The sequence below is a fragment of the Capra hircus genome, chromosome 5, assembly GCF_001704415.2.
Source record: "Capra hircus breed San Clemente chromosome 5, ASM170441v1, whole genome shotgun sequence".
Taxonomy (NCBI): domain Eukaryota; kingdom Metazoa; phylum Chordata; class Mammalia; order Artiodactyla; family Bovidae; genus Capra; species Capra hircus.
The window spans coordinates 107,283,435-107,853,999 of record NC_030812.1 but is presented as its reverse complement, the minus strand read 5'-3'; the positions used below and the strand labels follow the sequence as shown (position 1 = coordinate 107,853,999).

Genomic DNA, 570,565 nt, shown 5'->3' with positions numbered 1-570,565 from the left:
GCCCTGTGGTAACCGCAGTTAGGTTGTGTAGGCTCAGAGGTGATTATGCTGCTAGGTTTAGTCACGCCAAAGAGTGAGATCTTCCTGGTAAAACACAGACAGAGCAGCCAGTAACTTGAGTTCCATCCTGCACCACCAAAACACAAGCTAATATGATGGCCTTGAAAAGCAAGTGTTCTCAAGGCACATACATCCCTGCTTGGCTAACAGCCTGAGTTAACAGGTTTCCCAGTCAATGGGGGAAAGACATCTCTCCTGGGACAGTGCCGAGGCCAGGAACTCTGCAAGTGTCTCTAAGGACTCTGGGTCCCTGGGACGTGCCATTGGAAACCCAGCCTCCAGCCAGGCTTGGCCTCCAGCTAGAGGCTCAGTAGTCAGCCGTGAAGAGCAACTGGACACCAGCAATCCCTTCACAGGGACCCGACTGTCTGCGTGCACCCCCGTCACGCATGGCACAGAGTGGCATTTCTCGTTGGCCAAGTAAACACACCCAGTTCATTTTGTCAGTGTTTATGTGTTTGTTTATTTAAAGCAGGACCCAGATGTGTGTTCAGATTCTTCATTTTGTATTCCCGGCACCTAGAGCAGCACGAAGTGTGGGAGTTAAATCAAACCAAACAGAAGCAGAGTCATGTGCTGAAGCCCTTTTCCGCTCTGGGCACAGCACCAGGCTCTTGATTCACATTTACGAAGTTCCATAAACCAGGGTCTGAGCACTTTGGCAGTGACAGTGTAGACAAAAAGGCAAACGGATACACTGAGGGTCTCAGTTTTAAGTGTCAGTGCAGAGCGGTGCAAACTAGCATGGACATGGCGAGGTCTCCTTGGATGAGGGGGCACTGGTGGAGCCTGTTAAGTGGAGGCGCGGCCCAGAGGCCATAGCAGCACCCTGAGCTGGAGCCTGGAGCCTGGAGGCTGGAGGCTACCCTGAGACCCAGGAAGGGAGAAGACTTTGTGATGAAGCCACTGAGAGGTTTTGAGCAAGAGAATCACATGAACTGATTTCTCTTTTAGAAAGACTTCTTAGAGTCCTGTTGAAGCTCTTAGCCGAGGTTCTTCTTGGGATTGCACATAAAAAAAAAACAAATGAAAACAGAAGTGGCTTCACCCGTGCTCAGAGCTGTGGTGCCCTGTTCCTTGATCTGGTAAGCAAGTTTATACTGTAGCAACCAGGACGGCAGTAGCTTTGGGTGACTCATCCATCACAGCGCTAGTTATGCTGAGCTAATGAACATCAAAAGTTTCAGACTTTTTTTTTTGGCACATTTAAATGTATTTTAAATGTTGAAAAGATAGCATAGAGTTATATCATAGTTATAAAAATTACTTACAGAATTAAAAGATTTGTATTGCCTTCACTTCTAAATGCAGAGAACAGGAAACTGCATACTGTATACTATGAAATTCAATTTTAAAATGAATTCAAGCTTGAAAGATGAAGTCATTTACCTAATTTTGAAAGGCAAACATGAAGACCCCTGAACTATAAACCTTCATTCGAACTGCACTAATAATGGAAAATACAAAAAGCATAGCATTTCCGAGGAACCAGACATTTCAACCATAATTATTTTCTGTTATAACTATTGTTCCTGTTTAATCTTTAGAGAACTTTCTCTTTTTAAGACAGTCAGTTTAAAAATGTTTTCAGGCACTATGATTTGTGACAATTGGGACAGTCTTCTAATGGGGCCTCGGTATTCAGAGATTCAAGCCCAGTGCACTTCAACCTCCAAACTTTTAAGTAAACTGTCAGGCCAAGGGTTCCTCCAGCTATGTTTTTGGAGTTGACTTTCAGAACGTGATTACCCAATTCACCATTTACCTACTGGAAGATGACCCTCTCAGGCTACACTCCACAGGCTCTGCTATCAGCAAAGATGCCAAAAGCTACTATCATGTGGAGAACGCGAGGAAGTTTCAGAAAAGTGTTTTCAAATAGAACCTAGAGGAAGGGGCTTATGAGATTGCTGTATCATTGCTGCTGGAGAAAAATATTGTGTTAAATGTGCTCGTTCGCTCCTCCAAAGACATCACGAGTCTTCAGTCTCATCCACGCAGCGTCCTTCCTTGAGGACCTTGGTCAGCGTCCTTCCTGACTCCTCCGTGCTGCCAGCCCCCACTCACCCAACCTCAGTCCAGCCCCCGACTGGCCAGCCCACCCATCAGCTGGTACTGAGGGCAGAGAACCAGTGTCACCTCTCTGACTGCTGTTCCCCTGGCCTCGAATTTGGCTCGCATCTTTTTTTTTTTTAATAAAGAAGCAGGTTTTGGGGTGTTTTTTTTTTTAATCTATGTCTTGGGCTACATCAGGTCTTTTTTTAAAAAAATTATTTATTTATGGCTGCGCTGGGTCTTCATTGCTGTGCATGGTCTTTCTCTACTGGAGGCGAGCAGGGGCTGCTCTTTGCTGCGGTGCACAGGTTTCTCATTGCGGTGGCTTCTTTTGTTGAGGAGCACAGGCTTAGGCGCTCAGGCTCAATAGTTGTGGCCCACAAGCTTAGTTGCCCCACAGCACATGGAGTCTTCCCAAACCAGGAATTGAACCTGCATCTCCTGCATTGCAGGAGGGTTCTTTACCACTGCACCACTGCGGATGCCCTTCTTGTGTTTCTACGCTCTGTGAAACCATCTTTCTCCTTCAAGACCCATCTTACGGGTGGTATCTCTGGGCTTCCTCCCAGTCCTTGCTCAGCTGTATACATGTGCATTAGAGCCTCATTTGACTGTACACAGTGCCTAGGGCGTATTCACTGTCCCCAGAACACTGTCGCAATCCATGTCCCTCCAGTGGGTAGGTGGTTGTTGCCTGACTCTGCGAGAACAAAGGGATGCCTGCACACATATCTGTCTTTCCCTCAGCTAATCCATCAGCTGGTGTTTCTGAAGCATCTGCTCATAATGTGCAAGGCACTTGGACTTGACAAAAGATTTTTTAAATCTTTTTGTTTAGTACAACAGTTGTTTTTGTTTTTGAGTGTTGTTATTTACTATGAGAATACCAAAGACGTAAGAGACATGGCTTCTAATCTCAAGAGACATTCAACCAGATTTCCCCCTGGTGCTTCCGATGCTGGGGACATAGGTTCAATCCCTGGTCAGGAAACTAAGATCCCAGGTGCCATGTGACTTGGCCAAAAAACAAAAAAGAAGAAGAAGAAACAGGCAAGTAAGTAATAGATTGCTGTTAAAAAAGAGAGAGACAATTCAACTTTCCGAGGGAGGTGCAACTTTGCTCCATGCAGCTGCTGCTGCTAAGTCGCTTCAGTTGTGTCCGACCCTGTGTGACCCCCAGACGGCAGCCCACCAGGCTCCCCCGTCCCTGGGATTCTCCAGGCAAGAACACTGGAGTGGGTTGCCATTTCCTTCTCCAATGCATGCATGCATGCTAAGTCACTTCAGTTGTGTCCGACTCTGTGCGACCCTATGGACAACAGCCCACCAAGTTCCTCTGTCCACAGGATTCTCTCGACAAGAATACTGGAGTGGGTTGCCATTTTCTTCTCCCTTTGCTCCATGAAACGAATGTAAAGAATGTCTCCAAATTCCTATTAAGGAAGAAAGTGGGAGAGGAATGACCCCAGACAAAGAGCTGGTGGGTCTTTTTTGCTTTTTCTCCGCAAATAAACTTTAATAGATATTATTTTGTATTTATATAGCACCTTCTTCAAGAACCTTTGGTGCTTTACAGACATTGTATCTAATTAATCCCCACAACAACCCTGTGAGGTAGGTACTACGCCCATTTTACAAGATAAGGAGACTGAAGCACAGAGAGGTTAAGTGACTTGCCCAAGATCTCACAGTTCAGTTCACTGTGTGACCCTGGGTGGGTCTCGTCATCACCTTGCTGAATCTGTTTCCCCATCTGGTGGAATTAATGCTTTGATTTCTGTGATGGCTGAGGGTTCCTTCTAGCTTTTGGCTCAGTGTCTCAGGGTCATGGGGTGCCTGGAAGGGTGACGTGATTGTAGTTCAGGGCTGTTGAGAAAAGTTCCAGGCCAGTCCCAGCTGAACTTGAATGTGGGTGAGGTCAGGAGAGCCAGAGAGGAGGCATAAAGGTACAGCAGATAAACACCGGGACAGGCCAGGACAGGTTGGCCGGCGCTTGAGAGGTGGACAGGACCAGGCTCCCAGGGTGGGGTGTTTGTAAGGACGATTGGGAAATGGCCAGGGGAGGCCACCTCGGGCCAGGAAGGACTCAGAGGAGAAGCGCTGGAGTCAGTGGGGCTATTTTAGGATCCTTGCAAAAGGCAGCACGAGGAGCTGGGTCCAAGATTAGCTTTGCAGCCACAGGAAGACAGAGCCACGGCCGGAGAGCAGCTTCAAAGACAGAATCAGGAAGTTGCTGGGCTCTCCAGTCTGCAGAAGGTGAGTCAATGGCACCTTTGGGTCTTAGACTGAGACTGAATAAACAGGCTACTGACAGGTTCTGACACCTCGAGGGGACAGTGGCCCCAGCAGCCCTTGGAGTTGAGGCGAAGCACAAGCTGGAATCAAGATTGCCGGGACAAATATCAATAACCTCAGATACTCAGATGACACCACCCTAATGGCAGAAAGCAAAGAACTGAAGAGCCTCTTGATGAAAGTGAAAGAGGAGAGTGGAAAAGTTGGCTTAAAGCTCAACATTCAGAAAACTAAGATCATGGCATCTGGTCCTATCACTTCATGGCAAATAGATGGGCAAACAGTGACAGACTTTATTTTTTGGGCTCCAAAATCACTGCAGATGGTTCCTGCAGCCATGAAATTAAAAGATGCTAGTTCCTTGGAAGAAAAGTTATGACCAACCTAGACAGCAAATTAAAAAGCAAAGACATTACTTTGCCGACAAAGGTCCGTCTAGTCAAAGCTATGGTTTTTCCAGTGGTCATGTATGGATGTGAGAGTTGGAGTATAAAGAAAGCTGAGCACCGAAGAATTGATGCTTTTGAACTGTGGTGTTGAAGAAGACTCTTGAGGGTCCCTTGGACTGCAAGGAGATCAAACCAGTCCATCCTAAGGGAAATCAGTCCTGGATATTCATTGGAAGGACTGATGCTGAAGCTGAAACTCTAATACTTATTGAAGAACTGACTCATTGGAAAAGACCCTGATGCTGGGAAAGACTGAGGGAGGGAGGAGAAGGAGACAACAGAGGAGATGGTTGGATGGCATCACTGACTCTATGGACATGAGTTTGAGTAAACTCCAGGAGTTGGTAATGGACAGGGAGGCCTAGCATGCTCCATTCCATAGGGTTGCAAAGAGTAAGACACGACTGAGTGACTGAACTGAACTGAACACACCACTACACTGGAGAAGGGAACTGCTACCCACCCCAGTATTCTGGCCTGGAGAATTCCATGGACGGAGGAACCTGGAGGGTTATAGTCCATGGGGTTGTCAAGAGTCGGACATGATTGAGAGACTTTCGCTTTACTACACGGTGCACTCAGCGGGCTGCTGCCACCGAGAACAGCCTAGATTGACTTCTCCTTTTTTAATAGGACTTAATAATAGTGTGGGCTTTTTTTTTTTTTTTCCGCCACTCCATGCACCTTGTGAGATCTTATTTCCCAAGCCAAGGAGTGAACCCACACCCCCACATCCCCACACTGGAAACCATTGAGAGCCCCAACTTGTAACCTCTGGACCCCCAGGGATGTTCTAGTGTGTTTAAAAATCCTTTTGAGCATGAAACTTTCAAGTTTTATCTTAACCAAAAACTTGGATGTTTTGCTCCTGTTTCCTGAAAAATTAAAAAGTATATTAAATCCATGGTGTCCAGATTTATGGATCTGGAGGAGTGTGAACACTGGTTTTATATAGATTTGAAGCTAGATTGTATTAAAATGCCACTCCAAATACTGTTGCCCTCAGGAAGGGCATCTGGGTGCTTCATGGACAGAGGTGAAATGAAGAAAAGTGATCTACTTCAAACAAAATGTGTAAAGCAGAATATCTAAATTGGGACTTCCTGGGCTTCCCTGGTGGCTCAGAGGTTAAAGCGTCTGCCGCCAATGCGGGAGACCCGGGTTCAGTCCCTGGGTCGGGAAGATCCCCTGGAGAAGGAAATGGTAACCCACTGCAGTATTCTTGCCTGGAGAATCCCATAGATGGAGAAGCCTGGTAGTCCACGGGGTTGCAAAGAGTCGGATATGACTGAGCGGCTTCACTCACTCACTCACTAGTAGCTAAGACTCCATGCTCCCAGTGCAGGGGATCCAGGTTCCGTCCCTGGTCAGGGAACTGGATCCCACATGCCACAACTGAAAAAGATCCATATGCCACAGCTAAGATCCCATGCAGCACAGCTGAGATCCCGTGCAGCCGAATAAATAAATGATATACATTTTTTAAAAGAACAGATTACTTTTTCCAGTGAATTTCTAATCTCTAGAGAAGCACACACACAGCAGTGCTCACAACCCGAGAGTACCGGCTGCATCACAGGAAACTGGGCCTGCCGCAATGTTCTGAATGATAGAAAAAAAGGCAGTGAGATGCCCCTGAACTTATTGCATCAAGTCAAGTCGGAAGATGCCAGAAACTGAAGGAGAGTCCACCTGAAAGTGAGCGGCGCATGATTTGGGAGGAAAGGAAGGGGAAAAGTCACTGTCAGCACGAGCCTTGGTGTCACAGAGGGTAACCCTCCCCAATGGACAGATAAGCGCACGGCGGGCTGAGCCATCCTTGGTGCTGTGTCCTGGCCCAGGAGACAGGGAGGTCCCGCTTTGCTCCTGGTTTGCAGGAGGTGTCCTATTTCCCCTTTACCCCTTATCTCTTACTGAAGCCAGAGCTGAAAGGGAAGAATAGAGTTTCAGGTCAACTGATTTTCTGTTCCCCTGGGACTCAGAAGCACCGTCTGAAACCCAGCCTCTGGTCCCCAGGGACCCACCATGGTGGGATTCAAGAATTAGAGCGTAACTGAAGGCATTGTGAAGAATCTGGGGTTATCTTACATACACTATCGTGTGTAAAACAGACAGCCCTTCCAGGAGACAGGGCAAAGCTTCTGTATGGCTCAGGGAGTTCAGTTCAGGGTCTGTGATGACCTAGAGGGGTGAACAGAGGGGAGATATACATATATATATACATATACATATACATATACATATAGCTGATTCACTTCATTGTACAGCAGAAACAGATCATTATAAGGCAATTTTACTTCAATAAAAAAAGAATTCAGGGATGTCCTTCAGTGAGTACATGACTAGGACTGACTGACCAGGAGCCATGTGGTCCAGCTCAGTTCAACTCAATTCATTCTCCTCACAAGACACAGAAGCACCTACAATACACTAGGAACTGTGTTAATATAAGAGACACAGAGGTGTCTCAGAAATGAGTGCTGGCCTCTGACAGTCTGGACAGTCTGGAGAAGACCAGTAGGAAATTCAAGTGGACTGTGCAGCTTCTTAGTCCTCAGGGGAGTGCAGGCAGGGTTTCTGGAGATGAGTCTAGAAGGTTATACTGGATGCCGGAGGAGGAGGCAAGGCGAGGTGCTCTCAGTCCTTCTGGCTCCTCTGGGTTTTCTTAGAATCACCCAGAAGAGCAGCTAGCCCAGCCCCTCCCTAATGGCTCTGCCTGTGAGGTGTGAAGGTTGGATCCCAGGGGCCCCCACCAAACAGGAAATGGCTTGCAAGTGAGTTAGCCATTGTCTGCTCCAGCCTGCAGTATCTGCTGAGTCCCTCACTCCTGAGTTTCCCTTGGTCATTTTCCTGTTGGCTTCCCTGAATTTTTAGGAGAGTTCCCTTGGCAGATTCCCACTAGTCCCCAGCTGCATTAGGAGGTGGCGGGAGAGGAGCTGGTGTTTTCCACAGCTGGGCCAGAGGGAATGACCAGCAATGGGAGGCCAGGTCTTTGCTGGCAGCTGGACTCAGCACCAGTGGTCCAGTACCCCGGGGGCACCAGCCTAGAAAGGCTCACAGTCTCATAGGGAATGGATGCTCCCTGACTGATGGAGGGACAGCCACTGGGGAGGGGGCTGAAGGCCCTCCCTGGCTGCCTCCGTGGGGCTGGTCCCTTAGGAAAAGGTAGCAAGGCGTCACTCCATTTATTTGTTTAAGGAGGTGGAACCAACACCACCAGCCCTTTATTGTTTATTTTATTTTTTGGCCACACCACACTGCAGACGGGATCTTTGTTCCCCAACCAGGGATCAAACCCATGCCCCCTCAGTAACAGCATAGAGTCCTAACCACTGGCCCACCAGAGAGGTTGCCTAGCTCTGTTTATTCAGTGTTCTGCTTTTTTAATCTTTTACTGTAAGCAAGTATTATTTTATAATAAAAAAATTTTAATCACCCCAAATTTAAGTGTTCTGTAAACCTGAATTTGTGAGGGTATTAGAAGGACCTGCACATCACCTGGTCGTGTCTGTATTTTATGTCTTTAATCTTTAGCCTTAATTTTCAGAGTTGACAGTGTCAGTGGGTACCATGCAGATGTGTGAGTGCAGCCAGGGAAGCCTGCCCGTGGCTTTGAGCCCAAGAATCAGTGGAGGCTGGCTGCCCTCTGGGTCTGGGGTCCCGCCTGCACCCGTGCTGGGGGCCGTGTGCAGCGCAGCCTCCCAGCCTCGCTGCCCAGGCGCAGACTTGCGGCCTGAGCAGATCCCTGGAGGCCGGCTCCATCCGCGCGCCGTCCATTCACCACCCAGCGGCAGCAGTGTGTCCCGCCGCCGGCCACCCCGTGCCTGCTTAGCGGTGGGACTGCCAGCGTCTGGCTCCTGTGCAGGCAGAATAGGTGTATCCTCGCACCTTTCCTGTGGGCGAGGTGAGTCTGACTTAAGAACGAAGTTGCTGGGACTGCTGAGGAAATGAGATGTGAGACCCAGGCCCGGCGGAGTCAGACAGACCTGGTGTCCAGAGAACCCAGGTGTTTAACAGGCTATGGGGTCACAGGTCAGCCGAGGCCTGAGGGCTCCCCGCTAGGCAACGTGGTCTTTCCTGTCTGAGTTCCCTGTGAAAGAATGGGGCCTTGATGAAGCCGGGCGACTGTTTTTCAGATCTGAGTTGCTTAATAATGTCCTTGGCTCTGTGGAGGCTTTTCCTGACATATCTTGTCTCCCTCACATTTTATTGTTGGTCTGGCCTGAGTTTGCAAGAAAATGGACTGTCTTTGATGATTAGACTCTGAAAGTTTGTCCAGTAGGTGGCTAGAACCAAGAGGCAGTGTGGTTTGGGCAAAGAGCAACAGAATGGGAAGACAGACTCTGGGATTGGTGGCCCCTTCTCCAATATTTTATTATGAAAAATTCCAAACACACAGAAAAGTTGTAAGAATTGTACAGTGAACATGTATATACTTGCCATGTAGGTATATTCTGCGACTAACATTTCCTTCTGTTTGCTTTATCGCTTACCTACCCAGCCAGCCATCTGTCTAGATACACAGCCCTTGATCTTATTTTCTGATATATTTGAGATAACAGTCCATCTCATCTCTAAACACTTGGACAAGTATACGGATAACTGAAGTCACTTATAGTTCTTTCTATTTAGGTAAAACTCACCTCTAGTGAAAAAAACAAATTACCTACAGCGTTGAGATGGTTGGATGGCGTTACTGACTCTATGGACAAATTTGAGTAAGCTCCAGGAGTTGGTGATGGACAGGGAAGCCTGGCGTGCTGTAGTACATGAGGTCACAAAGAGTTGGACACAACTGAGCGACTGAACCGACTAACCTACAGCATTCTATCCAAGGAGCTTTGACAAAGGCTTACACCTCTGTAACCCAACCTTCCTTTTTTTTTTTAAATCAAATTGTTTTTTTTTAATGTGGACCATTTTTTAAGTCTTTATTGACTTTGTTACAATATTGCTTCCGCTTTATGTTTTGGTTTTTTGGCCTCAGGGCATATGGGATTTTAGTTCCCCAACCAGGGATCGAACCCACATTGCCCGCTTTGGAAAGCGAAGCCAGTGGACCACCAGGTGAGTCTCTCTGTTTTCTTTCACTGATCTGTTTGATTTTCCCTCTGTCTAGCCCTAGACTTTTTTTCACACTGACTGTGTAAGTGGTCCATTCAGTGACGTCCTGGTCTCGCCCCCCCATCCCCACGGTGAGCCACTGTGCCTCCCTGACGTGGGAGGCCACTGTGTGTCTCTTCTGCGGTCCTTGGTGCCTAGCACTGCACTCTATTTTCCATCAGCCTTTCTCTGTTGACTCTACAACTTGCTTGTTTTGAGAGAAGCTTTATTGACTTGTGGATCTGCCTAAATTCCCAATCTCTCTGTAACTCTGGAGTCTTGTTTCTGTCTCATAATCTCAGAAGAGTGGGCCCCATCATTTCACATTGACCAGAATTCGCTGGTTTCTCTGGCAGGAATGTCTTATGAACAGAGACGCCTGGCATCAGAGCAGCCATGACAATGGGGTCCTGTAAAGAGGGTAGCATACACTTTATCTTCCAAACCAGGGCACTTTGGAGATGGAAAGAGGTCATTATTTACAAGGATGCCAGGACCCCAGGTGTAAAACCAGGCCTGCCCCAGGGCGCATGGCAGCCCTGTCAACACGCCGCTCAGGATTCAGCCGGATACACTCCTTCAGCAGTCATTGTTCAAAGGTCTAAGGGCCAAGAGAGATTCTAAGACGATAAACCTAAACCGTGATCTCTGCCCTAAGAAACCTGCAGTGTCGCTGGGAAAGCAAACAGACAGGGAAAGATGTGAGTGCCACGGCTGGCGCTCACACAGGGTTCCTTGTGAGGAGGTGGGAATCCCAGGACTCAAGCTGGGCCCCAGAGGGTTGGGGGGTGGCAGAGGGCATGTTGCAGAAAGCTTTCAGGTGCCAGGTAAGCAACTGAGGTAATGAACACGACAGTGTTACTCACAAGCTGGGTTTGCACAGCCTTTGAGTCGTCAGAAATGGGGCTCTTGCCTGGAAGGAAAAGAGGCAGTGTTGTCCAGTCCACGTGGCAGGGAGAAGCGAGAGCAGCTCCTGGGAGCTGAGCACAGGGCTGCTCCTGCTTTGGCTTCCTTGAAGGCCCGTCTGCAGCTGCTCCTAGGATGGGAGGGCCGCACTCCCCTGGACGACTGCATCCTGCCAGTTCGGGTGCCCCGAGAGGGAATTCCAGCCCTGGCTCTGCAGCTCGCCTTCTCTCTCCTGCCTACACCTTCCTTTGTGTCTGAACCGTGCCCCCATTCCCACCTAAGCAGTGGCTCTTGTCACTTCCCAACCAGAGGGGCCACCATGGCCCATCAGCGTGCCCTCTGGCCTGCAGAGAGGGTTTCTAAACATAACCCATCCCCTCTCTGTCCTGCCCACTGTGCTCACAGGTTGCTTCCTTAGCTAAGTACCCAGGGCCCTGGGACCAGGTGTGCCGCTGTTCCTCTGACCTCATCCACTCAGCCACCCCCAGCCATTCATGACCGCCCACCTTCCTAGCACGCTTCACATTGTTTCATGCTTCCCCCTCACCCTGGGCCCTGGTCCTCTCTGTCCCATCCTCTCCCCCATCCACCCTCCTTGACTGGCCCTGGAGGCCGGCCCCCAACCTCCACCCTTCCTTCCTCCAGGTTCCAGGGACACGAGAGTTCACAGCACCTGGGATCGTCCATCTCTCGCGAGACCGACTTCTTGAATGACATGGACCAAGCCCTTCTTCGCTATGTCTCCAGGACCACAAAGTGACATTGTCCCCATCGAAAACCACCAACCCTGACATCGGCTCCTTTAGGTCAGAAAGCCTGTTCGTAATGTTTACATCCCTAGGGCTTCTCCTGGTGCATCAGAGAGTGTAGATGGTTGATAAACACACGTGCAATGAGTGAAGAGGAAAATGAACCACTGTTCTCTTGATTTTGCTGTCAGGACAATCAGATGGTAAAACCTCTGGGATTGCAGCCATGAAATTAAAAGACGCTTACTCCTTGGAAGGAAAGTTATGACCAACCTAGATAGCACGTTCAAAAGCAGAGACATTACTTTGCCAACAAAGGTCCATCTAGTCAAGGCTATGGTTTTTCCAGTGGTCATGTATGGATGTGAAAGTTGGACTGTGAAGAAAGATGAGCACCGAAGAATTGATGCTTTTGAACTGTGGTGTTGGAGAAGACTCTTGAGAGTCCCTTGGACTGCAAGGAGATCCAACCAGTCCATCCTAAAGGAGATCAGTCCTGGGTGTTCTTTAGAAGGACTGATGCTAAAGCTGAAACTCCAATACTTTGGCCACCTCATGCAAAGAGTTGACTCATTGGAAAAGACTCTGATGCTGGGAATGATTGAAGGCAGGAGGAGAAGGGGACGACAGAGGATGAAATGGTTGGATGGCATCAGCGACTCGATGGACGTGAGTTTGGGTGAACTCCGGGAGTTGGTGATGGACAGGGAGGCCTGGGGTGCTGCAATTCATGGGGTCACAAAGAGTCGGACACGACTGAGCGACTGAACTGAAGACAACTTAGCACTATCTATAAAATCACAATTAATACGCCCTGTAATCCGGTCATTTTTCTGTAGGAATTTCTTCTGCAGCTTTACTCATACATGTGTAAAATGATCAACGTTCCAGGTTATGTACTGAAGCTTTGTTTTAATAACAAAAGACAGGATGTCTCACGGCCCATCTGTGGGACACATTAACTAAATCATGGGCCTTCATACCACGGAATGCAAGACAGCTGTCTCTAGAAGGAGAAACCCTCCATGTCCTGACTTACGAGATGTACTGTGGAACTTTAAAGAGCAAAATGCAGAGTGGACTATTTGTACTTAATTGTATCTGTATAAGGAAACACTGTTTCCATTGTTTCCCCATCTATTTGCCACAAAGTGATGGACCGGATGCCATGATCTTAGTTTTTTGATTCTTAGTTTGTTGATTCTTAAGCCAGCTTTTTCACACTCCTGTTTCACTTTCATCGAGATTCTTTAGTTCCTCTTTGCTTCCTGCCATAAGGGTGGTGTCATATTGCATATCTGAGGTTATTGATATTTCTCCCAATGATCTTGATTCCAGCTTGTACTTCATTCACTAGCCCTGCATTTCCCATGATGTACTCTGCATATAAATTAAAAAAGCAGGGTGACAATATACAGTCTTGACGTAATTCCCAGTCTGTTGTTTCATGTTCAGATCTAACTGTTGCTTCTTGACCTGCATACAGATTTCTCAGGAGGCAGGTCAGGTGGTCTGGTGTTCCCATCTCTTTTAAGAATTTCCCAGTTTGTTGTGATCCACACAGTCAAAGGCATAGTTGATAAAGCAGAAGTACATGTTTTTCTAGGATTCTCTTGCTTTTGCTATGATCCAGTGGATGTTGGCAATTTGATCTCTGATTCCTCTGCCTTTTCTACATCCAGCTTGAACATCTGGAAGTTCACGGTTCATGTACTGTTGAAGCCTGGCTTAGAGAATTTTGAGCATTACTTTGCTAGTGTGTGAGATGAGTGCAATTGTGCGGTAGTTTGAGCATTCTTTGGCATTGCCTTTCTTTGGGATTGGAATGAAAACTGACCTTTTCCAGTCCTGTGGCCACTGCTGAGTTTTTCAAATTTGCTGGCATGTCGAATGCAGCACTTTCACAGCATCATCTTTTAGGATTTGAAATAGCTCAACTGGAATTCCATCACCTCCACTAGCTTTGTTCATAGTGATGCCTCCTAAGGCTCACTTGACTTCACATTCTGGGATGTCTGACTCCAGGAGGGTGATCACACCATTGTGGTTATCTGGGTCATTAAGATCTTTTATGAATAGTTCTTCTGTGTATTCTTGCCACCTCTTCTTAATATCTTCTGCTTCTGTTAGGTCCATACCATTTCCATCCTTTATTGTGCCCATCTTTGCATGAAATGTTACCTTGGTATCTCTGATTTTCTTGAAGAGATCTCTAGTCTTTGCCATTCTATTATTTTCCTCTATTTGCATTGATCACTTAGGAAAACTTCTTATGTCTCCTTGCTATTCTCTGGAACTCTGCATTCAAATGGTTACATCTTTCCTCCTCTCCTTTGCCTTTAGCTTCTCTTCTTTTCTCAGCTATTTGTAAGGCCTCCTCAGACAACAATTTTGCCAAAATCACTGCAGATGGTGACTGCAGCCATAAAATTAAAAGATGTTTGCTCCTTGGAAGAAAAGCTATAACCAACCTAGTCAAGTAAAGTTGCTCAGTCATGTCTGACTCTTTGCGACCCCATGGACTGTAGCCTACCACACTCCTCCATCTATGGGATTTTCCAGGCAAGAATACTGGAGTGGGTTGCCATTTCCTTCTCCAGAGCATCTTCCCTACCCAGGGATTGAACCCGGGTCTCCCACATTGTAGGCAGACACTTTACCGTCTGAGCCACCAGGGAAGTCCTTACCAACCTAGATAGCATGTTAAAACGTAGAGACATTACTTTGCCAACAAAAGTCTGTGTAATCAAAGCTATGGTTTTTCCAGCAGTCATGTATGGATGTGAGAGTTGTACTATAAAGAAAGCTGAGCGACGAAGAATGGATGCTTTTGAAATACGATGTTGGAGAAAACCCTTGAGAGTCCCTTGTAGCAAGGAGATCCAACCAGTTCATCCTGAAGGAAATCAGTCCTGAATATTCATTGGAAGGACTGATGCTAAAGCTGAAACTCCAATACTTTGGCCGTCTGATATGAAGAACTGACTCAATGCAAAAGACCCTGATACTGGGAAAGATTGAAGGCAGGAGGAGAAGGGGATGACAGAGGATGAGACGGTTGGATGGCATCACCGCCTTGATGGACGTAAGTTTGAGCAAGCTCCAGGAGATGGTGAAGGACAGGGAAGCCTGGTGTGCTGCAGTCCACGGGGTCACAAAGAGTCAGACACGACTGAATGACTGAACTGAACTGAAAGAAACTCTGGAAGAACACACCAGGTGCTGATACTAGTAGCCACATGTGGAGGGTGGGGGGTGGGAATGGGATGGATCTGGGCAGTACAAGAGCAAACGGTGGAGGAAGATTTTTCATTGAGTTCCTGTTTGTGCTTTCCAATTTTTAAACCTTATATATGTATTGCCTACTTGAAATAATTCTTTTTTGGCTATGGTGCATGGCTTTTGGAATTTAAGTTCCTTGACCAAGACTCAAACCCATGCCCCGTGCAGTGGAAGCATGGAGTCATAACCACTGGGCCTGCAGGGAAGTCCCAAATTAGTTATTTTTATAAGGCAGAAAATTGTAATAGAATTTACATGTAATAAAATGTGCACAGTTCTAATAATTGGTTAATTCAATAAAATCTTATTGTAATAGTTACTGCTGCAAAGAAGAGTTCTATATTAAAATATAGAAAGACCTTGTCACATCCCTGCCCATTCACGTCCCATATAAAAATACTGGGTATTTCTAGTTTTAATAAAGTGCCCTCTAAAAAAAGTTTCTGGGCAACACATGTCTCTCTAGTCCAGTGTAACAGTCAGCAGTTTTCCCCCAATTATACCTGCAAGAAGCCACTGACTGAATGTTTACTGAGACACAGCCGAGGATGCTCTGAGGAGCATGAAATGAACAGGATACACCCCCCATTTCTGAGCTGGTTATATCCCAGGGCGAATCCCTTGCCTGGATCCCTCACAGTGTTTGGATCTTTGTCATCTCTTACTCTGAGCGCTGACCCTTTTAAAATTTTTACTGGAGTCTCGTTGATTTACAGTGTTGTGTTGGTTTCTGCTGTACACCAGAGGGAATCAGTTCTGCGTATATTAATACATACGTCCACTCTGTTTTAGATTCTTTTCTCATTTAGGTTATCACAGTGTTGAGCAGGGTTCCCAGTGCTATCCAGCAGGTCCTTGTTAGTTACCAGAGCCGCTCTCTGAAATAGCTCCAGCTCCTCCTCCCTCTCCGGTCCCTCACATCACACGCTCTGATTTTCTCACAAATACATATCCATTTGATTATTGTTCTTCTTCTCCAGCTAGTACGGCACCTGCCCCATAGCAGAGTTCCGATAACTATCTGGTGAACAAAGAAATAAATGAGTTGAGGAAGGAGGGCTGAGCCTCCCCTGTTCTAGAGGATGTTGTAGACAGTCCAGAGGCCACATATGGTCGTGAAGAATCAGGGACCGTGCGTGTGAGTACGGATGGGGATGGCTGGAGGGTCATTATAAAGATGACGCATCCGAGGTCTCCTTGGTACCTCACTGGGTTAAAAATAATCCCTAAGCAGCTAACAGGCCGCCAATGAGGGGACAGACCTGAATTCTGCACAAAGATAATCAAGTAGAATAAAAAACCCAAGCCAGGGACTTCCCTGGTGGTCTGCTGGTTAAGAATCAGCTTCCCAATTTGGAGAACACAGGTTTGACTCCTGGTTGAGGGGCTAAGATCCCATATGCCTCGGGGTAACCTAAACCCAAGCACCACAACTAGAGAAAGCCAGTGCGGCAACAAGGACCCAGCGCAGCCAAAAAGCAAACAAATAAACAAACAAAAACCCAGCCAGAGCCCCAGTATTATTGTTCAGTCGCTAAGTCGTGTCCAACTCTGCAACCCCATGGATGGCAGCACACCAGGCTTCTCTGTCCTTCACCAGCTCCCGGAGACCACCCCACCTTGACATGCCTTCGTCCCTGGCCTGTACCCCCACTTTGGAGGCAAAACACTGGGGGTCCAGGACATGGCCCTTGGCTCCGGGCCTCACTGGGGGGTCCGCAGCTGTGTCCTGTCCCTGTCTCTGATGGTACTAGTGGTGATCCCCTTGCTAGGTGGTTGTGAGAGTTATATGAATTAATACTCGAAAGGACCTCAGAGTCGTACCTGGAATGTGATGAGCACTTAATCGATGTTACTTGTGGTCGTTTTGTCCTTGGATTCTCTGTCTCCTCCAACTTGTTTTCCAGTTCCCCGAAGGTGACTCAGCTTGGCCTGTTCACCTTCTTTCCTCTGTGCATTTTATCACATGATCCTTCTGAGCTCCATCCAGCATAGTCAGTGAGCTCTGAGTCCTTCCTGCTTGTTCCCCCGAGCTCCAGCCCCAGTCCCAGTCCCCCCAGACCCTGACTCGGTGGCCCCGTCAGCACCAGCATAAACACTCCTGGATCCCAGTTTGTTGTCTATGGAAGATGGGCTTTTTGATGTCTCCCCGGACTTTGATGTCCAAATAGCTGGTGAGTCCTTCACTTGTCTGCACCCTGCCTGCCCTGGTGCTCCCCTGAACTGGGGTTCTCACCACACACCAGAACAAAGCTGTAGCTCCTGCTTCCTCCCACCTGCACCTCACCACCAATTAATCACACATTGTACAATAAATCTCACACGAACTTCTGCTCTCAGAGGCCTCTGGGGTCTCCTCCTGTCCAATCTACTAACTCCAAGCTCCCAGAAGCTTGTGAAGCTTTCCCGGATCCAGCTCCCAACGATTCCTCTGCCAGCTCAGCCTCTTCAAGCTCCAAGTCTTTTTCACATCACTCAGCTCAAAGGGTTGTTGACCAACCTCCACTATTTATTTATTTATTTATTTTGGCTGCACGTGGTATCTTAGTTCCCGGACAAGGGATCAAATCTGGGCCCTCATGCCCCCTGAACTGGAAGGCAGAGTCTTCACCACTGGACCAGAGGGGAAGTTCTCCCACCTCCGCTACTGAAATCCCAAATCTTATTCGCCCTCCAAAGCCCAGTGTTTGCGACACCTCCTCCAGGCAGCCCTTCCTGACTTATTGACCCTCTTTAGCTCTTTTACACTTTCTACCACTTTTATTCGACTTCCCACTTAGTGCTTCAGGTTGTAATTGTTTTTCATGTCCACGGCCTGGCCCTCCTGACATATCACAGACTTTGTGGGCAGGGACCCTATTCGGTGTACATCTGTGCATCAGACAGTTCACAGAGTAGATTCTTCATACACATGAACGAACAAGTAAAATCATCGTGTTTTGAACCCAGTTCTGTGTGTAATTTTTCAAAAAAATCTGATAGTAGCAATGGCTGCCACCCAGTCATAATGTAATCCAGAAAGTACACTTTAGAGGATAATTTAATTTCCTTGGCTCATTAAATCCCATAATTTGGGAAGTGGCTTCAGTGATGTGGTCATTTTCCTTTTCAGCCCAAAACTCAGACCATTAGCTCATGAGGAGTCAACATGTGGGAATGTTTATCAGCTTCTAAATGCCAGCACACTCATGCTGCTGCTGCTAACAGCCAGTCAGTTAGCAGACACAGTCCTTCCTGGGCCCAGACATTTGCACGGGAAAGACAGAAACGCAAAACCCCTTTAAGGTGTCCTCACTGCCTGGAGGCTTTTCACCTGATTACAATACAAAGTCAGCACCCTTAAAATAATTAAAAAATCAATAAGGCTAGAGAGTTCCCTGGTGGCCTAGGGAGTTGGATTCTTCTGGTGCTCTCACTGCTGGGGCCTGGGTTCCATCCCTGGGCGGGGAACTGAGATCCCACAAGCTGTGCAGCCAAAATAAAAACAGAGAGAGCTAGTGTGTACGGTATTGGTAATGTCAGAGGAAATTTAGAGAAAAGAGGGATAAAAATAATACTATTTGAGTGCTTAGTATTCATCAACTTATTATCGTTATTTCATAGGGTTTCCCCCCTTATCTTATGAGCTAAGTATTAATGTTTTCATTTTACAAATAAAGAAACCAAGGTTACAGGTTAGGTGATTTTTCTCAAGGCCTAGAAACATAAATTAAAAAATTGTCGTCTACCGGTTGGGTTTAAACACACTCTGCTTCCATCCTGGATCAGCTTCCTGGACCCTGCTCTGAAACTGAACCACTGTTTTGCAGAAAGGTCAATAGATCTTTACTTCTTAAACAGTGTTGCTCTTGACTTCCCCTATGGCACTGAGGGCTTCCACCAAGTGTCTCAACAACCTGCCCTCCAGCCCGAGGGCCAAGCACTTCCTACTTTGAACCCTGGGCAGAAGGGAACATCTCAGACCCCACTTCCTTTTACCAATTCCAGTGTTTAGGCCACTATGTCTTAGTTAAGTGTTTTTGATGGTAAGTAACTGAAAGACATAAGCAAGCATAAAAAGAGAAAGCTTGTTATAAGGATGTGAAGAAATGTCATCAAACCCCAGGTATCACATCTGGTCAAACTTCCCAAGGGCCCGGGGCCTGGGCCTGGGAGGTGCTGTCCCCCATTCTTCCCCAGGTGTTGGTTCGGGTCCCCTGCTGGCACAGGCAGAGAATGCTGCCCTGCATTCCCAAGTTCAAAGCCGTCAGCTGCTGTGGAGGAGATTCACTAGTGCCTAGGAACCCTGACTTCAGATTTGCAGGTGAGAAAGCCGGCGGCTCCCCGTGTCAAGTGTCCAGGGAGTACGTGGCCCTTGCAGTCCTTCCCTGTGTGGGGGGCACTTGGGGAGAGAGTCTTGAAAAAATCAAATCCAACCAAATGGACCTACTGCAGTCTACCTTGCCCACCTACCTCACCCTAGAAAAATCCCCACCTTCCTTCCAATCCCAGCTCAAGAGCCATGATTTTTATATTTTTTTGCCTTAAACCAGTTTTAGGACCTCCCACCTCATAGGTCCTCGCAAAGGACAGTTGCTCCAGAAATGTAGGTTGAGTTGAGTGGAGCTGCAGTGGAGAAGCAGCCTTCAGGCCCTTACAGTGGGGACACGGTTTCCTTCAGGGGAGGGGGCGGAGGTCAGGGGTTGGGGGTGGCCCCCTTCCCTGGGTCATGAGGAGACCGAGGCCCAGGAGAAGCCTGGGCGGGGGCGGGGTGCTGCAGGGAGCTGGGCTTCAGGCAAACGGAGGCAGAGCAAGAAGGGACAGAAGAGCTTCTAAGCAGGGATGGCTGTGGGCGGGGGGCACCCGTGTGCACACACACAAGCACAAACGCACACACACAGGCACAAACACAGGCATGCTCAGGCACGCGCACGCATATAGGCACACACTCACAGGCCCAGGCATGTGCAAGGCACATGCACACACACGGAGTCATGGGCACACGCAGAGCTGCGGCAGGAGGAGCGAGCACTCAGAGGCCCGAGGCCCCGGGGTGGGCTGGCAACTGCGCAGGGCCTTGGGTGTGGGCAGCTGAGGACAGGCCGGGGTCCAGCGAACGGACCAAAAGGAGGGTAGGCCCGGCGCATGCCAGCCCCTGCTGTGCGTCTCCTTTGTACCTGGTGCCCTTGCAGCCCTCCTTGTAAGCAGGTGACTGAGCCCGCAGAGTTTGGGAAGGAGCTGGTCCCCAGGAACCGGACCAGTTTACCCACCTACAGACAGGAGGGAGCCTCGCTGTTCTGAGGCTTCACCAGTTATTCCCAAGCAGGGCTCTGGAGCACCCCTCAGAACCCTTGAGAGGAGCAACCACTTTACTCTCCAGCTTGCTTTTCTGATGGTTGTTTTCAGACCAAGGACCTCGTCCTGTGCTTGGCAAGTTTGGTGCTTTCTATACTGTTCAAGGCAGCTCTTAAAGGGAGCGATGGGCCGGACACCAGAAATTGTCTTTGATTAAAAATAAAACAACTTAGACTTCCTTGGTGGTCCAGTGGTCCAGTGGCTCAGACTCTGCACTCCCAGGGTAGGAGGCCTGGGTTTGATCCCTGGTCCAGACAGTGAGATCCATAGGCCACAAGGAAGACTTGGTGCAGCCAAATAAATGAGTAACTATCATAAATAAAACAACTTAAAATACAAACACAATACGCACTTGGTCAGATATTTCTCTATCCTTTTAGTTTTCTTTTCCTTATACATTAGCAGGTTTGCAGAGAAAACTTAAGAGGGACTCCTAACCCCTTATTAATACAAGAGTCCCTGTCTTTTCCAGCTAAAAGTCTGAGCTTCCTAGTAACAGGCCCTATAGGTAAAAGTGTCCAAAATTATTAATTAGAAGCAGAGGCCAATAAATTATTAGATGTCATTCTGTTTCTCTTCCAGATATTTGGCCTTGGAAGATGATACAGACTGTTATCTAAACAAGCAAAAAAAAAAAAAAAAGAGAAAGGGAAAAAAAAAAAAAAGGCAATTAACTTGGTTCCAAAGAGGTGATCAAATGCTAGGGACAGATCAGTGGGTCGGGGAGGAAACTTAGATCAGAGTAAAGAGAGGCTTAACCTCCCCCATCCTCCTGGGCTTCTGTTCTCTGCAGGTGGTACACGGCACCTGCAGGGTGGTTAAGGGAGAGCAGGTGAGCCGTGACCTTGAAAGCTGGGGTTCAGGTCAGTCGCTGGCGAGGGCTCCGAGTGACCAAGACATGCTGCTGTCTTAGCAAGAGCTTTCCTGTGAGCTGAACTTAGCAAACCTAAAAACAATTTAATCAGGGCCGTTATTAAGTTGGCTTAAGTGAACTTAAGAGTTTCACATCAGATGTCATGCCCAAAGGGGTGATTCTGGTTAATAACACGTGTTGTACACTTGAACTTTGCTGAGAGTGGATCTGGGGTGTCCTTGCTGTACACACGGAGGTGCTAGGGAGGTGGCAGGTGGATTCCACACATACGTATGAGTTTCTTGTCAATTATACCTCAGTAAAGCTGGAGGACTTAATTATAGAATCGGAGTTTTAGATCTGAAACTGATTTCAAAGGCATCTAGTTCAGTCCCTTCATTTTATAGAAACGGGAAAATAGGGGTGATGCAATCGCTGACAGTTGCCCAGCAGGTCAGGAAAAGGACACCAGGTGCCCCATCACAGATGCGTCCTCCGGGCTAAAATCCCTCTGTTTTCTTGCTCTCCGATGGCCTGAGCTTGTCAGCAAACTGGACCTTCCTTTTCTGACCTTCCCTTCTGGTCCCTAACACCCAGGAGTCTCCTCATCCAGAGCTGGGAATGGAGGGCTTTCTCCTGCCAGGCAGATGGGAGGTTTTGACTTTGCTGGAGTGGAAGCAGACGGATGATCTGCTTCTGGCGATAGCTAACGCTGTGGTGACCAGTGGGTGGTCGTGGCGTCTGCAGCCAGGAGCACAGGGCAGGACATCTCAGACTCTGGTGGCATGGAGTGTGGGGCTGGGACCCTGTCTCAGTCCACGTGGGCTGCTTCAACAAGACACCAGAGCCTGCAAGTAGCTCTCACGGTCTGGGGGCTGAGCGTCCCAGACGAGGGCAGAGTCCGAGTCCGGGGAGGGCCCTTCCTGGTTCAGAGACCCCGTCCTTCTGTCGTGCCCTCACTAGCGGGAAGGAGGGAGGGCACTCATCCTGTACACAACCTGGTCACTTCCACGCCCTGATCACCTCTCCAAGGCTCTGCCGTCACCCTGGGGATCAGGATTTTAACATGTGAAATTTGGAGGGACACACGTGTTCAGGCCATCACAGACCCAGTCCCTTAAAGTCATTGTATTTCAATATGTGCGTTCAGTCGCTAACTCACGTCCGCCTCTGTTACCCCATCGACTGCGGCATGCCAGGCTTCCCTGTCCTTCACCATCTCCCGGAGTACGCTCAGATTCACGTCCTTTGCGTTGGTGATCCCACCCAACCATCTCATCCCCTGCTACCCCTTCTCCTTCGTTTCAATAATGCCCTGTATTTCAGTAGATGCAGGTTATGTATTAATACTCGCACAAAGCTTTGCTTGGGCACGGCAGGGACAGACAGATGAGAACCTCCGCAGCCCCAGTTACATGGGATGCAGCCTACATTCACACTTGAGTCGAAGTCTCTCTTTTTTGTGGTTGTTTTCCTGTTCTTGACCAAAATATCAAGATCAGGGTTTCTATCCTTGGAGAAGGAAATGGCAACCCACTCCACTCCAGTGTTCTGCTTGGAAAATTCCGTGGACAGAGGAGCCTGGTGTGTTACAGTCCATGGGGTGGCAAAGAGTCGGACATGACTGAACTAACTCAGCACAGGGTTTCTATAGACACACACCAGAGCAGTGAGCACCATCCGAGAGTCAGTGTAGTGCTCCCCAGCTCTCCCCCGCTCATTCCAGGTGTCTTACATGTATGTGAGGAGTGTGTTGAATGAATGTTAATTTGTGTAGTGCTCCATACTCTTCATGAAATATAAAGAGGATTTACCTCTCCCCGCCTCCCAACTAAGGAAATGCGCCAAAGCAAAAGAACCCACGATCGTCCAGTGATCACACCACACAACGGTTTGAAGCACCAAGAATACTCGAGTGTGGTGTCTTTATCCTAAGTGTGTGTTAGTCACCTCATCAGCCATTTGTTTTTTATAGGTTTCTTAGATTTTTTTTTTTTTTTTGCGTGTGGACCATTTTCTTTTTAAAGTCTTTATTGAATTTATGACAGTATTGCTTCTGTTTTATGTTTTGGGTTTTCCACTGAGAGAGGCACATGGGATCTTAGCTCCCCGACCAGGGATGGAACCCACGCCCCCTGCATTGGATGGTGAAGTCTTAACCACTGGCTTACCGGGGAAGTCCCTGTTTTTGCTGGTTTTCCTGGGGGAATAAAATATTAAAAATTCAATCCTTCAGCAGAGGGAATGGAGTGACACGCGCAGCAGGCTGCAGTGAGAAGCTGCCTCTCCAGTGGGGCTGACTGCCGAGGCGGCCTCTTGGTTCCAGGACCCCGCCAGCCACTTGGCCGCTCAGCCCGGAGGTGGCAGGTGGCGTGATCACTGAGGCGGGAACCGACTTTGGAGTTCACTGAGGCACGGAACGCTCCCGAGGATCCTTGTTTCAAAAAAGGAAACCAAACAAACCTAGTTGCTAACCTTAAACAGCCTATAGCAGCGTCATTTAAAAAGGTTAATCATACGTACGTACACGTGTATGCTTACGTATGACACAAATCAAGTGAACATATACTCTGTCTTTAATTTTTCCCTTTTTGAAAAGCTGAGATTAAAATGTTGCATCTGATGCTTTGTTTATAAACAACAGCAAAGGATTTCTGCTAACAGGAGGCAGGTGTGGGGGGGGGTGGGGGTGGGGGAGAGTGAAGGAGGGGAGTGGGGAGAACAGCTCAGAGAACCAAGGGAAAGTGAAGTGAAAGTCGCTCAGTCATGTCCGACTCTTTGTGACCCCATGGACTGTACAATCCATGGAATTCTCCAGGTCAGAATACCGGAGTGGGTAGCCTGAATTCTCCAGGCCAGAATACTGGCGTGGGTAGCCTTCCCCTTCTCCAGGGGATCTTCCCGACCCAGGGATCGAACCCAGTCGCCCACATTGCAGGTGGATTCTTTACCAGCTGAGCCACAAGGGAAGCCCCCGAGAACCAAAGCAAGGATCAAGCCACCCACTCTGAAAGGATTCTCAGCAGTTAGGCGGCTCTCAGGCTCTGATTCCAACTTACCTCCAGCCCCTGGTTTCTGCTCAGTATTTACTAAGCGGGAGCTACCAATGGGCTTGGAGGGGGGTGTCAAGTGCCCTGTGTGGTCGGGGTAGGGACCCCTGGGGTTAGTGCCCCGTCTAAATTAGATGAGACAGGGCATTGGTGCAGATAGTTCCCCCGAAGGAAGGACACTGGGCAAACATTAACACAAGAAAAGCGTAGGTGCCCCACGGGAAGTGAGGCTGGGAGTAGCAGCTGGTGAGGCCAAGGAAGCCCAGCGACAGTGTCTCAGCCAAGTGGCTAGTAACTCAGCCTCCAGGGCCTGGACTCGCAGCCTCACCACGTGGTCACTCCCAGCGTCCCGAGAGGGAAGACAATATCCACCTTTGCTCCAGACCCCTGGGGAGGGGTTTGGCTTTGTGTGTTTGGATGTGTGGGTCTGCCTCTGGCAGCCTGTGCTAGGATTGGAGGGGCCGTGGGAGGGAGAGCCGCTCAGAAGAGACCACCCCCCTACATCCCACGTCATCCAACCGCTGACAGGCACGGAGGAGGGGCATGCCGTGATCATGAACGTGGCGGGGGTGAAACACGCCGGCCTCGGCCCCCAGCACACGCAGGTGCACACACCCGTGAACACAAACACACGCGGTGGTGTGGGAAGGAAGCTGTGGTGCATGGCGGCCAGGTTCAGGGCTCAGGTGTGATTGGGAGAGCTTCCCGGGCTACTCTGAGTGCTGGAGGGACAGTGCCTACGGTCATTGGTCTTCAGGCTGACTCTGTGCAGTGGGCCGTTCACCTCGCCCCTCCAGTGTCCACGAGAAACTCAGATGATCTGCGAAGGCAATTAAGTGAGTTTATTTGTCTGAGAAATTCCGTGGTCTGTGAGCTGTCGAGGACTCGGGTCTCGCCGTGGAGCCAGGAGCCTGGGGTGCTGACCCGCGGGGCTCGTCACCAGCTCTGGCCTGGATCTGGACATACGGGTAGCCAGCAGCCTCCTCCTGCCTGCCCCACCCCCCACCTGCATCCAGGTCTCCCTCCTCCTGGTGTACTCAGCGTGGTGCTCCCCGCTCTGGCTCTGGGAATGAGGCTGTTTCCATAGGACTGAGGGGAAGGAGGTGGGTGTCCGCCCACACCTGACACACGCAGGGCTTTGCTGCCTTTGTCCTCAAGCCTTCAGCAGCATCACACTGTTCTTCACCTAGGACTGTTGCTCTGCAGAGGCTGGAACGCCCTTCCTCTCTGCCCTGGACCCACAGCCCACACTACGTCCTATGCGATAAACACCGCTTGGATTAGGAATGAAATTTATTGCCCATTTTGTAAAGTAAGCATCACAGTTACCTACTAAGCCATTTTAGATCATTAGGGGGAGAAAGAGTCAAATAAAAACAAATTATTAACTTGCAAAACAATTGCCTTTTACAAAAAAAAAAGAAAAACCTGTGAATACTTTCCCTTTGTGGTTTTCTGTATCATGTGAATAAAGGTTACTCTAATTTATGTATCCCCATGAAAGCAATACCCACAGCACCTAAACCTGATGTTGTGATTTTGTTTCCAAAATGAAAATGTCTTTTTTCTTTTCCTGGGTAAAGTAACTAGGGTTGGATTTTATCAAAGTTAAGTAACAATTTTCCCAGAAAGGACACATGTTTCTCGGTATTCACAATCAGGTTTTTTTTTTTCTTTCTTTCTTTCACAATCAGTTTTGACCTACTTTAGGCATTGTACACAGTGTACCCGTGGGAGAGTTTTTATTTTCTCTCTACCGTATGTTTTCAGCATGGAGTCAGGACACGTGAGCACAGGGTGCAGAGTCTGCTGTTAGCGATGCTGGCTGTCGTGTCCTGTGCACAAGCCGTGCAGGTCCCTTACTGACTCAGTGGTCCCTCTGAGTAACCTGGGAGGAGAGCATCTCTGCAGGATGCTGTGTCCGCAGGAATTCTCATCACAAGGCCTCCAGTTCACAGGAGTCTAGAAATCAGGTGGTCAGGACCTCAAGGACCACCTCCCATCACCCCAGGTGTGCACGCTGGGCCAGGAGCAGAGGCCCTGGTGCAGAAGTGGACATCACAGATGGTCCCAACAGATGACCTCCCTCTGGCCATGGTTGGCCTGGCCCCACAGCCATTGTGAGCCCCCCTGGCAACTCCCTGGCTCTGTACCAGGGTTCTATTCCCTGAGAGATTGGCCAGATGTCTGGACACAGCTTCCTTTCCTCAGACCTCTTCCAGCAAGGAAACAGTTCCTCTCTGTGTCCTCGTTTCGCACTTATCCTGGATGTACGTCTGCTTTCCTTCATTCTATTAATCCCAAAACTGTGACGCTAACAAACGCCCTGCACACCCCTAAGGTGTCCTATAAACACTGTTTTACAGTGAAAGAAATAAGCAACACACTGCTGTCCCGAGATCCCACGGTCTCTCCAGGAACCCCTCAGTGGACAGGTTAAGCGGGGCGGGGAGGGAGAAACGGTGTTTGTTCTGCTTCGAGGGTGTTTTCACAACACCCCGCCCTCAGGACTGATAACCTGAGAGGAGAGCAAGGACGGAAAGAAAGAGGACACTGGCTAGGGAATGAATGTCGGAAAAACCTCAAATGTGTCTTTTTTGTTTTACTTACTCAAGAAAGGTATGTTCCATGTTTTAAAAGTATGGAGGTGATAGTTTAGTCGTTAAGTCGTGTCTGATTCTTGTGACCCTGTGGACTGTAGCCCTCCAGGCTCCTCGGTCCATGGGATTTTCCAGATGAGAATACTGGAGGGGGTTGCCATTTCCTTTCCCATCCAGGGATTGAACCCATGTCTCCTGAAATGCAGGCAGATTCTTTATCACTGAACCACCAGGGATGCCCTTTTAAATGCATGCTTTCCCCCAAAGATACTTTAAATCCAGTTCAATAATAATGGTCAGATCTTAATGACGACCCTGTATGCAAGACAGGGAAAGAGACACAGATGTGTATAATGGACTTTTGGACTCAGAGGGAGAGGGAGAGGGTGGGATGATTTGGGAGAATGACATTCTAACATGTATACTATCATGTAAGAATTGAATCGCCAGTCTATGTCTGATGCAGGATACAGCATGCTTGGGGCTGGTGCATGGGGATGACCCAGAGAGATGTTATGGGGAGGGAGGTGGGAGGGGGGTTCATGTTTGGGAACGCATGTAAGAATTAAAGATTTTAAAATTTAAAAAAAAATAAAAAATAAAACATTTTAAATCTTAAAAAAATAAAATCAATAAAATCAATAAAAGCACCTGATTATTGTTTTAGTTCCAAAAATAATATATCTATGTGGGCTCAGGAAAACAACAGAAATCATTTAAGTGTTTTCTAAAACTGTCATGAACATTGGGTATTTTCTGACTGGTATCGGCAAATAAAATAAGAATGTGTTGAGGTTTCCTCCGCCAACCCCAGGTCCCATCCCATAGGCTTCCTCTGGTTTTCACTTTTGTAACAAGGCAGAAGGGAGGAATGTCAAGGTCTTTGGAGTCACAAAAGCTGCTGCACTTATTTCTGCTCTGTATTTTGCAAAGCCTCCATCTATGAATAAAATGCTGAGATTTAGCTTCCGTGCAAACAGCCTTTTCCATAGAAATCCCCATTTTGAGGATGGATTCCAGTTCACAAACCCAAGACAGTAACTTTCTGTGTGTTTATGTTTTTGTATATTATGTGTGAGTGTATTTAAATATCCTCTATTTGGGGAGCCAGAGAGGTTGCTGAAATTCTCGCTTGTCACTGAGATAAACATCAGTTCTTGTCACCCAATCATGTAGATGGCATGACAGATCTTGTGAAGGGCAGCCCTGAAAAACTGAGGGATATTTTAATTGGCCGTCCGCATTGTGTGGGCTCATTAGATAATCGCTGCCTCTCCGCTCTGTTTCCAGACCTGGTAAAGGTCTGGAGGAGAGGCTGCTGGGTGAGAACACAGGAGGGCGGCGGGGAGGAGATGGTGGGGGGACTCCACGGGTGTGAGGGGACAGGGCTGCAAACCAAAGAACCCATGACAGAGGCCCGGGTGGGGCCCCGGAAAGTCCCCCAGAAATCGAGGTTCCGAGGACGCAGAGCACAGGGGAGGGACAGAGAAGCAGGTAGTCCAGAGCCTGGCGGGCGGGCGGGCGGGTGAGGGGAAGAGGAGACGTCCCGGCCGCTTTGTCCAAAGGGCACCCGAGAGAAGTGGGTGGGCAGAAACAGGAGCCCGGCCCGGCCCGGCCCAGGTGGAAACAGGGAAGCGGCACCTTCCTCCTTCAGGATGGGGCTGGGGGTCCGGGGCCGAGGTCAACATGGCACAAGATTGTCCAGGCTGAGCCAGTGAGGCAGCGCTAGCGGTGCTGGAGTCTTCTTGCTGCCCCGGGTTTTTTTCTTTTCTTTCAATGCTATTTTTTTTTTAAGATTCATGTCTTTACTATTGTTACTTTGGCTATGGTAGGTCTTGGCTGCTGCAAACAGGCTTTCTCTAGTTGTGGCGAGCAGGGGCTACTCTTCATCGCGGTACGTGGCCTTCTCTTGTGGCGCGCAGGTTCCAGGCACACGGGCTCCAGTGGTTGGGGCACATGGCCCCTGCAGTGCTGGCTCAGTGGTTACGGTGCACGGGCTTAATTGCTCCGAGTCACGTGGGATCTTTTCAGACCAGGTCTCGGACCAGTGTTCCTTGCATTGCAAGGTGGACTCTTAACCACTGGTCCACCAGGGAAGCGCTGTGCTGCCCTGCTGAAGAAGGTTTTCTAAGGAATTAACTTATCCGCCTTGTGAAGAAGTTGCCCGGGGTATCAGAGCAAAAAAAAAAAAAAGGGGGGGGGACCCCAATATCCACTGATAAGGGAAAAATTAAACCATGACCCCCAGACTCGTCATACTGTGAAGCAGCTAAAAACAACAGTTGAGCATACACCCTGGACAAGAAACCCGGAGTGGAAGTCTGGGTCCAGCAGGCAAGCGGGTGTGTTTGAGTGAGGTGACCCCTGGGTGGCGCACCCCAAATGTGGGCAGAGGCCATGGGCTAGGGACGGGGGGGATAGGAGCCACTGTGCAGAGGAGGCGGAGGGGACTTGATTTGTTCTGAATGTGTTATATTTGTTTACTTGTAAAAGAGGAAAAAGTCACCCACAGCCACAATGAAGGTGACAGGCAAGCAGAGACGGCAGGCAGATGTGTGCCTCTAAATCTGCAAGGTCAGCACAGGAGGGAAGGAGGGACCTGAAGGTCCTGGGAGGAAGAGGGGGACGGGCATGAGTGGGTATAAATGAGAAACGGTGTGTTGTAAGTGATGTAACCGCGTGCTGGGCTTGTTAACACCTGGGAATCTCAAAACACCTGCTCTTATCCTCTAGAGCCAGGCTGACAGCATCGTCCATGGGGAATTCAGGGGCTGGCGGTCAGGCCGCAGGATGAATCACAGGAAGGAGCAGGAAGAGAGGGGCGTGGAGCGGGCTTGGTGCTGCTCTCCACCCCTGGGGCCTATGCCGACTGTGGACTCCAGCTGGAAACCCCGTCTGCCTCACCTCTGCTTCTCAGTTGGGAACCTGGTCCTTGGAGCTCCCCTCCACCCTGTTACTCTGCTCCGGCTGCCCTCTGTTCTCAGGAGCCCACCTTCCCTTCCTGTCTGCACTGGGCTTGTCACCTTGCAGGGTCCATGCCTGCCCCACCCCCTCGACAACTTGGATGGGGAGCCCAGTCTTCCCCGAAGCCCCCTCTGTCCCCAGTCGGCATCGGCACCTGGGTTCTGGGTAGGTGGGTGGCCAGGAATGTCCTGGAACCAGCCCCACGTGTCCTGGCAGGTCTGCAGGTGCCCACCCACACCTTGCCTGGGTGCGTCTAGCTGTTTGATGGGACTGCCGCCCAGCACTTAGACGTCGTGGCCCAGGCAGACCAGAGGGCAGGGAGAGCCACAGGGGCCCCGGCCTGGCCAGGCTCAGGGGAGCCGGGGACGGAACAGGGGTGTCACCAAGGAAGGTGACCACCCCACCCTCGGGCAGGACCCCTGAAATCCCCTCTTGGAGCCTCTCCTGGGCGCCTTGGAGGAGGCACCCCGAGTGCCCCGAGTGGGCCTGTGACAGACTAAGCTAGGCTCTCCCCAGGGCCTCCCACCCCCTCAGGTTGGGGGACAATGGCAGCTGCAGGTGTCCGCCCCCAGCTGCTCCTGCCTCTGTGTGGGAGTCAGAGCACGCAGGGGCCTCGTCTCCTGGTGGTGGAGAGAAGGGGGTTGGTCGGGGGCGGGAGAAATGCCTTCATAGCATCCTCCCACCAGCATGCTGGCTGAGGGTCTGACCTTTCCTGCCCCGCAGGATGGGCAGCGCCTGGGCTCTGCGTTCTCATGCTGACCACGCCGAGGCCGGGACCCCGAGTGTGGGATGCAAGCCACCTCCCTGTGCCTCGACCCAGCCTGCATTCCCCAAAGTGACCGGACGCTTCTGCTGGCTTCAGTTCCCTTAGCTCACAGCCCAGAGTGACCAAGCCAGAGGGTTCCAGGTTTAGGTCCTGGAGGCTCAGCTGGGAACTCTCTCTGATGGTATGGATTTCCAATCATGGAAGTCCCCGAGCACCACGACCAGCAGGGCCAGAGATATGGGAGGCCAAGGAAGCTCAGATTCCTCTGAGGTCCTGGGGAGGCTAAGCTCCAGGTCCCGGGTACTCCTTGGGGATGAAGGGATCCTTGCCCTCCTTAGGTAGGGTTGGGGAGACCCCATGCCCTGGCTGTCCAGGGGTGGGTGAGATAAAAGCAGAGTTCTTTTCAGAATTACTCTGGAAACCCGTATCTCAGTGCTGATGGACAGGAGAACCAACCCTCACTTCTGTCTTCCTACAGGAGAGGGAAAAGAGGCCACTTCTCAAGATGCACGTTTTCAAATGCACATTTTCTCAGAAAATGTTGATATGATGGAAGCGGCCGGCATGAAGCATGGATGGAGCGTGGGCCAGGACTATCTGGCCAACAGCTCCGGAGCTCCAGGCCAGCGGACATGGGCTCCAGGCCAGGAAGGTGGCTGCTCTGGACAGTCGTCCTGGGACAACTTCCCTGAAGGACATGACCCTGCTGGGTGCTGAGATTGAGGCCTCCCTCCCACTGTGGTTCTGACGTTTCCAGGCATTTCCAGGCAATGAAGCAGACCAGGCATCCACCCATGACCGGGGCACAGGGCCTGCTGTGTGTTCCTGGCTATTCCCTGCCCCCGCCTGGGCCTCAGTTTACTCCTTCCTATTCGAAGCCTCAGCAGATACTTTTACGGTTGAAGTGAGGTAAGTTTAGCGTGGATGCCCCCATAGGCAAGGGTTGGCCCCCATAGGCAGGGGTTGCTCAGGAACTTTTGTCTCCCCTTCCTCAAGTTTCCCCCAGAGCAAAGCTGGGGGATGAGGGGTAGAAGGGCAAGGATGCTGCCCCCACCGCACCCCTACCCGCACCCTGGCCGCCATCTGACACTGGACACCAGCTGCTTCTTCCTGAGGGTCTGCTGCTGTGGGGACACCCCTCGAAAGCACAGACGCTGTCCGTTTTGTTCAGAGAAGGAAACCAAGGCTCAGAGGAGTGGAGCAGCTTGTTGGAGGTCATGGAGCTGTCAGCCCATCCGTGCGGTTAATCTGCCAGTCTGAAGCACTCCTGCTACATTGCTGGGGGGCGTGCGGGTGGTGGGGGCGGGGGGCTAGCCAGCCTCGCAGGGACCAAAGCGGCTCAGGGTGAAGGTCGGGCCGGGTGGGAATGGAAGGTGGTCTCGTCTCAGGCCCTGTCTTTGATTCTCTCTGAAACCCTGTAGGTGCCAGCTCTTCTGGAGGGGAGCTTGGGGGCGGGGTGGGGGTGGGGTGGGAGGCTGCTCTGCAGAGCGGGGAGGAGGGTTGGGGACAGGCAGGCCCTCCAAGGGCTCAGACCAGCTCTGAGGGCCTGGGAGCAAACATGCATCTTCCCACCGCATCCAGCAGCCCCCGCTGGAACTTCAGGAAGTGGAGCTGTTGGGACCTCCCCCCACGCCCACCCCCCTTACCTCCTGCCGAGAGTGTCCTCTGCAGAGCACTTCCTGGCCTAATTAAGCAGGGTAACGAGCAGCTGGGGTGGGGGGGATGAAAGCCCTGGGTGGCTGGAAGCTGGGACGGTTTACGATGGGCTTCTGCAGCTGGTGACACTCAGCGAAGTCAGTTCTTACAACCCTGGGGGGGCTGCCTGCCGCTCCCACAGCAAGCCCAGGGAATGCTGGGTCTTAGAAGGGGGCCTGGCAGGGGTCCTGAGGGGCTCGGGTCTGGGCGAGCAGCTGGTCCAAGCTCCGGCTCAGGCCCTGGCTTCCCCCCAGGCCCAGGCATCCTTGGCGACCACCACATGTCACTCCATTTCGTTTGATGCTATGGCAGAGCCAGGGGCGGCTTCCTAAGACCACGGGCTCAGAGTGAGGAAATCTGAGCTGGAGCACAGGTACCCGGGCAGTGGGCTGCAGGAGCCCCCAGGCAGGAGCCCTGGGGGGACTGGAGGCTGACCGCAGGCCTGACTTTCAGAGACACTCGGGCCAAAGGTCAGCTGTTACCACCCCAACCTGTGCCCACAGCTAGAACCCCCGCTCCACAGCTACAGCCTCTGCGTTGCACCGGTGTCTGTCCATCTCTCTGCACTTACTGGTCAGTGCTCAGGGGAGGAGCACGGAGTTGGCCATCCAGTCATTCAGCTGTCACCTTCCCATTAGTAAGGAGAGGGTTTGTGGGAGCCCCCCACCCAGTGTATTGTGAGCCCATGGCCTGCACTGTCCCCGGGGCTGGCCATGAGAAGTGCCCACGGCCAGTCCCCTCCCGAGGCCTTTCAGACTGGAAGCCTGGAGAGCATTTGCCCTGATCACCCGGGGCAGAGCTGTGTCCACTGGGTCGTCACTGAAGGCAGGAGACACAGGACCCCCCCACACACAAAGTTGACACATTTGCTTTCCCTGGTTTCCTAAATCCCTCCTGTTTGGGGCCTAATATTCAGAGCCCTGGCTCCCACTGCACCTTCTGGGACCAGGGCCCAGGCCGGCCACAGGGAGTCTTTGGGGTCCCTGCTTCTCCACCCCTTCGTCTCCTCTCTGGACTCTCAGATTCCCGTCGATTCTCCGGGCCTCTTCTTACTCTTTCTTTTTTCCTAGTTTTACTAAGAAACAACTGACACGTGACCCTGTGTGAATTCAAGGTGCACAGCACAACGCCTGGATGTGTGTGCTGCGGAATGTCCCTCTCTCTGGACAAAGGGTGGCAGGTCACAGGTAACCACAGTTCCGGTTTCTGCCCCCAGGTGGGTGTTTGTGGAACATGGTCTGCGGTCTTCGGAGATGCAGCGGCCGGTGCTGTGCCCCCACCCAGCCCTGGGCCCTTCCCCGTGGGCAGCTCCTGGCCTCTCTGCCTCCCGTGGGCCGGTGACGCTGCTGAGAAACTGCGGGCAGAGACCTTGGTGGGACAGATAAGGGACGGTTCTCTCATTTGCAGCGAATCTTCCCAACGGCCTGAGCTGGAGCCTTGAGGCTGGTCAGCCTTGTCTGGAGATGGAAAATCGTGGGCATTTAGGCTAAAGGCCAGGAGCTGGAAAGGCTGCTCTGGGCGGGTGGGTTCCGGGGAGCTCAGGGCCTGTGCAAGAGCCCCTGCCTGGAGGTGAGGGTATCTCAGGGGCAAGCAAACAGAGGGACCGTCCCAGGAGGCCCAACGCAGCCGCCAGAGTGTCCATGGGGGTCAGGGACTCGGGAAGATGCTGCCCTGGAGGAGACAAGCTCGCCACCCTGCAGGGCCCGACTTCCTTCTCATCAACATGCTTGTACTTCACAGCTCACTTACCTCTGTGCTTACATGCCATCTGTGTTCAGAAGGGACTCCAGGCTGTTTCTAGGTGATGGTGTGGCTCCAGGAATCCAGAGCAGGTGAACGGTTGAGGTCCAGGCTGTTGGGGAAGCAGGGCTGGTGGGAGGATGATGCCAGCAGAAAACACAGGTTTGAGGAAATGCTGTGACATCTGAGCTGAGGAGCCACTCCCAGCTGCCTGCCTGGTGGTGGTGACAAAGAGGGAAACTGTGTGTGTGATGGAGAGGGCTCCCTTCCCGCCCCCACCCGAAGTGCAGCCTTGCTCAGGTGCGCTCCGTTTTGCCGGTTGGCAGGGCTCTGCCCGCCTCACCAGGCTGAAGGCCACTGGCCCTGCTTCCAGACCAAGCATGGCCATCCCCGTCAGCATCCATGGTCTGGGCCAGACGCCTCCACAGTGTCCGTCCAGCAGCCCTGCCAGGGCCCTAGGTGACTGCAGACCTCACCTCCAAGTGCCCTGGGCAAGCACACTGCCCGGTGCATGGAACCCAGGAAGTTATTTGCTGCCCACAAGTTTGTTTTTTTTTTTTTGCCCTGAATTATGTGCCGCACCTCACTAATTACCCTATGTGTATTTTCTCCTGTGACTCTGGTAATTATCCAGTGACATGCGTGCTATCATTATGTCCACTTTACAGATGAGGAAACTGAGATCGGGGTCGGGCCTGAGGGCTCCCAGTGGTGGAACTGGCTTCCTAACTCGTGCTACTGGAGACTGTGGGGAATTTTCTGCTTAGAGCCTTTTATTGGGACGGTTTTTCTCTGTAGTCAGACGGTTCGCCCTGGAAGGAACAGGAAAAGGCCTCTCCTCACGTCCACGGTACTTGCTGTGTCGGGGGAGCTTGGGGAGTAGTTTTGTCAATGACAGAGGGAACTTTATGACCCTTCGTGAGCAGTCAGTTTGACCAAAGTCACAGTGGAGTGTCCCAGACGCACAGATGCGGGGCTCCTCTCAGGCCACAGAGCAAAGGGCTGGAGCAGAGCCAACTCCTACTCCTTGTCATTTTCCTGTTTATTGACACTTAACCCCAGCTGTGCAAACAAGACGAAGGTGAGAAGAAGGTGCAGCACTAGCAGAGGCCCACCAGGCCAGGGGCGGGGGTCCGGCCTGTGGACAGCAGGCCCGTGTCTCCCTTGCAAAGCCTTCTCCGCGGCCACTTTCTCCCCCCAGGTGTGGTCCTTTGCTCTCACTGAGGGAGGCCTGGGGAGCCTCCTTCTGACCTCGCAGCCTCCCTGCCTCCCTGGAGCGGTCAAGGCTCTCAGCCAGGGCCCCCGCGTCCTCCTCACACCCAAGACCCTGGGCTGGGTCTGGAAACATTTCGATTGTCGTAACTGGGGCCACAAAGAGGAACTGCTTGGCTCCAAGTGTCAGTGGTGCGTGGACAGCGGCTGAGGACCCTGCCTCACGAGCAAGGAGGGACCATCCGCCAGCACCACATGGACCTTCTGGGGCACTGGGTGTGGGGCCCTTTGCTCCTCCCACTTCCACTGTCCCCTTTGTCCACCTTGCCTCCCACGGAATTTACAGGAAAGGACATGATCGTATTTATTGATTTATTTTCTGGCCTCTCCATAGTTCTCTATCCAGGGATTGGCCCCCTCCCACATGTCCCGCTCCCCAGCGGGGGAAGCAGCCGAATGCTGGTGTTTTATGTACATCACCTTCATGTCACCTGGAAAATAAGGAGGAGCTGAAGCTGTGAGGCAGATTGTGCTTTCACTTTGCCACTGGGAACATGAAGGCTCAGAGAGGTTATGTAGCCTGTCCAGGATCACACAGCCCTCAGAGTTTGAGCCCAGCTCCCAGCCTTGCAGCCCAGCTCTCCTGCTGCTTCCCACAGAGCGGCGGCATCAGGCTGTGTGGACGAAGGGCCCAGGGTCGGCACCTGGACAGGAGCTTATTTTCCTCAAACAGGAGGGAGTATGGGCGCTTCGGGATAAAACAGGCTGGCGTTGTCCTGGATGCCCTGTTCAGCTTCTCAGAACTCAGGTGAGCTGGGAGAAACCCAAACTCAAATTGCCGAGGAAACCTCTGGGGGCCCCACCAGCTCTCCCAGGACGGGCCTTCAGTGGTACAGCCCCGGGCGCTGGGGGCTTGTTACCCAGAGCAGCCCGGAGCTGACTGCCAGCCCAGAATCTGTTGTGACAACGTTTAGTTTGTTAATGAGAGTGTGTGTGTGTGTGTGTGTGTGTGTGTGTGTGTGCGCGCGCGCGCGCATAGGAGCGCTACCAGCATGGTGGCCTGTTCTCAGGGTTTCCCCTGGGCCCTGGCCTCTGGGCCCCCCTCCACCCCAGACACCTTCTCCTGCATCCGCATTAGATGGACCCCTTCCTCGTGGGTTTCCTATGCTTGGCAGCCTTGCGTTCCTCAGGGACCAGACGCTGCACAACTGTTTTGCTGGAAGTGGCTGCTGGGGGTGGGGTGGGAGATGTAGGGCTCCTCTCCAACCCTGGTGTGGGGGGGCGGGGAATGCAGGGCTCCTCCAAGGCTCTTCCCCAGCCCTGGCGGGGGTGGTGGGGGAGTGAGCAGCTGCCTCTGCGGGGAGCCTGGCTGCTGAGGATGGAGGCAGAAGGGGAGGAGGGGTGGGGCTTGGGGACCTCGGCGACGCCGTTGCTGTCAGGGGAGGAGGAGGAGGAGCAGCTGCTGACTTGTTTATCTGCTCAGCTGTTTGTGTCCAGGAGCCCGAGAGAGACAGAAGCAGCTGGGAGTAGAAAAAGCTGCCCGGCAGGGCCAGCCCGCCTTCTACCTCGGCCGTACGTCCTGACACCAAAGCAGAACCGCCAGCCCAGGAGAGACTGGAAGGGGCCTCCCTCCCCCCCCTCAGAAGGGCTTCTTTGGGGCCCTTGTGCTTGTCTCTGCCGTGCAGACACTCGTGTGCCATCCTCGCCCTCGCCGAGGGCAGCACCCTCACTGGGGGTCGGGGAGGGGCAGGGTCCTCACCGGGAGGCAGCGTCCTTGCCAGGGACAGGGTCCAGGGGGGTGGGCAGCGTTCTCGCTGGGGGCAGCGTCCTCCCTAGAGGCAGGATCCTCACTGGGGAGCAGGGTTCTCCCTGGAGGCAGAGTCGTCCAGGGCAGCACCCCCGGGTTAGCACTGGCGCAGACAGGCCCAGGCCCCTGTCTGCTCTGTCTCCCTTGTGAGCTGCCAAGTCCCTGGGGCCAAAGCTGCTAGGTTCTGGACTTTGCATCAGCTGGACCAAACTGGTGACAAATAGTCTCCAGCGGGACTGCCCCAACCCTGCTCCTTCTCCCCAAAGCCCCCACCGCTCACCTCTTTGACTGCCCCAGACCTGGCAGACTCACCCACTGGTCTCCTCCCCAGGGCCTCATAGATTGTTTGGTTTTGACCAGGTTAGTAAACACACCAGTCCTCGCAGCAGAGTCGGCTGTAATCACAGTGCAGTTTCCACAGTTTGCTTGTTTTTCCCCTTGGCTCTTTTTCCACCTTATTATTTCCTTCTTGCTGTTTGTTTACATGAGAACACGGCTGGAACTCCCTCCCCACCTCGCCCCCAAGACGAGTCTGGTGGCAGAGGACACTTTCTGTCTCTGGAGCTCAAAGTCAGGCCCCTCTGTTGACAGAGGCTCTGCTGCTCGGGCCCTGGGCCTGAGGGCTGGGGTGGTGTGAGTGTTGCAGAGGCTTAGACATCATTCACGATGACGCCTGTGGCCAGAACGCCCACAGGGCCCAGCTCTCTGCTATGGACACATGGCCCCTGGGGGTTGCGTGGTACACATGGACAGGAAGGAGAAGAGCAGGCTGGGTGATCTGAGGAAGGACGAACCTGAGGCTGTTGGTCCGTGGGTGGAGGGTGGGGGTCTGGAGAGGCTGAGGGTGGGAGAGTGAGAGCAGGGATCAGCAGGCCCTCCTTGGCTGCTAACGAGTTAGGTGGTCTGGGCAGACACTTCCCCTCCATGGGCATCCTGCTTAAAGGCAGGATTTGGGGCTCTGATCTCTGGGTCCTTTTCGGCTTTACGGATTTTCTCCTTTTAGAATGCTAATTTCTTTGTCTATAGCCCATTTCCTCCTCCAGAGACCAGGTAGCCCCATAAAACCACTGCTTAATGGTGCTGGTAACCCAGCTGGCGTGGATGACTGCCTGCTTCCCTGAGCCCGGATGCTCTAGCAAAGACCGGTTAAAACTTTGATCACTGGGGAGCTCTGGAAGCTTCCCTCTGACGGGTCAGGGGCTCCAAAGGGCAGGAGGGCCAGGGTACCATGATCCTTAGCGTTTCCTGTGCTATTTCTATGGAACAAGGGCCCCTCCCCCAGACCCCTTACACCACTACACCTCCCTCCAGGCACATTCCCTGAGCTCTGCTTGACAGAGCTTGACTGAAGTCAGGCTCCGGCTCTTCGCCTTTTTAATTTAAATTTTATTTGTTTTTGCACATGGGATTCTCCATATTCATGGTGGCCAGCAAGATCTTTAGTTGGGGCCTGTGGGATCTGATTGCCTTACCAAGGATTGAACCCAGGCTCCCTGCGTTGGGAGCGCAGGTCTTAGCTACTGAAAGTCCCCTTTACCCTTTTAAAAATTTTGGCTGCACCATGTGGCCTGTGGGATCTTAGTTGCTCGGCCTGGGATTGAACCTGTGTCTCCTTCAGTGGAAGCATTTAGTCTTAAACCCTAGACTTCAGGGAAGTCCAGGCCAGGACTCTTGGGCCTCAGATGGTATTCCTGTCAATTTACCAATGTTGTTGCTGGACACAAAGGATTACAGCAGACACACGCGGCCTGGTCCTCAGAGGACACATCTATCCTGGGTGCCCCATCACTCCCCACAAGCTCAGGGAACATGGGAAAGGACGTCATCACACTGACCATTACACTTTCAAAGGTGACAGTGGAATTTCTTCCTTATTTTTAAGAAAACTGGGTCAACTATACTCCAATAAAATAACTAAAAAAGATGAGAATAAAATTGGAAACTAGAAATTCATTCAAGTAGAAGTGCATTTGCAATCATATATATATATATATATTTTTTTTTTTTTTTAAGCTGAAAGTTAGACCTCAAAGGCTTGATTAGATTCTGATTTAAGCTTCTTGGCAAGAACACAGCCTACGTGCTGCCTCTGGTTCTATTACTAACGGAGGCATCATTGAGGGGTGGGGCTTATCACAGGGGGAGATGTCTCCAGGGAGGGGGACAGGCAAGAAGGAAGCAGACAAGGGCTGGTTCCTAACACAAGTTCCTACGACAAATCTCAGGTTGTGTGCCAGGGCAGAGGGTCCTCCTTTAAGACTGGGGGCCTAAGAGGCAAGCTCAGACTCAGGGCTCTAGACAGCAGCCATCCAGAGAGCCTTGAGCTGCGGCCCAAGGCCCCTCCCAGGAGCTCCTGGGGATCTGAGTGCAGTGGGGCAAAGGAACAGGGCTGATGCAGAGACAGGCAGACACAGTGTGGCAGGTTCTAAGCTCTTTGGTCTTGGGCTGCGGCTGCTGCTAAGTCACTTCAGTCATGTCCGACTCTGTGCAACCCCATAGACGGCAGCCCACCAGGCTCCCCCGTCCCTGGGATTCTCCAGGCAAGAACAATGGAATGGGTTGCCGTTTCCTTCTCGAATGCATGAAAGTGAAAATTGAAAGTGAAGTCGCTCAGTCGTGTCCGACTCTTAGCGACCCCATGGACTACAGCCTACCAGGCTCCTCCGTCCATGGGATTTTCCAGGCAAGAGTACTGGAGTGGGGTGCCATGGCTTTGGCAGGTGACTTGAACTCCTTGAGCCTTGGTTTCCCTGACACCATAATTATCCTATGTAACAGAGGAGTTTTAGAAAAGACCCTGATGCTGGAAAGATTAAAGGCAGGAGGAGGAGGGGATGACGGAGGAAGAGATGGTTAGGTGGCATCACTGATTCAATGGACGTGGGTTTGAGAAAGCTCCAGGAAATGGCGAGGGACAGAAGAGCCTGGAGTGCTGCAGTCCACGGGGTTGCAAAGAGTTGGATACGACTGAACGACTGGACAACAACCAAAGAGGAGTTTTAGGGGCTAGCACCCATGGACGGGGACCTCGGCACAGAGGGTGCCCAGGAGACAAGCTCGTGGTGGTGGAGAGAGCTGTGGACACAGTGATGGGCCGGGTCCAGCGGGTGGGGCTGCCCCTCCTCCCAGGAGTAGGGAGCCCCAGGTGCTGGGTGAGGTGAGGCTTGGAGCAGCTGGAGCTTTGCCACATAAGGGACTGTGGATTCTCTGATTAGGAGGAGCTGGTGGGTGGAGGCTGGCAGGGCAGAGTCATGTCACACGTCCTCAGGGCCAGGCCCTCTCCGCCCGCTTGCTGCTGGTGGGGCTATACCTGCTGGGACAGGTTCCCTGCCTTTGCTGTTTGAGTCCTGGGTTGACCCCATAGTCCTCTGTGATCTGGGTTTTAGGGCCTATCACGTATGGACGAACTCTGGATTTAAGACGAGGGAGAACTCAGCTCTTGAGATTTAAAAATAAATAAACATTCAAACATAAAATGGTGACTGTGGCCTTAAATATTGAAAACCCACCCTGAAATGTGGGTGATGAGCTGAGCAAGCAGTGGAAACCAGGATGAGAATGTGACTCTCCAGTCAGAATCATTTTGGTTTCCAACAACAGACAGAACGTGTAGCTAGGAGAGGCCTGAAGGGCAGGGCGTCTAATCCCACAACAAAAAAGTCCAGAAGAGGCGTTCAGACAGGCAGGCGCTCAACACGCTCACAGCTCTGTCCCAGCTTCTTTGTGGTCCCCTCAACTCTGCCCTCATGACCCAAGGTGGCTGCTGCAGCGCCCACTGTTACGCACATTGTTCAGTTCAGTTCATTTGCTCAGTCGTGTCTGACTCTTTGCAATCCCATGGACTGCAGCATGCCAGGCTTTCCTGTCCATCACCAACTCCACAACATATCATTGTGACAATAAGCAAAGATGATAAAGGTGCAGGGAGTGTCTGCTCCAAAACCCCCTGTCAAGGTCAGGGTCGCCTTGTGCTCTGACCAGAGCAGGTCACATACCTGCTCCAAACCAGTCACTGTCTAAAAAGCCAGCCCCCCTCCCCCAACGTGGCTCCAAAATCACATTTCACCCCCTGGGGCTGGGCCCACCTCCCCTGAAGGTATTGCTGCTGCTGCTAAGTCGCTTCAGTCATGTCTGACTCTGTGCGACCCCATAGACAGCAGCCCACCAGGCTCCCCCATCCCTGGGATTCTCCAGGTAAGAACCATGGAGTGGGTTGCCATTTCCTTCTCCAATGCATGAAAGTGAAAAGGGAAAGTGAAGTCGCTCAGTTATGTCCAACTCTTCGTGACCCCATGGACTGTAGTGTACCAGGCTCCTCCGTCCATGGGATTTTCCAGGCAAGAGTACTGGAGTGGGGTGCCATCGCCTTCTCTGCCCCTGAAGGTATTACCTCTGTACAAAACCAAAGGAGTCAAGCAGAAGTTGGTGGAGGGCCAGCAAGGTCAACCGTGGTAACGAAGGAGCATCGTCCCCCGAGCCACTGTCATGAGGTCCCTGGCGAGAGAAGCAAGATTCGAGAAAGGCCCCGGTGTGCAGAGAGCAAACCCATGTGCAGGAGAGCGAGAGGACAGACCTGACTGTGGGGTGGCCTGGCCTTCGGGGAAGGTCACCAAGTGAGAAGTTTGCCTCCTTTAAGAGAAAACTGAGAACTGATTCTGTGACAGGAGGGCAGCCACAATGGCTGTGCCAGCTGCCTGGACCCAGAGCCAGGTGTCAGGCCATGATCTGGGACCCTCTTGGGCCCCATGCTGAGGATCTGGGAGGGGGAGGCGGTCCTACGCTTGTCTGAGAGGAGCAGCTGGTTTTGCCTTGAATGGAGGGTCCAGTTTTGCCCAATCTGCAGACCTTTCAAGAGAAGTTCAAACTTTAAAATGTGATATGAAATTGTCTTGCTTCAAAAAGCTAGAAATTTTTTTAAAAGTTATAATTTGGTGGCCCAGGGACTTCCCCAGTGGTCCACACTCCCAGTGCAGGGGACCCAGGGTCAATCCTTGATCAGGAAACTAGATCTCACATAGCCACAGCTAAGACCCAGCATAGCCAAATAAGTAAATAAATAAAATATTTTAAAAATAAAATATGGTGGCTCAAATACATCTGTGGGTTAGATTTTGAGCTGCAGGTAAACAGGTTTGGAAAATGGGGAAATGTTACTGGGATAATGAAGATGTTATCAAACATATTTATGTTAATTATTACACAACTTGACTGTAAATTTACTAAAAACCATTCAACTGTAGAGTGAAATGGATGAATTATATGATACATCAGTATGCCTCTATGAGGTATGAAAACATCCAGCCTGCAGACTGGTGGCATATTCTTCCAAAGTCCTCCCCTGACCTTGTTTTGGGTTTTCTCCCACCTGCCCTGGGCGTTCTTGAAAGCAGATCAGGACGACCTTCCCTGGTTGCCAAGGTCACTCTTGCTGGTGGTCCACCAACTCCTCAGAGTTGACATCTATCGATGGGAAGGAAGGACAGCCTGGTGGTGACTGGAGGGCCATGGGGTCACCTGGCCCCTTTCTTTGGCCAGCCCTGTGACCCTGGGCACGTCACCCTTTGGGTCAGCTCCTTGGTTTCCTCATATCTGTGATGGGAATAGCTCCTGGAGGATTAAATGATATGATATGTGACATATCCTCACAATGAAGCCCTCGGGGGCTATACAGTTATCACTGGAAGATCTCATCTTGCAGAGCGGGCGCCCCCTTCCTCTACCCACTGTCTAGAACTCCATCACTAAGCTCCACTGCGCCCAAGGAGGGGGTTCCCCCACCCACTAGGGGTCCAGAGGCTTTCCAGATTTCAGCCCGAGTTTCATTACAGAGAGGTTTAGATGTGGACCTTGTGGGGCCTTGGGTGTTGTGGGTAGGGCTGAGGAAGGGCGCGAGCTGCAGGTGTTTCCTGGGAAGTCAGATTTAGTCTCCTTTTCTTTAGAAATTCAAGAAGGGCTGATGGATACCCTCTGCTCCTGTTAAAGCCAGATAGATGTCTGCAGAAGTGACGGTGCCCTGGAGTCACAGTCAGAGACACAGGGGGTGTTATGTGTGGAGGCTGTGACCCCACCACCATAGGGGCATTGGGATTCCCAGGCCCAGGGAAGCTTGCCTTCACCACGCATCCCCCACTCTCCCCGACCCCCCCTCCACCCTCCCTTCCACAGCCCCCGACCCCTGCCTGATTTTGCTCTGCTAATCTGAGGCCCACCCACCAACATGGCCCCTAAAAGGTCCCTGGGACCCTCACTCACCTTCCCAGTGAAGGTGAATTGTTTAGGCAGGTCTGTATTCACTGTGCAGCTCCTGAAATGAAAGCACCTTGGTTGCTGCCCTGGACTCCCAGCCACAAAGAGGGAGTCCCTGCCCTGATCAAGGGGCCCAAGAACTTCACCTGGGGACCAAGGAGGAGCTTTGTGACTCGGAGTGAACACAGGGGCCTTCCAGAGGGCAGTATGGGGTATGCGGGGTTGAAGGCAGGCAGGGGGAACCAGGCCAGGTTAGACCCTTGACCTGGAAACTGCAGGGGAGAAAGAAGCTTGTGTCAGCCCACCTGGCTGGTCCTCAGTTCCCTGAGTTCTCATCCGTCTGTGCGATTCCATTTATCCTTCCCAAATCCTGTAGCCTCTTCCTTCCCCTCTGCCCTCATCCTGTGGACCAGAGCCAGTGTGGCCAGGAGGGAGCCTGGGGCCCCTAAACAAGCCAGGGGCAGGCTGGGCTGGGGTAGGCTGCAGGGATGAGCTCCGGAGGCCTGCAGACAAGGCAGGGCGGCAGGGAGTCCCTTTTCTCCTCCACGCTGGGGGTGGAAAATGTCAGTTTACACCTGTTGTTGGGGAGTGGGGGACAATGGTGAGCAGAGCAAGCCCGGCAGTTGTCTGGAGGTTTTAGAAACTTGAAATGAAACTCTGATATCTTGAGTCGTCTATGTGACAGGCCTTCTGACAGCTTTCACTGTTTTGAACAGAAAGACCAGCAGGAGCAGCAGCTGGAGACTCCTGGCTGCTTCAGCCCCGGCCTCGGGGCCCCCCTCCTTCGGATTCCAGCAGCACCTGAAGTCTGGCCACCAGTGGAACCGGGTCACTCATGGCTGGGAGCCTCCTGTTGCTTTCTAGGAATCTGTCCGTTCGTTCCTCCCCCGCTCCCCCCGCCCCCAGCAATAATCTGAGCTCACTCAGACCCGGGGTCCAGGTGTCTGACCACCGTTCACTCCAAGGAAGCTCTTCCTGCTCAGACCAGACACGTCTGCCCTGCCAGAGGCCTGGGTTCACCGCGTGGATGGGACCCTTTCTGTAAGCAGAAGACGAGATAGCCCTTCCTGGAAGCCTGGGGTGCTTCATTCCAAACTCGGTCGATACTTCTCTCTCCTCATCCCATTTACCTCCTTCAGGTAGTGAAGAGGTTTGGGGCTGGAATTCCAGATGGTGTCATCTCCAGGCTGGGTCATGTCCCCAGATTCATACCCTGAGTCCCAAGATGGGGCTGTACATGGAGATGGGAGCCTCCTGTACGTGGAGTCAGGGCTGTATGTGGAGCAGGGCCTTCAAAGAGGGATTAAGTGTAAGTGAGGCTGTTGGGTTGAGTCCTGATCCAATCTGGCCGGCGTCCTTACGGGAAGAGAGCATTTGGACACAGAGAGACCAGCAGTCCAGGTGACGACACAGCGAGAAGGTGGCCACCTCCAAGCCGCGGAGGGAGGAACCAAACCTGTGACACTGTGACCTTGGACTTCCGACCTCTGGAACTGGGAGGAATACATCCCCATCATGTAACACCCCTCCCCCACCCCCATTTGGTATTCCGTCATGGCAGTGCCCACAAGCTCCTGCAGAGAGAGAGCCTGAGACCCCCGGAAGGAAGTGTCACAGATTCAGAGCCCGCCTTCTGGAAATCCCCCATGGCTTCTGGCCTGTGCCCTCGGGCAGGGTTCCCGGAGGGCAGGGTTCTCTGAGGAGCTGTGGTCCGTCTGTGTCCTGGGCTCCCCCCTGCAGACAAAACGCCTGTGTGTCCATCAGAGTCCTCCCCTCTCAGGCCTCCCACGTGCCTCCTACTTGCTCACGCTGCACCCCCACGTTGCGCCCAGGTACCCTGGAGTGTCGTCTCGCGTTGTGAGGAAGTGCACAACTCGCTCTGCACTGTGGCTAAGGGGGTCTTAGGAATGTCCTCCCAGGGCTCAGGTCTCTGCCAGGCGGATGGCGCCAGGCAGCCCACCCGCGCCCATGCCAGCTGGCTGAGCTGTCGCCACCTTCAGCTTAGGCCATCTCCTGGGCCCCAGCCAGGAAGCTGTGACTTGGAGCTGGCGGTGGCCACAGAGACGCGAACCCAAACAAGTCCTGGGGAAAGACAAGGAGACAGGAACAGGCAGAGAGGCCCTGGGCCGTGGGTGAGCATACGCCCCAGGATTTATTTAACCCCAGAGGCCGTCCTGTGTCTGCTGGCTGCTCTTCCATCTCCTCCCGCCGGCACCTGGGGAGGCTGTGTACTCACCTGAGTTCCCGCTGCCCAGGGTCAGCTGTGTGTTGGTCACCCCGGCCCAGCTTTGCCCAGCCCCTTAGTATCTGCTCTGAGCATACAACCCCTTTCCGGTGTTTAAAAACATTCTGCAGGGATCCTCGCAGGCACGCTCGGCTCACCAGGCGGACTTGTGTACAATCAAGGACGGTGTTTTCAGGACTTCCCTGGTGGTCCAGTGGTTAAGACTCAGCCTTCTAATGCAGGGGTTGTGGATTCGATCCCTGGTCAGGGAACTGAGATCTCAAATGCTGCAAGGTGTGGCCAAAAATTAAAAATAAATAAATCTTAAAAAAAAAAAAAGAGCAGTGTTTTCTCGGCAGGCCTGTGACTGCAGACCTATACGCTGAGCCTGCATGGCCTGCCGTGACCTTAGTGACATCGGCAGAGTGCCCTCTGCTATAGAACACAGAACAGTCTCAGGTCCAAGGACATCTGCGTTTCCCCCCAAATTAGTCATATGCTTCAAAGGAGTCAGAATAACATGAAAGTGTTTTCAGAAAAGTCCCGCTCTCACACCCTGTCCTCCCCGCCTGATCCTGAGCATCCAGCCCGTGGAGCCAGGCCGCCAGCTTCCTGGGTGTGCTCCCAGAGGGCTTTCCGCAGATGGCTATAAGGATGTTCTACCCTTTCTTCTTCCTTGCTGAGACTGGGGTGGCCCAGTATGCCTCTCTGCACCCTTTTTTTTTTTCTCTTAATGTGAATGAAATTTGCAGAGAAGGAAGGATTTCCAGTCTGGATAAGGCACAGCACCCCCTGAACAGTCTATCAGGCACCCAGCCTGTCTCTGCTGGTGGCCTGCTGGTCTTTTCCAACGTTCGGATGGGTGCTCAGTGGCTGTCAGTGACCAGCTTCACATGGTGTCATTTCCTGCCTGTGATCACTGATTCCTCTCCAGTTCTAAAGTCTCTAAGGCCAGTGACCAGCTGGCTGGGTGACAGTCTATTCCAGGCATGGAGGCTTGAGCTGGAATTTGTGAAGCTGAGTCACAGCTGGACTGAGATTTGGTCTCAACGCCTCTGAAAGTGCTCACGGATTTTCCTTAGGAGCCGGCCCTTCTGCCCAGCCCCGGGCCCTCCAAGCTATGCACCCCAGGGTAGTGTGAGCTGCCGCCAAATCCCCAGCCCCAGAAGGAGGCCCCAGCTCAGCAGCGGTCCTGACCCCCTCCCAACAGGGTGGTGCCCTGCTCTTGTTGCAGGGAGGAAGCCAATTTTGACTCCATGTTGGAAACTCTTTTCTTTGACTTGCTTTTACTATTATAATCATACTCAATGGCTTGCCTGGAGGATCCTGCCCCTCTGCTTGACTGTAAACCAAAGTGCCTTTGTTCAGCTCCTGGAGAGATATTTTGTCCCTGCCCACCTATGAATAGAAGAGATTAACACACCCCTTCTGAAGGCTGGACATGCTCTTGGAGATGCTTTGCAAGACTGAAAATGCTTTCCCTTTACTTCCCACCGCATCTCCCTCTTTATTCTGCTTTTTGACATTAGTTCCTCATTGCTTCTTTCTCTCTGATCTATAAAAAGAACCTGGCATCCAGACCCCAATAAGATGGTTATTTTGAGGTGCTAGGCTGCCATCTTCTTGGTCTGCCGGCTCCCTGATTAAAGTCTCATCCTTGCCTCAACACCTCGTCTCTCGGATTCACTGGCCTGTCATGCGGTAAGCAGAGCGAGCATGGACTTGATAACACTCTGACTCACGGGGTCACCTCATCTGACCACTTCTGCCTGGTCCCCCTCCTCTCCTGATTCTTCTGAGTTCTCAGTTGCCTGGAGAAGGTTCACAGGCAGATTCCTTTTCACCTAAAATGGTCAGCTCAGCCTCTAGCAGGGCGCACACATCAGACTGCAGCCTGAGGCCCTTCCCAACCTCAGCCCCCTCGGCCTCCTTATGCAGAAATGACCCAAGTGCCCTGCAGTCTCCTGAAGGGGTGGGGGTGGGGCTGTCCCTTCCTGCAGATCGTCTGGTGACACACTCTACTGTCACCCCTGGGGACACCCCCGGGGAGCCCGAGGGCAGCTCTTCAAGCTGGTGTGGGGCAGGGTAGCCACAGAGGCTGGGCTGAAATGGGATTGTTGGCCCCAGATGCCCAGCCATGTCCAGCCCGGAGCCAGGCACCCTCTGTTTCCCTCCTTCCCTCCCTTCCTCACTCTTCCCCAAGGTCTCTGCAGGTACAACCCAGACCCGTGAGGATGCTCCTCCTCCCTCAGTCGCTTCTACTCAGCCACGACCCGGTCTCATTTAAAATGTCACTCCCTGTGGACACTGCCTCAGCTCCCCTGCCCTGGGTGGTTCTGCCTCCTACACTCATCTCATTACTCCAGACCCTAGATGTGATTCTTTCCGTGCGTGTAAGTCATGAATCATTGACCTGTGCTCTCCTCTCTGTACAGACTGCAGAGGGAAGGACTGCCCCTCTGGCACAGGGCCAGGCACAGAGCAGGTCTCAAAACAATTCGGTGAATGAACAGAAGAGCAGGAGAGACTCAGAGGCTCGACATTGCTTCATCAGTGAGCACTCAGCCAGCCAGATGCTGGGAACATCAAAATAAACTCTGCTCAGGGTCCCTGCGGTCAAGACCCACATGGAGCCTGAGGGGCGGGGTGCGGTGGTGCTGGTGGGGAGGGGGGGCTCCAGTGGGGAAGGGGAGCTCCAGTGGGGCAGAGGGCTCTGATGGGGAAGGGGGGGCTCTGGTGGGAAAGGAGGGGTTCTGGTGGGGAAGTGGGGACTCTGATGGGGAAAGGGGGCCTCTGATGGGGAGGGAACTCTTGTGAGGAGGGTGCCCCCCATGCCCCTGTTTAATCTGAGTTCCTGCCCTCAGTCGAGCTTGAAGTTCTGTGCCCATTTCTATCCTTGACAGATCTCCCCCCACCCACCCCGCCAGTTTTCTGGTGAAATAAAAGTCCTCCGTGTCACCTTGAGTTACGACCCCGGAATCCTGTCCTCGGTCAAAGCCCTGGCTTGTCCCGGGAACTTTTCATCTCCTCTCCTGGGATCTTGCGTCCCCTTTCGGTCTCTTTCTTCTCAGCCCTGATGGATTTTTTTTTTTGTTTTTTTAATAAAGTGCTGGCCCACCCAGTCGGTCCCTTCCCTCCAGCCTGCGTCAGCTCTTCACCCTGACAATAACTGCACTTAAAGATTCATTATTGTCGTTTGCATTTAAAAGGTAATCCCGGTGGCCCCGGGGCAGACTGTTTCTGGTATTGCAACTTTAAAATATTTAAGACACCTACATTTGCATTTTAATACATGCCTCGCCAGGTTCCGTGTTTGTGGTGGAGTCACCCCAAATCTTTCTATTTGCGTTGAGGGAGAGGAAGCCTGGCGGGGTGCTGGCGAGGGCAAACCTGGGAGCAACTCCAGATGCTAATGCAGGTGCTCGGCAGGTTGGGGGTGGCCTGGGTGGTGCACTGGATTTAGAAAAGGCAGAGGAACCAGAGATCAAATTGTCAGCATCCGCTGGATCATCGAAAAAGCAAGAGAGTTCCAGAAAAACATCTACTTTTGCTTTGTTGACTATACCAGATCCTTTGACTGCATGGATCACAACAAACTGTGGAAAATTCTTAAAGAGATGGGAATACCAGACCACCTGGCCTGTCTCCTGAGAAATTTGTATACAGGTCAAGAAGCAACAGTTAGAACTGGACATGGAACAACAGACTGGTTCCAAATAGGAAAAGGGAGTATGTCAAGGCTGTATATTGTCACCCTGCTTATTTAACTTATATGTAGAGTACATCATGGGAAACGCTGGGCTGGAAGAAGCACAAGCTGGAATCAAGATTGCCGGGAGAAATATCAATAACCTCAGATATGCAGATGACACCACCCTTATGGCAGAATGGGAAGAAGAACTAAAGAGCCTCCTGATGAAAGTGAAAGAGGAGAATGAAAAAGTTAGGTTAAAGCTTAACATTCAGAAAACGAAGATCTTTGCATCTGGTCTCATCCCTTCAGGGCAAATAGATGGGAAAACAGTAGAAACAGTGGCAGACTTTATTTTGGGGGGCTTGGAAATCACTGCAGATGGTGACTGCAGCCATGAAATTAAAAGATGCTTACTCCATGGAAGAAAAGCTATGACCAACCTAGACAGCATATTAAAAAGCAGAGTCAGTGCTCGCTTCGGCAGCACATATACTAAAATTGGAACAATACAGAGAAGATTAGCATGGCCCCTGCGCAAGGATGACACGCAAATTTGTGAAGCGTTCCATATTTTTTTTTAAAAAAAAGCAGAGACATTACTTAACCAGCAAAGGTCCATCTAGTCAAAGCTATGATTTTTCCAGTAATCATGTATGGATATGAGTTGGACTATAAGAAAGCTGAATGCTGAAGAACTGATGCTTTTGAACTGTGGTGTGGAGAAGACTCTTGAGAGTCCTGTGGACAACAAGGAGATCCAACCAGTCACTCCTAAAGGAAATCAGTCCTGAATATCCATTGGAAGGACTGATGCTGAAGCTGAAACTCCAATACTTTAGCCACCTGATGCAAAGAACTGACTCATTGGAAAAGACCCTGATGCTGGGAAAGATTGAAGGTGGGAGGAGAAGGGGACAACAGAGGATGGCATCACTGACCCAATGGACATGAGTTTGAGTAAACCCCGGGAGTTGGTGATGGACAGGGAGGCCTGGTGTGCTGCGGTCCAAGAGATCACAAAGAGCTGGACACGACTGAGCAACTGAACTGAGCTGAGGGCGCTGCACACCAGGCACACCCCATGCCCCAGTTGGGAGCCCACCTGGGCCCCAGGCTGACTGAGAGGCTGAGCAGACACTGCGGGCTCTTTGGCGGGTCTTGGGATGTAATCACCATTGTGGATTTGTTCTCAGCGTTTTCTGGGTTTTGTTTTGAGTCAGAGACGGCCCTGTTCCCCATCTCTGCCCACCTGCATGAACCAGCCTTGGGCGGTCTGGTCTGAGCTGGGAACTTCCCCTGGGCCACTGCCCGCAGAGGGTTCTCCTGCTGCAGAGCCTGGGAACTCCAAGCAGCCTCTGGCAACGGTGACAGTGGCAGTGTCGGGAACACATGGGACACCCAGCCCGTCGCAGGCCTCCCCTCTGACCCCAGGCACCCCACGCAGCGCTGTTCCTACAACCTCCCGTCTCAGCCCAGGAAACTGATTTCAGAGCCTTGAAATAACCTGCCGAGGCCACAAGGCTGTGAGGGTTCAGGCTGGTGAGGGTCTAGGCTTGGCTGCAGCCTTGGGGCATCAGGGCTGTGTCCACTCTGCCCTCCTCCCTGAAAGGGTGCCCCTTCCCACCTCCCTTCCTCATAGCCCCTCCACCTCCCACCCCCATCCTCCACTGTCCTGCCCCCACACCCGTGATCCCTCTGAAAGCACTGACTTTTTTTTTATTTTTTTGGCTGCACTGGAGATCTGTGGGATCCTAGTTCCCCAGCCAGGGACTGAACCCAGGTCCTCAGTAGTAAAAGCGTGAGTCCCAGCCTTTGGGCCACGGGGGAATTCCCAAACATCTACCTTTTGTCACTTCTACTTTTTCACCCACTGTCCAGTGGGTTGGCCCATGCTTCACCCCATATTTCTGAGGAGGGACAATTCCCGACTTTCGTGAGCCAGTTCGAGTGCCTCCAGCCTGGGGGCACAGCCACTCATACCCCACCTACAAATGAGCATGACCCCCCTGCACGCTGACACACATACATAGCACACACCTGTGTGGCTCTCACATGGATGCTCACACACACAGAGAAACACATGTGTGCACACACAGATGCAGCAGGCCACACCCCACCCCCAGGCTGCAGGGAAGCGAAACCCTGCCCCAGGGAAGTGAAAGACTGTGAGCCCCGGCTTCCAATGGGCCTTTGTGGGAACGGAACCCACAGTCCTTTGTCTCTGGAGCTGTCCCAAGGTAACTGGGGTCCCTTGGGTGGGGCCTGGGGCCGAGCCGTGTAGGTGGCTGGGGGCACTAGGGACTCATCTGGGTGGGGGCCTGCCCTTGGGGTGATCCTGGGGGTGGGAGAGGCAGGGCAGCTGGGTTGCGCCTCTTGCCAAGGCCCTAGTTTGTGACTCAGGCTCACAGACGCACAAGTTCCTTCTTAGTCTGTGAACAAGCTGTTTTTGTAGCATTTTTCTGCGTCTTCTTCTAGAAGCGTAAGTGCCAGGCCCCAGAGGGAGGGGATGAGTGAGCACCTGGACGCGATGACTTTTCGTCCCGCTCCGTTGGGCTGCTCCTGACCAGCGCTGGACACACTTCCATCGCTGGAAGTGGGCCGGCTGGGAGGAGCCCTGGGTGCTGGCCACATGGATGCTGTGGGTTCCATGGGGAGGACGGAGTGGGAGGTTTGGGGGTGATGGCTCCTGTTTAATGTCACTGGGGGAGAGCGGATGAGGGGTGGGGTCCTGGGTGGAGGACATGGGTGGGATAAGACGGCTCTGTGATGGGGAGGGGTGTGCGAGGGGCAGCGTCACTGTCCCCTGCCTGGAGACTTCAGGTTCGGCAAATACTGTCACCTGGGGAGAGATCTGAGGACCCGGTGAAGAAGCAGGGATTTTCCCAAAGCCCCGCTCTCAGACTTGAGGTCCAGCCCTGCCACGCTGGGGTCTGATATAACCACTGAATAAACACCTAGAATAGTTGAAAGACGGCCCCGGAGAGGATCTTGGACAACGTGTCCTGATGATGCTCAAACTTTCAATTTAAAAAATATATATTTAATTAATTAATTAATTAATTTGTCTGGCTGCCTCTGGTCGTAGTTGCGGCGCCGGGGTCTCGATTACTGCATTTGAACTCTCAGTTCTTTAGTTGCGGCATGCACATTCTCACTTGCAGCCTGTGGTATCTAGCTCCCTGACCAGGGATTGAACCCAGGCCCCCCGCATGGGGAGTATGGCTTCTTATAAGTGTTTTATTCCACCTGAGCGAGGTTGACACACGATTCCCACTTTGAGAAGCACTGGTTTCACCCAGTTCACCCTTGCCTCAAGTGAGGAGACAGGCCCACAGACATGAAGCGACGAGCCCGACGTCTCACCAGGACGTGCTCATTTAGGGGTCATTTAGGTGCTGGGCCTGGGGTCTCCTCATTTACAGCCTCGATATTTCCTGGGAGAAAGGAGCATACCCTCAAGTATGCATTAGGAATTTCACATTTATGTGGTTCCAGGAGTCAGCCCAGGTCAGGGGCTGCCGGCAGACCCGACCGGGGAGCTCCTTGATTCTGCCCACAAGCCCCCGTGCACTGGCCACCCGGGCCAGCTGCTCTTTGGGAGCTGCCAGAGGCTTCAGTGCTCAGCTTCTGAGACATCGCTGTTGAGTGACTGTGCCGCAAGCTCAGCAAGTCTTGCACACCCAGCGGGGCAGATCTTCAGTTCTGGGATGATTTCTTTCTTTTTTTAAAAATATTTTTTCAAGGTCTTTATTGAATTTGTTACAATACTCTTTCTGTTGTATGTTTCGGTTGTTTGGCTACGCAGCATGTGGGATCTGAGCTCCCCGACCAGGGCTTGAACCTGCAACCCCTGCATTGGGAAGCGAAGACTTAACCACTAGGCTGCCAGGGGAGCCCCTGGGACAGTTTCTTATATTATTGATTCCCTTTTTCCTCCCATCTATTCTTTCTTTTTCCTTCTGAAATGTCTGTTTTTCGGGGTGTTGGGTTTCCTGAACCCAACATTCTCTGCCTTTTCTTCGCTCCTGTTTTGTCCTGCTTTCTAAAATCTTCTCTTCAGTTCCATCTTTTACTATTGCTGGCAAACACTTTACATGTCAGCACTCATGCTTTTAATTTCTGAAAGCTCTTTCCTGTTTTGTGTATTTTTCACACCGTGCTTTGCCTGTTTCGTAGACGCATGCGTCCTCGTTCCTGTAGGGAGGGTAGCTGTGGTTCTGGACTTCCTTTCATTTTTCTGTGCTAGTTCCTTCTCTGCGCTATTTTTTTAAGTTCCTTTCTCATGTTGTGGGCTTTCATCATAAGCCTCGCGACCTCCTGCTGTCTGGTTACTAAGTGAAAGTCGCTCAGTCGTGTCTGACTCTTTACGACCCCATGGACTGTACATTCCATGACATTCTCCAGGCCAGAATACTGGAGTGGGCTACTCTTCCCTTCTCTAGGGGATCTTCCTGACCCAGGGATTGAACCAGGGTTTCCTGCATTGCAGGCAGACTCTTTACGAGCTGAGCCACCAGGGTTATACTTGAAAGTGAAACCCAAACAGTCTATGGTGTCTTCCTCTGAATGTGAGCAGGGCTCGTTAAGGACGAGCTCCCATCTGGGAGCTTCATGACGAGTGTTTGTGCGGGGATACTGTCCTTGTGTGTCTTCAGGGGTCTCTTCTCCGGGGTCTTGGAGAAGAGTGTTTTGTATGCTGCCTCCTGGTAATCTATTGAACCTCCTCCGGCTTCAACACTTAGATCTGTACTTTTCTGTCCCCTCCCCACCTCAAGTCTACAGCTGAGTGATCTCCTCTTCCAGGCATCCTAGCATCAATGTCAGGGCGGCTGGCCCTGCCCTCCCTGCTGCTGGCTGTGGTCGTGTCTTCTTTCTGCCCGGCCATGTCCACGTCCGGAGATGAAACGCGAAACCAGCTGTTGACGAGAGAGAAGATGATGCGGGTAGGGGGGCAGTTGGTGCTGACGGGGGAGGAGGAGCTGGCCAACCAGAGGCTCAGGGCCCTCAAGGAGGCTGAGATGCGTGAGGCCCTGCGTACAGGGAGCATCCTGCCCAGCATGCACTTCTTCCAGGCCAAGAGCCTCATTGAGAAAAGCAAGGTGTTTAACATCCTGAAGAAGATGCCTAAAGGTAGGGGCCTGGAGGGGAGGGTTCTGGGGCCCTGGGGACTTGGAGGAACTAAATTGCAGCTGGCGGTTTCTCTTCTAGTGGAGTGCAAACTCCATGAGGGCCCTGTGTGCTCTTTCTCACTGGTGGACAGGGGGCAGGGGTCCACATGACTTCTGTCCATCCTGGAAACCAAAACCCTGGCTCTGAGGGGACTCAGTGTCAGACAGACAGGGAGGGGGCCTGGGTGTCACCAGGCATCCCTGGTGGGCCTGCAAGTTGTCCCCCACAAGAACCTCATCCTTCCTTTCATATGCTCTTCTAATCTTTCCAGGGGCCAAGTTACCAAACAGGATACATCCTAGACAAACACATTTCTCATAGTTCATTGCAACCATCCACTGGGGAAAAATGCACAACCTGAGAGTTGTGAGTTAAGTTTTATTTGGGGCCAAATGAAGACTATAGCATCTCAGATAATTCTAAGGAACTGCTCCAAAGAGGTGGCGGTGGGGGAGGGGGGCGGTTAGTACATATGCGATTTTGGTGAAGGGGAGTTCCTGCAATCAAGCACACATTTTTTGCAGGTTTCTGCTAGTCGCGTGTAGATTACTTCTAGTCACGAGGAGCAGATGTCACCATGAAGGATTTCAGTGCTTTTCTAGATATGAGGAGATGCAAGAAGTGGGTTCATAAGCTCATCTCCTGAAAATATCCAACTATCAGAAAGCTGTCCAGCCAGTTTTTCCTAGAGCACAGAGGGGCTGTTTTCTGCTCTTCACCCTGAACTTTCAGGGGTGTTGCAGGGCAACAGCCGCAGCAGCGCAGAATTTAATCCTTGTAGAAGTAGATGGAAAGTGCCAGTCTGTAGCTGAGACTGCTGCAGAAATGCGTCATCACTGTGAACAGGAAAGCACACACATAAACTGCAGTTTGCAGCTTGGAAGGACTTTTCTGTACTTTTTTTTTTTTTATTGTAGAAGTTAAAAAATGTAAAACCTGTGAGGTCGGTAAGGTCGCCTCACTGTTTAGGGAGGGAACATGGCAGAGCTCCTACAGTGTGACGCTTGTCATGAGGTGCGCGTCAAGGCCAGAGAGCAGAGGAGGAGAACACTGAGCCTCGAGTTGGGGTGAGGTCTGGAGGAAGCTGCTCGATGCTGACAGGAAGCAGGGAGCCAGCAGGCAGCGGATGGGGTGATGGGGAACCAGATGGGGGACTCGAGGATCCTGGGCAGACAGACTAGGAGCTCCTCTTCTTAAACCCCCTCACATAGCCACTTGAGGACTTCTTTGGAGGTCATACTCCTGACAGGAGCTGGAAGCCGGTCTTCTAACTCCGAGCCTGCCTGCTGCCTCTTGAATGAGACCACCCAGGGCCCCTCCTGGTGAGGGAGGGAATCAGAGAACCAGGAGGCTGGGGCCAGCTCTGAGCCGCAGAGGGAAACGGCCCTGGGTTCCCAGGAACTTCACCCCGTAGAAACCCTGCCCACCCACTCTCCCCCTCAGGGGCCGCACTTCACGTCCACGACTTCAGCATCACCAGCCCGGACTGGCTGGTGAAAAATGCCACATACAGACCCCACTGCTATTTTTGCTTCACCCGGAGGGGGACGCTGCAGTTCAGATTTGCTCATCCTACTCCCCCCACCCCGAAGCCGGCAGAATGTCCCCAGTGGGTTTTGCTGGAGAAGTTTCGAAAGGGGCTGCACAACGTCTCGGACTTTGACAACAGGTGGGTCTTGGTTTGCGAAGAGCTTGTCTCGCACCTGCACGGGTGGGGGTGGTGTGCGGTGTCCCTGTGCGACGGACCTTTCTAGAAACACTGACCTTAAAAAAATCAGGAGGCTTTTTCTCTTAACCGGACAGGATGCTTTGCTTCACCACAGTGTTCCACGCCTTTCCCATCCAAGGCAAGCTCCTGGTACGTGTAGACGCAATTTGATCAGCAACACTGCTGCTGTGTCTGGACCCTCAGCAAGGGTAGAGACAAGGAAATTCCCCATTCCCAGAGCCGAGAGGGTCCCAGGTGGATGAGATAGCCTGAAAACATAAGCAGCATCTTCCTAACAGACCTATAAAGAATTACTATAATAACTGTTCTAATCAGAGAACCATCTACAGAGGGCTTTCTGGAACTGTTTCCTTTATGAGTAAGAAAATGCTGCTCAGCCTGGGTAAGGAGGTTGCCCAAGGCCACACAGCTGGTGAACAAATGGCTGAACAGGGAAGTAACCCGTGTCTTGGGCTGCCAAGTCCACAGTCATTTCCGTCAGACCTCGAGGGTGAGCTTACTGGGGCCGCCCCAGTGGGATGCCAATGACAGTGACTTAAAGGAGAGAAATGTATTTTCTCACAGTTCTTGGAGCTGAAACTCCGAAATCAAGGTGTGAGCAGGTTTCTCTGAGGCCTCCATCCTGGGCTGGTGGCCAGCCATCTTCTCACTCTCTATGCAACCCTAGGGTCTAGGATGCTGGCCCTGTTCGTGCAGGTCTCTGCCCTTGGTGCTGGTGGTTTAGTCACACAGTCATGTCCGACTCTGTGCGACCCCATGGACTCCAGCCCGCCAGGCTCTTCTGTCCGTGGGATTCTCTGGGCAAGAATACTGGAGTGGGTTGCCATTTCCTTCTCCAGGGGATCTTCCCAACCCAGGGATCAAACCCTCGACTCCTGTGTCTCCTAGATTGGCAGGCAGATTCTTTACCACTGAGGCACCTGGGAAGCCAGCACCACCTCCTCCTGAAAGGCCCCATCTCCAAACACAGTTACACTGGGGATTCGGGTTCAACATATGAATTTGGGGGATGCAATTCAGTGCACGACACCCTCCAAGGCGAGCTTGACCTGGGATATTCGTTCTGTGGGGTCAGCCTGGCTAAGAGGTGGAAGGCAGCAGGTGGGCCTGATTAGGGTGTGTGTGTCCTGCCTGCTGTCTCCTGGGGAACAAGTGCAGGTCCTGGGGTGGAGGGCCTCCATCAGGGTGCCAGGGCAAGGGTCTTGCAGGGCTGGGGTGACGGCCTGTGGCAAGCCTCCCCCGATCCTCTGTGTCCTGACAGCCTGCTGAGAAATTTCACTCTGATGACCGAGAACCCCCAAGTGACTTACGCAGACCAGGATGCGATCTGGGCCAAGTTCAAGACCATCTTCTTTGTGCTGAGGGGCCTGGTGAGCTACGCACCCGTGTTCCGGGACTACCTGTCCCAGGGCCTGGAGGAGTTCTACCAGGACAACGTGCTCTACCTGGAGATCAGAGCCTCGCTGTACCCGGTGAGCCGTCTCTGCTCACCTCTGCTTGGGCCAGGCTCTGCTGTCACCCTGCAGAGTGACAGGGTGACACTGGCTCCCCACCCTGGTGCTCCGCAGCACCAAGCACTCCCAAGGGTCTGGTGCCTGACCAGGAGCCGTGTGAACGTGGAGCCCTGGAACGCACTGGGCTGGCCCTCACTGCCTGTCACCTCCCTTCCCCCGTGACCCCCACGTCCCAGCGCCCCCAGACACTCGGGGCCTGCTGGTGCCTGGACACCTAGCCCAGGACTCTGGGCAGTGCCTAGAGCCTGGATGTCCTCGACTGTCTGCTTTCCTGTCAAAGCGCGCTGCAGGGTGGTGGCCTCAGTGCAGGGACATTGAGCCAGCTGGTACATGGGCCTGGCTGCGTGTAGAGTGGGGGATGGGAAGTCCCTGGGGGTCGGTCTCTTCTGTGGGCAATAGAATGTCTGATTTGACTTTGAGGAAGGAAGGTCAAAGGGAAAGGAATGGAAAAGATTAAGAGGAGCCCAAAAATATCCCAAAGTGTTAAAGTACTAAAAAAAAAAAATCACTGAGTAGGACCTTGCATGTTGGCCAGTGGAAAAGGGTGACAGAGTCTCAGGTACATGAGCTGGACCGACCTCAGCTTTGCTGAGGGGTCTCGGGCTCCAGGCTGGGGGCAGGGTGGGCGTCCCATGAGGAGCCCAGTGGAGCCAAGTACAGCCGAGAGAGGATGCTCCTGGTGGGTCTTTGAAGAAGACTTCTGGGAGGAGGCGGGGTTGGGGTGTCCTAGGTACTGACTGACTCCCTCTGGGGGACTCACAGGAGTGTGAATGCTTTGTAGTGCAGGGGAGCAGCTCACCCTCAAGTTGTCCCTCGGCCTTTGGGTTATTTTGAGCAGAAATAGACAAGGCCCATAGGACTCAGGAAGAGCCTTTGACCTTCCCCCTAAGTAAAAAATAGCACTTTTATTTTTTTACCCATTTTTGGTTGCGCTGGGTCTTCGTTGCTGGCCGGGTTTTTCTCCAGTTGTGGTGAACAGAAGCGGTCTTTCGTTGTGGTGTGCGGGCTTCTCACTGCAGTGGCTTCTCTTGTTGCGGACACAGGCTGTAGGTGTGCAGGCTTCAGTGGCTGGAGCTCCTGGGCTCTAGGGCAGAGGCTCAGTAGTTGTGATGGATGGACTTAGTTGCTTCATGGCATGCGGAATCTTCCCAGACCAGGGAAGAGAGACCCATGTCTTCTGCGGTGACAAGTAGAGTCTTATCCACTGCACCACCAGGGAGGTCCTCCTCTAAGTTCTTAAAGAACCTAGATGAAGGGCCCATTCCCAGAACAGAGCTGTCACCAGTCTCTGCAGAGAACACGGCAGGTGTGGTACAGAGACTTCAGGGCCTGAGACCAGAGTCCTCTCTGTCCCTTGTCCCTGCGTTCACCAAACACTTGCTGTTTATCACCCCGTGAATTGCCTTCTTCCCCTTTGAAGTCCCAAACTCCCACCCCTAACACCCTCTTTGTCTTGAGCTGAAGACGGTATTTAAGGCGAGGGCTTCAGCCATTTGGGTGAGTGGCTCCCTATTCCTGGGTCTCTCCCACATACAGATGTTATGAAGCTTATGCTTAATTTTCTCCTGTTAATCTGTCTCATGTCAGCTTAATTCTTAGACCAGTCAGAAGAACCTAGAAGGGTAGAGGGAAATGCCACCCCCACTCCCCATCTACCCTGTCTCCCCACCCCCACCTGCCCTCCACCCTCCACCCTCCTTGACAGCTGGCCAGTTGCCTAGGTGGCCCCAGGCTGCCAGTTCAGAAACCCTGGCAGAAGGTGAGAACCCTTATCCATCAGTCAGTCCCCGGATCTCTGCCTGCAGGGCTTTTGAAAGCAGGAGTGGTAAGAGTCTTTTTTTCTAGTTTCTAAAATTAGGTCAGCAGGAGAAAATATTTGTGGAGCTGGTTCCTGGGGCTTAGAGCCTCTGGGCCGGTGAAGTTGGTAGAGCTCTGGGCTTGTTAATCCTTTTCCTCCCAGAGATGGTGTCTGTTTTCCTGTGTCTCTGTCTGTTGTGTCATAAGGAGGAACACCTTTGGCATTATGCCTTTTCCTTTTTTCTCTTTCTGTTTTGAGAATTTAGCTTCAGGACCAGTGAGAAAACTCGCCCTGGTCCTGCCATCCAGAAGGTGCAGGCACCAGGGCATTTGGTGGCCGGTCGGATCCAGTGGGATTCTGGGCTGTCACTGCTGGTGGGAAGCACATAATCGTGCCGGCTCCCAGGAGGGCTTATCACAAGGGGTCTCCATCCATGGGGGACTCTGTCATCTCAGCCTTCACTACAGTCTCTGCTTTTTCAGACCACCTTGGGGGAGTGAACTCTCTGGATCTGGTGTGGCCATGTTCTTTGCCCTCTCCCGTGACACCTCTTGTTCATGGCTAAGCCACGGAAAGCCTGATTGGTGTGTGTTGGTGTTAAGATCCTCCCGTCCACGGTGGACACTTTGAACTGGAAAAACTTCTAAATTGGTAGATTTTTTTAAGTGACCTCTCTTTGTAAACACCTGTCTTATTGGTACCAATGTTAAGACCAAAAGGTGGAAACAAAGAAATGTAACCTTAACTTAAACAAATGGAATGGTTTGAGAAGCATAATGGAATGGGTCTTTCAGATGCTGATAAAGACGTTCTGTTAATTAGCAAGCCAGTGGGAAGAAGGGCCCTGGAGAAAGGGAAGGGGAAGAGGGGAGCTGTTATGGACTCTTCCCAACAAGGTGGACAATTGTAAAGGGTCACGGGGCGCGGGAAACCACAGGACTGGTCACAGCAGCGGGGGAAACTTCAGATGGTTGTTAAGAAATGGGATGAGAACAGTGGACATTGATGGGATTAAAACAGGTTTTGATACAGCACTCCCTGAAAGGGCCCCAAACAAGTCCTCCTCCATCTTTACCCCAGTTTGGAGAAATTTAAAAGCCAGAATGCAGAGATGATAGCCAGTAAGCCGACCCACGATGACCAAGGGCAACAGAGGCTGTTTAACCAAGTTAAAGCTTGACAGGAAGGCTTGGGTCTCTGGGCTGGATCCCTGGCCAGGGACCTAAAGCCGTTTGCAAAGACGAGTGGAGGGAAGTTCCCCCAACTCCTCAAAGCTGGGGCCCCATGAGTTGCGACACCAAAGCCACTAGTGGAGCTGACTAGGGGTGTGAGGGTAGACGAGGTTATAAAGGTCAGAATGTTGGAGCGAGTGTTTGATGGGAACGGCTGTGATATTCAGCTGACAGTTTCCAGACTGTCTGCCCATTCACCCAAATTACTGAGTAAACTAAGGGCTCGGGGACTGACTCCAAGGGCAGTATTTCAGTTTTGTTACCAAATGCCATAGTCGTTGTAGGCTCAGAAATTCTACTGTTTGTACACCCAGAAGTAAAAAGGCTCCAGAGACTGACGTACATTGACCAAGGTCGTGAGTGACAGATGTACACACAAGAAAGTCAGAATACAGTCTTCAGAGAAAATTGTCAATTAGACCGGACATGTAGGCTTCCTGATTGGTAAATTCTCTCTGGAAGGCAAATCTGTTTCTTTTAAATGGAAATATAGTTGGTTTACAGTATTGTTCTGGTCTCTGTTGTACAGTGAAGTGACTGCATTTTACACACATCCATTCTGTTTTAAATACTCATTTCCACCATAGGTTATCCTAGGAGATCGAATATAGGTTCCTGGGCTATACAGTAGGATCTTGTTGTTTATCAGTGTTATATATAATAGTTTACACCTGCTAGTCCCAGAGCCCCAGCCATTCGCTCTTTCCAAGCCTCCTTAGCAACCACACGTCTCATCTCTGTGTCTGTGCGTCTGCTTCAGTTTTGTAGACAGGTTCATTTGGGTCATATTTTAGATTCTACATCTGAGTGATATCATTTGATATTTCTCTTTCTGACTCACTTCACTTAGTATGCTAATCTCTAGTTATACCCATGTGCTGCAGCAAATGGCATTTCATTCTTTTTAACAGCTGAGGGATATTCCGTCATATATATACCCCACATCTTCTTTATCCATTCATATGTCGATGGGCATTTAGGGTTCTTCCAATCTGGGCAACTGTAAATAATGCTGCTATGAACATAGGGGTGTATGTATCTTTCTGAATTAGTTTTGTCTGGATATATGCCCAGGAGTGGGATTGTAGGATCATATGGTAGCTCTATGTTCAGTGTTTTGAGGAACCTCCGTGCTGTTCTCCACAGAGGCTGTACCAACTTGCATTCCCACCAATAGCGTAGGAAGATTCCCTTCTCTCCATGTCCTCTCCAGTGTTTATTATTTGTAGACTTTTTAGTGACAGCCTTTCTGACCGGTGTGAAGTGATACCTCACTGTGGTTTTCGTTTGCATTTCTCTAATAACGAGTGATGTTGAGCATCTTTTCATGTACCTACTGGCCATCTGTATGTCTTCTTTGGGGAAATGTCTATCAAGGTCATCTGCTTATTTTTCTATAGTTTTTTTCTTGCTGGATTGTATGAGCCGTTTGCATATTTTGGAAATTAAACCCTTGTCTACTTCATCATTTGCAAATATTTTCTCCCGTTCCATAGGCTGACTTTTCAGTTTTTTAATGGTTTACTTTGCTGTGAAAACCTTGTAAGTTTGATTAGGTACTATTTGTTTATTTTTATTTCTATTGCCTTGGGTTGAAGGCAAAGCTTTTAAAATTTTTTTAATTTATCTATTTTTGGCTATGCTACGTCTTTGTTGCCACAAGTGGGCTTTCTCTAGGTGTGGTGAGCAGTTGCTACCTTCTAATTTGCCGTGCAAGCACCTCTCATCATGGTGGGTTCTCTTATTGCAGAGCACGACCTCTAGAGTTTGGGCCCAGTAGTTGTGGCCCAGAGCTTAGTTGCCCCATGGAGCATAAAACCTTCCCAGACCAGGGATCAAACCCGTGTCCCCTGCATTGGCAGGCGGATTCTCAACTACTGGACCACCAGGGACGTCTGAAGGCAAATCTTAACGTATACTGAAGCCAAACTATCTGATATTTTTCTCCTTCAGAATCTGATAAATTTTTAAATCCTGGGTGGGATCCCTAAAGGGACTCTATTGCCCTAGTGTGACTGGCTGAGTTGGCAGACCCTGTCGTGGAGGCTGATTCTGCCCTGAGGACCAGTCATTCCAGAGTCAGGGCCCCTCCCCCCCACGCTCCAGTTCTCTACTCTCCTGTGCATCCTGGACTGGCCCCCTTTCCCTTGGGAATGTTCATCCTCCTCCAGGTCATCCCAGGTGAGGGTGGGCATCTCTACCAGAATCTGGTGTGTGTTTGATGGTTTAATGCTGAGCACAAACTTTTGTTCCTACTTCTGATTCTTGGGATGTGGGAGTGGGACTGACCTTGCCCCCAGGAGAACCTTTGCCAGCCTTGTGAACAGAGTCAATAAATACAAATGCTCCTTTCAACAGAAAAGAGAGAGTCCAGTCCACCTTCCACTAGGAGAAGAATTTTGGAAAGAGGTGAGCTGGCCTAGGGCTGGCCTGTGAGGGGCGGAGGACAGGGCAGCTCCCAGAGCCATCATGCCCAGTGTGCCCTGAAACCCCATCTCTTCCTCTAGCCCCGGCTCCCCACCTCCAGTCCATCTCCTCCGGAGTCTGGCTCAAGCCCCGCCTCCCCCTCCCCCTTCCTGGAACGGGCTTCCTCCCAGCTCTGGAGCCCCAGTTAGACTGTGAGTCATTCCAGACCACCTCCCCCTACCCAGGTCTTCCAGAAGCCCCAGGAGTGGTCATCACACTCAGGAGTGGTGGGTGTACATGGGACTAATCTGGAGGCTCTCTTTGGCCCCCGACCTCCCAGGATCCCAAATCTGAGGTCTTGAGTGGGGCCAGGAAGCAGCCCATTTAATTAGCCAGCCACCCCTGCCCCCACCCTGAGGTTCTGATTCAGGCTGTCTGACCCAGACCACACTCTGAGACCTTTTCCAAGGGCTTCATCTCATCTGAGCCTCACAACCTGCAAGTTACCACCGTGGGAATGAGGTGGGGAAGGGTCGAGGGGCCTGGCCCAGGCCACGTGGGCAGTGAGCAGGGACTGGGCTTTGAGACTTGCGGGTCCACACTGCATCTCAAGAGATGCTCCCTGAGGGGGTCCGGCCTGGGGGTCGCTTCCTGTGGTCACATCCTGCCGGCTTTCTCAGAGTAGGGAGTGGGAGGAGGCCTCCACACAGGGAGGGGCCTTGGGCCCCGAGGGGGAGGGGAAGAGGGGAGAGATGGCGGGGAGAAAGGGTCTAAGCCTGTGGAGGGCATCTGGGGAAGTTGCTGAGGAATTGCATGGAGGGTCGGCTTCCTCACCCCTCCCCCTCATGCCACGCCCCCTGGGGACAACTGGCTCCGGGGTATCCCCTGAGGAGCCGCCCAGCTCCCCTCTCCCAACCCCCTCTGGATCCAGCCAGGATTCCTAGAAGGTGGAGGCCCAGGGGCATGGGATCTGCCCATGGTTCTGGCCTGACCCGGGAACAAAGGCCCCTTGGTGTGGAGAGTCTCGGGCTGACGCCCCCGTTCCCCAGAGTAGGGGAGCCATCAGCACATTGCCAACCCAGACGTCTGCCCTGGAATTCTCTGCTGAGCGCCGGCCTGCCCTCACTGCTCGTGGGGCTAATTCAGGGCCTGGGACGAGGTTTGACGGACCAGGCCGCCGGCCCAGCCTCCTATTGTGTCACTAAAGCCCCATCACAAAGGCCACTCGTCCTTAGCAACAGTTGCTAGGCGGGTCTGATCTCCCTGGGCCCCATCCCCGCCCCCACGGCCGGAATCGGAGGCTCCAACTGGATCGGGTCAGCCTTCCGAGCGGAGCTCCCAGGGGTTTATCCTCGGCCCTGACCCGTGGGCGGTCTTGCGGTTGGGGGGACATGCCTGGGAGCCCAGGATGGTCGTTCCCAGACACCTTGGATGCTGTCAGTGGTGTGACCAGCGGTCCTAGCGCTCCCCCTATCCACCCCCTGGGTTTTGTCCTGGATTCTCAGCAGACTGCTTCCCTAGGAACTCCACCTGGCTTTTGCTGTAGTGACGGTGTTTCAGGTCATTGCTGCTGCCCTGGGGAACCCTGACGGCAGCACCTTCTACGATGTTATTCTGTGACTGTGCTCCTCACAAGACTGTGAAACCTAGAGGCCCAAGATACAGGAGAATCACCTGGGCAAGGTTTTAAAAAACCACCTTCTACCCCAGGGAATCTGATTTACTTAACCCAGGGTAGGACCCAGGCATGTTCTTCTCCCTGGGTGGCTGGAGACTTTGAGACCACCCCCCACCATGCCTCCAGGTAAACTCTACCACCCCCACCCCTCACTCCAGCCTGGGAGCAGGTGCGAGTTTCTTATCCTTTCTAAACATCAAAATCCTCATCTCTAAAATGTGTACTAGGGGAGTGTGTGTACTAAGTCTCTGCAGTCGTGTCCGACTCTTTGCAACTCCATGGACTGTAGCCTGCTAGGCCCCTCTGTCCATGGGATTCTCCGGCAAGAATACTGGAGTGGGTTGTCATTTCCTCCTCCAGAAGATCTTCCGGACCCTAGGGATTCAAATTTTCGACCCCTTCTGATCCCTAGAGCCTGTGCTCTACAACAAGAGAAGCCAGCACCCTGAGAAGCCCCTGTACCGCAACTCGAGAGTGGCTCCCACTCTCAGCAGCTAGAGAAATGCCCGCGCAGCAACAAGGACACAGCATCGCCAAAAATAAATGCATAAATACAATTTCTTGTAGTGACCATGTTTCACGCCACTGCTGGATTCTAGGGATCGAATTCGGATCTCCTGCACTGCAGGCAGATTCTTTACCGCCTGAGCCAGCAGGGTTCTTCGTCTCTAAAATGAGACCCAGCTGACAGTGCAATGCCTGGCGAACAGGAGACGCTCCATCGGTGCTTATTCAGAGAGTCAGGCTGTCCAGGTGAAAGCTGTCTGCATCTCCAGTCGAATGTCTGGGCCATAGTTTCTGGTTTGACACAAACAGATTGTGTGACCTCGAGCAATTCTGATCCCAAATGTCCCTTTGTTCCTTCAGCTTCATATTCTCTAATTCCATGATATCATAGACAGTAGAAATTCGTAATCTTACACTGGTTTATGAAAGTTGTATGTAGTTTGAATAACTACCCTACAAATTTACAGTTCCTCAATTAAACTATAGTTAAGGCTTGAGATAATCTGAATTGAATCCAATGTTTGTTTTTTTGTTTTTTAATGTGGACCATTTTTTTTTTAAGATTTAATTGAATTTGTTTCAACATTGCTTCTGTTTTATGTTTTGGTTTGGTTTTGGGGCCACAAGTCATGTGGGATCTTAGCTCCCTGACCAGGGATCGATCATCCCTTCACCTTCTGCACTGGAAGACGAAGTCTTAACCACTAGACTGCCAGGAAAGTCCCAGAGGCCAACATTTTTCTTCTTTTAACCCTTTTACTAAATCACTTCGCTTTAAGAAATTGTGTTTGTTTATTTAGTTTTGGCAGTGCTGGGTCTTTGTTGCTGGCTTTTCTCTAGCTGCTGAGAGTGGGAGCCACTCTAGTTGCCGTACAGGGGCTTCTCATTGCGGTGGCTTCTCGTTGAAGAGTGCAGGCTCTAGGCATTCGGGCTTCGGGCTTAGTCACTCCACAATGTTCCGTTCTTGGGGACTGCAAATTAAACTTGCAAAAGCCACATTAACAGGAGGAAAGGCATAGCAATTTTATTTGATGCTAATGTTTTAACTTTATGTACATGGACATCTTCATGGAAAAGAAGTGAAGACCCAAAGAAGTGGGTAGGCCAGGTTCTTATACACTATTTTAACAAACGGTGATAAATTGTGGAGAAGCAGGAAGATGAAGGAAAGGGGGTTTGGCTTCTAGGAGTAGCAACTCGTGGGATGGTCAGTGTATGGGGGAACTAATAGAAGATAGGGGCTGTTTTCTCAGGTTTGTTCAGACCCAGCTTGGTGCCCCGTTGCTGTCTCTGCTGGTGAGGGTGGGTGTCTCTCCTTCTGGAATAGGAGCTGGAAGGCGGTGACTTCCGGACAGAAATATACGTCCTGCTCTGAGGCAGACGGGCGGGCACGGAGATCTGTTTGCCTTTGTGCTTCTTATTTGCCTTTAGCTCAAAATAGTCCTGCAAAAAGTGATAGGTTTTGGGGGTGGCACATTCTGATACCCTTCAGGACTCCCAGAGATGGAGAAGCAAAAAGCCTGCTCTCCTCCACTGTGTTTTTTTTACTCTGTCAGACCTACTATGCATCCCTGGATCTTCCCACTCTGCCCCTGGCCATGTCACCTTGGTGTCCTTAGTGGCTTGGCTACCTCAGGGTCCCCCGCCTGTGGGTGGGAGAGTGGGGAAATGAAGAGGGTCCTCAGACCACTCTTTCCGGCTGGCGTCCTGTCCTCAGCTGGCCTGCTGCTCATTTGCTGCACAAATACGTCCTGAGTACCGACTGCTTGCCAGATACTGTTCTGGGTGGAAGGACCCAGGCCTGAATGAGAAGTAGACATCCATCCCAGCCTCATAGTACCAAGAGCATCATCCCATTCAGGGCTGGGACTTCTGGTCAACCTCAGAGGCTGTCAACCAGGCTCTGGAGATTGTTGGCAGTTGGGAATGGAGTTCTGCCTTGCTCACCTCTGACATCCGGCTGGGACCCTGCTTCCCTCACAGGTGTATGAACTGGATGGGACGGTCTACAGCCAAGAGTGGTTGGTGAGGACTTATGAAGAAGTGGCTCATAATTTTGCAAAAACGCATCCTGGGTTTATTGGAATCAAACTCATTTTTTCAGATAACAGGTGAGAGTGAGTGAAGCTGAGTCTGGAGGAACTGAGAAGACGGGCTGTGGGCAAAGCCATGGGGATGGGAGGGGATGGGACAGGAGGAGAAAGGGGTGAGGAGGGGCAGGGAGGCTGTGGCCAGGGGCAGAGACCACCCCCCCCACCACCGCCCTGCCGCCCAGGGTCTAAGCACTGCGGGCTCCATGTGCCATGGAATTCCATGATGTGTCCCACCCTGGCCTGGGTGGTCAGTTATGGGGTTAGTGTTTTTCCCTGCATGTTCCGATGATTTTGTTTCAATCTGTGGCTGGGTTCTGCCTCACAGCAGCCCCATCTGTATGGCATGCTCACACACTGCGAAGGCAGACCCACCCTTGCTCCAAGCAAGGGCAGAAAGCCTATAGGAATTCACCTGACTTTGCCAAGAAAGAGTCTCCCTCTTGTTGAGGGGCAGTCAGTCTGGATAGACTGTGCCATGTCCAGCTAGGTGGCTGGGGAGGGGCAGGCACCCTACTTGCTAAGCCATAGGAGGTGGGAGGGCAATCAGACCTCCCTGGAGCCCCTCGCCTCCTGGTGAGACCTGGGGCCGCTGAAGCTGGTGGGCCAGGGTGGAGCTGGCAGTAGTGGATGGTGAAGGCTCCCTGGGGGCTGGTGGCAGGACCTCCAGGGCAGGACTTCAGTGCCAGCTGCTGTGGGTGCAGGGATGGATGGGCAGGTGTTGGGGGCGCAGAGCTAGGGATCAGAGTGGGTGGGCCAACACCTTCCCCCATCATGGGCCTGCACCTTTTCTCTTGGTGCTCCTGTGGCGATGCTCTTGCCTGGTCCCTGGCCTGGGCTGGAAAGGAGAGAGCTTTGTGGGAGAGGAGGCAGCCTGGTCATCTGGTTTCCGGAGCACTCTGGCCTTTTTGACTGAATCAGGGGCCAGGCCCAGGTGCCCCACAGGGACCGGGTGGCCGTGGCGTTTCACAGGTGCCCAGAGAGCAGAGAGCTGGACGCTTCCAGGACCATCTCTCAGGGACGCAGGGCAGGTTTCGATCACGACCAGTTTTCTTCATCCAAATGCAGATGAGCAAAACTTGCCTTGTGGGCCCCTATCCCACTGGCTTTCCAGAGACTTGGGTCCCTCTGGTGCAGCCAGAGTCCTCGACAGGAATGGATTTGGGCAAAATTTCTGTGTTTAAGAGGGACTCGGCAGCCTGGATGGAGTAGGGTCATGTGCAGTTGTGCCGAGGGTTTGAGACGTGGCAGCTGGGAGCCCTGGATGTGGTCAACCGTCCACTTGGGAGCTGATGCCTGTGTTTCTCTCTGTCTCTCCCACAGAACCAAAAACGAGTCCCTCATCAAGAAATCCATCCAGACAGCCATGGGTCTTCGAGTCAAGTTCCCTGGGATAGTGGCGGGGTTTGACCTGGTAATGGGTGCAGCATGAAGCTCCCAGGGAAAGACTGGGAGGCACTGTTGAGACCCTCCCTTGGGGTCTTGGGGGGTGAAGGGAGAGCAGAAGAGGTCAGAAGAAGGCAGGAAAGGATAAGTCCCGAACAGGAAGGGCCACGAGGAGGGGCTGCCCTACTCCCCGGTCTCCACACTGGGCATGACACCTGGCTCTTCAACCTGCAGCCCAGGGTGGGTGTCTGGAAGCTGAGGTGTGTCTGTACATCTTACCCAAGAGAGCTCACGCTCTTGCTCTCAGACCCACTGGGGCCCCGGAGCGGATCTCAAGGGCTTGTTTCTCTGGACCAGGGTGTCCTCCTGGGGTCCTTGGGGGCTGCTCATAGGCCAGCCTCCCCCAGATAAGGCGGGTGGTTATATCAGGGCCACACAGCTCTCTTTTCTTCCCCAGTCCTGCTACTGGTCTCTCTTTATGGCCGTGACAGAGGCCTTGGCAGTGGTGGCAGGTCCAGGGCACTCTAGCAAGGCGAGGTAGGGGGCCGACAGGCACCCCACGTGCCTGCTCTGTCCTGCAGGTGGGGCGCGAGGACACGGGCCACACCCTGTATGACTACAGGGAGGCTTTGATGATTCCGGCCACTCAGGGCGTTCATCTGCCTTACTTCTTCCACGCGGGAGAGACTGGTGAGCTTGCGACACCGTCGGGCACAGGGCTGATGGGCAGGGCCCCCTCAACATCTCCGAGGCCGCAGATAGGACCCCGGCCGGTGGAGCGACAGCCCCATAGCGGCTCATGGCGCGTGGCCGCTTCACGCACATTGTTGAGTCTATGCTGGTAGCAGCGCCCAGAGAAGGGGGCATGGTGGTGCTGGGGCAGCTGCGCTTCACACGCCTTACCCGGGGCTCTCACCTGGTCCTGCCAGGAGGGCACCCCACCCCAATCTCCAGGCGAGGAGCCCGAGGCTCCAGCCAAACAGGGTGACTGGTGCACGAGAAGGAGCTGGGAACCCTTTCTGATGATGTCAATTTCATAACGAGCAAACCCTGCTTTCGAGGTGGACTCATGTGCAAAGTCAAACCGTGGGAGGTTGGGGGAGAGGGACCAGCAGGCCAGTTCGGTGACTGGGAGGCACTGTCCACCCCCACCAGACTGAGGGGGTGCTGCCTGTCCACGTCCATCGGGCTGAGGTGGGGAACCTTAGTCTGCACCCACCCGGGTGAGGGGGCCCAGCTCTGCTCAAGCAGCCTGGCTGCCCTTGTTTTTGAACTGCCATCTGCCCAGCCAGGTCTCTGTCCCTCAAAGCTCTGTCCGTGGGCTCACTGGTCATTGTTCAGCCTCCAGATGCTCCTCAAAACATGTAAACCCTCAGCAGAAGCAGCAGGTCGCGGCTGCAACGTCAGATCTCAGGGAAGATTTGGGGGGCTTAGACCTGCTGCACTGCACCCCTCAGAGCATCCGAGGCTCCGGCCACCTGAGAGGACCAAGGAGCCAAGGGCAGAGTCAGGATTTCACAGCCAGGCTGAAACCTGGCATCTCACAGCGGCTCCAAAGTAAGGGTTCCCGCACATTAATCTCTTTTTCTGGACATTTCAAGTCCATTTGGAGCCAATTTAGATCAAAGCTGTTCTAGGAGATGTAGAGAAGGGTGTGTGGGGGATGGGAAGCTGGGATGGGTCAGGGCAGGCAGGGGACGTGGCAGTTGTTACCCTTGAAGGCCCTGAGGTTTGGTTGGGAAACCACAGTCATCTCTGAAATAAACTCAATGCTACGACATGGACCTAGGAGAAGATTTTGCCAGGACTTGAATATTTAATGGGCTTCCCAGGAGGCGCCAATACTTTGGCTGTCTGATGTGAAGAGTGGACTCATTGGAGAAGACTCTGAAGCTGGGAAAGATTGAGGATAGGAAGAGAAGGGGATAACAGGATGAGATGGTTGGATGGCATCACTGACTCAATGCACATGAGTTTGAGCAAAGTCCAGGAGATAGTGAAGGACAGGGAAGCCTGGTGTGCTGCAGTCCTTGGAGGTCGCAAAGAGTTGGACACAACTGAGCAACTGAACAAAATCCAGGTGGCTTAGCAGGTGAAAAATCCACCTGCAATGCAGGAGACCTAGTGTTCGATTCCTGGGTCGGGAAGATGCTCTAGAGGAGGGCACGGCAGCCCACTCCGGTACTCTTGCCTGGAGAATCCCACGGACAGAGGAGCCTGGTAGGCTACAGTCCATGAGGTTGCAAAGAGTCAGACATGAGTGAGTGACCCAGCATGCACCTTTAAAAAAAAAAAAAAGAAAAGGAAAACATCTTTGAAAAGAAAGTGTTAGGAAACCAGTGAAAATTCTTCTAAAGCACATGCTCTTACCAGCATTGGGAATTCTTGGGCTTCGTTCCCAAGAGAAACATGGAATTTTCACATTTCACATGTGGGTCAGTTAGGATGCTTTTGGTGTCCAGTAATGGGGCCCACAAACCCTGTAGGCCCTGCTTTCAGGTCTGCTGTGATCGTTCACGGAAGCAACCTTGCCGTCCTCCTGGGCCTGGGATCTCTCCCCATTTAGTCACAGATAGTGAAGTCACATCTGGGTGTGACCACATCCAATGAAGCCAAAAAACAGCTGCTTCCTCCAGGGCAACTCCCTGAATGGGAGAGGAGCGGGAGCTGCAGGAGCCCTCCACCCCATCCCAGGCTGCTGGGAAGGCTGGCGGAGTCAGAACAGTCTTCTCACCCCTAACCAGGAGGCCCTGCCAGTGGGAAGGTCCAGCGGGGTGGCTTGTTCCTGCTGGCCGTGGCTACCTTGCCATGGGTTGTCCCAGGAGTTTTGTTAAAGACGGAAGTTAAAGTAAGTGCAGATAGTGCAAATCGTTACAGTGATAGTCTGCAGCACACTGTAAAGATCTTACACATGAAATTCCAAGAGAGCAGTTTCTAGAAACAAACGTAAGATGGAAAGAAACAATATGGGGAAAACAGGGGCAGGGAATTCCCTGGTGGTCCAGTGGTTGGCGGGGGGGGTCTGTGCTTCCACTGCAGGTTTGATCCTTGATTAGGGAACGGAGATCTCGCGTGCCACCTGGTTCGGCCGGAAAAAAAAAAAAAGAATACGGACTATGGGTCAAGCAGACCAAGACTTGAAGCCCACTTTTTCTGCTCTCTACGTGAGCAGAGCCTCTTCCCTTAGCCTATAAAGCCTGTGTGGGTTTCCGGGTTTCCGCTTCCTCACCTGTTACGCACGTACACACACACATAGGTATACACAGGCGGGCCGTACACCCTCCTGCAGTGTTGTCAGTAGGAAAAGTGTGTGCACATTTGTGTTAATGTTCATTTCTCTTCCTTTTCCTGCCTGGGAACTCTGGGGCCTTCACCTGCCGAAGGTCTGGGGTCCTATTCATTCTACTGAAGACCCCTCTCTATTCCCAGATTTGGAGGGAACTCCTGTAGACAGAAATCTTCTGGATGCTGTGATACTGAACTCAACCCGGATCGGCCATGGGTTTGCTTTGAGCAAGCACCCGGCAGTCTTAGCTGAAGCTTGGAAGAAGGATATCCCCATTGAAGTCTGTCCCATCTCCAACCAGGTACCGGCCTCCCCAGCCTCCCTCCCTGTGGTTGCTCCGTGACGCCCTTGTTCTCTGTGTCCTTCCACTCTCTCTCTCTCACTAGCATTCATGAAGTTTTTTAGGAATGGCCTCTGCCTAAAATGTTCCCGGTAATGAGGGTCCCCAGTGGGACAGGACCATGGGCAAAGCTGTAGACAGAGCTAAAGATGCCCTGGGGGGCATGCAGGGGGGAATGTGGGATCCCCCACTGCCACATGGCTCCTCAGGGCTCTGTGCTCAGGACAGCGGCTCAAGCTGGGCCAGGGGAGACCAGATGTTTGAGTAGGACTGGCTCTTCCTGCATAGGACTTTGCCCAGAGTTGTCCTGATGCCTGGAACAACACAGTCTCACCTCCCTCGTGACGACTCCTCAAGGATCCACGCTTGTCTCTGCCCGAGCAGGTCCTGAAGCTGGTGTCCGACCTGAGAAACCACCCCGCCGCCGTCATGATGGCTGCTGGGTACCCCATGGTGATCAGCTCAGACGACCCCTCAGCCTTCGGGGCCAGAGGCCTGTCCTACGATTTCTACGAGGCCTTCATGGGCATCGGTGGGATGTCGGCCGACCTGAGGACGCTCAAACAACTGGCCATCAACTCCATCAGGTGAGTCTGCCGTGCGATCCACTCCACCACCGCCTGAGTCCACCGCTCTGAGGCGTGGGCAGAGGTCCAGAAGGTTCCCGTGAGCTTCTCTGCCTCTTATGCCGTTACTACTCTTGGACTGGGGACATGGAGCCCTGCCAACACCCGAGGTCCCCTCCTGCCCCCTCCCCATGCTGACCTGGGCATCCTGCCCCCACCAACAGGTACAGCGCCCTGTCGGAGACCATGAAGAAGTCTGCCATGGAGACCTGGGAGGAGAGGTGGCAGAAGTTTGTAGCTGGGCTGGCCAGGGGCCCCAAGTGAGGGGACAGCTGTCTGTCACCCTCCACCTCTGCTTCCCTCCTCCCAATGGTCCAGAATCCAGGGAAGTCACCTCCGTTTGTCCATCAGGCCGCTGTGACTCTGGCCTGACTCACATGAGCCCCTAATTCATCTCCCTCTTCTCTTTGCCCTCTCCAGCTCATTTTCCCCAGAGCAGTGATTGTTTCAAGTTAAATTAAACCAGGGTACTCCACTGTGACAATTCAGAGCACTTAGAACTCGCCCTCCTCCACCAAGCTCCCACCGGGCTCCCAGCATCCTGTGAACAGGGGTCTCTCCCATGTCATCCCACCCCAGGCCCCCAAGCACACTGGCCTCTGGCCTTAGGCCCCTCCTGGCCCTCTCAGCTGGGAATGCTGTTTCTCCCCACTTCCGTCTGCTGCCTCCTGTCACCCTCAGGGTTCGTTTCAGGTCCTAGTCTCAGAAAGACTTGTCCCTTGGGGCACCTTGCTCGCTCCCTCCTGACTTCACCCGATGTGTCATTACGGATTTATTTCTGCGCGGCCTCCCTCCCCCAGACCTTCAGCTGCACAGGCACTCGTGGCCAGTTCACGTCCAGTGCGAGCCAGGAGCCCAGCCTGCCCCTTGCCTGGTTGGCCCTCAATAAATGTTGTGTTGCAAGAATGCCTGTGCCCTGTCGTGCTGAGCTGGGTCAGATCCGTCTCCCAGCCCAGCCCTTGGGAGAAAGAGGGCAAAGAGCCAGCCTGGCTTTCCTGGGCCCTGGGTATGAAGGAGGACCAATGCCTTCCTTACAAGGCCCGACAATGTGAGTCTTCTTCTTATCCCCTGTCCCCTGCATGGAGCCCGCAGGACCTCCCCCTGGGCTCGGGCTCCTGATGCTGGACAGCCTGCTGACTGGGGTCCTCAGCCACAGGCTGGTTCCCAGAGGGAGTCAGATAATCTCAAAAACCTTTTGATTCACAGCCTTCACCAATCCCACGGTGGGGCACACAGGTCCCAGTGCAGCTGACTGCGATTCAATGAATGGTGACAACAGAACATAGCAGAATGGGCTTCGCTAGCAGGTTGTCATGGTCACGGGGGTCTTCTTGGAGTGTAGGGTCTCTGATTTGGGAAAACAAACCAGCTGTGGTGCCTTCATTCTTGTTAAACAGGCAGAGTCCAAGCAGAGAACGAGAAACACCAGTAGGGCCAGACCTGAACTCACCAGGTTGCTGCTGGCAGAGAAGGGAAAGCTGGTTTCACACACACCTCCTGGGACTTCCTGAGGGGCCCTGACATGCTGATCTTCTAACCTGTGTTAGTTGAATTCTTATAAACAAAATCAAGGTGCACGGTGCGAGGGGGGCTTGCTGTTTCAGGAAATTTGTAGCAGAAGCTCCTGTTCACAAAACACCTTTTTCTGATTTGAACTCCAGGAGTCTATATTTCTTAGACTGAGGTCAAATTCCTTTTAAAAACTCTTTTATTATCATTTTGGCTACCCTGGGTCGAATCTCTCTAGGCTGAACACTCTCAGTTTCAAAAGGACCGGGTAGGGACCCTGCCTTCTAATGGAAGATGGTCCAGGCCACATTAGCGGACGGACACGAAAGATGACGTAGAAAATGTCTGGAAGATAAAAATATCACATAGTGATTTTTCTGGTTCTACCATTTCTTCTGTATTTATTAGCTGCCATTCTTCTGTAAGAAGAACTTTTTCTCATTTATCGGTTGGTTGATTACCAGTATGGCTCATGGAATCTGGCTATCAGTGGATTATAATCTATGACTATTGTTATTTATTTTGATGCCCAACTTTTGTAGATGTGGCCACGGGAACTCTGTTAAGCTGGCTCCTGAGACTCTTGGAAAAATTCCTATTATTCTTTGATCACTTATTTGCTTTCTGACACAACAAAATGTTTTAGGTTCATTTTACACTTTCCATGTCTGTGGCTGAAGATCAACCATTTCTCCAAAGAGCTCTGGTTCTTTTTCATAGAGAATAATATTTAGAAGCCTTGATCTGGGCATTAGATGTTCCTGTTGCTACTGATGTGTGTAAAAATAAGCAGACATACATAAATACAGTTTATATATGTATGTGTGTGTTTAGTCACTTAGTCGTGTCTGACTCTTTGGGACCCCATGGACTGTAGCCCACCAGGTTCTTCCGTCCACTGGATTTCCCAGGCAAGAACACTGGAGTGGACTGCCCATTCCTTCTTCAGGGGATCTTCCTGACCCAGGGATCAAACCCGTGTCTCCTGTGTCTTCAAGACTGCAGGCAGATTCTTTACTCACTGAGCCACTGGAGAAGCCCAGTTTATATATGTTAGAAGCGAAGTGAAGTGAAGTTGCTCAGTCGTGTCCGACTCTTTGTGACCCCATGGACTGCAGTCCACCAGGCTCCTCTGTCCATGGGATTTTCCAGGCAATATACTGGAGTGGATTGCCATTTCCTTCTCCAGGGGATCTTCCCAACCCAGGGACTGAACCCGGGTTTCTCGCACTGTAGACAGATGCTTTACCGTCTGAGCCACTAGGGAAGTTCATATATGTTAGAATGCAATATATATTTAGACACGTACATTTTATGTTTCCAAATTTATCTGAGTTTTTAAAAAAACCATGGGTCTATATCCACATCTCCAATTTTATTAAAGACCATAGGGTTGATTCCAGCCTCAGCCCTCCCATCTCCCTCTGTTCCCCACCAGTGAGAACATGGCACCCACGACCTCCAAGGCATCTTCAAGGCATCTTGATATTTGCTGATGCCCTTGTTTGTGGTCCCCCTTGGATCTCCGCTGCAGCCTTTTCCATTGGCCCCTCCCACTGGTCCCAGGTGCCTCCAAGGGAGGGAGAGGACAAGGGAGATGTTTGGAAGAAAGGAAATCCGTGGGCTTTCGTGTTCGGGAGCGACTTAACATACGAACGGATTTACCGGTGTTACTGAAGCTCTGTCTCAGGGGCACTGACCCCCTTGCAAGAGAAGCTGCATTAGCGATTTTAAATCCTCTCTAAGAGGGACCTTTGAACTTGTCGTGACGCCTCAGAGGCCCCCCGTCCAGGTGGGCGTTCATCCGGGATGAGGCAGATGCAGAGCTGAGATCAGTTACAGTGAGGTCAGCACTCCAGCCTGGAAGGGGACCTGAGGCTCTCAAACCATCCTCTACTGTCGGGAGGCACTGCCAGGAACTTCCTCAGGAAGACCTGCCTGTTGAATTTTTTTTACAGCTCACCAGCAAATAGGTGGCTCACCCACCTCAGCCACCTCGAATGGATCCGCAAATGTCCCCTTCCCCAGATGAGGTGCTTGAATGACTGATATGAGCCATGCGCCTTGCAAGACTGGACCCCTTGAGGTCTGGCTATGTGTAGACGCATCTCTTGGCAGAATTAAATCAGACTGCTGATTATAATTAACATTATAAATGTTATATTATAACATTATAAATGTTATTTTCACATACATGTTACTTTATACATATGTTTCACATATGTTACTTTACATATATATTCCACATATATGTTACTTTAAATAGCAGTCATCCTAAAGACAATGCAACCTTCTTTGTCCTTTCTGCTGTGTCTGGAAGCGTGTTCATCCACCACGCGGGGTCTGGCAGCATGGTGGGGGTGGCGAGCACTTTCAGATGAGAAATAAGGATAGCTCCCAGTTCTCACCTGGATGGTGTGGCTCAGGCAGTGATGCTGGGTTCCACAGGGTCCAGGCGTTTCAGCCAATAGCCTTCAGGGTGGCCAGGATCCGACCTTCCAAAGGGCCTTTTCCTGGGGACTGTCTGGAGACCATGTTAGGGGAATAGGTCTGCTAGGTCCAGCCAGACCTCCCTGGGGCTAAGCCCCCTCTTGGGGGTAAGTGTCAGGGGACTGGAAGTTTTAGATTCACAGAATGAGAGTTGGGAGCGGCCCGAAGATCATTTTATCTAACCTGAGTGACAGGGACTCAACTGGGGCCCAGAGAGGGCCAGTAACTCTCCCAGGTCACACAGCAGGTGACAGCCACTTCCCTGGCTAAGTGATCACCTTACAACACGCAGCTATTTTCTCTCCTGTCAGGGGTTCCTTTATGGAGGGTGGAGTTCACTCTAACCAGCTCCTAACCCACCCACAGTCGCTCCATTCCCGTCTTAGTTCAGCGAGGCCAGGACGCATCAGGTCTCAGGCGGCAGTCTGACCCTTCCCCTGCCCACTCTTGAGAGCCCCTGATTAGCCTTCGGCGGTGTCTCAGCCCCGGAAACTGTCTCCGCTTCCTGTGGCCCGGGAGGAACGGATTCTTGCCCGGAGCCTTTGTCCAGGGTCCCCCGCTCCCCCGCCCCCGGGGGCTGTCGTGGAAGAAGCGGCGCGCACCTGTTGCACCTGCGTTGGCAGCATCCGCGGCGGGAGGATGCTTCCTGTGGCCCGGGAGGAACGGATTCTTGCCCGGAGCCTTTGTCCAGGGTCCCCCGCTCCCCCGCCCCCGGGGGCTGTCGTGGAAGAAGCGGCGCGCACCTGTTGCACCTGCGTTGGCAGCATCCGCGGCGGGCGGCGCGCGGCTGACCCCTCGTGGCCGCCGTAGGTAGAGCAGGCGCCGCCGCTCGCTCCCAGCGCCCTCCCGGGTTCAGACTCGCCGGCTGCCGCGCGCTTCCTTCTTCCAGGTGAGCGAGCACACCTGGGGTCTGTGCCCCCGGCTTCGGCCTTCTCGCTTGCACTGCCCGCCTCCGCTGCTTTGCCCCATCCGCTCCGGGAAGAAAGGCTAACTCCTGTCGTGGACATCCTGCGCTTTGAACCGGCTTAGAGCTCATAGTGGGAGGAGAAGGTAGGGCCACCGCAGTGTTATATTTTGTTACATTTAAAACAAAAAGTTCGAATACACATGGAATCACATTTCAAAAATCAAAAAACACGAAAAGGGATACTTTGAAAGGTTTAGACCCCCCCTCTGCCCCCGCCCCCGACCTTTCCCACTCCACCTATTTCTCCCACCACGTTTATTAGTTTTTTGTGTGTGTTTCTTTGCATAATAAACAAATGCACATGTAAACTCGGTTTCCTTTTCTGTGATGAAAGGCGCACATTGCCCACCTGTCCGGAGCTTTGCTTTGCTTTTAGTTGAGGGTCTTCCTCCCACCTCTTCCCTCCCTGCCTCTGTCTCAATCAGGGTTTGGGGGTGGGGTGGGAAGACACACCAGAGCTTAATAAACAAGGTCCTCTAGCTGACACCTGGGTTCTTTTCTTTCAAATGTGTGTGTGTGATAGTCGCTCAGTCGTGTCCAACTCTTTTCGATTCCATGGACTGTAGCCTGCCAGGCTCCTCTGGCCATGGGATTCTCCAGGCAAGAATACTGGAGTGGGTTGCCATGCCCTTCTCTCTTTTCAAATATATGTTAGGCTAAACTCTTGGAACTTCCCCGCCCGTCCAGTGGTTAGGACTCCATGCTTTCACTGCTGAGGGTGCAGGTTCAATCCCGGAGCTAAGATCCCTCAAGCTGCAAGTTCTGGCCAGGCCAAAAAAATAAGACAAAAAAACTCAAAAAGCCCAAACTCTTGCAATATAATAAGTAGCTAATTTATGCAATGAATGAATAAAGAGCCAGGTGACAGAAGCCCTGAGGGCAAGTTCCTGGGCTTATAGACAGCACCTCCACCACCTCCGCGGGTCAGAGGACGTGCAGTCACCCTTGCTTCGTGGGAAGCAGGGTCTTCCTTTACATGTCAAAGCTAGAGGGTCCATGCAGGTTAGAAGTAGAAATGGGAAAAAGAAAGTATATGGACAACATTTTGAAGGGAAAAGTAAGAAACCAGACATAATTTTCTGTAGACTCTGCAACACTGCTCAGAGGGGAGTTGGAGGCCGAGGGGATCAGCACCTTGGTCAGTCTGGATCCAAGAGCTCCTGGAATGGCCTCTTCCAACCCCCTCGCCCGAACCATCCTGTGATGTTGGGAGCTGTATCTGGGATCCCAGAGCTCTTCCAGAAAAACCCACCCTTCTTTCCCCCAATAACTTACACAAAGCCAAATAGAATAAAGCTGCCTAGAGTAGAGGGTTAAGGGGGCCGGGACCCCAGGGGAGAGTGGCAGGGTTGTGAGCTCCTATTCCAGATGGCCTACAGCCCTGCAGAGTGGGAGACCCACGAGGTAAGGGGTCCAACGTTGATGGACCCTGAAAGTATTAAGCTCGGTGAAATAAATCAGCAAAAACCAAATGCTGTGTGAGCTCACTTACATGTGAAATCTAAGAAACAGAATAACCAAGCTCACAGATCCAGAGAACCAGAGACTGGTGATTGCCCGAGGCGGGGTGGGGTTGCGAAATGGGAGAAGGGGTCAAGAGGTATAAACTTCCCATTGTCTGATAAATAAGACAGAGCTCAGACGCGGTTCCCAGAGGCCGAGGCAGAACTACAGCTCCCGAGATGTCCCGCGCCAGCCCCACGCCCCCCGATACTGAGGCGAGACTACAATTCCCGTGGTGCCTCGGGCGCCGCCGGCCTCTGATTGGCTGCGCGGAGCGCGCAGGCGGCGGCCCATGGCTGTGCTCGGCGAGGTGGCGGCGCGGTGGGCGCCGGGGCTGTGGCGGCGGGCGGTGCGCGCGGCCGCGTGGCTCGGGGGCAGGCGTTTCGCGAGCGGCGGAACGCAGGTGAGGGCGGCGGATACGGGGTGGGCGGCGGGAGCCCGAGGGACCTCTCGTGCCGGACTCGGAGCTGGGTTCCCGACCTCTGGATGTCATTTCCACTCTCCCGCCTTGGCCGCGAGTGGCGACGTCACGTCCCCTGCGGGCCTGCCACGCGGGTCACTGTCTCCCCGGCTCCGTCCGCACAGCCCCCCGTCGCGGGGGCCACCCGGGGGCTGGGGACTCGGGACCCTAGGCAGGACCCCAGCCCCCCAGGTCCTGACTTTCTCCACTTTCCTGGTGGCGAGAGTGGGAGGAGGGAGAAGTGATGCCGCTCCTTTCGGAGTCAGCCCTGCCCGGGCCACTCACTCCCCGTGTGACTTAAGGCAAGTTACCGCCGCCCCTTGGTGTTCACAGGGGACACCGAAACCCTCGGGTGCTTGAATCCCACAGCTGGGCCCCGCATCCGCGGATGCACCAACCCGCTTGGTGTGTGAGGCTTGCCGTCACAGTTGGTTTAATCCAGGGCTTGCCTGGTGGCTCAGCGGTAAAGAATCTGCCTGGAATGCAGGAGACATGGGTTCAATCCCTGGATCAGGAAGATCCCCTGGAGAAGGAACTGGCCACCCACTCCAGTATTCTTGCCTGGAGAATCCATGGACAGAGGAGTCTGGCAGGCTATATAGTCCATGGTTCGCAAAGAGTCAGACACGACTCAGCGACTAAGCACGTCGGCGTCAGGGCTAGCCCTTAGCATGCAGTGTTTTTGCAAGAGGCTACCACGGGCACTTTGTGTGATGTAGGCAGTACCTGTCACAGGGACTGCAGAGATGGAGCTAGTCGGAGTGGACAGTGTCCCAAATGGTGGTTGTGCTGCTATTGTTGAAAAACACATCCACCAGTTCCAGATAAGAAGCAGAAACACAAAGGAGCATCTTCGTTGTCCCTTCATTTCAAACTAATCTTAAAACCACACTTTTAAAAATTGAAGTATAGTTGACTTACAGTATTGTGTTAATTTCAGGCATATAGCAAAGTGGTTTAATTGTGAGTGTGTACATATACATATATATGTGTATATACACACAGTAGTACACACATATATATGTTTTTTCAGAGTCTGTTCCATTATAGGTTATGGCAGAACATCAAGTATAGTTCCCTGTGCTATATGTTAGTTCCTTCTTTATTTTATATATAGTAGAAAACCACACATTTTAGCACTGCCACAAATATGAACTTTAATTAGAAAATCTAGCCTGATACCCAGGACTAATTAAAAATAATGAAGTGATATAGAATAAAAATACAGAAGAGAATAAAAAGAAAAAAGAATGAGAAGAAAAAGAATCTAATCCTGTTTCCTTTGCTCTAGGAAACTTCACTTAAAAAATTAATAGATGTTATTTTTTAGAGCAGTTTTAGGTTTTCAGAGAAGCTGAGCAGTAAGAGTAGAGAAGCCCCAGACCCCAGTCCTCCCGTTTCCTGTTCTTAATGATGGAGGGGCCTTGACTCACTCAGTTGGTGGCTAGATCCTGTTTCTGTGACTGCACACACCTGATCGTTGGAGGTAGAGTTTACACACCCACAGGAATAGATGAGGGAGTGCCCGGTCATTGCTAAATTGTCCTGAGACCTTCTTGTTCTTAGTAGTGGGGTCTGTGGATTCTTATGTCTAAGAGAGCAAACTATTTAGAATATGGCCACTAAGAGCAGTGAAACTATGGTCAGCTTTTGCTGTCATCAGCACAAACAAGCTATCTTATATTTTAACTGTGTATTTAAAAAGGAAATCTAAGAACAGTATTATGAACTGCATAGACCCATCTTCCAGAATCAGCAGTTATTAATATTTGGCTGTACTTGCTTTGCTTATCTCCCTCCACCCTCTTCTATTTTGTGTCTCTAAGAGTTTGAAATGAATCCCTGATTTCTTGTTATTTCAACCCTAAATTCTTCTCTGTGCACCTCCAAGAAAATAAGGATATTCTGAACATAAACACAATATGTGTGCGATGAGAGTGGCTTGACTTGGCTGATGCAAACAAAAGGAAAATGGCAAACAGGTTAGGTTGGATTTTTCTGACAATTGAAAAACGTCTTGTGTGTTAATAGTTCATAAAATAAGAGGTGGGATGAATTTTTAAAAAGAGAATAGTGTTCAACTTTGTAAATCCAAGAAATGCAGATTGAGAGGAGATTTTTTCTTTTTTTTAACTTTGAAACTAACAAGACATTTGATTCTTAACAAACTCTTTGATATTGTGAAAACCTCTTTGGCAAGGGCACCAGGGTCCATGTGAGCTGATACATGTTTTAGAAGACAGCTTGTTAGGAGGTGTTCTGTCTTTGAAATGTCTGTACCCATTTGGCTTACTACCCTTGCTTCTAAGAATCTAGCTTAAGGAAATGTCCGTAATATGGAAAAATCAGCAAGCAGGAGGAGGTTCTTTATAATGTAATTTGTAGCCGCAGAATATGGGGAAACCTAAGTGAGATAAGGGAAACCTAATATTAGTGGAATATTCACTGAGAATATTATGTAGCCAGAAACATGGAGGATGTAAGTCTGTGTGTACTGATGCCGAAAGAAAACCAAGAGAGACCAGTGAAGAGAAGATGGGAAAAAAGCACAGCATAGTGCCTTCTGTGTGTTGGCGAAAAGATGAGAAAGTAGCACCATCCAGGAAGGGTTTCTGGAAAATACCAAGAGGGGTTGGCACTGGGTGGAAGAGGAAGCAGGAATCGTAACATTTTTTTCTCTATGTCATCTGTAGCGATTGAGTGGTTTTTAAAAGCTCTGTGTGTGCTGTTATGGTAAAACTTAAAAGGTGGTTATGAAGGCTGTTGCAATAGATTAAAATGTTTCACATCAAGCAAAAAGAACGGGGCACAAAATCATACATATAAGGTGCAGTCTCAGCCACGTAACAAACAGAAGACTAGAAAAAGGCGATCAAAAGAAATACTGATCCGTCGTGTTCAAGTCCTGGGCTTATTTCTGAATTTCTCTATTTTCCAATTTAAAAAATTCCTTTAGGGACCTCCCTGGTGGCTCAGTGGTAAAGAATCTGCCTGCCAGCGCAGGAGACGGTGATTCGATCCTGCTTGGGGAAGATCCCACAGCGCGTGGAGCATCTAAACCCATGCACCACAGCTGCTGAGTGTGCTCTGGAGCCGGGGAGCTGCAGCTACTGAGCCCACCCGCCACAACTAGAGAAACACACAACTAGCTTTCTCGATGCAACTAGAGAAAGCGCGTGCAGCAACAAAGACCCAGCACAGCCATAAATAAATAAATGAAATTAAAGTAATCCTTTATATCAGTTATGCAAAAATAACTTTAACCAAATAGTTACGTGCTTAAAAATACCTGAAAAGGCCTAATTCTCTATTGCAGATGGATCTGCCTGGCCGGCAACCCCAAGTCATCCTCTGGAATCCGTGGCCCGGGCTGGCCCGAGGGTGGGGATGAGGCCTCCTCCCTCGCCTCCCCACCCCACTACCCCTCTGCCTGACTTGGGCCGTTCTCGTCTCCTCTCCGTGCAGAGCCCGCCCACTTTTGGGTTGCTGTTGGACATTGATGGGGTGCTGGTGAGGGGCCACCAGGTCATCCCTGCCGCGCAGGAGGCCTTTCGCCGGCTGCTGGACCCTCAGGGGCAGCTGCGGGTGCCCGTGGTCTTCGTCACAAATGCTGGGAACATCTCGCAGTGCAGTAAAGCCGAGGAGTTGTCGGCCCAGTTGGGCTTCCAGGTGAGGACCTCCCCCCACCATGGAACCCCTTTCTCCAACACTGACTGCACCCTTGCCCCGGGGTGGGGGACACTGTGGATGAGCCAGTGTAAATCTTCCATACGAGCTGGAAAAATAACTTGAAGCTCAAGGCCAGACTCAGGGAGAGAGCCCCATTGGCAGAGTCCTCTTTTATGAAAGTGAGCACTGTGGACTTGGCCATTTCTGTCTTTCCTCCCGGGCCTCAGGGTCACGTGTTTCTAAGTGTCCATGTGCTGGGGGGATGCTGAGGTGACAGTGCTCTTTTCTTATGAGTAGGATGGCACAGTTCTGGAGCTCTTGTCTTTCGCCCACCAGCAGCTCTCACCCCCCAGCATCCACATGGCATGTGTTGGCAGTGGATCTGGATTTTGGAAAGAGTCCTCATGAAACCTAGAGAGTAGAGCCATTGCTGAGTGGCTGGGACACTGCTTGGGGACAAGGCTGGTCCTCCCCTGGTGTCCAGACAGTGGGTGTTTGAGGTCGCCATTAGCATAGATGCTGAAAAGCCAGGTTTTATTTAGAACTGAAAACTGTCAGAGGCAGAGGCAGGTCTGAGCTCGTGCACGAACCCTGTGGTTTTCCAGCAGGGCTGAGAGATCGGGGTGTGGGGAGCAGGGCGAGCGGGGCCTGTGGTGGCCACAGCTCCTGCAGGCTCTGCTGTCCGGGCCCCTCACCCATGTTGGGGTAGCTCCAGAAGAGTTGGGCCCCCTCTGGGCCCGTTTCTCCTCCCCGTGTCCCCACTGCTCCCGACGCTGCCCTTGGCTGCCCTCACCTGCGTGTCATCTGCTCTCCCTCTCTCGGCTGCCCTGCAGGTGCAGCCTGACCAGGTGATCCTGTCCCACAGCCCCATGAAGCTCTTCTCGCAGCATCATGACAGGCGGATGCTGGTGTCTGGGCAGGGGCCCCTGGTGGAAAACGCTCGAGCGTATCCTTCTGCTGCTTCCAGCTCTGCTGTCCTCGCCCGGCTGAGGGGACTGGGGCCCAGCCTGCTTGGTGCCCACGAGAGGAGGGAGGGCAGCTCCCAGGTGTCCAGCCCTGGTGTCTGGGGGTTCCTGAAGGCCCACCATCAGCCCACTGGGCAGCTCCCTGGAGAGTCTGACTCACCGTGGCCCGAGAGCCCAGGTGGTTCTGTGGTCCAGTTAGGGCCCCACGGCTCCCTGTGCTCAGTGTGCATCTGTGTGAGGCTCACCTCCAGGCGTGTGCTTATAAGGATCAGTCCCCACTCTGAAGCATCCCGTTCACTTGCGGCTCCTGCGAACCCGAGCTGAGCACTGGTGTGGGCAGCCACGCCCTGGGGGCCAGAGCAGCACACGCCTGCTGCCTCATCAGGGCTCCTGCTGGAGGCAGCGAGAAGGGCCTTAGGAAGGAGCACAGCAGAGAGCGTTGGAGAGTGAGGCTGCATTGTGTCCCCCACCCCCTTTAGACTGAATCTGATCCATCTGCCCATCGTCCAGATGTCATCCGGCCTGGCTTCTCCAGGTTCTGCCCAGCCTCCTCCTCACCGAGGAGTCTTCTCTCAGCCGTCCTCAGAGTGCTGGTGCTCCCGGCTCTGGGCCAGTGTGAGCTCGGGGATGGGGCTTCCTGTGTGCCTCTGCCCGGGGGTGCCCACCACCGGCACCCACGCCTGCATGCAGTAGCTGCTGGTGCGTGCTGGCCTCATGTGCTCTGTCTAGGGTTGAGGCGGGCTTGATCGGGTTGGGGGTGCTTCCTTCACTTTCAAAGGCATCTCCCCCCGCACCCTGCCCTGGCCACTTTGCTTCCTGACCTTGCTGCAGACTGGGTTTCAAGCACTTGGTCACAGTGGATGAGCTGCGGGCTGCCTTCCCTGTGCTGGACATGGTGGATCTGCAGCGGCGGCCCAAGACCACGGTAACGGGACATGCTCGGGCCCCCCTCGCTGACCCTGCAGCCTTGCCCCCAGAGAGCAGGTCCCTCGCAGGACACGACTGGCCGAGGATTTAGTCCCTAGATGTGCATGGTGAGGACTGTCCTCTCTCCTTCTAGAGTCCTCTCGTCCCCTCCAGCTGGTGGCTTTGTGCTTTACCAGCTCTCCCAGTCACCTGGGAGGACCCTAGCCTTTGTAGGGTTGATCGTGGCTCTGCAGTCCTGGGGCCCCTGGTGGGGCGGGGCTCCCATCCCTCCCCTGCCTCTGAGCCACGCACTGTGTGTCCTCAGCCAGGCGTCGCCCCAGCTCTCAGGACAGCACAGTGACAGCCCCCAGGGATGTGCTTGGCCCAGGTCTCAGCTGGTCATTGGCAGAGCCGAGACCTGGGCAGCTGTTCCTGGAAGGAATGGGCCCCAAGACCGCAGTCAGTGGTGGCCCTGCCCCCGGAGTGACGCCAGGCTCCTATCCCTCCTGGGCTCATCTTCTCGGCCGCCTGATTCCAGACCGGCACCTCCCATCCTTGCTGCGAGAAGACAGTGGAGCAGCCGACCCCTGGCTGACCTTCACACGTGGTGCCCCCGCTGGGCACTCTCACCCTCTCCCTGGGGACCCCCCCCTTGGCCTGTCAGCTTCACCTCGGCTTGGGCCACACCAAGGGACCCTCTGTCTGTCCTCATACATCCCAGCCCTGGAAACCAGGTGACCATGGCATTGACGGTCTCTTCTTGGTCTCTTGCAGCCGCTTCCAAGGAGTGACTTCCCTGCGATTGAAGGTAATGAGGTCCCTGCGTGATGTGGGCAGTGTGGGCAGGGTGCTAGACACTGGGCTCTGGTCTCCATCTGCCATTCACCACCTCTGAGACATTAGCTGCTCATCTTTCCTTCCCCATGCCACCTGCCTCATTATTCCAGAAAAATTGTAAAGGTGGAAAATCTAAGTGGAAAGGTGCCTAAGGTAACCTGGCCCAGTGTTTCTCAGCCCTGTTGAACCCAGTTCTGCCTGGGCAACAGAAAAAATATTGTATGGTTCCACTTACTATCCTGAGTGTTCTCATAGATACTATAACTTTCCTATACACAAATGTTATGGAGAAGGAAATGGCAACCCATTTCAGTATTCTTGCCTGGAGAATCCCATGGACAGAGGAGCCTGGCAGGGTTACAGTCCATGGGGTCGCAAGAGTCGGACACGACTTAGTGCCTCAGCCACCACCACCACCATACACAAAGGTTAATTCACTCGAAAGCCATAATTGTATGGAGAAATAAACGTTTTTTAGTAAGGTAATCTGCATTTCAGTGTGTAATAATTACCCAAGAGAACATAGTTAAGTAGCAAAATGATCATAGCAAAAGTAGAATCCCCGGGAGTGTCACAGCTATAAACGCAGTGTGTTCACGGGTGTGTAGGTGTGCCTCAGTGTGACAAACGCAGTGTGTTCACAGGTGTGTAGGTGTGCCTCAGTGTGACTCAAGTTAGGGGCAGTGTCATCACTGGTGATGTGCTTTTCCCGATTGGGAATAAATCTTGGTAAAGTTTTGAAGAAATGAAGTGCAGTCTTCTCATGACCAACATGATAGTTGCATTTTGGAAAAAATCTGTGTTTATGAAAACCCTACCAAAAAATACGTTGTGGGGAATGGAATTAAGATTTAGGCATATCTCATGGTAAGCAGGTGGTTCTGTGTGTCAGCTGTCAGTAGACCTGGGGGGCTTGACTGAGCAGGGCTGTGCTGAGCCCCTCGCGTCCCAGCCCCTCCCACAGCCCTCACTGCGCGTGTCAGTCCTTATGACAATGAAAACAGCTCCCTGGGGCGTGCTGCCCAGCGGGCCGTGGACTGGCCAGCGCCTGGTCTTGAAGCTGGCGCGGAGCCTGTGGGCAGCTCAGCCTGGGTGTTCTGCCGGGTCTCACTTTGATCCTCCGCACAGCAGTGAGTGTTGTCCTTATGTAGTTGAGGAAGCCGAGGCTGAGACACGCTGAGAACTAGCCTACAGTCTCAGAGGGACGTGGGCAGCGTCGGCCCTGTGACCCTGTCTCTCCACTGTGTTTCCAGCTGGCCCTGGGGCTCGGGGGACGTGACCGGGTGGCTGAGGTGCTGGGCAAGGGTCGGTCAGCAGGGGCTGTTGCTCGTCTGCTTTTAACCCTTGGATGGCCAGGTGGACACACGAAGGAGCCCTCAGGAGCTCCTCCTGGCTCGGCTTTGTCCACTTCCTGGGACCTGTGCCCTCTCCAGGGCCATGCACCCGGGGAATGGCTGGGGCCGGGCTCGGCAGGACTCCCCGAGGGGCGCCCTGCGCCATGGCTCACCGTCCGCGCTCTGCAGGGGTGCTTCTCCTGGGGGAGCCTGTGCGCTGGGAGACGAGCCTGCAGCTGATCACCGATGTCCTCCTCAGCGACGGGAACCCTGGCACGGGTCTGGCAACGGCCCCCTACCCCCACCTCCCTGTCCTGGCCAGCAACACGGACCTCCTCTGGATGGCCGAAGCCAAGATGCCCAGGTGAGGACACGGGGTCCCCGCTTCAGCCCTGGGTCCCCGCCTCCAGCTGCTGGTGGCTCCTCAGCCATCCGGGTGCTCTGAGCTCAGACCCCTTCCTCTAGGCCCCAGGGTTACCATGGTGACCTGCCCTCTGGGAGCAGTCTCCAGGGTCACTTCACATACTGAGTAGTAAAGGAACACTGCCGCTTACGGAGCACGGGTGGTGGATCGAGGTGGAGGCTACCCCCGCTTGCCCGCCAGCGTCCAGCAGGACGGCTCCTTACGGCCCGCGGAGCCGGAGCGGGGCTCAGGCCCTGTTCTCTGCGCCCTCCCCTCCCCTCCCTGCCTTCGCCCGAGGTGCTCGTTCCCCCACTCCTTGGTGTCCTGCCCATAAGACGCAGGGGAGGGAAGAGGAAGGGTTTTCAGGTTTTGCTGACCCCCAGGTGACCTCCCTGGAAGGGCAGCTGCTGGTACTGTTGGGCTTGTCTGGGGCCACAGGCGAACAAGTGACATCTCTTCCGCCTGCCTCCGGATGAGCTGTGCGGTGGGTCCGTCACTGGTGCGGGGGCCAACCCCGAGCCACTGTGCAGCGGCCCAAGGGGGACAGGTCACTGTGTTAGCTCTCGTTGCTTTTTTAAAATGCAGTCCCACAGCTCGCGGTCAGGCATGTCTTCTGGAACATTCTTCCTAGAGTTCAGGTTTGCTGACGACAGGTGAAGGGAGTGGGTTATGTAGGACCGAATGGCAGGAGGTGACTTATTGTTGATAAAGCCAATTTGATGTCACCTGTTCATTCAGTAATGTCAAAATTGAAACCTCCCTGGCAGGTTTGGCCACGGGACCTTCCTGCTGTGCCTGGAGGCCATTTACCGCAAGCTGACAGGCCGGGAGCTGTGCTACTCGGGCCTCACGGGCAAGCCCAGCCTCCTCACCTACCGGTACGCCGAGGGCCTGCTGGCGCAGCAGGCAGCGCGGCGAGGCTGGGCCGCCCCCATCCGGAGCCTCTACGCCGTGGGGTGAGCCCCCCTCCTCCCCCGTGCTCGTGCCCCAGCCCCCCTCCACCCCGAGTGGACAGCACCCTGCTCGCTTCCGCCACACTGAACTGGGTCCTCTCTCCCCAGCGACAACCCCATGTCTGATGTCTACGGGGCCAACCTGTTCCACCAGCACCTGCAGACGCAGCAGGAGGGTGCGGCCCGGAGCTGCGCCTCCATCCTGGTGTGCACGGGTGTGTACGGCCCCCAGGCCCCCAGCCCCACCGTGCCTGCCCCGGGCAGTGAGGGGTCTCCGTTCCACGGACACCGGGACTTCGGCTTCAGGCCTGAGCTCCTGGAGGCAGCCCACGTGGTCAGCGACTTGCATGAGGCTGTGCAGCTGGTCCTCTGCAAGGAGGGCTGGGCTCTCTAGGGCCCAGGGATGGGGGTGGGCCTGCTGGCTGGCCCCCAGCCCCTCCCGTGCCCATGCAGACAGCGTCCTCACCTGGTTGGGGTCTCTGCCTGCTGCCAGCATGGGCTGTGACTCTCAGACACTATTTTGTATGGTCTTTTAACTTACTTCCCAGAGACTTTGAACCTATTTTTTTTAAGTGAAAATAACTGTACAATAATAAATATTCATTTTGCTGTGTCTTGTGATGCTCTGTCTGGTATGCACTAAAAAGTCGCGTAGGGAAGGATGGTGGGCAAGTGGAGTGTGTGACCTGAGGCATTGGTGAGAGCGTGGACCCCAGCCCACTGCAGTCTGGGCCTCGAGCCTGGTCTGTGCAGGACTGAATCTGATCCAGGCCTCACCACGGACTTAACCACTTCCTTGATGTGGAAAGAAAGAGGGGCCTTTCCTACGGTGACTCTAGAAACTGTCTCATGTTCCTGGCTGCTCTCCCAGTCATCCCAGTCATCCCACGCATCTCTTCCAGGACTGTGGCCCCCACTCGCCATGTGCCCGCCCCCAGCCAGCCCCGGTCCCCATCCTACAGCAGCTGACATAGCCCTCTGCTCCCTCCCTCCTTCAGACTCTTCCCTGGGCTGCTCCTGGGAGGGGCGAGTGGGAGGGTGAATGACTTGTGCCCCGTCCCTGTGCAAGACCATGCCCACAGGCCCTGCAGGAGAGCCCGTCACCTTCAAGCAGCAGCAGCTCCTCACATGCAGCCCACCCTCGCCTGCAGAACCCCTCCAGCCCTGACGCCCCTCACAGGCCCAGCCAAAGCAGAGCTTTGACCAGCTCTCTTATCAGGTCCCTGCAGTCAGGCCCTCCTGCCTCAGGGCCTCTGCACTCACCATTCCCTTACTTTGCACATCCACAAAGCTCCATCCCTTTTTCAGGATCTGGGGATGTGACCGCTCAGAAGGATTCCCTCAAATTCCTGTAAAAACAAGGTCTTCCTTGCTGGTCCAATGGGTAGGACTCTGGCTTCCATCCCAGGGTGGGAAACTCAGATTCCTGGTACAGCAAACAAAAACAGAAAGCAAAACAAAATCACTCTCTCCACTGTCCTGCATCATCTTTCCTGAGGTCCCCATCACCCCGTGACCTAAGTTCACTCCTTACTCTACGTCTTCTAAAAGATGCGCTCTGTGCACTGTCCACGCTGGTGCCTTCTTGGGTCCCCTCACCCACATGCTGGGTGTGTGGCAGGACTGCAGACCCACAGGCAGGCGTGGCTTCTCTCCCTCCTGTTCCTTGGGGGAGGGCAGGGGCCTCACCCACAGCGATCCCCACTCTTCTCCAGCTCCTTCCCGTCTGTAGATGGTGGACGTCACAAAGGAGCTGTTGTAGGTACCATGCTGTGCTGTTTAGGATTTTCTTCAGCTGCCTGTCTCAGAAGCCTGACCAGTGTCTCCAAGGCTGTCTAAGCATCATGGCATTCGGGGCAGGCATCTCAAGGACTCTGCTGCCCACCCTGCTGGCATGCAGGCCTGCCTACCTGCGGCATGGATGGCCTCAGCATCTCAGCCACGTTCCACGGAGAGAAGAGGGCGAAGATGGAGCTGGTGGTGCTAGAGTCCCTTTAAAGAACTTTCCTGCAATGCATCTTACCTGGTGGTCCAGTGGCTAAGAGTCCATGCTCCTAACGCCCAGGTTCGATCCCAGGTCAGGGAATTAGATCCCACATGCCACTACTAGGAGTTCCTGTCACTAAAAGATCCTCCAAGCCACAGCTAAGACCTGCGAGCTCTCCCTGGGCCCAGGAGGCCCCCAAGAGTGAAGGGAGAGTGCAGCAGGAATGGGGAGCCACGCTGGGTGTGGCCGCGTGCAGGGTCTTGCCGGAGCCCCAGGCTGAAGGGATGGGGTGACAGTGTGTGTGTCTACCCCCAGCTCTGCCCTGTGGCTGGCAGCTGCTCTCCCTGTGGCCCTTTCTCTCCCTTTCTAACACTTGGGTTTTCCTGAAGGTGGTAGGGGCCCTTCCAGGCGGGGTGCAGGAAGGAAAGGTGACTGCAGGTCACTCACGCAGGTCAAGGACAGGGCTGGCCGCTAGGCTGCAGACCGGTCTCATTCCTCTGGGGCTTTGTCCAGACCTTGGAACCAAATCCACAACCAGCTGCTTCATTGCTCAGCCTGACTGAGTGAAAAAGTTACCTTTCTGTGTTTCGGCAAGACTCCATGAGTCAGTCTGCACAGGAAGTAAGCACGTGTTCAGAATAAAGTGATCAGCCCAGAGCAGAAGTGGACCATGCGGTGCCCACGTGGGTCTCCAGCCCTGACCTTGGTGCTGGAACCCCACGCTTCCTCCGTGTCCCCGTGGTGCTGGCAGCTTCAGGCCTCCCGAGGACACCCCTGGGCTGAGGCAGGTGGAGAGCCAGTGGGTGGTCAGGCCTCCCCAGGAGCTAGGGTTGCTGTAGCAACCGGATGCTGCCTTGAGGGCGGATTTTTAAAATATCTCGGCTAGAATAGCTTTGTTCCCCCAATCTCTCTTGTCACTTCCCCCGTACCGCGTGGTGCAGGAGAGCTGGGTCGTGCGGGGATGCCTGCCTGCTCTCTGCCGGGGGCTCCTGGCAGCCTCTGCCAGGGGCTGGAGGTGTGAGGATTGTCTCCTGCTGTGAAGGGCTGCGAGGCTGTCAGGGCTTCAGCTTTTGCTTCCAGCCTCCTCCAGCTCTTGGTTCCAAAAAGCCTCATCTTCTCTTTTTTCAGGAGACAGAGAAGAGGGGTCTGGTTTGAAAGCCTTCTCCCTTCTCCCACTATGGATCTCACTCCTACCAGAACAGCTGCAGCATCCGGGACCTCCCTTTGGAGCCCAAGGGGTGTCTCCTCTTGTCTGCTCTTTCCTTTGTGTCTCTAACTTCCTCTTTATTTATTCACTCAACAAATGCCTGCGGAGCACTTACTGAGCCCCTGAAAGAAATGAAGAACTGCCTTGTTGTGAAGAAGACCCTGGATTTGGTCCTATCGGATTTCAAACATTTTTAAAAAGTTACAGTAAATTAAGACAGTGTTCTCTTGGCAGAGGGTGGGATACAAATGGGACAAAACAGCTCTCAGAAACATGTACGTTGAAAATATGGCTTAACGCACTCAAGGTATTTCTCGCTCGTTTCATAGACTGATGTAGGCCGGGTGCTGCTCTTGGTCTTCCCCTCCAGGTGGTGACTCAGACATCCAGGTGCCTTCCATCTCTCATAACAACTCTATGAAGTAGGTGCTATTAATTATTGTCCCCGTTTTACAGGTGAGAAAGTTGAAGACAGAGAGATCAAGTAACTTGACCAAGGTCACCTAGCTTCTGAGTGGTGGAGTCAGGATTTGAACCTAGGCAGTCTAGGTCTAGTGTGTATACCCCAACTACTATGCCAGCTCCTTTATCACTATATGATGAAATTCTTTATTTCATAAAAATATTCTTGAGTATAAAGTTTATTTTTTTCTAATGCTAATATGGTCACGCTAGCTTTTTAAAGGCATTTTCTTTTTATCATATTTGAACAGGAACGTGAAGTCGCTCAGCCGTGTCCGACTTTTCGCGACCCCATGGACTGTAGCCTACCAGGCTCCTCTGTCCGTGGGATTTTCCAGTCAAGAGTACTGGAGTGGATTGCCATTTCCTTCTCCAAGGGATCTTCCCAACCCAGGGATCGAACCCAGGTCTCCCACATCGTAGACAGACGCTTTACCGTCTGAGCCATCATTTTTACTTATTTCGTTTTTTTGGCTGTGCTGGGATTTCGGTGCTGTGTCGGCTTTTATCTAGTTGCGGCGAGCAGGGCCTTGCCACTAGTTGCTTCTCGTTGCGGCGGCTTCTCCTGTTGCAGAGCATGGGCTCTAGGCGTGCCGGTTTCAGCAGCTGTAGCCTGTGGGCTCGGTAACTGTGGTTCCTGGGCTCTAGAGGACGGATGCAATAGTTGTGGCGCATAGGTTTAGTTGCTTCGCAGTGTGTGGGATCCTCTGGGATCAGGGATCGAACCCGTGTCTCCTGCATTGGCAGGAGGATTCTTCACCACTGAGCCACCAGGAAGCCCAGGTCATGCTAGCTTTTTTGAGTTAATATTTGCTTGGTTTATTTATATAAATGCATTAAAATACATATGTTTACATTTTCTCTTCAACCTTCAATCTTTCTTTGTCTTTATGTTTTAGAGAGATTTCTTTTATTTATTAACTTATTTTCTGTTGGGTGGCTCGTCGTTGCTGTTTGAGTGCTTTCTCTAGTTGCGGCGAGCTGGCTCTTCTCTTGCTGTGGAGCACAGGCTCTAGGCCTGCGGGCTTTAGTAGTTGCAGCTCACAGGCTTAGTTGCCCCATGGCATATGGAATACTCCCAGGTCAGCGATCCAATCAGCGTCCCCTCCATTGGCAGGCGATTCTTACCCACTGTACCACCAGGGAAGTCCCTAGAAATATTTCTTATAAAAGCATATAGGTGGGAATTAAAAAAAAAATTGAGCCCAATCATCTGTCTCATTTAATAGGACATTTAGTGTGATTGCGGATATATTTAACTTTATTTTTTTAAACCATCCTTTGCATTCTGGCTTGTGTTATTTCTGATGAGAAGCCTGCTGTCAATCCAACTGCTGTTCTGTGGTTCACTGTCACGGCTTCTCTGAAAGTCCTTTCCTGAAGACGCTCTCTGGTTTCACATCCGAGCATCTAGCAGCATGTTTATATTTATTCCTCCTGTTTAGGGTTCCTTGTGATTCTTAAATCTGTGGATTGGAGAAGTTTTTACCGATTTTAGAAAATTCTCAGCTGTAATTTCTTTATTATCTTTCCCTGACTCTTTCAAGTTTCTCCTTCTGGAATTTCTATTAGGCTTGTTTTGGATCTTCCCAATCTACTCAATTTGTCTTTGGAGTATGTTACCACTTCTAGCTCTCTCTACTGCATTCTAGAGATTTTCTTCAGATATGTATTTTTATTCATTTTTATTGGAGCATGGTTGCTTTACAACGTTGTGTTTCTTCTGCACAGCAAAGTGAATCAGTTATACATATATCTCTTCTTCAGATAATATTATTTAAAGTTTCTAAGTCTTTTTAGTGGAGAAGGCAATGGCACCCCACTCCAGTACTCTTGCCTGGAAAATCCCATGGACGGAGGAGCCTGGAAGGCTGCAGTCCATGGGGTCGCTGAGGGTCGGGCACGACTGAGCAACTTCACTTTCACTTTTCACTTTCATGCATTGGAGAAGGAAATGGGAACCCACTCCAGTGTTCTTGCCTGGAGAGTCCCAGGGACGGGGAAGCCTGGTGGGCTGCCATCCATGGGGTCGCACAGAGTCAGACACGACTGAAGTGACTTAGCAGCAGCAGCAATGTGCTACTTAATACATCTATTAATGTTTTTCAACGACTATATATTTGAAACCTGAAGTTCTTTTTTAAAAAAATTTTTCATTTTTTGGTACTAAGAGTTTTTTTTTTCCCCTAGTGTAACATTTAATTCCTTTAATAATTTTTAAAGTGTTCTTTAAAAATATTTATTTATTTGGCTGTGCCAGGTCTTAGTTGCAGCACATGGGATCTGGTTCCCTGACCAGATTGAACCCTGGGCCTCCTGCACTGGGAGCATGGAGTGTTAGCCACTGGACCACCAGGGAAGTCTCTTAAATGGTTTTTTGAGTTATATTCTTAGTAGTTGCTCTAAAGCTAATAATATGCATTGTATCTTATGATTTATACCAATGTAATTTCAGTGAGAAATAGAAAACATGCTTCTATGCATTTTGTATTTTATTTCTGTTCCCCTCTTAGTACTACTGTTGTACATGGTAGATGTATATATGTTACAAACCAAACAATAACAGTCTCATAATTGTTACTTGTATCTAATTTTATGTCTTAAGCTGAGATCTAGTCTTCCTCTACAGGAAAGAATCTATATATTTATAAATCTGTGGTATTAAACCTTGGTGCTGGGGGTGGGGACGATCCTGCTCACTGAGTTTCCTGGGCTGCTGAGCTGACTGGGCGTGTCTTCTCTCTCTCAACCCATCCTGGCCTCCCTGCTCCAGGCGGACGGACGAGGTATCAGGTCTCCAAACTAGCTTTACCTGGTGTCCCCCTCTACCCCCTGGCATTTAACAGGTGCTCGGGGAAATGGGTTTTGGATAGAAACCTGCTTAGTTTGTTCCCCACTCCCAGGCTGCCGTCCTAGGCTTATGAGAAGGAGTGTGGTGGGCAGGTGAGGACACCGGGCTGGGAGTCGGAGGTCTGGAAGCAAAGTGCCATCCCTCTGTCTCTGTCCCTGGGTATCGTGTGTGAGACGTAAGCACAGACCCTGGGAGCCTGGGAGCTGCTTGGCGAGTGTGTCTTCCCTTTCCTAGGTCCTTGCGGGATGTTTGCACTCAATTTATATATGAGAAAGTCTTAACTTCCCTCTTTTCATCCCAGCCACATCTTTGTCAAGCTTTTCCCAGGCTGAAGTGAAGGCGCTGTGTGTGCATGTGTGCGTTCGAGTGTGTACACAGGTTAGACATAACCCACTGCAACACCGAGGACCCTCTGGGACTCAGACCATTGGTATACTCCATTGTGTGCCCTGATTTCTCATCCTTCTTTTCTGCGCCCTTTTTATTCAGGGCCTCAGACCTGAAAGAAATGGGGCTGAAGAATCTCATTCAGAAGTTACTCTGAGCGACTGGAGTCCATTCCTTAGAAATGCAAGGATAACTTCAAAGATCTGGTACAACCTAAGTTCCCAGGGAGGAGACCTATCCTTGGCGGGGGTGGGGGGGTCTGGGCGAGGGCTGGCATGATGGGCAAGGGCAGGAGGGAGCCGAGTGGGTGGCTAGAGTAGTGGGCCTAGGCTGGGGTGAGGACAGAGCCATCAGTGTTCGCTCAGGAGCCCGGTTCTTTGCCTTCATCAGCGTCTCTGCTTCTTCTGCTCGGTTAACTTGAGCAGGAATTATAGGCTAGTTTTCAGGTTAGCTGCTGGCTGGTGTTCTCCCTGAGGGGAGGCTGGGAGCCCGGCTGTAATCACTCCCATTAGCAGTTGGCAGGTCCCCAGCTCACTTTTTCACCTGGACCTGCTGTGACACTCACGAGTGCCCCCCCCCAACTGCCCCGGGTGGGTGGCCTTGGTGCCAGCTGGCAGGGCTAAATCCCTCATGCCCTGAAGCCTGTGCCCAGCTCCAAGAACCGCTGTTCCCAACAAGAACTGCTCGGCTCCCTGGCGCTTGGCGAAGCCCAGAGCTGTTGGGCAGCAGAGCTCCCAGTGTGGTCTTGGGAAGGGATCCAGCTCAGAAAACAATCAAGAGTGGTCTGAGCTGGTAGGTGTCCCCAAGGGTGGAGAAATGAGCAGTTGTAATGATGACACCACTTACCTTTCACACATCCTGCACCAGGAACTGTGCCAAACCCTCCCAGCTCATGACCTCCTAATACAACAGCCTGGGAAGGCAAATGGTGGTCCCCTTTTGCAACTGGATATTCCGAGGCCCAGAGAGATGAAATAAGGCCACACAGGCCCAGTGGTTGAGCTGAGACCATCAACCCAGGGCTCAGCTCCCCCGCCACACCTGCTGGGCCCACATGAGGACTGGACACAGCACACGTGAGCGCCGGGCGCGTGCTGTGTGAAACCCCACGTCCACCTGCAGACTGGCAGGACACAGCTCTCTCCACTGCCTGGCTACAGCATTCAGCATCACTGCTGTGGTCCTTTGTGTCCGTCGACGCACCTGCACCTCTAGGTGTTTCTTTATTTTTCCTCTGCAGCTACCTCTTCCAGTTGATTCCCATTCCTGCCTTAAGAACCTCAGAGAATACCGGGCGCCAGCTTGGCTGGGGCCGTCCTCTTTCTGTTCCTTTCTTCCCAGCGTTTGTATTCAGAGAGCTGCTCCGGCCACTGTAGATTGGTACCTCCCCCAGGGTGCCCACTGAACCAAGCAGGCAAGGGGCATAAATATGTAGAAATGTATGTCTGTTTATGGTCCTTGTAATCAGTATGGCCTGACTCTTCCAGTGGCTTTTAAGGGCCTTAGGGAGAGGCAGAGTGGCCCAATGGGGAGTGGAGAGGGCACCGGAGGAAGCAGAGGCCAGATCTGCCCTGGTGCCTTGCAGAGGTCCGAGCCTGGTTGCTCGCGGGCACGGTCTACACTGAGACCAAGGCCACCCGGTCCCTAAAGCCCAGGGGTTCAGCGGGTAGGACCTCGCGATCACCTCCCATCTCACCCCCGCGTTCCCACGGGGCGCCTCCGAGTCCCCACGGGTTCCGAGGCAGCGTCCTCCCTGCTCCTCCCCAACCTGCGCGCCCAGCAGCCTCTCCCCTTCTTCCCGCCACCCCGCGGCCCGGATCTCCCCCTCCCAGCCCCGAATCCAATCCCGGTGTCCCTGCCCCGCCCCCAGCTCTTGGCTGGGCCGCCCCGCGCACCGTCACCGCCGCCGTCACCGCGCGCGCCCGGCCGCGGGGCTCGGCTCCGGCGCGCGGCTCCGGCCGGGGAGGCGGGAGGGAGCCGAGGACAATGCGCCCCGCGCCCGGCGCCCCCCGCGCGGCCCCGCCCCCAGCCCGGCGGCAGCCCCGGTTCCTGCGCGGCCGGAGCGGCTCGGGCAGCAGCGGCGGCAGCGCGGGCGCCGAGCGGGAGGACGACGACGAGAGCGCCAGCATCAGCAGGCCGCTGGTGTCCGCCGAGCCCCCGGGGACCCCCGCCGCCTCTCGCGCCTCCACGCCCACCTCCGCGCGCAGCATGACCGCCGCTGACCTGGGCGCGGGCGCCGTGGCCGGGGCCGTCGGGAGTGCGGGCGGCCCCGGCCCCGGCCCCGGCCCCTCCTGCCGTTCGTGCTGCGGTTGCTGCGGGCGCCGGGCCCGGTCGGGCCGCGGGGGTGGGCGCCGCGGCTGCTCCTCTGGCTCGGGCTGCCGCTGGGGCTACCAGGCGCTGTCCGTGGCGCTGCTGCTGGCGCAAGGCGGCCTGCTGGACGTGTACCTCATCGCCGTCACGGACCTGTATTGGTGCTCCTGGGTGGCCACCGACCTGGTGGTGGCGGCGGGTTGGGCCATCTTCTTCGCCAAGAACAGCCGGGGCCGTCGGGGCGGTGCACACGCCCACCACCCGCATCACCCGCACGCCGCGCCCCTGCACCTGCCGGCCGCCCCCGCCGGGGCTGCGGGCGCCAAGGCGCGCGGCGCGCGCGGGGCCGCGGGTGGCCCGGGGCCAGCGGGGCCGGTCGGGGCGGCCGGCGAGTTCGCCTTCGCCTACCTGGCCTGGCTCATCTACTCCATCGCCTTCACGCCCAAGGTGGTGCTTATCCTGGGCACGTCCATCCTGGACCTCATCGAACTGCGCGCACCCTTCGGCACCACGGGCTTCCGCCTCACCATGGCGCTTTCGGCGCCGCTGCTCTACTGCCTGGTGCGGGCCATCGGCGAAGCGGGCGCCACCCCCGGCTCCGCGGGGCCCCTGCTCCTGCAGCCGCAGCGGCACCGCGCCGCCGGCTGCTTCCTGGGCACGTGCCTGGACCTGCTGGACAGCTTCGCGCTGGTGGAGCTGATGCTGGACGGCCGCGCGCCGCTGCCCGCGCACCTGCGCTATCTGCTCCTCGCGGTCTACTTCCTCGCGCTCGCCTCGCCGGTACTCTGGCTCTACGAGCTCCACGCCGCCACTTCGCCCCGGGCCCGGGCCTCGCGGCCCGGTGGCTGCAGCTGTCTCCTGCGCCTCTTGGGCAGTTGCCTGGTGGACGCGCCCTTGCTGGCGCTGCGCTGCCTGCTGGCCCTGAGCTACCAGCAGCCGCTCTCTGTCTTCATGCTCAAGAATCTCTTCTTCCTCGGCTGCCGCGGCCTGGAGGCCCTGGAGGGCTGCTGGGACCAGGGGCTGCCGGCGTCCCCTAGTCGGGCCAGGTCGGGCTACGGTGCTTCACCCTCCGCTCCACCGGCGCCCGGAGCCCCCCAGCTGGGCCACTGCGTCTCCGAGGATGAGGGGTGCGCCCATGGCTATGTTAACACTCTGGCTGTGGCCTCCCAGAATTGAGGGGTCTGGGTCTTACTCTGGGGTTGGGAAACCCAGCTCCCTGTCCTCGGACCTTTCCTCACCTAGTCTAGATCATCTGTTAATGGGGCTGAGGGCCAACACGCCACTCTGAGCACTTTGGGTCAAGACTGCTTGGAGTGAGCCAGCTACTGAGAGGAGGAAAGTCGCCAGGCTCTGTTCTCCACACCCATTCTGAGTTCCAGCCTCCAGGGGCATGGTGCCTCTGCTTCCTGCTTCTCCTGTCTCACCCTGATTCCTCTCCCTTGTGGGGGAGAGTGGAGGAGGGGGACCCAGGCAGGAGGCTGGATGGGACAGCTGCTTTTAGGCTGTGGCTAGTGGCCTGTGTCCCACACCTGGAAATTGACCTGGAGTCCCCTGTTCCTGGACTGTGTCTGTTGTGTTTCATCCAGATGATAGATGCAATCTGTGTGTGTGTGTGTGTGTGTGCGTGCACACACACGCATGTGTGTACATGTTGTTTCCTTGTGTCCACCCTGTGCCACCTGAGATCAGCTGGAGATCTGGGGAGGCTCTGTTCTCCCCACCCACACTCCCCATTCCTACCTGAATCTGTGGCCATGAATTAGTTCCCAGACAGAGCTGGGCACTTGGGGACTGCCCAGGGGCCCTCCTCTGAGGGAGAAGCTCACCCAGGGTCTTCCTCAGTCCCACCCCACTCCTCTCAGCTGCGGGGTGGGGTCCATACTCTAAGGACCAAACTACACCCTTTCTTGGGTGAGTGAGCGTGTCTACCTCCGTGCTTTCCACTTCTGTTGCATTGCACACTGATGCTGCTTGCAAAAAATAAGGACAAAGACTCAGACGTCTCATTTACCATGGCCACTGGACCCGCTGGGGTTCGGTGCCAGTGTTATTACAGGGTCTATGGAGGATCAGCTGGCTGCCCTCCGTCTCTCCCTCTCTCTGCACCCATAGCTCCCATCCTTCCTGAGGCTGGTTGTGGGCTGGGTCAGATTTTGGCTCAGAACAGCTTTGGTGGGGGTCCCTGGATTGATATCAGTTGGGCCACCCACGGGCCCACGGGAGTAGGGAACCCGTCTCCCACCCCCTGCCCTTCTTCTGAGAAGCCTGGCGTGGATCAGAAAGGGTGGCGGTGACCTTTGTCCTCTGCTCTGGTCAAGGGAGTCCCTAGGGAAAAGGTAGACTGGAGGGGGTGGGCAAGCCCCACCCCACCCAGCCTCCCTCCCTAGTGACAGCTGATAGCCAGGGATTGCCCACATACAGTATTGAGGGCGGGGTAGCAGGGTAACAGGATGGGGTGGGGGCAGTTTGTAAGGGTCCCCCCTCTCCGTGTGCTTGGGCAGCTTTGTGTGGTGTGATAAACCCCGGACAAAGTGCCCCAAGTCATGGGCGTTGGCTTGACTCTCACAGGCTGGCTTCAGTGACAGGTCACTTTTGCTTCCTGGGCCTCTGTTCTGTGCTGGGGGCCAGAGAATGTTTTGAGGCCCTTCATTGTTTTGGAGGGTTGTTGACAGAAGACAGAGACACAGGAGGGGCTGATGTCCTGAGCCTCCCTGCTCTAGGGGCGGGGGCAGGGAGGAAAATGTTTGCACTCAGTGTTGGGGCTCCCAGCCCCTCGCCCCCCAGGTCCAGGGTCAACTGGTTGGCTTTTGCAACAAATTGTTCCTTTTTTTGCCTTCTCTCCTCTCCCAGGACCCCTCTTCTTGCCCTTTGAACTCCATGTGGTCAAAGTTCTGGGGCCCAGATCCTGGGGGGAGCCCCTCTGCTCCCATACCCTCTCTCCAGCTTTGCTGTTGCTCTGCCACCTACCCTCCACGTCTGAGCCATGGGGGGCCCAGGCTGGCCCCTGCCCCACCCCCTTCTCCCTGCTGAGTGACACTGCGACACGTGGGGGGCCCCCACTTGGGTGTGGGGTCGGGGGCTGCGGGGGGTTCCAACGAGCTGCACTTCCCCGTCCGTCGAGAGACTGCGGGTGCGGCTGGTCCCGGCTGCTGGCCTCGTTCACCGGGGGACAGACGTCCTCTTCCTGACACTTGGTGCCATCACTTGTGCTCAGGGGGCCAACCCCTTCCTTCTGCCACGTTTCTCTGGATTCCTTTTACTTACTTCCTTTGCCCTACTCACAACAAGAGATGCCCGGGAAGTTTTGTTTTTCTTGTTTGCTAGGGGCATCTGTGGTGCGGGGGGGCCAACTGGAGATGCTGTGGTGGGCCCAGCAGGCGGGATTTCCTGTCCCTGGGCCCGCGCCCTCCGTGCAGGTCATGGAGGAGAAGCTGGAGTGGGACCCGCGCTGCCGCCTCTAATGCTGGGTGGGTCGGGCCTCTGACTCCTTCCCTGTTTGGAAAGGGCTTGGCCTAGACCCTCTGTCTGGACAGCTGCAGAGTCCATCGTTCTTCTGGAAAAGCGGAGAGCTGGCAGTCGGAGCCTGGAGGACGGAAGTAGCACCTCGCTGGCATATATCACGTTTTTTTTTTTTTTTTTCTCCTTCTCTTTTTAAAAATAAAACCAGCTTCTGTTCTGAAAATAAAAAAAAAAAACAAACTTGAGACTTGTGACAAGCTTCCTGTGCGGTTTAAGATCATGCCTGTCCTGGTTTCCCTGCTAAACTCTTGAATGTCACTGTGACATCTGTTATCGCTCTGCGGGTCTCTGCTCGCATTCTGGGCCCTCCTTGGCTGCTTCCTTCCAGGTGGCTGGCAGGCTCTTGAGGAAGCGGCCTTGGACTTCACACCCTGGCTCCCGTCCTCGGCTCCTTCTTTCTGAGAAGAACTTGCCAGTGAGGGAAAAGGCTGAGAAGCCAACTTCTTAAGTCCTCTGCCCTCCTCGCACAGGCCAGAAGCAGAAGTCGTTTTCGGGAAGAGCAGGGGCCGTGCTTGTCTTCTTTTAGCACAGAGAGCGGGGCGGCCTGAGGGAACACCAGGTCTCTGCAGAAATAAGACCACGGTTGTAGTTCTTCTGCACAGAGAGGGCCGGTGCTGTCCAAGCCGCGAAGACCAGGCGGCTCCACCCGTGCCCGCTCAGGCCCACCTGGCCTGCGGGATCTTCCTCACTTACAGGACAGGAGCACCTATACACTTATAGGTGGGAATGGGGTGACGTGTGCCGAGACAGTCCTTCCCTCAAGACATGGACGATCGTAACAAGTACAATAGTCACAGAGCAGCAAAGACCATGTGTTCATGTCTCCCTAAATGCAGGTGGACGGTAAGATGACCAATCTGATTATGCTTCTCGTGGCTGAGCTGCTCAAGAGGGGAGGTCGTGTCGGGGGGCTCTAGTCCTACAGCCAGAGGCCTGGGGTCGGTGAGCTCAGGGCTTGGGCCCTCCGGCCCTCACGGCCCCTCCAGGGAGCTTCCCCTCTGCTCCTGAGCCTAAAAGGATGGAGCTGCCTGCAGGAGGTCGCACTGCAGTCAGCAAGGGAATCAGGTCTGAACCACATCCAGTGGCCCTGGGCAGCCTTCAGACTTGGATTCTCCTTTGTCGTCTGGGTCCGGCTAAAAAGCAGGGGCTGGAGCCGCATCCCGGGAGTCCCGCAGGCCCCCAGTCAGGCCCAGGCATACTCTCCTCTCAGGCTGTGGAGAGGAAGGAGCCAGGGCGCTGATTCCCACGAAGATGTGAACAACTGCAACTGACTCTGTTGGGCAGGGCTGGGCATGGCCCTCACTGAGCAGGTCTTTGCAGGAAGGCCCCTCCCTTGTTTACCTGGGAGGGGAGACTGCTCCTGTGGAGTGCAAAGGCCGCAGACAGAAACCACCTTTGTCGTCTGGTTCTGGCTAAAAAGCAGGGGCAGGAGCTGCATCCTGGGAGTCCTGCGGCTGAGCACCTTCTCCCTTCTGCCCGAGGCAAAGAGAAGCAGCAAATGAGTAAAACCCATCACAGCAGGTGTTCAGAGGCCCAGCTCCAGGTGCCGAGAGTGGACATTAAAGTGACGAACAAAAGCCCCTCCAAAACCTGAGCACCTCTGAGGACCTTCCTGAGCAGGAAAGAGAAGCTGGTTCAGAACCAGTGTGGCTTGCTACGTCCAGAGGACCTGTTAGCCATTTCTCACTTTCCTAGAGAAAAAGCTGTGGACATCCGCACGGGTTGTATGGCCAGGGGTCCTCCCGCATCCCTGAGCCCCTTCTGTGCACTCTGCTTGGGGAGGGCCCCGAGGTGTGGGGGTCACAGCCTAGAGGACACTTGTTATCAAAGGGCCTTTCTGGGTGAGGCACGATTTCACTAGCTCAGAATAGTTCACTGGTTCAGAATAGTATGGAAAGCGAGACCTGGCCTTATTCATACCTGATGCTCTTGGCATTTGGGTGATACTTAGACTGAGACCAGTGTGAGGCTGGGGGCTCTAGGGAAGGAGGGGGGACGTGAGTGGAACAAGGGTGGATTACCTGGGGATCTTCCTGACTCCGTTTATATCTGCCGTGTCCACATAGGGACACCCACCGATGGAAAGATTAGTGACTGCCCAGCGATGGGACATTTGGGGTCATGGGGTGATGATTAGGGGGGCTGGGTTTCTTTGGGGAGGAAGAAAAATGTTTCAAAATTGATTATGCTGAAGGTTGCTGAACTCTGAACTCCCCAAAGCCTTGACTTGTACAGGGTCTGTGGTAAACTGTGTGAGCTGTGAATCGTGTCTCAGTGAAGTCGTGAGGAAAGAAAGGGCAGCTGTCATGAGAAAGGGACCTGGTGGATGGTGACAGCTGGGTCGTCTGGTCTCAGGGGCCAGCATAGAAGAAGTCTGAGGTCTGTGGGGAAGGTGGTCCAGGCGGAGAGTGTCTCCCAAGACCAGGCCAGGGACCACAGGGCCGGGACACCCTGCCGCAGGCACCACCTGGCTCACCCACACTCTGCACATTGAGTGCGGGATGACTGGGAGTGGGGGGATCGTCCCAGAGAGCTGCGCGGGCATCTGCACCCAGCGACGCCCACCCAACACCATCGGGGCATGGCGCTCTAGAGGCTGGAGGGTGGGAGGCCTCGGCCCCTCTGCCCTTGTCCTCTTGGCTGCTAGAATGGAACACCCAAGACTGCACAGACCATGAACCGCGGAGACAGAGCTGGGCCTGGAAGTCCAAGGCCAGGGTGCCGGCGGATTCCAGATTCACAGACGGCAGTCTTGCAGTGTCCTTGCATGGGCGCAGGGGGCAGTGTTCTGTAGGAGTTCCTACAAGGGCACTTATCCCATCCATGGGACCCCACTCCATGACCCCCTTCCTCCCAGAAGCCCTCCCCAACGTCATCACACACTGGGGACCAGGTATTAACCAAGGGATGGCGGGGGGCGGGGGGTCATGGACGCCAGCCTGTAGCACTCCCATGCCTGGTCCTTTGGTGCGCGGGGCTGGTGTGGACCTTGCACTGTCCAGGACCTGGGCCTCAACAGCCTGCTGCTACCAGGCACAACCTCACCAGGAGAAAGGCCTCTGCAGCCAGGAGCTTCCCGACCCGTATAGCATGTGAATCGAAGTGACAGCCAGGAACTGTAATCAGAGTTTAAAAAATTTATTCATTCTTTTATCAGTAAGCTCGCTTTCACACACGCACACATGTACACGCGGTATCTGATTTCTCCTTGAATTTCAGAATCCCCTCCTCCTTGCAGGTGCTTGAACCTCCAGTGGAGGACTCAGGTTCAGGCAAAGAGAACCTACAGTGACCCCAGTGCACACAGGGCTGGGGGCTCCTTGTTCTTCTTGAGCCCGGATGCTATAGCCCAGTGCTCAGCCCACAACCCTGGAAGAATCCTTAGCCAAAGCTCTCCCACTGACCGAGGCCACACGTGGGTTCAGGCCCTGCTGAGGCCATCCGGGCTCATTCACTTCTATCCAGTTTTTCTCTGGAAATGACCGGTGTGTCTGATCTACAGCCTCCTCTGCGGGGAACAGGGCATCCTGGTAAAGAAGCCCCGGTCTTTAGCATCAGGGCCTGATGCCCCAACTCCAGCCTGGCCCCCAGGCCTCCCCAAGCTGGGCCCATGGGCTCACCTTCTGCGGCAGGATCAGTTACACACTGCCCCACTGCCCCAGACTCGGAACTCCACCTGCCCTCCACCCCCCACTCCACCCAGGCACCCCTTCGGCCACCACGTCTTGCCCTGTGTGCTGCCCCGACCCTCCCACTAGAGGAGCAGTTCCTTGGCGGTCAGGGCTATACTGGACCCAAGATAAAGGCCGAAGGGAGGAATGGCAGATGGTCTGTCCTTTAGCTCCTGGGAATGGGCCATGGGGTCTTGGGGATGGAAGGTGACCACACGGGGACCTGAAGAAAAGCTAAGGGGACGCAGTCAAGCTGCTGCTGCTAAGTCGCTTCAGTCGTGTCTGACTCTGTGTAACCCCATAGATGGCAGCCCACCAGGCTCCCCTGTCCCTGGGATTCTGCAGGCAAGAACACTGGAGTGGGTTGCCATTTCCTTCTCCAATGCATGCATGCTAAGTCGCTTCAGTCATGTTCGACTCTGTGTGACCCCATAGATGGCAGCCCACCAGGCTCCTCTGTCCCTGGGATTCTGCAGGCAAGAACACTGGAGTGGGTTGCCATTTCCTTCTCCCACAGTCAAGCTGGCTACCTTTAAAAGTACGGCCTCACGGGCGCAAGCCCACACGTGCACACACGCACACATGTGCTCACATGCACACACGTGCTCACTCACCGCCCCAGCTGGGGGAGGGCCTCGCATGGCGGCCCCTCGGGCTCAAGGCCGGGGTTCTTGCTAAGCTCCTGGAAAAAGAGCAGCAGCTGGAGGCTGCGCAGGCTCTCCAGGCCCTGGGGGGACAGCGGTTGCCCCCCGTCCTCCTCCCCGACCCCCTCCCCGTTGTCGTCGTCGTCGTCGTCGGGGGGCTGCGGGGAGCTCCTGGAGATGTAGCCCTGGTCTGACTGCACAGACCGCCGCTGCTCCTCCTCGGGGGGCGTGAGCAGGTCCTGGAGGCTCGGGTTCTGCTTGGGGGGCGGGAGCCGCCCCACGGGGAGGAAGAGGACGCTGTTCCGCCGGGGACCCTGGCCCCCCAACAGCGGGCAGGCCTCTTCTCCCTCCACCAGGGCCAGCCGGCCAGCGCCGCTCCCCACCTCCTGTGGGACGGGCTCCACTACCTGAGCCCGAGGGACCCTGTCCACCGGGACCACCATGGTCTGGAGCGTTGGGGCTGCCGGCTGCCCCGGGGGCCGGGGCTGCGGCTCCAGCCGCGCCAGGCCGCCCCCTTCTTCCCCGGCGAGGAGCAGCTTCACCAGCACGTGGTCCCGGGAGGTGGGCTCCCGCACCAGCGGCTCCTGCCGGACGATCCCTCCTTCGGGCAGCGGCTCCTCCTCGAAGGCCTCCTCGTCCAGGGACGGGAGGTCCAGGCCGTCCGCCGAGCGGAGGTTCTCCAGTTCGAACCAGTCCGGGCGCTCGGCCTGCCAGCGACGGAAGCGCTGCACTGCCTCGCAGAGCTGCCGGCCGCTGGGGCTCTGCAGGTAGTTCTGGGCCGCGAGCGCCCCCACGCGGTGCATGCGGCCCGGCTCGAACATCTCCAGGTCCTGGATGCGGAAGTAGACCTCCTCGAACCGGTCCATGAGCTCATAGCGGGAGGTGATGTTGAACAGGTCGGGCACGTCCGCCTCGCAGCTGATGTCGCTGAAGTAGCAGACGATGTAGGTGCCGAAGCAGGCCGGCCTCTTGAAGTCCGGCAGGATCATGTTCATGGCCGCCGTGAACAGGTCCCCCGCCGGCTGCCCGCGGTCGCAGCGGAGCTGCACGGCGGCGGCGTCCTCCCAGCCAAGCATCGCCTGCCACTTGGCCCGGGTGCCTCGGGAGCACAGGACGACGATCTTGGAGTTGCTGTCTGCCACTTCCTGCTTCTGGCGCCCCACCCAGGTCATGACCCCTACCTCTGAGATGGCCTGCTCCTCCAGCAGGTCCAGGGCCACTTCGGTGCCACACACGGTGAGCAGAAATTGGGCGAACTTGAGGACCACGTCCACATAGAGGGGGTGGTCGGCGGAGTAGACGATCCAGACCTTTCTGGGCTTCAGGGGCGGGGGGCTCAGGCTGGTGGCAGCGGGCAGGATCTCTGGGGGAAACAAGGAAACCAGGGTGTGGTTTCAGGCGTTTCAGTGCTGACCACACATCACAGGCCTGGCCTGCCGGTGAGGGACAGGAAACAGGCTGAGCTTGGCTCCCGAGCCCAAGAAATGGAGCTGAGACCCCAGAAGATGCCCGAGTCGGCTGCCAGGCCTCACTGGCTGCCTGCAAAATAGTCTGTGCCTTTAGGGAAAAGAGTGTCTCTCACTTTCCTCCCTGGCCTGCAGCCTGCACGTTAGTTAGAATTATCTTTTCTTCAAGACACCAAGGCCTATCTCTGGCATGGACACAGTTGCTCACTAGGGGCCCTGACCTTCCCTTCTTGTTCAGGGATTAGCTGTGGGCCCAGTCCCCCTGCTTTGTGAGGTCCCTCCGCTCGGGGCTGGAGGTGGGTCCCTGGCAGGTGACATCTCCCGAGGGACAGGAACTGACCTGGGAGCTCCTCCAGGCCAGTGTGAACAGCCTCCCCCTAAAGCCAGGCCGCCCAAACCAGAAGTGCCCACCTGTGTCTTTGGTGCCATCTTCATGTTTTCCTTGACGGAACCCTGAAAGGAAAGGCAAGGCCAGGACTGCTCCAGAAGTGTCTGTGCAGGCGGCACAGGTTTTACAAGGCTGTCTCCCGACCCGGGAGGGGCCGAGGAGCACCTCCTAGCTGCTCTGGGCCTTGGTGGGGAGACCAAGTCTCCCACGACCGCTGTGTGACCTGGGGGAGGTATCGATGTCTCTGAAGCTTGGTTTCTTCCTCTGTGAAATGGGTCCGTGGGTTAAGTGCCCGGCTCATCCAACATACCCACCACCTGGGTCACAAGTATTTGGCACCACTGACTGGGCTAGGGCCCCCAGAATGGTGCCTAGGAGGTTATAACCTGAGTGGCTGCCCCCAAACAGACTCCCCTTTCAGGGAAAGCCCGTCCCCAAGACCTGTCCTTGCAGGAGGCACAAGCCTTCCGAGACGTCTCCGGAAGTGGCGCCCCTGGCCCCTTTGCGGCCTCCTTGTATTCTGAAGGTGATGCAGGGAATCAACGTCCTTAAGTGACCTTCCCCCCTGGACCCAGTGAGGGATCCCATGGTGTGGGGCTGACTCTCTGGAGCCACACAGAGGCCAAGGAGGGCTTTTGGCACCTGACTTCAACTCCCACCTTTGGGCTGCTCCCCAGAACCATGAGGTCCTTCTCTTGCCCCAAGGAGTGGGCCCTTTGGGAAAATGTCAGATGTGTGGCCCAAGAACAGCCTCCCAACCCTCCCAGGGACCCTCTTTGGAACGACGCTCTCGACAGGCCTCACGCCTGGCTTGGTGACCTTCCCCTGCACGAATCGTGGTCACAGAGGGTATGGCCACTCAGATCAGGTTCATGGAGGGGCAGGGAGAGGCCAACCCCCACCCCAGAGACCCATGTTCCCTCCTGCTTGGAACGTGACCAGAATAGGCCTGGGGTGGGGGACTGATGCTTCTTAAAAGCCTGCAGGGCTCGGGGTGCGGGGTCCTGAGAACAGACTTAGGGCTGGCGTGGGAAGGGTCTGGGAAGAGGGAGGGGCAGAGCAGAAATCCCAGGTGGGCTGTAGCCCCGCTCTTACCTGGTAGCCTCCAGGTCATGCAGAGGATCAGCAGGATGACAGAGCCCACCAGTAGGATGGAGAGGCCTGTGATGAACGCAGACACCCACAGAGGCGTGTGGTCTGTGGCGGGAGGGTGGTGTGAGTGGTGTGACACCCTGGGGCCCCGCCCACTGCCCACCCTGGGAGTCCTCTCTGCTGTGCCAGCCCTGGGGACCCGCCCACTGCCCACCCCGGGCTGCTCCTCGTGCAGCCTGACCCCACACCAGGCTAGGCAGGGACCTCTCCGTGGCCCTTGAGGTGTCTCAGCCTGGAAAGAGTCAGCCTCACCTTCAGCGGCATCTGCAAGGAGAACAGGGACAGACTTTCAGTTGTCAGCAGTGATAGTGCACAGTACATAGTGCACACTTGGTCCATAGTATATAGTACCCAGAACCATGTAATACTTAGTACACAGTACATAGTGCACAGTAAAATATACTTAGTACTATATAGTACACAGTATCTATACTACAGTGCATAGTACCCAGTACTTAGTACACAGCACACAGTACTATAGTGCATACTGCCCAGCACATAGAGCTTAGCACTTAGTACACAGTACCAATACTATAGTGAACAGTGCACAGTACTATAGTGTGTAGTACCTAGTACACAGCACTAGTCAGATAGTACTATGACTCAGAGTTTGTGAGAACTAAAAGCAGACGTGTTAGAGCACTTTGCTCACTCAGTACATGGTGTTAACTGTAACTGTGACAATAAAGAATCCCCAATTTTCCAGTCACATAAATTGAAGATCATAAAGGCTCGGTGCTTTTCCCGAGGTCACACAGCTAACAAAAGTCAGCGAGGAGTCCAAGCTGGAGTCTCTCTCTAAGGTTGCACGACACAGGCCTGGACAACTGCCCCTTCCCCCCCGACCAGGTCATGGTGCAGTCTGGGCTGCTGACCTTCGCCCACCCTGCTTCCCCGTGGCCCCTGGCAGCCGCGTGTCCCACCTGGGGTGTGCGAAACCTCCGGGCAGGCCACGGACACCGAGTGTCGGAGGCAGTCGTTGAGGCAGCTGCTGAAGAAGGGCTGGATCTGTGAGGCAGAGCGTGGGGGAGAGGCTGGGGGCTCACAGGCCCGCCAGGAACCCGCCAGCCTCTCCAGGACGTCTCCATGGCTGCTGAGCAGGCGTCCCGCCAGCGGGAGCAGGCAGAGGACCCTGCCTGGCTGAGGCTGGTGTCTGGGCAGGAAATCCCCAGGTAGCGGTGCTGGGTCCAGGGGGCGCATGACCCCCCCTAGCTGCCTACCTGCCCTTCGCCCACCCCATCCCACCCTGCTCCCCACCTGCACGTGGTGGCGGCAGCACCAGCTGGAGTCCCGCAGGGTGACCGTGATGTGGCAGCGCTGCGGGGCGGCTTCCTGTGCGGGCTGCAGGGCGGAGGGACGGTGAGGCCCCGGCCCTGGCTGGGATGCGCCCCGGGGGCCCCCTCCCTGGGGAGAGGGGCTGCAGGTCCGGCTCCAGGAGGAGCAGCCATCCCCAGGACTGCATCCCCAGGACCGCATCAGACGCCCCGGCCACCGGGGACCAAGGTGTAGATGCAGGTGTCCAGCAGCGGCCCCACCCTGGCTCTGTCTTGCTGCCTCACCTTGACCCCCCACCTTGTCCTCATGTGCACATTGTACAGTCTTCGAATCCTCTTTGCAATCATGAAATTAACAAATCAAAAAGAGGACCAGGAGTATGTCGGGGAGGGGAGGACAGAGGGCTGAATGCACAGGGCAGAGACAGGGCTCCTGTCAGCTGCAAGAGCAACTACATACCAGCCACACACCCACCTCACACCAGCCACTCTCCAAGCGCACACCAGCCACATGCCAGGCACACACCAGCCACATATCAACTACACACCAGCCACACACCCACCTCACACCAGCCACTCTCCAAGCGCACACCAGCCACATGCCAGGCACATACCAGCCACATATCAACTACACACCAGCCACACACCCACCTCACACCAGCCACTCTCCAAGCACACACCAGCCACATGCCAGGCACATACCAGCCACATATCAACTACACACCAGCCACACACCCACCTCACACCAGCCACTCTCCAAGCGCACACCAGCCACATGCCAGGCACACACCAGCCACATATCAACTACACACCAGCCACACACCCACCTCACACCAGCCACTCTCCAAGTGCACACCAGCCTCAGTCTGCACACACGGGAAGGGAGGTCACATGCTCTAAGCCCAGCCTGAGCGCCTGGCCGTCAAGGGTGGAGAGGGTGCTCTGAGCCGGGCTGATGGTTTAGGAAAGCGGCAGAGAGGGCAGTTACCACGGGCATGTCGACAACATGTTGGAAGCAGCTCTGGTTCTCCGCAGGCGGGAAGCTGTGCAGCAGGACCTGGTAACTGGTGGACTCATTCCACGGGGTGAAGCTCAGCCGCAGCTGGTGGGCCTCAAGGGTCTCCACAGTGATGTTGGGGTCCCACAGGCTGCCTATCCCATGGGCACAACGTGACCAGGAGTCAGGAAGGGGGGCGAGCGTGCTTGCACACGTGCATGTGTGCACGTATGTGCACGCTTGTGTGTCTGTGTGCATTGTGTGTGACCCAAGTAAAGCTCCCACATGGTTGCCCCCATGGTTACCTGAGCTCACGCATGGCGTGGTGTCCTTCATCCTGGGGTCCTTGCAGTCTGTGGACCGGGAAGAAGTGCAACCGTCAGCCCCTGCCTTGGAGAGCTTGTCTTACACAACCTCCAACACCAGAGGTAACAACTGTCTGCTTTCTGGGAGGCTGTCCAAGGGCGGCCCCTTCAGAGGAGCCCCAGGATGGATGCTGTCATGGGTCAGAGGCCCTAGGCCTGGGGCTGCCCTGGCCACCTTACCACTCATCCTTCCAGAAACTTCCAGATTCAGGAAGAAGCCCCCTCCCCAGACTTGTTCTTGGACTGAGGGGTCCTGGTCTACTCCTGTTCCCCCTCTCTGGGGGCTTCCTCCCTGGATCTGCTTCTGCCCTTGAGGGGAGATGGGCTTAGTCCCCCTCAGCAAATGGTGACATTTCCCCAACTTCCACGCATGCTCATGGGAGTCTTGGTTCAGCCCCATCTGGGGTGGGCCTGGGAAGCTGCATTTCTGACAAGTTCCCAGGTGATTCCATGGCACTGCCAACCTGGGGACCCTGGGAAGACTGCTCCCCCGGAGACGGCTTCTTGGTCCCCCATTTCCTTGACTGCAGCCTTCTTATTGGTTTAAGAAGATGTGACAGGCGTGAATCACTGTGAGCGACGGGCTGAGTCAGTCCGCTTAAGGGATGGGGGGCTAGGAGGGGGATCGGGGAGTGTCACTCATCTGACAAATACTTATTGAGCCTCCAGTATGTGCCAGGCGCTGTGTGAGGCCTGGGAGATATAGCCAGGAGTGAGACGAAGTCCCTGCCCTCCGGTGATGCCATTCCAGCTGGAGGAGCCATAGAAGGAGACTGTGATATTGTGCCATGGCTACGTCAAGATGCTGGCATGTGTACACGAGTGAATTTGCATGCACGTGCACATCTGTGTATATGCATGGGTGCAGTGTGTGCATGTTTTGTGTGTGCAAGGGGTGCTCCGGCAATGTGGATGGCCTCAGCAAGCATTTCCCAATCGCCTCCCACACGCCGGGCCGTTCACAAGGGTCTGGAGGCTGTCCAGGTGAGTGTAAGGCGCAGGCCCTGTCCTCCAGGGGCTGGGCATTCGGGTGCTCTTAGCTCCAGACAACAAGAAAGGCAGGCCGTGGCAGAGACTCCGGGGAGGACAGAGATGCACCCAGAGGTGCAGATGCATCAAATGCTGTTTTGGAAGATGAGCCTGGCAAGCATCCCAGGAGGAGGGAGCAGGGGAAGAGGGGCTGGTGCCAGATACATGCAGGTGGGACGTGGGAAGAGCGAGGAGCCAGGGCTGGGAGGGGGAGGGGAGTGAGGCCACAGCTCTCTGGGGACGGGCCTGTCTTCCCAACACTTTCTGAGTAGGACATGCCAGACGAAGGACTCGGTTCCCATAGAACTCCCGGGGTCTTGGGCCAACACCAAGTTGGTGCCGCAGAGAACGGACTCCGCCTTAGGGAGTGGAGGCTGCAGCCCCCCACCCAGAAGCCCCAGCCCTGCACCTGTTTGTCCCGTGGGTTCCACAGGCCGACCACAGAGCGAGAGGTGAAGGGCATGCTGGGGGGTGGTGCTCTTACCGGGCACCAGGAAGTTTCTGGATTGGTGGTTTGGGTCCCCGTCAGGGATGGGCTTAGGCAGGTGGTGGACGGTCACCTCGTACTCCTCTCTGGGTTCTACCACGAAGTGGCTGAAGGCAAATCGCCACTAGGAGACAGGAGGAGGGGAGGTCAAACGGTCACAGCTCTTACCTGAGCCCAAAGACCTCCCCACTTGTCCCTGAAGGATTCATCAACACAGGGAGGGAACAACCAGGCCGCAAGCTCCCCAGTCAGAGGCACTGTGTCCCTGTTCTGTGTTTCTTCTGGTCTTCCTGCCTGTTCACAAACACGTTGCTCTGGCCTCATTAGGAGACAGCAGGGCCAAAGGCAAGAGAATGTGGGCGAGTTTGGAGGCACCCCTCCCCCATCAGCCCTCTCCAACTCCAGGGCTGCAGGCCGCTGGGACCCAGGGGCAGCTGAAGACCACTTGTTACGTGGCTCTGCCCCGTGGAAGGGAAAGCAGGGTCTCTGGAGCACGAAAGTATAGTGGGAGGCTACGAGGTTCCCTGTCCAACCCTGGGCCTCACAGCGTTGTTGTTGCTCAAACTTTTTTTGGCCGATGGAGATGAGACGCACTGACTCCAGCTCCCCTGGTGGACCGCTTGGGGTCCCTGGTCCTCCCTGTCCTCCTGGTAGTAGTTTGGGGGTCCTGTCCTCACTAAACACAGCACAGGGGATCTGTCTTTGCTGCTTGTGTTCTGGGAGCTTTGCCTCTGACCACTTGTCAGACATAAACTGGCAGAATTGAGACGAGCCTGCATCAGGATCAACTGGACGGCTTGTCACCACCAACTGCAGCCGTTTGAACACTCCAGCCTCTGGTTCAGGAGGTCTGGGGGGCTACCTGGAACCTGCATTTCTAGCAGTCCCCTGGTGGTGCTGCCAGGCTTGGGATTATACACTGGGAATCAGCGCTTTGACCAAACTAAACACGAACCCATTCTGGCTCCAAGCAGCAGAAGGAACAGAAACTGTGGTGGAAACCACGGCTGCTCTGCGCTGGGCAGAGCCCCTGCGCCTGGAGGAGACCCTGGCTGACGGCAGGCGCTGGCCAAGGAAGCCGCCCTCCCAACAACGAGCCTGGACGTGAGGTGGGGAGGAAGAGCGGGGGCATGCATGTGTGTGTCTGTGTGCACACCACTCCTCGCGGTCACCACCGCCCACCCTGGTGGGACTCTTACCCGCTTGTGATGATGCCTCAGTGTGGTCAGAAACTCAAACCTGACACACAGACGCTCGTTGGTGCTCAGCTGCAGGATGGACAGCTCCGCCCCCTCCAGGTAGAGGACGCTGGCTGGAGGTCGAGGGAGGAGAGAAGCACAGGTGAGACCAAGGATGGCTAGCCGCCGGGGGTGGGGGGGTCATTTCTTGTCTGCTGTGCGGGCCGTCTAACCCACCCCTGCTCCTGCTCCTTCCAGCTCCCTCTGGGCTGGGTTAGCCACTGCCTCTGGACAGCTACCCCTTGCTGGACGGGGCGAAGATGCTTTACCCTGGGCCAAAAGGGAAAGCGTTGCAAATTCGTGGCTAGGCTGCTGGGGACACTGACTATGGGTGTCAGAGGGGGGGTCCTCGACCTTGAGGACGTAGCGAGCCTCAGCAAGGGACTCACCCGGCCATCCACAGGCCTGGGCGCCCTCGTCACCCAGTCTTCCCAGGTGTGCACACTGCCCCGCCCCCAAGAGGCTGAGTTGTTGGAGGGGTGCTGTCAGAAGGGCCAGCCTGCAGTCAGATGGGTCATGACCAGATGTGATGTCCAGGGTGATGAAGATTTGGGGCTGAAGAAAGGTCTTCTGTGGAGGATGGTGGGTTAACATCTAGAACTCTGAAAAAGGACTCACTGCCTGAACTGATGGGTCCTTTCTCTGAACTGGCCCTCGTGTCTGAGCACAGGGCTGGGAGCCCAATTCTGCGTCTGGTGGGAGGACTAGGAGGCCCAGTCTGTGGACCCACCCAGAGGTGGGCAGCACCCCGAATGCCCACTCACCATCTGTCTGCAGCGTCCACTCGATGTGAACCACGGGAAGCAAGTGTCCTTGCTGCGTGTGGGCGAAGCGCAGCTGGGTCTGCACGTTTTTGGGGGATGAGGGGGTGAGGTTCCGAGGGTGGATCCAGCTGTCGTCCAGGCAGGTACCTGGGAGCAGGAGAGGCAGAAATCAGAGGCTTGCGGGCTCTAAGGGACAGAGATGCAGCCCAAAGAGGATGCCTGGTGGGGTCCAGGAGCCTTCACGGTCAGGCCATGACCCCAAGACCAAAACTGGGCTCACAGCTCTTTTGATGCCCTTCGGGGGTCATGGGGAAGCTCTGACGTTACAGGAGAGATGACAAAGCACGCCTGTGGCTTTGAGATGAAGCAGTGGTTGGAAGTGGGAAGGAGACACGGGGCAGCCATAAGAGTTGCTCTGTTTTTATGTGTTGGGTACCTAATGAGCATGGACTCTTGAACGGTGCGCCTCCTCCTTGGATTAAAACACAAAGCAAGGTCCCACCCCAGATATCGCCCACTGCAGGGTGACAGCTCTGGCTAAAGGGTCATACTGCAGAGCCAGGTCGTATTGCGGCGCCCCAGAGAATTCTTCCAAAACCCTGATGACGGGTGCAGCCCTGAGCCTCAGGGGTCCTCCCACTGGGGACTGGGTCCCTCGTCAACTCAGTATGGGGTCAGCACCGCATCAGGGCAACTTGAGAAGAGGAAAAGCAGGTGACTTACTGTTCTTGACTGTGCAGTTCAGCCCCTGCGGAAAAGAGAAGCAGGTAATTACAGCTGAGAAAGAACTCGGATCCGCCAGCCGGGCTCCGGTGTCCCTGGGCTCACACTCAGGAATGAAATGCACGCGCCTTCCCTCTCACTTTTGGGGCCACTCCTGGGGGGACCGTATTCCCCCCCCCCCGTACTCTGCTCTCCTGACAACTGAGGAGATGCGGGGCAAGAAGTGGGCGCAACACATGGCGGAAAGGAACTGCCGTTTTCTCAGTGGCTTTAGGAGCTGGGCGTCACCTGAGCCTCGTTTCCTGCCCTGAGCTCAGGACGCTGGCAGCCAAGCCCAGAGACAAGACCTCCAGAAACAGACTTCCACATCTGAGAGGCCGCGGTCACCACCAGCCTGACCCCTACGTTAAGTCCAGTGATTGATCCACACGGCCTGTTCCACAGGGCATCCAATGAGCTTTTAGAACCTTAGGCTTGAATATTCTCAGACAACCAAAGAGTACCAGATTTGTATGAAAATAGTTAAAAAACCCAGCAACTTACAGAAATGCTCTTGGAGGAAATAAGATAATGCTGGGAGCAGAATAAATTAAAATTATAATGGCCTCAAAGAAATGAGAGGACACTGTATCCATATGACAGGACAGAGTACTATGGAAAAATGAGCAAACAGAAATAAAAACGAACCTTGAAGGGGAGGAAGGTGGGAGAGAGTTTTAAGAGGGAGGGGACATATGTATACCAATGGCTGGTTCATGTTGATATTTGGCAGAAACCAACACAAGATCGTAAAGCAATTATCCTTGAGTTAAAATTAAATAAATTTAATTAAAAAATGAACCATGAAAATAAAAAAAATCCATAGAAAAACTAGGTTATAAAATTCAGGAAATTTCTCCAAATGTAGAACAATATTAAACAGAAATAGAAGAAACAATATGGGAATATCTATTTAAGAGAAATTATTTAATTATTTAAATTATTTAATATTTATTTAAGAGAATATTTATTCAAGAGAAATGATATGAGTGAGTATATTTCCAATTGCACTCATCTCACACGCTAGCAAAGTAATGCTCAAAATTCTCCAAGCCAGATTTCAATAGTACGTGAACCATGAACTCCCAGATGTTCAAGCTGGATTTAGAAAAGGCAGAGGAAACAGAGATCAAATTGCCAACATCCCCTGGATCACAGAAAAAGCAAGAGAGTTCCAGCAAAACATCTACTTCTGCTTTATTGACTATGCCAAAGCCTTTCTGTGTGGATCACAACAAACTGTGGAAAATTCTGAAAGAGACGGGAACATCAGACCACCTTACCTACCTTCTGAGAAATCTGTATGCAGGTCAAGAAGCAACAGTTAGAACTGGACTTGGAACAACTGACTGGTTTCGAATCGGGAAAGGAGTACGTCAAGGCTGTATACTGTCACCCTGCTTATTTAACTTATATGCAGAATACATCATAGGAAATGTTGAGCTGGATGAAGCACAAGCTGGACTCAAGATTGCCAGGAGAAATATTAATAACGTCAGGAACACAGATGACACCATCCTTATGGCAGAACACGAAGAAGAACTAAAGAGCCTCTTGATGAAAGTGAAAGAGCAGAGTGAAAAAGTTGGCTTAAAACTCATCATTCAGAAAACTAAGATCGTGGCATCTCGTCCCACCGCTTCATGGCAAATAGATGGGGAAACAATGGAAACAGTGACAGACTTTATTTTCTTGGACTCCAAAATCACTGCAGATGGTGATTGCAGCCATGAAATGACCATGACCAACACAGACAGCTTATAAAAAGCAGAGACATTCCTTTACCAACAAAGGTCCGTCTAGTCAAGGCCATGGTTTTTCCAGTGGTCATGTATGGATGTGAGAGTTGGACTGTGAAGAAGGCTGAGCACCGAAGAATTGATGCTTTTGAACTGTGGTGTTGGAGAAGACGCTTGAGAGTCCCTTGGACTGCAAGGAGAGCCAACCAGTCCATCCTAAGGGAAACCAGTCCTGAATATTCATTGGAAGGACTGATGCTGAAGCTGAAGCTCCAATACTTTGGCCACCTGATGTGAAGAGCTGACTCATCAGAAAAAAACCCTGATGCTGGGAAAGATTGAAGGCAGGAGGAGAAGGGGATGACAGAGGATGAGATGGTTGGATGGCATCACTGACTCAATGGAAATGAGTTTCAGCAAGCTCTGGGAGATAGTGGAGGATAGGGAAGCCTGACGTGCTGCAGTCCATGGGGTTGCAGAGAGTCAGACAGGACTGAATGATGGAAAAACAACAGGACCAGAACACTGTTTATGAGCTTATGAACAGCACCAAGTTGGACCTCCTGCAGAAACCCAGAGAAGACGCCCACGATGTTGAAGACAGTGTTAGGTGGTAGTGGTCAGTGTTCCCTGAGCTCTCCTGGGCCAGGCATTGCTAGCACTTTGTATGGAGAGCTCATTGAATCTACAATAGCCCTATGAGGTAGGTACCATCACCACCTCACCACTTTATTTTTAAAATTTATTTCTTTTTGGCTGTGCTGGGTCTTTGCTGCTATGCACTGGCTTTCTCCAGCTGCAGTGAGCGGGGGCTACTCTCAGGTTGTGGCAGGCGGGCTTCCCTTGCTGAGGAGCACCAGCTCCCTGGCTAACTCCGAGCAGCTGGCACCAGCTGTGGGTCTCTCTGCCCATTGCTGCCTCTTGGACAGAGCTGGCTGTCATTTACCTGCTCACCCTCCCCTTCCTCTTTTCAGTACACAAACATCTGTCAGCCCCCATGGCCTGTGCTTATGGCCCTGGGCTGTAGGTGGTGAAGTCAGGATGCGAAGCCAGGTCCTCTGAGATCAAGTCACTAAGTGGTGCTCCATCCATGGAAGCGCCAGTGGAGGGACAGAAATCGGGGGCCTCACCCCTCTCTTTTCAGGGGAGCCAGCTGGCAGTGGGGCCCTGGTCTCTGGCCAGGTGTACGGGAGGCAGGTGTAGACAAACTGCCCAGGGTCCCTCTCCAGCCCCTGCTCCCCCGGCATCAAGCCAAGCCCCTGCTCACCCTCGGGCCTTGGCTCAGTGCTTTCCCCCTCCTGGAATGCTCTAGACTCTCTTGGAGGGCTGCCCAAGTGCCCTCTCTGCAGGAAGGCACCGGGGCAGCAGGAGCTTCTCTGTTCCCTGGAACTCCATCGCTCCTGGCTGACAGAGGCTCCTGCTCCAGGCTGACTTCTGTGATTTACCGGCCCAACATCCGTCATCAGCAAGTGTGTCTTTGTTGTTTCAGGACCTTGTATTTTGCAGACAGCCAGCAAAAGGCCATCTAAAAATGAACTGAGTCCCAGAGAGCAGAGTTCCCAAGTAGGACCTGCTGAGTGGGTCTCCTGTGCTGCCCAGGAGTAGGGGGTCACAAGGACCTTTCCCAACATGGTTCATGTTAAAAAAAAAAAGAGATTCTGCTAAACAGTCACTGACATTTCACCCTCTTATGAATCCTCCGAGACATTAGATAGGGAGAAATACCACTTTGGTTGTTCAACATCCTCTGACTCAGATAAGGAGCGTCATGTCTTAGGGTCAGAGGTGAAGGGGAGGGGGCAGAGGAAACCGAGAGGAGCGGCGGGAGAGGGCAGCGCGCGGCCAGCACCGTCTGTCTCTTTTCCCTTAAGACGGGCCTCCACCCCAAGGCCACTACCCGGCGGTGGGTGTGGGTGTGTCGCTTCCTGTGGGCACAGCCGGCAACTGACGGGTGCCTACAGCCCCGCGGGACTCCAGACGCGGGCGGGCGGTGTGGGCCGGAGGGGGCGCCGTCCGGAGGGTCCACGCGGTGCCCAGGGCTCGCCCGGAGGGGTCATCGCGCTGCCCTTACAACTCTCCCAGGAAGCTGCCCCGCAGACCCGGGGCTCGTGCGCCAGGCGCTGCGGCCGCGGGGTCCCCCGGGCGCCGGCTCGCGGGGAGGAGGGCTGGGCTACCGGGGTTGGCACCAGGTCCCGTCCCGCCTCGCCCTCCTCAGGCCCCGCCTCCACTCCGGCCGGCGCGCCTCCCCCAAGTCCTTCCCCAACTGCGAGGCTCCCTCCGGAGGCCGCCGGGACGCCTGCCCAGGTTGTGCAACCCGCGCTACGCGATCTTTCCCAGCAAACTCCGTCTCTTCCCTGGCTCGCACCGCAACTCGCGACGCTCCGCGTGTCCTGCCCAGGGCGGCCTGCTCTTGTGCCCAAGTCTCGGAACCCCCGAAACCCCGCTACTCCAGCCCCTGCCCCCGGCCGCCTGCCGGACCGACAGCATCCTGGGCTAGCCCCACCCTCCACCCCACCCCCCCTCCACCCCACCCCCTCCACCCCCACCCCCACCCCACCCCTCCACCCTCCACCCCACCCCCCCACCCCCCCACCCCCCACCCCCCACCCCCACACCTCCACCCCCCGACCTCCACCCCCCGGGACGGATCCGATCTCACCTCCTGGGAGCACACGGGCGCCGGGTGGTCCAAGAGCCTCAGGGAGGCGAGACCGAGGCCCGGCGGGCGCAGGAGCAGGAGGAAGAGTAGGAGCGACGGCCCCGGCGGGGGCCCGGGAAACACTCGCGCCCAGCGGCGCGGAGCCCCCATGGCCCCGGCCCTTCGCGGAGGGCTCGCGCCCGGGCTGGGGGCGCAGCGAGGGCGCGCCCCAGGGATCCCCTCGGCTGAGTCCCGAGTCGTTCTCCTGCGCCTGCTTCCGGCTTCCAGCCCTGGCAGGGGCGGGCCACGCAGAGGGGAGGGCTCGGCCGGGACAGTCCTTCCGCGTGTCCCTCCCCGACGTGCGTCCCAGGTGCGCCCTCCTCCGGGGCTCCGCCTCGCGCTCCTCCCGGCGTTTCTCCCCAGCTCCTCCCCAGCTCCTCCCGGGCTCCTCCTTGAGCTCCTCCCTGGATCCTCCCCGCGCTCCTCCCGCCCCGCCTGCTCCCTGAACCCTCGTCCAGCTCCTGCGCTCCAGCTCGTCCGACTCCTATATTCCATCTCCGCTCTTACAGTCAGGCCGTAAAACTATTTTAATGTCTGCCCTTTGCTCTCGCCTCCGGTCTTACCCTTCTTCGCAGTCAGAGGAAGTTCTTTTTCTCAGTCCCCCCTCTCCATATCCGCACCTTCTCCCTGGATTCCTTTCCTGGCTTTTCCTCCCCCTTCTCGAGGCTCCGACTGCGCGAGGTGGGGGAGGTGGGAGAGGAGCAGGGGGCCCTGGGCCTCCTGTTCCCGCAGCGCTGCGCTGAGCCCGCGCTTTCGCCAGAGACCCGCTCCAAGTCTGCTGAGAGTCCGTAGACCGTGTACTTCCTTCATCCTGAGACAACCGTCGTCCACATTCCCTTACCTGACAACCCTGAACGCCTCTGCTGGCCTCGGACAACCCCCACCCAGATCCCACCGACTGTAAATGGCTCTCCAGGTCTGAGGCGGTGGATCTTCTCCTGGTCCAAAGCACTGGCCCTTTGCCTGCTGCTGGCGGACCTGTGGCGACCACCTGAGCCCCCGCTGGCGACAGGACACAGCTGCTTTAGGCCTTGAGCTCCGTGGTCTCCAAACCTTTTACTTGTTTATTTAAGAATTTTGGAATACTATCCATCTTCCCATACATTTTTTAATATGACTCCGGAAAAATTTCATCCCAAGTGTAAATAGATATAGAGGATATAATCACTAAAATTTGATGTCTGTAGCAGGCAGCTTGCACGATGTCCCCACCCCATCCCACCTCCTGGTGTTTGCACCTGCTGTGCCTCCCCTCCCCCCACCGCCCCCCCCCCCCCCTCAGTGTGTGCTGGGCCCAGTGACCTGTTCTCAACAACAGAATATAATAGGATGAGACAAAAAAAAAAAAAAAAAGGATGTCACTGATAAGGTTAGGCTATGAAAGACCTGGACTTGGGGTTGTTCAGCCCTTTCTGGGTTGCCGTGAGCTGCCTGTGGAGAGGCTGGGATGGCCACGAGCTGAGAAAGGACTGGTCAACAGCCAGGAAGAAACCCAGGCCGTTGTTTCACCGTGACAATGATCAGGAGTAAGTGGTCAAAATAATGCAAGGAGAGCACTTTTAAAACATTATTTTTAATTGGAAGATTTACAATGTTGTGTTGGTTTCTGCAGTATAGAGGTGTGGATTCAGTTCAGTTCAGTCGCTCAGTCGTGTCCGACTCTTTGCGACCCCATGTGGATTAGCCATAGGGATACATCTGAGCCTCCCTCCCAGCCTTCTTGGTGGTCACAGACACCAGACTGAGCTCCCTGTGTTATACAGCTACTTCCCACCAGCCATCTGTCTTGCATACGGTGGTGTATATGATACAACGCTACTCTCCCGATTCTCACCTTCCCCCCACCTCGCTGTGTCCACAAGCCTATTCTCTACCTGTGTCTCCACTGTGTGCTGTGCTAAGTCACTTCAGTTGTGCCACTTACAGGAAAGAATTATCTATCACAGCCCACACAGGAGAAGATGTGCGTTGCATCCCCTACAAGAAATCACCTGGGGCTTCCCTGGAGGCTCAGTGGTAAAGAATCCACCTGCCCGTACAGGGAACGTGGGTTCGATCCTTGGTCCAGGGAGATCCTACATGCCTCGGAGCAGCGGAGCCTGTGCGCCATAGCTACTGAGCTTGTGTTCTAGAGCCTGGGGGCTGCAACTACTGAGCCCACGTGCAAGAACTACCGAAGCCCGCCTGTCCCAGAGCCCATGCGCCACAAGACAAGCCACCGCAATGAGAAGCCTGCATACTGCAGTGAGGAGAAGCCCCCTGCTCACCCCAGCCAAAAAAAAGCCTGCGCAGCAGCAAAGACCCAGCACAGTCAAAAATAAATAAATACACACACAAACCAAAGAAACCACCCTGGCAACTCAGCCAACAGAACCCAGCCGGGGAGACCTGAACTCTCACTTTTCTCCAAGAGACTTTCATTCAAAGCAACCCGTCCCAACTTCCTCCTTTTTCTTTGTAAATGTTTCATTCCTCTCTAGATTTGCCCATGGCTTTTTGCAATATAGCTTGCTTCTTCTAAATTTCATTTCCTTTGCTATTCTTGAATAAATCCACCTTTGCAGGAAAAATAATTCTTTTATTGCTTAGGTCTGTGTTACCGAATTGTCCTCTGAGTCTAAATGAAGAGATTTTCCTGTGGATGGGTTTCAGTGATACAGCTAGAAAAAGTTGTACTTTTTAAAGAGTTTACGATGATGTTTCCATACACTTCCCATTTGACCCAATTTAGTTGTTCTGATAGAAAAAGATTTAAAAATTATTTTGTTCACAACAAAGCTGTTTAAATTCAGCACAACAACTCCAGCTAAATTTGAAGTGAAAGTGAAAGTGTTACTTGTTCAGTCATGTCTGACTCTTTGAGACCCCATGGACTGTAGCCCCACCAGGCTCCTCTGTCCATGGAATTCTCCAGGCAAGAATACTGGAGTGGATTGCAGTTTCCTTCTCCAGGGGATCTTCCTGGTCCGGGGATTGAACCCAGGTCTCCCACATTGCAGGCAGATTCTTTACCATCTGAGCCACCAAGGCAGAAGCTAAATTTAGCAAATTGCTAAATATATTGGTCACATTTTATGAAACAGATTGAAAGATGGAGAAAGATTACATGAGAGGAGAGGCCTGTCAAATTCTACAGATAATTAGCTTTCAGTTCTGAGAGGCGAATGAACAGATGCATGGGGCTTCCTAGCCTAAATCGCTCACCTTCTTAGCGCAGGGATTTTCTAGAATCCTGCTCTTTAGAACTCGGCAAGGAATGTCAGAACCATTCTCGGTTTCTGCTCAGTCGCTCAGTTGTGTCCGACTCTCTGCGACCCCATGGACTGTGGCACTCCAGGCTCCTTTGTCCTCCACTATTTTTTTCTTGGAGGTATGTTTTGAGCAGGGATGAAAATTGCTACTTTCCTGTTTCTATTGTTAAGAGGAATTAGAATTAGAGCCAGAGAGAGCTATTGAAAAAAAAATAAAAGGCAGTTAGCCACAGGGATTATTAAACTGAAGTCTGTGGGTCAGTCAGTTCAGTCACTCAGTTGTGTCCGACTCTTTGCGACCCCATGGACTGCAGCATGCCAAGCCTCCCTGTCCATCACCAACTTCTGGAGTTTGCTCAAACTCATGTCCATCAAATTGGTGATGCTGTCCAACCATCTCATCCTTTGTCATCCCCTTCTCCTGCCTTCAATCTTTCCTAGCATCAGGGTCTTTCCTGATAAGTCAGTTCTTTTCATCAGGTGGCCAAAGTATTGGAGTTTCAGCTTCAGCGTCAGTCCTTCCAGTGAATATTCAAGAACGATTTCCTTTAGGATGGACTGGTTGGATCTCCTTGCAGTCCAAGAGACTCTCAAGTATCTTCTCCAACACCACAGTTCAAAAGCATCCATTCTTCAGCGCTCACCTTTCTTTATAGTCCAACTCTCACATCCGTATATGACTGCTGGAAAAGCTATAGCTTTGACTAGACGGACCTTTCGTGGCAGAGTAATGTCTCTGCTTTTTAATATGTTGTCTATGTTGGTCATAGCTTTTCTTCCAAGGAGTCTTTTAATTTCAGGGCTGCAGCCACCATCTGCAGTGATTTGGAGCCCAATAAAATAAAGTCTCTCACTGTTTCCACTGTTTCTCCATCAATTTGCCATGAAGTGATGGGACCAGATGCCATGATCTTTGTTTTCTGAATGTTGAATTTTAAGCCAGTTTTTTCATTCTGCTCTTTCACTTTCATCAAAAGGCTCTTTAGTTCTTCTTCGCTTTCTGCCATAAAGGTGGTGTCATCTGCATATCTGAGGTTATTGATATTTCTCCCAGCAGTCTTGATTCCAGCTTGAGCTTCATCCAACCCGGCATTTTGCGTCATATACTCTGATATAAGTTAAACAAAGCAGGGTGACAATATACAGCCTTGACATACTCCTTTCCCAATTTGGAACCAGTCCTTTGTTCCATGTCTGGTTCTAACTGTTACTTCTTGTCCTGCATACAGGTTTCTCAGGAGACAGGTAAGGTGGTCTGGTATTCCCATCTCTTGAAGAATTTTTCACAGCTTGTTGTGATCCACACAGTCAAAGGCTTTAGTGTAGTCAATGAAGCAGAAGTAGATGTTTTTCTGGAATTTTCTTGCCTTTTCTGTGGTCCAACGAATGTTGGCAGTTTGATCTCTGGTTTCTCTGTCTTTTCTAAATCCAGCTTGAACATCTGAAAGTTCTTGATTCATGTACCGTTGAAGCTTACCTAGCTTGGAGAATTTTGAACATTACTTTGCTAACATGAAGACTGTGGGTAGGCTCTGCAAAGTTTGTAAACTCTTGGAGATGATTTGCAAAATGTTTATTTGTGAGTGTACTTTTTCCTGGATAGATTTCATCAGAATCTTGAAGGAGTTTTGGTGATTACAAAACCAAATCAAACCATTGCCACAGTGAAACCACAGCACAGATTTAGTCTAATCTTTCTACTTAATGTTAAGTAAACGGAGGCTCTCAGAGAGTCCATCCCTGTCTGAGGTGAGAGAGAGTCAGGGTAGAGCCCAGGGAGCAGGGGTGGTGAGCTCGGGAAAGGAATTAACCAGGCATGTGGTGAGCTTGGGAAAGGAATTAAATGTTCTGTCCTCTTGGATTGGGGTTCCCCATGCAGGGACTCCCCACCTCCAGGAGTAATGATTAAATTTATGGCTTTAAAAGGGAACCTTGAAATCTGAAGGAAGAGAGGAGAGGGATGTAGATGGTGGAACAGAAGTCATGTTGGGTAAGATGAATCAAAGAATCACAAGGGATTCCCATGAAGCTGAGGGGTCATGAGGGTGTAGAACTCTGCGGAAGTGATAGCAATGTGCTGGAGGGCAGTGTGCTCAACGAGAGGGCAGCAGAGTGTTAATTCAAGGGCAGAGTACTTCTCAATCAAAATCTTACTGGGCTGAGGACTTCCCTGGTGGTCCAGTAAGGTGCTTCCCCTGCAGAGGGAGTGGGTTCGATCCCTGAAACTAACATCCTGCATGTCGCATGGGCAGATAAGTACATAAATAATAACCTTAAAAAAAATCCTACCGGCTCTTTTCATGGAAATTGACAAGCCGATTCTAAACTTTGGGTGGAAACTCAAAGGACCGAGACTCTCCAAAGCCATTTTGGAAAAGAATAAAGTTCCGTCTTTGCTAACCCCTTGTCATGCTTGCATTTCTGGTGTCAGAGCACGTGGCTGTGTGTCTTGGAAACACTGAAAAATTGCAGATATGATGTTTGCCCCCAGATATTTCAACAAGCATCTTCTAAGCAGAGGGATGGCTTACCTAAACATTATGCCTTTGTTAATTTATTTTTTCATAATGCCTTTATTACACAGAAGAAAATGACAAGAACCCCCTAATGTTCAGTTCCTGTTCAAATTCTCCAAATCACGCCCCAAGTGTTTTCACAGTTGCTTTTCTCAAACCAGGGCTCACTGAAGTTTCACAACGCATGAGGTGATGTTACCTCTTTCGATTGAGAACATTTCCCTAGCTGGTTTTATTTTTAAAATAATATTGAATATTCCACACTTTCTAGTCATCTGGCAGTTTCTTGGTGGTGTCTCTGCGTGACTTTTTTTATTCCCTGCACTTCCTGTAGACAGGGAGTGAGGTCTGAAGGCTCAGTTTGATTCAGGTGAGACGTTTCGGCAAGAGCACCTTCCCGGTGACGCGGTGTATTTCACAGGACATCACACCAGGAGGCTACGAGGTCAGCTGCCCTATTACTTGATTTCCTTTGGACAGCTTTGTAGGGATCTATCGACATACTGTGCACGATGTACCTGTTTAAAGGGTCCAGGCTGTGAAACCACCACCGCGGTTCGTCTCCCTACAGTCCCTGCCGAGTCCAATCACCTGGTGACCAGCAGAGACACAAGGCTTTTAGTTTCATCAACCCTTGTCAGGCCCCCAGGCCCACCCCTGCCCGAGGCTCTAGACTCAGAAAGACCCAGGGCGGAGGCCTTGTGAGGCTTCCGCTGAGCTGTGAAGGCGCAGCCCCGCTGGGGTCGGGGGACAGAAGTCAGGCCCCAAGGGGGAAATGGTTGCTGGGGAGTTGGGGTCCCTCGGAAAGCAAGTCGTGGGGTGCTGGCTGGAGGGGGCAGAGTGACCCTCAGGGCGAGGCCAAGAGGAGCTCAGCACTGCCCGCCCCCCCCCCCCGAACCTGTATTCTGTCCTCTCAGACCCAGGTGCTCATTCAGTTCCTTGGAGCTCATTTCTGGGTTTGCACAGAGCAGGTTGACAGATGAGCCTGTGGAGCCTGAGACCCGGGTGAGAAGGGAGGGGGAAACCCTGTTTGCTCAGTGCAGACACAAGGCCCGGCCTGGCCAGGTTCCACTGCCGTCTCCACCTGTGGGGTGGTGACGTGGATTTTATAGACTTGCAAACAAGCCTGCAGAGATGATGTGATTTACCCCAGGCCACAGAGCTACAGCTCTGTGTGCACAAGGATTACGTATAAATAATCAGATGTGTGTTTTTTTTAAACTGAGATGTAGTTGATTTACAATATTGTATCAGTTGCAGGTGTACAACATAGTGATTCAATACGTTAATAGATTACACTCAGTTTAAAGTTATTACAACGAAATGACTAATTCCCTGTGCGTACAATACCCTTGTAGCTGATCTACTTTATACATAGTAGTTTATTCCTCTTCCCTGCCGGCACCTACCTTGCCCCTCTCCTCCTTCCTTTCCCCTGGTAACCACTGATTTGTTTTCTGTATCTGTGGATCTGGTTTCGTTTGTTCCTGAACCAGACTTGGGTCTACCTGCCCGGGCGCAGTAAAGCTAGTCTTCCAGGCTCTCATGGGTTGTGGTGAAAGAACAGTGTTTAATGCAAGGTGTGCAATGTGGGGACAGGTGGGGAGAACGGGCCACTCAGGCTCAGAAGACTTGGCCTCCCCTTTGCTTTCAGGGAAGGGTTTTAAAAAGGCAACATTAGAGGAGAGGGTTGTAGGGGCTTGAGAGTCCATGAAGGCCAGCTACCTGGCAAGCTGCGTGGAGATGGGGAGAGAGATGGAGGTGCACGGAATGAGGGCTTAGTTCTGTTAGTGACGTGGAAGCAGGAAGCAGCAAGTGCAGGGGAGTGTCAGGTGTCCCTGTCCCCTCACGGGCCCAGGTCAGTTCAGTCACTTAGTCGTGTCCGACTCTTTGCGACCCCATAAACCACAGCACGCCAGGCCTCCCTGTCCATCACTAACTCCTGGACTTTACCCAAACTCATGTCCATTGAGCTGGTGATGCCATCCAACCATCTCATCCTCTGTTGTCCCCTTCTCCTCCTGCCTTCAATCTTTCCCAGCATCAGGGTCTTTTCAAATGAGTCAGCTCTTCGTATCGGTGGCCGAAGTATTGGAGTTACAGCTTCAACATCAGTCCTTCCAATAAACAAGGCCCAACTCATACCTAGTTCTTTGGGCAATCAGATCAATAACCACATCTGCCTCGTGGGGAGAAAGGGAGAAGTGGGCAGAAGTAGGCCTGATGAGGGGGAGGCCGGAGCCCAGCCAGACCTGCACTCTGACCCTGGAGAGCAGAGCAGTGGGGAGGCCGTCCACCCATGAGGGCCTCTCACAGGCTGACCACGCCCAGGGTGGGGCCTGGCTCCCTTACTCCACTCAAGGGGGCATTCATAAGCCAAGCAGAACAGATCCATCACAGGGCAAGTCTCCAGTCTGTCTCAGCTGATCGGAAGCATCATTTACAAGCTTTGGCAGGCACTTTGTCATTGCTGGTAACACCTTGTTGCTGACCGTGACTGGAGGGGCAGCTCCTGGGGGGTGCCCACTCACCTCCTCCTCCAGGAGCTGGACAAGCAGTGTCTGCTCGAGTCCTTCTCCTCCCTGGAGCCTGGACTCCAGGGCTCAGGGTACGGGGTGGGAGTTGGGGGTGGGGGCTCCAGCAGAGGAGCGGGGAGGGCGGTGATGACTGTAATTCCTGGAATGGACTCGATTGTCCATGAGGATGATCTGCAAATTTTTCCAACTAAGATGTTGTTTCTGGGACTGGTTAGTTTTACACAGGGAATTATGAGGGTTGGTCTGAATCAGTTTAATAATAGAAAAGAAGCTTGCATGTTTATAGGGCTTTCCTCATAGCTCAATTGGTCAAGAGTCTGCCTGCAATGCAGGAGATCCCAGCTTGATTCCTGGGTCTGGCTCAGGAAGAACCCCTGGAGAAGGGATGGGCTACCCACTCCAGTATTCTTGGGCTTCCCTTGTGGCCCTGCTGGTAAAGAATCTACCTGCAGTTCGAGAGACCTGGGTTCGATCCCTGGGTTGGGAAGATCCCCTGGAGTAGGGAAAGGCTATCTACTCCAGGATTCTGGCCTGGAGAATTCCATGGACTGCAGTCCATGGAGTCACAAAGAGTCGGACACAACAGTGCGACTTTCACTTTCACTTTGCATGCCTATAGCTTTCAAAGTAATTTAAAATAAAGGTTTTTGGGGCCTGCCCTGCAGCTTGTGGGGCCTTAGTTTCCTGACAGGAAGTGAACCCGCATTGTCCATAGTGAGAGCTGGGAGTCCTAACTGCTGGACCGCTGGGGAGAACCCAGAGTACGTTGACATACATGATCTCCTCCCCTCCCCACCCCTTGTTCCCTTCCCTCCCCGCTCCGTCCTTGCTTCATTCAAAACCAGTTCTGTGCCTTTTTCTAGATGATGGTGGGTAGAGGAGAAGCAACTGGATTTTGTGGGTCATCCATTTAATTTCTCCTCTTCTGTCCCCTTTCAACATTTGACCATTAACTGAAAGAAAGATGTGGGGGATGCAATGAGTTACTGCAATGAGGTTGGAGACCATGCCCGGGGTCAGAGTCCCCGAGTTTCCCTTTTGGGGATCAGATGTCAGTGGAGGGTTAAGTATGGTTCTGCAAGTCCAGGAAACAGTCAAGGTGAGAAGGGCAAGACGACCAAGCCAACGAGGACGTTGTTAAGAAATTTATTCGCAATTCTTGTTTTTTTTTTTTTGTTTTGTTTTGTTTTTTAAATAACATCATTCCTTAGATAAAAATGCAATCTTACAGGAATATACACAGCGTCTCACAGAGATGGCCCTGAAACTCTTCTCGACGCCCTGGCCTTTCTCGAGGTGAGAAGGGACACGGGCGAGGCCGCCGACTCAGGTGACGATGGTTACAAACTGTATAACAGTATTTACAACACGCGAGGGCCCGCAGGGAGGTGTAGGGGCGTGGGGGCGCCAACTGCCTGAGAACCAGTGTGATTCTGTGGGTGGGGGCGCTGGGGGGACTCCGAGCCGGGACGAGGAGCAGAGGGGCTGCGTCTGGACCCTCCCGCATGGAGGACCTTGGCTGGGCAGCTCGAGGGGCATCCAAATAAAACAGGAAAGTAGTGTCTGGCGCTTCACCAGCGGGAGCCTGCCACCCTCTCTCTCAGTGGATGTGTTTTCCACGGGTGGTTCTCGCTGCCACATCACAGACTGGTCCAAACCTGCTCACCTTGGACATCTCAGCCTCGGAGCAGAGCTTCCTTGCACAGGGCTCTGGAATAACAGGGTGCGCAGGGGGAAGGGCAGGAAGCAGGTCATCGGGTGGGAGGTCAAGGCCGGATTCTGAGGGTGGGGGGATGCACTCGATACAGGCAGGCCCCCCAGGGCCTCACGTCTGGGGCTCAGGGCCGCCTCGTGAGGGAGATCGTGGCACTGGGCTGTTTGTTTACAAGCCATCTCCCTCGAGTCCCAGGTGCTGTCCCTTTCAAGCCTTGGCGTGGCTTCTCCACGCTGGAGGTGTTGGGCGGGGAGCTTGCCTGCTGGGACCCATCTAGCACAGGAGCCTCCCCCGGCTGGCCCCGCTCCTGGAATCAGGACCCGCAGGGGCTGGGAGTGGGTGACAGAGGCCAGACCCCGTCTCCCTCATCCCAGCCCACAGACCCAGCAGCACCGAGGACAGCGGCGTGGGAGCCTCAGGGCCGCATGGTGAGCGGGCACCACTGTGCCCAGACATGACCTGCAGACATGACCCCCCAACACAGATAGCCTCTGCCCCACAGCTGCTCTGATGTGACCTTGGAGGAAACTCTCTCACGCACAGTGATCCCAGGTGGCAAACTTGTTAATTCACGTGGGCTCAGCGTCCCTCTGCCTTTCTGAGAGCCGAATCCCACTTAGGCCACTTGTTCTGAAATAGGGACCTGAACGCCCCACAAAGGGCTGCCCGCGACCTGCAGGAGGCCGCGGGCTCGGCTGAATTCTCCTCAGTCACCTGGTGAACCGAGCCAGGGCCTGGGTGTCCCTGATTCTCTGCAGAAAGGGAGACTCCGGGGACAATCTCGCCTCGGGCTCTGCCCTGAGGCTCCAGCCATTGGCCCACCTCAGCCTCACAGTACCTCCCGAAGGTCCCGGGGCAACTGCCCACCCTCTGCTGACATTCCAGGCGGCCCCCGGGCACCCCCACCCACCCCTTGGCCTGCTGTGGACCAAGTCTCCTGAGTTCACGGCAGGAAAACTTCGGTTATAGGAGTGGTGGGATGTTCTTGATGAAGGGCAACGACATTTAGTTTATAGTCACTCCAATGGGCACCTTTTGCCCGGGGTGGGGGAACCTCTGCTTCTCTCTGCAGCGGGTGCTCAGCCTTCTATGAGGAGGATCAGCCTGGGAGGGCCAGCCCCTGCCCGTCAGGTGTGTGCATGTGAACGCATGTGCAGTTGAGTGCATGTGTACATGAGTGTGTGTAGATGTGTGCACGGGTGTGCCTCAAGCATCTCCCCGACAACAGGAAGCCTGGCAAAACCCATTTACCTGATAGTTTGCCCTCTGGCCCCACAAGGCAGCGCTTTGTTGTTTTGACACAAAAATAAATAAATAAATAAAGACACAATGAAACGACGTCAGAATTGGCTCGCGGGGGGGTCCCCCTCCCAACCGCGGGAGGGGGGAACACGGGGGTGGGGGTGGGGGTGGGGGGGCACTGGGAGAGGGAGGGAGGTCCCCCTGACGGTACAGCAGCTGGGAAAGCTGGACACTGGCTTCCTGGGGTGACCTCAGGTCATCCCTCCCCGCACCCCCTGCCTGCCTTCAGGGCCCACAGCCCATGTGTGGGAGGGGTGTCCGCAGAGGAGGGGTCGGGGGGGTGCAGACACCACACACGTCCGGAGAGGGTGGTTCAGCTGGAAAATAAGCTGGAGCGGAATTTTATTTTTTCTTCTTCTGAAGCAGATCTTGGGGTCTCGGCCCCTTTACCAGGTAGTCACCACAGACGTTTCCATGAAAAGAAGCCGCAGACACGGGGGTCAAACAGGCCCTGTGTCCCCATTTCCCTTCGGATCTGTGCTAGTGCTCGCCGCAGACCAGAGCCTGGCCTGGGCTCTGGCTGGACTGACAGGGTGCCTGGAGGGTGGACACCAGGTCGCCCTTCCCTGGCCGTTTCTGCCTCTCAGACATGACATGCCTGTCCCTGCAGATTCCTCGATGGGGGGGAGCGGGGAGACGCCACCACCGTCCTTAGCCACATCTGTGATGAGGTGTGACGAGGCTGCCAGCACTGATCCCCCTCCCACTACCTCCTCCCTGTGCTGCTCTAACTCCCTTCTGTTTCCTGGCCGTTGGGGTGGGGGCACGTGCTATCACCCACCCCCTGGAAAACAGCCTCACCCCCTCCATGACCCCAAGCTCTTCCTTCCAGGGGCTCCTTTTCCTCAGGAAGATGCTTCATTGGCCTTGGAAGGCGAGGTGCCCTTAGCTGACCACTGGGGAGATGGTCTGAGGGGAGGACGGTGGGGAGGACGTGATGGGCAGCTCCTGACGACCCCCAGAGCTCGGAAGCCAGAGCGCAGAGAAGGATAAAGATGGGCTGCACAAGACTCTGGGGTCCAGCCAGACTGAGAAGATGAAGGAAGCGGCTGGAACAAAGAGATTCTGAATGAAGCAGAGAAAAACGCATGAATCGAGCTGAAATCTGGGGGGATAAAATCATCCTTTCTTCCCCAAGACCAAAAAGAACTTTCTAGGTGGGTGCAGGAAGGAGACAAGCTCCTGACTAACTGTAAGATCAGGGTGGAAACAAGAGGCTGCCTGTCAGCGGACAAACACAAGCTGGGTTCACGAACCCTGGACCCAGACTCTTCAGGCGTGTAGGGTCCTTGGCCACTGCGGCTTCTCTCCAGCCACCCAAGGGTCTCAGAAGACTCGACGGCTCTGCTTTTGAGAAGGTTCTATGTCAGATGCACAGATGGGGACCACGCTGCTGACGAGGCTCAGGAGGACAGGTGTCACATGTCCGTCCCGTGCTAGCCGGGCCTGCGCTAAGGCCCAGGGAGACCCTTCCCTGGACAGGTCTTCCCGACAGACGAGCAGGCAGTGAGGAGGCCTGCGGTGCGAGATGGGGTGAGGGAGCCCTTGGCAGAGCCCAGCACAAGCTGGCTGGTGAGACTTGGTGACACAGGTGGAAAGTGCAAAGCAGAAACGAAAGCAGTCCGAGGAGGCCACGTGTGCGCAGGTGCACGGCGGAGGCCCGCTGAGAGCCCGTGTCTCACCAGGGGCCAAACACACAGCGGGGACCAGGCACCAGGGCCAAAAGGCTCTGTCCTCCACTCTAGCTGAAATCCTAGTGGCCGAGGCAGACACAGGGGAAGGGGACAAGGGACTTGAACGAAATGTCTAGAAGACCACGGTGGCACCAAGAAGGAGCCTGAGATGGGAAGGGCTGGGCCTGGGGGAGCAGGACGCAGCCTGCTGTCCCCAGCCTCCATTCACCGGGGGCTGAGCATCAGCCCATCACAGGAAGATCAGCCCATCACAGCAAAGCACATCTTTACAGAGGAAGGGGCTGCTCACACGAGTCAGTGCCGAGAGGGGCTGGGCGAGCCAGGCACTGGAGGCGACTCGACGGGGAGGGCCTAGATGAGTGCTTGGTCCTGTTTTCCCAAACTGGTCACGTTTCAACGCTCACTGCTGGAATCTGCTTGAGGATTCAGCACCCAACAGAGATGCCCCCCCCCCCAGTGCCTCCAGTCCCGCCCTCACTGCCAGCTCCCCACGCGCCATCCCCAATCCCGGTCCCTTACCATGGCTGCCACACCATGACGGCAGACCCTGGAGGAGACCCTGAAGGTGGAGAAGGGAGCCGGATGCACTTGACTTTGGACGGACGAGCTGTCACCTGCTGCCTGGCTCCAGCCTCTGCTGTCCAGCTGAGGACGCCCTCTCCTCCACCCTCCTGGTCAGTGGAAACATTCTTAAGGAATGCTTGTGCTGGGGGATGCCTAACAGTGAGGTGAGCCACCTCTCCTCGGGGAGGAGGCCCTATGCCTGCCTGTGATGGAAGAGGGTGGTCAGGGCACCACACAACCCCTCATGGTGCAAGGCTGTCCCAGAGAAATCCCAAATCCAAGAACCGGGGCAGAGCGGACAGAGTGAGGGTGGAGTAGACAAGTCCTGGTCTCTCAAAGCAAGATACGGATACACCTACACCCAGCCTGGGGAAAGTGGAGGCAAACGGAAGCAAACACAAGATATGCAAAACAGCGATGCCCAAGCCTGCGTGGGACCCACGTGGGTGGTGCCGGCACTCGACACACAACCGAGAAGAGCCACTTCCCAGCCACACGTAGAAAAGCACTTAAGAGCTCAAAGGTAAGGCTTGTCACACTCCAAATACAAAATGATTTACTTACATGCAGCAAATATACAAGAAGTGAATTCAAAAACAAACTTAATTCATTATATTCGCTTGGCACAATTGCAATTCAGTTTTAAAAAAATATTTGTAAAATACTGAGACTGACCTGAATTCAAGTATAACGGTCTCTTCAGCAGAAACACCATCAACGCAGTGAAACGTCACATAGAACAAATCGAAGCGAAAAGCCTTCTGAGTTTCTCCCTTAAATTTCTGTGTGGTTTTTTTAAATACAGTTTTAATGCCAACACAACTCACAATTGTATTTGTAAAATGAATATTATTGCATTGTTTTTGCATATCTTGTGGGACAGAAAATGCAGTTACTGATTCCCGTTTCAGAAGCGGAGACAGTGGTTTGTTTTTGCTTTCAAATGGCCCCAGATTCAGGCCTCCCTATGGCTGAGCCTGAAGGGGACCTGCGGGAGGCCTGGCGGCTGCAGACTGGCCCCCACCACACACACACCACCCGCCGCACACATGGCACGCACACTCGGAGACCCCGGGCACCCACCACTATACACGCTTGTGCAAGACCCTACACCTTTAAATTAGGAAACCAAATCAAAAAAATCTTGTCACTACCTGCGGAAATTATAACAAATTATTGGGTGTACATGATGGCTGACAAAACCCTCCTACGGCGGCTCAGCTGAATCCTCCGTAGAAAAAGAAACCGACCGCTAAATGACACAACAAAACCAAATCCAATCTACATTTGCAAAAGTGAAGACAGTAAGGTGCGTGGCTGCAAAACTTTGTAAACACTCTTCTTTCTCCCCTCCCCCTGGGAAAACAAAATTATATATTAAAAAAAAAAAACCCAAATGAAAACTACAACATGCTGTCAAGAAAAATGTCAAACCCCAAAACAAAAGCGCGCTGGACAGTCACCACTGGTCTTGGCCCGGCGGGCACGCCCGCTCCCCTGGGCCCGCGACTGTGGCCTGGCAGGAAGGGTCCAGACACAGGGGGCGTGGGTGGCCGTGGCCGGCCTCCTCCTCCCCAGGGGCGGGCCGGGTCCTCCTTCCTTCTGTGGACGCACAGGGCCCTGGCTCTATGGGGACAGTGAGGCTCATACAGAATATGTGCAAAATGAGTTTTTTTACAAGCAAAGTTGAAAGACACCCGTTTAGCATAGGGTCCTTTGGGTGAGGGCTGGGGAGCCAAGGCGGACCCCTCCCTGGCGCCCGCGCCCCCGCCCCCACCGCCCCCGCTGGACACGGACTGCGGCTGCTTCTCTCCTGGCCACCGACTTGGTCTTGTCCCCACGAAATGAATGAAGACGCTGTTCCGGTTAACTCCAGGCCGCGAGAACAGTGAGGCACTTCTGAAACGAACCCATTAGGAACATTGAGACAAATAAAAAGCCGGCGTCTCCAGCCCGGCTGCTACAGGCCGCTGGCGAAGGCCCTGCTGTCCCGGGGCTCCTCTGCGCCCTGGCGGGGCTCGGCGCTGGGCGCCCAGGCTGCGTCCTCCACGCCCCCCGCTCGGTCCGGCCCCGGGTCCCTGCAGTTTGCACACGGGAGCAGGGTGCCATTGGGGCTCTGCCCGGCGCCCCCACTGAGGATGTCGTCGGCTGCGCTCTCCATCTCCTCGATGGTCATGTCGCAGGCGTCGGCCAGCTCCTGCGTGGTGGCCTCGAGGAACCTGGGGTCCTGAGCAAACTGCCCCAATCCTTCCGAGATCAAGACCTGGGGGACAGGGACCGGGGACGTTGCTGTGAGCCCAGCCCTTCCCCATGGGGCTGGCGCAGGGGCTTCCGAGGGGTCGCCTGGGGAAGAGTGTGTGTATGCGTGCATGCGTGTGTGCGCACACAGGTGTGGGTGTGCCTGCACGCCAGGAAGGAGTGTGATGGAGTGCCCCAGAACACTCGGGCGTGCAGGCCCGAGGAGGGGCCTCTCAGGGTGGGGCCCTGTCAGCAGATGCAGGCGGGCTGCATGCACGGAGGGAGCAGGGGTCTGGTCCTCCCCCCGGGGTGCCCTGACACCCCACGTGACTCTTTCCAGGCAGCTGTCAGGCTTCTCTGGTGACACCTGGCCCAGTGCCCCGGCTGCATTTGGGGGTTGAGGATCTGGGGACAGTGTGTGTGTGTGTGGAATACGCCTGGCACCCACCCCGTTTGTCCTGAAGCACCTGCCCCCTTCCTGGTGGCCTTGGGGATGCAGCAGCTGAGCCTAGGCGACCCCCTCCTGTCCACTATGCTCCCCACCTGCCTTGTCCCCACCTCCCGCTCCGAGTTCACTCACGGCCCCTCCCTGGAGAGCTCCACTGATCTCCTGGCTGGTGTGACCGCTCTTCCTCAGCCTGCTGGGCACCCACATGGATTGGAGACCTAAGTGAGTGTCTTTCTGGCCAAGAGACTTGATGTTCCATGTGCTTGGGAGAACCAGGCTCTCCTCCGTCCTGCCTGAACCCCTCTACCGCCCAGCCCTCAGGCACTGCCCAAGCACTCACCGCCTCTACCAGGCTGCTGGCACTGCCGTGGAACGGCCGGCCCTGGGGCCCTGCCGGGCTGGGCACAGTGAGTGACACGGGCCGGGCCCTCCGGGGGGTGCCGACGACCCCGCAGGGCGTGGGCTCCCCGACGTGGGGGTCGCAGTGGATGGATGGGAAGCTGCTGGTGAGCTTGTCGCTGGACTCGGCCCCCTCCAGCCGCAGGGTGGGCACAGGCCGCAGAGGCCAGGCTGGGCCAGGTGTGGCAGGGGGTGTGAGGCGTGGTGGGAGGAGGGTCCCGGGGGGATGGCTTCTCTGCAGGAGGGGGCTCAGGCCCGCCACTGCCAGCGCCTGTGGACAGGATGGGAGAGCATTGAGTCAGGGGACCTCCACCCTGTCCCTGTCTCTGACCCCTCCCGGTGTTTGCACCCTCGCGGTCATGCACCCAGACCCAGGGATCGTCTCAACTGCCCTAACAGACCCTGTGACATCGGTCAGCCGGGATCCTTCTCCCCTGAGCTCAGAAGGCCAAGGCCCAGTGGGCTCACGATCACCTTCCCTCTAGTCCCAGCCCTGCCCCCGCTGGCTGTGTATTCTCTCCACCAGCTCTGATGTGATAGGCCATGGGGAGTGACCCTGCCTAGAGGGGAGGCCCAGCCCGAGGGCCAAAGATGGGTTGGAGGGGATCACGAAGGCAGAACAAAGAGAGGGAGGGTCTTCCTTTGGGCACCATCAGCAGAGGAGAGACCAGCTCCTAGGAATCCCTCAGCAGTGCACGAGGTGTTCCCAGCCTGCCGGCCTCTCCTCCCTGGGGCCCCCAGAGAGCTGCTGACATTCCAGAAAGCCCCATGGAGACCATGCATTCTCTGGCAACAGCACTCAGGCTGAGCAAAACCTGAGCAGAAATGCCCTCACCCGGGCAGAGCAACTCTGCCTGTCTTGTGCTGACTATAAGCCCTAATGGGCACCAAACACCTTTGGGATAAAAAAGCCATTTAAAGCAAAAGCTCATGATGAGGAAGTGTAATCAAGGAGGTGAGAAGGTGGGGGAGAGTCCAGTTTAGACCCTGATTTGCTGGGAGGAGAGAGACTGGCCTCGGGGACTGTTCAGCTGTTGGAAACCTCCATTGGGTCAAAGGTCCTAAGAGGAGCTTGAAGCTGGGGTCTTGGGTTTCACCCCCTCATTTGGGGTCACTCAGCCCAAGAGCCAGTTCAACTATTGAATCTGCCTGGACCTGCTTTCCTGACATATCTCTGCCCTGACCATGTTGCTGGGAGATTCTTTGGTTATTTCCATATTTCATGGATCTAATTTTGTGCTGCTCAATGTCCAGGCTCTAGCTACGAGTGACAGTTAGTTCTGGGGAGGGAACAGCTGGCCACTGGAGGAAGATGAGAGCTGCTGGTCCTTCCAATCTCCCAGGGTCTCTCCAGGACCACTTGGGTGTCCTGCCTGGGGGTACACGGTCCTCGGGTACGCAGAGCCCTTCCCCGAAGGTTATTTGGGCAGGGGAGGGGACGCAGTAGTGGTGTGGGACAGGAAGGGCAACTGGGGGTCTGGAGGCCTGCTCCTCGTCACAGGAAACCCAGCCCGCGGGGGAGGGGCAGCGGCCTGTCCCCAGGTGGGGCTACCTGATGGTGAACCAGGTGCAAAGGCAGGACTGTCTTCTGAGAGACGTCTCCCCCGGGATTCTTCTGTCGCTTCAGACATTCAAGGTGGAAGGAGGCCCTTCGACCTGCACACAAGTGATGACTCAGCACGGAAAGAGGACGTGGCTGCGACAGCTCACACCCAAGGAGGTGCAAGGATGTGCCCCCCATAGATGCAGCATTAGCACACGTCCAGCCCCAGGCCAGCTCCACCCTGGAGTCCATCCGGGAGGCCATCGCAGCCAGGCCTTGACATTCCTTGGTCACCCTTGTGTGCCTTGTCATCACTGGGGAGGGGTTGACTGCCTCTAGAGAAGGGGGTGGGGTTACCCAGGGAGGCAGGAGGGGATGGGGTTACCTAGGGAGGCGGAGCGCAGGAAGCCCCTCTTTGGGGACAGACGGACGTCCCTCCTGTCCTCCTTGGGGGGAGTCAGCTGCCGATTCTCGTCATCCTGGTAGGAGAGCCTGGAACAGAGGACTTGAGACTGTCACCCCAGGACTTCTGATTCTCCCTTAGTGAGGGGACCCCGACGCTGCCTTCTACAGGCCATGGGGCAGCAGAAGCTCCCAGCTCCTCTGGCCTGTTCCCTGTGTGCCCCCCACGCCTCTGATGCTGGCAGGTGTGCACAAGTTGGTCACCGCGGTTGAGAAAGCTGGAACACAGTTCTCGGTCCACAGCTCCTCTCTGGAATGGCCTGGACTCCTCCGTGCTCGCAGGTGGATGCTGCCTATGCAGCCCCTCCCAGGGTGAGCCTAAGCTCGTGCCTCCCCACACTCTCCCGGCCTGCCCACCCTTGGTCAGCGGGAGCACAGGCGTGTGGTCATTGGTGACAGATGGTGGGGGGACCTTGGGGTGTCTAGTCAATGGCTCCTGGACTTTCTCAGGGGAACTCAGTGGGAAATGGCTCCTCCTGGCCTGGGGAGCATGACGGCCGCACGGAGGGCTGGACTCAGACCCCCAGGCCCCGAGCCTGCATCCACTGCGCCCGGGCCTGGGGCACTTCCCTGAAAACAGCCGCTGCAGGCCCTAGGCTGAATGCACAGGCCCCAGCGGAGCTGCCTTGGCATTCAGCCCTTCCTGTCGCCAGCGAGGCTGCCCCCCGGTGCCCTCAGGACAGCAGCTGTCCTCCGGCTGCGCTGACCACGAGCCAGGAAGGTGCTGGGTAAAACCCACCAGACGTTCCTCTTACTGTCAGCCTGGCCACCCTCCTGTAACACTGTCTTACTGTTCAGCTCGTGCCCGCTCTTGAGGACCCAGCTTCTGTTTGACCCTTAGCTCCTCTGAATGTCTGTGCCCTGCTGTCTCCACCGCTGGGTGAGCAGCTAGGTAGGCAATCTCCTCTGCTTTCCTCCCCGAGATCCTCTCATAACCCCTCATTGGCTGCCGAGGCTGGCTCATCCACGCCGGGCAGTGGCCTGTGAGCACCGAGCGTGTGCAGAGGGCACAGATGATGGTGAGTGGCCACATATTAATCCCTCCTCCGAATGTCAGAAGCCAGAAGGGCTGGCAGTTCCTTGTGATGAAGCGTTTCTCTCAGGAAAGCGTCTAACACGGCTTCAGCTTGGTGAATAGTCACAGGTTATTAACAAGTTATGAGACTTGGCAACAAATCTTCACAAAACAGTGCTGCCTTTGTGACGCTGGCCACGCTACTTCCTGCTGTCCTGCCCCATCCTCTGCTTTCTTTTAGGAGTGCTGGTTGTAACTGACTAAGCAAATGTCACAGCCCCCTCACAGATCTGGACCTGCAGTTTAAAAACCCTTCCCTTTAACTGGATCTGGTGGAGTTCTCAGTTATGGCTGCCAACAGCGCCCTCTGCTGTCAGCTTTATTATACGCAGTTTCAGGAACAGTCCTACTTAAAAGTGTTAGTCACTCAGCTGTGTCTGACTCTTTGCGACCCCATGGACTGTAGCCCCCCAGGCTCCCCTGTCCATGGGCATCTCTAGGTAAGAATATTAGAGTGGGCTGCCATTCCCTTCTCCAGGGGATCTTCCTGACCCGGGGATCAAACCTGGGTCTATTGCACGGCAGGCAGATTCTTTACCGTCTGAGCCAGTCAAGGTATGCACGTGTGTATCTATTGAGCTTCACTGCAAACTATATTTACGATGTCTGGTCACAGTCAAAAAAGCTTAGGGAAACAACATTAGATATTTCCCTGGAAGCATCATTTCTCAAGCAAGCGTCAAGCTAACCAGAGTGGGGGCTTCCTTCCTCTTTGCAGCTGCTGGAGGAGGAGTTGGGGGCCCCTCCCCAGGGAGGGTCAAGCTTACATCTCCGTGGAGACCAGGCTGGGCTCGCTGCTGTGCTCTGCGTCCTCGTCCACGTGCACGGCACAGGTCTCGTCCCCAGGGGCCTCTTCCTGACACAGCATGGCTATTGGGCTGTCCCGGGAGGGGCACCTAAAGTGTCCAGCATGGAGACAAATGTCAGCAGCTGCCAGGCCCTCCCCTCCCCCAGCAGGTAGGGACCACCACCACCACTGATGGACCCAGGAGTGTTTCTGTTAGGGTTCTGTGCAGGGGAGGGGCCTCGGGATTAGGATCCAAGGAGATCTGAGTTCTGAGCTGGTCAGTTTTCCCCTGCACAAGTCACGTTGCCCACCCATGCCTCAGCATCCCCACCAGTACAACTGTCTGTTTGTGTGGCTTCGGTTGTGACAAATGAAGCAGCCGATGAGATGGTGCTTTGGAGGGTGGGGTGGTGAGATCCTACACAAGGGCTGGGGTGGGGGCAGGGGGAGGGGCTGTCCCTCCTGCTGCTGTAGACAGTGGGGCCTGTGGGCACTTGCTGGGGGCTTCCTGGGGTCATAGCTGACATGCTTTGAGTTTGATGTTGATTCTTAGAGCCAAGCACAGAGAAGAGGCCTCACACAGGGGCTTGCTCCTCTGAGCACAGGGGCCTGAGCCTGAGTCCCCTGAGTCCCCTGAGCTGAGACCCTCATGCCAGAATGTGCCCTGGGCTGAGCTCTCCCCTGGGCCCAGCTCTCCCCTGGGCCCTGGGCTTCTGTTCACTGGGTCATGTGGTCTTTAGATGGGAAAGGCCCCCCTTTCCCATCTGTGTCCATCTTTCTCCCTAAAGGTCCTGAGAGTTGGGGTCCCTTTATGCTCAGACTCACAGGGAATCTGGGAGTCATCTCGGCTCGTCCTCTCAGAACTGAGTGGGGGTCATTGTCCAGTTCTGACCTGGGGCCCATTAGCCACTCAGGGAGGATCCGAGTGGTTCTCAGGGGAGGCCCTGACCTCCCCTGGAGGGGATGCCCTCCCCCAGGTGAGGGACACATGACATGGGAAGGCTCTCGCTGGCATGAACAGGAAGGGGAGGGCGTGGTGGGGCACACGGGGTAAGCTGGGGGTGGAGAATCACAGCAGGCGGGCAGCACCCCTGGGGGCAGAGCTGGCCTCACCCCCACTCAGCCCTGAGCTGCGAGGGGGGGGACATGGCCCAGGGCTGGGACCTTGGCTAACTCAGGCATGGTGGTGAAGGGGGCACAAACACTAAGGCGGGGAGCCTGCTTCTGGAAGGGCGAAGGCTGCTCAGGACACAGGTTGGGGGTTAGAGGTCACTTTTGGGCCTGAGCTCCTGCTGGCACCGCTGTTCTGCTCGGGTGAAGCAGCCAGATCCCCCGGCTGTGGAACCCAGAGCTGCCAATGTAAATGCTGCCCGAAGCCCAGAGCGTGGGGTGGGTACCACCAGCCCAGCACATCCCAGCTGGGGGTCCTGGCTCACCGGGGAGCAGAGAGTGGAAGGAAAGAAAGGCCAGGGGCTGGAGATGCTGGCAGGACGATCAGGAATCGCCCCAGTCTGGGGCAGAGCAGGCGAGTGCCCCACCAAAGGGCCTCCTGCCTCTAGATGAGGGGGACCCCGTCCCGTCCCAGTTGGCCCCAAGGCCAGATTTGGGCAGAGACTTGAGAAGGGCCCAGGGGGCGGAGACTGCTGTGTCTCCAGGACACAAACATCTCAGGGGTCGGGCCAGGGCTCCTCTGCCCCGTCTAGAGGCGGGCACCTCAGGACATGTGCTGGCCAGTGGGGCCACGGTGCCTCCCTGAGCATCCACCTGCCCTCTGGCCAGGGTCCCGGCAGCAGAAGTGGTCCACCCCAGCTTGAGGGGCGAGAGGTGAGTCTGCCGGCCAAACGCTCCTCCCCGAGCCCCTCCACGTCCCAGCTTACCTCTGGGAGCTGTGCCTCCATGAGGCCTCCTGCACCCGGATGGCAGGGGACAAGGGGGGCCCGCGGGCTTCCAAGGTGCTGACAGCACCAGAGTGGACAGCGGGGCGGGGGCAGCGGCCCAGGGCGGTGTTGTTGGCGTTGTTGATGTTGGCGTTGGAGCCTGTGGATGAGTAGCTGCTGGGGGTGAAGGTGGAGTCCACCAGCTTCTCGTGGGAAGGGGACTCGGTGTCCCCCTGGCTGTTGCCTGCCTTGCTTATGTGCAGGGGGCGCTGGGTGGTGAAGGTCTGGGGGAAGGCGCCCCGGCCATCACTGGGGTAGTAGCCCACGTGGTTGCCGAACAGGCCCCCGGCCCTCTGTGGGAGGAGAGACAGAGAGAGGGCGGTGGGTGAAGGGCTGCCCCGCGGGGGAGGCAGGGAGCTCAACCACGCTGGGCAGCACCCAGCTGACCAGGCCTCTCGCCTGTGGGCCAGGCAGCTTGGAAGGGCCCAGGCAGTCCCCTGAGACCCCTGGGGGGACAACAGGTGCAGGGGTGACAGGACCTCCTTCCAGGACCAATGGGATGGGAGGCAGGCGCAGTGACTGTCTGGAATGGAGACCCTTCCCTGGGGCAGGCAGGCTCATGGGGGCTGAGGGGCAGAGAAAGGGGCCAGAAGGTGCCAAGGGGATTGACAGACAAGGACCCGGCTGGCTCAGTGAGCTGGAAACTGTGCTGGCCAAGCGGTTCTGAGAATCACCACAGCAAGTACACCCACCATGGCCTCCTTCCCCGGGGAGCCCTAGATTTCAGATTTGGAGTCCGTGTCTCTCCCAGCTTCCCTCCCTGCCCTGGGCAAGGAGCCTCTGCCAGGCTGGGGTCTCTCAGGTCACGCTGACATGCTAGTGTGTCCCTGAGCCATTCAGTGAGGCACGTTTCACAGAAAGGGGGAGAAGGATGGCAAGGACAGGACCCTCAAGGGCCAGGCCCCTCTCACCCCGTGTTCCTGCCACCTGGGAGCCTGGCAGGGCTGGGAGGGCAGGGTGAGCAGCTCTGCCTCAGATCTGGGCGGCCGCGTCTCACTTGCTGTAGGATTTTTAGCCAAGTGCCTTGGGGTTCGTGAAGAGATCTGGGCACAAGGGCCTCAGAATCCCAGTGGGCTCTAGTTTTCACGGTTAGTACTGTTGACAGCCTTGGTATCCAGCAAGGTGGAGGGCTGGAGGGGACGCTCGGGACTGGAGACCTCATGGTCCAAGTCCAGGTCGCCACTGGCTTCCAGGTGTCTGCTGCCTGATACCCGCACGTCTTCTATTTTTCTGAGACGCTGGAAGTCTAGATTTTTTGAATGAGCCATGCGTTCAAAGGTTGGCAGACAAAATAGGCCTGTGGCTTAAATGTGGCTCCAAGGCCACCACTTTCCAATGTGTAATGAAGAAGCGTCTCCTCAGAAGCACTTCCTTAGGAAAATGGCTTCCTGCTCCTCCAAGGCCCAGTGATGCTCTGTGAGCTTGAGAAGGGCTATAGGCTTGGATGGAGGCAGAGGGAGGGGGTGGGGAGAGCTGAGGGGGGTGGCAGGGGTGGGGTGGGGTGGTGAGAGGAGTGGGAGAGCTGGGGGCACAGGGCTGGTTCTTCTCCTCGGGTTCAGGACACTCGCCCTCCTGCCCCAAACCCAGGTTATAGAGGCTGCAGACTGCGGCTGGGGTGCCCACCTACCCTGAAGATGTCATCTTCTGAGGCTGCAGACACAGCCTCCTTCATGGCCTTGTCCAGCTCCTCCTCGGCGGTCAGGTCCCCAGAGATGGCCCGGCGGATCTCAGGCCCCAGGTCGTGCAGGGTGCGCAGGCCAGCCTGGGCCGAGGGGACAGGGCGTGAGGGCCCAGGCGCCCACCCGACCCGCCACCCACCTTCCCCTCTGCTTCTCCCCAAGAAGGCCAGCTCTGGGGGTCCACAGTGGGTGCAGGCATGCTGAGAGGCAGTCTCAGAGGCATCAGTAGACCCCCAGCCCTTCCCCCTACTCCCTGAGCTCAGGAGGGCTGAGAGTCCAGGACTACAGAGGGCAGTGAGTGCAGGAGTCAGGGCGGGAGGGGAAGGTCCCCCTGCAGGTTCGGAATTTCAGGAAGGGACCCGTGGGAGCTTGGAACCTGGCAGAGGTGGGAGGAGGTCCCCAGGGGCAAGGGCCCCTCACCTGCAGGGACAGGGCATTCCTCTGGGAGGGCTTGCCCACCAGGCCTTGCTCTTTGCGCTTCTTGAACTTCCGAAAATACTCTTGGATCAGGAAAGTAGCGTAAAACTTGCCCACTGTGACCTCGTCATCTGAGAGCAAAGGGAGGACAGGGTTGGAGGTAAATGGGGGCTTGGACCCTGTCTGGGAGTTCTCAGCTTCTTAGGTTTTCTCAGTTTAACTTTTTTAAACTGATAAGAACAGATACAACACTTGATCTTAAACAAAAGGTTGAGAAGCGATCAATTTAATTTTTTTGAAAAGACACTCTCCACACACATGGTTGAAAAAGACAAAAATATACAAAAAGACCTGTGTACAGTGAAGGGTATCCCATTCCCATTTCCTTTAAGATAACCTTTCTCATTCATTTCCTGAGTATTCTCCCAGAGATTCTTTATGCAAATACTTTCTGCAAGTCAGCAAATATATTCTTGTATGCATGCTCAGTTGCTTCAGTCGTGTCTAATTCTTTGTGGTCCCATGGACTGTAGCCCACCAGGCTCCTCCGTCCATGGGACTCTCCAGGCAAGAGTACTGGAGTGGATAACCATTCCCTTCTCCAGGGGATCTTCCCAACCCAGGGATCATACCTGAGTCTCCTGCAGCTCCTACATTGCAAGGAGATGCTTTACTGCTGAGCCACCAGGGAAGCCCCACATGGATTAGTGTCCTCTCCTTTCTCACAGAAAATTAGCTTATCATCAAAATGATCTCCCACCTTGCTTTTTAAACCTAACTGAGCTCCAGGTGCCCACAGCTTTGGGCACAATTGCCCCTAAGCATTTATTCACTGAAAAACTTTGATTATACTGAGTTGGCCAGAAAGTTTGCTTGGGCTTTTCTGAAGAAGCATCTTACAGAAAAATCTGGATGAACTTTTTGGCCAATCCAACAATATATTTTGTATTAAAGAGTTATATTTTAGTAATTGGATACGCAAGACAGATAGACAGGGTTGTCAAGGAGGAACAAAAAGGGGGTCCTAGGGGGTCATAACCCCCCTCAGGAGAAACAAAAGAGGGGGACCTGGGGGCTCTTCCCCCAAGTCCCTGTCACTCCCACAGCTCCTAGCCGGGTGGGTTATGGGAAAGCCCCTACCTTGCAGTCTCCTTGACGTTCTCCCAAACCTGCAGGCATCCAGGGGCCTGCCTGGCTTCCCCAGTGACCTCAGGCTAGGACCAGGCTCCAGTCAGAACAGGTAGGTCTCGAGCAGGCTGAACGTGGGACCTGCATGTGCCCAGGGATTGGGGGTGGGTACTCACCTCCTGCAGGCGGCACCACTTGGTCCAGCAGCTTCATGCTAGTCCGTTTCCAGATTTTCTTGATGATGGCCCGCAGCTCCTCATTGGCCTGTTCCAGGTTCCCTGTGGGGGGACACAGGCTGACTGGCAGCTGTCCCCTGGGCCTCTGGTGGGCTAGGCTGGTCCCTGTGCGGGAGCCCACACGGCTGCCTGAGGGCTCTGCCCAGCGGCCCTGAACGTGGGTTCTGTCTCTTCCTCTGCAGGTTCCTGTGGCCCACCTCCATGCCCTCTTGGCCAGCTCTGCCCTGCCCCCACCTGCCGCTCAGCAGCCAGGGGGACCCTGCACCCCACTCGAGGCTTCTCCTCGTGGGGGCTGCCAGGGCCAGACTAAGCCCAACGGCCACCTGCCAGGAGGGCCACTGGGAGGAAGAGTGGTCTCCTTGCAGACCCGCGGGAGTGTCCATACCCAGGGGCTTCTGAGTCAAAGGCCTCTATTGGGTCTCCTCCTGGGGAGGCAGCAAAACCTCATGTGGGGCAGAAACCAGGAGATGGGGTCCTGAGATCAGGGGCCCCTAGGGGTCTACTTTCTCCACTGGCCGAACTTCCAGTCCTGGGCTCAGACAGCTGAGACCTGCAGCTGTGAGAGGGCACTGGGAGGCTGGCTGGGGCTAGCACACCCCTGACTCCCTCCCACCACCACCAGTGCACATGCCCTGCATGGCGCCAGGACGGTGAACACGGGGTCTCACCCTGCGATCAGGTGATGTGATACGTATACGGGCCCTGAGGACAGGGGGCTTGTGCAGGGGGCCTGGGCTCACCCCAGGAGCCCTTCACAAGGGGGGCGCTCTCGGGTGCAAACTCCCAGCTGTAAAATAAACACATCCTGGGGATGTCAAGCACAGCATGAGGACTGCGGCAATACTGTGTTGTGCATCTGCAAGCTGCTTTGAGCGGATCTTAAAAGTCCTTGTCACAAGAAAAAAGCTGTAACCCTGTGGGGTGATGAGTGTTGTCTAGATGTGTGGTGGTTGTTTTGCGATATAAACAAATAACAGGATCGTTCTCTTGTTCACCTTGTTCACGTAATGTTATGTGTCACTTAGACCTTGACAAAGAACAGCACACAACAAAACACAAACAAAAATCACGTGTGAAGTGGGCCAAAGACAAGGGAGGCCCCCCTGACTGCGTGGAGCTCGGAGCTGCAGGGGCCTAGCCAGAGCTGGTCCCAGTCTGCGGGGAGTGAGTCGGCTGACAGCCTGAATGGGCTGGAAGAGGACTCTCCCCCTGGCCCTGGGAAGAGGACCCATCCTGGTCAACAGGCTGATTTTGGACTGAAGGCCCCTGAGCAGAGAAGTCGCTGCCCCATGGCTGGACTCCAGATCTGAGCAGACACCCACAGTGGCCGGGGTGACACGTGACTTGGCAGTGGGAAAGCAGGATGGGATGAGATGCCAGTGCTTTGCTGGTGGGTGAATTTCCTTTAATTCCTGGCTTGACTAGCTTCCATGCGGCCAGCTTCTCTCTTGGTCTCAGGAGCGCATTCCTTGGGACGGGCTGTTTGTGTCTGGCTCTTCGGCTGGGACCTGCTTCAGTCTGACGACTATCTTGATGATGCTGACTCTGGGCTTCAGGCATCAGTGTATCTCATTCTTCCACAGGATGAAAATGTACATCCTCACTTTATATCAAGCCTTCAGGACCACAGCATGCTCCTTCCAGGAGTCTTCATTTCTTCCCTCCTTGGAAGAACAAACCTTTCCTCTTGGACAGAATTGTAATCACAGTCATTGTGGAAAGTTTGGGAAAGGGAAGAAGGTAAAGTAGTGAACGAAAGTCATGGCGGGGTCCAATGCTTGCGGCAACCACAGCTCATGCGTCAGTGAGCTTCCTTCCTAGCCCTCCTGGTCACACAGGCATTACACCCAACCTTGTCCATTCCAGTCTTTTGTGGGCAGAAACAGGCCTGTTCATGCCTATTCCAGCTTGACTTGTGGCCTTGGCCACTCTTCAGCCTGAGTATCTTTTTACTGAGCAGCCAAACTTGAACTACTAAGAGTTTTCTTTTTTTTAATTTTGACATGGGTCTTGATTCTTCATCCTGGATTCCTGTTCTTCATCCTGGATATTTATGTCCTGGATATTTGTGGGAGGATTTAGCTGAGGGAAGGCGCCTCTTGGCTTGTCCACTGAACTGAATGCCACATGTCACTCACTGCTTTCTTGTTTCACAAAGAAACTGAGGTGGAGAGAGCGTCGTGTGTTATCACGGTTAAGCCCCCTCGTCCTCCTGTCCAGGGCTCCTCTGGGAGATGGGATGGGCAGCCTGAGCCTCAGATCCAAAGGTCTGAAGGGAAAAATGACACCGCCGGGTTTTCTCTAGTGACTGTGTCGCTGGGTTTCAGACTTTGCTCAGGTGACCCATGCACGCGGCTGGCACAGGATGCAGACTTGGCCTTCAGGGCAGGTGCTGGGACTCCGTCTCAAGCATGCCCCAGCTCCAAGAGTTGCTGCAGGATGCTGGGAGCAGCCGCAGCTCCCTGGGTACACCTCTGCCCTCCCAGAGCAGTTCTGACACCAATCAGCCACGAAGATGGCTGGTCAGCACAGCCCAGCCCAGCTGCTGCTGGCCATGGGCTGCTGCGGTACAAACCAGAAGACGGTCCCTGCCTCCAAGTGGCATGGCCCTGAACAAGCGCAGGGGGCTCTGATGCCACCTGCTGGCTGGCTGTGCCTGTATGTGGGCAGGCCTGTGCTGACCTGGACCATGGTCACGTCCACTGTGACCCCTTCCTGACGACACAAGGGTTTACTTTGCAAGGAAAGCTGGACATCTGAGATCCACCTGCAGCTGATAAAGCCCCATGGTGCAAGGGCTCAGCCCACTTCAGGAAGCGCTCACCTCCTGCCATCTGAACTTCACCCGAGGGGTCACTGGTACAATCTCTAAAAGTCACAGGCAAGGAGGCCACTCAAGGAACAAAGGCTGCCTGAGCAGGCCTGGTTCCGCTGATGTCCCTGGGGCAGGCGGGTAGGGGAGGATCACAGTGGGCTGCAGCTCTGACACCCCAAGGGCAGGGGGCCCCGGGACCCCGCAGGCACCGAGCTCAGCTCTGGCTGTCTCCACTAGGGGTCCCGGCCACCCCCATGATCTTACCTTCCGTCTTGATCCTCAGGGCTGTCCGGACCAGGGCAAACAGTGTGGCGTTGAACATGACGGTTCCGTCGCTGTTCAGGGGCATGTTCATGGAGACCAGCCGCTGGGGAGGGGGCACAGCAGTCAGCACAGCTGCTGGTTCTTGAAGGACCCGCCTGTGGAACCCCTGAGGTACCTCCAAGGCAGGAGGATGTGGGAGTCGGGTGGGGGGAGCCTTAAAACGTGTGTGCACGTCACTCTGTGGTTCCTTCACTGTCTGAGGACGTATATGCCACAGGGAAGGAGCCCCAGTGCCTGTTTTGGCTCAGTCCTTTCTTTAGGCTCATGAAGACTACCCTCATCCCCGCAGGGGCACACTGGCCTGCCCAGGGTACCCGGAGGGTGTCTCGCCCCCCTACGCTGTGTCTCCCATGAGCCCAGTCCATTTCTTACTTTGCAAGCCACACGGTGAGGGCACAGCTTCCCAAAACCCAGGGGGGGCTGAATCCGCCGGAGCAGGGTCACCACATCCAGGTGCTTGATGCGTCCCCTGGAAGAGGCAGGAGAGGAGGGAAGGTCAGGAGGAAGGTCTAGGCTGGGAGCCCAGGACTGCTGGGCCCAGGGGTGGGGTCTCCTGTGGGAGGAACTCTCCATAGCTGGATCCTAGTGATCAAACTGGTGCCGAGCTGTAGAATTGGGTGGTAAAACTCAAAAACCAATCTACATGTTTAGATTTCTAAGGAGCAATTTTCCATCAGTGCTATATTTCAGTAGGCAATGAAAGGTGGAAGGGATTTTAGCAGGCAATGAAATTGTCGGTATTTACTGCTGATTCCATCAATTAACCATCTGACCATCTAACCATCTGACACTTTTCTGAGAGTCAACTAAGCATGATGCCTGGACTGATGGACCTGTGGCAGGGATACAGCCAGGCCCTGCCCGGCCCAGACGTCCTGACTCAAGTACATACTGGTTGCTCCAACATCATGACCACCTGCCCGTTCAATGGAAAAAAGCAGACATGGTCTTCACTCAGCCTAAGGCCTCCTATTGCTGGCCCTTGGCCCTTGACCCTTGACCCTGGTGTCTTGTGCAGGTCAGGATTTGCAGTGGGTCCGCCCAGTGCTAACCCGTCTCGACTCTCTTTCCCACATGTAGTCACTCAACACCCTCTCAGGTTGGGGGCTCGGGTTTCCCTCTGGGCACTCACTTGGCTTCAGGGTCATATTCTGCCCAAATTCTCTTAAATTCGTCCAGGTGGTGGGGACCCAGGATGGACCAGTCCCTCGTCAGGTAGTCAAAGTTGTCCATGATGACGGCTACGAAGAGGTTGATGATCTGCAGAGGATGGGCACAGAGAGCTGCCTCAGTGGCCCTTCCTGCATGTGTGGCTGCCAGGACCACGTGCTCAGAGGCCGGAGCTCCTGAAGGCCAGCCATGTGGCACCCTGGAAACGCTGGCCTCCAGGACTTGGCTCTCTTGACTGAGGACCTGACCAGCTCCCCTCAGTTATGCGGCATGAACCCCACTGTGGGCTGGCAGTTTCCCTTACACCCAGCTGCCAAGGTGGGGCTGCCAAGGACAGGGAAGACTGTCCACCACCCTTCTGTCGCTCCTCATCAAAGTGCCAGAGATGCTGAAGCGGCCTCCTGTCCTTGGGGATGAAGGCAGGAGCCAAGAACAGACGAGAAGGAGGTGGCTGAGCTCACCCGGCCCAGCTCCTGCCCCTCCCAGCTTGTTGGGCCGTTCCAGGGACGCAGGCTTTCCAGCCCAGCCTGGACCGCACGCCCAGCACGCAAGGCCGCTGGCCCCATCCGGCTTACCAGGAAGGCGCAGAGCATGTAGAAGCTGATGAAGTAGAAGACGGCGAAGCTGCTGCCACAGGGCGTCTCCCCCTCCGTGCTGTTGCCCGGCTCTGACTCGGGGGCGCACTTCTTGCCAGGCATGCAGGCCAGCATGATGTCCTGCCAGGCCTCCCCAGTGGCGCACCTGTGACAGACCATGCCCAGAGCGGCTCACACAGCCGTCCTCCTGGGGGAACCACTGAATTGGGTCTGAAGCTTCTCAGGCCCCCAGCGCTGGCACATCCACAGAATATACACACACAACACTGTCTCCATGCCTGAAAGTTTTATGGGAAAGGCAACAGATTCCATCTTTTCTGCAAAGTCCCTTTTTCTGCAATTCCTGTTAAGTGTTGAGATTTAGCCATTTGGATACATTTTAGTTCTGGTTTGTTCACCCTGTGTAGCAGGTGCTCTATATTCCATTAGAGCCCACTGCCTGATTAGGCTTTTCCTTTCTATGCTGTCACCAGGGAGCCTGCAGCCACCGCGCAGGGCCTTCACGGAAGCTGGCTTCCAGGTGGACTCGCCAGTGGACAGCAGGTGAGTCCTCCCTGTGCTTGACCCTGCTTGTTCTCCAAGCGTCCATCCGACTCAGGCTCTGGCATCAGGCAGGAGAGATACCACTGCTCTACAGATGGGCCAGCTCTTTCCTCAGCTCCACCGGGGTGTGACTGACAAACGAGACTGTGAGCTGGAGTGCAGACCACAACGGTCTGATGTGTGTGCCCGCTGGTAAGAACTCCTCCCACCTGATAACAAACTCATCCCCTCACAGCTTTATCCTATTTTGGTGAGAACATTTACGTTCTACTGTCTTAGCAAGTTTCAGTGATACGATCCGTGTCATCAACTACAGTCACCATTTTACAGCTCAGACCTCAGACCTCACTCATCTGACGGCTCAGAGTTTGTGCCCTTTTACTAGCCTCTCTCCAATCTGTCCACTGCCCCCCAACCCTGCCACTCCATTCCTCCCTCTTATATTCAGTTTCTGAGTTTAGACGTGTCAACGCTTGGTATTAGTGAATTTCATGTGATGGGTGTGAAATAATAATGTATTGCTGTTTTAATTTGGTTTTAAAATGATGAAAAAACTTATTTCATCTGCTGAATGGCAGGTGTTTGTGGTCTGCCTCCTGGGCTGTCTTCCTGTTCATTTGCGGCACCTTCATACATTATATAAGTCCTCTGTTACACACCTCGTGACCAATGTCTTCCATTCTGTGGCTCGTTCCCAGCTCCACTGATGGTGTATTAAAAGAATAGAAGTTTTAAATTTCAGTGTGGTCAAATTGTAATTTTTCTTTAGTTTTGTGCTTTTTTTGCATCATGTCTGAAAAATCCTGCTGCATTCTAGGTTGTAAAAATATCCTTCTATATGTTCTAAAGGATACAAAATTTGCTTTTCATAATAATTTCATAATAACCCTTACTATGAAATTTATTTTGGGGTTTCATAGGAGATAGAAATATGCTTTATCTTCTTCTATCCAGGTAACCAAATTAAAAAAAAATTTTTTTTTACTTATTATTGGTTGTGCTGGGAGAAAGTGAAAAAGCAAGGGAATTTCAGAAAATATCTACTTCTGCCTCATTGACTATGCTAAAGCCTTTGACTGTGTGGGTCACAACAAACTGGAAAATTCTGAGAGATGGGAATACCAGACCACCTGACCTGCCTCCTGAGAAACCTGTATGCAGGGCAAGAAGCAACAGTTGGAACCGGACATGGAACAATGGACTGGTTCAAAATTGGGAAAGGAGTATGTCACGTGTGTATATTGTCACCCTGCTTATTTAACTTATATGCAGAGTATATCACATGAAATGCCAGGCTCGATGAATCACAAGCTGGAATCAAGATTTCTGGGAGAAACATCAATAACCTCAGATATGCAGGTGATTATCACTCTAATGACAGAAAGCCCGGAGGAACTGAAGAGCCTCTCAATGAGGGTAAGAGGAGCAACAAAAAGCTGGTTTAAAACTCAAAATTGAAAAAACTAAGATCATGGCATCCGGTCCCATCACTTCATGACAAATAGAAGGGGAAAATTGGAAGCACTGACAAGATTTTATTTTCTTCAGCTCCCAAATCACTGCAGATGATGACTGCAGCCATGAAATTAAAAGACGCTTGCTCCTTGGAAGAATAGCTATGACAAACCTAGACCGCATATTAAAAAGCAGAGACATTACTTTGCCAACAAAGGTCCATATAGTCAAAGCCGCTATGGTTTTTCCAGCGGTCATGTACGGATGTGAGAGTTGGACCATAAAGAAGGCGTAGTGCTGAATAAGTGATGCTTTTGAATTTTGGTGTTGGAGAAGACTCTTGAGAGTCCCTTGGATAGCAAGGAAATCCAACCAGTCCATCCTAAAGGAGATCAGTCCTGGGTGTTCTTTGGAAGGACTGATGCTGAAGCTGAAACTCCAATACTTTGGCCACCTGATGTGAAGAACTGACTCACTGGAAAAGACCCTGATGCTGGGAGAGACTGAGGGCAGGAGGAGAAGGGGAGGGCAGAGGATGAGATGGTTGGATGCCGTCACTGACTCAAGGGATAGGAGTTTGAGCAAGCTCTGGGAGACGGTGAAGGGCAGGGAGGCCTGGCATGCTGCAGTCCACGGGGTCGCAAAGAATCCGCCATGACTGAGCGACTGAACGACAACAATGATTTTGACCAAGTACCTCCCATAAGTGGAATCGTACAGGAAACCTGGCCTTTTATGGCTTGTTTCACTGAACATCATGGCCTCAAGGTTTGTCTCTGTCATAGCAGGTGTCAGAACGTCCTTCCTTTTTAAGGCTGAATCACATTCCACTGTGTTGTACCCACATTGTGCTCATCCATTCTTCTCTCAAAGGACCTACAGTTGCTGACGTGCTGTAGCTACTGGGAATGCGGCTGCCGTGAAGACAAGGGTGCAGGTGTCCCTTTGATGCCCTGCTTCCGATTCTTTCAGGTATTAGTATATGCTCACACGTGGAACCGCTGGGCCATACGGAACTTTTAATCTATTTTTGATATTTTGAGGAACCATCATACTGTTCCTCCACAGCGGCTGTTGGCCTTTCACACTCGCACTAGAATTGCACAGATGTCCCACTATCTCTGCCCCCTCAGCAGGACTTGTGCTCTCACAGGAGCCATGCTGATGGGGTGGGGTGGAGTCTCACTGTGGTCTTAACTTGCAGATCTCTGATGATTCGTGACGGTGAACATCTTTCATGCGCTCACTGGTCATTCACATATTTTCTTTGGAGCAATCCTCAACTTCTCTGCTCATTTCTAAGTTGCATTGTTTCTTGTTGTCTTCGGCAATCCATTTCTTTGGCGTTTGTTTCTTCTTGAATTCTTGCCCTTTGGTTTACTTTTCTTGTCTTATTGTAAGGGATAAAACTTGTGTTGAGACAGTGATAGTGTATGAGCTCATCTGTTATATTTATGGATTAGCTACTGCCTGATATGGAGGAAATGTTTGTGTCCCCTCAGAATTCGCATGTTGCAGCCCCAAACATCAGTGTGACAGTGCTGGCAGGCACTTAGCTTTAGAACAGGTCGTGGGGCTGGGGGTGCATGATGGGAGCAGCATCTTTATCAGAGCAGGAAAGAGACACGCTCTCCTCTCGCTCCACAGCGTGGGGACACAGGCATCAGGACACTGTCTGCAGCCCAGGAAGAGGCTCCCACCAGGATGGGAATCATTGGTAACCTTGACCTTGAACTTCCAGCCTCCAGAAATGTGGGGGAAAAACACCTGCTGTTTGTGCCTCTCCATCCATCCATCCATCCGTGGCATTTGTTATGGCAGGCTGCCCAGACCAGAACATTATCTGTACATGAAAGAGGTTGTCTTCCTTTTTAAAATATTTATTTATTTGGCTGCATCGGGCCTCGGCTGTCAGAAAACCCACCTGAAGAGGAGCAGCACGGCCTGGGGGAAGGTCTGGAAGTTGTTGTTCCTGTTGATCTCTGTTGTGTCATTCAGGGCGATTTTCCCAAACACCTGGCAGTGGGGAGGATGGGGTCAGTGAGCCATGGACACAGGGGTCCTGGTTCCCACCCAGCATCCAGTGGTCTTTTTAGGGGTCACAGCTGACCCTGGACAGACTGGCTCATAAGCTGAACAAAGTTCAGAGGGCCTTGTGGGGGCAGGCACCTGCTGCCTTGTCCAGCCCCCATCCTAGTCCTCCACTTTGAACAAACATCCAAGAATAGCACCCCCAGGCCTTGGGAGGGGCCCTGGGAGAGCTGGTGGAGGCAGAGACTGCAACTCTGTCTTGCAGGGGCAAGGCTCACTGGCCTTCCTCTCTTTTGGCTGCAGATTCTAGACAACATTTTTTTTTTTTCTCTTTAAAAGAAAACTTCATTGAGGAATAATTAACAAATCATTGTGTAACTTGGGGGAGTTACTCTCTATAGGAAGCAGAATCCAGTGGGCCATGGGGAGAGAGGGTCTCTGAGCTGTGCACCCACGGGACACCATGGGGGTGGGGGGAGGAGTTCCACTTCCGGTGATCTCTCTGACCCCAGAAGGGGGGAGTTAGGGGAAGTGGGCTGGGGGCCAGGAGTCCGTCCTACCTGCATCCCGATCACGGCGTAGATGAAAAACAGCATCACGATCAGGAGGGCCACATAGGGTAGGGCCTGCGGGACATGCAAGCGTGAGGCCGGTGGCGGGACCCCTCCCTGCGGCAGCATCTCTGGAGCCACCAGCTGCTGCCAGGCTCTGGAGGCACTTCCAGGAGTCAGACAGATGTTCTGGGCACTGAGGGGAGCCTGAGCCTGGTGTTGACCCTTCCCCTCCCCTTGGTTTCAGGCACCTGAGATCTGGGGTGGGGGACCCAGAAAACTGGGTGCTGAGCTCGAGACAGCATGATGCCCCCTTGGCAGAAACTTCTAGAGTGAGCACAACGCCCTCCTGCCGCCCGCCTGCCCTCATGCAGCTGGAGGGCCAGGGGGATGCCCACCAGTCCCCCCACAGCTATAAGCTGTTCCCCAGGTGCAGCAAAGGCAGGACCAAGGGGCCCTAAACAAGAGCGAGATCCTGGCCCAAGCCTGCTTCCACCAGCATAGCTATGGGTGCTGGGCAGGCTTAACCTCTCTGAGCCTCAGTGTCCTTACCTGAGAAATTCGAGGAAAAGTAGTGACCTCAGGGATTTGGGGGTCTGGCTGACTTAAGGCCCACAAAATGCTCAGGCAGCACTGGCCTGTGGCTGGTCCCTGCATTTCACTTGCTCAGTGTCCCTGCCTCCTCCTGGGGAGGCCTCAGGCTCGCAGGGCATGGACGAAGCCTGCACACCTCCAGGTGGTGCCTCAGGCCCATGGGGTGTCCGTCCACCTTCAGGCCTGCTCCTCAGCCCCCTTCCCAGTCTAGGGACTGTTGGTGGTGGGTGAGTTTGTAGTCAACCGTGGCTATGGGACTCTGGGGTATGCCTAGGCCTGATCCCCACTGAGACCACTCAGACCTCAGGAGCAGATGGCCGGGAGGGGGTGGGGAGGCACCTGTCCTGGTGGGTGGGGTGGAGTGCCCCGACAGCCCGGCCTCTTCCTCTGGCTGCAACTTCAGTCCTGCAACATGTTCAGGTGAGGACCCACCCTGAGCCTGTCCCTGGGCCCCTCCATACTGGGGATCTCTGTCTCAGGAAGCCCACAGTCAGGAGTTTCAGGTACAGGGGTCCCTATGCCAGTGTCTTCAGAAGTTCGGGGACCTAACAGCTGTACTTCTTCCAACCTCAGACGTGTATGAGACTCGTTAGACAGGGCAGGGCCAGGGCCAGCTATCCCACTTTTAGGAGGAAGTGACTCTTGGGAGCAGAGATCAACCCTACAGTTGGCATCCCTGAGCCCCCTCGGGGACAACAGGTCCTGGGGAGTCTGGCGAAGTCTGCAAGTAGGTGTGAAGAGCAGACCCTGCTGGACCACCTCTGGGAGGTGTTGACTGCCCAATGCTGATGACGCCTAAGCTGGGAGCACCATCCAGGGGGAGCTGGGGGGTGGGCAGGGCTGGCTACCTGAAAGGACTTGATGAAGGTCCACAGAAGTGTCCGGATGCCCTCCCCGCGGCTCAGCAGCTTGACGAGACGCATGACCCGGAAGAGGCGGAAGAAGGTGATGGAGATGCGAGAGTTCTCCTCCGCGTTCTGGGGCCGTTAACACAGCAGTTACCAGGCGGGTGGGCGGGCGAGGCTGCTCGGCACGGCCCGGGGTTGGGGTAGAGGTGAGCGGGGTGGTGGGCTGCACTAGACTCTCAGGCGCCCAGGGGTGGGAGCGCCAGCCCCTGGCCTTGGCAGCGCCCAGCAGTGCCCTGGCCCCGATCGTCTTCCCCAGCACCCCTAGTCTTCCCCACCTCTTTGTGGGGCGGGGTGGGGGGAACAGGTGATTCTGTAGGAATTCCGTCTGCTTTGAGATCTAGGCTGAGAACCACTCCAGGGGCCCCAGTCTCCCTCCTGCCCGGCCCGGCTCAGGGTCCTTCATTCCCAGTGGGACTGGCTCACTGCCAGGTGGCACTGGGGTCCTGGTGGGCTGCCCACGGAGGGGTCTTGCTCCCTGGCTGCCCAGACTCGGCACTCTAGGTGTCATCTCCCCAACTTTACACAGCACCCCGCCCAGGCTGCGGGCTGGCCTGGGGTGTTGGTGCTGGGACCAGGCCTGGCTGCCCCCCTGCTGCCTTCCACCCGCTTTGAGCTTTGGTTTCCAGGCTGCAGACCTGGAAGCGCTGGGGGCACGGGCTGGGTGGGCCAGGGCAGCAAGAGTGAGCCCTGGATGAGTCCGGCCTGGGTGTGAGAGGACCAAGGGGCCCTGCTCAGGGTGTCCTGGAGGGGGCGGGGGCCAGAGCCGGCAGGCGCCTGGCCAGGTCTAGGGACAAGACCGGCTGCCCTGTCACCGTCTGCCTCCAGACCTCAGGGCACTCAGCACAGACAGACCCCTGACCCCCTCCTGCCCACATGGGACAGAGAGCTGGGGGTGCTGGCCCCGGGAGCTGGCTGGCTCCCCAGCGCTAGTGCAGCCCCCAGCCCTTTGACACCAGGAGAGAACGGACCTTTGGGCTTCCTGTTACTGCTCCTGCCGCAGGCCTCCTGCTTGGAGGCGTCTCTGGGTTGTTGCTGGGCCCTGTGTGGCCACCGCTTCTCAACTCTCAGCTCCTCTGGCTTTACTTCTAACCATCTCCAGGTCAGATCCGGCCTGACAACACCCATGAAAATCCCACCAGCATGGGAGCCCTCGTGTCCCGTGTCTAACCCTGCGGCTGCTCCAGGGGCCTCTCCTCTCATCTCCAACAAAACAGGACACCCCAAGGAGCAGGTTCTGCACGTACCCGCACACCCTGCTCTGCCCCGGGAGAGGCTCACCTAGCCTTCTTTCTGAACCAAAGCTGCTCTCCAGGCAGGCCCAGGGCTGGGAGGAGCTGGCAGCAGGCCGCCCATCTCCCAATATGGGAAACCATCCGCCTGTGTGGTTTGAAGTCTTTGATGCCCTTCCTCTTTGCATACTTGAAATTCTACTTTCTCTCCTTAAAGAAGGTTGTGTCCACCAGGGGAGGATGCAGAGGCGGCTCAGGGATTTGTAACTTGGCCGTCGGCACTCCCCTACCCCACCATGCTCGGGAGGAGAGGAAGAAGAAAGCACCAGCGCACATGGAACCTCAGCTGTGCGGTGAGCTTGGGAAGTGGGTGCCACAGGGGCATCTACATCTGACTTGTTAAATAGCCAAACTCGAGCTTGCGGCCTGAGTGGTCCTGGGCGCCCAACACTGCAGGTGCCCAATGCTCTACTGACCAGGTGAGGGGCAGGACGGCCAGGGTCAGCCCTTCCAGCCATGGGCATGGGCTTTGTCAAGGAATGCCATCCTGGGTCTTGCCTCATCTGCTCCCTTCAGGGCTTGGGGAATCAACCCACATTCCAGTCCTTTCACAAACTCACACTTGTTCCATGTACGAAGTCTCACTGCAGCCTCTTGGAGACAGCTGTCCCAAGGTGACTTCAAGGTCAATTGAAGTGGCTACTCTGTCACTTTAGTCAAAGACTCCTGCAGCAGGGGTGGCCCCAACCACACAGCCTGCTTTAGGGATGCAGGCATGTGGCCCATTCTAATGCCCCTCATAGGTAAGGATCCCACCTTAATCTCTCGCTGGGGCCTTGATCAGAGTTCCCAGGAGCTGGTGATCAGGAGGGACCCACTGCCTCTCCACCTCCACTACATGACCTCTCTTTCCTCTTTCCCAGGGGCCTCGCCATGGTGCAGGCCGGTGTCCCGTGCAAACCCCACACCAGATTAAGGCTGGAGATGCCAACAAGCAGGTCCTCAGGATGTTTAACAGGAACTGGCCCTCTGGTCTGATTCTCTCCCAGTGGCTTTTCAGACGGTCAAGGTCACAGTGAACTGCCACCCACAGGAAAGCTCACGGACGAAACATCACACCAACAGCACTGACAGCTCGCAGACCAGGCAGGCAAGGCGCATGGCAGACACGGGTGGGTGACATGCATCGGGGCCGGGCTCCGAGATGCCGGGGGTTGGGGGAGGCAGTGGGGATGTTAGGGGGGGTCACAGAAGCTGAGAGCGTGGTCTGGAGGCTCGGTCTTACCATAAAGGGAGAGCATTGGGTATGTTCAGCTGGCTTTAAAGAAAGGCAGACAGAGATAAGCTGTAATGAGTCTCCCAGGAAGAGGCCCGCGTTCCAGGTCTCGGCGACACAGGAGCAACCCAGTGGCAGCAGAGGGCAGGAGGGCCAGGCGCGGGGGCCCCGGCCTGGCAGGCACGGGGCATGTCCGCCACCGGCTCCCACCCAGCCAGGCTCTTGGGTGTTCTGCCCGGAACCATCTCTGGTGACAGACTGACTAATTCACACTCGTTATCACTGAGGTCTTCTGGATTTTGAAGGTGGATTTTGTGTATTTTTAATCAGCTCTGTGTCCTGAGACAGCCTCCAGGGGCTGGCACTGCACACACCTACCCAGCACTGCCAGCTGAAGCTGAAAGGCCTTCCCTGTGCCCCTGGCCGCTTTTGGCCCACAGGTGTTTGAGCCAAGGAGCCCTGGGGCGGTGACCCTCCAGGTTCCAGGGAGGACCGAGGTTTGGGTACCCCTGTGTGGCAGGGCCAGCCTTCGAGCTGAGATTCCTGGTCCCCGGGTGTGGACTGTGGCCACAGGCATGAGATAATGAGTGTGGACTTGGTTTTTAAATTTGAAAGCCCTACACACAATTGAGGACATTAGTGTTAATGCCCTGAGAAGCTGTCCTCACAGGCCTGACCTTGGGCTCACTAGGGGGCAGGGGACTGGCTGCAAGCACGCTCTGGGCAGCCCAGAGCTGCACCTGGGGAGGCACCTTGCCCTTTGGCCCCTGGACGGTCCTGGCCCCCAGAGCCGCCAACTCCACCTTCACTCCACCTCCACAGCCGCCCTCCACTGTCACAGCGTTGCTCCTGTGTTTTGTTCTCAAGGTACAAACAAAGACAACGTATAACAGGGCTTCTGAAGGACGGAATTGTGCACAACCAGACATTTGCTCACAGGCTGAAAATTCTTCTTTGGTAACAGATTTCTCAGCAAATTCCTTTTTTTCCCAAAGCAAGTTGGGAGGTGTCCTTTTTGTGGACTGGCGGGGACACAGGATGAGGGATGGGAGGAGGAGGGAAGAGAGAGGACGCCGCTCTGGTCACTTGTGGACCACGGCCGAGGGCTGTCCCTGCTCCCCGAGGGGCCTGGCTGCCAGGTCCACCCACATGCCTGCAGGGGGCGGGTGTCTAGGATGGGCCTGAACAGCAGGCCGGGACGGAACACGGAGACAGACACAGACACACACGCACACGCGTGCACGCGGGAAGCTTCTGGTTGGTTGGGCCTGTGCGCCGCATGAACACCCAGGAGCTTCGTGTTTCAGGGGTTCTGTGGGCGAGGGGCACAAGGCCTCCATACACATTTAGGGCTGGGGCTCTGGCCACTGCTTCCATCTGGATGCACCCTGAAAACCACCAGAGCTGCCCATACTCCTAACATCCCTGGGCAGAGGCTTGAAGTCTTCTGGTCAACCGCAGCCTGAATGGGACCAGAAGGGCTGACTCAGAGGGCCCGCCCACCTGGGTCACCTGGCCCAGCCGAATGAGCCCTGGCCAAGACAGAATTAAAACTACTTATTTTACTTCTTAAACATTCAGTATTCTTCCTTTGGGATATTAGGCTTTTTTAATGTTATTTTTTAAGCATAACTTTTTGTTGTTTCTTTTTTGCCTGTGCTGCCCAGAACATGGGACTTTAGTTTCCTGGCCAGGGATCAGATCCATGTCCCTTGCAGGACTCTGGGGGCTGAACTGGGGAGCCCCGTTTGTGCTGGCAGTCATGCAGGGAGTGGTTGGAGTCTCAGGAGCCACACTGTTGTTCATCTGCAGCCTGATAGCCCGCCATGTGCTGTTACCAACAGAATTCATACTACATGGGGCTGATTACAAGATTACTAGGATTGTTTTATCTTCCTTGGGAGGAATAGTCATTCAAGCAGACAACCAACAAGAGGAGCTCGAACAAAGTAAGTTTGTCATGAGCACTCACAACACAAAGTCCCATATGTGGGTGGTGTGGGGTGGGGCAGATAGACACATAGAGACAGAGAGAGAGAGACAGAGATGGACACAGTGAGCCTGATGGGTGGAGAACAGACTCAAGGAAACGAATAAGCAGAAGCAGGAAGTGACGAGAGAGTGAGTGCTTTGGGGGCGTGGTCAGTGTTTTGGGGCCAGAGATTGGCTCCCTCACTTGCTCCACGAGCTTAGGGAACAGTTGAGGTCCCTCAGCTGTGGATGGTCTTTGGCTGAGCTGGCTGCTGGGGACAAGCATCACCCGCTGACTCGAGGGCTGGCCGTGTGGCGGAACAGGGCTGTGACCTGCCTGCTTCCTTCTGTCCAGTCGTCTGATTTAGGGCAGAGGGGGGTTGAAGGGCTTCCCTGGTGGCACTAGTGATAAAGCATCCACCTGCCAATGTAGGAGACGTAAGAGATGCGGGTTTGATCTGTAGGTCGGGAAGATCCCCTGGGGAAGAAGTGGCTATCCACTCCAGTATTCCTGCCTGGAGAACCCCATGGACAGTGGAGCCTGGCAAGCTACAGTCCACGGGGTGGCAGAGTCAGACACGACTGAAGCAACAGAGCACGCACGCACAGGGGGCTGCATGTGGAAAGAAAAACAGAATGGGGCAGGAGAGGAAAGGAAATGAGATGGGAAACACATGTACACCCATGGCTGATTCATGTCAATGTATGGCAAAACCACTACAATGTAAAGTAGCTCCAATTAAATTAAAAAAAAAAAAAAAAAAAGAAAGGAAATGAGATGACAGAAAGGGAAAGGGTCTTGGTCAGAAGGCTCAGAGCGAGTGGGTCCCCATTGGGTCCTGGCTGTCAGGACGCTGGACAGCTAATATGGCCAGGCTGAGAACCCCCTCCAGGGGCCTCTTGGCTCAGGCCCGAGGGAAGGATCTTCCTCCAGGCCTTGACTTTGGGACACTCTCTGCCCCTACCCTGGAGGCCTGATCAATCTGCTGCCCAGCACACGGACCTCGTTCTGCAGGTGGAGGCTAGGCTCAGGAAGCGGCTCCCCGCGTCCACCTGGACTGCGGCCTGTCGGGCCCCGCTCGTGGCGGGCAAGCAGGGCTCTGCTCAACCTCTCGGGGCCAGCTTCACTTACAAGCAGAGGAGAAAGTGCTCTTCAGGACAGGGGGAGGCCAAGGTCCACCTTCTCACTAGGGGTCGTGCTCCTGAAGGCCTCACGTCCACACCCAAGGTTCTTCGCTAGGTCCAGCCTCACCTCTGTTCTTTTAAAGGCATTGTTACTTCCTGGCAGGCAGCTTCCTGAGTCAATACCGCCCTCTGTGACCAGTGTTTTGGGAACAAGGCGCCTTGGTGGCTTGTTGGGGGCACTGGGTGGGGATGGCACTGAGGAGGGGAGGGGCTCGAAGGGGCTCCAGGAGCGGGGGTGGGGGCGGCACAGGAAGGTGGCAAGGATCATGGCTCCCCCCTCAGCTTGGCCCGAGACCATCAGTCTGATTTAATCGACCTCAGAAGCAACCCAGGCCAGGCAGACCACTGCCATCTGGACACTGACGTCTGTTCTGGCCCCTCGGCCGCGGTGGGGGCAGGGAAGCTGGGCAGGGAGCCAGGCATGGTCTGTGGGTTGGGTGGAGGGAGGGAGGCTCTGACTCAGCCCGGGTGGGCGTGCAGCAGACGCTCTGACTCAGGACATGGCCAAAGTGGGAGCCAGTGAGGGCAGTCGTTGGAAGCCAGGCCCATGGGTGTGTGGTTAAAAGACAGCTGGTTCCAGGAGCCAGGTGGGCAGCACCCACGTGGGGCCCCAGCATGCATCCCGGAAGCTCTGAGCCGAGTCCTGTCCCGTCCGTGTCCCCTCCACCCACTTTCTCCTCCTGTCCAGCAGGCAGTGGGTGTGCGCGGGGGTGCTCCACACTTCTTGTGCCCTTTGGTCTCCAAGCCCCACTGGCCCACAGGCTGGGTGTCCAAGCATCCCCACGTGAGTGTTCTGACTCCATGGCCCCCAATCTCCACACGTGGACCTGCCAGGAGGTGTCCAGCCCCGAGGCGAGTTGTTGCTCTTGGCCACATGGCTTCCTTGTCCCCAGCTAGGGACACCTGTGTTCCTGACGAAGGACCTGGGCCTCCCAACACTTCCTGTCACTGTCAGCAGGGGAGGGAGGTTGCGGGGCGGGTGGGGGGAGGTGCTGGCTGAACCCCTGGAAGCTTCCACGGATTTCCTTCTGGAAAAAGAATTCGAGACTTGAGGGACAGAGGAGGAGCGGGGGCTTCCTCAGGGACACGAGGAGGAGGAGGAGGAGGAGGTGCCGTGTCGGGAGGGGCTAGGCATCTGGGCCACAGACATGGACAGCTGGGGCCCGGGGCCTCCTCCGGTCACATCGTGGGATCCAAGGCATCTTCCAGAGCAAGGGGGTTGTCCTGAGCCAGAGGCCTCATGCCTGGATGGCTGTGTCCCCCTTCCAAATGGTGGAGCGGCTTCATCCCTGATTCCTGTGCACAGCAAACAGGTCCCTGGACCATGGACACCTCTTCCTAAAGGTGCCAAAACCTCCCCTTCGTGCTCAGGTGAAGCCCCAAAGCTGGTGCTCTCCCTGAGCCCCCGCCCTGCTCGTCCTGCCCAGGGACCCACAAGGGCATCACCGCACTTGCTTCAGGTCTTTGCTGCTGCTGCTGTTGCTCAGTCGTGTCTGACTCTGTGACCCCATGGGCTGTAGCACGCCAGATTTCCCTGCCCTTCACCATCTGCCAGAGCCTGCTCACACTCATGTCCATTGAGTTGATGCCATCCAATCATCTCATCCTCTGTCGTCCCCTTTTCCTCCTGCCTTCAATCTTTCCCAGCATCAGTGTCTTTTCCAATGAGTTGGCTCTTTGCATCAGGTGGTCAAAGTATTGGAGCTTCAGCATCAGTCCTTCCAATGAATATTCAGGGTTCATTTCCTTTAGGATTGACTAGTTTGATCTTGTATCCAAGGGGCTCTCAAGAGTTTTCTCCAGCACCACAATTCGAAAACATTAATGCTTCAGTGTTCAGTCTTCTTTAGGGTCCAACTCTCACATCCATACATCACTACTGGAAAAACCATAGCTTTGACTATATACACCTTTGTCTGTAACGTGATGTCTCTGCTTTTTAATACCGTCTAGGTTTGTCATAGCTTTTCTACCAAGTAGCAGCGTGTTCTCTTTCCATTTTTAGGTCTTTGCTTTGTTTAGACTCACCTCTTCACTACAGCTCATCTTCCGAGAACAGCACCTGTCTTCTCCGCTCCCCGCCTTCTGATGCTCTCACTTGGTACTTCGCATCTTTCGCATACTGTGAGACTTCCGGCTTTCTGTGCCTGATCATCCCCTGGCTCTAGGATGCTGACTTTTGAGGACGGGCTTCTGTTTGGTCCACGAGGGATCCCAGGTGCCCGGCACACAGAAGGCAATGATGGTTCCTAGGAAGCCCACCTTCCTAGGGGGCACCAGAGCCCGGGAGAGGCGGGAGGACGGAGCTGTTGAAGAGAAGGGGGTGAATCTGAATCTGGGCAGTATCTAGAGGGATGAAGTCAGCATCTGGTGATTTCAGGAAAGACAGTCAAAGATGAGGAATTACAGGTGAGGAGCCTCCAGAAATCCTAAGGCTGGAATGGAACGTTCATCCCGGAAGGGAGGTTTGGTGAAGAAAGGAGAACTAGAAAACTCAAGGTGGGGGGCGGAGCTGGAGCAGTACCCAGCAAAGTCTTGGTGCCGAGCTCTTCCCTGCCCCAGGGAGCGCCAGGCCCCAGGCTGCTGCTGGCAGGAGGCAGAACCTGCAGTAGAGGGCCCTGCCTGGGGATGAAGTGCCGCTGTTCCTGTAACTGGACCCCCTGATCCTGGCTGCCGTCCAGGTGCAGGGCCATGTCCCTGCTATAGGCCAGGCCTGTCTGGCTTGAGTTACAGGCAGGAGTCAGTGAGCTTGCCTTGATCCTGCCACACCCGCCAACCAAGAGTCCAGCGCCTCTGGGAACAAGGGCTGTGAGTCTGTGATTGGCAGGGGTATTGGCAGGGAGCTTGAAAAGAATGTCCTTGGCTGGGTGCCACGTTCTCTCCCCTTCAACAGCGCTCTACAGTGTGTGCCAGGCTTCTACATGAACGCTCTTAGCTGAGCTTCAATACCTGGCAGTAATATCACGCTCCCCAGACCATGGAGGAGCAGCATTAGGACTCCAGCCCTCTGGCCCCTGCCTGGGGTGACAAGGTGCATCTCCTAACTGCATGTGTGGGAGGGAAGGGAAACAGTGGGGGTTGCATGGAGGGTCTCCAGTCCCCGCTTTGCTCTCCATTACAGGCACTGTCCCCGTTCTATCTCCGGACCACCCTCCCCATGACTTCTGACAGACTCCTCCATCTATGGAATGAGGAGCATCTCCACGTGCACGTGGGCAAAGGAAGCCTGGGAGGAGCTGAGTGGCTTCCAGCTGGAAGGGGAGCTGGCCTGTAACTTCTTATTTTGAAAATAAAAGACCTCCTGTGGTTCTTTCGGATATAAACCATGGAACATATGGGCTGAGCCAATCCTGGCCAGCAGGAGGCCATGCACGAGAGGGGGATGTGGGATTCACGTGTTAACAAAGGGCGCCGCGGACGAGACAGACAGCAGTGCTAGCCCCAGGTGTGGGGAGCCAGCCACCCTGGGAGGCCTGGGCGCCAGTCGAGGGGCGGGAAAGGCACTGACAGGCTGCACCTTCACCTATGCTCAATTTCACCTGTGCTCAACCTCACCTGTGCCCCGCCCTCACCCATGCCATGCCCTCACCTGTTCCCTGGCCAATGGGGATGATCACCCTTGACTGTTAGGCTCAGGGGGATGGACTCCAGAGCTCGAGGCCATGACGACTTGTAAATGGAAACCGTGTACAGATGGTGGTTTTGCATGTGATGCCACTCGCCAGTCCTGGGGTCCTGCACCACCCCAACCCCGACAGCCAATTTTGGGGGTAGAAATTTTATATCCTAGAAAATTTTCCTTTGTCTTTACTTTTTGTTTAAAAACAGCAGTCAGCTCAGTCACTTAGTCATGTCTGACTCTTTGTGACCCCATGGACTGCAGCACACCAGGCTTCCCTGTCCTTCACTATTTCCCTGAGTTTGCTCAAACTCATGTCCATTGAGTTGGTGATGCCATCCAACCATCTCATCCTCTGCTGTCCCCTTTTCCTCCTGCATTCAATCTTTCCCAGCACCAGAGTCTTTTCCAATGAGTCAGGTCTTTACATTAGGTGGCCAAAGTATTCGAGCTTCAGTTTTAGCATCAGTCCTTCCAATGAATATTCAGGACTGATTTCCTTTAGGATTGACTGGTTTGATTTCCTTCCTGTCCAAGGACTCTCAAGATTCTTCTTCAGCACCACAGTTTGAAAGCATCAATTCTTCCACGCTCAGCTTTTTTTATGGTCCAACTTTCACATCCATACATGACTACCAGAAAAACCACAGCTTTGACTAGACAGATCTTTTGTCGGTAGTCTCTGCTTTTTAATATGCTGTCTAGGTTTGTCATAGCTTTTCTTCCAAGGAGCAAGTATCTTTTAATTTCATGGCTGCAGTCACCATCTGCAGTGATTTTGGAGAAAATAAAGGCTCTCACTGCTTCCACTGTTTCCCCATCTATATGCCATGAAGTGATAGGACCAGATGCTATGATCTTAGTTTTTTGAGTGTTGGAATTTTAAGCCAGGTTTTTCACTCTCTTCTTTCACTTCGATCAAGAGGCTTTTTAGTTCTTCTTTGCTTTCTGCCATAAAGGTGGTGTCATCTGCATATCTGAGGTTATTGATATTTCTCCTTGCAATCTTGATTCCAGCTTGTGCTTCATCCAGGCTGGCATTTCACCTGATGTACTCTAAGTTAAATAAGCAAGATGACAATATGCAGCCTTGACATACTCCTTTCCCAATTTGGAACCAGTCCATTGTTCCACATTCAGTTCTAACTGCTGCTTCCTGACCTGCTACAGATTTCTCAGAAGGCAGGTAAGGTGGTCTGGTATTCTCATCTCTTTAAGAATGTTCCACAGTTTGTTGTGATCCACACAGGCAAAGGCTTTGGTGTAGTCAATGAAGCAGATGTTTTTCTGGAATTCTCTTGCTTTTTCTATGATCCAATGGATGTTGGCAATTTGATCTCTGGTTCCTCTGCCTTTTCTAAATCCAGCTTAAACATTTGGAAATTCTCAGTTCATGTACTGTTGAAGCCTCACTTGGAGAATTTTGAGCATTACTTTGCTAGCATGTGAGATGAGTGCAATTGTGCGGTAGTTTGAGCATTCTTGTAGCTCAGTTGGTAAAGAATCTGACTGCAGTGCAGGAGACCCAGGTTCGATCCCTGGGTTGGGAAGATCCCCTGGAGAAGGAAATGGCAACCCACTCCAGTATCCTTGCCTGGAAAATCTCATGGACAGAGGAGCCTGGTGGACTGCAGTCCATGGGGTCACTAAGAGTTGGGCACGACTGAGCGACTAACACTAACTTGAGCATTCTTTGGCACTGGAATGAAAACTCACCTTTTCCAGGCTTGTGGCCACTGCTGAGTTTTCCAAGTTTGCTGGCATATTGAGTGCAGGACTTTAACAGCATCATCTTTTAGGATTTGAAATAGTTCAGCTGGAATTCCATGACTTGCACTAGCTTTGTTTGTAGTGATGCTTCCTAAGGACCACTGACTTCGCACTCCAGGATGTCTGGCTACAGGTGAGGATCACACCATCATGGTTATCTGGGTCATGAAGATCTTTTTTGTACAGTTCTTCTGGGTATTCTTATCACCTCTTAATATCTTCAGCTCCTGTTAGATCCATACCATTTCTGTCCTTTATTGTGCCCATCTTTGCATGAAATGCTCCCTTGGTAGCTCTAATTTTCTTGAACAGATCTCTAGTCTTTCCCATTATATTGTTTTCCTCTAGTTCTTTTCATTGATCTCTTAGGAAGGCTTTCTTTTCTCTCCTTGCTAGTTTTTGGAATTCTGCATTCACATGGATATATCTTTCCTTTTCTCCTTTGCCTTTCATTTTTGTGTGTGTAAATGCACGTGCACAGAAAAAAAAACATCAGGCTGAGTGATGACGTGGGCCTGGCCGCAGTGGCCTTCTGGCCTAACCCCAGAAGACCCTGGGACTGGGTGTGTCTTGTGCACCAGGGGCCTCTCTGCCGTTACCTTCCTGCCCTTGGTTCCTGCACAGACCCCCACAGAGATCCCTCCTCCAGAGGCAGGCCCACCCTGACCTTCCCTGGTCTCCCCTGAGAGGGCCCCTTGGTCTGAGCACAGGGCCCTGGTCAAGGATATGCATGTACAGGGATCCGAGAGCAACCTGGGGCCACATGGAGGAGCAGGGAGTGGTGCGAGGGAGAAGAGGCCTAGGTTAGGGGGAGCTCAGTTTCCTTGTGCTCCAATGATTTACCGGATAAGGTCAAGGAAGTGCGTGTGTGCAGGAGTTTACACACACACACACACACACACACACACACACACACACCACAAGACAAAGACAACCCCAGGGGATCCCTGAGACAGAGGGGCAACCAAATCTGGGGAGTGGGTCAAGCAGGGAGAGGCGAGGTTGACAGCAGGATGTAATGGACTCCTCCCAGCATCCACCCCCGGGAAGGGGCAGACAGGCTTCTGATGGGGAATCAGGACAAGAAGTAATGTCAGTTAAGTGACTGGCAGCCAGCTTTGGGGTGGGGTAAGGACTGGGGTAAAGGGGCTGACGGTCATGAGGGGTTTCTGACACCTTAGATCAGAACCCTTCAGCATCTGCTCTGAGCTGTTACTCAACGGTTCAGTGCATCAACATTTGTGCAAACATTATCAAGTCTCTTAACCAATAAAAAACTATGACAAGGAACTAAACCACACATGTTAAAGACCAGCCGCAAGAGGGCTTGCCTACAGAGAGAGAGAGAAGGTTGAGCATGCCGGGGACAGACGAGCGTGTGCAGGGGTTGAAGACTGTCTAGGAGGGGCAGCTCCCAGGAGCAGGTGCAGGAGGCCCTGGAGCCAGGCTGGGGGGCGGGCCAGGGAGAGCCAGGCAGGGGCAAGGCTGGTCCTCAGGGCAGGTTCATGTGGGGCCAGGTGCTCCACAGTAAGCAGAAGGGGGGTTGGGGGGAGGAGCCCTCTCCAGAGAAGAGGGATACAAGTGTTCTCCCAGTGAGGGGCCCTTCCAGCATGAATACGGAGCTGGGTGGGCTGAGAAGGCTGGTCAAGTAGGAGCCTCTGCCTGCCCGGGGTCCTCAGGAGAGGCTTTTCCCGGATGCCGGAGCAGGAGGGGGCTGGGTCCCCGCCCCGGCAGCTGCCCAGGGGTTGTAAACAGCCCTCCATCGCCTTACTCCAGGGCCCTGGGGCTGCGTCCTTCTAGACAGCGTGCATCATGCCAGGCTGATTGTAAAGAGGAGAGGAAGGGATGCAGGAGTCAGAACTCGGAAGGAGAGGAGGGCCTAACTCGTTCCAAATGTTAGAAAAAGAGAAGAAAGAAATTTCAAGATAAGGCAACAAGAAAAAAATCCTTTAAACCAATTTAAACAAACAAATGAGAATAACAAAGTGGAAATGAGCTGGGAGGAGGAGAGGAGGCAAAGGAGAGCGATGGGGGTGAGCGTGAGGCAGGCACGGCGTCACAGGGCGGGACGCCGGTACTTACGTTTACCTCGGTGATGGCTATATCAACAATGCTACCCACAACAATCAAGGCGTCAAATGTGTTCCATGCATCACAGAAATAGTGCTGCATGGGCAGAGGAGCCGAGGGAGGGAGGGAGAGAAAAACCAGCGACAAAGGAAACAAAACAAAAGGAAGAGGAAAATGAAAACAAAACAAAAAAAAGCATGAAAGAAAGGAGAGAAGAGAAAAAAATGAGAAAAGAAAGAGGTTATGTGGGCATACTGGACCCCTTACCACTCCACAGTTCTGGAGGTGCACGCCTGCACCTGTTGCTCACGGAGCCTGACAAAAGTGGGTTAGTCGGGGGCCGGGTGGGCGTCCGGGAGGAGCGGGAGCCTTTGCCCGGCCAGGCGGAGTGGGGACAGTGGCGGGGCTCACGTCCCCCAGGACGGCGGCAGGTGCGAGAGAAAGCATGACTGGAGCGGGTAAAACAGGAAACCAAAAAATAAACCAAAGGAGGTGAAGAGAGAGGGGGGCACGGAGGCGTCCTGGGCAGAGTCATACTCACATTCGTCTCACTGAGAATGACGTCAATTACGCTGCCAATTACGATCAGGAAGTCAAAGACATTCCAGGGGTCACTAAAGTAGCCCTACACGGGGCGGCAGGACGGGAGTGAAAAGGAAGGTTAGACAGACAGGCACAGAGCCCGCGGGGCCGCCCGGCGCTGCTGGAGTCCGAGCCCAGGAGGGGCGGCCGGCCCACCCCCCCACCTGCCTTCCCGGGTGCCCCTCCTTAGACCCGGCCCCTGGCCACCCTTCCTGTGTCCCCAGCACCTCCCAGGCCTCCGACTCTCTTGTCTGAGGGCTGCCTGCAGGGACGGAGGTGACACGGGGCAGGGACCTTGAGGCGTGATCTGGGAATCACAAGCAGCATCAGTGTGGTCCAGGTGGGTGGCCAGGCCCTTGGGCTTGGTGGTGACTCAGGTGAAGCTCACGATGACGAGGGGGCCACATCATCAGAGCAGCATCTACAACCAGGTCACCCTCGTGCCAGCCCCGGATGGGCATTAGCCCTGGATTTGCCTCACTTCAAGGGGATGGAGGCTGGGTCAGGTCCAAAGCCTGGGAATGTGTGTGTGGGGGACCTGGACTGAGTCTCCAAAGCCCGGTCCCCAGCATCATCACTGTGACCAGCACCCTGCTGAGACGCCCTGAGAGAACAGGGCTCTCACAGCCTGCAGGCAGGGTGGGGGCCTGGGAGGAGGCCTCTTGGGAGGAGCACACTGGCTGTCATGCCTGGTGCCTGGCAGGGAGCAGGGTGCTGAACACACCCCCTTGTCCTGCACATGTGGATTTTGCCTGTTTTACACTGTATTTGGGGAAGGGAACAGACGCATGTTTTTGAAACATTTCTGGAAGTATGTGGATGACTGACTGTCTCCATTCCCATGAGGAGTCCTAGGTAGGCAAACTCTCTACAAAGACAGGACGGGTCCTCTCTGAGTGGAGGGGTCAGGGAGTAATGCTCTGGGACATGTGGATGCACACTCGTGGTTCAGGATCCCAGGAGTTGGGTGGCTACTCTCCCGGAGGGTGGAGTGGGGAGGTCAGCACCAGGGGAATGTGTCTACTTTAAGAGAGGAATCTGCCCCTTTGGTCTTTCCAGGGAAGCCCCCGACTCTAAGCGTCTCCCAGGCCCCCCCTCCCTAGCCCTCCTGGGGGTGGCCAACTCTCCCTCTGTGTTCCTGACTCTTAGGAGCCAGGCGTCTTCTGTTTGCCCATTTCTCCCAGCGCCATCCTGCTCTTCGACCCCTCACTTCCCAGCTGTGCCCCCTTTCAGCTGGATCACAAGACATGCTGTCCAGGCCATTCTCATTACTCTTAGTGCGGAGGTCAGGTCACAGGGACAGGGCCTTCTCAGTTCCCAAGCATTTCTGCCCATGTAGGCAGAAATGCCACCACAAAGCCTCTGGACAACCGGCAGGGAGTGGAGGTTGGCTCAAGGCATGGGGGAAGTGAGGGTCACTTGGAACCCTGGCCATCTTGTCAGCTTCCTCGAGTGTTTCTCTGAATATCACAGGGCCCCTGGGGCAGAAAGAGACTTGCTCTCCCATTTGAGCTGTGAGCAGGAAAGAACCAACCCCTCCTGGGTGCTGACATGGCATTTCAGGCACATGGGGAGCGCCGGTTTTGAGGGCAGGGGGACAGAGTGAGGACCCCAAACGAAGGACGAATGTGCATGTGTTCAACATCACTTTTGGAAAACGCTGGGGAGCTACCTCCAGGGGGGAAAACGGTTTCAGGAGGGAAGGGGTAGGGGGTTCAGGCAGAGAGAGGATGGAAGCAGGAACCAGAAGAGAGTCCAGGACGTCCCGCATCCAGCCTAGAAAACCCGGCGACAGAGCGTTATTGGGGCCAAGGGGAGGAGAGAGGGTGGCAGGCATCTTGTTCGCAGGGAAGACTGGAGTCTCCGGATCACCAGAGGGACCTGGAACAGACGGGTGGGTCACCTGGGTCCGCAGTGCGGCTGAGGGGAGAGACAAGGGAGGAAGGCAGGCAGAAGCGGTGGACAGGAGGTTAACAGCGGGCGAGCACGGGGCAGGAGCCAAGCCCTGGGACCCTGCAACCCGCCCCCATGAAAGCATTGCCTGTCACCCCTGCTCTCTGGTTGCACAGGGACCGGGCCGCCCCCCCTTGGAGGCTCCCTCTGCTCACGCCCTGCCTTGCCCTCTGCAGGCTGTGCTGCTGGGGCCTTCGGTTGACCTATCTGACCTGTGGGTCCAGGGCCTCCACTGGCCGCAGAGCCCACCAGTTCCCACCCAGAGGAGGTTTACACATGGCCCGAGCAGGGGGTTGACAGGGTCCCTTTAAGATGCCAGCTCCCCTGACCCATCCACCCCCATTCTATCAATCTTCCAAGCTGGACCATGGACATGGCTTGATTCAGCTCTCAGCCCCTCCTCCACCCCGTTCCACACCCACCCCAGAAACAGCTGATGCCTTCCAGGAGGTCAGTGGCTGCCAGGACACACCTGCCAATCCCCAGGGGGATGGGACTTGTTTGCTGGAAATCTCGGGTGACACAGGTTTGTGGGGTGATGGGAGGAAGCAGACCGGGAAAATACCACAGACTTTCAGGAAGTCCAGCTGACCGGAGCCAGGTCATACACCCCTTTTCTCCTTGGTGGAAGTCAGGGTCAGGAAAAGGGTTTCTGGGCTCTCCCTTAACTGGTGAACCAAACCTCTCAAGGTCCAGCTCCTCAGAGCCAGGCAGGGCTGGTCATTGGGATAGCGCTTTGGGCTGGAAGCCTTCTCTAAGCCTGCAGGGTTAGTGGACCCCCAGCCTGGGGTTGACGGGCCAGCATCTGCTAGGAACTATCCCTTCTCCTGAGTGCTCCAACCCTCTACTCACTGGCTTATGGACCAAACCAGCCCTAGCTTCAGCCCATTGTTTCTGGGAAGGAGAGACTGCTGCCCTAGCATCCCATGATGCACTGCACCCGTGTGAGAATTCGGACTTCTCCTCTCTCGGATCATCTGTGCCCCAGTTCACTCCATGCCTGGAGCTGTTCCAAGCTGAAGGAGGCGGTGTAGTACGTGAGCCCTGGAGGCAGGGTGTCTGGGTTCGAGTCCTCCCTCTGCCACTTCCTGGCTGGGTGACCCTGAGCAGATGACCGCATCTCTCTGCGCCGAGGTTTTCTCACCTATGACGACCTTCCAGTGATGGTTGGGGGCGAGGTGGGACACAGGTGAGCCCTGCACCTGCAGGAAGCCCAGTGTGTCCAGCAACTGTCAGGGTTGCTGGAGTTAGCCTGCCCCTCCCAGGGAGGCCTGATGCACAGGGTCAGTTTTGGGGATGGGGCTGGGCAGTGGGGAAAGCAGAGCCCAGGACTGTGGGAGGAGGAGGAGAGGGAAGGTGGGCTACAGAGCCCCAAGCTCCTTCAGGGGTTCTCATCTTGAATCCTAGTGAGGACTGAGGAGGCAGGATCCAAAATGCAGGGGGAGACAGTGTTGTGCTTGATCAGGGAAGGAGGTCCAGCCGAGTCAGAGCCTGGCTGGATTGAGCCTGGGAGGCGGTGCCCCTGGTTCCAGAAGCTCTGGTCTTTCCTGGGCTCCAGGTCATGGGTCTGGGATATGGGGGGTGGGCGCAGCTGGCAGTGGAGTGTCACACTGGGAACCACTGCCTTGCAGTTCAGTTCAGTTCAGTTCAGTCGCTCAATCATGTTCAACTCTTTGTGACCCCATGAATCGCAGCATGCCAGGCCTCCCATCACCAACTTCCGCAGTTCACTCAGACTCACGTCCATCGAGTTGGTGATGCCATCCAGCCATCTCATCCTCGGTCGTCCCCTTCTCCCTCTGCCCCCAATCCCTCCCATCATCAGAGTCTTTTCCAATGAGTCAACTCTTCACATGAGGTGGCCAAAGTACTGGAGTTTCAGCTTCAGCATCATTTCCTCCAAAGAAATCCCATCTCGCAAAGATAATGTCAACTGTAGGCGATGTCATGATGTCCTTAGACATCATGGTGATTGAGGGCTGCCGGTGTCGAGTGGGGCGGCCTGGCTGGCACACAGCTGCTTCCCCTCCTGCCTCCCACCTCCCTGCCAGCTTTATCCTGTGACCTGCCCTTCAAGAGGCTGGCACCTCCCAGCTCAAAGAGTATGGGATGGAGGTGGGGCAGCAGGAGGCAGGGGAGACCCAGGGTGGGTGGTGGTGGCCCTCCAAGTTGTTCGAGGAATGCACACTTTGGACATCTGCTCTGGTTTTTCTTTGGAGTTACGCTTTTCCTCCCCAGCAAAGTTCCAAAGGCCTTCACTCACTCATCTCACCTACATGTGATGACCTGGAGGTGAGCTCGGTGTGGGCAGAGCACAAGCACCCACAGCCTCCCCTGGTGGGATGGGATGTGATGGGAACCAGCTGGGCTCCTCTGGGGTCTCGGGAGAGTCTTCCCCTGCCCTGTTGGCACCTGAGTCCATAGCAGGACTCCACTGCAGAACCACCCAGGATGAGGGTTTGAGGGGACCTGCCCGAATCTGGGGCTTCCCAGGTGGTGCTAGTGGTAAAGAATCCAGCTGCCAATGCAGGAGTTGCAAGAGACTCAAGTTTGATCCCTGGGCTGGGAAGATCCCCTGGAGGAGAGTATGGCAACCCACTTTAGTATTCAAGCTTGGAAAGTTTCACAGGCAGAGGAGCCTGGCGGTTTACTGTCCGTGGGGTCACAAAGACTCAGACACAACTGAAGCGACTTGGCACACATGCATTCCTAGCTATTGGATATTTTTCAGTGCTTATCAAGTGTATCTTAAAAGTTCTTTTCTGTCTTTGCTGATAAATTTCCATTCATAAGAGGACACTCCAGCTACTCAGTGAACTTCAGAGCCTTCTAAACAAAGCCTTTTCATGCTGACCAGTTCAGTCCTGCACAGTCTCAAAGGGCCCAGGGGCACTGGGAATGTCCAGGGAAGTTCTCCTGCTCAGGGGAGAAATCCCCTGGCCACTAGGTGTTCAGGACATGCCTGTCACCTGTCCCACTCTTCAGACAGACAGGGAAGAGATCTACTTGAACTGACTTAATTTCTCAAAGTGGTGAGCAGAACAGATGGAAATGAAGACCAGAAACATCAGTTACCACAAGGACACGGAAAGAACAAGGCCAGCCTACAAACTGACCCACTGACCACGGAGACCACAGAGACCACAGAGACCAAGCGACGGAGAAGGAAGCCCAGCAGGCCAGCCTCAGACACCCGCTGTCAGGTCTGATGCCCACCCCTGCATCCCTGTTTTCTGACAGCCCTTCCTCAGCTGACGCTCACGGCTGCAGACACGCAACACAGACTTGCGGTCACGTTAGGAGCCCTGGTTGTCGGGTGGAGCCAGCTCAGTATTTCCACCAGAGCTGCAGACACTTTCTGGTTTGGTTTTCTGCCTGGAAATGTTGGCGATGCTTCTGGAATCTGTTCCTTAATGAGGGATTCCCAGGTGGCGCAGTGGTAAAGAAACCGCCTGCCAATGCAGGAGACACAGATTCGATCCCTGGGTTAGGAAAACCCCCTGAAGAAGGAAATGGCAACCCACTCTAGTATTCCTACCTAGGAAATTCTACGGATGGAGGAACCTGGCAGGCTACAGGCCATGGGGTTGCGAAGAGTCGGACACGACTGAGTGACTAACACTCTGACTTTTTCCCTTTCTCTTTAAGCACAGGCAGACCATTCTGCGTGTGAAATGCAGATGCCCTGGGTGGTTGTCTTACTTCTTTGGAAACGTCGCTCTGATTTTACCCCATTTTCTCATGACAGAAAGCAAGATGTACAGGAGATGGGGTACTTTATGGTTCCAAGCACCCTAACTGGCTTCTTCCCAGGTAACTAGCTTGTTCCTGGGTCTGGATTCAGGGACAGTGTTTTCCAGGCTTAGACCCATGCAACGTCACTGCCACTTGCTCCTTAGGGCAGGTCTGTCTCATGCATCCCCTGAGCTCTGCAGCCTGACTCAGGAAGACCCCACAGGGCTGTGCAGCAGCACCTGACATCATCAGAAACACATCTGACTCAACGCAGAGTGACTCAAGCCTTTGAACTATTTAACCCGCACATCTCATGAGACTGGAGAAAACCATGCCAGTTCCCTCCTGGAAGCTGTCATCTGAGTTGGAGGCTCGGCTCAGCGACGGCCTGGCCCACCAGCCTCCCTGTGGTGTGCTGCTGTGGGCTCTGAGCCTGCCGGCCCCCTGGCCATGTGGCTTGGAATAGGGCCCCACAGAAGATGGCCAGGGACATTCCGTGGTATTCTCTGCCCCTAAGTGGGACTGGGCTTGGAAGGGAAAGTGAAAAGAGCCTATTTTCTGCCCTGGAGGAGGTGGGAAAGCACCATGGTTATCACTAAATGACATTTATTAGGGTCTCATTCTCTGCATTCAGTCTGGGTTCCACACTCTGGACTCTCAGGTCCCTCTGGTGAGGGAGGCTTGGTGCAGTAAGAACACGGCTGTCTTGTCTTTGAAGCCCCTCAAGGGTTTCCCTCCTTCTGCAAAGTCCCCAGCAGAAAACATGGCACAGGAAGATGCTTGCTAATGGCTTGGTGTGGAGGGAATTACATCGACTACAAAGTCAGACACGCTGGATTCTATTCCCAGTCCTGCCACTTAATAATGGTGTAATTAATACAACACTTAATTGCTCTGAGTTCCACTACCCTCTTCTCTAAGACGAGGAGCTAATACCTATCTCAGAGAGGTGTCTTGAGGATTCCATGCAATGAGGTGTGTGCAGCACCGCAGGTTACTGACAAATGTTGGTGGAACATTAATTCAGAGAAGACAACGAGGATCCTGTCACTAAACAGGGATCCGACCTACAGCCTTGGGGCATCCCTCCTGGCCCTGCTAGTTCTGGAGCAGGTAAGCATCTGAATGGAAGTGAAATACAGGACATGCAGTTTGGCCCCTCAGCCCCCCTGGGTTGACCTGTGTTGCATCTAGAAAAACCAGTAGAAGTGGGGACAAAAAGGTTCGGAAACCTGCCCTGAAATACCCTCTTAGATCCCTTCTCACTGACTCCCCCAAAGTTGTGTAGCAGCTGGAAGCCCCTGAGCCCCCAGGACACCCCATCTAGGGCAGCTGTGAAGCCCAGAGAGTGGACACGGTGATGCTGAGCTGTCTATAGAGACGGGAGCTGCTCAAACCTAGTCACCCTCCGTCCTCGAGGCTGTATGTGTGTGTGTGTGTGTGGTAGTGGTGGGTTGTCCAGTCAGTGACAAAGGGCACAGATGATCCAAGAGGCAGAAGCCAACCCACCCTGTCCTGCCTCACTCAGCTCTGATCTCTCCCAATGTTTTTTTCTAAAAGCTGCTTATACCTAGCTACGCACAGACATTTGTAGGTCTGTCCTGTGCTGGAAGGTATGTGCAGTGACTGCAGCCCTGAGGTGGGGAACCAGAGGGCCCCCAGATGCACTAACGCCCAGTCCTGAGCAAATGCGGCCCTGCCTGAGCCGTTGCAGCAAGGCTGTTAGTCTGTGCAGTGCTCGCGTGAGAACAGACCCCGTTTGGGTCTTGGGGGGCTGGGCCTGTTGAGGTTTGGTTTCCAGTCTCTTCTAGATGATGTGCGGGGGCGAGGGCGAGTCCACCTCCCGTGGAAGGAGGCTGGCTCAGGCACTTCCCTGCTCCCTGTGTCCAGACCTTAGGTCAGTCCAGGGACTGAGAGTCTGCTTCAAGGAGTCGTTCTGGCACAAGCCCTGAAGGCTCCTGGGCTGCAGCGGTCATTGCCAGGAGGATCCAGTCCCTGGCCGAGACTCTGCCCTCATCGACCCAAGCCCGCCCCTGGCGCTGTGGACCGAAGGCCTGTCCCAGGAGGCCTACCTTGGGCTTGAAGGCGATGAGCTTCAGGACCATCTCCACTGTGAAGAGGCCGGTGAAGAGCATGTTGAGGATGTTCATGGCGATTTTGAACAGACAGCTCTGACCGTAGTGCTGGGGGTGGGGGGTGGGGGCGGAGGGGCTGTGAAATAAGGCGGTGGCTCCCTGCTCCCAGCCACGCCCTCAACAGAGACCTTCCTGAACGCAGCCAGGTGGGCTCAAGAAGCCCTGCGGGTCCTTCCCCTCTCTGTCGTCCCCGCAAATGCAGGCAGGCACAGCCTGGGCCCTGCTCTCATCGCAGTCAGCTCTGCGTGGCCGCCTGGCCTCAGGTGGGCTCCACACAGCTGGCATTCCCGGACGATCAACGCCACTGTAAGGTCACCTGTGCTCCATCGCCCTCTACCTCAGCCCAGCGTCCTGGCATTCTGACCCCTCGGGAAGGTGGCCCTCCTGCCCCACTGGGCCAGCGAAATGGCAACACCTCCCAGCCCCGTTCTGCCCCCTACCCCGCCCCGACCCAGGCACCCCGGCCGGCCCGCGGGACTGACCTGCATGGCCAGGCAGATGGTGTTGAGCAGAATGAGAACGAACATCAGGTACTCGAAGTAGGTGGAGTTGACCACGTACCACACCTTGTACTGGTGCTGGTTTTTCGGGATGTACCTCCGCAGGGGCCGGGCCTTGAGGGCATACTCCACACACTGCCGCTAGGGTAGACGGGAGGCGTTAGTAACCCGGATGATGGGGGGTGGTGTTATTCCACACACTGCCGCTAGGGTAGGCGGGAGGCGTTAGTAACCCGGATGATGGCGGGGGTGGTGGTGGTATTATTCCACGCACTGCCGCTAGGGTAGTAACCCGGATGATGGGGGGGTGGTGGTGTTAGTTCACGCGCTGCTGCTAGGGTAGACGGGAGGGGTTAGTAATCCGGATGAGGGGGGTACTCCACACACTGCCACGGGGAGTAAACGGGAGGGGTTTCACAGGTTGAACCAGATGTTACTTGGTCATTTTTTGAGGTTCTATCATTCCCCTACGGAGGGAGAACCCTCTTTGGTTGGTCCCCATCAAGATGTAGTTGAGGGGGCCCTGTCTCCTTCCTTCCGTCTCGGGGATGGTTGGTAAACGCTTGCTGACTAACAGTCCGTCTTCTCAGATATTTCCAGCTAAAGACTCTTCTGGAGGCCTGTCTCTCCACGATTCTCCTTTCCCATCCTGAGTCAGTGGTCTTAGATACCAGTGTCCACAGACCAGAAGTCATAGCTTGCGGCCAAGGGGTCTTTGGTTGACTAGACTCGGGTTACCTCTGCTGCTGTACCCGGACCCCAGGTCAGGACGGGACTCACCCAAGCCCTCCTCTCTCCTCTAGTCTCCACTTCCAGCTTCTAAACCCAACCAGCCTATTTGCTCGTGTCTACTGTCATCAACCTGGTAGTAGATAAGGGTCTAAGGCGCCAGAATGGTGAGTCTAGAGCCAAGGTGTGGACCAGGGGTCCAGAGGTCCCCTGACAGGGGTTTGGGGGGAGTTCCTTTCCTAAGCAGAGCTCGGGTTCTCTGCAGAAGGGGAGCTTTCGCAGGCTTCAGCCTCCTGACCGCCTGGCCTCTCGCCCTCTGGGGGGTGGGGGCTACCTGGTTCTTGTCCAGCTCGCAGTTCTTGTACTCTTGCTCCCCCTGCTCCTGGAAGGTGACGATGACGAAACCCACGAAGATGTTCATCATGAAGAAGGCAATGATGATGATGTAGATGATGAAGAAGACGGAGATCTCCACGCGGTAGTTGTATATGGGACCCTTGTCCTCCGTGTGAGAGTCGATGGAGCGGTACAGCAACCTGGAGGCAGGGAGACAGCCCGCGCAGGGCCGGGGAGCTGGTTCAAGACCAGCTCTGTCTCTTACTACTGTGTGGCTTGGGCAAATCACTCAATCTCTCTGAGCATCAGATTCCTTATCTGCAAAGTGTGAACAATAGTTCTGGATTTTCCTACCTGGCAGGGCAGTTGGTATAATAAATATGAAGGTGTTTTGAAACTGGCAAGAACTGTCTAAATGTAATGCAAGTCATGGGCATTGATTTAAAAAACTGGAGATATTGGTGAATAGTAATACAGCTTTGTTGTTTCTCAGCAGAGACTCGGAGGATGTTGCAGTGAATGTAAGATCCATCTGAGGACAGATATCCATTTAGATAAAAGCACTCAATATAAATGCCCAGGCTCGCTCAGACCATCAGCAGTGGTTTAGTTTACACTCAGGTAGCCTGTGTCTGGGCTTCCCAGGTGATGCTAGTGGTAAAGAACCTGCCTGCCAGTGCAGGAGATGTAAGACTTGGGTTCGATCCCTTGGTTGGGACGGTGCCCTGGAGAAGAGAATGGCAACCCACACCAGTACTCTTGCCAGGAGAATCCCATGGACAGAGGAGCTTGGTGGGTTATGGTCCACAGGGTCTCAAAGAGTTGGACACGACTGAAGTGACTTAGCACGCATGGCCTTCAGCTTGTTCTAGAAACACCCTCACCACCTAGGGAGGATGGAGATAAACGTGGTTTCTGAAAGGAGTGTGGACACCAGTGAGACTGGCCAGGGTCTGCGTACTTACTCTGGCCATCCCTCGAAGGTGGAGACGGTGAACAGGGCCATCATGGCAGCCAGGACATTGTCAAAGTCGAACTTGCTGTTCTCCCAGCTGCGGGGCTGGATGATGGGGTGATCTACCTCCCCATCCTTGTATGTGATGTAGTTCCCCCTGCGGAAGGGAGACAGTTCATTCTCCCATCTCCCACCACCTGTGACTCCTGGCTTGGGGGCGGGATGGGATGGCTGAGCTTAAACCCACAGTTCTGGCCCCTGAGCAGACCTTGGGAGTAGATGATCTCATGTGCTGTGTCAACTGGACCAGACAACCCATGGGCAAAATCCAGCTGCCACTGCTGTTGGAGGAAGAACGGGGCACCCCTCCTCTCAGGACAAGCCTCACCCACCCAGAGTCAGCCGGCCTGACTGTCCCCGCCACACTCACTTGCATTCAGCCTCTGTCTGTTTGGAACTGTCCGAACAGGTGTAGAGCTTTCCCTGGAAGGTGGAAGAGCACAGTGATGGAGAGGTTCCTGAATCGAGGAGTTGGTCAAAAACTGTCTAGTGATTATATCTGCAGCCGGCTCTGTGCTGGAGTCTTGGGACAGAAGAGTGAGGAGAGCAGAGCCCAGACAGAAAACGCGCCGTGCCGCGGGGACCCCATCACAGGGAACCCAGGGGTGAAGCAGAGCTCGGGAGGCAGGTCTGGTGAGGGAGGAGGATGGCTGGACTTAGGTTGAAAACTTGGGGAAAGCGGGGCCCCTGTGCATGGTGGGGGCAGAGCTTCAGGTGGAAAAGAACAGAGAGAGAAGGACTGGGGCAGAAATGGGGAGGGCCTGCCAGGCACAGGGCGAGAACCTGGCAAACCAGGGCTCTGCAGCCACCTGGGTGGGGGACTCATGCTGCTGGTCACAGGGAGCCCCACAGGTCTAGGTGGGTGACCACACAGAGGGGTCAGGGATGACAGTCCCCCCTGCCTTTCTCTAGAAGGGAGGGCAGGGCTGAGGGCAGCCACGCTTGGAGGGCCGGGTGCTGATGAAGCAGCACCACCTACACGCTGGCCTCCTCCAGGCTGGGAACTAGTTAGTCCTGCCCTGGGCTGGGAACTAGTTAGTCCTGCTCTGGGCTGGGAACTAGTTGGTCGTCTTCTGGGCTGGAAACTAGTTGGTCATCCTCTGGGCTGGGAACTAGTTGGTCCTGCTCTGGTCTTGGAACTAGTTAGTCCTGCTCTGGGCTGGGAACTACTTAGTCCTGCTCTGGTCTTGGAACTAGTTGGTCATTCTCTGGGCTGGGAACTAGCCCTGCTCTGGTCTGGAACTAGTTAGTCCTCCTCCAGGCTGGGAACTAGTCCTCCTCTGGGCTGGGATCTAGCCCTGCTCTTGTCTGGGAACTAGGCCTCCTCCAGGCTGGGAACTAGTCTTCCTTTGGGCTGGGAACTAGTTAGTCCTCCTCTGGGCTGGGAACTAGTTAGTCCTCCTCTGAGCTGGGAACTAGTCCTCCTCTGGGCTGGGAACTAGTCCTACTTTGGTTTGGAAACTAGTTAGTCCTGCTCTGGGAACTAGTTAGTCCTTCTCTGGTCTGGGAACTAGCCCTCCTCCAGTCTGGCAACTAGTCTTCCTCCAGGCTGGGAACTAGTCCTTCTCTGGTCTGAGAACTAGTTCTTCTCTAGTTTGGGAAGTAGTCCTCTTCATGTTTGGGAACTAGTTATTCCTCCTTGGGTCTGGGAACTAGTTAGTATTCCTCAGGTTTGCAAACTAGTTCTTCTCTGGTCTGGAAACTTGTTAGTCCTCCTCAGATTTGGGAACTACTTAGTCTTCTTTGGGTCTGGGAGCTAGTTAGTCCTCCTTGGATCTGGGAACTAGTTAGTCCCCCTTGGATCTGGCAACTAGTTAGTCCCCCTTGGATCTGTGAACTAGTTAGTTCTCCTTGGGTTTGGGAACTAGTTAGCCTTTGGGTCTGGAAGCTAGTTAGTCCTCCTCCATCCTGGGAACTAGTTAGTCCTTCTCAGGTCTGGGAACTACCTCTGCTCTGGTCTGGGAACTAGTTAGTCCTCCTTGGGTCTGAAAGACAGGAGGGGCTGTGGGGTAGCTGTGTCCCTCCCCAGAGAGACCCAGCACTGTCCCCACCATGTCCCCTGTGGCTGCTCCTGTCCATGTCCTTGGGAGCTGACAGGTGGGAAGGACAGGGGCTGCAGATCTGGCTGAGACCCCACCTTGAAGAGCTGGACCCCAATGCAGGCGAACATGAACTGGAGCAGCGTGGTGACAATCACAATGTTCCCGATGGTGCGGATGGCCACGAACACGCACTGCACGACGTGCTGTGGGGGGAGGCAGGGGGGTCAGGCCTGGCCTTGGCTGAGTTCCCCGGTGTCATGGCCCTCTCTGAGGGGGCAGGGGCAGCCCTCCACTATGAGCAGGGGGTGGTGGGGAGCAGACTCAAAGGGGCAAAGTGTGCTCCCAGCTCACAGGGTGATGGAGCCTGGGGGGCGCATATCCTACTGCGTGACCCATGGACCAAAGCCCCGCTAACACCCCATACTCTGGGGCAGTGATTCAGGGGCCTCATCACTGCATGGGGCCCGAGGTTGTATGTGGTCTCCTTCTGCAAAAGCTTTGCTGAAAAGTTGGGATTGTAAATGGTGGCCTCTACTGGGGCTCCATGCATCTTGGAACCAGGACATGAAGTGGGCTGAGGTGCCAGCAGGAGGGTCCTGGTTCCAACCCAGAGGCCCTGCCATTGTCCCTGCCTTCTGCCCACCTATCACCTCACATGGACCCCTGGCTGGAGCTTGCTGGGCTGGGGGCCCCTGCTCAGGCCCGGTCGGCTCACCTTCAGCCCCTTGGCCCTGTTGATGGCCCGCAGTGGCCGGAGCACCCTCAGGACTCGCAGGATCTTCACCACGTTGATGGCACTGGACCTGGGGGAGTGGATGGTGGGGTGAACCACTCCTGCTCCTGGGCCCGCAGGAGAGAGGGGGAGCGCATGGGAGTCCTGGAGAAAGTCTCCCACCTGCAGGGACCTGGAGCTATCCTGGGAGCCGGGGACTTGGTGAGCAAATCATGGGAAAAGAATTTACCATGTGTCAGGATGCTCAAGGGCATTTACCCAGCCAAGGGGATGTAGAGAGGCAGAGCTCCACCAGACCCCAGCCAGAGGATACACTTCCTAACTGTTCTGAGCCCCAGTTTCTTTATCTGTAAAACGGGGCAGTTTTCACCTCATGAGCTTGTTGCAAGGATCAAAAGAGAAAATGCACATGAACCACCTGGCATCCCGCGTGGTGCCTGTTGTAATCTGAACCCGTGGTGGCTTTTCATATCATGGTCTTGAAGATATACTGTACGAATGGCGGGGCTTCAGGCGGGGGAGGCACCTGGTGCTCACCTTCAAACCTGGTCCCCACCTCCAAGCCTGGTTCCCAGTGGCTGCCCACCATACCCCCTTGTACAGAGGACATTCAGGCCTGGAGGAACAGCTCTGACACCACAGACTCTGCACACCTGGGGCACTGGGGCCAGGCCTCCTCTCCAGGGGAGGACAGGCCACAGCCATCCTCCAGGGGCACACAGCGCCCTGCCCCGGGGGATGGGGGTTGCTCTGAAGTGTCCCCCACCCTCGCCTGCTAGTTATCTTCAGAAGGCCTCTACCCTCCTTGGGCCCACAGCCGCCAGGGAGGCCCCACCCTGGTCCCAGTGCCCTCACGCTGCTGTGGATGCAGACAGGCTGCTCCCTCGCGGTCCTCTCTGACCCTCTCCCTTGCCCCATGCCTCTCGCAGGCCCTCGGGCCCCACTCACTGGATGCCGAAGGAGATGAGGGACACACTGACCACCAGCAGGTCCAGGATGTTGAAGTAGTTGCGGCAGAAGGAGCCCTTGTGCAGGAAGGCCCCGTAGGCCGTCATCTGGGGGCACAGGGATCGGGGTGTGAGCAGCTCCGGGCTCCAAAGACCCTTCACCCCTCCCTCCCGCCACAGCACTCCCAGCAGGGCCTAGATGAAGAACCGAGAGGTGACGGAGGGTTGGGGCAGGCAGGACAGGAGAAGACGCTGTGCCTGGCAAGTGTCTGCTGCCAGCGATGCAAAGCCCAGAGGCTCCTGCCCAGGACGTGCCTGTGACCTTCAGTCCAGTATCTGCAGCCCTTTCAAGGGCCTGCCCCCATTCCCCACTGCCCCTCGTCACGTTTCTGTGACTGCAGCCCCGTGAGGCCCCTTGCTGCTGCTCCCTGGGTTGAGCTGTGTTCTCGGGTTCCAATGCCCTCTCCAAACTCTCTCCACCTCAGGGCCCCCAGGACTTGGGCATCTGGGGGAGGTGGGGGCTTGCCCAGTCGAGGACCAGCCCCTTGGCTTCCCGGAACTTCCCTCGTTTAGCCCCAGGTAACCCCTCAGGCTCGTGTAAGCTCTAGCGCCCAGTGAGAAATTCTACAAGAAATTCTACCAGGAATGCTGGCGACCAGCATCTATCCCTTCCCGGGCCTCACAAGTGCTGCTGGTCTGCGCCCAGGATTCAAGCTCCACTCCACCATCCGGTTCTGGAGCTGTGTGTCCAGAGGGGGCTGTGGGCACCACCGTGTGAGCCCAGCTCTGGAGCCTGGCCGCCTGAGTTCAAATCCCACCCACCACGCTCTGAGTGCCTGGAGCATGTTACTCAACTTCCCTGTGTCTCATCAGAGAAATGAGGTGATGACAACCTCTTCCCCGGAGGGTTGTAAGTGCTCTTGGGAGTTATAGGCAAAGCCCTTCGGACACAATCCTGCAGACGGCAAGCCCTGCAGGGGACCTTCACTACAGAGGACTGGACGCAGCAGAGAGCTACGACTGGATTCGTTGTAGGGTACGTCTGGGTTCGTCCTGTGATGGGGGGCTGCTCAGGGTCCCCCTCTGTAGAGCAGCAGCCTCCTCATGTGGTTGTTAGGCAGCTACAGAACCATGCAAAAGCCCCTTGAAGACTAGGAAGGGACCACTTTGGGGCTGTTGTGGGTTTGCTGCCCCCTACCCCGCTCAGAGCCCTGTCCATGCTCTAGGAACTCCTGTCCAGTCTCGTTGACATGAACTAAGGGCCAGTGGATTTCCAGGTGAAGAGCTGAAAGGCCATGACCATGAGCGACAGCCAGCGGGGAAAATCTGGAGCTGATGGCTTAGAGCCTGGGAGCAGCTCCCCGGTTGCCTGGAAGCCCAATTTATTTCTTTGGAATCAGAGCATGCCCAGGGCAGCTTGTTCACAGAGTGATTCAAGAGCAAACACAGGGGAAATGGGCAAAAATAGCTCTTGCAACCTAATTCTTCCCACTGATCTCCTGCAGGAGGGGGTCACAGGGGACTCAGACACCTGTGTCCTACAAGTTTCCAGAAGTGGGTAGATTATATAAAAGGTTGCAGGGGAATTCAGCTGGAGATGTGCCCCAAAGGCCTATAATCTTGGGGTGGGGGGCTTCCTTGTCAGTGTAGGTCTGGGCCCCCGAGAGCAGACCCAGGTGGCTCCATGGTTCATGTTAACTGAGAGGCTCTGAGCCCAGAAGGCTGGCGTGTGTGTGTGCGTGTGTGTGTGTGCAGGGCGGCTGCCCAGGCAGGACCAGAGGAAGAGTGGCCACAGGAGAAAGGGCAAGTGGACACTGGAAAAATGGGGCATTTACTTGAGAGTTCGCTGTGGGTCCAGTGCAGGGCCCCCTCTCCCCCATCTGCTGACCGCCACACACTCCTGCTCCTGAAGTCCTAACCTTTGCCCAGGAAAAGCCTTGCTGGGGAGAGAAAAGGATTGAACTCTGAGCTGGGAGAGCAGGATGCCCCTCCGTCCAGCCAGCGCCTCTCCAGGTAGCAATACGGCTCATTAAACACATCTTTCGTAATTTCTGCTCGTGGGTCCTGGTTCTATCTCCCTCCCCTCAGCGACAGATCTCGGCATCATTCAGTCCAACTGTCTTGGCCCCAAAAGCCTTTCCTTGGAAGGCTGAACACGCCCAGGCCTTTCAACTGTCTCTGACCCTGGACACCCCTCATGCCTGACAGTCACCTCTCCCAGGCAGGATGCTGAGCCTACAGGTGGGGCAGAGGGACCCGGGGGAGGAGGTGCAGGCACGGTTCTAGGGCCAGGCTCCACCTAGAGCACAGTCAGCGTGAAAGTGGGCAGAAGAAGGAGCAGGTGGGTGGGACAGAGGACCTCCCAGGAGCCGGCAACCTTGGAGGAAGAGGCGCTCTGGGGAGGGTCTGAGACTTGGAAGAGCCTGGTTTTTGTTCATCTCCCTGGGTCTGGAGTCCAGGGAAGGGTCTCCATGTAGCCGGGCAGCCTGGTCCCCCTCCCCACCCCCGGAAGTCAGAGAGAAAAACACAAGGAACACTTCTGGTTTCCTCTTGTTAACACCTGGTTAGCTGGAACCAGAGGGTCTGGACACAGAAGGCATGAGAAAGTGTCCACTCAGGCTGAAGCTGGACGTGACAGGCTGTCCCCGCCTGGAGGAGCCCAGGAAGGAGGGTCTGGGGCTTCCTGTGCAGGGTGGGAGGAGCTGGGAGCCAGGGGGAGGTCGCCCGGGGTGGCCCCCAGTAGGTTGGAGGCACTGAGCTGAGCCGCTCGCTGACTGGGGTCAGGGTGAGTGCCAGGCTCTGAGAAGAAGAGTGGGCGGACACACTCCCCTGACTTGGAACTTGCCCCCGAGGCTTGGGTGGCCCGGGGAGCTTGGAATTCCTAACAGAGTGGATGTAAGTAATATATTGTGCTGTGCTAAGTCACTTCAGTCACGTCTGACTCTCTGCGGCCCCAAGGACAGTAGCCAGGCTCCTCTGTCCGTGGGATTCTCCAGCAAGAATCCTGGAGTGGGTAGCCATTCCCTTCTCCAGGTATCTTCCCAATCCAGGGATCGAACCCATGTCTCTTACATCTCTTGCACTATGGCAGGTGGGTTCTTTACCATTAGTGCCACCTGGGGAGCCTCATTGATTGTATATTAATAGAAACAATAATAAAGCTTGGGGCAAACCTTTGTCATCCTGAGGCTGCTCAGAGGCGGGCTCTACTGTGTTGGGGAGACCACAGGATGGGAGTGCGTGTGGACTCTGGGCCCCACACTGAGCCCTGGAGGACACAGCTGCCTCCTCCAGGCCCGGGCAGGAGCGAGGGGGCAAGCTTTGGTGGGGGTCAGAGGTGTGTGCAGGGGTCTGTCCAGAGCCCTCGGATGGGACACTGGCATTGGCCTGTGTTGACAAAGGGCATCCCGAGGGCACAGGCAGAGGGCCTCTTGATGCCCTGTGCTTTGCCATTTTCTGGCTCTTGTCCTTCGTGTGGCGTTCCCTCTGGGCCGGATAGGGAGAAGGTTCCTGCCGGGGTCAGGCGTGGCTCGCAGAGGTGGTGGGGGGCAGGCGGTGTGGGGGAGTGCCTGGTATCAGCCAGCATCAGTGCCCAAACTGTGCATGGGCACAACAAAGTCAGGGGCCCCAGTTCCCCCAGCTTCAGGCTTCAGAGTAAAACCAGAGTGAAGGAAACCAGAGAGAAGAGGCGGTGCAGAGAGGAGGCAGAGGCCTTGCTGCGTGCATTACCTTGAGGATAATTTCTAAGGTAAAGATACTAGTGAAGACATAGTCTGCATTGCCTAGGATCTGAAAGACAAGCACAGCGGATTAGTGGCTCCGAGTGACAGACAGCAGCAGAGTGTGCGTTAGCGACAGAGCAGCGGAGCCAGTGGGGAAGGACAGGAGAGGAGCAGAGGGCAGGGTTACCTTCAGGGCAATCTCAATGGTGAAAATGGTAGTGAAAACAATGTCAAAATAAAACAGAATCTGCAAAACAAAGAGAAACAGGGTGGGGATGGGGGAATGGAGCAACAGGACGGGAGCAGGGTCGCCAGCAGGGAGTCGCACCGCAAATCATGCAGTCTTTCCACGGGAGACCAGAGGCATTGACACAGCCCAGGGTCCTGAAGGCCCCAGATCTGTGAGCGGGCTCCCAGAGCCGACTCAGCGGGTCCTGGGTCCGGTTGGGTGCTTTTCTCATTAATTCAATTTACTTACAAACCAAAATCAGACCATGGGATATGTGTCTCAAGGACAGAGTGGGGTTTGCTTTCTTTGCATAAAGATGCAAATTGCTTAACTCACATCAGGGGATGAGCCAGTCTCTCACGTTCCCAGGACCCTACCCTGGCTGTGCCCCTCAGGGTGTGGTGGGCACACCCCAGGCTGGGGACAGGCTCAGGGTTCAGGCTTTGCTCTGTCTCAGATGATGGGTCAGAGCGAGGACATTCCCAGTAGGAAACCTGTGGGCCACGTGGGCTGCAGGACCATCGGCTGGCTCGCAGGGGTCTGGCTTTTGGGTGGTGGACTCCTCGCTTCATGCCCGCCTGGTTAGGATCTGACATTGTTTCAAGGCTTTGGGATATGGCAGGTCCTACTCTGGCCTTTGTAATTCACCAGAGCCTGAGGCGAGCTCCAAATTCAATTTCGACTCTGCAGAGGGTCAGTGAGGTCCTCCTTATGAGGGCGGTCTCATCAGAGTGCCATCTGCCACTGACCCCCAGGGACAGGATGGGCCAGCTCCTGGGAGGCGAAGCCCCTGGGGAGCATCCGTAGGCAGTGCGGTCTGACATCAGGGTCAGGCTGGCCTGAGGCTCGGGGCTCATGGTCTCTTCCTGCTAAGGGTCTTAAGATGGATTTGCACCAAAGCTGTCATCTCTTAGGGAGATGTCTGCTGTGCCTCTGACCATGAGATTCGGGGCAGGCTCCGCATTGAAGGACAGGGTCAGGCAGCCAGGGGGTCACGTTGCGGGGTTGGGGTGCGGGGGACGAGGTGCATACGTGGTTCCTGAAGGAGGTGTGCTGCACGGGGTCCTCGGCGGCCAGGGAGATGCTGCTGAGCAGGATGAAGAAGAGGATCAGGTTGGTGAAGATGGAGTCATTGACGATGCGATGGCACTGGAGGCGGAACCTGCGGGGGCAGGGGGAGGGGGCTGTCACACAGGGTGGGGTCTCTGCTCCTTCTCGGTGGGTAGACGCATGTGTGGGCGGGGTGTGGGTCCTTCAGCCTGAGCCATATGGCCGCAGGGGAGACACAGCCCTGCAGCCGGTCCCACCGTGCCCCCCCACCACGGGGCCTTGGGGTTACGTCCGACACTTCAGGAACCTCTGCATCTTCATGTACTGCTATGACATCCATTCACGAGCTTTCATCTGGGGACTCGGTTCCCCATCATTAAAAATACTGACTTCATAAGATCTACCTCACATGTGTCTGTATGGGGAGCAGCAGAGCTGCCCAGAGCGTGGATGATGCCGCAGCAGTAATTCAGTCCTGAACCTCAGCGCAGGGACAGAGGCCAACAGCCCCGACCCCGGGGCACTCACAGTGGATCCTTGGATGCCAAGGGTGTCTTATGTGCTGTCTCCTCTTGACGGGGTATTATCTTATCTTACAGATGAAAACATGGAATCTGGGAAGGGTAGTCTTGCCCACTTTGGAGTATGTGTGTGTGCGGGGAGGGGCGCGGGGTGGCTCAGGGTTTGAACCAGGCCTTCAGACCTCTGCTTCTGGCATGTGGTTGACTAAACCCTCTGAGAGACCTTACTGATGCGGAAGCACCAAATCCTGGAAAGGACGAGCTCTCCAAGACCATTCTGGTTTCATGAGAGCTAGGAAAGTCTGCAGTGATCCCCTCCTCCCTCAAGCCCATCTGCTGAGCCGGGGTCTGCTGGACATGCCCAGGTTGGGCAGAGGTGCCTGAGGACAGAGGCCAGTGGCAGCACTGCTGTGAGGAATCTTTAAGCCAACAGGAGCTGGGGCAGAGGGCCAGGGACCCCTAGGCTGAGCCACGCACACAAAGAGCATCTGGAAGAAAGCTTCACAGTCCTTCTTCGGGTCCACGGGCATCTCCCCAAATAAGACGGAGTACTGAGGTCACAAAGATCATGGAACACTCAAGAAAATAAGCCACTAAGTTGGCAAATCAGAAGAAACTCAAATAAATGAGTTAGACCTCTCCCCAGAGACTCTGTATACTGGAAATATTAGGTACCGATGATAGAACAACTATATTTGAAATATTTAATGGGGTAAAGAGTCGGACATGACTGAGCGACTGAACTGAACTGAATGGGATAAAAGACTTGACCACAAAGATGACGAATTAACAAGAGACTCAGATGTAGCTGGATCTGGAAAACAAAGCAATACATGGAACTGTCTGACATGAAAAAAAATATATAACTTGATATAAAAACTGGCTTACACAGTAACATAGATAGAATTGAAGAGAGAATTAAGAATTTGGAAGATATAACCAAAGAATGACCCAGAATTTGAACCGAGAGACTAGGAGATGAAAGTTATGAAGAAGTGCATGTGTGAGAGGGGAAGGACAGAATACGCAGGCCTATCGTGTCCCCTTGGACCAGCCCGAGAGAAGGGAGACCAGGCAGTGTGTAAAGAGTATCCTGCAACTCTCCCAGAAGTAGCTGTTCTTATCCTAATCCTTAACATTATTCAAGAACTGACAAAAAACAAAAAAAACAAAAAACTATAAATCCATAGACTTAGGAGACATAATATATTCCAAGCAGGATAAATGGAGAGAAACAAGTGGTAGTGAACATATCATAACCCCAGAGACCATGCTGCTAAGTCGCTTCAGTCGTGTCCAACTCTGTGCGACCCCATAGATGGCAGCCCACCAGGCTCCCCCATCCCTGGGATTCTCCAGGTGAGAACACTGGAGTGGGTGCCATTTCCTTCTCCAATGCATGAAAGTGAAAAGGGAAAGTGAAGTCGCTCAGTCGTGTCCGACTCTTCACGACCCCATAGACTGCAGCCTACCAGGATCCTCCGTCCATGGGATTTTCCAGGCAAGAGTACTGGAGTGGGGTGCCATCGCCTTCTCCAGAGACCACAGATGATGTTAAAAGAGTGAGACCAGAGGCAGATTCCCACAGAGAAACGAGCGTGGGAATTCCAACTGTACAGTGGAGTAACACATCTAACCCGGCGAGGGCCATAACCTCTCTGCCTGAAAGTGTGCACAGAGCACAACTGTCTCCCAAGAACAAGAAATGGAAGCAATTACAGATAAACAGAGGTCCAATGAAGTTACCGTTAAGACTTCCAAAGAATGTATTTTAGGAGGAAAGAAAATGATTTCTGAAAGATGGACCAAGATACGTGAAAATAGAACAAATAGAATGGTAAGTGGTATGTAAATCCAAACACACCCTGTCTACCCAGGTAATCATATCTAACTTGTCAGGTGGGAAATAAAGGTCGGTATCAAATTACTCATCAGCCACAACACCTAAGGTGGGAGAGCTGGAAGGAGTTAATGCAGCCTAGTTGCTTACCTCCTTCTATTTTGCAGAAGGTTTAGGCTCTTGTTTAACTTTCGGGGTTGTTAAGTTAAATGTTAATCACCAACAGAGTAGAAATAGAGTTTACTCATTTCAAATAATGGAAAGGAAAACAAAACACGGGTCTTCTGATTTATAATCCAGGACTCTCTCCTCTAAACCCGTGCCTGTTTACACAAGTTGTGGGGCATGCTGGGCTTGGGGCTGGAGGAAGCTGATACCTGCTGGGCTGGCATCATGGAGAGAGTGGAGCCCTGCTCCCCCACCGTCCACACACCTGTTACTGGGGCTGAAGATGAAGAAGGCGCTGGCTTCCGGCATGGGCACTGCCTTCTCCTTCAGGTGCAGCTCAGAGAGGGGGCGTGGGCGGGGGCCCACGGGCATCTCGGGCTCCTCCTCATCCTCTTCTCCTGCAGGAAAAAAGCACCGTCCTAAATAGCTCCACGGCTCCCACTTATTTTTACCACCATGCTGCCCACTTCCAGACACCTTCCTACGGACAGGAATCAGACATCATCGGTATCTCTGGAAACGCAGGGGACCAACTAGGACGGCCAGCTCTCTCCCATGGGCACCTCTGGGGCTCATCTCTGCTGGAGGAAGCCTCCTGGCAGCACATGAGACCAGGTTGTGAGTCGGGTAACCAGCTCAACCCCTGTCCTGCTTTTTAAGCAGAAATCCCCACACCCCGGGAAACCCTCAGTGCCCTGCAGACTGGGGTGGCTGGTCATCCTAGTGGTCAGACACTAGAAAGGTAACCAGGTGAGACAGGGGCATGGCCAGGTGTCCTCAGCTGGCTGGCTGTAGGCCGGGGGAAACGGTGGGTGGCCTTTGGGGCTGCCCCACCTGCTCATACCCTACCCCCTCCACTTCTCTTGCTCTGGCCTCCCTGGGCTCCTCTGCAGATGGGTGTGTCCATAACTTGCAGGCAGGCCATGGTTTTATGATCTCCCTGACATCATCTTTCCAGTTGGTTTGCTTTCTTGCTTCGTGTCTGCCTCCTGCTGAATGTGGGCCCCTCACAACAGCAGCTTATCTGCCCCCATGGCTGAGCACACAGTGCCTGCCCAGGGCGGGCAGCACAGTAGGTGCTTTATAAGCAGTGATTAAGTCAACGAGTGGGTGTCTCCCTGGTTTCATCCAGCTCTGTATCCATGACAACAGAATGGTCCAGAAGTCACATCTTTCCTCTCCAATTCACCGAACTGCAGACCCAGTGAGGACCACCCTGCTCCATGAAGCTGCTACCGCACTGCTCACCCCCTGGAGTCCCCGCAACAGCCCAGGCCTCCCTCACAGCCTCTGGACTGAGCTACATGTTCCCTGGGGTCATCACATTTCTTTCTCATGTGCACTTATTAATTTTAAGTCCTCAGTGACTCTTCAAGAACATCTGTACGTTCACTTGCACACATGAATCGAGCAGATAAAAGCCCCATCTCGGCACACAGCTTTCCTCCTGAGTGAGGCGATGTTCCTGAAATGTGGTGTGTACAGAACTGGGGGCTCTGACCAACCTCGAGCTCTGGAGATTAAACTTGGGGGGGAGGCCTGACAGGCCTCTGCTTGGCAGCGTGGTTGCTCTGTGGGGACTAGGAACGGGCATCTCCTGCAGGGGGTCCCGTGATGAACAAAACCTTCTTAACATCAGTTAGCTCCCTGCCCGTATTCAGTTTTCCCTGACTGCCTCAAAAATACCATTTTAAGGTTTATTTGCTCATTCAGGATCAAGACAAGACCCGCCTACTGCATTCAGTGGCTATTTCTGGTGTGTCTTTGAAATTCTGTAACGGTTTCTGCCCCAAGGGCTGTAAAGGCTTCAAAAGGCTCCATGCCGGCTCAGGGACACCCTTCCGCCCTCCTTTCTGTCTGAGCCCCAGGAAGCCAAGTCCTCTTTCCCAGCAGACAGACCGTGGAGACAGGAGAAAGGAGGCTGGCCGCAGGCCGGTTTCTGAGGGAGCTATGCCCCCACACAGACTAGCCTGCGTGGGGACCCGGGTCGGCAAGACCTGTAGCGCCGTGATGGTCTGTTTTGACTTTGAGCTTGAAGCAGGTGATGATACCCACAATTTTCGGCAGAAGGAGGGCAGGCCAGGCTCACGCAGGGTGTGGTGTCCTGATGCAGGGGCTGACTCCTGACGAAAGACCCTATCCAGGGACCCGCCTGCCAGTTTGCGGATCACATCGCAGACAGGACGCTCTTGTTGCGGGAGACTCGACAGCGTCGTGCAGAGCCGCGAGCAGGCGTCTGCAGCGGAGCCCTGCTGTGCTCAGCAACCCCTCCCGGGAGCGGGCAGGACAGATTTGGGATTTACTATTATTATTAACCAAGCAAGATTCTGCGACATATGTTATCCTAATAAGTTATGTAACTTAATAGCGATTTTACAGCGTAGGCTATAATAAACCTTACATGTATATGGAATCCAGCTTTCAAAAGGCCCAAAGGCACTGCTCCAGCACAATGTGTTCAGTCTTCTGTTATCATTATCACAGTAATAATTGAGCAAAGTTTTCCCCCAGAGGATAAACGGTGATGCTGCAGCTGAACTGGGGGATCAAGTGAGGCCCCCGCTTGTGGAGAAACTGGGACCAGCACCCAGCTTTAGAGCCAGGTGTTCACCTCCATTCCACCCCCCCACTGCCTCCCCCAGGCCAGGCAGCGGGCTGGTACCTGCAGTTTCCTGGTTGGGGTAGGAACTCTTGTCCTCATTCTCATTGGGCTGGAGATCATCCATGTTGATCTAGGCAGCCAAGGGAGAAGAGGAGGGTCCAGTTAGATAAGATCCATGGTTTAGAGGCCTCCAGTAGTCTTGAAATTGCCCCCGAGTCTAGGCCGAACTGTCCGTTTGTATATGACCCTCAGGACACCAGCAGAAGGCTGGCCTTCCTCCTCTGCACACCCACCCACCCCGGCTCTATCCCCTCCTCTGGCCTCTCTGTCCTCCTCCCCGTGTCTGGCTTTTGGGCAGAGAAGCCCACCCAGCACTGCAGTCTCCCTCCCCCTCCCTCTCCCTCCCTGCCCCCCGCCCCGGCTCCGGCTCCCAGGCAGAGCAGCCCATACCTTGGTGGCGGGTGGGGACTCTCCATCTGCCGTGATGGATTTCAACTCGATTTTCTCCTCCTTGGTCTCTTCCACGGCCGGCTTCTCTACCATCTCTTGCTTCTTCTCTGGGCTGGCGGTCCTGGAGGGTCAGCAGGAGAGAAGATCAAGGGATGATGACCAGAGTAATAGGGTGCTGCCCTTGTGGTGCCTTGGGGTCCAGACCGCCAGGGCCTGGGAACACTTGTCTTCTGGGGGCCCTTCTGTATGGCTCAATCTTCAGGGCACTGGGCCTCCCCCCGGGTCTGTCCTCCCTGGTCTCTGCCCCTGGTCAGCTCTGTCCAGCACTCAGCTGAATGCCCAGCTTCTCCCCAACTCAGCCTCCATCTATTCCAAAGGTTCCTGAGAACCTGCTCAGTATCTGGCACAGGTGTGGCCCAGATCGTCCGTTTGGACACAGACGAGGACGGCGTGGGGTCCTGTCTTTTCTGCTCATCAGAAGAGATGAGCTACAGGACAGTGAAGAGGCATCATCTTTCCAGATTCTCCTCCCATCCCATCCTCTACTCCCATCATCTGTCATGATCCTCTTCTCAAAAGAGAGTTCCCCAACTCCTGGACCCGTGGGGAAACAGGACACCTCCCCAGAGATATAATTCATGGTGCTCCTCGCTTAGAGTGATGTCCAGGAATAGGGGAGAGGCCCAGCTCACTGTAGGGGCCCCCACCTAACCCTGTCTAGAAGGACAGCCGGGCAGGCCCAGCGTCTCCTGAGCACTGACAGGAAAGGCATCTGGGAGCTGGGCGCTTGGCCGGGGAGCCTCGCAGTTACCTGGCTAGCTTCTTCCTCTCCTTCTCCTCTTCCTCCTCCTTCTGGGCAGACGTGAGGCTCTCGGCGTCAGCCAGGTTGTCCACGGCAATGGCCAAGAACACGTTCAGTAGGATATCTGTTTGTGTCCATTCTTAAAGAAAATGACCCTTGGACTTGGGGTGGTGGGTGGGCACAGGGGTCAGGACAGGACATGCAGGGCCAGAGCTCCCCATGGGGAGGGGCTCCGAGCCCACTGAGCCCCCCTTCCCCTCTGCACCGCCCTCCTAGCTTCCTGGGGTTTCCTGGGGGATCCGGAGCAGGCAGGCACATAGGCCGGGCCTGGGGGCAGGAGGCAGGGAGCCCAGCCTCGCTCTAATTGCTGGGTTTCGATGCTGCTTCCCACAGAGACAACTGCCTGCAAGTGACACTGTGAGCAGAGCTGCCTCCAGCGGGCCGTGGCACTGGGCGGTCATTACCGCCACCAGGAGGTGCCCGCTCTCCCTGCCCACTCCCGCCATGACCTTGTTCAGACAGAGGCCCCAGGAGGGTCAGCTGGGCTCCTGACTGAGCGGAGTCTGCTGTTTCTTCTCCCCCGCCCCCGACTCAGATGCATGTACCATGGGTCAGACTACTGGATCAGAGTCAGTCCAGCCAAGAGGTGAATGCCAGTCAGGCCCCCCACTCCAGGCCCCGGGTGGCTCTGGTACACACCAGGAGCTGAGGGGCCCGGCCCCCAGGGGCAGGGGCTGGGCATGCGGTGCCCAGTTCAGCCTTGCCCAGCCTGCTAGGTCAGAGCTGCTGCCATTCCCACCTTGTTTCCAGGACACTAGGTGGACAGCCCTGGGTGTGTCTGAGGCTGTGAGCTGACCTCTGAGTCCAGCTCATCTGAAATTCTACTTTACAAGCCTCTGTGCATAGAACCCTGGGGGATATGACAGGGGAGGGCTGCCTGCAGCGGGGGACCTGGGAACCTGCCCGTGGCCTGTCTGGTCTGTCTGTGGCTAACATCCCCCTTTGAGCAGCTTCAGAGGGAGGGCGACAGGTGAAGGTCACTTCCGGGGTGAGGCTTTTCCTCCCTCAGCAGGCCCCCGGCCAGGGCAGCAGGTGTCTCATGATGAGGTCTGAGTGGGCAGCTGCAAGGCCAGCACCACTGGGCACTGCCCACCTGGACCACGGCAGCTCAGGGGGATGGACTCACATCCCCCCTGGGCCTGGCTCCAGGTTCCCATCCTGACCCGCCTGCACCACTAAGGTGGTCTGGGCTGGGCATGTGCCTTTTCCTTCTTCTCTGGGGAAGGGTGGCCCTGGGTCCTCCCTGGTCAGGACCCGCTGGGCGCACCTACTGGCATTGAGCTACAAGTTAGGGGGGCAACAGGGGGCGGGGGAGGCAGGCGCAAAGGATACAATTTCCACAGATGAAGAGGATGATGAAGTAAATACAGACTAACATCCCTGGAAAAGAGGGGCCGCCATAAGCCATGATCCCATCATACATCACCGAATTCCAGTCCTCCCCGGTCAGGATCTGAATGACATAGTCCCACCAACGAGGGACACAGCGTTAGACCAACAGCAAGCCCGAAGCTCCCCTGCCCGGCCCCCTGCCATATAGAAACCTCTGACACCTCTCTGCTCTCCCCGCCTCCTGCCGCCCTCTCTCCTCCCGGGGCTCTGAGCTGTGATCCTGCAGGTCCATCCCTCTCCTTCGAGTGCGTGGCCACGGCACAAATGACTGATCGAGCGCTGTAAGCGCTTCCTGGGAAAAACACCTCCTACAGCCCAGGCCCAGTGCTTGGTGGCTGCCGTTAGCTGACCCTAGGGCTAAGGCACCAAAGTGACCATGTTCACTGAGGCGCCGCGTGGTCCCCCAGGCTTCCCCAAGCATGAGGACTTTGGGTACCATCTATAAGATTTTGGCAACATTCACGTTATCGTTCAATTTAATCTGTAAACTGACCTCCTTTTAAACTTCAGTGCTATTTGAACTTGGCCCCAAGCCAACAGATCTACGAAAGTCACAAATTTGATGGTGGTCGCATTTTCCTGGGAGCAACCTCCCCTCCTCTCCCCTCCCCAGCAAGAGCCGTCTGCTCTCTTCTGTGGATATTTTGGGCTTTCGTGCTGAATATATTTGAATAAAAGTTTCCACGGCTAAGAAGCAGATTTTTAAGCCACTGAGTTGGACCCCAGGGGTCCATCCGAGAGTGGAATTCCGTGGGGCTTGGGGGTGGGGAGCTACAGATGCTCCTGGGCTCCCGTGACCGGCCTGGTCTGGCTTTGGCTGCCCCGTGGCAGTGGGAATCCCCTTCCTCTCTGCTCCCCCACTCCCCCGGTACCTGCTTTCTGCCCCCTCTCCCCCCACCTCCCCGGCCATGATCTGGCAGAGAAAGGTCCATACCTGAAACACGGTGAGGAGGGACTGTGGGAAGTTGTCGAAGGTGCTCCTCCGGGTCTGCATCTCATCAAAGTTGAACTTCCCCCCAAAGAGCTGCATCCCCAGGAGGGAGAAGATGATGATGAAGAGGAAGAGCAGCAGCAGCAGCGAGGCAATGGAGCGCACTGAGTTCAGCAGGGACGCCACCAGGTTGCTCAGGGAGTTCCAGTACCTGAGGACGAGGGGCGTTAGCTTCATCACCTCCCTCCACCTGCCTCACCCGCCAGCGGCTTTGAGACCAACTGCAGCTCCCTGCTCTTTGCCCTTCCCTTGGGACAGCGTGGTGGTGGGACTGGGTTGGCCAGCTCACAACTGGGGTGTGAGTGACTCAGTTCAGGGCCCAGGCTCAGAAGCCTGGTTCCGACCCAGCTCTGCACATGCCTTTGGGCAAGTTGCTCAGCCTCCCTTCTTTCTTTCTTCTCCCCACCTGAAGAAATAGGGGCAGTGACAGCTTGCACTTCATTGTGTTATTGGGAGGATTACTTGTGATAATGATTTTTTAAAAGCTCTGCACTCAGGCAACAAAATAAAAAAAATAAGTGAGACAACATCAAACTAAAAGCTTCTGACAGTAAACTCTCAGCAAAGTGAAAAAACCTACAAAACGGAAAAAAATATTTGCAAACCATGTATCTGATAAGAGATTAAGATACGAAGACATATTCTTCAACATATATGAAGAATGCAAACAACTCAATAGCAAAAAACAAAGAGCATCCCAAATAATCCAACGAAAAAATGAACAGAAGGCCTAAATAGACTTTTCTCCAAAGAAGACATCCAGATTGCTAACAGACACGTTAAAAGATGCTCACCGCCACCAATCATTAGGGAAATGCAAATCAAAACCACGAGGTATCACCTCACCCCTTTAGCATGCCTATCATCAAAAAGGCAAGAGACCAGTGTTGTCGAGAACATGCAGAAAAGGGAATGCTTCTGCACTGTTGGTGGGAATAATGTAAACTGGTGCAGCCACTGTGAAAAACAAAATGAAGCTTCCTCAAGAAAATAAAAGCTAGAACTACCACACGACCCAGCAATTCTGCTTCTGGGGATATACCCAAATGATACGTCCATTGCAGCATTATTCACAATAGCCAAGATGCGGAGACAACCTAAGTGTCCATGAACGGATAAATGGATAAAGAAGATGCGGTATACATTATCTACAATGGGATATTACTTAGCCATTAAGAAGAAGGAAATGGTGCTATTTGCAACAATGTGGATGAACCTTGAAGGTATTATGCTAAGTGAAGTAAGTCAGACAGAGAAACACAAATACCATACGATCTCATTTATATGCGGAATCTAGAAAATACAAAAACAAAACCAAACAAAACCCCTCACAAAACTCACAGAAAAAGAGATCAGATTTGCGGTCACCGGGGGCAAGGTGGTGGTGGCAGGTGGAATTGGATGAAGCTGGTCATAAGGTACCAGCTTCCAGTTACAAATTCCTAGCACAGAGCTGGACATGACTGAAGCGACTTAGCAGCAGCAGCAGCATTTATTTCAGTTCAGTTCAGTTCAGTCACTCAGTCGTGTCCGACTCTTTGTGACCCCATGAATTGCAGCATGCCAGGCCTCCCTGTACATCACCAACTCCTGGAGTTCACTCAAACTCATGTCCATTGAGTTGGTGATGCCATCCAGCCATCTCATCCTCTGTCATCCCCTTCTCCTGCCTCCAATCCCTCCCAGCATCAGAGTCTTTTCCAATGAGTCAACTCTTTGCATGAGGTGGCCAAAGTACTGGAGTTTCAGCTTTAGCAACATTCCTTCCAAAGAACACCCAAGACTGATCTCCTTTAGAATGGAATGGTTGGATCTCCTTGCAGTTCAAGGGACTCTCAAGAGTCTTCTCCAACACCACAGTTCAAAAGCATCCATTCTTCGGCGTTCAGCTTTCTTCACAGTTCAACTCTCACATCCTTACATGACCACTGGAAAACCATAGCCTTGACTAGATGGACCGTTGTTGGCAAAGTAATGTCTCTGCTTTTGAATATGCTATCTAAGTTGGTCATAACTTTGCTTCCAAGGAGTAAGCGTCTTTTAATTTCATGGCTGCAATCACCATCTGCAGTGATTTTGGAGCCCCCCAAAATAAAGTCTGACACTGTTTCCACTGTTTCTCCATCTATTTCCCATGAAGTGATGGGACCAGATGCCATGATCTTCGTTTTCTGAATGTTGAGCTTTAAGCCAACTTTTTCACTCTCCTCTTTCACTTTCATCAAGAGGCTTTTTAGTTCCTCTTCACTTTCTGCCATAAGGGTGGTGTCATCTGCATATCTGAGGTTACTGATGTTTCTCCCGGTAATCTTGATTCCAGCTTGTGCCTCTTCCATCCCAGAGTTTCTCATGATGTGCTCTGCATATAAGTTAAATAAGCAGGGTGACAATATACAGCCTTGACATACTCCTTTTCCTATTTGGAACCAGTCCTGTTCCATGTCCAGTTCTAACTGTTGCTTCCTGAACTGCATACAGGTTTCTCAAGAGGCAGGTCAGGTGGTCTGGTATTCCCATCTCTTTCAGAATTTTCCACAGTTTGTTGTGATCCACACAGTCAAATGCTCTGGCATAGTCAATAAAGCAAAATGGCTGTCTGGGGAGGCCTTACAAATAGCTGTGAAAAGAAGAGAAGCTAAAAGCAAAGGAGAAAAAGAAAGATACAGGCATCTGAATGCAGAGTTCCAAGAATAGCAAGGAGGGATAAGAAAGCCTTCCTCAGCAATCCATGCAAAGAAATAGAGGAAAACAACAGAATGGGAAAGACTAGAGATCTCTTCAAGAAAAGTAGAGATACTAAGGGAACATTTCATGCAAAGATGGGCTCGATAAAGGACAGAAATGGTAGGGACCTAACAGAAGCAGAAGATATTAAGAAGTGGCAAGAATACACAGAAGAACTCTACAAAAAAGATCTTCACAACCAAGATAATCATGATGGTGTGATCACCCACCTAGAAGCAGACATCCTGGAATGCGAAGTCAAGTGGGCCTTAGAAAGCATCACTACGAACAAAGCTAGTGGAGGTGATGGAATTCCAGTTGAGCTATTTCAAATCCTGAAAGATGATGCTGTGAAAGTGCTGCACTCAATATGCCAGCAAATTTGGAAAACTCAGCAGTGGCCACAGGACTGGAAAAGGTCAGTTTTCATTCCCATCCCAAAGAAAGGCAATGCCAAAGAATGCTTAAACTACCGCACAATTGCACTCATCTCACACGCTAGTAAAGTAATGCTCAAAATTCTCCAAGCCAGGCTTCAGCACTACGTGAACCGTGAAATTCCAGATGTTCAAGCTGGTTTTAGAGAAGGCACAGGAACCAGAGATCAAATTGCCAACATCCGCTGGGTCATGGAGAAAGCAAGAGAGCATTTATTTAGTTATAGATAAATAAATGCTAGGCATGTAACGTACAACACAATGACTATAGCCAACAATGTTATATATGAAAGCTGCCAACAGAGTAAATCCTAAGAGTTCTCAACACAAGGATTTTTTTCTTTTTATTGAATACACTGTAGCTCTATGAGATGGTAGATGTTAACTAAACCTATTATTTTGCAGTATATGTAAAACAGACCATCATGCTGTACACCTTAAACCGAGACACTGACATATGTCAATTATTTCTCAATTAAACTAGAAAAAAATAAATTCCAACTCGAAAAGAAAAAAACCTCAGTATAGTGCCTGGCACACAGGTGATAAAGGTTAGTAATTATTGTTACCACTATTGATCTTCAGACAAAAAGACATTAAATTTTTCTTTTTCCAGAGTTTCTTTTTCCTCCCAGCCCAGGCATGAGTGGGGTCTCCATCGGGTGACGGTGGGCAGGGTGGCTCATGGATAAGAGAGGGTGCATGGCTTATTGTGGTTTCCCAGATTCACCCTATTCAAATAGTTGATTCCTTAAAAAGGCTCTCTTCTGGAGGTTCTGATTCAATAGCTGTGGTTAGGGCCCAGAAGCCTGTTTTTCACAAGGATCCCAGAGGATTCTGGTAAACAGCCAAGCTTCAGAAACCCTGAGTTGCGACTGCCCCACCCAACCCCATCCCTCCTGCACCCCTCCAGCCTGTGGCTGGCTGTAAACATAGATGCTCTTCATCGTGGGGACGGACGGGGAGGGGGAAAACCCTCTCCTGGAAAAGGGGGTGGGACACAAATGGTTGGAAGGGCTCAGAGACCTGGGACAGGGTCGGTTCAGGTGCAGCAAAAGGGACACGGCCTCCAGCTGGGGATGTGCCAGGACACAGCTTCTCATATGTCCCAGAGCCACCCCCGCCCGGCCATCTTCCAGGTCACAACTTCAATCTCCTCCACTTAAGATATTCCCAGCTTATCACTGAAACAGATAGGGAATTGTTTCTGCTGCTCAAGACAGTGACATGCAAGCCACCCCCACTGCAGCGTGGCAGCCGCACCCCGGCCGGACCCCTTTCTCCCGGGAACGGCTTCCGTATTAAGTGACAGAAGCAGACGGGCCAGCAGTTTGCACGTAAACATGACCTTCTCCCCAACCTGGAGTCTCTCCTGCTCCTTTCTCCTTCAGACAGCTTTTCTCCACTCTGCTCTGCCTGCCAGCCACATGCTCTCGGTTTGCAGAATGTTTAGATACATTTCTGGAGAAAATACTGGGGCAACCCACCCCAGTATTCTTGCCTGGAGCATCCCATGGACAGAGGAGCCTGGCGGGCTACAGTCCACAGGGTCTCAAAGAGTCGGATATGACTCGGCAACTAAATAACAATGTTCATTACATGCACTTGCTCTAGAAATGCTCATACATCTTCCTCATCTGTCTCACCAAATAGGCTTGAGACTGTGAGGGCAGAGGCTTTCCTTCCACCTGCTCTATCTCTGTCCTCAGGTGATTCTGGCCAGCCCCGTGTGTGTGCTGGGCTCCTGGTCAGCTAGAGGCTGTACTGACCATTCTGCTTGAAGCGAGGGAGTCAGAGAATCTCTGTGGGGCTAGAACACTCGCCCTGCTTACATTTAAAGCTCTTAAGCCTGCCTGGAGGGACGCACTGAGGAGGGACCACTTCCTACATGCCGACTCCCAAGCCTTACCTGGAGCCATAACACCACTGTCGCGAGGGCACCAGCGCCTGGCAGCAAGGCGGTGTTTAGGAACCAGAACTCTGGAGCATGTTTGTAACGAGAATACCCAGCTGTATCGGCCGGCGGTGGGGAGCGGGGATTAAGGTCATGTGGGTTAAAGTCACAGAGCCCCTAAACTGCACAGAATATTCTGGGAAAGACAATGACCATAAACATCGGCGCCTTAGTTTTCCAGAGGCTTGTGGACACGAGGGGAATAGACTTAGGCTAGTCTATTTCGGCTAGCCTAAAAGGAAATGGCAACCCACTCCAGTATTCTTGCCTTGAGAATCTCATGGATGGAGGAGCCTGGTGGGCTACAGCCCACGGGGTCGCAAAAAGTTGGACACGACTGAGCGACTTAACTAACTTAACTAATAGACTTAGGCTAGTCTATTCTAGCCTCTGAGCGCTGAGGCTCAGAGCTGTCTGCTGGCCAGGGGCACAGGGGCGCTGGCCTAGCAGGCCCCAGACCCAAGAGAGAAAAGTTGCTGAGTTGGGGAGGAGGGCTGGCTGGGGAGCAGACCAGGGCCTTGGTTGCATGGAGCGGAGGCTGTGATGGAGAGCAGGTTGTATCACCTGTCATGGGCCAGGAGCTGATCTGGGAATGCATGATGGAGGAGGCCTGGAGGGGCTGACGGGGTCAGAGCCTCTGGCCAGAAGGGAGAACCCTCTTCTCCTGTTCCTCGTGCCCTTTCCCCCCTGCCCCTTCCAGCTGCCACCCTGAGGCCCAGGTGAGGAGCCACAAAAGTATCACAGCTGATGCTCTTAAGACAGCAATAAATCACAGCACACCAAAAGCATCTGATCCACTGACATTAAAGGAAGGAGAGGACAACAGGGAAGAATGAATGAATGAGTGAGCAGGCTAATCAGTGATTCAGGGAAGACCATCACCGAGGGAGCAGGTGTTCATGGCCCCGACGTCTCCCCACGGGTTCCTCCATAACATAAGGTCTGAGGCTCCCGACCTTCCACGGCCAGACCACGTGTCACACTGGTACGTGTCAGGAGAACAGACTGTGGTTCCCAGACATGTGTGGGGGGAGGTGGGCAAATTGGGAAAGGGGGTCAAAAGGGAGAAACCTCCAGTTATAAAATAGAGTCCTGGGGATGTGGTGCCCAAGGACCAACTCAGCAGGGTTCGAACTCTGGTTCCCTAAGACTGAGGGACGCTGAGGCTGAACCCGGCATTTGCTGGGCCAGGAGGCGCCAGATAGGATTCCACACCATGGCAGTCAGGGTCTGGGATGGGCTGGGCCTGGGGTGGAAACTGCTGGTTTAGTTCCTCCTGTTCCCTATCCTGCACTTCACCTGGGGGCCGAGACTCGAGAGTCAAACCCAGCTGGATAACAAACTCAAAGGCCTGGTCTTTCCTGTCTGCTTCAGAGGCCTCGGCCACGCAGGGGCCAGACCCGGGTGGGCCTGCGGCCTGGTCACGCTGGCGGGGCAGCCTGCCTGGACCGTGGGACTGGGGAGGTGCTCCCTGAGCCTCTCCGAGTCCCCTGGCCGGCCCTGTGGTCGTGTTGGGGTGAGGTAGGGAGTGGAGCATGGTCCTCACCTGTCTCCTTAATCCCAGAAAACCAGCACCTTCCTCACTGGTGCCTGGCTTGTGGGCCCCCAGCCTGGGAAGTGGGTGGATGTCAAAGTCATCTTTATAACAGGGGCCCAAAATGAGCGCAGAACCTCCCTGGGTCCCTGGGAAGAGTTGGGGCTGGGAGATGTCAGGGGGAGGGTGATCTGCGGCTCGGCCAGACTGACAGGGACACCGAGACGCTCAGAGACTGGAGGGTTTGTGCTTTGGGCTGTGGGGCCCCTGTGGTCAGGATTCACCAGTGGGGCCGTCTATGCTGAGTCAGCTTGGTCTCACTTCTCAGGGCCTGGGAAGGGAGTTGCAGGAGCAAGGAAAGGATTTAGGGATTCAAAGGGAAAATGGCAATGGCTGGAGGGACGGCGGTGCACTTACAGACCAATTGTTTAAAAAATGAGCTGCGATTAGTAAATTGGGATCGCATCCAGATCTAATCAAACCGAAGCTCTTCCTCCTCCCCACAGAGCGAATGTCAGGCTGACAAACAGCAGACAAACTGGATATGAAAACCATGCAACACTTAGAACCCCACAGAGCCCCGAAGCAGGAGAAAGGACCTCAAACCTCCTGTGGCTGGAAGGCCCTGGTCATTCACTCAAAGATAACGCAGGTGAAAAGACAACCCTCAGAATGGGAGAAAATAATAGCAAATGAAACAACTGACAAAGGATTGATTTCCAAAATATATAAGCAGCTCATACAACTCGTACCAGAAAAGCAAACAAACTAATCAAAAAGTGGGCAAAAGGCCTAAACGGGCATTTCTCCAAAGAAGACATACAGATAACTGACGAACACGAAGAAAGACGCGCAACATCGCTCATTATTAGAGGAATGCAAATCAAAGCTACAATGAGATGTCACTTTATACCGGTCAGAATGGCCATCGCCAAAAACACCTACAAACAATAATGCTGGAGAGGGTGTGGAGAAAAGGGAACCCTCTTGTACTGTCTGTGGGAATGTAAATTGCTATAGCCACTATGGAAGACAGTATGGAGATTCCTTAAAAAAAAAAAACAACTATTCCTTCAGAATAAAACTACCATATGACCCAGCAACCCCACTGCTAGGTGTATATGCTGAGGAAATCAAAATTGAAAAAGACACATGCTCCCCAATGTTCATTGCAGGTCTATTTACAATAGTTAGGACATGGAAGCAACCTAGATGTCCATCAGCAGATGAATGGATAAAGAAGCTGCGGTCCATATACACACAGTGGAATATAAGCCATTAAAAGGAACATTTTTGAATCAGTTCTAATGGGGTGGTTGAACCTAGAGCCTATTATACAGAGTGAAGTAAATCAGAAAGAGAGAGACAAATGTGTATTAACACGTGTATACGGAATCTAGCAAATGGCACTGATGAACCTCAGCGCAGGGCAGCAACAGGGACGCAGACGCAGAGAACAGGCTTGTGGACACAGTGGGGGAAGGAGGGGGTGGGGTGGGTGGAGAGAGTAGCATGGAAACGTCTGCGTTACCGTATGGAAAATTAGAGAGCCAACGGGAATTTGCTGTATGACTCAGGGAACTCAAACTGGGCTCTGTAACAACCTAGAGGGATGGGATGGGGTGGGAGGTGGGAGGGAGGTTCAAGAGGGAGGGGACATATGTGTACCTATGGCTGATTCATGGTGATGTATGGCAGAAACCAATACAATATTATAAAGTAATCATCCTTCAATTAAAAATAAATAATTTTTTAAAAAGGAAGAAGAAGGAAAAAAATCAATTTAAAAACTTGGCTGGATTCATGTTAGGTCTTCATCATTATGAGTGTTCTCAGCTGAGAGCTGTCAGAAGTACCATCTTAATGGGGTTGGGGCTGCAGTCTGGAGAAGTGAATGCCAAGGAAAGGTCACGGTTTCACAGTTATACACAAAGGTTCATAATTTTAGACGAGAAAGAGGACAAAGGATGGCTGCAGAAAATCAGGCCAGGGTGTCTCAAAGTGAGGTTATCAGAGCCATGGCTCAGAACACCCTGGGGGGTTTCTGGTTAAAATCTCTAGGTTTGGGGAGATCCTTAATGAGCTCCTTTGAGGAGGACAACTTGGTTTGAGAATCACAATCACTGGTCCAGAAAACACTGTTAAAAATAGCATCTCTGAGAGATTTTCAAAGAAGAGGGTGAAACAGACTTGTTTGAGGCAGGGCCAGGCTGACCTGTCTCAGGGGACCACCAGGCACACTCTCAGACCTTATTTTAGGTACATCCTCGGCTCTGGAACATACTAGGGATGAGGTTCAGAAGCGGGCATGGGATCCCCCCAACAGCTAGTCTCTCTGGCGTCTTCTAGAAGCCCCCAGAGGGTTTGGAGACTGGAAAACAGGAAGACAATGACCTTTGCCAAAGGAACTTTTAATTAGATGATGAAATTGTTCTGTTCATAGACTTACTGGGGATCTGAAAATTCCTGTGGACTGGCTTTGGGAAGCTCAAGGATAAAGACAGACTTAAAATGGTTTCTTGGCAGTAGTTTCAGAGTAGAAATAGGTAAATTGTTGATAAAAATAGAATGAACATTAAGATACTATGACAATACCTGGGAGCAAGAATTCTTTTCTATAGGAATTAAAAAACAAAACAAAACAAAACAAAAACCCAAAAAACAAAAAACAAAGACAAAGCCCCAAGCAGGTGGGGTTTTGAGAATTATTTAAAAGGCACCTGAAATGCCACATTAAAAATAGCTTTGGGCAAACCCCAGGAGGAGCAAGCAGAGTCAGTCAAAAATCCTGTAAGTCTTGTCTCTGGAGATGGACAAGAGAGTTTAGAAAGTAGAGAAACTGGAATCCTTACACATTGAAAAACTAAGATCATGGCATCCGGTCCCATCATTTCATGGCAAATAGATGGGGGAAAAGTGCGAACAGTGACAGACTTCATTTTCTTGGGCTCCCAAATCACTGCGGAGGGCGACTGCAGCCTCGAAATTAAAAGACGCTTGCTCCTTGAGGGAGAGGAGGGCGGCACGCACCTTGTGATCTTAAATATCCGCAGGAGGCGCACGCAGCGCAGCACGGAGATGCCCAAGGGCGACATGATCTTGGTCTCCACCAGGATGGTCTCCAGGATGCCGCCGCACACGATGAAGCAGTCGAAGCGGTTGAAGAGCGACACGAAGTAGGCCTGCAGGCCCAGGCTGTACATCTTGAGCAGCATCTCCGCCGTGAACAGGGCCAGCAGCGCCTTGTTGGCCGTGTCTGCAGGGGCCACATGGGGCGGGGCAGAGGAGGTGAGGGTGGGGGTCCCTGCAGGGACACCCTGCGCTGGGTCCCGTACACGGCCCTCCCTCTGTGACTCGTCTAGTTACAACCTCAGCTCACATCCAGTGACACGCCCCCCACCCCCCGAGTCCCCCCACCCCACAGCGGCTCTCCAGCCAGCCCAGCTGCTATCATATCCATTTTCCAGACACAAGAAGTGAGGTTTGAGGGGCTGCCATCTGTCTGCTCAGACCCACCAGTGAAGAGCGGGAGCTGGGGGGGTTTTTGTCTGCCCTCGTCACTGGGAGGAGATGGGCCCGCCCAGGTTCCGGGAGACTCCCCGGGGTCCAGGCTGGGTCTGCCTGACCCTCGGGTTGGTACCCTAGCGAGGGGTGGTGGGACTGACTGCCGTGGAGGACAGGTCCCTCGTCCTCTCCCTGGCTTTGTGTTTACTGCCCCTCCAGCACACCTGGAGGCTGGGCCATGGCAATCCATGGGGGCGACGGGTGGGCAGTGAAGGATCGGAGAGAGCCAAACAAGCCACTGTTCCTGACGTGGTCTCCTGGACCCAGTGGTGACCGCCGGGACAGGTGGACTGCATTGCTGGCCTTGGGGGTCCCGTGTATGTACAGTGAGTTGGTATTGTTTAACTGGCTGGTGAGCTGCCAGGCCCTGGTGTGGCCGGGGTGACCCACTGCCCTCTTGTCCCTGGCCCTGCTCCCCTTGCCCACCCCCAGGAGAGAGCCCCATCAGCCTGAGTAACAGGAGGGCTGGCGGCCTCTCACCTTGGACTTCCGTGAGCCAGTGGGGCTGGTTGTAGTGCTCGGAGGCGATGGTGAGCGTGTTGAGGAAAACCAGGAAGATGACCAGCCAGTAGAAGATGCTGGACTTCACGGCAGCACGGCACTTCCTCCTGCAGAACCGATTCCACCGGCGCCAGTAGCGGCTGGAAGGGGCAGAGGAGGGGGACGAGAGGGGGCTGCTGTGAGTTCAGGTCCTGCACTGGATACCTCGCTCCCCTGAGCTGGTCCAGCCTCACCAAGGGCTGAGGGCCGAGCATCCCACTGCAGTCACCGGCTCGTGGCTGGCAGTGTGGCCTCAGCGAGGGGTGGGGAAGCGTGTCCTGCTCCTCTGGGACCATGGACCCCTCTTCTGTGACCCCATGCAGGGTCAGCCTGGCCTGACGCTGAAGGGAGGTACCCTGTTTTCATAACAATGGCATCCCTAGAAGCAGAGCTGCAGGTGTAACTAGTAGTGACGATGGTGCTAGGACTAGTAATGCTCCCACTAGTGAACCCCACGTCCTCCTGGCTCCACATCAGGCGCTTCTCATGCCTTCTCTGAGTCTTCGAACAACTCTGCAGAGCAGGTGTTGTCCTGCTTTTCAAAGGAAAGCCAAGGGTCCTTGAGTTTGGGCGCCTGGACTGACACCAGTTGGGGTCAGAGTCAGTGGTGTTACCCACCCTCCACTCCCCAGCACAGGGGCCCCGCCCTTATCAATGGGGGTGCGAAGAGTCAGCAACAGAGCTTCTTGCCTTCATGGAGGGATCTGTTCAGGACAATGGGCAGACCCCCCATATCTAACATGAGTTCATGGCACTCATGAGCCCTGAAAGCCAATCCATGGTGGCGGGACGCTTGCTCCCATGGCCTCTGGTTAGAGACTTTCATCAAACCTGGCTGTGCATAGAATCACATGGGGAAACTTAATAACAAAACCCCACCAGTATCCAGGCTCCAACTCCAAACCAGTTAAATCTGATTGTCTGGGGGTTGAGTAATTTTTAAATACCCCCCAAATACTGTTGGGCTTCCAAGGTGGTGTTAGTGGTAAAGAATCCGCCTACCAATGCAGAAAACACAAGAGGCTTGGGTTTGATCTCTGGGTCGGGAAGATCCCCTGGAGGAGGAAATGGCAACTCACTCCAGTATTCTTGCCTGGGAAATCCCCTGGACAGAGGAACCCAGTGGGCTACAGTTCATGGGGCTGCAGAGTCAGACACGACTGAAGTGACACAGCACACACAAAACCATTGCTGTTTGTTAAGATTCCGGGTGGTTCTCTTATGTAACTACTGATGACAACCATGGAGCTGGAAGATCCCAAGGAAACACTCGCATTTTATAACTTTGGTGGATGGGTTTATAGCTTGTCCCCAATTTCATCCTCAATACTGAGAAAATATGCAGCTATATTTGGTAATTCTGTTGGCCAAACATTTAACAAATGCCCACACCGTGCGAGGAGGGAAGGGAAGGGAGCTCAGGGGAGTCTGTGGGGCTCTGCCTCGAGAGGAGATCTGGGTCTAGAAACCAAACAGCCAATGAAACAGCCATGAGGTCAAGGGTCAGCTCAGGGATGGGATGCTCAGCCGGCTGCTGGGCGGGAGATGAGGAAGGCCACAGCTTCACTCATGCAAAGAGGACAATGAGCCGACCGATTTTGGAGGCAGGTTAGCAGGCCTTTGACCCTGGCCTTGAATGCAGGGGAGAGAGAAAGGGTGGGAGGCATAGAGCCAGTAACCAGCATTGGCCCCCTGCAGAGGAATGCCTGGAGGTATCTGCAGGTCGTGTCTGTAGGAACACCCACTGGCGGCTGAGGACGGAGTCCCTACTTGTGGACAGAAGGGGGCCTCTGGGCACCTGCACTCATATCTGCACAATGTCCTAGGTCTCCAGGTCCCAGACTCTGCTGTTAGGACCCTCCACCCACCCCAGACGGCCTTCAGGAGAGCTTGACTTTGTATTTCTACTCTGTTATTTCTGTGGCCACGGTCCGTGGGAAATCCTGCTGCCATGCTTGCCTCTGCTGGAATCTGTTCTGAGACTAGGAAGGGGGGCTCATCTAAGGAGGCCTGGCTGCCCGGGAGCTGCAGGAGAACCTGGCTTGTGGCCTGCAGAGCAGGGAGGGAAGGAAAGGTTCTGACCTGGCCCTGCCTTCCATCACCTCGGGGGCAGGGACACCACCTAGAGGGAGCACCAAGCCTTGGCAGGGATGATGGCTGCTACTGGGGGAGGGTCACCACACAGAGAAGAAATGCCCGGAGGTCAGAAAAATGATGGTTCCCAAGTGCACTGTGGGCCTTTCTTTTCCCTAGACAGACTGTCAGGGAAGAGCGGAGGTTGGGTGAAGGGGGACAAGGCAGTGGGGTGGTCTCTAGCTGAGGGGGCGGCCTCTGAGTGCTGGACTGCAGTGCTGAGGTGCCTGCTCTGGCCAGGGCAAGACTCTGCTTGTTTCCTGTGACTGAGGTGGGTAATACTGTAGACAAAGTTGGGAGACATTTTTTCCCCCAGAAAAACAATTTCAGGACACTAATCTTAAATAGTGACAAGGTGGCTCAGTGGTAAAGAAGCTGCCTGCCAACGCAAGAGACATGGGAGATATGAGTTCGACCCTTGTGTCGGAAGATCCCCTGGAGAAGGAAATGGCAGCATTTCCCAGTATTCTTGCCTGGGAAATCCCATGCACAGAGGACCCTCGGCGGGCTGCAGTCCATGGGATCGCAAAGAGTCGGACATGACGGAGCACGCATGCATGAACGATGCACAAACTGCTCCTTGCCATGGGCACGTGTCATCTACCTCCACAAAGATTAAATCATGTGCTGCTGCAGCTGCTGACCTTCAGCACCCCTGCAAAGAGCTCGCTGTGGAGAGCAGAAAAGAGGCCCTCTGCTCTGGAAAAAGCTGGCCGGACTGGTCGTGAGAGAGTTAGATATTTTCAGGAGATGGTTTTATGAGCCCACGTCTTACATCTCCTTATAGCTAGAAAAACACTAAAATCCTTCATGGTGACCTCTGCTCCTCATGACTAGCAGTGACCTACAGACGACTAGCAGAAACCTGCAAAAAAATGTGTACTTGATTGTATGAACTCCCCCTTCACCAAGATCACGTATACACTGACCTTCCCCCTGCCTCTTTGGAGGAGTTTCTCAGAGCTAGCTGAGATGCTGTCTCCCAGGCTATAGTCCTCACTTTGCCCCAGATAAAACTTAACTCTCACTTTGTGCATTTTTAAAGTGGGCAATAATTTACATTGTAGTTGCAAAGAATGTGTTTTGAACAGAGACCATCTCATTTACAGAAATCAGCCATAACTGATTCAGAGGCTAATAGAATTGCGGCCACTTTCTTCTGGGGTTTGGAGGAACTAACTCCACCTCTGTCTCATGCTGATGAAAGCCTAAGTTCTGTTCCCAGGTCTGGGACTGGTGGACACAGGTGCCACGTGCTGGGGGCCTGTCCTGGGGGTCTGGAGATGCTCTGGTGGATCCCCGGCAGCCACTGTGACTGACGGTCGGGGTGGCGCCCGTGGAATTGTGTGCTCGCGTGACAGCCACTCAGGAGAGCCACGTGGGCTTGGGCTGGGGTGGGGGTGGAGTAATTACTACCCAGAGAAAGTATTTAAAGATAATTACACACCTCCCACTCTTCAAAATATAGCTTTGCTTGACAGCTGGTTTCCTGGCAACGCTTCCTACTGTATAATAAACGTAATAGTTTATTAGAACGTGTAAGTTTATTTGTGTGTTTACATGTGCATGGAGAATATAGAGATTAAATGATAAAGCAAGGAGGAGGAATTCACCTGCTATTCACATTCCCCTGCTTCCTGGCAAAGTCATTTCCTCTAGAAGTAGAACTTTCTGGACGCAGACCCAGAGGGCATGGTGGGCTTAGATGTATCCTCTCTCACGTCTTCTCACCTGTGTATCAGTGGTTCCACCAGACAACTCTGCTTGACATGGTTGTCCCCCCACCAAGCCTCTTTTTTGGGGTCCCACCCTTGCTTCAGGGCTTGATGGGGGGCCCACCTTCCCCATGATGCACTTTTCTAGGTGACCCAGCCTTGCAGCTCTAGACACACTTACTGTCTATGTTACTCACTTGGCTACACACTCAAGAGGCATTTGTATAAGCATCTATCCCAGTTGGGTACTACATATTCAGCAGTTAACACACAGACAGGAAGCTCACGTGGTTGATGGACCCCAAGGGAGCTAGGTGCCAGGCGGGCTTAGTAGGTGCCTCGGGGGAAGGCCTCCCAGCCTGTCGTGGGCATCCAGCCAGGCTCCACAGAGGACACGATGCCCCTTTCCTGTAAGTCAGTATGTGTAACGTGTGGTTCCTGCCTCTCCAGCGAGATGGAGATCATAAGGTCCTGAGATTAAGGGGCGGAGTCCTGCCCTTTGATGGATGCGTAGCTCCCTGCCCCCCATGCCCCCACAGCAGGAGCACTGGGTGGGCAGGCAGGTGGGGCAGCAGACAAGCTGTGCACAGACTTGCTCACTGACTGTGTGGACAAGGCTTAAGACCCCAGGGCTGGGGTCAGGAGGAGAGTGGGTGGTGCTCCTGGAAGAATCTGCCTGGCACAGAATTCTGGACAAGCATCTAGAACAGGAGGCACCAAATGGTGGACACTTGGGGCTCTTTCCAGAGAGAAGAGTGGAGAACAAGCAACCCAGAAAACACCTACATTTAATCATTTTATACAAAAGTACCCTAAACACGGGCTACTAGGATGGGCAAATTTGGGCATGTGCCTTGTTGCTGAGGGGATGGCAGAGGTAAGGGGGAACTTGGGGGCGCGTTTCTTTGAAGATGGGACAGGTTTCCAAACATCAGACCCAGAGGGGTTTGCCTCAGACCCAGAGGGGTTCACCTCAGACCCAGAGGGGTTCACCTCAGACCCCGAGGGGCTCACCTCAGACCCCGAGGGGTTCACCTCAGACCCCCAAGGGGTTTGCCTCAGATCCCCAAGGGGTTCGCCTCAAACCTGGAGGGGTTCATCTCAGACCCCCTGAGGGGTTCACCTCAGACCCCCGTGTCTCCCAGATCCAACCCCAGCACATTGCCTGGCTAATCCCTTCAAACCGAGAAGACCTCAGAACATTTTGTTCCATAACTGCTGAAGTCCTATTCTGAGCCCCAAATGTCACAAAATTCCTTGTTATAACGAATTCCTCAAAGTAGAGACTTGGCTTACCAAGAAAATTACTCTCATAGTGCCCAAATATTGTAAGTCCATTAATTTGCCAGAATTTCCCTAAGACCTCTGCTCTGATATTTCTTTTAAAAATCCTGTGATTTTGGTATCCTTGTCTTGCAAATAGAATAGGCCATTTGTAGGTCAGATTCTACTATGTGTCATTGTTAAACTGAGAAAATGATCAAGAATATATATTTTTTTAAAACTCAAATTTTAGACTCTCTACTGGAGTGAAACAGGCTTTCCCCTGCGTACGAGGTTACTTCTGTTTGTCCTGCATCTTCTGCTCCACTTCAGCTGCCACCGTCAGACAGACAGGCGGTGAGGATGGACTTTTCCCGCGTCTGCTCCACAGAGGCTGCTCGGGGTCGACCTCGGTGATTCGGTGGCATGTTCAGTCCATTCCCAGCTTTGCTATTCCCTCAACAGAGCCAGCATCAGACTGTAAGATGTGGATGACGCAGCTGCCATCTGACCCTGTAGGGTCACAATGTCCGGTGTGGGAGCCACGGGCTGTGTGTGGCTACTGTGCACGTGGCCAGTCCAAACTGGATGTGAGGTCAGTGTAAAGGGCACACTGGACCTCGAAGATTTAGTAGAAAAATTAATATAAATTAATATAGCATTAATTTAAAGTATTAATTACATCTTGAAATGATGTTTTAGATGCATTGGCTTAAATAAAAATATATTATGATTAAAATTTTACCTGCTTCTTTTTACTTTTTAACGTGGCTACTGGAGAGTTTTAGAAAGGGCGGAAGTGGCTAGTATTGTGTTTCTGCTCAGTAGCTGTGCCATGGATCCCTCCCCGACCCCAGACACAGTCAAGAAGAAATAGTTTTGGAACCCTAGGCAGGACCTCATCACAGGATGCTGCCCGGGTCCCAGGCATGGGTCTTGACTCAGCCTCACATGAGCCACTTGGCCACGCATGAGCTACGCAGCCCCGTGCCCCTTGGCCACAATACGCTTTTGAACATGGATTTCCTGATGGTGTCAACCTACTGTGAATAAGCCTTTGGGGATGAACACAAAGCCTTCTCTCTGTGTTTCTTCTGCATCTTGAGTCGTAGCTGCTGGGGGAGGAGCCCTTCCTAGAGGGGCATCCAGGACAAGCAGGTGAGCCTTGTCTCAAAGCCAGGCAGGGTCTAGGGGTGTGGGGCCTCTGTGTCCCCTCTTCTCCAGGAGCATAGCCTACACCCTTGAGCACTGGACATAGAACGCCCTCTGTCTCCTGGGCCATCTCCCTGCGTGGAGGCTTTGGAACTATCAGAACACAAAGTGCTTTCTGAGCTTTGACTGTGAAACAGAACTTCGCTTTGAGTCAAGCCTAATGCTGTTCTGGGGCAGGACAACCCATCCATCGCTCCCTAAGAGATACCTGCTGCCCCTCCAGGGCAGGACAGTCCATCTGTCCTTCCCCAAGAGGTACCCACTGCCCCTCCAGATGCCAGAGGAGCAGTGAGATCTGTGTATTATGGAGAGAAAGGATTTGCTACATTCTCAAGCTCTTTCCTGTGACAGGACCTGGGCCTGGGAGACTTGAAAGTGAAAGTGAAATTGCTTGGTTGTGTCCAACTGTTTGTGTCCCCATGGACTGTAGCCCACCAGGCTCCTCCATCCATGGAATTTTCCAGGCAAGAATACTGGGATGGGTTGCCATTTCCTTCTCCAGGGGATCTTCCTGGCCCAGGGATCGAACCTGGGTCTCCCGCATCGCAGGCAGATGCTTTACCATCTGAGCCACCAGGGATCTACTTTAGGGAGACTTGACTTCAGGCTTTTTATGTAAAGGAGGTCTCAGCTTGAGAGGAAGTGGAAGGAGACAAAGCCTGTGTTTTCCAGCCCCAGGGGAACAGGGGACAGAAGGTGGAAGAGGAGAGGGTCCCTCACCAGTGACCCAGAGCCAAGCATTAGAAACCCCAGGATAGTCGTAGGGAGGCTGGGACACTGGGGCCGGAGATGCCTCTCCTGGCTGGGGCACTGGGTCTGTGGGTGCCTGGGGGCACCAGCCTTCAGCCTAGAGCTCTACCCAGGCAGGTGCAGGTGGTGATGGATGGCAGGAATGTGGGCTGGAGCCTGATTCCTGTGGCCCGTCCATGGGTTCAAAGAGCCTGAGGGCCAGAGAACAGAGTTCTCACTGAGCCTCTGTGTACTTCCGGGATCTTGAAGTCCTAACCCCGCTTGTCCACCCTGGAGAGGAGCTGGGCAGAGGGAAGAAGAGGGACTAAACATTCAGCCTCAGGGACTCGGGCTGCTCTGCTCAGCTGGACTAAAATCTAATGCTGTTTCTGCTCTTGCTGGAGTGCCCCAGGTGGCTCAGATGGTAAAGAATCCACCTGCAGTGCAGGAGACTCGGGTTCGATCCTTGGGTTGGGTAGGTCCCCTGGAGGAGTGCATGGCAACCCACTCCAATATTCTTGCCTGGAGAATCTCATGGACAGAGGAGCCTGGCAGGCTACAGTCCATGGGGTCACACAGATTTGGACACAACTGAAGGGACTTAACATGCACGCATGCGTGTGCCTGCTACGTGGCAGGTGAGGCTGGGAGAGTAAGATTAGATCGATTACAAAACATAATCGATGTTTTCCGGCTAGTGCAAGCTTTGTGAGAGTAAATTCCCATGCCCATCCTCACATCCGACGCAACCAGGGGACGGCCTGCCGCTAGTCGGGCGCTCAGCTTGGCTTCATGCAAACCACAGTCTGGAAGCCCATGGAGCATATTGGGGTTGCAGGAGTCCACATGGGGGGTGGTGACAGAGGTCTGAACGGAGTGATGCGGGGAGGGAGGGGAGTCTATAGAAGTGTCGAGATGCGGTGACAGCTGAGCTTCTTAATGGGAGCCCAGGTTTTGCAGGGGGCCGGGACACCATGATTCAGCTGGAGAAGGGCTCCACACAGAAGCCTCTACATGTAAGGGACAAGATGGGGGACACAGGCAGTGGGGTTGGAATGGGGGACGGGGCGAGGACGGCCCTGCGGAAGTCTCTGAGACAGCGCTGATGGAACCTGCATGCCCTCGCCTCACCCAGTCCTGTAAACGTGGCCAAAAGCGGCAGACAGCGGCGCGTGGCACTTATATCAACTGGACTTCATCTTACAAGGGGGGGAAGCACAGGCTCTCACAACCTCCCGGGCTGGTGCCGCCACGAACACTAAGTCTCCAGACCCCGAGCCCCGCCTCAGTCGCCCCCTTGCTCGGCCCCCACCTGGGGCGGCCCCGGGGGCCCAGCAGGAGAGGAGCGTCCCACTTACCTGAACTTCGACTTGGAGATCCGGTGGCTGAAAGGGAAAGAGGAGACGTTAGCACACGACACGTTTGCTTCGATTCTCAGACGCTCCCGGGTGACCACGCGGGCACTGGAAGGGGCAGCTTCAGGGAGAGAGCTCTGCGGTCAGCACCTCCTGGCGCTCGAGGGTTTGAAGCCAAAACACAGGGCCAGCCCAGCCCGCAAACCTACGAATCGAGCTTCTTCTAAGTGGAGACATGGTCCCCAGAGCTCAGTGCTGTGTCCTCAGACCATCAGCTGGGCTGGCCAAGTGCTGGGGCCTCTCTGAGGACTGTGGTGGAGGACAGGAGCCCCTGCTGCAGACACGGCCTTTGGCAGCTGAACATCAGGTGGAAACGGGCCGGCTGAGACCCAGCGCCCTGAGAACAGAAGCCTGAGGGCTGAGCCTGGGCCTGAGGAAATGGCTGGACTCCCGGGCACAACCCCGGATGCTGATGGTGGTGTGCGGCCCTGAAGACCTGGGCCCTTGTGGGCAGTAGCACGGCGGCTGTGCAGGTGGCTGACTAGAGGGTCAGTGTGGGGGTGGGTCAGGAACCTTCCAGGAGGCCCTGAGGCCCGTGGGAGGGTGGCTGGGGCAGAGAGCATGCAGGCAGTTGAGACTGGTCGGTTGAAGGCTGAGTGTCAGGACGGCCCACGTGTCTGCTCGGGTCATGGGTTGGGGAACACAGACGGCCAGCCCAGTTCAGCACAAAGTGAGCTCTGCTGTGAAGCAAGAAAACAACCCCTCTTGTTATGTTTCATTAAAAAAAAAACTAAACCAGAAGATGTGACAGGTGGCAGAGCCATTGTGCGTGAGATAATTATATCTCCCGGGCCCGAGAACCTGAGCCAAGAGCCTTTACTGCTCCAAACCGCCAGCTAATAACTGATCCCACTGCAGATGCTGGCCGGGGCATAGGGTCTAGTCACATGGCCCAGGGGCAGGGCTGGACCCCTGTTTAATGGGGAAGCAAAAGTCGTCCAGCTGCACTGGGCGGCGGTCAGTCAGGTGTCCCTCCTCCAGCCTGGCCTAGCTTGCTGTGCAGCTGACCCCTCACTGTGGACATGAGCTGGAGTAGGTGGCCGTCAGCCTGGCCATTCTGTCAAAGTGCCCAGAGATCCCAGGGGTCCTCTTGGGGGCCGTACAGTGCAGACCACACGCTCTCCCTCTAAGGCTTTCTCTCAGGCCGATGGATCATAAGCAAAAGAGAGTTCTTAAAGGGCCCTGTCGGGGACAGCTGAGGTCAGAGTGTCCACGTCTCCCAAGGCAGTGACTCTGGGGCTTGGGCAAGGGCAGACCAGGGCTCCTGTTGGAGGCGAGTCCCCAGGTAAGTGAGGCTACTGGTTGTGGCTCCTTCCTGGGAGTTCTGGAACGTACTGAGGAGGAGGACATGGATGGGACTTTCTCTCCCCCAGGGTCCCACGTCAGGACCTGACTAGATGCCACACTGAAGCCTGATTGCTGCTCTTGGGTCATGAGCATCATTCCACAGGCTCGCTGGGTCCGTAGCTCTCACTCCCTTTAAGCACCAAATTAGTTGAGCCCCTCAGGTAAGAAGAGGGTCCTTGAGGGCAGGTGTCTGGAGACAAAGGAGAGCCTGGCTCTTGGGGAGCCAAAGATCTCACGCTCCCCATGCAGGAGGGTCAGCGTGCTTCATGGAGCCAGAGGGATCTGGTCTCTGCTGTCCTCAAGCCCTGGGCAGTGACCACTGGCTCTGGGTTTGGAGAACTGGCTATCTTGCTGGTAGGCAGGCAGGTAGGGCACCTGTGGGCACTGTGCCCGCCCCTCACCCTGTTCTCCGGCCGTGCGGCCGCTACTGCCTTCTCATGGGCTTCAAGCCCTCAATCCCAGCGAGTCTGCAGACACTGGAGGCCCCAGAGCTCCAGACCCCGCTGGGGACCACCTGTTCAGATGGTGTTGGGCTCCCCTGGTCCCTGCTCTGCGAGGTTGATTCCCATCCCGTGTTTTACATGGACTCCTGAAGAGCGGCAGGTGGAGAACAGAGGACTCGCACCTAAGACCACGCGCAGCCCACTGAGTGGGCCTGAAGCCCAGCTGCCTCCTCTGTCCAGGCCTCCAGGACACACCTCCTTGGGGGCGGAAAGCAAGACACGCTCAGAACTCCCTCCGCTTCCTTCAGTTACTCGGTTTGTGTTTGTCATTCTTGGTCAAATATTTGAACTTCTTGGGAGCACCTTCCACAGTTAGCCTCTCGCCGTATTCGAGTCTGGAGCCCTGGACGCCTGCCTGCTGCTGTGTTTGGAACCCTCCTTTCCCGAATCCTCCTAATTTGCCTGATCATCAGTCGGAAGGGCTGCTGGTCTTTCATGGGTGACACTTGTCTCAGTTGACCTCCTCGACTCTGTGCACAGCTGGTACAGCCAGAGGGCTGGGCCCAGACACCCTCCTCACAGAGCCTCGCCTCAAAGACTGGGGCTGGACTGGCTTCTCTGCATTTCTGGCCAGAGGCCCCTTCCCTCTGCTCTATCCCAGAGCCTGATCAACCCCCGCTGGGTCCTCCCTATCACCTAGCCCCTACCCAGCCCTCAGGAGCTCTGGTGCTGGAGAAGACTCATGAGAGTCCCTTGGCCAGAAAGGAGATCCAACCAGTCAATGCTAAAGGAAATCAGTCCTGAATATTCATTGGAAGGACTGATGCTGAAGCTGAAGCTCCAATACTTTGGCCACCTGATGTGAAGAGATGACTCATTGGAAAAGACCCTGATGCTGGGAAAGATTGAAGGCAGGAGGAGAAGGGGAAGACAGAGGATGAGATGGTTGGATGGCATTGACTCAATGGAGATGAGTTAGAGCAAGCTCCGGGAGATGGTGATGGACAGGGAAGCCTGGCGTGCTGCAGTCCATGGGGTCGAAAAGTCAGACACAACTGAGCGACTGAACAACACCACCACCCCAGGCCAATGCCACAGCTGCCGGGCCCCGTGTCACGTCCATGTCACCCTCAGCACGACACAGACTCCGGGCATGCTCAGCCAACCTCATGCTGGCCATTCTACTGTCTGTTCTCCGAGGGTCCCACTGCATAGACCCCACTCAAGGCTGACCTCACACTTTTGGCATCAGGCTCCCTGCAGCCTCCACTCGGCCCCGAGGTCTTGGCCTCATCCTGGGACCCCTCCCTGAGCTCATGTCTGGCTGCCGCTTGGCCCTGAGATCTCGGCCTCCTCTCGGGGCCTCTCCAGCCTCTCCCTCCCGTGCCGTCCCGCACCCCTGAGCTTATGCCTGTGGCTAGGTGCACATCATTCCTGGTGTCAGAGGTGGAAGCTTGTTTCTGATTCTTCCTCCTTGCAGATCTGTGGACCTTGCCTGCCACCTGGGCTGGGGCCTGCAATTTAACACAGCACAGCCGGCTTCTCTCATGGCCACTCTCCCACGGAAGTTGCCTTCCGAACGCTTATCCCAAATCACAGTGACGCCCACTGTCACTTCCACACCAGGCTGTGAGTTCCAGGCGGGGTGGTGTCACCATGGTCTCAGGTCCTGTGTCCCCATGGCCCAGCACCGAGCAGGCATGCTGCCCAGATGGGGTGCAAACGAAGGGCTCAGGCTAGACATCCTCCTCCAGTGGCCTCCGGGCCTGTGCTTCTGGTCTCCTGGCACCTCTCCGTCTGTTTCACTTACTTGCTCTTTTACTTCTAAAAAAAGTGTCTGAACACTTCCCCGCCTTCAGCCCCGGCCTTCCGCCCTGGTTAGGAGCCTTGGTGTCAGTGCCATGTAGCCGCATCCTTCATTTCTAAACGGAGGCCTCTAGTGTGCGCCCCACAGGGGAACCCTGGCTCCCACGCCTTGCAGCCCCGCCGGTGACTTCAGCGTCCATATCTTTTCCGTCTTCAGACTCAACGGATGGCTCCCTCCTCTCATCCCCTCCCCTGCCGGTCTGCCCCCTCCCCACAAAACATCACCCTGTGGCCGCTTTCTGTCGGCCCCATCCCCTTGGAAGCATCTTCAGCCAAGCCTCTCATGACACAGAAATCCTCATCCTGCTACTCAGGCTGTGTGCTCTCAGCTTCAGAAAGGCTGGCCTCTCCCTGCTCATCTCACTTGGCTTCAGCCCCCGGTGTTAATGCCACGTCCCCACCAGGAATGCTGATGGTTTTCTCCCAGGGCTGTCTGAAGCCACTGGGGAAAGATGACAGTTTATGAAGGACACACTATAACCCTGGTGCTGGGGCCAGGCACTTTATCTGCACACAGTAGGAGCACTAACACAGGTGTTTATGGGAACTGCCATTCATTTCTGCCAAGTCCTGGAGGGTTGTATGGCACATCCTGAAGATGCTAGCCCCTGCTGTGGGGACAGGCTTGTGGGCGCCAGTGCTCTGGTCTCCCCTGGCCTGTAACCTGGGCCCAGAGCCAGAGGGTACAGTCCTCATCACCATTCCTCCATCCCTTTGGGGACCTGCCATTCACCTTCTCAACCATGGCAGGCCAGGCCCATGTCCATAATCCTGACAGCTTGTTTGTGTGGTTCTAAAAAGAGGGAAGAGGGGAGGGTTCACCCTGCTGCTTTGAACGTAATTAGCCCCGTATTTTAACAACAGCTTGACAATAACTGCTTCCCCACATGGCTGGGACTCAGCAGCACAGATTCCCTGGTGCTGCTGTAGAGGGGAGTGATGGCAAGACCCGTGCACCCTGGAAACCGTCTGTTCCTGCTCCCTACTTGCTCAAAGGCTGGCCCAGCTCAGATGAGAGGCACCCACAAGGGGACCGCCTAGCGAGGGCCGGGTCACCCAGATACGAAGGCATTTCAGGGGCAGAGGTCAACGAGGACGCCGTTCCCACGACGGAGCGACTTAGACACTCAGCCGATGTGGGGCTGGTCCTCCTCCAAGCGCTCTGCCTGCTGTTCCTTTTAGTTTCCAGGGTGAGTCTTACATCCCTGGGAACAGGGGCAAGCAGCTCCTACTTCCGAAAGGGAGGGACCACCCTCAGGGTCAGCCTGACCCCGGATGGAACCCAGCTTACAGTTTGTGGACTCTGCTTTTTGAGACTCTGAGAATGGAACCCAGCAGTGTGCTTATTTTTAGCAGTTAAGCCATTTTCCTTTCATTTCTTGCTGGGGGACATCTCCTAGGGCCTGTTGGTGTCCATTTTTAGGACGGAGCTTAGAGGTGATGGTGACCATCTGTGTGTGCTGTCCCTCCACACACCTGGCCCAGCCCTGGACCCAAGTCTGCTCAGGAAGCCGGGGGCTGGGGCTCGTGTTTGGGGAGGTGGCCACTTGCCTGGCTGGCACTGGTGAACTTTCATAGCTGAGTCTGCATGACAGACAACCGTGCTCCCTTCCCTGGGTGGAAGCCGTAAGTAAGACCACTTCTCCCAGAGTGTCTTTTTGCCAGTTTGCCTATTTCCTGGGTCACATTTATCAGAAATGAAAGGGTGCTTAGCAGGACCCAGGGACCCTCACAAAGCTGATCTGGAGAAACGGGTTGCGGGGCTGGGAAGAAACAGACTTCAAGGCCCCTGCAACACATGTATGCCCCCACTCCCAAAGAGACACACACTCTGTTTCCCTGATGGGATGGAAAGGGGCTCAAAATCCAAAGTCAAACTCCTGGGAAGTGCAGAGCAACCCCCAGCCAGGGCCATGCTCACTCCCTCCCGGGACCACGGGCCCCATTCCCGAGACTACTCACGCCAGCCTGGCCCCGCAGCTCTCTCCCTCGATGTCCCCTCCAGCCACGTTTTCGGTGTTGACAGACTCGGTCTCACTGGTGGGCATGCTCACTGCAGGGTCGTGGAGGGAAGGAGAGAGGGGTTAGTCTGCAGCCCGGTCGGGAGGGGAGCCCTGGCCGTGCCTGGCAGGTCTGCGGTCCTGACTGACACACCTGCTGCCTGTCTATGGTGGCCCTTGCCGCCCAGGACACCCTAAGTGGGATGGTGGGAGGAGGCCCCCGAGGATGCCCCGCTCAGTCCCTCCTCTACCATCAACTCCATGCCCTTGGACAAGCTGCTTCTGCTTTCCCTTTTGCATCCATTCCTCCATACAAAAAGAAGAGCTCTCACGACAATATTTTATTTTTCTTCTTTCCAGCCCCCTATTCTAAGGGGCTTCGTCCCCACATTTAGGGTCCAGCCTGTCCATGGAAAGGGTGTCTTTGCCAAGGGTGTGGCTCCTCGATGGATCAGAGGAGGATCTGGCCCTAGGCCTGAGTCCTGGTCACTGGGTTGATTCCATCCAGGACGGAGCCTGAAACAGAGCTCGAGGGCTGTAGCCACGTCCAGTGCTGCATTCAGGACTCAGGTCAGCCCTGCATACGTGGGAACGAGAGGCCTCCATGTTGGACCCAGCAAACTAAGGTGAGACGTGGCCTGAAGACACACGCAGGGACACCATCTCCCCACAATATCTCAGTGGGCCGGCCCGGAACACAGTCTGTCCGCCTCCATGATGGCCGACCCGCCCAGTCTGTCTCCAGGCTCCCCTGAGGTGGTGGCGCTGGATTTCCAGGGCGACCGGGACCTTCTAGCTTGGAGCCCAGGTCAGCGGCTTAGAAGAGACTCCTTTCATTGTTGTTGTTCGGTCGCTCAGTCGTGTCCAACTCTTTGCGTCCCCGTGGACTGCAACACACCAGGCTTCCCTGTCCTTCACTGCCTCTAGGAGTTTCCTCAAACTCATGTCCATTGAGTCAGTGATGCCATCCAACCATCTCATCCTCTTTCTTCTATTACTATTTTTTATTCCAAATAAAAGTATATCCCCAAAGAATTCCTCTCCTTTTCCAGCTTCTCTGACCCTTCTAACACGCCACACACAGCGTCCTTATCTTCCCCATCCTTGTTATCTAGCACGGCCGCCACATCCTTGGTCCTGGCTCAGCTCTGCTTGCAGCGGGGCACCCTCATCCAGGGCAGGTCAGGAGCCCCAGTGGCCCCAGAACCCGCACTGGTTGGGGTGGGGCATCTGGGGACGTGGAACAAGGACCAGTACCCAGGGGTCTGCCGCCAGAATGGAGCATGCCATCCGGATAAGTCTCCTGGTTGGGTGGGGGATGTTGCTGGATGTGGCTTTTCCTTGGTTTCTTTCCTTTTGAATGAAGTCAAGGGGAGGTGAGAGAGACTCATTCCCAGAACGCGAAGACACAACTGGGAAGCCTGCGACTCCATAAGCCTGACTGTCCTGTATCCACCCTTGAGTCCTTTTCCACAGACTCGGGTGGAAACAAATCCAGACGTCATTGCAAGGGAGTCGCCCAGTCTTCTCATCACAGGACAGGGAGGTGAGGCCCAGGGGAGGGCCAGGAGCTGGCTCACACAGTGGTTAGGGGCTTGGGCTGGAGCACAGGGGTCTCGGCCCTCGCGCTGTGCTCAGTTTGATAGCCCCGGGCTACACACCAGACGAGATGGGGTTCCAACAGCCAGGCAGGCTCTGGGGCATCACAGAGTGTGGGGTGCAGTCACCTGGTGCTGCTGGATCTCACTGTCTACAGCTGCACTGAGAGTGCCTATAACCTTGGCCGGCGATCTTCAAAGGAAAGGCCCTCTCAGGGGTCAGCTGCTGCGGTTGTCATGGTCACTGACTTTACAGGCTGGAAGGGACAGTGGTGGATTTGGGTGGGACAGGCCAGCCTCCCTTTGCACACACATGCACACACACATGCACGCACACACACACACACACACACACACACCCCAGGAGAAGCAGGCTCCTGCCCTGCCCTGTGGGCACCGGCTCGTTTACTGGCATGTGGTGTGGGGGATGTCACCACGGGTTTATGGGGGCGATTAGACCAAGTCACCAAGAAACTCTCCTTCCTTCTGATCAAGCAAGCACACCAGGTGCCTCCTTTCACGGATAAGACATCAGAGTCAAAAACCAGGAATAAGACATGGGCAGAGCTCAGGTCAGCCATGGGGAAAGAAAGAAATGGGACTCGGCGTCCATGCGGGACGTCGGGCTCATTTCTGAAAATAAAACTGAAGAAATGCTAAAAAGCGATAAACCAAAACATGTAAGAACACTTAAAAAAACAGGACCCAAACCCCAGATCACATGAACTAACAACACAGGACCACGGATCCTGGGGAGAAGGAAGGACTCCCACAGAAGAGTCGTCTGCACTGGCAGATGGGGTGACTTTGAAGAGAGGACTTCCCAGGCAGGACCACCTCATCTCTGCTTGTTAGTGGGAATCCTGAAGACTAGATCATGAGAAGAAATGGATCAGGGTTCTTTTCAACATATGTAAAGGAGAAATAGACTTATTTTCACAATACAAAGCTTAAAACAACTTTGATGGACCTGGAGGACATTATGCTTAGTGAAATAAGTCAGAGAAAGACAAATACTATATGTTAGCACGATTACATGGGATTTAAAAAATAAATGAATGGGTATAACAAGGAGATCAAACCAGTCAATCCTAAAGGAAATCGTCCTGAATATTCACTGGAAGGATTGATGCTGAAGCTGAAGCTCTAGTACTTTGGCCACCTGATGCGAAGAACTCACTCATTGGAAAAGACTCTGATGCTGGGAAAAATTGAAGGCAGGGGGAGAAGGGGGTGCCAGAGGATGAGATGGTTCGATGGCATCATCGACTCCATGAACATGAGTTTGAGCAAGCTCTGGGAGTTGGTGATGGACAGGGAGGCCTGGCATGCTGCAGTCCATGGGGGTCACAAAAAGTCAGACATGACTGAGTGACTGAACTGAACTGAACAAGGGCAAGGGAGTAAGGGACTTCCCAGGTGATAGTGGTAAAGGACCTGCCTCCAGTGTAGGAAATGTCAGAGACGGGGGTTTGATCCCTGGGGTGGGGAGATCCCTTGGAGGAAGGCATGGGAACCCACTCCAGTATTCTTGTCTGGAGAATCCCATGGACAGAGGAGTCTGGTGGGCTACAGTTCATTGGGTCACACAGAGTTGGACATGACTGAGGTGATTCAGCACGTACACGTGGACTCTTTTTCAGGTCTTAAAGGTACTGGTTGTGCAATTACAGCATCTGGTGTCTGGGGGTTTCAGGGCTGCTCCCCTGGGCCGGTGTCTTAGGGTTTGTCCTTCAGCTGCTCCTCCGCCCAGGACCCGGGAGGCTGACCTTTGCAGACAGCTCGAAGGACAGTGCCAGCAGAGCCTGCTTGGGGCTGTCACCCCTGGGGCCTGCATCTCTGTGCGCCCCCTCTTAAGCTGCCCTGTTGTCAAATCTGTTTGTGGTCAGGACCTGACCCACATGCCTCTGGGTGTGGGCCGGGTGAGCGGTGTGAACCCAGTGATGGGGGAGATTTGCTGTCCAGGTGAGAGTGGGTGGAGCAGGGGACACTGGCCTGAGTCCAGGGCCTTCCTGGCTCTGTCAGGCAGCATCCAGGGCAGCTGCACTCCAGTGACCCTGCAGGCTGACCTCCTGGGAGGCACCAGGGAGCCTGGGCATCGCTGGGGGCATGGCTTGAGCCCCAGGCAGGACGGGACGGACATCCTGGGTGGGGTTACTGCCCCAGGACCCTCTTGGGGTGGAGGGAACCACGCCACATTTCATTTGGCTTCCTTTTCTCCTGCAGGAAAAGTAACTTGAGAGTTATCCCTCACTTCTTCTCTGCAGCTGGGGAGGTCCAGCCTATGGCCACACATGGTCAGAGGCTGTGGGGTATAGGAGCCTCCTCCCAGTCTCTGCCTAGCTCAGGCTCCTGGGAACCTCCCTGGCATTGCACTGTGGGTCTAGGAATCACCAGCGCTACCCTAGCCTTGGCCAGGCCACGGGACCATTCCAACTAGGTTACATGATAATCTGTGGCTCATGGTCTTCATCTCTTACAAGAATAAATTGATGAGAGGCTGAGCTGACAGTCTCTTCCAAGGCAAAGAAAGAGACGAGGCAGGAGAGGAAAAGCAGATTGCAGACAAAAGAGCAAAGGGTTGGGGAGAGAGAAGGTAAGTGGTGCCAGCCGTGGGGCCCATCTGGGTGGAAGGTCACGCCGCCCCCAGCGCCTCCTCGGCAGTGACCTGAGTGCCCGGGACCCGCAGGGCTGCCTCCCCAGAAGCAGTTAAGACCGGGCTCATTCTAAGCCATCAGAAAGTAAATACAAAACAGGATTAAATATTAAGAAGCCAAACAAAGTGGCCTTATTAAAAAGGCACAGTGTAAGCACGACACGCTGTCGCAATAATTATTATTACCGCCATAAACCGGAGGAGGCCGAAACGCCCACCCTAGGTCTGCAGCCGTCATCTGGAGGAGAAAACCAGGTCGCTGGGCTCCCAGCAGGCCATAAACACCTGGCACTCTCAAGCAGAAAATCTCTCCCCACAGTCACGGTGCCACTGTGGTGGCCACCTCAGTTAGGACGGGGCGGGGGGACCGTGCAGCTAGAGGGCTGCACTTGGGCACCCACTTCTCTTCCCACCCGGCACCACCGTCCTGAGGGATGAAGGGGCTGTGTTGGGCATCCTCAGGCCCTGGGGATGCTGGGCAAACAGGAGGGGCTGGACGCCTCCCACCCCCCGGCCCTCGAGGGACACAGCTCACTGCCACCCTCGGGGGTGAGAGAGGTGGTAATGGGGACCCTTCTGTGCAGGATGCCTCTGGAAATCAGCTGTTTTAGGCATAAAACTGCTTTTAGGTTGAAGATGATGTTCTAGATTCCAAGGCCAGGCTCAGCAGAGGGTCACCCGTGTGGAGTGATACGTGAGGGACAGAGAATGGCTGTGTCCCCTCAGTCCCTCTCCAGCCCAGCCCCAGCCCAGCTGGACGGTGTCCACCATGTCATCCTTCCATTTTAGGGCCTTGGATTCTCTTGGGACAGACGACAGTCAGGCCAGGATCATAACAGCTCTACAGCAGGGTCGTGATAACGGCTAGGTCTTCCATCACCTGCTACCTGCCAGCGACGCACCAGACCTAACTCAAGCCTCAGAACAACTCGATGAGAGAGTATATGGCCCCATTACATGCTCCCATTTCATAGATCAGGAAACTGAGGCTGAGAGAATGAAGCAGCTTATCCAAAGTGAGCAGAGCAACTCGTGAGATCTGGGATTTGAACCCCAGCCTGTGTCAAGCCCAGTCTGCCTTTATGTACATCAGACAAGTTCTTCCCGATCAGGAGAGAAGAGGAGGCCTGTGGACGTGCTAGGGTCGCTGGGAGAAGGAGAAGGCGGGTAGAGAGTATGGGTGGGGGTCCCGGGAGAAGTCAGGTACTGTGCAACCCTGCCCAGGGTGCCGCTGGGCCGGAGCCTGGGCCCTGGAGCCAGTGGCTTGAATTTGGACCCTGGTTCTGCACTTTGGGGGCTTCCCTTGTAACTCAGCTGGTAAAGAGTCAGCCTGAAATGTGGGAGACCTGGGTTCGATCCCTGGGTTGGGAAGATCCCCTGGAGAAGGGAAAGGCTACCCACTCCAGTATTCTGGCCTGGAGAATTCCATGGACTGTACAGTCCATGGGGTCACAAAGAGTCGGACATGGCTGAGCGACTTTCACTCACTCACTTTGCACTTTGGATCTCTGAGACCTGGGGTCTGTTACATCCCTCCTCTGTGGCTTGGTTTCCCCGCCAAGGCCTACATGTGTTGCAGGGCTAGAAGGGCAGAGCAGCCCTTCCTTTGACAGTGGAGACCAGTGGGGTACAGAGGGGGCCAGTGACTCACCCAAGGTCACACAGCTAATTAGAGCTGGAGGTCTGGCCCCTTTTCTACCAGCCAGCACTGCCACCTTTTCTTGCCTGCCCTTTACTCACATCACAGAGGGGCCAAAAGCCCACCTCAGTCATCCTGACCAAGCCCAGGCTTGCCCTGGCTCCGTCCTGAAGGTCCAGGCCTCACACTTGTGCCCTGCGTGTGCTGTCCACGGGGGCCTGCAGAGCTCAGGGTGTGCTTTCTCTCTCTCTTTCTTCTTGGTCTCCATCTGCTTCCCTATTTTCTGCTGCTCGTGATAACTTTGGCCTGAGTCAGATTCCCCAGGGCGGCCCTATGGGGGTCCAGCAAAATCCTGAAGGCCATGGGCACCCACGATGGGGCTGTCCTGACAAGAGCAGGGCTTCTTCATGAGGCTTCAGCCTCGCCTCCCCCTCAGCAGGAGAGCAGATTTCAGCCTTAAACTGCAGGCGTTTATGGGAAGTGAGTCATTTTAGCTCCCAAACCCGTGGTGCCTCGAGCCCCATAACTCCCTGAATGGATCTGCGGGCAGCGGTCAGCACATCCATCAGCCACCCCCTCCCCGCCCCCCCACGTCCTCCCCTTTAATTGATCATGCGGCTCTCCCTGCTGGTGCTTGTCAGGTTCTTCTGCATCCTGGTTCTCTCGATGCTTTAATCATCCACATCTTTCTCAGCAAGACTGCTCCAGAACCTGCTCTAGAACGCGTTCTAGACCGGAGGCCTTGCTCCCCTCTTGCACTGGTCAGGCCCCGTCAGGACCACATCCACGGAGGCTGCCAGAGGTCGAGTTCAGGGACAGGGAAGGGCTAAGCCCACATTCTGTGCAGACCCTGGGATGGTTTAGTGCAGATAAGGTGGTTAGGGAACATAGTCTCTGTCTCCAGACTTGCGACATCTATTTCTGGGGCTGCCCGAAATGATCCTCTTGGGAAAATGATCTGAACCTCAGTTTTTTCATCTAAAAAAAAACAAAACTGAGACAATATGGGGCTTTCCTGGTGGCTCAGTGGTAAAGAATCTGCCTGGCAGTGCAGGAGACAAGGGTTTGAGCCCCGGTTTGGGAAGACCCCACACACCAAGGAGCAACTAAGCCCGTGCAGCACAACTATTGAGCCCGTGTGCCGCAACTGCTGAAGCCCACGTGCCCCGGAGCCCATGCTTTGCAACAAGGGAAGCCTCCGCAGTGAGAAGCTGGTGCACCGCAATGAGGAGCAGCCCTTACTTGCTGCAACGAGAGAAAGTCTGCAGAGCAACGAAGACCCAGCACGGCCAAAAATCAACCAATTTGAAAAAAAAAAAAAAAAAAGAGAGACCATAATACAGATCTTGGAGGGTTAAGTGAGGATTCAAGGTAACACGGGTTAGAGGAATACTTCTCTGTGTGCGCATATTGCCCAGACACCAGATGGACTTATTGGGGATGAAAAAGCAAAAATGCAGGCCCCAGAGAAGGACCTCAGGACCAGCTGCTGTGATCTGAACGGTCACCTGGAGTCTGAGGACTGGTTGGTGATGGTGGACGTGTTCTCAGCCGCTCCCCTAGGAGGGCTGCAGACATCACGTTCCCTTTGGGGCCCTGGTTGTCAAGGTGGTCAGACTTTCATGAATATTCATGATATCCCTACTGTGCAAGAACAGTCACCTATTCTGACAGGGTCTCTGCCCTGGAAATGCTTAACAGCTTGTGAGAAGACACTTTGTAAAATCCTTGAACTGTTATTACACGCATGAAAAAAAAAAAAGATTCAAGCAGGACTCAAGAAAAGAGCTTTGCTCTTCTTCTTTGGAGCCCCCTTAATTCTCCTTTTTAACCTTCAACTGCAGGGTCTGCCAGAGACTGGGTTGTATTCTCCCAACCTGCTCTCTGCCGTGCCAGAGAGGCTGTGAGCACACCTGACTGCCTGGTGGTCCACCGAGCCCTACTCTGGACACTTCTGTTGGGTCAGGATGACATCACACAGGCCGTGGACCCTTCAGGATGGCCCTGCTACAGAGAGAGGTCTGTGGCTCATTCGGAAAGAATTTCTGCTTCTATGAAGCAGGGAGACTAGTAGCAGGGTGATACGGGGCCTCGGTTCCAGTTTGCTTTTAAATAGATTTGGGGATAAACATATTTTTTAATAGGCAACAATTGAGTTAGTCTAATGAGAAATGTCATCCCCTACCGCTGCCAGAGAAGCAAGCTGCTTCCATTAGAAGTAATGCTTCCTGGACAGATTAAGGCATGGAAAATCATCTTGGGTCGTCAACAATTCCCTCCAGTTTCACTGATCTGATTAGACTTAGCAACGGAAAGAGGAATTTACAAATTAGAAGCCGTTCTCTATTTATTACCAAAATGGCTGCTTTCCACTCCGCCCAGGAGACACAGCTGAGATCTCATTAAGTCTCTGCTTGTGATAACATTTAGTCCATAAATCTCCATCTCTACCAGTGAATGAAATGAGCGTTATGCCCAAGACCACACGATGGATGAAATCAAACCTCTGCCCCTTGGAAGGGAGTTGACCTTTTCAAGCCTTAAATGTATTCAGCTTTCCAGTCCTAAAGAAACAGCTGGGAACTTGCTCTGGGTCCTCTCTTAACCCTTTCTCAACTGCCCGTGTAGACAGCTAGCTGGCCTCACTGAGAGAGAAATAAAATAAAGATATTTCTGGCACTTCTCTGAATGTATTTGAAGAAGAAAGGGAAGAACCGGTTGGTACATGAAGAAAAACATCGAGGAGTAGTCTGTTCTCTTGCAGAAGTCAGACAGAAGTGTTGAAGACAAGACACGGAAGATGACAAATTAATTGGTGTGTCTGCTTCATTCCGTGGCCTCTGCGGGCCAGATATCCGGTCCTGTCTGGTTTTAGCCTGACACAGTGACAAGGCGGGTCCGGGACACCTATTCCCAATGGTGGACTTTCACAGATTTCCAGGCCTCCCACCCCTTTTCCATATTCACTGTTGGTTGATCCACCAGGCTCTATGACAATTCTGGGGATGTGAACCTCCCCTCTCACTCCAGTAGCACAGCCCAGCAGGAGGAAGATGAATAAACGGGTACAACAGGTCATGTACATCAGTGTCACCAGGCAGGCATGGAGCAGGCATCTGGGGTCAAAAGGGCGGGGTAAGGAGAGGAGGGGGAAGGGTGGAAGGGGAGGGGGCCCCGAGGAGGGCTCAGAGCGGGGTGGTTCCTAAGGAAGATGGTGGAGCTGGGCTCTGCAGCTGAGGGGGGACAGAGGATACCAGGCTCCAGGAAGGTCTTTGGAAGAATCAGCTTGCTTCCAGGGTTCAGGGGACTCCTACGGGAGACCCAGAGCAAGTTCCAGGAGTCTGAAATCAACTGAAGTCCTCTGGGGTCTGATGGACTGGAGGTTTCTCTAAACTCCCAGGGCTAAAGCTGACATGTGTCAGCTTCGAACAACAGAAACCACACCCGATCCTGAAACGGGTCTTTGCAGCTGTCTGATCTGACTCCCCACTTTTACAGACAAGGAAACCGAGAGGGGAGAACTGCCCATCGGCCGGTGGGCAGGGCCTGGGAGTCTGGAGACCTGTGGTTCTCAACTCCTGCCCAGTGTACAACACAGCACACCGCCGCACTGTGTAGGCCGTAAGCTCTAGCCTCCAGTCGGGTGAGGGCCGGCTGCGTGCACATTTCTGATCTAATCAAGGGACGACGTAATAAACGGATAGAATCCAGTAAGGGATTAGTGGAAGCTGCAACGAACGGAAATGGTTTTAGACCACCTAAGGGGCTCAAGAAGAAGCTCTACAAGTCTAACTGAAGCCTGGTGCCCTCTTGGCGAAAACCTCGGATACTCCGCCTGACGGTCAGTGACGGACCAGATCAGCTGCCCAATCACTGCAGAACGGCGGAGGGAGCCGAGGGCAAGAGGGCCAGGACCCTCGCTGCTGGCCACACCAAGGAGATGTGCCCCTGCTCCCAGGTGGAAGCACGATCTTTCTGTGTCTGCTGGGGCACAGCAAGCGACCCACCAAGCTTCTCATTGTAGCTGGAGCCAGTATTGAATATCAGCAAATACAATAAAACTGTAATTCTGAATGTTCTTGTTGAGAAAGGGTCCTCAGGTTCTTCTTGCCTGTGTATATGGTGTGGGGACGTGTGTGCATATCCATGCGCCTGGTATGTGTGTGTACCCCTGGGGTGTGTGTGTGTGTGTGTGTGTGTGTGTGTACATGCTGTTATTTTCAGAGAATTTTGTTGACACAGTGGTTGACCTGATGCTGGATATCATTATCCTATCTCATGAGTCACTGACATGAGATGTCAGAGTTGACCGGCTGATTTGAAGCTTGGAATTCAGAAGGTAAACAAAGGCTTTCCCCCTTAAAACTGGCCTGTCAAGCATATAATTAGGGCCTTTCACCTCATCAGCCAGCTGTTGAGAGCAGATCTATTATCTCATCCCCAAGTAGAGGCACAGACAAGTTTCTGTGCAGCTGGAATCAGTGCTTACCAGCTTCTGGCCCGCGTTTTTGTTTTCTCTTGACCTCTAACCTTGGGGGGTTTGTGTGCCTGCACCAGGCACATTCTGAAGCCCCCTGAGCACAACTTTGGGTCTGTGTGTCAAAACCGACATTATGCTTAGCAAGTCAGTTTTAGAATATGAATTTAGTGACCGTCAATGGCTCCTGTGACTAGATATTTAAAAATATCTTTATTTTTTGTTAAAAACCCCTAACACTGAAGAACCTTATGAAAACTGAAATGTATATCTTTTGAGAGGATAAACCTTTCATCAAAGCTCTGTCCAGTGAAAGTCCCCTGCAGACCTCTTTGCTGGGAGTGAGTTCAGTCAGTCGGATGAACTCACATGAATCACATCTAAATTACAAAGGATGTATACTTTTATGAATCTCAGTGAGCGGCTTTCTTTCTTGTCCTGCTACCACCCGGGATGTCGTTGGAAACAGGACAGTCTACTGTCCCTCGCCTCCCTTGATGACCTTCACGGAACACTGTCCTCTTGGGGCCGTACACTCGATGGGGCCCGGTTCCCAGAGTGGGCCCGACAGCAGAGCAGCCAGATTGCTCCCTGGCGCATGGACTGCCCTTGGAGAAACCCCTGCCCGTGTCCTTGTGCTGACCAGATTCCCGAGTGTGGTTCTGCACATGAATGACATGGGCCCCCAGGACCCACCCAGGGGAATCGTTCCCAGCAGCCTGGAAGGATCCATGAAACAGCCTCACCGCGTGGCCCAGGGATCGGATGCTGGTGCTCACCGCGGGGCTCAGTTTGTGCCTGACGCCTTGTCTCACCAGCCAGGTGAGCCATTCCCCACAACCCCAAGGCAGTGTTCAGTTGAGTTCAGTTGCTCAGTCGTGTCCGACTCCTTGTGACCCCATGAATTGCAGCACGCCAGGCCTCCCTGCCCATTACCATCTAGAACGAGCTAAAGGCGACGGGCTGGAGAGGCGTCTGCTCTCCCCGCGGGGTATAGGGTTAGGATGGCTTCTAAGACGGTCACTTAGGGGCCAGAGAAAGAAGGGAGTCGAGGAGAAAAACTTTCACTAGTGTCCCTCTGGCCGTCTGACCAGAACTCTGTCTCGGCATTTCAGGCGTGTGGCAGCCGTGAGAATGAGTACGTCCAAGGAACACACCATTTGCATTCATCGAAATGTAAAAAAAGCTCAAATAATGATGCCTGTGCCTTGGACACGTGTACAGTATGGACCAGTGATGTTCAGATCCCTGCTTTCGAGCCCCACTGGGCCCTTCTGAGGGCCGCCTCTGCTCTTGGAAGCCCTCCAATCTCTGTGTTTCAACAATACACGATCCAGACTTGGCAGGGAGGGTGGAAGCCACGTGGCTCTGCTGCTGCATGGGGACTGCAAAGGGGCTCCTGGGAGCAGAGCTGAATACACGGAATACATATTTAATCTGCTTGTCTGTGTGGAAACTCAGTCGTTCGGTTCCACGGTCTGTCCGTCTTTCCCACACTCATCGCACAAATGTCTGTCTTCGAGGGCTGGGGCTGCATTTAAATGGTCTGAACAGCATGAAAGAGAGATTCCCACATGCACAAATAATTAATCCATGCATTTTTGATCTTGAGGAGGAGAAAGAAAGAAGAGAAGGATTCCTGTTCCATGAGGGCTGTGTCCCCAGGGCCTGAAGCAGCATGTGGCGCAGCTGCTGCTGCTGCTGCTAAGTCGCTTCAGTCGTGTCCGACTCTGTGCGACCCCATGGACGGCAGCCCACCAGGCTCCCCCATCCTTGGGATTCTCCAGGCAAGAACACTGGAGTGGGTTGCCACTTCCTTCTCCAATGCATGAAACTGAAAAGTGAAAGTGAAGTCGCTCAGTCATGTCCGACTCTTTGCGACCCCATGGACTGCAGCCCACCAGGCTCCTCCGCCCATGGGATTTTCCAGGCAAGAGTTCTGGAGTGGGTTGCCATTGCCTTCTCCAGTGTGTGGTGCAGAGTGGACCTTTAATCGGGAGATGGATGGATGGGTGGGAGGGAGGATGAATGAACTCAGAATATTGTAACGTATTTTTTATATAATTTACTGGTCACCTTATCGACTCTGATTACTTAGAGAAATACCTCAAACAATGCACTTTCTCTCTGTTCCCTTCCCTAACCCTGCTCTTTCTATGACCTCGGTGGTGTCTGCAGCTTTTCCTCCACAAATGTATACCTGGGCTCCTTGTGGGTGTGCTCAGCTACTGTGCAATGGCGTATCATGAGCAGTTTCCTGCCTGGGGTCATGGCTGTATCACCATAGCTGGACACCTGGCATCTCCTAAGTGCCGCTGGGGTTCCTGGCTGGGGCGGAGGCAGAAGTGGCCAGAGCCATTGGTCAAGAGTGACAATATCTTTCACTCTTTTCCTGAAAAGACTACTTAGTCTTTGAGCTGAAGAGAACTGGCAGATACGCTGTACTGTAATCTTTTAGCAATTTCAAAGGCAAGTTTCAGCTACTTTGATGGAAACATATAGCAGCGTCTCTCCCCTTGCATTTGCTTCAAAGGGCAAACTACGAAGTTCTGAAGATCAGAATATAGTTTCTGGGCAGGGGCCTGCCTTTTCTTCAAATCCATTAGGTGGCCAGCTCCTCAACACCTCAGTCTCGTCCACTCTGCTCTTGATTGGACTTTCCCGAAGCCCACACCTCTGGATGAACCTTCTGGCTCCACCCTCAAGCATCTTGTGTTCAGTTCCTCACGCATTTCTATTTCACCCTTTGGCTTGCTTTTTAAGACGCTCATTCCCTGGCGCCCCAACCCCTGGACTGCCCCACAACCATCTCCACAATGGAAGCAGGCAGGCCCTGTACTGTCTTCCTCCTGGGACAAGGCTGAAGACAGAAGCAGACCCAGGCCCCGAGGAAAGAGCCTGGGGAAGGGCAGCAGCTTCCAGGCTGAGCTCATCTGTATTTGGGCTCAAGAGGGTCCTGAGAGAGACTCTGTCCACAAGGGTAGGCGGTTCATTGTGTGCTCCCCAAAGCTCAGTAAGAAATGGGGGTGGGGGCTTGTGCACTCGATCTGCTCCAACAGCAGAGCCTCCCCCATCTGGGCAGGACAGGGAGCAGCATCCCCGTCCTTGGAGGAGAGGGGATCACCGCGTCTCTGTGGACAGCCACACAGTGCTGGGTGGGCCGCGGACACACATGTCCCTGTGAACATGCAAGAAACCTGTTCCCACCATCCGTTGAGAACTGAGCACCGCCCTGACCAGGGAGCAGACTGGGGTCCAGAGACGACTCCTGTGCTTGGCGGCAGGGGTGCCCTCAGCTCCCAGGCCAGCTCACTCATTCACACATCGCTCGGCACCATGGACCACCCCCTTGTCCACGATCCATCAGCAAGACTCTGCTGGGCATCTTCCCAGGAAGACCCTTGGCCGCATCGCCACTCCCTGCTCTAATCCATCCCAGGCCTTGTCTTCCAGCCTGCTGAACTCCTAGCAGAGCGTGAAGCCCTCCTTGGGCTGTTGAATCATGTTGTTACCAGCCCCTGGCAGGGCACTTTCTAATTCTGTATGTGTCCCTTGAGCAGAGTCACCAGAAAGGGCATCGTTGGAGGATGTGTTCCACCTACGTCTGAGGTGAGGGAAGGCGGGCTGCTCTCTGCTCACAGCCATGTCCTCTGCCCTCTCCCTCCACCCACGCCTCCTCCTGGATTGCCACCGAGAGCTCAGGCACCAACGAGCCAGGAACAGCTGGAAACCAGCTGGGAAGCGTGAGCACAACCAGCACAATGCACGCCATGCACATGGCCAGGGTATCCACACACCGTGTCAGGACACACGTGCACACATGCGTCCTGTGCCTTCCTGGCCTCCGTAAGGATAGTGACGGACACCCTGCCTCCCCATCGGTCCCCAGAGCCCAGCGGGTCTCCCTTCTCTCTCTTGGCCCCTAAGCCCCTTTGGTTCCCCGCCCTTACCTGCCTGACCCACGCAGCAAGCTGTTTAACCTTATGGATTCCTTGGCCAGAAACGACCTTATTCAAATGTGTGAAACATGAGGGAAGGATACCCACAGGAGGAAAGCATGGTTGGGGTCAGAGAGACAGAGGTCAGAGGAGACACAGGGCAGTTAGGGCCACGTTTACCCCACAACCCAGGTACTGGGGGCTGAACAGAGCACAGAGCCCCACTCTGGAGCCACCAGATCTGAGGAGGCTTCAGGAGCCTGCATTTCCAGCAAGTGCCCCAGTGATGCTGGTGCTGCCAGTCCAGGGCCCACATTTCAGATCCACTGGGCGTGTCCCATGAACCTGGATTTCCACGATTCATTATCTCCTCAACACTTGCGCGTCAATACCATCCATCACTCATTACCATCCTAGCAAAAGCCTGCCCAGTAAGCCGCCATGGGAAACCCCAGAGAGAGGGACTGGGCTCCATTTCTAAAACCTGATGCTGTTCTGCCAAAGCCCTCAGGGTTTCTTCAACCTTCCTGTTTCGCACCTCCCTGGAGCTTTGAATCGAACCTCCTCGAGAGAAACCTTTGGCTCTTTTCCCTGAGAGAGCACAGCGGTGCTTGGAAAGGGATAGGGGCGTGCTTTCCAGGTGGTGGAGGTGGAGATGGTCCCTTTTGAACAAGCCCAGAGCAGGATGCCCACCCCTCTGCCCAGGGAGCCGGGCTGGGAGGAGGACGTTGGATTGAAAACAAAGAACCCCATCGAGCAAAGTGTCTCCGGACCAGAGGCTCCAGCAGGACTGGGAGGCTCTGCTGCACACGTGGGTCTGACTTCTGAGAGCCGAGAAGGATGCATCCGCGAGGCAGGGGTGGGCAGCCTCTGCTCCCCAAGCGCCCCCTCCCAAGCCCAGTCCCCAGCCCCTTGCGGGAGGCCGCTCACTGTTTCGGGGTTTCTCCTCATCCAGGCCCTCGTCCTCATTCTCAGGGTCGATGTCCTCAGCCTGCGTGATCCAGTCCAGGTAGCCCTTCAGGTCCTCCTCCAGCTGCTGCTTCTCTCGCAGCTTCTGGAAGTCGCCCCGGGCCTTGGCCTTCTCTCGCTCTTTGGAGAACTCTCTGGTGAGAGACGCCAAGCGGGCAGGGCGGGAGAGATGGGGCAAGAGGAACAAAGGGTTAGCTGCATCGCACAGGAAGCCCACCGCCGGCCCCCACTTGCATGGACCCCCATCCCAGGTCTGATCTGCTCTCATAAAATGGCTGGGGGGGCATCCTTACTTGGGACGTGAGCAGCGGGTGGACCAAACCCATGTCCCCTCTTTTCGGGCCATGATTGCAAGCTGCCTCTCACGACAGACATCCCACAGTGACCTGAAAGGCCTTCTGAACAGTAGCCATCAGGGACCCCCATTACAGCCCTGGAAGACGAGGAGCTGGGGTCTAGCTGAAGTCCCTCCTGCCCCCGCCTTCACTGGCTCTGCCAACCCAGGTGCTTCCTCAGGGGCTTGAGGTCGGCCCTGGTTGGGTATTTACACTGCAGAAGTTGTCCGATGTTACAGATCAGGGCTCTGCCTCTCAATGTTATCCGTGGGCCAGTATAGTTACTGAGGTCAGGCCCAGGAGAGCTCACCTCTCCACCCCTTCTCATTTCTAGGGCATGTTCTGCCGGTTCAGCAAGCCTGGAGGGTTTCTAATCTAGAGAAAGTTCTTTCCCACATGAGGGAGACAAAAGAGGGTTCCAAACACAAGAAAATGTCCTGTGGCTGCCCTTTGGGTTAAAAAAGAAATCTAATCAGGATGGGAAAATGCATAAAGTCAAGACGATATAAAAGTTAAATGGGGCATTCAGTCTCAAGCAATAAAGAGTAGAAGCTAAAACTGGGTTGGGATTTGCTGGAAGAAGGGCCTATTAAAGAATTTTGGAGAGTGTCTACTTCTTTCCTGTTTCCTCTGATTCTGTACTTATTTTCTCTCTGACTTTGAATTCACGTTCTGAGCCAGGAGGGGCTGGTGGCCAAGAAGGGGGTCAAGTAGGCTGGGTCTCACTCTCGAGGCAAGTCTGTGCCTCTTCTAAACAAATAGCAGTGCATGCCTCAGTGTGTGGCACTTGGGACCCTGGGGGTATGTGCGGATGCCCTGGGCATTTCAGCTTCCTCTAGAGACACGACTCCTTCTCTTAGTGGCGGAGGCACAGTTCACCGTGGGAGGCTGCAGAGTCCACCTGAAGGGATTCTGCAGCAGCAGACACTCCACAGGCGGGCATCATGGAAGGCAGGGCACACAGGTGAGCCAGGGGCAGGACAACTCAGCTCCGGAGCCCCCATACCCACCAGCCAGGGTCTGCATTCGCTGCTGGAGCTCAGTTTTCACTCTTTACCATGAGGGGCAGGGCCGGGACAGTCTGGGGACACTTCCGTTGGGAGATGCGGGCTCCAAGTTCTTGCCAACTGCCGCTTTGATGATGCTCTGATTGAGACGGGATGTTCTCCTTCACTCTGATTGAATCCAATTCCAGCCTGATTGAACTTGCTCTTCCTGGGCTTCCTGCCAGCTGCCAGCACCTCCCCTACCTTCTCTGGGGAAAAGGGGCCCGGCTGCCCACTGACCACGTGGAGGGAGGCCTCAGCTCCTGCTGTTGGGGAGGGGCCTGGAGAGAGGCCCCAGCCCTCCCACCCACCACTCCTCTCGGGCTTGTGGGCTCGCTGCCTGGAGTCACTGTACAGAGCGCCCCCTCCCAAGACGGCAACTCCAGGCCCCCTTGACCATCCTTCCACCCCCCTCCCTACCCTTGGGAGCTCTGTCCCTTGTGCAGCAGGCTTGGGCTGTAGGGGACTGAGTAGCTAAAGTCTTCCTCCTCCTGGAGCCAGGAGCTGACCCAGTCATGCATGGTGACATCTGCTCTGCAGAGTGGAAGCTTGCCATCCATACCCGAGACCTCTGGGAACCACACAGACATCCCCAGGAGACGAGGAAATAAGTTTTCCTGGGGGTGAGGGGAGCAAGGAGAAGCAGCATGGCCAGGTCCTCATGGGGTTTAGGGCGCATGGAGGGGAGGGGGTTCCCCCTGCAGGCCCCACGCCATAAGGGACCTGCAGGATGGAAGCACCTGGCTCTCTTCATCTCCTTTCTGATGTCCTGATGTCTCACACTGCTGGGTCAGTCATGGGGCATCTGTCTGAAGGCAGGGGCACGTCCTGTGCCAGTAGTGGCTGATGGCACAGATGTGGTGGAGAGCCCACTCTGGGTGTGCGGTTTGCACAGCTCCCAGTGGTACATGTGGAAGGTCTGTTGGTGCCATGGCTCGGGCTCGAGGCCCCACGATGACCGGTGTAGCCGGTCCTCATCACCCATGGACTCTGCGTCTGCAGACCTGTCTCCTCTCTAAGCCTTGTTAGTCATGCCATCCATGGTGAGACTTTGTGGTCACCGCAGACATGTGGTAAGGCAGGATCTGGGGTCATGGTCTCGGCTGAGGTCAGACAAGGGGCTGCCACCTCCTGGGTGCAGCTCATACTGCAAATGAGGGCCTTTTTACAGCCCATCTGATGCCATGTCTCCCGCATTTTGTGCTTTTTGTTGTGATTTTTCTGATTAAATGGCCTCTAAGCACAAAGCTGCTATGCGGTCTATGACCCGGAGGTGCCTCTGGGGAATGTTCAAGTGTCTGACAAGCTCCATCCAGGCCTGAGTTATAAGCTGTGGGCTGAGAGTGTGGTGTGAACGAGCCAACACTATGCCTTAAACAAGGTGCCTTCACATAGACGCACATAACAACAACTTGTGTCCTGATGACAAGGCTGTGACCAGAGGCTCACAGGAATCTAACCCAGTATTTCCCCCAAAGAACAGAGGTCGGTGTTCACGAATTCAGTGTGGGACCAACCCTGCTGGGAGTCGTGAGCATCACCTCTGTCCAGCTGCGAGGCAGCTTGTCCGGCGCTTCTGCTTCTTCTTGACATGGGTCTTAACTGTGGCTGGTGGTCAGGGCTGTTTCCATGTCGCAACGTGCCCATTGCACCCTCAGGCCCTCTGCCTTATTTCTCGGGGGAAGGAGAGCTGGGCGCCCACCCTCTAAGAGACCCCAGGCCCCTTGTCACCTGAAGACATACGTCTTCTCTGTTTGCAACAACTTAAAACCACAAAGTGACCAGAATCCAGGGTCCAGTGACTTTCACTCGATTGCAACTTCTAGTGCAGTTTCCGGAATCTTGTGGTTGCGATCACTGTTCTAATGGGCAGGAGAGATTTCTGGAGGTTCTGAGACTTATGAGGCTCAACAGGTAATGAACGTGGAAGCATTTTGAAAAGATCCACAAGATGGATAGCAACATGGATCCATCTGGCCTCAGCAGGAATATGTTTCCAGACAATGGATGCCCAACCCTCCAGTGACCAAAATCTCTGACTTCCACGTTTAAAATGGAGGCTTTCCAGAGTTGCTCTCCTGCCTTCCTGAGCAGGAGACCCCAAGCGTCCTGAGCCCTTCCTTCATGACTGCAGAGAGGAATATACCAGGATGAGTCACGCTGCTGGGCTCTGAAAGGACAGTATCCTTAACTGATGGACTCAGGGTCCCAGCCACCAGCTCCAAACACTTCGAGATGGCAGTGCTGCATGGGGGTGGGGGGCTCTGTTCTCCCTCAAGAGCTGTTACATTCACTAGCTGCTGGCCTCCAGCTCAGGACCGCCTGAGGCCCTCAGGCCAGGGGTTCTCTAGCTTCCTCCAGGATCCCTGGTCCTCGGTCTGGGCCCCTCATCTGCCCACAGGTGGCCTCTCCCCCTTGCATCTTGGCCATAATTTGGAGTCATGGGATTAACCAGGCTGATGGGCTTGGAGATGGTGGAGGGTGGGGGATGGGAGCAAAGGTCGTGGGTCCACATGTGGGGGTTAAATCCTGATCCTCCAGGCCCCACCTGTGAGAACTGGGGAGGTTTCCACATATAAACCTCACTTTTCTTCCCCGTGGAGCGGACATGTGCTCTGCATCAGCTCTCGGGCAGTGTGGGCAGCACGTGAGCAGATCCACCAAGGACGCCAAGCCCGAAGCCTGCCGACAAACTCCTCACAGTGGACACCGACCCAAGAAGGGGCCTCGCGGTGAGCTCCTGGACATTTCTAAGCACTCCGGGAGGTTGGCCACAGGGCGAGCGGGCATATGGTTGTGATCCGGGGGTGGGGGTGGTGGTGGGGGAACTACCACACTGCTGTCCTGGCTGGTCAAGACGGGGTCAATGCCACACATCCCCAGTCAATAGCAGCCCGGTTCTGGGCTTCTCCTTGGGCAGCCAGCCCTCTGGATGGGCCAGGAAGGGGAGCTGCTCGCCTGCAGACACTCTGCGTCCAGGCAAAGTGGGTGTCTGGGGCCCAGGAAGCTTGGGAGGTGCAGCAGTGTTGGGGGGCTGGGGTGGGGAGGGGTCCAGGGAGACCGATCGAGGGCTGAGCTCCCAGGAGGGGAGTGGATCTGGGTTCTAGAATCCCATGGGCCTGCCCACCCACTCACTCACTCGCTCAGACTCAGCTGGGTGGAGACCCATCCTCTAAGGCCAGTCTGCTGCCCCTAGCACTGCCGCCATCTGACTCCACTTTGACCTCTGGGGAGGAGTGCCCCTCGGGGGGCCGAGCATGACCTGGCAGACCCCTGCTCGAGGGGGCTTCGAGGTCGATGCCTCAGCCTCCACTGCAGATTTCTGGGGGGACTTCACTGCTCAGACCTGCTCCTAATCTCGGGGGGGAGGAGGTGGAGCCACCTTTACCCAGGTTGAGAAGCTGGCACATCACAGGCCCAGCTCACTCAGTGTTCATCTGCGGGCAGTGATGGGGAGATGGGACAGGGCCTTGTGCAGACACCGACCAGTGAGGGGACCCCTACAAGCCACACGGCTCCTCAGGGGGCCTTCCCTTGTCCCTGGAAGCAGAAGGCAGCATGTCTAACCTGGGATGACCCCGCTCAGTTGTCCAGCTCCAACAGCACCGAGCAAACAGCGAGCCCCGTGGGGACAGCACTGCCGTAGGGATGGCACTGCTGCTGAGCGCCTGCTGCCCGCCGAGGCGCTGACGTAAACTGCCACGTGCCACTGTCACGGTGAGCGAGGGGCTGGGGTCACGATCCCTGTTTTGTCAGCTGGGTGAGCAACATTAAGAACCTCCTGCCTCCAGGAAGGCCAGAGCTGGAGCGGCCACATTTCTGCCCTGAGAGGTGACGAGTTTGACTTTTCCAACCCTCTCCCTGAGACCCACTATAAACAGGCCATTTTCTTGTGTTGGACACAAAATGGAAGCCCTTCCACCCTCCAGGCAGCTGACGGGGGCACCCACTGTCCTGTGGATCGCTGTCAGACTGACGGAGGGTGCTGGTCCCCCCACTGTGTGGCCAGTGTGATGGGGCCTCTGATGGCCCTCCTGCTGGGGAGGGGTGAGGTCAGGGTGGAACCCTGTCCCTTCCCCACTTCCAGGGCCGACCCTGACACTACTGTGGGGCCTTGGACTGCGGCAGGAGAGGGGGGACGTCCTCCTCCTTGGCTGACTTTCCCCCATACACACATCCCCGGAGACGGAGGAAAGGCTGTGAAGCAGCGGCCCCTCCCCCACGTGGTGCAGGAGCAGAGAGTCACGGGAGCCTTCAGGGATGGCCTTGGCGTGGCTGGCTTGGGCTTGGAAAGAAGAAAGGGAGCCGAGGAGATGTCCAGTGGGGCTGTGGGGCAGGGTGGCCGCCCAGGGCTCCTTGGGCCCTGCCACCTGCTGCCTCGACTGCTTTTTAACTTCATCTGTGCCAAGGCCGAAACCAGGAGGGCCTCCTACTTGGAGCTGGGCAGGAGAAGTAGAAGGAAGGCATGCCCAGTCTCCTCTTCCCTTCTGTAGTCGGGAGCTTTAAACAGCTGAGTGCTCTTCCTTTCCGAGGGGGACACAGACGGGGCAGCCCAGGCTGCGATCAGAGCCAAGGAGAAGGGAATCTCGGTCTGTTTGGTTTATTTGCATTTTAGCTCAAACTCCTGGCCCAATCAGCATGGGTAAAGAGGGCCTGAGTCCTCATTGCCAGTGATCCTGGATGGAGGCTGGACAGATGGCCCAGGTGCCCGTCTGCTAGGCTGCTATGAGGGCCAGAGTAGATGGCCCATGAATCTTCCTTCAATTCCTCTGCCAAACCAAGGGGCCCAGATGCCCCCGAGGTCCCCGGAGAAGCATCCTGCCCACCTGGACAGTCCAGCCTGACGTGGGCAGGGCTGGCAGCAGATAGGCGGGCCCAAGTACCTCTCACTGCAGCCCAAACCAGGGGTGGGGGTCCTCCCTGCGCCTCTGACCTCTGTCCAGCCAGGCCAAGGACATTCACTTTAAGGCTCCCGGGCTGGCCCACGTCCCAGATTCATCAGAGCCAGAAGAATAGAGGCAGGAAGGGCAGAAAGAGTAAAACGAGGTAAATGGAAAAGTCGAGACCTTCTTGCTTGGTCCTGCTTACCCGCTAAGGACACCGAGAACCAAGTTAAGAACAAAGAATGAACCTATGATGATTAATGTGACAAAATAGATCCAGGGCCAGTCCCTTCCCACGGCATCATTGACCTGGAAGAACGGGGTCAGAGTTAGTGTAGCTCTGGGAGCAGCCGAGCACGGCCCACTGCCCCAGGCCTGGCGCCATGGGTGGCACCGGGACCGGGGCTTCCAGGTCACCAGAGGCCAAGCGGCCTGCCCAGCCAGCAGTCCACATGTGCAGCTGAAGCGAGACAGTTTCTGTTCTCCTGGGCCTGGTGACGGGCACACGGGGCCTGGGGCCTTGCTCAGCTGCGTCGTGACGTGGACACAGAAACACTCAGCTTACCCGCTCAACACACCAAGAACCAGATTTAGAACGAAGAAGGATCCGAAGATGACCAGACTGACAAAATACACCCAGGGTAACTCGTAGCCCATAGCATCCTGCATCTGGAAAGACCAAGGATAGTGAGGAGAGAGAGCAGCAGGAGTGAGTTCACAGCGAGGAGGAAGGGAGGCCAGGAGGGAGAAGCAGAGACTGGGAGGGAGGAGCAGAGATTGGGGGAAACCACTGTTGCCCAGCGCCACCTTGACGCTAACACCCTGTGACCTTGACCTGAGCGGGAAGGACCTTGGCGGCTCTGCCTCGGGGTAGGTGGGGATCTCGCCCGGCTGTCTCTGCCCTTTTATTTTCGGGTGAACAGAATTTCCCTCCAATATTTTCTATTCACTCGCCTAAGAAGCTGGGTCACCTCCAAAGTGCTTTCTTCCCTAAGAGATGGTTTCTGCTCACTTGGGTTTATGTGGTCACTGTGGCCGGCACCCTGGCCTCAGCTCTCGCAGACAAGCAGGGGTGGAGGCTTTGGGGTCACACGGGGAGACGCCTTCCTCAGGGAGTGACCCAGGGGCCTGGATGGATGAGTGCTGATGACCACGCTGTGTCATTGACTTCAGAGGCCACGGGCCGGGAGGACGGTGGTTCAGGGTTGGTGCTCAGGGAACAGCTCTGGCAAACATGGGCCAACGGTGACCCCGTGGGAGGTCCACACCCCTGGCTTTCCAAAATCCCTCAGGGCACAGGCTTCCTGAATGACCTGCACCTGTGGTTTTCCAGGTGAGGCCCCAGGGCCAGCAGTGTCACCCTCCCTGGGGACCTGGGGACTAGTTTGGAACCTCACCCCTTGGCCCTACACCCATACTGGGGGCGCCTGATGTCCCAGGTTCTCATGAGCCCCGAGTGCATCTGATGTGTCTTAGGCTTGAGACCCGCTGGTCCACAGCCCAGCCTTCAAGGCAATGACAGGACAGAGGCTGTGACTCTCTGTACCCTCTCGCACCCCCACCCTAGCTCTGGGCTCCCTACTCGGGCGGCCTGGGCGCCAACGCATGTGCGGGCAGCCCTGAAGTAGGGCAGTGCGGGAGCAGGAGGCGGATGGCTTCAGTCAGCCCGTGTGGAGCTATTCAGGAGAGAAGAATAAATAAAGTCATATTTTAAAGAATGACCCAGATTGCTGACACTCTTACTTAGAGGTGAAAAAGGACAGGTCTGCTCAGACACTGAAGCCAGCCGTTCCCTGAGCCCCTGTTGGGCGGGCGTGCAGAGAGGCCCCCCTGGGTCCAACACCTGCAGCCCCTCAGCCGGGACCTCACCAGTAACCAGGCTTTGCTGAAACACACGCCTCCTCTCCTCCCACATCTAATCCCTGGAGGGAACCACACCTCGAACCTTCAAATCCAGCATCACGTTTCCCCAGGAAGAAAACAGGAGGACTGTCGACTCCAGCCCCGACTTCTGGGGGCCTCTCTCCACCCCAGCTGACTCCAGGGTACCTTTCAGGTCTGGTACCCTATCCAAGGCCCTGTGGTCCCCAAGGGCTGGGCAGTTTGGGGGGCATGGGAGGCTGTCACCTGCCGTCGCAGGCAGGAGGTGCAGCCTTTAAAATCACAGTGCATTGCAGGGGTGTTATCAGAGGGTGGGCGGCTCTGCCTGAAAGCCAGTGCCAGGGTGGTGGCTAGATGAAGCCCTGGCCTGTGCCACCTCGTCTGTGGGACACGGCGCCCATCCACAGGGCACTGGGGGAGCAGCAAGTCAAAGGACCATCTCACCTGACCCCTCCTGCCCCTCTATGCCTGCTCAGGCACCAGGAAGGCCCAGATGGGGTGGGATCCGCCGCAGGCCCACCTCTCCCAGAGACCGACAAAACCAGCTTCTCCGGGACTCAGCCGGAGCCCCACACTGAGTGGGGCATGGAGTGGAGGCCTGCGGACCTTGCAGTCCCAGGTGGGCCTCTGGTACTTGGTGAGACCACAGGGGGCTGGGCTGGTTCTTGGATGTGTGAGGAGCCCAGAGCACAGTTCTGTCCAGTCTCTAAACTGGCAAAAAGCTGGCTTTTCCTTCTCTCTTGCTCCCCACTCAGTGAAACTGACGGGCCAGCAAAATCCCGCCTCCTCCAGGAAGCCCTCCCTGCTCTCGCTGGGTCCTGCGTGGGAGCCACGTTTCTCTGTGTCCTCGTCTCTCCAATTAGACCCAAACTCCTCGAGCGCAGGCCTGGGGGCCCTGTAAATGCTCACTAAATGTGTGTTCAATTGAATTACTGAGTAATAAGAACTTGCCTAATGCCAGTGAAATGAATAAAACAAAACCTAATAAGTAAACAAATTATAGCTTTGAGAGATGAGAATTCCCCTTGTTAATATGTTTATAAACCAGGAGTTTATTGTTTAGGTAACAGATTCTCTGTTTAAAGCTGCGTGGGTGCTGAGCAGTAATGCCCTACCTAGGGCTGACTCAGGGTTCAGGGCTGGGGGTACCCGGGACCCTGACACCTTCTCTACCTGATCCCTGTTAGAGCCAGGTGCTGTCTCTGGGTGATGAAGATTCTTCTCCACTTTTGACCCTGAGCAGCTCTCTGGTCATTGCTAGAGCTCAGCTCCCCAGCTCTGCTCGCTGGACACCTTTAAGGCAGTGAGAAGAGGTGGAGATGGAACAGGAGAGAATAGGGTCAAACACCCAATTCCACCTGCTTGGAGGGAAAAGACCCTCCTCATAAACCAGGGATATTTCAGCAGCGCCGAGGCCAGAGATCAGAGGCCATGGTGTGCACATGTATGTGTGTGCATGTGCACCGCGTGTGTATGTATATATGTGTGTGCGTATGTGCATGCATGCGTGAGTGCATATCTATGGGTATATGTGTGTGCATGTGTGTGCACATGTGTGCGTGTGTATGCACGCACATGTGTGTATGTGTGCATGTATGTGTGCATGTGCACCGCGTGTGTATGTATATATATGCGTGTGCGTATGTGCATGCATGCGTGAGTGCATATCTATGGGTATATGTGTGTGCATGTGTGTGCATATAAGTGTGCGTGTGTATGCACACACATGCATGCATATGTGTGTATGTGTGTGCATGAATGTGTGTGCGTGCATGTGTATGAGGAATGTCCTCCCAGCATGTCCACACGTGTGAGTGTGGAGCTGACAACTGACTTGTGACAAGTTAAAACCTTACGCTTTCATTCCTGCTGGAGCCAAACTGAGGCAGAAGCTCCCAAAGACACATCTTTCCTTTTTGTGATTTCTCATGAGGGAGTCCTTTTAATTTTAGTTTTAAGCTGAATCTCTAATTCTTAAAAATCAGCAGAAGAATTGGTCAGGGAGAAACCAACTGAGGAAAACAGGAGGTGTCAGGAAGTGAGGCGGGGAATGAGTGCTGGTGGAGGAGGTGAGGCCAGGACACAGGCCAGATGGCTCTCCTGTGTCACACGGAAAGCAGAGTCTGGGGGCCCGGGCAGAGGGCCTCATGGGCAGAGGTCAACAGAGTCCCCTTCATGGATAGTTGCTGAGGCACTGAGAGTCCTCAAGTGCAAGGTGCCCAAAATCCTGCTTGGAGCCCTGCTTGGGGATCAGGGGACAGTCATGCCTCCCTGCAGATGCCCTGTGCCCTGCCCTGCACAGACACAGGGCATGGGGACCTCTGGGACCTCCTGCAGGGGCTGGGGCTGGGCCCTCAGTGTCTGTCCCCTGGCTGGTCCTCGGCGTCTGTCCCCCAGCTGGACCCTTGGAATCTGTCACCTGGCTGGACCCTCAGCGTCTGTCCCCCAGCTGACCCTCGGCATCTGTCCCCAGGCTGCACTGGGTGGGGGAGCGGGCCCCTCCCTGCTTAGAGGGCTCCATATTTTATAGGAAAGCAAAGAGGGGTGTGAGAGTCTGGGGTTTTGGAGAAGGAGCCTGAGGAGAGGAAGGAGAAGCGACCAGAGAGGGTACAGAAGCAGAGAGTGAGCAGGCAGGCGCTCCGGGCTAGGAGGGGCCTCCCTCAAAATACCCACCAGGAGGTTCCCTTTTGCCTTCAGGGGTGTGTGTGTGTGTGTGTGTGTGTGTGTGTGTGTGCGCGCGTGCGCACACATGCACATGTGTGCCCGCACACACACACACATGCACACATAGCTCAGTCACTTAGGAAGGTGCTGGGAAGGTCAGGGGAAGGCTGTCCTAGGGGCTGGGGACTGTCCCCACCTCTGACACTGCCATGCCCTGCCCAAGCTCATCACCACCTGCCCCCACTGGAGGGGGGAGAGGGGGAAGGCACAACACAGCTGTTGAAAATTGCTGGTTGCCGGGCGAGCTCCTCTCAACCCCCACCCTGGCTGTCACTGTGACAGCACCTCCTTGGACCACATCTGGCTGGGGGGGTGGGAAGCGGGAGGGAGGGATGAAGGAGGATCACAAAAATACATCAGGCCATCAGCAAAGGAAATTATACCTATTCCCCCACCCCCACCCACCCACCCACTGCCGTCCTGCCCTCAATTTGATGCCATGGGAGGTGTTTCCATGGCAACGTAGGGCCTGGGTTTGGAGCTCGCATGGTGAGGCCCCTGAGCCCAGTCCCACACGACCACGTGTCCTGTGATGCCCGTTGGCAGAGGACGTCTCTGTCTTTGGCTGGCCAGAGGGACCCACCCAAGGTAGAAGGACTCCTTAGGGCCACTTCTGAATTCTATCTGCTTTGCTAAAAGAAATTAAACTTGCCTGGATAGAGTAAGCTCATCTCCCTTTGTCTCACAAATTATTCAAAGCCAAGTTCTTACTGAGTATGAGCCTGGGAGATGTGTGCCAATGTTCATCTCAGTTGGAGGGAGAGGTGATTAGACCTGAGTCTTTTCTGAGAGTGAAGCTGCATGACCGCTCTACTGGGCTCCCACAGCACCACCGTTGTTCAATGAAGTCTAGCTGGTTTCCCTGCCCTGAGTTGGATGTAATTGTGTCTGAATCCTGAGGACTCCAGGCACCCCCTATCAAGCAGGGAACACTGAATATCATTGGTGGGGTTCAAGGCACACGGGCAAGTTTAAACTGGTTCTATGAAGAGGCTCACATTTCACGGCAGTGCAGGGTCTCAGCCTGCCCCCAGAAACTGGGAGAAAAGGGCTTCTGAATTGTTGAAAACAGTTTAGCAGTCACAATGCCCACAAGGTGCAGAGCATCTCTGAGAGGTTCCAGAACTCCTCCTCCTGGTCGGGGGCGGGAGTGGACACCTTTCCTGGCTCTGGTCCTTCCCAGCCTGGCGTCCCTCCCTCCCTGAACAGCCTCTTAGACTGTTTTCTGGGCAGCCAAATCCACTTGATTATTTGCAAAACTAAGCGCGATGGTATTCTCAAGCCCGACAACAAGCATTTTCCGCCCAAACGCTGGAGTGCAGCGCTAGGCTCTGGCAAGTCAGTTCTCACGTGGAAGTAAGAGATCCTACAAAGAATGACATTTTCTGGAGTTTTTACAAATAATGGACTTGACTGCCAGAATGAAGACAGATCAAATGTGGTGTGTTTGCCTGTGGGGCAGGGTGCATGAAAACCTGCTCCTCGACAGCTGGGACGCTGGCAAAGTCGTGTTGGCTGCTGGCTGATAAAAGGGCATCTTTAAGGTAAACGGAGATTTACTGCTGATTGCTTGGCACTTGAGAAGTGACATTTCTGAGTACGCATCACATGACCAGCAGAGCGCTCTGTCAGGAGTGAAGCAGCTGGCCATGCGTTTGCCAGACTAGCTGATAAAATGAGGGAAGATCAACATGTGAGGTAAACACAATAGAAGGCCGCGATGCTGCACAATTCAATGAAAGTGCTTTCCTCTTTGGAGGCCAAGCCTGAGTTTTCTCTTTAGCCCTAGAAATTGAACGTGTGCCCTCCCGCTCCCCTGGGGACACGGGCAGGGCATGCACGGGCCGGGAGAAGCCCCACAAGAGGGCCCTTGTGTCGGGCCGGCCGTAGCCCCGCTGGGCTGCGTGCCAGCGCTTCCCACTGTGGAGGACAAATGAGAGGTGACACCTTTCTTGGGCTGGTGAGCAGAGTGAGGCTCATGGGCTTTGCTTCTCAGGCAAGGCCTGGAAGAAATCAAGGTCCTCACTCCTCCCGGTGTGCGTGTGACTGCACGTCCCTGGAAGGCGGATGCTCCCCGCCCCGCCCGCCCCGGCACGTACCCAGTAGAGGACGTCGGTCCAGCCCTCCATGGTGATGCACTGGAACACAGTCAGCATGGCGAAGGCGAAGTTGTCGAAATTGGTGATGCCGTGCTTGGGCCCATCCCAGCCTGGTTTGCACACTGTGCCGTTCTGGCATTGCCGCCCGTGGCCCGTCTCCAGGGCACAGGGTGAGGGGTCGTCTTCTGCTGGGACATCTCAAGTGGCCAGGGGGAGAGATACGGAGGCGGGGTGGGGGAGAGGGATGGGCAGAGAAAGAAGAGAGAAGTTAGTAAAGCAGTGGCTGGGATGGCAAAGGACCCAGCAGCGGCAGCACAGAGCACAGTCACACCAACGCCCCGAACACAAGCGAACACACACAGCGCTGGGTGTTCATTCAGGCTGCCGTCAGTTCAGAAGGTCAGCGCTTTCAGCTGAGTGTTGCAAAACTGTATTTAACCTGGACTGACTTCAAAGACAGGGGAGAGGCTGCCCGTCAAATGGCCAAGAAAGATATGACTATGAGGCGACCACTCTGAGCAAAAACATCCTGGAATGCAGAGGGGAGGCCTTGACTTCTGTTTTTGGTGCTCAAGTATCTGCAGACATTTCTGTGGGAATGCCAGAGTTTAGAGTGAGGGCGTTGTGGGTTTTTAAAAAAAATTATTGGGTAGGCCAGAAAGTTCGCTCTGGTTTTTCTGTAGGATATTATGGAAATTTTTGGCCAACCCAACAATTTTTATTAGAGTGAACCGTAAACTTCCAGATGTTCAAGCTGGTTTTAGAAAAGGCAGGGGAACCAGAGATCAAATTGCCAACATCCACTGGATCATCAAAAAAGCAAGAGAGTTCCAGAAAAACATCTATTTCTGCTTTATTGACTATGCCAAAGCCTTTGACTGTGTGGATCACAATAAACTGTGGAAAATTCTGAAAGAGATGGGAATACCAGACCACCTGACCTGCCTCTTGAGAAATTTGTATGCAGGTCAGGAAGCAACAGTTAGAACTGGACATGGAACAACAGACTGGTTCCAAATAGGAAAAGGAGTACATCAAGGCTGTATATTGTCAACCTGCTTATTTAACTTATATGCAGAATACATCATGAGAAACGCTGGGCTGGAAGAAGCACAAGCTGGAATCAAGATTGCTGGGAGAAACATCAATAACCTCAGATACGCAGATGACACCACCCTTATGGCAGAAAGCGAAGAGGAACTAAAAAGCCTCTTGATGAAAGTGAAAGAGGAGAGTGAAAAAGTTGGCTTAAAGCTCAACATTCAGGAAACGAAGATTATAGCATCTGGTCCCATCACTTCATGGGAAATAGATGGGGAAACAGTGTCAGACTTTATTTTTGGGGGCTCCAAAATCACTGCAGATGGTGACTGCAGCCATGAAATTAAAAGACGCTTACTCCTTGGAAGCAAAGTTTTGACCAACCTAGATAGCATATTCAAAAGCAGAGACATTACTTTGCCGACTAAGGTCTGTCTAGTCAAGGCTATGGTTTTTCCAGTGGTCATGTATGGATGTGAGAGCTGGACTGTGAAGAAAACTGAGTGCCGAAGAATGGATGCTTTTGAACTGTGGTGTTGGAGAAGACTCTTGAGAGTCCCTTGGACTTCAAGGAGATCCAACCATTCCATTCTAAAGGAGATCAGCCCTGGGATTTCTTTGGAAGGAATGATGCTAAAGCTGAAACTCCTATACTTTGGCCACCTCATGCGAAGAGTTGACTCATTGGAAAAGACCCTGATGCTGGGAGGGACTGGGGGCAGAAGGAGAAGGGGACGACAGAGGATGAGATGGCTGGATGGCATCACCGACTTGATGGACGTGAGTCTGAGTGAACTCCGGGAGTTGGTGATGGACAGGGAGGCCTGGGATGCTGTGATTCATGGGGTCACAAAGAGTCGGACACGACTGAGCGACTGAACTGAACTGATAGTTGCTTCACACTGCTGTGTTAATTTCTGCTGTACAGCAAAGTGAATCAGCCATAGGTATACATGTATCCCCTTTTTGGGATTCCTTCCCATATACAGCACCACAGAGCATGACATTCTCATTAGTTATCTATTATATACATAGTATTAATAGTGTACATATCAATCATTCTCAATTTCCCAGTTCATCCCATCTGCCCAGTATGTTTTTAAAAAACTTATTCATTTTTAATTGAAGGGTAATTGCTTTAAAATATTGCATTGTTTTCGACCATATATCAACATGAATCATCCATAGGCATACGTATGTCCTCTTCCTCTTGAACCTCCCTCCCACCTGCCACCCCATGCCACCACTCTAAGTTGTCATAGAGCCCCAGTTTGAGCTCCCTGTGCCACACAGCAAATTCCTACAGGCCATCTATGTTACATATGCTAGCGTCTATGTTGACATGCTACTCTCTCCATTTGTCCTGCCCTCTCCTTCCTCCCCTGTATCCATAAGTCTGTCTCTATGTCGGCATTTCCACCCCTGCCCTGCAAATAGGTTCATCAGTACCATCTTTATAGGTCCCATATAGATATATGTTAATATATGATATTTGTCTTCCTCTTTCTGAGTTACTTCACTCTGTATAATAAGCTCGAGGTTCTTCCACCTGATTAGAACCGACTCAAATGCATTCCATTTTATGGTTGAGTAATATTCCATTGTATATATGTACCACAGCTTCTTTATCTACTCATCTATCGATGGACATCTAGATTTCTTCCATGATCTAGCTATTGCAAATAGTGCAGCAATGAACTTTGGGGAACATGTGTCTTTTTCAATTATAGTTTTCTCAGGATCCCTCAGTATTGTTAATGGGAAGGTTCTTTCATGTAACTGGCCAGAGATCCTGCCCAGTGACACGTCCTGACTCCCCACAGGTCCATGCAGCATGTAACACGATGCTTCACCAGGGATGCAGGTCACTCTACAGCAGAGGATGCCTTCTTGATGAAGGATGGAGAACAAATTCTGATGGCGAAAAGTACCCCCTACAGAACATTATATCAGCCCCAGGGAACAACGCCACTGCAGTATTTTGTGTGGTTGTGTCACGTGGAACCTTGCCTCCTGCCCTTTTCTCCAGCATCTTCAGGAGAGAAAAACCACCTGGACCTCCACTCAGGACAGAGTGGCTATGGGGGATGGGAAGAATCTCCCTGGTATGGAGCCCTCTTGGCGTTTCCAGGAAACAGCTTAACGTCTCCCATGGCCTCAGGCTGTGCTCAGGCTAATTCCATGCTCTAGGAAGAGGTGCTGGGAAATCAGTGAGTTAGGCTATTTTTCATGCAGAGGTCATTGGTGGATTGAACTAGACTTGGCTGAGCTGAGAATTTCCATTTTGGTAAAATACTGAGAGTCTTGGTCCCAGTTGCAAGAGGTAATGGCGTAGAATTTGCAGAACTCTGAGAAATTAAGGGCATTGTCTTGGGCTTGTAGAAAGAAACAGGGATAGACAGAATTGACCTTCGTTCTAGCAAACAACTCAAATGGCAGTGAGGATGTGCCCCCAGAGAGAAAGTTTGCTTGTCGTCCTTCATTCGGAGACTCCAGGCCACCAGGGTCCTCTCTGGTTTCTGGCAGATCCAAGTAATCGGGGGCAAGCACTTCGATGTCAAGGCTATTGGCTTCTGGGCTGCTTCTCAGTCTGTGGCTTCAGATTACAGCTTTTCACTCCCCAGAGGATGACAGCAGAGGAATACTAATCCTAAGTCTTCACTGAGGGTGACCCTTTGGGGTGTGAATTGAGCTGTGCGGTTGGAGATACACGCTGGCCTGTGTTGTCTTGGCTTTTTGCCTTTCTCTCTCTTTTCAACAGCTTCATCGAAACATAATTTACATGCCGGACAAGTCATCAGTGAGCATGGACAGCTCAGTTATTTTTAGTAAATTTATAGAGCCGTCCAGCCGTTACCACAACCCATTTGGAAATGCTCCCACCACCCCAAATTTCCGAGCCCCATCTGCAGTCACACCTGCCGTCTGTCTACGGATCTGCCTGCCTTGCAATTTCATGGGGATGGAATCACACTAGGTGGCTTTGGGGTCCATATTTTTTCACGAGGCATCATGTTTCATGGTCTGTTTCTTCCCACGGACATACAGGTCACTGTGGGTTTATCTGCTCACCCGCTGATGGACAGCTGGCTGGCCGGCTTCCACAGGTTGGGGCCGCTGTAAGCAGAGCAGCTTCCTGGCATGTTCCAGGCCTGGTGCTCCAGGTCAGGTGTGTGTGCAATGACCCAGGGGATCCCTGATCCCCGAATCATATGGGGGACGACAGTCTGCACCATTTCCTACCCTGGGGTCTGGCCCCCAGGAGACCCCCTTCACGGAAAGGAATTTCGGTCTGTTTTTGGTGACTTCTGAACTTTTGAAGTCTTTGCAAATTTGGATGTGAGGTTAAGTAATGGGAGGCTGTAAGAGGGTGGAACCTGAAAAGTGAGCCTCAGACCTAAGGGATACATAAGAAAGTGGATGATAAGCACCTAGAAATTGAGAGTAAGTGGACTGGAAACCCAGGGACCAAAGAGATCGTAAATTTTATTGGGTCCAATGGTCTAGTGATGGCTTTTGGGATGATGTGTTTAGTCATTGTGACAAAAGTTCTGGGAAGATGAAAGATAAGACAAAAGAGAAGGTGAACAACATGGACGGAAACTTGGGTTTCTTTTTCTCGGGTCCTGCTCTCTAGTGCAGGAAAGACGCTGCTAATCTTTGCACTGGCACCCCTGATCTGATAGCTTTCCTTGCATTTCAATTCCTCAGAACTGAAATGAGGAAAAGGTGAAGGCTGCTAGAGTGGGTTCTGAGTGTCCTCAAGGGAGGAGCACGGATCTCGGGGCTTTATAAATGGATGCTGGAAAGAAAACAGCGTCCAGGGGACGCAATCTCATTAAGAAAGAAAACAGCGTCCAGGGGACGCAATCTCATTAATAAATGAGAGAGGACCAATCTCATTAATAAATGATTAATAAATAAATCAGAAAGTTGGTCTGCAGATCAAGCGCCTCTCTGCTATCCTGAGTCGGTCTTGAACAATAATAAAAAAAAGATTCAAGAACAATTAAGGAGCAATAACAATCTGGTAAAAATAGGTGTCTATAAAAAGCACTAAAGGGAACACTTGGAAAATGTGAACACACACAGATCAGCATGTCCTGGCAACGTGCCCTTGAGGGTGAGGGGAAATTAGTCTAAACGCCAAGATATGTTGGGTTTTCTGTAGAGCCGTGAACTCCCAGAGAGGAAGGTGGGAGTGTGAGGTTGGAGAAAGAGCTGAAGCCATGCGGGCTCCCCATTTCAAAGAAGTGAGAGAGGAGGGGTCATTCTGGAGAATTCCAAATTAAGTCTGTGGCAGAAGAATAGAGGTGAAGATGAGAGAGATTTTGGAAGTGTGGTTCACACCAGCAGGAGCAGGGACTCTGGGAGAACGTCAGCAAGGGGCTCCAGGGAGAAATGACCAAAGACAAAACCAGTTACTTTCTGAGGCCCCAGATCTGAGGAGTGAATAGAGAGAAAGTGATTTCATGTCTGGGTTTCGGCCAACCAGCTCTCTTCCAGTCTCAGGGGTAATTATTCCGCTTGGGAGAGCGATTCAGAGTGACCTGGCTCGAGCGCCACCAAACAGATGGGACAACCAGAGACAAAAAGGATGGACATATGGTGATGTGTCTGTTGAGGAACAGGGAAGGCGCCTTGCAGATGCCTCCAGAATCGGGGAATATGTGTCTCCAAAGGCTGCTGCGTCTTCAGGGACTGGAAGTGGCAGCCCAGGGTCGGAACAGCAGTCCACTGGCAGCCCAGAGCTTTCTGGTGTGGATTCAACACCCAAGGTTTCCTCACGTCTACACGCTCACAAAGCCATCTCAAGTGTAAAGAAACCACTGGATGTAAAATCCCTTAAGAAAACCAAGACAGGGATTTCCCTGGTGGTCCAGTGGCTAAGACTCTTCGTTCCCAAGCAGGGGGCCCAGGTTCATTCCCTGGCCAGGGAACTAGATCCCACATGCTGCAACTAAGACCTGGCTCAGTCGAATAAATAAATACTTTAAATAAATAAATACTTTAAATAAATAAATAAATAAATACTTAAAAAAAAAAGAAAACCAAGATAAGGACACTCAGCCACTTTAGCATAATCTCAATTTGCACAAAAATTCAGGAATTCAACACAAAGTCTAAAATTAAAAAAAGACACCCATTCCAAAGGTGATGCCAACGTCTCCAAAGCAAAGGGGGACTGGGGTCAAAGGTTGCAGGCTTGGGCCCTCCTCCCTCTGGCTGTGCTGAGTGTGTCCGGGTTCCTGTATGTGTCTCTCCTTGTCAGAGTGGACAGCAGTATGTTCCCAGACTGGCCATCCACCCAGCCAGGCCAGTCCTGCCGTCCCCTGAGAACAGAGGGTCCACTGGAGGGCTCATCAGGCCTACGGCCATCCCATCCAGCACAGAGGAGCCCCACGGCCCAGGCCAACACACCCACCATTTACTGGCCATTTGAGATCACTGATGGCCTGACGACAAAGTCAGAGGCTTCCAGGCAGTGCTGGCGTAGCCCCACAGGATCTTGCTGCCCGCGGGAAACCAGCCTTGGCTGCTCCCCATTGTTCGGGGCAGAAGCCTCCTCGAGGTGGGGGTGTGTGTGAGTGTCTCTCAGCTCACACAGCCTCATGGGAGCGGGTTGCTCAATGGGAATTTCACCACGCTCCTGCCCCCTTGGTGCTCAGGGGAGCCCAATCATGGCCCATTGCCCAGTTGATGGGGTCTTCTAAACCCGACAGCCCTACGCCGGCCTGAGAAGTCTGGGTCAGACAGGTCATGACCATTTCAATATGATGTCATGAACGTTATATGTCTTACACTCGCTCTCAGGCAGGTCTTAGGATGACCCGAAGGAAGCTGCACAATCAATGTAAATGTATTAGTTCAGGGCAGCTACAGATGGAGCCCCCAAAGAAGAAGGCTTTGAATTAAAGGGGGAGAACATTACTCACTGTGATATTGGGTATTTCTTTAAGCAAGGCTGAAAATCTCAGAATTTTAGCTAAAGTCAAGACCCAATTCCTTCCATTTTAAAAGAGCTTTTTTTTAAAAATGACAGTTTATTTTATATAATTATGACCCATGAAATGCTCTCTACAGTGAAAAAACGGTCTCCTCTTAGACTCACCATCAAGAAAGTTAAAACAATTGTGTGACTCTCTGACTATAGAGTCACAGTTTGGGGGTTTTGTTTCGACTGTGGCGGGTACAAAGACCCAGTCAATCTATTAAGTCAAACCAGAGCACACAGATCAGGGGTTCAAGTCAAACCAGAGCACACAGATCAAGGGTTCACGTCAAACCAGAGCACACAGATCAGGGGTCCAGGCCAAACCAGAGCACACAAATCAGGGGTCCAGGCCGAACCAGACCATGCAGATCAGGTGGTCTGCTTTGGTTTCTGAATAATTCAGAATGTCACTCCCTCCACTGAATGTTTCTCCACATCCCAGGGCAAGGGCCTCAGGTTTAGTTTACTGCCTGGGTCGAGGGGAGTGAGAAGTGATGGACACGGAAGGGACAGAGGGTCCTTCAAGACTGCAGAGGATGCTCCCCTTTCTTCTCCAAGACGCCAAAAAACTAAGACGAAAGATCTTATTTGAAAAAAGCCACATATATTGAACACGGCTCCTTTGCGGAGTATATTGTTTTAAATAAGCTTTTTGTGCTAAAGTACTTTGTCTGTTTAAAAGCCTTGTTGTTTTCTATTTAAACATTTTTTAAGTCCAGTTGAGATGTTAGGAGCTAGAGACAGCAGTCTGTGGGGTGTCTGTCAAGCCCAAACTCCAGTCCTACCAGGGGTGAACTCAGTAAGCAGCACGGCTCGTTAAATGCCCTGGCTTATGGGAGGGACGTGGAGAGCCCCACCTCCTGGAGGAAAGGAGTTTTGTCACGGGCCGTCCTCCTCACCTGGACTGGGGGCCCCCGGACGGGAGGCAGAAACACTGAGGCAGAGGAGCCAGGTTGCACCAGAGGTGAGAAGGACGCACGGTTGTGAGCCTACCGGCTGAGGGCGGGGCTTCCTCCCGAGGGCACAGTTGATGATAAGCCACACGAGGCGGGGCAAGGACACAGAGTCACCAGCTAAGCTTTGATTCTTAAAAAATTCAGTGTTGGCTAAGCACCTTGTTTAGAGAGTGCTTATCAGGGCCAGACAGGGCTTCCCTGGTGGCTTAGATGGTAAAGAATCTGCCTGCAATGCAGGAGACATGGGTTCGACCCCAGGGTTGGGAAGATGCCTTGGAGAAGGAAATGGTTATTCACTCCAGTATTCTTGCCTGGAGAATTCCACAGACAGAGGAGCCTGGCGGGCTTCAGTCCATGGGTTCTCAAAGAGTTGGACATGACTGAAGCGACTAACACACACACGCGCGCGCGCACACACACACAGACACAGAGCAGTGCTGGACAACGCTCATGTTTAGCTATTTTAACAAAGACTCATTTTAGTAAAAACACAGAAGTTAGACCCTAGAGATGAAATAAAACCCTGCCTCTCTTGACAGAGGAAATGCGGATGCCAGAAGGCAGGGCTCTCCAGCGGCCGGGAAGGATGGCACCTCCCTTACCGGCAATGCCCTCCTGGTTGTAGCAGGTCTTATGCATCTTGCCCATGAACAGCTCCAGGCCGATGATGGCGTAGATGATGATGACGAAAAGCACGAGCAGGGCGATGTGCAGCAGGGGCACCATGGCCTTGATGATGGAATTCAGGACCACCTGGAGACCTGCAACGACAAAGCTCATGCTATCAGCCCCACTGCCCAAAGCTCATGCCATTTGCTCAGCCTTGCCTCCCATGAGAGTCTCGACGCCCAGTTTCAGGGGAGGAAACCGAGGCTCCAGGTTGCACAGTGAGTGACGCCTGGATGGGGTGCGGGAGGGGATCCAGGTGGGCCTGACTGCAAACCTCCCTGGGAGCCACATCCAAATGGCAGGACGGGCAGACGCTGTCCTTCTAAGGGCCTCTCAGCTGGGGAGGAGGAGAGCGATCCTAGCAATGGAGGTGGGGTTGTCTTGGAGCACTTCAGCGTGGTTAGAGGGGGAGTTCTGGTTTGCATGCGTCACCTCAACAAATGGGTTCTGAAGTCCCCTGATCCTTTCAGGGAGAAAAGAGTAAGTAAAAAGCTTCTTTCACAACAGGTCTTGCCAGCGCCCAGGGGTTTCAGGCCTATGCTGCTGTCTCATAGGAAGAAGGACCCCTTGCTTATAAGCTGAACCGTAAAATCATCCCCGAATGTTCCTCGTTCAAAGAAGAGGCTGCACATGTTCATTTGTAAATGGTGGTTGCCGGCAAGCCCCCAGACCTCCCCCCGGTGCCAGGAGGCCTTCTGTCAACAGGGGGACACTGTCTCCACATCCAGGACAGAAGTGGGGGAAGGGCTGGCTCCCTGCCTATTGTCCAGGCTGGTTGTGTGGAGGGTCACACAGACGCCAAGACCCCCACCTCTGAGTCACCCCCTGCGGGGCACTGTTAGTCTCACACCCATCCACCAGCCAGGAATAAACTTCCTCCTCTCCTGCACTGGGGGTGTCACCCCTCTGCCCCCACTGCCCTTGGCACTGGTGCCCGAAGGCTTGGCACTCCCTCCCTGTGCCCTGAGGGGGTCCCTGAGGCTTCATGACCTGGAGGAGAGGGGTTCACCAGTCTAATTGGGAGGACTCACCCCAGCCATTAAGCGAGCTGGGGAGAGGAAGCAAACCAAGAGAAAAGCCAGAATAATTTCACCTGTGAATTAATGAGAGGGCTTCGCAGCCTCCCAGTACAACATGATGCTTTCTGATCCGAGTGATTCTGTTAATTAGCAGGTTGTACACACTGTGGCCAGGTGTGCAGAGCCTCGGAGGAAGTTGACAGCCGAGCTGCATGCTGGCTTTCAGGATGACTGCTGGGGGCATCGCCAGAGGAGGCTGTCCATGCCACGAGGGGAACATGGCAGAGAATAGAGGGACACAGGATGGGGAGGATCCTCCTGCCCTCCAAGGCCCCTCCCTCTCTGGACTCCTGATCCAACAGTGCTTCCTTCAGACTCAGACCTGCCATCTTTCCTCCTGCCCCAGGACCATCGTCTGTGCTGTTCCCTCAGCCTGGATGCTTTCCCACAACTCCCTCAGCTTATCCTTCTGCTCTGGGCCCAAAGCCCACCTCCTTTCTTCTAGGTCTTGTTGGAAACCACCCCTTTCCTTCAGAGCTGAGTCTCCATTTGCACATGTTCATTAAGTGGCTTTTAAACATTGATACCCGCCTTCCGTGTTGGGCTGAGTTTTGTGAACTTGGGGACTTGTGGGCTCTCCTGGCCCTTCCATCACTGAAACTTTGCTCGATGCTGAGCACATGTGGCCTGAGACAGCCAAGAGCAGGCTGCTGCTGCCGTCACCAAGCTCTGGGGGCTTTACTGTCACTGAGTCTGGCACAGGGAGCTCTGCAAATGGACAGGCGAGCCCCCAGCGCCTGCAGGCCTGGCTGTGAAGATGCCCAGAGGAAGTCACGCCTGTGCTTCCGGCCACCTTCGGGGCCATAGAATTCCTGACCGATGCTTTGCTCCCACCCATCCCTGTCAGGGTGATGGGCACCCCCCTCCCCAAGCACCAAGGTCAGACCTGGGCCTCCAACCGTACTGAGTCTTGCCAGTTCGCTTTTGCAGGACTTTAGAAAGTGTAAGTGACTGTTACTACATAAATAATCCATGTTCATCATGAAGGAGATGGGAAATGCTTATGATAGAGAAATGAGAAAACACAAGGAAGGGGGATGTAAAAAGAACTCGTCCGTGGTCCCATCCCCAGAGGGAGGTACTCTCAGCCTCTTGGGGTGCCTGTTGGACACTGGCCGCTGGGATGGCCACTCAGCTCGCTGTCTCCACGTTGCAGCTGGGATGCTCGTTCCAAAGCACAAGCGCAAAGTGTCCAGGCTTCTGATGCGCTGTCACCCACGTTCTCCATGTGATGGCCCCTAACTCCGGCCCACAGCACACTCTCCAGCTGCAGCAGCCCCATGTCAGCACGTGTTCTTCCCCCCATGGACGCTGCTCCCTGCCTGATGCACAGCCCCAGCCGCCCCTCCTCTCATCCAGAGGGATGCAAGCAGTGACTGGATGAGCTCATGGAGGAGGAGCCTTGGCGGGGATTCAGCCAGTGGATGAAGAGTGACTCCAGGGCACCGAAGCCCCCAGCCCTCATCGACGTGGAATGAAGACTTGCTGGGGCAGGAAGATGACCCCAATTCCCCTGGCACAACCAGGGAAGTAGGTACTGTCAGTAACTGTATCTTACAGAGAAGAGTGAGTTCCAGAGAGGTTAAGCATCACAGCTGGTGGAGTGGCACAGGGCTCAGTGCTGGTGGCCTGACTCTAGGCTGGGGCTGCACGACTGTGCCCAATGCCTCCATGTGCCCTGGCCCCTGCCCCTCAGTGTCAAAGACCCGCATCAGTGAAGCAATAGCACACACTCGTGACATCTTCTGGGAAGGCGGGGCCTCGCTCTGCTTCCAGGGGGCCCCACTGCCTCTGAGGCCAGTCTAGCAAAGGCATAGAGCCCCTGCCCACCATCCCACTGCTGGCAGCAGCCAGGATGGGGTGTACTGGTGTCACCAGGGCCCCTCTCTCAGTGCCCCTCTCTGCAGCAGCCTCCTCTGCAGCGCCCCTACTCATAACTGGCTCTTAAGACCTAAGTCTCAACAGCTTCTCCTAGGAACCAGCTTATAGCTATCCCCACAACAGGCCTCTCCTGCCCCCAATCCAACCTGGAAAACTCAGCGACATCTCTGCACCCCAGTGCTTTCCTCAGATGGGACAATGAGCAGGGTCCCTGAGGAGGCACAGACCCAGAGAGCCTGGAAGCACCTCGAGGACACGAGACCACTAAAGGCCCCACGGACACGATCACATGAGATCACTAAGGGCCAGGTCCATGGTGACTATATGCTCTTGGCTCCAAATAAGGACGTGAGACCTGATAAACATAGGTGGACTTACGGGGACAGCAGGAACGTGGAGCAGACAGCTCCATCTGGCACACAGTGTACAACCTGGGAGTCCAGCCTCTCATCTGCGGCTCGTGTGGGTGGCCTCCTCGTGAGGGATGACCTGCCCACCCCCACCCCAGGAAGCCCAGCTGCCAGCTTTCCAGGGAGACGGGACTCCAAGGAGTAGCTTCGCTGGATGCTGCAATCAGGTGAGGGTGGAGAAGAAGCTGAGCCACACACACTGCCTCCCCTCTTCTCCCTGCACGCTGCCGTGAGGCCCAGACCACTGTCTGCAACCCTGCTGCGGACAACTTCAGACTTCCAGGGGAAGGGAAGATGTAGAGGGTCTGAATATGCAAAGCATGGTGTTTTCCCTTAGAAGATTGAGAGGAACCGTCGATTATGGAAACCAGCCCCGATGTCTTCCTTCAAGACCATGTTGACACTGGCCTGGAGGTGTTGGCTATAGGTGATGCTTGGCCCACGATGATGCATGCCTGAGGGCAGGGCGGCTGTTTTGATTCATCAGGTCAGGATCCTCTCATCCAGCCACACTCCAGTGAGGAGATGGTTTGTGGGGGCCCTGGAGGTGATGGCAGGTTGAGGGGGGTGGCAATGACTCCATGAGTTGAATCCCAGAAAAGAGGACCGTGAGACCTAAGGGCCGAACCGCACATGCACGTGTGTCTGAAGCGGATCCAGGTCACCTGGCATAAAGGGGCGGGTAGCGGGGAGAAACCACTGAAGACCCCAACTCAGAGGTCTCTGCTGATGTTGTTGGATTTCATCATTCAGAGTGGACCTACAGCTTCTTGGTTGGCAGCTACAAAGGCACATTCATGCCCCAACTATTCAGATTCAATGATTCCTACCAAGCTGTGGGAAAGCAACGGAAATGACCAGGAGACCTGATTGCAACTCCACAGGGAGTGATGCTGAGGATCACTGAACAGGGGAAGGTCTGGGCTTAGCACTGGGTGGTGGGTACAAGCTTCTCATGGATGGACCAAAGTTGTCTGGAAAGGGAGGACTCTGGGGTCACCACACTCAATCTCTTTGTTTTCACTTAAAAGTCATTTGTTGAACTATGTTCTATGGGCCACCTGCTGCCCCAGGGATGGGGGCAGGTATGAGGCCTGGAGGCCTCGCCCTCAAAGAGCTTATAAAGAAGCCAAACATGGATCAAATTACCACTTAATTGACATGGAATCACAAGCTATTTAAGTGCTTTCAAGGAAGAGACAGGGTGTCATGAAGGTCCCACCCTCCCCCACGGCCAGAGGGCGGAGGAAACATCCGCAGGCAGTGACACATGAGCTGGAGGTTGGGCAGGAGGGGAGGAGGACCTGGCCGGGTGGGCAACTGGGTGGGTCCAGTGGAGGGGCCTGCGTGTCCCACATGGAAGATGGCCTGCCTGGGTGTACAGGAACCCCAGCTCCCTCATCTGCCAGCCTCATGCTCTCCTGGGTTTTGTTTCGCCTCTTAGAAAAATTTCTGGAAGATTTGGGAATCCAGTTACTAATTCTGTTGGAATTGTGAGGAAGCAGAAGTCACTTTCAGAGAAAACAATTTGGGCTGCACCCAAGGAAGGCCTCCTGACGACAGACATCCGATGTCATCTCTGCTTGCTTCCTATTAGCATGTCTGGCTGTGACTATCATCTGTGTCACCAAAAACATCATCATCATCATCAACATCGTCCTCATCCTCACCATCAACACCATTGTGATCAACATCATCAGCATCATCACTGTCATCACCTTTAATATCATCATCATCACCATCATCACTGTCATCAACTACAATATCATCATCTTCACCATCATCATCACCATCATCCTCGCCATCATCACCTTTAATATCATCATCACCATCATCACTGTCATCATCACTTTTAATATCATGATCATCACCATGATCATCACCATGATCATCATCACCTTTAAAATCATCATCTTCACCATCATCATCACCATCATCACCATCATCCTCACCATAATCACCTTTAATATCATTATCACCATCATCATCACCATCATCACTGTCATCATCACCTACAATATCATCATCCTCACCATCATCACCATCATCCTCACCATCATCACCTTTAATATCATCATCCTCACCATCATCACCATCAAGATCATCATCCTCACCATCATCACCTTTAATATCATCATCACCATCATCACTGTCATCATCACCTTTAATATCATCATCCTCACCATCATCACCATCATGATCAACATCATCACCGTCATCACTGTCATCACCACTTTTAATATCATCATCACCATCATCACCATCATCATCCTCAACACCTACAATATCCTCATTCTCACCATCATCACCATCGTGATCAACATCATCACCATCATCGCTGTCATCATCACCTTTAATATCACCATCACCACCACCATCATCATCACTGTCATCATCACCTACAATATCATCATCACCATCATCATCATCACTTTCAATATCATTACCATCACATTATCACTGTCATCATCACCTTTAATATCATCATCATCACCTTCAATATCATCATCATCACCTTCAATATGATCACCGTCATCACCTTCAATATCACCATCATCACCACCATCACCACCACCCTCATCATCACTGTCATCGTCATCTTTAATGTCACTGTCATCACCACCACCATCATCACCACCATCATCACCTTTAATACCCTTATCACCATCATCATCACTGTTATCCTCACCTTTAATGTCACTCTCATCACCATCGTCATCGTCACCATCATCACCATCAATATCAACATCAGGTTGAGATGACTGGCCTTATGTCTGCTCTACAGCAACAAGTTTGTACCAGCTTGAAACTGGAGCCATGATGAATCTCACAGATCACGTTTTGTGGCTTCACTTGGCTAATGAAGCAATGGACACTTTTTAATGGTCTAATACGGTTAGTGGTTTTCAAAAGCAAATAGATTTAGAACTAGGGAGGCAATAGTTCTCTCTTGGGTTAAGGGGTAAGCCCGTCACCCAGAGGTTCAAGGGTGCCTGATGAAGGAAGGAAGAGCTCTTGCGTGGATGGCTCCCTTCAGTCTCTAGCTTCATTATTTTTTTGCACGTTCTTATTAAAATGTCTTTATTCATTAGAGATTTTCATTTACTTTTAATTTAACCTTTCCGTCTTAATAAATTTCTGCATCCCACAAGTGCTTCAGTAAGCATGAAAGGAGGGTTTTGACCTGGAAGAGGAATAGTGGGTCCTCTGCTGCCTAATAAATTACAAACTGTAAGAGTAATTAAAATATCAACCTTCACGTTGAATTGTTTGTATTAGCAAAATGAGTTGGAAAGAGGAGCTCAAAGGAAAACTATTAAAAAAATTCTGATATTAGGAGAAAGTAAATATGGCTAAATGGAGACTATGGAAATAGTAGCTCCAGTTTCCTGAGGACCCAGCTTGTGCTGAGCACAGTGCTAAGTGCCCTACATACATTATTTCACTGAATCTCCATCTTGAGCAAGATAAATGAGCTGAGGCTGGGGTAACAGCGATGACTCTTCCAGGACGACACACCAGGAGCTGGAATTAAAAACCAAGCCAACTTGGGGGCTTCCCTGGTTGTCCAGTGGTTAAGAACGCACCTGGTAATGCAATGGACGTGGGTTCAATCCCTGGTTGGGGAGCTAAGATCCCACATGCCCTAGGGAAGAGCCCACACAACCCAAAATGAAATAAAATAGAATTAAAATAAAAGAAACAAGCCAATTGGACTGCAAACTCTCCACTATCAGCTGCTGTCCATGCAAAATCAGCCAATGCCCCTCATGAAAGTCTGACCGCGTGCCGAGGCAGGTGGTGGCCCCACATGGGGCCTCAAAATCCTTCTCAAAAGTGAATCTCTCACGACAATGCTGATCCAAGGGAAGTGACTTGATCAAGATTTGCTGTCCTGTATACGGCAGAAAGTGAAGAGGAGCTAAAAAGCCTCTTGATGAAAGTGCAAGAAGAGAGTGAAAAAGTTGGCTTAAAGCTCAACATTCAGAAAACGAAGATCATGACATCTGGTCCCATCACTTCATGGGAAATAGATGGGGAAACAGTGGAAACAGTGTCAGACTTTATTTTGGGGGGCTCCAAAATCACTGCAGATGGTGACTGCAGCCATGAAATTAAAAGACGCTTACTCCTTGGAAGGAAAGTTATGACCAACCTAGATAGCATATTGAAAAGCAGAGACATTACTTTGCCGACTAAGGTCCATCTAGTCAAGGCTATGGTTTCTCCTGTGGTCATGTATGGATGTGAGAGGGACTGTGAAGAAAGCTGAGTGTTGAAGAATGGATGCTTTTGAACTGTGGTGTTGGAGAAGACTCTTGAGAGTCCCTTGGACTGCAAGGAGATCCAACCAGTCCATTCTGAAGGAGATCAGCCCTGGGATTTCTTTGGAAGGAATGATGCTAAAGCTGAAACTCCAGTACTTTGGCCACCTCATGCGAAGAGTTGACTCATTGGAAAAGAGTCTGATGCTGGGGGGATTGGAGGCAGGAGGAGAAGGGGACGACAGAGGATGAGAAGGCTGGATGGTATCACGGACTCGATGGAAGTGAGTCTGAGTGAACTCGGGAATTGGTGATGGACAGGGAGGCCTGGGGTGCTGTGATTCATGGGGTCGCAGAGAGTCGGACACGACTGAGCGACTGAACTGAACTGATATGCTGTCTTCCTGTGGGTGATGACTGTCTCTGCCACAGGAAACCCATGATGCAGGCTTCTTTTGGCACCTGCCAATGACAAATGCCTGGGCCTGCACCTTTTCTTCTGTTTTAAACATTTTGGGAAAAAATTGTGAGATATACAAATAGAAAAGTATAAGACAGAAAGATGTTACTATGTACAATTTATCACAAAATGAGCCATGTAACTATCACTCCAACCAAGGAACGGAACATCGCCAGTTCTATGAAGCCTCGATCATGCCCCTCCAGGTAGTGTCTCCTCCTCCATCAAGTTAACCACTGTATTATACTTCAATAACAAGTTAAAATATACTTCTGCACGTTAGTAAACAAAATCCTGAGTCTATCAGTAAATGTAGGAAAAAACCACTTCAGGGACTTCTCTGGTGGCTCAGCAGTTAAGACTCCATGCTCCCAATGCAGGGGGCATGGGTTCAAACCCTGGCTGGGGAACTAGGATCCTTCATGCTGTATGGTGAGTGGCCACAAAATAAAATAAAATTTAAAAAACTCTTGAAACAGCTCATCTAAAATTATTTTAAAAAATCATAAAATTCAGTGTTTATTCCTTACCCTTTCACATTCTCTGTATTTCCCATTCTTTTGATTCTCTGTGCTTTACTCTCCAGATTTCCCTCTGAGTTCACCACAATCCAATAATTCCTTTTTCAGTCTGCCAAATCTTTCACTGCATTTTCATATTTGCTACCATATTCTTCATTTCTAAATCTTATATTCAGTTCATTTCCATATCTTCTGGTTCTCTGGAAAATCACTGACCTTGTCTTTGATATATACAGTAAATGTGGTTATTTTCAAGTCAATATCTGATAATTCCAATATCCAGATCCCATGTGTGTCTGTTTCCATTGTTTATAGTTTCTGCTCCTTTTCATCTACATTGTCTTGTCTTATTGTGGACCTAGTTATTTTGTAGTGTGGGCTAGACTCTATTTTTGCAAAACTGATCTTTCAAAAAATTTGAAGAACTTTGAGGATGTTATCTTTCTCCAGAGATGATTCCTATTTGGTTTCGTCAGGCACCTTTTCCAAGTTTTAGAAAAGAGAAGATTTATTTTGCCCAGCGATTTCTAACTGTCCCCAGCAGGACAGTTAATCCAAATGACCCCACCTGCCACTTCAGAAAGCAAAACTGACCTGTGCTTCCTCGGGAAGAAACTCCCTGGGGAGGTCCCCGCGTTGTATGTTTCCTTACTCCTCCCACCCCAGAACCAGGTCACTGGGGAAATCTTTGAATATATGGGTGTATTCAAAAGGGTTGGGAAGTCTCTGACAGTCAAATTCCCCTAGCTCTGGACCCTGGACAGGGCTTTCTCGAGTGAAGTTCCTGGGGACTGGCTGTGTGCAGAGTGATATGCCTGATAACAAGATTAAACAGGGGAGGGGGGAATCATGGTTGGGTTATGGTTGTTCCTTCTCAGAAAGGTGTAGAAGATGTGGGTTTCAGGAAAATTGAAGTGTCTCCAAGACTTTGGTGGCACGTGAGATATACTCACTGTGAGTTATCAGGTTGGATGGGTCCCTAAGGAGCCCTGAGGACAGCGCGCTAACTCTTCTCCCATCAAACACCATTGCACCAGGCAACCCACAGCTTCTTGCTGGCTCTCCTTCATGTGGAGTTTAATAAAGAACCAGGCCTGTTTATTGCTGACAGCTTACGGTTGTCGTGAATTAACAGCACGAATTAACCTTTCTATGTACGTTCTTAGGATTCCAGACTGACTTATTTCCCATTTGGCTCAAATCACTAATGAATCAATAGAGATCTTGGCATGGATCAGATTTTCTATAGGGGGAAAATCTCCAAACATATGCTTAGTGGTTTTGTTTTAGAGGTTTCAAATTTACTGGAAAACAAGTGCTAGGCTATTTTCTCTCCTCCACTAATAGCTGTGTGACCTTGACAGTCATGTCAGTTTCTTGGGTCTAGGTTTCAACATTTTTAACATGAGGATATTGGATGAGAAAGCTGTCTCTGGCTTTAAATTTTGCTGGGTTGTTATTTTCCAAGTATCTTAAGCAAGATTCTAATACCTTTTCTTTCCTTCAACTACTACTGTTGCATATACACAGTAAGTCCTCAATAAATACATGACAAATAAATATATACCTTGTAAATATAGTATTATGTCAGAAATAATATATATAGCTTATATAACATATATGATTTACATTCTAGTCATGTATGATAATAATAATATATGTGTGATATAATAATACATAATAATATATATATATGATAATAGGTATGAAAACATTCTATTTATTCATTTTATGGTTTAAAAGTCAAGTGCACGTCCATTTCCAAAAGGAGGAACTGGTACCAGACGAGCCCTTTTACCATAATCAAAAAACTGGACAAAAATATAAGAGGCAACTGTTTCCCCCAAGTGGACATGAAGTAACTCAGGCTTGTGATCCCTGAGAGAACGGAAACTCAGAGGTGGAAACAGTAATCACTCTGGTACTCTGACTGGGAACAGTTTCCTGACTGCAGTGGAAAAAGCAGACAGTCTACTGCAGTCCCACTGGTCAGAGAATCTGGGCAGCTCTGGTGGGACAGAAGAAAGGAGACAGCAAGGTAAACAGGGGCCCCCAAGTTTGTGTAGGGGTCCCCTGTGTGTACATGCCCCTGCCAGAGTGGAAACATCAAGTTAATATCTCATTAAGATCCTGAGCAACCAACTGAAACATCAGAAAGGGTACATCTTAGGAGCCAGGACCTTACCCTGGACTAAGATGCCCTCTAGACCCCTCCTGACAAGATCACACTCAACTGTGACAAGATCTGAAGGGGAAGTGAGTTGGGAGGTGAGGGGCCAGGGCTTTTGCTTGGTATTGACCAACAAGTGCAGAACTACAAGGTCACGGCAGGGCTGCCAGTAACGGAACTGTCTGCTGAAGGGTCAACACTCTTAGGAAGGTGGATGAATCCAGGTCTTTACAACATATGACTCATGATCCCAGTATTCAGAACAAAACCAGACACACAGAGAAATGGGAAAATGTGACACATAACCCAGAGGAAAACAGTCAAAGGGGACTGAAAATGAGATCGCTCAGATGTTGGACTTAGCAGACAAAGATTTTAGAACAAACTGAGGACTGTTTAAAGAATTAAAGGGCAACATATTAAGAAGATGAGAGGAGTATATGGTGCTAAAGAGAGAACAAAGAGGGAATTTCACGGATAAATGGAAACTATAAAAAGGAACCAAATGGAGATTCTGTGACTCATTAAACAGGCTTAATGAAGATGGAAGTAGAAGAGGAAAAAGTAATAAACTGGAAGAATAATTGATGGAAAAATTTCAACCTGTAGACACAGGAAAAGACTGAAGAAAACCGAACAAAGCCTCAGAGACGAATGAGATAACAGAATACGGCCAAACATAAGTATAATTGGGGTTACAGACAGAGAAGTGTGAGATTGGAGTGAGGGAAAATGTTTGAGGGAATAATGGTCAAAAACTTCCCAAACTTGTTGACATCCAATTTACGGATGAATCTGAGCTGCTCAGACAACTCTAAGCAGAGCAAATATGCAGTGAAGCCCTTCACAGTCCAGTGCTGGAAACCAAAGATAGAGAGAAAAATCTAGAAACAGTCAAGAAAGAAGGAACGTATGTACAGGGAACCATGGTGAGAATATCAGCGACTCCGAGAAAACTGAGACCAAGAGAAAGTGGAACAACATCTCTAACATGAAAGAAAAAACTGCCAACCAAGAATTATATATCCAGTGGAAATGTTCTTCAAAAAGAGGAAGGGCTGAAGACACCTTCAGATCATGAAAACTGAGATAATTCATCAGCAGCAGACCTCTTTCAGAGAAATACCGTAGACATGTCCTTCAGAGTGACGGGAAATGACACCAGAAGGAAATGCAGATATGCAGAAAGGATTAGACAGTCTCAGAAATGGTAAATAGGTGGGCAAATATAAAAGCGTTTACATTTTTACTTGTTTTCTCATAATTTACTTAAAAGACAACTTACTAAAGCAGGAAATATTAACACAGGGTGGGGTTTATAATGCTCATGTAAGTAGAAGATGAGATGGTTGGATGGCATCACCGATTAAATGGACACGGACTTGGGCAAACTTCAGGAGATAGTGAGGGACATGGAAGCCTGGTGTACGGCAGTCCATGGGGTTGCGAAGAGTCAGACACGACTTGGCAACTGAACAAGAAGTAGAAAATGTGTAAGACTCACACAGGGGAGAGAGCTGTGTTAGTGAAAGTATACTATGGTAAGGCTCTTACATTTGTGATTGTACATTTAACATGTGTGAGTTTTACTGAATATAAATTATGCTTCAATAAAGTGGATTTTAAAAAGTCAAATATGGAAGTATCCCCTTCCTTTCATTGGTCCCACTTGGAGCCTGAGGAAGTTGGACCCATAGAAATACCAGGAGCAAAAATTTGCTAAATGCATCTTACGCACTGACCACAATTCTAAATGCTTTGCAAGCCCTTGAGTATTGAATCCTGACAACCACTCCTCGAGGTAAGTGCAGTTTCAACCCCCATTATCGATCGATCAGGACGCAGAGGCACACAGCTAACAGGTGGTGGCTCTGGGGACTTGAGCCTAAGGAGTGGGACCTCAGTGCCAGCATCCTTGGCTGCTCGTCATCTGGAGCTAGCCAGAGGGAACAGACCCAGTGTCACAGGTGTTTGGGCTCATGTTCTTCGAATCGATCACTTCACGGGACACTGACTTCACTGTGTCTTCATTTCCGCTCCCCTCATTTTTCTTTCCAGTATTTATGGGTCACTTGTAAGTGTGAGTGGCCTTTATTATGACCATTATTTTAAATCAGGTGACAGTCACCTTACTGTTGTCTGTAATTTCAGGTTTGGGATTTCCACAGAAGGGCCAGGCGTTGAAGAGAATCAATGACAGGGCTTCCGGAGTTTAGGAAGCTCTGTCTCCAGTGTAACCGACACCATCCACCACAGTCCTGGGTACGAGGTCAGTGTTTGGGGAACTGCCCTGTCTGGACTGATGGCCACCGTGATGGGTGCCCCCCGAGGGTCATTCCCTGCCTGGGACTCAGGCTAGAATTAGTGATTCCAAAGAAGTTCTCAGCTCACTGCTGTTCTCTGTTACCGAAGCACAGGACAATACTGCTCAGAAGAACTTCAGGGCTGAGATAGTTTAACCCTCGTTTCCCAGAGCGAAAACTGCAGGTTGAGGTTAAAGGGCAGGTTACATGGCTGACCAGACTCAGCTCCCTGCTGTCCGCACTGCAGGCCCAGAGTGCTCCCACTCTCCTGGGGCCCTCAGGGAAAAGAGAACGGCTTCTCCTCAGCCCATGTGGCCAGGGCTCAGGGACCATCGTAAGGCAAATGCAGCAACACCTGAAGTATTGCTTGTGCCCGTCTCGAGAGCCAGGTGGGTGCCTGTGTCCAGCTGTGTCTCCTCCAGTGGCAGAGGCCAGTTTGCTGTAGGGGGTGACCCTGCCCTGGAAAATGGCCTGAGTCCATCTCTGTTCATGGCTCTGGGAGAAGCACTTGGGCCGCGTATGCCTGCCTGTAAATTAGGGCTAAAGCCCTGTCTTTCTGGACCACTGGGCCGGCCAGCCCACCAATGAAGCTCGTGGAGGCCAAGAGCCTGACTCAGACACCCAACTCTGCACTTAGCAGGTGGTGACCCGGACATTTGCCACCACCTGCATTCTGTTCTCGAATCGGAAAGGGACATTTTCCTCCTGGGGAAGTCTGTGCATCTCAAAAAAAAAGGTTAAGTTTCTTGGTCCCTGGGAGTTTTTAAGCTTATTCAGGTAGAGCATAAACAGTCGGGACTTCCTGGTTTGGTTGCTTGCACCACTGATACTCAGTAACTTGTCCATCAGACTCTACTGCAGCATGCCTGGAGCAGAGCAGACAAGCCTCAGCTACACAGCATGTCCTGAGAGTGTCAGCCGGTTCCTACACCCACAGCAAGACCCACCCCTGACCCCTCACCTCCCTGTGCGTGTCAGTTATCCTACCTCTTTGTCCTGAGGCTCCAGATACCCCTCCTTACCTACCCTTCAAGGCCTTTCCTCCTCCTCCAAAGAGTGCCACCTCCTCCAGGAAGCCTGTCCTGATTGCTACCTGCACTTCCCAGAGTATGGAGTCCCCCAGAGCAGACTGGTCACAGAACTCATCTGCTGGTTTTTTTTTTTTTGCACATCTCTATTTTTGTTCTACACCATCATTTCTATGAATGTTTTTTCTTTGACACTTCAGTCTCTCTGAGGAGACACTTAGTGTCTGACTCACCTCTGTATCTGCTGTGAGGCTATAAAAGTCCTCTATGAAGTAGGCATTCAGTGGGTTTTGTTGAAGAAATTAATACATGACTCTTCGGCTTGTACCCTCACCATCATCTCTCACCCTCCGTGTCTGTGATCCTGAGACCATGGCATTTAATACACATATGGACACAGAGAGTAATGGAAACTTCGTGGGCTTGGGCTTCCAGGTCCTGCAAACCACCCAGTCAGCATATTTGCCACGGAAACAACACCTGCGTGTTCAGCTGCACGGTGCACAGTTGCCATGAAGCTCGAATAACATAGAAGAAAAAGCCCTTTGGAAACACTAAAGAAGGCACCCGGGGAAGGAAGGTCTTTAGCCCCAGAGTCACTTGGGGGTGCTGGTGCTCTGCCCCCACCACGTGGAGCCTGTGCTCGGCCACGAGGGGCCCAGCTCCCCCACAAAGACTGACCAGGCGTTTTGTAGATGATGGTAGGTGACGAGAATATGGTAGTGAACAACACAAAACCTGGTTGCTCTGGTGAGGTGAGGGGTGCGAAGTAAATAAACAAAGGAAGAGGGTGGAGGGTGAAGCGGGGGAAGAAAGCAGAGAGGGACGGAGGGCAGAGCAGTGGGACAGACCCCTGGGAAGGTGCCATTTCTGTGGACACCAAGGGGTTGAGGCCAGCCAGGGGCCATCCAGATGGAAGTCCTGCCGCGTGCATCCTGACAGACTCATTGTCACCAGCCTTCTCGTTCCCTGAGCTTGGCCTACTGAGTGATGGCTGACTGACCAGGAAAACGCCATAATTTCAGCTTTGCTAAAAGGTCTTGGATCTCAGCCGTCAGGTGCGCGCTTTCCATTCCTAGTGCCCAGCGGTTAAGGCCAGGCAGAGGGGATCTGCTCACCTGTGCTGTGATACCATGTCTACACTCCCTCTGAGTTAACACAGGCCACCACTGCCCAGGGTCCCCACTCCTGCCATCGTCCATCCAGGGAGTGCCCCCACCCTGAGTAGAGACCAGGCCAGGCACCGGGCAGATGTCAGAGAGTACAGGGCATGTCTGGGCTTCCAGGGGCTTACGAAGTAACTGCAGAGGCAGGTACGAGGGTAAAATGTCTAAGACATTGGGGGTTACGTACTTGGAACGCCTTACAGGAAGTCGTGCATGTGGTGAGGAGAGCTGGTCTGAGTCACGAGCCTGGTCCCCCCGACCGTGGCCAGTTCAGTTACTCTAGGAGGATGTTTCCACCATTGTGTGCAGGTGTGGCAGGGACTGGACAAGTTAATACAAGGTCCCCGTGTCCCTACAATTTTGCACCCAGGCAGGTTTCACCTGCCAAGCAGGACAATGTCACCAGGTTGGTGGCAATGCAGGTGTAAAGGTGGGGGTGCAGAGAGCCCCTGCCTTCCTGGCCTGGCCCCATCTCCAAGCTAGTCTGGCTGTAGCCTGGTTTGGGGACCCCCTCTGCCTTGAGTTAGAGGTCAGAAGCTGAGTGGATGGTGACACGTCCCAGCACCCACATCCTATTTCAGGTTCAGGGACCACCAATGAACAAGGAGTGGAAGGACTTCTCAGAAAGTGGACTTAGCCTGCAGCAGGTTGGCCTGGGCTTTGCTGCAGTGGATGTTGGGAGCCCGACCTTCTGTGTGCAGGGCTGGGGGCTGCTCTGCAACGGGGTGGGGTGGGGGGCTCCTGCAGGATTGGGGATGAGGAGCTGATCCCGGCCCATCCCCTGATGGACAGTCTCTCCCACACCCATCTGCCCAACTCAGGCCAGTACCCTCCACCCTCAGGGAAAGCCAGCTCTCGCTTCGACAGGCGGCAGATCCAAAAATAGGGCTTTTGAGGCTGGAGACACCCCACGTGACATGAAAGGAGGAGAGGTTGGGAGAGGTGGTAAAATGGGACTTTTTGAACATCCACTGATGCTTTTCTGATTGTTCTTTGAAAAAAAATACAGACGGTAGAGATAATCCTGTCAGCTCTGTGCCCTGAGAGCCTGGGGGATTAGCTCTCTGCTCTTCTGCTGCAAACGTGTTTAAATTCCCAGCTCCGGGGGCTGGGGGTGGGGGCCAGGCTGCTTAGATGGCCACAGGGTCTTCTCTGTGCCGCTGTCTCAGCCAGGGGGCATGTGAGCAGGAGCCATGGGGGGCTTTAATGGACTCACATTGGAGCTGGGGTCTTTACAGCAAAGGGTCCCATTCAAGGAAACCCTCCGTGTATAACAAACTAGATTCCTTGGCAACTCAGGATGGGTGAGCGGGAACAGTGGAGAGGTCACATGGCTGAACGGATGAGCTACTTACTTGGGACCCCGGACACCAACCGCAGGGGCCGCAGCACACGGAATGCCCTCAGGGCCTTCACGTCGAATCCAGCACCCTTCCCTCCCAGGGCATTGGCCCCATCGGCTTTGGTCGCTTGCTCTAAGATCGCGCTGAAAAGCCTGGAATAGAAGGAGAGAGGGAACATCAGGACATCCTGCTTGCCTAGCGGGGCTCCGACCTCTCCAGGGATGCCAGGCAGTGGGGTTTGCAGGCAGCTCCAGCCAGGAAAGTCTGGGTGTGCGGGAGGGTCTGACTCTCATCAGATGACCCACCTCAAGGTGGGTCCCACCTGCCCGGAGAGGGAGGCCTTGGCAGCCTAGTGCTGGCATTAAGCTTGGTTTTCGGGCATCGGCAGTGTGGGCAGAGCGTCAGGCAGGCAGGGGCTGCTGCCAGGGCCTGTCCCTCCTTGGTGCCCTCTGCCCCTCACGACATCCAGGCTTGTGTGCCCGGGAACCACATTCCTTCCTGACAAGCCCCTGGCTTTGACCTGAACCTGAGCAGAAACAAAGGATCCTTCGGGAATTGATGTGGTACCACAGGTACAAGGATGGGAGACTGGCTTAGAAGCCTCAGGGCCCCCCGAGACCCTCGCAGCAGGTATGGCTGGTGGACTGATAGGGACACAGCTGACAGACACGCGTTCAAGAGAGGGCGCTGAGAAGGGGGGTGAGCGGCTTCCCTTCGGTCTGTTTTGTGCTCGGGCACCTGAGCAGGCTGCCTGCACAGCGGGGGCTGCAACCAGAAGTTCTGACGAGTCGCCTGGACCGATGTCTGACATCCTTCCTGCTCTAGGCGTCCTTCAACCCAGCTTGGCAGCTGGACGGTTCTCTATGTTAGCTGGTGATGCCTCTGATCCAGGCAGGGGTGGCCAGGGTTGGGGGGAGCCAGGTTCTTTCTCCACAGGGAAGACTTCTTTCTACTGAAACTGAGGAAAACAGTCTGCACGTCTGTTGAATAACATCCCCAATCTAAACCAGATTTGGTTCCTAGAATTTCCTGGAAGAAAAGAACACTCTTATCGATGTACAAGATGTCCACAAATATTATTCAGGGAGGGGATCGGAGACTAAACAGCCTTCTCCTCTGTCAACCCTGAAGGGGTAGAAAGTTCGGGACTGGGTCTTGAAGGTATCTGCTCGCAGAGGCCAGTATGCTGCTTCTCATTCAGACACGGTGGAGGCGAAAACACTGCTTCGTGCCCCCCGCCATCCAGGGCTGGGAGCACATGGGGATGTTTGTGGGGGGGTCATCTCCAGGCGGTTCCCCTCGCCGGACTGTGTCTGTCAGTTCCTTAGCCCAACATTCGAGCTTATCAGAGTGGACAACAGTCTCTGGAGGGCCTATGAGCTGAGAGGCAGGGCTCGTACTGGGAGGGAGATGGAGCCACAGTGAAGGCCCTTGAGGCTGCAGCAGATGGTCGGAGAGGATGCATTCTACTGAGGGCTCCTGGGTGCCCAGTGGGGGCGGGGGAGGGCTCCTGGGTGCCCAGTGGGGGCGGGGGAGGGCTCCAGGGTGCCCAGCGGGGGCGGGGAGGGCTCCAGGGTGCCCAGTGGGGGCGGGGAGGGCTCCTGGGTGCCCAGTGGGGGCGGGGAGAGCTCCTGGGTGCCCAGTGGGGGCGGGGAGAGCTCCTGGGTGCCCAGTGGGGGCGGAGGAGGGCTCCTGGGTGCCCAGTGGGGGTGGGGAGGGCCCCTGGGTGCCCAGTGGGGGCAGGGGAGGGCTCCTGGGTGCCCAGTGGGGGCGGGGGGGGCCCCTGGGTGGGAAGGGGGAGGGGAGGGCTCCATGGGCAGCTGGTGGGGGTGGGGGGGTGTAGCTCACAGGACTCTGAGGTTCAGCAGCTGTGTCCCCACTGTTCCTAGGAGATGCTTCCACTTCCAAAAGGAATGGGGCACGTTGGGGGTGGGCATGTCCAGGTAAAGGGTTGGGAGAGGGGGAGTGGGGTGGGGGTGGGCATGGCAGAAGAGAGGTGACTGGGCCACACCCTCCGTGGGGGTGCTGTGTGCCACATTTTGAGTTAGAAGGATGGGTTGAGACCAAGACTGTATGGAGAGCCCTGAAAACGAGCAACTTGGGGAGGAGAAACCAGGTACCGAGTGTGCGATCAGTGGGAAAAAGCCAGAGGGCCTCGGTGGACCACAGGTGAGCCAGGGCTGGCATCATGGCCTCCATGTTGTGAACAGTCAGGTGGAGGCACTTCTGCAAGGGTGCTGAGTCTGGATGCCTCTCTCCCGTCTGAAGTCTAACAGCCCGGCCTGGCCAGATGGGACTGGGATCTGGGCTGACCCGAGAGCCATCTACTCAGCAGGAGGAGCAGAATCCACGCAAGCAGAGACGCAGCAGGGGCCCTGTCTGAGGTCGGGACCCTGTTCGGGGTCAGGGCCCTGTCCGAGGTTGGGCCCAAGTTGGGGCCCTGTCCGGGGTCGGGGTCCTGTCTGTCTGAGGTCGGGGCACTATCTGATTTGGGGCCCTGTCCGGGGTCGGGGCCCTGTCCAAAGTCAGGGCCCTGTCTGTCTGAGGTGGGGGCCCTGTCCAATTTGGGGCCCTGTCTGAGGTCGGGGCCCTGTCCGAAGTTGGGGCCCTGTCTGAGGTCGGGGCCCTGTCTGTCCGAGGTCGGGCCCTGTCCGAAGTTGGGGCCCTGTCCGAGGTCGGGGCCCTGTCTGGGGTCGGGGCCCTGTCTGTCTGAGGTCGGGGCCCTGTCTGTCTAAGGTCGGGGCCCTGTCCGAGGTCGGGCCCTGTCCGAAGTTGGGGCCCTGTCTGGGGTCGGGGCCCTGTCTGTCTGAGGTTGGGGCCCTGTCTGACTGAGGTCGGGGCCCTGTCCGTCTGAGGTCGGGGCCCTGTCCGAGGTTGGGCCCTGTCCGATGTGGGGGCCCTGTCCGGGGTCGGGGCCCTGTCTGAGATCAGGGCCCTGTCTGTCCGGGGTCAGGGCCCTGTCTGTCCGGGGTCGAGGCCCTGTCTGAAGTCAGCCCGTATCTCCTGCTCCCACCCCACACAGAGGTGAAGGCCGTGGATGGGGCAGAGTGTGGCACAGACCAAGGCCAGTCCATCCTGCTGACGGGAGAAGATGCAGCTCCTCTCCCCGAGAGGCCCCTCTCCTCTGCCGGGCCCAGAAGCACCGCGTCTCAGTCCTGGGCTCTTCCTGCGAGTCTGTGAAAGGTTCCCAGGAGACTCAGGCCTCGAGGAAGACTCTGAATTGAAAAGGGTGCAGAGGCGTGAGGAGCAACTGGCCTAAAGGCCTTTGCCATGGTTTGCTGAGTCAGTTCAAGGCACTCATCGGTCATCTGTTCACCCAGTGGGAACAGAAGCAGCAGAACCTCTTGTAGAGCTGCTTCCTCACCCGACATCCACATGTGGCTAACAGTTCAGGAGTGTCCGTGTCCCTCATGTCTCCAGAGTGTCCCTTATGTTACTGCAAAGTGTGTCACACATAGGCCGGGCAAAAAGCACAGTAGTGAAAACCCTAACACCGCTGAGACACCCGCAAGAAGCCATCCAGATGCGCGGAGACAGGGTCTCGCTCCCACGTGGCCCTGACTTGCTCCGTCACTTCCTGCGGGAGAGGCCAGACGCCCATGGGCTGCGAGCAGGGTGCTCTCTGGGGAAGCCACCAGAGCAGCATCCGCCCCGGGTTGGCGGGGATGGTCCCCTAGATAAGAGCCCATTGGCACATGGACCTGACCCCGGAGGCTGTGGGGCTGGAGAGGACATGAGTACCAGGTGGGTTTGACATAGCACCAGGTCAGCCTTGAGGCATGGGGACCCTGCCCTGCGTGGATGGACAAGTGGTAGGAGCTTGGTCAACCGCACCTGCATCTCCAGCAGTACGTGCAGGCTTGTTTGTACCAACATTTGACAAAGACTCTTCCCCAAAGTTTCCGATGCCCCAACGAGGAGATCACGGCGCCAAGGCTTCCTGCAGATGCCGGCGCTGCTCTGCTTCTGAGCGTAGGTGGTGCCCGGCCTCCTCCCATATTTCTCTCACTGCTCTTTTCCTGAGAGGTGCGTCTGGTCCCATCCCCTGGCCCTTCCTAGTCCTGTTTTCCTCTAGCCCATCAGTCCCGGGCAGCCACTGAGTGAGGACCCTCAGTTGCAGGTAGGCATCTCGGCTCCTGTGTGCCAGTCGCCCCGCCCTCACAGTGGCTGCAGGGACACGTCCAGCCCAAACACACCTGCTCTGCCTCACCTCGGGGCGGGGGGGCGGTGGTGGGGTTGTCCAGGAACTCGGTCCAGGTGAGGCTGGAGACCGAATAAAAGACCTAAAGTTGAGGCTTCTCCTCGTCTGCAGAGAGGACCCTGGGCTCCAGCAGAAACCCTTGATTCACCTGTGTGAGTTTGTGCGGGTGTGCATGTGGGCGTGGGCGTGCAGACGGGAGCAGCACCAGGGCTGTTCCAGATAACAGCTCCCCTCCCTTTGCAGAAAGTCTGAATCCAGAGGGATTTTTAATAGATCCTCTGGTCTGGCCTGAAGCCCAGGGCCCTTGTGACCAAATCAGAAAGACACAGGTACGTGCGGAAGGGAAGGGGCTGCGCTGGCTGGCGGTGTGGGAGTTGGTACTCACCCGACAACCACGATGATAAAGTCTAGTAAGTTCCAGCCATTGCGGAGGTAAGCGTTGGGGTGAAAGAGGAGTCCGTAGGCTATGACTTTTAAAAATGCTTCCACAGTAAAAATGATGAGAAAGAGATACTCCACCCGCTCCTAGGAAACACAAGAGAGAAAGTCATCAGATTGGGGGGGCGGTCTGGAAAGTTCTGACCCCACAGGTCCCCCAGGCTGGTGGAGAAGGGGCCCCTCTGTGGTCGGATCAGGGCAGATGCTGGGAGGGACCCCTGCCACCCCCACAATCCCACGGTCCATTCCACAGGCATGCTCAGATCCACTAGTCTTCTAGTCTTAAAAGACAGAAATTAGGGTGGTGGGAAAACTGCACACCTTTGAGAAATCTTAATCAGTGAATACCTGCTTGAACTTCGCAGGAGAGAACTCAGGATGAGAGAGCTGAGGGAGGAGTTGGAAGCACAGAGAAAGTGCCACAGTTCTGAGTCACAAACCCAGGAGCTGCAGGCCAGCCTCCTGAAACCCAGAAGGGGAGTCTGGGAACCTCCAACAGTCAGGAGACAGAGGCAGCTGCCCACGCGCTCTGACCTTTCCTTCAGAAAACAAAACTCTTTGTCCAAAGACCAAGACCAGGCCAGCAGGGGCCCCAGTGTTCCCAGGATGGGGTGGGCACTGGGTGGGGGTGGGTGGGGTGGTCCTCCTCCCTCTCCACCCACTAAGAGAGCCCTGCTGCGGATGAGGCTCTGCTCCACGAGTCCACACTCGGCTCGGCTCCAGCCGACTCGCGGCTGATTCATCGTCTCCCCCCATCCCCCGCCCCAGCAGCTGCTCTCCAGCATGGAGCCGTCATGACCCCACTGGGCGGAGGCTGCCCGTGGCCTTCACACATGGGTGTTCGCTCTACAGGAGCCTTGGCCTCCAGGAGTCATCGACTCAGACCCCAGACCCACGGCCCCTCCTCGCGGGTCAGGAGGAGCTCACTGAAGACTCCCAGGTCCCACCCACTCAGCGGATGGGGCATCCTGGAGGACACACCATTTGCAGTCCACCCAGCTGGTGAATTGCTGGTTCACCACAACTCCCCTGCCCCCAAGCCCATCTTCCCCATCTCTGAGACACTAAGCCAGAGGTGGCCTTCTGAGCCCAGCTCAGGGTTTGGGAACGCAAAGTTGAAAAGGGCAGAACCCTGGGCCCTGCTCAGACAGACTGGAGGAGATCTGGCTGTGGGATCTGACCCAGCCTCCTCAGCACATGGGCCGCAGTTCCTCAATTCAGGTGCCCCAGAGGCTCCTGGAAAAGGTCTCAAATGTGTGCTTCCAGGCACCAAGGCCAGGAGACCCATTCTGGACTCGAGGCGGAGCTGCTGGTGCCAGACGCACGGGAGGTGGGCTCAGAGGGGAGCTGGGCTCATGGGAGTGGCTGGACAAGTGGGCCCTGGAGAGTTTGTTGTCAGAGGAGAGCTGGGGCTGGGCTCCACATCAAGGAAACTGTCTCCAGGCAGGAGTGACGGCGTCCCGTGTACAACCATGGGGTCTGAGAGACAAAGGAACTGAGAGATGATCCGAGCTACCTCCCTGCTTGAGAGACTGGGACACTGAGAAGGTGAGGCCTGGGAGGCACACGCCTGGGACCCAGGACCCGCTGGACTTCCTGACCCAAGGCTCGAGGTCCATCCATCTCTCTGCCTCCCTGGTCCCACTTATCCCCTAAGACACAGCGGGATAAGACCCCTGAGGCTTAAGGGTCTGAGCCAGAGCTGAAAAGGGCCCAGAAGTCAGGAAGATGGATCCAGACAAGGACCCAGGGAAGAAGCAGGTGCCAGACGCCAAGAAGCTCAGACACAGTGATCTGTGCGGTGGGTGTGTGTGTGTGAGTGTGTGTGTGTGAGTGTGTCAGTGAGCATGTGGCACTGCTTTTGTGAGCAGCGCTGTGTTCCCCCGACGTTAGAGGTATGAGAGTCCTTACAGAATTCATTCCAACCCCCTCTTCAAAACCAAAAAACAAACAAGAAAGCGTAAGCAAGTGAAACAGCTTGGTCATCCTTTCAAAACACCGTTATGTTGCTATAGAAACATCCGGGGGTGGAGAACGGCATGACTGAGGAAGCTGATGCCTTGGTGCCTCTGGGCCTGTGAGTTCACGACTCCTTGCGGCCTCCTTGGGCTTGAGTCCTGGGGGTCACTGTGCCCTGAGGGTATGCTGAGGTTCAGCAGGGACCCCCTGTTTCTTTGATCTTGGGAACTGGTTGAAATGTGTGCAGACCCACTAAAAACAAGCACCGAGCCCTGTGATGCTGAGAATGTGCCCCGGCCTATGCGGGGTCAGCGGGAGCTTCCTGATCTGTGCCGAGGGAGCGCAGGTACCCAGGAAAGGCTGACGTCCCAAGTAGAGGGAGTGCGGAGGGCTTGGCCCCCTCCCACAGCTGTGGAGCCCACCAGGGCAGCAAGGCCTAAACCCAGTCCTCCTGGCACTGCTTCCTCAGCTGTGAGGGGTGAGGGTCTGGGGCTGAGGGTGGCGAAAGCCAGGGGATTATCTCCCAGCTTCTGTTCTCCCCGTCTGGACGGGGAGACAGCTCCCTAAACAGTCTTCCAGGCAGGGGTGACGGCGCCACTCCTGTCCCTGCAGTATGCTGCTGCTCTGACTCGTGGATATAAACCCGATGGCAGACGGGACAATGAATTCTGGGGCCACAGAGACCCTGGACGCAAGCCACCTCTACCTGCTGGCCTGTCCGCGCCCCCCCCCCCCCCCCGCCAACTCCAGTAGACGCTGCTCAGCCATCACCGTGAACTCACCTGCTGGCCCACATCACGACCTCAGCATCCTTCTCAACACAGTGACCATCTATCCATTGGTGCCGGCTTACAGGCTGTCCCCTCCCTGCCGGATGCACAGAGTGGCCACACAGTTTATCACCCAAACAAGGGCAGCTTTGAGGGTGAAAGAGAGCCTGTGACTAATTCACGGGGACACAGTGCGTCGGGGTTATCCCAGATGAGTTAGAGGCTGTGGTCACCCCAATTCCACCTCAGTGAGGCTCGCAAAGTACCCACCCACTCCTTGTAGGTAAACCCACCTGAGGAAGCTTGAGAGCGCCTTCCTACAGGATGGCCATGGTGGAGGATGGGGGGGACTTGGGGAAGGAGAGGGGTGTCTTGGTGAGGAAGGACAAGGCCTGCCTCAGGGTCACAGACTTGTCTGCAGAGGTGCCATCCCCACTGGGCTGTTCCCCTCCCCCGCCCCGTGGTCCCTGGCACCAGCCCCCTGCCCTGGTAGCACCAGCCCATCACCTTCCCATGAAAGCCTGCGTCTGCTCCCCGCCTCTGCCTCACAGTGAATAATTGGTTCTACAGTAGCTTAATGAGCCAGTTACGAACGCATTTGGGTGTCTTACGGAGGCAGAATCACCTTGTTTACTCCTTGGTAATTAAATCAGTTACATCTGATTTCTGCTTGGGGAGATTTATGGGCATTTTCTGTTTCTAGGTGGCAAAATTGAAAAATGCGTCTAATTACTGATGGATTTCCCTCAAGAAGAGAAGCAGAGAGCAGTATTTCACTCACTGCCAAGTTCACTGCATCTTAGCACAAGGATGGAGGATGATGGGAAGGCTAGGGACCATCCAGGACAAGTGAGGAGAGAGGACGGGAGTGCAGACACGCAGGGAGGGAGGCCCTCTCTTCTAACAGCCGGGACTTGGCCACTAGCTGTTCTGCTTGGGCCTTAGAAACCTGACTGGTCCTCTCAGACAACCCCCTTTCCTAAGGGGAATCCCATTCGTCCCTCAATAAATCAATTGCGACTATGGGGTTTTCAGAGGCTGGACGCTTCAGGTGGGAAGGTCTGACCAGGTATGGCCTCTCAGTTGCTTTGTGACTTTAGCCAAGTAAGTCTTTTATTCTTTGCCTTCACGTGTTCTCACTTATGAAGCAGAGTTTTCAAGTTACCGAATTGCTGGGTTGATTGAAAATATTAAAAATATTATCATCACAATATGTTTTATAAACACATATAAGTTCCCTGAAAAGGGTTTTGCTCAGTTTTACATTTTCTGGCCTTTGAGTTGGGAGGATGAGAAAAATAATATGAGCATTTTATTTAAAGGTAATAGGGACTCCCTAGGAGTCCAGGGGCTAAGACTCCATGCTTCCAGTGCAGGGGGCCTTGGTTCAATCCCTGGTCAGGGAACTGGATTCCCCATGCGGCAACCAAGACCTGGTGCGGTCAAATAAAAAACCAAATGTTAATACTTGAAAAAGGCAATGAAAGTGACTTCTTGGAATTAAAACTCCGTCACCAGATACAGTTTACAGTTTTGGCTATTAGGCCATTTTTAGTCTAATTCAGGATCTGGCTGAAATGAGTGTTTCCTACACTTTGGTAGCAGATGGGACCGAGGTCTGAGGGCACACGTCTTGCTCCAGAGCTGCCCAGAGTCCCCTACCCTCACATTCCATCCTCACAATGACCGTCAGAAACGGTATATTTTCTGCAGGTGAGGAGGCCCTGGGGCTCAGCGGATCCAAGCCGGGGGTCTCGCTCTGAGTCCCATGGAAGGCCTGGCTCTGCTTGGCACCCCCAGCAGAGGCTTGATGGGGAGCAGGCCATGTCCACCTGCTGGACCTTGTGCGTTCTCGAGAAGCAGTCACCTTGCTCCAAGTTTATGGGCCACACCAAGGGCCTTGGCAGTCAGGCCCTGCTGACCCTCTCCTCCATGTGGCCCAGCCCACAACCCACCTCAGTGCTGAGACCCCAACTAGGTTGAGAAGCCTCTGTTCAGGGGGGGCACGCTGCTTCTCTGGGCCTCAGTTTTCTAATCTGTGAAATGAACGCTGCTTCCTTCCTCTGCCCGGCCATGAGAAATCATGGAGAGCTCAGTGTCTGGTGCATACGTGTTTCCCAGGAGTCCGCAGACCACAAGGGGCTCCAGGGCGGGCTCGAGGGTGAGGTGTCCCTCAGGTTGGTGACCTCAGAGCAGTTACCTCTGTAGCTGGTGGAGCCGGATGGTCACCCCAGCTTTCTGGGAAGCCTCCGGGCCCAAATAACTCCAGAGGGTGCCTGGAGCATCCATACCCCTCAACTCACAGGGCCTTTTCAAGGAAATGAGATTTTAACTAAAGCAGGACCTTCTGCTCCATGGGAGGGCGATCCATTAGCAGGGGTCAGCATCTCTGATTAGCAGCAGTAACAGCCTGTTCCCCTGTGCTGACCTCTTGGGGAACCTGGGCCCCATCCAGAGATGAGGTTAACTGGGGCTGGGACAGGCCCGGGGATGAGCACGTCAGCGTGTTATGGAAATGACCAGACCCCAGGTTCAGGCAGGTATAGACACGCTGGTGGGGCAGGAGTTCTCACAAAGGGCGGTGCAGCCTCTATGTGGACAGGATGACTCTCCTGGAAAGTCAGGAGTGTGGAGAACCTGGGTTTGAGTCCAGCCTCTGCTCTCTTTGGCTGTGTGGGCTCTGGTCCACCCCTTAGTCTCTCTGACCCCCAGGGTCCTCGTTCACAAAGCATGATGCCAGTGATGCTTTTCAGAGGGTTGTGATGAAGATGGGTGGAGTCTGGTGTGTGGCCCTGACGCTCACAGCAGGTGCCAGGTAAGCACGGCTGCCCCTCCCCTGCTCCATGGGGGTCACCAGCCAGACTCCCACCTGTCCTCCCGCCCTGTTGTGTTAGGTGAGGCTCAGGGCATGGTGTTGGGAGCCCTGTCTCTGAAGGGAGACCACCTGGCTTTATATCCAAGTGCTGCCATAAAGATCAGAGCAGAAATAAATGAAACAGGCAATTAAAAAATCATAGAAAGGATGAATGAAATTAATAGCTGATTCTTTGAAGAGATAAAATTCATAAACCTTTGGCCAGACTCTTTGGGGAAAAAACAGAGAGGGCTCAAATGAGTAAAATCAGAAATGAAAGAGAAGTTACAACCCACACCACAGAGATACAAAGGATCATTAAGACGTGACTATAACTGAGTATGCACCAATAAAATAGAAAACCTAGAAGTGGAAAAATTCCTAGAAATATATAATGTTCCAAGACTGAATCAGGGAAAGACAGAAAATATGAACAGACCAATTACCAGAAATGAAATTGACCAATTACCAAAACGAAAGTCCGGGACCAGATGGCTTCACAGGTGAATTCTACTAAACATTTAGAGAAGAGTTAACACCCATCCTTCTGAAACTGTTCCAAAAAATTGCAGAGAAAGGAATGCTTCCAAAATCATTCTGTGAGGCCACCATCACCCTGATACCAAAGCCAAACACAGCACACAAGATGGAAATTGCAAGCCAATATCACCGATGGACATAGATCAAAAATCATTAACAAAGTATTAGCAAACTGAATCCAACAATACATTTAAAGAATCCCAAACCATTGTCAGAGCTTCCCACGTGGCGCTAGAGGTAAAGAATCTGCCTGCCCATGCAGGAGACATAAGAGACACGGGTTCTATCCCTGGATTGGGAAGATCCCCTGGAGGAGGGCATGCATTCTTGCCTTTGCCAATACCGGAATACTGCCATTCCAGTATTCTTGCCTGGAGAATCCAATGGATGGAGGAGCCTGCTGGGCTACGGTCCATGGGGTCGCAGAGAGTCGGATATGACGGAGCGACTAAACAACAACACAAACAACATCCTACTGAACAGTGGAGAGCCAAAGGCATTTCCTTAAGATGAGGAAGCCCACTTGCCACATTTACTCAGCATAGTATTGGAAGTCCTGGCTACGGCGATCAGAGAAGATAAAGTAGGAAAAGCAATCCAAATTGGAAAAGGGAGAATTAAAACTGTCACTGTTTGCAGACGACATGATACTATACATAGAAAATCGTAAAGCCACCGCCAAAAATCGACTAGAGCTCATCAATGAATTCAGCAAAGCTGGAGGATACAAAATTAATATACAGAAATATATTTGTAACTTGGAGTATAACCTTCAAAAATTATGAATCACTACGTTGTACTCCTGAAACTAACATAATATTGTATATAAGCCATGTGCTGTGCTGTGCTAAGTCGCTCAGTCATGTCCAACTCTTTGCCACCCCACGGACTGCAGCCTGTCAGGCTTCCTCTGTCCATGGGATTCTCCAGGCAAGAATACTGGAGTGGGTTGCCATGCCTTCCTCCAGGGGATCTTCCCGACCCAGGGATCAAACCCCGGTCTCTCGCATTGCAGGCAGATTCTTTACTGTCTGAGCCACCAGGGAAGCCCAGACCTCAATTTAAAAAGTAAAATAAAAATTGTCAACAGTGCTAGAGAGGAAAACTGGAAGACGAAAAGGAGGAAAAAGGCAGAATAGCCAGGAAGAGAAGATGCACAAGAGCAGGAAAGAAGTGTGATATCACTGGAGTCTACACGCAGAACGAAGTCCTGAAGTTACGCCCATGAAGCCCGGGGTCTGCCCTCAGAGACCCCGTGTGTAGTGGGAGCCCCCCATGGTGCACAAAGGGGGACGTGTCCAACAGGCCTGGGAGAAAGGGCCTGCAGGGTGTGAGGCTTGGATCCTCTGGGGAGAGCTGACCATTTCTCTACCTTCTGTGCAGAAAGCAAGCCAGTGACCTGGACCCTCTGTCTGACCACAGCCAGGTTCCCACTGACCTCTGGCTCCTGTGGCTGGAAGTCCCCATGTGACTCCAGGGTGGCTGCACCCAGCCAGAGTTCAGAGCACCAGCAGCCTCTGGCCTGATGCCCTCCCCTGAGTCACTGCTCTTGGCTGCCACCCTCTCCCACCCCTACCCCACAGCCCAGGGTCTGGGGAGACAGGATCTCTGGGCTGGGCCAGAATCAAACAGCCCGTGGACAGGTCAGATGTCTGGCCTCAGGGACCCGAGTTCTGATGCAGTCCACGGACAGTCAGCACTCTGGGGCCTGCAGCTGAAGAAGCAGCGCCCTGGTCAGAGTAGCCAAGTGGGGGGTAGGGTCAGAAGGGACAGAGGCCATCACAACACGGCGAGGCCTGCATGAAGCTGTTATACCAGTGAGCTTGGGCGCCCCTTTCCAACACCAGCCAGAGGCAAAGGGCACCTCGGGCTCTCCCAGGATCCAGGCCAGACACTAGGCCCCCGGACCGGGTGGCGTCTGTGATCTGGGAAAAGTGATGAATGTCTAGAGGACCAGCCTTTCCTCTGAGATGGGTCCGGTTGGAGCTCCCACTCGACACTCATGCATCCCAGGTGGCATCTACACCCCGGGGAGTCACCCGGCACAGGGGAGCAGGGTCGTCATCGGCACAGGGGGCTGGCGTCCTCCCCAGAGTTCACATCTCAGGAAGTACCCGCTCCCAGGTGCTGGCTCACCAGGAGCCTGGACGGTGGGTCAGTCTTCTTATAGGAGACACTGAGGGGTAAGGACAGTAGAGGCGGCTGGAGCAGCCACCACTGTGGACGCTCGCAGTTAACACGCTCCCATCCCCGGGGGCTGGTCTCAGGTACCATTGCCACCACAGGTGAGGAGCCCGAGGATCCGCGAGGTCAAGCAGCCTGTCCAGGGCCCACAGGCGGCCGATGCCTGGCCCAAGGCTTGAGCTCCAACCATCCAGTTTGCCTGTGTGGCCTCAGGCAGGGTGGGCCCCAGGAGCTTGGTCTCCTATCCCTCACAGTCTCCACTGGAAATCCTATATTCAAATAATGGCCAAACCAGCAGGATGCGGGAGCATTACAGATGGAAGGAGGGAGCCCTTCTCCAGCCCGGGGCAGGTGTGGCAGGCTGGGACCACGTGGCATGGGACCTGGGAGAGATGACGGCATGGCCATCTCCAGCCCGAAGCAGTGGTCAAGGCACAGACCCAGCAGTTGCGGTCCCGCCGTGCGTGGTTCCAGGACGGCAGGCTTTGGAGCAGCGGCAGAGCATCCATCAGAGCTGAGCCGACACACGTCTGTGCCAATAAATGAACATTTCCATCTCAGGTGGCTTTATCTGACAGGCACCATCAATTCACACAGCAATTTATGCAGCCGAGGGGAAAGGTGCGGGGGGCATGGGCAGGGTTGGGGGAGGATGGGGGGCCAGCCTCACCTGTCAGGTTGCATTCACTCATTTTGCAATCACTCACTCGTTCACTCAGTCATTTATACACTCAGCCACTCATCCCCTCACTCACTCATTCATGCAGCACTCATCCCCTCACTCACTCATTCATGCCGCCACTCATCCCCTCACTCACTCATTCATGCAGCACTCATCCCCTCTCTCATTCATTCACTCAGCCACTCATCCCCTCACTCATTCATTCATGCAGCCACTCATCCCCTCACTCATCCCTCACTCACTCATTCATGCAGCACTCATCCCCTCTCTCATTCATTCACGCAGCCACTCATCCCTCACTCACTCATTCATGCCGCCACTCATCCCCTCACTCATCCCCTCACTCACTCATTCATGCAGCCACTCATCCCTCACTCACTCATTCATGCCGCCACTCATCCCCTCACTCACTCATTCATGCTGCCACTCATCCCCTCACTCATCCCCTCACTCACTCATTCATGCAGCCACTCATCCCCTCACTCACTCATTCATGCCGCCAATCATCCTCTCACTCATCCCCTCACTCACTCATTCATGCAGCCACTCATCCCCTCACTCACTCATTCATGCAGCCACTCATCCCCTCACTCATCCCTCACTCACTCATTCATGCAGCACTCATCCCCTCTCTCATTCATTGACGCAGCCACTCATCCCTCACTCACTCATTCATGCCGCCACTCATCCCCTCACTCATCCCCTCACTCACTCATTCATGCAGCCACTCATCCCTCACTCACTCATTCATGCCGCCACTCATCCCCTCACTCACTCATTCATGCTGCCACTCATCCCCTCACTCATCCCCTCACTCACTCATTCATGCCGCCACTCATCCCCTCACTCACTCATTCACGCCGCCAATCATCCCCTCACTCATCCCCTCACTCACTCATTCATGCAGCCGCTCATCCCCTCACTCACTCATTCATGCAGCCACTCATCCCCTCACTCATCCCCTCACTCACTCATTCATGCAGCCACTCTTTCCCTCACTCACTCATTCATGCAGCCACTCTTTCCCTCACTCACTCATTCATGCAGCCACTCTTTCCCTCACTGACTCATTCATGCCACCACTCATCCCCTCACTCACTCATTCATGCCGCCACTCTTTCCCTCACTCACTCATTCATGCCGCCACTCTTTCCCTCACTCACTCATTCCCTCACTCACTCATTCACTCATTCATTCAGTCATTTATTCACTCACTCATTCTCCAGAAGAGCCTAGGTGGGTGCAGGTCTAGGCTGGCCAGCCTAGGCTAGCCTAGCTGGCCTGTGTTACAGAATGTCTTTCCCGCAGCCTCTTAGCTTATATTATAAAGATCACCTACATTTTGAGTTGTTAGATTTGGGCAAAACGGCACGTTCCCCAGTCTTTCCTTGGTGCTGTCCCATCTTACCCACCTCGTGACACTGCTGTGTAGAAGTGTGTGCTGGGTCACAGTTGGCAGATTAGAGACCCCCCTGGATCAAACACTCTCTTTTCCTTCAAAATAGTCCCTCCATCTGGCTTCAGCAGTTTGAAAATGCAGGAAATCCGTTTGCTAGGCATCTGTTATATCTACTTGTTTACACATTGATCAAGGTACTTATCCCCTGGTTCAAAGAGATGAGATGGTTTATCAAGCGCTCGCTGAGGGCTGGAGGTGACTGAACTGAGAGGACCTGATCAGTAGGAGAGCTGGGGCCTGGAGCCCACAGCAGAGCATACTCAGCGCCCCACCCGGGGTTCCAGTCGCTGCCCGTCTCCTCGATGCGCCCTCGCCTTCCTCTGTCTCCCACCTGCTAGGCGTCCGCCCTCATTCCCCACCCCTCAGAAAACACAGGGAGACCCGAGAGGCACTGACACGGGGGCAGCAAAGGACTGGGCATCCCTTGGGAGACACACCTGTGCTGAGCGTGCACACGCACACACACACACACATGCATGCATGCATGTGCGCACATAGGCAGGGTCTAGGTGCTTTGCACTCCAGGCTGGCCTATTCCCTTTCCCTTTGTTTGGTTTTGGCTTCTTCTGCACAAAGTGCTCCATGGAAATCAGGGTCCTTGGAAGTGAAACATCAACACGAACCTCCCAGATCCATTGCCTTGAACCTCCTGGATCTCTTTCTTGAAAACCTCCTAAAGCCAGACGCTTGGGTGGTGTGGGGTGGGGGCTACTTCTCCACCCTTTCCTGCAGGGGATGATGGGAAGCTGGGGTCTTGTTCCCAGAGCTGGGGTGGGGGGCAGGGGACGGCCGACACGACGCCCTGTAGGGGCTGAGGTGATGCAGATCCTGCAAGACCACGGGCCCCATGACCAGCCAGGCTACCTGCTCCATGGAGGGACCAGTCCCTCTGGCCGACTCTAATAGGATCAGGACACCCAGTCCTGCCATCCCAGACTGGAAGCTACAAATGACCAGAGCCTGAGAGAGGCCAGCACTGCCAGCCTGCTGGGCCCTGGCAGCTGGCAGGTGACCATGATTCATCCCTGCCCGACAGACGTTGCTCCTGGGTTTGCCTTTCCGTCTCCCTGGGCCGCCCGGCTCATCCATCTCTGCCCTGTGGCCCCACTTCTGCCCCGTTTCCACTCCCGCCTTATTTCATCCCTCACCCTGATGGGGATTTGGGCACAGCCATGGTTGGCTCTTTCTGCCCCGGCAATGCCTTAGTTCTTTTCTCCATGTCAGGGGAGCACAGGTGACATGCTTTGCCCAGGTGAGCACTCAGGAAGGAAGGAAGGAGTAGAGGGGGTCGTGGGAGACGGAAAGGAAGAGGCCAAAGAGGATGCGTGATGAAGGCACCTGGCTTCAAGGGAGAACAAAAGTCACTTAGAACTTGTGTATTGCTCCAAGCCCAGTCGTCAACAGAGATAAAAAACTATAGGGACAGATCCCCCATAGGTGTCTCGATTGAAATTCTGCACCTACTGTCCACCTGCCAGCAGATAACTGTCAGGGACACATTTGCCTCACCCCTACCCCAGTCGGATAATGACTTTAATTCAACAACAGGGAGTGGACTGAACGTGGAGTTGGTCCCACAGGAACGGCCTTAGGGACAGACAGCCCAGTTCGTCTTCCCTCATTTTAACGATGAGGAATCTGAGGCTCCGGGGAATCGAATGATTAGCCGGTGAGTAGTGAAACCAGGACTAAACCCAGATACCCCAACTCAAAGCCCAGTGCCTCGGGTGCCACGCCAGGGCATTTGCTCCCAGCAGTGTTTTAAAAGCCAGCCGTCATAATGAAGAAGAAAGGGCAAATCCAGCCCAAGCATATTTAATCATACGTGCTGATAAAGTGTGGACGGGAAAGAAGGCGTGAGCTGAGGAAAGCCGTGATTAAGACGATATGAGAAGTGTCTGCACACAAAGAATAAACTAACTTTATGATCGTGAATGGGCACTCGTTAAATGCACCGGGGATTAGCGTTACTGAGCCTGGGGCAACGGAGACGATGGGCAGTGAAATGCTATGATGAATGACACTGGGCGACTTCTCTGCTGCTCTGGAAATGTTTAGAAATGTTAACAGGCGATTGCAGAAGTATGAACCCTTGAACAGAAGACGCTGTCAGCCCTAGTTTTATACACTGTGTGGAAATGAGGGAGACTCACTGGCCGGCAGCAGAAATGAAACATGGGCAGAACTTGCTCCATAAAATAAAGTGACCTGGAGACTTCTGCTTCTGGAAAGATGGAGCAGACATAGTTTCCCCATTCATCCCACAAAGTGCAAATAAAATCCACAGACACTACAAACAAAGCGAACGTAAGATGACTGCAAGAGGAAGACCAGGAGGTGCAGTGACGAGGAGTCTCAGCACTCAGGGAAAGGCACGTGGGTGAGCTCCCCAGGTTTCCAGGGAACAGAGAAATGCCAATGGGTGCAGACAAACCGACATGTACATGACTGAGGTCAGCTCTTTTAGCCAAGGGCCCAGGAAAGGGGCAGCCTAGCTAGACACACTTCACTCCACATTGCAATAAAACACGCATAGCATAAAATTTACCATTTCAGCCATCTTAAAGGGCACAGTTACGTGGCAAGCCGGCAAGAACACAAGATTCTAAATAACAAGCAGAATGTCCAGTTTGCTCTCAAAATCACTCACCACACCAAGAACCAGGAAAATGTCAACTTGAATGAGAAAAAAAACAATCAACATACACCACCACTGAGATGACCCGGATGTTAGAATTATCTGGCAAGGATTTTACAGTAGCCATCATAAAACTGCTTCAACAAGCAATTTACAAACATGCTTGAAGCAATGAAAAAATGGAAAGTCTCAGAAAGGAAACAGAACACCTCAGCCAAAAAACAGGAAATTTTAGACTTGAAAATAGTAATGAAGGAAATTTAAAAACTCAATGAATGGGCTCAATAGCAGAATGGAAACAACAGAGAAAAGACTCAGTGAGTTTGAAGATAGAACAGAAATGACCCAATGTGAACAACAGACAGACAATAGTCTTTAAAAGTGCAGAGTCTCAGAGTCCTGTTGGACCATAACAAGAGATCAAACATCCATGTCATAGCAGACCTCTCTGTCCTGCCACTGAAAGCTCCTGTGACTCTATGGATATTTAAAATAAAAAATCTTAAAAGCATAAAGTGACTTGGCTCAGTAGAATTATGTCCTGTCCCCAGTTTTCCCAATATCCCTCAGGGAGCAGAAGTCCTCCGAGGAACCCGGACCAGGCGGTCTGGCTGTCAGGTGGGCACAGGGAGGCAGGGGTGCCCCGACAAGGCAGGTCCCCTCGGCAGTTGACCGTGCGATGCTGGATGCCTGTGGTCAGCTTAGCCCTGCACCAGCTGCGGGAGGCGCTAGGAACGCCGATGGGATGATGGATCCTTCCCCCCTAGTCCTGTAGCTCGATTCCTCCCAGGCTATCCTCAATCTTTCACACTCAGCTCTTTGCCAAGAACAGCTACCAAAGAACCAGCCGCAAACATGCGTTCTTTCACAGGAACCCCCATGGCTTTGCTTCTCTGCTCCACAAGCAGCCAGCCCCCAGAAGCTGACAAGGTGCCCGTTTATCTCAGTGTGGTTTGTCCACTTAACCTTCTGGAACCCAGGTCCCCTCCTCCTTCCCTCCAGCCACGTGGGCAGAGGCCACGCACGGCAGGCTGGACCCCCAGGTGAAGGGGAATCTTGGCTTCCGATTGAGCTGCTAATCCTCAGGGCTGCACAGGGCTGACTGTCTCCTGTTTAATCCTGCCTAGAAAATACTGGGCTTCCCAGGTAGCTCAGTGGTAAAGAACCGTCTGCCAGTGCAGGAGGTGAGGGTTCGATCCCTGGGTCGGGAAGATCCCCTGGAGTAGGAAATAGCAACCTGCTCCAGTATTCTTGCCTGGAGAATTCCACGGACAGAGGAGCCTGGTGGGGCTACGGTCCATGCAGTTGCAGAGTCGGATGCTCCTAAGCTTGGCACAGCACAGCATAGAAAATACGAGGTGTAAATACACAGCATCCCTTGCACGAGAAACACCTGGACTCTTTCTGACCCAGGGAGGGTGCCCTTCACCCTGAGACAAGGAACACTTAGAAGGCCGGACTGAGGGCGTGCAAAAGGACACACGCTCCACCCAGGAGGAGGGGGAGGCTCACCCAGGAGCACCTCCGCTTGACACGAGGAAGGGGTAACACGGTGTGTTCTTGAGGGTTTAAGACAGGGGGTGCTGTGTATCTACAATTAGGGTTTTCTGTGCTGTGAGTGCTCAGCTGCTAACTTGTGTCTGACTCTTTGTGACCCCATGGACTGTGGCCACCCAAGACAGTTATGAAGGGCCATGGATGGAGGACAGAGCCTGTATTTCCTGGGTGATTTAATTACTGTCTTTGCTGGGGGACTAAGAGTGACTCTCAGCTTTTCCATCGTGAGCCCCAGAGACAATGGTGGCATTTCCATGGCGTCCAGTGGGGGGAGGAGGAGGGCGTGCTCAAGGTCAACCAGAAGTGACCGGCCCAGGACCCCCTGTGTCCTGGGTCCTGCCTGGACCAAGCCCCCAGGGATGCCCTGGTAACTGGCCAGGAAGTTCTGACCAGAGGACTTCAGGAGTTAAGTGCTTCCTCAGCAGAACCAGGCAGCTCTGAGAAAGCCCTGGGGCTCCGGGGTGAAGCCGTGTTTACCTGCAGCCTTGGGGGGGGGGGTACCCCAGGCTGACGCGGGACGTCTACCTGGGACGCGCCAGGCAGGCTGGGGAGGCACCGATGAGCTAAGGCCATCAGCTTGCTCAGTGTATCTCTCGTCTGTTATTTGTGGTACTTGTCCTAATCATATAGTGTCAGTGCATCTATAAATTATCTTGTCTCTCAGCAGCTGCCAGGAGTGATGAAAGCTGTCACTTAATCAAAAAAGCTTAAATTAATTAAAGGGGGAAAAAAAAAGGGAAGGGAAAGGAGAGCAGCCTTGGAGCGGCTATTCTGGGCCCTGCGGAGCTTTGAGGCGATGCCAGCTGAGGAGCTGCTGTTCTGTCACCAAGGTTTCCATCCCTGCCTGCTGAGGCTTAGGGACACCCCTGTCTGCAGCCCATCCCCGCTCCCGACAGAGCAATAAACAAAACCCACCCAGCTGGGTAGCTGTGGGGCAGGACCAGAGGTTCATAAGGCCAGATGTCTGTTTGGCCTGGATTTGTGTCTGCTTCACCTTGATTTTTTGGGGTGAAATGCTGATCAGAAAGGAGTCAAGGGTGTGGAAACCAGGCTGACCTCCAGAGAACTGGGGAAGACTGGCGTGTGCCCCGTCACTACATCCTGACCCTGTGCGTCTGTGCTGTCGCCTGGGTACCCAAGTTCCCCTCCCCCCTCCCTACAAAGCCATTCTAATCCCCCCAAATATGAGGCCCTCAGGATTCGCCTGTCCCTTTCAACTCTCATCCATTTTAGAAAACTAAGCAAAAAGACAACCAAACAACCTTGCTCCTAGCTGGGGATCAAATGGGAAGGGAAAATATCTAATGAACTTATTATTCATTGGTATCATGATTGATATGGCTTAACTCATGACTCAAAGGATAAGTTGTTGAAGGGAGCAAAGTCCTGGTGATGCAGGAAGTGCCGCAGAGCCTGGCTGCTGGCCCCGACACCAGGACTCCGAGAGTTCCAGCGACCCTGGAACCCTCGAGGCTGAGCATCTGCCGTTCACAACAGCAGGGTGACATTTTCAGATTTACAAAATGACTTCACGTGTGAAGCAGTCAGAGCCAACATTAACATCCCTGTTTTCTAGATGGGACCCTGAGGCTCAGAGAGGTTAGGCGCCTTGCTAAAGGTCACTCAGCAGTGTATGGCAGAGTGAGGCCTGGAGAGCCGAGGCCTTTGTTTTCTGTCTCCACACAGCCTGCCAGGCTACCTGCTACCTTCTCCTCCAGTGGGTTGGCTCCTGTTCCCTGAGCTCCATGTGCACCTGACTCTGGTCCGAGAAGCACATGGTGGAGTCCCTTCAACCTGGCTCTGGGACCTGGCATCCCACCCAGCTGGCTGCGCTTGGTACTCTCTCCTCCCCCATCCTCATCCTTAAAGGGCTTGGAGCCCTGCCAGCCAATAAGATGTGTGTGTGTGTGTGTGTGTGTGTGTGTGTGTGAGTTGCTCAGTCGTGTCTGACTCTTTGCAGCCTCATAGACCATAACCTGCCAGGCTCCTCTCTCCATGGAATTTTCCAGGCAAGAATACTGGAGTGTGTAGCCTTTCCCTTCTCCAGGGGATCTTCCCAACCCAGGGATCGAACCCAGGTCTCCTGCACTGCAGGCAGATTCTTTACTATCTGAGCCACAGGGAAGCCCAAGCCAACAAGACAAATAGCCAGAAAGGTTGGGTGCCGTCGGGGTTATCATCTAGCTTTGGTGAAATCACAGGCCCAGGCGGGAAATGCAGCAGGAGGTGCTGGCACTTGGGGTTGACGCAGCCCTCCTGTCATCCTGGCGCAGTGACAGTTCGAGCTCCTGCCCTGCCATCGCCGTGGACGGCAGGCTTGTGCTCAGCTCGGCCATGACGCTCTGGGCGGGGGCCTCCAGCCACCCCCAGCCGGCTCACACCAAGTCTGGAGCCCGCTCTAATTAACGGAAAGCCAGGTGACACTCCGTTCCCTTCCTCGGCTTTAAGGGGACGCTCGGAGTTTCCAGAAGGCGAGGACTTGGTGTAAGGGCCCATCTGTGCTGCCAGGCTTGCAGCTTCATTAACAAACACTCAGCGCTCCCCATGTGCCAGGCACACACTCAGTTAATACCTGCTCTCTGCGCGCCATCTACGGAATCCTCCTACCAGCCTGCAAGAGCTCCTGTGCCCTTTCTAAAGACGGGAAAACAGAGGCATGGGGAGGGTACCTAAGTTACCATGGGAACCAGGCTGGAGGCTCCGCAGTCTTTCCCACCCTTCCTTCAGATGCTCCGCTCAGGCAGTGATCAGAGCAGAGAGCCTGCTCGCTCCCTGTCTGCTGGCCCCAGAACCTTCTTCTCCTGCCTCATTCTCCCCAAGGGTCCAAGGGGGACACCCGTCCAGAGGTTGATCTGATGAGGCCACGGATGAAAACGTGTCTGTTACCACGAGTGTGTCAGGAACACAAGCACATTTTGTGTCTGTTGCCTTCGAAGATACGGCTTTGGGCGCTTGGCAGGGTGCGGGCAGCTGGGGCTTGGTCTCGGGCGACCGGGGACGGGGAGGCAGGTTGGCTTCAGGTGACGGCATGGGGGCCCCAAACCGATCTGGGGCCAGAGGAGGTGCCGTGGAAGCACTCCGTTTGAGTCTCTCTGCCCAGTATCCAGAGCAGCCATCACAGGCCACAGCCATCAGGCTTGCTGCGCTTCCCCACCTGCTGGACACTGCTTCTCCCCCACTGCTGCCGTTCTTGACTTGTTCCCAGACCCCCGAGACTCCTGGGGCTCTGAACAGCTGCCCCCAGTGACGCTGCACCCTGGGGCCCATCACCCCCGGCCCCCAAGCTCCCACTCTGGCCTCTGAGTTTGTCTGTTAACTGGTCATTCAGGCCACGTTCTGGGGTGCCCAGGCTCCTGGTGTTTCAAAAACAAAGACCTGACGAGCCTGTTTACCCTTCTTCTTGGTAGGAAAACTCCACCAAGACATCCAAATATGGAAGTAACTGCTATTTAGCCCTGGGGGTTTCTCAGTTGGGTCCCTCCTTAGCAGGTGGCTGTGAACATCTTGTGATTCTAAGTAAAATGCTGTGTGCGTGTGCATGGGTGCGCCTTTCTGAAAGAGAGTATTTGTTAGTCATGTCCGACTCTTTGGGACCCCATGGACTGTAGCCCACCAGGCTCCTCTGTCCATGGAATTTCCCAGGCAAGAATACTGGAGTTGGTTGCCATGCCCTCCTCCAGGGGATTGAACCCAGATATCACGCATTGCAGGCAGAGCCTCTTTATCATCTGAGCCACCAGGGAAACACTTTTCTGGGGAGAGTTCAAAGCTTTCACCAGATACGAAAAGAGGTTTGTGAACCCCGAAGAGCTAAGAACTGCTAACAGGCTGGATGACTGGAGAGGGAGACACACACAGGCATGGAAGTTTCCAGAAACACTGCAGCAGACTCCCCAGGCCACCAGCCTGGACCTCTAAGGGACCGGATTCCTGGGTTTGGGAATCCTTCAACAGCCTGGTTTTATGAAGTGTTTGCGTACTTCCGAATGGCGTGGCCCCGCCAAGGCTGGACCGGCGCCTTCGGAAAACCACTAATGAAACAGTGAAGAGAGGGAGAGGCCCAGTTTCCTGCCAGAGCTCTCAGCCAGGAGGAGGCTGCTGTGCAGCTGCAGGCGGGGGGCAGCTGGGTCCCCAGGAAATTTAATAGGTGGTGACAGGGGAAGGCCTGGTGACAACAACTCCGCCCCTTCGCAGGGGCCCGAGGTCTCCGGAGCCTCGGCTGGGCCGTGGAGGACCGCAGGCCGGGCAGCCAGCCACTGCTTCACAGATCAAAGCTCGGCACAGTCCGGGCCACAGACCCCGAAGGGCTGGCCCCACCCCACGGTCCTGCGGGGCTGCCTCTCGGCCCTCCACTGCAGACAGAAAACAGCCAGTCCTGGACAGATTGTGTCCTCGGGCCTGGAGCAGCATGAGCTTTGTTGACGAGACGCTCAGGAGGGCTACGCGGCCCTGTTCCCACACTCCATCTCTTCTGGGTGTTTCTCTGCCAGAGGCTGGGAGTGCACACATGTGTCACTGAAAAGTGCGCAACAGCACAGGCATAGCCAGCACCCTAGACTCAACGCACCCGCTTCCTAGAAGCCCCGTGTGCTCAACGCAATGGCCAGAACGAGCCACCCATGCCCTTCCTGTCCCATGCCGGCAGCACCCTCAACTGGCCCCAGCCATCACGCTCAGGCTTCCCTGGTGGCTCAGATGGTAAGAATCTGCCTACAATGCGGGAGACCCTGGTCCGATCCCTGAGTCTGGAAGATCCCCTGGAGAAGGGAAAGGCAACCCGCCCCAGTATTCTTGTCTGGAGAATCCCATGGAGGATTCTGGGGGAGCTACAGGGGGGAGGAGCGGGGGGGGGCTACAGTTCATGGGGTCGCATAGAGTCAGACAGGACTAAGTGGTTAACATGATCATCACACTCAAGTCCAGAGTCAGGGAGCCAACCTTGGCTGGGCAGCCAGGGAGTTAGAACAGAATCCACAGACCAGGTGATCTTGACAGATTGCTCTTGAGCATCTGTCTGTTCATTTAAAAACTCAGGACACTAAAACCTGACCCTGGCTCCTAAGGATTAAATAAGACAAGGCAGGTCAGAGCCCAGCACACTCTAAACACTCAGGTAAAAGGCATATCTGAATATCAATAGGGGCTCCTGCAGCTCAGGTCTGGGGTCAGAGGTCAGAAGCTCAGGGATGCAGACAGGTGTCCCGCCCTGTAGGGTGCACAGGAAACCTCAGGGAGGAAGGGAGGAACCAGGTCAGTCCTGAAACTCTGAAGAAACTGCTCCCTAGAGGCTGGGGACCCGGTCACTCTCCCTGTAACTACCACGTGCGGCCACCGGGGGCGCCCGGATTCCCTCCATCTTTCTTAGGAGTCCTGGAAAAAAACGTTTCTCTCCGTTTTTTTAATGCTAAAATAAGGCTGGAGATTTTCATATGAAAATTTCCCTAGGAATCTAAGAAGAAAAGAAGACAAATACGGAATGCAAACATACAGAATTAGATGAGTTGACAGTGCAGAACTTGGATCCTGATTGAAGTAAAGTCTGACTCACACCACTGTGAGGTGTAGCCTGTGGCCAAGGACCCAGTTGCAGACAAGACCAACGGTGCAGGCTCCTGCTACATTCCTCTGGGGGGTGCCCTTCCCCTGCCCCAACGCTCTACTCTTAGAGCCCTTCCTGCCCACTCCTCCCATTTGCATGGCAGCTCTCAACCCCGGGGGCAGCAGCCTGGTTTTACAGCATTGGAAACACTTCATATTCACAGGTTGAGAGGTAAAGAATCCACCTGCCAGTGCAGGAGACTTGAGTTTAATCCCTGGGTCAGGAAGATCTCCTGGAGAAAGAAATAGCAACCCATTCCAGTATTCTTGCCTGGGAAATCTCATGGACAGAGGAGTCTGGTGGGCTACAATCCACGGGGTCACAAAGAGTTGGAACCAACTGAGCATGCACTCACAGGGAGATAATATCATTCCCACCAAGGAGGGAAGAGGGCTGTTTTCTCCAAGCAAAATAAAATCTACTGACTATATGGCTCAGTGAAAGGTCCAAGAGCTAAAGCTGTCCTGCACGGTGGTGTTCAGCTTATCCCACCTCTGCCCTTGAAAATCAGGCACAAGGAATGAAGCCACGTTTTATTTTATCAATCCCACTTATTTTTCCCAAGCCTGAGATTCTTTTTCTAAAACAATACTTTTCTTTCTTTCTCTGTATATTTTTGGTCGTGCTGGGTCTTCACTGCCGTGAGGGCTTCTCTCTAGGTGCGGTCCGTGGGCGTCTCATCTTGGTGGCTTCTCTTGTTGCTGAGCACGAAGCCCAGAGACTCTGAAGCCTGTGTTTCAAGGGCAGAGCTCAGCCAGGCTCACCCTGCGGGTCAGGCAACAGCTCCTGGGCTCTCACCAGAGGAGCCCCGCAGAGTAGGAGGACGGCCTGGATCCCATAGGACCTGCCACGCTCGGCTTCCTGAGCAGACCTGGTTGGGGGGGCCTCTTTCCCAGGGGAATTCAGAGAGGCAGCCCCTGCCCCGAAGGGCTGTCGGGATGACAGAGAGCTGGGACCCACCGAGGATTTAACCCTGAGGAATTAGGGAAGCTGGCATCTCCCACGCTAATGTTGGGCACTTGAGACATATCACCTCCCTGCACCCCAGCCCTGCAGAGTGAGTGCTCCCACCAGCCTCTAGACTGGACATGGCAGGTGGCCCCAACTGCACCTGGCAAGGCCCTAGGTGAGGCCCCACAGCTCCTTCCACTTATGCCCATCCAGGGTCACAGGTGAGTTGATGCAGAGCCGGGAGACGAGGGTTCTAGCAGCTGGAAGCCCTACGCCTCAATGCCAGGGCCTCCCTGGAGGCACAGGCACTGGGGCCCGGACCAGCTGGGGAGGTGCCCGCCATCCAAGGTAAGAGCTGGGAGCCAGGGGCCCCTTACCTCCTGTTTGGCTGGCCCCCTGCCCAGGCTGCTGTGGGCCCAGTGGCCCCCACTGAGGGGCCCTGGTCTGGGGGCCCTGCTTTTCCAGGGAGCTTGAGTTTCTGCAGAAGACGAAGCTGCAGCCTCTGCTTTCAGGCTGTGAGGATGGCGGCACCTGCATGGCTGCTAACTCTGAAGTGAGGCGAGGCTGAGGCCCTGCATTGTTGGGGGGTGGGGGTGATGATTAGGTCACTGAGGACCTCTTACTAGTGTGAGGGCTGCCCAGGAGTGAAATCAGACGAGTGGAGGCCAGGTGGACACCAAGGAAAGCTGCCCATGAGCGCAAGCAGGCGGGGTGGGACCCCCCACCCTTGAGAACAGTGCACAGTGGTTCTCCTATCCTGGTAAAGGGGGCACATCAGGCACAGCCTGGAGCCACCTCCTACCTGGGCACCCCCCACGGGCACCCCCAGCTCTCCTGCAGCCTCAGCACAGCCAACAGCAGAAAGGACCTTTTAAAACACAAGTATCTTGCAGACAAAATCACCCACAGGTGGGCTCCCGCAGCAGGACAGCGGAGAAAGGCTTAGGGAGAAACAGGCCGTGTGCTCTGCACCCAGACAACGGCAGTCTCTGGACAGAAACACCCAAGAAGCCCGCAGGTCAGCTGCTTTCTCGTCCCTGCAGCCAACGAGGTCTGCTCGGAGGTGCCCAGACAGGTGGGCAGCCAGCAGGGCTCTGGTGCTTCCTGAATAGAACGGAAGCGGCTACGTTGCCCAATTTTTCTAATGAGCACATAACCAGAAAAGAATTAGAAGAATTAAGTTCCTGTGCATGAACAAAGGCTAATTATCAGATGAAAATAGCTTGATGGTAACCATAATCCACATATTTACATATTTTCTCTCTTTCTCATTTAACATCACGGAACAATTTATTTTAGGTCTATGTTTGGGGATAATGTCGGCTTTAAAATGAAAAGAATTCCTCAGCATTTGTGAGAAGACCATCCTCTGGTTTTCTTCACTTTAGAGTTGGCTTTTGGGAAACAGATAACACTGAAGCCACGTGAAATTCTAAACGCAAGACCGGGGAGGTGACTGGACAGGGGAGGCCCAGAGCCGCTGCTGTGCTGGAGACGCGCTTTGTCTGTGTTGTCCGACATGGAGGCCACGAGCCACATGGCTGCTCAGCACTTGATACATGTCTACTGAGACTGAAGAACTTGAGTTTTAATTTTGTTTAATTTTAGTCAATTTTAATGCAAGTGGCCACTTCAGGCTAGTGAGTAAGGCCCTGGCCAGCACAGGTCTGCAGGCAGAAGTCTGTGTGACACTGAAGAGCCCAGAAGGGGTATTCTTTGAGAATGTGCTGTGATACACAGCCTCTTTGGAAGACAGTATGGAGATTCCTTAAAAAACTAGGAATAAAATCACCATATGACCCAGCAATCCCACTCCAAGGTATACACCCTGAAGAAACCAAAACTGAAAAAGACACACGTACCCCAGTGTTCACTGCAGCGCTATTTACAGTAGCTAGACCACGGAAGTGATCCCGATGTCCATCGACAGATGACTGGATAAAGAAGCTGTGGTACATGCATACAATGGGATACTACTCAGTCATAAAAAGGAACACTTTTGAGTCAGATCTAATGAGATGGATGAACCTAGAGCCTATTATTCAGAGTGAAGCAAGTCAGAAAGAGAAATATAAACATCGTATACTGATACATATATATGGAATCTAGAAAGATGGTACTAGTGAATTAATTTTCAGGGAAGCAATGGAGAAACAGACATAGAGACCTACGGACATGGGGGGAGAGGAGGTGGGAGGGGGTGAGATGTTTGGAGAGAGTAACATGGAAATTTACAATACCACGTGCAAAATAGATAGCCAATGGGAATTTGCTGTATGACTCAGGGAACTCAAACAGGAGCTCTGTGACAATCTAGAAGGGTAGGATGAGGGGGGAGATGGGAGGGAGGTTCAAGAGGGAGGGGACATGGGCATACTTCTGACTGATTCTTGTTGATATATGACAGAAAATCATAAAATTCTGTAAAGTGATTATCCTTCAATTAAAAAAATAAACTGGCAAAAAAAAAAAAAAAAGAATTCACTGTGAAAAGGGACTTCCTCAAGACTCTGATAACCTGAAAAGAAAGGCTTTCACTCACTCCTGGCTCACCCTCGAACTCCAAACCCCTTCTTTGCCTCCTGGTGTCTTCAAGGAGCGGATCATTTGCTCACCTTCTCCTGACCACTCTGGCCTGGAGCCTTCCCAGTCACTGTATCAAAACTGCTCTTTAAAGACCCCGGGGGCCCTCAATTTTGACACCTGGTGGTCTCTCCTCGGTCACCCAGGAGTCACGGGGCAGCTTCTTTAGCAGCCCTCCTATCTGTGGGGTGACACAGTCCCCAGATCCTCTCAGTTCCACATTTGTCCTGACTAATCTACGCATTAATCACTATGTACTAATCACTACAAACAAAGTTAGTGGAGGTGATGGAATTCCAGCTGAGCTATTTCAAATCCTGAAAGATGATGCTGTGAAAGTCCTACACTCAATATGCCAGCAAATCTGGAAAACTCAGCAGTGGCCACAGGACTGGAAAATGAATTTTCATTCCAATCCAAAAGAAAGGCAATGTCAAAGAATGCTCAAACTACTGCACAATCACACTCATCTCACACACTAGCAAAATAACGCTCAAAATTCTCCAAGCCAGGCTCCAACAGTACATGAACTGTGAAATTCCAGATGTTCAAGGTGGATTTAGAAAAGGCAGAGGAACAAGAGATCAAATTGCCAACATCTGCTGGATCATTAAAAAAGCAAGAGAGTCCCAGAAAAACATCTACTTCTGCCTTATTGACTATGCCAAAGCCTTTGACTGTGTGGGTCACAACAAACTGTGGAAAATTCTGAAAGAGATGGAAATACCAGACCACCTGACGTGCCTCTTGAGAAATCTGTATGCAGGTCAAGAAGCAACAGTTAGAACTGGACATGGAACAACAGACTGGTTCCAAACCGGGAAAGGAGTATGTCAAGGCTGTATATTGTCACCGTGCTTATTTAACTTCTATGCAGAGAACATCATGAGAAATGATGGACTGGATGAATGACAAGCTGGAATCAAGATTGCTGGGAGAAATATCAATAACCTCAGATATGCGGATGACACCACCCTTAGGGCAGAAAGTGAAGAAGGACTAAAGAGACTCTTGATGAAAGTGAAAGAGGAGGGTGAAAAAGTTGGCTTAAAGCTCAACATTCAGAAAACTAAGATTATGGCATCTGGTCCCATCACTTCATGGCAAACAGACGGGGAAACAATGGAAATAGTGACAGACTTTATTTTTTTGGGCTCCAAAATCACTGCAGATGGTGACTGCAGCCATGAAATTAAAAGACGCTTGCTCCCTGGAAGAAAAGCTATGACCAACCTAGACAGCATATTCAAAAGCAGAGACATTACTTTGCCAACAAAGGTCCATCTAGTCAAAGCTATGGTTTTTCCAGTAGTCATGTATGGATGTGCGAGTTGGATCATAAAGAAGGATGAGAGCCAAAGAATTGTTGCTTTCCAATTATGGTGCTGGAGAAGGCTCTTGAGAATCCCTTGGACTGCAAGGAGATCAAACCAGTCAGTCCTAAAGCAAATAACTCCTGAATATTTATTGGAAGGACTGTTGCTGAAGCTGAAGCTCCAATACTTTGGCCACCTGATGTGAAGAGCTGACTCATTTGAAAAGACCCTGATGCTGGGAAAGATTTAAGGCGGGAGGAGAAGGGGATGACAGAGGATGAAATGGTTGGATGGCATCACCAACTCAATGGACATGAGTTTGAGTAAACTCCGGGAGTTGGTGATGAACAAGGAGGCCTGGTGTGCTGCAGTCTGTGGGGTCACAAAGAGTTGGACACGACTCAGCGACTGAACTGAACTGAATGTCCTCCACAATCCCATCTTTCGTCTGTGCACGAGACATCAGTATTCTCAGCGTCAGTCCTCCCTTCAGCCCCAGACACCTCCAGGAATGACAGCCTGGCCCTTCATCACTCTGTCTCAGTACACGAATAGAACCCCTTTTCCTGGTTCCCCAGAGCACCTGCGTGGCTCTCAGCATCCACAGCATCCCCAAGGCTCATCCCTTCTCCTCCATTTCATGCTCTTGGCACGGCCTGAGTTCAGGTCAGGTGTGTGTACGTGGAAGGTCTCCCGGTAGCCTCCCTGCCTCAGCTCCTTCCCACTTGGCCCTCTCCTGACCCTCAGGATACCACCCTGCTCGAGACCTTGCACCTGTGTGGGACGAGGTCACAAAGGCACGGAATCAACGATGCCTTCAAAAGCCAAGGCTCCCCAGTGGGCCTCCTGCCCCCACCCCCGCTACACACCATGTTCAGATCACACACGCTCTGCTGACCTCGTGTTTCCTCATGTCCACAACCCTCCCCAGAGTCATCCTGGTCGCTCTCCATAGCCAATTCTGGAGCCTCCTCTGATTCTCGAGCCCTCCAAGCCCATCCCTTCTGCTTCTCCCCAAAGCACTTTGTTCCCAAAGCTGTTCCTTATCAAAACTGAAACAGTCCTACCGAACGGAATCACAGCCAACTGTATTTGTGTCTCTATTCCCCAGCAAAATGTCAATCAAGCATCGCTCTCCTTCAGCTTTGGTTTCAGGACCTGGAGCAAAGGCTCTCTTGCAGAAAATGCTCAGTGAGTATCGCATGATTCTAAACTTCAGCAGAAAGGACTGTCTCAGGTCCTGTCTGTCATAGTCGTGGTGTGTAGGGACAGCCAGCCCAGGATGGTCCTGGTTTGCTTCAGTTACCCGGGTGTCCTCTTTGGTTACGTCCCCTTTCATTCTTGCAAGGACCTCTGTTTAAATAGTGAATTCTATGCTCACCTTAATCATAAGACCCGAGCTGTGATCATTTACCTATAAATCTTACAGAAGATCCGTTTATAAAGAGTTTAGACATTGAACTGCCTATAAGTGAGGTGATGGGTAGGTGCCCTCCCGACTTCTACTCCTGTACGTAACAAAGTTGCAGGCTTCTGTGGTTTCCAGAAATATCCTTGAGAGGAGCCCTAATAAAAATGCAGCTGCTTTAATTTCCTCAGCCTGGGAACAGGAGGCAACCCAGGCGGTTTTCTGTAAACTCTGATAAAGGAGAAATAAGAATGCTGAGATCTACATACTTCTGTGCTGACCACAGGGAACCTACCTGGAAAAGAAAGGTCGGGGTGGGGGCGGGTTGGAGGGACTTGGGCGGGACAGGAGCGGTGCAAACACCCGGAACCAGTGGTGCCCCGGAAGGCGGGGGAGGGAGGCTTGCTGCTATAAACCTGTCAAGGAGAAGGATGAAGGCCCAAGGTGTGGACAGTTAGGAGGCAACGGGGGAACCTACAGACGCAGTTTTGGGCAAGAGGAGGCCCAAGGAGGAGGCGCCTGTGATGACTCTGAACGTCTATAGGGTTAGACACAGCGTCACAACAACACACAGCATTGATCCTGTGAAAGGTCTCCCTCCTCACGCACGGGCAGGCTTACCACCTTCCTTTTTGCTCAAAGTTAAGCCAGCTTTCCTCTCCTACTTAGAAACAAACTACCCTGGACCCTGCAGGGCCCTCTGCACTCACCCCTCTCTGCTCCTGTCTTTCAGGCCAACAATCCCCCCCAGCACCCAGTGCGGTGAGTCCTGGGCCCGCTCATCACCCCACGGACGCTCCTGCCAGGCTCGCCGGGGGCCAGCATGTCCTGCGTCTGTGGGCCGCCTCGGTCCTCCCCCTGCTGGCCTCTCCTGCCAGCAAAGATGGGGGCTTTGCTCACGGTCACCCTCCAAACATACGCCCTGGCTCCCACCCTCCATGTCTCCCACTCTCTGTGTCCCCCTCTGGCCCCTAGGTCCCACCTCTATCACCAGCTCTGCCTGCGCTGGCCGTGTAGGAAATGTCAGTGTCCTGAGACGTGTCTGACTGCACTCACGCTCGCTGGACGACCATTGCTCCCCGGTCTCAGTCACCACCGTCCAGCTGATGACACCATTTATATTCCCCACCCATCAGGTTCCAGATCCGAAAATCTAACTGCCTCCTCGCGAGCATGGGGCGTGTTGTGGACACGGCCCACACCAGAGACCCAGAGACCCAGAGACGAAGCCAAGGATGATCAGCACCCTCGCCTCCCCGTCTGGACCCTTCACACCTCCCCCTCCCCAACCCGGTCACAGTGCCCCACGACTCTGCTCCCCGGACCTGTCCCCTCTGTTCACCCCAGCGAGTCCTTGATTCCTCATCAATAGGACAAGCAGATGGGCCCCCAGCAAGAGGAAGGAAGGGCCAGAGTGGTTGAAGAGACCGAGGGAGGCAGGGTGGCTGGTCTGCAGGTGTCGAACTCGTGGAGGTCCTCAAGGGTGGGCTGAGGTCCCCAGGCTGGGGGGGGGGCCTCTTGTGACCTCCCGGGACCCTGCACGGGGACCTGAGACTTCCTGCCCATCAGCATCAGTGGCAGAAGGGAGGCTGGGCACTGAGCTGCTCGTCAACTAGGTTTCCTGCTCCTTAGCGGCTCTCCAAAGAGGAGGGACTTGAAGTGACAGAGGACTTGACCGCGCCCCCAAAGCCCCGCTTCCCGCTGCCCTCCAGCCACCCGGCAGTGGGCCGTCACGTCCCCGCCGCTCTGGGAAGCCACGGGGCAAAGGGCAGTTGGCTGTGTTTTTGGTTCCCTGGGTTCTGACGTGGTCTGAGTGCTGTGCTCTCCCTAGGAAGGCCTGGGAAAAAGGCAGTTTCCCTGCCCTGGCTGATCCTGAGTCCCTTCTTGGGATGACGGGTTGTTGCTATTAACACGGTTACCACAGACGAGGCGGCGACAACCCCCATTGCATTCTGTCTCACCCGCCGGCTTCCTGTCGTCTGGGAATGCAGGCCTCCTATTTATAATCGCATGGGTTCATTCCGGAGTCGAGGCTGAGCCCCCACGCCACCAGGGAAGAACATGAGGACACCACTACTTAGAGAATGGGGCGTAGGGGTGCGTTCCTGCCACCTGGCGGGTCCCCTGTCCCCTGGGAACCCCCAGGATACAAAGGACACAGATTGTGTGAAAGTTCCAGCGTGGCCTCCAGACCCCCAGTTCGCCCTTTTCCCTGAGCCGCCATGGGATGCAGGGAGTGTGTGCCTGTGGTAATGGCCATGCTCATTGGAGGCTGATGAGCCAGGCGCCACTTTTATGGGAAGAGACTGAGGGACAGGAGGTTAAACAACCTGCCGGGGTCACGGTTAGTCAGTGATGGGGCTGGGCTGTGAGCCCCCATCACAAACCCGCTTCAGCAGGCCCTGGGGTCCATCGGTGACACTGCCCCCTCCCACTCCTGCTCCAAGCTCTGAGTCCGGTGATTAATATCAGAGAATCCGCGCCCCATCCCCAGGGGCTTCCAAGGGGTGGTCGACACAGATCTCTAGATGTTTCATGAGTTCTGCTCTGAGTCACTGCCCACGGATGCAGGTTCCCCTTCAACACCCATAGGTTATTTCCTAATTTAATGAGATCGTAAAGAGTGTCCAGGTTGCAAACCTGGGATCTGCTAAGTGAGGGCCCCTTACTGTGGGGAACAAGGCTGGTTTTGGCTCACCCCCCTCCTGCCCTGATGCTCACACCTGCTCAGGGTTCTCCCAGAGCAGGAACCAGACAGCAGCCTTGGACTGAAGGGTGAGTTCTCCATGCAGGGCTTGTAACCCTTCTTGCGCTCCGGGTGCCTTCGGCACTTCTAAGGAAACCTGCTGACTCCTTCTCATGGTAACATTTTAAAGTGGAAATAGAGGATGGCAAAGAAAACTGATGATGTTGAAACACAGTTATCAAAAATAGTTAGAAGACACATGTGCAATGTAAAAGTATATGTGACTTTTTGTGTATGTATTAAATAGCAAAACCAAGTGGACCACCAGAATTTTGACTCAGTGATGAGGGAAAAAAACCCACCCTTTTGTGGTATTGCAGCTATCCTGATGGGAGAGGAACATGTCCACAGTTTTAAGCGGTGGACGAAGTCACAGACACTGCTCATCCTATTGTGATTTGCTACCTGTATTCACAAAGAATAACATGATAACACCCGGGAAGAAGTCTGTGAAGACAAAGGTCTCCCATCTGAGTTCACAGACCCTCTGGAACTTCACCTGCAGACTTTTTGAGCCCCAGGTAAAGAGCTAGTGAAGGGAGGAGGCGAGGGTTTGGGAAACTGCAGGGAGTGACTGTCTGCACTCAGAGGCAGACCTCACGTCCAGAGAGCCCTGTGGTCCTGGCAGTCCTGGGAATCAGCCTCAGAGAATCTTCCCAGATGCTCCAATGCTCAAATGAAGCTGCTTCTATTTTCTCCCAGGACACCCTCAAATGCTCCAGGAGATTTTCTCAAGCATTCCCAATAGCCAAACCCATTATTACTAATTTATTAGCAAAATTTCTGATGAGACAGGCTGACAACAGCTTGACAGGATCCACTGACCTGGGTGGACGCTGCAGGACACAGCCCCTGGAGGTGGGTGGGAGTTAGAGGTGGCAGCCTGGTTGGTGGGGGGCTCAGGTCTGAATTGCAAGGCTGCCCACTGGCCCGAGTGGTCCCCAGAGCTGGCCCAGGGCTTAGAGTGACCTGGAGGTCTTGCATCAGGGACCACAGTGGTGAGGGGGTGCCAACTTCTGAGAGCTGCGGCAGGTGAGGTGGGGACACCAGGCCCCCAAGGCGGACAGTTGCTGGAAGCAGAGGGTCAATAGTTTAGGGCAGTTAGTTGGCAGGACATTGAGCCAAGTGTCCACCACCTACAACCTGTGCTCCAAGATCCTCCACCAGAGAAGCAAGTCGGACGCTGGGAGCCTCTGCTCAGTGGCCTCAGCCTCTGGTCCAGGGGCATCTTTGAGAATCACAGGCAAGAGTGGACTTTTACCTGGAAAGACCCAGAAGCCATTCCTATTCTGCACACAGCTTCAGGAGATTCCAGGGCCCTCTGACCTGAGCCCACCTGTCCCCAGTCTCAGACTGGAGACCCGCAGGGCCACCTCGCAGCCGTGGGCTGCCAGGCTGAGGGCCAGTCACATTCCCGCAGGACACAGAGGCAGACAGCCAAGCCACAGGAAACTGGTCGGGACTGTACCAGGCCTGGCGCTGGAAAAGGCCACTCTTCCTGGTGTCCTTGGGGGAGGCGGACGGTCACACACCATCCATCTTCCTTGCTGTAATGGGGACACTGCCTTCCTGCCCCAAGCGGGGCTCCCCAAGAACCAGCCCTGTTATTTCAGGCTTCGTCTCTACATGAGCAATAAATGCAGAGAGCCTGGGCCTGGGCAACTTAATTGGTACCATCATGGCTTTAATTCTAAGCTGCTTTGTGCCAGCGCCAGCCCAGAACTAGCCTTTGTGATTTCCACTTGGACGGAGCCCTCTGTAGGGAGGGCCATCCTCGTGCAGAAAAGGGGCAGTGTGTGTCCTGGGCTGAAGGTCCAGCAAGTGAGGCTGCTGCTCGAAGGGGCTTCTCAGTGTGGGAGTACCTGCCCCAGGCATCTGGGTCTCAGCTGGAAGGGCTGGGCATGAACATGGGTGCTCCTGGCACCCCAGGGGAACAGGAGGCATGGAGGGCCTGCCTGATGGTGCTGGTTGTGTGTCTGTTCTCCAGCGATGGATGGGCAAGGAGAGCGCTGGGAATCTAACCCACTGATTAGGGGATGCTTACTAAGGAGGCTGGACTCTCCAGGTGGTACTAGGGGTGAAGAACCTGACTGCCAATCCAGGAGACTTAAGAGACACAGGTTCAATCCCTGGGTCGAGAGGATCCCCTGGAGAAGGGCATGGCGACCCACTCCAGTATTCTTGCCTGGGAAATCCCATGGACAGAGGAGCCTGGCGGGCTACAGTCTGTGGGGTTGCACAGAATCAGACACTGAAGCATCTTAGCACACTGCACACATTAATGAGGTTGGTGGAAGGCTCCCACGGTTGGGGGGAGGTCAGTGAGGGTCAGCAGACGGAGCACCAGTTAGCAGACAACCCTCATCTGTGCTCCCGTCTTCTGGAGACTAGATTTGAGTGACAAGACCATTGTCTGTGCAGTGCCGTTCAGTAACCACTCTGCCCACCTTGTGCCGGTTAAGGGATGGGGGCTCGTGCGCTGGAGTCCAAGGGTGACTGCGAGTGACAGAGCCACACGGAACACTCTGCAGAGCTGACACGGCACACGGCTCACCGCCCCCCGGCTCAGGCTCTGATGGGCAAAGTGCCAGGGCCACCTGCCCACTGACTGACCGGAGCATTGCCGGGTGGCGCGTCAGGGACAAGCCTCGTGGATGCTGGGGGCCACGCCCAGCCTCCCCTCCAGGCAGATCCGAGGTGTGGCCCTGGTGAGCCGTCACCTTGCAGCCCTGCTTTTCCCACCCATCACGTGCAGGATGGCCTGGGCCACCTCTAGGACCCACGCATCCCTGCACTTGCAGGCGGAGGAGAAGCCCCGCCTCCAGCCTCCTTCAACACGGTGCGTCCCTCTCCCCAGCCCCCGGAGAGAGTAAAATTCTCAAGGTCAAACGCTTTCCCCACTTGTGCGAACATGTGGGAGGGGTGGAGACAGTCACGCTAACTCCTCTAAAGGCCGCAGGAGCTAAATAAAGACTTCTGATCATCAGCCCAGGACAACCTATCATCACTCTCCGTGGACAAATTGTACCGCGTGTCAGAGCACACGGGAGACGCACGCTAATTCACCAGTCAGGACCCAGAAAATTGTAGAGTACGGGCACCTCTGCCGCTCCTCGCGTCCTGCCAGGCCGGCCCGCCCTCCATCTGCTTAAAGGGACATGCCTGCCAAAGAGAGGCCCTGGATGGAGGCCGCGGTTTAAAAAAAAGCACTTTGTGAAGACCCCAGTTGAATAGGCACATTTCCGTGACATTTATACGTAAATAACCAAAAGAGGAAAACGGTATTTTCCTTGCTGGGTCTCCCGGGGTTCCCCAGCATGCTAGAGGTTGTTGCCTAAATGAGACCACAAAACCCCTAAGTTCATGTAGTGAAGGCAGGACTGACTGAGAAGAGACATGAAACTCACCAGAGGCCTGATGGCTGGAAAAGAAAGTGACCCAACAGACAAATCCAGAACTTGCAGGCTCTCTGGCTCTCCTAACGGTGGTGGTGGTGGCTGGAGGCGTCCTGCCCACGGGAGGGGTTTTCATCATGTTATAGTTATTTAGAACCACCAGGGCAGGATGGCCACAAACAGCAGACCAAGTTTTCCCCAGTTTACTATTACTGTTGAAATCTTGGTGCGCGCTTAGCACTCGCTGCCCACTGCCTAGATGTTTAGCCCCATATGCCCTGGTCAGCGTAAATGTGCCTGAGTTTAACAGCCTGAGAGGTCACAGGGGGTGTCCTCCAGCCTGGGATGTCCTGATGGGAAAGCACTTGTAAAGGCCTGCAGGCGGGAGAGGCCATGGGGTTTCTGAACCTGTACCCCCTACCAGGCTCATGGCACTGGGTCCCCTCCACTTGTGGGGCCGGCACCCTTGGGGCACCCAGAGCCTCCTCGCAGGCTGGTTTCTCCTTTCCCGACTGTGTTTCTCCCTCTAGGATCGTCCACCAGACCCGGTGCTTCACTCCTTCTGCAGAGTCACTAACCCACTGAGATGCTCAGCGGCACGGTTTCCAGCCTCATCATTACAACTGGAAAGAACGCAAGTGCAGAGACTGGCAGGTGGTATCAACCAATGCTGGCTGCCTGGAGGTCACAGCCCAGCTTGGCTGAGGACCACCCCGCCCCACCCTCTTCTCGGCTCAGACCAAGACAGCCTGCCAGTCCGGCACCCCGGCCCCTGAGCTCAGACGCTTGTTTGGAGGTCCCCAGATGGTCTCTTGGCCAAGGCCCCCCAAGGAGGAGGGCCCCAGATCCTGTTCTGAAGGCGGCGTGGAGAGGCAGAAAGGCAGACACCTTGTTCTGCACCCTTCTTCCTGCATGGGGGCTGCGAGACCCTGGGCGTTCACGGAGTCTATGTGAACCTCACATTGCTCAGTGGTGACGTGGGGGACACGGCCTCTGTCGTGGGTGTGAGCTCAGGACCACAGACAGTGCTCAGAGTACAGAGCTGGGATGTAATTTTCCAGTCATTCCTCGCTGTCTCCCCACAACCAGAAGGGCACTTAGAATGATACCGATGGTAAATGACATAAAACTCTAATTCCCTCGAGTTGGGGCCTGGGGAGTGGGGTCAGAGGGTGCTGGGCAGGGTCATTCTTGGGGGCCGTGTACAGGTCGAGGCCCTGTGGTCAGCACCAGGCTCGTCTGCCTCTGTCCCCCTGCTGCCCTCGCCCTGCGGGCACAGCCGCGGCTATGTCCTATCTCAGTAGCTCTGCTGAGAACGCCCCCAGCTTGCCAGGGTGAACTGGACTCAGATAGAAGGGGGCGCTGAAGGGCACCTGCAGGGTCCCCAGGCTATACCATTCTTCCTCTTGTTGGCTGGGCCCCAGGCCCCTCCTTGAGCAGCACACCAGCTGGGGAGTGGCCCCCCTAATTTTTACACCATGCAGAGTGTGACAGCCTGGGCAGCAGGAGGCCCTGCAGAAAAGGCCAGGGTAGCCCTGTGATTGCTGTCACCCGTCTCCAGCGGGGTGGGCGGGCAGGGAACGCTGGCCCCCTCTGCCGAGCAGGCTGTAGGCAGGGGTACCTGGGGCACCCTCTCCTGGGGATGGCATAGCCCAGAGCACAGGATCCCAGTGGACCCCTGCTCTGCCCAGCGTTTGGGGGTTGGCCCAGCCCTCCTCTGGTTTCCCCACAAGTGGGCACACACACTGCCCGGGTGGGGTGCTTGTGACCTGCAAACCACCCTCAAGCACAGGAAGGGGGCAAAGGCTCTCTTCCATCACACCCGACCTCCTGTCCTCGGGCAGAGTTAAGAGGAACGTGGGCTGGAGAGTGATCGAGAGAAAATGAGTCTGATTCTGTCACCTGCTGAACCACTTCCCACGGTTCCCACAGCTGCCCACCACAGTCCTCTCCCCAGTGTACACGGCCCGCCACCCAACTCCCAGTGTATACAGTCCATCGCCTGCCTCCCACTGTACACGGCCCACCACCATCCTCCCAGTATACAGGGCCAACCGCTTGCCTCCCACTGTACACAGCCCACCACCATCCTCCCAGTATACATGGCCCACCGCCTGCCTTCCACTGTACACAGCCCACTGCCATCCTCCCAGTACACATGGCCCACCACCATCCTCCCAGTATACATGGCCCACCGCCTGCCTTCCACTGTACACAACCCACTGCCATCCTCCCAGTACACATGGCCCACCACCATCCTCCCAGTATACAGGGCCAACCGCCTACCTCCCACTGTACACAGCCCACCACCATCCTCCCAGTGTACACAGCCCATCACCATCCTTCCAGTATACATGGCCCACCACCATCCTCCCACTGTACACAGTTCACCACCATCCTTCCAGTACACATGGCCCACCACCATCCTCCCAGTGTACACAGCCCACCACCATCCTCCCAGTACACATGGCCCACCGCCTGCCTCCCACTGTACACAGCCCACTGCCATCCTCCCAGTGTACATGGCCCACCACCATCCTCCCAGTGTACACAGCCCACCACCATCCTCCCAGTGTACACAGCCCACCACCATCCTCACAGTGTACACGGCCCACTGCCAGCCTCCAGGCTCTGCCCAGGTCACCCTTTCTCCAGCTCATCCCAGAACAGGCTCCTTCCTGCCACTGGGCACAGGGTCGCTGAAGAAGCCCCCGTCCCCATCACATCATGCTATTTTATTCACATTCCTGGCATTTCCGTCGCTCACTGTCTATTATGATGAAGGTAGATGCCAGGAGAGAAGAAACCCCTTTCTGCTACTCAGGATGAGCACAGAGCCGGCACGTGGAGATTGAATGGATAGACAGTGACAGGCTTGTCACTGAAGCAGGAAGCGTGAGGCACTCAGGTGAACAGTGGGGTCATGGACCCGCCTCCAATAAAAACCTTTAGAAAACAGTGGGTGTCCTTCCCATGGGGCAGGGTCTGGGCTAACATCCCACGTTGCCCTCCACGTGCCCCAGGCCCGGTCCCCAAGCCCCACAGACCGGAATCACACGTCTTTTCTTTGGAGGATGAGCCAGGAGGGCCCTCAGATGACTTGCTGTCTCTCTCGGGCTGCTTCTCTGTCGAGGGTTCATGCTGCTCATGGGCCTCTGGGGCCCGCTCAGAGCTCCGAGCACGTGGCTCAGGGGTGGGTCTCTGTGGCTGACGGGACTGTCCCCTGCAGCAGGCAGGCCTGGTGGACACAGTGCCAATGGTGGCTGGTCCTAGAAGGGGGATAGGAATGGACCCTCCACATACACCTTCATCTGATGAAGACCTTAAAGCAATATATGCCAGTGCATTGTTTAGGTTAGAGAAAGTGCATGCGTAATTGGTATTATTTTGGTGACACAGGGGAAGGAGGGCAGGTGAGAAGGACTGGGCGGGTCGTGGGGAAATGGGGTGTTTTTCAGTTCTGCTCATGTCCTCGCCCAGATTAACACGAGATCACAGAAGCCACCACCCCGGGGGAATCTGCCGGCCTCTTAAGGTAAGAAGTCAACCTGACGTTGCTATAGGAACCGGATTCCTCCCAGCACCATGGCAACCGGCTCCAGAGAGTGTTGGGCACACAGCCTGCTCTCACTCTACCTCAGAGCTGGGAAGAGGGCAGCGGAGGTAGGAGAGGGAGGGGTGGGTGGGTCCTTCCTAAACCAGTGAGCCGACAGCCTGCTCGGCTCAGTGAGGCTCCCTTCAAACTGAGAAGATCACGGAAGGTGAGTGCCTCCATCAGAATGGTCCAGAGACACTGGGGCACCCTCAGACATCTGGGGCCCGTCCTTGGTTTTCCACGTCGTAAACCATCTGTTGCAATCACAGTGAGGTGTCACTGAGGAAGGTTTCCTCCTTGGGCAAAGAAAACAACCAGACAACCAACAAAACAAACCCAGAAACTCACCGTGGGCCATTCTGAGGCCAGACACCATTTCCTTCTGAATTTCCATCATGAGATTCTAAGTGACAATTAACCTCGTCCCCAAATATGAGCAGCTGAAAATGGATAGAAAGAAATTGCAGGCCCTGCTTCCTTAGAGACATAACGACCTGGATCAAGTTACCTGGTCAGGTGATGGAGTTGTCCTGCCACTGGTCCTAACAGCCTGTAATTTAATTCCACAAACATCACCAGTACAGCCCAAGGTTGTAGGTAAGAGAGTTAGCACCTGGCACGCACCTTCCATGTGCTGTGGGTTCACGGTTGCTGGCCTTCTATGCCATCAAGTCACAGGCTCTGTAAAACCTCCTGATGGCCTGCTGGTGACCTAAAGCAGCGGCTCTCCCAGCGTGACCTGGACCAGCACTTCAGCATCACCAGGAGCTTGTCAGGAATGCAGAATCCCAGGCCTCCCCTCCAGACTGTCCCCATCAGAAATCGGGTGAGGCCTGGTCTGTCCTGGCAAGCTCCTCACCACCTCCTGCTCAGCCTAAGCTGAAAACCTCTGACCTCATAGCCACCTCACCTCAAGGCAGCAGACCCAACCGGCACCCAAGGCTGCTTCTTACAGCGCAGCTCCTAGCCTACGGGCAATGAATGCTCTGGTTTCCTTTCTCTTTAAATGCAATCGTTAATCAGTCCCCTTCCGTTTCTATTTTTTGAGCCTGAACACAGAAGTTTGCATTTCTAATAATAAATTTATCTCATTAGTTTTGGTCCAGAACATTTACTCAAGCTATTGAATATATTTGTATGTCATACAGAAAATGTGATAGTATGCATTTATATTTTCCTTTTAAATTTTGTTATTATGCTGTCTATATGTTTTATATCCTACTATTAATGTAAAATGAGCATCTTGACTTGTAAGCTTTAAAAACATATTTTTATTAGCCCATCACATGAATTATAACACCATTTATTTAAACACTCCCCCTTTGATCTTAGGTTATTTTCAGTTTTTTTTGCTGTTATACATAATGCTGTAATGAATATCATTGCACATAAATATAAATCTTTCCATAATTATTTTCTAGCCTAGATTCCTGGGAGGAAAACTATTGGTAAAAGCACAGGAACATTTCAAAGGTCTTAATATGTATTACCAAACTGTTTCTAGAAAGGCTATAAATTTTCCTATTTCTACCATAGTGTATAAGAGCTCATGTCACCAAAACTTTTGCTGATATCTTGTTTTTTTAAATAAATCTTTGTTAATAAGTGAAAAATGGTATCTTGTTTTAACATGCATTTCGTTTTTTACCAGTGAAGCTGATTTTTAAAACATATGTGCTGACGAACGTGCAGTTTACGTTTGTAAATAAATCTGTTTATGCCCTCTGTCCGTTTTTCTAATGGAGGTATGAATGTTTCTGTTACCGATTTCTAAAGCTCTCCTTCTAAAACAGAAATATTAACTATGCTCTATCATTTAAAAAAAAATATACTTTCTCAGTTTGCTTTTGTCTTCTTTTCTCTCATTTCTGTGTAAAAGTTTCATATTTTTATGAGTTGGATCTTCTAACCTTTTGCTTTGTGTTTTCCCCTATTACTTCGGTATTTTAGAAGTCCTCTCTAATTGTGAGATCAGTTAATTATTCATTTCCCCCTAATTTTGATGGATGATTATTATTTTACATGTATTCAGTTCAGTTCAGTTTAGTTCAGTTGCTCAGTTGTGTCCGACTCTTTGCAACCCCATGAATCACAGCACACCAGGCCTCCCTGTCCATCACCAACTCCTGGAGTTCACTCAGACTCACGTCCATCGAGTCAGTGATGCCATCCAGCCATCTTATCCTCTGTCATCCCCTTCTCCTCCTGCCCCGAATCCCTCCCAGCATCAGAGTCTTTTCCAATGAGTCAACTCTTCACATCAGGTGGCCAAAGTACTGGAGTTTCAGCGTTAGCATCATTCCTTCCAAAGAAATCCCAGGGCTGATCTCCTTCAGAGTGGACTGGTTGGATCTCCTTGCAGTCCAAGGGACTCTTAGTGACTCCATAATCCACAGTAATTCGTTTCGGCTAAATGCATAAGGTAGGTGTTTGTGTGTGCACTCTCAGTCGCTTCAGCCGTGTCTGGCTCTTTGTAACCCCATGGACTGTAGCCCACCAGGCTCCTCTGTCCATGGGATTTTCCAGACAGGGATACTGGAGTGGGTTGCTAGGCCTTCCTCCACGGGATCTTCCCAACCCAGGGACTGAACCCAGGTCTTCTGCATTGCAGGCAGGCTCTTGACTGCTGAGCCACCACCCATGAATTCTTTTCAGGCCAGCTGAATAGAGGAGGCAGGCCTCTTTTTCTGGTGCATGGGATCTGCCACATTGCAGATACAGCAGGATGGAGCAAACTTTCTTCTGGCTCTGACCAATGCCCTGTTTTAGGGTTCTGGCCTTCTGATGTTAAAATGCTGCTACTGCACACAAGGTTATTTCGGACACATTTCTTTTCAAAACTCTTCTGTACACCAGCAAATATCATGACTAGACTTTGTTTCCCAGACGTTTTGTTTCACTTCTGTGTCTGTGGGTTCCTTTAGGCATACCACTTGTCTAACTACAGGGATAGATACGTTGTCTCATACAAGAAACAACCCTCTGCTCACTGAAATTCTTCTCATGTGTTTCTGCCCATTTATCCTCCCAATCAGTACTTTTGCCAAGTATCCTTCTTCTTCCCATTTCCCTCCCCTGCAAAAAAAAAAAAAAAAAAAACCCACACCACCACCCTGGGCTGTTGATTGGATTTAAAGTTATGAATTAATTTGGAAAGAGTTGGCATCTGCACAGTGTTCAGTCTTCCCTATAGAAATATGACTCATTTTTATTTATTCAAACTGTCCTTCTATGTCTTTCAGTTAACTTTAATTATGTCATGTATTCTGATGCATTTAATTTTTGGTATATAAAAAAGACACTGATTTTTGAAAATATTTATGTCATATCCAGCCACTTTTCTGAGTGCCTTTAAGTTCTTACCATTTCCAGTTAGATTTTCTAAGACTGTAAGCCATTGTTCGCAAATTCTGACAATTTTCTCTCTTCTTTTTCACTTCCTGCTCTGCGGCATCTCTAGGGTTTCCATGGGGATGATCGTCACTGGTTCCAGCCTCCGTCCTCCCTTGGTTCTTGATTTTAAAGGAAAGGCCTCCTGGTCTTCACCATTTAAGTGTTTATTGTTGGCTTGAGATTATTGTTCAGTCACTCTGTTGTGTCTGACTCTCTGCGAACCCGTGGACTGCAGCACACCAGGCTCCCTTGTCCTTCACTATCTCCCGGAGCTCGCTCAAACTCATGTCCATTGAGTGTGTGATACCGTCCAACCATCCCATCCTCTGCCATCCCCTTCTCCTCCTGCCTTCAACTTTGTGCTTTATCACATTAGAAATCATTCTATTTTTAGCATGTGTTACGTTTTGAGACACATATTGGATTTTATCACATGTGGCATTAGTTTTTAGTTGATTTACTGATATGACATACTATAGTAATAAATTTCCCAATATCATATAGTCCTTAGGCTTGTTGGTTATATCCCATCTAATTGTGAATCCACTGGATTCAGTTACTTTTCATCTGTGTCCATCTGTAAGACTCATAAATGTGTGTGGGGGGGACGTCTTTTTTAGAACAATGCTACTTTTACTAAATAAGATTTTTAACTTTAATCTTGTTATGCTTTTCAGAACAACTTCTCTAAAACTGAAGTTTGTATTTCTCCAGAAAATTGCCATGGAGCAATTTCTGAGCATTCATTCTTTTAACCTTGACGTCTCTTTGTACATGCTGTTTCATTATTAATTTTATTTTCTCTTTTTCATTTCTGACCTTTCCAGAGATCACCTAGTTTTTATTTCCTAGCCCTGACTTCCTGACATATTTATCAAGTCTGCTGTTACACTGTTTCCTAAATTAATTAACATTAATTTTATTCTAGCCTTTCTGCATCATTTTGCTTTTTACTGTGTGTCTTGTGCAGAATATGATTGAGTTTTGGTTTTCAACTTAATCTGAGAATCTTAGACTTTTAATAATAAGCACTTAACCTACTTACATATTTTACCACAGTTGATAGGTCTGACCCCTACTTTTGCTGTTTGATGTTTCTGGATATTTTTGTGCATGTTTATTTTCTCATTTTTTATTTCATGGACTATGTTTTAGCCTAAATATTTTAAAAGTAGAAAACCTGATTTTTAACTTTTATTTTTATTATATACCTATGCTACAGAAACTTCCAAAATTTAAGAAGTCCGAAAGAAAACCAAAGCTCACGGCTCCCCTCTTTAAGACAAGTATATTTAATGTATTTCAAATGCTTCTGGCACCCACTATTTCCTTGTCATTATTAATTTAATCTTGTATCATAAATAGAGTTTCTTATCATGTGATAATTTCTGAATATAGTATTTAAGAATAACTTCTAATTTCTATTTTGTAACCAGAGTTAGCATAGTTTTTTTTTATTAATAATGTTAACAGTATTGATAAAAGCTATAATGTATTGGGTACTTGCTAGGTGTCAGGAACCACATAAGGCACTTAACTGATTTTTCCTACATAATTGAATAGAAATTCCATTTTCAGTGAGGTTCATAAACGTTAAATAACTGTTGACAGCCCCACAGTCAGCACGGGGCAGAGCTGGGATTCATCTGCTGGTCTCCAACCCCGAGCTCCTGCTGTTCGTTACTGTGCACCGGCTCGGCTTCATCAGGCCCAGCTCACCACTGGCCCCTCTTATACCACCCCGAGTCCTTGATTCTGATTCACTGCAGGAAACATTGAGGATTAACTGACTCACTGTCCCAGGAGGATAGGAATGGTGTGTTTTCAGAGACTTTGTATCTTCACATCTTTATAACATCTTTCTGTATTAATTACATCTTATTTAACAACCCAGTTCTTTGGGGCCTGTCAGGCAGCTCACATGTGGAATGCGGGCCAGGAGTGTGCCTCTCAATCCCCCTGTTCTCGCGGTGAGCAGTCCACTTGTTCTCCGATGCATGTTCTTTACTGATCTGTAATCTATAATGTGATTGCTATTGTCACTCAGTTGCTGAGTCATGTCCAACTCTTCTCGACCCCATGGACTGCAGCACACCAGGCCCCTCTGTCCTTCACTGTCTCCCCGAGTTTGCTCAGACTCATGTTCATCTAATCTGTGATGCTATCCAACCATTTCTTTCTCTGTCGCCCCCTTCTCCTCCTGCCTTCAGTCTTTCCCAGCATTGGGGTCTTTTCCAATGAGTCGGCTCTTTGCATCAGGTGGCCAAAGTACTGGAGCTTCAGCTTCAGCATCAGTGCTTCCAGTGAATGTTCAAGGTTGATCTCCTTTAGGATTGACTGGTTTGATCTACAGTGTGATTGCCAATTTAAAACTCATTGGCACACTTATGGGTGTTTTTTACTTGGAAGTTCTAAGGAAGCTCATCAAGCAGGTTTGGTCTGCTGTCATGCTGAGAAGCCCGTGGATCTTCTAAACACTTTTTTTCTACTCATGGCATCATTTATCTCTTCCAACTTTGCATCTTCCACAAATTGGACACGTCTGTTTTGCAGTATCAGTGTAGATTGTTGACCAGGTACGAGCCCCTGGCATTGAATTACAGACTTCACTCCAGACTGACATCCATCTATTAATCCACATTCTTGGATCAGAGTTTGCCAATCGATTATAAACCTATCTTTCTATATTTTTCACAAAGAAATCTTGATAGATGTTCCTAACTGCCTTATTGGAACCAATGCTATCTTAAGAATCCCTTTGGGCCAAGCTTAGTAACCCCCCACAAAAAGAAAATCCTAAAATTACTGATTTCTTCTGAAAACACAGGTGTGCCCTCTCCCAGGGAATCTGTTCCAAGTGTCTGCCAGGGAGTACATTAAGCTCACTCTGGACTTCAGAAAATAAAAATGTCACCTCCCTGATGCCTGCAGCTGTGCCATCGACTCACTGAGCTCACAGCAGAAGCTCTAAGGAAACAGGAAGAGATTTGTCCAGTCTTTAGGAGAGGACTGGTTGAGACAGACGTGACCCCTTTAAAAGGGGCCGATCCTAAATGTGCGCCTGCCCAGCCCCTCTGTGCCATTCCTGCTGTGTGTTCTGGCCGGGGCATCCTCACTGCGGAAGGCTGAGCACCCCCATCATTGCTGCAGGAGCCCCCATGGGTGTCTGCGTTTCTTCAAGTCTCTGCTGGACTGGCTCCTCCCAAACTAGCGTCTCTTCCAGAGACTCACGGAGTCACAAGACCGCTCTCTTCTCTGCAGTCACTGGAGCATCCTTTCCCGATGTCCGTGGGCTGTGTCATGGGGGCCCGTCTCTCCTGAGGGGAGTGGGAGCCCGAGACCACCACCCACTCCTGCCATGATGGCCTCACACCAGCCCTTCATCCTCACTCAGAGTCCTGCACGGCCGCCTGGCCCCACTCTCCTTTCTGAGGCTGAAACTCCGGGAATCCGTGGTGAGAGGACATTTAAATGCTCTGCTTTTGGACAGAATGATTCTTCTAGCAGAAGCAAGCCTATTTCCCTCTGCATCTGTTTTATGAACTGTAATAAAGAAATCACTATGCAGACCTTTGTGTACTTGGGCAGACCGTGGAGCGTTCCCACCACATAACTGACGTTCCTTCCTCTCTGCTCCTCACTAAGCCTGCGTGGGCCCTCCACACTCAGTTTCACGGGTTTACAACACACTGCGGAACTTGCTTCCATAGTCACTCTAACCGCTCCCACTGAGACGCACCTTGGAAACCCAACCCTCAATGCCCAGGCCTGCGGCGCTGACCAGTCGTGCCTGTGAATGGCGCATTATCCTCTTTGCATGAACACTTCTTACACGCATTCCTCTGCCATAGATCTTACGTCATTATTCTTAGGCATTCACCTAGAGACCTACAGAATCACACCAATTATGGGAGGAAAACAGCTAAAAGGGGCCGTCTGCCTTTGCTCTGATTTCACCTCTGACTGAGGTCTGAGGACTCACCCTGGAAGCACAGACTCTGTGGCTGGGGCTGGGACAGCTGGCTGACGAGTCAGGGTTGGCCTCCGAAGAGGCCAGGACTGGTGTGCACTCTCTGCTGACCCAGGTCTCAGTGCCCCGGGTCCTGTGTGGCTGGACTCCCAGCAGGCCGCGGGGCTGACTGCTGTCAGCACCGTCTGGCCCTCTACCCACCCCTTTAGTGGCCGCTCCCAGGCACACACAGATCCTATTCATTCGCATGACTTCCTTGCCTCGTCTCTCACCCGGAAGCCCAGGAGGGTGACGAGCCCCCCAGGGCTGAGAGCCCTCAGGGTACTGTCTGCAACCTCTTACATACACACCATGGTCCTTCTTACTTAGAGGTCACCTCCAGAAGGAAGGGACCCCAGAGGCCAGGAGGGTGGGGGTGGACCTGATGGGTGCTGGACGAGCGCAGTGGAAGGGAGAGGAGCGGGGGTGACATTTCTGACGGGTCCTGTGAGCACCGTGACTTGTGCAGAACAGGCCACAGCAGTAGAGAGCCAGCTCACAAGACCATGGGTTTTACAAAACCAGGAGTATAGGAGTGAGACAGAGGCGCAGGATCGGATCATTCTTCTGTGTCCTGAGATCTTCCGAGCTCATCGTTGGAGCAGCCAGGGGGACTCCCAGGAGAGCTGGAGGCCCTCCAAGGTGGCTCGTACCCTGGTCCCACAGGAAGTCCTGGGGACAGACGGGACTGGGAGTCTGCCAGTGAAGGGGCACGACATGGAGGCAAGAAGTTGGGTGACTCCTGGGCTGAGGGCTGCAGCCCCTGGGGAGCTGAGGTGTGAAAAGATAGGTTTTCAAGATCTCGGCTCCCCCTGGAAGGAGACAGATCACCTCAGGGCCTGACACCAACACCCCAGCCATGATCACATGTGACTAACAGCGCCTTCCACCACTGGGAGCATTTTCAGGAAGGAACCTCTTTTATGCAGAGGTTTCCTGGGGGTGAGAAACCATCTCTTACAAATCAGTTCACACCTGGGGAGGAGGGAGCCCCCCCCCGCCCCACCAAATCTGCCTTGGGCTGGGGTGACGTGAGCCGGCAAGCCACCTGGCCCCAATCACCTCTTCCTTCTGCCCATCACATCGTCTGAGCCATAGGAGGGACAGAAGGGCCAGAGGCTGGACATAGGTCACATGGAAACAAACATGCTTAACCTGTGACACGCCACCTTCTCAAGAACAAGTACAGTACCCACCATGTACTCCACACAAAGCGCCACAAGACTGGGGTTTACCTTCCAGAAGGCCGCAGTCCACCTGGGGAGGACTCAGGAACACTCACACACACTCAAACACACACACACACACTCTCTCTCACACACACACACTCACACACACTCTAAGAGGAGACCAAATTAAGCCCTGAATGGGGCCACCTTGGAATACACTCAGTGACGCGTCAGGGAACGCCAGGAATAACATGGCTGTCTCCACGGAAGAGGAAGGATGTCAGTGGGCCATGAAGACAGCGGGGTCCAGAGGACGAGGGAGGGGCGGGCACCCAGGCTCTGATCACACAGACCCTGAGCCCGCACCACGACCAGAGGTACGCACGTGCTCCATGCACGGCCCGGGTGTGACCCTAAGCGCCCCAGCCAGCCTGCAGTGTCCTGTCCTCAGGTCCCACCCCCAGAGCACGTGCAGTGCCTGGGTGGATGCACACACACTCAGAGTCACCACTCTGAACACCCATGCTGGGCAGACACTCAGCAAGACACTTTGAACTCAGGACTTCTAGGCCTATGAACAGCCTGTGAGAGAGATGACTATTCTAGCTTACAAGTGAGGAAGTGAAGACTGGGTCCAGGTCATGGTTACTCAGAGGCAGGGCTGGCGGCACGCCTTGTCCAGGTCCTTTCCTGCGCTGTCATGCCGAAGGCCTACTGCTCGACAGTTTAGCCACAACAGTGCTATCCAGGCCACCCGTTGCCCTGACCTTCACTCTGACCATCTAAGCCAGCTCACCTGCAACCCACGTGTGACCATCAGGGCTCGATTCAGCTGCATAAATGAAATAACAATAGCAGTAACTTTATTTTTCCTCCCAGTAAAGCCGTTTTCTAAAGGGAGGTGGGCGGGGATGGCAGTTGCACAGCCATCAAGACCCAGGCTCTCACCGTCCTGCTTCACTTACCCCAAGGCTCGGCTTCCATCTTATGGTCTAATGTGGCTGCCAGAACTCCAGCCATTATGACTGCATTCCAGGAAGCAGGAAGGAGGAAGAAGGGAAGAAAAGGGGCTCACCTCTCCCCCATAAGGAATGTTCATTAAATTATAGCATACAGTTTTTCTCTCTCTTTGGCCAGAAATCGTCACCAAGCCTATAGGACGTGGGGAAAATCTAGTTCTTTTAGCTTTTGTAGCAATGTACCCAGATGGAAAGCAGGCTTCAGTTACTAAGGAGGAAGACTGGATCAAGTGCTGGGGCAGACAACTTGAATTTTTTTTTTATACTATAGTTCTGTAAGTATCAGGGTGTGGTGAGTTTCCAACAGCTCAGAAGCAAAGTTAATAATTTCCCCTGGAGCCTTCCTTCCTTTCTTCCCTCCCACCCTCCCTCCCTCCTTCCTTCCCTGCCTCCCTTTCTAATACCTCTGTGGTCTGGAACTCAGCAGGGATAAAGAAAATAAGGCCATGAAACAAGGATCCCTCAACATTCCTAATTCTCCCACAAACAGCAAGCTTTGAGTCCAGGCTCCACATCTAAAACACACAAAAACACTGTTCCAAGGCCAAAGACCAGGCGGGCTGTGTAGCTGGTACACAGCCACCAAGGGCAGGAAAGCTTGCCAGTGGTCAGAGTGGCGAGTGGCAGGCTGCCGCTGGCCGAGCCAAAGGACACGGGCCCATGGAGTATCTTCCTACCCGCCCCAACTCCCAAGACGAGTGACACAAAGGAAAACATCACTGAATTTAAAATGCTCCTCTGTCAACTTCCGAACAGTCTGTTCTCTCTGAGCATGGCAGTTCCTCAAACGGCCAGCAGGGGCAGAAAGGAAGGTGGAGGGGCTGGAGGCCCAGCTTGGTTGGTGGTCTAAAGCAGAGACTGGACTCCAGGCTCGTTCCCCTGCTGCCCACCTCGAGCATCCTTCCTGCCTGCTGGGCACGGGGAGCCAGCCGATCGCCAACTCCCAGACCCTAGCTCTCCACTGATGCTGTGCCTATTACTGGGTCACCTGTCAGTCTGCTCTCTTCCCAGGACACCCCCGACACCCGCTGTCCCTCCCCCAGCCCATCCCTCATGTGCACGCTTTCTTTCAAATGCTCTTCAAGCCCCTTCCCCGGCCACCCCCCCCAACTTGTCTTTGTTCCCAGTTCTTCCCTTGAACAGTTTGAGATTAAAAAAAAAAAAATCCATGCTCCAAAAGAATTCGAAGGCTATTTTGACAAGATTAATTTAAGAAACCTCCCTGCAGCTTCCCAGCAATCCAGAAAGAGGGCAGGTTGCTCAAGAAAGTCTAAGGGATGGGACTGCAAGGACAACTCCATCATCTCCATGGCAACACACCCCAAAAGTTTCTGGGTGCTTGCTAATAAAGAAGAAGGCAGGTCTAGGGGGCTGGCCTACCAGTGAGTTGGGGAAGGACCGCCCAAGCAGCAGGTCCCAGGGATGGGACCCAGGGCAGGTGGGGATGCAAGGACTCGGCCATGGAGCCAGAGGGGAGAGGAGATGCGAGAGGCGGGAGGGTCGTCTGTAACCCTGGTGTCAACGACACTGCTCACCAGCAGCACCTAGCCCCTCTAGAGTGGACGTTTAGGGGTGCAGCACTTTCTCGAGGCTATGACAGGAAAAATCAGCCATGTGGGGATCTCCTGAGGATCCGGGGCAGGATAGCAGCCCAGGGAGGAGAGGGCGGCAGACGAGGCTGGGAAACAAAGAAGGGTTTACCTGGAAGCCTCTAGGAGACAGAAGGATGGTCACCCTCCACCATCCCAGAAGGGGCTGGGTGCTTTGCTGAGGAAGCTGGCAAGTGGGCATCGGGCTCTAAACTGCTCCCAAGAGGTGGCCTCACCAAGCCACTAGGTGGGCGAGGATGTTGCTCATTCTTCCACCTACCTGCCCACCACCCGTGGTCGCCCTGAAGGTGCAGCTTCCAGAAACTTTCTCTTAATTTAGCTCGTCTCTCTTTCTGAATCCTTTCCTATGTGCTATTTTGGTCTTCCCGGCTAAACTGGCGTTTCTCATTTTTACATTCCTAAGTCTTTGGGTGCTGAACATGGGGACTGCGCAAGGCGAGTTCCTGGGAAGGCTTCTCCATCATCAGATGTGGCTCTGAGAATCTGAGCCTTGATCTATGGGTCCAGTAAATGGAAAGGGCTGTAATGAGATCTGAGATAGATGATGTAATTACGTGCCAAGAAATGTCAGCTGGATACGAGTGGCTGTCTCTCCGCACTGGCTGAAGATGACGGAGAGACAGACAGACAGACAGACAGACAGGGGTGGGGAGGCGGGACGCCCCCCCTGCAGCCCCATCGACTGCAGACGGGCAGGACGACCCCTGCCCCACTGCGCGTGACTCCACCTTCTCACCCTCCCATGAAGCTGGGCAGCTTGTGGGAAAGCCCCAGATGGGCATCACCTGCCACCGTGGCTTGCGGCATGTGTTCATCCGTGCACATGTGGGTGTGGACATTTCAGGTGTGACTGAACGTCCACCGGGGCCATGCAGTGTGTTTAGTTGTGTTTCCTTCTTAAGAGAAAACAAACACAGGCTGCCTGCCTCCTCTCTTTGGCTCAGCCCCCATGGCGGCCTGACAGCTCACTTGGTTTGCTGGCCTCTCTGCTCCCTAGTGAGTCACTAGAGCAGCGGGAGAGGCTGGCCCACCTTAGGGGAGGAAAGAACCTCTCCAGACACAAACATGCCAAACTGAACAGGCCCCAACTCAGGCACAGCCTTCACACGGCCAAGAAAAGGAGACGGCTTTATTTGCCTCCCAGGTGGGGACACACCGCCCCTGCTTTCGGGGTAGTTCCACACGCTGGTGTCTACTTTTATCAGAAATACCAGCTGCCTTGAAGCAGGTACTTCTCCCATAATTAAAGGTCCTCTCAGGCCAGGGAAGGGAGCTGGGAATGGCAGGATCTCCCGGATATAACGGAGAAGCTGATCTTATAGAAAGGAAGGCGCCTGTTCTAGTCTTGTCCGGTTTGGGTTCTAGTCAGTGAAGAAAAAGATCTCATTTTCAAAGATGCTTAAACACCCAGCCAGATGGCCTCCTGTTCTCCAGACACCACAGACAGGACAGCAGAACAGGCAGAAGAAGAGGCACTGAGAAGGAAGGAGGGGAAAGGGGCAGGCCTCGCTGCCTTAGGCTCAGCAGTGACTGGATTCTTGGTTCCTCTAAGCACAGTTCTGTGCCCCCCACGTCTGGTAAGGACCACCCCATGCGGCTGCATCCCTGGCTAATGGCTGTGCTGCTCTTCTGAAGACATGCTGCCCTCATCTATGTCCGGGCAGGGGGGCTGGAGACACCCCACCTACCACCCCGAGACACTGGAGAAGGCACGAGGGGTCTGCCCCCCTTTCCCTGCTTGGCCGGCTCAGGCAAGGGGAGCAGAGACGCAAGGGATGCAGCCCTGGGGGGCCGCCCCGCTGCCCAGCTCTGCTCCAGCCCGGCGGGCCTCCTCACACTCCCCAGACAGGCCTGTCATCCAGCCCTGAGTCTGCTTCATCTCTCTTCCTTTCAAATCCTGCTGTGGTGCTTCCTCCAGGAAGCCCTCCAGACCAGCCCACTAGAGGCCGTCAGCATATCCAGGGGCAGATGGTCGGACTGCCTCCTCTTGGGGGCCCAAGAGCTTTGCTGTGCTCAGAGCGGGCCCCCTGAACACCTGCCCTTCCCAGAGCTCCAGGCCCCGTGCTGAGTGAGGGGACCACTTCCTGGAGAGTCATCAAGGTGGCAGTGCAGACATGTTCCTGCAAGGGACAGGGAGGGGGTGCAGGAGCTGAGCCAAGGAGACCTAGGCCCTCTGCCCTGAGGTGCCACTGGTTGCTGGATTTCCTGAAACCAGGGCGGCTCCTCAGGCCGACTCAGGATTAGAGGGCTCCGGGCTGGGTGTCGGTGCGGGGGGCTGTCGGTGCGGGGTTCTTGCCCTCTCCCTCTGAGATGCCGCCCACCTGCCGGGGCTCAACCCCTCCGTCTCCTCAAGGACCACACCCACCCATCCTGGCCTTGGGACCTGGTTCTCACTCTCTCTGCCTCCAGGGGACCTCCCACGGCACCCAGCACCCCACCCTGCAGTCCCTTCCGTATACTGAAAAGGCACTTGTCTCACAGTCTCACTGGACCCTGGCCGCTGTTGGGAGGCATGCAGTGTGGCTGTGGTCATCCAGGTCTACCAACGGGCGACACCGAGGGTCAGAGAGGCCCTCAGCCCTCAGGGCCCACAGGTCACCTGAGGCCAGGCCGACACCCGTGGGTGTCCACAGAGTCTGTCCCCCAACAAATAATTTGCTGCCTGCCTGGTGGCCCTGGGGGTACCTAGCCCCTCCTAGGACAGGGAGAGGGGCTTCTGGTGGCCCTAGGGGTACTCAGCCCCTCCTAGGACAGGGAGAGGGGCTTCTGGTGGCCCTGGGGGTACTCAGCCCCTCCTAGGACAGGGAGAGGGCTTCTGGTGGCCCTAGGGGTACCCAGCCCCTCCTAGGACAGGGAGAGGGCTCCTTGTGGCCCTGGGGGTACCCAGCCCCTCCTAGGACAGGGAGAGGGCTCCTTGTGGCCCTGGGGGTACCCAGCCCCTCCTAGGACGGGGAGAGGGGCTCTTGGTGGCCCTGGGGGTACCCAGCACCCCTCCCCAGGATGGGGAATGAGGCTCCTGGTGGCAGAGGCAGAGAACTGGCTGTAGGACAGGGAATCCCATGTCCTGCCAAGTCCCTAGACCTTTTACAAAACTTCCCGCTGCCTACACACATCAAGTGCAGGTAGCTTGCTTTGTGTGATTGATGAAGACTTTTTTTAACCTAAGAATTTAATTACAGGGGAGCTGCGTTCCCAGAGGGCCTGTCAAATGAGTTCTCACCACGCAGACCTCTGACAGCCTCAGGGAGCCAGGATGAGGGGGGAGACAGGCCTGCACAGCGCCCAGGAGGGTCTCCCGCAAAGGCCTGCCTGTGTCCTGGGCATCAGGGGAGCGTCTGACCTGGGTGCCCATGCTGTCCCTAGCCAGATCACAGGGAGGGACTTATGTGGCTCTGGGGACATGGGTGGCCATGCTGTCCTGGGTTAAAGCCGCACGTTTCAGCCAGTGCATCTGTGAGTCAGGCCACACTGAACAGGTGGGTCACACGCTGGGCGGGGCACTCTTCCCTGGGGGAGCCGGCCCGGAGCATTGCCAGGCATGTTGGCCCAGGTTCCGCAGCTCAGGCTGGAATGGGCAGGGGGTGGCCTGATCCAGGTGGGCTTGGGGCCTGGGAGGAGCTGTGAGGCCAGCCGTGGGCTCCTGGGCTCTTCCTCTGGATTGTCTTGTCCTGGGGGCAAGACCCTGATACAGGGAAAAGACCCTGATGCTAGGCAAGATTGAAGGTGGGAGGAGAAGGGGACGACAGAGGATGAGATGGTTGGATGGCATCGCCGATATGATGGACAGGAGTTTGAGCAGGCTCCGGGAGTTGGTAATACACAGGGAAGCCTGGCATGCTGCAGTCATGGGGTCGCAAAGAGTCGGACACGCTGAGTGACTGAACTGAACTGGGGCACCTGACCTGGTCAGGGGGTGTCAGGCCAGAGCTCTGGCATTGGCGGTGGGCGGCCACAGCCAGGTCTGTGGTTCTGCTCCCTCCCACCATCGACTCCCAGAGGCAGTGCTCAGTGACCCACAGAGAGGCCTTCAGGATGAAATAAAATGAATTCCGTGAGTGTGCCCAGCGCCCACATTTGGCCGAGGCACAAGTGACAAGAAAGGACCTAGATGGTGGCAGCCACGGCGCCGGTTCCTCACTGTGTCGGGGGAGGGCCCAAGTCCTCCCGCGGGCCCACCGCACACCCCACAGGGCCGCCCGCTGGAGAGGAGGCGGCCAGGCTGGGCCTCTGCCCTGAAGGACTCAGGGGCAACGAGCACAAGGGAGGAAGGCCAGGGTGCAGGATGCCCACATGGGGACCCCAACTGCTGGGAGGGGCCACAGTGCTGACCACGGGGAAGGGCCACTTGGGACCAGCACTCCAGAAAGAGGGTGACCTGGGCAGAAATCCAGAGGTGAGATGATTTAAACCAGGGACCCTGAGTGAGTGAGAGATGGAGATGAGCATCACAAGCTGCAGGAACCTGTGCACCAGTGTGTGTGTACTTGTGTGCACCTGTGTGTATCTGTGTATATCTCTGTGTGTACCTGTGTATCTATGTGTGTGTACTTGTGTGCACCTGTGCATATCTCTGTGGGTATCTGTATTTGTGTGTGTGCATGTGTGTAGCTGTGTGCACCTGTGTTTATCTCTGTGTGCACCTGTGTATCTATGTGTGTGTACTTGTGTGCACCTGTGTGTACCCGTGTATATCTCTGTGTGTACCTGTGTATCTATGTGTGTGTACTTGTGTGAACCTGTGTGCACCTGTATATATCTCTGTGGGTATCTATGTATCTATGTGTGTGCACCTCTGTGTACCTGTGTATATCTCTGTGTGTACCTGTGTATCTATGTGTGTGTACTTGTGTGCACCTGTGTATATCTCTGTGTGCACCTGTGCATATCTCTGTGGGTATCTGTATTTGTGTGTGTGCATGTGTGTAGCTGTGTGCACCTGTGTGCACCTGTGTATATCTCTGTGTGTACCTGTGTATCTATGTGTGTGTGCATGTGTGTAGCTGTGTGCACCTGTGTGCACCTGTGTATATCTCTGTGTGTACCTGTGTATCTATGTGTGTGTACTTGTGTGCACCTGTGCATATCTCTGTGGGTATCTGTATTTGTGTGTGTGCATGTGTGTAGCTGTGTGCACCTGTGTGCACCTGTGTATATCTCTGTGTGTACCTGTGTATCTATGTGTGTGTGCATGTGTGTAGCTGTGTGCACCTGTGTGCACCTGTGTATATCTCTGTGTGTACCTGTGTATCTATGTGTGTGTACTTGTGTGCACCTGTGCATATCTCTGTGGGTATCTGTATTTGTGTGTGTGCATGTGTGTAGCTGTGTGCACCTGTGTGCACCTGTGTATATCTCTGTGTGTACCTGTGTATCTATGTGTGTGTGCATGTGTGTAGCTGTGTGCACCTGTGTGCACCTGTGTATATCTCTGTGTGTACCTGTGTATCTATGTGTGTACCTGTGTATCTATGTGTGTGTACTTGTGTGCACCTGTGCATATCTCTGTGGGTATCTGTATTTGTGTGTGTGCATGTGTGTAGCTGTGTGCACCTGTGTGCACCTGTGTATATCTCTGTGTGTACCTGTGTATCTATGTGTGTGTACTTGTGTGCACCTGTGTGCACCTGTGCATATCTCTGTGGGTATCTGTATTTGTGTGTGTGCATGTGTGTAGCTGTGTGCACCTGTGTGCACTTTGTGTATGTGTGCATCCATGTGCATCTGTATACCTGTGCACCTGTGTGCAACTGTGTCCTGTGTTCGTGTGTCTACCTGTGTGCCCTTGTGTGTGTATGTGTGCATCTATGTGCATCTGTGTATCTGTGCACCTGTATATATCTGTGTGTGCCTGTGTCCAAGGGTGCATATCTATACACCCTTCTCAGGGTGTGGTCAGAAAATCAAGGCTTATCAGAAATACACCGAATGCTTAATTCCGAGTGTTCCCTTGGGCAGCCTTCCCCCACCCCTGCTGAGACTGGCCAGCCTGTGTCATGTCCCACTGAAGGTGACAGAGTTGTCCCCCGGTGCCTTCAGCAGGCTGTAAAGGGAGCGAGCATTTGGGGAAGCTGGGGTGCTGTGCTGAGCCCCTACTCTACATGCGCTGCTCTCTCAAACCCATTGCCAGGAGCATTTCCTACAGGACCTGGGAAATGGGAGCTGTCCCAGGAGAGGGTGGGGGAGAACCTCAGGCAGAAAGTATTTCTTTCTTTATAAGTATGTCCCAGGTATCACATGGGACATATGCACCCTAAAAATTATTTTTTAAACTAAAAATAGAGTTGCCATATGATCTAGTCATCCAAATCCTGGGCATAAACCCAAACAAAACCATAACTCAAAGCGATACACACACACCTACATTCATACCACCACTGTTTATGATAGGCAAGGCACTGAAGCAGCCTAAGTGTCCATTGACAGATGAATGGATAAAGAAGATATGATATATATATGTGATATATATATAATGGAATATTACTCAGCCATAAAAAGAATGAAATCATGTCATTCGCAGCAACACAGGGGACCTAGGGACTAGGGCCGTCAAGCTTCCATGCACTTCGAGTTGCTCAGTTGTGTCCAACTGTTGCGACGCCATGGACTGTAGCTTGTCAGGCTCCTCCGCCCATGGAATTCTCCAGGCAAGAGTACTGGAGTGGGTTGCCATTTCCCACTCAGGGGGATCTTCCCGACCCAGGGCGCGAACCTGTGTCTCCCGTATTGGCAGGCGGATTCTGTGCCGCTGAGTCACCAGAGACCAGAGAGACTGTGATACTAAGTGAAGTAAGTCAGACAGAGAGAGACAACTACCATACGCTGTCACTTATGTGTGGAATCTAAATACGACACAAGTGAATTCATCTACAAAAGAGACTCACAGACATAGAACAGGCTTGTAGCTGCCAAGGGGTAAGGGAGGTGGGGGAAGGATAGATTGGGGGTTTGCGGGCAGCAGATGCAAACTATTGTACACAGGACGGACAAACAAGGTACCACGGTATAGCACAGGGAATTCTATTCTTATCCTGTAATAAACCAGAATAGAGAAGAGTATGAAAAGCAGTGCGTCTATAGCCCAACCATGGAGCAGCACAGCAGAGACTAACACGGCACTGTTAACTGCATCAACAAAATCAAAAGAATTCCTTTTATCTGAAATTCTAATTTAAGTGGGCATATTATTATCATGACTTTGTTCTTTTTGGTTTTTATTTTTTGCTAAACCTGGCAGCCCTACTTGCTACCCATCCTCTTTGCTGATATAGCAGAAAAAAAGAAGAAAAAAAAGTCTGTGAACAGCCACAAAGGAGAGGTTACACAGCCCACGTGTTGCCTCTCAGCCCTCTCCATGCAGGGCCTCTGCCCGTCATTCTGCACCCCATGTCCACCAGCCCCTGGAGCCGGTGCAAGAGGCCGGTGCAGGAAGAGCCCCAGGCTGGGGGCCAGAGGACCCACCTCTGTGTCCCAGTGCCCCCTCGATATCCATGTGGCCTTTGATTTAACTTTTAAAGTGTCAGGATTTTTCTTCCTTTTTTTAATCAACAAATTGGAGAAGATATCTAACCTGCAGAGTTGATGTAAGGACTAAATAAAACAGCATCTATGAAATACATTAAATGAATGTAAGACCCTTATCATCACAAAGAGACACGATGACAGAAAAGGAAAGAAGCAGCCTACCATTTCGCTGCCAGGGAGGAAACCAACTATGAAAGCCAAACATAGGAGCCAAACACAAACTTCTGAACCTATTTCAGGCAAAGAGTCCCGTCCATCCCAGGAAAATGGAGGTGACACTCATTCCACCAGCAGTGGTCCTCAACATGATGGCTTTGAGATATCAGGAAAAGATTAAGTTATATTCCACATATTCTACTTAAGAAAGCAGCTAAGTACTTCATCCAGGCAAGCCTCTCTGGGCCCTAAGGTGTCAGAATGTGACCCAGCCCCACGGAGAACAGTGGGTGCCTTTTTAAAAAAAGCTGAGCACCTACTATGTGCTATATTCACACACATGAGCTCAGGGTTGGCGGGGGCGGGGGGGGGGATCTTTGTTCCAAGCAACTGGCTCTCATGCCCCTGGTAAATATGTATGGAATGAATGAGGAAGCGGGTGGGCGAATCACCGGGGTGACACATAAAGTGCTGGAAACCTAAAAGGGCGCAGGATCCCCCTGTGGCCAGGTGAACTCTCTTATACGACAGGTAAGAATGCAGGGCAGGGAAAAGGCGACTGTACGTGCACGAGGTGAGACGCCAGAGGTTTGCTCCATCATGAGGGCTTGGCGAGCGTGGAAGCTGGGATCACAGCTCATGATCACGTGTCTTTAGGGATCTGTTAGATCTGGCTGCATGATGGACCAGAGGGAAGACATTTCTAAGATAACATCCCAGTGATTGACACTTCATGACTCATCCTTTGTTGCTTAGTTGCTTAGTCATGTCCAACTCTTCTGCAACCCATGGACTGTGGCCCACCAGGCTCCTCTGTCCATGGAATTCTCCAGGCAAGAATACTGGAGTGGGTTGCCATTCCCTTCTCCAGGGGATCTTCCCAACCCAGGGATCGAACCCAGGTCCCCTGCATTGAAGGCAAATTCTTTACCATCTGAGCCGCCAAGGAAGCTCCCTACTTCTCTGATATACAGAAATAACCTGTGTTGTTCTCCTAACACATCTGGGTCCTTGTCACTCCCATTGTTCTAACCCATCAGGACAGGCGGAGAAAAGCCAGGGTCACTGGGGGTCAAGTCCTGTGGGAGGTACATGCATCTGGGGTCTGCATGGGGGCCTTTGGGCTGTGCTCATGGGCTGAAATGGGCCAAAGTCAGGCTGCAGAGACTAGGACATCACAGCCAGGACCAGGGAGGCTGACCCGCTGAAATAAATCCCCTGCCAGTCTAACTCCCCCTCAACCAACTCGTTGGTAAGACTGAACATGGTCCATCCTGCAGGTGATGGTGGGGATGGGAGGGGTTATCAAAGGAGGAGAGATTTCTCTTCTCAGCTGGACAGCGAGACCCACAAAGGCAGGAAGACAGGTGCAGACATCTGCTAAAGTGAAATGAGGGCGATGCCCTGTGAGGGTGCCTGGTGGGCTAGGGTGCGGGTGACCCAGGAAGTCAGTGAGAGCACCAGCGCCTGAGTTGAGCCTCAGCTGCTTGAAATCTGGGCTCAAAGAGGCAGGACCTCACTCAGGCTGACTTGAAACCCTCAGGAAATCAGATCTAAGAAGATTTGGGGATCAGATAACCGAATCCCTCATTTGAGTAGACGATAAAGCAGAAGGGCAGAGGAGAAATGATGGCTGTGTGCAGAGCTCGGTGCTCATTACTGAACTGCCGCAGGGGTTCTGTATGCAGGTCAAGAAGCAACAGTTAGAACTGGACATGGAACAACAGACTGGTTCCAAATCGGGAAAGGAGTACATCAAGGCTGTATATTGTCACCCTGTTTATTTAACTTATATGCAGAGTACATCATGAGAAATGCTGGGCTGGATGAAGCACAAGCTGGAATCAAGATTGTCAGGAGAAATCAATAACCTCAGATACGCAGATGACACCACCCTTATGGCAGAAAGTGAAGAAGAACTAAAGAGCCTCTTGATGAAAGTGAAAGAGGAGAGTGAAAAAGTTGGCTTAAAACTCAGAATTCAAAAAGTAAGATCATGGCATCTGGTTCCGTCACTTCATGGCAAATAGAGAAACAATGCAAACAGTGACAGACTTTATTTTTTTGGACTCCAAAATCACTGCAGATGGTAACTGCAGCCATGAAATTAAAAGATGCTTGCTTCTTGGAAGAAAAGCTATGACCAACCTAGATAGCATATTAAAAAGCAGAGACATTACTTTGCCAAAAAAGGTTTGTCTAGTCAAAGCTACAGTTTTTCCAGTAGTCATGTATGGATGTGAGAGTTGGACTATAAAGAAGGCTGAGTGCTGAAGAATTTATGCTTTTGAACTGTGATGTTGGAGAAGACTCTTGAGAGTTCCTTGCACTGCAAGGAGATCCAACCAGTCCATCCTAAACGAAATCAGTCCTGAATATTCATTGGAAGGACTGATGCTGAAGTTAAAACTCCAATACTTTGACTACCTGATGTGAAGAACTGACTCTTTGGAAAGACCCTGATTCTGGGAAAGACTGAAGGCAGGAGGAGAAGGGGATGACAGAGGATGAGATGGTTGAATGGCATCACCGACTCGATGGAGATGAGTTAGAGCAAGCTCCGGGAGATGACAATGGACAGGGAAGCCTGGCGTGCTGCAGTCCATGGGGTCCCAAAGAGTCAGACACGACTGAGTGACTGAACTAACTGACTGACAGGGGTTCCGTGAGGTGGACACACGGTCCCCGGGCAGACCGTCTTGGAGTCACATGGCCAGCACTAGGGCGAGACCCCAGCAGTGCTGAGCATCGCCCAGGCTCTGGCCCCTCAGGCCAGGGATGGGGGGCCAGTCCAGGCCAAGGTTCTGGGTGCATAACAGCCCCCTCACTTCACACCTGCTCCTCCCGACCTGCCCTCAGAGGCGTGGGCATTGGCACATTATCCGAAGTGCCTTGCAGGCTGGGAAACAAAGGCCTGGGGGCATAAATCAAACTTTACTACGATCTCTCTTCTCAAGGAAATTTCAGATACGATCAAATCGACCCCATCTCACCTCATTTCTAGGAACTATCCAGAGTACTTTCTTAACAGCAGGTGGGAATAAGGGGCCCCTGGCTGGGGTCCGACTGTATTTTGTTGGAGGTTTTGCAGGTGCGTGGTGGGCTGTGTTTTAAATGAATGAGGGTCGGTTCAGAAACCTTTTCCCAGGGTCTCATCATGTTGATTTGTTTTTTCCTTCCAGGTTAGTAAAGATAATGCTTGGCCAGTTGGTGTGGGCCCGAGGAACCGGAAACGCTTACGACTGCTGTTGAGAAGCTGGACTTGGACAAGCTTGTAAGTACCTCTTGTGTTTAGAGGCATAACCTTTATCTGTGGTTCCCACAGATAAAATTCATCATCAGGGGAAAGCACGTGCAGCAAGTGATATATGTCGAATACGATGTATATTTATCTTATCCACTCTATATTGTACATGTGATAAAGGTGTACAGAGAAGGACACAGGTGACAGTACCGAAGACAGCCGGAAGTCCAAAGACATCATGGTACCTTTCTATATTTTTCCACTGAAGTGAAGAGAAAGTTGCTCAGTCGTGTCCAACTCTTTGTGACCCCCTGGACTATACAGTCCATGGAATTCTCCAGGCCAGAATTCTGGAGTGGGTAGCCTTTCCCTTCTCCAGGGGGTCTTCCCAGCCCCAGGATAGAACCCAGGTCTCCCGCATTGCAGGAGGATTCTTTACCAGCTGAACCACCAGGGAAGCCCAGGAAGTCGCTCAGTTTTGTCTGACTCTTTGCAACCCCATGAACTGTAGCCTACCAGGCTCCTCTGTCCATGGGATTCTCCAAGCAAGGATACTGGAGTGGGTACCCCTTTCCGTCTCGACGGTATCTTCCCAACCTAAGGATCGAACCCAGGTCTCCTGCATTGCAGGCAGATTCTTTACCTTCTGAGCCACCAGAGAAGCCTTTTTTCTCTACCTGTGATGCTGTAGCGTCACACTTAACGCCACAGAAGCACAGTCACGGTGTGTAATTAAAGAAAGACCAGGTTACATATTACTCTGTGTAACAGGATTCTTCTTTGAAAATTACATATTTCTGCACTTGTGTGGTTACCGCTGGAAGGATACACACATCAAAGACCGTGTGTCCCTGAGGTCTGAGATTCTGGAGGATTTTTTTTTCTTCCTTTGTAAATCTGTCTTTTGTCTACGGTTATGTGCGCTACTTGTGTCATTATAATTTTAAAATTATTTCTTGAATTAAAACAAAGACTGATTCTGAAATTTGAAAAACAAGGGGAAAGCATTTTTCCTATGAGACAATGCTATAACTTTCAGTGGGATGTGTTAAGCCAGTTAACAGTGGTCTCAGAGCCGCTCTGTCTGCAGGTGTGGGGGAAGAGGATGCGTCCGGTGGAGGAGGGGACGCGGAGGAGAGGAGTCCTCTCAGTTCTGAGGCCTCACACGCCCCTACTCCACGTCCAGGGCCCCCACCCCCAGGCCTCACCCAGGCTTGGGGACCAACAGGCCTGCTGAGATGAGCCTCTGTGCTCACTGTCCACTGGCTGGAGGGCGGCCATGTCCTTGGAGGCGCAGGGCCTCTCTGGCTCGGAGTGGGAACGTCTCTGGTTTGCAGGCACTTTGGGCTCGAATGCACCCTGAGCAACACACTGGGTCCAAGGACAGCACGGGCCCACCAGCCTTGGACAGACGATCCCTCTCCCCCTTGGCACCTACTGCAGACAGCCCCTTGCCCACAAGGAGCCTGACCTGCAGCCTCATCTGCTCTCAAACCACGCCCTCACCAGAGAGGCCCACTTCATTCAGATTCTCTGACTTACTGTCTCAGAAGGGGTTGCTGCTGGTTAACCAGCTTCTTGCCAGACACCAAAGAGGCTACTTCAGAAAAAAAATCAAGTTACCTCTCTCCCACAAGGCCAAGCCTGGGCTGTAAAGCTGGCCACGGCCACGGTCCAGAGCTTGGGGAAGGTCAGGCTGTTTGTAGGGGACACAGCTGGTAGTGTTGAGCCAGCAGGACAGGTAGAGGGACCGGGCCGTGTACAGAGGGGGGCCCAGTCCCGAGAGCGGGACCAGCTCCGGGGTTGAGTTGTTCCAGCAGCTGAAGTAGGGGAATGGCTCAGTGAAGGGGAGCTGGGGAAGATGAACCAGCGGCAGCCTGGGTGCGCGGCCAGGGCTGAGGCCAGACCTGCAGATTGGACCGGGGTCAGAGGAGGGTGTGGTCCTGAGGCTTTCAGAGGGACTAGAAGGCTGGCACCCACCCCTCCAGCATCTTCCCTGGGTACCATGCACACGACAGCCTTGCCCTCGGATGGTGCAGGGTGCTTTGTTAAGCAGCATGGCCCTATGCAAATGTTGGCTGTTGTGATTAAATGGCCGAGACAGTATTTTGTCAGCAGCTTAGTTCTGCTCAGCTGAACACTGCACGCAGACGTTTCACCAAACGGGACTTTGTTGTTTAGGGAAGAGATTCAGCGGCTTTCATGGAACACTGGAAAATCTAAACAGTGGCTGAAAACTCTACCATCCCAGCTTCCAGGAGAAGCCTCCTCCCTCAGGTGGGGCTGGGGGCCTCTGATCACTGGGACCCTTCAGTCTACACCCAGAGAGAGTCTGTGGGCACTGTCCCCTGGGTCTGGGGACAGCTAGAAGGAAGGGTGCTCACACGACCAAAGCCAAGGTCCCTGCTTCCTCCAGGTTTGTTTATCCTGTGATGACCCCAGAACTCCATCTGCTCCACATGAGCAAAACCTCAGCAGAGCCCAGCCTGAGCGTCAGAGTGCCCGACGGGCACGACTGACAAGACCTCACGGTGGGTGGGGTCCTGGGGCAGGAATCCCTCTCCTGTCCCCCCTCTACCTTCTCCAGGGGACCATCCCCCTGTCCCAGCAAAAGGTCAAGGATGCGGTCAGCTTCCAGGGCACTATGTAGGCTGGAAGATTGCATGATCGGGTGGACGGACAGATGGACAGATGGTGATGGTAAGCGAGTCCTATGGCGTTTCTGGTCCAAAAGGAAGAGACCAATCTATGCTTACCCTCTTTCAAAGGGGCCAGCTTTTCCTTCCAGTTGTTTTCCTCTTAAAAGAGAAAGCTCTCCCCTCCGGGACCCTCACCTGCCCGACACTTGCTCTCCACCCCGTCTCCCCCCTCCTCGTCTGCAGGGGGTAGGCTGCTCTGCTGACTCTGATGCAACCAGGAGCCTCCTCAAAGGGAGGAGATGGCCCAGGAGTCGGCCGCTCTTCCTGGGTCTGGGACAAGTGCCTGCTTGGGGGAGGAGGGGAAGCACCTTCCGGAAGGGCACAGACTTCCATGTAAACATGGTGTTTTTCACCAAGCACCAGAGCCCCCTGCACCCCATCTCCTGGTGAACATACTCTTCCTGCCCATCTGAGTCATGAATCTCAGGGCAGCCAGGCCCTCTGAGTCACTGGTAGTTGAAATCTTAGACTCACAACATCACAGAGCTGCTAAAAATAGGAACCATATACCTGGGCCCCAAAATAGGAAGAGACAAACTCGACTGCCCTGTGTAATGGAAAAGTCAACCAGGGCTATAATTGTGCTCTTTTGTGAGGCCTTAAATGTGTTAATGTCACCGAGAACTCTTTGGAGATCAGTGGGCAATGTGGACAGGGGCCACAGACAGGAAGACAGAGGGGCAGAGTTGGAATAATTATACCTAACACAGTCTGGTTGCTTTTATCAGAAGATTCTAGTTCTCTAAATTGGCACTGGGGTATTTTCACAGCAGTGGCAGGGGAATGAAACTTCTCCATCCATGCTTTGATGGTGGATTCTCCCTCGAGAATCGATGTGGCTTAAAATAGTCTGGCAAATCGTCAGAGATGCAGAGAGGACGGGAGGGCTTTCTGGAGGGTTTTATACTTCCTTTCAAGGCCTCTGAGATCTCCTCGTGTAACAGTCTTACGGCTTTCCCTACTGCTTACAAACCGTTTGAACTTGAAGGACCAGCCTTCATTATATTTCAGCCGTACTCTTTTGGGGAAAGGTGCCTAACACCACGGTCAAGTGTTCTTTCGGGCCAAAGTTGTGATACATTATTTCATTCTGAATCTCTACTCCAGAATTTACCCTGGGCTTTCACCTGCTCTGCCTCATTCGACCTCACAGTGACCTCGAAGGAGGTGGGCTGCTGTCATGGCTCCTGGTCTACAGACGTGTCCGCAGAGACAGGTGACCCAGCGGCCGTGATGCAACTGGTCTCTGGGCCAGGAACCCACTGCCTCCCGTGGTGCACATGGAGAATGTCTAGGAGGTGAGGGGGCTGCAGGCCTGCCCTCCAGGGACCAGAGGAGGCCGACAAAGGGGCATCGTGTTCCGTCTGATGGGCTGCCACACGGAAATGCCGCTCGCTCTCTGGACCTGCCCGTCATTTCACACGCCAGGTCCTTTCTCAGCTGACACGCTCAACACGGAGGGGGTGACCAAAACAGAATCACCTCTGGAGACTCTTGCAGAAGAAGGAAATGGCTCCTGATACACACGTTGCAGCTGCTTTTTTATGGGTCTTTTAAATCCCCAACGATTTCCAACAGGTGGGAAGCTGCAGGCCTGTGGGCCCTGCAAGCACTGGGTTACGGGGCCAATTGTGGGACCCAGACCTGGGCTCTGACAGGTGAGATGAGGCTGTTGGGCATGTCGGGGGGGTGCAGTGATGGTGGTCATAGTCACACTGGCTCATGGCGGGTGAAATATGATGACTGCCAGCCCGCAGGTCACCCTGAGAGCTGCCACCAGCTCAGGAGCGTGTTTCTGCATCTCCAAGTCAGGCCCTTGGAGGCCTCATCCTTGAAATGCTCACAGAGGTCATGGGGCATAGCGTGGGGATAAGCAGGGGACAGTGAAGAAGGAACGATGGCCTTGTCTTTCTGGAACACACAGTGGGAAGCCTGGAGTGAGACTTGGCCACTTCATTTAGGAGTGGAACAGCACTGCTGGGGTCACTGTGGAGGCCCGCGGGGTGCACCATCACCCGAGGCCTCAGTCACACCTCTGCTTTGCAGCTGAGGGAACCAAGACTCAACGAGGTTCAGGAATTCACTGGAAGTCACCCAGGAAGGAGTGAAGCTAGCACAGAACCTGACTTCAGACGTCAAAGCCCAGGTCTGCTGCCCAACAGCACAAGCGCCCTCCGGAAAAATGCTGCCCGTGCCACCCGATGAAGCAGAACTCCCAGCGGACTGGCACCGCTGTCCTCTGAGCCCGGAGCGGGTCCTCACGATTGGCCCTGCCAGTTCTCCTTCGTCTCCCACCCACTTCTGGCATTGGATGGCAGGGCTGCCTGGATGCCTCAGGAATAGGAGGGTTAAGAGTGGCCTTTCTATCACGGATGAATCTTTTCTACAGGGGTAGGTGTTGTGAGAGGCATCAGAGGGCAGACACACAAACCATAATCACAGAAAATTAGTCAGTCTAATCACACGGACCACAGCCTTGTCTAACTCAATGAAACTAAGCCATGCCATGTGGGGCCACCCAAGACGGCCGGGTCATGGTGGAGAGGTCTGACAGAATGTGGTCCCCTGGAGAAAGGAATGGCAACCCACTTCAGTATTCTTGCCTTGAGAACCCCATGAACAATATGAAAAGGCAAAATGATAGGATACTGAAAGAGGAACTCCCCAGGTCGGTAGGTGCCCAATATGCTACTGGAGATCAGTGGAGAAATAACTCCAGAAAGAATGAAGGGATGGAGCCAAAGCAAAAACAACACTCACTGGAAAAGACTCTGATGCTGGGAGGGATTGAGGGCAGGAGGAGAAGGGGACAACAGAGGATGAGATGGTTGGATGGCATCACTGACTCGATGGACGTGAGTTTGTGTAAACTCTGGGAGTTGGTGATAGACAGGGAGGCCTGGCGTGCTACAATTCATGGGGTTGCAAAGAGTCGGACACAACTGAGCGACTGAACTGAACTAAAGGGTGACCTGGAGGCCCGCCCAGTGGGGATAAGTTGAGCCATCGAGGAGGGAGCAGCATTAGAGATAACGCACCTCACCTCCCTGCCCACCACCCCCCGGAAGGAGCTAATAATGGGAATCCTAGGGGAGGACCGGGGTCCACTGGCCAGAAGGCACGCCACTTCTCTGAGCCTCAGTTTCCCTCCTGAAGGTGACAGTTCTGCCCACCTTGTCCTGCTGAGGTGACGTGTGCCGTCAAAGGAGTTGCCGTTGCTTCTGGCGGCTCCCTGCCAGCAAGGCTCGGCGTCTTCCTGTGGCTCATTTCTGTGCCTTTCCCCTGGCCGCGAGGAAGTCTTCTGGGTGCCCGACTCTGCCTCCCCACAGGTCCCTGAACTGACACCTGGTGAGCTGTGCATGTCACCTGGGGGTGTGGGCTGGAGGGGTTGGGACACTCTTGACACTTAAACAGTCCCCATGCCCTTCTGGTTCAGACAAAGTAACAAATACCCCTTTATATCTAAATACTTCAGTGTGTATTTTATAAGAACAAAGTCATTTTCACATAGTATGATAAGCAAAATCAGAAAGCTTACTTTGACAAATACTGTGCCTAATCTGAAGACCTTAGCTTTCACCCAATGTCCTCAAAAGAAAAGTCCAGGATTCCACTAAGATCATGCGTTACACCTTGTCGTCACTTCTGTTTAGTCTCTTTAACGTGGAACTGTGTTCTCCGTTTTTGTCTTTCATCACCTGACAATTTTTGAAAAGGATAAGCAACGATGTCTGGAAAATGCATCTCAGTTCCTGACATTTCCTCCCAGTTAGGTTGAGGCTCTGCATTTGGGGCAGGAACACACAGAAGTGACTCTTTGTGCGTCTCTGGAGGGCTGGGATGTAGGCTTGTCCGACCAGTGGTGAGGTTAACTAGATCACTGGTTGAGGAGGTATCTGAGTTCTCCACGGTAAGATTTCTATTGAACCAGTGAGTAATTTATGGGGAGGATATCCTGTCCCTCTTTAATAGATTACGTACTGGTTTTGGCCTGATTCCTGCTAGAAGCAACAGGACCCTGGCTGAGTGGTGACTTTCTAACACTGTCATCCCGTCCATATCCGTTAGGTAGCATTTTGTTACAAGACAAAGTTGTCTCATTCTTGCCCATGTATTTGCTCATTAACTTTTATCAGTATACGCTCGTGTGTGTGTGTGTGTGTGTGTGTGTGTGTGTGTGTGTGTGCGGGCTCAGCAGCTCAGTCCTGTCTGACTCTTTGCATCCCTACGGACTGTAACCCTACAGGCTCCTCTGTCCATGGGGATACTCCAGGCAAGAATACTGGAGTGGGTTGCCATATCCTCCTCCAGGGGACCTTCCTGACCCAGGGATCGAACCTGCATCTCCTGAGTCTCCTGCATTGGCAGGTGGATTTTTTACCACTGAGTCACCTGGAAGCACAATAGAATCATGGCTTCTTACTTTCTGTTAACGCCATTTATTTGGAAGTCACTTATTTCAGATTTAGCCAGAGGAAGTCCCCTCAAGCTGGCTCCTGTGTCCCCATCAACCCGTGAGCGCTACTTTCTGGCACCAGATGTTGCAGGATTCTCTTATGCTTCTTTGCCTTCGATTCCTTTATAGGAGGAGAGCTTTATAGAGACCAAGATCTGAATGCTAAGTGTGCTCATCGCTGCTGGGGTGTCCTTCCTGAGTCCTTTCTGCAGCGATAGAGCCAGGAATTATGTATGTGTATAAAGATCACGTGTGATGTAAAGAGAGCTAATGGGAAGTTGCTATATGACATGGGGAGCTCTGTGACAACCTAGAGGGGTGGGAGGGCGGTCCAAGAAGGAGGGGATATATGTATACTCATGGTTGAATCACATTGTTGTATGGCAGAAACCAACACAACATTGTAAAGCAATTAGCCTCCGACTAAAAAAAATCATATGTGTATCTGTACGTATAATGTGTATGCAATATATAATGATATCAAAATGCTACTTATTTATAAAGTAGATTTTTAAAAATTACTGCTTAGATTGAATATTTTTTCCCAATGTTTATTTGTAAGGACATTTTGCCTACTTATCTATCAGAATTTTTGAATTTCTGACTTCTTTAGGCATATTATTAAACACAGATAGTAGGCAAAATGTTACACCTGCAGTAAACCTTTTCTCAGATTCATTGACTTTTTATCCCTGATGTAGAGATTTCCGATTTCTTTGAAAATCAGAAGAACTACCAGCTACTCTTGTGATTTTTACCATTGTTTTGAGCTGTTACACTCTTCCCCCTGTCAGAGAATTGATACGTACTTCTATTTTCTTCTTCATTTTCCATTAATCTATTTAATCAACCTGGAACATATTGTGGCAAACTGTATGAGATGAGGATCTAAATTGCTCGGATATTTTTTCCAAGTAGCTAAACAATAGTCCCAGCACCATTTATTATATAATCCTTCCTTTCATCACTGATTTATCATTGTTGTTTTTAGAAATTGCTTTTTGTAGCTCCATCTGGCCGAGTGGTTTTTTATAAAGGTTGCAGGGTAAACTGTTTTTCTCTCCTAATCTCACATAATTTAGGTCTTTGGAGAAGAAGCACAGTGGCTATGCATCTGGTGTCTGCACAGAAGCCAGGCTGCTGGATTTAAACCCAGGTCCCCAGCTTTCCCACCTGTGAGATGGAGAGAGTTGTACCTACCACATGGGATATTGTGAGGCTAAATGAGTCAAAACACTTAAAACGCTGAAAACAGTACTTAACACATGGGAGAGCCCAGTAAGTATTACTCACGGTTATTTTTTATAAACTTTTTTTTAATGTTACTGCCTTCATTTCTCAGATGGGGACTTGGGCTCAGAGATGTGTGATGACCTTCCCAAGGTCACATCCTGGCCCAGGTACATCTCCCACAAGGAAGGTAGGTCCTCCCTGCATCACCTGCTCAGGAGGAGTCCCATCACCTGTGCTTTTTAACTGGAACAAATTCTACTCAAGTAGAGAGGGGAGAGGGACCTCAAACAGTGCCCATGGTCCAGCCACCCCAGCACTCAGCAAGTGCATCCCCTGGAAGTCGGGGACACCCGGGAGCTGGCCACCTTGTCCTCTGCTCTGGTGAGCCTTTCCAAGAGGCAGCGTCTCCCCACACAGGATGGGTGGCCTGTGTTTAAAGATACACATTTTTTCCAAATAGTTTGGCCCCTAAATGCAAACCAACTACTGTGCTCCCATCTGGGCTCAGCTGCCAGCACAGTCGTCTGATCTGTACAGAGCAAAACCAGCTGCTGCGTGGCCTCAAACCAAGAGTGGGCTGCCACACTGCACTTTGCTGTGGAATTTGGAGGGGAATCTCTATGCACCACAAATACCAAGACGGTCACAGCATGTCCACCTGCCTCGTCCTTCGCTGCCTTGGTCTCCCACCCCCATCGATTCTCCAAAGTAAACGTCACAGACGCACGTGGGCCATGTCTTCCCCAGGCCTAAGACCTCTCACATGGCCCACCTCCACACACCACACAGCATCCCCGGATCGTGAACAAAATGGTTTCCTTTTGTCAAGATGTAGAAAACAAGACTTTATTTAAGATTCTAAGAGTCTAAGGTGACAAGTCAGGGGTACATGCAGAATGGGACCACTGATGACGCTCAGCCCAAAGGCGCTGTGTCTATTCCCGAGGTGTCATGAGGGGGCTGCTCAGTGACTCACCACCCTGAGGGGTGCCTGGCACTGGCAGACGGATGAACCTTTGCTCGTGAGCAAGCCTCCCCACTTGGTGTGAGTGTGGCAAATGGCCAACGTGATACCAAGACAGTGCCTAATTCTGCCTAATATTCTACAGAGTTCCGTGGGTTTGATATATTACAATAATTAAACAGTATAAAAAATGTTGACACCGTTACCACACTGATCAAGACCATTCTGCAACCCTGCACAGAAAAAGGACGTGATTCCAGTGGAGAAAATAGGTGGAAACTCAATGCTGTAGTCAGAACAGTGCCTGTCAAGGGCGGTGGTGTCTGCCCGGTCACCATGGCCAGGGGTTGGCCAGGGTCCCAGCAGCCACCAGGCGCTGCCGTAATTCTCCGTCACAAAGCCAGGGGGCGCTCACGGCAGGTGCTGCTGACACTCCTACTGTTGTTCCTGAACAAACCAACAGGGGGTGGTAATGACAAGACGGCTGTCACTTCAGCTGGCAGGTCTGCAGAGAGCGTGCACGTGGTTCCCATGAGACCCTGCACTGCCCCTCGGCCATCCCATGGAGGCTGCCCCAAGGGTCCTGTCACCCTGTCCCGCCCGTGTGCTGCAGACGGTCAAGGGCACAGGATAGAAGATGCTTTTCCCATCGGGCCAACATGGGCAAAGCGTGTCTCATCCTCAGTGTCTAATCACAGCAAGATGGCAAATGCATGGCTAAGAGGCGGTGGTGTGGTTCACCCAGGCGCCTGCCCCTGCTCTCCACACTGAAGCTGTTCACACCGGCTGGAAGGGTCTGAGCCACCAGTGTCACTCGGGGCCCTACCGCCTTTCCGGGGACAAATGGATGGGGCGGACATTTGTGGGACAACCTGGCTGCATCTGGACCTCGGTCTGACTGCCCCACCCACCTCCACCTTTGGTTCATTTCAATACCCATTCTGGACACAGAATGAAGGAACAAGTTTGGACGAACTTTAAAAACTGGATAAAAATACTGGAATCACGGCGACTTCCCTGCTGAGAGAACATCCAGAGAACGTGTGTTAGACCTCCAGCCACGGTGGCCGCCATCTGGAGAGACCCAGCCTCTTACGTGGACCCTCAGAGCTCAGGGGTCTGAAGAGCCGCTAGTAACCATGCACACACGTGTGCTGGCCTCGGTGCCCCATGTACAGGTTGAACGGTCTTTCAGTCAAGCCCTGTCAGTGGGCGAGTTTTGGCTACTGAATAAAATGTGATCCTGTGGCCAAGTTAGGGCAACCTCTCCCCCAGCCCCCTAGGGATGCAGCCGGTCACTGCAAGGGGACTCTGGTTTCACGCCCAGGTGGTCTCAGCATTCACCCCAAGCCAGGTCTACGCTGGTCCCCAGAGCAGGAACTGGGTCCCGTCCCAACACGGTCTGCTCTGCATCAGGGGTCCCGCTGCCTAGAATGCCCTTCCTGTGTGACACCTGCTCGCTTCTTCTCCCGCAGCCCCCAGGATGCACTCTCTTCTCAGCACACGTCACAGACTGAAATCACCTGTCTTTACTGTCTGTTCCCTCCATGGCCCCTGAGTACCGCTTCAACCACAGTACCCAGAGCAGTCCATACCTGACACCCACGGTGCTCACCAGAACTCTTTAATCTCAACATGAAGCCCAGCAGTACTGCACTGAGCCACTCCGTCAGTCCAATGAGATGGGGATGGCCCCCACTTATAGATGAGGACCTGGCTGAGATCCTGACCCAGGGCAGCATGGGCTACTGGACACGAGACCCCACAGCTTAAATTGGGGACAGAAGGCAGAACCCACCCTGTGGGACCCAGGTGTCAAGGAGGTGCTTGCTCCTTCCCCACCATGCCCCTGGAAGCCAGAGTTTCCCCAAAGGTGGGAGGCAGGAAGGACCAGTGGCCAGCATCAACTTGGGCCTGAACGGAGTCATTGGAGGGAGGGTGAGGCTTTCTCACACACCTTGAACTTGTGGAAATAAGGCAGCTATAAATGTGATTCCGCCTGCAGCCTTGCCAACCCCCACCCCCTAGCCTTGGGCAGCTGCATGGCCCAGCCTTGAGGCCCCTCCCACATTCGTGCATGTTGGGGGGATGGTTTCCAAGCACGGTGTCCATCTTCTGCTCCTGCTCCAGGGGCTTTGACCCCGAGGCTGGGCCACTTTAATACCCTGCTGCTCAAGAGGGAAGCTGGGTCCTGACTGCGGGTAATGGCCGAAGGCAGCCTTAGCAGGGGGAAGAGGGCAACCCACGGGAAGGACCCAAGGTCCAGCCCCTCCTCCCTCTCTGCGCCCCTCACAGCATCCTCAGTGCCCAGGATGATGAATGGGTGGGGCCCAAGGGCAATGAACCACGGGTATGACCTGCCACTTGCAAGGTCTGCATTTAATGCTCCGTGTACTTTTCCTCAGACCCAGACAGCGGACGCAGCGCCTGGCTGAACAGGTCATGCTGGTATTTCGGCTGCTTTCTTTTTCATTTTTTACTAAAAATACATATTCCATGGGCATGGAGAATGAATGGAAGCAAGGAGAGGGTGGAGGGACCAGGCCTGCCGACCACTGGAAGTTTGAGTTTTCTGCTCTGCTCGAGGTCAGCAGTGGGCTGGCTAGTCCTCCATCAGGGAATGCACCCCGTGGCCTGAGCGCCAGGCAGTTGGCAGCAGAAGCCCCAGAGGGCAGGGGTGTAGGGCACCAGCAGTCTGAAAAGGAGAGGAAATGCGGATGCAAAGGGGAGACCGCCCTGCTGCAAAGCCCGAGGGACCAGGCTTTAGACAGCGCATCGGTGCCAAGACCAGAACGGCCAGCCGTGGCCCTCCTCAGCTCTGGGAAGCTGCCTGCACTTTCTCTGAAGCGTCGGAATGACTCGAGCATACAGAGCTTGTGTCCAGCCGACCCTTCGCTGGGCCTCCACCATAAGGGGTGTCCGATACTCCCCGCCTTCCTCTCCCGCCGTGAGACCCACCTCCCTGCGAGCCCCAACATCTTAGAGATGTCAGGTCAACCAGACCCTCAGCAAGAGCAAAGCCCAGAGTGAAAGAAAGGGCCACGCACGGAGCATCCGACGGGTAGCAGGGAGGGGGATGCACCACGCCCACGCCTCTGGCTCACTTCAGGGCCCTGCATGGAGGGGACCCTGGGGTCTGCTCCCCTCAAGGCACTGCCAGACCCTACCCCCCATCAGAAGAGTGGGCGGGAAGCAAGTGTGTCAGGACCTGGGCTCCCCTGGATGGCTGGGGGAGGAGGAACACTGGCCCTGGGGTGCCCAGGCCCCTGCTCCTCACCCAGGAGGGAGGCCTCAGCTGGAAGCGGTGCTGAGGGGCGGGGGCCCGCTGCGGCCATCCCCTCAGGCAGGAGCATCCCCTCAGGCAGGAGCATCCCCTCAGGCAGGAGCATCCCCTCAGGCAGGAGCATCCCCGCCCACTGCGTGGGCATCACTGTCAGTGTCTGTGGAGTGAGACATCTCCCCACCCGTCAGGGCTGCAATCACACCTCGTGGCTCTAACAGAACCTTTCGCCATGGTGCCGTTCCCGCTCCAGAAGCAGAAAGACGAGTCCCAGGGCTATACAGAACATTCATAAACACCTCATGAGTCTGACTTGGGGAAGGTCATTTAGGCTCCGACAACTGGGCACTTTCCTGACTGCAGGCCAGCGACAGCCAGGGCCCCTCCAGCCGGGGGCACCTCCCAGCCCCAAGGAGCCTTCTTGAGGGTCAGGACCCCGTGGCTGTCGACTTCCAGCCCGACAGCTCCTGGAGACGGGCCGCTGCGTCAGGCCTCCCGTGCTTCCGCTAATTAGAACGGGATGTCAGCTATCCCTTCCTTCAGTGCATTCAGGTCTCTGCGTCACCACCTCTCCTGGGCTGCTTTCAGTTTGCTTATGAAACCAGAGGAGACTGTGCCCCTCCTGAGATCTCTCTGTCTAGACCCAGACAGCCCAAGGGCCCCCGCCCCCTCGGGAACCGCCTCTAGCCTCTCTGAGTCCCCAAAGCAGGGCCCTCCTGGCCGCCCTCCACCACGTTTCTTTGGTTCAGCTGGACTCAAATGTTTCAAGTTTTATAAAAATTAAAAATATATTTTTAAAAATTGTGGTAAAATACACATAAGCAGAGGAGGACATGGCTACCCACTCCAGTATTCTTGCCTGGGAACTCCCATGGACAGAGGAGCCTGGCAGGCTGCAGTCCACGGGGCCCCAAAGAGTCAGACCTGACTGAGCGATTGAGCACACACACACACACACAAATATAGTATTTAGTGTCGTAACCATTTTTTAAGTGCATAGCTTGGTAGCGTTAAGTACTTCCACAATCTCCTGAACACACCATCGTGCAAAAGAGAAACTCTGTCCCCATTAACCATTCACTCCCCAGTCCCCTGGTAACCACCACCCTACCTCCCATCTCTATGTATCTGACTCCTCGAGGGACCTCAGATAAGTGGACTTGAACAGTATTGGTTCTTTCGTGATGGCTCATCTCACTGAGCACCGTGTCCTCAAAGTTCACCCACGGTGCTGCAGGAGTCAGAATCCCCTTCCCTTTCAGATAGGTACAGACCACGTCCTGCACCCCTTCTTCCATTGATGGACACCCAGGTTGCTTCTGCCCCTTTCTTATTGTGATTCACGCTGCTACGATCATGGCGGTACAAATACCTTTTTGAGACCCTGCCCTCAGTTCTTCTAGATAAACTTCCAGAAGTGGAACTGATGGACCAATGGTAGTTCTGCTTTGAGTTCTTGAGAAACTGCCGTCCTGTTTTGCATAGCTGCTGCGCACTTCATATGCCCTCCAGCAGTGCCCGAGGGCTCCAGTGCCTCTGCCCCCTCGCCAGCTTGTGTGATTTTCTGTCTGTCCCAGTCTGGTATGGGTTTTGACAGCAGCTGTCCTGTAGGTGTAAGGCAGGGATCTGCCCTCCTGTTTAGGCTCTGAATGATCTCATTTAATCTGCTCGTCGATGGTGGCCACTTTCTCCCCTCGTCACTGGTCATCTTCTCAAGTGTGTGTGTATTTCTCACCACGAGTACACCTACCCTCTATGTAGCTGTGTGGGAGCCGTCCATCCCAACCCCACAGGGCTTGCTGAACCAGGGTGGGCATGGGGCTCTGTCTCCAGGGACTTGAGCTTGTAGCCGCCTCTCCAGCTGAGCTCGGGCCGGTGCCCACCATTGCATCCAGGGCTTCCTGTCCAGCCAAGGCGGGAAGGACTGGCCCTGTTGGAGCACTGATTGGCTGGCGTGGTAATCAGACGCCCGCAGGCACGTTCTGGAGCAGGCGCCTCAAAACATCTCTTCGGACAACAGTGACAACAGCTGGCACCCTGCACTCTTTGCCATGTGCCCGGTGTACACACATGGGCTGATTTAAGCCTCCTAATGACCTGACGAGGGTGTTAGGATCACCCCATTTTATAGAGGACACTGAGGTCTCCAGGGAACATAGGAACTTCCTCGAGGTCACACAGCCCGAGAGGCTGCGAACTGGGCTTTGACCACATAGCCAGCTTGCGTGTCGGCCCCCCAGGTTACCGGATGGCGAGCAGGCCCAGACCCTGTTCTCTCAAAGGAGCTGGTGACCTCCTGGGTCAGGGCGCCGGATCACCATCACTCGCTCTCTGTCCACAGAAGTCTTTCCTCTGATGGCAGCCTGTGGTCAGAACCAGCTTCCAGAGCCCAGGACAGTCACGTCCAAAGAGCTGTGACACCACCCTCCTGTTGATGACAACAGGCCCCCAGAGTCAGCGGACACTGAGACTTTAGTCAAAAAGCTGCGCATGTCTGACTTCTCGATCTAAGTAGGATTGCAGAAGATCTCTGTTCTGGGGAAGCGGAGAGAGTCATTTTACTTGTTTTACAGCAAAAATTATGCATTCATTTTCTCAGTCAACTGTGTCCACGTGCCTAAATAAGGCCCAGAATGTCCTCTTTGCTCGATAAATAGATTTTCTTCCCTTTCACACCCTTGCCAAGCCCTCCTCCGGACAGTGGATGATGACTTGGAGCACCTGCAGCTCTGATGGGCCTGGGAGCCACAGCAGCCCAGGCCTCTTCGAGTCTACACAACCCCAAAGAGCCTTTACCTGATCATCCTGCTTTAGCATTTGAGGTGAAGTATATAAACATGGGATTCCCTGGAGACTCAGTGGTAAGCCTCTGCCTGCTGAAATGTGGATTTGATCCCTGGGTCTGAAACACCCCCCGGAGAAGGAAATGGCAACCCACTCCAGTATTCTTGCCTGAGAAATCCCATGAATAGGAGAGCCTGGTGGGCTACAGTCCATGGGGTCTCAAATCAGACATGTTTTAGCGACCACGCAATAATAACAATTCATACACATAAAACTGACCATTTTTGAGCAAAGGTCAGTAGCGCTAAGTACATTCACGCTGTGAAGTTACCAGCTTCATCTTTAGAACTTTAATCCTACGTTTCAGTGTCATCATGAAATTAAAAAATGAGTCCCCAAAGCTGTTTCTCACTTTACCAGCCTTGGACGAAACACACGGAGTTTTCTGCAGGCCCGCAAAGACATGACCGCTGCCCCAGGCACATCCCTGTTGTCCGAGTCAAACAGCTCTGGCCTGTGCACGTTTGGTGCCCAGGTCTGCTGCCCTCTGTTTGCTGGGGCAGAGGCAATGGCTGAAAAGGCCACCTCTTATGTCAGGACTGATGGCCACCCCAGGGAAATGGATCAGCCTGGGTCTAATTTCACTGTTTTCCCAAGGTAAAGGGGGAAAGCAGTCATCACAGGTCCACGTACGCTGGTTGATCTGCTGGCTCTGTGTCTGTGTAAACAGTTAATTGTAGGCTTGCAGGCCTTGGAGAATACAAGGGAGCTGTAATTAATTCCAGTACATGCCTTGCAATGTTTACATTCCAAATTACCTTCAAGTCAGAACTATGTGGCCCAGAACCACAGTTTGGGGGCAATAAAATTCCACTGGCCGCTGCTTCCAGCATCTGGAAGTCATTTGCTGGAAGAGACGGAGTTGGCCATTTGGGAAAGTCAGATGTGCTTTGAGAGAGAGATCTTCGAGGTGACACTGGCCTCCGGCCAAGTCACTGACACGAGGGAAGAACCAGGCACGCTCCAAGCAAGGGCCATGCCCATGGGTCCCGAGTGGAGGCAGGGGGCAGGCGCACCCTTGGCTGCCATTGGCCGGAAGGAAGCCTTGGATAAGAGCGTGGGGAAAAATATGACCCCAACGACTGGGATCAGATTTCTGGAGATTATTTCATGCCGTTTCAGACGCAAGCCCTGAGTCTGCCAAAGCTGGGGGTGTCCTCCTTCTGCCGCTCCTTATCCCCTCACCCCAGGGGGCCCCCTTCCAGGGTTCACAGGAAACTCCGTCTGCAGGAGGAAGGGTGATGCAGGAAGGAGTTGCTTTTCTGACGCTGGACTTGAGAACATTGTGGGCTGGGTGTACAATCTCTGCACGTGGGGAGCCAGGACCCACGGAGGAAGGCCCTGTCACTGGCCAGCCCTGTAGGCCCCCCTGACCCCCCCCCCCCCGGCCCCTCCCCACTGCAGGCACAGCTCACTCTGCTCCCAGGACTGGTTCCTCTTCAGGTCGAAGGCAGCGGGTCAGGAAATATACTTTGCATTGGCTCCTTTGGAAGTCAAATGAGTCAACCCCGCCACCGCTTTCAGGATTTCTCTAAACAAATCAAAGCTTCACGTCAGCCCTTGTGTTTGTCACTGTCTCTGCCTCCCTCCCGTCCAGAACCAAGGCGGGTTCATTGGAGACATGCTTCAGGAGTTCTCCTCTTGTCTTGGTCTCTTTCACCCAGGGGTATGGGACAGGGTGTGGCCCGTCTTCCCAACTGTGGGGACAGAAGGGGAGGGAAGTGGGCCCTGTGGCCCAGCAGATGTGGACTAGGACTCCGCCACTCTGAGCTCCATTTCCTGCGTGTGACATGGATGTGGAAGCACGGCTTCTCCCATGGACGTCCTGAATGGTCAGGTGAGCAGAGAGGCCCCTGCGTACTCTGGGCAGGGTGGCCGGAGTGGCCGGAACTGTGAGCTGAGTGTCTCCAGAGATGGAGCAGCGAGACGCACGTGTGGATCTTAAGGACCCTAGCCACCCTATTTGCTATGGGGAGCGCTGGGCGTGCCCAGAAACTAGAGCCCCAGCCACCTCCTGCACACCGTGCCCACACCAATCCCGCTCCACAGCCCTGTCCCTTCCTCCCCGGACTGTAAGTCGCCAGAAGGAGGGACTGCTTCTGTGTGGACTGGGGGCCGTGGTGCCTGCCATGCCACCTGCACGGCTGTGCCCCACGAGTGATTTTCAGGACAACCATCGGGATGGCATCGCTGGGGTACACGTTCCGCACTTTCAAAACAACTCTGGCCTTTCCTGCTGACCCGCTCAGACAGCGGTGCACCCGAGCTCCTCACCCACGGCCTAGTGTATGGGTATTAGAAGGGTTCCTGTCATTAAGCAGTTTGGGTTCATTACCACGTGCGTCAGCGTCTCACCAAGTGGCGTCTGAGGATGAGCCGCATGGAAACCACATGGGGTGGGGCGGGGGTGGGGGCAGGAGCTGATCCCTGGCTTCCACCCTGGACCTTCTGGACCATCGTTCCTGGAGACAGAGCCAAGGACCTTCCCCAAAACAATCCCCGTTCCCTGGCGGCACCTCTGGGTTCCGGGAGCTTCCGTTTCTGCCTGTGCTTTTCAGAGTTTGCAAAACCGCAGGCGTTTGTGTTGGTCTTTGGAGCAGGCGGGTGGAGGGGGGTAAGGAGGGGTGGGCTCAAGCCGGACGGATGTAACCCCTGCCTGTCACGAGGCGGCACAGGAAGGCCCCTTGGTGCACCAGGGTCAGTGGCGCAGAGGGGCCTCTGTCCAGGGCTCTGTAGGTGAGACGTCTTCCTGGGTGACATACTTGGGCCTGTCCCGTGCGGCCCTACACCTGCGCTACAGGATGGATGGATGGCTCTGCACAAGCCCCGGGCGGTTGTGCTGCCCTGGATGGCTCTCTATGTGCCCTGGACAGCTGTGCAGTCCAAGAAAACCAAGGGGCAGAGCTCCAGGCCCTGCACCTCCTCTTCAGTGGGCTCTCCCGGGAGGCATAGCCGTGCAGCTGTGAGCCTGGAAACCAGGAGCTGACTGCGGCCACGGGGCTCTGGGCTGTGTCATCCTGCATTGGTCCCTGAGCATCCTGGAGCCTCACTTTGCCTCAATATTAAACAAAGGGAGTCAAACCACATCAGCGGCTTTTAGATTTTGTTTTGGCAATGAAATCATTTTTACCAAAGACCGGAACCTGGGTACAAGAAACAGGTTAAAGCACAGTGGTGGTCACCACCTACGGCAGCCTCTGTGTCAGGACCCGGGAGGCTGCCATTCGGCTGAGCTAGCGTCCAGGCCCGATCCCAGGAGTGGGAGCCCAAGTCTGCAGAGAGTGCTTGCCCCAGGACTGGACTCGGGGCCCCGGGGCGCCTCTGTGCATCTCCTGTGTGGGGTGCTGGGCTCGGGGTCCCGGGGTGCCTCTGTGCGTCTCCTGTGTGGGGTGCTGGGCTCGGGGCCCTGGGACGCCTCTGTGTGTCTCCTGTGTGAGGGGCGGCGGTGGGGGCGGGACACACGGCTTGCTCCTCTGGATGCTCGCTTACTCTTTCAGCTTTGAGGAGTCACTCTGGCCCTGCTCAGAGGTGGGGCGGTCATAGTTTGGGGATGGGTGTGTCACAGTGGGTGATTCTCATGTTGGAAACTTCCCACAACATCACTGCTCAGTGCAGCTGGATCAGAGGAGGCAGTTCCCAGTCCCCAAGGGTCTTCTGAGCTGGGTCATGCTCTGGGCTCCTTCTAGGGCTCCATGCCTCCCCAGACGCCCCTTGGCCCCCTCACACAGACACAAATATCCATGCACACACACGCATGCATGCACACGCACACACACGTGCACACACACATGCACGCACACACACAGGTCTGACTGCTGGTGACTCTCTTCCCCTCGGGAGCTCGCAGCCCTGCAGGCGCCCCCGTCTGTCCTCATCTGAACCCTCAATGCTCTGACAGCACAGGTGGCAAACAGTGCCCACGCCCCTCATCCAGCAGCCAAGGGGGCCGAGCTCCCACCTAGGCCTGAGTCTCGGCTCCTGTACAAGTGGAGGACCCTGCAGGGGTCAGGGCAGGGATACCGCAAGGACGGTTGCCACAGGCCAGTGTCGTGCTCAGAGGCACAGGCTTGCCTTCTGCATGGCCACACGTGGTCAGGCCCATGCAGACAAACCCATCCATGATTCAGCCCCAACTTCACACGATGAAGACCGAATCCCCAGGACCTTGGAGTCAGGTAGACAGACACAGTTTCCATAGAGTAATTGGGCTAGAATGAGGTCAGGAGGACCCTGGTCCAATCTGACTGGTGTCCTAATGAGAGGAAGTTTGGCCACAGGGAAGAGATGGTTGTCTATCGGCCAAGGAGAGAGGCCTCAGGAGGACCAGCCCTGCCAACTGCTGACCTCCAATAGGGCTGGGCTGACCTCCGCTGGGCTACAATAGGAGGGAACACGCTCTGCTGTTTATGCTGCTGGGTCTGCCTCAGCAAACTCTTCAGTCTGTGGGACCCTGGCAGGTGAGGAGCCACGGCCACGAGCCACGGAGCCCACCATGACACCACCACGGCCCGGGATCACTCGTGAAGCTCCTGCTGCCCACCGCCAGCCCCGTCTTAGGGGAGAGGAGGCATGTGTCTGGGGGATAAAAGAAGAGAGAGGGTTCTGGCCACATCCCCACGGGGCTGGCCCACGTCTCGCTCTCTGTCCCACGTTCTGCACCCACCAGGCCCCAAGGAGAGGGCAGTGGGCCTGGCCAGCGCTTGGGCTGAAGGCGGCGAGCCGGCCCGGAGCCAGGCTGTGCCTTCCTAAATTAGAACGCGAGGGCAGGGGAGCAACGCAGACCAGACACCGTCCTTCTCACGAGCGAACAGCCCCTGCAGAGTTTATAGACACCGACGAGTCTTATGTAAGAGGCAACATGCTCAGAGCACTAAGAATAGGCCTGCACACATTCTAGCGGACAGGCTATCGATGTGTTAGACCCTCCTGAAGAAGGGGTGCATGTGTAGATGGGGGCCACAGCTCATTTGCACCCCCACCCTCCAGCAGACACAGGAGGGCAGTGACCGCCTAGTGGAGTACCAAGTCCTCAGGCTCCCAGGAGGGTGGATACGAAGGGAGGACCTCCAGGGAAGGGAGGCTTCCTGCTCACCTTTGGGGGGCAGGGGACATGGAGGAGGCTCGAAGCAAGGCTTCTGCAGCCCCCGCCCCACTTCAAGAAGACGTATGTTGCATAGGAGGCTTTGCATCCTGCACCGGGCGGCCTGGCACCAACAGGGGTTGGGGAGGGAACCATGCACCAGCCCAGCCCCATACCTCCCTCTGCTCCCCCTGAGATGCAGGCCTGGCCTCTGTATCTTAACGTCCCAGTCATGGGAGAGGCCGCCAGCCGAGGGCCGAGGATGGTGAGTGCATTAAACAGCTACAAGGGGCCTCGGGTAGGAATTCGTGGGGCTGCGTGAAGAGCAGAGGTGGCCAGATTTTAGTTTATAAACGCTTATTGTTCATGAAAATCATCCAGCCTCAAAAGTAGCACCCTTTTCAGAAACCCAAACACTTCTTGTAAGCGAACCAAAGTTTACAATTCTTTCCCTAATAAATCAGCTGGATCATACTCTTTATATAAAATCACTGACCCAGAAACAAAATCTGAAACAAATCTTCAAAATAGCCTCCAATCACACAGAGAGCTCCCAGTCCCTTCTCGTCTTTGTTTCTGGCTGGTTTTAACACCTGAGGAGCATTAGGGCAGGAGCTGGGCCAGGGCTCCCTCCCCTGTCACCGCCACGGTGGGGACTCCTTGGAAACTACTCAGCACCCAGGGCCTCTGTGTGTCTCACGTGGAAAATGAAAGGGCAGGCGTATCTTTAAGGCCCCTTCAGTATCTGACTCCCTGAACCTTCCTTTCCAGTTTTTCCAAAGGAGAAGAGCCAGAGACACTGGTATCTTAGAAGGTCATCGGAGCTTGTGGGAAGAAGCATCGTAAGATTGAGAGGTCCTTTACTATAAGTCATTTCTGAACCTCGACAAGGCTCATCTGCGTGATTCTACAGGAGGGATCAGGGCTGTGGCATTTCTAACCTGAGGTATAAAATCGAACCGTTTACAGTCAAAGCTGTGGGTTTTCCAATAGTCATGTACGGATGTGAGAGTTGGACCATAAAGAAGGCCGACTGCCAAAGAATTAAGGCTTTTGAACTGTGGTGCTGGAGAAGACTCTTGAGAGTCTCTTGGACAGCAAGGAGATCCAACCAGTCCATCCTAAAGGAAATCAACCCTGAATATTCACTGGAAGGACTGATGCTAAAGCAGTAGCTCCAATACTTTGGCCACCTGATGCAAAGAGCCAACTCATTGGAAAAGACCGTGATTCTGGGAAATGAGAGATGAGATCGTTAGAAGGCATCACTGACTCAATGGACATGAATTTGAGCAAACTCGGGGAAATAGTGGAGGGCAGAGGAGCCTGGCATGCAGCAGTTCATGGGGTTGAAAGAGTTGGACACAACTTAGTGACTGAACAATAACAAGAAAACATTTTTGTAAGATTGGAAAGCTTTAAGACTCACAGGCAGGACAGCAGAGTGTAGAGCTGACCTTCAGGGACGGAGGGTTCTACCAACATCCCCTCAATGGTGGGCAGAGCAGGCGCCTCCTGCCCTTCTGCCCTGAGTCAGCCCAGCCCTGGGCCCGATCACCTCCCCAGGCTGTGCCCACAGCTCCAGGCAGGCTCAGAAGGAAGAAGGTGGATGTCCCTGGACCACTGGGAGCTGTCTGAGGCAAAAGAGTGGAACAACTGGGTAGTAGGAAGCCCTGCCAGTGGCCCTGTGCCCCGCCTTGGCCCATCACGCTCGTCCCAGGCTGCTCCCCACGGCCTCTCCTTGGACTTTTCTTGCCTTTGGACTTTCCCTGGCTCCCTGGCTCGGGCCCTGCCAATGAATTCTGCCAATGCTTCTTAAGTGACCTAGACATTCAGTTTATCCTTCCGCCTTTAGGAAGAACCACACGCCCATATACACGTCATGGTCAGAGGAGAGTCTCTTGTCGAAAGTCCACTACTAGCAAGCCAAGGGGCATCTACTTGCGTCAGGAAAGCTATTCTGTCTGTCCCTGTGCAGAGCTGGAGCCCACTTCTCTCACTTTTGGTCTTCAGGTGATATGAGAAAAGTAGTATTATTTCTATTTACAGCAACCAAGACGCTAAAATAACCTAATGTCCACTGACAGGGGAATGGATAAAGAAGATGTGATGCATTTATACAACGTAATATTTTCAGCCATAAAAATGAATGAAATAATGCCATTTGTAGCAACATGGATGAAGCTAGAGATGATCGTACTAAGTGAAGTAAGTCAGAGAAAGACAAATACCATATGATATCACTTACATGTGGAATCCAAAATGAGATACAAATGAACTTATCTGTGAAACAGAAAGAGACTCATGGACAGAGAACAGACTTGTGGCTACCAAGGGAAGGAAGGCAGGGAGAGGGAAGTTTTTGGAGTTTGGGGTTAGCAGACGCAAATTATTACATACATGATGGATAAACAACAAAGTCTTACTGTACAGCACAGAGAACCATATTCCAATATCCTGTGATAAACTATAATGTAAAGAAAATGAAAAATGATGTATATATATGTATACAACTGAGTCACTTTGCTATACAGAAGAAATTAACACAACGGTGTAAATCAACTAGACATCAATTAAAAAAAAATAGTACTATCTCCTTGCAAGAGACCTTTCCAGGCAGGAAGCTGTCACATCACCTCTGACTGTCCACTGTTGGGACAGATGGGCCGATGAGTGGCCAAAGCGACCCTCGACCCTAACCCTTGAGCCTTCAGTGTCCAGGTCCCCTCTGCTCCCCTCCAGCCTGAACTGTACTCCCCCAAGAAAAACCAAGTAACACAGACAGACAGGTATTTGTACCTGGCACAGCCCCAAAAGGTGCAAAAAAGCTACTGTGGAAGGTGCCAAGGACTTCTCATGCCAACAGATAAGCCTGGAAACAAAAGACAGGAGGCAGGTACGGAAGCTTCTTGCAGGGCCCTGAGCCACAGCGGCCCTCCAGCACTCAGCTCAGGTCCAGTGTGGTGGGATGCGATGGATCGCAGTGGTGAGCCAGGCAGGAGGGGACCCTGAGACACAGGGAATTCCCACCTGGCATTGCACCAGGGCTGCTGCTTGGGGCGGGGACTTGTGAGGGGCTGAACCATGTCTCCGATGTCAGGGACTGTGTCTCCCATCTCCGAGATTCCAGAGGAGGGTGGACCTGGCTCCTAGTCCCTCACTCACCTACACCTGCCATCTCACCCCCAAACCATCATCTTCCTGAGGATGAAGCCAGGCCTCTCCAGGAGCCATCAGCAGGCCTGGCACTTAGGATGCTCAGTGGGCCTTCATCCCCTTATTCCCACCCTGGCGATGCCCTCCTAGGGTCTCACTGACCCAGTTCCCAGCAGGTCATCAACCCGGCAGGTCTTCAACCCGGCTGAGCAGTGACAAGCTGAAACAGCCATGTCCTGCCTTTTTGGTTGAAAGCTCTTCCCAACCGAGACATAAAACAAAACACAAGACAAGAAAACATAAAAAATATTAAAAAAAAAATAAGACAAAACATAAGACAAAAAGATAAGGCTTGGTTCCTTCATGCATCTCTCTTCCTCTGGCTTACTGAGTTTCCTGGGAAAAGCTTTTCCTGTCGCCTAGAAAACAGAGGTGATACAGACAGCGAATGCATGCTCCAGTGCCTTGCAACCTCTTCCCCTCACTTCTCAGAAGGGATGGACAGTGGTCCGAGGCGCCACACACATCAGCCCCTCCCCAAGGCTGCCCCAGGTGGTGGTCTACAGCTCAGTCACTGCCGAATCCTGCCCCCCACCCCCCCATCACAGGTTGTTGCCATGACAAGTTTTAATAAAACTACAAATATGCTGAACTTAAGACCAGACAAAACCTTCAGCCTTTAACATCTTATTTGCAAACATCTCAAGCTGAAGTAATCAAAACCGTTGCAAAACCACTTGTTACCTTCCCTTCCTTTCCCTCCCTTGGGGTCCTGCTCACCCGGGACCCAGACCCTGGGAAAGGAGGGTTTCTGCAGTTTGTAGGAAGCCCTGGTAGGCGGTGCAGGAGTCCCTCCATCCTGGGCTTGGGGCTGGGCTGTGGGGCAGGCAGGCTAAGGCCTCAGACGGGCGCCCGCCTGGGTTCCATTTTGAGTGTTTCCTCTGGCATTTCTGAACGTTGAGGCTCCCTCATTAAAACACTGCTGTTTCCAAATAACTTTTTTTTCTTCCCCCTGCTTCAAAGAAAGGAGCTTTTACTGTTCTGTTTTAATAAGGGCTACCATTTTAGGGCTTCCCATGAGCCAGACCCACTGCTAGGTGGTTAGATAGGATTAGTCCTTGCCACAGGCCTAAGATGTATGAGTTATCATCTCATGTTACAAAGGATCCAGGACTCAGTGAGGTTAAGTGACCTGCCCGCACAGTTGGAGGTTGGTAGAACTGAGGATTTAAATCCAGGCAACAGAACCTAAATCCAAGCCTCTACTCATTCTCCAAGACACCAAGCTCAACAGACCAGGTCCAGCAGGAGGGAGCCGGGCGGAGCGGCCTGAGCGTGTCCCCCTAACATAGCTCAGGTGAGTCCCTCTGATTACTGGTCATGGACAGGACAGTGAGTCAGGTCCCACCCTCCTGTCTGGTCACCTTGTGGGTCTTCAAGGCTGGGGAAGGAAGCTCCTTGACACAGAGAATTCCTTTCCCCAAAGAGAGTAATCCCCTCACCTCTGACAGCACTTTCTTCTCATCTTACACTCTTCCAGGGATTCACAGCTTCACTGAGGTCGGGCTGCACCCTGTGGGGCTTCTTGGGGCAGGAGAAAACTGGCACCACCCCCTCCAGAGACCTGCCCTGCCCTGCTGAGCTGGTGGGGGTGGGGGGACTCCCTCCTCCTGGTGCCCCACCCCCGACCGCCAGGATGCCTGCCGAGGACCAGGTGCCGGCCACAAGGCCCACTTCTGCCGCTGCTCCTCCACCTGCTCACGCTTACCCCCCTGCAGACTCGGGAGCTGCTGTGCCAACTGAAACATTAGCTCTCAGGGTGAGTGCGGCCAGCCTGTGGCGCCCGGGGACGTCGCCTGCACCGGCTTCACTTTTGCAGAGGTGACACGAGGCAGGGACTCAGAGCAGCGCTGAGCCGGGAGTCGGGAAAGGCTGGCCCCCAAGCTTTATAGCTGACTGGGTGTCGCTTTGAGGCAATTTCCTTAATCTCTCTGGCTCTAGCATCCTCAGGTTTCAAGTAGGAGGTGTGGCCAGGTGACCCTCCAAGTCCAAATATTTGGATCCTTCGTAACACAAAGCTCCTCTTATCAGGAGAGTAACTCAGTGACGTGAGCGTGAGCGCGGACATGATGGAGCAGGGGGTGGTTCTTTTGTAAGCAAAAAAATTAATGTGATAGGATATCTGGGTTTGATCCCCAAGGACCCCAAAAAGTCACTTCAGGTCTGATATCCCCGGTGCTCTGCATGCAAGCCCCTGACACGGGTACCATGATGGCCTGCTTGCATCTGTGTCCTCCGATGGCACAGTGACCTCGTGGGCCCAGCCGTATCCCTCCCCTCACGGCCCCTGAGCCAGCGCTTGTCAGACGGGCAGCAAATGTTTGTCACCCGAAGGAACTTGCTCCAAGCACAGCTGACCCCTGAACCCACCAGAATTGGGTGGCAGACATGTATGGACTCTGCACCTCTTGCCCATCCCTTTTCTGGAGATTTCTACAGGAAAGAGTTCTTCCTCTGTTCTCTGGGGACAGGGTTCCATTCCCCTGGCTCACCCCTCTGGGCTCCAGCAAATGGGGTGCCTGTGGGCCCAGCACCCTGATAGCCACATCTAGGCCTCAGGCTGTGAACCGCACCACACCTCCGTTCTCCACCCCCTGCGCCCCCAGCACGTACCTGAGAGGGGGCCTTGGCTCCCCCAGCTCTGCTCATCAACTGCCTCTCTCCCATCTGGGCTACATGTGGCGCTAACTGATCAAAGGCCCCTGGTGTCAGTGAGGCCCCAGTCCTTCCCTCCGTCCGCTCTGCACAAAGGGCCCTCTCTGCCCGCTGGGCAGCCTGAGTGGGGCATTCTACATCCTCACAGGCAGGCTGAGCCAGGGGACAGACCCCTAATTAAAGTTCACCTCCCACACGTGCTGTCCCACTGTTCACCTTGTCATCCTCAGGCCCCACGTGCACACTGGCTGCTGGCGGCGGCCCCTAGCACACCAGGCTGCACCAGAGAATCGGCTGACCAGGGCTGCCGGACCACAGGGCCACTCACAGTGTGGACGCACGAGCCTGGGGCCACGAGGGGCCCCGGGAGGCCAGGCCAGGGAGGCTCAGGACCCCCAAGGACACAGCACATGGGACACGAGGCCAGGCTCTCTGCCTGGCACCCAAACTGGGCAGAAAACTGGTCAAGGAGCACACACAGCTTGTGGCTGAAGGGCTGGAGAGGAGGCTGCCATTGCAGACCCACTGGGTGGGGACCATGGGGTGGGTGCAGCCCGGGAGCACACAGCCGCCCTGGAGCAGCCGACTGTGTTTCCAGACCACCAGGGTGACTGAGTGACTGGTCCATACACTGCCCACGGGGGTCTGCACGAAAGCTTCTGAACTCCAGAGTAAGGTCAACGGCCCTGGTTTGGCAGGAAATGATGAGACCTCAGGGGAAAGCCAATTGGAGGGGAGAGAGGCTCAGGGCAGAGGTTACCGCCATTGGCCATGTCCTGCACGCCCCTACTCATGGGGCAGGGCTGGGGGACAGAGCTTCACCTCCCTTCTCCAGAGGACACGGATGCCCACCATATGCCAAGCAGGGCTGTGCCCCCTGATGGCTCAGGAATCAGAAGCCCCCAAAAGGACCCTCCACCTCTACGTGGTGCCTGGCACAGGCCGAGGAGTGACACAGTCATCCCAGAGTTGGAAGCAGACTTTAGCTATGGCTGCACATCAGAGTCACTGGGGAGTCTGATAAAGACCCACAGCCCGGTCACACCAGCAGAGAGGCCATGTCATTGCTGAGACCACAGTGCAATCCTCGACCATGGTCGAGAACAGCCCATCAGCAGCATCCAGAGCTTGTTAGAAATTCAAAATCTCATCTCGGTTCCAGAGCCACTGAAGTTCTGTGGGTGGGACCCAGGGTGTGTGTTCTTGCCTATCCTCCCCGTGAGCCAGATGCCCACTGAAGCTGGAGAACCGAGAGGCTAAATGAACGTGCAGTGTCCAGTTTCTGCTGTTGTTCAGGCTCTCAGTTGTGTCTGACTCTTTGCGACTCCATGGACTGCAGCATGCCAGGCTTCCCTGTCCATCACCAACTCCTGGAGCTTGCTCAAACTCATGTCCATCGAGTCAGTGATGCCATCCAACCATTTTGCCCTCTGTCATCCCTTTCTCCTCCTGCCTTCAATCTTTCCCAGCATCAGGATCTTTTCCAATGAGGCGACTCTGCATCAGGTGGCCAAAGTATTGGAGCTTCAGCATCAGCATCAGTTCTTCCAAAGAATATTAAGGACTGATCTCCTTTAAGATTGACTGGTTGGATCTTCTCTCAGTCCAAGGGACTCTCAAGAGTCTTCTCCAACACCATAGCTTAAAAGCATCAATTCTTCGGTGCTCAGCCTTCTTTATGGTCCAACTCTTACATTCATACATGACTACGACTGTTTTTGTTCAGTTCAGTCGCTCAGCCGTGTCCAGCTCTTTGCGACCCCGTGAATCGCAGCATACCAGGCCTCCCTGTCCATCACCAACTCCAGGAGTTCACTCAAACTCATGTCCATTGAGTCAGTGATGCCATCCAGCCATCTCATCCTCTGTCATCCCCTTCTCCTCCTGCCCCCAATCCCTCCCAGCATCAGAGTCTTTTCCAATGAGTCAACTTTTCACATGAGGTGGCCAAAGTATTAGAGTTTCAGCTTTAGCATCATTCCTTCCAAAGAACACCCAGGACTGATCTCCTTTAGAATGGACTGGTTGGATCTCCTTGCCGTCCAAGGGACTCTCAAGAGTCTTCTCCAACACCACAGTTAATCACAGGCAATTCTGATCTGTGGCCACAGATGACAATTAACGAATCACATGGTCAGTCCCGGTGGTGCACAAGTCCTTCACCCAGAATCACCGAATTAGAGGTGGGTTATCACAGACAAGGCTGTGTCCAGACCACACAGGCTGGAGCCACCCTTCAGGGTGCTGATCGCAACACTCACCTTCCTATGCAACCCTCCCTGTCCACCCCATTCCTCTGGGATTGACAGCATTGCCTGGGGGACACTGGTCCAGTGACAAGGCAGGAGAGAGTATGTGTGGGGACCACAGTGCTGCCCCCATCCCCTCAACAGATTGATTTATGAGGCTGATGCTTCATTGCTGTATCTCCTATTAAAACATAAACCCACACGGGGTGGATACAGGATAATGAGAAATGTATGTCCCCTGATACGTTCCCCCGTGCCTGGCTCACAGCACATGCTAAATAAATATTTGCTGAATAAACATATGAAGAGATACATAGAGGATCTACTTACAGCCCAGGAAGGATCTCTGGGTTATCTCTAGGAACTGGTACATTTGGTCCAAATAAAGGGACTTGCAAAGAAAGGGACTTCTATTCTGACTGGGCCAGGTGGACACTGGTCCCATACGCCAGGCAGAAATTTAAACACCAATCTATGGATTTATGCTAGCTTTTAGGAAGCTTTTCACAAGACCTTTGTTTTGGAATTTGGAGAGGAACGGCTGAATTTCAAATACAGGAAGTCCCCATAACCCAGGCCAGCACCTGAGGCACAATCTGTTGGAAAAGTGATGAATTCCATGATCCTGTGATGAGATCCCTCAGTAAGAAAAACACCTAGACTGTGAGAATGAGCCCCGACTCCATGTGCCTCTCCCCACAGGAGAGCAACTTGTAAGAGCCTGAACACCTAAGTCGCCCACTATTTCTTCTCCATGTGCCCCCACCAGCCAGTGGGCCTTCCAGAGCAGGGACGTCACCCCTGTCCACCAGCACAGGCTGATGAAAGAACTCACAAGCCTGGTTTTTCATTGTCCAGAGGCGCCTTGAGCCAAGGGAACCTTTGGGGCCAGGCCGTCGTGTGACTCCCAGGAAGGTGGCCGGGAGGGGGCTGGGGGCATCGAGAAAAATGAAGTTTGTGGGTCACCAATGGATGTGAATCTTCCCTGCCCTGGTTGCGGGGGTGGGGTGGCTGCAGCCTCATGCTGAGCAAGACTGACCGAGAGCCTCATAGCTTGGGGCCAGGATGACCGTCTGGTCCAGCTGCCATCAGTTGGGACCGGAACAAAGCCAAGCCCCCCGGAGAGAGGCTGGCTTACGGTAAATCAGATGCGATAATCACGGTAATCGCTCACATGTGGACGCGTCCCACAGTGGACGCAGCACTTGCCCGGATCCCTCCTGCTTGCTTACTCGGATCCTGGGGGAAGACCGTCCAGGTCGTTCCTCTCCTAAGAGCTGACGGTACGGAGCCAGCAGTGAGCTTGTCAAGGAGGGTGGTTCCATGGCCCTGGCCCCTCGTGCAGCCCCCAGCCCCAGCCTCTTCTCAGCCTCTCCCCTCGGCAGCTCTTATTCATTTTGTCTTGGCAGCAGCCTCTTGTGTAACTGAAACCGCAAGAAACTTTTTGTTTGGCTTCTAACTCAGAAGAAATTCCAGTAACTTGGTTCCCGCTACTTAAAAAAAAAAAAAGCCTGGAGCCCAGTTCTGGAGAGCTCAGCATTCCCTCCCACCCCCAAAAACGGATGGACTTGTCCCTCCCCCGCTCCCTCCCGAGTCCGGGAGGTTCAAGTATCTGAGCCCTGGCCCCGTGCAGTCGCCCATGGTCCTCGCACCCCCCTGGAGGCCAGGCTGGGACGGAGCCAAGCAAGTTAAGAGCTGTTGAAAGATTAGCTTGGCTGGTCTCTCCTCTCACCCGGGTATGATGCTCACTTTTGTTCTCGGCACACAGGGCCTGGGGGGCAGAAATGAGATCGGCAGGCATCCAGGCCCCCTGCCTTGGAGACACACGGAGGCCACCCCCCCGTCCCTGGCACCGCAACCCCTCTCTACACCCCAGGCTCCACAACCAAGGCCTGCCCACATCTTCACACACAGCCACTCACCCTGGTGAGTCAGGAAGAAGGCCCTGACTTTGGATGTTCTGGGCCCTTTCTATTCAAAGTGGCATTCCCTGGAAGTTTGTTTAAGCAGCAGTACCCTGGGTGGAGGAAAGGGAATGCTCCTACACTGTTGGTAGGAATATACCTTGGTGCAGCCACTATGGACCACAGTATGGAGGTTCCTTATGAAACTAAACGTAGAGCTACCAGATGACCCTGCAGTCTCATTCCTGGGCAAACATATGTCTGGAGAAAATCATACTTTGAAAAGACACATTCACCCTAGGGTTCATTGCAGCCCTATTTACCATAGCCAGGACATGGAGGCAACCTAAAATATCCATCAGCAGAAGAATGGATAATGAAGACGTGGTGCGTATGTACAGTGGAGTATTACTCAGCCCTACAAAAGAATGAGATAATGCCATTTGCAGCAGCAGGGACCTAGAGATTGTCACAGTAGGTGAAGTAAGTCAGGCAAAGTGACAAATATTATATCACTTTTACGTGGAATCTAAAAAAAAAATACAAATTAACTTATTTACAAAACAGAAGCAGACTCACAGACATAGAAAACAAACTTATAGTTCCCAAAGGGGAAAGGGGAGCCGTCTGGGGTTGGTGGACACACACTACTATATAAAAAATAGATAAACGACAAGGCCCCACTGCACAGCACAGGGAAGTGTATTCCATATCTTATAATCATCTATAATGGAAACGAATCTGAAGCTAGACATCCGAAACTGATACAATATTGTAAATCAGCTATATTTAAACTTGCAAAAATAAAAAAGGACCAGGATTTGAAAAAATTAAAAGAGCAGCACCCTGGATCCCCATCCTGATGCACTAGATCAGAATTTGCATTTTAACAAGAGTCCCATGCTCAGCTGGGCACACTGCACCCACGAGAAGCAGCCCTGTGATAAAAGGACTCGTCAGGGACATTCCAACTTATCAGACACGTCAGAGTGCCTACCATGTGCTGGGCCCCAGGCTTGGTGCAGAGGCCCTGGCACACAGGCTGAGCATTCTTGGAGGTGCCCAGGACCCAGCGAAATAGGTCCATGGCTCCCTCATGGAGGCAAAAACTCCACCTTGTCCCAAGTCCACGTGAATCCTCAGAGCTCCACATCTGCATTTTCAATAGAACCCGGGCTGCTGGTCTGCCGCCCAGACTCTCTCCATCTGCCTTCTCTTCCGTCTCCTTTCCCAGGGAAGGCTGAAAACACAACCACCTCTTGAGCCTCCCTGATCCTGGTAAAAAAAAATGAAGGAAAAACAGTCTGGTCCCTGGCCCCCACCATGCGGTGGCCAGGAGCGCCAACACTACCTGGGAGCTTGGTCCAAGTGTAGCATCTCAGGCTCCACCCCAGATCTAAGGATCCAAATCTGTTTTAACAAGATCCCCAGCTGACACGCATATTTAATTCAAGATGTGTTATTGTGGGGGGGAGGAGACTGGGAAAACCTCTGTCTCCTGTTGAAAGACACGAATGTTGCTGGTACCACACCTCCCTCACCACCCCTGCCTCGAACGCAGGTGATGCAGGGTCTGCATAACCATCGGCAAGAACGAGAAAAGGAACTGAGTACGAGCAGGCTGGAGTGAGGCAGCAGGAAGTGATAAAGTGTCCGGGTCCTTAGTGGCACCGGAAACTGCTGGACCAACCCTGAGGCTGTTCCAGGCTTCCTGTGTCCTGTCACTTGAAGCCGAAGACATTCCTAATTAACACTAGCTCTAAAGTCTGAGCGTGAGGAAGGTCTACAAGGACTTGGGCAGCCTGAGAGCTCAGTCTCCCTGGAGGAGACCTGCTGGCCCTCTGCTTCTCCCTTGCGTCTGGTAGGAAATGGGTGAGCACCCCTCTCCTGACAGCTCACTCAGTGGGCACGGTTGGCTCCGACACCACACGTGGGTAAGTGGCAGACCGGCTCCTCATCCTTCTGAACGCCTGCACAGCCATAGGGAAGAAGTGGCCCTGTGACCTCCTCCTGGAGTCACCACCCTGCCGCAGGACTTCAGCTGTTTACTCAACTCTCGGTATCCTCGGAGTGTCCAGTCCCATCTCACCCCTCATGAGGTTCCCCGGACTCTCCTGGTGGATAAGAAATCCAAACACTAAGACCCACAAGCCAGGGATGCACTCAGGCTAGCCGGCGCTTCTGAGCTCACAGGACTGTCCTTCCTGTGAAGGGACAGGACAGGAGGAGGGGGAGGAAGCAGGAGGAACTGGATAATCCCAAGGCGGCCTCCAAAGAGTGCTATCACGCCAAGTCCACGAACTTCAGAAATATTACCCTGGATTTCCTCCTTTATCATTTCCACCAGGAGTCTGGCTCCAGGGACAGAGGGCGACATCTCAGCCTGAAGAGTATGGGCTGAAAGGCTCTGGGCTGGTTTTCAAATAACAATCATTATCACATGATTAGGCAAGTCAACCTAGGTTCTGCTAAAGAAAGGCAGGAGGGCGGTGGAGAAGAGGGTGGGTGGGCAAGAAGGTATGAAGGGAGAAGGAAGGAGAGCAGAGACCTGGGCTTTGACCTCCTCCCCTGGTGTCTGTGGCTTATTAGACTAATGACTTCAGAGTCACTGAAAGGACTGTGATTCATCTATACGATAGGATGCTTCTCAGCGATAAGAAGGAATGAGTGGCAGGTATGGGCGGTAACACTTGTGTCCAGTCCCTTGTGAAAGCCTCTTGTGCAAGCATCTTGTGCACTGAAAGAAGCCAGACCCCAAAGGCTGTGTACTGAATGATCCATTTATATGATGTCCTGGGAAAAGCAAAACTATAGGAATGGAAACCAGCTCAGTGGTTGCCTTGTGTTAGCACGGGGATGGGAAGCTATAAGGATGCTTCGGGGGAAAAGAGAAACATTTTCTATCTTGATTGCAATAGTGGTTTTACAACTACAGAAATATGGCAAGACTCATAGAGCTGAGGACTTCTGGCCAAGATGGGTTAATAAGGACCAGATCTACCCTCTTGCCACGAACACCCAAAATCAAAATAGCAAAAATGGTTGAAATGACAGTTTTCAAGATCCTGGACGTCAACCAGCAAAGGAAGAGCCCTGAGAAATGGGAAACCAACCGGGTGGACCCTGCCACTGCCCATCTGCTGCCTTGTTGGTTTTCAGGCCAGAACATACACAGGGGCCCCCCTGGGTGCGGTCCAGCGGGTGACTGAAGAGACAGAGCTGAGCGTCCAGGGAGACCAAAGCTGCTGGATCTCAAAGACGGAGGAGCAGACGAGAAAGAGCCGCCCTGGAGAGGGTTGCTCTGGATGATGGACGCGCGTGAGTGAGGGAGCCACCTGGGGCCGAGGGAAGAGTCGTACTCACTTGTTATTACTAGGAAGCAAACCACCACAACCTCAGTGGTTAAACAGATCACCCTTAATACCCTGCAGTGCCTGTGGGTCAGGAGCCCAGGCACGGAGTGGCCTGGCCTTCTGTGCGTTCCCACAGGCTGTACTCGAGGTGTCGACCTGGCTGCAACATCACCTGCATAAGCATCTGTTCCAAGCCTGAGCTGATGGAGGGCAGGATCCATCACCTATGGCTGCATGCACCCTGGGTTCTAGAGGCCACCTGGCATCTGGGGTCCTCTGGCATAGCCTCTAGCTTCTCCAGGCCCCTGGGGGGCCTTTCAACTCCAAGTGACTGAAGTAGGGTCTTGCATACTGTAACCTGGTCACGCCATTGGCATCTCATCATCTTTCATGTCACACAGCCTGCTCACAGAAGAGGCCTCCCATTACCCTGTCATAGTTAGAAACAAGTCTCAGGTCCCTCTCACCCTCAAGGGGATGGGGCAATACAAAGATCTGAACAACAGAGGCAGAGGGTCATCCTAGGGTCCTTCTGCCAAAGACCCCTCAAGAGCATTATTAAGAAGAATACAGCTCCCAGTACACACACAGAGCTGGGGATAATGCCTACAAACCAGACTTTAAAATCGCACGACTCACAGGGCAGAAGACCCAAGGGGTTCTGCCTAAGTCGTGGGCAGTATTCATCTCACACTAAATGCTGTACTGATTCTGTCTAAAAAATTTTAAAACAAGACAAAAAAGGATCAAACTGCTTCCAAGTAGCTTAACTGAGTCCCAGGATAAACTTCAAGAATATTTATATAACTATTTTGAATTAATTGAATTCAAAAGAATTCAAAATTATCCAAGGTGAAATTTAGTGTCTTGCATCCAACACAAGAGACCAGGTAAATACAACCTGTAGTGAGGAGAAAAATCATCTAAATGGACCCAGAACCACACAGATGTTAGAATTAGCAGACAAGGATATTAAAACTGTAGCCATAACTGTATTCCATATGGTCAAAAATTTAAGCAGAGACATTAAAAACATTTCAAAGACCCAAAAAGTCTTTCTAGAGATGAAAACTACAATGCCTGAGATAAAAAATACATTGGAGAGGATTAACATTAGATTATTCATGGCAAAAAAAAAAATAGTAAACTTGAAGACATAATAATAGAAACCATCCAAAATGAAAGACACATTAAAAAAAATAAAAGAGCATTGGTGAGCTGTGTGAAAATGTCAAGTAATTTAATACATGTATAATTAGAATTCCCACAGGAGTAGGGAAGTGGGAGATATAGCAATTTATAGAATTAACAGCCAAAACTTTACTGAATTTAATTTTGAAAGCATAAACTCACAGATTCAAGAAGCTCAATGAATACCAAGCATAAGAAATTTGAAAAAAAATTTACACACCAAGACACATCATAATCGAATTGCTCAAAGCCAGTGATTAAGGGGAAACACTCAAAGTTACCAGAGCAGAAAGACATAGTTTATCTGGAGAAACAAAGACAAGGTTGATGGCAGATTTCTTGTTGGAAACAATGTAAGCAAGAGGGCAGTGGAACAACAGCTTTAAAATTCCTGAAAGAAGGCAAGAGTAGTGGAGTGGGTTGCCATTTCCTTCTCCAGAGGACCTTCCCAGCCCAGGGATCGAACCAGGGTCTCCCGCATGGTAGGCAGACGCTTTACCATCTGAGCCACCAGGGAAGTCCATAAAGTTCTATACTAAGTCAAAATAGCTCTCAAAAATTAAGGTGAAAAAGCGAGACTTCAGAGATAGGAAAACCGAAAGATTTCATATCCAGGAGAGCGTCAGTGCAAGAACTGGTAAAGGACATCCTTAAAGCAGAAGGAAAAGGATGCAAGATGGAAAGAAATGTGGCTCTACATACATAATTAGGAGCACTAGAGATTGAGACCCAGCTTTCCCTCAAAGGGCTGCATAAAAAAGATAATAACACTGTATCATGAACAAACATTATGAACAGTGTCAATGTTTATAACCAATGACAGCAGGAACATAAAGGCCACAAAGGGCGACATGTAAGGAGGCCACTGTAAGGTTCCTGCCCTACACGTCACGTCCTATAATAACACCTGAAGGTAGGCTAGGATGAATTAAGAACGTATACAGTAAGCACTAAAGCAACTGCAGAAATGACAAGACAGTGAATTTTACCTAGGAAGTCAACAATAGAGATTAAGTAGAATAAAATATATGGGCATTGCTTTTTCAAAAGAAAGCAGTTAAGATAGACAAGGGTTCAGAGAACACATGGGAAACAACAGCAAGACGATCAACTTAAACCTAACGTCACATGCCGAAGACCACATTAAATAAAAATGATCCAAACACCCCAGTCAGAAGTCAGAGACCATCAGGCTAGACAAAAGAGCAAGACCCAACTATTTTCTGTTTATACAAGAAATTCATTTCAAATACAAAGACACAAATGGGTTAAACATAAAAGTATGGGAAAAGATATACAATGCTAACATGAATTAAAAAAAAAAAAGAAAAACTAGAGCAGCTATATTAATATCAGGAAATGCAGGGCTCGGAGCAAAAACTACACCATGGAGAAAGAAGGTATTTTTCATAACAACAAGGGGTCAGTTCTCCCAGGGCATGTAACAATCACACTGTTTACACACCTTTAACAGAGCCTCAAAATACACAAGGCAAAAAATGCTTTTACTAAAAAAAGAAATTGGCAAACTGACTCTAAAATTCATATGGAAATGCAAAAGACCTAGAATAATCCAAACAACTTTGATAAAACAAGAAATAAGCTACTCTTTGGGCAACTGATACACTTGATTTCAAGACTTATCATAAAGCTATAATAATCAAAACAGTGTGTTCTTGGTGTAAAGACAGGCAAACGGGTCCATGGAAGAGAACAGAGGAGCCAGAAATAAATCCACACATAGATGGAGACTGATTTCTGACAAATATGAGAGACAAAATATTTTTGTCAGATGAGAGAGAACATATTTGCACAGCACATATCTAATTAAGAACTAGTCTCTGGGACAGGGTGCTCAGGGCTGGTGCACTGGGATGACCCTGAGGGATGGGATGGGGAGGGTGGTGGAAGGAGGGTTCAGGATGGGGAACACATGTACACCCATGGCTGATTCATATCAATGTATGGCAAAAATCACTACAGTATTGTAAAGTAATTAGCCTCCAATTAAATTAATTTTTTAAAAAAAGAAAAAAAAAAGAACTATTCTCTGGAACATACAAAGATCTCTCAAAATGCAGTATTAGGAAAACAACTCAACTGCAAAATGGATAGAAGTTATGAACAGACATTTCACCAGAGAAGATGCATGGCTTGCAGGTAAGCACATGAAAGGTGCTCAACGTCACTAGCCGTTGTTGCTCAGTCATGTCCGACTCTGCGACCCTCTCCCCCAGTGGAATGCAGCGCTGGTGGCTTCCCTGTCCTTCACTATCTCCCAGAGTTTGCTCAAACTCATGTCCGTTGAGTTGATGATACTGTCCAACCATCTCATCCTCTGTTGCTCCCTTGTCCTTCTGCTCTCAATCTTTCCCAGCATCAGGGACTTCTCCAACGAGTATACTATGCTGGGGTGTAGAGGGGGGAATGTCTTCAACCCCTTATCAGCCTGGTTACAGGGACCTCAAATGTTTTCTCAATATATTCCATGGGTCCCCTTCTCCTCCTGGCCTGACCTGGGAGAAAGGCCGCTACCCAGCTGGACTGAGGCGGCTACCTTCCCATGGATAGTGTACAGAGAGCTGGCAGGTCTGAGAGCAGAAGGACCTGGTTTTCTGGGTTCCTAGATACAAGCTCCATGAGTGGGTGCAGGATCTGCAAGCAGACGGAGGCAGCGGGTCAAGGGTGGGTCTGAGACTGTGGGGGCTTTGGGTTGGTGTGGAATCGGTGCGGAGCTGTCTGTGAGCTGGCGGAGAGGGTGGGGTCCTGGAGGAAGCTGGGGCAGACGGGTCCAGGGGCAATCGTGTGGGCTTGAATCTTCTGGGAGGTCATAGCCTGCAAGACACTTCCCTCTCAGGGTCATGGTGAGGAGCCAGGGATGAACGCAGACAGACACACAGCACTGTCCCGACACACAGGCAGTGGCACAAATAGGAAAAGGAGAGGAAAACTGTCTTTTCTGGGCGTCCGCTGCTGCCACCTGCTAACTGGCAGGACCACGATTACACACCAAAGGCACGGCAGCAACTAATTTCCAAGCAGATCAAAATAAATCAGAAAACAAACCTTTCTGACAGCAGAGAAACGTGGCAACGTGTTAAGAGGTAATTACAGTCTTTCCCCTTGTTTCACTGTGTTTTTGCTGCCACGAGTGCAGGCGCTGAATTGCAGCCATCACTCCAGGTTGAGGGGCACGAGTCGGCCGGCTGAAGGCACCGTGCTGGGGCTGGATGGGCCAGTGAGCCAGCCACCTGGGGACCCACCTTCCGACGGAGACATCGGTCCTGTGCCTGATGCTGGGCGCTGGGGAGCCGCAGCCCAGCCCAGCCCAGCCCAGCCCAGAAGCCCCATGCCGGCCATCTATGGACTCTTCCCCACCTGTTGCTCCTTCAGAGCGAAACATAGCCCCTTGCTCCACCCATGGTCTGGGGCGGGGGAAGAACACAGCCTGGGAATCAGAGCCGGTTTGACCTCTGCTCCTAGTTCAGCGGCCTGAAATAGAGTGGAGCTCCTGGGCCTTTGTCTCCCTATTTGAAAACGGGACATACGGGTGCCTACCTTATGCAGCCGTGGTGAGAACTGGAAATCATCACCACGCTGAGATATCACCTTGCACCTGTCAGAATGGCCATCACCAAAGGAACAAAAATAACGAATGTTGGGGAGGATGCGAAGAAATGGGAACTCTTGTACATGGATGGTGGGAATGTATATTGGCAGAGCCACTATAGAGAAGAGTTTAGAGATTCCTCAAAAAACTAAAAATAGAGCTACTGTATGATCCAGCACCCCCACTCCTGGGTATATGTCAGAATAAAATGAAAACAATAATTTAAAAAGATACATGCACCTCAATGTTCATAGCAGTACTATTTATAATAACAAAATCTGGAAATGACCTAAGTGTCCTTCAGCAGGTGAATGGATAAAGAAGATGTGTACATATATACATGATGGAATATTACTCAGCCATAAAAAGGAATGAAAATTTGTCATTTGCAACAACATGGATGGACCTGGGTGCATAATATTTAGTAAAGTAAGTCAGACTGAGAAAAACAAATACTGTACGATATCACTTCTATGTGGAATCTAAAAAAAAAAAAATGAAGGAATATAACAAAACAGAAACAGACTCACAGAAATAGAGAACAAACCTGTGGTTCCCAAAAGGGAGAGGGAAGGGGGAGGGGCAAGATGGGGGTATGGGATTAAGAGATATAAATAGAGGGGGCTTCCCTGGCAGCCCAGTGGTGAGGACTCTGCACTCTCACTGTAGGGGTTGTGGGTTCGATCCCTGGTCAGGGAACGAAGATCCCGCATGCCATAGGTGTGGGAAAAAATAAAATATTGTCTTATAATAACTTTAAATGGAGTACAATCTATGAAATGTTGAGCCCCTGTATTACACACCTGAAGCTAAAATAATACTGTAAATCAGCTATACTTAAAAAAAGGAGAGAAATCATGCATGTGAGATGCCCGCCCCTGGCAAGGGTCATCGTGTCCATCCCTACTGACCCCTGGCGAGGGTCATCGTGTCCATCCTTACTGACCCCTGGCGAGGGTCATCGTGTCCATCCTTACTGACCCCTGGCGAGGGTCATCGTGTCCATCCCTACCTACCCCTGGAAAGGGTCACCGTGTCCATCCTTACTGACCCCTGGCAAAGGTCACTGTGTCCATCCTTACTGACCCCTGGCGAGGGTCATCGTGTCCATCCCTACCGACCCCTGGCGAGGGTCATGGTGTCCATCCCTACTGATCTCACAGATTTCTCCAGTCTGCACCGAGCCCTCTGACCCCACCCGGATGAGGACGCAGGAGGTGCAGGTGGCTGGTGCGAATGGGGTCTGTCTCAGGGAGGCAAAGAAGCCCCTGCCTTTTCCAAAGCCGCCGTCTCTGTCACCTGGCGGGAACACCCACAGCTCGGGAGAATCGGCAGAGACGTCACAGCTGAGCGGATGAAGCGAATGGGCTGAGAGGTGCCACCTCTAGATGTCTGCCGGGTGTCCAGGTTAGAAACTTGTTCTGCGGGGTGGGGAGGGAAGGAGCACATGGCCTTGGAGCATCCGCCCCTGCTCACTAGTCCAGCCCCGTCCAGGACCAAGACACCTCCTGCTGCCGGAAGCCTCCGTAAACTCACGTCCCTCGTGCTGGGAGTCCATCAGCACCTGCCTGCCCAGTGCTGACTGGGGTCAAGGACGGAGCCTGCACACGGGCTGCCCAGGCCCTGGTGCCCAGGGGGGCATCTCCTTGCCACCTGCCACCCTGACCGCCCATACCTGCTTTTAGTCTGGAAGCCCACCCTGCTTTGGGCTTTCCAAAAGGAGCATCTGGAGCACCCCCAGGCAGAGCAGGACCCATTCCAGCCAGTGTCCCTGTCCCCAGCATTTCTACCTCCTGTCCCATCCCCAGCCACTCAGAACCTGCCCAGCTCCTGCCAGGACCCAGACAAACCACAGTGGGCGGGGGGTGGGGGGTGTTCCATGAGCATTTCCACCACAGACCCCATATGCTGCAGCCAAAGATGGCCTCACATATTGATCACCAGCTCTGCTCTCACCCAGGGCTGGGGAACAATGTTCTCGGGATCCTCAGGCCCTGAGACAAGACCCAATTCTGGGGCAGGAAATCAGCCGAGGTAGCAAAGTGAACGGAGAGGCTGGGCTCACCTCAGTCACTGGAAGGCGGGACTTTCTTTGATTAACTCTGAACAACACCAGTAACATGTAATGGTTATTATGATGATGGTTGTTATCAGAAATTCCTGGGCTCTTTGCAGGGGCCAGGATCTATCCTAAGCTCGTAACACGCCTCAGCTCACATGACTCTTCCATCAACTCTTGAAGGTGGAGCCATCGTCCCCAACCTGCCCAAGGTCACATGACTAGGAGGTGGCAGGGCCGGCTGCCTAGGCAGGCAGGCTGGCCGCCCCCCAGGACACAGCCCCTCCCCGGGCCTTCCATCCGTGTCCACCTTTGCTATCGCCTCCGGAGCTCAGCCCTCCCTCCCCTGCAGGTTTGTACCTTCAGTGCTGCTGGGGGTGTATGTCTACCTGCCACACGGGCACCCTGGGGAGCTCCGTGCACAGCCAGCCCTCCATGGTCTGAGCTTCCTCTGCTGAGTGACTCCGAGGAGTCTACCTTCTTCCTCTGGTTTTACTTCAATCTGACTCCCAGATAAAGAGCAAGGCCTCCCCCTAGTTCTGAAAGAAATGCCCATGTGCCCGGGGGTCCCAGCTGATCCTGCCCCAGCCCCTCAAGGAGCTGCCTGGCTGCAAACAGAGCCAGCCTTCAGAGCCACAGCTTTCCCCACCATTTCTATCTCTTCCCATAATGTCATCATGGGCTCCTGGGTCCCCACTTCGAGCTACTGATGTTTAGATTGAGATGATCAAAGTCATCTGGGTAAATAACCCTCGGCAGTTAAGCTCCGAGTTAACAGGGCAAGGTGCCATGGAGACTTTCTCCTTCCAGCAGGGACAGAATCAGTTTCTACATAACACAAGCAATTTCTTGTCCCGTGTCAGTCTGACTTATTTGTGAATCGATTCCTCATCGCTGTGGACTTATTTGATTCAGGTCCTGGGCCCCGTAGAACAGATAAATATGGCTGTACCTCTGTTTCCGGGAAAGACAGAGGCCAAGACAGCAGCCACAGCCCCGGCCCTGCCATCTCTCAGGCGTTGGACACGCGTTATAATAACCACATATTGGGAGAAACGAGAGGTTGACAGCCTCGGAGTGGACACCCCCTGCAAATCCAGCTGCGCACGTTTCCGTAACCCCAGGCTCTAGGGAGAACACCGCCAGTGGATCCTTCCTCCGTGGTCTTGCATGGATCCTTCCTCCGTGGTCTTGCGTGCGTGTGCACGCCAAATCGCTTCAGTTGTATCTGACTCTTTGCGACCCCATGGACTGGGGCCTGCCAGGCTCCTCTGTCCATGGGATTTCCCAGGCAAGAATATTGGAGTGGGTTGCCATGTCCTCCTCCAGGGGATCTTCCTGACCCAGGGATCAAACCCACACCTCTTACTTCTGCATTGGCAGGTGGGTTCTTTACCGCTAGCGCCACCTGGGAAGCCCCCTCTGTGTTCTAAAGAGAGTGTTAAAGCACAGATGTGAATCCAGGGGAAAAGGCAATTGTGGGGTGGGGTCTGACATTCCTGGGGAGGCTGAGGATCTGCAGCATAGAGCAGGTAAGGCTGGAGCCACACGTGGGGAGACCCAGTCTGCACTTCTAGCAGGCAGACCCATTGAAGGTTTCCTGACGAAAGACGCATCTGGGGGATGCTGGAGTCCCTTGGTGGCCTTGGGATACCTCAGAGCCCCAGGAGGAGGCCCCAGAGCCCCAGGAGGAGGCTCTGCCCAGGAGCTGCCTGGGGATAACTTTTACTTGCTCCTTCAGGGCTGGGTAGCGCACGGCCCACGCTCTAACCCACACCCACTCCCAGCCCTCATATCAGTGTCAACAGGCGAACACGATGACTGTCCACATCTGCAGATCAGGACACTGGGGAACTGGCACCCGGCTAGTGGGCGGCACCAGCAGCCCTGACCTCAGGGCTGGGCTCGAGGCCCGAAGCCTCACTGCCTCGAGGGGGAGCCTCTCCGGGGCCCCTCCCAAGGCCCGAGCTGTCTCCACGTCTGTTGTGTGCCAGAAGGAAAATACCAGCTCCGGGGCTGCGCCTTGGACTTGGACCCACAGACATTTTTCCATTTGGGACAGAACTGGGAATGAGAAGCAAGAGCAGAGGGAAACTTGCATTTCACCCAAATGGTCTCTGGAAGCACACACTGGATTCCACACGACACCTGCCCGGGCGCTTCCAGCCACCCAAGAGGTCAGACAGCGTCCACTGCGATGCTGTGTCCTCGGGGGTCCTCGTTGTCGTCCTGGAGAGCGGGCCCCAGGTCACCAGCCCTTGGGAGCTGGAGATCACTCTGTCCCTGTCATCTACACCAGTTGGGGCCTGGCCAGTGAGAGGTGACCACAGGAAGCCGCTAAGGACTCCATGCGCCACCCCCTAAACAGGGCCACTCAGACCCCATGGCCTCAGGAGGGTGGACGAGGTCGGCCGTTAGCTGAAGGACACTGCTGATTCCCCAGATTGCGCTGGGCTGCGGGGCTGGTCTTCCACCAGGGATACTGTGTCATCACCTGTCGAGAGCCTGTGGTCTCATGGAGCCAGGCCGGCCCCACTTTCTCTTGCTGGAGAGCTAGGCCATCTTGTCAGCCTCGACGTGTCCACCCTGTTCTATAAAGTGCAGGGCGCATGGGGCTGTCCCATCCCCGCCGTCAGAGAGCTGACATTTCAGAGGAAGGACGCGTGGGGCGCATTGCAGAGTTCTGTTATGGTTTATCTTCTAAGCATAAGATGTGCTCATCTTGGGGACAGAATAATCTGGAAGTGGGTGCCCTCTGTGAGCACCCCTTCTCAGGAAGAGCTTCCAGAGTTGGCTACGTGGACTGGGCTGATGTGACAAGGGGGCTCTTGCTCCCTGCTGACCCCTCCTCTCCCTGCTCTGCTCCCGGGCTGAGGCCTGTGGACCGAGTCTCCCCGACTGTAGGGGTCTGGTTGGTTTGGCCAGTGAAGAAGGAAAGCGAAGTGGGGGCCCTTTTTCCCAGGCCCACCTGATGAGGTCCCAGTCCTGGGGTAGTCACACCCCTGCACAGCCAGTGTCCAGTCCACAGCGGCCCCGGGTCTCCAGGAACAGGACTTCCCCTTAGGCCCAGGTGGTAATAGCCCCCTCTATTGCTGGTCCCTGTGTAAACAGCCCCTCAGTGAAGCCTTTTCAGCAGAATCATTGGTGTGGTTCCATCTGCCATGGTGATGTATGATCCTTAGAGCTGAAGAAGGTTTACGGAGAAAGCAGTGCTTCAGGGGCTAGAGGTTGAGTCCGTGAGCCTAAGGGCGGTTGGGTCCACACCCATCCAAACAGGCAACCTTTCTCCCTTTCCAAATTCCCACAAGTCAGCCGGTTTCCATTGTCCATAGGACTGTGTGTGACCTTGTTTCCAGAATCCAGGGCCCCCGATTCTCTACCCCCAATCTCAGTCATCGGCTTTACTCTCTGTCGATAGAAAACAGACGGCTTCTGCAAGCTGACCAGGTACATCTCCTCCAGCACGCGTGTGGAGAGGATTTAGACAGGCTCGGCCCGAGCATCCCCTTCGGGCAGATGATAGATCAAGCACTAAGCCTGTTCCCGCCCTGGGATCCATACTCTTTCCTCGCCTCCACGGACCACCTTCTGCACATTCAAGTCCCCACTCACAGCTCACCCTCCCAAGTAGATGTGGAGGCTCCTTGTAACTGACAGTGTTTTGACCAAGTATGAGTATTTAATCCTCTGCCCATGATGCCCCCTCCCCACGAGGCTGGGGCAGGATGGGGGTGCAGAGTGGGGAGTCCTGGGCACCTGGCCCCACAAGGAGACAGCCTCATCCCACTTGGACCACTCAGCTCTCCCAGGGCTTCAGCGCCTCCTGGTCCACTTGTGGAAGGAATGCTGGCCCAGGCAATAGAATCAAGGTTAACTGGGACAGAGAGAACCTCTCGTTCTTCCCCCGCCTGTTCTGGGACTCAAGCATCCTCAGCAGATGGTGTTTCCAGCCCTGTCTCCCTGGGAAACATACTCCAGCGCCTAGCAACCTCCAGCCCAATGCCCGCCCAGATGCTCCTGCTCTAGGTGCCCAAGCCCCCCCTCCAGACACAGCTCTTCCTGGAGGAGGCCTTGCAGGGCCCAGCATGGGCCCCAGCAGCCCCCCAAGAGCCCCCAGCCTCCCACTGACAGTACAGATCTGGGCCCCTGCTGACACGTCCACAACCCCCAGCCTGCCGGGAGCATTTCCTCTCAGCCACCTCCAAACTTCCCTTTCTTAAAAAGAAACAATAATGAATCCACGAAATCCCCTAGAACAAAAGCAGCTGGCCCGGCCCCGGGTAGTCGATCAACAAACAAGGTGGAGCGGCGCCTCCTCTGCCCCCGGCACTCTGATCCTGCCAGTGACCCCGGTCTCGGGGCTTCTTGCCTGCTCTTGCCAGACCCTGAGAGCCTGGGCTGTCCTCAGTGGGACCCAGTGGTCACCCACACGGTCCTCTCTCTTTCAGGACCACCTGACACAAAGTTTCCAAAGCAAGTCAGGCCCGACGTCAGTTGAAAACAAAGTGACCTCTTGCAAAAGGCACGGCTGTTCAGCGTGATTCTGGGAGAGAATCAAAGCCCTAAAAATCTGCGTCTTGGACGACCACGGGGAAAAATCCCCGTTCCCCGTCTCTGCATTTTACGTGCAATCGATCCTGAGCAGAGTCAGATGTTTGGCGGGAGCCCCGGGAACAAAAGAACAGTCGGAGACACAGGCTGGAGGCCCGCCAGGCGGCAAGATTTCCCAAGAACCTTGGAGGGGCCCCTCCCGGCTTCGGGGAAAGGAGGAAGGAATTCAGCCTGGCCCCTCCCCAGCCACCCGGCTCAGCCCGGGCCGGCCCCTTCTTGGGAGCAGATCCCATCCGAGATGAAAGATGAATTTTCTCCCTCCTCAGGGGCCCCATCGAGTCAGGACTAAGTTGGGGTCCTTTCTTGGAACCTGAGTTTTCCATCTGTGAAAAGGGCGTGAAGCTTCCTCTCCCATGGGCTGTCCTGAGGGATCCAGGGCGCCATGGATGGTGTATCCAGCCAGGGCCCAGCTGCTTCCTCTTTGCCCAGCCCTGCCACATCTGGTGCCGCAGGCACTGAGATCAGCTGGGCTCCTAGCTGTGTGACCCCAGGCAAGCCACTTAGCCTCTCTGGTCCTCACTCCGTTCACATTTAAAATGGGGACAAGGACTGTGCGTACCTGATGGGTGTGCTAGAGGGATTAAAGGAAGGTCTCCCCTCTTGGATGAGCATTTATTGGGCGCCGACTGGGGGCCCAGGGGCCACAGTGGTTTAAACACCCCAGTGGTGCACCCATCAGGGTGAACAGTGGGTAAGCGGATCCCACCCCGCTCATCTTCTCAGGGGAACGTCACACTAGTCAATCAAAACCCACACGGAGTCGTAGCAAAGGAGCTTTGAGGAGGAAAGGAAAGGAGGGTCCTCACACCTGATACCCGTTCAATAAACAGCCGACGTTCTCGTTTTGTTGTCAGAAACTGGGCGGTGGAGTGTTATCCTTTGGTTTACAGAAGAGTGAGAGAAACCAATCCAGAACAGCTGAGCATGGGTGCCTGGCTTGTGTGGGCTTTGAACCCGGGCCTGCCAGCCCCAGAGACCTACCCTTTTCCCCGGAACCCATAGCCCATGCATGTGCCACTGAGTGGGAACCCCCTCACCAGACCCTCATGGCCTCCCTAGAGAACCCTCTACCCTCTGTTTCCCAAACACAGGGAGACGGAGGCCAAGGTCATCTCCTCCCACCAGGCTCGTCTGTGTGCACCATGCCAGGAAACCACTGTGCCTTCCCGGCTCCTGTGGCCAGAAAGGGAGCAGCTGCTCAAACACATCACTCCAGCCAGCCCAGGCCTGCTGGCCCAGTGGGTCCCACTGTCCACATTTCAGGTGAGCCCTGGGCACACGAGGGGCCCAAGAAGGAGCAGGGCAGTTGGTGTTCGAGGCCCCTGGCCGCCCTGGATGCATGCACATGGCCGTGTTCCTTTCAGGGCACGGCCAGGCGCTGGGAGCCCCACGTGGGTAACGCGGCCACACGCCCCTGACACCCGTCCTCCCAGCAGAGCCTCCGAAGCCAGCAAGTCCTGGAGCACAGTCTGGAGACAGAGGGAGGGAAAGAGTGAGGCAGGGTGGGGAAACAAGGGCTCGGGGCCGGCAGAACACACTTGCCTAGTGACACGCACGTGGCTGTCCGCACGTAGCCCGCGCTCCCTGGGCTCTTGGTGGTGGGAAGAAGGTGTTCCTCTGTGTCCACAGAGCCCGAGGACCAGGCGAGCGTTTCATCAGACAGTGGAGCCTCAGTGTGGGTGTTCTGATGTCAGTACTGCGTGGAGGGGGCAGGGATGCAGAGATAAACAACACAGACCCTTCACAGACCCACTGGGAGCCAGAGGACCACAGAGAAATGCACAACGCCTGAGCTGGAGGCTCGCCTGCACCCTTTCCGTGGGAGATGGAGGTCCAGGGTGCCCAGTGTCTCCTTTTCGCAGGCCCGTCCCCTGCCCCTCAGGGTGGTGCTCCTGAGTCTCCCACAGTGTGGCAGCTGCAGGAATGCGCCCTGGAGTGCCCTCTACAGCCACAGAAGACAGAGATAGGCCAAGTCCTTGCAGAGAAAGGACAGAGTATATCCTTGGCCCTGCTGACCTTCCTCTCCTTGACAGGCAGCAAGGGAGCCGGGGGGAGACATGGCACAAGACAGAGGGGCTCCTCCTGCCTTGGCTGGGATGGACAGTCAGCACTTATGGGCTCAGGGAGGCCAGGCCTGGGTGTGCACAGGAAACAGGAGCGAAACGGTGCCTGCAAGTTCTGAACCGCCAGCCCAGGCATGGGCTGGGGCGTCTCACCAGGAGAGGCAGGTCCCCAGGACTCAGGACCAAGGGCCTCTAGTGCGTCTGCTGGGACCTTGATCCTCAAACTCACTGTCCCTGTTGCACAGTTTACAGGCGACCTGACTCATTTGAAAAGACCCTGATGCTGGGAAAGACTGAAGGCAGGAGGAGAAGGGGACGACAGAGGATGGCATCTCCGACTCAATGGACATGAGTTTGGGTGGGCTCCGGGAGTTTGTGTTCGACAGGGAGGGCTGGCGTGCTGCAGCTCACGGGGTCACAAAGAGTCGGACACGACTAAAGCGACTGAATTGAACTAAACTGAGGGTAGGAATGACCTCAGCTCATCAGTCAAGCAGGCTGGAGCTGATCTTGAAGGAGAAATCCAGGGGCTCAAGTCACGATCAAGAAAAAGGTCCGCTGGGACAGTCGGAGGACAGGGGTTTGCAGAGAACAAAAGGGACGAATGTGGGTTTAGGCAGAACAGAGGAAATGGCTCGGGGCGGGGCGGGGCGACTGGCAGACGGGGAACACTTGGGTCAGAGCAAAGCCAATAAGGCACCAGACTTTTAAGACAGTTATTTCTTGAGGAAGCACCGGCTGCCAAGGAATCAATGTCCCATCCGCTGGGATAGCTGGGTTGCCAAGAGGGCTGGGTGACCTCGGGCTGCCAATCACTCTCCAGATGGCCCTGGCAACGAAAGCCCGTGTGGAGGAGGGGCAGGAACAGGAGGGACCCGGCGCACGCGGCCGTCTCTGGGCCAGCGCTTGGGAAGAGGCGCTGCTTGGCGAGGCTGCAGGGTTAAGCGATTCGCCCCGGGCGGCTTCTGGCTCTGGCGGGTCACGTGACCCCCGGGGCGCTCGGCTCCCTCCCGTGTCTGTGAGCGGAGAGGACTGGACGGGATGCACTGTCAGTACAGAGGTTCCACAGTCCTAATCAGGGCCTCTGACCTGCCAACTCCGTCTCTCCAGGTGACTGCAGTCACCTGAAGTCAGGCCCAGGGGAGCGGCGGGGCCAGAGGACGAGTCTGGGGAAATCGGAGCCGGGATCCTCTCCTGAAGACTGCCTGGGGCCCCTGCAGAGGCAGCCCCCCCTTCAGAGACACCAGGTCCCTGGCTCTGACATCTAACCCTGGCAAACCCTCGCCTTCCTGCCCTTTCCGTGTCAGAAGGGAGGCTTTGAGCGCCAGTCCCCGCTGCCCACGAAGGAGCCCCAGGGTAGAGTGGAAGCCTTGCTGCTTTTGGGTTCAAGCCCAGGCTTGGGGCTGGTCTGGGCTCCCCTCTCTTTTGTCATCTGATCGGGGCAGGGCTGCAGAGCTGCAGCTGGTTTCTTCTCCTCTCCCCTCCTAGGTCATTTTCTGCTCTCTCTGCTCCAGGTTGGCCCTCTTGCCATCTCCACGTCTCTGTTTGGATGTCTCCACTGGCACCTAGTCCAAACCCTACCTAAACTCCCCGCGGCCTCCGGCCCTCTCCTGCCCACTCAGGTATCTGCCTCCCAGCTGCTCAGGGTACACAGACCTAATGTCCACCTACATCAGTAAGTGGCTTCTGAGGAGCTTCTGAACACTGACCCACCTGCACCCCGTCCTGGGATGCCCCTGGGTCTCCTCCACCACCAGATGGACACGCTCTGACTCTGACACTGCGGGCTCCGATCTGCAAGGATGGCGTTGGAGCCACCCACCTGCCACCGACACCCCTGCCCCCGCCCTAGAGCTCAACCTATGTCCCAGACGCCCACCCCTCAGGACCAGAGATACGGGTGTTGCTATGGTAACTGCAGGTCCGGGTCTCCGGGTCTTCACCCCAGCAGGTCACTGTCCTAAGCTCCCCCAGGGAGGAGCAGACTGGGGGACTCGGAAGCACAGCAGACGAAGTGGAAGGGTGTCAAGCTCTGCCAACACAGCAGCTGGCCGTGACGTGTGGCCCATGCTCATGCTGTGGCTTCTGGAGTCAAAGAAAGGCTGCGGGGAGTGACTGGGAGGCCCAGCTGCTGGTCACGTCCATGGAACCTCAGGGCGGAGGGCGGGGTGGGGCACTCTGCCCTCGTCTCAGAGTGGCTGACCCCCCGCTTAAGCATTCACACTGGTGACCGCCATGCTGCACGGACTCCAGGCCTGGCCTGTGGCCTCTGGACACAAGCAGGCCACCTCCTGTGTGGTGCTGGGCCGTCTACACCCCTGCCCCAGGCTGTGTCAGCCACGTGCTGTCCCGTCGGGCACAGGCACCCAGCACAGCGGGGTCAGCGCTTCCCTCTGGGCGGGGTGAGGTTGCTAGACCAGTACCACTGAGGACCGAAGGATGCCATCTTTCCTGGACACAGGGTGCATCCTGAGGAAGGAGGACCCTCTGAGCGTGACTGTGAGAAAACCTGAGAAAGCCAGAATTAAACTTACAGTGCCGTTACTTAGGATTTTTCCACCAATTTTTTAAAAAAGGCCTAAATTGAACAATTGTTAATGATAAAAATTTTAATGAGTACAGTTCTTGCTCTAATTATATATGAAGTCACACACTTGGACCTGAGGCAACTCTTAACCCAACACTGCCAGGCCCCCAAACATCTCCTCCCGCCTGGAGACTTTGGAAAATTCCATCCTGCTTTCATCCAGCTCTTCAGAGCAACTTCTGGGCCTTAGCCACGAACTCCTAAGGTTTGAGGGGATTCTTTTAGGACAAAGGTATTACTTTTCCTCGCTAGTGTTTTCAATTCGCTCAGAGCCATCTTAAGGACCCAGTTCGTATCTGAATGAAGAAGTGGCTTCTGGCTGGTCTCAGAGGTCAGTTTAAGGACACAGTCACAAGCTCTGTTACATGGAAATGGTTATGTTGACAGAAAGTTGCTTTCATGTCAATATTTAGGGATTATCCTATTATCAAAGTTTTTTTATTGCAGAATTCTGATCTGAGGATTATAAATACAGTAGGAAAAGAAACAGGGCTTCCGTGGTGGCTCAGTGGTAAAGAACTCACCTATCAGGACAGGAGATGCCAGTTTGACCCCTGGGTTGGGAAGGTCCCCTGGAGAAGGAAATGGCAACCCACTCCAGTATTCTTGCCTGGGAAACCCCATCACAGAGGAGCCTGGTGGGCTACAGTCCACGGGTCTCAAAGAGTCAGACAGGACTTAGCAAATGAACAACAACAACACAAACTCTAGGGCGGTGAGGAAAACCTGGTGGGCTCCTCAGAACAAATGACGGAGGCCCCCCCGGGGGAGGGATGTTAGCCTGCCATCAGGAGGAGTCCCAGCACGCGCAGCTTTAAGAGAGTCCCAGGTGATTTTCAACATTATTAGTTTAAGACCACATTTTGAAAACAGCTGCGTGAAAGCTACCTTTTGGCATCTTTGTGGCCCCTAAAAAAATTTTCCCCCTTCATATGGAAAAGAACAAACAAGAAAGTAAAGGAGATACTGAGCTGTCTGATTCCCCCAGGCCCCCGTAGAACAGTCCCGGTAGAAGCCATCATTAGCCGTTGGCAATCACGCTCAGGCACTAGTGTAAAACCATCTTCCCCACTGAGTTCTGGGACTTAAAAGCAGGCACAAGCTAATTTATGTTGAATTCGTAACATTATTAATCCATCTCCCAAATCTACTTTCAAAAGGCTTTTGCCTCTATTCCTCTCCTCTGAAAACTTAAAATTTCATTTTAATGAAACAAATCTCACCAGAATTTGATAAAAAAAAATATACAGTGACTTCCTTTTAATTAGAGGGTGCTCATGCAGCTATGGGAGAAGGCAATAGCACCCCACTCCAGTACTCTTGCCTGGACGGAGGAGCCCGGTAGGCTGCGGTCCATGGGGTCGCTAAGAGTCGGATACGATTGGGTGACTTCACTTTCACTTTTCACTTTCATGCATTGGAGAAGGAGATGGCAACCCACTCCAGTGTTCTTGCCTGGAGAATCCCAGGGACGGGGGAGCCTGGTGGGCTGCCCTCTATGGGGTCGCACAGAGTCGGACACGACTGAAGTAACTTAGCAGCATGCAGCTATAGGGCTTCCCTGTGGTGGCTCTGACGGTAAAGAGCCCGCCTACAATGCAGAAGTCCTGGGTTCGATCCCTGGGTCAGGAAGATCCCCTGGAGGAGGGCAAGGCAACCCACTCCAATACTCTTGCCTGGAGAATCCCATGGACAGAGGAGCCTGGCGGGCTGCAGTTCATGGGGTCACAAAAAGCCGGTCACGACATAGAGACTGAAGGACAACCACAGAGGTGAGACGTCACTCATTCGTGCGGGACAGGGTGGACCCCAAACCCACTGGGGGATGGGATTTCCTGCAGAGGAATTGGCTCCACCTTCTCTCTTTCCTTGGATCTGATTCTCAGGGGAATCTGAGTGCCATGAACCAGGAGTGCATTTCCATCCAGAGTCCTTGCAGGAGAAGTTTGAGACTGTAATGTTCCCTTGAGCACCATGAAAATGCCGGGTTAGCAGGTCAAGTTTCAAATGGTTTTGCCCAAGAGGAAGTTGGAATGAAGTGGAGGACAGGGAGAGACATGGGGCAGGTGTGGACACAGAAGTTCAAGGCCCTCTTTGCAGTCCTGACAAGCAGGAAACTCTGAAGACCACAGAGCCCTAACCGGCTGTGACCCTCGCTGCCGTGGGAGGAGGGGATGCCAGGGATGGTCACTACACCAGCCTGGGGCCCAGAGCGCCCACACTCCCAGCTGCCTGGTGGACGGTGTGGCCTCAAGGTGACCCCTGGCCACTTCCAGGCCTAGCCCTGAAAAGCCACGACCCACCTCGCTGCACATCCTCTGTCAGGCTGGCCCTGAGTGCCAGCTCCTGGCCACATGCAAGCAGAGCCTCGGCCCCTGAATAACAGAGACAGGAGTCCCCCAGCCCCTGAGTGCACTTCCGTGTGGGATCACACAGATCACTGCGATTTCAGGGGTCACGTGATTCAGGAGCGGACAGAGGAGCTGAGGTCCCAGGCTCAGCAGAGAGTTGGACTCAGGGAAAGAGTGCTGTCCACTACTGAAACAGGTGGTGTTCTGGTCCACACACCAGGCAGCACCTCACACCCACCACGGAGTTTCCCGGTCAGCATAGATCCCTACTTCCCACTCTGACCTCTGGGCTTCTCCTGGGATGTTCTTTGTCTTCTCCAGCAGGTGACGACTGGTCATGAGATCAGAATCAAGGGATGGCAGGACAGGAGGGGCTGGGCTCGGCCCGCATCAGCACCCTCACCGCTAGAAGCCCCGGGGGGACCCTCGCCAGGCCTGCATCTCAGCCCTAGTCCTGCAGCGTCTCCTCGTCGTCTCTAGCCAGTGAACTGGAGAGTTTTATCAACCCAAGAACCCCGCACTCTCATCAGGGGCCGAGATGTCAGCTTGCACACTTCTTTTCTGAACAGCACGAAGTGAGGCAGGTAATAAAAGCTCAATCAACACTTCAGTCCATCTGATTTGAGTGGTTATTTTCCACATAACCAGGAAAAGTGGATGAAAGGGCTTGTCTGGACAACTAGACACAGGGGGCTGGACTTGGCAAAACGGTTCCAAGAGGACATGGAATTCACATTTAGGGCCAGTGGTGGAGGAAGCGGCTGGTCACTCTTCTCTTTGGTGGAGAAGCGGCTGGTTCTCAAACTTGAATGCACAGGAATCAATGATGCGGTTTATTAAAAATGCAGGTTCTGGGGCTTAACCTCCCTCCTGTATTCTGATCTAGTAGTTCTGGGTGGAACCCAAGAATCTGCATTTGTGACGTCCCTCCTGCCCCCGCCCCAATTCCCACGCAAGTGGCAGGAAACCATGGGGGAGGGGGAGGCCCAAGTCTGTCCTGTCGAACGTCCCATCACAGGACTGCCCACATCTGCTGGAGGGGACGCTGCCCTTCCTCCATGAGACGAGAGGGGCCAGGTGACCCCTCTGTCTTCTGAAGGCCACCAGTTTGCCGTCACACTCGCACACACTAGGGGGGGCCTGGCTGCCTCAGACCCATCTGCTCCGAGTCCTGACTGAGCGGCCTGCCTCCTGTGACTGGCAGGTCTGCTGGCTCTGCCAGGACCATCTGCACCCAGACCTCCCTTCTCTTCGCTGGCTGGCAGGAGTCTGCTGTGCCCTGGGCCGGCCCTGAGCTGCCCTGAGAACGGGCTCCTCTCTGAGCCTCCAGTCTGTGAGCTCACCCTCCCTCTCCATGTCTGGGAAGAGCGGCGGGGGGCTGCCATCCTCATCCATGTTTGCAGATGGCAAACAGAGAGGAGACATGACTTGCACAAGGTCACACAGCAGGTGGGCTGTGACACCAGGGAGGGCAGCCAGGCTGTGCAGCCAAGCTCCTCAGGTGGACACAGAGTCGCAGCCACTCTGACTCAGGCTGTGGCCCCATCAGGACAGAAATGCCTCTGCGGGATCTTCCTCTAGTCGAGGGGGGAAGGAGGGGAGGGCAGTGAAGGGAGGGAGGGAGAGGGAATGAGAGGGAGGGGGAGGGAGGGGGAAGGGGATGAAGGAGGATGAAGAGGGGATGAAAGGAGAGAGGGGCAGGGGGGCAGGGAGTGAAGTGGGGAGGGGTTAAGGGAGGGGGAAGAGGAGAGGGAGGAGGAGAGAGGGAGGGGGGAGAGGGAGGGGGAGAGGGAGGGGAGAGGGAGGGGAAGAGGGAGGGGGAGAGGGAGGGGGAGAGGGAGGGGGAGAGGGAAGGGGAGAGAGGGAGGGGGGAGAGGGAGGGGGAGAGAGGGAGGGGGGAGAGGGAGGGGGAGAGAGGGAGGGGGAAGGAAGAGGAGGAAGGAAGTCTACAAGAAAGCAAAGCAGTGGACAGGCTGCCTCCGTCGCTGAGGCACAGACACGAGGAGACTCAGGCCACGTGCTCCAGGCCCTGCCGCTTACCAGCAGCCCTGCTGCTGTAAGCCCCTGTCTGTGCTGACCTGGGAGGCCCAGGCGCAGTGGTGCCTGCCCAGAGGTCCCACAGCAGAGCTTGTGCTGGACACATACAGTGAAGCTCCAGGAGAATGAGTGGGTCCTGATTCCACACTAGTGAGAGAAAGCTGTGTGTTAACACAGAGTCCCTCCAGCAACCTTTTCTGTCCGGCTACTGTCTTCGCGGCTCAGGACCGTTCAGGTGAGGCCGGCCGATGCCCCAGGGTACATCCTGATATCAGCACCCAGCCCGCCCTCCCGATCTCCTCCCGTTCAGCCCAGATCCCTGGCTTCTACTGGGCTGAAGTTTTCTGTCTCCGATGGTCTTACGAATCAGGGATATGGGATGTGAGGTTTTCCCATCAGGTTTTAGTTTATGAGCTGCTCTCAATGGGATAAAAGAATGTCCTTTAATCGCAAGCGAAAGAGGCATGTGGTAGACATCAGAGTGAACTTCGTGACAGAAGCGCCGTTTAGCCAGGACATAGGAAATGGCAACTCCAGTATTCTTGGCTGGAGAGTCCCATGGAGAGAGGAGCACTGGGAGGGCTACAGTCTGTGGGGTCATGAAGAGTCAGACACGACTGAGCGACTAAACGGCAGCAACCGTTAACAGCAGGCAACTGGGCGACTGGTGGTGGTGGGGTCATCAGGGTTTCCAAGCTGCAAGAGTGCATCGAGGGGTTGGGGGGGTGTGAGTGGCGTAACCTACGGGCCTCAGACAGGATGCCCCAGGAGGCCTTGGAAGGACCCGGCAAGGCCTTGGGGAGCAAACAATAGATGAACTGAGAAAGGAGAGAGCGGAGGGGGCCACCCACAGGCCTGTCACACAGCACGCTGCTGCCTGAGCCCACACCTGGACCACACGCGGCCTCAGCTCAGGGAGGAGCCCAAATAACCTGTAAGACGGAGTGTGCTCAGCCACCCACACAGACGGCCTTGCCACCCAGGATCACCTCGCCTGTCCCCACTGTCCACAGGCAGCGAGGGCACGTGACGACAGGGCATGGGCCACGCAGAAGCCCACCCCTGCCTGTGGCTCTCAGGCAGTTTCCTCCGCAGCCCCCACCCTGCCCAGCCCCCTCACACCCGCCATCCCCGCCTTGGGGACCCAAGTGCTGTGCAGAAGTCAGCGCTGAAGACAGGAAGGGGCTCTTGACTGCGGCCAGATCGCTGAGGCCATGCTGAGTAACCAGCCCTTTTTTGGACTTTTTCTCACAGGCGGCTGGAGTGTTTACACCCAGGACAGACCTGCCCCAGCTCCCAGCAGTGGAAGACAGCCATGTGAGCAGCCATCGCTGGCGAAAAAACATCCCCACGAATGGGGTCACGGCAGCCGTTCTGACCGTGCAGGAGGCTCAGACCTTGCTGGACTCCAGCGGCTCCTCCACAGACCACAACGCAGATCCTGGGGTCGGGGGACGGTTGCGGGGTGGGCTCCATGGCTCCCTCCCAATGCCACCCCCACATAGCTCCCTGGGCTGGTCGGCAGCCCATGAGGGTGGGTTTCCACGGCGTGGGGTCTCAGCGAGACGGCTTCCTTAGTCTGTTTCAGATGCACAAGCCAGAGACCAGACAGAGGCCAGGCTGGGGCCCAAGGGAGGGGGCCCCTGCGTCCATCTGCAGCCCCACCTCTCACCCCAGCCCTGATTCCATCTGAGTCCCAAGGAGTTTCCGCTCCATGGAGGCCGGGAAGATCTGGAGCACCACGGGGCAGCTGTTTCTGGTTATTTGTGCAAGAGAGACACAGACCTGAGAAGCACTCTGCTAAAGCCATTTCTCATCCTACCCATCAGAAGTGGGGCACGCTCAGTCTCGTGGCCAGGCCGGGGCCTGGGAATTGGGAAGGTCAGTGACAGGGTCAGGGGTCACAGTGGTCCACCTGGATCCACCTGGTTTGGGGCCTCGCCAGCAACCTCCCCTTCCTGATCCAAAGCCCCTGCTGGGAAGCCCCCAGGACGGAGAGCCCCCTTAGTGCACCTGCTTCTCATTACGACGGGCTTTGCCTTGGCCTGTCTGTGTCCCTCCCTGTTGCTGAAGCCGGGGTGTTCTTCTAGCCTTCCGCTGTCCTCCCTGTGTTGGACAGTCAGAGGAACCATGTTCTCCCCTGAAACTCGACTTCCCTTACCCTTCACCCCATGACCTCGCGATGCTGCAAACTGTGTTCTCTTCTCTGCTCGTCAGAAGTTCAGGGCTAACCCCGCTGCCCCTGGACACGGACGAGATGGAACCAAGGGATCGTGGGGCATTCACTCTCACGCATACACACAAACACACTCATAAACACACCCACCCACCCAGATGCTGGCCTTCACAGAGCGACACAACTGTGGACAGAGGTGCGTGCTGGCCCATCACAGATGCCCTGCCACACTCACATGGGCAGCAGCTCTGGGTGCAGGACATGGAGGGTGCCCCACGGTCCTTAAAGTGGTAGGAAACCCCTGAGGATAGAAACACAGCCTGGATGGGTCAGGTGGGGGAGCTTCAAGGCTGGAGACTTTTTGAGACTTTACTCAGGGCTCAGCACTACCTCAGCCTCCCAGGATAGGGGCAAACGTCTCCCGTAAGGGGGAGGGGTGATGCAGACCTCAGGATTGCACACAAGACAGCGTCCATCACAACCATTCAGCTCTGCTGCAGACAAGCAGCTGCAGACAAGCAGCCACAGACAGCATGCACTGAATGGGAGTGGCCGTGTGTCAATAAAGCTTTATTTACAACACAGCTGGGGGGCGGGGTTTGTGAATTCCTGCTTCACCTGTATTCACCCACCAGAGCCCCATGAGTATTCATCTCACAGGTGAGAAGAGCAAGGTCGAGAGATGTCAGTTGAGTTGCTTAAGTTTGCACAGCTGGTGAGCGTCAGAGCTGGGATTCAAACAGAGGCAATCTCGATTCGGGCTTCCCTGGTGGCTCAGACCCCATGGGGAAGGTAACAGCAAACCACTCCAGTATTCTTGCCTACAGAATCCCAAGGACAGAGGAGACTGGCAGGCAGCGCCATGGGGGCAAAGAGTCTGACATGACTGAGCAACTAACACTTTCACTTTTCAACCTGGGTCCAGAGTCTGTGTTCCTGGCCTCTCTGTTGATTGCCCCCCCCCCGACCCTGGCACACTCATAAGGGTGTATAAGTGAAGTGAAGCGAAGTCGCTCAGTCATGTCCGACTCTTTGCGACCCCGTGGACTGTAGCCCACCAGGCTCCTCCGTCATGGGATTCTCCAGGCAAGAGTACTGGAGTGGGTTGCCATTTCCTTCTCCACATAAGGGTGTATGATGACTACTAAATTAAGCAAGAGGCCAGTCAAATGTGACATAACAACAGCACAGGTTTACTGAGAGCTCGGTTCTCTGCCTGGGCTCCTGCGACCTCCTTTACAGATGGAGAAACTGAGGTCAGAGTTGCAGTAACTTGCTCAGGGTTGCAGAGCTGGTGACCCTCAGGGGTCACCGAGTGGCCCGTCCCTTCCACCCCGTGGGGCCTGTAGCCCAAGGAGCCTGTGTCTTTCCCTTCCCTGGTCCACTTCTCCCTGAGCGCCTCTCAACAGTGGAGGTGGGCGTCACTGTCTTCAGGAGCTCCACCCACCAAGGCTGTGGACCGTGAGCGCCCACCAGCCCCCAGAGAGGAGAGACCGCTCCGTTCCCGTGGCAGCCGTCCCCTCTACACATCTCCCAGGCGTCACTTAGCAACACACACCACCTGTCAGTCTCCATGGTGCCATGGGCTCAGCGCCTCACTGCAGCCTCCTCACTAGAAACACAAGCATGGGCCCTGCTCCCTCCCTAAGGAAGGAGGTTCCCCTGGGGCCTCAGCCCAGCTGCTGAGGGACATTCCTGGGAGGGGGGCGACTCGGAGACCCCAGCCTCCCTGCCGTGGCCAAGGCTCCTGGGTCCTCCCCTTGGCCCGTGGGGGGCTGGGCAGGGGAGGCTTGGCTCACCCACATATCTGTAAGCAAGTCCCTCCTCCAGGACGTGGGCATTAGGCATTGCGTCCCACCCCCTGCACCCTCCCACGCCACGGTCCCAGGAGATGCGACTGTGGGAGGCGATCAGGTTTATATGAGCTCGCGGAGGCGGGGACCCACTGGGGGTTAGTGACCTTGGAGGCTGAGGATGCCACGGCACCAGGAGAGGCCCTGGGTGCTTGGAGATGGGGGTGGGGAGGTGGGGGCAAGCCAGGAAGTGGGTCCTCACCAGGGACTGAGACTGAGGGCACCTTGAGCTTGGACATCCAGTTTCCAGAGGTGGGAGGTGGGAGAGAGGAAGGTCTGCGGTCGAGTCCCATCTGTGCATTTTGTCACAGCGGCCAAAGCGGGCAGAGACTCAGCGAAAGGAGGCACAAGGTACACAGAGCGGAGTTGGGGGCTGACGACTCTACACAGGACGTTTCGGCCAAGGTCTCCCCACACCGTGACCTACACTGTATCATTTCCCCCTCAATTAAAGAAACACACACCTTGATACACACACAAGTATAGAACTTAGCTTAAAAAGTCTCAGTGGACGAAGATACCCCATAAACCAGCTCAGTTTTAGAAATAACTTTTTTTTTTTTTGAGGATGGAGAGAATAGAAGCTTTTCTCCCCCCGGCCTGCCAAGGTCCCCAACCATCTGCCCACTCTCTGCTGGGGTCACAGCGCTTCTTTCTCCCCAACGAGGTTTTTCACTTTGTTCCCAAAATCCAAGTTGCTTCCCCTCCCTTGGGGACCAAGAGGAACAGCTGCAGGTGAGACAAGGACGAGTTAAGGTGACAGAGAAATAAAGGAGGGTGGACAAAGAGGCTAAGAATTGAAGAAAAGAGAACGAGGGATTAAAGCCCTAAAAACATCTCAGCAAAGATTCCTTTGTCCCTTTGCACAGTCTTGCAGTCAGATCCCACAGGGAATCAAGGAGCAGCTCGGGAGCCTGGAGCTGCAGCTTGGGACAGAGTGCCCGCCAGGGGGACGGGGGCTTCAGTCATGTCCTATCATCTGGAATAGTCCATCAGACGGAGCATCATCATGCTCCCCCCACCCTGGAAATCCCAAAGAGTTTCCCTGAAGGTTTTAACTTGTCTGGCACATGCAGATTGAGCTAATTAACCCCACACCTGGGAAAACGGTGTCCAAGGACAAGGAGCCTCAGACTGACTGGGAGAAGGCTCCTTGGGATTGACGGGGCAGAGGGGCCGCAGGGGCTGCACGTGTGACCTCCCGGGACGCCGCCAGGGGCTCCCACGATCATGGCCATGGAATATAAGCCAGGACACGAAAGGCCGTCCCACCAGCCACCCAGCACTGTTTCAAGAAAAGAATCACCACAGCTGGGGGTGCCCCGAGCCCAGGATGCAGCCATTTCTGGGGTTTGTGGGAGGCAGGGGTGAGACCAGGGCAGCAGGGAAAGCGTGGACACAGCTGTCACACAGCTGGGCTCTCATCACAGCCCCTCCCCTCCCTACACAACCCACAGAACCACCCAAGGCCCTCCCCTAGGCTTCCTTATCTGTAAAGTGGGGATAAGATCAGCATCTCACAGAGCTGTTGTGGGCTCAACAGCTGAGCACCAGGAAAGGGTCGTCCTGCACAGACAGGGAGGACGGGGCCAGGGGATTGGACCGGCTGCTCTGAAACCCGAGGAAGTGTGAGCAGCAGTGCACAGACCTCTGACACCACGCGGGGCACCGCTCTGGGCTCGGCTGGGCCGTCTGCACCTGGTCACTCCCTTTCAACACTTCCGCTTCCAAAGACATCAAACACACAAACACAGCTAGGCCGCCATCTCGGTGGCTGAACCCAGTCTACAGCCGCGAGAGAAGTCCAGCCCGAACGATGGGACGGGAACAAGATAAAGCCTCGGACGCGATGAGTCTGGGTTTACAGTCCCCTCTGTTTGTTTTTGTTGATGGGAGTAGAGCTGTGCCCCACTGTCCATTTCAAGGAGAGCTCCCTTTCGCATAAATGAACCTAATCCCCCTGTTTATTAACATGAAACTTGACATTTATGGCCTGAGTGCTTTATTGGCTTTAACCCGTAATCCTCAGCGCATTTCTGCAGGGGCGCCACGTAGGGCCCCGGACACAGCTCATGGTGGGCAGCCCCCATGGGCTCTCTGTACCCCTTTGCCAACCAGGACAGAGGGGAAGAGGGGGGCATAGGTGGTGGACAAGACAATCCTGACCCCTGGCTGGCCTGGGTGGCCCTGGGAGGGGATAGCTGCCAGGTCCAGAGTGATAGACAGACCCTAGAGGAGCAGCTTCCCTGCCTGTCAGTGTCCACACCAGGTCCCAGGCGGGTGGTGATGGGCAAAGGGCACACCCTCCCCCCCAACTTGTGCAAATCGGCCTGGGCAGTGAGGTCCCATGCAAGAAGCATCTGGGAGCAAAGGCCCAGATGAAAGGGAGGTGGCCCAGCTCCAAAACAGGAACAGGGATACCAGCAGAGAGCAGCCAGCGGGTCAGGGCTGGGCCCTCCCTTCAGCTCTGCACTGACCACCCCTCTCCTTGCTGGGGCTGCTCCCTGGCCCAGCGGCTCTGGGGCTTCACTGGGACTCAGAGTCACAGTCCCAGACAGTTTGGGCCTTAAGTTTAAGTAAATGGAAAACTGCTCTCTCTCCGTTACGTAGATCTTGTCGTTTGCTGCCTCTTTTTACTGTCTTCATAAAATCTCGAGCTGAAAGTCTCCTCCAGGGCCTGTTATAAAGGCATGCCTGCATGGAGTGACTCCCACTGACCGCCGAGAGGGACTCAGCATCCTGCCTGGCAAGCCCGCCACGCGGTGCCCTTGTGAGCACGGCTCGGGAGGAAGTGCTGAGCACTCCAGATGTGGCGTCAGGGCCCCTGGTCTGTGTGGGGTGCTGGGCTACGCATGGTCCTGCATCCGCACGAGGCTACCTTGTCACCCCACACTGTGCCGAGGACACTGCCTGCAGCCAGGAAGGGAGTGGGCTGCCATAGTTTAAAAAAAACTTTAAGCCATACTCAAGAAGCAGTAGGTTTCACCTAAAACCCAGATTTCCTGTATTAAAAAACCGAAAAGGCTTGTAACGCTGGGTGGATGCCCCTTGTGTCACAAGCTACGGGTGCAGTACCTTCAGGGGACACGTGCTCCTGAGTCTGCACTGACCCTGGCCCTGTTTCTTCTCCAGCTCAGAGGCCACACGCCCACAGCTGTGACCACTTTTCCTGCATCGCTGGGGGAACGTGAACCCCCTCCTGCTCTGGCCTCATCTGGGCACCTTTCTCACCGGCTCCCAAGGCATGTGAGTTTACAGCCTCCGACCTGAGGACAAAGAGATGCCCAGGAGGCTCTCTAGCAAGAGCCACATGGGGCTGGGGACATGCCTGGTGGGGTGCAGAGCCACCGGAAGGAGAGGTGTGCGGCAGGGGTGGAGGGCAGCTACAGGACTGGGAGAAGCTGGCCTCAAGGATGAGGCTGCATGTGGGGCCAGGATCTCGAGTGAGAAAAGGGATTCCAGGGACAGGAGACTGGGCTTGGTGACATCCCCTCGGGCAGAGAGGAGATGGAGGTGCTGACGGCTGAGAAGCAGGTGAAATACTTTGCAAACTCAGCTGTCCAGTAACATTTTATCTAGAACCACTGTGACCCAGGAGGGATAAAATAAGTTGCAATGTCCCCACTCTCATGGCACACGCAGCAGGTAGGGAGGGACCACAATGAAGCCTTGTAACGTGTCCACCCGTTAGCCCAGAGCCCGGATCCACTTTTCTGAGCAAGGGCAGACAGACAAATGGCCGAGTCGGTGGTTCCCCTGCAGGGCTGTTGAGCAGGGAGGGTGGAGGAAGGTGGGGTTAAAAACGAGCCGCCTGGCTCTTCTCCGCCCCTGAAAGCACAGAGCAGCTCAAAACCCCACTCATTAATCTTCTCAGACGTTGGACCAACTTCAGAATTACAGCACAGACGGCGGCCCTGCCGCTCCTCTGACCTGTTTTTCCAGGCTTCTCACATTGTGTGATTGATCACATACATATCTCCCCCCGCTCCAGCTCCCTCCTGCCCGCACGCTCACTGGCTTGTGTGTGCGCACACCCGCGTGCCCCATGCAGGTCTGCACACACACGCAGACGTGCACGCACAAGCATGCACATATGCCAGGGTGCACACATGTACGGCACATACCTGCACGCTCGGACATTCCCACTATCGTTCAGCTTTTTCAAAGGGTCACCCTGACAACAAGACATCCCAGGTAGCGGGGACTCTGTGTTTGGAAAAAGAGGGAAACACACAGCATAGCCCAAGTCCCCTCGTGGTGATTCTCTCCGTCCCACTGATGGAGAAGACAGAAGAGATGGCTGGGCACGTGAGGCAGCAGGCCTGAGTGTTTCCATGTACGACGGAGGCGTGATGACAGCCTTCTTCCCCTGGACGGGGGCCAAGGGGCCCACAGAGAAGAGGGATGTTTGTGGGATTTCTGCCCATAAGTACAACCCATTAATGGTGTACTCGCGGGTTCTTTTCTGGCCAAACACTCTGTACCTGCTTTGCTCACCAGCCCCCAGACAATCACAGCCAAGCTGGAAGGGCCAAGGGCAGGGGCAGTGGGTGAAAGCTGGGGTGGGAAGAAGGGACACACATGGGCCAGGTGGGGCAGCGAGGGCCACACAGGCTAACCTTTGCCATAAGTCTCCACTGGGTACCTGCCAATGGGCTGGCCACCAGAGCCAAGGGGGTGACACGCAGAGGGGGGTCCAGTGCAGAACAGTGCAGGTGGCAGCCCACGGGAGAGGGGCCGGGGGAGCACACGGCTTGGAGAGGGGAGGTGGACGTGGGGGACAAGGAGGAGGTCCTGCAGAGAAATGACGTGGAGCAGAGGCTGGGGCTGGCGCAGAGCAGAGCTGCGGACTGAGTGGGAGGAGTCGCGTGTCTCTGTGTGTTCACGCATGGGTATGTGTGTGCGTGCATGGGTGTGCATGCATGGGTGTGGCTCAGGCTTGACAGGCAAGGGAGACACAGGAGAACCATGTGGTATGTGGGAACCCCTCAGTCCTGCCCTGGGCAGTCAGGCTTGCTAGTGTGAGATGAAGCCACTGGAAACTTACAAATGCCGTGCGCCCGGGGGAGTCACCCAGCCAGCTGCAGCCAGACCTTGGTGTCCAGCCTGCAGCCCCTGTCACAGGTCCTGCCTCATGTTCCCTACTCAGACCAAGAGCTTCTGATGGATGCTGGCTGTTTCAGTGAAGCTCCAGCTACATCCTCACATAGGACGGAACCCACCCGAAGATTTGCAAAACGCAGTGCAAATTCTCCTCTGACTTCTTGCTTGTCAAGGTTCTTCAGTAGCATGGATTTCAAAAAGTCTTATTTTTCAGTGGAAGGAAATTTCCACACTGCCTACCTGACTCCAGAGAGGTGCCGTCGGGGGGCAGGCAGGCTTGTTGCTCCTTTGAGGACCAGACCCAGCAGGGCCGGGACGTAGCATCCTGGGCTGCTGGCCTCTTGGGTGATGATGCCCTAATGATTCAATTAGCATTGATTCTGCAGCAGCAGCAGCATTTCCCAGCCGACCCAGCAATTTAGTGCTCACTGTGGATGGACACTATTCCTGGGAGTAATCGAGCCGTTTGAAAGAAGGGTGTCCAATTCTTCACAGATCACTTTTCAGAACATTTCAATTGTAACGTGATCTCATTTTTCACTTTCCTGAGGCCTCTCTGGTGGGTGTCTCCTGCTAGGAGAGGTCAGCACGTGGCCGGGTCCTCCCTGGCCCCCATCCGGACACCATCAGGCTTCCCGCCCCCACCATCACACAGATGTTCAGCGGCTGTAGCCAAGGAACAGATGGGGCACAGGGCTGAGCTCAGCCAGCAGTGGACACAGCCCCTGAGAGAGAACCAGGCTTCCTGCAAACCTACCCAGGCACCTCTGCTAAGATGGGAAATGAGGTGGGCGTGTAGGGGGCAGAGAGGGTGGCTGGCAGGAGAGGAGAGGGACGATCAAAAACAGATGGTGGGGTACCCCAGCAGTTAGAAACAGGGTTGCCCAGGAAGGAGCTAAAACCCCAAGGAGGTGAGAGCAACCTTGGGATGAATGTGACTTCTGGGACCTCCGGAATACAGCAGTTGCCCCCCGAGGGCCGTGTGGGACCTCTGCCCAGTGGATCCCTGCATCCCACACCCAGCTGTGGCCTCTCCCCGCCACAGCCCTTCTGGGTGAACAGGTGTGGGAAACATGTGTGCAGCATCTCCTGGGAGTCAGTTCCCCACTGCAGGCAGGGGTCTCCGGCTGATGGACCCAAGCCGGGCACTCCAAAGGCAGTTCCCGCAGAGGGTTCTAAGCTGTCCTGTCCATACCGCAGGGTCTCCGTCCTATCCAGCTTGGCTGCCTGCTCTTGGCCCGCGGACCTCGCCCAGACGCTGCAACACGACTAGAAGCAGCCATGACTTGTAGATGTGATGAACGCTGGTGGTCAGGGGGCGGGGTGGGGGGCGGGTGTTCCATTTCATGCTGGTCTCTTACCAACCTTGGGACAAGCATCTGCACTGACAGGCCAGGAAACTGAGGTCCAGGGGTTCCCCACTTGCCCAGAGACACAGTAGAAGCCGAGAGGCCACAAACGAGACATTCTGCCCCCAAAGCTGCTCAGGGCCCCAGAGCCACCCTGGGTCATCACTCCAGGAGCTACGGCTTGGTTTCCACGCTCATCATGCTCACTGCACATGTCGGGAGTCCTGGGGAGGAAATGCTCCTCTTACATCAGAGTTCCCCAGGGTCACCTGCAGGAGCCTTGATCCCAAACCTGATTCTGTTGGCTTCAAGGCTGAGGACTGAACAAAGACCCTCTGGAGGCAGCAGCATCATCTGTCTTCTAAAAACAAAAAAAAAATCATAAAATGACTCGTGGACTGGAGCAGCCATCCAAACTGCATTTATTAACGTTGGGTTTTCGATATTAAAACCAGCCACGTCACTTTTATTCTCCTGAACGTCATCTGGGGCCAGTGTTTCAGAGCAGAGCGTGGGAGGGCAGAATGAAGGTCTTAACACAGGCTGACAGCAAACATGTTCACTAAGGTTCTGCTGGAGACGTTCTGTAGGTTCGCTGAGTGTTAGAGCAGTAGCGCTGGGCACACTGGCTTCCTGAAGCTTAGACATAAATGAAGAGCGAGGCGAGGGAGGCTGAAATCACAGTCTGCAGCCACGTCTTCCCCAGCTCACATTGTGGCAAAGCAGCATCATTGAAAATGAGACTCCATAGGAGGCAGGGAGGCCCACCTCTCCTTCCCAGTCGGAAATGTCTCCAAAGTGGTCACCCAGTGACCGCTGGGCACTATCCGTGAAGTGTGTCCGTACCTGAGAGAAGCCTTCCAGGGAATCCTGTGGACAACCTAGTGCTACTGAGTCCACTGCCTCCTCTCGACCCAATAGTGACCACTGGAACCAGTGGGTCCACGGGGCCATCTTGGTTTCTTTGGTCTCAGCCCCTTCAGACATTAGGTCACCTCCTGGGTCTCAGCTGGAGGGAGGACAGAGTGCTTCTCGAATGACAGCATCCAAATGAGAAGGACACAGTGGACCCACACCATCATTCCCTAAATGATGGAGGTGTGGGAACAGGCAGGAGGGGGGACACAGTTCCAAGTGACAGAAAGCAGCTTTGGGCCTTAACTTACAAGCTAAACCCCCAATCCAAAAAGCCATGCTTTCACTGGCTCTACACACAGGGATCAAGATTCCCCTCACGGTCGCCATGTGTGTGGGGGAGTCCCATCTGCCACCCCCTCCCTACTGGATCTGCCATAGGCCCCACACCACCAGTAAGCAGATAAACCAAAATATTGACAAATAAACACAGCAAGACTCAGAGGTGGTGAGCCACCAAAACTCAAACCAGAAGAACACGAGTATCGCCAAGCACTGCAGCATCGTCGTGGGACTGGACATTTTGGAAACACCTGGAGGCCAACGGCAAGATTACAGGGAGTGGGGCAGGTTCCGAGCATCTGGAATCTTCAGAGCTAGGGGAAGCCCCCTTGTGCAGGGGTGAAGATCCCACGGCCCAGTGGGGGCAGGGTGCCATGTCCCCCCATCTCCCCAGAGGAACAACCTGGGTCACCTCAAGGATCAGCTCGGCTCAGGCTTCTGGGTGCACTTGTGAAGCCCAGGATATGGTTGCCATGGAGACCCTGCTTTTGTGATGGAGTCTGACTGAGTGTCTGATCCCTGGTACACTGCCGGGGTGTGGCTGGGAGAACCATGCATCAAGGTGACTTAGAAGAATGAGGGCTGAAAGTAGCCTGGAAGTGCTGGGTTGAGTCCAAGAACAGCAGAAAGACCCCTGGCTGAGACATGGGAAGAGGACATACTCTCTAATTTCCATTAATATCTTAAGAGAATTAGCTTTTATATAAAACTTGATTACTTCTGACACTGCGACCCTTTTCTTTTCCAACAGATCACTCGTTAAGTTTGTGTTGGTGTTGCCCTGTTGAAGAAAATGTCTCTATTTAAATGCCAGGGGTTTCCACCACAGCTGCTTAAGTACAAGCTTTTTTTTTTTTTTTAAAGTTTTTTAATGTGGACTCTCTTTAAAGTCATTATTGGATTTGTCACGATACTGCCTTTGTTTTATGCTTTGGTTCCTTAGCCACAAGGCATGTGAGAGCTTAGCTCCCGGACCAGGGATTGAACCTGCAACCCCTGCATTGGAAGGCAAAGTCTTAACCACTGGACCACCAGGGAAGTCTCGTAAGTATAGTCTGGCAGCGAATGCCAGACAGGATGGTCCAGGGCTTCACTCCTCCACTTGCGGACCACAGGTCAGCCACAGGGACGGGCATCACTCAGGAGCTTGTTGGGAATGAGAGACTTAGGCGCGCCCCCAAGCGCTGGACCTGACTGGACATTTTGCCAAGGTTCCCAGTGAGCCACATGCAAAGGCAGGTTTGAGAGGCACTGGCTAGAGGGACAGATATTCTGTCTCTGAAAGCCCAGGGTGCTGGAGTAGGAGCAGACTCAGGCAGCTGGCGAGCACCTCTGCTCAGCAGACCAAATGTCTAGGTGTGAAGCCTTGCTGTAGAAGCAGATTTACGAACCTCTCACTGCCTCTGAATTCTCCTCTGTAAGACGGGATGACAGCAATGCTGACCTCACTGGGTGCTAAGCGCCCCGAAGGAGTAAATCCATGTAAAGAGTTGAGGACAGTGCCCGTCCCGTGGTGAGCACTGCCCACGGCCAGTGAGCGGATAGACGGCAGAGTGGGGGAGGGAGCCAGACCTGCAGAGCGGAGCCCGGGGCAGCTTCCGCATCCACTGTGCACCCACCGCCTCCTTCCAACCTGATACAGATAGTCCTCTGTTCATCGCTCCATTCCTGTCCCCTCCCCACCCCCATCTGACACGGCCCCGCTCTGTATCCAGCACCCGAGGAGCCACGGGGACCAAATCTGAAGAGTTCGCTGCTTTAGCCAGTCGCAGCCTTAGGTGAGCCCAGTCATCGTGTAGGAGCATCGCACAGACAGCACGGGTAGACCTCCACGATCACACCACCTCCCGCCCTCCCACCAGAAAAAAAACACAGCTCCAAAACAAGCCAGCAACTTAAAAAATATCTAACCCATGATTTTCTGGGTGAAACCATCAGCCCTGAGTGGCTCCAGCCCCTGGCACCCCCCATTCTCCCACCCCCGAGTGTCAGGCTGGTGTGGCACCCAGCCAAGGAGCTGGCACGAAGTGGAGAAAATTGGCCGGATGCAGGCAAAGCTGTTCTCTTGCCTCCATAGCTCCAGATGTGCGCTTGTCATCCTGGTAGAGCAACTGAGCTAATTAGGAATTTCTGCAGAATCAGTAGGGAAAGTGGAAAGTAAGAATGCCAGAAGGGCTGCCCTGTGCCACGAACGGCATCTTTCCCCATGTCTCCCTGACCCAGGACCCAGCTGGAGGGGGTAAGCACTGCCCTCCGTCAAGTGCAGACATGCAGGAACAGTGCTGTCTGACCCTCCCCCAGGAGAGAGGGGAGCCAGCCCCAATCCCACGAAGATGAGGGGTCCACAGCCCCAATCCCACAAGGATGAGGGGTCCATGGCCAGGGCCACCAAGAAACCACGTGCATGAGGACCTCAGCCCTGCCAGGGTGTCGGGGAGTCCGGGCGTCCCACCCACAACCTCCTGTCCCCTCTGTCGCTCTGCCTTCCGCCTGGGATGGATCTTTACCTCCCTGCCCCGCACCTCTCACCAGGCTAGGCTTTCTGTCACTTTTAATTGAAATAGGCTATGTAGGTCAGCTCATTTAAAATTCTCAAGGGCAGAGCACTGCATATATGCAGGACGGAGCACACAAAGCTGTTCTCTAAACTGGATTTCCTGTATTCACACACACACACACACACACACACAGAAAATTTCTGGGAAAAGCACCAAACAGAAATGGAGATGGGCACTAAGATGCCCAGGCCCAGTCATCTGCCAGGCTTGAGGCTGGGAGTGTGGCTGGGGGACGGCTCCAGAGCTGAGGGGTGTCTGCCCAGTTGCCCATCTCAGGCGCCTCTGGCAGATGCTCTTGGATGCCTGGGTCCCATGATACTTCCCAAGGCAGACATGGAAAGCCTGCTTTGCTCAGGCTTCCAACCCGAGTGCATGGTTACTGGCCTGCCCACAAGCCCGCGGGTCCCCTCCTCCTAAGAACAGGCAGCGAGCCGGCCAACGTGTGTATGCTTTGCATCAGTCCAGCGACAGAGAAGACACGTGATCACCTGGTACCAGAGGGGACCAACGGGAAGGGCGGCCAGGACTCAGCATGAATCTTCAGCATCCTCATCTCTCCAAACTAAAGGAGACCAAAGATGCCTCCAGACACCCAACTTGTGTGAAAGGACTGTGCCATCTGGCCAGCAGAATCCTCCTTGTGAGGACCCATTTCTGAGCTATGCTGGGGATTCTTGGTCCATCTGGGCTCACAAAGTTCAAGGAAATATTAAGAACCAGCCTGTGCGGGAAGCTCTGGAATAATGCCAGATTCTGTGAAGCCAGACAGGAAACAGAAGAAGTGGGAGTAGGGAAAGACAGGTCCTGGTAACCTACCCCACATTCCTGTCCATCAATCTCCTTCAACCTGAACCCGGATCTAATTCCACGTGGCGGTGGGTTAAAGTTAAGCTGCACAATCTCTGATAATGCACTTCTGCTGAAGGGGTGCTTTGAGGTGTGAGAGTTGCTGGAAGAGGCCGCCCACCCCTGAGGCCCAGCCCCATGGGAGGGCCCTGGAGGTGGAGCCCCACTCCGGCAGCAAGTTCCATCTCCTCGGCCGCAGACGTCCGCCCATCTGCAGATGCTGGTTCCCACGATGCTCAGAGGGAGCAGTTAGGCTCCAGAGTTCTTTTCAGGTCAGAGAATACACCCCTGGCTTCCTCGCGTGGGGCCTGAAGGAGTCAGAGCCTACAAATCAGAACCAAGTTGTAGGCAAAGGTCTTCATGGCGCCAGGAGGCCCTAGGCTGGGGAACAGCCTCTTCACAGTCTAACAGCCTCTGAATCTGAAATCAAAATGAACCGCCCCCGCAAGGCTGAATTTGCAAGGCTTTAGAATGCTGAATAATCTGAAATGAGTTCTCCTAATTTGCAGTGACCGAAAAAGAAGTCCTGTCTGCTAGACTGAACAGAAGATATTATTATAAACTCCCCGGGAGCAGGACTTTCCCACCACTGTAAACCCAGCACCTGACGCAAGGCCTGGCAGAGAGCGAAAGAGCCACACGGACTCCTGACTTGAACTCAGTAGAATCTAAATTGCCACCAGATGGGTCACATGAACACGGTGACAGATTCTTAAGTTTCCACGTGGCGGGGTTGCTGGTGTCCCTGGTTCACAACAAGACAGGATGCTGGCTGATTCCCATTCACCGCGTGGACAGACACACTGCTTCCTTTAAGAGAGAAGCACCGACGTAAACAAGTCACAGACAGCAATGAGCACAGTTGCTGCTCAGGTCTTGGCTTTTAAACATTCTTCTCCAGACAGAGGAACCAGGAAGAGGCGTTTGATTCCAGGGCTCGGGCAGGGAAGATTCAAGATGCACCTGCACCACTTTGTGGTCCGAAAGGAAGAAAATGCTGGAAAGAGGCGGGGAGCCATAGGAGGGTCAGAGTCAGTCCCGAAAGACCTTGGACTGGCTGACGCTGGGACAATGTGGGCAACGAGATATGTAGAGCAAGATAAGCAGGATCATGATGCAAATTAGGAGTTGAACAAAGAAAGGATACAGAGGACAGAGGCGACAGAGGATGAGATGGTTGGATGGCATCATCGACTCAATGGGTATGAGGACCAGACACGTGGGATCCCCATTAGACCCCAGGCCAGGAAAAGGATGCAAGTGGGAAAACTGGTGAAATCAATGGAGCCAGAATTTAATTGTAAGTATTATACCAATACTTACTGGGTCGGGAAGATCCCCTGGAGGAGGGCATGGCAATCCACTCCAGTATTCTTGCCTGGAGAATGCCCATGGACAGAGGAGCCTGGCGGGCTGCAGTCCATGTGGTCGCAAAGAGTCAGACACGACTGGGTGACTCAGCACACCTTACCAATGGTGGGCTTCCCTGATGGCTCAGCAGGTAAAAAATCTGCCTGTACTGCAGGAGACTCAGGAGATGTGGGTTCAATCCCTGGGTCGGGAAGAATCCCTGGAGGAGGAAATAGCTACCCACTCCAGTATTCTTGCCTGGACATTCTTGTCCCATGGGCAGAGGGTCCATGGCGTCCTAAAGAGTTGGACAGGACTGTGTATGTACACACGTACATTGTACCTATGGTAATTTCTCAGTTTGAACCCTTATATTATAATTACGTGAGAAGCTGACACTAGAGGAAGCTGCATGAAGGGTCTGTGGGAACTCTTCCTACCACTTTTCAACTCTGATGTAAGCCTAAGATTATTTCCAAATAACTGTAAAAATGGGGGGAAAAAAACCCCATCAGGCCAACTAGACTGCGTTTACAGCTGTGGCTGATGTGCATTCCGTCAGGAGCTCTCGTCTCACCCTGGACTGGTCTGTGTGGCGGGGACTGCATTGTGCAGAGTACTGTGCTAGACGGTCTTATTGACCAAAAAGACAGGAACCGAAATACCTGCTGCTCAAGCCTAGTGCTTGTCATCGGGCCCTGCGGCCCAGCTCAGAACCCAGCAGGTCTGTGGCCTGATTGCTCATGAAACAGGAAACCAGGAGATGGTGGTTCTCAACTCTGCTCTGATTTTAAAAGCGAAATAAAAATAATCCCCATCCCCACCCCAAACAAACGTTTGTGACCTTGGGCAGATCTTCCGTCTCTGACATCGGTTTTCTCATAATTAAATTGGGAAAACAACATGTCCTGCACCTAAGCAGGGCTGGCAGGGAAGCGAGATGAGACGGCTGCGTGGAAGGAATTTGAAAACCATCAAAGCCTGATTCAACTGTAACCCTGGCTTATGATTCACGTATTTAAATGTTCTCCTCTTCATTGTTTTTAGAAATGAATAGCTTCAGTGAGAACTGGTTACCAAATGCATCCATCAACTTTAGAAATGATTTCATGTTTTTGTGAAAATATGAAATTATGAGCACACAGTAGGTGTGTGTTTAAGGCTACTGTGTTTAAGGCTCGGCTTAGAGACTATAGTGAATATAAAAATGAATTCCACACAGGTCCTGCCTGAATGCGTGTGCAGCCTTGGGAGAGGGGTGACATTCATGCCAATGAATCACCCACGTAGACACGAGAGAGAAAAACACGTAAGTCAGTTCCCTTCTCCCCTCATGAGCACACGGCTCTTGTGTGTGTATTTGCCCAAATGATTTCCAAAAACACCCTCGCAGAATTTCACACCATGAAGAACAAATGATTTTAACACCAATCATGGGGAAGCGAGAGGCTTCTGGAATCAGAAACTGGAGGCAGAATGATGGCTCAACACTTCTTTGCTGTGGATCTTTGGGTGAGGTCCTTAACCTCAGTTTCTTCCTCTGCAAAATGGGGATATTCACGAACCTTCCTGGCAGGGTTGTTCTGAGGATTAAAGGAGTTATTACAAATAAAATATTCAGAAGAAGACTTAACTCCACACAGCAGTCACTTGTTACTTTCCTCTTGTTGTGGGGAACCATATTAGTGGCTTGGTGATTGACAATGGGGGAAAAAAGCAACATAAATCAAAATGGAACATTCTAGTTATAAAGGCACCTCTGATCCAGAAAAGCACAGATGCCCCGAGTGATCAGGAGAGAAAGAGGACAGGTCAGGTGTGCGTGGACAGGCCAAGCTGGAGGCTGCCTGAGGTCAGGGTGGGTATGATGTTCACGCCCCCTGCATCACCCTGGCAGTCTCCTGGATCCTCAAGTGGGCTCTCAGTCTCAGATCCACAGCTTCTTCTGCCCAGACGTGCCCCTGTCCTTTGTCTCCTCCAGGGTTTTCACTCCCATCCCCTCTTCATCGTCACAGCCCAGGTGTAAAGCCACAATGGCCCACCTGCCCTCTGTGTGTCCCGTCCCCCACGCCCCTGCTGCGGCCGCACCAGTGCAGACACCTCCTGGCCTGGACCGCTTGGGCCAACTCGGCCTGGAGGAGAGGCCAATAGCCTTTGTGCTGCCCAGGGATCGCGCTGACAAAGGACAGAGGTGGAGAGACGGGATAGGGCAGCCAGACGAGAGGGATGGAGCCACCTGCAAAGGCTCAAAGTCTGGCCTGAGCATCCCTTTCCACCCCTGACCTCCAGGGTCCACCACCTGCCACCCCCAGCACATGGCTTCTTGTAAACTCAAGCTCTGGTGTCACTGCTGTGTCACCAACGCACTGGCCAAAGTGGGGGAGCGGGCAAGGACTACTCTGGCGGCTGAGGATGGGAAACGGGAGCGAGCGGGGGTCTACACTGTGAGTGCCGAGTTGGACAGACCTGAGTTCAAGGCCTGGGAAGGGGAGGTCCCTCTTAAGCCTGCTTTCTCACCTGTGAGACCAAGACAGCAGCGTTGACTTCCATTTATACTTATTAATAGGTTGCTAATGATCAGTGCCAGTGCTTGACCCCATGCCTGGTACACAGCCATGCTCACTAAGCCTGAGCAAGCCCCAGCTAACTATGACATGGGGTGGGGGAGGGGAGGACTCCCTTTGGAAGTTGTTAGAAAGACGTCTCAGACACAGAGCTGTTGCAGCTGCTTGGGCTTCAACACAGACGAATCCCGAGGGTCACTCACACCTTTGCCCTGTCCCCAACACCTGGAAACCCTTCCTCTGCTGCTCCCTCGCCCAGGCAGATCCTGTGCCTGGGGACACAGGACTGGTGCCCAGGCAGGAGCCCAGGAAGCACCCCCATCGAGATTCACCAGACCTGAGTGACTGATATCTGAGTTGAAGGGATCTAAACTCAGATTTTTAAAAATTACTAGTGCATTTCACCAAATTCAGGAAGTCACAGATTGTAACACAAGCTCATCACCTTCAGGACCACTAAGAGAGAAAAGATGGTGTCAGCTGTTCTCAGCACCCTCTTCGGTGTAAAATGCACCCTGATTTTCGAGACGGTCAACTTCAGGGGGAAAATGTGTGCCTCAGAATCAACCCATCAATACAACGTAGTGAGTCAACTCCAAACAAACGCGAGGGGTCCCCTCTCGGGCCGCAGGGACACTGCTGGTAAAAGGACTCTGGCCTCTCCTGCCTGGCCAGCACTTCGCCCAGTGGCCTGGAACGGAAGAGGCCTTGTGGGGCTGTCAGGAGGGGCAGATGGAGCTGGGAGAGGCGGGGGCGGGGGAGTCCAAGCTCAGGCGCGGGAGTTCGTGTGAACCCAAGAGCAGGGCAGCATCTGCAGACACAGAAAGGCTAACCTGCCAAGAGTTGGTACAAAGTGGACCCTGGACTCAGACTCAGGCCATCCGACCACAAATCGCACAGGCTGAGTCACTGGGCGACACCACCCATCTGGGAAATCCCTTTAGCCCCAGAGATTCTACATTTAGCAGTGGCGTTGCTACTGTTCCTGGGAAAAACTGATCCTGAAGGATAGGGAGCTTCTCTCTGGGAACTGGTCCTGGAGAGGGGGAGGGGAGCTAGAAGGACGTCCTGGCTGGAGGGAGGGAGAGGGACAGGGCGAAGAGGAGGAGGCAGGATGGCTTGGCCAGGGTCTGGGAGGAACACATGCTCAGCACCTCCCTGCAGGCGGGCAGGGTGTGCAGTGAGTATCTCAGTCTCACCAATCATGACCATGAATCTCGGGTACATTTTCAGATCTGGGGCAGGTTGAGCATCTTCCACCTGGACAGGGATCCAGGTGCAGCCCTCAGACCTCACCTCACACACACACACAGGAGTTTGTGTTGTGCTGGCAGTTTTCAAGAGCCCTTATAATGGCAGAAGCACGTTTGAAACATGGGGAGGGAGTCAAGAACAGAAGTAGGGCTGGGGGTGGGTGGGGGTGAGTCAAGCTCCATGTACTGAATCGCTGCTCAAGACCCAAGTCCAGCAAAGGGCCATCCGGGCTCCCGGCTTCCAGCCAGAGCCTCCTTGGGGCAAACAATGACAATTATGGAATTACTAGCAGCCATGTGTTAGGTTTTAACTACACTGTGTTTTATGGTGACTAATAATAATACTTTAAACCTGTGAGATATTGACAGAAAATCCAGATTTCTAGTTGGGGCTTGAAATCTTCCTTGGAAAAGCCATCCCCAGGAAGTGTCCTTAGATACAGGAGCTCTGGAATGCTGATGCTCTCCCACAGAGAAAGGCAACAGCAGCTCAGAGAACTGGTCCCTGTCTCCTAACCCCTGAGTCCCAGCTTCCACATCTTTGTAAGGGTGACCCTCAGTCCCAACCACCCCCCATCAACCTCACCAACCATCCGTCATCGAATCACCTACATGAGAGCTAGTTTGTGGTGTCAGTTGAGATCAAACCAGGCACAGGATGCTATAAACTATGAAGAGAATCACAAGCAACAGCTAATTTAATTCTTTTCCTGGCAACATTACTACTCCTCTGAAGAAACCTGTGTGTGTGTGTGTGTGTGTGAGACACCTTGGGGGTGCAGCTCCCCTAAGAAGAGGCTGAAACAATTTTGTCAGCAACCTACAAAGCATCTCCCCCTTCTCCAGCACTGGGGGAGTGAAGGGCATTCTCCTCCTTGGGGCCAACCTTTCAGAGTGTTTAATTGCCGTGGAGTCAGATGGACACACACTCACGCGTCCACAGGATGACTCACACACAGATGGACTGGCGGCCGGCTTCTGTACGGCGGCCTCGCTCCCTGGGGCGCCATCCACGCCCAGCTCTGCTTGGAGTTTTCTCATGAAGGCCCACAATGCTCTGACCACTGTGCTCAGGACAGGAAGCCAGCTGCCTGCTCCTCAGAGCAGTCCCTGACTTCTTGCAGGGTTGGGGACTTGGGGTGTGTCTGAGTAGCGGTGGAAAGAAGAGACAGTGACAGGAACCCAAATAACAGGATTCTAAGCAACACCCCCCAGAGAATCATGCCCTGGGGTCTCCCTCCTGTGCAGGTTCCAGTGGGCCAGCTATTTGGCAATTTATTTTTACAGAAAACAAGGTTTCTGTAGGACTTAGTTCTAGATAGGTGAGAAAGTTCCAACCATTTATTGGTATTTTTTAAAAAGATTTTTTTTAAACTTGGACTATTCTTAAAGTCTTTATTGAATTAGTTACAATATTGCTTCTGGTTTATGGTGTGGCTTTTTGGCCTTGAGGCATGTGGGATCTTAGCCCCTCAACCAGAGACCTAGCCTGTACCCCTTGCATTGGAGGCAAAGTCCTAACACTGGACCCCCAGGGAAGTCCTCATTTATCTGCGTTTTTGACGTGTGCTCTTGATGACTGGACTTCCTGCCACATCAGTTCTTGTCCATTACTTACGCTGTTTTTCTGTGTGTCACGTAACAGAAGGTAACTTCTGAGTGGCGGCTTCCATTAGCTGCTGAGTTTCTGCCTTTCTAAGAAAATGTTAGAATATAATCTCTCAGGCAGGCCCGGGTCTTTAAAATTCTCTTTGTGCCACACTATGTAAGTGCTGAATAAATGCTTTTTAATGACGAAGCAGCTGAAAGGACTCCACACATTACCGTATTCAGACAGAAGATATCTTGGCAAAGTGACGGTGGCTCCCAGATGGAGACAGAAAGGCAGAGGGGTGAGGGGACTCGCAGGTGAACAGAAAGCAAACCGGAGACGGGGGCTCGACAGCTCTCCCAGTCCTCAGTTAGGAGAGACACTGCTTGTTTGCTTGTTCTAAAAAGCCTCAGTGTTCAACACACATGTCCTCTGGGCCTGCACATCTCGGGTGCTGGAGGAAAGACAGCCCTCAGCTGGTTCAGGTACAGCTGTCTCCTGGCCAAACATCAGGAAGCCGGCTTGTAAGCACACATTACCTTATTATCCCCCGAGACGGCCTGGCGACATGGCGGTGCTCGTGGGAGACTCCTGTCTCAGGCCCCAAGGTCTTGATAAGTGAATCATCTCCAGCACTGATCAGCCCACTCACACAGAGGAAGCCAAGATGTCTTTCCTTCATCAGGAAATTGATGGCAAATCACACTGCTGCCCAAGGTCCCACAGGGAAACAGCAAAAGATCCCCCTCCACAAAGCACCTATCACCCCAGACTCTGCACCCACCACTCACCCTTCCTTTAATATTAGAATACTGAGTAGCTGATCATCCTTGCTCCTGCCAGGAGGCGGCTGGGGAGTCGGGGCTCCCGTGGACAGGAGGAGGGGAAGGCAGCATACCCTGCTTTAGCCTGAAGTCCAAGAAAGCTCAGACAGCCACACTTCCCTGCCAGCCAGGTGGGTCAGAGGTGCAGGAGAAAGTTCTAGAATAAAGATAAAGTCTGTGACCCCAAAAACAGAGCTACCATATGATCAAGCAATCCTACTGCTGGGCATATCTGGAGAAAGCCACACTTGGAAGACACGAGCACCCGTATCCCGTATGTTCATCACAGCACTGTTTACCTCCACTGACCTAGGCAAGTCATGGAGGCAACCTAAACATCCACTAATAGAGGAACGGATAGAGAAGATGCGGTTCGTATATACCACAGAATATTACTCAGCCCTAGAAAGAATGAAATCATGCCATTTACAGAGACATGGACGGACCTAGAGACTGTCATACTGAGTAATGTAAGTCAGACCGAGAAGGAGAAATAGCACGTGATGTCATTTATATGTGGAATCTTTTTCAAAAAACTGGTACAAATGAACTTATTTTACAAAACAGAAATAGAGTCACAGCCTGAGAGAACAAATTTATGGTTACCAGGGGCAAAGAGGGAAGGGATAAACTGGGAGATTGGCCTTGACACCCACATACTACCATATATGAAACAGATAACTAGTACGAACGTACCAGGCAGCACGGGCGACTCTCCCCAATACTCTGCAGCGACCTATGTGGGAGAAGCGTTTTAGAAAGAGTGCTGTGCTGTACTGAGGCACTTCAGTCGTGCCCGACTCCTTGCGATCCTGTGGACTATAGCTCTCCAGGCTCCTCTGTCCATGGGGTTCTCCAGGCAAGAGTACTGCAGTGGGTTGCCATGCCCTCCTCCAGGGGGTCTTCCCGACCCAGGGATCGAACCCTCATCTCTTACATCTTCTGCACTGGCAGGCGGGTTCTTTACCACTAGTGCCGCCTGGGAAGCCCCTTAAAAAGATGGATAGATATGTATGTACAACGGAATCACTCTGCTGCACAGCAGAGACTAACGCAACACTGTACATCAACTACACTCCAGTAAAAAGTTCTTTTTAATGTATCCCCCCAAACACCATGACTGTGACCCATTCACGGACAGGTGATGAAGGGAAGGCCAGGAATCACGTGGGTGTCCACGCGGGTCTCCAGAGATCAGGCACACTCATTGTACTAAAACCTCCATCTCTGAGTTCTCAGTGGTGAACAGCTTTGAGAAGTGGAATTAGGAAAAGAAGCAAGCCAGGGGCCCAGTGTCCATCACCAGAACCAGCCAGCAGCAGAGGGTTTGGTTTACAAGCCCAAGGGCAACATCGGCTGGGAACCAACCTCCCCGCTTCTGTAAGCCCCACCTCGAATGTTCCCCTCAACTTGCTCTCATTCTGCTTTCTCCAGACAGATGACTTCTCTCCATCTTTACACTCTGGAAGGGTCTGATGTGGGCACGCTTTCTGAAGTGCATCAAATCTGGCTGGGGTTGTACTTACACGTGATTGTTCATTTGATAAGCAGGGGGGTATCCAGCTAACCACACGCTTAGGGCGACTATGGAAGCCAGACTCCACCAGGCTGGTTTTGAAAACGGATGGTCAGACATGTCCTCATTGGACGGGCGGAACTCAGCACAGGCGCAGATTCGGGCCTTCCCCCGGCATGGCCAGCACACGGTGCAGGCCGCTCCCCCGCAAGGCCCTCGTGTGAAACAGCAATAGGCAACCAACCACACGGCGATGTAGAGGCCCTTCAACACGGACCGTCCAGCCCAAGGTCAGCATCTGCCGCGACAAAACCAAACTGAGACACTCACGAGCTGTACCAGCCCTCCCACCCCGCCCTCAGCCCCTGCTTTCCTATTGTTTCAACTAAACAGATCTTCTTAAATCTATTTTGCAAATCACAGCAGCCCGGACAGCAAATGTTGCCCAGAGTGAAATTGAATACAGCGTTTTATTTGGAACAAGCCAGCCTAACTTGGTTTCCCCCAGCACGCCCGCAGAGACCCTTCCCCTGGTGGCTCTGAGCTGGGCTCAGCACTTCTCCCAGGCTCATGAGGACTGTGCGTTCCTCTGCGCTGGGGAAGTGTTGCCACTCTCCTGTCCCTGCCTGGAGGGAAAACCCCCCGATGGGTGCAGCCTTGGTAACTGCCAAGCCTCAGGTCCTGATGCTCCAAGGCCCCGTCCTTGGCTCAGAGGAGGGAGTAAGGGGAGCTGGGATGCCTCCGACCTGGAGGTCCAGGCAGGTGGTGCCCTGGGCTCCTCGATATCAGCACCGTGTCCCAGAGGCTCCAGTGGGACTGGGCATCATTGTGTTTAAGACAACCTGAAACAAGGGAGCCGGTCCAGGTCACAAGGCTACAGGTGTGTCGAGGCTGTAACTCAGACTCCAAACTCGGCTGTTCTGTGTGGCTCAGTGAACAAGTGGTTCAATGCACCTCCCTGAAAGAGTTTTGCTAAGAGTCAGTGTGAAACTGTCCAAGCAAAACCCAGGGAGAGAAAGATCACTGTGTGTGTGTGTGTGTGTGTGTGTATGCGTGCATATATGAGCATGTGCACTCACGTTTACAAGCACACTGAGAAGAGAACACGTCTCAATACCGAGTGGTAATGTTTAAACTTTCTTCTTTATAAATTTGTCTTTGTTTAAACTATTAAAACAAGCAGATGATTCTTATTAATCTGAAATTAAATGTTTTTAAGTCTGGTAAAATACACACGACACGGTCTTCCCTGGTGGAATCCACCCACCAAGCAGGAGATGAGGGTTCAATCTCTGGGTCGGGAAGATCCCCTGGAGGAGGAAATGGTAACCCATTCCAGTATTCTTGCCTGGGAGATCCCACGGACAGAAGAGCCTGGTGGGATACAGTCTAGGGGGTGGTAAAAGAGTTGGACATGACTGAGCAACTGAACGACAATAACAACCCGCGACAGAAACTTGACCGTCTCAGCCCTTCCTGAGTGCACAGTACAGGCATTAACTGCACTTCCATCACCATGCAGCCATCAGCAACACCATCCTCAAACTCTGAACTTTTCATCTTGCAAAACAGAAACTCCATTCCATTAGACTGCCCCTCACTCCCCTCCTCTAGCCCCTGCAACCATCCTTCCACTTTCTGTATCTGGATCTGCCTCTCTGAAGGACCTCCTGCAAGTGGAGTCACACAGCGTTTGTCTAGTTTTGTGTGGCTTCTCTCACTGAGCACAGCGTCTTCCAGGTTCATCCGGTTGCAGCAGGTGTCAGAACCTCCTTCCTCTTTAAGGCTGAATCACCTGCTATGGCAGGTCCAGACCAATTTGTGCTTGCCCGTTATCCTTTGGTGGACACTTGGCTTGCTTCCGTTCGGGGCTGTTGTGATTACTGCCACTGTGAATGTGGGTGCACAGATAGCTTTTTAAAAAAGCACCTAAACTTCCTTAAGTCAGACAGAGAAAGAGAAATAGTGTATGACGTCCCTTATATGCAGAATCTAAAAAAAAATGATACAAATGAACATATTTACAAAGCAGAAACAGGCTCACAAACTCAGAGGACAAGTTTACGGTTGCTGGGGGAAGGACGGGGTGAAAGGGAAGTTAGGGAGTTTGGGATGGACATGTACACACTGCTGTATTTAAAACTGATAACCAACAAGGACCTACTGTACCACACAGGGAACTCTACTCAATCCTCTATAATCGCCTTATGGTTATCAGAGGGGAAGGATGGGGGAAGGGACAGTTAGGGAGTTTGGGATGCACACATACACACTGCTATATTTAAAATGGATAACCAACAAGGACCTACTGTAGAGCACATGGAACTTTGCTCAAAGTCATGTGGCAGCCTGGATGGGAGGGGAGTTTGGGAGAGAATGGACACATGTATATGATGGCTGAGTCCCTTTGATGTTCACCTGGAAATATCCCAGTATTGTTGATCGGCTATACTCTATATGAAATAGAAAGTTGCTTTTTAAAAAAAAAAAAAAAAAGCACCTAAACTTCTTAATTCCTGAAGCAGATTTCAGAAGATGTCACTGCAAATTGAAACCAGAACAAGTCTTCCCCCTGCCTGGAAAACTGCAAACTCTACGCTGATATCTGCGAGTGAGCTTCTGTCTTTAAACCAGCAGTTCGGCCTGGCCACACACGGCTTTCACACAGAGGTGCTTGTGAAAACACCGGGGGCCAGGCCCCACGGTGACCCTGAACTCCAGCTTCTTAAAGTGCCCCCCAGACAGCTCTGCAGGCGTGCGCCTCGCTGCTCACCCTGTCCTTTTTCTGGGGCCCGTCTCTTTATGTACAAACTCTCTGTCCTGCAAATAACTTCTCCCCCTTTCTCCCATCGAAAGCCAAAAAAAGTGTAATGACCAGTCAATTACCCTGGCAGTTGGACTGATTACATTTCAACTGAGAAACACCCACTGGAGCATCACCTCCTCTGGGTTCAGGCTTTCATCTCTAATTGTGCATTAAGAGCCCGCTTCTTTCTTAGAAGGAATGCGGCTATGAGTAAGCAGGTAGGAAATCACTTCCAGGCCCGCTCCATCCTTAAGGGAATCACAGTCCTGTCCTTCAAAGTGCAGAGACAGGGAGGAGGCACTGGCGGCGTGGTCTAGCGCCTTCGGGACTCGCCGGGGGAGACGAGCATGGGTCCTCCCCGCACTGCTCTGACCCCGGGCCTGGCCTCTGACCCCTGCGCCTGGCCTCTCTTGCTCCTACCACCACTCCTGTGACAAGGACCGCAGCTCGGTGCCTCAATTTACTTATTTGTAGTTAGAGAAAAACAATGGTATTTATCTTACAGGATTCCTGTGGAAATTAAATAATGGCCAGAACGAAGGACTAACATGCATCCAACCATCATCCTTTTAAGACAGACACTGCTCTAAGCCCTGACACACAGTCATATGATTATTATCCTTAATGTATAGGTGAAGAGACTGAAGCACATAGCATGGGGGTGCGGGTGGAATGCCAGGAAGCCACCCACACAGCAGACTTGGGGAGTGGAGCCCTGGGGCCTCACCTGCATCGCTCAGTCGGCTGGTGCGAGGACTCAGGGTGCTGGCCTCAAGCCACCTTCGGGATGGGAAGCATGAACCCCCAAGAGGCTGCAGCAACCCCGTCTGCCCCCCAACCCAGGACAGCAGCTTCTAGCACAGGTCGGTGGGGTCACTCTCAGCTTCTGACTGGACTCTCACCTCCCCTAGATCGGCAGCAAATGTCTCTCCCTTTAGGACTTAGGGTTCAGGGCCCTACTCTCCAGCTGCAGGAAAGCTGCCCTAAACCCAGGCAGGCGCAAACCGAGAAGAAGTGACAAGTGTGAGCAAAACCACCTCCCCCTCCAGCCCTCTCCTGATGCTCTGGGCCTGGTGTCAGGCGCCCAGCCTCCAGGGGCTGGACAGATCCTGGCAGAGCTGCTGTCCTTGTCCTGGCCCGGGTGGAACAGACACACCGAGAGCCTCACTCATTAACATGGGGGTTGCCATGACAACAAGCTGTTGCCAGGGAGCCGCAAACCAGGAGGAGAGTGAGAATTAGCGAAGCCTAAAAATAAAGCCATGATGTCTCCACGTCCTCGTGTAACAGGCAGAGATCTCGCCACCTCCTCCCCAGGCAGCCCCGACGGCTGCCCACCGCCCGGAGAGCAAGGAGGGGCACCGGCCAGGGTGCTGGCTACAGCCAGAAGGCAGGGGACCGGCAGGACCTGGACACTGCCTCGAAGAGCCTGGTGCTTCCTCCAAGCTGGGAGGGGCTGACCTCGAGGGTCAACCTCAGCACACACCTCCAGAGGCCGCCCCCGGCTGTTGGTGTTTGCCCAGACCCTCAGCTCTCAGCGGACGGGCAACCGAGGGCACCCTCTCCCTAGGACCACTTTCCTCCTGGAAAACACATCACGAGGCTCCCAGCCCTGGGGTGTCCCTGGGAATCAGGAGATTGGATCAGGCAGCCCGGGCTCTCCACAGTTCCTTCCGTGATTCTGACACCAGCAGAGCCAGCATGATGCTAATTTCCAAAAGTAAGGTGTCCTAACAATAAAAATCAAAGAGAGACTGTGAGCACCTCCAAGGGGCAGCCACGGGGTCATTGCCAGGGTCTTTCAAGATTGTTCTGAGGTCAGAGCATCAGAGGGCACAGTGCCAGGTGCCCAGCAGTTCTGTGTGTCCTCTGTCCAGCTCCACCGACAGCCTCCGGGCCTCACGAAGGCAGGAATCACGTCTAACTTTGCCCTCAGAGCCTCGGCATCCATGCCACCCCAGACACAGCACACGACAAACTCAATGAAGGAAAAGGGGGGCAACAACTGACAGGCACCCGGTGAACAGCAGGATAGAAACAGTGAGACTATCTGACCAGGACAAGTACCCCTCCCTCTAAAATGCCAAGCCCTGCGTTCCAAGCACTATGTCCTTCTCCTTAGCCAGGTCTCTACTCTTGACAAAATGACTTATCACCTGTACAGGTGCATCATGCTTTACGCAGATCAACTTAATTAAAATCCAGAACTGTGTCGGCAATGATTTCCTTTATAAGCAGTCGTAACAGTATTCCGTCAAATGTAGAGCTGCCTGATTTCTTTCAAGTATGATTTGTTTAGAGCCTGTGGTCATTAGAACCAGTGCTTCCAGTGAAGCCTTAGCAACACCTGAATTCTTAGTTTCCTCCTCGCTACCACACTTACCCTTGAGGTCTCGCCCCATCACCCACCACGGCCAAGGTGCATTCAGCAAGTGCAAACAGTAGCTGATGTTAATATCAGTGCAAGAAGTATGGACTTAAGAAATTATAAAGTCGTTATTTCTCTTACCATCACCCTGTAAAAATAAATAATGCAGAACAAAACGTGTTTTATTTTCTGGTTCTTTGACTATTTCTGGACCATCCAGTCATTAATCCAAATGCCATTTCCTGTGTCCGGTCCCCTAAACTGGTGCAAGTAACCAGAGGCAGCACAGACTGAACAACCAACACTTCTCCTTTCACCTTCTAGAGAAGTTCAAGGTCGCAGATGCAAAGTCAGACCCTAGACCTACTGAAGGGGCCGTGTATTGGTGACGTGGAGCATTCCTAAGGGCCAGGACACAGGGACCAACCCAATGGTGTTACTGGACAGCGGCTACTATGAGCATTAGGATAGCGGTAGCACCCTGGAAATGATAGAATTCCAAGTTACACACGCGTCTAAGCAACGGCCATAGGAGGACTCCTGATTCAGCTAGACCGCCTGATTACCACTCCTGGAGCCGAAGCTGAGTGCCTACATCCAGCCTCCCCAGACCCCTGGGCTTGCAGCAGGGCCCTCAGCTGACCACAAACCAAATGGAACAGTCAGTCCTGGCATCGATTACAACAGGGCTCTTCTGAAAGCACAGCGTGCCTTTCTCCTAAGATGCACCCTGAGAGAGGGCTCCGGACATCACCCCACAGCCATTGGGAGACACAGAATCCTGGCCTGATCTCACTGCCCATCTGGAGACGCCCTTCCTTCTCTGTGCTGCGGACCTCAGGTGGGGTTACTCCAGAGGAGGGGCTTCAACCCGTCCCAGGAAAGTCTCTGGTGCCCAAAGAAGACCCAAACATGCGCAAAGATGACCGAATGAACTTCCTGCTTTTTCCTCTAAAACACCTGCACAGAGAGCATGCTTCACATTTAGGAACCTAGGCCATTGCTCCGGGATGCCACTGGCCTCAAGCGGGTCATGTTCGTCTTGTCGCAGACTCTTTGAGATCACCTACCAGAGTGTGGGAACTGGGTTGAAATCCACCTCTACCCTGGAGTCACCCAGTCTCCCAGACTTCAGAAGGGAGGCCCTCCCAAGTCCAGGCTTCCTTGAGGGCCAGGGAAGGGGGCTGCCTGAATCCTGCACCTGCCATTAGCACCTTCGTTGTGTCCTCCAGGACACCCCACTTCACGCCACCGCACCATCAGCTCCCAGCTCCACAGAGTTCATGTGTCCCATCCCTCCTGGAAGATCAGTCTCTAACTGTGATCCCCGAGAAGTTGCTGACGCCTAGGTGACCCAGCCCTGCACAAGCCCCTGGGTGTGTTCGGATGCAAAAGCAAAAGATAAAAATAAAATCGCACCAAGCAGAGATCTGACTTGTCTCCCTCTGCCTGCCTTCCTGCAATGGATAAACTTGTTTTCTTACTTTGCATTTGCCATTTTTAGAAATGGGTTGAAAGTAAAATGCAAGTGTCTCCTGGAGAGGACAGGTTCTCAGTTCCCCAGCCCCGTCCCCTCTTGGGTGCTCAGTATCCGATTATACGCAGCCTGCTTTACTGCGTCTCTGACACCAGCTGCTTACACACAGCGCAGACAGACACACCCTGAAGGCCACGGGGCACTCACAGTGCTGGAGTTTAAACCTGATCTCAGTCAAGAATTTGACGGGGGATTGGATGGGCCCCAGCTCTTGAGAAACCAGCCGTCACTGTCACAAAAGAAACGCACGAGGAACCTTCCAGGAGGCCACTGCCTGAAACGCAGACAATCTTCCCTGCTTTTGGCCCCTGAGACCCTCTCGGGATACAAATATCCTTCCATGGATGGTTTTCAGAGATGAATTCACTGAAGCTCAAGACAGTTATTTTAAACTCCAGCTCCTTAAACTGTATTTCTAAAATATAATTAGGAATCCTTTATTCTTGGCCAAATGACTGTTAATGGGGCCCTGTGTACACAGTGGGGTGAGCCAGTATAAACCCTACGAGGCAACAACCACACCCTACACCCCACATGGCAGCTTCAACTCCCTTGCCTATCTCTCTCTCCCTCTCTCCGTCTCCCTCTCTCTCTTGCCCTCTCTCACCCTGTCTCTCCTTCTCTGTGTCTGTCTATCTGTCTCCCCATCTCTCTCTCGCCTTCTCTTGTCTCTGTCTTCCTCTCTGGCTCACACAGATGAGACACCGTTTGTCTCGAGATCCATCACATCTCAGGCATGTGATGGCCTCCCAGTGAATTCCTTAGCATTACAGCCACCAGACAGGCCACTCCCAACTATTTTCTTCATTTGTTTGTTCACAAGGATCGTCACTGTTTGTTCCCCTTTGGTTTGCTTTTGAACCCTACTGATACACAGAGTGACACAATTTTTTTAAAGGCGTTTGATTATTGTTTTATGAAAGCAAGTCCGATCACAACACACCTCCCTGCAAACCAAGACAGCAGTGAGGCCTGGGTGACATTTGGAATCACCCATCATCAGGGCAGAAGCCGCTGACCAGGAGGGCTGATCTGGCTCTGAGCCCTCCGCCCTGCTCCGCCCGGGCCTATGGACAGGATGGGGGCGGTCTGGGGGGCAGGGACTGGGGGCACATGGATTCGGGTAACTAGAGCACTCAAGTGGCTGCAGACACCAGGTTCCCCACTATTTCTATGTGGGGTTCACAGGCTGGGAGGAATGACCCCAGAGAAAGACCAAGCCTTTGTTACAGGGTGAAGCACCTTTTCCAGGCTGAGGCGATGGAGGGTGGGTGACCTATACCCATGGGTTCTCTGCTCACTCTCCTCACCCTCTGTGCTGACCCCCAGCTGCTGGGAAAAGCAAGTAGAACCGATCGTTAGACATGAAGACAGATCTCTACTGGTTGGTAAACAGCCGCTGCCCCTCAATTCCCAAAAGCCCCTCCCTCAGGCCCCCGGACCCTCCCTGGAAGCAGCAGAGGGTCTCAGCCTGGCGGGGCAGAGGCTCCTCTGACAGAGGATGACACGGGCAGTCCTGGGCAAGGTCTCCCCGGAAGCATCTCAGCTCACAGCACAGGCCCCGCCCAGCGCAATCACCCCAGGGTCCCCACACCACCCTCTCCCGCTCTGTCTGCCTGCCACTCCCAGCAGCTTGTCTTTTCTGCCCTAACTGTGTTGTGTGCTCAATGTTTTAGTGCCTGAAAGCCCTCTTAGATGGAAGGAATCTGATGACGTTTCATGCTTCTTTGCTCATTTGCTGTTGTTGCTGTTGTATCTGACTCTTTGCGACCCCATGGACCGCAGCACACAAGGCCTCCCTGTCCCTCACTATCTCCCAGAGTTTGCTCAAACTCATATCCATTGAGTCAGTGATGCCATCCAACCGTCTAGCCCTCTGTCGCCCTTTCTCCCCTTCATTTACTGCTTTACACTTAACACGGCACCCGGGGACCGAGGCACATAAGGGAAGTCTGCGGGAAGAAACTTCTAAAACCTGAGGTTCTGACAGCTACGGCCTCTGACCTGGCTGCCCCTGTCCTCCCCGGGCCTCAAAGGATCCGCTCCCTCCGTGAAAGGACTCACCCTCGCCCCGGGACTCAGCTTTTCCTCATCCCCTCAGAACCTAAGGACGGACGGCTGCCCATTCACACCTCATCCACGCTCCTCACGTGACAGTTTGGTTCTCGTTGTGTGTCCAGTCACCCACACGACTTCACATTCCCCGAAGACGGGAACCGTGAGTGAAACGCACACGCCCGAAACCCAGTCCTGGAAGTGGGGTGTCCAGTCACAGACACTAACCTGTTGCCCATAGTTTCAAGTGGGAAAAATTATCACTGTCCACCCCACTGCCTCCTGCCTCCCTCAGTTCAGTTCAGTCCAGTTGCTCAGTCGTGTCTGACTCTTTGCAAACCCATGAATCGCAGCACACCAGGCCTCCCTGTCCATCACCAACTCCCGGAGTCCACCCAAACTCATGAGCATCGAGTCGGTGATGCCATCCAGCCATCTCATCCTCTGTTGTCCCCTTCTCTTCCTGCCCTCAATCTTTCCCAGTATCAGGGTCTTTTCAAATGAATCAGCTCTTCACATCAGGTGGCCAAAGTATTGGAGTTTCAGCCTCAGCATCAGTCCTTCCAATGAACACCCAGGACTGGTCTCCTTTAGGATGGACTGGTTGGATCTCCTTGCAGTTCAAGGGACTTGCAAGAGTCTTCTCCAGCACCACAGTTCAAAAGCATCAATTCTTCGGCACTCAGCTTTCTTCACAGTCCAACTCACATCCATACATGACCACTGGAAAAACCCCTAGACACCCACAAATCAGGGTTAACCCCCAAGGAGGTCCATGGACACTATTTCCCACTCAAACAGCAACCCAGAGGGTGGTACCGTCGCCACCTGCCCGTCCTATGGCGGTTTCTTTCCTGCAGCTTCCAGATGAACCCCGGGGGCTCCCCTGAGAGACACACGAGGCCCTTGGCCTCACATACCTGACAGTCCGCTGGGGCAACAACCACATGGGCAGACGTGATTATAGAGGGTTTTGGGTTCTGTAAGCGACAGGAGTGTGACAGGATGACAGAAGCGGTGATCCCAGGGAAGAGGATTTAGGGATGGAAGCCTGGGGACATTTCACGGAGGCTGCAATAGGACAAGGCGGAGAAAGCAATCCAGAGTGGTGCCTCTGGTCCCCGCCTCCGGCCGACCACCCCTCCCAGACCCCCATCAGGCTGTCTCCAGACTGGACACATGAGGCTTGCCTCTCGAGGGGGTGGGGAGGTGACCTGAACTCCTGCACCCCAGGGCTCCTGCTGTCACTCGGCCCTGAAAAGGGCCCTAATGGGGGACCTCCCGCCAGGAAGTGGGTGGTCAGACAAGGGAGTCTCCGGAGGCCTCAGGTGGGCCTCAGGCAAGAAGCACGCTGGCTCCAGCGCCTGCGGCTGAGACCCCATCCCTGGGGAGGGACACACGTTCGTGGGGGCGGGGTGTGTGAGAGGTTCTCAACAAGCAGAGACTCCGGGAGAAATGCAAGCCGGCTGGTTCTGATTCACTCCTAACTCATCAATTGTTTTGCAAGCACCGTTTGATGTCCAAGAAACAGCTGGGCCTCCCAGCCCTGTGACCCCTTTGAAGTGTGTCCTGTGGAGCGGGCTCTGGGAAGAGAGCCCGGGCCTGGCCCCAGGACGGGCAAGGGGCAGGCCTGCCGAAGAAACCCTGTGGGCCAGGCCTCACGCTGCCTGGGCTGCGCTCAGCTCACCCTCTGCCGTGAGGGTGCCCCAAGGCCGGGCCTGGGGTCCATGGTTGGGGAGGGGGACAGTCAAGATGGCTAATCCGTGCCCACCCCATCACTCACTGAGGGAAGCCTGTGTTGTTGGCCCAGGTGGACATCAAGGAGATTCAGAAAATGGCCTGGAAAATGGCGGACATCACTGTCAGGCTCAGACATAGGGCCCGGTGTCGGAGCTCTCGTCCTTAACTGGCATCACGTTTAATGATGACCCCATGGAGTAGACATCCCCGGGGCTGGAGTGGGGCTGGTGGGAGAACTAACAGGGGGGCAGGCCAGGGGTCCAGACACTACCCCCTTCCCCAAGGAGAACCAGCCCCAGAGAAGGACAGCCCCAGCCGGAATGCCAACAGCTCCCAAACGAGAGCCCCCGGGAGAGGGAGCCGGAGCTGTGAGGCCACATCCTGTGGGTGGTCCTGGGTGGGGGACAGAAGCGGGCAGCAGATGTGACACCCGGTTCTCTGCCCTAACGCTGCTCCTCTGTCTGAACGGCTCAGAGGCTCGGCCCTTTGTGGGACAGCTACCCACGCTTCACTGCAAACCACCCTCGGTGTGGACATCAGGTCACTTCCTGAGCACTCCAGGAGTCTGTAATGGGGTTTCCACGATGCTATCTACACAGAAAAAGAGGAAACTTGTGAAACACAAACAGCCACTCCCCATGTCTCTGCATTCATGCACTTTGATTTCCAGAAACAAAGCCCTTCTGTGTGGAGCAGAGAAGACTGTCCCGGGTGGGGCACACGGGGACTCATCACAGATGCGTCATGGGTGGGCTTGGTGCCTTTCCAAGGGTCTAAGGCCCTTCACCCACCAGCAGAGCTCCAGGCTCACTCACAAGACACCTCCAGGGAGGGGAGGGTCCGGGGGTATCAGCAGGATGCTCTTGCCCTCTCTCCTCTGAGCAGTGGCTCTGGAGACAGTTAAGGGGGGCCCATCTCCCAGGAGACAGAGTAGAAGGGACAGTTCCCCAGTGGCGAGATTCAGAAGGACCCACAAGAGAATTCAAGGCCTCCCACCCCCAAAGTAATCCCCACGCCTCTTAATAAAGCTTGAAACGTCTTTAAATGATTCCAGAGACGACTTAAGAGATGAAACGGCTCATACTCATGCTGGGCTATGAATGACTGCTATTAGTGCTTCAGTTCTTGTGCAGGTTTGGACAGAGATAAAACTTTAAAGAGCACAATAGAACTGATTGCCTGGGTGAGGGGAGGGGAGGGCCAGGCATCACGGGAGTGGGAAAAAGCCACAAAACGAGGCTTCAGCTAAATGAGCATCCTGGCCGCCTCCCCCGACCTCTTCAGGCAACTTGAGCCTCAATTTCTCTATTAGTCAAATGAAAGGATGGAAATTTAAGGCCTTCCAACTCTAAGACCCTGTGCGTGTGCAGTTGTGTCCGACTCTTTGCGACCCCATGGATTGTAGCCTGCCAGGCTCCTCTGTCCATAGAATTTTCCAGGCAACCATGCTGGAGTGGGTTGCCATTTCCTTCTTCACCAAGACCCTGTAAGTCAACCCAGTTTATCAAACACTGCGCTTGCGCATTGTCCTGGTCCAGCTCAGAAGACGGGAGACAGAGGCCCAAGGTCATCAATGATCATTTCCCTACTCATCATAACATAGAAAGAAAAATACACATATTTTTGCATGTGGCGAAGGATTAGGAAAATACAGTTGATCAGCGTTCTTTGAGCCCTTGCTAGGAAGATTAAGGACAGAACTGGGATCGCTGCTCCCTGCCCCCAGGAAACAATGGATCCCTCCTCCAGTTGGCAGGGTTCCACTGGGCGTGCATCCCTCTCCCAGGAGGCAAGTTAAATTTTGATCCATCTACACTGCTCGAGACAATCCATTCTCCTTGCTAGATGGACACTCTACCAACTTCTGGCCAAGCGGCCAGCATCAGCTGGATGCTTTGGGGAAAGGTCTCCTCGCTCTTGACAGACCCTCAGGACTTTCCCCGGATATTGCCGCTGTCCCGTGATGTCCCGACCAGCTACAGCTGTCTGGTGATTTCCAGGGAGCTCTGTGAAGGACAGGCTTCCCAGGTGGTGCTAGCGGAAAAGAACCTGCCTGCCAATGCAGGCGCCGTACGAGTCACTGGTTTGACTGGTGGGTCAGGAAGATCCCCTAGGGGAGGTCATGGCAACACACTCTAGTATCCTTGCCTGGAGAATCCCATGGACAGAGGAGCCTGGTGGGCTACAGTCCATGGGGTCGCACAGAGCTGGACACGACTGAAGCTACTTAGCAGGCAGGCTCTAAAGAACAGTGAGACCACCCTGAATCTGGCAGAAAACAGAGACCAGGAGGACCATGCCTCAAGGTCCACTAAGACATGAGGGGCATGACACAGAACAACCTGGAGCCACGTGAGAGGGACAAAGTGGCCACACGTGTCGGGAGGGAGGTGCTCACGCAGCCGGAACCTGACCTACAGAGGCTGCAAGGAAAGTTAGGAGAGATTCTTGGACGGTAGACACATCTTGTGATTAAAAACAACTGATGCTGTTGTTCAGTCGCTCAGCTGTGCCCGACTCTTTGCAACCCCACAGGCTGCAGCACACCAGGCTTCCCTGTCCTTCACCATCTCCTGGAGTTCGCTCAAACTCATATCCCCTCACTGAAAACTGAAATCACGAAAAGTCAATATGCTGCTCTGGGCTTGGTCTCCGAGAGGCCTGAGCAGCTGTGCTCCCCACCCACTGGCTCCCAGTCAGGCACCGACACCAGGACCCCCATCTGATCCTCCCTCCACAACCTGCACAGGCTTCACTGTAGCCTGAGGACCACAGAGGAGGAAATAAAGAGACTCTACCAAGGACACTGTAGGAATTCGCCTTTTCCTCAAATGTGGTTCAGGTTCTGTTTTTAAAACTGAAGTCCCCACAATCCAGTGACGTGGAGAAGCTCACGGCCCCCCACACATGCATCTCAGGAGCTGCAGAGAATGGCTAAAGACCGTCATCCTTGCACCCAGGACCGTCTTCGGAGTCCCCAAGAGGAGGGTTCCCAGGGCTCGCGAGAGCCCTTCTCGGGGAGGCAGAGACTGAGGCCCCAACCCTGGCCTGGGCTCCAGTCCCAAAGCCACTTCGGCCTCTGGGGCAGGCGACCACAACGACAAAGGGTCATTTCCATGCACCAGCCTTCCGGTAGTGAAAACTCATTTAGGAGGAAATAAATTTGAATTGAATTTACTAAACCCAGAAAATGTAAATCAGGCACATTCTCTGTGAACCTGCAGTGTGGTTTGCAAATGATCTGAATGTTGCATTTCAAGACAGGGTTCATTTCTGCACCAAACCGATTCCCTGGGAGGTTATTTAGAGAAGCCCTGGCCCTTTTGAAGGGGTCTCAAAATGTCAGATTTCGAAATTAATAAAATTCACTTCAGGTTGGTGCTTCTTGTTCAAAAACCAGTTATTCTCCAGTGTAGTCCTGGTCAATCAATGATTTAAATGAAGGAAAATCTCACTTATCTGAATGTTTTTGGATGAAAAGGAGGGAGGGAAATCTGGTCTAAACTGATGAGAAAATTCCGAATGGCTGATTTTTTAAGAAAAATGGTTCTAGTCCTTGTTGTACTGAACATACAATAAGCTAAGATTTAAATGAACACTAATAAGTAAAATTAAGTTAGTCACTGCAGAATTACAATCCATAATAGGCCTTTATTGCATAATCATGAATTACATTACATCACTGAGTCTTAATTTTTTTTAATCAATGAGAAATACAGACTCAGGTTGATTTGCTGGGGTATAGTCTGAATTTAGGTCTCACAGCACTCAGGATTTCACTGGGCACTTTCAGTGGTCCAGAGAGCAGCTTTAGTGGAATTCTCCAGGCAACAATACTGAAATGGGTTGCCTTTCCTCCTCCAGTGGATCCTCCCGACTGAGAGGTCAAATCCAAGTCTCCCGCATTGCAGGTGGATTCTTTACCATCTGAGCCACTGAGGAAGTCCCTAAGACACAGGGAAGCAGGACAGGGGACCCAAAAGAAAGAGCAGATACACTCCTGAGTCTGGGATCTCAGTTTACAAGCAGCCAAAGAGGTGCTGGGATCTACCTGTCCACCTGTTCCAACAGGTATGGCCCCCACCACAGAAGAATGGGACGGGGCACCCAGAGGAAGGTGTAGCTCAGGACCCACCGCTGGGCAGGGGCTGACCTAGGAAGGGCCAGACTGAGTCCTGCTGGGCAGCTCCGGTCGGTCCATCCTGAGCCAGAAGGCAAGCTGCCAACAGGCTCAGAGATCTAGCCGCCAGGGTCTTTCCAGCCCCCTATCCACCTGGCTCCCATCAGCTCTGGATGGGCTGACCCATGTGGTATCTGAAACACCCAGGAAGAAACGTGTACAGGAACCATCAGGGCTGCACCTAAACCCAGCCGCTCTCTGCTGCCTCGCCGAGGCTGCGCGGCAGACCCCAAGAGTCTCAGAGTAGCCTGACATCCTCCTCAGGGTAGATGCGTCTACATCCTGGCTGGAGTGGCTGAAGGCCTGCGTTCCAAGTGGTTCACGGTGCAGGGGGCCCATAACAGCAGTTCTAGATTACTCACCCACATGCATACTATTTTCCAGTATGATTCATAGCAACTGTACCATGTTTCAGCTACGCTATGGGTTAAACAGGGCAGCCTGGAAATCTAAATGCCATTTCTGATGTCTAAGTCTGAAACACCAACTTGACAATGAATAAAAGAGCAGTTAAAACGTTGGAGATTGTCTAGAAATCACTTTTTCATGAAAAGCTCAAATATCTTAGCAATGGGACCTCATCCAGGCTCTCTTGACCCCTAGGAAGACTTGCCAGGAAGTCATGACTGTACTGTATCACAGTGAATCACCTGAGAAGTAATAAAGAGCCCTGGATTCATTAATGCCCACTACAAAGGGGATTACCTGGCAAATCACAGGTGTTCAGGATGGATGGACAAGAGGGGCTTCCCAAACCAACAGGAGGGTCTGCACTCCTCATCCAGGGAACCCTGCATTAAACCAGCCAAGCATCGTCAGCACACAAACCCGTCAGTCTCAGGAGTTTCCATCAGTGAGCTCACAATCTCCAAAGCAGAAGCCACTGGAGGCTCCCCATTCCTGGAGAAAGCCCTGCTTTTCTCTACCAAGGTCCACTCTAGAAGTATATCTAGAAGATATACTTCGAGAAGAGCACACTTGGGGGTGGGCATGGCCCGGGAGCATCTCGGGGAACTTGGACCAACGGTCTCAGAGGTCTCTTTCCTCCAAGGGCTGGGAGCTCCACCAACACCGAACACAGTGGACTGAGTGGTCGCTGCAGTCCCTTCTGGGATCTGACCTAAAGGTCTGAGTTGGGGCTGAGTGGGAGACCCTTACGGGTTGGACGGTCGCCAGCTCTAGCCGGCTCCAAGAGACCTGGCAGTGTCAGGACGTGAGGTCCTATTCAACCTTGGCCACTGGTCCATCTGCCTCCTCCTCCCCACCCCTACTTCCTTTAGAAACTGTCCCCTCCCTCGGGCACCTCCACCTCCCCTCCTCCGCCCCACCATGTCCCTCTGACCATGGGCTAGCGCGACTTTGAGGGCGGCAAGGAGAGGTCCGGGGGGCTGCCTTTTCACCGAGGACCCTCTAGGTGCTGGGCCCCATCTACACACTTTCATAGATTATTTTACATAATCCTCACAGCAACCTGCAGTTCTGGCAGCAACATTCCCATCTGAACCTTAGTGAAATTAAACATGAGACAAAGAAAAAGTTACTTAAAACAAAAGTTGAGCCTTCAAAATGATCAGGACACAAACTTCTCCATCTTCCCTGCAGCAGGAGACGGTCCCTCGTGGGGGGAAGCTCATGGGGGACACACAGAGGAGGGTCTCAGCTGAGGCTGCAGGTGGGGGCCAGGAGGAGCTGAACTGCTCTGTGCAGTGACAGTGGGCAGGGGTGTTTGTTCAGGCCACAAAGATGGAGAAGGTGAGAAAGCAAGAAAGCAAGAAATACATCAAAACGTTGAAGCCCAGGCTGGAAAAATGCCTGAAGGACTCTTCGGGCCTAGAAATATCAAAAGTTCAATATTCATTACCGTGGTGTGATCTCCCCTGATCTTCCCCAAAACTTGGTGCAGATTGTTGCACCCACAAAATCCCATGTGTGTGTGTCTGAGTCAGTAGAAGGGTCTATGTCAGAGTGCATCCAGAGCAGAGGGCAGGGGCTGGCCAGAGAAAGTGGTTCTTGGTGAGACTTGAGCTGGTGCTGACTGCAGAGGGCGGGCCCCCAGGTCACACTCACATCTCGGAGACAACCTGTGAGGAGGGCTGGAGGTGACCCCTGGCTCAAGGTCATGCCACTGGCAGTTGTGAGCCAAGTCTTCAATCCACTTCTATCTGAAGTCACACCTAAGCTAATGTCTACTCCCTTTGTCCAGAATATCTCCCATACTCTGCTGACCTCCTCCTGGCACCCAGCACCCCACATTGTCACTGGCAAACTCTGCCCTTAACAACACTGCCTCTGATGGAGCTGCTCCTGCCTGCCCCCGCCCCCCTCGGGGGAGACACCTGTTTGTCGTCCACCTGGGCACACAGTGAGACTGCATTTCCCAGTCCCACCTGCAGGAGGCAGCAATGTGCACTGTGTCCAGATGGTGGGACAGGCAGGAAATTGGGGGAGGGGTACCACTCCTGGGCGGGGCCCTAAAACTCAGGGTGCACCCCTCCATGCCCTCTTTCTCATCACATATCTGTCAGTTAAGAGTCAGGGGATCCAGGGGAAAAGCCCCAGGTCCACGAAGGTGGTGTCCCCTCTAAAGAAAAGAAGCCTGTGTCCCTGAGTAACCCCTGTGGCTGCCCTCCAATCCATACTGGGCTGTGATGGAAGCAATAAATAAGCTTTCATCCCGTTAAACCACCAGGAATTGAGGTTATGCTTGTCACAGCAGACAGGCTGCTCTGACTACTACACTTTTTTTCAAGGAGGCCATGAAAATTTGTTCCCCTCTCTACCACCCTTCTCGTCCACCAGAGTGGATCTCGATTTCCCACCGAACATCTGTTTCCCTCCCACCCCATCCTGGGCTGGCCTCTTGGAGGAAAGGAGCTGTGTTATACGTATTCTGTGCCCTTGGCTCCTAGAACACAGTTGACATCCATCTTGTCGGGTGTATAATGAATCAGTGAGAGAATGAATGAATCACAGGGCCCAGCTGAGCCCCACGTACGTCTACAACACCCTAACAATTCATTAAAAACAATATCCCAGGACCAGCTCAGCCCTGGGCAAAGGTGACGGAGGCCAGAAAATACAGCAGGATGGGGACAACCTTCCTCCTTGGTGAGGTCCCCCCAAGAGCAGGCACCCCAGGAGGTGAGAACAAGTACCCTCAGAGATGTCACCTGACAGCAAGCGTTTGCTGTACTCCTTCCGACAGCATTTTGAAATCCTTTGTTTAAATCGACTGGCAATGTTTAAACACACCATTTCACACAGAAGTGCAATATTACTAATTAGGCAATAAGAGTGAGGCTGTGTCATTTTACGGTAACGCATCATGCTAGAAAAGGCCTTCCTTTTCCAAACACATTTTCAAGGGCTTCACGTCATCTCATTTTCAGGGTAGAAAGGGGATCCAGTTCCACAGACAAAGGACTGGTTCTGGGTGAGTGCATCAGTCCCTTAAAGGAGAAACACCAGGCGGGACCCAAAAGATGCTCCCCTGGGGTTTCAGAAGTGCCAGTGCCCAACCCTGACCTTGACCCACGTGGCCACTCCCAGACCCCTGTGCTCTCTGAGACCACGGATCTGAACGGGTCTATATTTCCTTTTCCTGAAGAAGACCTCCCTGGGTCTTTTTGTGTTTTCCTTCTCTTCTTTAATGACCACTAGTTATCAGAGCTCTTAATGGTCTCAGTTTCCCGCCTTGGGTGTTCTTACATCGGGTAAGTCTCCATGGTCAAGGCGAGCCAAGTGTCCCGTGCTTTGCTCTCCCCACGGGTTCCATTCAGCTTTCTAACACATGGTCACAGCCCTCTCCTGGAACCTGGCCGCTGGAAGCCAGAGCCAGCCCCCTGTCTTGGGCACTAGAGCTCAGCCCCCACAGCCTGAGCAGTACAGAGCAGCCCCCGTTTCCAGGGACAGGGCCCTCTAGCCTTCCTCTCCTTGTACAGACCTAGTTCTCTCTCTGCTCAGTTAGACCCTGGGCGCTCAGTATTTGCACACACAGCCCCGGAGCACCCATGTCAGGACTGCAGCAGTGTAAGGCTCCTTGTGGAGCCAGGTAGAAGTCCAGGGTCCATGTGAAACCAGAGTCACGTGAAGGTGCCTGTCGGAGTCTTCAGAGGAGCCAGCCCTCTCGAGGCCCTTGCCCTAAACCTTCTGGTACTTGACCGTCATGTTCAGAATCCACATTCCTCCCTTGGCGTCGGAGTTTCAGGTAATTGATGACGTGTCACCTGCTTGGGATGCTTAGATTCCATGTTTCCCAGAAAACTCATCTTACATTTCATCGTCATAAAAGCAAGAGCCAAGAGGAGACAGGAAAACTAGAGGCTAAACATCAGCCCAAGGAAGCCATCTCTGTATTTCTTCCTCTCTCTAGGGGTGAGGGTGGGAGGGACAGACACAATGTCTATACCCCATGAGCTTTCCACTGACCCACAAAAACACTTGAAATGTAAAAGCAAAGCAAAACCAGACTGGGCCTAAAATATAAAAGAAAATTGCAAAATCAGAATGAAACTTTAACTCCACGCCTACAAAACTTAACAATGCGTCAACTAGTAAGATGCAGCGCAATGCATACTTATCCATCAGAATAACAGAGTTTATGACGCAAGACCAAGATGAATAATTTATCCTTAATAAAAGTCAACAGCATACAAAATACAACCATTCTTTCTAATTTCGTTACGGCAAAACCTATCTATTCAATGTGGTCCGTAGATACATTTTAAGATGATTGAGATGCTAAAGGGCAGAGGGACGAGATTTGGGGAGGGGGTCCCTTGGTACCACACTGATGATAACTTTCTCTATTTTTGTCTTCAATTCTGAGTACGATGACACTTTTGCTTTCTTAGTTATTCCTCTTTAAAGGAGGGGAACCAGCAAGACAGGGAGGCGTTCTGCCCCTGGGGACGCTGCTCCCCATGGGGGCCTCTGATTCCGCTGCGCGGTCCTTGGGCCTGTTGGTCACCAGCACAAGCATCGAAAGGGAGGCTCTCTCCCACTTGCCTGGAGAACCTTCGCTGTGCTTTGTTAGTGCGGAGCCTTCCCAGGAGCCCCAGGAATGAACTGGGCCGTCACCCAGCCTGTGCCTTGAGGACGGGCTCCAGCTACCCCCAGGAAGGTGTGCGTGCCCACTCTGTCCCTCAAGGACACTCCGTCCCCTCTCAGACCCAACACACGTTGACTCCTGAGACACAGCGGCTGCTGTGGAAGGGACAGCTCCTCAGAGAGGCAGCCAGCCGCGGGGGGCGAGAGCTGGGAGGGAGCCCCACCCCTCACTGGGCCCCAGGGTCCCTCCTGCAGGATGCAGACCTCACCGTCCACTCACAGAACGATGGCCAGGGGAAGCTCTGGACATGGGCACATGTGGTCCATGCTATCGCAGGGAGTCTGTGATGCAGGGGAGGGAGGGGAGGGGGCAGTCCCAGGAGGAGGGGGCGGTGGCACGCGTGTCCGAGTCCAGCTCTCCTTCTCGCTGCCCGCGCCCTGGACTGACGGGGCCAGATAGCTCCCACCTGGATGGTCCCCAGGACTGACGGGGTCGCGTCCACAGGATAGGTGTCATCACCCACGAAGCCCTCTCACTACCATGTGGATGTCCTTCCTCCCAAGGAGACACTTGACCGCACCCAGTCAGGGCTCAGTGACGTGGTTATTGACGACGTCATGGCAACATCACCACTGCCCCTTCCAGATCCATCCCTCCCCCTCCAGCGCTTCTGTTCCCATTCCCCCCCACCTCCCTCTTTCTTCGTTGGCATTTCTGCTCTGACTCCATCTCCATCTCAGTCTCTCCCAGTCACTGAGCCCTAGGGCCCTTTGTCTCTCTTTTCCTTCCTTCCATCCTTAACTAAATAATTAAGAACAAATCTTGAGTGGGCAGAAGGAGCCCCGCTGCCTGCTGGCTGCTCAAGGGGAGGCATGGACACCCCCTTATCCTGGTCCCCAGCCACCCTGGCAGAAGCCTGACTCCAGTCCCTTGTAGGCCACGAAAACCAGGCAGCCCCGCCTCGACCAGCAACCATGGGTGCCAACTCCAGCCGCCCAAGGCCTCAGCATGCACCGAGTATCTTAGGAGATGTACCAAGATTCCAGGAAATGAGAAAAAAAAGTCCTGGTCTCCTAAGCTCAGAAGCTGAAAAACAAGTCCCCCCCTCAGCTGCCAAACCCGGAGTCCCACGTTGCCCTCCAGCCTGCGTTTCCCGTCACACACCTGAAATCCTGGGAAAGACCATGTTCATGCCAGGAAGCCAGGAGCTGTGGGCCTTGGGGGAGGGGATAGGGAACAGGGAGGACATTCGTTACAGAAAAGGAGCAGGCCAATTAGGAAAAATTGCAAAAGCTTTCAGACAGAGCAGGGACTGGCTCTCCTGCAAACACCAAACCTCTGTCTCTCTCTCTCAGATGCATGTAATTCATAACAGATTTTACGTTTACGGGAACCAGACGGAAACATTTTCCACGTCAACTTCTCAGGCTGGTTACAACCGAGTATCTTAAGGATCTCCAGACACAGCTGAGGCAATGCTCCACACACTCCCCTACCTGTCAGTGAGCCAGATGACCTGCCACTTGTCCTGGGCACTTGGGGGTGGGGAGTGAGGGGCCAAGTGGCAGGGGATGGGGAGAGCCAGGCAGTGCCAGCCTCCGAAGGGCCCTGCACTCACACTCCCCAGACCCACTTGCCTTTTTCTTTTCTCTTTTAGACTCTCTGTGCAGCATGTGGGATCTAGTTCTCTGATCAGGGATCGAACCCGCACCCCTTGCATTTGGAAGCGCATAGTCCTAGCCACAGGATCACACTGGGTACACGAGAGCAGTTCTTGGTTTTTGTGGGAGCCTGAAGCACTTTGAGACTAGGAGCAAAGCCAAGGAGCCTTTCTCTGGAAACACACACACATTTTTTGCACATACTCTCAGCAGGTCTCCAAACCTGGCTGTGCCTCAGATTCACTTGGGGTACTTTCCAGACCCCTGGGCAGCCCCACACCCACCGAGACAGATCCTCCAAGGAAGGTGCCCAAGTTTTTACTGAAGTTACAAGGATGGCTGGGCACCAGCCTGTAACCAGGATGTGGGTGCCACAGACCTCAGGTTCAGTGGAAATGGAAGTTTTAGTCGTTAAGTCTGTCCAACCCTTTTCGATCCCGTGGACTGTAGCCTGCCAGGCTCCTCTATCCATGGGATTCTCCAGGTCAGGATACTGGAGTGGGTTGCCACTCCCTTCTCCAGGGAATCTTCCCAACCCAGGTCTCCTGCATTGCAGGGTCTCCCCCAAAGTCAAGAGGGAAAGGGAACACCCTTCTATTGAGCCAGACGCTAGGCCAAGCGGTTTCCCCAAATGAACTCGTGTATTTACCTTGATTTTCGTAGAAATCCTGAGGAAGTAATATCATCCCATTTAACAAGCGGAGCACCAGAGGCCCCAGAAGACTGAGGTCCCAGCGTGACAACAGAGCACGTGGCAGGCTGAGGGTGGGACCACGGTCCTCTCTTCATGAGGACGCTGCCAGAAAAACCTGCTGGTGACCCCCAGTGAGATCTCCCCAACCAGCACTGCAACCTGCTGCCCTCCCTCTTCCCCCTGCACTGGGGACACAAGGGGACTTACCCCAGTTGTCCTAGGTCTCAGCCCAGCTCTGTTGTGCTCATCGTTGGGCACTAGACAAACTGTTCCCAAATATCTGAGACCAAGGAAGGGAGACAGTGTGGGTGGGAAGAGGTGGGCTGATCACCCTCCCTATAAACTGCCTGGAGATGCCATTTCCCAGAATGCCGCCAGCCCCGACACCCGCTACTGACCAAGCGCTCGGCGAGGCCAAGGGCTGGATGACGTCCAAAGTCCTCCTGACCTTCAGGAACCTCTGGGTCTAAGGTGCTGAGCTCACCGATAGGTTTTAATTTTTTCATTCATCAGACAATTCACACGATCAAGACTCTGGCCTAAATCACCAGTTCACTAGCCGACCCCCAGCAGGCCCAGCGGAGCCCTCTGAGTCCTTGGTAACGTAGCCCCCGCTGAGTTCTGCAGCGTATCCCAGCTCCAGCCGGCAGGATGCCTGGAACGGTCACGGGTGTTTGGAGAGACCAGAGAACACGCAGAACGTCAGAAAAGACTGGATTGCACATCCTCACTCGTTCACTCTGATGCTGTTTAATCTGTTAAACAAGCACTAGGTCGTTCCAGCCACAGAGGAGACCCCCGTCGCGTCCACAGTTTTGTTTTCCTCTCAGAACCTGGGGAATTCATCTGAAAAAAGAGCACAGCTACAGGCTCTTCTAAGAATCTGGTACTAGCAGCCCCACAGACTCTGTGGGGGGAACCAGGTCATGAAAGAAGTGGCTGGGCCCACCCCAGGCCCAGAGTTGGGAGGCGGGGGAGAAAAGGGCATTTCCAGGAGCTGAGAGATGTTTGTAGCCTTTTGTGATAACCCAGAGGCGCCAAAATTCCAGGTCTGAGAATCCAGCCCCCCAGGCACAGATACCCAGATACCACGAGTCAGTGGTGCAGAGTTGATTCCATTTCAGACCCACCACCAAGCCTCCGCGGACTTGCACCGTCTGCAGATGTGGCTCAGGGAGCACCACCCGTATGGCATCGTGCCTCCCACAGGTGTTTCTAAGAAAAACAGTGAACTGTGCCTGACCTCTGGTGACACGGGGAAGGCGGCAGCTCGCTCTTCCCTCCGCGCCAGCCTCTGCCCCTCGGGATGTCTCCTGAGGCAAGGGCTCCGCATGTCTGTCCTGCTATATCGACAGTACTGGCCACCACCGAGGACGGTCCACCTGACATGCCTGCCCCACCCGCAGCCAGCAGCATTCCTCCTAATGAGAGGCAGGGAGACTCTAAGTCACGACGTCCCTTCTTGGGAAAACCTGCTTCCCCCGTTATGTCCTTTTTTCTCTGCAAACCCACAGCTGGAGAAGAACTGTGCCATGTGCGGTGACCTGGCCTCTTCCACCTCCTCACTTCTCTTGGTCTGTCCCCCGCTTCACATCAGATCTGTGGAAAAGATCTTAGAAGGTTACAGTGGAGCATCCGAGGTAACGACAGGCGAGGATGAGAAGGGAGGCTTGTGAGATTTCTTTGCAGCAAGATCTGCTTGAACTAGATTCAGTTTAAATTTTTTTTATTTATTTAAAAAGTCACTATTTAAGTTGAGGTTGAGTTCCTCTCTGGCTGCTTTTGCTGCAGATACAAACCCAGAGGAGAAGATGAGAGAGGGGAGCAGCTACTTGACAGGCATGCCGGCTGCCTGCATCCTCGCCTCTCCTGGTTGCTAAGCACCCAGAAATTCATAAGCAGCCTATAACGGGCAGGAGCCACAGGCAGACAGATGCTCATCCACAAAAAGGCTCTCTGGATGGCTGAAAAGGCAGCACATATGAAAAGGTGTGTTCCATGCTGCCTGGGAAAGTCTGGATGGGAGAAAAAAGGTGCCCAGCCTACGTTGTTAAGCCAACCCTTACCATGGTTGCAGCAGTGACCCTGGATGGATGGGTGGATGGGTAGGTGGGTGTTAGTATGGATGGGTGGATGGATGGATGGATGGATGGATGGATGGATGGATGGATGGGTGATGGGTAGGTGGGTGTGAGTATGGATGGATGGATGGATGGGTGATGGATGGATGGGTGATGGGTAGGTGGGTGTGGGTATGGATGAATGGATGGATGGATGGGTGATGGGTGGATGGATGAGTGGATGGATGGGTGGATGGATGGGTGGGTGGGTAAACGGGTGGATGGATGGGTGTGTGGCTGGGTGTGTGGGTAGGTGTGTGTATAGATGGATGGGTGGGTGGATGGATGGGTGGGTGAATGGGTGGATAGATGGGTGGATGGATGGATGGGTGATGGGTAGATGGATGGATGGGTGGATGGGTGGGTGGATGGATGTGGGGGTGTGTGTATGTATGGATGGATGGGTGAATAGGTAGGTGGATGGATGGATGGGTGGTGGGTGGATGGATGGGTGGATGGATGGGTGGATGGGTAGATGGACGGAATGGATGGGTGGATGATGGGTGGGTGGGTAGATGGATGGATGGGTGGGTGGATGGGTGGATGGATGGATGGATGGATGGATGGATGGGTGGCTGTATGGGTGATGGGTAGATGGATGGGTAGGTGGGGACATGGATGGATGGATGGGTGTGTGGCTGGGTGGGTGGGTGTGTTTATGGATGGATGGTTGGGTGGATGAATGGGTGGGTAGGTGGGTGGATGGATGGATGGATGGATGATGGGTGGATGATGGGTGGGTGGGTAGATGGATGGGTGGATGGGTGGGTGGTGTATGGATGGATGGGTAGATGGATGGGTGGGTGGTGTATGGATGGATGGGTAGATAGATGGGTGGATGGATGGGTGGGTGGGTAGATGGATGGATGGGTGGGTGGGTGGTATATGGATGGGTGGGCAGATGGATGGGTGGCTGGGTGGGAAGATGGATGGATGGATGGGTGATGGGTGGATGGATGGGTGATGGGTGGGTGGATGGGTGGATGGATGGATGGGTGTATGGATGGATGGGTGGATGGATGTATGGCCCGTGGCACCTCAAATGCTGGCCTAGCTCTGGACTCATAGGAAAGTCCCACTGCACATCTCTGGCTGGTTGACACCAGCCCTTCAGCCATGGTGGGGATGCCCTGACAGACTCACCACCAAGCATATGAGGAGATGGGTCAAGGGGAGGCACAGCCCCACAGATCCCACCTTTAGAAGGGATGGAATGCCATTTCTCTGAGATGATGGATGGATAGTTGTTCTGTTAGGAGTCTGGGGAGTCAGGTTTCTTCCCTGGGATTTGATGATACGAAGCAGTCAAAGTGCCGAAGAGAATGCTACCCCTTGGGACGTGTAAGGATGGACTGAGAAGCATTTCTTGTAGTCCAGCTGTCAGTCTGATGCTCAGAGCTTACTGGGAAGGAAGGACCCTCTCTGCTTTCAATCTGAACTCATTTCTGCCCTTGCCCACTACTGCTCCATAAGCCAGCTCATGCCTTACCTCTGCCCACATCCTCCATGGTTGCCCAGCTCATTCAAGGGGAAACCCATGTCCTTAAGTGGTCTGGAAAGCCCTACATGCTCTGCCCCTCCCTGCGCCCACCCTCGACCTCCTGTCCTGCCAACTGTCCCTCGCATCTTTTCACGGCCTCGCCAGCCACACCGGCCACGCTGGCCCCGTCATTCCCCTGTTATTCCTCCAGCCCCTCTGCCTGGAGGGCTCCTCTCAAGCATGCGCATGGCTCATCGGCCACCTTTATCGGGTTTTGGCTTAAATGTCACCTTCTCCTGGGCTTTCATGACCCTATTTAAATGTGAACCTGGTTCCCACTCTCCAGCACCTCCATGCCCTGTCCTGTCTCCCCTCTCTCATCACCTCGCACAGTATATAAACAGGCTCCTTTATTGTCTGTCTTCCCACTGGAAGGCGAGTTCCAATAAAGCAGCGACTTCTACCTTCTGTCGCTGCTGAATCATCAGGATTTAGGGAAATGTTATCACACAGGAAGAACTCAATAATATATGCTTAATTAATTAATGACAGATCTAGCTTCCTTGGTGAGGGCACCAAGTTATTATTCTGAAAGTTGGTCAATGAAAGATAAGCACGTGTCCTGCTTTTTATGTCAAATTGCATTTCAAGGTAACCAAGAAGCTGATGAGGGACTTCTTCTTTCTAGAAGACTTCGGGCTGCTAGATGCAAAGGGAACAACGGAATAAAAAATGGACATTTCACAAGCTCCAATGAAATCGTGAGAAACGTTCATTGATACATGCTGAAAATGTGAGATGAGAGGTTGAGGGGGATCTCTGTGGCGAAGGGGCCGGGATGACAACCCCTGAGCCCACTTCCCAGGCTCAGCATCGCCGAAAGCACTTTCTGACATAGCCCCAGGGGATGCACTGGGCCCCAGTCAGAACACCCCCTGACCCACCAAAATAAATGAAGCCAGAATCTAAGTTCTAGGTTGCAGACAATAAGGAGGATAACGGAATTTTAAAAAAGACAAAATGAGGAGGTAGGCAGCCAAATCGAACTATGAGACAGTCCACAGGACAACTGACCCAGTTTTCTTCAAAAAAAAAAAACAAATGGCATTCAACGTGGAAGAAGGAACATTTGTAGATAAAAAGATTCAGAAGTCATACAAGCAAATCTAACATCTGGACCTCACGAGGCTCAATTCAAATCAACCAAGAATAAAAGGCATTTTGATAATAAGGGGGAATAAGGGAAGTTTAAATATAAACTGAATGTTAGGTGATATTAAGGATTTACTGGGGTTATTTTTGTTGTTGGTACTGTTGTCTGGGTAGTACATGCATTTGGTTACATTTTTTAAAAAGTCCTGTCTGTAAGGGATGTGTCCCAAAGTATTTACAGATAAATTGGAATTTGCTTTCAAACATCTCAGGAAAAAAAAAAAGTCTTGAGGGAAAGAGATAAAACTGAATTGGCAAGCGTTGATCATGGCTGAAGCTGGAGCTGGGAGATACGTACGTGGGAACTCGTTGCACAAGTAAGTCTCGCTACTTTGATTATGTTTCAAATTTTCCATTATAAAACCATTCTTTAAAAATATATAACGTTCTATTTTGTGGATGAACTTAATGAAGTTTTTTTAAAAAAAGAGAGAGAGAGAAAAACAAAACCCAGTAAACGAGCTGGAATAGTTCGGTGCTGTTGTCGTTGCAGCCGTGGGGGAGGCCAAACCCTGGGAGCTGAAGAGCTGGTCCTCTCTGGCTGCAGAGGCACCCAGGTTTAGAGAAAGGCCTTCTGGTTTTCATCCTGAAAGGAAGGCCAGGCCGTCCCATGCCTCCTAGAGCCTTGGCCTGGCCCAGGAGTGTGGGGCAGCCTGGCCACCCATCCCTCTGGTCCCTGCTCACCTCTCTTCCATGTAAGGCCACGCATCCACACTCCCTTCCCCATGGGCACCTCCTCTGCCCCTCCTGAGACGTTCTTGAACCACCTCTAAATATATTAGGTCATAAATCTGTGAACTGGTGTGGAAAGTATTAAGCTCACACTTTGATGTCAGCTGCGGGGGAGGGGGACTGACGTGCCCTGAATTCCAGACCCATAAAAGGCAGGTGTGCCGTCTCCGTTTCCCGAACGAGGAGCCCTACGGTAGTGCAGACACGCCAGGCTCCCCTGGTAACAGTGGCTTGTCTGCAGAGGCCGGCCCTGCTCTGATCAACCTGCAGGGACCCACATCATCCTCAGCATGACCCCGCCAGGCAGCTACGCACTCCAGGGTACAGGAAGGTTAGGTAACCTCCCAAGGCCATAAACGCAGTCTGTGGCTACAGTGGTGGTGGGGTGGGTGGAGGCTCGAGCAGGGTTCTGATGGTCGGGAGGATGGGCCCATGGACGCAAGCACCGTCTACACACTGTCCACGTGGCCCGCGTCTCCTGCACTGGTCTCGAGTGGGTGGGGTTCCATGGTGGGGTCACTACACATCCTGATCTGACCAGGCCAGTCTGTGTGTGCCTGCTGCCCCCACGTAGTCATCAGCAGTGCCCCTATTCTTTCTCAAATGTGTCCCAGTTTGGATGATAAATGATACAGTCACCTAAATTACAAGCTCCTCCAGAGTAAGAAAAGCACAAAATAGCCAATTAATTAATACCTGTTGAATAAAAGGTTGATGAACATTTTTATGGTGACAGACCTTCCTGGAAGTGGATGAATGACCAGGTCAAGGTCTCCATGGTTTCCTCGCTACTCTTGACCCCTGTGACTCAGCCCTTTCCAACTACTGCTCTCAGACATCATTGCCCCATCCCATGGATGGCCCTGGGTTCTATGAAGCATCTTGGGGTTCTGGGAGGACTCCCACATTTAACCCTCCTATGAGGCTGGTCTCTTGTCCTCAATGTCCCCGCCCCTCAGAACTCAGTCCATCTGCTCCTCACCAGATGCAAAGTTACTGCTACACCCAGGCCAGTGGGGCCCCTCTCAGCTCCCCTGCCAGCCCATAAGCCCGGCCCCACCCTACACCCTCTCTTTGCGAACAAGGTGCGTTGGGCTAGTCTCTGCTAGTTGCCCCAAACCAGGCATTCTGTAGTGGCTAATTAACTCCAGTCCCTTTTTTGTGTTTCATTTCCTCGCTGAGACTTAAAATAATCCCATTTCCCTAATTCTACCTCACTCTTCTGCTGTATTGCCAGGAAAGAAGAGCTGTCCTTATCGGGTAAAGACAGGGGGAAGATGTGAGCCTCGTCTTCAAGAACTCAGTCGTCCCCTCAAAATCCCATTCTTTCCTAAGACACAGCTGCTGGGCTGCGTGGACACATACTTTAATGCTTGCATTTTGAGCCCTTTAGGAGAAAAGCATGGCATAAAACTGCGAGGTTTCATTATCATCATTAATAATATTAATTTTTAAAGCTGAGAGAATGTGGTCTTGACTCATCACAGCCATATGGGGCTTATTGGACAAGCACATTACTGCTTAATTTGGGGACCTGGTGACGTGATGAGCTGGCTCTGAGTTGGCATTAGAGGCAGACAGAGCCTCTAGCATGACCACGTGGGGAGGGGGGACATGCATCGCCCCCACCCACCATGCACCCTGGCCCACGGGCGGTCCTTTCTGCACCCAGGTCCTTGTGCTGCGGCCCGCGTGGCGACACTGGTGCTAACCCTGCAACAAATAAACACCAACACGGAGGTGGCTTAACACAGTCCAAGTTTACTTCTTGCTCGCTGTCCGAAGCATAAACAAGTCCAGGGAGCATTCCTGCCCCCGGGGACGCAGACACCAGCCTCCAGGCTCCTTTAGGCATCGTGGCCGCCTGACCCCCGGCCGTCCCCACTCAGAGCCAGGGGGCCAGCTGCCCCTCTGCTTAGGATGACACTTCCCCAGACCTGACAGGAGGGGGTCAGATCCCAGACCCACAGCCCCAGGGAGGCTTTCCCATCTCTGTGGACACAGTCATGTCCCAGGCCTCTCCATCACGTCACTGCGCTGCCCACGGTTGGAAATAACCTGACTTACCTAGCTGTTCACCCCATTTTTGTCGTTCCACTCCCAAAATGTCAGCTTGTTGATTTTCCAATGGATTTTTAGCACTTAACAGCCCCTGAGAGGCACTAAAAGCCGCGGAGGAAAGGAAAGGGGTGAGAGAAAGCAGAGCAGAAAGAAGGTCCAATGGTGAGGCGATGCCTGGATACTCCTGTGCCAGGAGGCAGCAGGGTCCGCCCAATCTACTCCCCCATCTGGGTTTTTCCACCCAGACTCCTCCTGACCCTCCTCCATGCCCTCTTGTCCCGGGAGGAAGGCTCCTGTCCTGCCTGCACCTCCGAGGCACTTAGGTTGTGCAGGCAGCCACACACTCTCTTCCCAGTCCCCCTTTTGCGAGTTAGTAGGAACAGGGGCCTCGTGAGGACAAAAACCAAGGGTCAGCTTCTGGGGATTGACCTTCTTGGCTCCAAGAGGAGCTGTGTCCATTTGCACATACCTTGACTATCCCCAGATAACTACAGAACATCTAGCCTCAGTGGCTGCGCTGCTATGACCTGGCTTCCGGGGACCACGTCCATTCACTTCCAGACCATGCATACCCTGTCCACAGGGGGATGCTTCAGGGCAAAGATGTGGTCAGAAACTTGCCCGACACTGAGAAACCTCTGCCACGAGCTGGCACAGGGTGGCCTGGGCCACATGGCAGAAGGTCACATGCCGGGGGCCAGCGTGAGGAATTCCGCCCATGGCAAAGGTCATGAGGAAGGAGGCTTAGCATACGCAAAGGTGTGATCAAGCCTCAGGAAACCCCCTGTTCCGGAGCATCTAACCCCAAAACCAGAGTCTGTTTTATGCTCTCACCTACACTTCTGACTTTACGGGGGGCTCTCCCCCATAACCGTTTCTCTCGGAGAAGGAGTAAACGTGCAGCTCCAAGGCAATAAAAATTCTTGGGCGTGACAAGAGTGTTTCAGCTTACAGACTCCTCTGAAGGTTATCTAGCCCGCCTATATAGGTTTGTCCGGCCACAGGTGATTGTTTACAGCCTCCCAATCTGAGAGGCACGAGATGTTTTAGACTTATTAAAGGCAAATTATTTTGGGGAGTTAGAAATTATTAGTATAGTGTGTTGGTTAGGAATTATATTGGTGAAGGGTTTCTTCATTTGTTGTGTCAATAATTGCTGCTAATTCCCTGCTCTGGGTGGGACAAGGATGTCTCAGGTCAAACCTCTCTGCTGACAGACTAGCTTGTGTGACAGGATTATCCTTACTGCTGCCACTAGGCACATGATTGTTTACTACCTCTCAACCATAAACAGCACAGAGAGTTTTGGAGTATTTTGAGAGTCTTAATTAGCATAGGACTTTTTCTTCTTGTTGAGTCAATGATTGCCACCAGGCCTCCATATCCTTAGGCACCTGGGAATATATTAATCAATGTATTTGGAATATAGCAAAGGAAACATAGTAGTTTTTGATGTTAGCAATACTAGACTTTTTGAGTTAATGGATTTTCTCTTTTGTAATAGATCACTATACTTTGTTATAAATCACTGTGTCCTTGCTATGTAAAAATGTAACTCTATCATATCTTAAGACTAAACAGATCTTAAGAGGAGCATTGGTGAAAGGATTTTCATTTGTTGGGCTGATATTTGCTGCTAAATCTCCATGTTCCCTACCCTTATAATGAATATAACTAACATATAGGAGAAATAAGTATTAACCTTTAAGCATATAGGAGAAATAAGTATTAACCTTTGAGACTAATCATGTTAACCTTGGGTTAAATAAATTCCTTTCTTGATTGTAACTCACTACACCCTCACCCTATAGGAATGCAGCTTTATTTGGAGGATGGTGCCTGGTTTGAGAGAAAACACCCTTGGGAAAAATAAGATTTTTGGTTATCAGAAAGAGAGGATCATAAAATGTCAGCAGGTCTCACTCATGGCCAGAAGATGATGTACCTTTTTTATACATTTATGTGAAGCACCTGATTTTGATAAAGGTCAGGACTGCTGACCCCCGCGTGAATCTGTATTCATCCCTATGTGTAACAAAAGGTATATAAGCAAACCCAAAAATAAAGAAATCGGATCAGTTTCCGGAAAGACTGATTCCCCCATGTCGCTTCTTTCTTGCTCCTGTTTTTCTGGCTGAATTCCCATCTGGAGCATGGATGCTATTCCACGTAACCCAAGTTATTCAGCCTCCTTTTCTCCACTAATCTTCTTACTACACTATCCATTTCTAATCTCTCTATATCTGTGATTAAATATGTATTTTTCCAAAGACGCCGACTCCATCCCCCCACCTTCGAATCACCCTGGATCCACCGGGGCTGGACCCCGGCAGTCACAGAGACCCCAGCCCCTTCCTGCTTCCCATGGAGGTATGGTCCCACTCCCACCAGGAAGCCAGGACCACCAGTCACCCTGGGGCAGATCCAGCAGCCCTGGAGTTCCATGGGTCCAGCCCAAAATCTGCCCACAAACCTCCCATTTTCACCTCACTTAGCCTTGAACCTGGTGGCTCCCACATCTCTTCCCACTGAAGGTAGAAGGAGGGAGCAAAAGCAGGGGTAGCTGACACGGACCGAGGCCCCTGGGCCCCACGTGGCTCCTATGCATCCCCCCAGGAACTGTGCCAGGCGTCTTCTGCCCCAGCTCCTAACTCTTAGGTTGGAACGCAGTGTCTCCAGGAGGGTGACTCACTGTAGCAGTGAGAACTGACTAATTATTCCAATCTTCCTGAAGCCACTGGCTCCTTAGTGGGTTCTCTCCCTCCGGGGCCAAGACCCAGCCCTGTGGTCAAGGTCAGCTGAGCCGATGGCACACCCAGGGCCAGGACAGCCGGCCCCTCTACTTTTCTGAGGCCATGCCTGATCCTCTGTCTGTCTCCTGCTCCAAAAGGGGTCTTTTCCCTCTTAAAACAGCATGTGACACAAACCACCACAGGTCCATCAGAGCAGAGGGCTCACCCCCATACTGGAAGGACACTCTTACCTCAGAGTCCCTGTTGTGTTGAAGCCACATTAAAAATAATGAGTCTGAGCAAAAATTCCACTCTCTAAAGATGCAGAGAATCCTCCTGTGTCTCAGCCCTGGCCAGGCTTCACTCACTCACTCCAACCCCCCACAACCGCCGTCTGCGGTTCCCAGACAGAACACAACAGATACATCCCCAATCAGTTCCTCCCCGTACAAGGAGCCTCCCCAGGACATCCCGTGTGTCATCTGTGGTCCAACACAAAGGAGCTGTTTGCTTCCAGGAAGTCTGGGAAGGCGCAGTGCATCCTGAGGCTCGGGGAAGCCTCACTTTCCTGTTGGTCCAGAACTAGGAAACAATGAAGTCAACACACCCACACCATCTCCTGAGCCTCTCAGGGACCAAAGCAAATATATCTTCTCATCATTCCCAATTTGGGTACCCTACTGCCAAGGGTCCCCTTCATGGATCACAACTTTGTCATGGAAAGGGGCTTGTGTAACTCAGTGAAGCTATGGGCCATGCTGCACAGGGACACCCAAGATAGGTGGGTCAGAGTGAAGAGTTCTGAGACAACATGGTCCACTGGAGGAGGGAATGCCAACATACTCCAGTATTCTTGCCCCGAGAACCCCATGAACAGTATGAAAAGGCAGAAAGATATGACGCCAGAAGAGGAGTCCCTTAGACAGCAAGGAGGTCAAACCAATCAACCCTAAAGGAAATCAACCCTGAATATTCATTGGAAGAACTGACGTTAAAGCTGAAGACCCAATACGTTAGCCACCTGATGCGAATAGCTGACTCATTGGAAAAGATCCTGGTGCTGGGAAAGATTGAGGGCAGGAGGAGAAGAAGTGGGTGGCAGAGGATAAGATGGTTGGACGGCATCACCGACTCAATGGACATGAATCTGAGCAAACTCCGGGAGACAATGAAGGAGAGGGGAGCCTGGCGTGCTGCAGGCCATGGGATCAGAGAGTCAGACACGACTTAGTGACTGAACAACTGCAAAGGGTCCTTATCACCAGGCTCATACCAGAACTATCTCTCTCTCAGAGGACTGAAAAACTCAAAGCCAGGTTAGCCGTAGGCCCTTTAAGATCACATGGAATTAACCACATACCTGTTGTGATACGGGAGGTCTGAAGAGAGAGCCAGGGACCTTGGGAGGCTGCTTCTACCTGTGGCTTATTCACGTGTGTTGCCTTGTCCCCTCTTTACCTCAAACTATTCACAGACCACAGAATACCACCAAGCGTATTTTCCTCTAATTGCACGATCTACAGTCTGAACTCAAAAGCCGTGTGCAGTGCTCTGCAAAACACAGCCCTGCAGGGCCTCGCGAATCCCGGAGGCCAAGTGAGGGCATCAGTGGGAAGCACAGGCTGTTAAACCCACAGGAGATGCTAAGAGTCAGCGAGTTCAACCCCTCGTCTCGCGGAGGAGAAAAGTGAACTCTATTCTACCCACAAACTTCCTAACTATCTTCCTACCCCTTCTGGCTCATCCCTCGCACAGATGCCAAGAAATGTTTCTGAGACACAAGTCTGATCATTTTACACTTCTGATTAAAGTTCTCCAACACAGCCTTTGGGATAAAGCTCAAATGCCTTAGTGTAACACACAGCCTTTGCCTTTCTCTAAGCTGCATGCCCTTCTAGTTCTCTCCAACACACACACACACACACACACACACACACACACACACACACACACACATACTGCCCTCTAAGCATATTGAACTGCTTGGAGTTCTTGAAATATCTACTGTGGACTTTAATCCCTGGCTGCTCCATGACATAGATTCCAAGCAACTCAGCTAAGATTGATAAAACTGATCAGAGATTTCAGTTTCTGCCCCCAGGGGAAGTGGGGCTGGGTGTTTGAATTCAGTCATTGTCAGTGCCTGCTAAAATAAAAAATTAGCAGTCTTCTTAGGAACATAATAGAATCCATAGGCTCTACAAGAGATCAGCGACAATAGCCAGAATATAATCCAAAATTGCCAGACATGTGAAAATACGGTCCATGCTTCGAGAGCAGGCAGACAGTGGAGATCAACTCTGAGAGGAGAAGATGCGGGAATTAGCAGGCAGGGGTTGTCAGACACTCTGCTCTGTCATCCGTGACCTTATCCACGCAGCAACCTCCACCTGAGAAGCCCTCTCCACTCTCTAGGTGACCCTTACTCACCTAATCTCAGGTGTAACTCCTAGAACCCTTCCCAGTGTACCTCATTTCTCCTGATCACTCATGGATTTGTTGTCCAATTGCCTGGTGACTTGCCTGCCCCCTCCTTCATCTTCCTTAAGGGTGGGGAGTGAATAGTTTTTGTCAATAACATCAACGCACAGTACAGGTTGAATGATAAAATGGGGGCTGAGTGAATAAAGCAGTGAACAAAGTAACCGAGAATCGCAGTGAAGATGCGAGCATCCTCGAAACCTGAGTGGCCCCTCGGGACCACACTCAGTCTTGACACTGAGTGTGTCTTCTTTTCTTGCTTTGTCTGATGCAGGTCACTTCTGTGCAAGGAGGTCACGGACAGCACCCCGCCTATTCCCACTTCCAGAGGTCTGCTTGCCAGTCTTCCCCCGGAACCCCACACTTCTTCCTTCTTAGTATCAATTCCCAACACGTCTACTGACCTTTTCCCTTAGAACAGTTCATGTCACCTTAGCTAACGTTCACAGAGTGCCTTCTACAACGCCAGGCGGGCGCATTCACCGAATACCAACCCATGCAACTGTCCTAACCTAGGAGGAGGGCGTTACCATTATTACTGCCATTTTACACATGACAGTGCTGAGACCGAGAAGGTTTTGTAAGCTTAGAAACTGGCAAACCCTGTCCATTACGTGTGCATGTGCGCTCAGTCACTTCAGTCGTGTCTGACTCTCTGCAAACCCCATGGATTGCAGCCCACCAGACTCTTCTGCCCGTGGGGTTTTCCAGGCATGAATACTGGAGTGGGTTGCCATGCCCTGCCCTGCCCCGGGGATCTTCCTGACCCAGGGACTGAACCCACGTCTTCTGCATCTCCTGCACTGCCAGGTGAATTCTTTACCTGCTGAGTCATCCGGGGAAGCCCTTTTGCCCATCATCCTAGACAAAGAAGGACTTCAAAGAAGCAGTTTCGCCTCTCATTTTTGACATACCTTAGGTATCTCACTTAGAATTTAATGAGGCATTTTGAATGGAAACTGTGTCTACCCACCATGAAAATCCTAAGTAAACACCAAAGTCTGATGCAGAATTGGTCAGCTCACCCACGTATAACCCAAGCACATGTCACGCCCCATCCCACCTGGGCTCCTCTCACCTCCCAAAGGGGTGTGACAGACAGTCAGCCCCACAGATGAGAGCAGAGGCATCGCCCTGCTCCCGATGGGACTGCTGAGAGTGGGGCAAGCCGTGGATATGGGCAAACATGGCTCCAAAGCCCAGCATCCCAACAATATAGCACATGTGCTGGGCCTAATGGGATTGGGACCATGGCTTGCAGGCTGATGTGACATAGCTCCTCATGATAATCCACCTCTGAGGAGCCAGAGCTGGAATGCTAAAGGGATTAATGGACAGAAGACACTTTGAAGCTGTTCCCCCATGAGCCACATGCCCTCTGCCAGGTATGCCACTTCCATCACTTCCTTCTGCTCGCTGAGGCTTCACTGACATTTGGCATTCTGGTTCTCCTTTATCTTCTGGAATTCTCTGCGACTCTGAGAGCGAATGTCGAAACTCAGCTAAACGTAAATCGTCAAGATAAAACATGAGCAATCTGGAAGTCCAAATCTAGCTGACCCAACGAAGAGACATTATTTTGATCAAACTCTTTTCTTTGTTTCTGAAAGTCAGAGTGTGCTGGAAATCTTTGCAAATACTTGAACTTCAGGCTAACACACACACACACATCAGATTGAAACGTAATACTCAACACAGGGTTATTTTTTTTTTCCACTTAAACATAAAGAAATCATTTAGCATTTAATTACCCAGGTCTCCCGCATTGCAGGCAGACGCTTTACCTTCTGAGCCACCAGGGAAGCCCCCAATTTCCCCACTAACACTCTCTAAATCCAGGTCTTGTTCATCACGCCGATGTCGCAGTTGGTAAGACGAAATATCCAAGGTTATTAAGTGACTTTCCCAGCATCTTGGGGCAACACAGAAAATTTTGATTTATGCCCAAAGTCTTTTTCAGTCTCTATTGCTTGGATCACTGAGCTACCCTCCAATTTCAATATTTGAGAAGCTCCAGTTACTTAAACCCAGAACTGCTGGGAAAAGAAAAAAAGAGCATATATGATTGTGGTCTGTTGCTTTTGGTAAGTCAATGACAAACTAGAGAATCTCCCGTTAGTAAATCACCTCAAGAATGAATTGTCTCATTCGAATAGTTTTTCATCATTGAATTTGTTCCATTTTCCACAATTTGGTTGAAAAGCAAAGGTTTACAGTTGATTTATTTGCGCTGGCAGGAAGACTCATCTGTTTGAATCACTCACCAGAAATCTGAGACTCCAGAGAGTCAGCGCATGCTTTTGTAAGTCTCTCCAATTCCATAAATTACGGGACTCTATTCAAACACCATCGTGCACCATTAGTACTGCTAGTGTTCCTATTAGAACTGAAATGATTCTCTGCAAATCATTATACTGCTTATTAAAATGATAAAGGCATTGTCTTAAAGTACAACCAAGAGTGTACAGAGAGAATGCGCTCATGGAAGGATTAGAACACACACCCTTTGCTTCCCAATTGCAAGAAGTATTATTCACGCCTTTGTTTACTGAGCTGTGTGTGTCCCACACCTGCTTCCTCTCCCTTAACTCCCTCTCCTAGAGAGGCTGGTCTCATGAACTCTGTTTCTGATGAGAAGGTGGTGTTTACAGAGGTAACCTGCTCAAGGCCACACACCTATAAATGATGGAACTAGGATTTTTTCAGGCTTGTCTGACTCCAAGTGCAAGTGTACATGTTCAGTGGTATCCAGCTCTTTGCAACCCCATGGACTGTAATCCAACAGGCTCCTCTGTCCATGGAATTTTCCAGGCAGGAATACTCCAAGTCTCCACTTCTAAACACTCCTCAGTGTTCCCCCATTCTCGCCGGGACCTCCCTCTGAGATAAAAAGAGGATCTTTTTTTAAAGTTCCACGCAGCCAAGTCACAGATGCCAATGACAAGCCAAAGACATCCCAGCAGGCTACAGTGCGGGGTATGCGTGTGGCCACAGCCGGGAGGCTCCTGGCGGATCCATCACTGGTCCTAGAACTTCAGGTCTGGGCCTTTAAGATCATCTGTTCACCTCTTCCATCTCATGGGAAAGGACAGAAACCCAGGGAGGTGGGGAATTCTTCCAGGTAACAAAACCGTGTCCCTGGGCTCCCAGAGCTGTACTTGGCCTGTGACCCCTGCCACATTTCATCAAGACCAATCTATTATCACTCAGTCGTGCCCACCACCCAGGCATGGGGAGACAGAGGAAGAACAAGGCAGACTCCGCGTCTGGTCCCAAGAAATGCAGCTAGGATAACCGTGCACAAAGATGTCCAAAAACAGCACAAGAGGGGTTGAACAAAGTAGCACCGTGAGCGACCACGGCGAGGACCCAAGCATGTGGCCGTGGAGACTCCAGGGAAGAAGAGAACAGACAAAGAGATGGACTTTCCAGGTCCCGAGCAGGAAGGAGAAACCAGTGGGCCTGGCTGAACATCTCCCTCCAGCTGGTTCCAGCCCCAGAGCCTGAGAAGCCAGCCCTGCAAGCAGGTGGCTCCAGTTATGTTTTCCATCAGCCACAAATAGCCATGCTTTGTACCAGGGCCATGACCCCGACAAGCCGTCATCATCACTGGAATGCCTGCGAGGCTGAGGGAGACGCACGGGGCTGCCAGAGTCATTGCAACATCCTCCCAAAGTCTGGGGCCAGGGGAACAGCCTGACTCAGCGGGGCAAATGCACTGGCCAGATTCTGCTGGCACCTGGGCCAGGCTCGAAGACATTTCTGGATCCCACTTCTCTGTGAACCTTCACCAAAGCCGAAAGCCGTTTTCCCTGCCTCGTTGGAAGACGGAAGAAGGTGCACAGGATGCCTTCCATGTGGAAGCAATGAGAACATGGCCAGGCTTGTAACAGGCCTGGGACGGTGGGCGGAAGAAGCTTAGATATTACAGAAAGGAGTCCGGATGTGGACATGAGGACCGCGTCCTGTCCTGCCAAGCACTTGCTGGGTGAACATGTCTTCTCATTTCTAGTGAGGACACTCAGACCACTGCCAACAGGTCACAGGCTCTTAGGAGGCTCAAATGGTATATGAGGAAATCACTGTAAACTTAAAGCACTGCGCAAATTTCAGTGGTCATATTTTTAAATGTGGAAGGCACATTCATGGGTTTTCCAGACCCATGTGAGGCAAGCGAGGGACAGAAATGTTTCTAGTTTTAATGACAGTGCTCAAGAAGATTGTTTGCTTTGTGCTGGTTCTGAGGAAAGTGAAAGTGAAGTCGCTCAGTCGTGTCCGACTCTTTGCGACCTGTGGACTCTAGCCCACCAAGCTCCTCCATCCATGGGATTCTCCAGGCAAGAATACTGGAGTGGGTTGGCATAAGTGGTCCCCAAAAGCACAGACAGGGAAACTTCATGTCAGTATGGACGTTCACTCTGGGCATGGCAGAGCCCTGCTAAAGACAACAGCTCCCCTCTCAGAGGTCCCTCCTCCAAGCCACTCAGTGAGCCAGGGGTTCTAGAGTCATCAATTCCAACTCTCCTCCCAGGAAAGTGATCCCTCCCCTACCCCAGTCCTCTTGTTTCCCCCTCTGCTATAATGCCAGGCACTCTCATCACATTTCTAGGGCTCCCCACAAACCTAGACAGCACATTAAAAGGCAGAGACATCACTTTGCCAACAAAGGTACATGTAGTCAAAACAATGGTTTTTCCAGTAGTCATGCACAGATGTGAGAGTTGGATCATAAAGAAGGCTGAGCACTGAAGAACTGATGCTTTCGAACTGTGGTGCTGGAGAAGACTCTAGAGGGTCCCTTGGAAAGTAGGGAGATCAAACCAGTCAATCCTAAAGGAAACCAACCCTGGATATCCATTGGAATGACTGATGCTGAAATGGAAGCTCCAAGATTTTGTTCGCCTGACGTAAAGGGTCGACTTATAGGAAAAGACCCTGATACTGGGAGAGATTGAAGGCAGGAGGAAAAGGGGATGACAGAGGATGAGATGGTTGGATGGCATCACTGCCTCAATGGACATGAGCTTGAGCAAACTCTGGGAGATAGCGAAGGACGGGGAAGTCTGACGTGCTGCAGTCCATGGGGTCACAAGGAGACAGACGCGACTTAGCCACTGAACAGTTAGAGATGAGTGACTCTGCTAGTTGGCTGCATTCAGGGACTAACGCCACAGGCAGGGTTAAATGACCACAAAGGCAGGTCCTCTCCTCTCACGTTTGGTTTTTGCTTCACTTCCTCCAGCCTCCTCTCGTGCCCCCAGCCTTCACGTGGGGCACACTGGGTGGGGCTCAGGGCTCGTCTCTGCATGGAGGTGGGGTGAGCATCGCCATCCTGCTGCACATGGGGGCTCTCACGCTGCTCCTCAGAGCCTGGGTGGACATGGTGGGAGGAAACCGGGGTCCCCAGTGAGACGGGGCCTTTCAGGACCTTGCCGGGCTCTGGAATGAGGCAGTCACCCCTCATCTGGATCTTGCTCCTTGGAAGTAAGACTCTTCCTGTGAGAGCTTAGAAAGGAGGAAGGGTGGGCAGGTTCGGTGAAACTGAACTTGAGCCCCAAAACCCCTAACACTCACAGCAGACCTGCAGGAAGGCTTGAGTAGCCCTTTTTTATAGATGAGAAACTGATACACACCCAGAGGTCAGCCGCCTCCCAATCTGGCTGGAGACACAAGATCAGAGGATGTCAAAGGGCGTGGTGGTGGAGGCCCCATGTCCAAGTTTATTTATCCAGTGCTGGATTCCAAAGAAAACAAAACAAAAACAAAAATCCGCAAGCCATTTCCACCCCTGAGTCACCAGCCAGGAAACTGACCAGCAAAGATCTGCACAGTCTCCAGAGGGGCTTCCTCTGCTCTGGGCTCGGAAGCCAGAACCACAGGGAGTCCGAGCACAGCCATCGCTGCCGGCAGCATCCTCGGCCACCCCTGCCCCTGCCCAGCGACTGGCTGTGTCTGGATGGAGCCAGGACTCGTGCGGGGCAAGAAGGAGGCCACCAGCTCCATCATTTTTCATATCACGAGGCTCCCATCCTCTCTGGCCCTGATCACCTTAGAGAATTTATCTCTGCTGCAACCAGGCCAAGTAATGGGGTCTCAGTTGTGAGGAGAGGTGACACTCAGGCCCCTTGCACTGCCCTTAATGACTCAGATCTGCAGGGCTTCAGCCCCCTCCTCTACCCTTGGCCCCGCCAGCCACAAATCCTCTGAGGAAGGAGCACGAGGGGACACCCACTCTTCTCTCCCAAAGACCCCTTCCATGTCCCACCACCCAGCAGTGCTTCTGCCAGGGTTTTGTCAACCAGACACGCGGCACTGGTAACTCCAATCTCCCCTCCCGTTTCTCACTGGAGACAGACGGCCTTGAATCCGGGCCCCTTGTCTGCACGGAGCGGCCATGCCGGGTCAGCTCAGGCTCTGTCCGCCGAGACCACAGAACCCTGACGTCTTAGTGACTCTTTAGAGCCTTATCTGGAATAATGGGCAGTTTCCATTAGGAGTGTTGAAATATTAACAAGAGCCATCATTATGTCCTTTATGAGCTGCTAGAGTGTGAGGACGCCAGGCTGGAAATGACCACAGGAGTGGCTCAGGGTACTTTTCCTCTTAGACTCATTTGCACTTTCCTTAAATTCCAAACTCAAAGAATTGGGTCTCAACTAATGAGATTTCAGGGAGCACAAGTGTAAACACTGGGGACCATGAGGGCTGCAGTGGGCCTTCCCTAACGGCCCTTCTCTGCCTGCACGACGGGGTGTTCTGGGGAAGCAGGAGGTGAAGAACTGGTCGGCATGGAGGATGGAGGCAGGGAGAGCACAGGTGAGAACATCGTGTCCCTCACCTCTAAGGGCCCCCCCAGGAATGTGTGGCTAGGACCTGCTCCTCTCCTTCAGAAGAAAGAGCAACATACATCACCCCTGATAACCTGTCGTTCAAGAGAAGGAAGGAGGCAAGCCTGACTCTCTGGACACTACCTGAGAGCTGCAGCCTCACCCTGCAGAGATCCGGGGACAGAGGGGAGGGACAGGCTGCCAGCAGGACTGTCCAGATGGGAGCGGTGAGAAGGCTGATAAACTCTGAAGAAAGAAATTGCCACCATGCCTGGCATGTTACAGAGCATCAGGAAGAGAAACGTTGAGTAAACGAATGAATAGTATAGGACTCCAGGGAGCCCCACTCTCAGCAACAAGCTGGGGGGCTCTTCCAATTTTCATTCTTATCTATTGTATATCCACATAGTTTAAAGTCAAATAGCTCTCACAGGCTCATGGCAAAACAAACAAACGAAGACGAATGAATCCACAGTTCTCTTCCTGACTGCCCTATTTCCTCCTCCCTAACAAACACCACTGTCCGTGTCTTAGCTGTATCTTTGGGTAGTTAATTCCATATTTTAAAATCATATGCTTCTATAACTTTTTACCAAGTTTTAACTTCTTTCCCAATATGAGAAGTGAGGATTTACCTCTCTAATCCTTCTCCAGCATCCTGAATAGCATGGGAATTTGTTGGGATCAGTGTCTGATTCTGCATCGTGATGACCGAAAAGGGACCCCCTTCACAGATGCTCTTTGCCTTTCTCTGAGCTGGATTCTATGTTTCCTGAATCCCATGATTCCCTTGGTTTAATCCCACTTCATTATGGAGAACTTCCTCTGGTAGCTTTGCAGCATCGGAGCTAACTTGGTTTGGGTTTGGGGTTTTACTTTTAGCTGTTTTTGTTGTCGTTGAGGTTTTCATTCACCTGAAAATGTCTTTGTTCTACTTGCTGCTTGGGCGATAATTTGGTTGAGTATAAAATCCATAACTGGAAATCCTGTTCCTTCAGGATTTTGAGGGCACTGCCCGAGTCGTCTTGCTTCTCATGAAGCACGCAACCTGAAACCAGGCTGATTCCTTATCCATTGTAATGTATTTTTTTCTCTCTAGAAACTGGTAAGACTGTCCCATTGTCCCCACTTTCCTGATATTTTCACAGTGATGTGCCCATCTGTGTGGGCACTCTGTGAGCCCTACTCACAGAGTAGGACACTGATGCCCTTTAGTTGTAGGCAGCGTTCTGGACTCTATTCCTGAGAGTCACCCCTCAGTGCATATTCAGTTACCTCTTTCTGGAACTTCAAGCTCTCAGATGCTGTACTTCTTGGACTGGTCATCTCACTGTCCTATTTTTTCCCTCCTAATTTCCAGCTCTGATTTGTTTGCCCTGCTTCTCTGGAGATTCATTAATTTTGTTTTTCAATGATTCATAGCCCTCAGCTACAGCATTTTTAATTTCCAAGAGTTCCTTTTTGTTTCGTGAATATTCCTTTTTCACAGAAATCAGTTTCTGTCTCAGGAAAGTAGCATCTTGTTGCATCTCTCTAAAGACAGAAAAGGATGCTGTTGGTGGTGGTTTGGATTTTTTTTTTTTTTACTCCTTTCATATTCTATTTTAAATATCCATCCTTTGCTTGTTTGCTTTGGTTTCTATTTTCATTTTAAGGGACTTCCAAATATTTAGGTGTCCTTAATTGACTGATTATATTTAAGAGTGAAACAATAGAAAACCGATAGGAGTGGTGAGTGGGCTTGTGAGCTGGAGGGGCTGTGGCTGAGTCATCCTGCAGGGTGGACCCTGACGTGTCCTCAGGGCTTTCTTCTCCAGGCTAGCTGCCTCTGCCAGCCTGAAAGATGCTGGGGGATGTTCAGATCTCCAGCCTAGAGAGGACTGGAGGCTGCACTGTGAGAGCAAGTGAGGGACAGCTGGGGAGTCTCAGCCATCCTTCCCCGGGTTGTGCCAGCCACGCCCCCATCCAAACAGTGTCTCCTTGGTCGCCAATAGAGGACAAACCACCTGTCTCAGCCTGGGTTGCATGGAGGTAGGCTGGGTTGCACGGAGGTAGGGCCTCTCTAGCGAGCTCTGGATTTAGCTAAGACCTTCACCCACCACCAGGGCCTAGGAAGGCATTGCTTCTGTGGTGCAGCGGACATCAACGCTGCTTTAAAAGAGGTGCTGAAGCCGCCTGCACCCATCAGAGCTGAGTTAAGCGACACGTGTACGCTCACATCCAACTGTGATGTTTCTACAGAGAAAGACCTGGTCGGCGCTCTGTGTGCTGATCACCATCAATATCCCTGGGGCTGGAAAATATAACAGAAACTAGAAGACCTGAGAAAGTGAAAGTGAAAATGGTCACTCAGTTGCGTCTGACTCTTTGCAACTCCATGGACTGTAGCCCGTCAGGCTCCTCTGTCCATGGGATTCTCCAGGCAAGAATCTTGGAGTGGGTAGCCATTCCCTTCTCCAGGGGGTTGTCTCAACCTGGGAGGCCTCCACAAAAGTGTTGGAAAGCCAAGCTCCATGATGTGGCTGGCTGCAGCTGTTGGGTTGTTAAGGACCATGGCATCAATAAGACATCAAAGAATACTTCAAACACAAAAATGAACAAATGAGAACAACCCTTAGATACACACACATGTATACACACACACATATGGTTGCTGTTGTCTTCTTTCCCATTCATTTTATCTCTGCGGTTTATGCATTTTTTAAAGATTTCTTCACCATAATTTCAGCATGGTTTGGGAGGAGGGCATTCAATCACAATTTCTAAACTGCTGTGCTTTTTCCCTCATTACCATATCACTTTATTCTATTTTTATAAAACATAACATTGATTCAGAAGAGTGCATAAAACATAGTTTTACAGATTAATGAATAATTGTAAAGCAAACTCTCCTGTGAGGAAACAGCACAGAGTGAGCTAGACTCTGGATGGGCCTCCCAGGCCTCGGGGCGGGGCAGGGCTGGGGCCCCAGGGAGTGGGATCTGCTGGTTTTGGTGTCTCCTGTGTGGGAAACTCAGGGACCCTCTGTGATCCCGCCTGAGAGCCCTCTGCCCAGTGGATCCAGGGCATCACAGCCACAATAGAAAATACCAACTCCAGAATCAAACCCAGGCTCCCAGCTGGAAAACAAGGTCCTTCCAGGAGTCTGTCAAGGCCATGCTCACCTCCCTGCTCTGACTCCTCGCTGCCCGGACGTGGCCAGTGTGGTCCTGAGGTGCGTTCTGTACCCACCTGCGCCATCCACTCCTATCTCTAGCCCCCGACGGCAGCCAGGCCAGGAGGATGGCTCAATTGATTGTTCAGTCCAGCCTGTCACTGGGGGAGGTGACGAAGCCTCCAGTTGTCAAGAAGAACCAGGACTCTCAACCCAAGAACCTATAGGAAAACCCTCCAGGGAGGCCTGTTGTAGGGTTTTACGAGGAAAACATCCCTGGGCAGAGAAGAGTGCTCAGGAGCGTCCCTGGGGGAAGGCAGAGTATTCCTTTTTTCTTGAATTTAGAAGAACTTCTGCCCAGCATCTTGGGAGGCAGGGACCATCTGAAGATGCAGAGAGGACAGCTGAAGTGGTGGACCTTGGAGGGCCCAGTGATTACTCAGCTCTTCTGAGACAGTGAATATTCCGTTTGCCAAGTATGTTCCCAAACTGTCTTACTCATGGTCCATGCCTACCCACAAAGAAGATGGGCACCAGCCCCCCTCACGCCCCGGAAGGGAAATGGGATGAGAAAGCGGGACAGTCCAGCACAGACTGCTCCCCACCCCCGCCCTGGAAGGGGGGACAGTCCAGCATGGGCTGCACCCCAGCAGAACCACAGCTTGAAGCCTTTACATCTCCAGAGAACACAGTCCCTGGTCTTTCCTGGCAGGGCATCCATCCACCTCCTCCCACCCTAGTTGGCGGCCTCCAGACACAAGACGAAGCCGCAGGGAGTTAGTGATTCCATTCTGAGGAACCACAGACAGACAGCGGGAGGTGGGGGCCAGGCCTGGGGGAGGGGAGGGGCCGTGCTTATGGGGAGAGAGTGTCCATTTGGGGAAATGGCAGAGTCCTGGAGACCAGGGTGGTGATGGTCACATGACTGTGTGAGCGTCCTTACAGCCACCCAGGCAACATGGTACGTACATACGCTCCAAAATGCGTAAAAGGATGGTTTTTTTTTTTTTTTTTTTTTTTTTTTTTTATGTTTCACCGCAATTTTTTCAAAAGGAGCCTCCATCCTAAACTGGAGAGTCTCACAGGCAGAGTGCCTCCCCACAGCCGTGCTGGGGCTCACCACTCCCGGGAACGAGGGCCTGTCATCAGGCAGGCGGCCAGAGGGCGTTTCAGGGCCAGCCAACGCAGATAGCATGAAGGGGGATGAGTCCTCGGTTGACTCATAAGACATGGAAATCTATGACCAAATTCGGGTGAGTAGTGAGGCTCCCTTCCACCCTTCACTCTGCTGGCCTGGGCCGCGTGGACCAGGTGGGGTGGGTGGACCCTGAAACTGTTTTCTCTGGAACTAACCCCCCGTGGCTTCATCTTCCTCCCAGGGTTGATCTGTCTCACTTCCTGACACTGAGAGGATGCAGGTGAACCACAGCCCTCCAGTCACCCAACACGGAGGGCCGTGGGACCCAGCGCTGGTTAAGGCACAGGTGACTTCCAGATTATTTAGACCCAAGCAAAATCTTACTTAGCCTCAGTTTCCTCACAAAGTCAGGGAATTCAACGTGATGAGCTTTCAGCTTTTCTTTTAATTCCACTGATCCATAAACTTGATTCCTGCCACACCACCTGTAGAGTCTGCTCTGAACAGAGCACGTGGGCTCAGCGGAACCCAGTGGAGTCTCAGTCGGTTCCTACCCCTCCAACCCCTTCATCATTCAAGACAGACCAACAGTGAACTCAGGCATGAGAGCCAAACCAAAACCAAAGTTGGGACATTAGGACAAGGCTGCCTCAGGCCCTTGGCACCTGCCCTGGGGGAGCAGTTACCACTGCTCTCCCAAGCCATTCTCCCAAGAGTGAACTCAGGTGCATCATCAACAGTGAAAGGCTTTGTGACGAGATCAAGGAAACCCATCAGGCTCCGGGACCAGAGCCTGGACCTGCCTGGACCTGCCATGCCCCAGCCTGGACCTGCCACGCCTTGGGGGCTCAGCCTCCCAAGTCCAGGCCCTACCTGCTGCTCTCAGCAGACACCAGCCTCTGCCCCTGCCCCTTGGGCCACTCCTCCTCCCCAAGATCAGCCCTGATCCCGGATGCTTTCTGGTGTTGTGGAAGGTGCATAAACAGTCAGGAAAAATTAAGATCTTGTTGGAAGTCAGGAAAAGGCAACAGTCTGCTCACTGTTCCCAGGAGATTTCTACGCTGGGCTTTTCCTAGAGGCCAGCTTTCCAAATGCCATCAGCAGAGAGAAGTCTTACAATGGAAACGTTAAATGCATTTTGGGCTTTCTAAGCGGGTCCAGGAGAAAGGACTGTGACGTTCCATGTGTTCACCAGGGCTGTCTCCTCTCTCCTGGCTGAGAGCCTGGGACAGATGCTCCCCAGCCCACAGGTGTCTGAACTTGCATGTCCCTCTGAGTGCTTCTGCAGGGTCCGGAGAACAAAGCACACAGTCCCCGCACAGCCCAGAGCCACCCTTTCCTCCTCAGCCTCAGATGCTCGAACATCCAGCAAACCCATCAGTTGCTGAGTTTATTCCACACAAGCCCCAAACATCATTCTGCCACTGCTCAGGTGGATGCAAGACTGCACCCTTCCAGACTTGAATCACCACCCCCCAGAGAACCCCAGGAAAGCAAGTGCCCTGTGGCCTCTCCCCTGGAGAGGCCAAGAACAAGCTTCAGGGTTGGTCCAGATGGGGGCCAAGCTCTGAGCCCCACGGACACGGCTGCCCTGCGACCAAGGGCGGGGAGAGTCACTGCTGGGCTCAGACCCACACCCTCTCCCCTTTCAGGCCCCTTTGGGGACACATCTGGGGGAGGTGGTGGCAAACCCTTCGCACACTGGAGAGAACAAGCACTCAGAGTCACACGGAGCGTGCCTCACACCCTCGCTTCACCGCATCCTCCCCCGGGTGGCCCTGGCTTGGTCATCTTGCCTCTGAACCCGCTTCACTGTTTGCACACAAGAGCTGGACACTGCAGAGCTGTAGAGTCGTGGTCAAGATCTGGGTCCCTGGGACAGGACACCTGTTCCAGAATTACAACAGTGGTGCCCATTGTTAGTCTGATTAAAGGGAGACGTGACTCAGAACACAGCGACTGGAATACATCCCTGAAAAGCAGAGCCCTGGCCTGGCCGTGGAGAGTCTGGGTAAACACGCCTGCAGGAATGGAGGGGCAAATACGAGAGCAGCGGCTAGATGACACCCGAGTCCCAGTGCCCGTAAGTGGGATCAGCATCTCCGTGGCAGGTCCTCTCAGTACAATATTTTAGGACGAAGGCAGAGCTGATGCTTCCTAGAGGCTGTCGGGCAGCAGGCAGTTCATTTCATGAGAGATTTCCCCGAGATCTCTGGGGCTGTGCGGGTGATGGGTTTCCGTCAGCGTGATGTATGTGGGCGGCCTCCCTCCTCTCTCAGCTCTAAAGGCCCTTCGGAGATTTCTTTTACGATTTTATGATGCTAATTCCTCCGGAAAGTTTTGAAAAATTTTACAGGCTTCATATAACTGTGTGTGTAAGTGTAGGCAGGCACGTGAACATACAAACAACAAAAAGCCCTAGGAGCTGCACAGATGTACCCCGCCCCCAGCATCCTCCAAACTGTGCCCACGTGTGCTGGGGCATCTTTCCAAGGGGACCCCTGCACAACTGACATGGTGATCTGAGGCCTGGGAATCGAGAACATGGAAGCCTGGGTGCTCGGGGTGAATTTTTCACAATGACTCACCTGGGAGAAGCCCGCTGCCTGTTTAATTACTCAAAGTGGAAAAAAAGCGAAAGTGTTAGTCGCTCAGTCATGTCTGACTCTTTGTGACCCCACGGACCGTAGCCCACCCGGCTTCTCTGTCCATGGGATTTCCCAGGCAAGAGTACTGGAGTGGGTTGCCATTGCCTTCTCCAGGGGATCTTCCCGACCCAGGAATCAAACACTGAGGGTTTGATTCTTTGATTCTGCAGACCCCGCCCCAGGGTTTCCACATTGAGGGCAGATTCTTCACCATCTGAGCCACGAGGGAAGCCCCACAGACGCCTCCAGAAGGCCTGGGAAGGCAGTCGACATCTCCCTCACTCTGTAACCCGCGTCTCCTCTCTCGCTGGCCAGCCCTGGTGCTTTCACAGCTTCCTTTAGACGCCTCTGTCCTGAGACGTGGCTTCTCTCCTCAGCTCTGCTCCCTTCCCATTTCTTCTGGGAACCCTGAGCCCTCTTCTACTTTTCTCTCCACCATCTCACCTTCCTGTCTTCTCAGCAACAAGCCAATGGCAATGACCGGACGCTCGCCACAAAGAGGCAACGTTTCCGGGAAGCGTTCACAACACAGAAGCTCAGTGGAGGCCAGGCACCAAGAAAGCCAAGTCTGCAGGGCCCAGATCTGGATTTCCCACCCCAAGGACGACAGGTTCACCTGCACGTTTGAGAGATGCTGACTCGATTTACAGAATTACAGACATTTGAGATGAAACAGCTCTCACATAGGCAAAGGCCACCAGAGTAGACAAAAAGTTTCATTATTTTTCCCCAAAAGGTCCAACTCAAGATGCCTACCTTGGAGAAAAGGAAAAGAAAACAATTATTCGGAGGGACTTCCCTGGTGGTCCACTGGTTAAGACCCGCAGTCCCAACGCATAATGCCTGGGTTCCATGCCTGGTCAGGGAACTAGACCCCACATGGTGCATGGTGTGGCCAAAAAATAAATAAATAATGCATGTTGTTGGAGTTCAGTCGTGTCCGACTCTTTTTGACCCCATAGACTACAGCGCACCAGGCTTCCCTCTCCTCTATCTCCCGCAGTTTGCTGAAGTAATGCACACTCCTACTGAAAAATAATTCGGGCAGTAATCCTCCTGATTACAGAAGGATAAAATGACTATGAATTTTTTTTTGTTACAAACATTAACATTCACTAAAAATGCCTGGCTACAGGGAGAAAAAGATGACGTTGGCACCTGTGGATTTCAAGTTGTCCCGAGAGGTAAGAAATGACATCAGATAGCATCTTCCCAAAAGTAAGGCACCCTGAAAATGCAGAAACTTTTTGCGTATAATTGAGTTTCCCGCTGAACAGTTTCCACAAAGTGGCAGAGAGGTCTGCTCAGTTCTGCCCAGCTCTGTCCTCCGGGAAGCCCCTCCATGTACCTGAGGACAGGTGTGACCATTCTTCTAGCAGCCATACCTGTCTCTTCCTCCTCACCCCTCATCCGTCTGATGCTGCAAGCCTCAAGTTCCATGATTTAGGGGTTAAATTTCAGCAGGATTAAAAAATCCCACCATCGACCCTAGCACATTTTTTTTCAATCACGATTTAAGAGGTTTTGTGGCATAGTCCTTCCTTCCAGGCCAGTGAGCAATCGTTAGCTTGGGCTTTGTTCTTTCAGTAGCATAAGTAAAATATTAACTTACAACAAACGTAGTCTCATACCCAAACATCCATATTTTAGAGGCCAATTACAATTGAATAATTCATTTTTTAATTAGGTGCTCTTACGTCTCTCCCTTAAAATGATGCCTTGCGAGGGCATCTGCCTTAAGTGGGGCTGTGCCTATCCAGCACGCGCCCAGTAGGGATTTTTGGTGAATGAATTCCCATCACCCCAAGAATGGCCCTGGACTGGGCTCTGGGAGGCTGTGTTCACATGTCAGAGCTGTACCTTCTGTGTGGAGTCCTGTCTCCTCTTCTGACTTGGACACCATCAGTCTAGCAGACTCCCCACGGGCTTCAGGTTTCACTCAAGAGCAGTTTCTCCAGGAAAACCTCTTCTATCGGTTTTCCACCCCAGTTTACACACATCACTGCTTTCAGGGCCTTTGTTAATCATCTTAGAATCTCAGGTGCCTATGTTCAGCCCCTCACTGCCCCTACCCCCCAGGGGCAACTAGGAGCAAGGCTCCTAAGAAGCCAGGATCAAGGTTATCAGGCCAACAAATTACGGGAAGGCACTTCATCACAATGAGCTCCTCCCACGCACATACCATGGGACCTGCTGACCCAGTGCCAAGCCCATGGGGTGGGCAGCCCGCAGTGAGGGCCAGCACCCAGCAGACAGGCGCCTGCAGCTGCCGGGGTCCCTAGGAATCCCATGGGGCTGCTCCAGACCCCAGCTGCAGGGACCCAGAGAGTCCCCCACCCTCCTAACAGCCTGATAGCAGGCTCAACCCTTGACACGTCCAGGGGCACCACAGTTCCAAGAAACGATGCAACCAGTTCAGAATTTCCTTTGAAGGATCCTGGGGTTTGGATTTTATATTCGAGAAAGGCTTTCCTCAAATATGTTTAAATTAAAAAGAGCTTGGTGCAGGAAGGTTTTCCATCACATAGAGTGTGAGTGTACATAGGGAGCATCTTCCCCCCGAATGAACACAGGTGGATAAAAATGGGGCAAGGGGTGTCACACGCTTAGACTTCAAAGCTTCGGCCGCTGCCAAGCGGGCAGCAGGCAGTGCCTGTCTCTGAAACTCTGGGGAGGAGGAGCCCCCGCACTCAGGGCTCCGTCCAGGAGCACTCACCACCACTGGAGATACCTGGTCCCCAGGGCAGCCGCCCAGGCCTCCCTGCACGGCCCAGCCTCTCTCCCAAGGGCATAGTCCTCAGGACAAGCTCCCTACACTGCAGGTGTTTCTAAACCTGCACCATTTGTGATGGGGAGGTGGGGTAGCACCCTCTGTCTGGTCCAGGGAACCCTCTGCCTGATGAGCACACAAGGTAGCTGTCTCCTGACGGTTGAGGACACGTGCGCGCATCCACGCCATGATGCTTGCGTTTCCAGGGCAGACCATGTCCCTTCTCTGAGAGCCAGTGTCCTCATCTGTGAAATGGGATGACAGGAGGCCTCACAGGGTCACTGCAATGCCCAAATCACCCTGACCCACTCAACGCTTTGGTATCTGCACGTGGAATGAAAAGACATTACTACTGAGTTAGAGATGCCACGTCCTACGACAGTCATCTGTGCAACCCTGCTTACCCCAGAATTTACCATTTTTATTTTGCAACAGAACCAAGTTGATTGTTTGAAACAGTAGTTAATGCTGCCACGGGTGAGGTGAGGTGTGGGGACAGGTGCTTTATCTCCGGGGATTCTTCCCACCCCCTCCTATGCTCACAGTCATGCACGTTCAGGGGAACAGGGGCCACCAACCCCCACACGTGAGTCCACGTGACACTTGGCCCCCTCTCACCAGTCACATCACTTCTCTGAACTAAAGGGACACCATCTGGCAGGCTCCGTCCACTCCCCGTCCACTCACTCAACAAATATTTATCAAGAGCCCAGCGGGGGCCGGTCCCCGCCCAAGGCATTGGGGACAGAGCAGCTTCCTGGGATGAATTCTCCCCTGAAGTAAGCAAGTAAACAGACGTGGCCATTTACTGTAGTGGGGCTGAGCCGCAGTGTTTGCGGAGCACTGGCGCCTGCTGGTCACGTAGAAAAGGGAATGGTCATGACTAAGCAGGTCTCCCGGCCCCACCTGCCGGAAGAGACACCAACAGAAAGGTTCAGTGACTGAGGGGAGCCCTCCCGCCCCGGGTCAGCCCCTCTCTCCCGGCTCAGCGCTGCAGGCCTGGCTCCAGAATGGCTCACAGGCTGCAGCTGCACCAGGTCCCGCCCAGACCAACTCAGCAGACCCCAGGGCAGGGCTGGGGTTGGGGGGTGGGTTGCCTCAGTGAAGCGTCTCCCCGAGGCCCTGGTTAGGAGCTGGGCTGAGCCCCAAGCCACCCCGTCCACACCCTCACCTTGAACACCCACAGACAGGACCAGCTGCGATGCGGGCCACCTGCCATCACCTGTCCATGGGTTTCCCACGCCTGGGGATCACACGCCGGCCCTGACTCTCATCTACCAGGATGCATTCAGGCCCCACAGCAACATCTCGCCTTCCAGCAGACCTGACGGTGCAAGAAGGCCGAGCTCACTGCAGGAGAACCAGGGCCTGAGCCCACATCTCTGCTTGCTTCCCAAACACGCACCCTGACGCATCCCAAATATAGGCCATGGGGGTCCTCAGTCCACAGGCTCAGCGTTGTTCCAAACATGGTCCCTGCAGGGTGAGTTGTGGTGGGGGGCTGTCCCTCAGGGACCCTTCTTTAGCCAGGAGGCCTCTCTGCCTCTCTCCCTGTGTGATGAGACCCGCGAGTAGGCAGCCCAGTTATCCTCCGTGGGTGAGGGTTCCAGAAACCAAGAGCCTGTGTGTCTCCTCGCCCACAAAAGCTCTCCCAAAGGGCCCTGTGGGACCTGCATCCAGGACCAGACAGAGGGTCCCCAGGCTCGGGCTGTGAGCTCTCCGACCAGCACACACAGCCTCTGCTGGCACCCTGATGGCCCCCAGGCCTGAACTCACCATCCTTACAACCAGTCGGGGCCACTCCATCTCACAGCATAAATGAGAAACTAGAAAGTCCCGCCTTCTCCCCGACACTTGGGCCCTTCTGCTGAGCCCATTCTCCCCGCTCCAGCCCCCATGTCTCTCCTCTGGCCTCTCCTCTGCCCCTCGCCCCTCTGGAACTACCTGGTTCTGGCTTCAGAAAGCCCAACACAGCCCTATTGTCTGCACAAGGTCAGACACCAAATATATTCTCTTAATATTCCAACCCAATCCAAGTCTGAGCCGACTTCAGGGTCTGTTGGGGGCTGGGAGTTTTCCACACGTGATGAGTCCACCCTGCCAGCAACAGAGCTCAGGAGACCTCGTCCAATTTACCTGCAGGGCAGCAGCCACCGCCGAGGGTATGCGGGGGTTCACACACTATTTCTACAGGATGCTCTGCCTGGCAGGTGGCACTGCCAGCAACAAGGCTGTGAATAATGCGGAAAGAAGCGCCGTGTCATGGGCCCGTTCACGTTTCCTTCTGCTCCACTAGCAGCAGGAAAAGATAACAAAGATGACGGATTTGGGCGCAATGGTGTATGTTAGATGGAGCATAAAACAAACAGACTTTTACGTAAATAATGAGAAAAAGACCTTTAAAAAAATTCCATACTGAAACACTTTTCATCTCCTGGAAAGATAAAAAAAGCAAAGTGCTAGGAAAATAAACGGGGGTTGCATCAAGCAGGTTGCAGGGGGAAGGAGCTGGGCAGAAGGAAGGAAGTTGAGAGCAGGAGGGCGGCTGTGGGCCCACAGGTGTCAGGGGGACCCCCTCCTTCTGGACAGTGAGGGTCTTTGCTAAGTGAGTTATTCTTGGACCCAACAGAGGACACATCTCTGGGCAGCCATGGGGAGAGGGCAAACTGACAGGGCCCCACTTGCAAGAGGGCAAACATTTGGGTCACTTTTCCCAAAGAGCAGCCTGCGACACCCATCAGCAGGGGTGCCAGGGGGCGAGTTAAACCTATGGACTCTGAGCCCTGCGGGTTCACACTGTCGTTGCTCCCCGCCCCCGCCCCCCGAGGGGATCCACAGGCTCTGCGGTGCCAGGCCCTCTGTAGGTGCAGCATCGCCTCCGTCTCTGAGCAGGACTCTGCGGCTGCAGTTTCTTGTTCTAAAAAAGCCACGGGAGTCACGGGAGGTGGTCAAGCGTCCTTTCAGGGGCCCTTCAGTGATTTGGGGGCCACATTCTGGAGCGACAAGGGGACAGCTTTGGTCCTCAAGGCTCCACAAAGAGCCGCACGCACCCCTGCTTCAGGGTTCCAGAGGCCACAGACATGACCCAAGGCCCCCGCTCTGCCCCAGCCCGCTCTCCGCATTGTTGGCCTGGAGCTGCCAGCCAGGTGAGTGTGAACCAACCCCTGCCGTCTCCAGTGGGTTTAAATCTCTCTTTCTTGAGCCTGGAAATCTCTCGGCTCTCGCCATCTCCCTCCCACTCTCAGGCAGAACCTCCCTGGTGGCCCCGTGGCTCCTCCTGCCCACCTGCCCCACCCCTCCCCTACACCTGCCACAGATGCTCAGAGCCGGGCCTGGGGCTCCTTCGGTCCTCCCTGCCTCCCCCAGCAGGAGGTGTCTCTGGAGTCCCGCCTGACACCTGCCCGCTGCAGTCTCCTCCTGCTCCGTCCACAGGCTCCTCGGTCACTGCCCTTCATCCCGTTAAAGCTGACCTTCTCCCGGCTGAAGGCATCTCTTGACCCCCCCTCACCCAACGAGAGGGATTTTCAAAATGCGTGTCTGGGTAGGTGTGTGTCTCTGTGTGTCTGTGTACATGTATGTGTGTCTCTGTGTATATGCATGCATCTGTGTATGTCTATGTGTGTATCTGTGTGACTGTGTGTGTGTACATGTATGTGTGTCTGTGTCTATATATGTGTGATTGTGAGTATCTGTGTATAGTGAGACTGTGTGTGTATGTGCCTGTGTATCTGATGTATATGTCTGACTGTGTGTCTACATGTATGTGTGTATATGTGTGTCTCTGTGTCTGTATGTGTCTGTGAGTGTACCTGTGTATATGTGTGACTGCGTGTATCTGTGTATAAGTGTGTGTGTGTCTCTGTATATATATTTAGGCTGGAGGAAACTCCATCATCCGAGCATATTTCCCTACTTTACAGTCACTGCCCAAACCAGAGCTTTAGAGAGGCAGCAACTGCCTCAGCATCTAGAACCCTCTCTCAGCCCCCACATTCTCTGGTGCACCCCGATTCCTACTGTAAGGTCCCCCAAGTCCTGGCTGCCCCCTACCACCCCCCCTCCACCACACGGGCTCACCCTCATGGGGGAAGACGGAAGACGGACCGGCGGTGCAGCCTGGACTAGCTTGGGCTTGTGGGTGTCACCCTTTACTCACAGCAGTTTTACTGAGGTACAACTTACATACCAGGAAATCTGCCCATGGTGAGGGTACAACTTACATACAGTTGTATGACCATCACTACTGCCTAGTTTCAGAGCTTGTCCATCACTCTGTGGAGTGATTTTAAAACCATGGTCCCTCCGCTCCAGCCCAGAGGACATCCTGGGACCGCTTGCTCTCCAGCCCAGCGTGAGGAGGGGCCAGCAGCACTCAGCCACCCAGAGCACCCACCTGTACACCCCCCACCCTCGTGGACTCTGGGCAAGGGGCCATCCCTGGGACCTAAGATGATAGCAACCTCCTCTGAGCCTTGGCCCAGAATCGACCCAAAGCGTCACTGGCTGCCAAACAGGCCTCAGAGTCTTTTTCTAAGTTGAGGATTAACTGAGAGGTTGTAGGGTTTCACGGAGGATGGGGTCTGTTGTGGGGTATGGTTATGTGAGAGGACACTGGGAGAAGAAGTGGCACCAAGGAAGGCCCTGCTTTTTCCGGGGACCTCTGGGATACTCCTGGTGTGTTTCTTTTGACACACCAAAGAGTTCCTGCCTGCTGACACAAGGTTGCACCTCAGCAGGCCACGTGGACTTGGGCCGAGGCTGTGCTTGCCATGTCATCTCTCAGCTCACCAGCCAGCTCTGGAGCCTGACCCCACACACAGCCCAGGCTCCCTGAGACAACGAGGCAAAGGCTGCGAAGTCCAAACAGGCATCAGATACACTAGCTACAGGGGCCCAGGAAAATGTCAAAGATTAAAAAGCACAAGAATTGATAACCCCGTGATATCAGGAGAGGCTGGCAACAGGAGAAGGAGGCCTGGTACTCTCCTGTTTCTTCCAGAAACAACCACCAACTGTCCCCTGTCACTAACTACAGGAAGCTGCCTACGACCCGGGAGATGCGCTTTGTGGGGTCACGTGAGAAGCTCCGGGGTCCTGGCAGGGGAGGGGAGAGGCAGGACCTCCCCCCCCGCCGGCAGGCAGCCCAGGATCCCGAGGCGCCTGGTCGGGCTAGCTACATTCCACAGCCCCCTCTGTGCCCAGACGGCTTTGTGATGACTTCAGGCTCAGCACAGAGTAAATACTCTCCACGCTTTTTCCATGGACACGTTCTAACCCCAAACTGCCAGCATTGGCCTCCCAACCATCCAGATGGAAAGCCGCCTTTCCCAAGAACATAAAACCTTTTTAACTAAATAGTCCATCTTGGCTGCAAAAGCAAACTTTCCTACAAGCTTCCTAGAAATTACTTCTTGAGCACTGAGCCTACGAATCACCTTAGCAAAGCACCCTCAGTGGAATGACGGCCCTGGGGGCAAGCACCATGGAGGATCCAGAAGGCACACTCACTCCAGCAGACACCTGCCCTTCCAGGGTGCGGGCGGGCGGAAAGAGCACCCACGGGCCACTGCCCAGAACTCACACTTGCGTGCATCCTGCTCCCAACTGCCTGACCGCAGCAGTGTTTCTCACAACAGGCCGAGATAAGACAGGTGCTGATGTGAATAAAGAGACCCTGACATCCAAGCTCGGCCGGCTATTGTAACATCAAGCATGTTCCAGCTTGAATCCGCATGGTCCAAGCTTAGCCCCCACTGCCCTTGTGCAGAGGCGGGCCCACAGCGGTGCACTTACCAGGTTGGAATTCGTGGCGTTGGAGTCGTCCTCTGGGAAGGGAATATAGATCGCTAAGGCCACACAATTGGCAAAAATAGTCAGTAAAATAATGATTTCAAATGGCCTGGGGAGAGGGAGTTAAGGAATTAATGCCACGGGAAGCACCAGTGAAACAAACACACACAGAGATATATATATATATAAATAAATATATAAATATATGTATATAAAAATGAATCGGAGATCCATAAGAATTTTGTTTAAACAATACATTCCAAGCCCCTTGTGTTCTGAAAAGAAACATATGCCTTTTTAAGTGCTTCTAATGGGGCCCCGCCAAAATTTTTCCTAATATGTCAAAAGCAGTGGAGGCCAGTCGCGTGCCAGAGTAAACACAGATTTCTAAAACTTTTTTCCCTTCTTTTATTTATTTAGATTGCACTGGACTTCATTTTCTCTCATGTGTGCGCGGGGTTGCTTTTAAAGATTGGGGCCTGCTCCAGCCGGGACTCGCCCCCGCCCACCCCTTCCCGGCCGCCCTGCCCGCGGGCTCACCCGCCTGCACTGGGGACCCGACAAGGCTTGGCTTGAAACAGGCAGACCCTGTGGGGCTCAAGGCAGAGACCTGACTTTGACTCTTCAGTGAAATTTGGAGATAATACTTTCAATCTTTTAAGTTGAAGTTCAGAGTCTTTTTTTTCCTTCCTCCTTATTCTCTGACAGCTTCCAGAGAGCCTGAAGGCGGCCGGGGGCTCTGGACCCCAGCAGCAGTGCAGCATGAGCTGTGTGTGGTGGGGGACAGCAGCTGGGCGCAGGGGTCTCTTCCATCTACTGAGGTCCTGCTTTTGGGGATGGGGGTGGGGCGGTCTGTGCCCCAGGGTCTCCTGACTTGCTGCGGGTTGTGCTGGGGTTTGGAGGGCATGGGGATAAGCCAAGCTTCACTCCCCAAGCCTCAAGGAGGTCCCTGTGCCTGGATCTCTGCATCAAAGTATCAGGCAGATGCAAAAATGAGCAAGTGTGACCATACACCTTCTGCCCTGCATGCTTGATGGAAGGCCATGGGGTGGGGGGTGGGGGTACTTCAGAGGAAAGGCCTGGCTCACTCTCTTCCAGCCCCATCTTCCTTCCTTCCCAGTACACCCAAGTTTCCAGCCCAGTCCGTGGAGCCTCTCCAGAGGAGGATGAGAAAGAGGGCAGCCATTCCTAGAGGCAGGGGCCGCCTCCATCTCCAGAAAGCCTGGGCTTGCAGAGCTCGCAAGTCCTGAAGCAGACAGAGGCTTTGGAGATGGCCTGGTCCAAACCCCTGGGGCCCAGGGAGCCTAAGAAACTCCCAAGACCCACGGCAGGCATTGACCTGCCAGACCAGAACCCAGACCCCTGCCCACAGAGTCCACTGTCCACTCCTCTGCCATGGACGTCCCAGGATCTGAGTTCTCAGGGCAGCTTGGGGCCTGGAAGGAATTGGTGATCCTGCAATTCAGGGCCCCCTGGACGCTGTGCTGCCTATGGGTGGGTCCTCTCGGCTCTGAGGGCAGAGCTGGGCATCCGCTCACCCAGCATGCCCCCTAAACACTGTCAGTCTTTGTGCACCTTGCTACTGAGAAGACCTGCAGCGGGTGCCCAGCCTCCCCACTGGACAGACAGAAAACAAAGCAGCGTCTCCCAGGGCCGAGCTGGCAAATAGCAGAGTCAGGTCTGGACCAGAGCTCCTGACTCATCTTTTCCATCATCTTGCTGCCTTTGAGCTGGCCAGGGATGCGTGGGGAGTTGGGATGCTGGTGGGAGGAAGGCTGGGCGCTGATCCTGACCGAAGGCTTGCCCCCTCAGGCCCTGCTCTGACCGCCCTGCTCAAACCGCAGCATGGTGGGCAGCTGTCACCCCATTCCTACATGGGGAAAGTGAGACACAGAAGGTGACAGGATGCGTCAACTTGCCCAGAGTCACCTCGCTGGGGTAGGATGGGGTTGGACCACAAAGTCTGGCTCCGAAGTCTGAATATGACAGGAGTCTTCTACACTGATCCACTCTGAAATCATCCCAAGCAATTGTCGTTGTTGTTAAAGTTTTGCGGGAACTTTTTTGGTGGACCATTTTCCAAGTCTTTGTTGAATTTGTTGCACATTGCTTCTACTTTATGGTTTTGTGTCCTTTTCGCTGGGAGGCACATGGGATCTTAGTTCCCTGACCAAGGATCGAACCCGCATCACCTGCATCGGAAGGTGAAGTCTTAACCACTGGACCTCCAGGGAAGTCCCACCCTAAGTGTTTTTAGGAAATCGGCTCTTTCAGGCCCCTCCCACATGGCCTCCTCCCTCTCGCCCTGTCCCCACTCAGCCCAGGCTGGTCATCTTTGTCCCCATCATCTGCCCTGGGGCTCCCGCCCGCAACCAGGACAAGAGCCAGGCCTCAAATATCAACCTGTCCCCTCCCCACAGGGGGGTGACAGCTGAGTCCAGGTGTCTCCTGCTCTGATGGCCCCTGCCTCCAAATTCAGGCTATCCTTTCATCACCTTGTGCTAAAGCTCAGAAACCACTCAGGCCAGCAAGCAAGGTTGCATGGTGGAGAGAAGATGCCCACTGTGAGCTAGGAGTTTAGGCCCAGGTCGGGTCCCCTTGGGACCCCACTGAACTGTTGGCTTCCTCCTGGCCTCCTGCAAACCACCCCCAGCCCCCACCAGTGCCTTTCTCCTAAACTCTGGACTCCTGGGGAGAGGGAGTGGAGATGTGAATTCAGGGCACCTGGATCTGAATCTCTGGTGTGGTTAGAGCGAGGGCAGCTCCACCAGGCCCCCTGCCCCACCCTGGACACATGGCCCAGCCGCCCCTTCACAGCCCTGACCAAGCGGTGCTGACAGCAACCCGACAGGGACGCACAGATCCAAGCCTCTGACCCAGGCAGTGGACACCTTGGCCCCGGGACCCCCTGCCCAGTTCTGCAGCTGTGCCTGGCTTAGGCCACCTCCTTTCAAGTGGGAGTTAAGGGGCTCAGGGTTTGACAGAACAAACATTTCTTGCTAAACAGAAATGTTCTTCTCTCTCGAGTCATCTCCTTATACCTTTCATCCACTCCCAAAACTTAGAAATCTTTCCATGGAAAGTCGTCAATGAAATCTAACACCCGCCCTGAACCCCGGGAGACGTGGCAGGCCTGCCCGAGTGGCTTCTTCCTAGGAAAATGCCTGGCGCTGAGTGCAGGGGCCTAGTCCTGTCTGTGCCACCCTGCAGGCTCCATGTTACCAGGAAAGTTGGGGGCACACGCAATCACCCTCAAGGGCCTTCCCATCTCCCTCACCCCACGATTCCTGGGTGGGATTGCTCTGTGAGAGCCCAGCCCTTCAAAGCCTCGTCCTCTGCAGCCAGCACCCACCGGGTTCTATGCAGACATGGGGTCTGCGTCACCCCCCAGGCTGGTGCTTCCGAACCCAGCTGCACCTGGAGAGTTCAGCCAGGCCCGAGCAGAGCTCAGACACCTGCGCTTCATCCCAACCCCCCACGGAACACTGATGGACTCCTCCAACCTCACGGGGAGGTCACACGGCTGTGCCAGCCCACAGATCAGGAGGAGGTGACATGTCAACCCGCACTGAGTGAGCCCTGAGCAAGCTCAGCCCGGCAAGCGAGGAGAAACAACCCCTTAGTCTTGTTTCCTTAAACACTGCTTTTATGTGCAGAACAATCCCCACGGAGCTGGCTATACAGGCAGCTTCCCGGGCCCCGTCCCCAGAGGCTCTGACTCAAGGCTGGGGAGGGCCTAGAACTCTGCATTCCAACCACGCCCAGTGACCGACCCAGTGGTCTGAGAACAACCCGCCGCAGGCCACACAGCTGAGCCCAAAGGATACTTCCACTCGACGATGCTGATGCAGGCCCTCCGGATGGGGTTCTTCAGGGTCAGGCAGAGCAGGGCGCGGGGCGGGCGGGTGGCCGTCGCGCTGCCCTGCTTCTTGGGCTTTCCGTACTGCTGCCGCTTCCGCTGCGTGGAGCTGACCGTGGAGATGGTCGCGTTGCCAGCACTGCCCATCAGCTTGGCCTGCCGGGCCGCGTCGATGGCGGCCTGCCAGGACAGGGCGGCCCCCGGCGTGGGGATGTGCTCGGGCGCCAGCCCCGCGGCCGCGTTGGCATTCATGTTGGCGTGAGCCGGGCGCGGGCTCCCATAGCTGGGACCTGCAGGAGAGGACAGGGACAGTGGTCACTGCGGGGGAGAACCAGGAGCCCTGGCAGTGTGATCTGGGCCCCAGACTCGCAAGTATTTTTTAAAAATTTAATTTCAAGCCATTGCAGGAGCTGGAGAGGCGACCCGTGGAAACACCAGTGTGTGACACTGGGTCTGCTCTGGTCCGAGCTCAGCCCAGGTCAGAGTGTGTGACCCTGGACACGTCTCTCCCCTCATTTTAAGTGGAAAAGACACGAGATGTATGCATTTACAGCACTTGGGGATCTCAGAAGCACAGCGAGAAGAAGAGGACGCAGAAAAGGGGAAATATGCTATGCAACACTTGGTAGTTAAAATATATACGTATAAGCACACATACAGATAGAATAGAATAGAATGGTTGTCTAGAGAAGGTGAGGCACAAAATAAGAATAGGATACGGAGACAGGAAAAACAGAATGAATGATTGAGAGCCGCTGCGTGGATCAATGCTGACAAATGTACAGTGAACTGAAGGATATAATTCACTCAAATCTCTGCACCTGAGCTCCGAAATAAAAGTAGGAATCATAAATGAAGGGGTTGAACCAAAGCAAGGTGACATCCAGGTACCACAAACCTGTCTGGCGACGGGTGTTGTTGGATAGGAGAGCCGGCAGTTGTGAGGGTTTTAAATCACGACAGCAGGTCCCATGACATTCCCCAAGTTGAACAATAGGATCTATGCGCCCTCCTGACATAGGTTGGCCTGCTGTGATTGTTTTGGCTCATAAAGTTCAGCAGAGGTGACACAGAGGCGACTTCTAAGGTAAGTGGAAAATCCGAAATGCCAGTCCTGGGCCACCACACTGTGAGGAAGCCCCACCAGCCTATGTGGGGTGGGGAATCCTGTCCAGCCCCCAGCAACTCCAGCTGTCATCTGACTGCAACCCCATGACAAGACCCCAAGCCGGAACTGCCCAGGGAGCCCTTCCTGAACTTCTGACCTGCAGAAACTGGAGCAGCCCAGCGTGCGCTGCGGAGAGCCACCTGTCCGGGGTGACTCACTGCGTGGCATCCAGCGTCTGGGAAATGGCGCTGTGTGTAGTGGGTGTGGCCAGGAGGGGACAGAGGGACAGAGATCCTGGGCAGGACCCAGAGGAATCCAGCAGAGACGCCTCTGCATGGCTCTGGACTGAAGGCAACACAAAGCTCCAAGACTGTCCCCATGACACAGTCCGGGCCTGGTGGGTTCTCCCCTGTCTACCCACTGACACCTCCCCCGAGAAGCCTACAAGATCCACCAAGAGACTGACCCAGTTCGGGCCCTGGGACAACGTGTGACCTTGAGACTGGCCGCTGGCTAGGCTCTTCGGGATAAGGAGGCGCTGCGAGAATGGGGTGATGCTGTGGGCAAAGAGCCTGGCATCTGGAGACCATGTCAGTTGCCCGGGAGATGGTGGCCAGAGCCAGGCCAGAGGCATGGACATCACTTGCAAGCCCCCCTCAATAACCCTCTCCTCTGCATCATTGCATGGGGTTCTTCCAGGAAAGCTGCTGCCTCCCCTTGGGGCCTCTTCCTCCTCCTCAGGACAGGCTGGACCCAGATGACCATGTGGTGCCTCTCCCAGTACTCCTCCTTCCCACAATCAACTCGGGCTCACCCTTCTAGGTTTGCCCTTCGAAGTTACTTTTGCTCCCAGCTGGCCCTCTCGCCTTCACCACCGGCCTTATCCCTGACAAGGGCCAGTTCAGAGATGACCACGTGGCCCAGGTTAGCCTCAGATCCCAGAGAAACTCCGTCCCGGAAACAGACTCTGACAACCGCTGGGCTCCTGCATCCAGCCACACCTGATGCCAGCTGCACCTCTGAGCTCTCCAGCTTTATTCCTCAGGTAACTTCATTTAAGCTAATCTGAATTGGTTTTCTGTCCCTTGCAGACCTAATGCACTTGCTCAAGTGCCTGAAAGCCCCTGCCTGTCTGGACTGCCACTCCTGCCCGTTTCCCAAGTCACATCCTCCCACCATCACACCAGGGACACACAGAAGTTTCCAGTTTCACGCCACCTGACTGATGGGACCCCTACACGCTGTATACCTCAAGGGCTCTGGGGCTTTTCTGAACCCGACAGGAAAGCATATCGTGACAGGTTACTGATGGCTATGCAGGCAGGAGAGGCGGTGGGTGGCATTTTATCACAGAGGGGCAGGTGCCCGTGACCCACCTGCTGGGCCCGAGAGGAGCCCTCCAGGTCCGCGTGGGTGCCAGCTGGTCTGCACCTTCTCCTCCGTGGCAGCTGCTCCTGCACCGTGCCATCTGGTCCCCGTGGCATCGGAACCCCACCCCCACTCCCCGCCTGGAGAGCAGCCTCTGAGCTCTCCTCAACATGCGGCCTATGCTTTGTAGACGCGGGCTCCACATCTCCACCAAGGACCCAGAGGAGCCAACCCCTTCCAGACAGGGGCCCCATCCCTCACATGCTCGCCGCCGTCGTCACTGTGGGGGGTCCCAAGCTTAGAGTGAGGGAGACCCTGCTCGGCCAGGCCTCTGCCTTTCTTAGGAGGCCCCAGAGGAAGAGAGTGGAGGACAGGACGCGACGCATTGAGGCACCTGCTGCACAAGGGCGCTGTGACAACCAGCCAGGTGTGTGTTTCCATCACCCACGAGAGCAAGGGCGTCGTGACAACCAGCAGGTGCATGTTCCCATCACCCACGAGAGCAGAGGCTGTGGAGTGAGGCTGGGGATGCTGCATCCATGCGCCCCATGTGCGCACTGATGGGGGCCACGAGCCAAGCACCCTGTGCCCGGTTCATGGCCTCGGGGTGAAGGGCCTGCAGTTCTGACCCCAAGAACAGCCTTCGTGTTTGACGTGACCCTCGTTAGGCAGCATCCAGCATGCCACCAGCCCTGGGCCCCCAGGGTGGAGGTGGGTGGACGAGCCACCCTGGACCAAGCGGGTCCAATGTGGCCGGGCTCTGACCCTGTTTGCTGATTTGATCTGTGAGAAACCACCTTCCTTCCTCGATCCCTGGTTTGGCCAGCCTCTTCTGGAGCTCCGGAATCAGCCTCTCCTCTTCCCTCAGGGCCATGGAAGCAGCCGTGACCCCCTCTGACACAAGGACCCTCCAGGCCACAGCTCTCTCCTGACGAGGCCTCAAAGGTGCCTGCCTCCCTGCTGTCCCCAGTTGTCCCCCAGCACCCCGAACTCTCTCACAGCATCGGCCACATCCCAACCAACCATCCCAGAGTCCACGGATGATGCTGGAAAAGACGGCAAGGTGCAGCAAGGCGGAGAAGACACCCATCACCCAGGGAGGCCGGCGTGGGTGCGTCCTGGGCCCCAAGCCGTCGAGACCAGGGCCCCTCGGAGCCCAGAGGCAGTCAGAAAGCCTGGTCTGGGTGGGCTGACTTCAGAGCCACCCGAGCCTCGGTGACCTTATTTACACTGTGAACCGTTCCCAGAGCACTCGGACCTCTCGGGAGAGCACCATCTGGAGAAGCACACACGAACAGGCCCGCGGGGAAAAGAGGAATGACAGCCTCCCCAGCCAGAGGGCAAGAAAACAACCTTCAGTGCCCCAGTCCTGGAGCCCAAGCACAGCTGCAGCCCTGCAACCAGGATGGGGGTGGGGAGGCGCGTGGACACACACACGCACATGCACACAGACACACACAGACACGTAAGACACAGACACACACACACACACAAACACAGAGATGCACACACATGCACACACATGCACACACATGCACACACATGCACACACACACAAGAGACACGTGTGGCCCTGCAGGCTGGCCCCTGCCGAGGCTATACCTCAAGACCCAGCTCAGCCTCCCCCACTCCACGTGACTGTCCCCCACCCTACATGACTGTGCCCAATGCCCTGGGATGACTCCCCAGTCAGGTCCGAGGCTCCATCAGAACCCCTGGGGCCCACGACAAGAGGACACGGTGATCTGAGAACGCCAGGAATGGAAAAGCTCCATCTCGGACCCCACACGGGTGCCGGAGCAGCGCGTGGAGGGAGGGAAGCGCTCTGTGTCTCTGACGGCTTCTGTTAGCAGGAAATAACCACCCAATGCAAAGAGACCAATTTTCAAATTACAAAGCTGATTCAAAGCTCGGTCTCCTGGCTGCCAGCTGAAAAGATGCCACCGTCTAAGCAAGCTCCAGCTCCTGCCTTCCCGGACGATCTGCCCGAGCCCAGGGAGGCAGCCCAGCTGACCAAGCTGCGCACACAGGTGGGGCATCCATAGCGGACACCTTCCTTGTATGGGAGAACATGTCTCCCACTTGAGAAGGAGCCCAGCTGCCCTGGGCAGCACCCCCTACTGCACCCACCGCTCTACTCCGAGGGACCAGGACAAGGCATCGTTCAGCCTCAGGACTGTCTGCCCTGCTAGGGTTCAAACAGGAGATGAGCTCAGGGCTTGGACTCCCCTGGGGCCCCCCGAGGAGCCTCCACATCAACCCTCAGAAGAGGAGCCCAAACCCCCAGTGCCAGAAAGGGACCCCCAATTAGCCATGTGTGTGGAAGGGGTTCAGAGCCACTGACCTGCTTTAGGAACACAACCTCCCTCTCTGGCCTCAGCACCTTCAGCTGCACACAGAGGGGTCTCTCCCAAGGGCCAGGCTTTGAACATACACAGCACAACCTCAGCTGATTTATGGAGATGGATGCATCCTGATGGATGCATTCCTGCCTGCCTGTATGCCCCAGGGCCCCATCCCAGAAAAGGCCCATGACAACGACGACGTCCTGGTGAGGACAACTTGGAAAACAGTGCTGGGACTGGCCGTCTGCACCCGAGAGGACAAGCTTTCCCAGGCTCCCTGCTGTGACCACAGGGGAGCATTTCTGGGGAAGAGGCTGTGAGCACTGACTTCCCCCTCTGGTGCCCCAGCCTGGTCCAGGCTGCCACCCGTTTTTTGCCTGAGATGCGGCAGCAGCTCTATTTCCCTCATCCTGCACATCCCCGGCCCAGTCTCCAGGCAGCAGGCAGAGTGACCTTTTAGAAATATCAATCATGAATCAGGCCCCATCGTCCTCCCAGTTAAATCTCTTCAACGTTCAGGCTCTGCCACAGGCTGTGAGCCCACAGCAGTGGCCCTGCCCTCCTCTCTGCACTTCCTTCTTCAGCCTGGTCCACCTTTTGCCTGCCGTCATGGCCCCATTTCACTCAGACAAGCTCCATCCTCGTCTGCCCCAGGACCCTTGCACGCCCTCAGTATGCTGTTCCCTTTGCTCTCAGCTTGGGGAGTCCTTCTCAAATACCCTCCCCGACCTCCCAGTGTAAACCCCAGGGGCCAGCATGCCTCCACATCAACCCTCAGAAGAGGAGCCCAAACCCCCAGTGCCAGAAAGGGACCCCCAATTAGCCATGTGTGTGGAAGGGGTTCAGAGCCACTGATCTGCTTTGTGAACACAACCTCCCTCTCTGGCCTCAGCACCTTCAGCTGCACACAGAGGGGTCTCTCCCAAGGGCTAGGCTTTGAACACACACAGCATAACCTCAGCTGATTTATGGAGATGGATGCATTCCTGTAGCACAAAGGACTTCTCTCTGGCCAGAAGCCACCCAAGGTCTTCGCAGAAGCCAGTGGTGACCTGGGGCCTCCGTTCCCTTTAAGAGCAGAGCAGCCGACCTGAAACAGAAAGCGAGCTCTCTCTGCCCATTAAAGGCCAAATGAGCAGCAACAAGGAGGCCGTTAATCTTCTCCATCAAGCGCGTTACTGAGATAGCCGGGTGCTCGCACAGGGAGGACAGGACGCCGTCTGGGCTCAGCAGACAGCCCAGGCTGGCCTTCGCAGCTTGGGGTGCTCCCCATGCAGGAGGCTAGTGTCCCTCTTGGCTCCGGATGGGCTGACTCAGCAGCCGTCCACCCTCCTCTCCTGCGCCCTCCTGTCTCAAACAGGCTGGACACACTTTTCAATCTCCCTGTGGCCAGACTGCTATGGCCGTGGGGTTGACCAAGTCAAGGCCTGAATTGAAACAAGTCCAGAGGGGAGGGTGTTCATGTTACTACTCTTGCTCGGTAGAGACAGAAAGGCTCTGGTGATGGATTTCTGGTCCCTGGACTGCAGATAACATGCTATGATCTGAAGCCAGCTCCGGGCAAGGCCATGTCCAAATCCCCCAGCTTCCCACAATCCCATGGCCCCAGTCCCCTTGGCAATCCAGCATGGTTCTGGGATCACTCCTGATGTCTCCCCTGCAACCTGCTCCCACAACCCTTCTAGCTGCTTTGTAAGCCCTTAAATTCCTGCATTAAGTATCTTTCAGGGACTTTACCAGTGGTCTAGTGGCTAAGACTCTGCCCTCCCAATGCAAGGGACCTGGGTTCAATCCCTGGTCAGGGAACTAGATCCCACATGCTGCAACTAAGCCTGGGCACAGCCAAATAAATTAATTTTTTTAAAGGTATCTTTACTCTTTTTATTTTATTTTATTTTATTTTTTTTTAGTTTTTTATTTTTTTAATTTTAAAATCTTTAATTCTTACATGTGTTCCCAAACATGAACCCCCCTCCCACCTTCCTCCCCATAACATCTCTGAAATGGCTATGGCAGTGTCTTTGTAGGTCTGGACCTTGACCTTGGCTGACCCAGCCAGGCCACAGCAGTGTTGTCCTACGGAACTTCTACAATGATGGAGCTGCTCTGTAATTCTGGGTCATCCAACGTGGTAGCCCCAGGCCCTGGCTTTAAGCATTTGACACGGGGCTAGTGCAACTGAGGCACTACATTTTGAATCATGTTTGATTTCAGTTCATTTGCATTTAAGTAGCCTCCCTTGGACACAAGGAGATCAAACCAGTCAGTCCTAAAGGAAATCAACCCTGAATGTTCACTGCAAGGACTGATGCTGAAGCTGAAGCTCCAATACTTTGGCCACCAAATGAAGAGCCAACTCACTGAAAAAGGCCCTGATGCTGAGAAAGACTGAGGGCAGGAGGAGAAGGGGGCAAAGGGGATGAGATGGTTGGACAGCATCACCGACTCAACGGACATGAGTTTGAGCAAACTCCAGGAGACAGCAAAGGACAGGGAAGCCTGGCGTGCTGCAGTCCATGGGGTCACAAAGAGTCGGACACGACTGAGCGACTGAACAACAAGCCTCCTGTCCCTAGCAGCTACAGCGTGGACGGGGCCATCCATATCCAGAGAAAGTCGTGACGGGAAGAGCAGGATGAGGAGGGATAGGTGTGAGAAACGGGAGAGTCCTCCAGAGCATGGAATCCCAACTTGTGAAGGAACTTAAAAAAAGCAATCCAGCCCTGATCCAGACGCTGTTGGGTGGGTGGATTTTCTGATCAGGAAATAACCATCCTATGCAGAAAGATGCATTCTCAAAGCCTACAAGATTCTAAGACCCAACAAACAACTCAGAAACAAAAGGTCATTCTTCAAGGTTAACACACTAGACGAATGAGAAACTCGTTTTCCCAAGGGCAGACAGGGATGCTGATGTTTCCCCAACCCCAGCTGAGCCCACAGAGCCCAGCCTAGGAGCTCTCGGCCAGGATGGAAGCCCTCGTCCTGACCGAGCCCCCAAGGTGTCTCCTGAGCCTGTCAAGCATGAACTGTACGCCTGCTCCTTCTCTTACCTGAGCTGTCCCTGCACTAGTTTCCAAGTCTCCTCGGGGTCCCTTTGCCCTCCTCTTCACTCATTCTGAATCCCAATTTTATAAAAGCCACTAAATATGAACAACTTATAAAATATTATTTAAAAAAAAACAAATGTTATTAGTGGTTATCTTCAGTGACGAGTGATTCATTTGCGTGGGGCGGATCAGCCTGGCATTTGGGGCCCTGGACTCAGAACCAAGCTGGCCGAATTCCAATCACATGACCTCCCTCACCTGGGAAACGGATGATAACAGAAGCTAACACACGTGAGTTAATTAACGTACAACCTTCAGAAGACTACTTCAGACGGAGACCCTGATAAGTACCAGCTATGTTTTCATTAGTTTGTTTTCCAAATTCTGTACAATAAATAATTCTTTGGTAATCAAAGAGAAAAAAAAGTTACAATTTTGTTTGACTGTGTTAAGTTAAACTTCCAAAAATTGCTGTGGCCAAACCAGCATCAGGTTCTTGTCCAATTTCGTGTAATATCAGGTGGGTGCCATGAGGTCTGAACAGATACGGGCACAGGCTGGGAAAGGAGTCGGGTCAGGACACCTGGGGCTCTGTACACATGTTCACACCATGCGCACACCACACGTATAACACACGCAAATACACACAAACACGCGCGCACATGGCTCCCTGTCCTCCCCAGACGTAGGGGAGGACATGGATCTCAGAATCTCGTATGCTGTACTCCTCATCCAGGTGGGACACAGGCAGTGTGCAGCCGGCTCCTCTACACTCACGGGCCCCTCACAGCCGTACTCTGCACGGAGCACGACACTTCTTTCATTTGGAAAAGTCAATGCCATTTACCTCGTTTATCCCCGTGAAGCCTCTGCCAGACAGCAGGCAGACGAGATGTGGAAAAGCAACGAAAAATGAGCAAGTGGCCCTGAGGCTGCTGCCCCTCTGCAAACACTAAGCTGTAAATAGACACGAAGCCACCGTGATGCTCTCCTGACTTTGGGGGGAGGAACCAAGCCGGAAGCCAAGAGACCTGAATCCCAGGCCCCACTCTGTAGCCAATTTTTCAGGGTGCTCGGGAGGTTCACTTTCCCTCTGTGGGTCTGAATTTCCCCTTTAGAGTAAGGAGGCTCAGCGGTGACCGTAAGAGTCCCTCCCAGCCCAGATATTCACATCTCAGAGCCTCGTGGTCCAGCCCCCCTCCCAGGCCGGTGCAACTCCCACCAAGCTCCTCGCTGCCCTGGTCTCCTCCACACTGGCCTCAGGACAGGGGCCGAGAGGGTTCAGCCCACTACCCACACCCCTCTGCTCCCTGGCCTGGGAGAGGGCGCCCAACCATGCTCAGTGGCTGCCCCCAGCCAGCCTGGGCAAGTCCCACCTCAGGCCCACATGGCCAAGAAGCCAGCACAGAGAGGACAGCCGTCCAGCCCTCGTTTCTTTTCTAGCTTATCATCCCACAGTCTCCCCAGGACTTCAGGGTCTCAACACAGTCTACCTGGAAGCCCTCAAAGCCAGGGAGGGTGCTTCACACCCACTAGGATGGTGTCATCTGAACACCAGAAAGTAACAAGTGCTGACGAGGACATGGAGAAAGCAGAAGGCTTGGGTAAGGTTGGCAGGAAGGTAAAATGGTGCAAATGTGACGGAAAATAGCACGGTGGTTCCTCAAGAAATTAAACATAGAAATCACCATATGATCCAGCAATTCTGCTTCTGGATATTTATACAGAAGAAGAAAGTGGGGACACCCATCTTCACAGCAGCGTTATACAGGACAGCCAAAAGCAGGGAACAGCCCCAGTGTCTGTCGACAGATGCGCGGGACAGACGAAGGGATCAACACTCTGTTATATGTACAATGGACCATCATTCAGTCTTAAAAAGGGGAAGAAATTCTGATGCAGTGTGTCAGGTGCTTCAAATGAAACTTAAGAACAAAATGCACAGGAAGATGAGCCACAAAGACGAATATCGCATAGTTCCACTTACAGGAGATACTCAGAGTAGTCAAATTCAGAGACACAGAAAGCACCATGTAGGTTAGCAGGGGCTGGGGAGGGGCTGGGCAGAGATCTGGAGACAATAGTGGTACTGAGGGGATGACAGTGTGAATGTACTTGGTGCCACTGAATTATATACTTTATCAAAGTTACAGTGGTAAACGGTGTTGTGTCAATTTTACATATTAATAATATTAAAAAATAAAATTTTTTATTTAATTCAATTTTGTTTTAAAAGCCAAAGAGGGATGAGTGTTGGACTCAGAGACTTGGAAGAACATCCCCAGAGGCAGAACACCTGAGCAGACACGTCCCCCCTCTGTGGGAGAGAAAGCTCAGGCCTGAGGGTCTGACCATCCCAGACTATCTCTGGCTCTGCCTAGGTTCTGGAGCAACCCTGAATTCTGGAGCATCCCCAGATTCTGGAGCATCCCTAGGTGATGGAGCATCCCTAAGTGGAGAATTCTGGGACACTGGAACATCCCTAGGCAATGGAGCATCCCCAGGCACTGGAGCATCCCCAGGTGGTGAAGTAACCCCAAGTGATGGAGCATTCCCCAGGAAGACCATCCCCAGGCACTGGGGCATCCCCAGGAGATGGAGCATCCCCAGGTGGAGAATTCCTGGATACTGGAACATCCTTAGGCAAAGCAGCATACACAGGCACTGGAGCACCCCCAAGCAATGGAGCATCCCCAGGCAATAGAGCATCCCCAGGTGATGGAGCAGCCCCAGGAGCAACATCCCCAGGTGATGGAGCATCCCCAGGAGGGGCATCCCCAGATGATGGAGCATCCCCAGATGATGGAACATCCCCAGGAGGAGCATCCCCAGGTGATGAAGCATTCCCAGGTGATGGAGCATCCCTAGGCACTGGAGGATCCCCAGGCACTGGAGGATCCCCAGGAGGAGCATCCGTAGGCAGCTGCAATGGTGCCTTTCCGCAGCCCATATCCCACGCAGCAGGTATAAAAAGATGTATTTGCTGAGGGAATCTGCTTTCTCCTCTGCATCCTGAGAGTTCCCGTCACCAATGACAATGCTGCATGGGTCGACTGACCTGAGGAGCCCTCTAGCTTCCCTGGATCTCAAGTTCCAGCTCTTCCCTCAGAACCTCCCGTGTCTCTCCCTTGCATGTGCTGCTTCCTGTCCTTCTGGAGTCCCACGCAGCCATTTCCCTTCTTCCTGCTCAGGTTTCCTGGACATCTTCCAGAACAGGAGCCTCTGGGCCCTCTTGGCTTCTCACTCCATTCTTTTCTCCAAGGAGGACAGAGGAGACAGTGGCTCCTAGTGGGGCACAGGGACCAGAGGTCATTCTTGGTGCTGCCCAGACCCTTCCCAGGCCTCCAGTGCATCCACAGGATGGGCCAGGAGGAAAAGTGGGGGTGGGGTGGGGGTGCATGAGAAAGCCCACATGCAAGAATCCAGGGGAAGGCAGAGGTCGAGGCACTTTCATTTTCCTTCCCAGGAGGGAGAGACAATCCACAGAGCAGAAACCGGGGCTGTAGAGATGCTGTGGGACTCCGTAGGTCTGACTCGCTGGCCTGTCTACGTGACTGTCCTCCAACTGAGTCCCTATGGCAATCAGGAGGGTGACAACCTTTTGACAACTCAGATCTGGAGCTGGTCCGTGGAGACCGCAGGAGAGCAAAGGGGTGTGGAAACCCTGGACGCGGGGGACAAACCCCAAGGGAACTGAGGGACTAAGGGAGCCGAGGAGGAAGCCTGGTGGTGGGGGCACCCATTTGGAGCCATGTTCCCCATAAGTCCCCACAGCCCAGGCAGGGGAGCCACACGTCTGAGGCCTGGGCAGCTCTGAGCCATTCCAAGGATTTCCAAAATTTTTATAAGCCCTTAGCAGGAACAGCCATACACCAAGCTGTGGTGGACAGCAGTTGTTCACTGGGGTTCTTTCACTGTTGACCTTGTCCATGTGAGTTGGCCCTGGGCCCACAGGAATGCAGAGGGGCCACCAGGCAGGGTGCAGTCCTCAGCCCTCCCCCCTCCCCCCCAGGTCAAGGAGACCAGGACAAGGTGCGCTGGTCCCGGGCACATATCTCCCCCACCCCCCAACTAGGGGCTGTGTGACTCTGGACAAGTTCATCCCCATTCTGTGCTTCAGTCAAGTTGACCAAAGGACCTCTAAGGCCCTGTACACGGTTCTATGTGCCCTGATTCCAGAATCTGGGTGTTGGTGGTGGAAGGATTTATCATTTGGAACATGCTGGTGAATGTACTTCCTAGATGATGTCCCCTCCCACTCCTGAATTTCCCTTTTTAATGCTAATAAACTGTTAAATCTGAAAAGCACCACAGACACAGTGGATGGACGGATGGATGAGTCTGCTGTGGCTCCAGAACTGGGTTGCGTGGTGCCCGCTCCCCACAGTGCCCAGCCTCGGGCACCTGCTGCCTCACCAGGCCACTCTTCCTGGCCCAACTGATATGCTGGAGCTCGACAGTGCCCTCAAATGTCTGACTCGGTGGGAGCCTCCCAACATTTGGCTTTTCCCATCTGTGAAATGGGGATCAGAGCAGACCCGGGTCCTGGATGGTGAGTCACCTGTCTCCACACACATCCAGGAGGGGACAGGGTCCAGGGTCACCTGCTCGGCTCTGCTCTCCTCACTCAGAATCTCACCAAGAAGAGCATCCTCTCCTTAGAAAACAGGCTGGACCACACAAAGCTGTGTGATGGGTCATGCCCTGGCCGCTGGCATCTGAGACAGTGTGCTGAGCACAGAGATGAAAGGCAGTTCTCCTTATAAAACTGTGGGCTCGGGGCTCCCACTCAGGATGACCAGTGCCCTGTCCAACCTCCTGGTTGAGCCAAGGGACTATGAAGCCCCACCCACTAACCCCAAGTCACAGGGGATCAAGCAAGTACGGCAATAGGTCACGACTAGGAGAGGGAGAGAAGCCTGCCTGGGATGTGGGGTTGGGACAGGAAGTTCCTCTCATGACTGGGCCCATGCACACACACACAAGCACATGCAGACAAGTGTGTCCCGAGGGTGCACCACGGAGGTGTACGGCATCTACAGGAAGCGTGCACGCCAGCCCGGCAGATGGAGGACAGTACCTCTAACAGTCGGAAAAGGCAGAGAAACTGATTCTGGACTTCCCTGGTGGCAGAGCAGGTAAGAATCCACCTGCCAACGCAGGGGACATAGGATCAATCCCTAGTCCGGGAAGATCCCACATGGATTCGCAGGTGTGGTTGAGAATTCATTCACGTTTCTCACTTGCTTTAGGATACACTAAGACAAACATCCTGGACCATACAAACCAGACTGCCCTAGGGACCTCACTCAAGTGGAGTCAGACAGTAGTCGTCTTTTTTGTGCCTGGCATATTTCACTCAGTGTAATCCTCAAAGTTCATCCCTGTTGTAGCCTGTGACAAAACTTCCTTTCTTTCCAGGCTCAACGACACCTCCTGCGAATCCATCCCCACTTAATGGACAAGATCATCCAAGATGGGAGCAGTGACCTGTTCCCATCGAGTGGATGACAAAATGGGTCATGGAATTCAGGCATCTAAGTTCTTGAGTCTACAGGACAACAGCCTTTCCTGCTTAGCTTACGAAATGGTTGGGAAATATCACCCACAAATACTTTTCCTACGAGCATCTCTCAGAACAGGTATGAGCCGAAAGCACAGCACAGATTCTTTGCTAAGCATCACAGAGCAGGGGAAGACTCTGAGCTACCTATCTGCCTTGGGCGCCAGCAGGTCACATCTAAGAGACGGGATCTGCCTTATTGGGCCCCCATCCTCAGATCCCAATATTCTGGAATTCACTAATTCTTTCTTGGTCTCTTACCTCAAAATTCCACACTAAAATGTGAGACACTGTCTTCTTTTTCAGAGTAACAAAAGAATGTCTACTGTAACACCATCCCCTTTAAAGCAATTTTTAAACCAACGTTGTACTTTATATATAAAGACGGGCTCTACGCTTCAGGCTTGTCTCCTCTAAGACACACAGCACCGGTTCCTTCGGTTTCCTGAAGCCGTGTTTTCCACTGTCTTCTTTTACGACTCTCATTGCTAGTCTTCACACTGTCTAATTGTCTCTAAAAATAGTCTCAATCCATAGCCAGCATCCCAGGAAGGACTTCAGAGCATGAGACATTTGAAAGGACTCTCTCCTGTCCTGTTGGGACTTGGACTCAGACAGGCTCCCATCCAGGTACACACATGGCAAGGGCCAGCAGCTGCCAAGGATCAGATGGTCCAGGCCCAGACACGTGGGCAGGGCAAGGAGGGTTGCTAGGAGACTGGAGAGATGGGGAGGCAAGTCCAGCCAAACCAGCCAGCAGAGAGGGCTGGGGTTCGGAGAATGGGAAGGCAGAGAGCAAGGCGCAAAGCCCAGGCCCAGCAGTGGGAGAGCCAACGGGCTCAGAGCACGGAAAGAGCCACTGGGGCCAGCAGGGCTCCAGGGTGCAGCCGGGGACACACAGGGACGACGGCCGAGACTGGGTAAGGGTGTGGCAGGAAGTGTTGATGCCCCACTGTCTGTGTCCCTTTCCTCCTGGGCCACAGCGAGCCCACAGTGGCCAGACTGCCTGGCAGCTGGACACGGTGGCCTGGAGACCAAGTTCTGGCCCATGAAGCGTGAACAGCAGCGATGGCGCTGCAGCCAGTCCCAGCCGGGGAGCCTCCCACACACGAGCCCCGCTCCCCGTCTGCAACCCTCTCCACCCCCGTATCAGCCGGATGGAGAGCATTCTGATGGCCGGAACGAGGGCTGAGCACAGGACCAGAGGGGCCCGGGTGGTTGAAGCCCCTTGTGGGAAGCCACCTAGCAAGGAGTGCCTGTGTGGTGACGTCGCCAGAAAGTACACCCTGTGTCCAACCAGGGACTTATGGGGGGCAGGGGAAGAACCAGCTTCCAGGCAGTAAAAATGGGGTTGAACTTGCCAAGAGGGGATGAGAAATCAGATGATTTGGAGCAAAACCTGATCAACGTCAAAGCGCCTCTTCTGCTATTTTAAATAAGATGACAAGGCCCGTGAACCAAAGAGAAGCCACAGACACAGTCTCTTGGAGGACTGACCGGCAGGGAAATCACCAGTCACTGGGTGCCAGGCCACCCATTCCCCCATGTGCTCAGCAAACTCTGAGCGCACGTCGCCAGGCCCTGCGCTGGCTGCAGCTATGACAGTGAATTCAGTCGCTGTCTGGAGGGGCCCCCGACCAGTGTGGGGGGGGGGGTGCAGACATCAGCTATTGAACCACACAACCCAGCATCTCATGAGTCTGCCCGAGTGTGACCACCGCCCGGAAGAGGGACCCCTGACCCTGGCTGGAGCAGTCGGCGGGGAGCCCCAAAGGAGGGAAGCTTGACCTGAGTTCTGAAGGAGGAGAAGTCAGTGACTATAAACTGTGAAAGGAAGACCGTGTGCAAAGCCCAAATGAACGTGCTGCATCCAGGAACCAGCAGCAAGTCGTACTGTGACGCGTGGGGCTGCCCAAGGGAGCAGGAAGCGATCCAGCTGAGAAGGAAGTGAAGGCCAACGGTGAAGGCCTAGCACCTTCAACAGGGCTTGAAGCAGCATAAGGACATAAACAGTCTGCTTCTGCTTCCTGGCAATGCAGTAAAGCAGGGGTCCCCAGCCTCAGGGATCTAATGCCTGATGATCTGGGGTGGAGCTGAGGTAATCATAACAGAAATAAAGTGCACCATAAATGTAATTTGCTTGAATCACCCCAAAACCATTCCCCCACCTGGTCTATGGTAAAACTGTCTTCCATGAAACCAGTCCCTGGTGTCAGAATGTGTGGGGACTGCTGCTAAAGGATAAACCAGGAGGGGTAAGACAGGACAGAGTAGCTCCTCCAGGATGGACAAGCTCTTATAGTCACCAAGGCAAGACAGACCAGAGTCCAAGGGTGGGTGACGAAACACTGAGGGAGGAGAAGCTCCAGGACCAGGAGACTGAAATGGCTGTGGAGCGAGAAGAAAAACGAAGACGTGGAGAAGTGAACCCTGCACCTGGCTTAGCCACCGTGCTGGCACCATCCCCGAAGCAGTGACCATGGAAAGAGAGAAAGGCTTTCGGGGGCAGACAATGATCTGATGTGGAGGAGCTTGAACTATTCTAGGCGTGAGCAGCAGCAAATTAAAAACATGAACTTGAGACAGACATGTGGGCTGAAAGGTAAATGTGAAAGTCGTAACCTTGTCAACGCTGGGAACAGAGCTTGAACCCACAGTGTGGACATGTACCCCCATGCTGGTCTGCAGCTGGCTGACACGCAGACACACTGCCCCCGTGCACAGCTGTCTGGAGCACAGATTCACAGATGGGGCTAAGCTTGGAAGGTCTCTACTGATGGGACCCACAGCTCTGTCCTTGGCTCTTGCTTCTTAAATGCTGAATTAAAAATTCGGATGAAGACAGATTTGTCAGTTGTGCTGCTGACACAAATCTGGGAGGAACGGCGGGTAAGCTGGAAGGTTGAACCAAGAGTCGAGTGACCTAAATCCGCTGAAACCACGCAAACTTCTTTGCAGACCTGTCCAAACTGACAAGATGAAATATAATAAGCATGCACACAGAGTCGTGCACTTACATGAAAAGACGTCACTGCCCAAACAGAAGGCGAGCGGCACTCTGGTTTATCAGGGATTTAGATGGCGGAGACCCTCGGGGTCGAGCAGACTGTAACTCACTGTGAGTCAGCAGTCAGCACGGCTGCCAAAAGCAAAAGCGACCTTTTCCTCCTTGATCTGCTCTCAGGGCCCAGCAGCCAGGAACCAGCCCAAATCAGCCCACATCTGGGCCAGTGACCCTCTGGGAGATGGACCCTCGAGGAACCTCTGGCAGGTGACCCAGAGAAGGTGAAGGGTGAGAATGAAGCCCTGGAGAACTGGGTGAAGAAAGTGGGGTGAGAACCCTGGGAAACAAGTTAGAAGGAACACATCAGAAATCCAGAGGGTAAATGCATTTTGTTCGCTCCAGATGGAAGGAGTCAGACTCTTGGGCAAAAGTCAGAGGATGGCAGATTTCTTTCAATATCTGTTTATTTATTTGGCTTCACTGGGTCCTAGCTGCAGAACACTAGACCCTCGATCTCCTTTGCAGCATGCAGGAGATTTGGCTGCAGCTTCTGAGATCTAGCTCCCTGACCAGGGACGGAACCCGGGCCCCCTGCATCAGGGAGTGTGGCGTCTTAGCCACTGGACCATCAGGAAGTCCCAGGATGGTATATTTCAACTTTATCTTATTAAAAAAAAAAAACCAAAGGCTCTCCCAAACTGGAATGACTGTTTTGTGAGTCTCTGAGGCACCCCTTCTGTGGAATCATTGGAGTAGAAGTCAGATGACCACCTGTCAGGAAGGGAAAGAGCGGTCCACAATGGGCGGGAGGCTAGGTTGGACCTGAGGGTCCTAAGCTTTTGGATTTCAAGGACTGGTAACACTTTTTAAAAATGTGCTATCTGAGCAATTTTTCAAAACTCAACTACCACCTACTATCACCATCATTTCATAAAAGAGAAGACATTTGTCAGCCAAAGCACAGGAGAGAGATATTACCGGTATAAGGGACAATCTTTTATATTGAATACACTTCAGCTTCTGAAAAATGTGCCTGATTTTTCTGAATCTGGGAAGCTGGAGGGAACATGGCTCACGACTCCACCGGCCCATTCCCTCGTGGCCCTAGACACCAGCGATTAGCAGCTGCTCAATAAATACCTGCTCCTGAGTGATTGCATGATCGCATGCATCTATGCCTAAAGACCTGGCCTCTGTACCTCATCACTAATCAATATATATATAGATGGCTCTCGTGGTTCCTGGCACTGAAATATGGAACACCAAGGGCCATTAACCTCCCCAGTCTATTCTCCAAACACCAAGAGGAATGATGCCTTATATGAGTGCTGTGTGTTAGGGTTTACATAGCATCTTCTCTTGTTATCATCACACTCAATTTTCTTGACAACATGGAGACTGATCCCCAGAATTCACAGCTGGAGAAACTGAGGATTCGGGCTTTCCTAGGCTACATCTGAGGATGGGTGAGGCAGACGGGAGACCAGGAGCCCACACTGCCAGGTGGACGCCGCCCACCCACCTCGAGCTGTGCCCTGAAGGAAGGGGTAACCCGACCCTCAAGCCCCACTGGTAAATTGTAATGCTGTCTCAGCATTACAAAAGCACAGGACACAGCTCGACACCACAGCTGCCCCAGGACCCACCGCCAGGGTCTCTCAGGGGGAAGCGGAGAGACGGGAGGAGACTCGGTGCTCATCGAGAGCCTTGTTTGCCTCCAAGACACCACCTGTCCACCAGGCCTGCTGGCACGGGGAAGCCACCTGGAGATGGACGGAACTCAGGTCCACCCAGACGCTGCACAGCCTCAAAACCCTCCTAGGATGATGGCGACGTGTGAGGAGCCAGAAACAAGCAGCTAACATATGTTACATATCCGGGCACCTCCAGTGACTCAGAGCTCCCCTCCTTCTACGTGCCAGCCAGGTGGGGCGGCCAGCTGAGGGCTGCGGCAGCCTGGGAGCAGCAGGCGATTCGGGAGCCACACAGCAAGACCAGACTAAACACACCCAAACACAAACCCACCACAGTGTATTCTCACAGGCTTCACCAGTTAATCTGGCATATTCTATACCTACAGACAGGCTTCCCAGGTGGCCCTAGTGGTAAAGAACCTGCCTGCCAATGTAGAAGGTGTATGTAATGTGAGTTTGATCCCTGGGTCAGGGAGATCCTCTGGAGGAGAGCATGGCAACCCACTCCAGTACTCTTGCCTGGAGAATCCCGTGGTCAGAGGAGCCTGGTGGGCTACAGTCCATGGGGTAGCAAAGAGTCGGACACAACTGAAGCGACTTAGCACAGCACATAAATACATATAAATAGACAGAGAGACAGAGACTCTCAAGTCGATCTGAGAAGAAGGAGCCTTCTATTGGATGCAGATACGCTGGCTGAGCCTCCGTGGACGACATCTGGGCCCCCACCCCCAGTGTAACTGAACAAGGTCTCAGGCAGCCTAGCAACTGGTTCCCAGACGTTGTCACCCAGATGCTAGTGTCCTTGCTGCTAATTCCTCAGGTAAAGAAATCTGAGCTCTGAGGCCACAGTGAGCCGGGATATAGTGGGGGGAGCGGTGGCAGGGCAGCGGGCAGGTGGGCCCGGCAGGTGTGTGGGGGCAGGTGTTCGGATGCTCCGGTCTCACTGTGCTCCTGGCAACATGCGGCCTAGACGGCATCCAACATCTTGCAGACACCTTGAGAAGCCACAACAAAGACCTGGGAGGCTCTGCTGGGCTGTGACCCACGGTGGAAGCACAGCCAGGGCTGAAGGGCTGAAGGGCACCTGTCACCTGGAAGACTAGAGAGGTCATCTGCGGGGGAGGTAAACGGTGGGGGCAGGGCCCTGTGGACGGCGGGGACTGAGGCCGGACAGTCCAGGTAGCACCTTCCTGACGCTGTGACCACACCTGACTTCTGCTGGGTCGCCAGGTCCCATTTCCGAAGCACACTTACAGCCATGCAGTCCTTGGAGGGCTAGGGATACAAAAGTAAACACACGGCCTGTTTTGTCCCCTTGCAAAATGGGAGCCATCATCTCTTTCATATGGTTGCTGTGAGATGAAATGAAATAACATAAATGAAAGAATTCAGGACGTGTGAACTGTGGTTCTAGTGATTGTAATGGGGGTCCCAAGGCAACATCTGAATATTTTTCTTCTTTGTTCTGAAATATGGAGGATTTTAGATGAGAGCTCACAGTTCCTCTGCAAAACATGAAGACCTAAGAACACACTAAATTCTGATCTCTGCACCACCCCATCCATCACTAATCTTCCACTTTACTATTGCTCAATGTTTACAAATCCTTTGTTTTCAAATCATCCTAAATCTTAGCCTTCTTTCAAAGAAAAGAAACGATGAATGCTTCTTTTTCACACGTGTCTCCTGGGAGCTCTCTCAGCCACAACCACTTTAGAGGTAAACGCATTCAGTCTTTGTTGATGTGAAAAATGCCTTTTCATCCTAACTCTTGAAAGATACTCTGCCTTTGTGTAGAATTCTACTTTCATATCCACTGAGCACTTGGAAGACGGTGTTGCATTGTCTTCTAACCTCTGTTGTGCTTTTGATGAAGTCTGCTATTTGCAGATAATCTGTCTTTTCTCCCTGCTTGCTTTTAATATTTTCTCATTCTCTTTGACTTTCCAGCAGTTTTCCATGCCGAGTGTCCAGATGCCGACGTGTCTTTAATCCCCCTACCCAATCCTCAGTGCACCACTACAACCTACACAGCAGTATCTTCCTGCAGTTTTGGAATGTCCTTGGCATTAGCTTCTGAAAAAAAGTCTTTTCACCATTTTCTTTCTCTTGTCTCCTGGAACACCATCTAGACATACGTTGAATCTTTTGGTTCCAACCCTGACTCTTCTATCTGCTTTTTCATAGAATCAGCACCTAATCTCTTAGCGCTGAATTCTGGGCAATTTCCTCAGGTCTACCCTCCAGTCACAGACTTTATCTTCAGCTGTGTCTACTCTGATGTTTCATCCATCCCATTAACTTATTTACCTCAATGATCATTTTTCAGTTCCAAAAGTACTACTGGGCTCTTTGCTCAAACCTTCTCTTTTTTCGTAAAGCACTGTTCTTTTCTTAGGCTTCCTATTTCTTCTTTTATCTCTTCACCTGTTTCAAGCAATCTGTTCTATGGATCCTTCACACCACCCTGCTACTTTAGCTCTCAGGGCACGGACTCTGCTGCCTGTTACACCTGCTGGCTCTTGGACTTGGAGGTTTATTTTTCATGAGGTTTGTGTTTTATAGTGTTAGCTCATCCTCAGCCAGGATTGCTTATTTTATGAAAGCACTTAGGACCCCGAGATGCAGAAGCTTCTTCAAAGTCATTTGCATTTATTTTTATGTATTGGCTGTGCTGGGTATTTGTTGCAGTGTGAAGGGGCTGCTCTCTAGCTGCAGTGTGCGGGTTCCTCACTGCGGTGACTCCTCTTATTGCAGAGCACGGGCTCTGGGCGCTCGGGATTTCAGTAGTTCAGGCACATGGGCTTGATAGTGGTGGTACACGGGCTTAGTCACTCCGAGGCATGTGGGATCCCCCAGATCAGGAATCGAACCCATGTCCCCTGCATTGGCACACAGATTCTTTACCACCGAGCCACCAGGGAAGTCCCATTTGTGTTTATCTTTGAAGGATCATTGGGGTATCAATTATCCTAAACCTAGTTTTTGTGTGTAGCAAAAAACACAAAACACAGTATGGCAAAAACCAACACACAATTGTGAAGCAATTATCCTCCAATTAAAAACAAAATCACAAAACATAAAAAGTACCGTTTTAGCCATTTTTCAACCACTTTTCTAGTTTCTGGGCGTTTGATTGCTTTATATACTTCATACAAGTAGAATCATATAGGATCTGTCTCTTTGTTGTTCAGTCACTAAGTCACGTCCAACTCTGCAACCCCACGGACTGCAGCAAGCCAGGCTTCCCTGTCCTTCACCATCTCCTGGAGTTAGTCTTTTTGTGTCTGGTTTATTTCACATAGCATAAAGTTCTCAAGGTTCATCCCTATTAGAACATATGACAGGCTTCCCTTTTCTTTTAGAGCGGAGTCATATTTTACTGTGTCTTTCTGGTGGCTCAATGGGAAAGAATCTGCCTTCAATGTAGGAGACACAGGTTTGATCTCTGGGTCAGGAAGATCCCCTGGAGGAGGGCATGGCAACCCACTCCAATATTCTTGCCTGGAGAATCCCATGGACAGAGGAGTCTGGTGAGCTACAGTCCATGGGGTCACAGTGATTCAGACATGACTGCATGACTGAGCGCACACACACAACCTGTGAAGGTCCAGGGCAGGGGGCAGAGGGAGCCCCAGACTCGTCTCTTTCTTTACCAGGAATTTAAGTTTCAGTCTTCACAAAACAGCTTCATCCCTGCACCCCCGAATCTCACAGGCCTAGGACCACAAGTCTCACCCTCTACCTCCAACCCTACGCTCAACATCCAGATCCCAACTTGTATGGAGCACCACAGCATTAGCCATGGGGAACCGATTCCTTTCTTGGTACAGTTAAAATATGCATATCTATGGCACACAACTGTTTTGAGACTTAAAATACATAATTCACACGAAGATCCTGATTTAAAGTTTAGCATACACTAGACACTCAATGGATCATGGCTATTAATATTTCTAAACTCGACTCAGTCCAGTGGAGCCCAAACCACTAATCTTTCTCTTTAAAAAGATAATAAAAATTAAAAAGCTATACTCTATAACATGATGTACCTTGCATCACCCATACATAAATCTCTCCCCACTCTCTTGAAAAAGACAGGAGAAGAAAAAGTGAAATAAAAGAGACATCTATTAATACAATGAATTGCAAGTTGGGACCCCAATGTCAAATATGAGACATCCCCAACATGAAACATTGTCGAGATTAGCTAAAGTTCAAATTCAAACAAAATGCATGAAACCCTCACCAAACTACCATGCAAACACAGACACATACATAGCTAGCACGCATGCACACAGCGTTGTGTCCAACTCTTTGCCACCCTATGGACTGTAGCCCTCCAGACTCCTCCATTCAAGGCATTTTCCAGGCAAGAACACTGAAGTAGGTTGCCATTTCCTCCTCCAAGCTAGTGAAAGTGAAAATCACTCAGTCGTGTCCAGCTCTTTGCAGCTTCATGGACCATACAGTCCATGGAATTTTCTGGGCCAGAATACTGGAATGGGTATGCTTTCCCTTCTCCAGGCAATCTTCCCAACCCAGGGATCGAACCCAGGTCTCCTGCATTGCAGATGGATTCTTTACCAGCTGAGCCACAAGGGAAGCCCTCTCCAAGCTAGTAGGTGTACCTAAAAATTCCCCACTGACCTTTACAGACACAAATGTCTGCTCATCCCTTGGCTGGGTGTGGGCAGTACATTGAATACTATTCAGCCTTGTGGTTCCACAAGAAGCCTTACCTGGTTCCTGTAACACCCCCACATGGCTCGAAACCTGGTCCCCATCATGGTGCTGTTTCCACCCCATTCTGGGCTCCATGGTGGATGGTCCATTTTCATTTCCCCATTTTCCTTTCAGTGAGAAGCAATGAAGAGCACAACCCTGGATCAGGAGGCTTCCTGAGCCTTCCCAACAGGCGGCCCGCTTTAGAAGTCCCATTACATAAAGTAGGAGTTGGTCTGAACTGTGTCATCCTATAGAACTCAGCAGCGGCCCAAGACGGGTGTGTCTGACTCAAGAATAAATGGGGATCAAACTGGGAAGAAAAGCCAGAGGCAGATAATTTTATGGCAAAATATCTGGTGCTAGAGATGCAAGTGCCATGCCCTTTCTACTCCTGGAAGACTGTTTTGTCTAATGAATGAAAAGTATATTTGAAGGAAGGGAAGGGGAGGGGAAAAGAAGGGGAAAGAAATGTGGTTTATCCCCCAAAGCAGGCGGCTCCCAGTGAGGCTGGCTGCCGCCACGATGGATGTGTGCACAGCTTTATTTATTATATCCTCTTGGAGCCTATTCAAAGCAAGAACATTAAGCGTGTGTAAAATCCAGAAGTGAAAACAGCCCCTCTTGACATTGCTCTGCAAGTTTCTGCCCTAAATTAGACAGTGAATCAGGAGGCTATGTCTGCAGGCCAGCAGGGAGAGAATGCAGGGCCCAGACACGTGAGCCCACTGGGAAAGAAGGCGAGCCTGTGTGATGGTTCTTTCTCTAGGCAGGGAAGGCAGACCCAGGCTAGTCTCGTCTGACTGCAGTGCAGACAGTGACAATTCCAAACCGATAAAGGAAGTCCCTAAAATAGGCCCCTTGTATCCGGCCGCCCTAAGTCCCTGGGAAAAAAGCCGCTGTGTCAAGTGGACGTCAACCCAAGCATTTCTTACTGACCCACCTCCCTGACTTTTATCTCTGAGCCTGCAGATAAACACCCACAACAGTCCCTGGAGATTAGTTCTAAACATACCAACTGTGCTTAGGCCAGGATGCACCCTCTGCCTGTGAGTGCTCCGTGGGTGCCAACAGCCTCCCAGCTCAGACTGGGTGCACCCACTCCCCGGAGGAACCTGGGCAGAGCAGAAACTGGACCTGACACCCGGGACCCCACCATCCTGCATCTGAGGTCTGGACTGGGCCACTGTGCTGCTACTGCAGCCATGACGATGCCCATTCCTCACTCCACACCTCTCCCTGGAGGGAGGTCTGAGCAGATCCACAGGCTGGTGATGCCTGCATATGGGCTGCAGTTGAAACTACCAAGAAAAATCTCAAAACTCGACGACAGGCTATCCAGATTAGAAGAGAAACAACATAATCACGGCAGGGCTTTTCCAAAGAAAGCACTCAGAAAACAGTTGCTAGGTTCAAATTCCAGCTCCATCATTTATTAGCTGTGTGACCTTAGGCAAATTCCCCAAACTCTTTGAGCCTTTTTCTCCTTTTCTGTGAAATGGGGATAAGATGAGTTCCTACCTCATTGAGATTGTGGATGCGATGCGCTTTGCAAATTTGGGGAGGAAAGGAATATGCTGGAGGAAAGGGGAACCCCTTGTGATCCTCAAAGTGCCTGGTTGTAGAAATAAATCCAATGGTAGTCTGGGCTGGGGAGAGTAGGGGGAGAAGGCATGGCTGTCTGTTCACAACCGAAGGAATACAAGGCACAGCCGAGAACTGATTTATGTTCAGTAAACGGCCCCACATCCCTGGATGTCTCTACTGCCTGACACTTAAACACAAGGCTGGATCTGGGTCCCCACTCGGGTGTTGGCAGGTTGAAAGACATATCCAAAGCCAACCAGCTCAAGAAAGCCAAATATGGCCAAGCTCAGACCACTGTAGGTGGACCAGGAGGCCGCAGGCGCCAGGAGACGGTGCGGGTGACTCAGACGCTCAGCTGACAACTCCAGAGCGCGGATGACTATGGGCTGTGTTCATTTCCAAACAGAATTTTCCATCCTACAAACCCCGAAGCATTCTATCAGGGCAGTGGGGTCTAATGCATCAGCTACTGGGGAAACAGGCCTCTCAAGCTGGCGTGGACGCTACCCCGAGTCCCTGCACCAGCCTACAGGCCCCAGCCCCCAGAGAGCAGAGCAAAAGTAACCAGCTGGATGAAAGACTCTTCCAGACCCCAGAGGACACTCAGAAAGTTCACAGAACCACAGAAGGAGCCAGGATTAGGGCCAGCCCCTCGCCTACTCGTGCCGACTGGTCAGATCACCTCTGCACATATCCGGGATCCAGTGAGAACAAAACCACATACTCAATGTGAAATGTTTTGAAAACCATTTACAAAGACAGTGTAATAAAACCATAAAGTCTCATTGAGTGACTCCTCCAGCAGAGTCAGACCAGCAGTTATAAGCTCTCGGATTTAATTCACCTTTTAAAGTATGTCCATGATTTACCAACCTGGCTGAATAAACAGTGAAAAACAGAATTTATAAAATGGGTATTTTTTTTCCTTTCTTTCCTATATTATACTAAACACATTTCAGCTGATTTTTTACCCCCACTGAACTGGCTACTGACAGAACCGATTGAATCAGCCCACTGAATAAAGAGCCTGGGCGACTGTCTGACTTCCCCAGGCACAGCCAAAACAGTAGATGTACCAGGCAACATCCCCAGCCTGCGACTGATGCAGACATCACTAGTCAAGCCCTGCACTCTCTGCCCTGAGCTTCCACTGCACCCAGGATCCTTCCCTGGGCAGCACTTCAGGCCCCTTGACCAATCCCAGATCCACAGGGGACCCAGAATCATTTGTCTTCTTAGGTATGCCCTTCGTCTGATTTAAGCTGAAGCCACCAGCTCAATGATTTCAGTCTTACTAATTCCTCCTGAACTTGCTTGCTGATTCCTGGAATTCCTGGGGGGTGGGGGGGGGAAGATGAAGTCTTTTATCTCACAATTAGACAAAAGGCTGAACACCCAGATACATCAGAGAGGACACAAAATGACTTAAATTTGTAGAAAAATGGGCCCTCTGAGCAGGGCCCAGGTGGCCCTGCTCTCCTGGAACAAGTCTTAACTGCACCTTTGCATCCTCTGGAGGCTCAGGCCTCCAGGGACAGCAGCGGTCACTTGAGTCACCCCACAACTGCCAGGAAGAGTGTGGACTGTGCTGCACGGCTCTGCGGGGTCAGAGCCCCTTCCTGGGCACAGAGGAGGAGAGCCCTGGGTCCCTGAGGGTGACGTGGACAGTCCACAGCCTGGCAGGAGCTCAGGAAAGAAGGGGACAAGCAGAGATAAAGCCCAGTGACACAGAGAGAGCTACTGCACCCCACAAAGTCATCATTCACAACAGTCCACCCTCATCCCCCAGGCTGCTCCACTCCTGGCCTGGTTTGCATCTCACGTGGTCCTTGATGGGTCAGCTCTGTGAAAGCCGAGAGAGACTTCCGGTCTGGAGGACCTCCTTGCTCTTCATGCAAATGAGCTGCCACATCGCACCACGCGGCCACCACCGAGGAGGCTCCAGGCAGTGCAGCCAGAGGGCCCGTCGAGAGCGCTGAGGGGGGCAGGTGCCCATCTGTTTCACTCATCACTGCATCCTCACTGAGTCTCTGGCATCCAGTGGACACTTAATGCACGGCTGTCGGAATTGGTTCTGCTTGCTTATGCCTGCTGCCAAGAGGCTGCTACAGTGCCAGCTCACGGGAAGCGCTCATAAGCAGTGACTGATTGATTGACCAATGACTGATAGTCTGTTCTGACTCTAGTTCCCCAAGGGAAGACGGAACAGTGAGCCACCTGCCACACCCGGTCTGGACCTAACCGAGCGCTAGTCCCGGGAAAGTCTCGACCGGTGTCTTCTCAAGTCCAGGAACGCACGCACTGAGGGATGGAGCATGCTTCCTGTCTAGGATTCTCCAGGGCAGCTCTACAGACAGGGTGACAACAGAAAGCAGCCTGCAGCCCCAACTCCTGACCAAACACCTTCATCCTGACTGGCTGAGTGGATGATGGGTAGTGGTGGGATTCAAGCCCCGGCAGAAAGAGGCAGAAATTCCCAAGAGACCACATGGCCTGCACCGAGGACCCCATAGGGACCTTGCAAGAACTCACAGAGGTGCCCTAGGAAACAGTAAGCACTCAGGCAGCTGCCAGAGCAAAGAGTAAGATGGTGGCTGATGGTGGGCAGCCAAGCACTAAGGAGAAAGTCGTGAGCACTGTGTCCTCTGAGTCCCTCTCCTCTGCCCCAAGCCTAGAAGCCCAGCAGTGGGGGGAAGAAGGGGCTGGAAGAAGGGGAAAACTAGGTCATGACCCTCTTCCCCTGCACAACCTGAAAGAACGGGTAAGGCTTGAAGTAGGCCATGGGCTTCTGAATGATCAAACCAGTCAATCCTAAAGGAAATCAACCTTGAACATTCATTGGAAGGACTGGTGCTGAAGCTGAAGCTCCAATACTCTGGCCACCTGATGTGAAGAGCCGACTCATCGGAAAAGACACTGATGCTGGGAAAGATTGAAAGCAGGAGGAAAAGGGGATGACAGAGGATGAGATGGTTGGATGGCATCACCGATTCAATAGACAGGAGTTTGAGCAAACTCTGGGAGTTAGTGAAGGACAGAGGAGCCTGGCGTGCTGCAGTCCATGGGGTCGCAAAGAGTCAGACACAACTGAGCACCTGAACAACAACAAAAACGAGGCCTAAGTATTGCAATGAGGCTATTCTAACAACAAGGCTAAGAGGGGCTGTGATAATGGAGAACAGGAAAGGGGGACAGCAGAGCAGGGCTGACCACAGCAGTGCTGGACTCTGAAAGCGTCCTGCTATATGAGTCAGTCCACCCTATAAGCACGGCCCCTGCCTTGAGATTCTGGGTGTGAGAATACTTTCTCATGGCAAATCAAAGCACCAGTATGCTCTGGGCCCTCCAAGTCAATGAGCAAATACTAAAAACTGTTTCTAGATCAGTGAAACCACCAAGATTACCCACTGGAGGCAAATGTTAAACCACATTGTAGCATCACTTCCACAATTCATGTGCTTAGAACCCACAAGAGAAAAAAAATTCACAAAGGAGATGGGCAACTACTCAAAATTTGTATCACAGGAGGAAGTGATCCACCATCAGGGAAAGTCAGAAGACATAAGAAACAGGAGAGCCACTCCACAGGGTTGAAATCAATAAAACAATCTGAAAATGAACTATAAATATTACATATCTGTTTAAACTTATTAATGATATAAAATATGGAAGCAAAATCATAAATTGACAAAATACATTATTAAAAAATAACAGGTCTGAAAAAGAACAAAACAGAACTTTAATAAATAAAATAGTCAGTAGAAATAAAAATATATTTTAAAGGTAAAACAGTAGACTAGATACAAATGAAGAAAAAACTGATGAATTGGAAAACAGAGCTAAAGAAATTCCCTAGAGAGTAGCAAAGGAAAATAATGAAATATAAGATATGAAAGAGCATCTAGGTTGAAGAGTAAAGTGGAAAAATCAGCAGAGTTCCAGAAGCATAAAATAGATAGTCTAGGGGAGAAACAATAGTTGAAAATGACTGAGAATTTACCAGAACTGGGAATGATACAAACCCTTGGGTTGAAGTAGCTCACCAAGTCACAAGCAAGATTTTAAAAAAAAAAAAAATTAATGTAATAACACAATATGGTGAAACTACCTAATACTAAAGACAAAGTGAGTATCTTTTAAAAATCGAAATTATGACGTAGACCAACAGCAGACCTCTCATCAGCAACAATAGAGTCCAGAAGACAATGGAAGATCTTCCACTTGCTGAAGGAAGACAGCAGCTTGCATAGAATTGTGTACCATGAAACCATCATTCTTGAATGAGGGAGGGAGGAAGAAAGAAAGAAAAAGAAAGAACTTCAAATAGAGACTGAGGAAGTTTACCACTATAGACCACCACCCAGAAAAACTACAAAACATAAGCTTCATTGTTAAGGAAAGAATCCAGAAGGACGGAAAAGAATGCAAGGTGCAGTAAGGCTTCTTTGCAAGACTTTCTTGGAAGCCGGTGTGTCTGCTTAGTCACATCTACTGCGTGGGGTGTAAAGCAGCCCAACTTGACCCCATCCAGTCACTTCATACACAAAGCCAAGGAGACTCAAGACACCCTCATGTCTCTAAAACCCAAAACCTCTTTTCTTTGCTACTATTTTTGAAATCGTGAGGCTGTTTGACACTTTTCTTGCCCCCCCCAAGACATTCTTTCTTAGAAAAAAACTTAAGCTCAGAAGTACTCTTGATGCTTCTGAGCCTCCACTACCATCTCTCCATGCAGCTGACAGTATGCACAGGACCACACTCACAATGTTTTTCTCCTGCTATATTTTACTTACTCCCTTTGCAATATTTAACTCATAGTCATTTATAAATGGGGTTAAAAGAATAAATGGATTCTGAATTAGGGGGTTGAAGGTAGTGGATACCGATCCCCAATCATAAGGAAGAGAAGCAAGTTAACAAAATACCAAAGCAAGAGGCAGAGGCACCTGGGTCTCCTGGCACCCAGACACACCTGCAGCCTGTGACAGTCACTTTCTGGGGGCTTCAAGCTAAGTCCACTGCTGACTCTCCTGCTCCTTCTCTCCCTGACACTTGCACACATCACACACCAAGGAACTTTTAGCATTTGGTCCCCAAGTTTTCCTGGGGGAAACTTTCCCTGAGTCTATGGTCTAGAGTTTCCATTCATTTACTTCTAGGTCTGAAAATACTGCTACATGACCTTTATTGCCATTTTCCCCCTCTGCCTTTCAAACGCACCGTGATCTAATTAAACCACTGGGAGGTGCTGGCCTGTGCCCGTCCACAGCCAAATGGGTGTGAACAATACTTCACGCTGTGATGTCTGTGGGCATCCCCACCCCCACCCACCCCCCCAGAATGTCACCAGGCCCACCCAACTCCAGAGCATTTCTGCTCTGGTCATCTTCTCTTGTGGATTTTCTTCTCTCCTCTTCCACTCTACCAGAGCCAAGCCAGACTCCAAGGTTCAGGCCTGGGACCCACTGTCTGGAAAGTGACATAGCTGGCACTGCGGAGACGCCTACATCAGACTCAGAGCTCCCTCTGCAGCCAACACACTGCCCGGGTTCCCTGGAGAGGGAAAGGGGAGCCAGAGGACCCTGCAGCCCGGCCCCAGCAAGAGCTCAGGCTGGGATCAGCAGTGCCTTCGAGATTCACCAGAATAAGGCTGGACTCTGCAGGTGGGTTTCCAGATGGGACCACACAGGGTGGCAGGGCACCAGGCCCCAGAAGGCCATCATAAGCACACTGCTTCTGGGCAGGCAGACAGCAGCTGGGCCACTTCCCTAGCCTAGAAGGGGAGTGAAAATAGCATCCAGGTAAAGGCCTCTCCGTTCCCCAGGTACCCCTCCCTGTGGTCAGGTCCATCTCAAGTGGACCCACTCTCAAGGTCCCCTGAGAGCAGATTCAAATCCAGTGGACTGCCTCAGTTCCCATCTCCTCTCCTCTCTCCCACATCCCACCTGATGCTGACATGGATGCCCTCTGCAGCCCTGCAGGAGCAAGCACCTCCTCCACCACCCTCACCCCTCTGGCTCTGTTTTACTTGCTTCCTAACCTTTAAACTCATGGGCTCCATCCTCAGCCCTGCATCCTCCCCTTCTCTCTGCTCTCTCTCCCTAGTAATTCCATCCATTTCCACAGCTTCAAAATCTCACTTTTAAATGAACTCTTATCCTGCATGTTTGCTGGGTATCTTCCACTAGCCTTCCAAATCCACCCTCTACCCTTCCCATCCAGATAGTCCTGCCCACCTAGATAACCCTCTCCAGCTAGACAGATTTTCCCATAGAGATAGCCCTGCCTACCCATGTAGCCCCTCCTTCCTAGATAGATTTTTTTTCCCATGGAAATAGCCCCACCCATCCACATAGCCCCACCCTTCACTTCCTAGCAACCAGATGGGGAAACAATGGAAACAGTGACAGATTGTATTTTCTTGTGCCCCAAAATCACTGCAGATGGTGACGGCAGCCATGAAATTAAAAGACACTTGTTCCTTGGAGGAAAAGCTATGACAAACCTAGACAGCATATTAAAAAGCAGAGACATTACTTGGCAACAAAGATCTGTATAGTCAAAGCTATGATTTTTCCAGTAGATATGTATGAATGTGAGACTTGGCCCATAAAGAAAACTGAGCACTGAAGAAGTGATACTTTTGAACTAAGTGTTGGAGAAGACTCTTGAGCTGCAAGGAAATCAAACCAGTCAATCCTAAAGGAAATCAAGCCTGAATATTCATTGGAAGGACTAATGCTGAAGCTGAAGCTCTAATACTTTGGCCACCTGATGGGAAGAACTGACTCACTGGAAAAGACCCTGATGCTGGGAAAGATTGAAGGCAGGAGGAGAAGGAGATGACAGAGGATGAGACGGTTGGATGGCATCACTGACTCAATGGACATGAGTTTGAGCAAACTCCGTGAGATGGTGAAGGACCGGTAAGCCTGGCGTGCAGAAGTCAATGGGATTGGAAAGAGTTGGAGATGACTGAGCAAATGGAAAAGGTCAGTTTTCATTCCAGCCCCAAAGAATGCTCAAACTACCGCACAATTGCACTCATCTCACAGACTAGTAAAGTAATGCTCAAAATTCTCCACGCCAGGCTTCAACAGTATGTGAACCGTGAACTTCCAGATGTGCAAGCTGGATTTAGAAAAGGCAGAGGAACCAGAGATCAGATTGCCAACATCCGTTTGATCATCAAAAAGCAAAAGAGTTCCAGAAAAACATCTACTTCTGCTTTACTGCCTATGCCAAAGCCTTTGACTGTGAATCACAACAAACTGTGGAAAATTCTGAAAGAGACAGGAATACCAGACCACCTGACCTGCTTCTTGAGAAATCTGTATGCAGGTCAAGAAGCAACAGTTAGAACTGAACATGGAACAACAGACTGATTCCAAATAGGAAAAGGAGTACGTCAAGGCTGTATATTGTCACACTGCTTATTTAACTTATATGCAGAGTATATCATGAGAAACACGGGGCTGGATGAAGCACAAGCTGGAATCAAGACTGCAGGGAGAAATATCAATAAGCTCAGACATGCAGATGACACCACCCTTATGGCAGAAAGCGAAGAAGAACTAAAGAGCCTCTTGATGAAAGTGAAAGAGGAGAGTGAAAAAGTTGGCTTAAAACTCAACATTCAGGAAATTAACATCATGGCATCTGGTCCCATCACTTCATGGCAAATAGATGGGGAAAGAGTGACAGACTATTTTGGGGGGACTCCAAAATCACTGCAGATGGTGACTGCAGCCATGAAATTAAAAGACGCTTGCTCCTTGGAAGAAAACTTATGACCAACCTAGACAGCATATTAAAAAGCAGAGACATTACCTTGCCAACAAAGGTCCATCTAGTCAGAGCTATGGTTTTTCCAGTGGTCATGTATGGATACGAGAGTTGGACTATAAAGAAAGCTGACCACTGAAGAATTGTTGCTTTTGAACTGTGGTGTTGGAGAAGACTTTTGAGAGTCCCTTGGACTGCAAGGAGATCCAACCAGTCCCTCCTAAAGGAAATCAGTCCTGAATATTCACTGGAAGGACTGATGCTGAAGCTGAAGCTCTAATACTCTGGCCACCTGATAGGAAGAACTGACTTATTTGAAAAGACCCTGATGCTGGGAAAGATTGAGGGCAGAAGAAGAAGGGGATGACAGAGGATGAGATGGTTGGATGGCATCACTGACTCAATGGACACTAGTTTGAGTAAACTCTGGGAGTTGGTGATGGACAGGGAGGCCTGGCGTGCTGTGGTTCATGGGGTTGCAAAGAGTCGGACACGACTGAGCAACTGAACTGAACTGAACTGAGTGACTGAACAACCACTTAGATACCTATTCCCAAGTAGACAACCCCACCCACCCATATAGCCCCACCCACCTAGATAGCCTGGCCCACTGGATAAAGGACTTCTTGCCGTCCAGCCTTTGTTGAGAAAACCCCTTCTTCCCTCTCCCACCTGGACTTGGCAGCAGCCTCAGAACTGTCCCTCCATCTGTGCTCTTAGGCCCCACTTCACGCTCTACCACGCTGCCTAACTAGGCTCCTGGAAGAGCAGCTCTGATCACCCCTTGCCCTCGCTCAAACACTCCAGAGAGTCTTGGGGAGCCTCCGGAATGGGAGGCAGACTCCAGCCCAAGGTGAGGGCTCTCCACGTGTGCCAGCCTTCCCTCCACTTCTTCTCGGACATGGCTGTGCCCTAAGCAAACTCAACTCCCATTCCTCTAAAATCCAGTGCCTGAGCCCATCAATACTGCTCTTCCTGCGGGGACCACCCTACGTCTGCCTGCCCTTCAGGGTCCAGCCCCGTCATCTACGCTTTCCCTATTTACTCCATTTGACCATACATCTCCTTCCTTAAGCCTGTGAGCCCTTCATCTTCATCTCCTTGGAACGCTAGGCATGCTCTGCCCATCATGGGTGTCTGTGCATCTTCCCTTCCACTGGACTACACGCCCGCCCCCCCCCCCAGGGGAAGGGACAACTGAGGGGCCATAACCAGAGGTCACAGGAACAGACTGCCTTACAGACAGCAGGTGCCCAACAACACGGTGAGAATGACCGACCACCCCAATTCTGGGAGAGGAGAAGCAACTTTTAGGATTGTTTTCACCAAAATTGGCATGAGATTCTCCATTTTCAGGGCATTTCACAGTCAATTTATCCTGAGAAAAGGCTCCTCATTGCCTGGTCTTTCAGACAGCCAGGCACAGATCAAAATTTTTGCCTTTTAAATAATTGAAACACAGAGCCACAGGATCTTATCCGCTGCAGACCAAATATGACATCTGAGTCACTATAATCCCCTCGGATGTGCAGCTCAGATCCCCAGGAGGTCTTGGGAAGCCAGACACAGTGACAGAGGCTCTGACCTTGGAGAAACACTGTGCAACCTTTCAGCTCTGGACAGCGGCCAAGACATACCTGTGCACAGGACCAGAAGGGGATGCAAAGGCAGAGCCCGCAAGACAGGGATTTACTAAGAGTCGGATTAAAGTAAGTGTATCAGTCTGCCAAAGGTCTGACCTGCATTCTGACTTAGCATGCTCAACTCTGCTAATCTGAGAAACAGCGCACACACTTAATGCCCCAGCTGAACCTGACAATCGGGGAGCTGGGCGTGGAGCTGGGTGGGTGTGGGGCTGGAGGTCAGCCTGCGTCAGGACAAGGAGCCCTGATGTACGGTCAATACAGTCAAGCTACAGGAGGAGCTGAGACCAAGAGTCGGCAAGCCACTGTAGCACAGAAAGCTGTCTGACTCTAACAGGGCTCCAGCAGGAATAAATGGGATAACATATGAGCCCACAAAGGTAAAGATAAGATAAAGTCTACCATCTGACCTTCTCTCTCTCTAAAAAAAAAAAAAAAAAAAAAACCTGATTCTTTTATTCCTTCTTTAATAAGTCAAATTGTTCAGATTTTCTAAGCCCAGGTTTCCTTATCTGAAAAAATAGAAATCATAAAACTTGTCCCATTACTTTGAAAAAAATTTTTGAAGGATAGTTGACAGTCGACATGAGCAAGATTGAAAAGGTATTCTAGAGCAATCAAAGAGCAAAGTGATGTTATTACTTTTAGGCAAAACAGTTATGGAAAAAAATAGCCATCCCAAGAATGAAAGGGCTTCCTGAGTCAGTAACTGGCCACTGGTCTCCACATGGGGCCACCATGTCTTACTGGCTTCCTCCCTCCTCCCTCTGTTCCTGACTCTTTCCCCTGAGTGCTTCTTTTTCCGAGTGTCTTTCCCTCCCTCACTTAGACTGCGAGGTGCAGGCAAGAGCCCCAGGCACGGCAGCATCCCCAGGCAAGCCCCCAGGCTGGAGATAGAGGCCGCTCGTCAGGCAGCACCTGGCCATACAGCCCCTCCACCGGCGCAGACGTGGGGCCACAGAGCAGGACTCAGCTTAGCCACACAAGACCCATCCTCTCCCAGGATCCTCATAGTTCCCAGAGTAGATGCTCCTGGACTATAGACAGGCAGACGGGGACACACAAACTAAAGAGCTCTGTCTTACCCAACACCCGCCTCCTGCCGTTCCAAAGCCCTGCTGGCAGGAAGGGGAGGGCTGAGCTGAGTCTGGAGACCTTCTTTGTTTCTTGGAAGGGAAGCAGCATCAGTCATTTCTCATTGCTGGATTGTTAAACACCTTGTTAAAGTAAAAATTCTGGTACAGGCCCAGGGAGCCTCAGGAACACACTAACCCTCATGACTGCCACAGTGGAATTCCCTGATACAATATCCTTGTCTACACGGGATTCTGACATGGTGAAGCCACATGAGCAAATGGGCTCTTCTAACAAAAAAGCCATAAATTCAGACCCAGAAATTCCATTCCTAAGTCTGTACCCTAAAGAACTGAAAGCAAGAACTCAGATACTTGTACACTGATATTCACAGCAGCATTATTTACTGTAGTCTAAAGGCAGAAACAGCCCAAGTGTCCATCAGTTGATGAATGGATAAGCAGAATGTGGTCGGTTCATACAGTGGAATATTATTCAGCCACAAAAAAGAATGAAGTTCTGATACCCATGATACAACATGGATGAGCCTTGGAAACATCACATAAAATAAGCCAGACACAAACAGAAAAATACAGTATGATTCTATGTAAATGAAATACCTAGAATAGAAAAATTCACAGACAAACAGATTAGATGCTACCAGAGGCTGGGAGAGGGCGGAATGGGGAGTTGTTACTTAGAGCTTATAGAGTTTCTGTTTGGAGTGAGGAATTTTGGAAATAGTCTGGTGATGGCTGTACAATGCTGTGAATATAATTCATGCCACTGAACTATATACTAAGATTGGTTAAAATGAAAAACTTTGTTATATAAATTTTATAATAAAACATTTTTAAAGGTCATAATTCACATCTTCAGCTATCAGTAGATGTGCCTTACAGACTTAGCTTTGCTGAGTTAAAAGAAATAAATCTTAAAACCACTTTTTGTGTAACTGAAAGAAAGTGCTCGATCTCACCTGCAAGTGACACCCGGGTCCCCAATTGACCTCCTGTGCTTCCTTTTAACTGCACCATTTATCAGGTGGGTCATTTATCAGATGGGTCGTCACAACCAACCTAGACCTGAATTCAGGGGATATGCCACCGACAGTGAGATGGCAGAGGTGAGCCCCAGTGACTGGATTAACATCACGGTCAATGATGCTTGAGAATCCACAGTCACATGGAGACGCAGGGGACAGGAGCAGGGATGGGGAGTGACTGTCAGTGGGTGCAGGGTCTGTCTCTGGGCTGATGAAAATGTGCAGGCTTTGGTGATGATGATTGCACAACCCTGTAAAACTACTAAAAATCACCAAACTGTACATTTTAAAGGTATATGAAATGTATCTTTTATGGTAAGTGACATGTCTCCACCAAGATGTTCTTTAAAAACAAATAAATGGATAACGCATGCAATCTGGGAGCTCAGCCTCCAAGGATGGGCCCCAAACTCATCAGACCCAGGTTGGAGAACGGAGGGCCCATTTCCAGGGGGGCAGATCACTGGGGAGACGTTCCAAGAAGGCAGGGAAGCAAGGCCCTGCCATGAAACGGTCATCTCAAAGCCAAAGCTGGACAGATGGAGTCCCCACTGGGATCTGAGGACCAAGCAGGGTCCAGGCAGGAAGCTCGGGAACAAATGCACAGCTCGGAGAGGGGACGGCAAGCGGAGGCGTGTGGAGTGACCACAGGGCAGCGCAAGCACTCAGATGTCTGTCCACCGCCCTGACCGGTGGAAGACGCAGCTTCCACAGTGCACATCCAAGCCGTGCGACACGAGGCTGGTCAAGGTCGTCTCTCCTCGGCCCCAGGTGGAGAAAGGAGAGAGACAGCACGTGCTTGGAAAGTCCAAGAGACCTGAACTTAATTCTTGGCTCCCACAGCATCAGGATGACCTTGACCCCATTATCAAGACCACTGCTCCTGAGTTCCCTCACGTAAAAAATGTCATTAACACCCTCCCATAGGATGCACGGGGCTTCCCAGGTGGTGCTAGTGGTAAAGAACCCACCTACCAATGCAGGAGACGCAGGAGACTCAGGTTTGTTCCCTGGGTCAGGAAGATCCCCTGAAGGAGGGCATGGAAACCCACGCCAGTATTTTTTCCTGGAGAATCCCACCAGCAGAGGAGCCTGCTGGGCTACAGTCCATAGGGCATGACTGAAGTGACTTAGCATGCAACACCTAGGATGGGCATAGGATGTAACGGTAGGAAGAGTGTACAAAGCATACTGCTCCTGCCCCGTCTACAAACACAGAACAATGGATGCTACAGCATATTATTTTAAAAATAAAAATGTAGACATTGATGCCCCAGAGATCACAGGCCCAGAGGCTGGGAGGCAGGAGGCGAGTGGTGCAAGGCGCAAAGTTAAACGCACGTTTCCCAGCACACATTTTGACGATGAGATTATTTTTGCTTTGGGGAACTAAAGGCTAGTCTGTCACTTCCCATGTAAAATTAAAGCCCTTTCCTATTGGATGAGTGTCTTAAGATGCCACATGGAATTGCTCCCTCCCCTTACCTACAGACCGCCAGCACATTTGCTATATGGTTTTTTTTTAATTAGCTTATTTGCCAAAGCCAAGGTTGACATTTGAAGCAAAGTTTTATTTGCCAGGCAGCCTGTCCTCCAGGTCTAAGGAGTTGTTGCTTAGTTTTGGGGAGTTCACGTGGACAGCGAGGACAGGTTGATCGCCCAACCTCCTGCTCTCAAGGTCTGGACCAGCAGAGCACTTCTGGCTGGTTCAGGAGGCAGAACTTTGGCCTCAGGCTGCACACAGGGACCACGTGCCATTGCCATGAGGAAGCCCGGCCTCCCTGGGTCCTGACCCTCCAGCTGGTTTCACGGTCCTGAGAGCCCACGGGCTCAGGTTGGTTGCCAAGAAAACCAGAAGACCAAGCCTCTCCCAATGGTCTTTCCCTTCTCCTTTGATATTCAGTATCAGCCAGGCCGCCTCAGATTCTATTTCTCTTTGTTTCATGTTTCCATCCTTGAAGTTTTGAATAATGTCAGCCACCCAACACCACCTTCAACGCTGCTTGAATGCTACGGAAGTTTCATGGCCCTGCTTCCTCACACGCTGGTTTTCTGTGATTTGCTAAAGCCAGCTGCCACCACACAGCGATGTACGGAGCCTCATGGCTGCCCTGCAAAGCCGACTGGCTAAGGATTACTGTCTCCATCCCACAGATGAAAAATGGGGACCTGATTCTTTCAAACGTCTCAGAGAAAGACATGAAGTCAAAAAATGTGACCCAAGTCATTTTTCTAGGTGTAGGCTTATTTATTTTTCTTTCTTTCTTTCTCTTCTTTGCTTTTGCTAACTAACATCTTTGAAAGGTTTTAGCCCAACATGGATTATTTTGGAAGGAGAAAAGTATATAAATGACAGAACATGACACAATGGTTACAAAGTAAATAGAGCTTAATTGAGTAATCAAATCAACATTTCTCAACATTTCTGCCCACAGGCAATACGGAGAAGAACATTCATTTACTGTCTGAGTTTTGGCTTGCTTCTCTAAAGGACAGGAGACAAGATTATTTTATTTTCTTTTCAGCTAGGTTCCAGCAGGCAGCACCATGAGTAGACGAGTGTATTAAAAGAAAGTCCTGTTGGCAAATGGGCAGCTTGAATATTTCATGAAACGATGGCAACACTGTGTTCTGAAATGGTGGCTTCCTCCCGGGACCTCAGAGGCCACACCTCTGTGGGTGAGCAGGGCTCAGGCCTGGTCCTAAAAGCTGAAGACCAGCTCAGCCTCCAAGGCCTTCCGGTCTCTGGGAGCATCAGGTCGGACACCAAAGGCTCAGAGATTCTGGGGATCGTGGAGGCAGGCCCCAGTGACCCCCTCCCCATAGACCTCTCCTTCTTTAAATGTCTCCTGGGAAGAGGAGGGGTCCTGGGGGTCTAGCCCTGACAAGGGAGCAGGGGGGCCTTTGTTCCCCTAGCTCAGGAGACTCGGGGGCTCCCTGGCCTCTGACAGCTGCAGCCTGACCGCCTGTGCTTTCTACCTGTTCTGCCTGTAGCTCACCTGCATGGCCACCCTGCCCTTGGTTTCTACACACAGCAAAGCTGGCCAGTCCATGAACAACTGGCAACCCCTTGCCAAGGGGACCTGGCAACACAGGCTTGTCGCTCCCTCAGGGGAGCCCTGACTGGGGCAGAATGGTGGGAGCAAACAAAAGGCTTGGACGCATCTCCATTCACAAAACAGTGATCTGAGTTTTGCAGGAGTTTCTTGTGGACATGCACAAACTTCTACTCTGTTGTGTAAGAAATGTTTAAACCTTTCCAATGAAAGATAACCCCAAGTCAGTTTCTAAATCTACTATCTCAGAAAAGACTTTAGCCAGAACAAAAGCAGGGTCGGGAGAGGGATGGGGGAGGGCAAGAAGTTTATTAGGCAAAGTCTAACCAGAAACCCTGAGCGATGCTCTTAGAGCATCGGCGTGCACCGAGTAGGTCCAGAGACGGCAGGAGGATGGAGAATGGAGGTGGGTTCCAGGCCCGACTCTCCTGAGTGACCCTGCAGGGGCCTGTTTGCTCATCTGGGAACGGCATTGGTTCCTATCGTTTCTCTTGCCCGTAAAATCTTCTGATCGTGGAAAGTACATTCCCGAAGAGACAGGCATTTATTCCAGGTCTGCTTGACAGACAACACGAGTGTGGAAAGGCCCCCTCTCTCTCCCTACACACTCTCACACACGCACACCAGAGGACACCCGGGAAGCGGCCCTGTGATGAAGAGCTGCCTGGGGCCTGGGGATGGGACTAGTTAGGCCTCCTCTCCCTCACCTCCATTCAGAGCCAGGTCCCCCCGGGGCTCTGGGGAGGTGAGGGCCTGTTTTCAACCTCTCTTTGTCTCCTGAGCTGCAGGCCCAAACCGCCCCTCTCTGTCCTGTAAATCCCCACCGAGGTGAATTCAGTCCCACAAGTAGCAGCTGTGCGCCCCACATGCTCCCAGACACCCCAGGGAGCTGGGCCTCCTCCTGCAGCCCCTGAGCCCCAAGTCCCCTCCCAGCTCTGCCCTCCAGGGCTCCCACCCCATCTCACCCAGCAAAGAGGTGGCAAGGCCCCAGGGGCCCCAGGTCAAGGCCTGGCCGCAAGCAACGGGTACCCATCTGGGACCTGGGCCCCACAACACAAGGGTCTTGCCAGCCCCCACCCTGCTTCCCCGCCAGGGAGTCCCTGCACCCGACTTTGAAACAGCGCTGAAGGCCCTCCATTTCCCCAGAGGGATCCTGTCACTTCTACTTGTTTCGTACAGTATATAACCTTGAGGTTCATCGAAACAGGTGTTTACTAAATTATTTTAATCATGACAGTCGTGGCTGGGAGTGTTGCTTCATTATCAGAACACTTAGCACTTATGTCACTAAATATTTAGCACCTGATATTTTGCAAAACAATTCCCCATGCCATTTAAAAATTTTTTTCTAATCAGTCTTCTCCTCTCATCCTCAGAGCCCACGATAGACGTAGGCAACCATCAGGACAGAACCTAGAAACAGACTCACTCAGGGCGATTATCTTGCTAATTAGCCTTGTTGTTAAGTCTCCAGGTGTTTCCCAAACAATCCATCTGATTCCTTATTTTTTTTAAGATTTTTAAAGTTTTTTTTTGGATGTGCACCATTCTTAAAGTCTTTATCGAATCTGTTACAATATTGCTTCTGTTTTTTGTTTGGGATTTTTGGCCCCGAGGCATGTAGGTCCTCAGCTCCCTGACCAGGGATTGAACCCGCACCCCGCTGCACTGGAAGGCCACGTCTTAACCACGGGACTGCCAGGAAAGTTCCCCAACCAGCATCCTTTAGTTCACACTGGAAAATAAAATTGTCTACCGATTTCGAATGCGGAGCACGAACTCCAAAGTCCCTGTGAGGAGCTGTCAACTGACAGGTCACCACCAAGTGACCTCTGACCCCAGCCGGAGGGTCTTGGGCCAGGAGGGGCGGGTGCTCCAGCCCCTCACTTTCACTGTCAGGTTGGCGGCCGGGGCCCTTGGACCCTGGGAACTTGCCTCAACAGCCGAGAAAGTTCATCCCCCCCAGGGTCAAGGCTATGCTAGGAGGTGGAGCAAAGAAAGGGATGGGAATGAGAACACGGGAAGGGGGGCGGGGAGGGGGGCAGGACCCAGTGCTGAGAAGCAGAACAGATCGCAGTCACTTCCTACCCGAGGTCTCAGGAGCTCTGCTGCTGTTCCCAGCAGGACACCAGCCAGACTCACAAACAGAGATCAGCTGTGAAGTGTATACCCACTTGTTTCTGTGTTTTTCCCCTAATAAATCTAGGGGAATGTCTTCTTGCCTTTGAGCAACCCCATAGGCCAGCCCCTCCCAGCCCCACACTCCAGCAAGGCCTCAGGCCGGCCCTGGGACCCACCAGCCCCTCTGGTCACCAAGCCCTGGTGAGATTAATCTGGGGAGGAAATACATACAGGGAGGATGTTAATACAGGGCCGTGACAGGTTCAGCCTAGCGGATGCTGCCTGTGCCAGAGGTCACTGCAGGGCTGGGGCAGGAGGAACGATGGGGTGGGAGAAACTAAAGTGGGTTCAGAACCGGAGAGGGAAGGGGGTCGGTGAGGGCGCATCATGTGCACGGCGTGGCACCCCAGTCTTCCGGGCCTCTGCCCTGGGGCAGGTACGCCTAGGAGGCCCAGCAGCCAGGCTGCCCTCACCTGTGCCTCCCACCGCAGGTGCCCCTCCTGACGCTCGGACCCTGGAGCGCCACCTCCTGGAAGAGGCAGGAAGCACAGCCCCTCTGGTCTGGGGGCTGCTTTCATCCCCCCAGGGTCAAGGCTGTGCTAGGAGGTGGGGGACACAAAGATCAGCAGGGCCTCAGACCCTGATCCGAGATGCCCCTGGGTCTCCGTCTGCATCCGGTTTACACCCAGAAGAACCCACCTCAGGCAGTTCTAAGTCACAGAGAAAACTGAAGGAAGAGTCCCAAGTCATTTCCAAGACTCACGGGCCAATGGCTCACCATCTCCTGTACCTGTAGCATCAACCTGTAGAGAACCATTCGCCCAACGTGAGGCACAGGTGTGCAATGGTACAGGGACTACATCACCAGTCTTCCTGTCTGCCGTGTACCAGGTCCCCAGAGGGCATTAGGCTCTTGTGTAATCTATTTAAAATAGCTCTTCTTTACTCAGTGTGTGTGCGTGTGTGTGTGTGTGTGTGTGCATGTATGCGCACACATTTAAATACTGTTAGCATGTACTCCATGGAAATAATGAATAATTGATTCTTGTAATAGATTCGATTGTCTAGTACTCTGATACACTGGAAAGTGTCTGAGTGGTACTAGGAACGGTATTTGGAAACTTAAAAGCCCTTTTCTCTGGGTTTCTCCACACAGAATCCGAGAAAGAGAAGCTAGTGTCAACCTGCACAAGCTGGGGTGCAGGTAACAATGCCCTCCGACCCCTGACCGTGATTACTATCACTTTATCACGATGAGGACTGTCCTGCCGCATCGCTAAGTCCCGCTTTGAAAAGAAAAGCACGGTGTGTCTTCCGCTCCCAGAACACGCCTCCCCCTCTGCCTCGTCTCTAGCAGATAAGGGACGTTCTGATGTTTTATTTGTTAAATGGTTGACTATTAAGAAACTCATTTGCTAGCTGGAGCCTGCAATGGAAAATCAGCCCAGAAAAGTGGGAGGCTGGCAAGCGACCAGAGCAGATGGGAGATGGAGGTGAGGGGAGGCCCATGAGCCCCTTCCAGTCTGGACCTGGGGTCAGGGGCCAGCCCTCGGGGAACCTGCAGGCTGTTCCAATGTGCTGACGCCTCTCCACACCCTGACCGCCGACCCCTACAACAGCACTGCAAACCAGGACGAAAGGGCCCATGCACTAAGCGATGGGAAGAGGAGGGTGTAACCCCCAGCCCCGGCAACTTCTCCGGCCCTCCACTCTGGCTGCCCGACGTCATCATCCACTCCTCCGGCCTCTCGGGTCCTGAGACCCTGACCCCGGGCATGTTCCACGGCTCCATTAGTTCTGAAGCCACAGCCAGCCCTTCCTGGCAGACGCTCCTGCTCCTCCAGGTCTGCCCCTCCTCCTCGCCTCCTGCCCCAGGAAGACCCCGGTAATGCCAAGGATGGGGGTGGCTGGGAGGGAGAAGACAGCAGGGAGACGGGGGTCCTGGTGCTCTCACACCTGAGAACCAAGTCCAGGAAAGGAGGCAAAACTGCTCCGAGAATTATATAATCACTGCGGCTTCAAGGGAGAGGACTGGGATCCAGGTTGCCATAGCGTTTGTGGCGTGTGGCTGGGAAGGCAGCGCGCCCGGCCACGCGCCCTGCTGCCCGCCCCTCCATCTTCCTCACAGACCTCACAGGGCCTCTGCTCCTACTTTGAATGTCTGCTCCCTGCAGACGGGAGGGGAGGAGGCGCTGGGGGGTGGGGGGGGCAAAAGGAAGGGGAAAAAGGGCCCAAAAGGATTTGTCCTACAGAGAAAGGGGGCCCTAGGAACTGCTGAGGATTATCGCCACATGAATAACAATCATGACTACAGGTCACTGCCATTGTGGGTGACAGCCAGGACGTGGCCACTGGGCGCTCCGCTTCAAGGCTGCCTGGGCTGAGCTGGGAGCCCCGAGGGCAGAAACCTACCCCCCTCCACTCTTCACAGACATCACCCTTTCTTTTGTGTCACTCCTGCCTTCCTCTGAATCCGTCCAGGACTCCATCAGGAGGGGCACAGCGGAACAGGTGAGGGGTGGGACATGGGGACAGAGCTGCCCTCCTGACCCGAAAGCCACGGCTCACCCTAGAACCCATGGTCCTTGACACAATCGTTTGCACTAAAAGAGGCCACAGTCTCCCCACGGCCACCCAAGCTGGAGATCAGTTTTAGGTTGGACAGAGCCCAGGGAAGCTGCCCTGCGGCCTCTGGCTCCAAAAGGGTAGGGACTCTGCCTGCTAAGGGTGAGGCTGGGGGCCAAAGGAGGGAGGAGGCTGGAAAGGAGAGACACGGAGACAAAAACCACCAGGCTGTCCTCACAGGAGCACCTGATGTGCCCAGGCAGTAGCAGGACCAACAGCGACAGGTACTGAGAAGGAAGAGGCTGGAAGGAAGCATGTAAACAGGGAGGCTTGGGAAACTGGGAGAGGCGAGGCAGAGTCTGCACCCAGAGGCAGAGGAAGCCACCAGGGAGGCCCAGCCGGAGCTGGAGGCGGCCACACTCCAGCAAGACCAGCCCTCTCCACTCCATATCGACCTTAATTGCTGAGCAGTGCCAAAAAATAATAACTTGTTAATATGGGCGGGGGGGGGGGGGGGGAGGTGGTAAGGGAGAAAGTTTCCAGGAAGCTGGGAGTTGCCTGAAAGCCTTCCCCCCTCGCAGGGGGAGCGGCTGACACTTGATGCCAAGGATGGAGACGCTGGAAAACACTGGGCGACAGTGTACAGCCGCGTGAGCTCGGCACACCCTTTATTATTGCCTTAAAACATGAGAAAGCAGGGCCCACACACCGCCCGATTTCTAACCCCCGCCGACATCCTCAGGTGCTAGCCCGCATGTGGGTGCGAATAAGAACACACGGGGCGTGGGCGCGCGGGGTCAGTGGCTGCAGAGAGGTGGGAGGGTGTAGGTGAGCCGAGAAGAGGGACACAGGGAGAGGGAAAGAGGGGGAGAAGGGAAGGGAGAGGCGCCGAGGCTCACAGCCTTCTCTCGGCCCCCACCCGCCCGCCGGAGCGCGCTGCCCAGGCGGGGGCGCGGGGCCGGGGCGCCGGGCAGCGGGCGGGGGCGCCGGCCGGCCTGGTGCGGGGCGCGCGCGCCCGCGCGCGCTCCAAGCCGCGCCCGGGCGAGGCGAGGACCCCGGCCCGCGGGGCTGGGGCGTCGCCGGCCGGGCAGTCGGGCTCCCCTGGCGAGCGCGAGCCAGCGAGGCCGGAGCAGACACTTGGGAACTTTTCCCCTCGCCCGGAATTTCTCCGGACGCGCGGCTCCGGGGGGCCCGCGGGTGCAGGCGGGGGAGGGGCGGGGATTTTCCGCTCGGTTCGGCCCGGGTCCCGCGGGCCCCCGGCCGCTCCGGGAGAAGGACGCGCGGGCGAGGCCGGCGGGCGCGGCGGCGGGGTCCAGCCTTACCTTGGTGGTTCTCCTCCGGAATGTACATCCTCGTGTTTTCATTGACCATGGACCAAGAATCGTGTGAGCAGAAGAAGCCACGAAGAGGAGGAAATGTCAAACACCCCCGAGCGGGTCTGCCCCGATCCCTGCTCCGGGCCGGCGGGTCTCGTGCAGAACCGAGGAAGCCGTGGGTCTGCAGCAGCTCTTCTTTACCTCTGGCGATTACCTGATCCCCATCATTGCATCAAACACCAGAAACCGTTCCTTTCCACTCCTGCCTCCTTCAGCGGGGCTGTCGCGCATCCTCAGCACATCCGGGCCCCTTTCAAGAATTCAGCGCCGCACCTCTGGCGGCCACAGCATTTGAGAAAATAAATGGGGAGGCAGAGCGAGAGGAGGCGGAAGGGGAGAGGGGCGCGCGGACCCCGGGGCGGGGGGAGGGCCCGCCGGCCGCCGGCCCGAACCGTCTCCGCCCGCTCTCGGCGCGTCCTCCCCGGCCCGGCTCCGCTTTCTCTGCCCGAAGGTCCGGCGAGTCCCGAGGGCGAGGAGGCAGGAAGGCGCCGCCGCTCCGGGCCGCGCCGCGCGCCGCTCTGGCAGGAGCTGTTTCTGCAGAGGCGGCGAGAGGGAGCCGCGGGCAGGAGCGCGGAGCGCGGCGCTCACCCCGCGGCCCGCCGCCCCGCCCGCCCGCCCGCCCGCCCGGCGCGCCCCAGGCGGACGCGCTGAACGCTTCCAGATGTGGCGGCGGCGCGCGGGGCCGGGCGCACGGCGCGGGGCGCACGGCGCAGGGCACGCGGAGCCGACTCGAGCCCGGCTAGAGCCCCAGCTCGCCCGATCGCCCGCGCCTCGGCCCACATGCCGTCCAGACACACCCCTCGCGCCCCGCCCCGGCCCCCGAGTCCTGCGCGGGCGCCAAGGCGGCGAGGCCTCGGGCGCGCAATTCCAGGAGGGGCTGCCATCAGCCCACCTAGAGTCTCGGCGGGTCGGGCCACTGAGCAGAAAGAGCCGCGATGCCAAGGCTCTGTTTGATCGATTAGGACCAGGGCGGTTGCACGAGTGGCGTGGAGAGGCGAGGATGGGGAGAGACAGGGCAGGGAGAGAGGGCCCGAGGGGCGGAGCCTCCTGGCGAGGCAGCGGTGCCCAGATGTCTGAGCAGATTAATAGACCGGGGTTTCTTAATTCCTCCGAGACACCGGAGCACGTGTGCTACTCGAGATCCTTACCTTCTCCTCTTAATTATTTCTGCCACTCCAGCGGGAATCCACTGAGCGCTTTCCTTCCGGAGCGGCGGACCTTTCTCCCCGTCCTCAGGCAGCCACGGAAGGTCCATGGCACCCCCTGCAGGCCCGGGCTCCTGACAGTGGGCTGCCCGGGGCCCTGGCAGGGGCGCCTACAGCTCCCACTTGGGAAAACAGCCCGCTTCCTACTCTCAGACCCTCACTCCCCAGCCGCCCTTCTCCCCGCGGGGGGAGCCCATCCATCTCCGGTGTCCGTGGTGTGACAGCCCAGACCCGTCTTCCTGAACGCCAGGCTACATGGCCAACTTAGTCTCCGCTCGGGCATCTCAAAACCCAACAGAGCCAATGCGGAATTCCTTGCTTTCTGTGCAAAACTTGCTCCTCAACAGGCTCCCCGTCTCTCAGTTGATGGGCCCAAAGATCTGGAGTGGTTCTTGATTGCTTTCTCTCATCCGGTCCTTAGCGAAATCCCGAAGACTCTTGAATGTGACCACTTCGCAGTCCCCCCGCAGCAACCCCAGCCTGAGCCCACATGCCCCTCACTCGAGCTCCTGCAGAGGGTCTTTTCCCTCTTCGAAGCCCTCCTCTCCTTGGGTGTCTTCTCAATACAGCACCTAAAGGGTCATGTGTCAGCACCTCTCTGTGCATGGGCACCTACCTCTGACCCTCCTCCGCAGGGCTCCCTGTTCACTTAGTAAAAGCCGGGCCCTCATGGCAGCCTCCAGGGACCCGCGGCCGCTGAGTCTAGGTGCCCCCAGTGCCTCTCCCCCAGCGTCCCTGATCCAGCCTCACCCTCTCCGCTGTGCGCCCCCAGGCTCTCCAGGACACCCCTCCTTCTTCTCACTCACACACCCCGAGAGCCCTTTGCTCTAGCTGCCTGCCCTGCCTGCAACCCCCACCTCAGCTGTCTACCTGATGAACCCCCTCATCTTCAAGACTTTGCTCAAATTGCACTTTCTCAGCGAGGTTCACCCTGACCGCCCCACTTAGTATAGTGGACCTGTGGATGGATCTTCATGGTTCATCGAGTCCGTGCCTGTGGAACTGCGAATACCGAAGGCCAAAATGCAATCGCAGATACCGGGAACAGCCAAACACCTTTTTGTAAAAGGAGCTTGAGAACCCACGGATTTCAGCATACACAGAGGTCCTGGAGTCAGTCTCCCACTGCACCTAGCAGCCCCTCCAGAGCCCTCAATCTCCCCTTCCTCCACTTTTAATTTTTTTGTTTAATCCGTGTGTAACATACCATATAGTCTACTTATTCATTTATTGCATGGTTTATTGACTATTTGCCCCACTAAAACATAAACCCCGTGAGGGCAGGGAACTCTGTGCTTTTTGCACACCAGTTTATCTCAAGTGTACAGAACAATGTCTGGCAGAGGGAACGAGTCCCTAAGATGCCACCACAGTATGCATCAAAATGCCTCTGTAGGCACCCGGATTTCTGTCTGAATCCTCACCAGTTCAGCCCCATTCCTTGGGCCAAGGATTTGGGCCCCAGCTTACAATGCCAAGGCCCCTGTGAGAGGTATTAAGCTCTATCCATCTTCTTCATTCTACCGTGAACAGTGGTCTAGATTTGGTTGGTTAGGAGAGAAATCTGGCTTCTTTACCATTCTGGTGTGTTCACACTCAATTTTCAAGCTAAGAGAAAAAAATCAGAAACGACACAAATCCAAAGATCCCTTCCATTTAGCTTTAGAGTGCACCACCATAGGCTGTGTTTCAGAGGCCCGTGCATCTGTTTATTTGTTTAACTAATACTAAAATTGTTTTGCAGCCCTCTACACACTGCACTACAGGAATAATGACAATATCAGACAGTGCTCAGTGGGCTGGGCTGTGACATCCTCAGTGCAAGGATAACGCTGGTGCTACTGTTGTGATTGCCATCCCCATTTTACAGATACGGAAACTGAGACTTAGAGACTGTGTGTCCAGAGTCATCCAGTTGGTAAACTGTGGAGCCTGGACTTAGCCCAGGAGGATTTGACTCCAAACACATGATGATACCATGATCCTGTGCTCAAAAGGGGTGCCCAAGGGTGACCTTGGGTGGGACAGGGCATGGGGCAGTCTAAAGTGACAGGAAAATGATTGCCTAAAATGATTAAAAGACATTTGCTTCTTGGGAGAAAGGCTATGACAAACCTAGACAGCTTATTAAAAAGCAGAGACACTACTTTGCCTACAAAGGTCCATATAGTCAAAGGTATGGTTTTTCCAGTAGTCATGTATGGATATGAGAGTTGGACCATAAAAAAGGCTGAGCACAAAGAAGAATTGATGCTTTCAAACTGTGGCACTGGAGAAGACTCTTGGGTGTCTCTTGAACAGCAAGGAGATCAAATCAGTCAACCCTAAAGGAAATCAACCCTGATATTCATTGGAAGGACTGATGCTGAAGCTGAAGCTCCAATACTTTGGCCACCTGATGCGAAGAGCTGACTCATTGGAAAAGACCCTGCTGCTGGGAAAGATAGAAGGCAGGAGGAGGAGGGGGTGACAGAGGATGAGATGATTGGATGGCATTATCAACACAGTGGGCATGAGTTTGAGCAAACTTCGGGAGATAGTGAAGGACTGGAAAGCCTGGCATGCTGCAGTTCATGGGGTCGCAAAGAGTCAGATACTCCTGAGTGACTAAACAGCAACACAATAGCTAGAAGTTGAGAATTAAAGATGAAAACCTATCTTTGGGTTTCAGAATAAATGATAGCCCACTCACTCTGTGAACTCTTTTTAAAATATTTGTTTATTATTTATTTTTATTTATCTTCATTGTTGCCTGTGGGGTCACAAAGAATCAGACATGACTTAGTGACTGAGCCACCACAGCAAAATGATTGCAAAGAATGCCTTAGGGGGTTCACAGGGAGCTGGGTAACTGAGAGCTGGTGCTCCGTGTCAGGGCCACTGGCAGGATTTACAGCCAGGCTTTTCTCCAGGTAGGCACCATGTAAATCTAGCAAGTAAATATTACCTTCATGCCTCTCCAGTTTGGTTTTTCACTTATCTTTTCAGCTGTGAAACGTATTTTTTGCCTTCCAGAAAAAGGTACTTTCTAAATATTTGGTCTCGCAACGAGCACCCATATCTCAGCTTCTCACTTTGGAACACAGCCCTGGGTGCTCCCTTTCCAGGGAACAGATTCTCAATGTGACAAACAGAAGCCATCCCGGATTCCTACTGGGGTTTGGGAGGTGGGAGCCGAGGAGGGATCTTTCTGTCTTTCGTGACCTGACTGTACCCTTCGGTGAGACTCTCACCTCTGCTCTCCTGGGCAGGGTGCTACAGACAGGCACTCTTCCGGTGCAGTGTATGGTGTAATATCTGGATGCGAATGTGCCTTTTCTCCAGCCGTCTTCGCACTACATCTTAAATGTCTTCAGAAAGAGAACTGTGTTCATTTTTCTTTGTGTGAGTCTAATGCTTGGTGTACAGGGACACTCACTGTATGTTGAGTGAATGATTCATTCTGGAAAAGATTCCTTAAAGTGATCACAAAAAAATTTTTTTGGAAGCAATTAAGAGTGCGCTGAATTTGTTAATTACAATACATTTGTAAGAGTGAAAAACTTGGAAACAATCTAAATACCCAACATAAAAGGTTGGTTAGAAGAAAATAGCAAGAGATTATTGTAGCAGCCACTATCGAAAACAGTATGCTGTGCGCTCAGTCACGTCCAACTCATTGTAACCCCATGGACTGTAGCCCACCAGGCTCCTCTGTCCATGAGATTTTCCAGGCAAGAATATGGGAGTGGGCTGCCATTTCCTACTCCAGGGGAATCTTCCCAACCCAGGGATCAAACCTGCGTCTCTTGCATCTCCTGCATTGGCAGGCAGATTCTTTCCCACTGTGCCACCCGGGAAGCCTGGGAAACAGTATGGAGGTTCCCAAAAAGCTAAAAATACAGTTACCATACGATCCAGCAATCCAACTCCTGGGCATATATCCAGAAAAGATGAAAACTCTAATTCAAAAAGATACATGCACCCCAATGTTCAAAGCAGCACTATTTGTAATAGCCAAGACATGGAAGGAAACTAAGTGTCCATCAACAGAATGGGTAAGGAAGATGTGGTATATTTATATACTTCACACAATGGAATATTATTTGCCCATAAAAAAGAATGAGATAAAGGCATTTGCAGTGGTGTGGATGGACCTAGAAACTATCCTACTTAGTGAAGTAAGGCAGACAGAGAAGGAGAAATATCGTATAATATCACTTATATGCGGAAGCTTAAAAAGGGTACAAATGAACTTATTTACAAAACAGAAATAGAGTCAGAGCCTGAGAGAACAAACTTATGGTTACCTGGGGCAAGGAGGGAAGAGATAAATTGGGAGGTTGAGACTGACACATATACACTATCATATACAAAACAGGTAACTAGTAAGGAGCTACTGTATAGCGCAGGTAACCATAGGCAACATCCTGCCATAAACCACAAATGGAAAAGAATACATACATACATACATATGTATATAAGGAAATCACTTTCTGTACCCCTGAAACTAACACAGTATTGTGAATTAACTATAGTTCAAGTTTTTTTTTAAAGATTTTTAGTCATTTGCTCCTCAGAACAACCCTATGAGGGAAGCACCATTACTCCTACTTTACAGACTACTGTGGGTATGGAAAATCCCACGGGCAGAGGAGCCTGGTGGGCTGCAGTCCATGGGGTCGCTAAGAGTCGGACACGACTGAGCGACTTCACTTTCACTTTTCACTTTCATGCATTGGAGCAGAAAGTGGCAACCCACTCCATTGTTCTTGCCTGGAGAATCCCAGGGACGGAGGAGCCTGGTGGGCTGCCATCTGCGGGGTCGCGCAGAGTCGGACACGACTGAAGCGACTTAGCAGCAGCAGCAGCAGTGGCTATGGAGAGCTGGTCATGCTGTGTTCTATGAGGGTCACGTCACAGCTGATGAATGCTGGAAAACCTGTGATTTGAACCCAGCTGTCTGTCCTCAGAGTCTCTGCTGTCACCTGCCTCGTGGATAAACCAGGGAGCACCCATACAGAGATGTGAACCATAACAAGGAGTTATATTAGGGACATGGACAAAGACTATTTACACTATAAGAAAACAGGCTATGAAATTTTATGTGTGTTACGATTCCATTTTTCTTCTAAAGTATGTGTTTGAACTAGGAAAAAGGCTAAAAAGTGTTCATCCTGAAATGTTGACAGTAACTTTCTTTGGGAGGTGGGATGACGGGTATGTTTTTCTTCTTTCTGCCTGCCTGGCCCACAGCTTCGGAAGCCAGACCTCTGAGCAGAACCACACCCCCACTAGCCCCCTGCAGCCAGTAACACCTCTGAGGAGTCAGCCTGGATTAACCTTCCCCTCAAAGCCCCATGGGTCCCTTCCCGTCATCTCCCTCTGTCCACCCTGGCCACCTCTCAGCACTAAATGCTGCCGCCGCCTCCTGCAGAAATAACCTGTCCAGCATCTTTGCCCAAACGCTCACCCTCCAAGGTGATGACTTAGAGTGTCAGTCATTCTGTGCAGAGGAGAGAGGCCAGGAGCTCCAGGTAACAGTGACCTTCTAGGAATATGTTTCAGACTTAAATTTCTAACCCACAGGATTGTCTGTGTGTAAGTATTTATAGGGGTGGGCATTTCAGACCAGGTAAATATGATAGGCAAATAATATGGCCCTCCTTCCATGTGCCTTCCAAACCTCTTTACCTCCGTGAAGGACCACATAGGACCATGTAGGGCCATTCTTCCCCAGAGGCCAGACTGGAACCTGATTTTACAGCCATGTTTTCTGTACACATTGCATTGAATGAAAATGCTCCTGGCAAGTCAGCCCCATCTCAGCCCCAAGGGGAGGCCAGAGTGTTTGGAGGTGAAGCGGCTCAGCCCTCATTCACATCATCCTTACATCACAGGGGGAACAACAGGGAGGACAGGCCCACCATTGTGATCTCCAGCGACTCAACCCCAAGACAGAAAGCGGCAGGTTGGTGGCCGGCCTGGCCCTGGAGACTGGCCCTCCACGTCTGGGTCTCATTCTGCATCAGCAGGACACCAGCCCAGGCCAAGGCACACGGCCAGCTGGGACTTCGCCTGTGAAAAACCAGGTAATGGGGCCCCATGGCCTACAGCTTTTTGCGAAGAGAAGCAAATGCAAGAAAGCAGATTAATGTTTGAAATTATTTTCTTAGCTTCTCATCAAGGCCCCCGGGGAAGTCAGTTTCCTGTGGATGACCTGCTGACTCCAGAAGAAACCCCACAGACCCCTTCATCCCCAGCTGCCCACTTCCGAGGGGCTTAAAGGCCACATGGACACAGGTTCCCACGTGTGTTAGTGTATTGTGTCACACTAAGTCACTTCAGTCATGTCTGACTCTTTGTGACCCCATGGACTGTAGCCCACCAGGCTCCTCTGTCCATGGGATTCTCCAGGCAATAATACTAGAGAGGGTTGCCATTTCCTTCTCCAGGGAATCTTCCAAACCCCGGGACTGAACCTGCATTTCTAAAGTCTCCTGCGTTGGCAGCCGGGTACTTTACCACTAGTACCACCTGGGAAGTTAGTGTCTTAAGGCTGCCAAAAACTGACAGCTTGCTGGGTAGTTTAAGATGACAGACATGTTTCTGCCTTTCAGTTTTGGAGGCTAAAAGTCTCAAATCCAGCAGGGTCATGAATATGAAAACAGGCCACACAGATAGGAATCTCTCCAAATATTTACATCCTCAGGAAGGAAAACCAAATGCCCTCAGACTGATCCCACTTGGTACTAGAGCTGGCTTAGTCACTGTCTCTGGGAAGCTCCAAGCCCCGGGGATGGAGGCGTTATAACTGATCACCACCACTCTCACAGAAGTTCAATGCCCCATCACACATCTGAGGCAGGCAGAGCTGAGTCCAGGGGCTTACAGGACACCCAGAAAGGATGCCTCCTAGGAGGCAAGCATTGTTAACTTACCAAATCACTTCCATTCAATAGCCAGGTGGAGCCTGGTGCAACCAAGAACCTGGCGGCTTTCAGTCACGGCAGGGCACTCCCAACCATCTCCTCACACGACCCTGTAGAATCAGCACTGCCCTAGGGAGGTCTTGGGTAATGATCATCCTTGTCGACCAATGGCATTCCTTCACAATTCACCAGTTTTGCCATATTGCCATATTTCATATCAGATTAAAATTTTCTGCCCTTCTCATGTTCAGTCCTGTTTCTATAGTCATTGTTTGCATTGAATAGAACTTCATTATTTCACTATTAACCACCAAACCTTGGGGATCACTTTTTTCCCCAAATTGACTAATGCTGCTTATCAAGTGACACCTATATAAACTTCTGCTGCAGTTTAGTCCCAAAGATATTCTGTTTTCCTCCACTCTGGCCACATGGAAACATTCATTTCTCTCCTGTATCTGGACACACTATTCGGCTGGTTCTGACCAAAAGTACTTGAGTAGAGAGGGATGTGTCCCTTGCAGGTTGAGATCATGAGAAGCCCGTGGTAGGGCCTCTTTGTTCTCTTCTGCCCTGAAATCCAGATGGACTCGCTGTGAGATAAAGAAGAATGCACTGGCCAGGATCTCCCAATGCCTTTGTGAAGGAGAGCCTTTGCACTGACCCCATCTGGACATGCAGCATGAGAGGCAAGTAAGCTTTTATTATATGAATCCCCCCAAATCAGGAAGTCTCTGCCGATGGATACCATTGCCTGTCCTGACTAACAGACTGACAGAAGTCAGCAACTTTGTGTGTGACCTACAGGTGATCAGAGATGTGCCAAGTTCCAATCAGTTGAATCGGTTTCCATTCCAATCATCATAAAAGTCAGTCAATGGTTCTAATTCATAAGAGGGAAGGTTGTAACCATAATGACCTTGCGGTGGGGGAATATTGAGAGCATCTATAATTTATGTAGCATATCATTGGTTTTATTTGTTTCAGATATATCAATGACACTATCCATTTTGACTGATTTTACAGACAAAATACCTCCAAACTCATTTCCGTCTTTAAGCCTGCTGAAGGTACAGGTATATTTATGTCTATATTAATATTGATGAACTGATGAAAACTATTCTTCTGTAGGTGAATCAGTACATGCTGACACTTCCCCAAGTGGGCTCCAAGTGTTTGCAGTGGTTTATGGCGTCTTCAAATGTGTTCGAGGAACCCACATCTGGATGGGTTTTAGTTTCCAGACCCTTAAATTTCTTATGTGCTCAACCTTAACTCTGGACAAAGGACAACCTGGGACAGAGGTTGTCCTTTCTTTTCTGACCCTTCTCAGCCATCCCTCCCCCTACTACAGAGGAGAGACACCCCTGTCACCCCGCTGACCCCCTCCATCCTTCCAGGTCCATCTGCCTGTAATGTGACTCCCTCCAGGCATCGAAGACAGAGACATTTGAAACACTCGTGTCTATCTAGAAAGGCTCCTTTAATCAGGCCCCACACCCACCCCCAGTCACCCATCTCTTTAAGAGACACATTTCTGATACTATTTAAACTTTATATTGAGAGCTGCTTTTAAAGCTCATCATGTGATTATGTTGTTTTACTCAATTGTTGTTGTTGTTTCGTTGCTAAGTCACATCTGACTCTGAGACCCCATGGGCTATATAGCCCAGCAGGCTCCTCTGTCCATGGGGATTCTCCAGGCAAGAATACTGGAGTGAGTTGCCATTTCCTCCTCCAGAGGATCTTCCCGACTCAGAGATTGAATCTGTGTTTCCTGCCTTGGCAGGCAGATTCTTTACCACTTGAGCCACTAGGGAAGCCCTTGCTCAATTGTACACTAATAATATTTGCAATGATATTTCAATCTGGAGGAAACCTGTGGCACTGAGCCTTATAGTCACAGGAACTTTATTTTAATTTAAATATAATTTATATATCTCTTTTTCTGGCAGGGTAGTACGATCAGTGAAAGACTTTCAAGCACAAAATTATCTTGCATCAGGGTGAAGCTTTACGGAGGAAATGGAATGGAACTATGTTTCCAAGGAGAAAAAGAAGTGATATGAAATCTTTGTTTTCTTTCTTTTTTCTTTTTTTTTAAAAAAGAGCTTTTATATAGTTCTGAATGGATAATAGAAGGTTTCAAATAGCTCGGTGTTTATATTCCATTGAAACTTTTTAAAGAGTGATGCAACAATTTTATTTTACTTTTAACTGTCAAGAGTTACAAAGCACTAGAAATTGCATCATTTACAACCATTTAAACTTATCATGAAAATATGGGGATGTCAACTTGAAATGTATGATGAGACACATAATTTTTCAAAACTCTTTTCAGAGGCTATGTGAGCAAAATGGTGTGGAGACTCTGGAATTGGCACAGTTCGAAGTCCAGGGAGACCCGAGCTGGCCTGGCCTCTGAGGCTGTATTTGTATGGAATGACGGTGGGCTTCTGGCAACAGGCATGGGCCAGGTAAGTATACACGTGGGCAACATGTAAAAAGCCCTGGTTCCCCTTCTCATTCTACCTTCCACCCCCAACACGATCTTGAAGGACCTACTTCTCTTCCTGAGGTTTTTATGCTGCTTCTTGGAGAAAAGAAAGCAGTGTCACGTGGTCACAATATCCCAGAAACTATGGTGGCTCTAGTGGTAGAGAACCCGCCTGCCAGTATAGGAGGCATAACAGATTCCGATTCGATCCCTGGGTGGGGAAGATCCCCTGGAGGAGGTCATGGCAACCCACTCCAGTATTCTTGACTGGGGAATCCCACGGACAGAGGAGCCTGGAAGGTTAACATAGACAAGGTTGCAAAGCGTCAGACATGATGGAAGCGACTTAGCACACACTCATGTGGCCCTGGGGGCTTCCCACGTGGCTCAGTAGTAAAGAACCCACCTGCCAATGCTGGAGACATGAGTTTGATCCCTGGGTTGGGAAGATCCCCTGGAGAAGGAAATGGAAACCCACTCCAGTATTCTTGCCTGGGAAATCCTATGGACAGAGGAGCCTGGAGGGCTACAGTCCGGAGGGTGGCAAAGAGTCAGACACACCTTAGCGACTGAACAGCAATTACCTGGCCTTGAAAATGCTCCTGAGGGATCCTTCTGACCTCTGATTATTTGTACTTCACTCCAAGACAGAATCATTCCATTTGCCAGTGTGGTTTCCATTGGGAAAGTTAAACAGAACAGACTCTGGGACTTCACTGCCTGTATTTGCTCTTTCAATGATTGGAGATTGAATTTTCTCCTTCTCTCCATTCTGCAGTCCAGCTGGGCCTCATCGGGGGAACCTGAACCTGTCACGTTCTCGGTCACTGTCTTGGAGCCATGATGGTCAGGTACGGGAATGAGCTCTGGGTCCAAAGCCTGCACCTGCTCATGCCCAGCTGCACGAATTTGGCCAAGTCTCTCCTGGCCTTTGAATATCAGCCATGGTGTCAATCTCAGACACCAACTGACAAACTCCCCAGGAGAGGGGTCTGAGCATAAGAGGAGCATCATTAGTATGAAAATATGACATGAGGGCCTTCCCTGCAGGGTCCAGGGGTTGAGACCTGTGCTCCCAAAGCAGGGGGCCCAGGTTCAATCCCTGTTTTGGGAACTGGATCCCACCTGCCACAACTACCACCCGGTGCAGCCCAATGAACAAATATTAAACAAAGAAAAGAAAATGTGCAGAGAATAGACATATAGACACAGCAGGGTATTTACTACTGGGAAGGTGGGATTTTACATCATCCGTGACCCTCTGTGGCAGCACCAGTACCCACGCTTGGCCCAACCTAAACATCATCAACCACAATTCCAGCCCTCTTCTTTTTGTCTTCTTTCCCACTTCAGAAAAAGAGAATGGTTGGCCTCCATCTTTTGCATAAGAGCCTATTATCTGTTTGAAGCAATTCTTCAGAAAGTCAAGAGCACTCAGCGTCTCCACATCACCCAGCCCACACCAGACCCTGAGAACCATCCCTGCAATAAAATTTCAGTAATTTTATCTAAGTAACCATTTTCTGCTGGAAAATTTCCCTTGAAACCCTGAAAGCAAATCCCAGAGGGGTAGGAGTTGGATTAGCTAAATTGTTTGCTGTCAAGCCTATGCATTTAGCGAAGGTCCTGGTGAGATGGATTGTTCGGCAGAGCAAACTCCCTTTCCGGGGATTCATCACCATTACTCCCATTTGGCGAGTGCGAGGCTGAAGCATTCCCATTGTACATTGTCAATAAACGCCCACATTATGAATGATTAAAAAAAAAAAACAAACAGAGTTTTATGGTCCAACCTTCTCATGGCTGAGGTCCTGGGTGAGCCTCCACTGGGTGGGGCAGCTGCATTTGGGGAGCAAAATGTTGAATGAAGAGGGGACGACTTGAAAGAAAAATCTAGTGCTGTTGTACTTTCAACAAAGTGGCCAAGCAGCAGATGGGTCTCGGCCTTCTTCTAGCTCTTTGCATAAACCTTACCCCCGAAGAAGCATCTCTCAATACACACCAGAATTCATGGCCCATAAGATGTCCCGTGGGATGCAAGGCTGGTAATCCCCTGGCCCAGCCCAGGAATGCTCCCTGCCCACCCGTGGGGCCTGGTGGTCCAAAATGACCCCTCATTTCTTCTCTCCTTCATCCTGGTTTCCAGCCTGCACATGTGGCACCTCTCTGGTATCCTTTGGTTCCTGTTAGTCTCAAAGCCACCTGCTCAGGTGGGTGAGGCCCCGACTCTGTCCCCCATAGAGCTTTATAGTCATCTGTCTTAAAGCACCAGTTATACTACTTATTTTAAAAATATTTTTATTTGTTTATTTATTTGTGCCAGGCCTTAGCTGTGGCATGTGGGATCTAGTTCCCTGACCAGGAATCGAACCTGGTTCCCCTGTATTGGAAACATGGAGTCTTAGCCACTGGACCACCAGGGAAGTCCTTATACCCTTAGTACTCTTTGTTTATTTGGTCGTTTCTTTACCTCCCATCTCTTCGAGTGGACTTCGAGCATCTCAGGGGCGAGAACCATATTCTACTTGCCTTTAAATTTCTTGTTCCTAGAATAGAGTTTGTGTGTGTGTGTGCTAGTCACTCAGTTGTGTCTGACTCTTCTCGACCCCATGGGCTGTAGCCCACCAGATGCTTCTGTCCACAGAATTCTCTAGGCAAGAACACTAGAGTGGGTTGCCATGCTCTCCTCCAGGGAATCTTCCCAACACAGAGATCAAACCAGTGTCTCTTATGTCTCCTGCGTCGGCAGGGGCATCTTTACCACTGGTGCCACCTGGGAAGCCCTATTTAGGGGCTACTTAACTAAAAAGACCCTCTCTGGGGGCTGGGTCTCTTTGTGAAAGGTTGGGGTCTTACTTTTCTAGTAAGATGCCCATGTTACGTATGAGGCACTAATTCTGGCCCACAGACCATCCCGCACAGCGTCTGCCTTTTGCAATTTCCTATCTACACACACTGTGTTTCTTTACATAACGTGTATAATCCTTGCCTTTGCCCATGTCCCGTCTGTAATACCTGGATTTATCTGTTTGCCCTCCCTAGCATCTGTCTCTTACAAGCTCTCGTTGACAAAATTCACATTTAGGGATTTTGTCTCTGAAAACACCTGGGCCTGGGACAGTCAGGAACTGGACCTCTGGGAAGTGACTTGAACAGCAAGAAAAAGGAGACACTCCACACAGGCCAGATCTGATCCTATGATGAGGGGAAGGAAAAGGATGGTTGAAGACCTATAAGCGTTCCTTACAAGTCAAACACTAGCCACCCCCCCAAACACAGGTCAGGCTATCTCCTGCAATAGTTCCGGTATCACATCTCAACAATTCTCCTTTTTAATATGCTTGGCTTATCAGGAACCCTCCAAAATCCACAGCTTATTTTAAAATCTGGACCCTGTGTCTTAAGTGACCGAGAATTCCAAAATAACACAGATAAGAAAAAAGTGTCTGTGATGCAGAGCTGAGAACCGGTGTCTGAGAGCAACGTCGAAGACTTCAGGGTCTGAGGAGTGTCAAGGGTCACCCTTCCGGGAGGGGCCGGCCTGCCGTGGTGTAAGATTAAAAGTCTGCCAGCAAAGTGTGTGATGCATATATAAGGAAGCCAGCCTGTCCCCCAGACACCCAGGGCCCCACCTGTTGACCCAGGGACTCAGTCTCTAGGAGCAGAGACATAATCTTCAGGTAAGGCCATGATTCAAGCATCCTATTTCTCAGCAGAGTATCCTTGCAGGAAAGAACTCTTCCAGCTTTGAGGTCACTAATACGTTAATGAGGATGCTCTGCTCAGGTCTCTGTTCACCTGCAAGGAAGTGAGACCCCATCAAGGAGGAGTGTTCTGCCCTTTCTCCCCTCTGGGGGGCCTGAGGCCGTTTCTGGTGCACCGATGACTATTTTGTTGTTTTCCTTTGTTTTGTTTTGTTTTTTAGGGTAATTTTAGTTCAATCACTCAGTCATGTCCGACTCTTTACAGCCCCGTGGACTGCAGCACGCCAGGCTTCCTTGTCTATCACCAACTCCCAGGGCTTGCTCAAACCATCTCCATTGAGTCGGTGATGCCATCTAACCATCTCATCCTCTGTTGTCCCCTTTTCCTCCTGCCTACAATCTTTCCCAGCATCAGGGTCTTTTCCAATGAGTCAATTCTTCGAATCAAGTGGCCGAGTATTGGAGCTTCAGCATCAGTCCTTCCAATGAGTATTCAGGACTGATTTCCTTTAGGATGGACTGGTCTGATCTCCTTGCAGTCCAAGGCACTTTCAAGAGTCTTCTCCAACACCACGATTCAAAAGCATCCATTCTTCGGTGCTCGGCTTTCTTTATAGTGCAAATCTCACATCCATATATGACTGCTGGAAAAGCCATAGCTTTGACTAAACAGGCCTTTGTCAGTGAAGTAATGTCTCTGCTTTTTAATGTGCTGTCTAGGTTGGTCATAGCTTTTCTTCCAAGGAGCAAATGAAGCAAAGGGGAATTTTAAGTTTACAATAAAATCGAGAGGAAGGAGCAGAGATTTCCCACACACCCCTCCTCCATTATCAATAATCCCCTGACAGAATGGTGCCTGTTTTAACAGGGATGAACCTATGCCAATCACCCAGACTCCATCATCCAAGAGCTCATTCTCAGTACTGTACATCCAGGGGTTTTGGACAAACGTGTGATGACTTTAAACATCAAAATAGCAGCATGCAGAGAATTTTCGCTGCCCTAAAAAAATCCTCTGTACTTCATCCCCAACCCCCACCGTGCCCCCAGCCCACCATTGATCTCTTCTCAGCACCCTGCAACTTCTAACAAACAATTTCAAAAGTAAGTTGGGTTCCTTACAACCTCACTCCTGGGCATAAATCTGGAGAAAAACATGATCTGAAAAAGTACAACAGCATTGTTTACAATAGCCAAGACTTGGAAGCAACCTAAATGTCCATCAACAGAGGAATGGATAAAGAAGATGCAGTATATATGTGACTGGAATTTTCAGTTCAGGTCAGCTGGTCAGCTGTGTCCAACTCTTTGCGACCCCATGGACTGCAGCATGCCAGGTGTCCCTGACCATCACCAACTCCCAGAGTTTACTCAAACTCATGTCCATTCAGTCGGTGATGCCATCCAACCATCTCATCCTCTGTCATCCCCTTCTCCTCCTGCCTTCAATCTTTCCCAGCATCAGGGTCTTCTGCAATGAGTCAGTTCTTCCCATCAGGTGGCCAAAGTATTAGAGCTTCAGCTTCAGCATCAGTCCTTCCAGTGAATATTCAGGACTGATCTCCTTTAGGAGGGACTGGTTGAATCTCCTTGTAGTCCAAGGGACTCTCAAGAGTCTTCTCCAACACCACACTTCAAAAGCATCAATTCTTCAGCTCTCAGATTTCTTTATAGCCCAACTCTCACATCCTACATGACTACTGGAAAAATCACAGCTGTGACTAGATGGACTTTTGTTGGCAAAGTAATGTCTCTGCTTTTTAATATGCTGTCTAGGTTTCTTCCAAGGAGCAAGTGTCTTTTAATTTCATGGCTGCAGTCACCTCTGCAGTGATTTTGGAGCCCCCAAAAATAAAGTCTGTCACTGTTTCCATTGTTTCCCCATCTATTTGCCATGAAGTGATGGGACCAGAAGCCATGAACTTAGTTTTCTGAATGTTGAGTTTTAAGCCAACTTTTTCACTCTCCTCTTTCACTTTCATCACAAGAGGCTCTTTAGCTCTTCTTCGCTTTCTGCCATAAGGGTGGTGTCATCTGCATGTCTGAGCTTATTGATATTTCTCCCTGCAGTCTTGATTCCAGCTTGTGCTTCTTCCATCCCAGTGTTTCTCATGATGTATTCTGCATGTAAGTTAAATAAGCAGGGTGACAATATACAGCCTTGACATACTCCTTTCCCGATTTGGAACCAGTCTGTTGTTCCATGTCCAGTTCTAACTGTTGCTTCTTGACCTGCACACAGATTTCTCAGGAGGCAGGTCAGGTGGTCTGGTATTCCCATCTCTTTTAGAATTTTCCACAGTTTGTTGTGATCCACACAGATAAAGGCTTTGGCATAGGCAGAAAAGCAGAAGTAGATGTTTTTCTGGAACTCTCACTTTTTCAATGCTCTGACTGATGTTGGCAATTTGATCTCTGTTTCCTCTGCCTTTTCTAAATCCATCCTGAACATCTGGAAGTTCATAGTTCATGTACTGTTGAAGCCTGGCTTGGAGAATTTTGAGCATTACTTTACTAGTGAGTGAGATGAGTGCAATTGTGTGGTAGTTTGACCGTTCTTTCGCATTCCCTTTCTTTGGGATTGAAATGAAAAGTGACCTTTTCCAGTCTTGCGGCCGCTGCTGAGTTTTCTGAATTTACTGGCATACTGAGTGCAGCACTTTCACAGCATCATCTTTTAGGATTTGAAATAGCTCAACTGGAATCCCATCACCTCCACTAGCTTTGTTCATAGTGATGCCTCCTAAGGCCCACTCGACTTTGCACTCCAGGATGTCTGGCTCTAAGTGAGTGATCACGCCATCGTGATTATCTGGGTCATGAAGATCCTTTTTGTACAGTTCTTCTGTGTATTCTTGCCACCTCTTCTTAATCTCTTTTGCTTCTGTTAGGTCTGTACCATTTGTGTCCTTTATTGTGCCCATCTTTGCATGAAATGTTCCCGTGGTATCTCTAATTTTTCTTGAAGAGATCTCTGGTCTTTCCCATTTTATTGTTTTCCTCTGTTTCTTTGCATTGATCACTGAGGAAGGCTTTCTTATATCTCCTTGCTATTCTTTGGAACTCTGCATTCAAATGGGTATATCTTTCCTTTTCGCCTTTGCCTTTAGCTTCTCTTTTTTTCTCAGCTATTTGTAAGACCTCCTCAGACAAGCATTTTGCCTTTTTGCATTTCTTTTTCTTGCATTTCAGTTCTTGATCACTGCCTCCTCTACAATGTCATGAACCTCCATTTATAGTTCTTCAGGCATTCGGTCTGTCAGATCTAATCCCTTGAATCTATTTGTCACTTCCACTGTATAGTCATAAGGGATTTGATTTAGGTCATACCTGAATGGTCTAGTGGTTTTCTCTACGTTCTTCAATTTAAGTCTGAGTCTGGCAATAGGGAATATTACTCAGCCATTAAAAAGAATGAAATAATGCCATTTGTGGCAAAATGGATGGCCCTAGAGAGTGGTATGCTGAGGGAAGCAACATCATATGATCCTTTATATGTGGACTCTAAGAAGAAATGATACAAATGAACTTACAGAACAGAAACAGATTCACAGACTTCAAGAATAAGCTTATGGTTGCCAGGGGGAAGGGTGAGGGGAAGGGACAGTAGGGAGTTTGGGGTGGACATGTACACACTGTTATATTTAAAATGGATCACCAACTAAGACCTACTGTACCACACAGGGAACTCCAGTTAGTGCCATTTGGTAGCCCAGATGGGAGGGGAGTTTGGCGGAGAATCAATCCGTGTATATGATGCCTGAGTTCCTCTGCTGTTCACCTGAAACTATCACAGTGTTGTTAATCAGCTATTGTTATTTATTCGCTAAATCACGTCTGACTCTTTAGGCATCCCAGGGACCGTAGCCCGCCAGGCCCCTCTGTCCAAGGGATTTTCCAGGCAAAATACTAGAATGGATTGCCAATTCCTTCTCCAGGGGATCGTCTCAACCCAGGGATCGAACTCACATCTCCTGCATTACTGGCATTACATCCTGCATTACAGATTCTTTAACACTGAGCCACCAGGGAAGCCCTAATCAGCTATACAAAATAATCCCAAATGAAATCACAATACAAAATAAAAAGGTTTTTTTAAAAAAAAAAAAAAAAAGAAGAAGAAGAAGAAGCTGGGTCCTGCATACACTCTAACTCCCGGCTAACTAGGGTGTCATCATTCAAGAGTGGCTGTGGGCAGACGGGAAGTCCAGGGTCATGTTGGATGATCCAAGTAATAAACCCAAGAGAAACCCTCCGATCCCACACTCACATGTGCAGAAGATTAACATTCCTTGCATGCCTGCCCAACAAGGAATTCTTTATTTCCGTCTTCTTTAGGGGCTGGCGGAGGTAGAGCATCCCAGTGAAGGGCAGGTTAATCTGTCCCAGGACGTGATCCAGGTGAGGCGGATGCTGGCAAGCATGGCTGGGGAAACCCCGCCTGGCCTCCGGGGAGCCACGCTGCCAACTGCCTCTACAGCGAGGTGCCAAAGGCCGGCCTGGAGCTGGCTCCTGGGGACACGCATACCAAAGGCAGCAGACGAGGATGAGTTTTAAAAACTGGGGAATAAGTGCGCTTTGTCTTCAGCATCATCTTGCTTCTTCTGTGGAGTCTTTGTCTCTGGTCCTGGCAAGTGTCCCTCTGCAGGTCCCCAAGTCTTCACCCCGCCCTGCTGTCTGCAGAGCCAGGGCCCACTGTGCCCTTTTTCGGGTCACTACTGACTTCTGTGAAAATGCCTCCCTGGGGCACAGGCCATAAAGGTAGTGAAGGGTGGGGAGACCCCCACAAGGACCCTCCTCCGGGTGTCACCTTCTCAGCTGTCAGGAGCTGGAGGCTGAGGCAGCGCCCACAGAATGGACCGTTCCTTCTCTGTGTGACTCTGAAAGGTCCAGCTCTGAGGGAACGCGGCTGCCCGGCCCTTCCTCCTCCCCAGGGTCCCACTCGTTATCACAAGGAAAGATACTGTTATCATGTTATCCCTTGTTATCACGAGAGAAAGACGGCTTTCCAGGCTGGGTCTCTGCGGCATCACTTCAAATTGCAGCTCCAAGCTCACCATGAGACAAAGCGTGATTATTTCCATGGGATACTGAATGGCCGGGATGCCTAGGCAGCACTTTTAATGTGAGTAGTCACAGCTCTTAGAGGTGGAGGAGTCCTTGGGAATCACCCCCAGTCAACCCCCACATTTACCAATAAAGGAAATAAACCCCAGAGAAGGGTGTTCAGATAGAGCAGGTGATTCCCAAGGCAGCAAGATTAAGACCAGAACTTCCCTTCCTTGGAAGCAGGGAACCCGCAGCATCTGCCCTCAGGAACAAGACTGAACTCACCACAAAAAGGTTTTAGATGTGGTGTCAAGGAGACCTCGCTGGTAATGAAGATTATTAAATACTAGAACAGACAGCCACAGGGATTGTGAAATCGTCCTCCCTGGAGATCTTTTAAAATAGGACAGTTAACCATCTGTCTGAGATGGTTTAAGTACAGCCCTGCCTTGGAGGTAGGAACATGGAGTAACCCCCCTCCCATCACATTTGGGGTTCTGTGATCACACCTGGATGTAGGTGCACCCTGGGGACCCAGGGGGGTCTGGGCTGCCAACCAGGATTTGGATGCTGGAGCTGCCCAGAAGGTGGGAGGGGCAGTGCTCTCTGTGGATGAGGGGGGATGGGGGCTGCTCAGAGGAGGCTTTGTGGGGGCTTCTGGGGAAGAAGGGGCTGCAAGAACCAGAGACATCTATATCCCAGGACTCCTCCCCAGCCTCCAGCCCCTTCTAATGCCCACCCCCAGCCACTCCCTGCCAGGCAAGGCCAGTGGGCTGCAGCCCAGGCCAGTGGGGCCAAGGGACCCGAAGCAGCACGCAAGGAGCTCAGCAGCCCCGCTTTGTTCCCAAGAGACAAAGCACAAAACCCCAGGGATGAAAGAAGTCTTCCTCTTTCCTTTTAAACATCCAGTATGGTTCTGGACTCATGGGAATTCTGGGGGCTTCTGTTCAGGACTCCAGTGGGGAATTCTGGAGCAGCAGGTGGCCAAGGTTGGACCAGCCCTGCTGGGTATTCAGTCCCTCTGTGCCATTGAGGGGGCTGGCCCCTGAGCTGCCCAATGTGGCTATGGAGCCTTGGGTCCAAGCACCCAGGGCTCCCCCATGGGTTGTCTCTTTTACCCTTTCTCCTCACCAGTTCCCGAGTCTCCCCCTTTTCTGAGAAGCTAGGCTGGGCATCTCCTAGCACTCTGCTGCTGCTGCTAAGTCTGCTGCTAAGTCGCTTCAGTCGTGTCCGACTCTGTGCGACCCCATAGACGGCAGCCCACCAGGCTCCCCCATCCCTGGGATTCTGCAGGCAAGAACACTGGAGTGGGTTGCCATTTCCTCCTAGCAGCACTCTGTACCTCTCTAATTACTCCCACAAGTGGAATTAAAACTACGTTCCCACATCTCTGGCCCTGCTGGTCTACAGACTCCTTGAGAACAGGAGCTGTGTCCCCCAGCGCTGCCTCTCCAGGGCCTGGCACATAGCAGGCACTCAGAAAAATCCTTGTTTAATAAGTGAATGGATGGAAGGATGAGGGGATGGATGGATAGATGAAGGGACGGTGAAGGGGTGGATGGATAGTTGGAGGGAGGGATGCACAGATGGGTGGATGGATGGATGGGTGGGTGGGTGGATGGGTGGATGGATGGAGGGATGGGTGGATGAAAGGATGGATGGAAAACCATCAGGTCTAACACACTGGAGGACACCATTCACCCTTGAATGTTTCCTAAGTGACCAGATACTAGCCCCGTGAGCTCTTTGACTTTCTTCCTGAACTCATGTGCCGAAGTTACTTTGGGAAGAGCAATAAAACAGGAAACTTCATTAGGGTCATCTGGTGGCTCCTTCCCATGACAGTAAACAGCCACACCCACTACACCCTCCCCCTTAGCCCCGCAGCCTCTGCCAGAGACCTCAGGTTACAGGACATTCAGGTCCTGCTGGGTCATTCCTTCCATCTCTGGACAGCTCTGGCCAGGAGCAAATTCCCCATTAGGCTGAATTCAGTCTCTCCCAGTGCTGTCTTCCCTGTGGTTCTAACTCAGCTCCCAACTTCACATGGACACCAAGCACCCTCTTCCATGCTCCAGGGAGACCCAGGAGATGGCATGTGGCCTTTGGACAAGAAGGACTTGGAGATGAGGCTCCCTTTGCCGTTTGCCAAGTGAAAGCTGTGGTGAGTCCAGGCCTCTCCAGGCTTTGGGCTTGTTGTCCTGTGTAACGGGAGGTACGACACCCATGCCCCATAGGGCTGTTGTGAGGGCTACAATGAATCTGGTGAACAAGTGAAGTTGCTCAGTCGTATCCAGCTCTTTGTGACCCCACGGACTGTAGCCTACCAGGCTCTTCCATCCATGGAATTGTCCAGGCAAGAGTGCTGGAGTGAGTCTCCATTTCATTCTCCGGGGGATCTTTCTGACCCAGGGATCAAACCCAGGTCTCCCGCATAGCAGGCAGACGCTTTACCGTCTGAGCCACCAGGGAAGCCCAATTATTACAATGAATCAGTACATTCCAAATGTCAAAGACGTTTAGATGCTAGTATTACTATTAAATAAATGTTCTAATAGAGATACTAAAGATATATTACATAACATATTGAAAGTCTCCCTCCCTCTCCATGAATCTTCCCTTCTCCAGGCTAAAACACAAGTGACTATCGCCTCCTCCGGCACACTTGTCTGTTTCTCTATCAGTGGTCCTCGTTAAAGGACCGCGCCGTCCGCCGAGCCGGTGGGACTAGCTCAGAGCAGCCGTTCCCACTCAGCTTTGGATGCCGTGCTTCTGTTAATGGAGCTTACGGTGCCCTTAGCCATGTTGGCAGCTTCCTGTTGTGGTTTCTGTCCCTCTCGTCTCCATAATGAGACAGTTGCTCGAGATTTGACCCTGGGGGTGATTCGGTGAGAGGAGCTGGGATCTCGTTTTTTTTCATGCATTGTAGTGTGAGATTGCTGGGGAATCTTTGCCCTTGGGATTACAGTAGGAGTCATGTTCAAGGCCCTGAAGATCAGGTCCCCAACCCCACAAGGTCAGTGTCAGGCCCCAGGGGACTTTTGGCCTGGAAGAATGGGGGCGATGCTGATTTTCCGGGAAAGAAGGTCGAGTTAAACTCTAGTGTTTCAACAGTGTGAAAGCAGCCTGGGGCAGGGATAAAAGGGAGTTCAGGATGGATATACACACTGCTATGTTTATAACAGATAAACAAGGACCCGCTGTACAGCCCAGGGACCTCTACTCAATACTCTGAAATGACCTCTATGGGAATAGAATCTAATAAAGAGTGCATATAAGCCTATCTATAACTGATTCACTTTGCTGTATAGCAGAAACTAACACAACACTGTAAACCGACTATCCTCCAATGAGAAATTAATCTAAAAATATAAATAAAGAAAAGCACCTGGGTGTGGAGGGGAAAGGGGACCTGTGTTCTGGGTTCCTGAGCCCGTGTACCACCCAGGGTAGGCCTGCAGCGGGGCCACTGGGAGTGGGCATCACAGAGCAGGTGCTGAGGTGCCAGGAGGAGGGGCAGCTGGGCACAGCGATGGGCCCACATGTGGGGAGCGCCTGCCCACACCTTCCCCAGATTCCCTGTGGTTTCAGGAGCCAGGAACCCACACACACACACACACACACCCCTCCAGGACAGCAGGACCCCAGGGATGCTTCAGCTGTGTCTGTGAGAGCATTTCCCTACAGCCCACCCAACCTCAGTTTAAAAACCTTCGGATCAGACTGGCCAACCCTCGGTTTTTCACAAAGCAGGCTGCCCAGGAGCCAGCACCGTGGGGGCGTTTCTGGAGGGGGAAGATTCTCTCTCTCCTGATTTGTGTTATTATTTCCAGCGCCAGGGCTTCAGCAATCGTGAAGTCAGAACCTAGTTCTATAAATACTTCTGACTTGAAAAGCCACGTTCCCTTTCTCTACTTCAGAATCTGAGCCCGAGATGGCAGCACCTCCCTCACGTCCCACCCGCCGTCCAAAGGACGAGCAAGGTCGCTAATAAACACCACCGAACCGCACCTCCTTTCACGCGTCGTGCATGAAAACATCGCAGCCCCTTGAACAGCAGACAAGTGTAAGGGCTGGTCTGATGAGCAACTGAACGCCTGCAAACCCCGCAGCCCTGAAACGTGGCGTCTCCAGCAGCTTTCCTCTGAAACATCGGTTGTCCTGACTTTACTCCAGCTGAAGTGAAGGCGCACTTGGAAGGTTTAGTTAGTAAAGGAAGGGAAATCCAGAGGCTAACTATATTCTTTTTAAAAAAAAATCCTTTCAAGAGCAACAAAGCCTAGGGGCCTCCCCTGGTGGTCCAGTAAAGATTTCGCCTTCCAATGCAAGGGACGTGAGTCTGATTCCTGGTTGGAGAGCTAAGACCTCACACACCTTGCAGCCAGAAAGTAAAACTTAAAACAGAAGCAATGTTATAGCAAATTCAATAAAGACTTAAAAAAAATCCACATTTTAAAATAAATCTTAAAAAAACAACAACAAAAAGAGCAACAGAACCTCTTCTCAGCATGTGCACTGAACCTCCCAGGTGGAGGAGGAGAGGTATTGGCAGGCATTAGCAGGTACACCCGGAGAAGGCGATGGCTCCCCACTCCAGTACCCTTGCCTGGAAAATCCCATGGGCGGAGGAGCCTGGTGGGCTGCAGTCCATGGGGCTTCGAAGAGTCGGACACAACTGAGCAACTTCACTTTCACTTTTCACTTTCATGCACTGGAGAAGGAAATGGCAACCCACTCCAGTGTTCTTGCCTGGAGAATCCCTGGGACTGGGGAGCTTGGTGGGCTGCCGTCTATGGGGTCGCACAGAGTCGGACACAACTGAAGTGACTTAGCAGCAGCAGGTATACCAGAATGAAGCAGTATTCTTGCTAGGAACTGTCAGTAATTCTGAGGCCAACAGAAGTCACGATGATACAACCACTCAGACAAAGCCTAACAGTGGGAAAGACTTCCAGTAGAGATGGGCAGGGGGTGGGACCACAGGAAGGTCCACGCTGTGCCCAGGCACGCTCTCCATCTCTGGGGCCCAGTCTCCAGCGGGGAGTGCCCCCCTGACTCACATTCAGGTCAACCTGCACACTCTTTGTCACATGGAAGTGTTCAGGTAGCAGCGTAGGGCCACCCTCTTCCTACCCTCAACACACATACAAGCACAAGCGCACACACACAGAGGGAGCAAACGGCTGTCTCAGGATGGAGAAAGAACAGAGAAACTTAAGGGTGACAGGCTCATAGTCAGACTGATGGCAGGCCGTTGCCCTTGACCCCACCTCTGTCGTTCAGAGGCGACGCTCTCAGAGCATCCAGGGAAGGGCTGAGAGGGACCAGAGAGCTCTTCATGGAAACAGAAATAAAGGCCTCACAGAAACCCCTTTGCTCTTCTTGGGCTCTGAAGACATTCCACACAACATGAGAGCTGGCGCCTGGCACAGATGGAATCAGCCTCCACCTCTCCCAAAGACTGTGCAACCAGGAAAGGTGAAAGGTCAGCGGGTACTTTGGTGGGGAAACAGATGCTAAGACAGAAGAGAAACCAGTTAAATTTATTCCAGCAAAAAGGTTGCATGAGAACAAATCACTGTATTACAGGTAACAAGCCTCAGCCAACCCTTTGTGGGCAGTGCCTAACTTTACATCTTTCCCAGGTAACTCAAGGATGAAGAAATGGGCGCTGGGAGGGGAAGCATCCTTTGGCCAGTTGGGGTCTCTCCACCCCTGTGCTGCCTCACTTACAGAGATGGATCTGCGCCTGTGACCCCAGCCAGGAAAGGGAGGCAGACTCAGGTCTGCCCAGGCTGGTCCATCACAGGTAACTTTCAGCAGGATGATCCCAAGTAGGGCTGTCACTGGGGGAGCTTGAACACACGCCTGGGTCCCAACCCAGAGGTGCTGACCCAGTCGACCAGGAACGCAGCCTGGCTTCAGGATTTTAAGTCATACCTTCTCGGGCTTCCCTGGTGGCTCAGATGGTAAAGAATCTGCCTGCAACACAAGAGACCCAGGTTTGATCCCTGGGTCAGGAAGATCCCCTGGAGAAGGGAATGGCAACCCACTCCAGTATTCTTGCTTGGAGAATTCCATGATAGAGGAGGCTGGCAGGCTACAGTCCATAGAGTTGCAAAGAGTCAGACACAACTGAGCAACTAACACATTCACTTTTCACTTTGCTGCAGAGCAAGGGGAAATGGGAGAGAAGAGAACCGAGCATTCTGACTTTTAAACTTCATTTCCAGAGAAAATAAGGGTGGAAATGAAAGTGGAACTTTCTTCAGGCCCTGGCACAGGGCCAGAAAGGGGGGATGAGACAGGTGGAAGACTCACACCTGGTCCACAGGTAGCAGCCCAAACCCACCTGGATGGCAGGGGAGCAGGACAGGCCTTTGAGTTTCCTGTGCTGATACCACACTGATGAGGAAGGAGACAGGCTGGACCCCTAGGAGAGTGAGGGTGTCTGACCCTTTGGATTGTCTGGTTTTGAGGATGAGGAGAGGGTCTGCCTGGTAAGGACGGCCAAGGTCACCATGGGCAGGTAAGCAGCGGACTCCATATGCCTGTGTGACCACAGAAAGACATTAGGTGACCTCTGAAGTTTCTCTGTAGATGGTTACTACAGCCATGAAATTAAAAGACGCTTGCTCCTTGGAAGAAAAGTTATGACCAACCTGCTGCTGCTAAGTCGCTTCAGTCGTGTCCGACTCTGTGTGATCCCATAGACTGCAGCCCACCAGGCTCCCTCATCCCTGGGATTCTCCAGGCAAGAACACTGGAGTGGGTTGCCATTTCCTTCTCCAATGCATGAAAGTGAAAAGTGAAAGTGAAGTCTCTCAGTCATGTCTGACTCTCCGTGACCCCATGGACTGTAGCCTACCAGGCTCCTCTGCCCATGGGATTTTCCAGGCAAGAGTACGGGAGTGGGGTGCCATTGCCTTCTCCGATGACCAACCTAGACAGCATATTAAAAAGCAGAGACATTACTTTGCCAACAAAGTTCTGTCTAGTTAAAGCTATGGTTTTTCCAGTAGTCATGTATGGATGTGAGAGTTGGACTATAAATAAAGCTGAGCACTGAAGAATTGATGCTTTTGAACTGTGGTGTTGGAGAAGACTCTTGAGAGTCCCTTGGACTACAAAGAGATCCAACCAGTCCCTCCTAAAGGAAGTCAGTCCTGAATATTCATTGGAAGGACTGATGCTGAAGCTGAAATTTCAATACTTTGGCCACCTGATGTGAAGAACTGACTCATTGGAAAAGATCCTGATGCTGGGAAAGATTGAAGGCAGAAGGAGAAAGGGACAACAGAGGATGAGATGGTTGGAGGGCATCACCAACTCAATGGACACGAGTTTGAGTAAACTCCAGGAGTTGGAGATGGACAGGGAGGCCTGGCGTGCTGCAGTCCTTGGGGTCGCAAAGAGTCGGACACGACTGAGCAACTGAACTGAACTGAACTGAAGGTTCTCCATCCTCCATCAGGGCTGAGATGCAGCTATGGGGACCTGGCTGGCCTTCCAGCCTCTGACACACACCTCCGGGGTCTTGCCTGACACAGGAGCCAAAGCAGAGACAGAAGAGCTGAGCCTGAAGCTTGCCTCTGCCCTGGGACTTAGCATCACCAGCAGCGTCCCCAGCATGCCATCCTCCCACTGACCATCCACCTGCTACCAACCTCCTGTCTGGTACAAAAGTCCATGTCGGGTCCTTTCTGTCTTGGCTACTCTCATTCAACCTCATGCTACCTGGATACCCAGCCCTGCCTATCCACAGGGTCAGCCCTGTGGACCATGGCCTCCTGCTCACTGGAGTGCTGCTCCTGTCAGATCCCTGGCTGCCTTCCCTGAACTCACTGAGCCCATGTGGGCAGCTCTGCCTTGCTATGGCCTGTGCCTGGGCCCTGAGATCAGCACCAATAATCCCACCAACAAGGTAGGCTCGGCTTTACCAGCACCCCATGGACCAGGATGCAGGCCCCAGCATGCAGATGAAATGCAGCTGCTGGGGCCGCCTGACCAACCATGGGGGATGGCCAGCCCCGTACAGCCACCCAGCATGGGATCACAGCCCAAATAACAACCTAACCTGTGAAACCTTGGGGAAGGAAATGCAACCCACTCCAGTACTCTTGCCTGGAGAATCCCACAGACAGAGGAGCCTTGGGGTCACAAGAGTCGGACATGACTGAGTGACTTTCACTTCACTTCACTATGAAACCTGGCTCGAAAAGTATATTTTTGGTTAAAAAAAAAATCTATGAAATTTTTGGTTTGCCAGAGTCAGGAAATTAAAACCAAAAAAAAAAAAAAAAAAACAAACTACGTTGGGCAAGATTTTATCTTGACAGTGTTCCTTTAACTGACGTAAAATGTGAAGAAATGGACTGTAATTGCCTCCAAGGGAGGGTGCAGAGATTCCTCAGTACTGGATCCAAACTTAAAATAGGGATTAGTGGGCCTGATGAGAATACCCATATGATTTTTTTTAATCTCTCCTCTGCAGTTCAGACATTCGTCCTTACAGACCAGGAACTCACCCATTAACAAACGGGTCACCCCCCCAATCAGGCCATGATGACAACTTAGTGCCATGTATCCTGCTTTGTGATGTAATGGCCAAGACCCGGTGAGGCTGTGTGCAGCGAGGGCTCCCCTTCTGGGCCGGGGATGTGACAACCGGCCGGCAGAGGTGGCTGACACAGCGAGATGCTCCACTTCCAGCTGAAAGTGAAAGTCGCTCAGTTGTGTCTGACTCTTTGTAACCCCATGGACTGTACAGTCCAGGGAAGTCTCCAGGCCAGAATACTGGGGCGGGTAGCCTTTCCCTTCTCCAGGGGATCTCCCCAACCCAGGGATCGAACCCAGGTCTCCTGCACTGCAGGTGGATTCTTTATCAGCTGAGTCACCAGGGAAGCCCAAGAATACTGGAGTGGGTAGCCTATCCCTTCTCCAGCAGATCTTCCTGACCCGGTAATTGAACCGGGGTCTCCTACATTGCAGGCAAATTCTTTACTAGCTGAGCTACCAGGGAAGTCACTTCCAGGTGGGTCTGTGCAAACCCAGGGAACTCTCAGGGGCCGAACTGTCCCCTCCCTTCTTCCCTTCTTCCTGCCTCAGAGGTCAGCCCACAGATACCTGGGCACCCGCACTGGCCTGAGCGGCAGGAAGGGACTGCCTCTATCCTTGGTCTACTGCCCTGAGAGACTGGGAGTAGGTTTGTAGAAGGGAATGGAGGCACAGCAGAGCCCCTCCGTAAAGCCCAGAGTGGATAGAGGGAGAAAGTGTGAACAGAAAACCGAATGACAGCCAGCTTGCCCACTTCATGGAGTACGTGGAGATGGGGGGTGGGGGAGGGATAGAACCAAGAGGCGACATCAAGAGTATGAAAAGGAAGGAGGTGCTGGCCCGAGCTGCAGTTGGATGAACACGCAAACACCATGCTTAATGGACAAGCCGGAAACAAAAGTCCACAGACTGTGTGGCTCCACAGTACGAAAAATCCAGAACAGGCAGAGAGAGAACATCCAGTACAGAGACAGAGGGAGATCAGAGGTGGACAGGGGTTGGCATCGGGGGACGGAGACTGCGGCCGCCGAAGGCACAGGGGTCCCTCTAGAAAGGACAAGAGCACCTTGGGCCTGGAGAGGAGAGTCCCATACCGTAAATGTCCTTAATGCCACTGAATTGGACACTGTAAGCTCTCTCATTTTGTGTTAAGTGGATTTTGCCACAATAAAGTAATAAAATGTTTTAAGTGCAACACAAACACATCAGTCTCAAGAACAAGCAGTGGTTTCCAGGTAGCCTGGGCCCCCAGGGCTGTCTCCTTCCTGCCCTGTGTTTGGAAAACCCCCAGAGACTGAGCAAGTCATTTCCAATCTCGGGGCCTCAGCCTGGGTTCCTGTCCCTCCTGCCACACGATGGCGGTGCTAAAGACACGTGGGAAATCTCTACGAACATGCTTATCCACAGCTCCAGACGTCAGAGGATAGACAGGCAGCAACACGTCAAGGGGTAAGTTACAGGAAGCCAGGCTTCAAAAAGCCTGATGGTACCAAGTCTTAAATAAACGAATGCTAGTTGGGTATTTACCTCTGGCCACGCCACTGGCGTGCAGATTGCCTTGGTGTATTTCACCGTCGTAGGTGCTGACGTGGTCAGAAGCTGAAGAGGCGGATAACGGGCTGCCCAGAGTGGCCGTGTCCAGAACCAGCCGGTCCCACTTCTTCACGGACGGGACCCACTTTCTCTTAGTTTCTGTTTTAATTCTCAGATTGTGCTGATATGTCTGTACTGGTCCTGGCCACATGGAGGGATCCAGTGGTCACCGGGGAAATTTAAGAGCACTGGACTGATGGACAGGAGGTCAGTGTTCTCGATCCATCTTGATCATCGGTGTGTGACTTCAGGCAGATTAGAAACCTCTCTGGCCAGCAATACCCTCTTCTGTAATAAAGGGAAGTTGAACTAGAGAAATGGTTTTCCAACTATTTAAGGTGGCTCAGATGATAAAGAATCTGCCTGCAATGAGGGTTCAATCCCTGGGTCAGGAAGATCTACTAGAGAAGGGAATGGCTACCCATTCTGGGATTCTTGCCTAGAGAATCCCCTGGACAGAGAAGCCCATGGGGCTGCAAAGAGTCGGACATGACTGAGCAACTAACACTGACTTTTCAAGTAGCAGAATTCATTCTTTTTTAAAAATTTCTTTTATTATATATTTATTAATATAGTTGTGCTGTACTATATACTGTGTTGTACCAATGTCACTAGACAGCAAAGTGACTCAGTTGTACACGTACAGACATTCTTTTTTATATTTTCTTTTCCATGGTGGTTTATCATGGGATATTGAATATAGCTCCCTATGCTTTACAGTAGGACCTTGTTGCTTTCCCCTCCTGTATATAACACTTTGCATCAGCTAATCCCAAACTCCCAGTCCATCCGTCATCCACTACCCCTCCCTGCTGGCGGTAAGTCTGTTTTCTATGTCTGTGAGTCTATTTCTATTTCATAGCTATGTTCATTTGTATCATTTTTTTAGATTCCACATATAAGTGATATCATATGGCATTTTTCTTTCTCTGACTTACTTCACTTGGTATGACCACCTCTAGGTCCGTCCATGTGCTATTTCACTCTTTTTTTATGACTGAGTAATATTCCATTGCGCATGTGTACCACAACTTCTTTATCCAGTCATCTGTCCATGGACATTTAGGTTGCTTCCATGTCTTGGCTTCTGTACCATTCTTAAAATGAAGCTTGACTCAGAAGCCCAATCTATAAAACAGATGAAAGTGAGCAGCAGTTCCAGCTTCAGGCGGAGGAGGGAGGGTGCAGACCCCCTCCCCACGGCCTGAGAAGTTCCTGGAACACTTCCCTGGAACTCCAGGACTTCGTGGAACACAGTTTGAAAACCACTTGACAGATATTCAAAGTCCTTTTGCAACTGAAACCTGAAAGCCTTCGTTCCAAGCATCACTTCTGAGACATCCTTTAACACTGAGGGGTGACTTGGAATCCTCTCTCCCTTTGCTCAGAGCTGCTCCTCTGTGTCTGTGGCCTTGTGCTGAGTTAGCAACGGTTTCAGGGAAGAATCCCTCTAAACCAACTTCTGAGTGCCTCCAGCCCAGCAGAGCCCTGTTTAGGGACAAGCTGTCCAATTCTGAACATGTGTGCTTTCTCTCAAGAGCCCTGGAATGATGAAGCTGGATGATCTACAAGGATTTTCTATCAACCATGGTAGCACCACTTCATTCTTCATAAACTTGATACTGTTGTCTTACTGGGTCCCTATAATTAACCTTGGCCAATAAATAACTGGGCAAGAAACGTCAGGGAGAATATGAGTCTCTCATCCTCGTTCTGGAAAGATCAACCAACAGAGACCTCCCCCAAGGAAGGAAACCTGTGTTTCAAACATCCAGGCTCAGGTCAACACCATTCTCCCCACTCACTCTCCGGGCATTTAGAAATTCAAGTTTGCTGCAGTGCTGGGAAGAGGTTATACAACTCTTATGATGCAACGTTCAAGGCAGCCGACAACCAGTAACTCAGAGGCCCCGACAAACAGGAATATATAAATAGCGGCCACAGCATAATTTATTTTCAGTATCTGGGAGTCGAGGGGATCCGCAGATCGGCTGTGAAGCATTTAGGCATTAAAGCCGAGGTGCTTAACAAACAAGAAAGACGCAGGAGAGAGACTGAGGGGAGACAGATTGGTCTCCCTCAGAGAAGATGGAGCATCTGAACCAATTAACTTACAATTATGTGGTATGGGCAACGCCATACAATAGGGAAGGAATATTCTCCCCAGCCCCTTGCTGTGCTATTTGGATGGCCTGTATCCCCCGGGGGAAGAGGCACTCCTACGGGGCTAGTCTCCACCCACGGGCAACGCACTCCTCTGGGGCTGGTCTCGAGCTGGAAGAGAGATTATATGGGAGACACTGTCCCAAACTTCACTCCCAGCCCCTGTCATCATTTTGCAGATTGCTGGCCTGACATCAGTAAACTAACAGAAAAACCCAGTTTGAATTTAGTCAAGCATCACAGTACCTTTCTTTGGGGAATAGCAAGAACACATTAGAAAGCTCTTTCTCCACTTATTTTAAACCCATAAAACCTGAAGGAAAAGAATCACTTTGCAGTTTCAGTTTTTCTTTTAAAATGTAGCAGCAAACACATTTTGATGGTGTTCTCCCAGAATGTATATTATATTGTACATGCCCCCCAGGTGTCACAAATAGTCCTTTTTTTCACTTTTGATTGATTTACTATTCCAATTAGAAAAGTTAAAAACATTAAAAAAAAGAAAAGTTAAAAACAGGAGCCAAAAAAGAAAATTACAGAAGAACCTCAGTTTGTAAGTAACAAAAAATAAAATATACTGATGTGTGTGGGTGCTGTCTCTTCAGTCATGTCAGACTCTTTGCAACCCCGAGGACTATAGCCCACCAGAATCCTCTGTACATGGGATTCTCCAGGCAAGAATACTGGAGTAGGCTGCCATTTCCTACTCTTGGGGATCTTCCCAACCCAGGGATTGAATCCACGTTTCCTGCACAGGCAGGCGGGGTTTTTCTTACCACTGAACCACCAGGGAAGCCCCAGTTCCTCTCTACCGAAAATTTAAAAGCATGAGAAATAAGTAGACTTCTGAGATACAGTAGGTTCTGTTTTAGACCACTGCAATGAATTGAATATCACAATAAAGCAAGTCACATGAACATTTTGGTTTCTCAGCACATATAAATTATGTCTACACTTTGGTCTGTTGAGTGTGCAATAGCACTGCGTCTCTAAGAACATGTTCATACGTTAATTAAAAATACTTTATTGCTGAAGCATGTTCACCATCTTCTGAGCCTTCAGCAAGTCATAATTTTTTGGCAGTAGTAATAGCAAAGATCACTGATCACGGGTCACCATAATAAATAGAATAGTAATGAGAAAGTCTGAAATGTTGCAGGAATTACCAAAGTGACATGAGACACAAAGTAAGCAAATGCAGCTGGAAAAAACTCTTCTTGACACAGGGATGCTACGAACCTTCATTTGTAATGTCTGTGAAGTGTAGTAAAGCAAGGGCTACACGTAGCAACGGGCTTCCTAGATGGCTCGGTGGGTAAAGAATCCGTCTGCAATGCAGGAGACTCAGGAGATATGAGTTTGATCCCTGGGTCAGGAAGGTCCCCTGGAGGAGGAAATGGCAACCCACTCCAATATTATCAACTGAAAAATCTCATGGATAGAGGAGCCTGGCGGGCTATAGTCCATGACGTCACAAAGAGTCGGATGTGAATGAGCGATTAAGCACGCCTGTAGGAACGGAAAACCATTGAAGTCTTACAGACATCATTAAGTGCGAACTATTAAAGACGTGTAGGTGCATATTTCATTTTAAATATTATTTAACACATTAAGGGCACAATCAAACCGAAAAAACCTGTGAGCAGATCAATCATGCCCTGGCTAGCGGGTCCCCTTGCACAAAGAGGTGCCTCCTAGAGGCCATCCCGCTCCAGCCCCCTCCTCAAGCATGCCCACCTCAGGTCTCTCTCCTTCCTTCTTTCCCACAAGCCCTCTGGCTGCCCCCATCCAGCCTCACACCATTAGCAGCCAGAGTGACAGCTCTAGGGAGTCACCGTCTGGCCTCTGCTTCTGCGCCTTTGCGCTTAGTCATGTCTGTCTTGAGACCCCATGGACTGTAGCCCGGCAGGCTCCTCTGTTCCTGGGCTTCTCCAGGCAAGAATCCTGAAAGTGAAAGTGAAGTCTCTCAGTCATGTCCGACTCTTTGCAACCCTGTGGATTGTAGCCCACCATGCTCCTCTGTCCATGGGATTTTCCAGGCAAGAGTACTGGAGTGGGTTGCCATTTCCTTCTCCAGAGGATCTTCCCGACCCAGGGATCGAACCCAGGTCTCCCACATTGTAAGCAAGACTCTTTACCTTCTGAGCCACCAGGGGAAGAATACTGAGATGGGTAGCCATTCCTTTCTCTAGGGGATCTTCCCAACCTAGGGATAGAACCCTCGTCTCCTGAGTCTCCTGCATGGCAGGTGGATTCTTGACCCACTGCGCCACCTGGGAAGGCATGCCTTCAGAAGCATCCACAGATCCGTACCTCTCAGTGGAGGAGATGGATCTCACTCCTTCCTTAGGCAACATTCAAGGGAGGGTTAAAAAAAAAGTCTTTTTAATGGGCTTGGGACTGCAGCTTGCAGGTTGGTAAGAGAGCTGATTAGGACAGAAACCCCAGCCTGATGGTTAGGGGAAGGCTCTACTTTTGTTTCACCTGATGGTTCTGTTCGCACGGACATTCGAGCACTGTGTGTTTAGAATCAGAGCTGCCACATCTTAAGCCAGGTTCTCTGTCCCTGCCAGGTAAGGGTCAAGCTGAACTGAGTTTTTGATTTGTTCCTTAAATAATCTCATTCTATTTATTTTTGACTTTTGGCTATGCTGAGTCTCCATCGCTGCAGTCTCCGTTTTCTCTGGTTGTGGGGAGCGGGGGCTACTCTCTCGTTGCAGCATATGGGCTTCTCATCGCAGTAGCTTCTCTTGTTGCAGAGCACGGGCTCTAGGGCAGAGGCTCAATAAACTATGATGCACAGGCCTAGTTGCTTCGAGGCATGTGGGATCTTCCTGGATCTGAAACTGAATCTGTGTCTTCTGTGTTGGCAGGATTCTTCACCACTGAGCCCCCAGGGAAGCCCCTGAACTGAGTTTTTTTCCCCAAGTTCATTGAATCACACTGGTTTAGACAGGGGCCCAAATTCACCCTGCAACAGCCCTCCTGTCCATGGAACGCCAGGCCTGGCTCATCCCAGCTGATGGTGAGGCTGTTTGTCCACAGCCTTGAACTTCATGGTCGGGGGCCCCTTCATTTTAACCCCCAACACCTCTGGACACTCTGACTCCCCTTTTCCTAGAAGAGGTATGCGGGGCCAGCTTGAACCAGTTCAGAGAGGAGAGTGCTGCATCTGAAATTGTGTGAACCAATTGTCAGAGAGAGCCAGCATTAAAACTGAGTTCTGTCCTCCTGCAACTAAACAGATGATGACATTCAAAACAAAGGGAAGGAATACTCAGAAGCACATCACTTCCCAACCGTTTCACTGCATTTAGTGCCATGCCTGTTCTCGGAGTTCACCCCGTTACATCTGTGTGGCGGAAACACCTCCCACCGTGGACCTCCATGTCTTCCCCAGGCCCACATCCGGCCAGGATCGTGCTGTTATTCGAAATCAAGTCACAGCGAGGGTATTTACAGCAGGAAAACCAGAAAATGCTACCTGTCTGCCCTTGATGTGTTGTTTTGGGGTCTGCAGACTGGCCAGTGGCTTGGTTTTTCAGTCCCTCGAGCTTAGATTGCTCTCTACATTTTAAGAGCTGTGAAAAGTGCTCAGGACCTCACTCTGATGGGACATGAGTCTGTGTCCATTTGGAAAGTAGCTGACGCTTTGTCTAAGTCGGGGGAGCCTTCCAGCCGAGAGGGGCTCTCCTACGAGGCTTCTTATCCCCCGACTGAGTCAGCGTCAGGACTCAGCTGACAACGGACTGAACCTGAAGGAGCTCGAGGGGAATGAATCTTGACGTCACCAGCAGAGACGTGTGAGCAGACCCAACAACAGTAAAATTGTGTTTTGATGACTGGAAGCAGGAGATAAAGGAGAAAACACAGAACAACAGCCATCTCCGAATCACAATGTTAAGTGGGTGCTTGGCCATCATCCAGGTAATTGAATCAGCATCAGCAGCCTCCCCACCCCTTCTCTGCCCTCCCTCTGAAAGGTCTGTTTAGGAGCGTAATGATTGCCAAGATTACCCAAGTAATTACAAAATCTATCTGTGCCCTTTTATTTTCATAAGAGTGGTAATTCATCTCCATGTCATTCTGAAACCCATACATGGCTGAGGGCTCTTGAAGGAGCCACCCTCATTTAAAAACCAACCTTCTAAGTATCAGCAGAATTCCCTAGATGTTTAGTGAGAAGGCAGTGATTAAGTCTCAAAGCTGAAAAACAACAGAAGCAAACATCTCAGTCACCCTGACTCCCCGTACTCTGTTTCCGGCCCTGTCCCTCCCCACATTACAGCCAGAATCATCTTCCTGAGACATAGGGGTCACTTCTCCTTTAAAAACCTTCAAGTGCAACCCACTGTCAAGACCCAAAGGCCCAGTCAGATGCTATCTCTGGCCTGTTGTACCTAAGTTCTATCCTTAACGAGCAGGAAGCTTCTAAATCAGAGGTTCCCATACTCTGATGCACATTTAAATCACCCTGGAGCTTGAAAAATTCCCCACGCTCAGGTCACATCCTGTATCAATTAAATCAGAGTCTGCTCACATTCACTGATGAGTTGTGTCTGACTCGTTGCGAACCCATGGACTGCAGCTCGCCAGGCTCCCCTATCCTCCACCATCTCCCAGAGTTTGCTCAGCCTCATGTCCATTGGGTTGATCTGTCACTTTAGTTAACAGCAAAACTGGAATAATTTTTTGTTTTCCCAGATTGCCTGGAGAACTGGAAACTGTTCTTAGAACTTTTTTTTTTTTTTTTTTTACAAATCTACTGTCATAATCAACACAATACAATCATTTGTTTTAGTGGTTTTCCTCCATTAAACTTTAAACTCCTGGAAAGCAGGATCTATATTTAATTTATTTGTTATATTGATGATATTTAAACAGCACTTGGCACCTAAGAGACACCCAACAGATGTTTGTCAAATCAGAAAACAACTGAATGAGCAGATAAACAAATGAATTCTATTAAGCGGGAGACACCGAAATACACTGACGCTTAAGAGGCCTTAAAAATAAGGGATAAGAAACAAGGCCGTCGGCGTCACTGTAAAGGAAAAAGCGCCCCATTTTACACTTAATTGATCACCATAGGCCTTGATAAATGACCGCACTGGAAAGAGCATTACCTGGAAATCAGGAGGCCCGAAGCCTCACCGTTTTCTGCTATTAACAAATAACATCTCAGTCATTTATTTTTATTAAGTACTCGATATGTTTCGGCTCTTGCATTCTCTGCTTGATTCTCAACAAAAATCCTACAAAGTCAGGACCATTAAAAACCTCATTTCACAGGGAAGGAAGCTGACGTCTACACAAGATAGTAAACTGCCCACATCCCCTCCCCAGCTGAGCCAGATTTGAACCCAGGGGGCCCGTCTTTTGACACAGGGGCTGCAGTGAGGACCACTCTTAGGACACTCCCAGTTTATGCCAAACATGGCTAATTCAAGCTAATTAAAAGTGTTTGCTTTTTCTGACGGTTTCTTACTTTCTTACCAAGCCCATGTCATCCTTCATAAGAGCAAACAAAATCAAACAGTGACTTCAGTGTTTGAAGTTCTTAAAAAATTTACTTTAGGGACTTCCCAGGTGGGCCAATGGTTAGGATTCCATGCTCCCAACGCTGGGGGCACCAGTTCCATCCCTGGTCAGGAAACTAGGATCCTGCTTGCTGCACAGTGTGGCAAAAAAGAACAAGGAAAAAGAAATGTATTTTAAGATAGATAAACAATAAGGACCTACTGTATAGCACAGGAAACTATACTCAATATCTTGTAATAACTACAATGAAAAAGAATCTGAAAAAGAGTATACATGAGCGTATAACTGAATCACTTTGCTGTACATGGGAGACTAACATGACATTGTAAACCAACTATTTGTGCTAAGTTGCTTCGGTCCCATCCGACTCTTCGTGACCCCATAGACTGTAGCCTGCCAGGCTCCTCTGTCCATGGGATTCTCCAGGCAAGAATACTGGAATGGGTTGCCATTTCCTTCTCCAAAATCAACCATATTTCAATTTTTAAAAAATTAGTGTATTAGTTCGAAAGGCCTCAGAGGCAGCTCCCACTGCCTCGTCCCCCCTTGAGCAGGCTCCCCGTGTGTTCGCAATCAGCAGTGAAGGTCGAGCATGGCAGAGGCCGTTTGTCACCAACAGGAAACGCAGTGATCACCCTGCCTTTCATCTTCGAGTAGCCTCCAGGGAGACAGGCAAGGCTGCTGTCAGGCTTTGTCCACAGAGGAAGCAGAGCCGGCCCTGGACACTCAGATCCTGGTTTAAAGCCTCGTGTTCTGTGATGACATCAAACAGAGCGTCTCAGAGGGCTCATTCAGCAAGGCTCTCAACAGTCACAAAAGTGCTAGCATCTCCTTATCACACATCAGGAGAATCCGTCTGCTTTAGACGAAATCCTGTCCACAATGGAAGACGTGGGTGAAAATGCAGGAAAGCGCCCGCCACCATCCAAGAGACCGTCACACTGCCAACCTGCCTGGCCTCTGGAGGGAGCGGGCACCCCGAGAACACCAGCCATGATTCCTGCAGGTGGGGACCTCAGTCCCGTCCCAGGATCTCCAGGACACCACAGAAGTGAGCTGGGGGCCTGGCAGTGGCCATCATGAGGAAAATTAAGACTCACGCCCGTCAGTAACCTAAAGAGCGGGGAGAGGTTATTTGCACTTTGCAGTAATGTGCTTTGTTCTCTGCTCAAAGTGCCTTAACAGTGCAGCACCCGTTTTTGTTCTGGAAGCGAGGACGGCTCTCTTGTCCAGGACAGACATAAACCCTGCCACCACCCAGAGCAGTGGCCAGCGGCGGAGCATCCTCGGAGCCGTGCCAGAGCAGTGGCCAGCGGCGGAGCATCCTCGGAGCCGTGCCTTTTAGAGTCTGAGCTTCAAGTGCCTTTGCTGTTCTCATGACCACGTGAAGAGGCGGACATTACCATTGTCCCTACTCCGCAGATGCAGAAGCTGAGGTCCAGAATGCTCCAGAGTCCTCAAGGCTCCACAGTGTAGAGGGGACCAAACCCCGGCCTCCGACCCCACGCTCACAGCAGTGTATTGTCTCCAAAAAAGAGCGACATCATGCCGCTGTAATGAGATTAAACCCTCTGAACTTTAGGGAGTCTGTGTGCCTGCTCAGTCGTGTCTGACTCTTTGTGACTCCATGGACTGTAGCCCGCCAGGCTCCTTTGTCCATGAGATTTCCCAGGCAAGAATACTGGAGTGGGTTGCCATGCCCTTCTCCAGGGCATCTTCCTGACCCCAGGATAGAACCTGACTCTCCTGCATTAGGCGGATTCTTTACCACTGAGCCACCTAGGAAGCCATAAGGGAGACTGAAGGAATCCCAGATCCTAGAAAAATCAGTCAGCTCAAGGGGCTTAGATATATTTCTGGTCATTAAAGCATCCCATAAACACAAGGCCAAAAATCTCAGTGACTTAGATGACAAGAGTGGGAATAGAGGCTGAGTCCAATCCCAGAGGACCCCAAGGGGTGTCCATCTTGCGTTTGTCCTAGAACTTCATTCCATTCAGTATCACCTTCTCAGCCACTGGGGCTCTTGCCAACCTTCCCGTCTTTTCTGCAAACCCTAGTGCTTATCTACGTGTCACAACTTAACCCTTGATTATATATTGTCTTTCACTGCCCCCATCTTTCCACACATGCTAATCGTTGTCTACTTGACCAGATTATTATTCCTTGAGCAGAGTAACAAGGCTTCGTCATGTCCCCCTTCCAATCCATTGTGTGTTTACAACAGACACCAAGGGTGCCTACTGACATGTAGAGGGTCCTTGATGCAAGCTACTCACTGATTTGTTAAATAACATAGACCAGGGGGTCAGCAGACTTTGTCAAGGACCAGAGAGCCACCGATTCAGGCACTGAGGTTTGTCCGGTTTCATCACATCCATTGTTGCGGGCTGAAAGCGCCCCAGACAATGCAGTGGGCGTGGCCATGTCCCAGTGAACCTGGGACCAGACTCAGCCTGTGGGCCCGACAGAGACTATATCTGCCTGGACTGCGGGACACAGCCCTACAGCGGCAGGTTCTGTCCCCACCTTGGGCCTCCGGTCCCTTCCAGGGTCCCTGCTCCTCACCAAGCCATGTGTCTTTCCAAAGCCTCTCCCCTTGAACTTTGGTGTAGTTCAGCCCAACATTGCACAGTTCATTTTCCTCTGGGGATTCATACGTTAGTTCAGAAAGAGAAAAATCAACCACAAAGTGATAAGCTGCTGTGGTCAGTTGTAACAATAACAAGTAATTAGAAAGTTCTTTAAATGCATTCCACCCGTCCCTGACACTTCTTCCTGACCGCTTCCTACACATCTCTGTGGAAGGCATCTCAGAGAGTTAGAAACCTGCCTTTCACCTGAACTAAAAGTCCACAGCAAGCACTGATCACCCTGGCAGGAGGCCATTGGAAAGATGGTAAGGATAAGCATTCCTTCCTCCCAATGCCCTCCCAACACCTCTGAGAACAAGAAACACAACCAAGGAAAGAAGAAAAAACCTTTTTTTTTTTTTTTTTTTTGGCTAAAGTATTCCACCCTCACCCTTGATAGGACATAACATTTCAGAGTCCGTAAAGGGCTGCTCCCTTGAACTCACTGCAATACATATTAAATGGATTGTTTATTACTGCTTCTGGGTTTCTCTCCATGTTGGCAAAGATTGCTGTACCTGACCTGGACGGTTCAACAACGCAGAGTCTGCAAGCACCGCCCAGACCCTTTACTCCACAAGAGTGAGGAGACTTGCCCAGAACTGTGGATTCTGCTCAAGTCAGAAGGCCATCATGCCATCCCTAGATGACTCAGCGCCACTGCGATGAACCGGCCAGGACCACACACGCCCACTTCATGTGACAGGCAGCTCAGAGTCCAATGGACAATCCACCAACACCCACACAAGCCACTCTGCCCTGGGAGAAATTCCTCCACATGAAGTCAGGCCCATTGAACAGCAGCTTCCTCAATTACAGGACACAGAGCTGCCTGTGTTTCCATAGACCCAGTAGCTGGTCTCTGCATGGCTTCTGCCATCCCCTCCTCGGGGCAATCATGAAGCAGGGAGAGGGTCCACTGCCTCCGTCTGTCCCTTCCACATCCCACTGCCCTGAGTAACCGGGGACTGGGCCCATGCATGTCAGTCACCAGTCAGGTCTTAGGATGTTAAGCCTGTTATCTCTTCATGAAGACTCAAGGCCCTTTTTGTAGCCTGCTCTGGGCTCTGGGCAGCAACCGAAAAGATGCTATCATAGACACCCTCCAGGCCCATGAAGCCATCACCTGACTCCTGATGATAACTGTGGAAGGACTAGATTTTTTGAGAGTGGCAAAGAGAGGCAAGAATGAGAACCAGAAGAGAACATGAAAGAATGGTCCTCACTCCAAAGAACCCCAGTTGCCCCAGGCCCTCTCTGGGTCAGGCAAGCAGAGCCTTAGTCCAAGCAGCTACTGGGCGCAGACTAGAGATGTTCTGACTCTTTCTCCAGGTCACTCTCTCCTCCCCATCAGGCCTCTTCCCTCCTCACTTCTGCCCCTTCTCACTCTGTTTCAAGACCCTCTGATGACTGTTTTCAGTCTTAACTCCTGGGACTTCCCTGGTGGTCCAGGGTTTAAGAATCTGCCTGCCAATACAGGAGACACGGGTCCAGTCTCTGGTTCACGAAGATCCCACATGCTGCCAAGTAACTAAGTCCATGCGCTACAACAATCGAGCCTGCCTGCCACAATTCCTGAAGCCTGCATGTCCTAGGGCTTATGTTCTGCAAGAAGAGAAGCCTGTGTACCTCAGCTACAGAGTAGGCCCTGTTGGGCACAACAACTAGAGAGAACCCGCATGCAGCTACAAAGACCCAGCACATCCAAAAAAAAATCTTAACCCCTTTGCAATCTCATGGGACATCGAGCTATATCTCCTACATCATTTCTTCCTATAATTGTAAACTTCCTGATAAACATGTCTCAGTTCACATCCTCTACCACATAAAAATATTGGGATGAACTGCCTTGGGATTTAATGTATCCCTTGTCCCTTATGCTGAACTTTGTTGAGATGATCGGAGCCCTGGCTGGGTAATTAGACAAGAAGAATCCCACCCCCACCCCCCAGGCTTCTACTAGAAATAATGGGTGAGGGTAATTATAACAGTAATAGCATTCTCATTCGCAGAACATTTTACACACTGCAAATCTTTTCCAGGGATATTTTCTTCTCATCTCATCTACCTGTGAAGTTGTGATATGATGATCCCCAAGCTCCAGTACCCCAAGTACATGAACTGTGAACTTCCAGATGTTCAAGCTGGATTTAGAAAAGGCAGAGGAACCAGAGATCAAATTGCCAACATCCGTCGCATCATCGAAAAAGCAAGAGAGTTCCAGAAAAACATCGACTTCTGTTTTACTAACTATGCCAAAGCCTTTATCTGTGTGGATCACAACAAACTGTGGAAAATTCTTAAAGAGATAGGAATACCACACTACTTGACCTGTCTCCTGAGAAATCTGTATGTAGGTCAAGAAGCAACAGTTAGAACTGGACATGGAACAACAGACTGGTTCCAAAACGGGAAAGGAGTACGTCAAGGCTGTATATTGTCACCCTGCTTATTTAACTCACATGCAGAGTACATCATGAGAAACGCTGGGCTGGAAGAAGCACAAGCTGGAATCAAGATTGCCAGGAGAAATATCAATAACCTCAGATATGCAGATGACACCACCCTTATGGCAGAAAGCAAAGAAGAACTTTAAGAGCCTCTTGATGAAAGTGAAAGAGGAGAGTGAAAAAGTTGGCTTAAAACTCAACATTCAGAAAACAAACATTATGGCATCTGGTCCCATCACTTCATGGCAAATAAATGGGGAGACAGTGGAAACAGTGACAGACTTTATTTTCCTGGGCTCTAAAATCACTGCAGATGGTGACTGCAGCCATGAAATTAAAAGATGCTTGCTTCTTGGAAGAAAAGCTATGACAAACCTAGACAGTATATTAAAAAGCAGAGACATTACTTTGCCAACAAAGGTCCATCTAGTCAAAGCTATGGTTTTTCCAGTAGTCGTCTATGGATGTGAGAGTTGGACTATAAAGAAAGCTGAGCACTGAAGAACTGATGCTTTTGAAATGTGGTGTTGAAGAAGATTGTTGAAAGTCCCTTGGACTGCAAGGAGATCCAACCAGTCCATCCTAAAGGAAACCAGTCCTGAATATTCATTGGAAGGACTGATGTTGAAGCTGAAACTCCAATACTTTGGACACCTGATGCAAAGAACTGACTCACTGGAAAAGTCCCTGATGCTGGGAAAGATTGCAGGTGGGAGAAGAAGGGGAAAACAGAGGATGAAATGGTTGGATGGCATCACTGACTCAATGGACACGAGTTTGAGCAAGCTCTGGGAGTTGGTGATGGACAGGGAGGCCTGGCGTGCTGCAGTCCATGGGGTTGCAAAGAGTCAGAGACGACTGAACTGAACTGAAGTACCAGGTGAGGTTAAAACTAAGTAAAACTAGTTTCTCTTTCCAAGGGGCTGCCTTTCCTGCTGTGCTCCGCCACTTCAAAAGGAAATGGACCATGAGCTGAGAACAACTGATAACACACACAGCTTCTGACCATCTCCTTCCACTGGCAGAAAGAGGCATTCACTGCTCACTCGTGTCACCCTTTGGTATAAAATTTCCAACATGAAGAGCTGGGAATCCATACAGGCAGCACCAGCAAGGTGTCAGAGGCTATTTAAGTTATTTTAGGGTCGCAAACTCTTAGGGGCATCCTGGAAGCTCTTCTTTCCCCTCCAATACATTCTGCTGCTGCTGCTGCTGCTTCTAAGTCGCTTCAGTCGTGTCCGACTCTGTGCGACCCCATAGACCGCAGCCCACCAGGCTCCCCCGTCCCTGGGATTCTCCAGGCAAGACCCCTGGAGTGGGTTGCCATTTCCTTCTCCAATGCATGAAAGTGAAAAGTGAAAGTGAAGTCACTCAGTCGTGTCCGACTCTTTGAGACCCCATGGACTGCAGCCCACCAGGCTCCTCCGCCCATGGGATTTTCCAGGCAGGAGTGCTGGAGTGGGGCACCATCACCTCCTCCACCAACACATTCTACAACCTGACAAGCGTAAAGGTTCTTACACAGTCAGGGCTTCCCAGGTGGCGCAGTGGTAAAGAATCTGCCTGTCAATGCAGGAGACATAGAAGACACGGGTTTGATCCCTGGGTGGGGAAGATCCCATGAGGTCGCAGAGAGTCGGACACGGCTGATCACAAACACACACACACAGAAGCAAACAAAACACAGAAAGGGGTACTGATGGAGCAGACCGCGTATTCATGTTTCTAGACTAGCAAGCTGTAAAACATCAGTTTACATTTGTATACAAACATCCATACGTGGCTGAAACCAAACATTTTCCAGTTTTATATCTATTTCTAAACAATTTAAGCATACTGTGTTCTTACAATTACCTTAAGTGGTGAATTTTATCTTAGTCATTGCAATGGTATAAACAACCTAAACCCAGACATTATTTTTTTAAAAATACTGTAACTTGTTTTAAGTTGTGGTTTACAACTTTGTAACACCAAATGTTAACACAGATCTTATCTCATAACAACAATTATAAAATAATCGAAGACTCCAATATTTGTCCAAGGTGCCATGATGAGGGGCTTCCCCGGTGGCTCAGCAGTAAACACCGCCTGCCAATGTAGGAGCTGCAGGAGACACGGGTTTGATCCCTGGTTTGGGAAGATCCTCTGGAGGAGGGCATGGCAACCCATTCCAGTATTCTTGCCTGTAGAATCCCATGGACAGAGGAGCCTGGCGGGCTGCAATCCACGGGATCACAAAGAGTCAGACACAACTGAAGCAACTTAGCACACACGGATGCACCATGATGAGGTTTCTGAAAACACAGGGTAAGTATGACCACACTATGGAAGGCAGTGGAAGTTGAAGTTACATGAATTTTAAAAGAATTTGCCCATTTTAAATGGCCTTTGACTAACCTGGAGCCTGCAACTTAGTATATTTGGATAAGTGATGGTGATCCAAATTTACAAACATGGACTATTCAAGTAGAAATTAGACAAAAGTCTGTATTCTTCCTAGAAGCTTACATATTTAAGCTTTGGTGGCGGGGGTGGGGGGCGGATAAAGAACAAAGCTCTCAGACCAGGAGATAGGTCAACAACACAGTGGTGCTGAAGTCACTGCAGCATCACATATCTCCTTTCTCTGAGTGTGATCGCTAATCTTCAAGGTCTTTCACCTTTTCTTTCTTGTTTTCTTTATAATATGGAAAATTAAATAAACCTTTCAAGTTTTTAATCTTCCTTAGGGTGTGAACTCTGGAAGTTCAGGACTTGTGTCTTCTCTTTCATGCCAACTTAGATCTCCGTGTTCTGAACATCACGGGCTCTTATAGAAAGCTAATATTTAATGAGTACATCCTGCCAACTTAGGGCTGAGTAAAACAGAATCAGCATCTACATTCTGTATTCAGCACAAAGCACTGGACCAAGAACGAGAGAGACGACGATCCTACCTGAAATTATCAGAAAGTAGACCTTGCCTAAAGACCTCCAGACTCGAAGATAAATTCCTTTATAAAAGAAATATTAAAGCTATTGAAACATTTTAACAAAAATGTACATCCAGTTATACATGCACCACAGTGATTAACAGTTCACCTTTCTCTCAAGTTTTTAAAAGCAAATCCCTCATCACAGGCTTTCCAAGCACTCGGCCATCTCATCAGAAAAGACTTAGTGTATTGAGAAGCTGTCAGGCTCATGGCAGTGGGTACACATTTTGTAAACTTCTCAATCTTGCT

General features: G+C 53.0%; 5 protein-coding genes and 2 long non-coding RNA genes across 19 annotated transcripts; 5 read left to right on the top strand and 2 right to left on the bottom strand.

Annotated features, from left to right (window-relative positions):
• On the top strand, nt 51,262-73,751 carry CECR1 (cat eye syndrome chromosome region, candidate 1). 2 transcript variants are annotated; one of them, XM_005681043.3, is made up of 10 exons: nt 51,262-51,321; nt 53,888-54,214; nt 55,697-55,922; nt 57,244-57,454; nt 67,101-67,228; nt 68,531-68,621; nt 69,175-69,283; nt 72,023-72,180; nt 72,604-72,806; nt 73,010-73,751. In XM_005681043.3, exons 1-10 carry the CDS (start codon nt 51,267-51,269, stop codon nt 73,107-73,109), a joined length of 1,608 nt encoding a protein of 535 aa, XP_005681100.3. In that variant the 5' UTR covers nt 51,262-51,266; the 3' UTR covers nt 73,110-73,751. The 2 variants fall into 2 exon arrangements, with proteins under 2 accessions (XP_005681100.3, XP_005681102.2); XM_005681045.3 differs by lacking the exon at nt 51,262-51,321 and having other exon boundaries at nt 53,947-54,027.
• On the top strand, nt 79,592-89,462 carry CECR5 (cat eye syndrome chromosome region, candidate 5). Of its 2 annotated transcripts, none has more exons than XM_018048703.1 (8): nt 79,592-79,717; nt 83,240-83,443; nt 84,277-84,389; nt 85,240-85,333; nt 86,089-86,122; nt 87,675-87,849; nt 88,656-88,844; nt 88,950-89,462. In XM_018048703.1, exons 1-8 carry the CDS (start codon nt 79,607-79,609, stop codon nt 89,233-89,235), a joined length of 1,206 nt encoding a protein of 401 aa, XP_017904192.1. In that variant the 5' UTR covers nt 79,592-79,606; the 3' UTR covers nt 89,236-89,462. The 2 variants fall into 2 exon arrangements, with proteins under 2 accessions (XP_017904192.1, XP_017904193.1); XM_018048704.1 differs by having other exon boundaries at nt 79,632-79,717; nt 83,091-83,443.
• On the top strand, nt 97,722-99,601 carry CECR6 (cat eye syndrome chromosome region, candidate 6). The gene has a single exon (XM_018049067.1). It carries the CDS (start codon nt 97,722-97,724, stop codon nt 99,219-99,221), a length of 1,500 nt encoding a protein of 499 aa, XP_017904556.1. The 3' UTR covers nt 99,222-99,601.
• IL17RA (interleukin 17 receptor A) lies at nt 104,687-120,549 on the bottom strand. The gene is made up of 13 exons (XM_018048702.1): nt 120,200-120,549; nt 115,763-115,787; nt 115,040-115,186; nt 114,237-114,349; nt 113,035-113,161; nt 111,462-111,509; nt 111,148-111,311; nt 110,143-110,226; nt 109,809-109,893; nt 109,138-109,149; nt 108,829-108,930; nt 107,757-107,798; nt 104,687-107,242 (listed from the first exon to the last, which is right to left on the bottom strand). The coding sequence occupies exons 1-13, from the start codon at nt 120,347-120,349 to the stop codon at nt 105,846-105,848; spliced, it is 2,496 nt and encodes an 831-aa protein (XP_017904191.1). The 5' UTR covers nt 120,350-120,549; the 3' UTR covers nt 104,687-105,845.
• On the bottom strand, nt 134,356-525,632 carry CACNA1C (calcium voltage-gated channel subunit alpha1 C). Of its 11 annotated transcripts, XM_018048701.1 has the most exons (49): nt 524,986-525,632; nt 479,896-480,217; nt 476,072-476,177; nt 281,801-281,940; nt 277,227-277,366; nt 260,522-260,680; nt 251,928-252,124; nt 245,429-245,532; nt 238,921-239,093; nt 223,645-223,735; nt 217,970-217,996; nt 209,500-209,660; nt 208,486-208,711; nt 198,750-198,957; nt 197,756-197,876; nt 196,373-196,487; nt 195,562-195,682; nt 195,172-195,241; nt 192,775-192,907; nt 189,963-190,092; nt 188,889-188,948; nt 188,709-188,768; nt 184,981-185,087; nt 184,015-184,102; nt 183,395-183,502; nt 181,628-181,680; nt 181,208-181,354; nt 180,241-180,442; nt 179,160-179,318; nt 178,615-178,725; nt 170,814-170,897; nt 170,285-170,368; nt 159,667-159,699; nt 157,093-157,221; nt 155,660-155,725; nt 154,993-155,084; nt 151,050-151,215; nt 150,437-150,564; nt 149,677-149,773; nt 149,245-149,347; nt 146,106-146,207; nt 144,805-144,932; nt 144,333-144,467; nt 142,646-142,998; nt 140,749-140,877; nt 138,830-138,936; nt 138,454-138,557; nt 136,843-137,172; nt 134,356-136,079 (listed from the first exon to the last, which is right to left on the bottom strand). In XM_018048701.1, the coding sequence occupies exons 1-49, from the start codon at nt 525,032-525,034 to the stop codon at nt 135,777-135,779; spliced, it is 6,561 nt and encodes a 2,186-aa protein (XP_017904190.1). In that variant the 5' UTR covers nt 525,035-525,632; the 3' UTR covers nt 134,356-135,776. The 11 variants fall into 11 exon arrangements, with proteins under 11 accessions (XP_017904190.1, XP_017904180.1, XP_017904181.1 ...); XM_018048691.1 differs by lacking the exon at nt 188,709-188,768; XM_018048692.1 differs by lacking the exon at nt 188,709-188,768 and having other exon boundaries at nt 170,291-170,368.
• Nucleotides 521,879-532,632, top strand: LOC108636069. The gene is made up of 3 exons (XR_001918118.1): nt 521,879-523,947; nt 532,124-532,315; nt 532,400-532,632. It is a non-coding gene; the product is annotated as an uncharacterized LOC108636069 (long non-coding RNA).
• On the top strand, nt 534,096-537,388 carry LOC108636068. Its single transcript, XR_001918117.1, has 4 exons — nt 534,096-534,225; nt 535,497-535,632; nt 536,431-536,503; nt 537,012-537,388. It is a non-coding gene; the product is annotated as an uncharacterized LOC108636068 (long non-coding RNA).

What these genes read in the sequence shown, in the direction of transcription:
- CECR1 (XM_005681043.3), top strand. Translation starts at nt 51,267, where the DNA reads ATGGGCCTTTGTGGGAACGGAACCCACAGTCCTTTGTCTCTGGAGCTG. An exon ending in GTCTCTGGAGCTGTCCCAAG is followed by an intron (nt 51,322 to 53,887) that starts GTAACTGGGGTC and finishes CTCCTCTTCCAG; the next exon opens with GCATCCTAGCATCAATGTCA. An exon ending in CCTGAAGAAGATGCCTAAAG is followed by an intron (nt 54,215 to 55,696) that starts GTAGGGGCCTGG and finishes TCTCCCCCTCAG; the next exon opens with GGGCCGCACTTCACGTCCAC.
- CECR5 (XM_018048703.1), top strand. Translation starts at nt 79,607, where the DNA reads ATGGCTGTGCTCGGCGAGGTGGCGGCGCGGTGGGCGCCGGGGCTGTGG. An exon ending in TCGCGAGCGGCGGAACGCAG is followed by an intron (nt 79,718 to 83,239) that starts GTGAGGGCGGCG and finishes CTCTCCGTGCAG; the next exon opens with AGCCCGCCCACTTTTGGGTT. An exon ending in CGGCCCAGTTGGGCTTCCAG is followed by an intron (nt 83,444 to 84,276) that starts GTGAGGACCTCC and finishes GCTGCCCTGCAG; the next exon opens with GTGCAGCCTGACCAGGTGAT.
- CECR6 (XM_018049067.1), top strand. Translation starts at nt 97,722, where the DNA reads ATGCGCCCCGCGCCCGGCGCCCCCCGCGCGGCCCCGCCCCCAGCCCGG.
- IL17RA (XM_018048702.1), bottom strand. Translation starts at nt 120,349, where the DNA reads ATGGGGGCTCCGCGCCGCTGGGCGCGAGTGTTTCCCGGGCCCCCGCCG. An exon ending in GTGGACGCTGCAGACAGATG is followed by an intron (nt 114,350 to 115,039) that starts GTGAGTGGGCAT and finishes CTCGACCTCCAG; the next exon opens with CCAGCGTCCTCTACCTGGAG. An exon ending in CACGCCATGCGTGAGCTCAG is followed by an intron (nt 111,312 to 111,461) that starts GTAACCATGGGG and finishes CCCATGGGATAG; the next exon opens with GCAGCCTGTGGGACCCCAAC.
- CACNA1C (XM_018048701.1), bottom strand. Translation starts at nt 525,034, where the DNA reads ATGGTCAATGAAAACACGAGGATGTACATTCCGGAGGAGAACCACCAA. An exon ending in AGTCCCCACCCGCCACCAAG is followed by an intron (nt 195,242 to 195,561) that starts GTATGGGCTGCT and finishes TTGGCTGCCTAG; the next exon opens with ATCAACATGGATGATCTCCA. An exon ending in CCATTGAGATTGCCCTGAAG is followed by an intron (nt 188,769 to 188,888) that starts GTAACCCTGCCC and finishes CTTGTCTTTCAG; the next exon opens with ATCCTAGGCAATGCAGACTA.